The sequence below is a fragment of the Muscardinus avellanarius genome (genome assembly GCF_963383645.1).
Source record: "Muscardinus avellanarius genome assembly, chromosome: 3".
NCBI classification, from domain to species: Eukaryota; Metazoa; Chordata; class Mammalia; order Rodentia; family Gliridae; genus Muscardinus; species Muscardinus avellanarius.
The window spans coordinates 122,500,373-123,077,088 of NC_137788.1; the positions used below are offsets into that span (position 1 = coordinate 122,500,373).

Genomic DNA, 576,716 nt, shown 5'->3' on the forward strand with positions numbered 1-576,716 from the left:
CTAATTTGATTTCTGCATATGCCACAAGAGGAAAAGTGGGGGGTCCGTCAGCCTAGAGGTTGCAGTCTGGTGGCCCACTGTATGGGTCAAGGACAGATAGGTGACTTTCCCCCATGGTCTGCAGCCTGGGCTGTGTAAAGCTGCATCTCCTCTCTAATCCTGGTGTTAAAAAAAAAATGATATTTCCTCCTCTGTCTTCAGCGGGTATGGGCTCCTCCCCTGCCCTACAGAACTAGGATTGAACTCCTGGTCCTATCTTCTCCTACCTGTGCCAACCAAAAGGGTGCATCTCTACGTAAAAATAAAAGCTGAATGGCTTCTTGTCTCTACAGACCAGCAGCGGCATGTATATGGGGAAAGTGTCTCAGCCCTGTCCCCTCCCCTACATTTTCCCTGCTGCAGGCCCACTGGCTAAAAAGAGTAGAGGCTGTTTGAGGGGCAAAAAGGGAGGAGAAAAAGACCCCTTGATGTGTCAGGAAAGAGAACAAAGGAAACCTCTCCACCACTTCAAAATTAATATGCACAGAAGGGAGATGTCTGCTTTAAAACTCCTCCTCTGGGCTCACCTACATGCTGCCTCTGGAAGGGATAAAGCAGCTCTCCCATGGGTAACTGACAACAATTCACACTTAGACCTCTCACACTGCGGGTCTAACTAAAAACACTTCTGCCCCGGGTTGGTAGATGCTTAAGTTTAAATGTTTCTTGTAAAAGTCTGTAAGATAATTCTATTTTCTAATGTGTTCTCTTACACTTTGAAAGCCAATTCCAGGATCAAGGGGGAATCCAAATCTATGCCAGCAGAGTAAATCAGATGTGGCCCCTCTGGCTACACTGGTGAATATTTGCCACACCACCAAAGCCCAAAAAGACAAAAGGAAACCCAAAATATTAAAGGAGATATTTGTAGGCATGATGTGATACTATAATAAAAGAAGGTTTAAAAAAGAAGTGCTTTAGGTAAAAAGAATTTTGTATGGAACAAAAAAAGGATTTTTGTTCTAAATGACCAAGTCACACCACATGGAAAAAGAAAGATGAAAACAAAAATCACAGAGTGAAGCAAGTTGCAAAGTGTTTGAGGTAGTTACAAATTATTTGTAAAGCATAAAATGTGTAAAAATTTAAATGTGTGATTGGGTTGGCTACAATAAAGAGGAATTATTCAAGGGGTTTTCTAGGAGTCACTTTCAATGCTTTGATTCTATGCTTGTAATAGTAGGGTTTCTTCTTGCCATGGGCAACAATTTTCTAAAAAGCTAGCTCAGACAAAGGTTTTGCATCCTTATTGAGATAATCTCTTGGTTGAACTTTTGGCTGCTGCATCCTATCAGAGTCAGGATTAAACATCTGTCACTTACAGCTGGTTAAAAAAATGACCACTTTGTTACTCCAGATATTACAGGGTCAGAGATTCTAAAGTTATTTCATTTCAGTCCTTGCCTATCTGCTTGGTAAACATTCAGACAAAGAGCATATATGGGGAATACAGTGGGGGGGGGAGGCATCTGCAATGGACAGTCTCAGAAATATAAAGGTGGCCAGGGACAATAAAAAAGAAAGCAGCATAGAGTGTTCCAAGTGTAGGACCTGATAGTTTGTTAGACCCCTTCTATATATGCATTACATTTAGGTGATTGACTGCCCTTTCCATGTTGCAGCTTAGTAACCCTGAGTTGTTTATCTGTCCCTCTTCACAGGGAAAAAAATCAAAGTAAGCAGGATCTGCAGGTAAATTTCCCATCTGTTCCAGCTGACCCCAGCCGCAAATGCCTAGCTAGCTACCTCACAAAAATAAATAAATACTACTTTGAGTTACTATATTTGACACCATATATGTCTGTGACTGTAGATGTATATACATCTTAGGGCTAAATATGCTGTTCATCTAAAGTTTATCTAAATGTTTTATAAAAGCTTATAGGCCAGGCGTGGTGGTGCACGCTTATAATCCCCGCGCTTGGGAGGCTGAGACAGGAGGATCGCACGGGTTCGAAGCCAGCCTCAGCTACTTAGTGAGGCTCTCAGCAACTTAGTGAGACCCTGTTTCCAAATAAAATATAAAGAAAGGTCTGGGAGTATAGCCCGGAAGTAGAAAGCCTTCGGGTTCCACCCCCAGTACCACCAAAAAAAAAAAAAAAAGCTTATAAAGTTATATATATTTTTTATACATGTAAGAGAACTGATAAGTGATCTCTTTATACAATGTACATTGCATCTGATTTTTAATACCATTCAAAAATCCTTGTCATTTAAGACCTGGTTTATACCTGTTCCCTTTTTGTTGTTGTTGTTGTTGTTGGTTTTGGTTTTGGTTTTTTTGGTGGTACTGGGGGTGGAACCTGAGGCTTTCTACCTCCGGGCTATACTCCCAGACCTATTTTATACTTTATTTGGAAACAGGGTCTCACTAAGTAGCTGAGAGCCTCACTAAGTAGCTGAGGCTGGCTTCGAACCTGTGCGATCCTCCTGTCTCAGCCTCCCAAGTGCAGGGATTACAAGTGTGCGCCACCACGCCTGGCTCAATACCTGTTCCCTTTGACTAAATGTTTTATTATTGAAAAAAGAGGTACACTTGTTCATATATCTGATAAGCCTGTTTCTGACCATATTACTCTAAAATGCTAAAAGGTCTAGAGCTATTTGAGTTTTGGTAATGCTGTTAATCTACAAAAAGCTGCAATTGTAGTTATCGTATTGAGTGGTGAATTCTGAATTTTACTCTAATAGTAAGGGTTAATATATATATGCAACTGTGATGTTGATTGGTAGCAACTTCTTTGTAAGTATGTTTTGTTGTTGCAGTTTGAGATGTGACAATTTGGACTGTTATGGTTTGGTAAGCTGTCCCTGGGGACCTTTGTTAGGCTCCCTAAGACTACTCCCATAAAACCGCAGGTTCTTGTCCTGAGCTAAGGATAAATATGCAATAGCCCAGACTCTGGCTGAAGATTTAAAGGAGTTTATTATGCCGGGCGTGGTGGCGCACGCTTGTAATCCCCGCGCTTGGGAGGCAGAGACAGGAGGATCGCGCAGGTTCGAAGCCAGCCGCGCGCGCTGGCTTATGAGACCCTGTTTCCAAATAAAAAAGTATAAAAAAAAATAGGTCTGGGAGTGTATCCCGGAGGTAGAAGGGCTTCCAGGAACCCCAGTACCACCAAAAAAAAAAAAAAAGGAGTTTATTATTATAAAAATATTATTACAAAGACAAAAATACAGGTTGTAACTGTTATGGCCCCATTAGAAAGAGGGACAGCTAGAGCTCAGAGTAAAGCACTACAGCACAGAGAAACACGTGGGATGACCCAGGATGGAGTCACTGAAGATACCTGGACACAGCGTATTCTTATAGCCAGCCCAACCAGACCTGCGGCAGGTCATTTGATACATAGATATCCTGCCCTGTCTCTATAACCCAACCAGATCTGCCCCCTCTGGGGCAGGGGTGTCAGCTCTTTCTCTGACACAGACCCCCACACCTTTTGTTACACTCCAAAATGTGTTAAGTTACTTATCCAGAATCTGGGATTTCCTTGCACCCTTGAGGAAGTTTGGCTCTCTTTAGAAATGTAAAAATGAAGGTCCTGAGCTTCTATTCTATAGCTTATCACCCTTGGCACCTGGAAATCTGCAGCCCTCTCCCCAAAACTCCTGCCTTTCTTCACTACCAAATATATATTTTTAAAATTGGAAATATTTTCCAATACTGGTACATTTGTAATGTTAAAATTGAATTGGGGGTCACAAAGAAGGCAAAAACCAGCCAAGTTTTTGTGTGAAACCAAACCTTTTTAATTAACTGGCACATTTAGGCAAGGTCTGCTCACCTTGGAAGAAGGGACCGATGACTAGTCAGCAGAGTCACAGTCCGCAGAGTCATGGTCAACAGAGTCATGCTGCAGAGAGGAAGTGAGGGCATTTATGCAGCCAGGTCTTGGGATGGGGCTAGCGATGTGGGAATACCGATCTTCTCGCAGCATCTGGAGTCTGCCCCATGATGTCTGGAGTCTCGTGATGTCTGGAGTCTCATGACCTCTGGAGTCTCGTGACATCTCTGCTTCTGGCTTCCAGGGTTCTACCTCCTGTCCCCACAGCAGAGTCCATGGGGTAACGGCTCACTGCTTTTCCAAGGGCACTGTTCCAGTGGCCCTCCTGGCTGCATGCCAGAATGGTCTGGTTGGTTGGGCCCCACTTGAAGCAGGCTCCTGGAGGTAGTTGTCATTGCTGTCCTTCACTCCAAGCTGGTGTTCATAGTCCAGAGGGCTGAGCCGCCATCACCACATGCAGAGCCACTAAAGCACAGGATTGCAGATCTGCCTTTTGGCAGAGTCAGATTGTACATTTTATTTCAGCCTGTTCCTCTTGGGGATTAAAAACTATAAATGCCATATTCACCAAATCTCGAATAGCGGTCTGAGGGTCATCCTTAAGGGAGGACAGTGTGGGGAGGGGAGCTGGTTAGGGTGAGATGTCATCGGTGGGGACTCTGATGAGGATTTGAGGTCAGAGAGGGAGGAGTAGATATGGGGCAAATTAGTTTGCCTTCTTTCCTCATCTATAGTTTTTACTTCTTCACCTAGAGTTCTTCCTATAACCATGCCTCCTGCATGTTTTTTTTTGTTTGTTTGTTTGTTTGTTTTTGCTGAGAACTACTTTGGCTATTCTTTTGTTGTTGTTGTTCCAAATGAATTTAAGGACTGATTTTTCTGTCTGTGAGAATGACCTGGATAATTTAATGGGTATTGCATTAAATCTGTAGATCACTTTTAGAAGACTAGCCATTTTGATTATATTTATTCTGTCTATCCAAGAATATGAAATTTCCATCAATATTCCAAAGTCTTCAAGTCTTCTTTGATTTCTTTTTTCAAAATTATATAATTTTTTTGTAGAGGTCTTTTACCTTCTTGGTAAAGATTATTCCTAAGTTTTTTTTGTTTTTTGTTTTTGTTTTTGTTTTGTTTTGTTTTTTGGTGGTACTGGGGTTCTTGGAAACCCTTCTACCTCCGGGCTACACTCACAGACCTATTTTTATACTTTTTTATTTGGAAACAGGGTCTCTTAAGCCAGCGCAGCTGGCTTCGAACCTGCGCGATCCTCCTGTCTCCGCCTCACAAGTGCGGGGATTACAAGCGTGCGCCACCACTCCCGGCAGTATTTTATTTTTTTGTGGGATATCATAAGTGGAAGTGTTTTCTGGATTTCTTTTTCAGTGGGTTTATGCTTGGCATATAGGAAAGCTTCTGATTTTTTTAAGATCAATTTTGTATCCAGACACTTTGCTGAATTTGTTGATCACTTCCGTAAGCCAACAGGTTGAGTTTGTTAGGTCTTCTTAGTATTATGTCATCTGTAACTAGAGATAGTTTTAGTTCTTCTTTTCCTATTTGTACTCCTTTGATTTTCTTCTCTTGCTTTATTTCTCTGGCTAGAGTCTCAAGAACTATATTGAAAAGAAGTAGTGATAATGGACATCCTTGTCTTGTTCCTCTTCATACGGATAATTCTCACTATTTTCCCACATTTAATATAATGTTGGATGTGGGCCTATTGTGGATTGCCTTTATGATGTTGAGGTATGTTCCTTCTATTTCAATTCTCTGCAGTGTTTTTAGCATAAATGGATGTTGGATTTTGTCAAGTGCTTTTTCAGGGTTTATTGAAATGATCATGTCATTATTTGTCTTTGTTCCTTTTTAATTTTTCTTTTTTCTTCTTTTTTCTTTGTTCTTTTTATGTGATGAATTACATGGGTTGATTTTCACATGTTGAACAAGCCTTGCATCACTGGGAAGAACTCTTTTTGGTTATGGTGTATAATTTTCTGAAGTGGTTTTGAATGTGTTGCTAGTATTTTGTTTAGAAATTTTGCAACTAAGTTCATCAACAATATAGGCCTGTAGTTTTCTTTCCTTGAGCTGTCTTTATTTGGTTTGGGTATTAATTAATGTGATGTTTGTTCTTCTTTGCTTAGTTGTTTATTTGATATAAATTATTGTATCTCTGGTTCTGGTGTGTATTACTTATTTCTTCTTTGCAGTTAATTTTTTTGAGTATTTTCTCTAGTACTGGTTTGGAAGACATAAATTCTTTCAGCTTCTTTTTGTTGTGGAAGATTTTTATTTTCTCTTTGAATATGAGAGATAGTTTTACTGAGTAGGAAATTTTTGGCTGCAAGTTGTTTTCTTTCAGAATTTGGAATATGCTACTCCAGGCCCTCTTGGTTTTCATGACTTGGTTTGAGAAGTCTAGAGTGATTTTTATTGTTTTGCCTCTGAATGTCACTTGGCCTTTTGTTTTTGGTGCATTTAAGATTCTGTCCTTGGCTTCTACATTGGCCAGTTTGACTATTATGTGGCGTGGTGAACCTCTTTTCTGATCTTGTCTAAAGTTTCCTGTACCATTGGGCATTTGATGTTCTAACAACTGAATTGGGAGATACCTGTGCACTGTTTAAAGAAACATGTTACTTCTGGATAAATACCTCTTCTCAAGTTGAGAAAATCCTCAACGCCATTAAACACAACATCAAAATTATTGACACTTAGCTGGATATGGTGCCACACGCCTGTAATCCCAGTAATTGGGAGTCTGAGACAGAAGAATCACAGGTTTGAGGACAGCCTCAGCAAGTAGTGAGACTCACCACCTAGAGAGACCCTGTTTCAAAAATAAAATTAAATATGACTAGGCATGTAGCTCAGAGGTAAAATGCCCTGTGTTCAATCTCTAGTACCACACACACAGAAATTCTTCACCTTACAATACAATGCTTGTTCTGGGCCACAATGGTTGCAATTCCTATTTCAATCTCTCAAGTCACAAATCTGATCCTGGGCTGTCCCCTTTATAGTGCTCCTTTGCCTGTTTGCTTGTTTTGCAACTTGGCACAGCCTAATATGATCTTCAGGCTTGTGTCTTCCAGACTGGAGGTGACTAATCTACAGATGGTGCTCCAAATGGAGCCAAAGATGACAGACCCAGAAAAAATCTACCACAGCCCCCTTGATCAATCATCCTGAGCCCTGATAACCTATCTAGTGGGAATGGCTAGCTGCCATTCCCCTCCATCGACCCTTCTCACCAGAAAACAGTTTGAGTGATCATCATCCTGTTCCCTAAGAGCAATTAACTACCAGTACACTAAGGAAGAAGGAGAAAAGATAATGGGTGGTGAGCCAGGACAAGGGCCAGGCCTGATAGCTCTCCCTGACTTCTATGTCAAGACTGATCAGGGATTCCATAAAGGGCTTGAAAATTGGCTAATCAGGGCCCAGATCTAAGGACCAGTCAGAAGAATTGTCATGATATACAAGCTGTCCTCCTGAGAACAAAGAAAGCAGACCAGCAGTAGGAGAGAAACAACAACAGCTATGAGCAGGAAAAGTGGCAGTGGCTACAGCAGCAGCAGCAAAGCAGCAAGCAAGCTTGCAGAGCTGCAGCACCATCAAAGCAGAGGGGCAACAAGAGCACGTTGACAGTGGCAGCCAAGGCCCCGTGTGAACACTGGAGCCTGTGACTCACGACCTTCCCCTATGCAAGAGCCCTGCTGCCTTTCCCTCCTATTAAACACTATCCGGATTCTGGTGTCTCCTAAACTAAACTATTTTGGTTCTTGCGGACAAGAACCTAGGTAGGTTGCGGGTCTGGGACTGATACCTTCTTGCCCTGCCCCACGCTGTAGAGGTTAATGTCACATTGGGAACTTCTCAGCCTGAAAATATTAGAAAAGGATATAATCAAGAAAGCAGGGACCCAGGCATGGTGGCACACACCTGTAATCCTTGTATGTGGGAGAGTAAAACAGGAGGGTCATAGGTTTGAGAACAGCCTCAGCAACATAGCAAGGCTATCAACAACCCAGAGAGAGCCTGTTTCCAAACAAACAAACAAACAAAAAATTAAAAGAACTGGAAGTGTAGCTTGAGGTTAAAATGCCTCTAGGTTTAATCCTCAATAACTAAAGCACGTGCACACACACACACACACACACACACACACACACACACACACACACTTGGACTTCTGGCTCCAGGCACTGTGGGATCTCTCTCACAAGCTCAGAGACTCCAACACCAGCTGAGCACTGCCACTTTCTCAGAGGGCTAAGTTTCATCTCCTTAGCCAGTCTTCCAAGCTTCTAAATGTTAGTGATTCAAAACTGTTCTCTTTGTTCCTCTGTTCCTTGAAATTGCTACCTTTCTTATAGTGTCTTTTTTTTTTACTTTAACAATTATTTATTTTAAATTCTCTCTGTTAAAGTAATTGCTGTTGTTTCTGTTTCTTAACTGGATCCCGAGTGATAGCCATGGATTCCAGGCCTTCCTTGCCCTAGTTCTTCCAACATCAATATCATACAGAATTCCTTTTTTTTTTTTTTTTCAGTGCTGGGTATTGAACTCAGAGGCATTCTACCTCTGAGCTACACCCCTGATGCTATTTTAACTCTTTATTTTGCAACAGAGTCTCACTGCAAACCTGCCATCATCCTGTCTCAGCCTTCCAAGTACAGGGATTATATAAGCATGTGCCACAACACCTGGCTCCATAAAAATTTCTTAATAAATTCCTTCCTTCCTTCCTTCTTTCCTTCCTTCCTTCCTTCCTTCCTTCCTTTCTCTTCCTCCTCCTCCTCCCCCTCCTCCTCTTCCCCTCCTTTTTCCTCCTCCTCCTCCTCCTTCTCCTCCTTCTTCTTCTCTTTCTTGCTCTTGCTCTTGCTCTTGCTCTCTCTTTTGTGGTACTTTGATTGAACCCAGGGGGTATTCTATTTTCAAGTTATACCCCCAGCCCTATTTTATTCTTTATTTTGAAACAGTGTCTGACTAAGTTACAGAGGGCCTCACAAGTTGTTGAGGCTGACTGCCAACCTGTGATCCTCCTGTCTCAGCCTTCCAAGTACTGGGATTATAAGCATGTGCTACCACACCTGGCTCCATACAATATTCTTTTTTTTTTCCCCCCAGGTCTAGGGATGAAATCCAGGGGCATTTGACCTCCAAGCTACACCTCCTTATTTTTTATTCTTTATTTTGAAACTGGGTCTCACTGAGTTGCAGAGGGCCTCACTAAGTAGCTGAGGCTGTCCGCGAACTGTGATCCTCCAGTCTCAGCCTCCCGAATTCTGGGATTACAAGTGTGCGCCACCACACCCGGCTTCCATACAAGATTCTTAAGTAATTTCTTTCTTTCTTTCTTTCTGTCTGTCTTTCTTCTTCTTCTTCTTCTTCTTCTTCTTCTTCTTCTTCTTCTTCTTCTTCTTCTCTCTCGTCTCTGTCTGTCTCTCTCTCTTTCTTTCTCTCTTTTTGTGGTACTGTTGACTGAACCAAGTTATGCCCCCGGCCCTATTTTATTCTTTATTTTGAAACAGTGTCTGACTAAGTTACAGGGGGCCTCACAAGTTTCTGAGGCTGACTACCAACCTGTCTCAGCCTCCCAAGTATTTGAATTACAGGTGTGCACCACCATGCCCAGAGTTAAAGCATTTCCTTACAAATCAATGTGCACAAATCCTTTTCTGGGAAAATAACAGACATTAAGAAAACACTTTGGGTGTTGTTAATCATATTGAATTGACTGGAAACAAATTAACTAGAAGTTCTACTTCTTGATTTTTTTCAGGAAATTTTATTGTCAAAGAAACTGTACATTCAATCTAGAATCTGTTTTAATTGTTCAGACTACAAACCATCTTGGGGTAGACGTTCAACCCTTCAAGTATGAGTGCTGTGCAGCCTCCAAGAAGAGTAAACTCCCACTCAGATGTGACCACGGGGGTGTTATAGACAAGGAAAACCTTCCACAAGGCAGAGATGGAGGACAGGGAGAATATAAGGAAAGAGATTATCTCAAAGAAAAATTAAGGCCTAACCACCTCCTCAAGGAAATGTTTTCACTCCTGGTCTGGGATGCTTTCAACAAGTCTCATAACGAGGATTTCAGAATTGCTATGGAGCGATGTCTACTGTGTCTCTCGTTCTTCTCCATTTCTAGCAAGAATGTGTTTTGCAATTAGTCTTCTTCATTTCTACTATTGTCATTCGCACAATTGTGCATTTTGTGTGAGTGGTATCAGGGGCATAGGGGAGAAGATGGCTTGTCTCCTGAGATCATAGGTTACCACACTAAAATAATTCACATCTAGGCCCAATGGAGAAGTCTGTGCGTTAACTGAGATTTTAAACTAGAATCAGATTTTAAGCTAGATGGAAATTTAATGGAGCTGAGTACACGTGGAAGGCTCATGGAGTCGGAAAGGGAGAGCCGTCAAGATGAAGGTGAAGATGTGGAGCCAGAATCCGGACAACTGTGTCCGAGAAACCAAACTAGACTTGCAGAGTTCCAAAAAACTATAATCCTACCTAACATCCTTTAGCATTCCCACAAGAGTATGCAAGAGCTTTAAATGCTACCAAACTGGAACATGTGTTTGCAAAATCATCCCTTGCTTCCCTGGATGGTCACCGAGATGGAGTCAATTGCCTAGCAAAGCACCCAGAGAGCCTGGCTACTGTCATTTCAGGGGCATGTGATGGAGAGGCTAGAATTTGGAACTTGAATAATTGAAATGTATCCATACAATATAAGCACATGAAGGTTTTGTACGAGGAATATGTACTTGCTTTTGTGGGACTTCTTTTTTTTTTTTTTTTTTTTTTTTTTTTTTTTTTTTTTTTTACTGTGGGTGATAAAAAGCCACTGCATACCATATTAGGAAAAAGAGTGTATACGGAAATTGATCATCATTAGAAAGGTCCTGGATTTGCCAGTGAATAGCAAGTAGACATTTAGAATAAAGAAAGAAAAAATCCTATATGTTCAATGACCTGGGGATTTGACAGTATAATAGTGTTAAATTTGACCCAATTGAGACACTTCTCTTGGGAAGTTGTGCTTCTGACAGGAATATAGTACTATATGATATGAGGTAAGCTACCCCTCTGAAAAAGGTTATCTTAGGAGAACAAACACAATCTGGTGGAACCCTATGGAGGATTTTATTTTTATTGCAGCAAATGAAGACTACAACTTATATACTCTCGATATACATTCAATGGACACTCCTGTAATGGCCCACATCTGCGGTGCTTGATGTGGGTTACTCCCTGACCAGGAAAGAGTTTGTGTCTGCTAGTTTTGATAAATCTATTGGAATCTTTCCTGTGGCTAAGAGTCAAAGTAGGGAAGTCTCATATAAAATGAATGCAGCATGTCATCTGTGTGAAGTGAACTTCTGACAGCAAGTACAGTAGTATGTGTGGATCTGATGAAATGAACATTTGCTTGTGGAAAGCTAATGCTTCTGAAAAATGGGATGTGCTTACATCATGAGAAAAAGCAGCCAAAGATTATAGCCAGAAATTGAAGGAGAAATTTTAGTATCATCCTCACGTTAAACGTGCATCTCGTCATCAACACCTACCAAAGTCTATCTACAGCCAGATTCAGGAGCAGCGCATCATGAAGGAAGCTTGTCAACAAAAGAAACTGAATCATCGTAAACACAGCAAAACTGGATGTGCCAGTTGTGGCAGAGAGAAAGAAACACATGGTGGCAGAGGCAGTTGTGAAATAATATTTGGTGTTTCTACCAATTCTGATTGGTAATTATTTGGTATGTTTGATTTAGGAACTTGATGGGGTGTGTCTATACAGCACCTAAGGAGATTTGGCCTGAGCGGCCTACGGCCTAAGGCAAAACTTTAAGTGATTCAGCAAAAAAGGGGCAAAGATGGCGCCTGGAGGAAGCTAGGAAGGCGTGGTTTCCCCATTCATTATGGGTGGGGAGGGAGACTGAGCGGTTTTTCCCTTTCTACCTTTAAAGGAGCTTCCTGCACACATGAATGGCTCATGTACTGGCCTGGGATTGGCTGTAAACTACGTGCTAGTGATCTTTATCCCGGATAGGCTAGGCTATTCCTCATGGAAATTCCCCTCGTGGCTTGGTACTATATAAAGGATGGCTTGGAGAGAAATAAATGAGATCTCGCTTGACTTGACTCCCGGGTTTGTGTTCGAGTTGTTGGTACTCATCATCTCGCCAAGCCCCGTCAGCTGTCAGGCTGGATTCCCGACGGTCTGGTGCCCCGTGTGAGGACCCCCCTCTTCACCCCCTAATGAAAGAAATCGGTCTTCGGGTCAGTATCCCCCCATATATTAATGTGGATATTAATATGGGGAAGTCCAGTTCTAAACCTGACCCTGCCCTAGAATCCCTTAGACTTGTTCTCAAGAGCCAAGGACTTAATCTCGCTGATAACCAAGCCACCCAGGCCTGGGGGTACCTTCTAAAAACTGCCCCATGGCTCCCTGAAAGTAATCTTTATGATTGGGATACCTGGAATCAAGTTGAGGGGCTGGTTAGGAGATCCCAGACAGAAAAAGGGGAGATCCCCCCCCCTTTCAGTTCTCCCCACCGTCTCTGCACTTAAAAGTTGTTTTCCCCCGCGACCCCCAGATAAATTCGCTGACCATATCCCCAAGCCAGCGAAAAATGGGGCTGCCGAACATACACCCCCCTCTGGTCCTGAAGCCCCTAAAAAACCTCCCGATCTCTTTGGGAACACCAAGAACTCCCCACAGCCCCTTTCCCTGGCCAATTCATTCTCCGTACCCTCCCCTCCGCTGCCATATGCAGGCGAAGCGGGAGCTGGAGGAACCCTAGTGGAAAGGCTGGCCCAGCAGGCTGCGCCTCCCAGGCCTCGTGGCTGCACCTCCCTGCCAGCCCCAGCCCCAGCCCCAGCCCCAGCTCGGAACAGGGCTGCACGCACTGCAGCCACCCTTGCTTGGTGGCTGCTGATCCTGGGCTCCGCCTGTTGGCTGTTTCTTCTGGGCTCAGCCCTGCTCCGAGGGTGCGAAGGGGACTCCGTGATTATTTATCCCACTTTTGTAAAAGGAATGGATCCTCAGCCCCAAAAAACCATCTTCCAGCCTGTAAAAGGATCCTCCCAATTCAATGAACCTTTTGCCATAGCCCTAGCCCTACAAGAACTTTTTGAGTCTATAAATTTATTGTCAGATAGTTTATATGTAGTAAATTTGTTACCTACTTTAATAGACGCTTATATTAAATTAGATGCCAATCCCGCCATCCCCTTAACCTATGGCATGCTTACGGTGATGGCCGAGCCGCATACCACTGGCCTACAACAGGCAGCCTTGTCCCCCCCCATACCAGGATCAGGTTAGGGCGGGTGCACTGGCAGCACGGAGAAAATTAGACGATGGGCCCACTGAGACCCCTATTGCGGCAATCACTCAAAAGCCTGGTGAGGATCTACCTACATTTATAGAGAGAGTTTATAACAGCCTTGGGAGGAGGTTTCCAGCTGGTCCACTGGGAGACAAGTTTGTCAAAATGCCAGTGTGGGACGAAATGACAGCCAATCATAAGCTGGCCTGCACGGGGTTGAAGGGGCATGCTTTAGAGAGATGGATTGTGGCCTTTCGGGATATTGGCTCTATGAGCCACCAACTTCAAGCTATGACAGCTGCGGTAAAGAAATGGCAATGGGAGGGCATACAGACTCTGATACAGGTAATACAGCAATCAAGGGTTGCCCCCGCCACGTGTTTCAGATGCAGAAGGGAGGGCCATTTCCACCGAAAGTGTGCGTCCCAGGCCACGCCTCCTATGGGAGGAGGAAAGAAAAGTGGAAACTCCCCGGATGCCCTGCCCCAAATGCCTTAATGGCTTTCATTGGGCCCAGGACTGCCGGTCCAAATTTAACTTAAATGGGGGAGCCTTTAACCACCCAAGGGGGCTTCCCCCAGCCCCCTTAAAAAAAGGGGAACGGTTCCACCAAGATCCATTGGACGGTACCTCTGGTAACCGGGTTAAGACCCAAAATGGTCATCACAATTGGAGATAAAAATTCTAAATATTTAATTTATACTAGAGCCGATCGAAAGGGAGTTGGGTTCAGATCCCCAAGTCCGAAGTGGAGGAGATGGTCGCCACAAGGCGTCCAGTGCGGTAACTCGACCAATCCCGGAAAAGCCGGCGGGAGCCTGGGGGAGAGTTTTCTTTTCTTAGTGAAGGGCAGGATGCCAGGGAATGGACCCCTCCCAAGAGAGGGGCCTGTGCCATGGAAAGCGTCGTGGTTCCGGCGGCGTCCAGTGAGCTCTCACTGGCACTTAAAAATTAAAGGAAAAAGGGTGTAAAATTAAAGGGAAAATGGTGTAAATTTTGCACTGGGCCGCAGCAGGTCTCCAAGGTAAATAGCCTCTGGCATGCTGGAACAACAGCAGTTGCACATGGGACAATAAGTCCTAAAGAGATGGGCGAGTGCCGTTCAAAAGGGACGGGCATTCAAAAGGGACAGGCGATGGCCTGCACAAAAGTTCAAGCCCTATCTGTAGAAGAGGCCATGGGGAGAAAATTAAAACACAAATATCCTCAAATCCCTACTAAGGATTTAAAAAGCATTATTCGTACTTGTAAATCATGTCAACCTTTCCTTCAAATACCTCCCCTTCAATCGTCAGGAGTTATTCCGACAGGCCTACGCCCCAATGGATTATGGCAAGTGGATGTAATTCATTTTCAACCATTTCGAAAACTTAAGTATATTTTTGTTTTTATAGATAACTATTCCAGGGCTAATTGGGCCTCAGCTCATTCGGGTGAAAAGACAAAACATGCTATAAGTCACCTTCTTCAATGTTTTGCTATTCTTGGTATTCCCGAACAAATAAAAACTGATAATGGCCCTTGCATTATTAGTCAATATTTCGCCTCCTTCCTACAATTATGGAAAATTATTCACACTATGGGCATTCCATATAACCCAAAAGGACAAGCTTTAATAAAAAAAATATATAATCATATCCTAAAGGTTCAATTACAAAAACAAAAGGGGGAGTTACTACCCCCACATAATCAATTAAGAAATGCATTATTAACCCTATATATTTTCAATTTTTCAAAAGACTTCAACCTGTCCCCTTTTCATAGGCATTGGACCACAGAGATTCCCTTTTCCTCCATCAAAGTAAAACGGAGAGATCCCCTGACGGGAATGTGGAGGGGCCCAGATCCCCTCATAACTGCAGGAAGGGGCTTTGGGTGTGTCTTCCCCTATGATGATAAAAGACCACTTTGGGTCCCAGCAAGAGATATCAAACACCTGCCTACAATAACTGGTAATTATGATTCCAGAGAAGAGGAAATCCCTGAAATTAGTCCTTTGTTTTTTATTTTAAAAGAAGATAGTCATGAAAACCCTAATGTTCGTCATCCTGTCCCTGCAAATACAGTATAGTATGCCAGGCTTTGGAGACGCAGGTAAGGCAAGGGAAATATTAAATGCAGGCCTTTGCACCCTTGCCTCCCTGCTCTCTGATATAAATATTATCCTTGAGGAGAAATCAATGCCCATCCCCCCCCTTTTTTGATTGGGGAGGGTGAAAAAGGAGAGCAGTACAAGCCATTCTGCTCTTAATCGGCCTGGAGATTACTGCCAGAACTGCCATGGGTGTGGCTGGCCTTGGGATGGCCTTTGAGTTACATAGGAGACTCCCTCCGAATAATTGATGGTGTTAAGTCTGTCTCAGAAATTGTCTGAGACTTACAAGCCCAATTAGATTCCCTAGCCTATGTGGTATCACAAAAAAGATGGATATTGGATTTATTAACAGCCGAAAAGGGAGGCATCTGCTTATTTTTGCAGGAACAAGATAAGATTAAGCAGCTCCAACATGATCTGGAGAGGCGGCGAGGAGATCTTCAGGAAAATCCGTTCTGGACCGGCTTTCATGGACTTTTGCCCTATTTTCTTCCTTTGTTGGGCCCCTTGCTGTTTATCATAGTTTTGTTCATCATAGACCCCTGTGACTTTAATAGATTAGTCCAGTTTCTGTTAAAATCAACCAAATAGAAGTGCATTACCAAAGGCTTGCCAGCACAGAAAATAAATCTTAGGATTGGCGCTCTGAATATGACCACCCCTCTCCCGCCTTACAATTTCCCCAGATGGGAAAAATCAAAGCATGTTGAAGGGCTGGTAGCCAATGACGGGTAAGATTCCCAGGGGCCATGGAAACCTAAGACAGGAAGTACAGCATCGATCTGTACTATCCAATGACAGGTAATCCCTGGTACTCAATGGGGAAAACCTAAGACAGGCACAGTCCCGATAAAATAAAAGAAAAAGGGGGATATAATGGGGTGTGTCTATACAGCGCCTAAGGAGATTCGGCCTGAGTGGCCTACGGCCTAAGGCAAAACTTTAAGTAAAGTGATTCAGCAAAAAAGGGGCAAAGATGGCGCCTGGAGGAAGCTAGGAAGGCGTGGTTTCCCCATTCATTATGGGTGGGGAGACTGAGCGGTTTTTCCCTTTCTACCTTTAAAGGAGCTTCCTGCTGGCCTGGGATTGGCTGTAAACTACGTGCTAGTGATCTTTATCCCGGATAGGCTAGGCTATTTCTCATGGAAATTTCCCTCGTGTCTTGGTACTATATAAAGGATGGCTTGGAGAGAAATAAATGAGATCTCGCTTGACTTGACTCCCAGCTTGTGGGTTTGTGTTCGAGTCGTTGGTACTCATCATCTCTCCAAGCCCCGTCAGCTGTCGGGCTGGATTCCCGACAGGAACTCTAAGTAAAAGTACTGGCTTTAGTTTAATATTTAAAAAAATAGCCAGGAGTGGTGGCACACACTTGTAATCCCAGCATTTGGGAGGCTGAGACAGGAAGATCACGATTCTCAGACAGCCTCAGCCACTTAGTGAGGTCTTTTCCAACTCAGTGAGACCCTGTTTCAACAATAGAAAGACTAAAGAATAGGGCTGGGGGTGTAGCTCAGATGTATAATTCCCCTGGGTTCCATCCTCAGACCCACAAAAATAAATAAATAAATAAATAAATAAATAAATAAATAAAGATAGACCTATATAACTTGGGTTAGTATGAGGGAGGGATAATAAAAGATGTATTTGTGACCAGAAACAGTGGATTGAAGTAGTTAAAATGTTATATGTTTGGCAAAGCATTTAATTTCTTTCTTTTTCTTTTTTTAAATTAAAAAAAAAAATTGTGGTCCTGGGGATTGAACCCAAGGGCATTCTACTTCTGAGCTACCAGCTCAGCCCTATTTTATTTTTTTATTTTGAAACAGGATCTCACTAGGTTAATGAGTCTCACTGCTTGCTGAGTCTGTCCTTAAACCTGCGATCCTCCTGTCTCAGCCTCCCAAGTATTGGGTTTACAAGCCTGCATCACCATGCCTAGCTTGTTATTCAGTTTCTACCTTTGAATTTTTCTATGCTTTTTACATTGAGGTGGTAGCATATCATTACATCAGGCCACATGTAGACAACCAACACAGTACTACTGAAAGTATGCTTCAGAGACCAGGGTTATCCCATGGATTTTTTTTTCTCATCTGCAAAAAAATAGTTATAGAAAATGAGAATGTTTAGGGACTTTTATAAAAATGGCATTTTCACATTTGTGTCTTGTGTGTGTATGTGTGGTACTGGGGGTGGAACCCAGGGATCTTCTACCTCCAGGCTACACCCCCAAATCTATTTAATATTTTAATTTGGAAACATGGTGTCACTAAGTTGCTGAGAGCCTAAGTTGCTGAGGCTGGCTTCAAATCTGTGATCCTCCTGTCTCAGCCTCCCAAATACTGGAATTACAAGAGTTCACCACCATGATTGTCTTTTTTTTCATTGTCTTTTACAAAACTAATAGTCTGTAACAGTTGGAAAAATTTTTAAAGTGGTTCTTTGCTACTGAATAAAACCTGAATTCTAACATTACTTATACCTAGCCTCTAAACTCTTTTAACATTGTTCTAAACTTTTTGTTCTTTGATCAGCAAGCTGCAGAAAATCCCAGAGTATATTGAGCTCTAAAAAACATTCTAAGTAGCCAGACCTGGTGGTGCACACCTGTATCTCAGTACTTGGGTGGAGACAGAAGGATCACAGATTTGAAGATGGCCTCAGCAATATGGTAATACGCTCAGCAACCTAGCAAGACTCTGTTTCAAAACAACAAGCAAATAAACAGGGGGTTGGTTTGTAGCTCGAACGTAGAATGCCCCTGGGCTCAATCACCAGTACAAAAAAAAAAAGTCGAAGTTCTGGATAGACATAAACCAGTTTCTGAATAATTGATGAAACAGAAAACACATCCCAGCAAACACACAGAGCTATAATGGAGTATAAAGTTAGTAAAAGAAAATGTTGCACCATAAACTTAAAGCCTACCCTGTCCTTCTGGTGGACGGCGAGGCCACTCTCACAGCTCCAGCAACACAGGCATTTTCATCTGGGATTTTCATCCGAGAAACCTCCTCCAGAGACAGAAAAAGGATTCAAAGGGAAGAAGGCTCAGAGGTAGGGCAGGAGTAAAAGTGGCAAAACTTCAAGCCTACCTGTCCTCTGGTGGACGGCGAGGCCACTCTCACAGCTCCAGCAACACAGGCATCCCAGCTGGACGCCCCCAGTTGGGCTACTAGCTTTAGGAAATGCAGGAAACTTCATCCAGACAGAGAAGGGCCACGCAGCTCAAGCAGACAGGGGAATATGGAGCAAGGGGAAAGGGTGGCAAAGCCCCTTCCCATTTAATACCCTCCCGGTGGGCAGCAAACTGGTGGAAAATAAGGCCACCCTCAAGACCCACACACACACAGGGTGCAGGGACAGGAGGACGACCTTCTGAGCACAGAAGACCTTGAGATGAGACCCTGTCTTAAGATGAGATTCCAGCAATATCCTAAATGCCTGGGTAATTGGTTTTAGATTGGGAAGCTCTGGTAAGGGGGGGCGACCTTGCCCAGACAGGCCATTAAAACCCCACCCTTTCTCTCTCAAGTGGGATCCCAGAAATCCAAAGTGAAAGCCGGGTCTCCACTCGCATGCATTCTCCAAAGCAAGGGGGGAAAGCCAGATCCCAAACGTTAAAGCTCTCGTGTTTTTCTGCACCCAAGTATGGCCTCAGTATGCGCTGGGGGACGGAGACACATGGCCCCATGAGGGAGGTTTAAATTATAACACGATTCGGCAACTAGATCTATTTGGTAAAAAGGAGGAAAGATGGATAGAAGTAGCTTATCTTCAGCTGTTCTTTAACTTCAGAGACCACCCAGAGTTCTTTCATGATTGCAGGGTTGAGACAATTGTGGCAGCCTTGGCTAAGGTAGTGTGAGGAAGGAGAGTTTAAAGTTCAATCTGTCCATAGGATCTGTCCATACACAGTTTTCTCTTACGGGCTGAGTTTAAAGCCATATCACTTACTCAAAGCACTAAGTGCTGGCAGTATTAGTTGATTCTTTACCCAGCAGAAGGGAAGGCCATCCTCAGACAAAGACTAATAGTGCAGGCTGACAACTTGGTTTAAAGGGACTTGAAAAGGGAAAGACATACAGACAAAAGCCATGAAAGAACTCTGGCTGAGCACAGAAGCCTAGGCTCAAGTCTGCTTAAGGGTGGAAAGCAAGGGCATCTCTGGAGAAATGCTCTCAACCAGGAGGCCAAATAGGCCCTCCGAGGCCTGGCTCACGGTGCAAAGGGGGACCATTAAATGGCTGAGCACCCAAATAAAATATATATAAAAAAATAACATGTTGCACCACTAAGAAGTTAGGATAAGTTGTTCTAGTAGATAGTGTTATTCAAATATATTATTTTAAGTGGTAATAGTGAATCTAGGGTTACTCTACTGCTGAGCTCTATCCCCAGCCCTATTTTGTTTTTCTTTTGAAACAGGGTCTTACTAGATTGCTGAGACTCTCACTATTTGCTAAAACTGTCCCGAAATCTTCAATCCTCCTGTCTCGGCCTCCCAAGCACTGGGATTATAGTGTGCATCATTACACTCAACTAAGTACATTACTTTTTAATTTGCTTATTACACTGACTTGATGCTCATGATTTTTTTTCCTTTTGTGGTAATGGGCATTGAACCCAGGGGCATTCTAGCTCTAAGCTATATCCCCAGCACTTTTTTTATTATTTATTTATTTTTCTTTTGTTTTGAAACAGGGTCTTGCTAGGTTGCTGGGAGTCTCACTAAACTGAGGCTAATCTCGAATCTGAGATCCTCCTGTCTGGGCCTTCCAAGTAGTGGGATTACAGGTGTGTACCACTGTGTCCAGCTACGATTTGCAAATTTGTATTTTCAACACATACCCCCTCCAAAGCATAAAACTACATGTGCCAGACATGATGGTGCATGCCTGTCATTCCAGTAGTTCGTGGGTTGAGACAGGAGGACCACAGGTTCGAAGCTAACCTCAACTTAGCAAGACTCATAGCAAATTAACAGGACCATATTTCCAAATACAAAATTAGTCTGGAGTGTAGCTCAGAGGCAGAATATCCCTGAGTTCAAGCCCCAGTGACACAACAGTTAATATCTCAACACTGAATCCACTATTCTCCTTTCTGATTTTATCTTTTTTCTTTTGTTAAATCATATCACCATTGCCCCAATATCCAACCTTAAAATCTGAGACTAACCCTAACCTTTCTTTAGTGACCACTTGGACTAAGCTCTAGAGATTCTACCTTTATATCTTTACAACTCTTGCATGTCTCTCAATTTCTAGTTTCTTTACCCAGCTTGCTTGAGTTACTACAAAATCTTCTATTGTCCAGCATCATAAAAACACTTTTCAAGAAAGCAAATCATGTAAGATACATGATTTAAAAACACATCAGTTAGCCAGGTGTGGTGGTGCACACTTGCAATCCCAGTACTTGGGAGGCTGAGACAGGGGTATCACAGGTTCTTAGCCAGCCTGAGCTACTTAGTGAAGCCCTCCACAACTTGGTGATAGCCTGTTTCAAGATAAAGAATAGGGCTTGGGGTTTAGCCCTGAGGTAGAATGCCTGTGGATTCAATTCCCAGTAACACACACACACACACACACACACACACACACACACACACACACACACCAGTTGCCAGGCACGGTGGCACAGAACTATCATCTCAGTCCCTGGGAGGCTAGGACAGGAGGATCACAGGTTTGCATCCAGGATCAGCAACTTAGTGAGGCTCTCAGCAACTTGGTGAGGCTCTCAGCAACTTGGTGAAACCTTGTTTCCAAGTTAAAATAAAAAAAAAAATACGGTTAAGGGTGTAGCCTGGAAGTAGAAGAGCCATGGATTTCATCCCCAGTACCACACACACACACACACACAAAAATCAGTTGTTTATGTAGTCCTTGAGATAAAACTCATACTTCTTAAAGTGGTGTGATAGAATCTATGAATTGGCTACTTTATTATTCATTCTACTCTCCTAATTAGAGGACGATGGGATGTCGGGAGGGGGCAGGAATCTATATTCCCCATACAGTCTTGCCACTGGAATTCTAGATGGAGTAGATTCTAACACATCGATGCCCTTGCACCCAGTCTGGAAGATGAAAATGAGGTAGGAACCATCTCTGCCACTGTTGCTATTGGCAGGCAGGTGATCAAGATATGTGTGAAGTGCAGCCGAAGCACTTACAGCTCGAGTGTCTCTTCACTAGCTTCATGCATCTGAGAAGCAAGGAGACAGCATCAATGGCGGCCGCAGCGGCTTCCCGAACCCCACATCTCAGTCATAAAATCATAGCAATCCCTTGATTTTTATCCTGCCAACCTGTCTACCAGTGTTATGCTTCCCCGTATTACCTAGTTTTCTATCTGAAATACCCAGAGCATTCTGTTTCCTGCACTACGTTGTGATCCATTAACATGACATAAAGGACCTTTGTGACATATCCTGTATTTCTCTCACCAACCTAACTTTATGATGCTCCATCACCCCTCCCTGCACATCCGTCCCCTTGGATGTGAGCTGTGCTACTACCTGCGGATCCTCAACGTCCCTTGCTTCCCATCGGCCCCTCTGCTTGAAAGGCCATTTGGGCACTTCAGCTTGCCAACTGCAACTCACTCTGCCAGACTCAGCTTGCACCTTGCCTACTCTGGGAAGCCTTCCTTGATATCTCTGTCCCCATCTCTGTGTTCATAATAGAAATTTCTTGTTCTTTTTTAATTTTCACATTGCATCTGAGTTCCCTATGTTTGAGATATCCCCATTCTTCTAGAACAAAGGCTTCCATCTCTATAGAAAGTGTCAGCCACTTGTTTTTTCCAACGTCCTTGTAGTTAGGGTATGTGCACAGGGTTCAAGGTCTGCAAATTAGACACATCTATCCTAGACTTTTAATTAGGAGCTAACGACATTAAAAGGGCATTTTTTTGTTTTTGTTGTTTATTTGTTTACAAAACTCTGACAATGCATAGCAGCAGGAAAAAAAACCTAAAACCAGTTTCTGGAAGCATTTGTGCCAGTAGTTCTAGCAGCAGTGCTGGAGAGCTCAAGCTGGAGCATCTGTGCTACTGGCAGTAACCATGTTGTCTTCTCCAGCTCAGTTCTTTATGATTTTGGAAGTTGCTCCTGGCTGCATTCTTTTTGCAGCCTGCCAAGAGACTTTATGTGCTAACCAATAGTCCTGAATAAATTCTTTTTCTGCTTAAGAAGCCAGAATATTTCCATTGCTTAAGACCAAGAACTTTCACCTATATAATCCCTGCCCCCTCTGGCCTACTGTGCTTTGTGTATGTGCGTTTGCAACATTGTTCAGCAAATATTTACTCCTATATGCTCCAAATACACTTTCCTGCCCTGTTGATGTTGGGCTTAGTGAGGAAGAAAAACTTCCTTGGTCAATGGGATGTCAGCATTTGTGATTCAAGCATAGATTTATTAATTATTATTATTATTATTTATTTTTTGGTGGTACTGTGGTTCCTGGAAACACTTCTACTTCCGGGCCACACTCCCAGACCTACTTTTTATATTTTTTAAATTTGGAAACAGGGTCTCCTAAGCCAGCACGGCTGGCTTTGAACCTGCGCGATCCTCCTGTCTCCGCCTCCCAAGCGCAGGGATTACAAGCGTGTGCCACCGCGCCCGCCTCAAGCATAGATTTAAAATATGCTTGTGTGTTTGAGCTTGCCCTCGCGCTGTAGTGATGAGGAGAGCCGGGGTGGGTTCCGCACCGCCACACCCAGCTCTAGAGCAGTCTTAAATTTACAGAAAAGTTTAGCAAAAAGTACAAACAGTTCCCACCTGCTGTCCCATCCCTGCCGTTTTCCCTAGTGTTAACATCACACATTGGCACAGTACTTTTGCTACAACTTTGGTTACATTAGAATTCACTCTATTTTACAGTTCTATGCGTACCACCTATCTACCATTTTAATACCAAAGAATAGTTTCACCCTCATCACCTCATCTATTCATCTCTTCCTTTTCCCAACTAAATCCCTGGAAACCACTGCTCTATTTATTATCTAGCCAGCCCTGCCTTTTTCAGAATATCATATACTTAAAATCATAGAGTATGCAGCCTTTTTAGACTGGTTTATTTTACTTAGAAATATGCATTTGAGTTTCTTCCATGTATTTTCATAACTTGAAAGATCTTTCTTTTTATCACTGAATAATATTTCATTGTATGGATGTACCAAGTTTGTTTATTCACCTACTAAAAGACGTCTAATTTGGGGGCAATTATGAAAAAAGCTTCTTTTGTGTGGACATGGTTTTTAAATCATTTGGGTAAATACCTAGGATGCTCAGAGCTTGATTCATTTTCCTAAGGTTATAATAGTCAGGATGTAACACAGAGAGTGCTTGGACTTAGTCTGACCCAGAATCTGTATACTTAACTATAAACAAAAGTGCCTTTCAGCATGTGATCCAGTCAGACAAAGCCAACAGAGGTGATTTCCTGAGTGGAGGAGGGTTGAGTTAGAACTGGGAAGAGGAGGAAGGGCTGGGTGAATAGAAATGTGGAGGATGTTTCAATGTGGCGTCAGAGGTTACACAAAATGTGAATGTACCAGTAGCACTGAGATATAAACTGAAAAATAGTTAAAATGGTTGCTTATGTGTATTTTACCATGATTTTTTTTAAAGCGTAGTGTGGCCAGGCGTGGTGGCACACGCTTGTAATCCCCGCGCTTGGGAGGCTGAGACAGGAGGATCGAAGCCAGCCTCATCTACTTAGTGAGGCTTTCAGCTACTTAGTGAGGCTTTGAGCAACTTAGTGAGGCTTTCAGCAACTTAGTGAGTTCCTGTTTCCAAATAAAATATTTTAAAAGTCTGGGAGTATAACCTGGAGGTAGAAAGCCTCTGGGTTCCACCCCCAGTATAAATAAATAAATAAATAAATAAATAAATAAATAAATAAATAAATAAATAAATTGTAGTGTGAACCTGACGGGCTGTAATCCCAGTATTTGGAAGGCTGACAGGAAGATACCAGGTTTGAGACCAGCCTCAGCAACTTAGTGAGGCCTTCTGCAATTCACTGAGACCCCTGTTTCAAATTTTAAAAATAAAAGTAGGGCTGGAGGTGTAGCTCAGAACTAGAATGCCCCTGGGTTCAAGTCCCAGTATCACACATACACACACACACACAATATAGTGTGCTTTTTGATTCATGAGTGTGAAAGTAAATTAATATGACTGAAATTAAAGTTTTATTGGGGGAATAAAAGGAAAGGAAGCCAGACATGTAAATTTAGAATAAAATTTTAATTATAGTCTAAGGTTTTGGAGAATCATTGAAAATGATTAAATACAATCAAAATCTGAAATTTTAAAGCATGAACTTGTGCTGTATGAACATTTGTTGAAGTGGGGCAAAGCTGGAGGGGAAAACAAACTCCATCCAGTCCAGGAGCATCGATGATATTTAAAACTTATTTGTACGCCAGGCGTGGTGGCGCACGCTTGTAATCCCCGTGCTTGGGAGGTGAAAACAGGAGGATTGCGCAGGTTCGAAGCCAGCCACGCTGGCTTAAGAGACCCTGTTTCCAAATTTTAAAAAAAGTATAGCCGGGCATGGTGGCGCACGCTTGTAATCCCTGCGCTTGGGAGGCAGAGACAGGAGGATCGCGCAGGTTCGAAGCCAGCCGCGCGCGCTGGCTTAGGAGACCCTGTTTCCAAATTTAAAAAAGTATAAAAAATAGGTCTGGGAGTGTAGCCCGGAGGTAGAAGGGCTTCCAGGAACCCCAGTACCACCATCATAAAAAAAGTATAAAATAGGTCTGGGAGTGTATCCCGGAAGTAGAAGAGTTTCCAGGAACCCCAGTACCACAAAAAAAAAAAAAGCTTATTTGTAAATTTAGGTTTTCTTGCATTTACAAATGATAAATTTTTGCACATTAATCACTTTCTGCATAAGAGAAATGCACATTTGGCTAATTAAAGGTATAAAATTTAAATAAAAATTCTGAACATGGTTTGGAAACTCATGTACATATTTATTTAACACCATATCTTTAAGAAGGTTTTTGGAAACTTACTTAGAAAACTAAAAAGTCCTTGAATGCCAAGTGGTTTAACAGGAAATTTTTAATGAGTTGAGTGTAAGTGAATCAAAAACACATGGATTCTATTTTCTATAAATAACACATGGTTTTGAAAACTAAAAATGTCCTTGGAAAAATACCTCTTGCATACTACTGAATTAAAAACTTTAAAAACTGTTCTTCCCCAAATGAGGCAGAAACCATTTAGATACTAGAGAACTATCTTTTGAAGGTCTGGCTGATTGACCACAGCCTATCTTATGTATTTGATTTTGTTGAGAATAAATTACTTTAAGATGGTGTCCAGTGCTACATCTATTGGGGTTTGTTTGTTTGTTTGTTTGTTTTTGCAGTACGGGGGATGGAACCCAGGGGCATTCTATCTCTGAGCTATACCCCAGCTCTATTTTTTATTATTCTTTATTTTGAAACAGGGTCTTACTAAGTTGCAGAGGGCCTCACTAAGTAGCTGAGGCTGTCCATAAACTATGATCCTCCTGTCTCAGCCTCCCAAATGCTGAGATTACAAGCGTGTGCCACCATGCCCAGTTAGTATTTCCATTTTGAGAAGAAATAGAATTGATTTTTTTTTCAGAGAGAATTGATTTTTTTTTTCAATACTGGAGATTGAACCCAGAAACATTCATTCCACCTCCAAGATATACCCTCAACCCTTTTTATTTTGAAAGAGTTTCACAAAGTTGCTGAGTATTACTTAGTTGTTTGGCTGGCAATCCTCCTGTCTCAGCCTCCCAAATTCTGGAATTATAGCCATGAATTACCTACCATGCCAGACTAGAATTGTTTTTTGTTGTTTTTTTTTTAAGAGAAAGCAATTGTTTTCATCATCATAAGTTTATTTTCATAGAACAGTAACTCTAGGATTTCAGATATAAGACTAGTAAGAGAGGAGCTGGCAAAAGGCAGGACCAATTCTCTCTCTCTCTCTCTCTCTCTCTCTCTCTCTCTCTCTCTCTCTCCTTAGAAGGAGATAGCTACACTATCTGGAATCCAGAAGAAGAAATTAATTTTTATGTTAGTGTCATAGTTGAAACCATCCAGTTCTTTTGGTATTCAAAAGTTTTCTATGTGAAGAAGTGGACATTGCCTCTTATAATTTGCAGTCCTCCTTTTTTCCAAGGTGGTGAAACTGGCTACGTTTTGATAAATTTAGAGTGAAAAACATGCAGGCAAAATTTCTTTGGAATAAAATATAAATATTGTGTAGTGAAATGAAATGCACCCTAATATATTCCCAATTGGACACTGGTTAAAGGACCAGAAGCACTGAAAAAAGAAGAGATATTTAGATTAACAGATTAGACTTGAGAGTCTGGAAATAAATCCTTATATTTATAATCAATTAATTTCCAATTAATGTGCCAAGAGAGTTCAATGGAAAAAGAATAATGTTTCAAAAAAATGGTCTTAGCATAACTGTATTTCTATCTGCTAAAGAATGAAGTTGTGCTCTTATTCCATACACAAAATTTAATTCAAAATAGATCAAAGACCTAAATGGATCAAAGACCAACTAAAATAAGTCAAAGATAAACTATAAAAATCTTAGACAAAATACAGGCATAAACCTTAATCTTAGATTTGACACTGATTTTTTTTAGCGATGGCACCAAAAGCACAAACCATAAACAAAATTCATCAACACTGAAAACTCTGTACTTCAAAGGACACCTTCAAGAAAGTGTAATTACAACCCAAAGAATTTGGGAAAAACTTGCCAATCATATTTCTGATAAAAGACTTCTATCTAAAATACAAAAAGGTACCCGGGCGTGGTAATCCCAGCATTCAGGAGGCTGAGACCAGAGGATCATGGTTCACTGCCAGCCTCAGCTACTTAGTGAGGCTCTTTGCAACTCAGTGAGGCCCTGTTTCAAAATAAAGAATAAAAATAGGGCTGGGAGTGTAGCTCGGAGGTAGAATACCCCTGGGTTCCATCCCCAGTACCACAAATAAAATAAAATAAAATAAAATAAAATAAAATAAAATAAAATATAAAAAGGTCAGGTGGAGTGGTAAGCCCAGTACTTGGGAGGCTGAGACAAGAGGATCTCATGTTTGAGGACAACCTCAGCAAGTAGTGAAACCATCATCAACCTTGTGAGACTCTGTTTCAAAAAAAAAAAAATCAAATAGGGCATGTAATTTGGAGGTAGAATGCCTTTGGGTTCAATCCCCAGTACAAAATTAATAAATTAACTAATTAATTAACTAATAAAGAATTATAACAACTCAATAATAAAAAGACAAATAACTCAACTTAAAATGGGTAAAGAGGCCAGGTGTGGTGGTACACGCTTGTAATCCCAGCATTTGAGAGGCTGAGACCAGAGGATCGCGGTTTGTGAACAGCCCCAGCTACTTAGTGAGGCCCTCTGCAACTTAGTGAGATGCTGTTTCAAAATAAAGTCCTATATTTTTTTATTAAATATAGGAGGGGGGTTGTGGCTCAGAGGTAGGATGCCCCTGGGTTCCATCCCCAGTACCACACACACAAAAAAAGAAAAGGGTAAAGAATCTGAATAGACATTTTTCCAACACTGACATTACTTAACATACATGAAATTACCAAAGTCAATCTCCATATCCCGTATGGGGAAGGAGGAGAGCAGGGAGAAGCCGGGAAAGCCCAGCAAGCGCTGTGTGCACATAGGTCACTATGGCTATGAACTGCATTATGATGGGAGACTACAATGCACCAATAAAAGTTTTTTTAAAAAAGAAGATACACAGTATAGTCAATAAGGCATTCGATGCCATTAGTTATCACAAGTTATCATAGAACAGAAAAAAATCACACCACTTCATTACACCTAGAATGGTTATAATTAAATACACAAAATAATAAGTGTTAACAAGGATGTAGATACATTGGAACCTTCATGCACTGTTCTTTGGAATGTGAAATGGTGCCAAATTTCTCAAGTTTCAACATAGAATTATGATCCATCAATTCTTCTACTGGGCATAACTCAAGAGAAATGAAAACATATGTCTACACAAAAACTACTACATGAATTTTAATAGCAGAATTATTTATACTAGTGAAATTTAGGAAGACCCAAATGACCATCCGCTGATGAATAGATATATAAAATGTGGCATATTCCTTCAAGAGAATATTATTTGGCAATAAAAAGAAACGAATTACTGGAACATAATGCAACATGAATGGACCTTGAAAATATTATACTAAGTGAAAAGAGCTATAGTTTATAATTCCATTTATATAAGTAGTTAGAATGGGCAATGCCACAGAAGCTATGAACAGTGGAACAAGCCTGTAATCCCAGTACTTGGGAAGCGAGAATCACAGGCCCAGGGCCAGCCTCAGCAATTTAGTGAGACCCTCTTTCGAAATATAAACAAAAGCCAGGTGTGGTAGCACACGCTAGTAATCCCAGTACTTGGGAGGCTGAGATAGGGGGATATCAGGTTTGCAGCCAGCCTCAGCTACTTAGTGAGGCTCTCTGAAATTTAGTGAGATCCTGTTTCAAAATAAAGAATAAAAAAATAGGGCTGGGGATGTAGCTCAAAGGTAGAATGCCCCTGGGTTCATTCCTTAGTACCACAAAAAAATTTTTAAATAAAAACCAAAAGGTCTGGGGGGGTGTAGGTAGAATGTAGTCACTGAAGGTAGAATACTCCTGAGCCATTTTATTTTGTTTTATTTATTTTATTCTGTGGTACTAGTGATTGGACCCAGGAGGATTCTACCTCTGAGCTACATTCCCACCCCTATTTATTTATATTTTGAAACAGGGTCTTTGAAACAGGTCTGGCTAGGTTGATGAGAGTCTCATTACTTGCTGAGGCTGCCCCCGAACCTGTAATCCTCCTGTCACAGCCACCCAAGTACTGTGATTATAAGTGTGCACCACCACACCAGGCTTCAGACATTGTTTTAAATACTAAAGATACAGAAGTGAACAGGACAAGTTGCTGTCAGCCTGTACTGAATAACATGAAAATCTAGAAGAAGAAAATATAAGATAGGCCGGGCGTGGTGGCCGCACACTTGTAATCCCCGCATTTGGGAGGCTGAGACCAGAGGATCACAGTTTGCGGACGGCCTCAGCTATTTAGTGAGGCCCTCCGCAACTTAGTGAGACCTTGTTTCAAAATAAAGAATAAAAAAAAAATGGGGCAGGGGGTGTAGCTCGGAGGTCAAATGCCTCTGGGTTCCATCCCCAGGCCCACAAAAAATATATATAGATCTATATATAAAGATATAGATATAGAGCTATATAGATATATGGTAGGTGATGGCAGAAGTATAAATCCCCTGAGTTGAGAGGCCGTTTAGTATATTGGAACCGTGGCTCTCCAACGCCAGCACCTGCATCCACTTGAGAACTTGTCACAACAGATTGCTGGTTCCAAACACAGAATGTCCACATCAGTAGACCTGGAATTGGGCCCTCAAATTTGCATTTCTAGCAATTTCCCAGGTGATGGTGACTCTGCTGGTCTGAGGAACTTTGACCACTTTGAGAATTACTTACTGTATTGTAGGAACAAGAAAGACAATAATGTTTCTTTGAGAATCACTGTGTTAGAGGACCTTTGAAGATCATCATGTTAGAGAAAGAAGACACGGATGCAGCTGGGGAAATTTGAGTAATTGAGACGATGGTAGATGGCCGTATGCTGAAGCAGGCTTATACAAGCCAGCAAGAACTGAAGTTGTACATCTTTTTTTTTCAACTTTGTATTCAATAATGTTGCATTTGTCTTCTGATATCAGCCATAATGGGAGTATTCATAATTCAGAAATTGGCAGATGCTATACATCAGAGACCCCACTACTGGTGGTAGAGTTGAGGTCAAAGAGGGAGGCAGATATCAGAATCTCAAGAGTCGTGTGTCCCATGACAAGGAAATTGGATTTAAGTATAAGGATAATGGAAAGTCTTGGAAGAGTTGTGAGCAAAGCAAAGACAAGATATGACTTGGTTTAAAAAGAAACATGGTCGTTGCTAACTGGAGTATAGGGCTATGGTTTGGATCTTGAATGTCCTCCTAGAAGCCCATATGCTAAAGGCTTGTTATCCAGCCTGTGAACTATTGGGAGGTGTGGAATCTTTAAGATGAGGCTTAGCCTGGCATGATGGAGCATGCCAGTAATCTTACTTGGGAGACTGAGACAGGGGAATTGCAATTTGGTGAGGCTGACATCAACTTAGAGAGACCCTGTTTCCAAATAAAAATTAAAATAGGGTTGGGGCTATAGCCCAGAGGTAGAATCCCCTCAGGCTTCATCCCCAGTACCATACAAATATTAAAAAATAAAAAGGTAGGGCCTAATAAGAGGTATTAGGTCACTGGGGTTGTGCCCTTAAAGGGGACTGTGGAATGCTAGGATCTTTCTCTCTCTTTGACTCTTGGCCACTATGGGGTAAGCAGCTTTCCCCACTATGCACTCTACATCATGATGTAATGCCTTATCACAGGCCCCAAAGCAATGGATCCAATAAGTATGGGCTGAAACTCCCCAAATTGTGAGAGAAAACAAACATTTTCTCCTTTTAATTTGATTGTCTCAGGTATTTTGTTAGAGTAGCAGAAAGCTAGCACATATACATTATATGGAATATGGTCTCCCCCTCACCCCCATATTCAATCTTCATTTTTTAGCTACTCAGCTAAAGGTTACATTTTTCAGCCATCTAGTGGGTAGAGGCATAAGTATATGCCAATGCAATGTAAGTAAAATGTGTGAAATTTCTGAATCACTGAATACAGAAGAAATTTTTTGTCCTGAATGTCCACTCTTTTCCCTTATGTAAGCCACAACCCAGACACAGCAGTGACCCAGTGTTGGCCATGGCTCAATACCCAAGGAGGAAGAAGCAATTACTCAGAAGCAATCCTTATTTCTGAATCACTGCAAAGAGTAGTAGCTCTCCATCAACCTGTGAGAGAGAAAGAAAGCCTTTCTTTAAGCAGTAAGCTATCATGTTATTGGGTCTCTGTTAAAGTAGCTTAATCTTGCTCTAAAAGCAGGAGAGTTAGCACAGAATCAGGGGACAATTCAGAAGATTATTGTCATAGCCCAGTTAAGAGATGATGTGAGCTGGGCATGGTGGCACACACTTGTAATCCCAGAATTGGGAGTCTGAGAAGGAAGATTCCAGGTTCACAGCCAGCCTCGGCAACTTGTGAGGACTTCAACTTAGTGAGACCCTGTTTCAAAATAAAAATACAATAGAGCTGGGGTATAGCTTGAAGGTAGAATGCCCTTGGGTTCCATCTCCAGGGCCACACACACACACACACACACACACACACACAGAAATACTTTCTGTATTCCTGGTTGATCCTAGGCTGATACAGTGGAGGTGGTGGACTGGAGAGAAATACTGGCATCAGAGCATATTTTGAAGGTAAAAATAATAAGGTCTGTAAGGGATTGGCTATGGGGATGAGGAAAGAGCTTGAAGCTCAAAATAGCACATTTCCTTGCAACTCCTCTGCCAAACTGCTTCTCAGTCTTCCCAGTCCCAGAAAATTTCAATGTCTAGGGCCCAGACTCGTCCATTCTAGTCCATGATAAAGTTTTATCCCAGCCTTTGTGACATGTGGGGACTCGTGTGGAATTATAATAATCTGTGTATACTTCATAATACCTGAGCAAAAACCTTGGTGTGGAAATAGAACCAAATTTAGACATTACCACTATTTCAAAAATTCCAGTGAACTTCACCAAGACTCTGCTTTGAGAGAGGAACCAGATACTGTCTCTTCTAGACAAGCTGGCCCCTGCACCATTGTCAAGACAACTCCAGAGAGTGTAGGGAAGTCCATCCGCTTAGGTTTTGCTACATCTGTTAGAAAACCGGAGCATTTCTAGGAAGGCTTCAGCATGGGACTTCAAGTGTGCTTGCAAAGTTCTAAATCAGTGGAAAGTGATGGCCAGTGACAAAAGCTGAGGCTCAGAAAAAAAATTGTTTTTCTTTTAGTTGAGACTACTGAGGATAAACAATCTTTGGGAAAGAGAAAGCCTCCCTAATTTCTTAGTGTCACGACCCAGGACAATATTGTTAACCTCTCTGTAACACTGTCAGCAGCAGGAAAGCATTACCTACCTCGCAGGATTGTTGCACTCAATCATGCGGCCTTAAGACATGATACAGAGAAGGCATTCGTATTTATTTTTTCCTCTTTTCTTCCTCCTTTCTTGAGCAGGAAACATTGCAGAGTAGATTGATTATAACTGTGATTTATTAAATTCTCAGTAAATAATGATCTTCTATATGTGTGAGTCCCAGATCAAAGTTAGACTGTGATTTGATTCATAATTAAGATAGAATGTTTTCACTACAGAAATCTATTACAAACTTGTTTAAGTTAGTGGAGAAAATAGCTGTGGATAATGGAGTAGAGTAGTTGTAAATGTCAGGACCACAACCTCACAAAAAGGTCTTCCCTTATGAACACGATTGTCGGATTATCTTGACTTTATTGTAAAAAAAAAAAACCTGGCAATGATCTATTGTGTACAATGGATATGTCATATTTGTGTGCTTCATTATAAAACAAGTTTTCCTAACAAACTTTGTAATTTTTATTTTTGTAATACTAGGGATAGAATCCAGGGCATTCTACCTCTGAACTACACCCCCAACGCTATTTTATTTTTTTGAAACAGAGTCTCACTAAGTTACTGAGGCTGGCTTTCAATCTACAATCCTCCTGTCTCAGCCTCCCAAGGACTGGGGTTGCAGATGTGTGCCACCACACCAAGCTAAACTTTATAAATTTGACTTTAAAATCTTCATTATACAGCCAGGTGTGGTAGCACACACCTGTAATCATAATCCTTGGGAGGCTGCAACAGGAGGATTACAGGTTAGAGGACAACTTCAGCAATGTAGCAAGATTCTCGGCATCCTAACAAGACTCTTTCAAAACAAAACAAAAAATTAAATTAAAAAGGGTTAAGAGGCGGAGCATGATGGCACATGTTTGTAATCCCAGTACTTTTTAGGCTAAGAAAGAAAGTTCACAGTTTCAAGGACAGCCTCAACAAGTTAGCAAGGCCCTGCACAATTTAGTGAGACCATGTTTCAAAAAAAAAAATTAACTGGACGAGGTGGCACATCCCTGTAATCCCAAGTACTTGGAAGACTGAGACAGGTGGATCACAGGTTGGTAGACATCCTCAATAAGTAATGAGACAATAGACTTCCGGGAAATGGCGACGAAGAAAAGTGGGGCTTACAAGCCCCACTAACAACATATCTCTATTATCACAAAATCAGCGCCTTTCATAGCCAGAAAACACCATCAGCAGAGAAACAAAAAATGTAATTTAAAGGGACAGAGAAAAAGAGGGCTGGAAAAACAAGACACCAGAAAGAAACCAGATCGCAGTGCTGCGGCTGGAGCCACGGCATGGAGTGGCGAGTGCCATCTTCCCTTGCAGCACCAGGCTCCAGAGAGGAGGGGAACTCATAACGGAGCTCAGAACCAGAGAGGAGATAAGCCGGCCTCACACCCAAGGATGCGGTAGCAGTGCCTTACTGCCAGCGGCAGCGGCGAGCTCACCAGACGGCACCAGACCAACGCACTTAACAGCCCACCAGGCTCCAGAGAGGAGTGGCGAACAGTGAGCCGAGGTGAGCCGCTGCGGAACAGCCAGGCAGGATTCGGCAGATTTCTCGGCACAGGGAGCATCTAAAGCTCCCAGTGGCTGGGCTCAGCACACCCTGCAGGGACTCAGAGCGGAGCTCAAAAACAGAAAAGAAATACGCCAGCCTCACGGCCAAGGGCGGGGCAGCAGCGCCATATTGCCAACGGCGGCAGCAGCAGCGAATTCACTGAGTCCACTACAGCTCCATCTGCATACTCAACAACAGTGAGTCAAATTGTGGCCCCTAGAGGAGAAATCCCAGTACTGTACTCCCAGGCACTTGACCCAGTGGGGGAGTGGCAGTGGCAGAGATATCACACCATAGGAGAACATGCAACCTGGCATCCCCCATGGTCTAAGCAGCCTCGATTGACTCCCTGGGTCTGAGACTCTGCGATACAACCCAGTAAAGGAGTAGTGGGGTCTGAGATACCACAGACTCGAGATCCACAGCACCTTAAGTGAAGCCGGGAGTGACCCAGGGAAGAACTCAGAGAAGGCACAAACTTACGAAATCATGGGAAAGAGGAATAACAATGGAGCAATGAATGACCACAACCCCACAACATCAGAACCTGATAAAACAGAAATCCAGAGATTTCTAGAAGATCAAATCAGGAAAATAACTGTAGAAATAATAGAGGTGTTTTGAAAAGAATTCAGAGAGAGCCAAAGAGAGATAAAGGATGCAATTAATGAAGTAAAGGCCTCAACTGAAAGTACAAACAACCGATTAGACCACATGGAGAATAGAATCTCGCTCTTAGAAGATGATTGTTCAAAAAATGAACACATAGTTTCTAATTTAGAAAAAAAAATTCCGACAGCAGGAATTTTACATTGAAGAAATATGGGCCCATTTTAAGAGAGCTAACCTAAGAATAATTGAAATAGAGGAGGGAAAAGAAGGTGAAACCAAAGGGATCAACAATCTCTTCAAGGAAGTAATAGCAGAAAATTTTCCAAACATAGAGCAAGAGGTCAATACACAGGTCCAGGAAACTTATAGAACTCCCTTTAGAGAGGATCAGAGAAGAGGATCCCCATGCCACATAATTGTCAAAATGACCAATGTGGAAGCCAAACAGAGAATCTTAAAGGCAACAAAAACAAAGGGCCAAGGGACATTCAGAGGCAAACCAATTAGAATCACTCCAGACTTCCCAAACCAAGTCATGAGAGCCAGAAGGGCTTGGAGTAACATATTCCAAACTCTGAAAGAAAACAATTTCCAGCCAAAAATTTCCTACCCAGCAAAACTTTCTAACAAATTAGATGGAGTAATAAGAAGCTTCCATGACAAACAGAAACTGAAGGAATTTATGTCTTCAAAACCAGCACTAGAGAAAATACTCAAAGAGATTAACTACAAAGAAGAAATAGGTAACACACACCAAAACCAGAGAAACAAGATTTTCCATCCAACAGACAACTAAGATTGCTTATCTGTGGAGATTCAGTATTTATGTTACTCTTTTACCTATCTCTAAATTGTACTGTTTGCCTTTATTGTTGTTAATTTTTAGGATTTCTAGTTGGAATATTAATATACCTTCAGATATAGCATTTGGAAATATTTTATCCCATTCTATCAGTAACTTTTAACTCTGTTTACATTGTCTTTGGATATACAATATTTTTTTTTATTTTTTAGGGAGTTTGTATACTCTTCTGTTGCCTGTGCCATTGAAATCATATCCAAGAAATCACACTCAATTTCAATGTTGTGAGGTTTTATGACCCAGATATTCTAAAAGTTTATAGTCTTAAGATTTATATTTAGGTCTTTTATCTATTTTGAGTTAATACTTGTATATGGATTAGGTAAGGGTCCAATTTTATTCTTTTCCATGTAATTATTATTTTTCAACAATATTTAGTTAAAAGATTATTATTTCCACCACCAAATGTTCGTGGAAACCTTGTCAAAAATAACTTGACAATATAGGGAAGAATGTATCTCTAGGCTTTTATTTAACTCCAATGGTTTATATATCTGCCTTTAGAACAGTACTACACTGTTTCAATTATTGTAGCTTTATATGGTTTGAAATCAGAAAATATACATCTTCTAGCTTTGTTCTTCTTCGAGATTGTTTTGGGTATCTAGAGTTCATATTTCATATCAGGATAGATTTTTTCTGAAAAATAAATAAATAAATGTATGATAGTTTCACCTAAAAAAAAGAAAAGAAAAAAATATTCTCTGGTAAGAAAGAAAGCAAAAAGAAATATTGAAATGTTATCTTTAAGTCATCAAAAGCTTGGTATCAGACAAATGAAACTGTTATGTGAGATTATCATCATTAATATTGGATAAATTGCTTTAAAACTAGATGTCAACCACTAAGCCAAGCATGGGAAGGAGGGATGGGGAGAGAACGGGGTGGAGATCGGGTAGGGGCTAACTTGGCAATGTGTGCCTGTATGTCTACAAAAGTATTTTCTTTATACCATTATGATGTATGAATACATTGCACCAATAAAAAATAAATTAAATAAAAAAGAACCCCCCCAAAAAAGTAAAGATATGGACCAAACATAGACAATTATAAGGACTGTACAATGACCCTAGACCTAAAGCAGCAAGTGAAGGGAGCAGCTATGGAAACTGGGAAAAATTGGGTTGGAAGGAAACCTCCAGGAGCTGTGAACTGACTGAGAAGTGTAGCCACTCACACAACTTCACAGGGAGGCAGCCGCCTCACAGTCTCCCTTCCTGTTAATCTTCTGTGCATTTGCCTAACCCACCGGAGCCAGAGAACCAGAGCTAGTGCTGCAGTCCTTCCAGGAATGCCTACCAGGGTGGAAAAGGGCCAAGAGTGGAGCCGAGGGGCTGATGGGAGAAATCCAGCACACCAAGAGAATAAAATCAACTGAACAGTGTAGGCCAAAGGATTTGTGCTACTGACTCTTTAAAACACTCACAGGTTGAGTTTATTCATTCTTTTTAAAGATATTCAATACAATCTGCTCAAGTGATTTGAGGACATTTTACTTAGCTGAGCACAGAGCACCACAGAATGCACACAGTGAAGGACACCTTCAAGAGCTTGCTGAACACTCTCACTTGATAGGTGAAGAAACTTCTTAGGACAATGAAACAATTTGTTCCACAGTCACAGGTTCAAAACAGTTGCAGAGCTGAGCACAGTGTCACATGTCTGTTCTCCCAGCTACATAGGACTTGGAGGTGGGGGAAATCACCAGTTTAAAGGCCAGCCTGGGCAACACAGTGAGAGCCTCATCTCAAAACCAAAACCAAAGTTAAAAAAAAAGACAAAACAAAACATTTGCAGAACCAGAAGGCACATCCAACTCTCATGATGCCAAGCCCAGAGATTCTTCCACTAACAGCAACTAAAATCCATGCTGGAAACAAGTTGTGCTCATTCCAAAGTGCCAGAGTGTGATGCACCTGTGATCTAAGCTTGAACATACTTCTGCCTTAGTTTGTTTATATTTATTTATTTATTTATTTATTTAATCTATTTATTTATACTGGGGATTGAACCCAGGGGCATTCTACCTCTGAGTTACACCCCCAGCCCTATTTCATTGTTTATTTTGAAACGGGATCTCACCGGTCATGGTGATGTAAGCCTATAATCCCAGTACTTGGGAGGCTGAGACAGGAAGATCACAGGTTTGAGGCCAGGCTCAGCAACACAAAGCTCTCCACAACTTAGTGAGACCCTATTTCAAAATAGACAGTAAAATAGGACTGGGGGTGTAGCTCTGAGGTAGATGCCATTGGTTAAATCCCCAGGAAAGAAAGAAAGAAAGAGAGAGAGAGAGAAAGAAAGAAAGAAAGAAAGAAAGAAAGAAAGAAAGAGAGAGAAAGAAAGAAAGAAAGAAAGAAAGAAAGAAAGAAAGAAAGAAAACAATGGAGAGAGGAGAGAGTAAAAGAAAGAAAGAGTCTTACTAAGTTCCAGAGGGCATCACTAAGTTTCTGAACCTGGCCATAAACCTGCAATGTTCCTGTCTCAGCCTCCCAAGTACTAGGATTGCAAGTGTGTGCCACCATGCCCAGCTTATTCTCTTCATTTTAAACATTTACCTGAGAGGCTAAATTCCAAAGACACTTTTCCTAAAAATAACTAGAAGACAAGCTGGAAGAAATTAGCATAATGTATTTTTTATCTATAATGTGCAGCGTGTAATCTAAAAATGTGTGACAAAGCAATACTTGTAGTGTAGAGAAAACTCCCCTGGGATATGTGGTTTCATTTAAAACACCTCAGTAGGGTGGTATGAGGGAGCAGCACCCCATGACACACTTCCATCAGGGCAAAATGCTATTCCAGTGACTCACAGCAAGAGGCTTGACAAACATGGAGTTGGTATAAAGGTTATTCCCATCAGGATAAAATGAGAACTGCAGTGGGTGGTCCCATCCTAGCCTCCTGTCTCCTTCTACTTCTGTCCTGCCTTAGGTGGTTGCCCTGGAGACAGTGAGGTGGCAAGCAAAACCATTTGGAACAACTTTTTTAAAGTGTTCTGTATGAAGACCTAATTTTTATTTGCTGCTGTCTTTTCCAAAGGCTCTCTCCCACAGAAAGAGTGTGCTCTTTGGACTACTTTTAAAGCTGGTTCTTTCTAATGTCTTTTAAAGGTCCAGTTGGATGGCTGGCTAGTTTGGCAGACAACAGGGGAAGGGGCTTTGCCGATCTTATTTAGCTTTGGATTCCCACACAGATGGTCCTGATCTCCTCCCCACCCTAAGAATTTTTCTAAAATGACACCCAAGTTTTTCTTGGCAGAAGTTATAATTCCTGGCAAACAGTTCGCTGCAGCTCTAATTATGATGACAGCCTTAATGGAGAAGATAATCATATTAAATGGTTCTTATTCAATTCCGTGTGATGAAGTACTGATTACCATGAAATGTGTCAAGCAGCCAAAAGTAAAGGATGATGTACTGTGCCACAAGCTGAGGTTTGAGGGATTCCAAAACTGGGTAGAGGACTGGACAAGATGGCCTTTAAAGTGAAGAGGCTGATTATAAGGTCTCTTGTGGCTTACTTACTGATTATGAATCCCCATTTGCCTCCTGTGTCTGTTATAGAAAAAAATTATTCTGACATTTGTTAAAAGAGTAAGGAAGATTATTCAAGATTAGTACAATAGGGGTAGATTGTGCTGAAGTAGAAGAGAGTAGTCAGGCTCAGTTCTCCAAACAAGGACAAGCGGGGATTTGTGAGCAATGGGCAGAGCATGCAAAAGGAGACACCAAGGGTAGGTGGATTCTAGCTAACATGACTTAGAATTGTTGCTGAAGGTAGGCCAAGGTGATCAGATAACAAAGGATGTGGGATAAGGAATTTAACCAGATATCGACTTCCGGGAAGATGGCGACCGAGAAAAGCGGGGCTTAAGAGTCCCGCTAACAACCAATCTCCATTACCACAAAAAGAGCGCCTTTCATAGCCAGAAAACACCATCACCAGAAAAACAAAAAAACCACCAGGCTCCAGAGAGAAAGCGGACTGAGAACAGAGCTCAGGGCCACAGAGGAGACACACGCGCCCGAGGACGCGGCAGCAGCACCATACTGCCGGCGGCAGCGGCGAACTCAGCGGACGGCTACAGCAAGCCGAGGTGAGCCGATGCGGAACAGCCAGGCGGGATCTTTCGGCGCAGACAGCATTTAAAGCTCCCAGTGGCTGAGCTCAGCACACGCTGCAGGGATTCAGAGTGGAAATCAAAACCAGAGAAGAAAAAATACGCCAGCCTCATGGCCGAGGGCGTGGCAGAGGCGCCATATTGCCACCTGCAGCGGCAGCAGCAGTGAATTCACCGAGTCCAGTACAGCTACATCTACGTACTCAAGAACAGTGAGTCAAATTGCGGGCCACAGAGGAGAAATCGCAGTATTGTGCCTCCTGGGACTTGACCCAGTGAGGGAGTGGTGGTGGCAGAGATATCACACCATAGGAGAGCGTGCAACCTGGCACCCCCCATAGTTTAAAGCAGCCTCTATCGACTCCCTGGGTCGGAGACTCTGTGATACAACCCAGTAAAGGAGTAGTAGGGTCTGAGATAATACAGACTCGAGATCCAGAGCACCTTAAGTGAAGCCATAGTGACCCAAGGGAAGAACCCAGAGAAGGCACAAACCTCCGAAATCATGGGAAAGAGGAATAACACTGAAGTAATGAATGTGCACAACCCCACAACATCAGAACCTGATAAAACAGAAAATCAGAGATTTCTAGAAGATCAAATCAGGAAAATAACTGTAGAAATAATAGAGGTGCTTCGAAAAGAACTCAGAGAGAGCCAAGAAGAGATAAAGGATGCAATTAATGAAGTAAAGGCCTCAATTCAAAGCACAAACAACCGATTAGACCACATGGAGAACAGAATCTCGCTCTTAGAAGATGAGCAATCCAGAAATGAATGCATAGTTTCTAATCTAGAAAAAGATATCCAACAGCAGGAATCTGACATTGAAGAAATATGGGCCCATCTTAAGAGAGCTAACCTAAGAATAATTGGAATAGAAGAGGGAAAAGAAAGTGATACCAAAGGGATCAACAATCTCTTCAAGGAAGTAATAGCAGAAAATTTTCCAAATATAGAGCAAGAGGTTGATACACAGATCCAGGAAACTTATAGAACTCCCTTTAGACAGGATCCGAGAAGAGGATCCCCACGCCATATAATTGTCAAAATGACCAATGTGGAAGCCAAGCAGAGAATCTTAAAGGCAACAAAAACAAAGGGCCAAGTGACATTCAGAGGCAAACCAATTAGAATCACTATAGACTTCCCAAACCAAGTCATGAGAGCCAGAAGGGCTTGGAGTAACATATTCCAAACTCTGAAAGAAAACAACTTCCAGCCAAAAATTTCCTATTCAGCAAAACTTTCTATCAAATTAGATGGAGAAATAAGAAGCTTCCATGACAAACAGAAACTGAAGGAATTTATGTCTTCAAAACCAGCGCTAGAGAAAATACTCAAAGAGATTAACTACAAAGAAGAAATAGGTAACACTCACCAGAACCAGAGAAACAAGTTTCCATCCAACAGACAACTAAGATTGGTTATCTGTGGAGATTCATTATTTATGTTAGTCTTTTACCTATCTCTAAATTGTATTGTTTGCCTTTATTGTTGTTAATTTTTAGGATTTCTAGTTGGAATATTAATATACCTTCAGATATAGCATTTGGAAATATTTTATCCCATTCTATTAGTAACTTTTAACTCTGTTTACATTGTCTTTGGATATACAATATTTTCTTTTATTTTTTAGGGAGTTTGTATATTCTTCTGTTGCCTGTGCCATTGAAATCATATCCAAGAAATCACTGCCAATTTTAATGTTGTGAGGTTTTATGACCCAGATTTTCTCCTAAAAGTTTATAGTCTTAAGATTTATATTTAGGTCTTTTATCTAGTTTGAGTTAATACTTGTATGTGGGATTAGGTAAGGGTCCAATTTTATTCTTTTCCATGTAATTATTATTTTTCAACAATATTTAGTTAAAAGATTATTATTTCCACCACCAAATGTTCGTGGAAACCTTGTCAAAAATAACTTGACAATATAGGGAAGAAGTTAGCTCTAGGCTTGTATTTAACTCCAATGGTCTATATATCTGCCTTTAGAACAGTACTACACTGTTTCAATTATTGTAGCTTTATATGGTTTGAAATCAGAAAATATACATCTTCTAGCTTTGTTTTTGCTTCGAGATTGTTTTGGGTATCTAGAGTCCATATTCCATATCAGGATAGATTTTTTTCTGAAAAATAAATATATGATAGTTTCACCTATAAAAAAGAAAAAAATATTCTCTGGTAAGAAAGAAAGCAAAAAGAAATATTGAAATGTTATCTTTAAGTCATCAAAAGCTTGGTATCAGACAAATGAAACTGTTATGTGAGATTATCATTTTTAATTTTGGATAAATTGCTATAATACTAGATGTCAACCACTAAGCCAAGCATGGGAGGGAGGGATGGGGAGAGAATGGGGTGGGGATCGGGTGGGGGCTGACTGGGCGATGTGTGCATGTATGTCTACAAAAGTTTGTATCCCACTATGATGTATGAATACAGTGCACCAATAAAATAAAATTTTTTAAAAAAAGGAATTTAACCAGATATCAAGGGCAATCAGATCTCAAATACTGACTTAGCAGGATACTCACTAAAGTTGGGCTAGACAAAAACAGAACAAGGGCCAAAGCAGAGGCCTCGCTGAAAGGAGGCTTAGTCAGAGGGTTTACACTAGAGTTTGGCCAAGAATTTTTGTCACATTCACCCTAGAACTACATACTCTGCATGAGTGTGTGTGTGTGTGTGTGTGTGTGTGTGTGTGTGTGTGTGTGTGCGCGCGCGCGCATATGCACACTGGAGAGTGAGCTCAGGGCACTCCGTCACTGAGTTACATCCCAAACCTTTTTGGAGACAGGTCTTGCCATGTTGCCCCAACTGGCCTCAAACTTGGGATACTCCTGACTCAGGCTCCCAAGTAGCTGGAACTACAGGCAAGTGCCACTGCAGGACTACATACTTTTACATACAGTGACCCAGATAGGAAAAGGTAAGAATGAAAGGGAAGCAGAGCTGGGCGTGGTGGCGCACACTTGTAAGCCCAGCATTCGGGAGGCTGAGACCAGAGGATCGCAGTTCATAGACAGCTTGGCTACTTAATGAGGCTTTTTGCAACTGAGTGAGACCCTGTTTCAAAATAAAAAATAAAAATAAAAATAGGGCTGGAGGTGTAGCTCGGAGGTAGAATGCTTCTGGGTTCCATCCCCAGTACCACAATAAAAAAAAAAAAGGAAGGAAGGAAGGAAGGAAGGAAGGAAGGAAGGAAGGAAGGAAGGAAGGAAGGAAGGAGAGAAAGGAAGGAAGGAAGAAAAGAAGGGTGGAGAAAAGGGGAAATGGAGAAGAAAGATTTATAAAATTCTCCTTCAAATTCAGACTGTTTTGAGTATAGCTACATATATATTTGGTAGGATTTTATGAGTTTTGTTTGTCTTTGTGGCACTGGGGATGGAACGCAGAGTCGTTCTACCTTCGAGCTACACTAACAGCACTATTTTATTTTTTATTTTGAAACAGGGTCTCACTAGATTGCTGAGAGTCTCGTTACTTTCTAAGACTGTCCTCAAACCTGTGATCCTCCAATCTCAGCCTCCCAAGTACTGGGATTACAGGTGTGTGTCACCTGTAATTTAAGGCTGCAATCTTTGGCTGCTAAATTTGGCTTTTGAAACAACCAAAAGACATTAGAGCCATTTATAGGAGGGTATTAAATTGAATAATACTGTCATGATTATAAAAATGAGTTAATGGTTCTTCTGTGGATTATAAATAGGGTGATCATCTGAACCCATTTTTATGGAACTTTCCTAGTATGAAGACTGGAAATTTTCCTCAGTTCTAAGACTTAGGCAAACTTGTCCTGGTTATACAGTCCCATGACCTAGGAAATCCCTCCATCCTGGGAAAATTGGGATGGCCCACCACCCTTTTTGTAAACAGAGCCCTAAAGGAAGTTCCAAACTTACTTAGAGACATGACATGTAACAAATTAGGTGTCCAGATTTCAGTAAAAGAGTTATTTTATAAATAAAACCAAAATAGATTTAGTCACATATTATGTGGAAAAATACTCATCCTGACTCCTATTTAGTTAGACACAGCTTTAGATACTTTGATTCAAATACAAGTTCCATCACCTCTCCACAAGTGTTCAGCCAAAGAAAGTTTGCTTATTAAATTAAAATACTTCTGTATAATCATGTGTATGTTCATTTTATATTACTATATCTCTTTATGTTTTGCTACAAAAATCTTACTAGGAGCTTCCAGGAAGATGGCGACTGAGAAAAGCGGGGCTTAAGAGCCCCACTAACAACCAATCTCCATTACCACAAAATCAGTGCCTTTCATAGCCAGAAAACACCATCACCAGAGAAACAAAAAAATCACCAGGCTCCAGAGAGAAAGTGGACTGAGAACAGAGCTCAGAGCCACAGAGGAGATACACCGGCCTCACGCCTGAGGACACGGCAGCAGCGCCATACTGCTGGCGGCAGCGGCCAGTTCAACGGACGGCTACAGCAAGCCGAGGTGAGCCGCTGCAGAACAGCCAGGCGGGATTTTTCAGCGCAGGGAGCATCTAAAGCTCCCAGTGGCTGAGCTCAGCACACGCTGCAGGGACTCAGAGTGGAACTCAAAACTAAGAAGAAATAAGCCAGCCTCATGGCCAAGGGCGTAGCAGCGGCGCCATATTGCCACCGGCGGCAGCACAGCGAATTCACCAAGTCCAGTACAGCTACATCTGCGAACTCAAGAACAGTGAGTCAAATTGCGGGCCCCAGAGGAGAAATCCCAGTACTGTACTCCCTCGGACTTGACCCAGTGGGGGAGTGGCGGTGGCAGAGATATCACACCATAGGAGAACATGCAACCTGGCACCCCCCCACAGTCTAAAGCAGCCTCTATCGACTCTCTAGGTTGGAGACTCTGTGATACAACCCAGTAAAGGAGTAGTGGTGACTGAGATACCACAGACTCGAGATCCAGAGCACCTTAAGTGAAGCCGGGAGTGACCCAGGGAAGAACCCAGAAAAGGCACAAACTTCCGAAATCACGGGAAAGAGGAATAACACTGGAGCAATGAATGCCCACAACCCCACAACATCAGAACCCAATAAAACAGAAAATCAGAGATTTCTAGAAGATCAAATCAGGAAAATAACTGTAGAAATAATAGAGGTGTTTTGAAAAGAATTCAGAGAGAGCCAAAGAGAGATAAAGGATGCAATTAATGAAGTAAAGGCCTCAATTCAAAGTACAAACAACCGATTAGACCACATGGAGAACAGAATCTCGCTCTTAGAAGATGATCATTCCAAAAATGAATGCATAGTTTCTAATCTAGAAAAAAATACCCAACAGCAGGAATCTGACATTGAAGAAATATGGGCCCATTTTAAGAGAGCTAATCTAAAAATAATTGGAATAGAGGAGGGAAAAGAAAGTGAAACCAAAGGGATCAACAATCTCTTCAAGGAAGTAATAGCAGAAAATTTTCCAAACATAAAGCAAGAGGTTGATACACAGGTCCAGAAAACTTATAGAACTACCCTTAGACAGGATCGGAGAAGAGGATCCCCATGCCACATAATTGTCAAAATGACCAATGTGGAAGCCAAGCAGAGAATCTTAAAGGCAACAAAAACAAAGGGCCAAGGGACATTCAGAGGCAAACCAATTAGAATCACTCCAGACTTCCCAAACCAAGTCATGAGAGCCAGAAGGGCTTGGAGTAACATATTCCAAACTCGGAAAGAAAACAACTTCCAGCCAAAAATTTTCTACCCAGCAAAACTTTCTACAAATTAGATGGAGTAATAAGAAGCTTCCATGACAAACAGAAACTGAAGGAATTTATGTCTTCAAAACCAGCACTAGAGAAAATACTCAAAGAGATTAACTACAAAGAAGAAATAGGTAACACACATCAGAACCAGAGAAACAAGATTTTCCATCCAACAGACAACTAAGATTGGTTATATGTGGAGATTCATTATTTATGTTAGTCTTTTACCTATCTCTAAATTGTATTGTTTGCCTTTATTGTTGTTAATTTTTAGGATTTCTAGTTGGAATATTAATATACCTTCAGATATAGCATTTGGAAATATTTTATCCAATTCTATTAGTACTTTTAACTCTGTTTACATTGTCTATGGATATACAATATTTTTTTTATTTTTTAGGGAGTTTGTATACTCTTCTGTTGCCTGTGCCATTGAAATCATATCCAAGAAATCACTGTCAATTTCAATGTTGTGAGGTTTTATGACCCAGATATTCTAAAAGTTTATAGTCTTAAGATTTATATTTAGGTCTTTTATCTATTTTGAGTTAATACTTGTATATGGATTAGGTAAGGGTCCAATTTTATTCTTTTCCATGTAATTATTATTTTTCAACAATATTTAGTTAAAAGATTATTATTTCCACCACCAAATGTTCGTGGAAACCTTGTCAAAAATAACTTGACAATATAGGGAAGAATTTAGCTCTAGGCTTGTATTTAACTCCAATGGTTTATATATCTGCCTTTAGAACAGTACTACACTGTTTCAATTATTGTAGCTTTATATGGTTTGAAATCAGAAAATATACATCTTCTAGCTTTGTTCTTTTTTGAGATTGTTTTGGGTATCTAGAATCCATATTCCATATTAGGATAGATTTTTTTCTGAAAAATAAATATACAAATATATGATAGTTTCACCTAAAAAAATAGAAAAAAATATTCTCTGGTAAGAAAGAAAGCAAAAAGAAATATTGAAATGTTATCTTTAAGTCATCAAAAGCTTGGTATCAGACAAATGAAACTGTTATGTGAGATTATCATTTTTAATTTTGGATTAATTGCTATAAAACTAGATGTCAACCACTAAGCCAAGCATGGGAAGGAGGGATGGGGTTAGAATGGGGTGGGGATCGGTTGGGGGCTGACTGGGTGATGTGTGCATGTATGTCTACAAAAGTTTGTATCCCACTATGATGTATGAATACAGTGCACCATTAAAAAAAATCTTACTAGGAAAAAAGACATAGATTTAAATTTGTTATTCATTCGCTTGTAAGGTACAATACACATTGTTACTATATGTAGTAAGCAAAATGTGCATGTGTGGTCTTCTGTGGAGAAGCAACCTTCATCCTCATCTTCTCTAAACTCTGCTGTTTTACTCATTTTACCAAGGGGTGTATTGCAACTTTTCAAAGTAAAAAGCTGTCACTTCTTCAAGATCAGTAAAAGAGAGAAAGTGAGAGAATATCCAAATATGAAAACAAAGGAAAGAACGTTGAGGTAGAAACTAAAACATGCTAAGGTCCTTTTCTTACTTTTGTTTGTTTGTTTGGTTGGTTGGTTTTGTAGTGCTAAGGATTGAACCCAGGAGCATTCTACCTCTGAGCTACATTCCCAGCCTATTATATTTTTTATTTGGAAGCAGGGCCTCACCAAGTGCTGAGAGAGTGTCTCATGAAGTTGCAGAGGCTGGCTTCAAACATCTGATCGCTAGTGTGTGGTGCACGCTTGTAATCCCAGTACTTGGGAGGCTGAGACAGGAGGATCATAGGCCAGCTTTGGCTACTTAGTGAGGCCCTCTGCAACTTAGTGAGACCCTGTTTCAAATTAAAGAATTAAAAAATAGGGCTGAGGATATAGCTTGGAGGTAGAATGCCCCTAGATTAAATTCCCAGTTCCAAAAAAGCACCCCCCCAAAAAAAACACCCCACAGGATCCTCCTGTTTCAGCCTCCCAAGTGCTGGGATGACAGGCATGCAGAACCATCCCCAGCTCCCTTTCTTGTTTTTAACAGGGTGCCTGTAGCCTTAGCCTGATGTGGTTGGAAGCTCTTCTTTCATTTCTCACTCCATTGAACTTGTGTTGTTTGTTTGGGCAGCTACAAAGCCTTAACATACTTAGGTGGCTTCTGGCTTCGGGTGAGCTGTACTTGATGCATTTTCTTCTCCAATTGGCATCTTTTCTAAAGGACAAATACCATAGCTGACCACGGCACTCTGGGAATTTCAGAAGCTGTCACAAGGTTCTTGGGTAAATTGGTTCTGGTCTAAGGAAAGGTCTCAGAGAACTAGAGTAGCAAGAGTCTATGGAAATAGACCTCAATTCTGCTTTTACCAAGAAAGTAGAAGCAACCAGAAGATGACTGTAGTACTTTCCATCATCATATTTGTGACTTTTTGCCTTTCATTCCTATAGGGTGGACAAATTGTCCTGGGTCAAAGTCACCTTGGACCTTGCCCCTGAAGCCCTGGGCCCCCCACACCTATTAGATTAGTCTTTCCATCACTGTCTCCCCAGCATCTTACAGTTCCCCTCTCTATTCAGTCACTCCAATCAACACGCAAACCTCGTTCTCTCTGCAGATATAGATATGACAGATATATAATAAGTATATATTATCAGTCATCTAAAATAAATCTAGCCGAGCATAGTGGCACATACCTGTAATCCCAGCACTTGGGAGGATGAGACCAGAGAATCGCAGGTTCACAACCAGCCTCGGCAACTTAGCAAAGCCTTCCACAACTTAGTGAGATCCTTTCTCAAAAAAAAAAAAAAAAAAAAAAAAAAGAGAGAAAGAAAGAGAGAAAGAAAGAAGAAAGAAAGAAAGAAAAAAGAAAGAATAACTTTGTCCTCCTCTAACTGCCCCTTCCTGCCATCTAAGTTTCCTTACATCACTATTTTTTTTTTATTTTTTATTTTTTGGTATTGGAGATTGAACCCAGAGGCATTCTATCTCTGACCTACACCCTCAGCCCTATTTTTTTTTTACAGGTCTGGTGATGGAACCCAAGAGCATTCGAACTCCAAGCTACACCCCCTGCCCTATTTTTTATTCTTTATTTTGAAACCGGGTCTCACTGAATTGCAGAGGGCCTCACTAAGTAGCTGAGCTGCCCACAAACCGTGATCCTCCGGTCTCAGCCTCCGGAATGCTGGGATTACAAGTGTGCACCACCACACCCAACTCCTATATTTTATTTTTTAAACAGTCTCACTAAGTTTCTGAAAGCCTCACATTGTGGCTGAAGCTGGCCTTGAACCCATAATTTTCCTCTTTAAGTCTCCCAAGTATTGGGATCACAGGCATTTGTCCCCATACTCAGCTCACATTACTGTATATATATATATATATATATATATATATATATACAGTATATATATACAGTATATATATACAAAATATATATATATATATACAGTAATGTATATATATTTACACAGTGTGTATGTGTGTATATATATATCCAGTAATGTATATATATTTACCATATATATATATATATATATATATTTCCACCCAGTAATATAAATATTTGCACTGGGAATAGAATCCAGGGGCATTCTACCTCTGAGCTACATTCCCAGACGTGTTTTTCTTCTTTATTTTGAAACAGGGTCTCACTAAGTCGTCAAGAGCCTCACTAAGTAGCTGAGGCTGGCCGTGAACCTGTGATCCTCCTGTCTCAGCCTCCCAAGTACTGGGATTACAAGTATGTGCACTACACTCAGCTCTCACATTACTATTTCTAAGGTAAGTTGTCAATATTCAGTGTCTCCACTCACTTCTTCATATCAGAGCTTCATTTCAGTTTTCTACAATCATGTTTTCTTTCCCATAATTCCACTAAAGACATTCTCAGGATCACCAGTAGATCTCCAAGTCTTCCGCACAAGTCCTGTGTCTCAGTAAGCCACTTAGATCCTGGGACAAGGTGCTGCCCAGTGGTCCTCTTATGTCCCTCTGTGGCTCCTTCTCAGTCTACACAATTGTAGACTTCTTGTGTAAACTTCTTCTGTTCTTTAGATGGACTCACTCACTGGATCCTATCCAGTCCCAGGGCTTTAACTCCTATTTACCTTTATGGCAGTAACTCCCAGATCTTTATTCCCTAGCCCTGATATTTCCCCCAAGCTCCAGACTTAGTGAATCCTGACACCTGCTCGGAATTGCCCTTAGATGTCTAATAATAGTTTCAACTTGAACATTTTCAAAACAGAACCTCATCTTGTCTCCCAAACCTGTTTCTCCCACAGTTTTCTTCACCGCAGCTGCTAGCTTTTCTCTTCTCCAGTAGCTCAGGATGTGCACGTAAGGCTCACTCTTGATCACTCTTACACCTAGGTATCATAAAAGTCCAATTGACGAGCCTTGTCTGACCTCCACTAGTGATGGCCAGGCCTGAAGGTCCTCAGGATTCCCAGTAGACCACATCCAGGAGTGGCGCCATGGTCTCCCTCACTGTTCTAAGGCTTCTAGGATGGGATATGAAATGGTAAATCCAAAATTTTTGAGGAAGGTGACATATACCACGAACAGACTGAGTTTCTGCATCAAATTGAGCACTTAAACTTTTCTGAAACCTGTGGGGGAAAAACTCATGGGTGGAGTTATCAGGGCTGGATCCTTCTGGGATCTAAAGTTGCCCATCTCAGTGACCGGAGGCAATCATGTGGACTGGGTGGGGTCGCATAGATTAGAAAAAAAGATTAAAGGAATTACTCAAGGCTTTTTCTTTTTTTTTTTTTTCTCTTTTACTCAAGATTGCATTTGCATCTCAGAACCAAGAAAAGCCTCCTTCCCTTTTGAAAATGCCTGTTTTCATAAAAGTCAAAAAGGTTGAGTGTGTAAGAAATTGTCTAATGAATTCCAGGAACTGGTGGATATGTTTGAAGAATGATATGGCTTCTTATTTTAAAACCATGAATACTTGAAGCATAATGCAAATACTTCGCTTCCCTAGGCCGACCTGTCTGGAATTCCTCCATTCCCTGGATATGTTCTTTTCATGGCTGACCTGCAGGTGGCGCTGTAGCCACAGAGGACTATGGAGACAATGGGTGGGATGGAATGCTTGACGCATACAGGTATGGTTAGGGTTTTGTCCAAAAACTTGTCCTCTTGGTGCCGGATATGATTCATTAAGTGAGAAGATGACTATAGCACTGCACAGGTACAATGACAATCTGTGAGATGACCCATCTCCCATTGATCTCAAACCCTTGGACTGAGAGCGTTGACCATCTATGATCTCTTTCATGTACCATCTCTTTCATCTCCCAGAAGGGTGACAGGATAAAAAAAAAAAAAAAAATTCTTTCAAATACATTCAGAATGCCCTTTCCATGTAAGATTGCTAATATCTATAAAGAAAAGGCATCTAGCCAAGCATGCAATGCATGACAACTTAATCCCAGCTGCTCCAGAGGCTGAGGCAGAAGGATGGCAAGTTTGAGACCCACTTCAGCAATGTAGCAAAACCCTGTTTCAAAAAGTTAAAAAAAATTTTTTAAAGGGCTGTAGATGTAACTTAATAGTAGAAAATTGCTGGGTTCAATCCCCAGTACTACACACACACACACACACACACACACGTATCTCTGGGGGATGTAGCTGGCTTCCAGACTCAATCCAGCAGGCCAGCATGCTTCCCTTCCCCTACACATCCCACCTCTGCCAAACCTTGTAGATCAAATTGCTATTAGACATACCTGACTTGGCAGAAAACCAAACATGGTTCAGATATAAGTTGTAGTAATTAATCCACTTGCTTTGTACTCAAATTGCAAGAAAAATGTTACTTCTTTGTTTTTCTATAATTCATCTGCTCATCCATAGGGAACTGGTAAAAAAAAAAAATCCTAATTTTTACTCCAGTCAGTTAAATTTAGTTCAGCCAAATAATTCAGTGACCCCTCTATGTGAATTCTCTTTAGTTTCCTTAGGTAAAATAATAAGTATTGGCTGGGTATAGTGGTGCATGCCTGTAATCTCAGTACTTGGGAGGCTGAGACAGGAGGATCACAGGTTTGAGGCCAGCCTCAGCAACTTAGTGAGGTCCTCTGCAACTTAGTAAGACTCTGTTTCAAAATAAAAAATAAAATAAAATAGGACTGGGTGTGTATCTCGGAGGCAGAACATCCCTGAGTTCCATCCCCAGTAACACAAAAGTAAAGAGTATATTTGTTTCCTCTCCATCACCTTGTTTTCCCCCAACATAGTTCCTGTGTATATTGAGATCTGTAATAGTTTAGACAGACCGGGCAATGGTGGAGTGGCTGGATTTTCTATTTCCTGGACTGGTGACCACAGAAGTATTTTTTTCCAATGTGGCCTTTTAAGATAATGTAATTATCTCTGAAATCTGTGGTTCTAGTATCCTCAGAGTTCCTACTCTACTACCTTTGTTTTGGCCAGAGTCCTCCCTCATGCGCCTCTGTGTCCCTTGACCTCGTGTCTCACCTGTACAACACCCGCCATGTGGGCCCGGGTGATGGCTCACGCTCTTCCATCAACCTCCCTCCCACTTCCACCCCCTCACCGCCACTCCTTGCCAATCTTCTGGCCTCTGATCTTTTGGCTTCTTCTTCGTCTCCCTTATTTCTTCCAAGTCCCTTAGACTAGGCGGGGCAGTATTAGGCAACTCATTCATTCAGGCATTATCTCCTTTGAAGGCTAGAGCAGCGAGCCTCAGGACCTGGCTTTCACCCACGGAGAGGACATATCCTCTAGAGTTCAGAAATGAACGCTATAACTTGAGACCCCTCTCTCTTAGTTCCCAATAAATCCTATTTCAGGAAGTCCTTCTGGACAATGCCTAACTACACCTTGTTGTGGAATAAATGCAAAATATAATCAAAGCACAAACATCGGAATTTACTTCATTTGCTTTGTCCTAGAGCAAAATGGTACAACGTGTACAAAATGGTAGCCACTAGCTCCAGCTGGCTATGTAAATAAAGTTAAAATAATTAAACTGAATTAAAATTAAAAAATCACAGTCAGCAGTGGTGGCACATGCTCATAGTCCCAGTTATTGGGAGACTGAGACAGGAGGATTGCAGTTTTGTGATTAGCTTCAGCAATTAGTGAGGCCCTTCACAGCTTAGTGAGATCTTCAAAACAAAGAATAAAATAGGGCTGAGGATGTAGCTCAGAGGTAGAATGCCCTTGGGTTCAATCCCCAGTACCACACACACAAACAAAAAAAAATCACATCTTCAGTCATACTAGCCACAATTCAAGTTTTCAGTAGTCATGTGTGCCTACTGGCCCTGTATTTAACAGAAACAGCAACATCATCAAGGGAAGTCACATTGGACGGCTACTTTAGAGGAATTCTACACTTCTTCCCTTTCCTGAAGCACTAAAATGCTTTATTTAGATAGATTCAAAGCTTTCTGTAAGAATAAGTTCTGCAGGATGTAGAACTACATCTGAAAACACATTTTGAGACAATTACTAGCAGTGATTCTTTCTCTGGTTCCCCAGGAAGCGGGTTAGTCAATAAGCCCCACCCATGTTCCCAAGAGGAAGCAACATAAATTATGGAGCACAATATAAGCCCCCAATTTTATATAAGCTGAGTGTGGTGATGCAACACCTGAAATCCCAGTATGTGGAAGGCTGAGACAGGAGGATTGCAGGTTCAAAGACAGCCTCAGCAGGAGTGGGATTCTCATCCATCTAGTGAGACCCTGTTTCAAAATAAAAATTAAAAAATGGAGCTGAGGGTGCAGCTCAGAGGTAGAATGCTCCTGGGTCCTATTCCCAGGAACATTTGCCATTCTTTAACTTTGGGTTTGTTTGGTTTTCTTTTTCTTTTTGCTGGGAATAGGACTCAGGAGCATTCTACCTTTTTATTTAAAAATTATTTAAATAAAATAAATCAGAGAACTAACCCAAGTACAGGGTCTTCTGAATATGGCCTTGTGTATCTATATAGATCTCACATCTATGAAACTGGCCTTGTTCTATGATAATCACAACAAATGAGAAATCAAGGCAGCTCTGTGGGCTTACTGGGGAATTTACTCTTGAGCCACCATGCCAGAGCCCGCAGCTGCACTAAGATGGCTGAGCTCAGAAGTTAACTCAGACAGCTTCCCAGGGAATGCCTACAGCTAAAGGTAGTTGCCGAGCCTAAAACAAGTGACAAGAAATAAGGGCCCAACCTGTGTTAGAAAGCTGTAAGGTCCAGGCATGGTAGCCGATGACAGCTGCATATGCTCCCATTACATCCAGGGATGTATCCACCCAGAAAAGCAAGACTTCTCACAGCCATCTTTTTAAAAACTACTGGAGGACAGCCACACATAATGGTACATGCCTATAATCCAAGTACATGGGAGGCTGAAGCAGGAGGGTCACAGGTTTGAGGCCAGGAACTTAGCAAGAGTGTGTCTCAGATTTAAAAATAGAGTGTCTTACCTTCAAGGCACTCCACTATGTCACTCTCTCTGACATAGTGCTTTATAATTTCTGTCCCTTCGTTCTACCTTTATAATAATAAAATTGCTTAAACTTACAGCAGAACAGTTCTGGCTATTCTTTTCTAAAAGTAGCTAAGAACAAGAATTCTACCTTGTTCTTGGCTACTTTTACATCTCACACTGTAACCATTTTGGCGCCCACATGTGGGTCTATACACTCTTGGAGTCCAACAGCAGGGCTCCAGCTGACGGTGACCTAACACTGCTACTGCATCTAAATAACCCTCCCCAAAACGGGATTGGATCCTGGCAGATGACTGAATTACCGGCGCCAACAGGCTCTCTGTGATTGTGGAGACCCCCCTGCCACCACTTAGCTGTAGCAGACTCTCCAGAGGAGGGGGAAATTCCCCTTTAACTAGAGTAGGAGACAAGAAGGGACTCCAGACGCTCCTCAAGCTTACAATATGAATTCATAGGCAACCAATCAGCGGCTTGGGAGCCTCACGCCTTTCGAGGTAACAGCTCATATTGCCTTATGTTCTCATAAGTGAGGCTAGATCTGTGTCAAGATCTATATTGGGGTTCTGGGGAAACCCACTATTTTCTTAAACATGAGAGATAATAATCTTTATAAAAACTGTTCAGTAGCCAGGCATGGTGGCACACACTTGTAATCCCAGCATTTGGGAGGCTGAGAAAGGAGGATCTGGTTTGCACACAGCCTCAGCTACTTAGTGAGGCCCTTTGGAACTCAGCAAGACCCTGTTTCAAAATAAAGAATAAGCCGGGCGTGGTGGCGCACGCTTGTAATCCCCGCGCTTGGGAGGCTGAGACAGGAGGATCGCACAGGTTCAAAGCCAGCCTCAGCTACTTAGTGAGGATCTCAGCAACTTAGTGAGACCCTGTTTCCAAATAAAATATAAAAAAGATCTGGGAGTATAGCCTGGAGGTAGAAAGCTTCTGGGTTCCATCCCTAGTACCACCAAAAAATAAAAAAATAATAAAAAAATTAAAAAATAAAGAATAAAAAATAGGGCTAGGGGTATGGTTCAGAGGTAGAATGCCCCTGAGTTCCATCCCTAGTACCGCCAAAAAAACAAAAACAAAAAAAAAACCGTTTGTTATTCAAAAACTTCAGTGTCTTACCTTCAAGGTACTCTACTATCTCCCTCTCTCTCTCTCTCTCTCTCTCTCTCTCTCTCTCTCTCGGTGTTTTATCATTTCTGTCCCTTCTTTCTACCTTTGTAATAATAAAATTGCTTAAGCTTACAGCAGAACAAAACTTAAAACTAAATAAAATGAAAAAGGGCTGGGGTTTGGCTTGGAGGTAGAATGTCCCTGAGTTCAATCTCCATTACAAAAAAAAAAAAGGAAGAAGAAAAGAGAGAAGGGAGGAAGGGAGGGAGGGAGAACAAGGCAAAGGCAACATACTTCAGAGGCTCAGCACACAGAATGGTGTCCTGCCTTCTCAGCTGAACTCTGGATGTGGACAGAACTTAGTATCCAGGAGCCTGTGTGTAGGGAAAGGCTTACTTCCTCACTCTGAGAGACAAGGGAGCCAGGTTTAGTGGTGTGCGCCTTAACTCCAGTACTTAGGAAGCCAAGGCAAGAGGATCACAAATTCGAGCGAGACCTCAGCAACTTAGCAAAACCCCATTTCAATATAAAGAATAAAAATGGATAGGGGTGTAACTCGGAAGTAGAGTGCCTCTTTACCAAATCCCCAGTACCAAAAGAAAAAGAAAAACAAACAAGCCCAAAGTTAAAGAATGGCAAATAGCATAACAAAGTTATATTTAAATAATCAAAATACATATAAATATTAATATTTTATTTATTTATTTATTTTGGAGGCACTGGGGTTCCTGGAAGCCCTTCTACCTCCGGGCTACACTCCCAGACCTATTTTATGCCTTTTATTTGGAAACAGGGTCTCTTAAGCCAGCGCGGCTGGCTTCGAACCTGCACGATCCTCCTGTCTCCGCCTCCCAAGCGCGGGGATTACAAGCGTGCGCCACCACGCCCGGTGTGAATAAATATTAATATTTTAAACTTGCCAATTAAAGAACAGAGATTTTTTTCTGAGAATCTTTTTTATATGGGTCTTGTTAAGTGTCCATGCCAACCCTGAGTGATTCTCCTCTTTCAACCTCCCAGTAGTTGGGAGAACAGTTATGAGCCACTGCACCTGCCTGAGAGTCTCAGAGTTTATTTAAAAATTCATGCCTACAATCCCAGTACTTGGGAGGCAGAGACAGGAGGATTGCAAGTTTGTGGCCAGCCTCAGCTACATAGTGAGGCCCTTTGCAACTCAGTGAGATGTTGTTTCAAAATAAAGAATAAAAAATAGGGCTGGGGGTGTAGTTCAGAGGTAGAATGCCCCTGGGTTCAATCCTCAGTACCACAAGAAAGGAAAGAAAAAATAGGAAAAAAAAAAAAGAAATACTGTTGGCCAAGTGAGAATAAACAATAACCTCATTATCTTGATGAATAGTGTTTCAGAATTAGACTAGGCTGTGAGTGGCAGAAAACTACATTTCAGCCTGCACTATTCAGGGGGCCCTGGGAAGGACGGGTCTCTGCGCACCAGAGGCTGGGCGTGCTGGCAGGCCTTCAGCTCACTAGTGGGCAGCTCTTGAAGGCAGGAGAGAGGGGAGCGAGGAGGGCTGGGCTCACGCCCACCACACGGTTCTGATCTCCAAAGGAACCTGTTATCCTGGTGGGACTCCTTCGGGCCCTGGAAGATGTAGTCTTTGAAAACTGGAGCGACAGACAAGGCCTGAGCTCAAGAAGAGGATGTTTTGAGCTTTCTTCCGGAGGGCTTCTTCACCCCAGGGTCATAAAGAAGAGGCTGTGGGGAGGCCGGAGGCGGGCAGCCTGCCAGGCCCTGGCCTTGGCGCCAAGGCTCTGCCCTGCCCAGCGCCCGGGGGACCCCAGCCTCCCCCGCGGAGCCCACAGATCTGCGGTGGACCCCAGGGTGCGCAGCCCCGGGAGCAGTGACCAAACAGTGTTGAAGGGTCCAGTCAGTCTCCCCTGCCGCTTCACTGGGGAGAAAGAGAGTCAAGAGTCAGCGGCTCTTCACAGTCCCACCTGACCTATAATTCGTCAAGATACTCCCCGCTGAAGCCTGCTCCAGAGAAAGAAAAACTGTGCTCAGACAGATACCGAATATATGAAGCGCACACAGGGAAATGTTAAAAGGAGAATCGAGAAAAGAGAAGAAACAATTGTTTTCCATTAGTTATGATGATGATGATTTTACTGTTCAAGCGGGAGTAAAAAGCAAAAACAGAAAACTTCAGACTCTATAGAATTCATCTCTCTCAAGTAAGAGAGTGGTGGCACAGAGCCAAGTCCTTCCATTTCATTGTTTTGTGTGATCTTTATTCCTGTGATTATTTCAAGTACAGTATAATTGCCCCAATTTCAGTCCTTACATCTGCATTGCAGGTGACAGGAAGAAGAAAGGGGGAAGTGGTTATGCTTCCATGCTAGGGAATACTACTGGAATTCTTACGTGCCAGTGGCAGGAACTAAGTTATGTGCCCTCACTTAGTTGAACGTTTTGGGAAACACAAGTATTTTTCTTGACAGATATTTCCAGATTGAACAGAGACTATTGTGAGGAAATAAGGGAGAACCCCTACTGGAGGGGGAACCAGCAGTCTCTCTCTTCCTTCTGTGACTATCCAAAACCCACAGACAACAATGGTCAGTGATAAAACATGAGAAGTGTATTGTTGAGACTGAGGAGCAATCAAAGGGTACCTGTTAGCACAGCTTCTCTTAAACATTATAGTACTAGTTCTAGCCAGTGTAATATTTTTATAAGAACAAGAGTTAGAGCCGGGCGTGGTGGCTCACACTTGTAATCCCAGCATTTGGGAGGCTGAGGCAGGAGGATCGCAGTTCACAGACAGCCTCAGCTACTTAGTGAGGCCCTTTGCAGCTCAGTGAGACCCTGTTTCAAAATAAAGAATAAAAATAGGGCTGGGGGTGTTGCTCGGAGATAGAATGCCCCTGGGTTCCATCCCCAGTACCCGCCCCCCAAAAAAAAATAAGAGTTAGAAAGATCTAGGTGTGGTAGCACACACCTGTAATCACAGTACTACTTGGGAGGTTGAAACAGGAGGATTGCAGGATCAAGATCAGCCTCAGCAACATAGCAAGACTCCAAGCAAGCTAGCGAGACCTGCTTTCAAACAAACAAAAAAAGGGCTAGGGGTATAGTTTAGCGGTACAATGCCCCTAGGTTCAATCCCCAGTACAAAATAAAATAAAATAAAATAAAGCCAGCTGTGGTGGCAGATGGTTGGAATCCCAATACTGGAAGGCTGAGACAGGAGGGTCTCAAGTTTGAGGCCAGCCTCAGCAACTTAGTGAGGTCCTCTGCAACTTAGTGAGACCCTGTTTCAAAATAAAAAATAAAATAGAACTGGGGGTATACCTCAGAGGTAGAATGCCCCTGGGTTCAATGCCCAGTATGAATAAATAAATAAATAAATAAATAAATAAATAAATAAATAAATAAATAAACAAGAAGTTCTGGGGTGTATCTTGAAGGTAGAACACCCCTGGGTTCAATCCCCAGTATCACCAAAAGAAAATTATGTGGAAATTAGCAAAGAAAAAAAATTTTAGAAATAAAACTGACAATTTATTCCATATCTATCACCTGGAAATGTTATAGCCATGACACACTGATGAAATGCCATGAGTATATGTCATGAGTGTTATCATAATAACTTTTTTTGAGAACATACCACCTTTATTTTTATATGCTTTTATTGGTGCATTGTAGTCTCACATCATAATGTAAATCTTTCTTTCTTTCTTTTTTTCTTGTGGTACTGGGGATGGAACCCAGGAGCATTCTACCTCTGAGCTATACACCCAGCCCTGTTTTTTATCCTTTATTTTGAAACAGGGTCTCACTGAGTTACAGAGGGCCTCACTAAGTAGTAGCTGAGGCTTGCCGCAAACCACAGTCCTCCTGTCTCAGTCTCCTGAATGCTGGAGTTACAAGCATGCGCCACCACACCCGTCGCATAATGTAAATCATATTGACAGTGGCATACATGCACACAGCACTTGGTAACCCCCTCCCTCACCATCCCTCCTCCCCATTCAGAGCACTGAGCTTGACATTGGTATTTTCACATATGTACACACAGCTGATGATAGCAATTCCTTCAGTGAATCTCACTCACCCCCTCTCCTTCACTTAAACTCCATTATCTGGAGTTCCTCTGGTATCCCCATTACTCCCTAGCTCCCACATATTAGAGAACACATATGACCCTTCACTTTCTGTGATTGGTTAATCTCACTTAACATATGTTCTCCAGGTCCTTCCATTTCTTACAAATAACATAATTTTTGTGTGTGTGTGTGTGTGGATAGACCATCATTTTGTAATCCATTCATCTGTTGATGGACACCTAGGTTGGTTCCATAATTTGGCTATTTTGAATTGTGCTGCTACGCACATGGGTATCCATATATTACTGTAGTTCTCTGATTTCAGCTCCTTTGGAAAGATGCCCTGGAATGGTATAGCCAGATCATATGATGGATTCATTCCCAATTTTCTGAGGTATCTCCACAATGATCTCCCTAGCAGCTGAACTAATTTGCAATCCCACCAACAGTATAGAAGAGTTCTAATTTCCTCACATCCTGGCCAACATTTATTTATTTATTTTCTTTTTGTGATACTAGGGATGGAACCCAGGGGCATTCTACCTCCGAGCTAAACCCCTCCAGCCCTATTTTTTATTATTTATTTTGAAACTGGGTTTCACTGAGTTGCAAAGGGCCTCGATAAGTAGCTGAAGCTGTCCACGAACTGGGATCCTCATGCCTCAGCCTCCCAAATGCTGAGATTACGAGTGTGTGCCACCACGCCCAGCTCCATGTATTAATTCTTGTTTTAATTTCCTGAACTTTGGGGTCTTGTTGAGGAATTTTCTTTCTGTGTCTGTATGTTGAAGTGTTGAACCTATTCCCTCCTATAGTAGATTCAGTCTGTAATCTAAGTCTTTTATCCATCTCGAGTTGACTCCTATGCAGGGTGAGAGGTAAATATTTAGTTCTATTTTCCTACAAATAGATAACCAGTTTTCAAAACAAAGAATAAAAAATAAGGCAGGGGATGTAGCTCGGAGGTCGAATGCCCCTGGGTTCCATTTCCATTACCTGTAAAAATAAATAAATAATAAAAAATAAAACAAAAAGTGAGTCTTGCTGCCCTTTTTGCCCTGAGCCAGATTTTAGGGATGCAGGTCCCACTTGGTATAAGGGGCAAAGTTCTGTCTACACCACCTACAGGTTGCCAGGGAGGAAGGAGGCAGACTTGGGGTAGTGGGGCGGGGGCAGAGGAAAGAAGATCACCCTCATCTCTTTTCCATGCCTTTTATTTCACAACTTCTTCCTTCCCATGCCTGCTGGTATGCTTGCTCACCTTGTTCCAGAGCCAAAAAACAGGTCAACTTCCCTGCTTCTTATCCAACTTGGCAGAGGTCGTGGCAGCAGGGTGGTAACTCTGCCCGATGTTCCCAAGCTGTAGTTGGGATGCATCCAACAGCAAAGTCATTCAGTAAACAGGTCTCTGTTTCTCTTTTCCTTGAGTTGGCTAGGAAAGCTCTAGGCCCTAGTACCACCCACTCTTTAATTTAATTCACGGCAAGCCCACAGACCAGAAACTTCACAGATCACTCAAAAAGAGTTTTTTTGCTAGGTACAAAATTCCAGCTACAAAAGCATCTAAATGTTGTATCATTCCAACTCCAAGGTCAATTTTGGGATTCTGTGTGTGTGTGTGTGTGTGTGTGTGTGTGTGTGTGTGTGTGGTACCGGGGTTCCTGGAAAGCCCTCTACCTCTGGGCTACACTCCCAAACCTATTTTATACTTTTTTTTTTTTTTGAAACAGGGTCTCTTAAACCAGCATGGCTGGCTTCGAACCTGCACGATCCTCCTGTCTCCGCCTCCCAAGCACGGGGATTACAAGCGTGTGCCACCATGCCTGGCCAATTTTGGGATATTTTGAGGGCAATATTTCTTGTACATCATTGAGTTCAATATTCCAAAACCTTATGCTGTATCTTTTTATGCATAGCTTTGTGTCAGAGTAGGGTGGGGACAGGAAGATGAATAAATATTGTGCTTGACAGCTCTTTATTTTAAGAAGTTTACAAACCAATTGGAGATTGAAACATCTATGTAAAACAGAGAATGATTCAAGACAAAATATCTTTATACACCAAAAATAAGGGACAGAGATCAGAGAGATATGGAGAGGTTAGGTGAAGCTTTGAGAAAGGCGCTAGCTAGAGCTGGGCTTTGAAGGAAGGATGGAGAGGTCAAAGAGGACTTTCTGGGTGTGACAAGATGGTCAAGCCTAAGGCTGATACCATCAGAGACCAGTCTAGGCGGAACAACACTGATACTGGAAAACAGGTAAACAAACAAGCAAAAAGAGGGGGACAAGGCTGATTAATAAATTGGCAAAGAAGTACTAATCTTGCTTTACACTGAGCCCTAGAGATAAAGAACCCTCTTAAATCATATCATCCACCTTTATGAATCCTTTTACAGATGAAAACACTTGAGATTAGAGCCATAAAATAATTTCACCGTATCAGGCAACGAATTAGTACCAGAGTAGAAATTCAGCTGCAGTTTCCGACCGCAGTTCATCACAGTCTGCTTCGAAGCACCACACTGGTGCTCAGAAGTCCTGCTGGGACCCGTGACAGGAACCCTTAACAATAGAACTTCCAAAAGGGAATTGTCGTAGGGATGAGTCTTGTTTTGTGTGCAGATATTTCTAAATTTTCTTTTCTTGAATTCCATTACACATTGCACCATGTTTTACCTCCTCTGCGTAACATTGAAAGTCTTCCATGACCTGGCCTGGATTTTCTGACCTATTTCCCAGCACTCCCCACTCCACAGCCTCCACTCCCGCCAGAGGTGACCATTCAGTCCTCAGACTTCTGGGACACTGCTTCTGTCATTTCCTCCTTCTGTAAGATTTCTTTTCCCATCTCTGCCTAAAACTCAGTACTGTTAGGATCTTCAGCTACCACAAGTCTCCTCTACACTCCTACTTAATCCAGTCGAATCAATGCATTTCAGTACAACTCTATAGAGGACATGATGTGAGCCAGGCATTCTGCCGGACACTCCGGATTTCAAGATAAGTGAGGCATAGGTGCTATCAGCAAGGTGCTAGGCTAGGAGTCTAGAAAGGAAAAGCAAAAGTAAAGCAGACCATTGCCCTGGAATCGTAAAAGAAGACATGGGAAATACAGAGTCAGTACAATGTTAAGGATGGAAAGGGAGGAGGAGACCCCACTGGGAGTTCCTGAGGTCAGTTAATGGCGAATTAACTGGAGGCAGAAGGAAAGGCCTATTCTAGGCCCAAGAAGCCTGGGTGCGGGAATTCACAGCATCTGGCGACTGGTTTTGATACGAGATTTTTTCCCCCCTAAGTTGGTTTGAGTATGGTACTAGGGCTTGGTTTGACTTAAAAACAGTGTGCAGATAGAGGAGGAAGAGGGGTAAAGGCAGGCTGGTAAGGGGCTCCCCAACAGGCATCGGAGGTTGGCCTACATCCTGTTCAGTCGGACAGCCTAAACCTAGAGTTTGGATGGGCATTTCAGAGCAATGTGGACCCCACCTGGCATTCAAACAATTAAGTAAAGCTATACAAAGCAATGTCCTGAAGACACATCTTGAAGAATGGGTAAAATTTCAACAAACTGAAATAGAGTAGACATCATTAACTCCATCGTTCACTAATGATGTAGTTAGCAAATAGCAAAGCAACCATTTATCTGAGTGTTCACATATGCTCATTTTTTTTCTTCCAAGACAATATTACCTAAATTCTTCAAGGACAGAAATTATTTTTCAAATCTCCTTTTAATAATCCATTTCACCAACACAGTACCAGATACACATTGGGTGTTTGATGAATTATCAATAATCTTTTAGAGTGTGGCCAAAAAAAAAAGGATAAAAAAGAAAAAAAGGAAAACTCTTCATATTTGTTCACGACAGAAGCTTGTTTTTATTCCTAAATTTGTTGTCAAGAATGAAAATTCATAAGATTTTATAAATCCATATTTGAAATAAAGAAGGTGTGTATATTTAGAAGCTTATGGTTGTCTAATCAAGGACAGAAGAGTCCAATTAAAGCCAAAATTCCATCTTTAAACAGCCTTTCTCACTGTGTGGGCATCCCAACTGCTAAGTTTGTTTAATAGATCAAATTAAATGGATGACTGCTTTTGAAGGGCATCTTAGGGACTTGGAACCTAGCTTTGCTTTGCTGTGTGTTTCTCTAAGCTCACTGCTGACAGAAGTAGGCAGTTTTATTATCTGAAAGTCAAACCACTTTTAGATATTGGGGATAGTGATATAAATGTTTCACGAAGGACTATAGATACATGCTATTTATTTTTTCTTTTTTGTGTGTGGTGCTGAGGACTGAACCCAGGAACATTCTATTTCTGAGATATACCCCCAGGTCTATTTTTTTATTTTTTATTTTGAAACAGGTTCTCACTAAGTTGCAGAGGACCTCACTAAGTAGCTGAGGCTGGCCACAAACCTGCAATCTTCCTGTCTCGGCCTCCCAAGTACTGGGATTACAAGCATGCACTACCATATCCGACTTATTTATTTATTCTTAATCAGAAACAAGGTGCATTAGGTTTCACCAATTCTTTCTCCCTGCTTCAAACTTGAGCAAGCTCTGAAAAATATTCACACACAAAAAAAATGTTTTCTGAGGCTGGGCATGGTGGCACATGCTTGTAATCCTAGTGTTTGGAAGGCTGAGACAGGAGGTTCCAGGTCCATGGACAGCCTCAGCTAGTGAGGCCCTCTGCAATTTAGTGAGACCTTGTTTCAAAATAAAGAATATAAAATAGGGCTGGAGGTATAGCTCAGAGGTAGAATGCCCCTGGGTTTAATCTCCAGTACCACAAAAAAATGTCTTCTGTACAAAGGGTAATTTTTGTTCCATAAAGAGAACTATCTTCTTTATGTGTTCAACAGTGCTTCTATTACATTACATATGTTATTTTTAACTCATAAGTAGTGAGATACCCTCATGCAGGGACAATATTTCAAATATTCAACTATGGTACTGCAATTAAGTCAGCTGTTGAGAATAGACCCCTGAACCAGTACGGCTGGATGCCAACTGGTTCATTGGACCTGTCCATAGGAGCTATACTGAAGCCCTGGTGTAGTTGACTGTTAAGCTACTATTGTTCATCTATTTCTCTTCCAGTAACAGGCACACATTTTCCTTTGCAGAACTGCCTTCCTCCAGAGGGAATGGCCATCCTTGAACTGTAGACTCTAACAAGGAAGAGGTATGCAATATAGATCTAGCTAGTCATGAGGGCGCCCACAGTCATTAATCGAGGGCTAGGTGCATGACAGAACTTGGAGGAGTTGTCCCCAGAACTTTTCCTCTGAGTTAATGGGGAAATTTTCCTCCACCTGGGAGATGGCTGAACTTGAAGGAGAATCTGCAGCACCTGGAGGCCATCTTGCTTTTGTAAAGGAGAAATCCAAACTGAAAACTGAAGTCAAGAAGAAATACGTAACTTGGCGAGGAAGAAAAACAAGGTCCAGGCTGAGCCTCTAGAAGCCATGCCTACAGCCAGATGCAATCTCCTAGACTTCCTAGTTACTCAAAGAATTTTATTTTCTTCTTTCTTAAACTATACTGAGTTAAATTTCTGTCTCTGGCACTTAAATGAGAACCGAATAACAATAATGTCCACTTAATATAATTCTACATAATTTTTACTACACAGTGCTGACAAAATCTTAAATTTAGTTGAAAACTCTGCTTCATATTAAATTGTCCTAAGGCTCCAAACCAATAAATCAGGTAAGGAGGGGCCATCATTGTCCTTAATCAGGAGAATAACAAAATAAATATGGTGTTTTAGAAAAGTTGGCCTGGCAAGAGATGTGTGGAAATAATCGAAACAACATATGTTTATACATGTATTCAAAAATACGTGTGTGTGTGTATGTGTGTGTGTGTGTGTGTGTGTGTATGTAAATTTCAAAGATGCCAGATGTCATTTCTTTCTTTCTTTTAGCATAACTGAAAAGAACTATTATTGTTTGTACCTTTAAAATGTTTGGAAATGATTATACTTCTTTTATTATTTGGAACACTGAGTCATAGATTTACCTCATTTATCCTATAAGAGTATTTTAGGAAGTTGCTATTTGCGGGTTACTATATAGGCACTTGGGATAAGAAGATGAATTAGACAACTTCTAAGCTCTCTAGGAGCTCACATTCTAGCAAGAAAAGCAAAAGTGTAAATGGATAAACGGTGTGTGATGGCAGGTCTGGCCCTGTGCCTTCTACTGGAGGCCTCCTCTCCCACCTCCTTGGAGGCACAGCTGCTGACAGCAGGGCACAGTGGAGCTCAGGAGGTGCACACAGGTCCCCAGTGTTCCAGGCTAATCTGTTCAGCAAATCCAAGGGGCCAGGATTTTCATAAATTTCATGTACAATTCTGATGCTTTACTACTGCCTTGATATTTTTTACATAAAGATCTTCTCACTGGAAAGATAAACGGGTATCTAACAGTTGATGGATATAGTCTTAACTGTCTTTGCAAAGCTAGCTATGGTATTGGGGAAATTACTTTGGTTGATTTATTCTTAAAATTAGAAATTAAGTTTATATCTTAAAAAGTTTAATTACCAACACAGCAGTGCCTGAGAGCATGGAGCAGCAGTCACCACATTTATATTTTCAGTCTTTACCAAGTCTGTTTATCCAGACCCTCTCTTTTTTTTTTTTTTTTTTTTTTTTTTTTTTGGTACTGTGTGTGGAACCCAGGAGCGTTCTGCCTCTGAGCTACACCCCCAGCCCTATTTTTTCTTTATTATTCTTTATTTTGAAACAGGATATCACTGAGTTGCAAAGGGCCTCATTAAACAGCTGGGGCTGTCTGCCCACCTGTGGTCTTCCTGTCTCAGCCTCCCAAACGCTGAGATTACAAATGTGTGCCACCAGGCCTGGCTCCTTTCCTTTTTTATAGAGACTCAGCACCAGGTCTTGGGAGTGGACTCCTTTCTAAGAAACCCCTTGAGGCTGTGTCATTTTCCTCAATTCCTCATTGGAATTTCATGATAATTTCCATAGCTGAAATTGCTTAGAAATTCTAAGGAGCTAGAGGCCATAAAGACAGTAACAACAATTTCTTTGAGCATTTTTCCTGGTTTTGGTGCCTGGATCTTCCTGTGAGTGTTGTTTGATTTGGTTGGATGAGTAATATGCTTAACAAATGAGGCAAAAATAATAAGGCTTCTGTTTCTTTTCTCTTTTTATTCTAAATGGCTCTTTAATTTTCTGTGTGGACTTTCAAATTAGATAGAGTTCAAAATGGTCTGTGTTTTCTGCACCAGAAATAATTCTTAAAAGGGAGAAATAAAGCACTTTTTGAGTTAGATTACTTATTATAAAGGATTCAGTGCCCAGGTGTGGTGGTGCACACTTGTAATCCCAGGGTTTGGGACGCTGAGACAGAAGGATCCCATTCAAGGACAGTATCAGTTACTTAGCAAGACCATCGGCAGCTTAAGGAGACCCTGTTTCAAAATAAAAAAGGGCTGGGGATGTAGCTTGCAGGTAGAATGCCCTTGGGCTCAATCCCCAGTACTAAGAGGATTTAGTACCCGAGTTCTAAATGACGCTAGAAAGGACTTCACAAATTACCTAGTCCAAGCCAGGTGTGGTGGCTCCTGCTTGTCATCCCAGCACTTGGGAGGCTGAGATAGGTGGATCACAGGTTTGCAATCAGCCTCAGCAACTTGAGGTTCTGTTAAAAAAATAAATAAATAAACATAGCACTGGGGTAGGGGTGTAGCTCAGAAGTAGAATGCCCTAGGATTCAATCCCCAGCATCCCCTCCCAAATTAATTAACTAGTCCAAACTCTTCATACTATAAACATTCAGACAGGTTTTCCCAATTTACAGGATCAGTTAGTAGCACCTAAATAGGTGTAGTAGTCCCTATCCCATTTGAAACCCTATTCTATTCATTGTTTTCTCTTATTTATATGGAGATCCTCTCTCCATCTGCTCCTCTGTTCAACACATAAACATGCTTATATATTTATATTTATAGTGACTTAATGCCCATTCCAGGAAAAACAAATTTTTTCATAGCCAAACTTAAGAAATTTCCCATTATTCTTGGCTGGATGTAGTGGTGTTGGGTATGATTCTAGTGCTTGGGAGGCTGAGACAGGAAGATCACAGGTTCAAGGCCTGCCTCAGTAATTTAACAAGATGCTTTTTCGAACTTAAAAATTAAAAATAGAGTTGATGGTATAGCTTAAATATAGAATTCCCTTGGGTTCATCACTAGTATCAAAAAATTCACACATTCTAAACTCCCACTGATTACTTTGACTCCCAAAATCCAACTTTTGACACTACTATTCAACTGAAACAGTTTGGGCTGAGTATATCTGTGCCATATAAGGACATTTTCAGCTCTCTTCTTGGGCGTCTTACTCTCCGCTTACTATTGGGTTTGCCAATAGTTGCAATAGTTGCACTACTGTTTCTTTCCCCTGCACTCGCTCCTTGACTACTCATGTTTCCCAGGGTTCTGTCCTTGCACCTTTCCTTCTGGTCCTCTACCCTAAGTGACAAGTCCCTTTTATGCCTCAGTCCTCACATACAAATCTACATAATGTACAAATGCCATTTAAAGAGGAAGATTTCTCCTAAGTCTTCACCGTTGATTGAAATTATTTTTATCATAATATTATTTAAAGATAAAACTAAAAGTAAATCCCTTATGCTTATAATTCTTAAACAGTTTTACAACTCAACCTTTATAAAATGGATAAAAATAGGATTAAACTAAAAAACTCATAAGATGTGGATAGTTATATTGTTTAAGTTAAACTGCCAACTTAAAATGTGAATACAGAGCTGGTTGCTAATAACAGAGGCTCTCTCAATTAGAATGGAGCTGTGTGTCATATGATGAATCAGTTCTCCCACCACTTTTCTCTCTCCAAGCTAAGATAAAACTCATCCACATGGGCAGGCACGCAATGACACTCGACCTGATTGCATCATTGACACACTAAGCCTGGCTCTGTGATACTTGGCACCCACGGTATTGTAAACAGAAATACAAATGCAGTCACTAGAGTAAGCTGGCAATCCTCACTCATGAGATGATCACCCAGATAATCCATATTATGGACAAAAAAGAAGTATGAATATAAAAATTGATTTAATAAACACATAGGCTCCTGAAAATATATCTGAAGGCTATCAGGGATCTTGGGACTCCCAGCTTTGTGAATCCCACATTTGTATCTATAGCCCCAAGCCCTCTCTTGAGCCTCTGCCCTGTATTTCTAACTGCCTACTAAAAATTTCTCAGATGCAACACTTCCAAACCGAACTTATCGTTACCCACGCACACACCCACTTTAACCTCTGTCCCCAGTCTTAGCCAGTGACATCATCCTCTACCCTGACACCTAAGCCGAAAACTGAGATCTCATCCAAGATGCCTCCCTCTGCCTCACCTCCTACATCCAAGTCTTATTTCTACTTCCTGAACTGCTTTCAAATCAGTTGTCACTTTTCTTTTGACCCAGAAGACACAAACTAGCTCAAGGAAATAATTGAGATATTAATGAAATAATATGTAAATAATATATATGTGAATATAATATGTCATATGAATACATAGAAAAGATGGTCATTCTACTATTATAATTAAAGAAACTCTGAAACAAAACCACTTAAGTATAAGGGAAGCCGCTATAGATAGTTCACACTTGCTTAGCATGTGCAAGGCCCAGGGTTCAATCCTGAGCACCTAAATAAATAAATAAATAAATAAATGATAATTAAATAAGGGAAGCCAGGTGTGGTGGCACATACACCTGTAATTCCAATACTTGGGAGGCTGAGACAGGAGGATCACAAGTTTGAGGCCAGACTCAACAACTTAGCAAGACCCTCAGCATCTTAGTGAGACTCTGCTTCAAAATAAAAAATAAAATAAGGCTGTGGATATAATTCAGAAGTAGAATTCTCCTGGGTTCAATCTCAAGTACCCAGAAAAAGTAGGAGAGCTACAAGTATCTATAATACCAGTGACTCAGGAGGCAGAAGACGGGAAGGCAATATTTGTTTTGAAACAGTCTTATTAAGTCGCTGAGTCGGGCCTTAAACTTCACTTGTGGGCCTCATATATCCTGGGATTACAGGACTGCACCACTGCACCTACCTCAAACTGAATTTATCTTTTCTTTTTTCTTCTTTCTTTTTAGTTCTGGGAATCCAAAGGGGTTTAAAATATGACGACAAAGAAAATGAAAACAAAAGAGAAAATCCGTACCATGGAATAAAATACAGAAGAAATTTGTTATACTATATTACTATAGTATTAAGATGAACCCCTTTTTGAAGGAAAAAAAGCACTAAGATAAAAAGAATTATTATATGTTGATAAAAGGCTGTGATAGGGCAGGTGTGGTGGCACACCCCTGTAATCACAGTACTTGGGAGGCCAAGAAAGAAGGATCACAGGTCTGTGGCCAGCCTCGGCTGCTTAGTAAAGCCTTCTGCAACTGAGTGAGATCCTGTCTCAAAATAAAAAATAAAATAGGGCTAAGGGTATAGCTCATCAGTGCCACGAAGAAAAAAGACGCTGTGGTGTTTTTAGTGTTTTCCCATTTCTGTGGTGGGAAATATTCTTATTTTGGCCAATTTCAAGCTATCACTGTGAGAACAACTGACTCACAAAATTTAAAGTTAGCTCTTAAGAACTCTAGTATGTGCGTACCCATATTAATTGTGGTACTACTCACCGTAGCCAAGATATGCAATCGATCAAGGTGCCCATCAGCAGATGAAGAGATAAAACATGACACGTAAATATACAAAGGAGTATTATCCAGTCATAAAGAAAAATGGAAGAATGTCATTTGCAGTAAAACAAAAGAAAATGAAAGTTATCGTGTTAAGTGAAATAAGCCGAACACAGCCAGGTGTGGGCCTGACTCTTGTAACCAGTATTTAGAGAGGCTGAGACAGGAGGATTGCGGGTTCGAGGTCAGCTTTGGCAACTTAGTGAGACCCTTCTAAGAAAGAACGAAAAGGGAAGGAAGGAAGGAAGGAAGGAAGGAAGGAAGGAAGGAAGGAAGGAAGGGAAAGAGAGCAGGCAGGCTAGGGATGTAGCTCAGGGGTGGAACACCCTTGAGTTCAATCCTCAGTACTTCAAAAGAAAAAAGAAACGAAAAAGAAAAAAGCTGGACTCAGAAAGACAAATATCACATGTTTTCTTTCATATGTGGAAACATAAGCAAACAAAAAGATAGCCTGAAAATAGAAGACAAACTAAGGGGTGGCAAAGGGAGGGAGAGAAGGGAGAACCTCCAGAACCAAGTTGTATTATTGTAAGCCACCCTGTGTGTGATACGGTGCTACAGTAGCCTTAGGAAACTAATACAGAGGGGAAAAAAGATGTTTCATGAAAATAACAATCAACAAAGAGCTGGAATGACTACACTATTATCAGACAATGTAAGCCAAAACCTGTTACAAGAGAAAAATAAGATGATTGTATTCTGACAAAAGGTCGATTTATCAAGAAAGCATAAAAGTATACACATATTCACCCCAACAAAATAACTAAATAAGATATGAAACATTACCATGACTGAAGTGAGAAATACAAAATTTTGCAATATTAGTTGGAAACTTCAATACCCTACTACCCAAAGTGGCTATAATATCTAGAAAGAAAATGAAATATTTTTCAGGCATAGTGGTGCATACCTATAAATCCAAACCACTTGGGAGACTGAATCAGGAGGATCATCAGTTCCAGGCCAGCCTGGGTAATGTAGCAAGACCTTGTCTCAAAATTAAAAAATAAAAAGGGCTAGGGGTATAGTTTAGTGGTAAAGTGCCCCTGGGTTCAATCCTCAGGGCCTAAAAAATTATTGTTTTAAGGAACCTAGGCCAATTAGACCTTTATAAACCAATCAGGCCTAAGGCATATATAGAACACTCCATCCAATAAGAGAATGAGCTTCTCCAGTGTACATGGAACATTCTCCAAGATAGACCATACATTAGGCACAGTGTCAATAAATTTAAAAAGATTAATATCATACAAAGTATATTCTTGAACCACAATGAAATGCAACTAGAAATAACAACAAAAGAAAAACTAGAAAATACAGACATATGGGGAATTTATAAACACTCTAAAACAACATATGGTTCAAAGGAGAAAATCACAAGTAATATTAGAAAATACTTTTATTTGAAAGTGAATATAAAATATACCAGAACTTATAGGACAAAAAGTCTTGTATGGCACTTCTCCAGCACGGAAAGTACAAAAATTCAAATTCAGAATTGAAGTATGATTTATTAAATGCAATCACTTTCATACCATTGTATATCCAAAAAATTATAAGTTTCAGACTGTATTTTAACAAAGAAAGACCTCAATTTAGCCAAGTGTGGTGGCATCCACCTATAAGAAAAGTACGTGGAAGGCAGAGACAGGAGGATCACAGGCTCAAGATCAGCCTGTGCAATGTAGAGAGACAGTAATGTATCAAGATCTTGTTTCAAAACAAAAAATTAAATAAGCTGGGAGGACCTAATTCTAACTAGAATGGCGATCATTCAAAACACAAACAACAACAGATGCTGGCGAGGATGTGGAGAAGTGGGAACTCTAAGACACTGTTGGTGGGACTGAAAATTAGTGCAACCGCTGTGGAAAACAGTATGGAGGATCCTCAGAAGAATGGGAAGAAATCTACCATGTGATCCAGCAATACCACTTCTGGGTATCTACCCAAAAGAAAGGAAACCAAACTACCAAACTAATGCATGCATATCTATGTTCATAGCTGCACAATTCACCACTGCCCAACTATGGAAACAGCCAAGATGTCCATTAACAGGTGAATGAATTACAAAACTATGGAATATGTACACAATGGAATTTTACTCAGCCTAAAAGAAAAACACAATTACGTCATTTACAGGTAAATGGATAGAACTGGCGAACATTATGCTAAGTGAGATTAGTCAGTCACAAAATATAAGAAATCAGATGCTCTCCCTAATATGCGAAAGCTAGGGGGAAAATGGATCATACGAGGAAATCTAGACAAAGGAGATACTATAGATGAGCAAATAAGGCGACCTAACTGAGGGGATGGGAGGGGGAAGAGGGAAACTCCCTAATGTCCATGATGGACATTCACAAAGATATCAGAGTCAGTCACTAAGCCAAGCGCGAGCAGGAGGGAGAGGGAGGAAATGGGGTGGGAACTGGGTAAGGGCTAATTGGGCAATGTGTGCATGTATGTCTCCACCATCTTGTACTCCATTAAGATGTCTGACTACAGCGTACCAATAAAAAAATTAAAAAAAAAAAAAAAGGCTGGGAGGAGGGGGTAGCTTGGAGGTACTGGGTTCAATCCTCAGTATCACAAAACAAACAAAACAAATCTCAATTCAGTAAACCCAACTTCATATTTTACAAAACTTGGAAAAAAAAAAAAAAGAGCAGGCCAGGCATGCTGGCACATGCTTGTAATCTCAGTACTTGGGAGGCTGAGACAGGAGAATCACAGGTTCAAAGCCAGCCTCAGCTACTTAGTGAAGCCCTCAGCAACTTAGTGAGACTTTGTTTTGAAGTAAAAAATAAAATAAAATAAAATAAAAAGGGTTGGAAGCATACCTCAGAGGTAGAATGCCCCTGAGATCAACAAAAATAAAAAGAAGTTTTCCTCAGCTTTGGGTACTGGCCACTGCCGGGCTTCGGCTCCCAGTTGGCGAGGGCGAGGCAGCAGGGACAGGCCGGCATGCCAGCCCCTCCCCAGCGAGCCCAGGTGCCGCCATCAGTGTGTGGTGGAGGGAGCCGCCCCGTTCGTTACGTGTTTGCACCGTGACCCTAAATTATTTGCCACCAGTGCTATAGGTAAAACTTGCCCGCTGACGAGTTACACAACCAGTGCATTTCCTGGAGAGTGTATCCCAGCGTCTGTGACAACCGTCCTGCTGATGTTATGGTAGATGGAAAACCAGTGAATATGGGGTTATGGGATACAGCTGGACAAGAAGGTTTCCTATCTACAAACAGATGTATTCTTAATTTGATTTTCCCTTTTGAGTCCTGCATCATTTGAAAATGTGCAAAGTGGTATCCAGAAGCACGACGGCATTGTCCCAACACTCCCATCATCCTAGTGGGAACGAAGCTCGATCTTAGGGATGATAAAGGCAGGATTGAGAAGCTGAAGGAGAAGCTGGCTCCCATCTCCTATCCCCGGGGCTGGCCATGGCTAAGGAGATCCGTGCTGTAGAGTACCTGCAGTGCTCAGCACTTGCACTGTAGGCCGCACGGCGGTGTCTGAGGAAGCTGTCAGAGCAGTTCTCTGCCCACCTCCTGTCAAGAAGAGGAAGAAAAGCCGGGCGTGGTGGTGCACGCTTGTAATCCCCGCGCCTGGGAGGCTGAGACAGGAGGATGGCACGGGTTCAAAGCCAGCCTCAGCTACTTAGTGAGGCTCTCAGCAACGTAGTGAGACCCTGTTTCCAAATAAAATATAAAATAGGTCTGGGAGTATAGCCCAGAGGTAGAAAAGCCCCTGGGTTCCACCCCCAGTACCACCAGAAAAAAAAAAAAAAAAAAGAAAGGAGGAAGAGAAGATAGATGCCTGCTGCTGTGAATGTCCACGTCCTTCACTCTTGGTCCTGTCCCTTGGAACCTTTGTAGCTTTGCTCAAAAATGGCGGAGCCTTCACACCCAGTGCCAAGATTTTATTACAGATTACTTTTTCCATAAAACCATTTTGAACCAATCAGTAATTTTAAGGTTTTGTTTTACGTGTACGAGTTCAAACTCACATTCTTTTTTTTTTTTCCTACCTCTGGGCTATACTCCCAGACCTATTCTATTTTATTTGGAAACAGGGTCTCACTAAGTTGCTGAGCGCCTCACTAAGTAGCTGAGGCTGGCTTCGAACCTGTACGATCCTCCTGTCTCAGCCTCCCAAGCGCGGGGATTACAAGCGTGTCCGGCTCAAACTCACATTCTATTAAAAGATAGCCCTAGTTGAGCATGGTGGCGCACGCTTGTAATCCCCGCGCTTGGGAGGCAGAGACAGGAGGACCGTGCAGTTTCAAAGCCAGCCATGCGGGCTTAAGAGACCCTGTTTCCAAAAAAAAAAAAAAAAAAAGTATAAAAATAGGTCAGGGAGTGTAGCTCAGAAGTAGAAGGGTTTCTAGGAACCCCAGTACCACCAAAAAACTAAAAGTAAATAAAAGATAGCCCTAAAATGACAAGACTTCTTAAAGACTTATTTTTCAAAAGCCCCTATTCTTGCTCAGATTAAGAGTTGCCAAAATACCTTCTGAACTAAGTTGCATTGTTGTGCTGAGAACACTAAGCACCAAACTGTTGAGAGACCTTTGTCTAAGAAGACTGTGCTTCTGAAGTCAGGAGGCACAGACGCTTTTGAGCAGTTTGATTGGTGGAGGAGCACAGCCTTCTTAACGAAATGTTGTCATCAGTAACTCACCACACATGTTCATTACTTAACTTTGTACTGTATGTCATGATGGAATGAGTATATCTCAGCTCCTGGATCAGATATTCTTAAACTATAAACCTTCTTAACATCACTGTCCGGCCAGATACCAACACTGTCCCGTGACCAACACTGACCCTCCTTACCTCACCCACATGGACACATGCTCCCTGCCGTGGCTTTGCCTAACAATGTTTCTTTGGGCCTGTGAGACTGTAAACTGTGCTAGTGCTAACATGTTCTGTACAATCTAACTCACTAGCAAGAACACAATGCTGGACCTTTCAACCACCAGAACAGTTTTTTTTTGTTTGTTTGTTTTTGTTTTTGATGGTACTAGGGATGGAAGGGGGCCAGGAGATTCTACCTCCAAGCAACACGTCCAGCCCTATTTTTTTATTCTTTTTTTTTTTTTTTTGTGGTGGTGGTACTGGGGTTCTAGAAGCCCTTCTACCTCCGGGCTACACTCCCAGATCTAGTTCATATTTTTATATTTGGAAACAGGATCTCTTAAACCAGCGAGGCTGGCTCTGAACCAGTGCGATCCTCCTGTCTCCGCCTCCCAAGCACAGGGATTACAAGCGTGCACTACCACGCCCGGCTTTATTCTTTATTTTTGAAACAAGGTCTCACTGAATTGTGGAGGGCTTCATTAAGTAGCTGAGGCTGTCCACAAACTGCGATCCTCCTGTCTCACTCTCCCAAATCCTGGGATTACAAGCCTGCGCCACCACGTCCAGCTAGAACAAAATTTTTTATTTTTTATTTTTATTTATTTATTTAATTTTTGGTGGTATGGGAGTTCCTGGAAGCCCTTCTACCTCCGGGCTACACTACCAGACCTATTTTTTATATTTTTATTTGGAAACAGGGTCTCTTAAACCAGCGGGGCTGGCTTCGAACCTGCGCGATCCTCCTGTCTCTGCCTCCCAAGCACGGGATTACAAGCGTGCGCCACCACGCCTGGCCATAACAAAATTTTTTATGTTGACAGTTGCAGAATTGTGAGTGTTGATCTTTTCTAATGCAATTAGCAGTATGTTTTGCATGTATGACTTAATAAATCCTTGAATCATAAATCAAAAAATAAATAATAAATAAATGCTTGCAAATTAAAAATTTTAAAAAAGCAAAGTAAACTCAAAGTTCTCAGATAGGAAAACAATACAGATTGGAGTAGAGACCAGCAAAAATGAGAATACAAAAATAATAGAGAAAACAATGGAATCAAAAGCTTGTTCTTTAACAAAATCAATAAAGTGGTAAATATTTACCTGGGCTGAGGGGAAAAAAGATACAAATTACTAAAATCAGATATAAAGGTGGGGTATTACTATTGACCTTACAAAAATATTTTTTGTGTGTGATACTGAGAGTTGAACCAAGGAACATTTTACCTCTGAGCAACACCTTCAGCCCTATTTTATCTTTGTTTCTGAAATAGGGTCTCAGCAATGTATCAAGACCCTATTTCAAAACAAAAAAATTTCAAAGGCTGGGAGGAATGAGGTAGCTTGGAGGTAGAATGACCCTGAGTTCATAGTATTTTCATTTTTTGTTGTTGTTGTCGTTTTGCAGGTTTGGAGATGGAACCCAGGGGCATTTGACCTCCGAGCTAACCCCCCTGCCCTATTTTTTATTCTTTTATTTTGAAACAGGGTCTCACTAAGTCGCAGAGGGTCTCACTAAGTAGCTGAGGCTGTCCGCAAACTGCGATCCTCCGGTCTCAGCCTCCTGAATGCTGGGATTACAAGTGTGTGCCACCATGCCCGGCTTCATAGTTTTTTTTTATAATCCTTTTTATTTTTGTAAGGTCAAGCTAAGCATGGTGGCACATGCCTGTAATACCAGTGCTTGGGAGGCTGAGAAAGGAGGATCACAGTTTTGAGGCCAGCTTCAGCAATTTAGAAAGGCCCTCAGCAACTTATCTACACCCTGTTTAAAATAAAAAATAAAATAAACCAGAAATGGGAGGTGTAGGGTCAGAGGTAGAATGCCCCTGGGTTCAATCCCCAATACTAAAAAAAAAAAAAAAAAAAAAGGTCTTCACTTTTTACATTTCCAATATAAATCACCAACTTTTCCTGAAAAAAATTCTTCTCTTATTCAAAATTTTGTTACTGGACCACCATATTAAATCACCCAACTCACATATCTTTGAATAACCTATAATTGTTTCCTCTCTCCCTCTGGCAAACTATCACTAAGATTTCTCAAGCCTTCCCCCTCCTTGCTGTTCTCACAGTTCTCCCTTCGAGGTCTCGAGGTCTCCTCTTGTCACTTCTAACTGAACTACAGGAAGTCTCCTAAGAAGTCCCCCTTCTCACCTTACACTCCTCCCGCCCATGACCTACACACTGTGTGATCACAGCCGCTGCTCCAATGAGAGCAGCAAGTTACATGACTACACACTCGAAATGCTTTGCGGTGAAGTTTGGACCCTTTAACTTACGGCAATCTCTACCTACCACTTTGGTCTCCTTCCTGTTAATTTCTAGGTTAATTTCTTGCCGATTCTCTTCCTTGTGTAACTCTTCCCTCTGTCTATAAACCTTTCCTTTGCTATTTTTATTTAGTCAAGACTTACTCCTCTAGAAACTCAGCTGAAGCTTCATCCTCCCCAGAAACACTCATCCCTGACCCCACAGCACCCAGTGCATCAGACTTGTTATAACATGTCAGACCTCTCAGTACATGAAGGCTCATAGTAATTATATTCATAATAACCCAAAGCAATCTAAATGTCCATCAGTAATAAAACTGGTACATAAACTGTAGTTTACTTATGCACTGAAATGCTAAATACCAATAAATAGATAACAAACTACTGAGATATGAAGCCACAGGGATAAACTTAATGGACATAATATTGAGTGGAGGAGGCCAGACTCGTAGAAGTACGTAGAGTGGGCCAGGTCAGGTACATGCCCGTAACCCCAATACTTGAGAGGCTGAAATGGGAGGATTGCAAGTTTGAGGTCAGCCTTATCAACTTAGTGAAACTGTGTTTCAAAAAAAAAAAAAAAAAAAAACAGAGCCAGGTGTGGTGGCTCACTCCTGTAATCCCAGCGCTTAGGAAGCGAAGACAGGAAGATTGTACGGGTTCAAAGCCAGCCTCAGCTACTTAGTGAGGCTCTCAGCAATTTAGTGAGACTCTGTTTCCAAATAAAGTATAAAATAGTGCTGGAAGTGTAGCCCGGAGGTAGAAAAGCCCCTGGGTGCTACCCTCAGTACCACAAAAAAAAAAATAAATAAATAAAATAAAATAAAAATAAAAAATAGGATAAGGCTGGAGATATAACGCAGAGCTACAATGATGTTTCTGGGTTAAATTCTGAGCACACACACACAAAAAAGGCAGTGTGTGCTATACCATCCCACCAGCCATACTAGAAAACCTAAGGAATCACAAGACATCTGGTGAAGTATACAGGTATGCAAATGAAGTGAGGAATAATTAGGTGTAAGCTGAGCCCTGCACTCTATGTAACAAAACAAGACTAGAAAGAATCAAACTGTTTTATAGTAATTTAACTGTGTCAGGACAAAGCTCCACAATGCAGGAATAAGAAAACATTTAGCATCCAGCGAGATAGTATCACAACATCACATGGACAAGCTAGCACGGTGCTGGGGGACCAGTAATGATGAGAAAATTAAACCGATTCAAACCAATCCAGAACTGGCAGAGCCGAAGAAATTAGTCAGAGACATCAAAACGGCAATTGTAACAGTCTGCCACATGTTCATAAAGTTAAGACATGGAGGAAATGGAAAGATCCAGCTAAAACACTGAGATTAAAACCACAGTGGAGGCCGGGCGCGGTGGCGCACACTTGTCATCCCCGCGCTTGGGAGGCGGAGACAGGAGGATCGCGCAGGTTCAAAGCCAGCCGTGCTGGCGTAAGAGACCCTGTTTCAAAAATATAAAATAGGTCTGGGAGTGTAGCCCGGAGGGAGAAGGGCTTCCAGGAACCCCAGTACCACAAAAAAAAAAAAAAAAAAATAGCAAAATGAAACAAAGAAAAAAAATTTTTTTAAATGAGCAGAAACATAAGTGATCCGCAAAATAATTTCAAGCACCTTATATATTCATAATTAAACTCCTCCAAGGAGCAGAGAGAAAGGGAGGAAAGAAAAAGAATTGAAAGAAAGAAGAATCTACAAACTTTGAAACTTGATGAAAATTATAAACCATATATTCAAAAAGTTTAACCAATGTAAAAACTAGCTAGATGAAAAACACACATTATGAAGAAAGCAATAAAGATAAGGATAATAGCATGTTTCTTATCAGACACAGGCAACAGAAAAGACAGTGAAGCAACACTGTGAAAATACTGAAAGAAAAACTGACCAGCCTAGGACTCTGTACCTAATAAAAATATTTTCAAAGAAAGGTGAAGCAAAGACTCTTTCAAACATATTAACGCTAAAACATTCCTCATGATCAGACCTGCACTTTGAGACATGTTAAAGGAAGTCCTTAAGGGAGAAGAAAAATCATAACAGATGGAACTATGAATCTACACAAAAGAATGAAGGTCAATGGAAATCAGAACTTCCTGGGCAAATACATAAGAAATTTTTATTTAAATAACTTTGGAAGATACTCATTTAATTCAGGTTCAGTGGTACATGCCTGTAATCTCAGTACTTTGGGAGGCTGAGACAGGAGGATGGTAGGTTTGTGACCTGCAGTGAGGCCCTCTGCAACTTAGTGAGACATTGTCTCAAAATAAAAGATAAAATAGGGCTAGGAGTGTAGCTTCGAGATAGAGTGCCCCTAGGTTTCATCCCAGTACCAAAAAATAAATAAATAAATAAATAAATTAATTAATTAATTAAAAATAAAGGTCTGGGGTGTGGCTGAGTGGTAGAGAGCCCCTGAGTTTAATCCCTAGTGCCCCCCCCAAATAAGGATTACACTATCTCTCATTATCACACTTATTAATCTCCTAGCATAATTAGAAAGGACATTCCTTCACAAAGAAATGTGGGAAGAAGAAAGAAAAGTAGAAAGGATAGGATAGGCATCTATACAGGGGTAACTATAAAATGAAAGCTTTCACTTTATGAACCAGGTATGTTTCACAGCACTTTGGACACATTGACTCTTTTTTTCTTCTTTTCTTTTTTTTGTACTGGGAATTGAACCTGGGGGCATTCTACCTCTAAGCTACATTCCCAGCCCTATTTTATTTATCTATTTTTTTTATTTTGAAATAGGGTCTTCCTAGGTTAATAAGAGTCTCACGACTTACTGAGACTGCCCTCAAACCTGTGATCCTCCTGTCTCAGCCTCCCAAGTACTGTGATTAAAAAGCATGTACCACCATGCCCAGCCACACTGACTCTTCATTCTCATAACCATCTAGATATAGGAACTATAACTACATTTCATAGATAACAGGATGAGGCCCTGAGATGTTCAACAACGGACCACACAACAGTTGGTGGAGAAGAGGTGAGATGGGAGACTGAGAAATGACAGGCTACTCCTCTGTGGAACTGTACTGTCAGTTGACAGTTGGAGGCTCATCATTTAAACCTTTATTTTGTCTTGCTAAAATAATAATATTTGTTATTATTATTATTATTATTATTATTATCATTATTATTATTATGGTACTCAGGGACTTGCTAAAATAAGAGTTTTTGTTTTGTTTTGTTTTGTTTTGTTTTGTTTTTTGCAGGTCTAGGGATGTAACCCAGAGGCATTTGACCTCCGAACTACACCCCTTCCCTATTTTTATTCTTTATTTTGAAACAGAGTCTTATTAAGTTGCGGAGAGCCTCACTAAGTAGCTGAGGCTGGCAGTGAACCATGATCCTCTGGTCTCAGCCTCCCGAATTCTGGGATTACAAGTGTGAGCCACCACACCCGGCTCAATAGTTCCTATTATTATTATTATTATTATTATTATTATTATTTGGTAACCCAGGGACATTCTACCTCTGAGCTATACCCCAGCCCTTTTTATTTTTATATTTTGATACAGGGCCTCCCTAAGTTGCTGAAGCTGTCCTTGAACCTGCAATCCTCCTATCTCAGCCTCCCAAGCATTGGGATTACAGGTGTGCTCCACCATACCTGGCTTAAAATAATTATTTTTATGAGGAAAAGCAGTACTTTAAGAATAACTTCTGTCTTCAATCATAAAATCAGATTTAAATGAAGAAAAAGCTAAGTTCCAAATATTTCTAACAACATAATAATTCCCCACGATAAGTCCCCAAATTAAAATATAAAGTGCTGAGATTTACATTTAGCACAAAAGTTAAGAGTAGAAAGAATAATTACCAAGTGATTAGCTAGCATGTCGAAAAAACTTGTAACTTTTAGAATGAGTAAACAGAAATGTTAGGAGTGAGGAGACATCCTGGAGGTACGAATTTAAAAGGGGGGGGGAGCAAAAAGAAAAATAGTGAGGAGCAATCACAGGAGCCTCCAGGAGGAAAAGACCTGGCAGTGAGGGGTGGGCGTCACTAGCAAACACTACAGGAGGCCTGAAATATTTCTGAAGCCAGTCATTGGCCTCCTATAGCTAATTGATTCCTCGTTTCATAACTTCTGGGTACCGAATTTCTGCACATCCAATCATATAGAGTCATGTTCATGCTGAAATGACACCAACTTTGTGTACAGTTTTAGTATGAAAATCTAAATTAATGCAATTATGGCCTCAAATGCAATAAAAATTGCAGCAATTAGCTTTGTGTATTGGCTCCTGCTGTCCACCCTAATGTTGCTGTGGCAAAATAAATCATTAGGCCAAATGAGCTATTTAGAGCACAAAGAAACATTTTAAAGACAAAGATAGAACAGCATTTTCAGGATGACTACTGTTAATGTTCTGGCCTGCAGACTGCTTGCAAATAGTCTATTCTCCAACTTGTCAAAACAACCCATTTTCTGAGCATGTCCAGAGCCTGCAAAGGTCTTCATGCAAACCAGATCGTCAGAAATTGGAGAAACTAAAACCTGTGAAAAACGATCTGCAGCGTGCATTGTTTTGTAAAATATCTAATCAAATGGGGGCGACCTGTCAAAGTCAAGAGGTGCTACTGGGCAACCGTGGGGAGGATGCGGACCTGGCTGCCCATTCACCAGCTGCAGGAAATGAATGTAAAGCAACGTGGTCGCTGTCCCAGGACAAGGTACAACTGCCAAATATTTTATCCCGATTTGTCAGCCCTGCTCTATTCCAGTGAATTCCCTCAAGCCAAGGCTAGTCACTCTGTTTATTCTCTCCAGAACAATAAGCTTAATCCAATAGGTTTATTTGTGTAAGTCATCTGGTGAATTCTCTTAAATTATGCCTTGTTTCTAGTATCATTTGCATTTTGTATTCATGTAAGCTTCTGCTGCAGCTGCTTGAAAAGAAAAGAAAAGCAGTCTCTTGCAGAGCAGTGAGAAGGGAATACATTTTTAAACTTCCCTTTCTTTCTCCTAAAATTAGCACCTGGCATATGGAATATTCAGCAGGTGGCTCAGCAAGGACAGACTTACTGTTCCTCATACCTGCCACCAAGATGTTTGACATTTTGTCTTGGTAAGGAACAAGATTTTTGAGGCTATTAGTGTGTGTGTGTGTGTGTGTGTGTGTGTGTGTGTGTGTGTGTGTGTGCATGCTGAGGACCATCCCGTAGACATCTCTTGGAGGACAGTGTAAGACATAAAAACTACTAGCAATGTTCTACAATTAATAACAATTAAATATTAGAGAAGGGAATATGCTCGCCTATGTTCCATATTATTGAATTTGGATAAGCAATTCAGATCCCATTAATGGTGAAGAATTGTTAATTGCTTTATACTTCAGTATAAATATACTCTTATAGTATAAATATACTCTTATAGGAATATTCTTTTATTATTTGAAGATCTCAAGTTCACTGAGATCGCTTTCCCCACTGTAGAAAATCAGCTATTGAATCAGAATTCTGCAAACATTTATAAACATACTATGTCATATTCTAGATAATAAGGCTTTTAAGAAAAATTATACTTGCAAATGTGAAGGAACTTAGGAAGTAAAAATAAATTAACCTTAGATATAAACATCGAGGGAGTCAGAGGGGTCTCAGATAATCCCTTGGTCTCTGGTTTTATGGTGTGATGACTGGTAGAATAATTAATGATGCTGACAAGACACCATGAGTTATTTACCAAATAGTCATTCTACCCATCTTCCTATGTGTCTGACCTATATAGTATAAGAGATGGCATCATGCTCAAAACTATATTTCCTATTTGTATTGGAGATAGAATTTGTGCATGTGTGTGTGTATGTGTGTGTGCATGCTACTGGAAACTGAGTCCGGGACATTCTACCTCCAGGCTATACTCCCAACCATTTTTATTGTATTTTATTTGTTTTATTTTGTTTTACTTTATTTTGGAACAGAGTCTCACTAGGTTTCTTTTTTTTTTTAAGAGGGTTTTTTTTTTTTTTGCGGGTCTGGGGATGGAACCCAGGGGCATTCTACCTCCGAGCTACACCCCCTGCCCTATTTTTATTCTTTATTTTGAAACCAGGTCTCACTGAGTTGCAGAGGACCTCTCTAAGTAACTGAGGCTGTCCGCGAACTGCAATCCTCCAGGTCTCAGCCTCCCGAATGCTGGGATTACAAGCATGTGCCACCACGCCCGGCTCTCACTAGGTTTCTAAGAGTCTTACTAAGTTGCTGAGGCTGCTCTGGACCCTGTGATCCTCCTGTTTCAGCCTCCCAGGAACTGGGATCACAGGTGTGACCACCAGGCCCAGCACAGACAGAACTTCCTAACAAGACATAAGCACACATCTCTGGGTGTGTCGCCCATGAAAGCTTGTCAAAGTGCATTGATTAGCAGAGTGATGGCACCTTTTCCTTTTCTCCTCTCTTTCTGTCTGAAATGTGATAGATGGTTAGAGTACCAGGAGGCCATTTGTGGCCATCACGTAACTTGAAGCTAGAAGCTTCAAGCTAAGCACTAGACAACAAAAATTAAGAAAGGCTTGGGTTCCTGGTAATGGGTGAATCACTATTCTAGTAGCCCTTGATTGCCTAATCCTGAAGTTTTGTTTTCATAAAAATAAGTAAATCTTTACCTTGTTTAAACTACTATTATTTCAGGACTCTGTTACTAGCCATGAAAACGAATCCTAATTTGATGGAGGACATGGGCAAAGCCTGAGGAAAGAAAGGTTTCGAGAGAGTTAAGGCAGTTTGGCGAAAGGCCAGGCTTTCTGAAACTCTGGGTGACTCCTGGTCTTTACGGAATTTCATGCCCCCGGCCCACCGGTGAGAGTGGGAACTGGCTGCAATCACACTTTTAATAATCTTTAACCAGGTCTCTTTGTTCCCCCTTGCTCTTGTAATTTCCCTTTAATAATTATATTTTGTAAGCACGTGACGTATGTTCTGTATCAATCACTCTGTATTGTACTTTGATGTTTTCTTTCTCATGAAGTCATGATTTTAGCATACCTGAAAAAGGGTATAAAAACTTAGTCCTAGAGAATAAAGTTGTCAGTTGTCCAAGAGACAATTGTCCATGCCTTCATTTCAGGTCTCTCCCTTCCAACTCCCGGAGAGGAATCTCCACAAGTGGCACCCGCAAAAACAGGGACTTGAAGGAGCCCCTTAGAGAAGAGGGAGGAGAGCGCTGCAGAAAGAGGTAAGCAGCCATGGAAAACCAAGTAAGTAAGAATTCTTTTATAAAAATAGTACATCATTTTTTAAAGCAATATAAGATAAAGATATCATATAAGAAGCTACCAGCTTTTTATAATCTAGAAACAAAATATAATCTTTGGCTTCCTGATAAAGAAACTTTAGATAAAGAAATATGGGATAAAGTTCAAAAAAATATTATGACAGCCTACTGGCAAGGGGAGAAAATCCTCCCTCAGTGGTGGGTCACTTAGTCTTTAATTAAAATGATCATTCAACCAATTGATGGCAAGGCTTTTAGACATAGAAAGTAAAAGTAAAAAATCACCCCAGGTATATAAATTGTCAAAAGAAGATTTAGTACATGCCCCCCCCCAAAAAAAAGACAGAAGAAAATAATGTTTGTCACAGAAAGCCCAGGAAAAGAAGTCAGAGTGAGTGCCCTGGCGCCAGCGCTCAGTCCCCCTTGGGCCCCTGTGGCAAAAATTATACATTCTTTAGAACACAGGTCCAGTCCTGCCTACACCTGTCTTTTACTATCCTGCACATCTAGCTTTCACCTTCCCTGTCGCTTTTAATCCCAGTTCGCTGCAACAAACTGATTGGAGGGGGCCTGAATCTGATAATACATTTTCTTTCAAAAAAGCATGCATGCTATATGGGCTTGTTTCTAATTATTGCATTAAATTCTTGTGCTCTTGGGCGGAAAACTGGATCCCTTACGATTTCTATAGAGTAGCAAAGATGGTCCTCACAGGGCAACAATATTTACAATAACAGATGTGGCTTAGTGAGGAGGCAAAACAAATTACATGATCAAATGGCTAGGGAAAACCTAGCTCAGTTTTCTTATGAGTCACTCACTGAAACTGGGGCTTGGTCTAACATAATAACTCAGGTTTAAAATGTACAACCATAGCAACTATATTGGATTCGAGAAGCTGCTGTCATAGCTTGGAAAAAAAAAAAAAACTTGAAACAGGAACTGAAGAACTGTTTACAAAAATTTTACAAAGACCCACCAAGAAATATAGTTCTTTCATTGGGAGACTGCAGGATTCTATTTAAAAAACTATAAAAAATGCAAAATTGTTAAAACTGTTGATTAAGCAACTAGCTTTTGATAATGCTAATAAAGAGTGTCAGGCCGCTATCCGGCCCATTAGAGAGGCCGGGAATGTTTTAGATTATATGAAGGCATATCAAAACATGAAAACAGTAGCCGGGCGTGGTGGCGCATGCTTGTAATCCCCGCTCTTGGGAGGCTGAGACAGGAGGATCGCACGGGTTCGAAGCCAGCCTCAGCTACTTAGTGAGGCTCTCAGCAACTTAGTGAGACCCTGTTTCCAAATAAAATATAAAAAAGGTCTGGGAGTATAGCCCGGAGGTAGAAAGCCTCTGGGTTCTACCCCCAGTACCACCAAAATAAATAAATTAATTAATTTAATTTAATTAAACATAGAAACAGTAAGACATAAGACACAAATAGCAGCAGTTGAAACTAAAAGAATACAGAATACAAGTAAAGCAAAAGTGTTTTAACTGTAGAAAACCAGGGTATATGAAGAAAGAATGTAGAAATTCCCTTACAAACAAATAAAAATAGACAAAAAGAAGGGAAACAGTCACCCCCTGGAATATGTCCTAAGTGTTAAAGGGGGAAACATTAAAAAAAATGTATATCTAAATATGATAAAGATAAAAACAAATTATAAAAAAATCAGGAAAACTAATAGGGGTGTATTGTCTCAGCCCCAAACAAAATGAGAGACAATTTTCTAAACAGAAACTTAAAAAATTAGCCGGGCGTGGTGGCACACGCTTGTAATCCCCGCGCTTGGGAGGTGGAGACAGGGGGATCGGGCAGGTTCAAAGCCAGCCGCGCTGGCTTAAGAGACCCTGTTTCCAAAAAAAAAAAGTATAAAATAGGTCTGGGAGTGTAGCTGGAAGTAGAAGGGCTTCCAGGAACCCCAGTACCACCAAAGAAAGAAAGAAAGAAAGAAAGAAAGAAAGAAAGAAAGAAAGAAAGAAAGAAAGAAAGAAAGAAAGAAAGAAAGAAAGAAAGAGAAAGAAACTTTAAAAATTTAAAAATCTTTAAAAAAATATAGCAATCAAAAGTAAGACTGCTCCTATGACTTTGTCAAATATAATGACACTTACTGCAGCCTTATGAAAGAGTGCTGCTATCAACTTACCAGCTCCTTATTCTCAACAATAGTTATTTATTAACAATCCTCATAAAATAAACTTTAAATATGTGGGCCTAATTTAAAAAATACTATAGGGTTAATTCTTGGTCACAGCAACAATACCTTTAGGGCCTCCCTATGCATACTGATGTGATTGATGGGGATTATACAGAGGTAATTTCTGTCGTGATACATGTTTCTAATAACTATAGAGATTTTTTTTTTAAAGAAAAAAAATCTTACTTAACCTTCTTAAAGAAACAGTTCGAGCCCTACAGGCTCAGGGTTTGAGAATTGCCCCCCCAAAAATTCAAACTATGCCTCCTTATGATTATCTAGGTTATGTAGTACAGAGACAGACAATAAAACCAAAAATTGCCCAAATAAACATCCCAGTCAATTATACTTTAAATAACATACAAAAATTATTAGGAGATATTAACTGGGTTCAACCCACCCTAAAAATTATGTCCTACAAACATCTTTTTGCTATTAAAAAAAAACACTTCTTTAGATAGCATACAAGTGCTCACTACACACAAAAGAAACAAAAGTTAAAAAAAAATCCCCAAAATATTTGTTCAACAATATCAACCTAAAAAATAACATTATTGATTATGGATACTTCTAATACACCTACAAGAATTGTAGTTCAAAAAAATAAACCATTAAAATGGGTGTATGCCCACCATAAGGGGTCAAAAACAATTACCCTTACATTGACCATTTGTCTACATTAATTACTTTAAAAAATTATTTCTTTCTCTGGGTATGATACCAGATTTATTACTATACAATATAATAAAAAAAAAATCTGGGCATAGTAGCGCACACTTGTAATCCCCGTACTTGGGAGGCTGAGACAGGAGGATCGCACAGGTTCGAAGCCAGCCTCAGCTACTTAGTGACGCTCTCAGCAACTTAGTGAGACCCTGTTTCCAAATAAAATATAAAAATAGGTCTGGGAGTATAGCCTGGACGTAGAAAGTCTCTGGGTTCTACCCCCAGTACCACACACACACACACACTCTCTCTCTCTCTCTCTCTCTCTCTCTCTCTCTCTCTCTCTCTCTTTCTCTCTCTCTCTCTCTCTCTCTCTCTCTCTCTCTCTCTCTCTCTCTATATATATATATATATATATATATATATATAAAAACTTTCCATAATCTTCTTAATCTTTTTACTTCACTACAAATTGCTTTGGCTGATTTCATTGGTGATATTACTTTTCTTTGTCCTCAAGAAAATTATAAAATTTCCTCACTAGATGTGACTAGATCATTAATTCCATTGTTTTTTCACAACTCATTCCTAAAACGCCTACTTATTATATTGATACTACTAAACAACAAAAAGCTGCTATTTATGGTCCTGATTTAAAATTATGGACTTCCGGGAAGATTGCGACCGAGAAAAGCGGGGCTTAAGAGCCCCGCTAACAACAAATCTCCATTACCACAAAATCAGTGCCTTTCATAGCCAGAAAACACCATCACCAGAGGAAAAAAAAAATTACCAGCCCTAGAGAGGAGGGGGTCTCAGAACGGAGCTCAGAACCAAAGAGGAGATACACCGGCCTTACGGCCGAACACGCAGCAGCAGCGCCTTACTGCCGGCGGCAGCGGCAAATTCACCAGACGGCTAAGGCTACAAACCAACGTACTCAACAGCCCACCAGGCTCCAGAGAGGAGCGGCGGACAAGGATCCGAGGGACTCAGAGCGGAGCTCAAAACCAGAGAAGAAATACGCCAGCCTCACGGCCGAGGGCGTGGCAGCAACGCCATATTGCCACCGGCGGCAGCAGCAGCGAATTCACCGAGTCCACGACAGCTCCATCTGCGTACTCAACAACAGTGAGTCAAATTGCCGGCCCCAAAGGAGAAATCCCAGTACTGACTCCCAGGGACTTGACCCAGTGGGGTTGTGGTGGTGGCAGAGATATCACACCATAGGAGAACATGCAACCTGGCACCCCCCATAGTCTAAAGCAGCCTCGATTGACTCCCTGGGTCTGAGACTCTGTGATACAACCCAGTAAAGGAGTAGTGGGGACTGAGATACCATAGACTCGAGATCCAGAGCACCTTAAGTAAAGTCATAGTGACCCAAGGGAAGAACCCAGAGAAGGCACAAACTTCCGAAATCATGGGAAAGAGGAATAACAATGGAGCAATGAATGCCCACAACCCCACAACATCAGAACCCGATAAAACAGAAATTCAGAGATTTCTAGAAGATCAAATCAGGAAAATAACTGTAGAAATAATAGAGGTGTTTCGAAAAGAACTCAGAGAGAGCCAGAAAGAGATAAAGGATGCAATTAATGAAGTAAAGGCCTCAACTGAAAGTACAAACAACCGATTAGACCACATGGAGAACAGAATCTCACTCTTAGAAGATGAGCAATCCAAAAATGAACGCATAGTTTCTAATGTAGAAAAAAATATCCGACAGCAGGAATCTGACATTGAAGAAATATGGGCCCATTTTAAGAGAGCTAACCTAAGAATAATTGAAATAGAGGAGGGAAAAGAAGGTGAAACCAAAGGGATCAACAATCTCTTCAAGGAAGTAATAGCAGAAAATTTTCCAAACATAGAGCAAGAGGTCAATACACAAGTCCAGGAAACTTATAGAACTCCCTTTAGAGAGGATCGGAGAAGAGGATCCCCATGCCACATAATTGTCAAAATGACCAATGTGGAAGCCAAGCAGAGAATCTTAAAGGCAACAAAAACAAAGGGCCAAGGGACATTCAGAGGCAAACCAATTAGAATCACTCCAGACTTCCCAAACCAAGTCATGAGAGCCAGAAGGGCTTGGAGTAACATATTCCAAACTCTGAAAGAAAACAACTTCCAGACAAAAATTTCCTACCCAGCAAAACTTTCTAACAAATTAGATGGAGAAATAAGAAGCTTCCATGACAAACAGAAACGGAAGGAATTTATGTCTTCAAAACCAGCACTAGAGAAAATACTCAAAGAGATTAACTACAAAGAAGAAATAGGTAACACACACCAAAACCAGAGAAACAAGATTTTCCATCCAACAGACAACTAAGATTGCTTATCTGTGGAGATTCAGTATTTATGTTACTCTTTTACCTATCTCTAAATTGTACTGTTTGCTTTTATTGTTGTTAATTTTTAGGATTTCTAGTTGGAATATTAATATACCTTCAGATATAGCATTTGAAAATATTTTATCCCATTCTATCAGTAACTTTTAACTCTGTTTACATTGTCTTTGGATATACAATTTTTTTAATTTTTTAGGGAGTTTGTATACTCTTCTGTTGCCTCTGCCATTGAAATCATATCCAAGAAATCACTGTCAATTTCAATGTTGTGAGGTTTTATGACCCAGATACTCTAAAAGTTTATACTCTTAAGATTTATATTTAGGTCTTTTATCTATTTTGAGTTAATATTTGTATATGGGATTAGGTAAGGGTCCAATTTTATTCTTTTTCATGTAATTATTATTTTTCAAGAATATTTAGTTAAAAGATTATTATTTCCTCTACCAAATGTTCGTGGAAACCTTGTCAAAAATAACTTGACAATATAGGGAAGAATTTAGCTCTAGGCTTTTATTTAACTCCAATGGTTTATATATCTGCCTTTAGAACAGTACTACACTGTTTCAATTACTGTAGCTTTGTATGGTTTGAAATCAGAAAATATATATCTTCTAGCTTTGTTCTTTTTCGAGATCGTTTTGGGTATCTAGAATCCATATTCCATATTAGGATAGATTTTTTCTGAAAAATAAATATATATATATGATAGTTTCACCTAAAAAAAAAAAGAAAAAAATATTCTCTGGTAAGAAAGAAAGCAAAAAGAAATATTGAAATGTTATCTTTAAGTTTTAAAAAGCTTGGTATCAGACAAATGAAACTGTTATGTGAGATTATCATTTTTAATTTTGGATAAATTGCTATAATACTAGATGTCAACCACTAAGCCAAGCATGGGAAGGAGGGATGGGGAGGGAATGGGGTGAGGATCGGATGGGGGCTGACTGGGCGATGTGTGCATGTATGTCTACAAAAGTTTTTTTGTATCCCACTATGATGTATTAATACAGTACACCAATAAAAAATTTAAATAAATAAATAAATAAACAATTAAAAAATAAAATAAAATTATATTTATTTTACTTTCATATAGACAGTACCTAATAAAAATAAAACTTTTAAAACAACAAAAATAATATTAATAAATATTTTTAGTTATGAAAATGCCTCTCAAAACAGACAATAAACCTACTTTCACTTCTAAAATATTTAAACAGTTCCTTATTAAGTAAAATATTTCTCATGTTACTAAAATCTCATACAACCCCCAAGGTCAAGCTTTAGTTAAATGTACTAATACTACTATTAAGCTTCTTTCTAAACAAAAGAGGGGGCGTATGGACCCTAGAGAAGTCTTATATAAAACTCTTTATACTTTAAATTATCTAAATTTTAAAAATTTCTCTGATATCATCAGAGCAGAAAAACATTTTCAGACAAAAAAAGATGGCATTATAACATCAAGCTATTTGGGTTAAAGATTATACTAATAAATGAAAGCCAGGAAAAATACATTTCCTAGGCAGAGGTGATGCTCTTGTTTCTGTAGAAAATGGCGAGCGATTCTGAATCCCCAAATTAAATCTCCAGTGAAGAAAAAAAAAAAAAAGAAAAACTTATGGTTCCAGCTTCACTAGACGCAGATAACTGGAAAAGAAACCCTACTTATACTTTTAGGTTCAGGTGAATCTGGAGGGCCTTGTCCGGATTAAAATCCTCTATCCTCTCTCTCAGTGTGGCCCTGTTCAACTTAACAAAAAGGAAGGAAATGATGGAGGACATGGGCAAAGCCTGAGGAATGAAAGGTTCTGAGAGTTAAGGCAGTTTGGAAAAGGCAAGGCTTTCTGAAACTCTGGGTGACTCCTGGTCTTTACGGAATTTCATGCCCCCGGCCCACCGGTGAGAGTGGGAACTGGCCACAATCACACTTTTAATAATCTATAACCAGGTCTCTTTGTTCCCCCTTGCTCTTGTAATTTCCCTTTAATAATTGTATTTTGTAAGCACATGACATATGTTCTGTATCAATCACTCTGTATTGTACTTTGATGTTTTCTTTCTCATGAAGTCATGATTTTAGCATACCTGAAAAACGGTATAAAAACTTAGTCCTAGAGAATAAAGTTGTCAGTTGCCCATCAGGCAATTGTCCGTGTTTTCATTTCAGGGCAGCTGCTCATCGGGCAGCTGTTCACGTGTCCATTTCAGGTCTCTCTCTCCCAAGTCCCGGAGACGAATCTCCACATAATTGGTACTTGGTGATAGAGAATCACGATTCTTAGGGCTATTTGGCAGTGGGAGTGTTAGAATGAAGTTGAGCTTTGGATGATTACAAAGTATTGGCAAGGTGCTCAGAAGTCACGTGGAGATACAAGATAGATAATGATGATGATGATGGTGATGGTGATGATGAAGATAGATAGATGATAGATAGATAGATAGATAGATAGATAGATAGATAGATAGATAGATAGATAGCAAGATTTGGGCTTGATCCAACCAGAAGGCCAGCATCTCTGGTTTATCATCTCCAGCCAGTGCTTCTTTGTTTTCTTCGGATCATGGCTATGATAAAGACATTCTATGTTTCATTTCCAAGCAGTTATTTAACTTGCATTTTCCTTTGAACTCAGGAAATGCAGATAGTACAGAACTGTAAAACTGAAAGTGCTAGTTGAAATGGTACAAAGTGATCCAACAATCAATGGAAAAATTATGATCATTCTGTGACCTTAAAGTTGTTAGCTAGGCATGGTTGCACACACCTGTAACTCCAGTACTTGGGAGGCTGAGATAGAAAGATCACAGATTTGAGGCCAGGCTTATTAACTTAGTGAGACCCTTTTCAAAATAAAAAATAAAATAGGGCTTGATGTATCTCAGAAGTAGAATGTCCCTGAATTCAACCTCTAGTACAATCAATCAATCAATAACTTGTTATTAAAATTCTCTCACTATTGGTAATAAATGTACATAGAAATGGAAAAGAATAGTAAAGCTATTATTTATTTGACAGACTAGAATTTAAGGCATTAGAAACACTGAGAATTAAAGTGTTTTATTTCTTTGTAAAACATCTAGCCAGAGTAGCTGGGCATGGTGGTACATGCTTATAATACCAGCATTTGGGAGGCTGAGGCAGGAGGATCCCGGTTCACGGCCAGCCTCAGCTACTTAGTGAGGCCCTTCACAACTTAGTGAGCCCCTGTTTCAAAATAAAGAATAAAAAATCTAGCTTGTGTTATAGCTGGGAGGTAGAATGCTCCTGGGTTCCATCCCCAGAACCACACACACACACACACACACACACACACACACACACACGTGTGTGTGTGTATACATACATATATATATGTATATATATTTATACTCTGGAGAATATATATATATATATATATACATATACATATACAGAGTAGATTTACCCTTTTGGCCTCCTCAGTGTATAACTTAAGATAGGGAGTGAGGATCTTTTGTAAGCCCTAGTGAATGGTTATACATCTTCCCAAGGTCTGATCAGCTTCCAACATTTATCATTTGCACAATCCTGTAAAATATCTCAGAGTGTCTTTAAAGACAGAGTGTTTCTGGTGTTATTTCTTGGATACCTCCATCTCTTTTGTCACAACTGCCTTCCTTCTTTGTAATGATCAGCTCATTTTCTTTCTTTCATTTATTTACTTATTTGGGTGATACTGGGGATCGAACCCAGGGACATTGAAACTCTGAGCTATACCTCCAGCCCTAATCTATTTTTAGATTAAAACTGGGTCTCACTAAGTTGCTGAGGGCTCCACTAAGTTACAGAGGCTGACTTCAAACCAGTGACCCTCCCATCTCAGTTTCCCAAGTACTAGGATTACAGGCATGTGGCACCACACCAGCTGGTCAGCTCATTTTCACTAATTTCCTCTGGTAAAGGTCTAGATTCTCTTTTGTTGTTGTTGTTGTTGTTCTAATTTTTTTATTTTTTCAGAATTGGAGATCCAATCTAGGGGCATTCTACCTCCGAGCTACACCTCCAGCCTTTTAAATTTTTATATTTAGCCGGGCATGGTGGCGCACGCTTGTAATCCCCGCGCTTGGGAGGCAGAGACAGGAGGATCGCGCAGGTTCGAAGCCAGCCGCGCGCGCTGGCTTAGGAGACCCTGTTTCCAAATAAAAATGTAAAAATAGGTCTTGGAGTGTAGCCCGGAGGTAGAAGGGCTTCCAGGAACCCCAGTACCACCAAAAAAAAAAAAAAAAAATTATATTTAAAACAGGGTCTCACTAGTTTGAGAGTCTCACTACTTGCTGAGTCCTTGAACCTGTGATCTTCCAGTCTCAGCTTCCCAAGAACTGGGATTATAGGATGTGCCACCTCGCAGCTGGTTAGAGCTTCTTGACTGACAACAGTGTCACCATTCCCACGGTCAGCGTGTTGGTCAACTTGCCATTACTGTGACAGAATATCTGAGGTCAACTTAAGGGAGAAAAGATTTGTTCTGATTCGTGGCTTCGCTCTGTGCTCGTCTGGCTCTGTTGTTTCTGGGTCTGTGGTGAGGAGTAAGATGGGGAGGAGCACACCACAGAGCAAACTGCTGACCTCATGGCAGAAGGAAGCAGAAGAAAGACAAAGATGGGAAGGGGCTAGAACAGGATACCCGCTCACAGGCCCTGTGTGACTCACTCCCTCCAACCAGGGCCCACCCCCTGGAGATGCCACCACTCACCAATAACCTGTTAAATTATGGCTCCATGAACTGATAAGGTTGGAGCCCTCATGGTTCAGTCCCCTCCTGAAGCCCCATCCTGAAGGTGCTGCCGCCCTGGGACCAACCCTTCAACATGAGAGCTTTGGGGGCATTTCACACTCAAAACATAATTAGCACTTGCATGGGATTATATATAATTTGAATCTAATCGTGAGGAAAATATCAGACAAATCTCAAATCATGAGCATTCTATAAAAAAGAGAAGTATTGCTTGCTTGCTTGCTTTTTTTTAATTTTTTTCTGGTACCAGGGATGGAACCCAGAGGTATTGTACCTCTGAGCTAATCCCCAGTCCTGTTTTTTAGTATTTTTATTTTTTGAAAGAAGGTCTCATTGAGTTGCGAAGGGCTTTACTAAGTAGTTGAGGCTGTCCTGGAACCCCGATCCTCCCTCCGGTCTCAGTTCCCAAATGCTGGGATTACAAGGGTGTGCCACCACGCCCAGCCCAGAAGTGTTTCTAAAAACACCAGTGTCATAAACAGGGAAGATATTTTTCTTTTTTAAATCTCAATTTTAGGACTCTTTATTGCAAAGAATTCTGAGTTTAACCAAAGGGGAATGACTGACTTTTCTATATTTGCCATTGTTTTTTTCTAAGTTTATCAAATGTCTTGTCTTCTTCGCCTCTCCATTCCTCCCCTCTCCACCCCGTGGTACTGAAGAATAAACTCAGAGGCATTCTCTCTCCAAGCTACACCTCCAAACCTTATTGTTTTGAAACAGGCTTTCACTAGGTTGCTGAGGGCCTTGCTAAGTTGCTTAGGCTGGCCTCAAACCTGCAATCCTCCTTGTCTCCGTTTCCCAAGTGCTAGGATTACAGGCATGCGCCACCGTGCCTGGCTAAATGCTTGTCTTCTTTATATACTTTTGGACACTCTTTTAGCCTGGATTATTTGGAAAGCAAAACCTTAGCCAGTTTGAGGACTAGGGAGATGGTAGAATCTCAGGATACTGAGAGTGAAGAACAGGAAAACAAAATAGAAAAGGAAAGCAAATGCACGCAAGGCTGCCGGGCTGAGATGGCAGCAGCTTCACGCAGAGACATGGAGAGTGCCTCTAGGAAACCATGCCTAGGAAACAGTGCTCAGGAAAGCTGAAGTTTAACTCCTCCCTTGCTGTGTTTACCACGTCTGTTCACTTGGTGCTTTTCCAAGCACCTGCTGGCTCCGTATCAGAATAAACTGAGCATTTCTACCCAAGTCACCCAACTTGCCTTATGAATATCTCCATACCTTGAGTTGTGTTCTTCTGCAAGGTCCTTTCAAACTTGAATAGTTACCCCACTTTCTCTTTAGTGAGCTTCCTCTCCAAGTGAGCAGCTGAGACTTCACGTCTGGGTCAGAGGCTTAATGGCTGCCATCTACTTAGAAACAGGTCTCAGACCTGGCACTCTGTAAGAATGAAAACTCAGTTCTTCATTTCTCCTGAGTTAAGTCTTCATGATATTTACTTTGAAAGCTCCTATAGACTTATATTCAGATGAAAGTAAGAAAAAATAATTCCAAACCCAAGTAGAATAATGTGTTCATTTCTTTCTTTCTTTCTTTCTTTCTTTCTTTTTTCTTTCTTTCTTTCTTTCTTTCTTTCTTTCTTTCTTTCTTTCTTTCTCTTTCTTTCTTTCTTTTTTTATTTGTGGTACTGAGAATGGAATCCAGGGACTTTTTACCCATGGGCTACACTCCCAGACCTATTTTTTACTTTACTTGGAAACAGGGTCTCACCAAGCTGCTGAGAGCCTCACTAAGTAGTTGAAGCTAGCTTTGAACCTGCGCGATCCTCCTGTCTCAGCCTCCCAAGTACTGGAATTACAAGCGTGCGCCACCACACCCAGCATGTGTGTTCATTTCATTTTAATTTTTTGGATACTCTGATTCCATTTCTATTGGTTAAAAGACTAGTTCAAAAAAATGGTGGCATAACCCAAGAAACTTGTTGTTACTACTCCAGTCTCCTTCCTTTCCTTGATTCTTCTCTTATCACAAGTGTTTTGCAACCCCATGCTTCTCTTTGCCTCACTCTCTGGCACTCTGCCCAACCAACCTCTCCTTTGCCAGAGACTGCCTTGTTCAAGGCCCCTGTAATCTTACCTCCTGCCTCAATGTCTATCATCTCTCAAACAAGTTTTCCCTTCCCTAGCATAACCCTCAGGGACTTGCTCTTGGCTAGGTGGCGGGTATGATGAACGAATCAGGGCTGCTATTCTTCCCTCTAGAGTCATTTGCAGGCTGGGGATGTAGCTCAGCAGCAGAGTGCTTGCCTAGGACATGCACAAGCCTTGGATTCAATCCTTAACATCATAAAAATAAATAAAATGGGGTTTTAAAAGGATGATCTGCATAGGAAAGTATAGAGATTCTTATACCTTGGGAAGTAGGAGCATTTTATTAATTCACCTAACCATCAAGGATCGTTGCACATACTCAACCCTCTACCCCAGGCATGCCAGATGTGGCTTCTGGGCCCCACAAGTTGGGTGCCAAGGCGTTTTTGCTCCATTTCTGTTATATACTGTTTTAGGTCTTTGTTTTTGGTTTTAGGTCTTTGTTTTTGGTTTTAGGTCTTTGTTTAGTTAGGTCTTTGTGTTTGGCTATGCTGGGAGCTCCTTGATGCAAGTGATCCTCTTGCCTCAGTTTCCCCAGTAGCTGGGACAATAGACTTGTACTACTGAGCCCAACATATAAGTAGATATATCAGATAAAAGTTAGATGTACTAAGCCGGGTGTGGTGGTGCCCACTTGTAATCCCAGCATTTGAGAGGCTGAGATAGGAGGTTCACAGGTTCATGGCCGGCCTCAGTTACTTGTGAGGCCCTCAGCAACTTAGTGAGACCCTGTTTCAAAACAAAAAATAAAAAATTGGGCTGGGGGTGGAGGTCAGAGGTAGAATGCCCCTGAGTTCAATCCCCAGCACCACACACACACACACACACACACACACACACACACACACACACAAACACCACAAAGTTAGATGTACTAGCCTACTGCTCAGAAGAGAAAACAAGATTGACTATGAATTAGGACTACCAGTTTATAAGTGATTTATGAAACCATAGCTCTGAATGAGAAGATAGAAAGTCTAGCTAGAGGTGAGAGGAGGGGAGGACAGGAGGGAGGAAGAGAGGAGAGGAAAGCAAAGGAGTTTTGAGATGAAGAATTAGGCTGGGTGTGGTGGCCATGCTTTGTAATCCCAGCATTTGGGAGGCTGAGATGGGAGGATCATGGTTCGCGGACAGCCTCAACTACTTAGTGAAACCCTCTGCAACTCAGTGAGACCCTATTTTCAAATAAAAAATAATAAATAGGACTGGGGTATAGTTCGGAGGTAGAATGCCCCTGGGTTCAACTGCTGGTATCACACACACACACAGTATAACTACTTAAAACAAGAGTTTTTTAAAAAGAGATTATCATCCTCGATTTTACAGATATTAAAAGAATAATAAAGCCAGGTTTGATGGCACACCCTTGTAATACCAGTGCTGTGGAGGCTGAGACAAGAGGATCACAGTTCGAGGACAATCTCAGCTACTTAGTGAGGCCCTCTGAAACTTAGTGAGACCCTGGGGCCAGGCGTGGTGGCTCACACTTGTAATCCCAGCATCCGAGAGGCTGAGACCGGAGGATCACAATTCACGGACAGCCTGAACTACTTAGTAATGCCTTTGCAACTCAGTGAGACCGTTTCCAAAATAAAAAGAATAAAATATAGGGCTGGGGGTGTCGCTCGGAGGTAGAATGCTCCTAGGTTCCCATCCCAGTACCACAAAAAATAAATAAATAAAAGAATAATAAAAGAATACTATAAACCAAGCGTGGTGGCGCATGCTTGTAATCCTAGCATTTGGGAGGCTGAGACAGGAGGATCAAAGTTCGCGGACAGCTTCAGCTACTTAGTGAGTCCCTTTGCAACTCAGTGAGATCCTGTTTCAAAATAAAGAATAAAAAATAGGGCCGGGGGTGTAGCTTGGAGGTAGAATGCCCCTGGGTTCCATCCCTGGTACTGAAAAAAAAAAAAAAAAAAAGAGGGTGAGAGTATAGGGGCACACGTGCACAGAACAAAGGTGACAGGAAGACACAGCAAGAAGGCAGCCACCGCATGTCAAAAACAGAGGCCTACAGTGAACCACCCTGTGAACTCTTAGACTTCTGGCCCTCAGAACTGTGAGAAAATAATTCCTATTGTTTATAAACTGCCCACTCCATGGCATTTTGTTATGGCAAACTAAACAAATTAACAAACAAAAATAAGTTTAATGATAAAACCTAACAAAGGTATTTTTAAATTGCAAACCTATATCCTTCATGAATATAGTAACAAAATCCTTATCAAAACTCTAGCAAATAAAATAAGAGGTGAAAAAGGAGATATTACCACTGACAGTGTGGAAATCCAGAGGAGTCTCAGAAACTACTTTGAAAACTATCCTCCAACAAAATGGAAAATCTAGAAGAAATTGACAAATTTCTAGATACATACAACCTTCCTAAAACTGAGTCAAGAAGATATAGAAAATTTAAACCAACCAATAGCAATCAAAGAAACTGAAGCAGCAATAAAGAGACTGTCATCAAACAAAACACACACTGGAAAAAAGTCAGCCTCTCTAACAAATGGTGTTGGCAAAACCGGTTAACCATTTGCAGAAAAAATGGAAATAAACCCCACTTTCTCACCCTGCACTAGAGTCAATTCATTTGGATCAAAGATTTAGAAATAAGTCCAGAGGCTATGTAGCTCCTTGAAGAGGCATAGGTCCAATACTTCAACACATAGGCTCAGATAAAAACTTTCTCAACAAGACTCCAAAGGCACAAGAAATTAAAAAGCAAATCAATATGTGGGATTGCATTAAACTGAAGAGCTACTTCTGTACAGAAAAAATATATATCAAGAAGCCAGGCGTGGTGGCACACACTTGTAATCCCCACGCTTGGGAGGCTGAGACAGGAGGATCGCACAGGTTCAAAGCCAGCCTCAGCTACTTAGTGAGGCTCTCAGCAACTTAGTGAGACCCTGTTTCCAAATAAAATAGAAAAAATAGGTCTAGGAGTACAGCCTGGAGGTAGAAAGCCTCTGGGTTCCATCCCCAGTACCACCAAAAAAACAAAAACAAACAAACAAACAAAAAACTATCATTAACCTCAAGAGAGCAGACAGAATGGAAAATTTTTCCAAACTACTCCTCTGATAGAGCATTATCTAGATTATACAGAGAACTCAAGAAGCTCAGCACTAAGAAAACAAATAACCTGATCAAAAACGGGCAATGAACCAAATAGATGCTTAACAAAAGAAGAAACTCAAATGGCAAATAAGGGTATGAAAAAATGCTCAACATTATTAGCAATCAGAGAGATGCAAATCAAAACTACCCTGAGATTTCACCTAACTCCAACTAGAATGGCAATCATTCAAAACACAAACAACAACAGATGCTGGTGGGATTGCAAATTAGTGCAATCACTTTGGAAAGGACTATGGAGAATCCTCAGAAACATGAGAACGAAGCTGGGTGTGGTGGTGCACGCTTGTAATCCCAGCATTCAGGAGGCTGAAACAGGAGGATCGCAGTTCCATGGACAGCCTCAGCTACCTAGTGAGGCCCTCCGCAACTCAATGAGACTCTGTCAAAAATAAGACTGCCGGGCATGGTGGCACACACTTGTAATCCCCGCGCTTGGGAGGCTGAGACAGGAGGATTGCAGAGGTTCGAAGCCAGCCTCAGCTACTTAGTGAGGCTCTCAGCAACTTAGTGAGACCCTATTTCCAAATAAAGTATAAAATAGGTCTGGGAGTATTGTCCGGAGGTAGAAAGTCCCTGGATTCCACCCCCAGTACCACCTAAATAAATAAATAAATAAATAAAATAAAAGACTGAAAAAATAAGGCTATGGGGGTAGCTTGGAGGTAGAATGCCCCCCCTGGGTTCCATCCCCAGTACTAAAAAAAAAAAAAAAAGAAACAAACTTACCATATGACCCAGTAATACCACTTCTGGGTAACTACCCAAAAGAATGGAAACCAAACTACCAAGCTAATGCTTGTGTATCTATGTTCATAGCTGCACAATTCACAATTGACAACCTATGTAACCAGCCAAGAAGTCCCTCAACAGATGAATGGATTACAAAAGTATGGGATATGTAGACAATGGGATTTTTTTTTTTTTTTTTTTTTTTTGGTGGTACTGTTTGTGGAACCCAGGGGCTTTCTACCTCTGGGCTACATTCCCAGACCTATTTTATACTTTATTTGGAAACAGGGTCTCACTACATTGCTGAGAGCCTCACTAAGTAGCTGAGGCTGGCTTCGAATCTGTGCAATCCTCCTGTCTCAGCCTCCCAAATGCTGGGATTACAAGCGTGCGCCACCACGCCCGGCATACACAATGGAATTTTACTCAGCCATAAAGAAGAACAAAATTAGATCATTTGCAGGGAAATGGATGGAAATAGAGAACATTATGCTAAGTGAGATTAGTCAGTCACAAAAAGTAAGAAATCAGCCAGGCATGGTGGCTTGAAATTCCAGCATTTGGGAGGCTGAGACAGGAGGATCGCAGGTTCCATACCAGCCTCAGCTACTTAGTGAGGCCCTCTGCAACTTAGTGAGACTTTGTTTCAAAGTAAAAAAATAAAAAATAGGGCTAGGGGTGTAACTCAGAGGTCAGAGGTAGAATAATATCCCTGGGTTCTATCCTCAGTACTGAAAAAAAAAAAAAAAAAAAAAAAGAGCCGGGGCGTGGTGGCGCATGCTTGTAATCCCAGCATTTGGGAGGCTGAGACCAGAGGATCAAGGTTCATGAACAGCCTCAGCTACTTAGTGAGGCCCTCCATAACTTAGTGAAACCCTGTTTCAAAATAAAAAATAAAAAAGATAGGGTAGGGGGTGTAGGTCGGATGTCGAATGCCCCTGGATTCCATCCCCAGACCCCCCCCCACACACACACACACAAAGTCGAATGCTCTTCCTACTAAGTGGAAACTAGGGAGAAAATGGGTCATAGGAGGAACTCTAGATGAAGGAGAAGCCGTAGACGAGCAAAAAATAAGGCGACCTAACTTAGGGGACGGGAGGGAGAAGAGGGAAATTCCCTAATGATGTCCATTCACAAAATATCAAAGTCAGTCACTAAGCCAAACGTGAGGAGGGAAGAGGGACTTGGGTAAAGGCTAATTGGGTGATACGTACATGTATGCCTCTACCACCTTGTACTCCATTAAGATGTATGATTATAATGCACAAATAATAAAAAATGCAGAGTGAAAAAAAGCCTTTAGCAAACAACTTATGAAACTTTTTTTTTTCCAGTACCAGAAATGGAACCCAGGGACACTACCTCCAAGCCCAATTTTTTAAGTCTTTTTATTTTATTTTTTATTTATTTATTTTGCAGTACTGGGAATGGGACCCAGGGGCATTCTACCTCCAAGAGCTACACTCCCAGCCCTATTTTTTATTCCTTATTTTGAAACAGGGTCTCACTGAGTTGCAGAGGGCCTCACTAAGTAGATGAGGCTGTCCTTGAACTGCGGTCCTCCATTCTCAGTCTCCCCAATGCTGGGATTACAAGCATGCGCCACCACTCCTGGCAGTCTTTTTATTTTTGAAACACGGTCTTACTGAATTGCAAAGGGCCACACTAAATAGCTGAGGCTGTCTGCGAACCGAGATCCTCCAGTCTCAGCCTCCCAAATGCTGAGATTACAAGCATGTACCACCACACCCGGCTCTCTATCTTTCCTTCCTTCCTTCCTTCCATCTTTCCTTCCTTTCTCTTTCTCTCTCTCTCTCTCTCTCTCTCTCTCTCTCTCTCTCTCTCTCTCTCCTTCTCTCTCTTCTTTCTTTTTATGTTTGTAGTAGAGGGGATTAAACCCAGGAGCATTCTATCTTAGAGCTAAACTCCCAGCCCTATTTTTATTTTATTTTTATTTTGAAACAGAGTCTGCCTAGGTTGATGAGTTTGTCACTATTTGCTGAGGCTGTCCTCCAACCTGTGATATTCCTGTCTCATCCTCCCAAGTACTGGGATTACAAGCACATGCCACCTCACCTTGCTCAAATTCTTCTTTTAAAACACACTGTAGCTGTGCGCAGTGGTGCACAACTGTAATCCTAATGCTTGGGAAGCTGAAACAGGAGGATAGAAGGTTTGAAGTCACCCTCAGCAATTTAGTGAGATTCAGTAACCTCATGAAACCCTATTTTAAAACAAAAGAAATAAAATAAAATAGGGCTGGTAGTGTAGCGTGGAGGTAAAATGCCTCTGGGCTCACTCCCCAGGACCACACACACACATACACAAACATATTCTAGCCAGGTGTGGTGGTGCATGTCCGCAATCCCAGTACTTGGGAGGCTAAGACAGGAGGATCACAAGTTTTGAGACCAGTCTTCCCAGTTTAGTGAGACCCTCAGCAACTTGGCAAGACCCTATTTCAAAACAGAAAATAAATAAAAGGGCCGAGCATTAGCTCAGAGGTAGAATGCTCCTAAATTCGATTTCAAGTACTCCCAAAAAGAAGAAAGAAAGACTAATTTCTAAGAATCTAGAAAATCTAGTTTGAAGAGGATGATACAGCCTAACATTTGTTTCGCATTTAATACTTTGATGATTTTTTTTTTTTTTTCGGTACTAGAGATGGAACCCAGGGGCATTCTACCTCCAAGAGCTATACTCCCATCCCTATTTTTATTCTTTATTTTGAAACAGGGTCTCACTGACTTGCAAAGGGCCTCACTATTCCTGTCTTAGCCTCCTGAATGCTGGGACTACAAGTGTGTGCCACCATGCCTGTCTTTAATACTTTGATTTATTTTTTAATTTAAAAATTTTTTAGCCGGGCGTGGTGGCGCACGCTTGTAATCCCCATGCTTGGGAGGCAGAGACAGGAGGATCGTGCTGGTTCGGAGCCAGCCTCGCTGGCTTAAGAGACTCTGTTTCCACATAAAAATGTTAAAAAAAATAGGTCTGGGAGTGTAGCCCGTGGGAGTGTATCCCGGAGGTAGAAGGGCTTCCAGGAACCCCAGTACCACAAAAAAAAATTTTTTTAATATATTTTTATTAGTGCATTGTATTTATACATCATAATGGGGTTAAAAAAAAAAACTGTGTGGACTAATACTTTGATTTTTAAGGATGCTTTATAGTTAGGTCCTTAAGGACACTATGCATCTTGGGTCTTTTGTAGCACAGGACCTGGTATGTAGCAAGTGGCTCACTGATTTTTCTCGTTCACTCATACAATAAAGATTTCTGTAGTATTTATACCTGTTAGGCCCTGGGTATATAATGACGGGTAGGTGCAGGGCTCAATAAATTCCTTTTGGTAATTGATAATAGTCAGCTACATTTCCAAAAGAGTGTGATTCTCTTTTCCCCAGAAAGCCAAGTGAAGGTGCACTACAGCTCTTATTAACCCTGTTGCAGGAATGGGGACACCAAGACACAGAAGCTAATTAAGTGACTTGCTTAGGGCTAAGTACTCCGTCTGGGTAGAGCAAGGATTAAGACCTCTACAGGTGCTCTCTGGCCTGAGATGTTAGGGGAATTCACTCAATTGACTACGGTTGTTATTTCATTTAAATGCTCCCACTGCAGTTCTGCCAAGTCCACCTTCTCTGACTCACCTTTCAGGACCTGCAGTCGGAGTGGGTTTACTTTCACTTCAAATGCCATCAAGATAAATCAGACACCGAGGGCCATGGCCCCATCTGAAGCGGAAGTGCTTCAGAAGAATAGATAAGCAGTGTTATATTTCAATATAGAGCAGGGCTTTGGGGGAGAACACACTTTCTACTAAAAATGTTAAGTGGAAAGAATAAAACTTGGTTAATTTTGAATGTTGAAAATTAAAAATTGCCGGGCGTGGTGGCGCACGCTTGTAATCCCCACGGTTGGGAGGTGGAGACAGGAGGATCGTGCAGGTTCGAAGCCAGCCTCTCTGGCTTAAGAGACCCTATTTCCAAATAAAAATATAAAAATAGGTCTGGGAGTGTAGCCCATACGTAGAAAGGCTTCCAGGAACCCCAGCACCACCAAAAAAAAAAAAAAAAAAGAAAGAAAGAAAGAAAGAAAGAAAGAAAGAAAGAAAGAAAAAGAAAATTAAAAATTGAGTTCACTATATATCCTCAGGGAAGTGTAACCAAACAAAGGTAGGAAACAGTAAATATTTTTTATCTCCTTTCAAGCATCTACAAACCACTCTACTGAAGATCTGATATGTTCCTGACTGTGAGCAGAGACAGGGTAACAACTGTGATGATACAGAAACTGGCATCAGATACAGACTCATTTTTACTGTAATCATCCATCCCTAGCCTAGCTGGGCTGCACAGCTGACAAAGCTTGTTATTAATAAAGCATATCATGCTGCAAGTGCAGTGCCCTACATGGTGTTTATCTTGTTGGAAAATGCAGCGTCTGAAACAATGGCCTCACTGAAAAGATGTGATCTGCTATGAACTGTGTAAAGACCAAACTAATTTATACTAAATTACAGCTAGTTGTGAAAAGTTAAAACACGAGCAAAGAGTTACCACTGCATGAAGTTAATTAATTGGTCATGTGTTTATTTTTTTTTTCTTTCTTAGTCCCTGCCCGTAACCTTAAAACTTGAATCAAGTTTACAGAAAGACAAAATTTCTCAACCAAAATGTAAGTTCCACTTTGGTTTATACACCAGTGTTTTCATAGCACAACATCCAGTACTTGGGAGTTGATATTTTGTATTTGTTTAAAGAAAAAAAGTGAGTATATATATATGGAGTTGAGTTACCTCTCCACTGAGAAGTAAAGAAAGAATATGACTAAAAACAGAACATATAGAGGCGATGAAGGAAAATAGAAACAAAGATTTTGAGGTAGAAGAAGGAGAAATGAAGGAACCTGCATGGGCTTAAGCCACAGAGCCACAGACACTTTACCTGGTTCCCCCCCGCCCTGGGAAAATTTAATGTTGTTTGGATTATACCCTCCCACCTGCTCAAAAAGGTGGTTTCTCTTCCCAGCATGAGAAATAGGTTATGACTGGTGGAGTTTGTGTTATAAGGAATTGGGTTAGGATGTATATGTGATACAGTTCTGTTCCATGGGACTCTAGGAAGGTTCCCTTCCTCTGAATGAAGGAAGGTGGAAGATAGCATCTCTCTTCTTTGCTGGATGCACTCTGACTGCATCTGTTGGTGAGACGTGGCGCAGTCATGAAGGGAGATGACAGCAGAGATCACCGTCATTATCACCTGAGGATGACAGAGAAGAAAGAGGAAATTCTCTTAGGTTCTGAAACTGTCTTGCACAAAACTTATGAGAGGAGATGAAAATTTTCTTATTTTTCAAAAGCCACTTCTAGTCAGGTTTTTATTACATAGCCTTTCATTGATACAGCAAATGAAAATGGGCAGAATTTCATGATGGGACCTGGTCCGGGCATGGCAGCAGGTCTGAGAATGCCGACAGCCAGCTTTACTAGATTATGTCTCTATACACTCCACCCGGTACCCAGTACCAAACTCAGCATAGCCTCAACATATAGACATTGAAGTTCATTGAACCAATCAGATTAAAGGAAGGTCAAAAGACTTTCTTTTATAGATTCTTCCCTTTAGAGAGTATCTTTCAGCTACATCACCCTCCCCAACAAAACCCCTAAATCTTCAATATTTTCACTCATTTATCTCAGGGTGTGTGTGTGTGTGTGTGTGTGTGTGTGTGTTACTGGAGGTTGAAGCCAGAGGCTTTCTACCTCTGCAATCTGCCTGTCTCAGCCTCCCAAGCACAGATTTACCCCTGCCCTGTTTATTTATTTGAAACAAGATTTTACTTTCAGATAGCCTAAGTCACTGAGGCTGTTGGCAAACCTGTGATCCTCTTGTCTTAGCCCCTCAAGTACTGGGTTGACAAGCATGCACCACAACACCCAACTCCTGAGTTGATTTTTTTTTAGCTGTCTTTGTTGAACCCAGAGGCGTTCTACCACCAAGCCACACCCCCCAACCGGATTTTATTTCTTATTTGGAAACAAGGTCTCCCTAGGTTGTTAAGAGCCTTGTTAAATTGCCAGGCTGGCTTTGAACTGCAATCCACCTGTCTCAGCCTCCCAAGCACAGAGATTACAAGTGTGCCTGAGTTTATTTTTATAACACACTTTGAGACAGGGAATGATACAAATAGTTTTGTTTAATTTACCAAGAAGAAACAAGACACAAAGAGATGATCTGACTTGGCCACCACCCCAGAAGGCTTCTGTGGCAGAGCTGAGAGGAACCCTATGTCCCTAGGGCAATCAAGCCTTTGTTCTGATGTCCGTGTATGTGATTGTTTTGATAGCAATTTCCCTGGTTCTCTCTCACTAGCCCGCTAATCATGCATGTCAATCACATTCAGAAATACCACACGCCTAAGGGTCAACTGTAGTCTCAGGAGAACGTAAGTCAGAAAAGAAAATAAGGAAATAATAGGCTTTTTCCTTCAAGCGTGTAGGTCAGTTATAGCCTCCTAAGCTTGACAGTGTGTGCAGGAGAAAGTGTTCCTTTTTTTTTTATGTCCCCTCAGTTGCAGGATGAAAAGATTCTACCAAGTGTTCTGAGCACAGCTTAAACCAAGTGAGAATGCAGCTATGTGTCCTCCTCTTACCAGAGAACATGCAAGGGAACCAACCGAGAGTTCACCACCCAATCTCTAAACACCAGGAAGTCTTCTTCCTCCTCACAGGTATTGAGGTAGAGTAGAAAAAAATAAAATAATAGGTAGAAAGGAAGAAAACTAGAAAGGAGGGAGGAATATAGTTTTAAAATCTAGAAACTTAGCTGGGCGTGGTGGCACATGCTTGTAATCCCAGCATCCTGGAGGCGAGACTAGTACAGCCTCAGCTACTTAGGCCTTTTAAAACTCAGTGAGACCCTGTTTCAAAAAATAAAAAGACTAAGTCAGGCCTGGTGGCGCACGCTTGTAATCCCAGCTTTCAAGAGGCTGTGACAGGAGGATCGCAGTTCGCTTACAGCCTCAGCTACTTAGGCCCTCTGCAATGTAGTGAGACCCTGTTTCAAAATAAAAAATAAAAAATAGGGCAGGGAGTATAGCTCGGAGGCCAAATACTCCGGGGTTCCACCCCCAGACCCGCAAAATAAATAAATGAATAAATAAACTAAAAAATAGGACGGGGTAAACAAAGGATCTCTAAAAATGTCTGACTACAGGTTCAGCCCAGGCATTACCCAGCACCCACCAATGAAATGGCGGAGAACTGAGGGTTCATAGGGGACCAGCCTCCATCAGTGCCCTGCGCTCCTGCCCGCCAGGGTCTCCTATAAGACCCCAGTCACTCCCTCCCTCTTGCGAAGGCTGGTGTCCTCCCGTGAACATATGCCCCCACTCTCCTAAATAAAACTGTTTTTGTCTCTGCCTGGGTGTGCTGAAATTCTTCTCTGCCAGGGAAGCCAAGGAACCCAATCCTGAGTTCTCGGGTGAGAAATGAAGCCATCTGCGCCGACATCCCTCCACGTCTGAGAAAGTGAAAACGTGGCCAGCCACCTGCCTTCCCCTTCTAGAGGACATCTTTCCCACTTCACTTTCACTTTAGAGCGCCAGATCCGGGGACGCAGGGCCCAGGGTCCAGCAGCCCGGAAGGAGCTGGCCCCAGCGCGGCGACGCCCGCGGAGCGCGAGGGCTGCAGGCCGTCGGGGCTGGCGCGCGAAAGGGCGGGGCCGGGGGCGGGACCTGGGCACGAAGGGGGCGTGGTGGGCGCGCGGAGGGGCTGGCGGGGGGCGGGGCCGGCGCGCGGAGGGGCGGGGCCGGCGCGCGGAGGGGCGGGGGCGGGGCGGGGCGCGCCGGGGGCTGGCGTGGGGGCGGGGCGGGGCTTAGGGGCGGGGCGAGCGCGCGGAAGCACAAATAGTGCGGGCGGCAGTGCGGCGCGGCTCGCGCTCCCGGGTAGGTAACCGGATCCCGGCGGCGCGCTGGAGCCCGGCCCTGCGGACGTGGGGCTGAGCCGCCGCCGGGGGCGGCCCGAGGCGAGGCCGCGGGTGTCCGCCCTCCCCGGGGGAAACGCGAGGAGAGGCGGGGTGGCCAGGTGCCCGGCCCCCTCTCGCCTGCTCTTTGACTCGCGCCCCTTCTAAATTGTCATCCGCACTGTGAAATTCACTTGGTGGCTTTCCAGTCTTTCCTTCAGTTTTTCTCTCCAGTCTCCACTCGGAACTGAGATGGAGAAAGAGCGCCTCAAAGATGGAATGGGAGGTTTCTTTTTTAACTGAGTAACTCAGGAGAGTACAGCACTTATACCAGAATCACCCCGGGAAGTATCTCAGGGCCCTGCTTTGGCAGGAGCAATGTCCCTAAATTCCCTAGGCAGTTTTTTTTCCCCCTTTGAAATGATAGGAATGTTGGAGGGATTTTAAATGACTTTGACTCAGCCCTCTGGTGGTGTAGTTTCTTTTCCTTTCGTTTACTGCAGCTCACGCATTCGCTGATGATTAAACAAGGTTTTATTGAGGGCTTTCTATGTACCAGGCTCCGTTTTACTTACAGAGGATACATCATGGACTGGATCAAAGGCCCTGCCTTCTGGAACTTCCAGAAGGGAAGAAGGACCTTGCAATTACAGTTTATCAAAGCACTGCCACACGTGGTAAGTGCTGCAGAGAAAAAGCAGAGAAGGGTGCAGATGCACTATTATTATTATTATTATTATTATTATTATTATTATTTTAGATAAGCTGATTCTACAAAGGCCTTATGTTTAAACAGGTCTGGGGGAAATGAGATCGAAAGCCAAGCAAATATCTGGGGAGAGAACTCTCTTTCTGAGGAGGCGTGGGAAGAGCAGATGTGGTGGGTGTGAATTAGTGGAAGGTGAGGAGGCCAGCGAGAAACTTGCAGTGCACAAGGACAGCTGGAAATGAGATGGAGGTGAGTGGTGGGCTAGGGCTTAAGCACTTGCTTTTAAGAGCAGTAGAAACTTCTCTCTAAGCATTTTATGCACTAGAGTGTCCTGGTTCTCTCCATGTCCATGTGGCTCCATCCAGCACCACGTTAATTTCATGCAGATGCCACTTTCTTCCCTGTCGCTAAGAGTAAATATTAGTTTCTGCTTTTCTCTCACCTTCTGGTACCAAATATGACTATTACTATATTACTACTTCAAGTGCTGTTTCTGTGTAGACTCTTAACTTTTTTTTTTTTTTTTTTCTGGTGATGTGATTGAACCCATGGGCATTCTACCTCTGAGCTACACCCCCAGCCCTATTGTTTTGAAACAGGATCTCACTAAGTTGAGGAGGCCTCACTAAGTTCCTGAGGCTGGCTGTGAACCTGTGATCCTTCTGTCTCAGCCTCCCAAGTACTGGGATTGCAAGCATGTGCCACCATGTCTGGCTAACCCTTAACTTTAATATCACTTTTTTTTTTCCAAGTTGTATACTGTCATTTTTTAATGGGACTGGAAATTGAACCCAGAGGCACCCTACCTTCGAGCTACACCCCCAGACCGATTTTATTTCTTATTTGGAAACAGGGTCTTACTAGACTGATGAGAGACTCACTATTTGCGGAGGCTGTCCTCAAACCTGTGATTCTCCTGTTTCAGCTGCCCAAGTACTAGGATTACAAGTGTCCACCACCACACATGACTGTGTACTCTCATTTTGACTACCTAATCAACATCTCTCTTCTCTTTTCTTCCTCTCCCTCTTTCTTTTTATGTGAACCCTGGGATTGACCTGGGGGATGTAACAGTGTGAGATGGAGCCATGGGTTCTTGTTCTTAGCTAGTTTTAGAAAAGAATAGACAGAACTATTTGCTGTAAGCTTAAGTAATTTTTATTATTACAAAGGCAGAAAGAAGGGACAGAAATTAAAAAGCACTGCAGTAGAGAGATAAAATGCAGTGGAGTGCCTTGAAGGTAAGAGACTAGAATTTGAATATAGGACAGCTTTTATAAAGTTTTATTATCTTCCATCTTTGCTTAACCAGTAGTCTTCCTGACCCGACATAAGTGACATAGGTGTTGATCTGCCTATTCTCCGGGGCAAGCCTTTGTGTGTGTGTGTGTGTGTGTGTGTGTGTGTGTGTGTGTGTGTGATACTGGGAATGGAACCCAGGGCATTCTACCTCCTCGCTACAGTCCCGGTCAAATATATATTTTTTCTTTTATTGTGGTACTGGGGGTAGAACCCAGGGGCGTTTTCTACCTCTGGGCTATACTCCCACACCTTTTTTTTTTTTTTTTTTTTTGGTGTTACTGAGGATGGAACCCAGAGACTTTCTACCTCAGGACCATACTCCCAGACCTATTTTATATTTTATTTGGAAACAGGGTCTCACTAAGTTGCTGAGAGCCTCACTAAGTAGCTGAGGCTGGATTCAAACCTGCACGATCCTCCTGTCTCAGCCTCCCAAGTGCTGGGATTACAAACGTGCACCACCACGCCCAACTTAGTCTTTATATTTTTTGAAACAGGGTCTCACTGAGTTGCGAGGGGCCTCGCTAAGTAGCTGAGGCTGTCCATGAACTGTGATCCTCTGGTCTCTGACTCCCAAATGCTGGAATTACAAGTGTGCTCGGCGTGGTGGCTCACGCTTGTAATCCCAGCATTTGGGAGGCTGAGACCGGAGGATCACAGTTCGCGGACAGCCTCAGCTACTGAGGCCCTCTGCAACTCAGTGAGGACCTGTTTCAAAATGAATAAAAAATTGGGCAGGGGGTGTGGCTCAAAGGTGGAATCCCTCTGGGTTCCTTGATGTGAGGATTCACTATCTTACATCCTGTTTGACCAAAAGCCTTCTTCCTGGTGGTGTAGGTCCGCCCTGTCTCTGGTGCAGGCCCAAGCCTTTTGTTACAACCAAAATGTGTTACTTGATTATCAGAGTCAGGAGTCACATGGTATCTGACTTCTTTGAGGAAGACCTGTGCCATCCTCCCTCATCCTTGGGTAATTTTAGCCTGTTGTAGGCTAGAAGTTATTTATTATGTAAACTTTTCTTTAAAATATGAAGGCCCTGGGCTACAACTCTGTTGTGTTCTTGCTAATCACCTTTGGTGCAGGGTAAAGCTGCTTCCTGCCCAAGTGCCTGCGCTGACTACTTTTACATTTTAAAAATAATGCCAAAGCATTTGCAATCAATACATTTTTTTAATTAGTACCAAGGATGGTTCCCAATACTGGCACAGGGGGGGTACCTCTGATTCATACACTTCAGCCCTTTTAATTTTTCTATTTTGCAACATGGTCTCACTAAGTTTCTACATGCTGGCCTTGAATCTCTGATCCTTGATCCTTGTCTCAGCCTCCCAAGTACTGGGATACAGGTGTGAACCACCCTTCTGGTTCCTCATCAATATTTCCAATTTAATATCTTGCCATCTCTCCAATTTTTTTTTTTTTTTGTGTGTGTGTGTGTGTGGTACTGGGGTTCCTGGAAGCCCTTCTACCTCGGGGCTACACTCCCAGACCTATTTTTACATTTTCATTTTGGAAACAGGGTCTCCTAAGCCAGCGCGCGGCTGGCTTCGAACCTGCGCCATCCTCCTGTCTCCGCCTCCCAAGCGCGGGGATTACAAGCGTGCGCCACCACGCCCGGCGGCATCTCTCCAATTTTAAAAGATCCAAAACCAATCTTATGATCTTTCTAAAATCATCTTTCCTTTTTCTCATTGATACCACTCTCTGCTCTTTGTACCACCCACAGCTGAATACTTAGATGCCTTTGCTGACTCATTATTTCTCTTTATTTCTTTTATTTAGCCAGTTATCAGGGCCTGTGGTTACTCCTTTAAAGTGCTTCATGTCAACTGGGCATGGTAGTGCATGCTTGTAATTCCAGTACTTGGGAGGCTGAGACAGGAGGATCTCAGGTTTGCAGCCAGCCTCAGCTACATAGTGAGGTCCTCCACAATGTAGTGAGACCCTGTTTCAAAATAAAGAATAAAACAGGGCTGGGAGTGTAGCTCGAAGGTAGAATGTCCCTGTGTTCCTCCATCCCTAGTACTGCAAAAAAAAAAAAAAAAAAAAAAAAAAAAAGTGCCTCATGTCAGACCCTTTTCTCTGTCTCTATTTTGTGGTCTTTATCTAAACTCCTGAACATTGCCAAGATTAGTTCAACAGTCTATATGGTCTTTCTGACTTCCTTTTTCCTCTACTCCAATCTAACCTGCCAGTATAATTGTTCTACATTTTCATTTTTGGCATATCTCTTCATGCCTAGATAGCTATACCATTAAATTTAAACTCTTATAACTGATTTTTAAGCTGTTGTCCCAAACTAGTTTCTCTTTGTTCTCTTAAGCACTCCTCAATCTACTTCCTTATTTTAGGTCTATCCCACAAGTATATTCATATTCATTTATTCCTGTGCATGTTTGTTTATGGATTTATCTTCATATAACTTTGTATTTGATTCAGTAACAATTTATTGCCTGGCTGTGGTGGCACACGCTTGTAATCCCCGCGCTTGGGAGGCTGAGACAGGAGGATCACACAGGTTCGAAGCCAGCCTCAGCTACTTAGTGAGGCTCTCAGCAACTTAGTGAGACCCTGTTTCCAAATAAAATATAAAATAGGTCTGGGATCATAGCCCGGAGGTAGAAAGCTTCTGGGTTCCACCCCTAGTACCAAAAAAAAGAAGAATTTATTGGTTCAAATGACATAAAATTTTACTCAAATTGACTTATACATACAAGGAAATTATGTTAGCTTTTGTGTTATTACAATGAAATGCCTGAGACAGGCTATCTTTGTAAGAAAAAAAGATTTATTTAGCTCACAGTAATGGAGGTTCAAGGGCATGTTACATGCCTTAGCGCAGTTCTGGTGAAGGCCCTCTCTACTCTGTCACTTCATGGCTTGTGGCAATTGCTTTGTGCAGGAGCAAGTGATCACATCTCAATGTAGGAAGCCAGAGAGAGGCTGGGAGGGACCATGCTCAGACTTTTACACAGCCCTTTTGAGAGAACCAACCAAGGTCCTACGAGACATACAGGTCATGTGTGTGTGTGTGTGTGTGTGTGTGTGTGTGTGTGTGTGTGTATGTGTGTGTGTGTGTTGCTGGGGATTGAACCCAAGGGCATTCTACCTCTGGACTATACCCGCAACGCTATTTTGTTTTTTATTTGAAGATGGTTTTACTAAATTGCTAAGGGCCTCGCTAAGTTGCTGAGGCTAGCCTTGAACCTGCAATCCTCCTGTCTCAGCCTTCCAAGTACTGGAATTACAGGCATGCACCACCATACCCAGCTTGAATCTCTTTCAAGGGCACACCCTCAGTTGCCCTAAGAACCTCCCACTAGGCCCCCGTCTTTTAAAAGTTCCAAAGCACCTCTGAATATCACCAAACTTCCAAAATATGAACGAACCTTTGTGGGACACTAAAACCATATCCAAACCATACCAGGTATTTTAACACCAAAAATGTACTCACATCTAAGTACTATAGATAACTCCAGTCTAGGGCTACAGGGAGATATGTATGTCTCTCCGTTATACAGCCAACAGTTCTTTATGGTCCAGTAATCTAAGGACATGTGATAGCATTAGCTAACTACTTAATAGACAGTGACAGGAAAATAAACAACTGCAGTAAAAACTCACATTTGGCTGGGCGTGGTGGCACACGGTTGTAATCCCCGGGCTTGGGAGGCGGAGACAGGAGGATCGCGCAGGTTCGAAGCCAGCCGCGCTGGCGTAAGAGACCCTGTTTCAAAAATATAAAATAGGTCTGGGAGTGTAGCCCGGAGGTAGAAGGGCTTCCAGGAACCCCAGTACCACCAAAAAATCAAAAACAAAAAACTCACATTTGGAAAAATGAATAATGTCAAACACACAGTGGTCTCCGGTTCATGGCATATATTATATCTTGCTAGACAGGAGCTGCAAGGCCTTCCTAACATCAATCTGTTTGTCTGATGTTCTCTTCTTGGGGGTGTCTTAGTGTCTCTCGATGGCCACATGTGTAATGGATGATAGGAAGGATAATCCTCTGAGGAACATCCTTATTCCACATTCTCTTTCCTAATAATGGTGGGAATTGAAAAAAATAATTTTCTATGGCAAAGATGATAAGCTTTTACCACCAAGGAGCTGTGAGCCCCTTCTGTTGTGAGCTATTGCTAGGAAGTAGCTACCTATTCCAGGACTACATTTCTCAGCCTCACTATTAATCTTGGTAAAGCCATGTCACTTTCTCCATTAGAAAACGAGTGGAAGTGATGTCTATCACTTCTAGCCAATGTGCTTAAAGTAAGCCCTTACCTGTCCCCATCTCCCATCCCCTCCTTGGCAGTACTGAAAGGCCTGTAAGAGGCTGGACATAGTGGCACACACCTGTAATCCCAGTACTTGGGAGGCTGAGACAGGCAGACTTCAGGTTCTAGGCCAGCCTCAGCAACTTAGTGAGTTCCACAGGGGCCAGTGATAGATAGCCTTACATTTCACTGGCTCTGATTAGGACATGTGGCTACAAAAATCTAGTAGTTTGGGCCTGATTCATGTAATTATTCAGGAATGTTCAGAGTAGAATCTACTTCACCTAAAAGACATGGACTGAGAATATACAAGTATTAGACTAAGAGTATTAGAAGACAGACAAATGGCTGGGCGTGGTGGCACACGCTTTGTAATCCCAGCATTCGGGAGGCTGAGACAGGAGGATCGTGGTTCGCAGCCAGCCTCAGCTTCTTAGTGAGGCTCTTTGCAACCCAGTGAGACCCTCATTCAAAATAAAGAATAAAATTGGGGCTGAAGGTTTCACTCAAATTCCATCCCTTGTACTGAAAAAAAAAATGAAAGAAAGAAAAAAGGAAAATTTAAAAAGACAGGAAAATGAATACGGAGTGGCAAACAAATCAAATGTCTCTTCATTAGACACTAATGTCTAGTATTTCCTAATTGCTTCCCGTGCGTTGGTTTTATCTTTCACTGGACTGAAAAGGTCTCAGGAGCAAGATAATATGTCTTAACAGGGCAAGCCCAGCAGGCAGTCCTTACATATGGGCTGACTGATGGCCGCTTTATTACTTAAGGAGAATAATGGTAGCTTAATAAAGAGACAGTTGTGGAGTTATGGTAAAAGGGGAATCAACAAGGGGTGGTAAGATACTTAAGGCTGGCAACAGTGGAAGGCCTAACGTCTCAAGGAGCAGGAAAAGGGAGTTTTTAGTTGGAACCTAGTAAAAACTATAGCTTGGAGGGAGATACCTGACAAAGGCTGTAGCTGTAAATTAGAGAAATACAGCCACTCTCAAAATGTGGCCCAGCAAAACACTAGGGAATACACATTTATCTTTTTTTCTATCCTCCAAATTTCTCAGTACCTCTCATTGGCCAAACTCAACCAAAATGCAGAGACCTTGGGTTCTTAAATTCTTAAAATGTTAAATGTTAAGCCCCCTGCAGAGTCCAGGTTCCAGTATAAAGTAAGACAAATATACTTAAAAAGAGACCTAGAGGCTAGGTGTGGTGGTGTATACTTATAACACTTGGGAGACTCTGAAAGGAGTGCTGTAGGTTTAAGGACAGCTTCAGCAATTTAGTGAGGCCCTCAGCAACTTAGACCCTGTTTCTAAATAAAAACTAATATAGGCTCGAGGTAGAAGGCTCCTGGGCTCAATCGCCAGTTCCAAAAATAAAGAAGAAAAAGAAGGAGGAGGAGGACTTGGAGGAGCAAATAGAATGCCCCTATAATGTTTCTTAGAGTGACCCTAAATAAAAACAATCTCTATTCTAAAACAAAAACAAAAATCTCTATGTTTACTATATAGCGTGGATTTATCTGGAAAATATAGTTTTAACCTTTTTGATAAATTTAAACTAATTTGGTTTAATAGCATTTTTAAGAATTTAACATTTATGTCGGGTGTTGTATCATACCCTGTAATTGTAGTACTTATGAGCCTGAGACAGGAGGATTGCAGTTTGTAGCCAGCCTCATCCACTTAGTGAGGCCCTTCACAACTTAGTGAGACCCTGTTTTAAAATAAAGAATAAAAATGCCAGGCGTGGTGGCGCACGCTTGTAATCCCCACGCTTGGGAGGCAGAGACAGGAGGATTGTGCAGGTTCGAAGCCAGCTGCGCATGCTGGCTTAGGAGACCTTGTTTCCAAATAAAAATGTAAAAATAGGTCTGGGAGTGTAGCCTGGAGGTAGAAGGGCTTCCAGGAACCCCAGTACCACACACACATACAAAAAAAAAAGGGTTGGAGGTGTATCTTGGAGATAGAATTCCCCTGGGTTCAATCCTTGGTACTGAAAAAAAAAAAATTAACATTCATGAATTCAGAAATCGTGAAGTCTTTTGTGAGCCCGGGTGGTTAAAAAGCTATCATCACTGTATTGAGATGCAGCTCCTCAAGAATATTATACCTGGCAATCCATCAGAAAGCCCTGGCACAGCACTTGTCAAATAGTGACAAACTTGATAAATGTTTGATGATTAGAAGAGTGCGTGAATGAATAAATTAAGGCATTTTGAACCAGAAGACTGTAAGTGAAAAACTAGATGTGTTTTCCTTGTTATAGTTTGATACTCAATATACAACATCTACCAATCCTGTCTTTTAAAGTCTGACATTGGCTTTTTAGTTGTTAATCCAAGTCTTATCTCTTATAGAAAATGGAAATGCAATAAATTTTGTCAATCTTTAGAAATAAGAAGTTCCTGCCGGGCGTGGTGGTGCATGCTTGAAATCCCAGTACTTGGGAGGCTGAGACAGGAGGATCACACAGGTTCAAAGCCAGCCGCAGCTACTGAGTGAGGCTCTCAGCAATTTAGTAAGACCCTGTTTCCAAATAAAACATAAAATAGGTCTGGGAGTGTAGCCCAGAGGTAGAAAAGCCCTTGAGTTCCACCCCCAGTACACCCCACACACACACACACTGAATTATTTACTTGAAATAGATAAATTTTATAAGTAAATTATGTCTTAATAAAGTTATTTTAAAATCCCAAATAATTATGATATAATATAAACAAATGCAATAATAAAAACATGTAGCTGGGCATAGTGGCGCGCACTTGTAATCCCAGCATTTGGGAGGCTGAGACAGGAGGATCACAGTTTGCGGACAGCCTCAGCTACTTAGTGAGGCCCTCTGCAACTCAGTGAGACCCTGTTTCAAAATAAAGAATAAAAAAATAGGGCAGGGGGTGTAGCTCAGAGATGGAATGCCCCTGGGTTCCATCTCCAGTACTGAAAAAAAAAAAAGACCAAAAAAAATACATGTAGTCTTAAATCCCTTTAACAGCTAAGGAAATGGAGCTCATAGAGGTTGATTTGCCCAGTCACCTTACTAGCTAGTGACAGAGTTAGTATATAAATCTAGTTTTAGTAAGCCAAAAAAAGGTCATTGTCAGAAACTTCATCTTCAGGGGAGATGTATGTCAGGAAATATATACCCTTCCACCAAGAAGAGGGTGCCCCTCTGCCAGAATTGCCCTCGCTCTGTGAGAAAGAGTTCACCCCGATGGGAAGGCAGGTGACACGCTATACCCAGACTGACAGCTGACGGGGCTGTGCACGCCAGCTAGCTCCAGCACACCCTTGTCTTACTCAGGGTTTTAGTTTCAATCCTGTCTGATTTACTAGCTAAGGAATTGGGCAGTTCACAGAATCACTATAAGTGTTGAGAACTAAGATCAAAGTTATGTGGCCACGAACCATGCCCCAAAATCACACACACAGAGGCAACACTGATGCTATTACTGATGGTGCTGAACAAACTGGACTCTGCCCCTTGCTCCACTACCACCACTGCTCTGGGGACTCAAGTTAGACACCTGACTGCCAACCGTGCTCCTTCCTGCACGTCACTAGTTCCTGACTCAAAGCCAAGTAGGTGCTTGTGACTAGTGGAGGCTTATGTATCTAAATCCCGGCTGCAAGGGAGGATGCTACAGTGAATACTTGACAACATCTAACCATTTCTAGGCATGAGAATCACACTTTTCTTTCTTTCAAAACTTAATTATAGAATTCCCCAAGCTCAGAGACTTCAGATGCTGGGAAACAAACCAACCAACTGAACAAACAAAAATCCCCCCCAAAACAGGTGTCCACGACAGCCTTGCGCAAGCAGTGGCCCATGAAGCAGTAGCACCAACATCAACTGGAAGCCTGTTAGGAATACAGATTTTCAGGTCCTGGTTCAAGTCTGCAGAGGCAGGATCTGCTTTCTAAGAAGTAATAAGCATCCATGTGCTTGCATACAGACTAAACATTGAGGAATGTTGCGCTGTATTATATAGCATGTAGTTCTTTTTAATTTTCAAAGATCAGTCAGGATTGTGCCCCTACTCACCCATAGGATAGCTAGATTTAACTCAGGACACCCACTAAAATCTGAACTTTTTTTTAGTTTTAAATAACTTTTATTATGGTACATTGTTATAATTGTCCTACTTTACTGTTTTTTGTCTTTTTTTTTTTGCAGTACTGGTGATGGAACCCAGGGGCGTTGTGCCTCTGAGCTACACCCCCAGTTCTATTTTTAGTCTCTTTACTTTTTTTTAAAATTTATTTATTTATTTTTGTTTTTGTTTGTTTGTTTGTTTGTTTGTTTGTTTTGGTGGTACTGGGGTTCCTGGAAGCCCTTCTACCTCCGGGATACACTCCCACAGGCTACACTCCCAGACCTATTTTTTTAACATTTTTATGTGGAAACAGAGTCTCTTAAGCCAGCGAGGCTGGCTCCAAACCAGCGCGATCCTCCTGTCTCCGCCTCCCAAGCGCGGGGATTACAAGCGTGCCCCACCACGCCTGGCATAGTCATTTACTTTTTAGAAACAGGGTCTCACTGAGTTGCCAAGGGCCTCACTAAGTAGCGGGCACTGTCCGCGAACCGCAATCCTCTGGTCTAGGTCTCCTGAATGTTGGGATTACAAGTGTGCACCCCATGCCCAGCAAGCAACAATTTTATAGTAAGAATGTTCCATGAAATATTTGCAGCGTCCTTATACTAAAACTTATTTGTCTGAAATTCAAACTTAAGTAGATATCCTTAAGCACAGAGATAAGTATACTCACCTAAAACCATACTCGTCCACACAATCCTTTATCCATGGTCAACAAAAATGAATAAGAAGAAAAGGACAAGCCAGGCATGGTGGTGCACACCTGCAATCCCACCCACTACTTAGAGGAGGCTGAGGCAGGAGGATCGCAGGTTTGAGGATAGCCTTGGCAATTTAGTGAGATACTCAGCAACCTAGTGAGACTCTGCTTCAAAACAAAAAATAAATAGGGTTGGGGTATAGCTCAAAGGTAGAGTGACCCTGGTTCAATCACCAGTACCCTCAGCTCCCAAAAAGGGACATTAGCTGCCCGAGGAATGCATTTATGCCAGTTTTCTCTTTCGGCCCAGTAAGACTATAACTGTCATGAGAGCAAATTATGGAAGGAGCACAATTTCAAGCCACTCTGAATTCTGCATAAGCATTTCATGTTTGAAGCGTCTTGTAATTTGAAGGGTGAAATGTGAAGTGACTTTCTTTTGATGTACCCATGAATTATCATTAATTTCCCTTTCTTTCCTTCCTTTCACTTTACCTCTCTTTTCTGCCCTCCTTTCCTTTCTTTCTTTGAACCCAGGGGCATTTTACCTCTAAACTACACCTCCAGACCTTTACTTTTTTCTTTTGAAACAGGATCTCACTAAGTTACCTCACATTAGCCTCAGACATGCAATCCTCCTGCCTCAGCCTCCCAAATACTGGGAAACCAGGTATGTGCCATCAAAGAAAGAAAGGAGAAAAAAAAGGGAGGGAGGGAGGGAGGGAGGGAGGGAGGGAGGGAGGGAAAAAGAGTCTTTTGATCAGTAGCACCTTTATCTCACAGTCTGATCATGTGAGCTTGAGTAAATAAGGAAATATGACAGTTATTGCTAGTTTACCTCTGATGACTTCTATTATAACTTAATTTTCTTTACTAAAGTAAAGTTACTACTTATTCCCAGATTTAGAAAAACAATTTTCAAATGTTCTGAGAGGCATATTATATATCAGTCAGAATTAGAGGCATCATATTGAAAATTAAAAAAAAAACCTTTTAGTACTCCAACATGTATACCAATAATATTTGTTTGTAAGATGGATTAATTCACTTTAACATTTAGTCAGTTTAATTATTTCAGCCAGCCAAACAGGGAACTTGGGGGTGTTTGAGAGAGAATAACTTTTCTTTTTACAACCTTTTTTTTTTTTTTTTTTTTTTGGTGGTACTGGGGTTCTTGGAAACCCTTCTACCTCCAGGCTACACTCCCAGACCTAGTTTATATTTTTATTTGGAAACAGGGTCTCTTAAGCCGCCAGCGTGGCTGGTTTGAACCAGCGTGACCCTCCTGTCTCCGCCTCCCAAGGGGGGATTACAAGCGTGCGCCACCACACCCAGCCTACACCTTGTATATAGTTATAATGAGCCACCTCCAACACACTTTACCCCCCCCCCAAAAAAAAAAATCTTCAACTTAGCATTCTCCCAGCAAATCCTATCTCACTCTCTTGGCCATCACTGAAACACCTAAAGGACTAGGAGGGAGTTAGGATTCTAAGAAGCAGAATATCCTTAGTAGCTGACATCTGTTAGGGACCAAGATATCTATGTTTCCCTCTACACCAGAGGGTGTGTATGTGTTTGTGTGTTACTGGGTTTTGTATCTCTGAGCTACAACCCTGCCCTATTTTATTTTTTATTTTGAAACTGGGTCTCACTAAGTGGCTAAGGCTGTCCTCAAACCTGTGACCCTCATGTCTCAGCCTCCCAAGTACTGAGATTACAGATGTGTGCCACCGTGCCCTGCTAACACCAGAGATTTTTTAACACCATCCTTGCTGCCACTTTTTGATTCATGTATGAAAGCTCCATCCTAGAGGCAGATATCTTTGATAGGTAAAGGAGATATCTGGTTTAAGGGCCAGGTTGGCCAATTAATTTGCCTTTCTTTAAACATTAAATAATAGAGAAAATTTTATAAGTACATTACCAGAGCTGGGTATGGTGGGGCATGCTTGTAATCCAAGTACTTGGGAGGCTGAGACAGGAAGATCACAGGAGACAGGAAGATCACAGATATGAGGACAGCGTTAGCAAGTAGTGAGACTCTCATCAACCTAATGAGACCTTGTTTCAAGATAAAAATTCAAGAGGGCTAAAGGTGTTCAGAGATAGAATGCCCCTTGGTTCAATCTTCAGTTCTTAAAACAAAAACAAAACACATATCACTAGCTACTTACGTGATATATATATGTTTAATATATACTTTACATACACATAAAATAGCTAAGTATTTAATATCTATCTATTTATTTATTTGTTTATTTTATATTTTTTGCAGTAGTGGGGATAAAATCCAGGGGCATTCTACCTCTGAGCTACATTCCCAGCCATATATATATTTTTTTCTTTTGGTGTTACTGGGGTTCCTGGAAGCCCTTCTACCTCGGGCTACACTCCCAGACCTATTTTTATATTTTTATTTGGAAACAGGGTCTCTTAAGCCAGCAAGGCTGGCTTCGAACCTGTCTCCACCTCCCAAGCGCAGGGATTACAAGCGTGTGCCACCACACCCGGCTCCCAGCCCTATTTTTTATTCTTTATTTTGAAACAGGTTCTCACTAAATAGCTGAAGCTGTCCATAAACCACAATCCTCCTGTCTTAGCCTCCCAAATGCTGGGATTACAAGCATGTGCCACCACACCCAGCTCGCTAGGTATTTAATTTAAATAAGCAATGATATTTATATAGGATTTAGCCATTAAAAATTTTTTTTTGAAGAATGCTAGAGAAATTATGGATTTTAGAACTAGAGCAGCAAATTACAAGAAGATACTGAAACATCCAGTTATGTCAAAAGTTCAGTATCAAAGACTTTTGGATCATGTCCGAATGGATTTAGAAATCAGCTTGAGGGCCTGGCATGGTGGTGCATGCCTGCAATCCCAATAATTGGAGACTGAGGCAGGAGGATTCCAGGTTCGATGAAAGCTTCAGCAAGCAGTTAGACCCTCATTAACCTATAGATTGATGCATACTGAATATCTTTCCGTCTGTTAGCTCAGATTGAAATGCTAAAACAAGAAGACCTATTGGTAGCTTTGAAGAATGCAAGGAAACCAACTTATAATAATAATTATTATAATTATTATATATTTTATTATATATTAATTATTATTATAGATATAATTATTATATATTATTTCTATTATATATTATATATTATATATAATTATATATAATATTATATATTATATATAATTATATATTATATATATTAATTATATAATAATAATTATTATTATGTGTGTGTGTGTGTATCTGGGAATAGAACCCAGGGGCATTTGACCTCCGAGCTACACCCCCTGCCTTATTTTTTATTCTTTATTTTGAAACAGGGTCTCACTGAGTTACAGAGGGCCTCACTAAATAACTGAAGCTGTCCGCGAACCACGATCCTCCAGTGTCAGCCTCCTGAATGCTGAGATTACAAGCGTGCGCCACCATGCTCGGCTGGAAACCAACTTATTATTTTGAAAGCTGGCAAATAAAAAGAATGAGTCAAGAATTTAGCTCATTAGTCATATACAAATTGTACTCTTGAGTAACTTGGTAATTGATGAGAATCTCTCTCTCTCTCTCTCTCTCTCTCTCTCTCTCTCTCTCTCTCTCTCTCTCTCTCTCTCTCTCTCTCTCTCTCTCTTGCAATACTGGGGATGGAACCCAGGGCTACCTTCCCAACCCTATTTCTATTCTTTATTTTGAAACAGGGTTTCACTGAGTTGCAAAGGGCCTCACTAAGTAGCTGAGGCTGCCTGTGAACCGTGATCCTCCTGTCTCAGCCTCCCGAATGCTGGGATTACAAGCGTGCGCCACCACACTGGCGAGGTTTCTCTTTATAGAATATTCCAGCTAATAATTGATGTAGAAATGATGAAGCATCATCCTATTGTAATTCCTAATGAAATAAGTAGAGAATTATTATCAATGGTGGTTAATTTTACCAAAAGAGAAACAGCAGACATTATTTATGTCCTATATATAACTTCACATATAAAATGTTCTTGCCAAAAATCAAACTAAAATTATATTAAGTCTATATATCTAAGTAAGCAAACAAAGGGCATAAAGAAACATATTAGATGGCACTGTGGGAGTTAAAATAGAAAACCCAAACTGGATAATTCTACAGGACAAACAACCCAATTTTGCTTCAATAAATCAATTTTAAAAAAGCAAGAAGTGATAGATAAGAGACTTTGTGACATATCAAACAATGCACCGTGTAGATTTTATTTGGAACCCAATTTATAAATTAACTGTAATAGAAAACATTCATTAGATAATTGATAGGTATTTGAACACTATTTGATGTATGTCAATAATTTGTTTATAAAAGCTATAGATGTAATCCCCAGTACCCCTCCCCGAGAGAGAGAGAGAGAGAGAGAGAGAGAGACAGAGAGAGAGAGAGAGAGAGAGAGAGAGAGAGAGAGAGAGAGAGAATACCAACAAGTTACCTGAATTTTCTGCGCCTATTTGGTTGTTTATCACTAATGTTAGGGTTTAAGCACTAGACTAAGGGTGTAGAGAAGGGCTGGGAAAGGAAGCCAGAAGTGTGAAAAATCCAAGTGTGAAAAACCAATAGTGTTCCGGAGGATGCCACAGGTCAGATTACAGAAGCTGAATTTTACTATCAAATGTAGAGGAGCGTTAACTCCAGAAAACATGATTTGGTGGTTTTGTGGCCCACTTTTTTTTTTTTCCCCATACTGGGGCACTACCACTGAGCTACACCACCCATTCTTTTTTTTTTTTTTTTTTTGAAACAGGGTCTCACTAAGTTGGTAAGGTTCTTTTTATGTTGGCCTTGAAACTGTGATACATCTGTTTCAGCTTCCCAAGTACTGGGATTATAGGGGCAAACCATCCCAACTCATAATTTCTTTTCTATCTTTCTTTTGTTTCCTTTCTTTCTTTCTCCCTTTCTCTCTCTTTCTTTCTTTCTTTCTTTCTCTCTTTCTTTCTTTTTGTTCTTTCTTTTTTGTGGTACTGGAGATGGAACCCAGGGGCATTCTACTTCCGAGCTGTACCTCCAGCCCTATTTTTATTTTATTTATTTATTTATTTATTTATTTATTTATTTATTTATTTATTTTGTGGGTCTAGGGATGGAACCCAGGGGCATTCGATCTCTGAGTTACACCTCCTGCCCTATTTTTTTTTTATTCTTTATTTTGAAACCGGGTCTCACTGAGTTGCAGAGGGCCTTACTAAGTAGCTGAGACTGTCTGCGAACCGCGATCCTCTGGTCTCAGCCTCCGGAATGCTGGGATTACAAGTGTGTGCCACCATGCCCAGCTTTATTCTTTATTTTAAAACAGTGTCTCACTGAGTTAGCCTGGCTCTTCATAATTTTATTTTTAAAACAGGATCACATAAAGCCAGACATGGTGGTGCACGCTTGTAATCCCAGCATTCGGGAGGCTGAGACAGGAGGATCATGGTTTGTGGCCATCCTCAGCCACTTAGTGAGGCTCTCTATAACTTAGTGAGACCCTGTTTCAAAATAAAGAATAAAAAATAGGGCTGGAGCCGGGCATGGTGGCGCACACTTGTAATCCCAGTGTTAGGGAGGCTGAGACTGGAGGATTGCGGTTCGTGGACAGTGTCAGCTACTTAGTGAAGCCCTCTGCAACTCAGTGAGACATGGTTTCAAAATAAAGAATAAAAAATAGGGCAGGGCAGGAGGTGTAGCTCGGAGGTCGAATGTCCCTGGGTTCCCCCCCACACCTGCAAAAAGAAAAAAATAGGGCTGGGGGTGTAGCTTGGAGGTAGAATGCTCCTGGGTTCCATCCCTAGTACCAATAAATAAATTAATTAAATAAATAAATAAGTAAATAAGTCTCGTGTAGCCAGGCATGGTGGCAAAAGCTTATAATCTCAGTACTTGAGAGGTTGAGACAGGAGGATCGTTTGAAGCCAGCCTCAGCTACTTAGGCTCTCAGCAACCTAGTGAGACCCTGTTTCCACATAAAATATAAAATAGTTCTGGGAGTGTGGCCTGGAGGTAGAAAGCCCCTGGGTTTCATTCTCAGTACCACCAAAAAAAAGAAAAAGTATCATGTAGTAGCTGGGTACATTAGTGCACACCTACAACCCCAGTATTGGGGAAGCTGAGACAGGAGGATGTGTGCTAACTTAGTAAGACCTTGTTTCAAAATAAAAAATAAAATAGAACTGGGTGTAGTTCAGAGGTAGAACATCCTTAGGTTCAATCCCCAATGTATCACCCTCCAAGCACACACACAAAGAAAAGAAAAGTGAATGAAAGAAGAAGAGGAAGGTTTTAAGAGCTTTGCGTTGTCTGAGATGCAGAGCTGGCTCCCATTGGCGCATGAGTCTTCCTCCCCTCCAGTGTCTCATGCCTTACCTAATAGTCCATGCCAATCATCCTCATGTTTCAAATAATTCTTGTCTTTTAAGTTCTCTGTGTGTAACCTATCTATAAACCAGCTCAATTCTGCAGATGAAGCAAAAATAACATAGGTGATGTTATTGATGGGCCAGCCACATCGTGTGCCTGTCATCTGGGACCAATACTTTTTGAGATGATTAGGAATAGAAGACTGATCTGTGGTGAAGAGACCCCTGTTTCTCTGAGAAAAGTTAAGGAATCCTTTGGGGATAAGCCTATGATTTTATTTCTTATTAGCATTGTGAACTTCATTCAAGTGTGACTGACAGTTATACAAATCAATACAGGAGCACTTTGGGAGAGCCAACTTTCAGAATTGGTTTTCTCCCCCCTTATAGATTAGTGCTTCTGTTATTACTGAGTTCATTGGAAAAACAAACCAAAGCACTTTAATTTTGACAAATGAATGTGATGAAGTGATGTCTCTGAGAAAACTGCATATGTGGCTAAAAGTGGAATAAAATACTAAATTGATCGTTCAAAGAAAAATATTACTGAAGGAAATGAAAGTACATTCTAGATTATTATTAAAGCTTTCATTTTCACTTTCTTTAATTCTGGTTTAAGTCATATCGAAATACTAAATGCAACCTTACAGATTTAAAAAGAAAAAACTATATCTTTGCCAGATTTAATCCCATCAAGCATACTTTATAAAATGTTGAGTAACAAGACAGAACACATCAGACCAGTAGAAATAAAATGAAAAAGAGGGCAGCCAAAGACCTGGGAAATAATGAGCCAATCATATCTACTACTTTCTAGTTTTCTTTCCTAATTCCAGGTGAAGGTAATAGCCCTCAATGTAAAAGATTTTTGGAACTAGTCAATGGCATCGTTTTATTATGCTCCTGAATGTAGTTTAAAAGCTTAAGGTGATAAACATGTTTAAAGATGAGAAGCCATAAAAAGCCTGTAAGGTTATAATGCAATTGAAACAAGATAAATTACAGTAAAATTTTGGATTTAGAGAAGAATGTGCCCATCATCAAAACTTAATGTGTAATTGCGTAAAAATGCTGGTGCAGTGAAATTAGAAATTCAACAGATGGTTTCAAAGTAACACATTTCCATAGTATATGAGAACAATTGTTCCCTAACTTTTCTCAAATAAAAGTGTGGGTAATTAAGCACAATTTAAATAATCTAATCCAAGCAAATCAATTCATTTTACCAAATCATCCAGGGAATGAACTTCAAGATAAAGTAACTTTCACTGAATATACAATTTCTTATTTAACTAATAAATAATTGCTGAGGTATTATTGGCAGCAGAGGGAAGACAGGATTATTCATAAGAAAAAGAAAATGCAGTCTTTACCCCTGAAAAATTCCTAGTGAAGGAAGCTAAACGTATGCACCTAAGAACTTTAGAATATGGACCATTGATTCTGATTTTTTTGGATGTTAAAATAACAAGCCAGGTGTGGTGGTGCACGCTTGTAATCCCAGCATTTGGGAGGCTGAGACAGGAGGATCATAGTTTCAGTTACTTAGTGAGGCCCTTTGTAATTCAGTGAGACCCTGTTTCAAAATAAAGAATAAAAAATAAAGCTAGAGGTGTCCCTCAGAGGTAGACTGCCCCTGGGTTCCATCCCCAGTACCACAAATAAAATAAAATAAAATAAACAACAAACCGGCTATAATAGACTCCATATACTTATAGTGCCAATGACCTTTGTGAAAAGATGTGTAAGATGTGACATGTAGTGAGAGCTGAACCTAGTGTCCTTTTTCTGGACTTTTCACTAGCAAATAACCTTTGCTTTTAGCAATCATTTGAAAATGGTTTATTTAAATGCATCTTTATTCCTTTTAACATTACATTTTAAGTACTTCCTCCAGTGGTCTTATCTATTAAAGGTAAACACACTGTGGCAGTCCAATTCATATTCAACTTAATGATCTGAGTGGCAGTCACGGGCACTTAAAGGCACTGTTTCTCTGACTGTATATAGTATGCACCAGAATCACCGGGCATGCTCATTATAAAGTAGGTGGCTGGTTCCACTTTCCAGGCTTCTGGGTTGAAGTTCTACTCACTCAGCAGGTCTAGGAAGGAGACTGAGAATTAGCATCTCTGATTATTGTTACTGGTGCCAATTCTGACTTTAGTCCTTTGTATTTATCTATTTTTGTGCTTTCTCTGAAAGCTTAAAGATCTTTGTCTGCAGTGTACTCAGATCTCTTGATTATATGCGTAAAATATTTCATTGATGACTTTCTCCTCCTCCTCCTCCTCCTTCTTTTTTGTGGGTCTGGGAATGGAACCCAGGGGCATTCAACCTCCGAGCTATACCACCTGCCCTATTTTTTTTATTCTTTATTTTGAACCAGCATCTCACTAAGTAGCTGAGGCTGCCCATGAATCCTGGTCCTCCTGCCTCAGCCTCTCAAATGCTGGGGTTACAAGCCTGCGCCACCACGTCTGTCTCTTCTTTCCCTCTCCTCTCCTCTCCTCTCCTCTCTCTTTCTCTTCCTCCTCCTCTTCCTCCTCCTCCTCCTCCTCCTCCTCCACCTCCTCCTTCTTCTTCTCTCCCTCTCTCTCTCCCTCCCTCCCTCTCTCCTCTTAGTATTTAGATTTTGAACCTTCTAAACTGGTTCTCTTTTTGCTCTGCTTTCCAGGAAATTTCCTTAACTTTCTCAGTGCCCCCCCCATGCACTCTTTTTTTTTTTTTTTTTGTGGTACTGGGGTTCCTGGAAGCCTTTTTCTGCCTCCGGGCTACACTCCCAGACCTATTTTTTTAAAATATATTTTTATTTGGAAACAGGGTCTCTTAAGCCAGCGAGGCTGGCTTCGAACCTGCGTGATCCTCCTGTCTCCACCTCCCAAGCCTGGGGATTACAATCGTGCGCCACCACGCCCAGCTTACACTTTTGTTTTCAATTCTAAAGACTCCTTATTGTATTCTGAATATTCTTTTCCTTTTCTTTTATAAAAATATATATTTTCCAGCCAGGGTTGGTGGTGCAAGGCTGAGACAGGAGGATTACAGGTTTGAAGATAGCCTCAACAACATAATGAGACTCTTAGCAACTTAGTGAGATCTTGTCTAAAATAAAAAATAAAATAGGGCTGGGAGTGTAGCTCAGAGGTAGAATGCCTCTGGGTTCAATTCTCAGTAAAATGCAAGTACATGCACACACACACATACACAATTTTACTTCTTTCTTTTCCTTGAGTAGTCCTTGTTTCCACAACTCATGTTTTATTTGTTTTGGTTTCTGTCTTCCATAATAGAAGCTTCTCTCAAATGTCTGATAATGCTTGGGTGTCTGCTCCTACTTAAAAAATAGTACCAAGCCGGGCGTGGTGGTGCACGCTTGTAATCCCGGCGCTTGGGAGTCGGAGACAGGAGGATCATGCAGGTTTGCAGCCACGCTGGCTTAAGAGACCCTGTTTCCAAATAAAAAAGTATAAAATTGGGTCTGGTCTGGGAGTGTAGCCTGGAGGTAGAAGGGTTTCCAGGAACCCCAGTACCACCAAAAAATAAAAAAATAAAAAAAATAGTACCACAAAATGCTGATAGAAAACTGAGAGAAAAGGTGCGGTTATCAGCTATAAAATTCTCTGTGGAGTTTGGGCCTAGAGCTGGAGAGCCTCCTGTGTCACTCTCTCCAGGTTGCTCAGCTTGTATGGAAAAGGGTCATCTAATCTCATGAGAAATACAGGAATCTAGGAGCCAGGTTGGTGGCTTGGAGCCTCAGCAGCCAATATGTAAATCCTGATTTATATCCATCTAAAGATTCAGTTTTAGAATATTAAGTTCTCTCTCGTGTGCTCTCTATTTTGGTACTGGGAATTGAACCCAGGAGCATTCTCCTTTTGAGTTATACTCCTAGCACTTTTTATTCTGAAAGAGGGTCTCACTAAGTTGTTGAGGGTCTCACTACATTGCGGAAGCTGTGATCCTCCTGTCTCAGCTTCCCAAGTACTGGGATTACAGGTGCATACCACTACACCCACCTTAGTAAGTCTTTTACCACTCATCTGTTTTAAAAATCTCTCAATTTTGATCTGGGCGTGGTGGCGCACGCTTGTAATCCCAGCATTTGGGAGGCTGAGACCAGAGGATCATGGTTCGTGGACAGCCTCAGCTACTTAGTGAGGCTCACTGCAACTCAGTGAGACCTGGTTTCAAAATAAAGAAAAATAGGGCAGGGGGTATAGCTCAGAGGTCAAATGCCCCTGGGTTCCATCCCCAGGTCCGCAAAAAAAAAAAAAAAAAAAAAAAAAAAAAATCTCTCAATTTTGTTGCCATTGACCGCCTCTCCTGTCACACATGCTTTTTTTTTTGGTGGTACTGGGGTTCCTGGAAACCCTTCTACCTCCGGGCTACACTCCCAGACACCTATTTTTTATATTTTTATTTGTAAATGGGGTCTCTTAAGCCAGCGAGGCTGGCTTCGAACCTGTCTAATCCTCCTGTCTCCACCTCTTAAGCGCAGGGATTACAAGCGTGCACCACCATGCCCAGCTCACACATGCTTTTTAGTTTTTAAAAAAAATCATTTTATGAAGACAGGTGTGATGGTGCATGCCTGTAATCCCAGTACTTGGGAGGCTGAGGCAGAAGGATCACAGGTTTAAGGACAGTCTCAGCAATGGACCGAGACTCTCAGCACCCTTGTTTCAAAACAAAAAATAAAATAGGGCTAGGGGTGTAGCTTGGAGGTAGAATGTACCTGGGTTCCATCCTGAATACCGCATTCACACACACACAATCCTTTTATGACCTGCACATGATGGTACACATCTGTAATCTTAGCTACTCAGGAAGCCAAGGCAGGAGGATTACAAATTCAAGGCCTACTTGGACAACTTAGTGAGACCCTGTTTCAAAAAAGAAAGCAAAAAAAAAGAACAAAAACAGGACAACAACAAAAGACAAAACAAAAACAAAAACAAGGGTTAAGCCGGGCATGGTGGTGCATGCTTGTAATCCCTGCACTTGGGAGGCTGAGACAGGAGGATTGCATGGGTTTAAAGCCAGCCTCAGACCCCTGGAGAAGCCGGGCACAGTAAGACGCTGGGTCCCAGGCGGGGGTCGTGCGGGGCACGCAAGCCAGGGCCCGGGTCAAGAGACTCTGGGCCCCGGGCCAGAACGCGCGTAGCACACCAGACCCCTGGAGAAACCGGGCCCAGTACCCTGGGTCCCGGGTGGGGGTCGCGCGGGGCACGCCAGCCGGGGCCCGGGTCGCGGGACCCTGGGCCCCAGGCAGAGTAGTGCGGAGCACTCTGGACCCATGGGGAAACCGACCAGGTCACAGTGCTACTGAGTACCTGATCCCACTACCTCCTCAAACCACATATACTGTCTTCTCTTATTAAAAAAAAAAAAAAAGGAAAAAAAAAAGAAAAATATCGGAGAGGAGTTAAGAAAGCCATTGTGGATGCCAGGACACTGGAGATGCAGAAAAAACTTATCTAAATGCATTGGAACTTATGGAAAAATTCCCCGTGAAGGAGTACTGCTGTTTCTCTATATTGTTAAGAATCTTGGACATTACCTGTAAGGAGAGAGTTTAGCAGAGACCAAGGAGAAAGGCGGTGCTGAAAGCAGTCTCCGTGATGGTGGTGGAGACTTGTATTCAGGAGAAGCAGAAACCGGATCCTACCAACCGTATTTTTTTTTTTTTTTTGAGAAATTACACCAAATGTTGAATGCTACCGTCACGCATGCTTAGGAACACTGGACAACATTCAGAGTGGAAAAAGAGCCTGGGAAGGATTTGAAATGGTGGAGGCAGTGGTAATGGCAGTGGCCAATACTCAGGGGAGGCAGAGATCTGATACATTACACCTGGAACCTTTGAAATAATAACCCCAGAGACAGTGATTGGAGCCTGCTGAGGGGTTAGGCCGGTGCTGGGGCCAATGGCTGACATCGGAGCCTGCCGTGAGGCAAGGCCACTACTGGGGCCTCCAAGGCCGAGATTGGAGCCTGCCGAGAGGGGTTAGGCCAATGCTGGGGCCAGTGAGGCCGGGATCGGAGCCTGCCGTGAGGCAAGGCAGGTGCTGGGGCCTTCAAGGCCGTGATCGGAGCCTGCTGAGGGGTTAGGCCGGTGCCAAGGCCAGCAAGGCCAGGATCGGAGCTCACCATGAAGAAAGGCCGGTGCTGGGGCCTCCGAGGCCTGGATTGGAGCCTGCTGAGGGGTTAGGTCGTTACGAGAGCCAGCGGCCGGCATCGGAGCCTTCCGTGAGGCAAAGCCGCTACTGAGGCCTGCGAGGCCAGGATCAGAGCCTGCCGAGGGATTAGGCCAGTGCTGGGGCCAGTGAGTCTGGCATCGGAGTTTGCCATGAGGCAAGGCCGGTGCTGGGGCCTCCGAGAACAGGATAAGAGCCTGCCGAGGGGTTAGGCCGGTGCCGGGGCCAATGGCCGGCATCGGAGCCTTCCGTGAGGCAAGGCCACTACTGAGGCCTCCAAGGCCGGGATTAGAGCCTGCCGAGGGGTTAGGCCGGTGCCGGGGCCAATGGCCGGCATCGGAGCCTTCCGTGAGGCAAGGCCACTACTGAGGCCTCCAAGGCCGGGATTAGAGCCTGCCGAGGGGTTAGACCGGTGCTGGGGCCAGCGAGGCCGGCATCGGAGCCTGCCGTGAGGCAAGGCCAATGCTGGGGCCTCCGAGGCCGGGATCAGAGCCTGCTGAGGGGTTAGGCTGATGCTGGGGCCAATGGCCGGCATCGGAGCCTGACAGGAGGCAAGGCCGCTACTGGGGCCTCCAAGGCTGGGATCGGAGCCTGCCGAGGGGTAAGGCCGGTGCTGGAGGGGGGGGGCAGCGGCCGGCATCGGAGCCTTCTGTGAGGCAAGGCCGCTAAAGGCCTCCGAGGCCAGGACCGGAGCCTGCCGAGGGGTTAGGCCGGTGCTGGGGCCAGCGAGGCTGTCATCGGAGCCTGCTGTGAGGTAAGGCCGGGGCTGGGGCCTCTGAGGCTGTGATCGGAGACTGCCGAGGGGTTAGGCCGGTGCTGGGGCCAGCGAGGTCAGCATCAGAGTCTGCCATGAGGCAAGGCCGGTGCTGGGGCCTCCGAGGCCAGGATAAGAGCCCGCCAAGGGGTTATGCCGGTGCCAGGGCCAGCGGCCGGTATCGGAGCCTTCCGTGAGGCAAGGCCACTACGGAGGCCTCCGAGGCCAGGATCGGAGCCTGCCGAGGGGTTAGACCGGTGCTGGGGCCAGTGAGGCTGGCATCAGAGCCTGCTGTGAGGCAAGGCCGGTGCTGGGGCCTCTGAGGCCGGGATCGGAGCCTGCCGAGGGGTTAAGCCGGTGCCGGGACCAACAGCCAGCATCGGAGCCTTCCGTGAGGCAAGGCTGCTACTGAGGCCTCCGAGGCCGGATCGGAGCCTGCCGAGGGGTTAGACCGGGGCTGGGTCCAATGAGGCCGTCATCGGAGCCTGCCGTGAGGCAAGGCTGGTGCTGAGGTCTCTGAGGCTGGGATCGGAGACTGCCGAGGGGTTAGGCTGGTGCTGGGGCCAGCAAGGCTGGGATTGGAGTTCACCGTGAGGCAAGGCCGGTGCTGGGGCCTCCGAGGCCGGGATCGGAGCTTGCCGAGGGCTTAGGCCGATGCTGGGGCCAACGGCCGGCATCGGAGCCTGACAGGAGGCAAGGCCGCTACTGGGGCCTCCGAGGCTGGGATTGGAGCCTGCCGAGGGGTTAGGCCGGTGCTGGGGCCAGAGAGGCCGGGATCGGAGCCTGCCGTGAGGCTAGGCCGGTGCTGGGGCCTCTGAGGCCGTGATCGGAGCCTGCCGAGGGGTTAGGCTGGTGCCAGGGCCGATGGCCAGCATTGGAGCCTGCCGTGAGGCAAGGCCACTACTGCGGCCTCCGAGGCTGGGATTGGAGCCAGCTGAGGGGTTTGGCTGGTGTTGGGGCCAGCGAGACTAGAATTGGGGCTTCCCATGAGGCAAGGCCGTTGCTTGAGCCAGCGAGGTCTGGATCAGTCCACCGGGTAGCCAGGCCACTACTGGGGCCGTCAAGAGTGGGATCGGTACTTGCAACGCGGCATGCACAGAGAAATATCGCAGAAAATATAAATCAGATGCTTCCCCTAATCAACAGGAAGAGGTTCAGCTATAGAAAGGGCCCTATAGTGAAGCAACTAATGTGACCAATCAGAGGGTATGGAATAGTGGAGGATGAGGCCTCTTTAAAACACAGGAGGTACATAAACAAATGTATCAAAGTTAATCACCAAACAGGCATGGGATTGAGGGAGGGGGAGGAAATGGGATGGGGGATAGATGAGGGCTAATTGGATGATGTGTGCTTGTATATCCTCTCAAGTCTTGTACTCCAATGTGATTGATATATGTCTACAATGCACCAATTAAAAAAAAAAGCCAGCTTCAGCTACTTAGTGAGGCTTTCAGCAACTTAGTGAGACCCTGTTTCTAAATAAAATATATTAAAAAAAAAGTTCTGGGAGTATAGCCCAGAGGTAGAAAGCCTCTGGGTTCCACCCCTAGTACCACCAAAACAAAACAAAACAAAAAAACAAGGGTTAAGGATGTAGTTCAGAGGTAGGCAGAATACTTCTGGGTTTGATCCCCAGTATGGCAAAAAACTAACCACAAAACCAAAAAAGTTATGAAACATGATGTATTGAGTTGATTTTAAGTTAACATGTGGATGGAAAGGAGGAAGAAAGGTAAATGAAAAACTCATAATTAATTAAAAATCAGTGATTAAATACAGTTGTTCTTATTACTGTTCTACTTTTTCATATACTTGAAATTTTCTATAACAACAACAACAACAAAAATACCTTTAATTTCATAGGCTGAGGCTGGAATATTTCAAGTTTGAGGCTGGCTCAGCAACTCAAAGACCCTGCCTCAAAAAAAAAAAATAGCAGGGGGTATATCTTAGTGGTAGAGCACCCCTGGGTTAAATCTTGGGTACTGAAAAAAAAATCCCCTTTTTGATGTCTTAGTATGGTTTTGGGAAGGAACAAAATTTGTAGTATGTGTTCAACTTTTATCTCTACCTAGAAGTGCAGAACTTTTCACTTTTCAACAAATGTTTATTGAGTATCCATTATGTGTTAGTCACTGTGCCAAAATGCTCTCAGGAATATGAAGAAAGATGATAATTCATTTTAACTGATGGACTATACTGAGTTTTTTAAAAAAATTCAAATATATGGCTCTCTGTGATGTTTTGACAATTTTTAGAGTTTTGACAATTTTTTATGACCTCTGAATTTGTCTCAATTTTGGTTTAAATGCATGTTTTTATGAAATATGAAAGAAAGAATCCTAAAGGGGTAAAAAGCATTGAGTTTAAGATGGACTATTTATGGGTTTGGGTATTTCCTCAACTGTGAATAGTGTTCTCAGACAAAACATGTAAATGGCTTAAATAAGGGATAAAAATGGTACTAACATTAGTACTAAGAATAGAGAACTGTTTTTATTTACTAGTATTCAGAGAGAAAAGACAAAATCTCTACCAGAAAAATCCTACAAAGGTGAGAGGTTTTGGCAGGTAGAAAATAACAGGAAAGGCTGGGTGCAGTGGCACATGCATTTTAATCCCAGTGCTTGGGAGACAGAAAGGAGGAGCACAGGTGTGAGGCCAGCCTCAGCAATTTAGCAATACCCTCAGCAACTGAGTGAGACCCTCTTTCAAAGTAAAAAATAAAAAAGAGTTGGAGGTGGTTTAGGGGTAGAATGCCACTGGGTTCTGGGTTCTATCTCCAGTACCCCAGACAAACAAAGGACAGGGAGTGCAGTGTTGGTGGCTAGTAGAATCTGGCTTAAAGTGAAAAATCTTGGCTTTTTCCCCCCTTTTGTCAGTGATGGAAATGCATGGACTGAGGATATTACTTATTAAATTTATTGTTATATAAAATTATTCCCATTAGTCTCAAGGGAACTGTTGCTTTCCTGTGGGGCAGACAGCTACTAGAGAGTCCATGAACCAACAACCTTGGATCTTAGTGGGTAACACTAGGAGGCCAACCATTCCATCCAGAGAGCAATTTATTACACCCATTTATCACTTGAATATCTCTCTTCTTTTGGCTCTTCTTCTCTGATGTTTCTAGAATACTTGTCTTCTAAAAAGGGGCCAAGGTCAAGTCAATCTTCCAAGAAAGCAAAACGTCCTTCCCTTTGGCTGTTTTTTCTTTCTTTCTTTCTTTTACTTCCTTTTTCTTTTTCTTTTTTTTTCTTCTTTTTTTTTGTGGTACTGGGGATGGAACCCACAGGCATTCTACCTCCGAGCTATACCCTAGTCCCTAGTTTTTGGTTTTTAAATTTTTTAAAATTTTTATTTATTTTTGCGGGTCTGGAGAAGGAACCCAGGGGCATTTGACTTCCAAGTCACACCCCCCTGCCCTATTTTTTATTTTGAAACAGGGTTTGAGTTGTAAATGGCCTCACGAAGTAGCTGAGGCTGTCCGCAAACCACGATCCTCCTGTCTCAGCCTCTCGAATGCTGGGATTACAAGCGTGCACTCCACACCTGGCTGGTCTTTTTTTTGAAATAGGGTCTCACTTGAGTTGTGAAGGGCCTCACTAAGTAGCTGAGGCTGTCTGCAAACCACGATCCTCCTGTTTCTGCTCCTAAATGCTGGGATTACAAGCATGTGCCACCACGCCCCGCTTGCTTTTTCTTTTAACTGTATATATTTCTCTCAACAACTTAGGTCTCCCTGATAAAATGTGTAGTGTCTGTGTATGTAAACATATGCATTTAAGTATAGAGTGGGAGGCTCTTAGAAAGTTCTACAGAAGTCCTGTGGGCAAACTGGCTATGGTGGCACATGTTTTCAGAGACAGGAGGATCACAGGTTCCAAGCCAGCCTCAGCAACTTAGCCTCAGAAACTTTGTGAGACCCTCCCTCCAAATAAGTAGAATCGGTCTGGGGGTGTATCCTGGAGGTAGAATGCCCATGGGTTCCATCCCCAGTAACCAACACACACACACACACACACACACACACACACAGCATTGTTGGACCTGCCCAGTGACAGGTTATGGTGAATGGACAATGAAAAGCCTCTAAAATTATAACCATTTTGAGAGCAGGGTAGGTTTTAGATCTTCAAAAAGCATTTAAGCTGGGCGTGGTGGCGCACGCTTGTAATCCACATGCCTGGGAGGCCGAGACAGGAGGATCACGCAGGTTTGAAGCCAGCTGCACTGGCTTAAGAGACCCTGTTTCCAAATAAAAAGGATAAAATAGGACTGGGAGTATAGCCCGGAGGTAGAAGGGCTTCCAAGAACCCCAGTACCACACACACAAAAAAAAGCATTTAGTACTATGCCTTGCATGTAAGAAATATTCATTAAATACTTTAAATCATTTATTGATATTATTTTTATATTAATTTATTGACATTATTTATTTATTGATACTAATTAATTTATGGATACTAATTTAATATTTGTCCATATTAATTTAATAAATAAATTATGATATAATTAATTTATTGATATTAATGATAGGAAAAGTACTATTAATTAACATTGAATTTATATTACTTGGTTGTTTCTTTTTGAGCTTTTGAAGAAAGTCTTCTGGTTCTATCTGGTGAAGTCCGCAAAGGCCTAGAAATTAGTTATAATTGATATACAACTTCACGTTTTATATTCTGCCTTCTATGTATGTCAGGAGTATCATTGGAGAGAATGACATTCCTTTATTTAAAGGAGGGCTTGAAAAGACATTACAGCATAAAAATACCTTCAAATTCTAATTTTAAAATGATTGGTAGACTGAATTTCAGCTCCTCCTTTTTAAGTTTTCTATGATCTTGGCACTATGTTAGGTACAACAACAGTTCCAACCCTCAAGGAGTTCACAATCTATTGAGAAAAATAAAGTATAAAATAAAACTACAAACTGGGTGTGTGGCACATACTTGTAATCCTAGTAATTGGTAGGCTAAGACAGGAGGATTGCAGCTTAGAGGCCAGCATGTGGTAATTTAGTGAAACCTTGTTTCAAAATAAGAAGTAAAAAGAGCTGGTGGCAGCTGGGCATGTTGGTGCATGATAATAATTCCAGTAGTTGGGATGCTGACACAGGAGGAATGCAGGTTCCAGACCGGCCCCAGCAATTTAGTGAGATCTTGCTTCAAAATAAAAAATTAATAGGGATATCTATTATATTCCTTTTTCCCCCAAGATTTCTCTCCAGTTTTACCAGTGAGCCATGAATCCTACCATGGGAATGAGGCCTTAAAAGTTGCCTAATCAAACTTTTTATTAGATCTTTGCTGAGAGAGGGATGTCATTTGGTTTGTATCATTATATATTGTTAAAGTATTGTATTATTTGTATTATTATGTATTATTAAATAATATGATAGATGACAAAGAACATATTAGATGAAAAAGAACAGAAAATCTAAGTCCTGTTGATTTAATCATGAAGATAGACCTAGGTTCACAGCTGTTTAATTTAGAGATTCAAAAACATCACCATCATGGTGGCACATGCTTGTAATCCCAGCATTTGGGAGGCTGAGATAGGTTTGCAGACAGCCTCAGCTACTTAGTGAAGCCCTTCACAACTCAGTGAGACCATGTTTAAAAATAAAGAATAAAAAATTGGGTAGGGGTTGTAGCTCGGAGTTCAAATGCATCTGGGTTCCAGCCCCAGCCCTGCAAAAAAAAAAAAAAAAAAAAAGCCGAGCATGGTGGCACACACTTGTAACCCCAACATTCAGGAGGCTCTGGGTTTGTGGCCAGCCTCAGCTACTTAGTGAGGCCCTCTGCAACTCAGTGAGGCCCAGTCTCTTTTTTTTTTTTTTCATTTTTATGTGGAACATATTGAAAATGGCATACATTCAGACTATGCTTGGTACGCTCCCCCCCACTTCACCCCCCTCAACAATGTGTGTCCAGGTTAACCATGCTATATTTATAGTTTTACACAGATTCGGATGTAGCTCCTTCATTAATCATCCTCAGCCTTCTTCCTCTCCTATCCTTCCACTCTAGCTTTGGTGAGGTTTCTCCTCCATTGTCTGGAGTTCCTCTGGTATCCCTAATACTCCCTAGTTTGAGCATATTAGAGAAAACATAAGTCCCTTCTCTTTCTGTGCTTGGCTGATCTCACTTAACATAATGTTTTCCAGGTCTTTCCATCTTCTTGCAAATGACATGATTTTGTTCTTTATAGCTGAGTAGGATTCATGTTGTGTATTTTCTCATAATTTTGCAATCCATTCATCTGTTGGTAGAGACCTAGGTTGGTTCCATATTTTGGCTATTACAAATTGTGCTGCTATGAACATGGGTATGCATATGTTACTGTAGTTCTCTGATTTCAACCCCTTTGGAAAGATACCCAGGAGTGGTAAAGCCGGATCCAGTTTTCTAAGGAATCTCCACACTGATCGCCATAGCGGCTGAACTAGTTTGCACTCCCACCAACAGTGTAAAAGAGTTCCTCTTTCCCCATGTCCTCTCCAGCACTTGTTATTTGATTTCTTTATGCTTGCCACTCTTACTGGGGTTAGATGGAATCTCAGTGTAGTTTTGATTTGCATCTCCCTGATGGCTAATGATGTTGAATATTGTTTCATGGATTTCTTGGCCATTTGTATCTCTTCTTTTGTGAAGTGTCTCTTCAGTTCAGTTGCCCATTTCTTGATTGGGTTGTTTTGCTAGTGTAGAGTCTTTTGAGCTCTTTGTATATTAGCCCTCTGAGTTGTGGCTGTTTGTAATCCCAGCATTCGGGAGGCCACGGTTCGCGGACAGCCGCGGCTATTTAGTGAGGTTCTCTGCAACTCAGTGAGACCCAGTTTCAAAATAAAGAATAAAAAATAGGAAAGGGGGTGTAGCTCAGAGGTCAAATGCCCCCTCCCATTCTGTAGGTTTTCTCTTTAGGTTCTTGATGGTTTCCTTTGATGAGAAGAAACCTTTCAGTTTGATGCCATCCCACTTGCTAATTATTGCTTTAATTTCCTGTGCTTTGGAGGTCTTGTTGAGAAAGTTACTGCCTGTGCCTATATGTTGGAGTGTTGAGTCTATGCCCTCTTCTAATAACTTCAGAGTCTCTGGTCTAATTTCTTTTTTCTCTTTCTTTCTTTCTTTTTTTTTTTTTTTTTTTTTTTTGCGGGTCAGGGGATGAAACCCAGGGCCATTTGACCTCTGAGCTATACTCCCTGCCCTGTTTTTTATTCTTTACTTTGAAACTGGGTCTCACTGAGTAGCAGAGGGCCTCACTAAATAGCTGAGGCTGTCTGCGAACCGCGATTCTCTGGTCTCAGCCTCCCGAATGCTGGGATTACAAGCATGTGCCACCATGCCCGGCTCTGGTCTAATTTCTAAGTCTTTGACCCATCTTGAGTTGCTTCCTATGTATGGTGAGAGGTAAGGATTTAGTTCCATCTTTCTACAAATGGTTAGTCAGTAAAGATCAATTGATGTGTGGGTTTGTTTCTGTATCTTCTATTCCACTGGTCAGTCTGCCTGTTGTGCCAATACCATGCTATTTTTACTACTATTGCTCTATAGTATAATTTGAAGTCTGGGATTTTGATGCTTCCTGCATGGTTTTTATTGCTGAGGATTGCTTTGGCTATTCTTGGTCATTTCTTTCTCCATATAAAATTCATTACTGATTTGTCTAGGTCTATGAAGAATGTCGTTAGTATTTGAATAGGAATCGCATTGACTCTATAGATCACTTTTGGCAGAATGGCTATTTTGATTATATTTATTCTGCCCAGAGACCCAGTTTCAAAATAAAGAATAACAAACAGGGCTGGGGGTGCAGCTCGGAGGTAGGATGCCCCTAGGTTACATTTCTAGTACTGCAACAAAACAAAACAAAAAATCACCAAAGATCAGATCTCTTTTTGGGAATGGTTTATTTATATTGGCTTCATTTTATCCAGCTAGATCTTATGTTTGGAAGATGGCTCCTAATGGAACAAGGGCTTCTTGTGGTTTTGAGCACATATAGAAGGGATTGTCTCTGAAGCTCTCTCAGAACAAATAGGAAAAACTTCCCATAAATTTGGCCCTCTCAGCTGGGCTGGTGGCGCATGCTTGTAATCCAGCATTCAGAGGCTGAGACAAAAGGATCTGGGTTTGCAGCCAGCCTCAGCTACTTAGTGAGGCCCTTTGCAACCCACTGAGACCTTGGTTCAAAATAAAGAATAAAAAATAGGGCTGGAGTGCAGCTTGGAGGTAGAATGCCCGAGTTCCTTCTGCAATATTGCAGAAATAAAATTGCCCCTCTCATTGGCACAACCATGTGGCTTGTGATGCCAATTGCTAACCAATAACTGTTGCAGGGAATAGGATTATGCTCATATGCTTAGACTGGAAATATCTGCTATATATAGCAGGTAGCCAGGGCAGGGATGGGGCTGACCTATTTTCTTTTTTTTAAACCAAGATAAGGAGGTGGAAAGAGTGGATACTGGGAAGGTTAGACACCAAAGATATGACATAAGATCCCGGTGTGGCCCTTTACAACGCCATAGAAGACCCGGCACCCAAAAGTCACTGTCCTGCTGGACAGCTCCAGTGACAACAGTCACGCGTGTGCAGCTCGGTCGGCTTCCATCCAAGTTCAGGATCTAGTGAACCTTCTTGTGGTCTTGTTGGCCTCAAGCGTTGGCTGGTTCTTCTTTTTGTCACTTTAGATATGTCGTCTTCTTCACAGTATTTCCTTTGCTTGGGCCATACTGCTTTTGTTGGCCCCAAAGAATCAAAAGACTGACTGCCACTCGAGAAAATCTTACTTCTAGGCCCGAATTTAAGGAATGGGGGCTTGGCTAGTCTGTCTTCCTTCTACTTTTTGCTTCTTCAGGCCAAGTTTACAGTCTGCGCATCAAGACCGTGCCCGTGGGACAGAAGTTCCGCCTGAGCGCTGGTCTGGGCGCACATTCCGGGCTGGGCTGGGCGCGCAGGCGGCGGGCTCAGGCCTCCCCGGGTCGCCGCGCCCACCCCGCCGCGGCCTGGGGCTGGCGGCCGGCCCGGGGCAGACGCTCCGCCGCCCCGCACCCGCGGGCGCGCAGGGGTTAAGAGCCGGCCGCGCGGAGGGATCCGGGCGGCGGTGCTGAGGCTGCCTCCGCGGAAGATGTCCGCCTGAGGAGACCACAAGTTGTGTGCGGGGACTGCGGCGCCCCGCAGCCAGGCGGCCAGGCCGGGAGCCGCCCCGGAGCCGGGCCGGGCCGGGCGGGAGGCGAGCGCGCGCCGAGCAGGCCCAGGTGGATGCGGAGCCGGGGCGGCAGGTAACCGCGCGGCCGGCAGGGGCGGCGGGCGTGCGGCGCGGCGCGGCCCCCGGCTCCGGCCCGGCCCCGGCCCGCCAGGCCGCGCCAAGTCGGCCGCCCGCCCCCGCCCCCGCGGGCCCTCGTCGGGAGCGGCGCGGCCTGGCGGGGCCGGCGGGCTCATTGTTCGGGCGCGGGCGCGGGCGGGCGGGGGCGGCGGCGAGGCGGGGCCGCAGCGGCGCGGTCGCGGCCGCGGCAACTTGTCGGCCCCATTGTTGCCGCGAGCGGGTCGTGGGGCGCTCGCGCGGCGGAAACTTGCGAGGCGCGTCGCCGCGGCCCGCCCGCGCCCCCTGACCCCGCGCCCCCTGACCCGCCGACCCCGGCCTGACCCCGGCCCGCGCCCTGCCTCTGCCGCAGGACCCGCTTGCCAGGAGTGGCCGAAGATGAATCCCCAGCAGCAGCGCATGGCCGCTATCGGGACCGACAAGGAGCTGAGCGACCTGCTGGACTTCAGCGCGGTAGGACTCGCGGGCGCCCCGGCCAACTCCGGGCCGCGGCGGACGCCACTCTTCCGACTTGATGCCAGGGGCCGCCCACTTGGCCGGTGCCCGGGGCCCTGCCGGCGCGCGGCTCTGCTCGCGCCCACCTTGGTGATCGTAGTGATTTTACACTTTTTAGGAAAAAAAGTCTTCCTCAGCACTTCTCACCATTTACCTCTCCAGCATCTCATGCTGTATGGTTCCCGAAAGGTGTTAGCTAAAAGATAGCCAGTCCAGGGCTAAGATTTCCAGACTTTTGAGCTGAGTAATTTTAAGACAAATACACAGTATATGTCTGTGTACCGTATATATATACGGGCTTAACATGGAACTTGTCTTAAAAATATAAAGCGAAACCTCAGGGCTCATTGCCCGTATTTCTTTCAAATGGGCTATATGCCTTTATTAATGCTGTTAAAAGGCGGACTACTACCTGCTTGATGGAACTGTAATATAACCCTTACTGTATGTAGTAATTTCATTGGACAGGATTCTGACTGTAACTGCGTATTAAGTAACGCTAATGTAATGAGATTCACTTAGCCGCAAAGTGAAGATCACGGGTAAAAATTTACCATTTAAACTTAATTACCCTGGCATCTTTCATTTAAGCGACTGCATTTTTAGAATGGATATTCCCAGCTCGTGTTAGGAAATGGTATCATTCAGTGTTACCATTTTAATTTGAATATATTTCCAATTTTATTTCAGTTTTCCAGTGAAATATAGTAACTTAGTGATGACTTTGGGTGGACTTTGGTTTGCAAGGAATCTAGAAGAATTTCAGAATTAACAGATATATTTGGATTATTTTGCAGATGTTTTCCCCACCTGTTAATAGTGGGAAAACCAGACCAACGACACTGGGAAGCAGTCAGTTCAGTGGATCAGGTAAGCTAATGTCAGAAACTCATTTTGGTGTTGAGATAAACTAGTAGAAAAGCACCAAGCGTGTTTGTATCTTTAGTATCTTTAGTGTGTCAAATTAAAATGATAAAAAAGCCTCAAATTTGGGAAGTTGCACTAAGGATTCATCGAAATATGGATTGAAATGTGAATTTACAAGTTCTATTTACTATGAATTATAAAATTGAAAACTGTCTTGAATTTTAGGGATTATATCATGCCTGTACATTTAGAAAAGTGTCAGAAGAAAATGCTCTGTGGCTCATGGATGATTTTTAAAAAATTACTTCATATAAATATGTATTAAAATTGCTAAGTTTTCAGCTTATTAGCCTTATAAAACCCTCGGGTTCTTAAAAAATGGGTAAAATAGTATTATTGGATATCTGTTTGTAAAAGGTGGAACTAAGTGAAGCAAAAATTAGTAAGGTTTAGCCTGGTGCTGTGGTGAATGCCTGTCATCCTAGGACTTGAGAGGCTAAGACAGGAGGATGACAGGTTTGAGGCCAGCCTGTGTAACTTAGTGAGACCCTGTTTCAAAATAAAAAATAAAATAGGGTTGGAAAACAATTGTCATTCCAGTGGAAATCTGTAGGAAATGAGTAATTTCATGGGGAGTTATTTAAAACGTTAATGGACTAAATGTTAGAAATAAATAGAAACATACTTATTTTGAATGACACCTGGTAGATGAATGAATTTTGTCCTGTATTTAGATTACAGTAGGATAATGTGTACAGTAAGTTAGAATCTTCTTCCTGTACTACGGCTGTTATCTTTAAACTTACTTTGGTGTATTTAAAACTACTTTGTTCCACTATTAAATAGTTATTATTTTTTTTAGCTTTAAAAAAATCTATTTAAATATAAACATTCCAGAAGCAAAGGCTGTTCTAATGTACAAGAGCTGTAATTTTTTTTTTTTTACTTTGTGTGTGTGTGTGTGTGTGTGTGTGTGTGTGTGTGTGTTTCTGAGGATTGAACCCAGAGGCATTCTACTTCCAAGTAATGCCCCCAACCTGATTTTATTTCTTATTTGGAAACAGGATCTAGCTAAGTTGCTGAGGCTGGCTTCAAACTTGCAATCCTCCTGTCTTAGCCTCCTAAGAACTGAGATTACAGGCGTGTGCCACCATACCTGGCTTAATTTTCTGATTAATTTAGATTTATTCCTTAGTTCTCAAATAATGAAAAAAAAGTAAAGCCATATCAGCATCATCTTCAGAAAACCAGCTGTCAGCCGGGCGTGGTGGCGCACGCTTGTAATCCCTGCGCTTGGGAGGCGGAGACAGGAGGATCGCGCAGGTTTGAAGCCAGCCGCGCTGGCGTAAGAGACCCTGTTTCAAAAATATAAAATAGGTCTGGGAGTGTAGCCCGGAGGAAGAAGGGCTTCCAGGAACCCCAGTACCACCAAAAAAAAAAAAAAAAAAAAAGAAAACCAGCTGTCAAATGTCTGGGCTGAAACTCAGTAATTGCTCATTGATAAGTGCTTTTTATATACCTTAGTAAAATGATAATTGATTTCTTAAATGATTTCTTTAACTATGAGAGCAAAACATTAGCAAGTAAGATTAGTTTCCCAACTGAGTTAATACTATACTGTTAAAAATATTTCTATTTTAAAACCACACCCTAATTTATTATATTTGATTTTTAATTATGAAAGAATTGGGAAAATAAAGCATGTCATTTAATATCTCATGTAAGTAAAATAAAAAAAGTATTTTTGGGTTTTAAATAGCCCAAAGGCTAATAAAGTATTATCTTTGCTTAGAAGGATGTCATAAAATATTCATCAAACCCTAATTCTTCTCCTTTCTTCCTTTTTAATCAATTGAAAATTTTTATACTTTTTTGGGGGTAAGCGAAGATAATTGTTAAAATAGAAGGTGGCTATCTTCTCTTTACTAGTGTTTTCAGAACATTTCAACTTTTGCAACTAAGAATTATCAGAAACTTTCAAATTAACTTTGTATAATACATGGTAGATACCGTGTGTGTGTGTGTGTGTGTGTGTGTGTGTTGTGTGTTTGTGTATTTTTTTTTTGGGGGGGGATGGAACCCAGGGGCATCCCATGTAGAGATCCCATGTACCCTTTACTCAGTTTTCTCCAATGGTAACATCTTGCTAAACTGTAGCACATTCTCAGAGTGAAGTTACTGATAGTGGTTTAGTCAAGCCACAAAAACTGTTTATGACACAAGGGTTCCTGACCCCTTAGTGAGACCATGTTTCAAAATAAAAAATATAAAGGTCTGGGGTGTGGCTCAGAGGTAGAACACCCATGGGTTCAATCCCTAGTACTCCTCATTCTCCCAAAATGCATCTACTTCTCAAGTATTTAAACTATAGCAATTTTTATTAAATATGTACTCACCCTATTAATTATGACAAGATTATTAAAATCTCACCTGTTGACATTTCGAATTGCTATAGCACTACTTGAATTTATCAAGGAAAAAAAAAAAAAAACAAGAAAGAGAAAACCAAACTTTTTGAATGTGTTTTTAAGCTGATCTCTAGTAGGAATAGTTTTTAAACAGAAAGAAAACTAGGTTTGGCTTTTCACAAAAGGCATTTTAAGGTTATTCGTAGGGTGTGGAACACTTTGTATACTGGTTGGTGTTGAAATTTATAATAACTATTCTTAGTAATATATGTTGTTTATTTTTTTATTTTTATTTTTTTTTGGTGGTACTGGGGTTCCTGGAAGCCCTTCTTCCTCCGGGCTACACTCCCAGACCTATTTTATATTTTTGAAACAGGGTCTCTTACGCCAGCGCGGCTGGCTTCGAACCTGTGCGATCCTCCTGTCTCTGCCTCCCAAGCGCGGGGATTACAAGCGTGCGCCACCATGCCCGGCTAATATATGTTGTTTAAATTGAACTATATTAGATATTTGTTTTGGATTAGGTATAGTTTAAACGAGTGACTGTAGTCAGCAGACATGTGGAGAAAAATAGAGTATTTTAGAATAAATATGGTCTGCTGTTAGATAGCTCATTTAAGGTAAAAGTTATGTAGAAAAGGGATCTTTTAGAGGCAACTTGTAATATTTAAATACAATCTGGAAAACAGAAAAATTAGGTAACATTATAACCATAAGTAGTGTGTTCTTCAGAACAATTCCTATAGTGTTCTTTATAAGTCATGACTTAAAATTGATTTGGAAAACAACTTGATTGCACCAGAGGGTTTTACAGACTTGTTATATACAGTGAAGCATATCAGTAATTAGTTATTTTTATCTGTTTTCATTAACACTTTAAATACAAATTCAAGTTTCTGTCTTTTCGAGCTATCCTTTGGTGTATTGTTTTGAAGTTTAAAATTTAGATTATCTTGGAATGGGGAGATAAAGATGAAGACATTCAAAACACAGTTGTTCTCACATTTTAGATATAACAGGACCATACAGAATATACTCTTACACTAAAGCAAGATAAAACAGATGGCAACTGTGCCTGGAGTATCACTGCTTGCTTACTCTTGTTGATCACTTGAGTAACTTGCAAGAGTGAAAAAATAATATTTTTAGGATCTCCTGACAAAAGGGGAAAAAAACCTATTTGTGGACAATGCATGGGATGCCTTTCTCTAAATATAAATAAGATTATAAGAATAATATGTATATCACCTGGTTATAGGCTTTTGAATGGGAATATTGAAATTACAAAGCTTATGTGTTTGCATTTAGGGAATAAATGAGAAGGCAGACTTTCTCTTTTCCCAGAAATGAGGATCAAACTCAGGGGCATTTTTCTAAGCTATATCTCAAGTCCTATTTTTTATTCTTTAATTTGAAACAGGTTCTCACTATATAGCAGAGGGCTTCACTAAGTAGCTGAGGCTGATTGTGAACCTTGTATCTTCCTGACTTGGCGTCCCAAGTACTGGGATTACAAGTGTGCACCACCACGCCCAGCTTGAAGACAGACATTTTAAATATATCAGTTCCAAAGACTAATGAATGATATCCTGTTTTGTTAAATAGATGAGTTATATGTTATCTCATTATCAGCTAGCCACATATTTCTTCAGTATCTACTTTGTGCAGGCTGATATTCTAGTAGTTTTTTAAAAATGGGAAGGACCTAATTAAATAGATCTTAAGTAGAGACATTTCATTATTCAGATGTTAAGGAAAATCTAAAATTGTGAGGTAAACTTCTAAAACATAATTTCAATAACTGCACATTGATGTAATTTCATTTAAGTCCCCAAGGATAAGAATGTGCTGTTGAGTCAGGAAAGTGGCTTAAGGAATAGTCAGGAGTTTTTGAATTTACACTGACTTGTGAAGGAGATAATGAAAATGAGTTGGGGGCAGAAGAAATGGCCTTAGATATGGAATAACACAAGGAGATACCTGGAAATGGGAATTTGGCCTTATCCAAAGGTATAGAAATAGAAGCTAGTCTTTATTGATCACTACTTTTTTTTCCTTTGGTCAAGCCTCTTAATATTCATCTTTTCAAAACAGGAAAAACAGGAATCATATATTCAGAGCTTACATTTTTTTTTTTTTTTTGTGGTACTGGGGATGGAGCCCAGTGGCATCATACCTCCAAGCTACGCCCCAGCCCTATTTTTAATTTATTTTTTATTTTTGGTGGTACTGGGGTTCCTGGAAACCCTTCTACCTTCGGGCTACACTCCCAGACCTATTTTTTTTTATACTTTTTTTAAATTTTGGAAACAGGGTCTCTTAAGCCAGCACAACTGGCTTCAAACCTGCGTGATCCTTTTGTCTCCGCCTCCCAAGCGCGGGGATTACAAGTGTGCGCCACCACTCCTGGCTTTTTATTCTTTATCTTGAAACAGGGTCTCACTGAGTTGTGAAGGGCCTAAGTAGCTGAGGCTGTCTGTGAACCGCAATCTTCCGGTCTTTGCCTCCCAAATGCTGGGATTACAAGGTGTACCACCATGCCCAGCCTGATCACTACTTCTTAATTCACATTTATATACTATTATCTGCAGCCACATCCTAATGGATTCACATTAAAGATATTACTAGGTAGGTGATCTTAGATAAATTAATCTTACTGTGCTTCTGTTTCTTAATCTGTAAAGTAGGGTTAATAATAGAGCAATTTACATAGGATTGTTAGGAGGGTTAAATGACCTAATCCATGCAAAGCTCTAAGAACAGTACTTGGCACATAGTGAGCTATGGTAGAAGGAATTGTTCATGAGGAGGCAGTAGAATAAGGAAAGCATTCATTTATTCGGGAGGCTTTTGTGCTTGCCTAGGGATGAACTGGTACAGGTTTAGATTTGAGGTTAACATAGAAATTAGGAAGGAAAAAACTAGAAGTAAAGGATGATCACAGTTTGAAGGATTGAGTTCTATAGGTAAGAGGAATACAAGGTTACCATTCTGGAATGACTGGAGGATGGAGTGCTGGAAACATGAAAGTGCTGAATTGCCATGAGCATTTTTGATTTCACACAGCAGGGCTGGGGATGTGGTCCAAGATGTGTGCACTCATTTTTAGTATGTGTGAGGCCCTGGGCTCCCTCCCCAACACTGAATGTGGGGAAAGAAGAAGAAAAAATTCACATCACTTGGGACTCTTCTGGTGAATTTGGAGATTTATGAGGGAAGGGTGATGGTAGATGAGCTAAAGATACTGGTTAAAAACAAAACAAGGCACCATCTTATTTCTGCCTATACAATTAATATGTAGTTGTCGATATAAAGAAAATTGGAGAAAAGAAAAAGCAACAAAGGAGACAAAAAAAAAAACAACCCTTATTTTATTATCCAGAGACAATTGCTATGTTTTATTTCCTTTCAGTCCCTGATTCTTTGTTGGCAAAGTTAAGATGTTAATTCTAGTTTCATTTTCTATCCTGCTTTTAAAAATTTACTTAGTATTCTGTCATGAGTCTTATATATTACTAGACAGTCTTTATAAACTTTGTTTAACATTGTCGTATGCCCTGGGGATGGAGGGTTCCATTCTATTACTGCTTGACGTTTAGAAACTTTTTTTTTTTTTTTTGGTACTGGGGATTGAACTCAGAGGCATTCTACCTCTGAGCTACACATCCAGCTTTGTTTCTTATCTTTATTTATTTATTATTATTGTTATTGTTTGCAGTACTGGAGAACCCAGGGGCATTCTACCTCCAAGCTACACCTTCAGCTTTATTTTTTATTCTTTTATTCTGCAGCAGGGTCTCTCTGAGTTGCAAAGGTCCTCACAAAGTAGCTGAGGATGTCAGTGAACCGTGTTCCTCCAACTCAGCCTCTCAAATGCTGGGATACAAGGGTGCGCCACCATGCCCAGCTTGATTCCTTCTTAATACTCTTATTTTATAGATTAGTTATTGTAAAGTGCAGAAAGGTGAACAGAGTGCCTATTTCTTTTGACAACTCTCTTTGCTTAGACATTGCCATTATTTAAATGTAGTGTTTTCTTCATAGTCTCTCTACCTATTTGAAATTCTTTCTGTAATGAGATATAGTCTAAATAGTAAAATGGAAATTTTGTTACCTGAAAGGATAGATTAGCTGGGAGAATGTTAAGAGTCTCTAGGGAAGAGATTCTGCACTTTTCTTCTTAATGGTGAAGGAGAAGAAACAAAAACTCCCCTGGTAGCCTGAAGCAACACTTTGCAAACGAGCAGAAGAAATTGTATCCTAAAAACACTTTACTTTCTACTTCCTAGCACATATATTTGCTGTAAAATAAATATGCTTTCATTACTCACTGAGTAAAACTGAAGTTCTAAAGGTGCATCATGCTTGGCTTTATGTGACCACCTTCCTGTTGTTTTTGCTTTGTATCTTTGGGGGTAGGGGCCAGGGTTGGATGGGATACTGGCTTGTACTATCCTTAGCAAGAACCCAGCTCTAGGGAATATTCTTTAGCTGTCTTTATTCCCCAACCTTTTCTTCCTCTTAGAAAATTTTGCATTTGGAGGAAAAATCATTTTACTAGGGAAGAAATTGTTATTTCCATAAGCTAAAGTGTAGATAGATTTGTTACTAATGTAGCTTGCTTGAATCTGTTTTTTATTTCCAGCCAGATCATTCTGTAATTTTTAACATATCCTTGACTTGGGAAGAAAATGTATATTTTTATAGAGAGAGCTTAATTTTTTGTTCATGTTCAAAATGTGTTCTTACGTGTTACAGGTTAAAAATGTGCACTCAAAGCTGCTTGGGGACTTAAAAATCACCTTTAAAGATCATACGGAAATGAAAACAGATTAGGGTTTGGGAACTAGTTTTCATTGCATTTAAGCACCCTGAAGACTCAGGGGCAGGAGTCTTCAAAATATTATAATAAAACAATTTGAGATAAGGTATAGGATAGAAATGATTGCTTTTAAAAAATCTTAACCACTACCATACATTACTGTATTTTTGTTTGTTAAGATTGGAGAAAGTTGGCCCAGGATGTCATTTTGTCAGCTGTTTTGGATATTAAGAAGGTATCTGCATTTGGATTGAGAGTTTTTCTGTAAAAATTTGTAACAATCAAGACTAATGAAGCATCATTCCAGTTACCCGATGGAAGTCTGTCTGGAGGCAGTCTTCCCTCAAAAGTTTTTGGTTTTGTTGGCTTCTGGTACTTTTGTCAGTGAGCTATTGTGAGCAGGATGAACTCATAATTACTTGTCTACCATTGCATTGGTGGCTAATGTAGAGAACACAGGTTGGACTTAATATCATCATGACCATTCCAGTCAGTAAGCAGATGTGCTGCTGCTCTCAGCAAGAGTTGTGAGTATTGGTGGGGCATGGGGAGAATCCTTGCTAGGAGGGACTTACAGTCATCAAGTCTCAGTCCTGGAGGCATATGTTGTTGTTTTGAGGTTGTTGGGGGGTAAATAAGAGGTTTCCTTGTCCTTCTGGGAAGGAAAAGATGCTAGGCTGGCATTTTTTTGTATGGTGAAAGCATGGTTTGGCCATAAGTGTTTTCAGAGATTCTGAGTATGGCCACTTGTGGAGCAGGGGTGAAAATTCTGAGTTCTGCTGAGTTTAAGATCCTCTTATGTTTTATTTTTTGTAAGCCCTACTGTATCTATCTGACTTTGTCATCTTTCCATTTGCTTATTTGTTTGTTCTTGACATGCTAAGGTTTTGGGCATTGTTTTTGGATATTTTATTATTTTCTGAGACCTTTTCCCTGTCAAGAATCCACAATCTCTGATCTGCAATTTTGAAACCTAGAAAGGTCTGAACAAATTTTTCCTAAAAATTTGGCATAAACTATTTTAACAGCAGGGAAGCCATTGACATTCTTTATTTTTCTAATTTCTATGTGGTTACTAGGTTCTAGGAGTGATTTGTAATATATGGCTTATATACTATATTTTTCTTTCTAAACTCTGAAAAACTGAATTCTAAAGTGTGCCTGGCCTCATGGTTTCAGAAAAGGTATGGTGATTACCTACCCATCCCATGTATTGTTTTCAACTCACAATAAGTTTCTTTTTGTATTAAAATAACTTTATTATTTTAAATATAGAAAATTTGTGGTAGACTTACTCATATAAAGCAAATTCTTCTTAGAATACAGACTTTTCAGCCAGGTGTGGTGGCACATGCCTATGATTCCAGTACTAGGGAAGCAGAGACAGGAAGATCACTAGTTCTGTACCAGCCTCGAAGTATACTGTTATTTTTCTGGTCAACTAAAGTGTACAGGGAAACTTGGGGGTGTTACCAGGAGAGTTGAATTATTTTCTTTCTCTTTTGTGGTACTGGGGATTGAATCCAGGGGGATTCTACCTCAGAGTCACACCCCCAGCCCTATTTTTTATGCATTATTTTGAAACATGGTCTTGCTAAGTTCTGAAAGGCCTAAGAACCTGCGATCCTCCTGTCTCAGCCTCCCAAGTACTGGGATTACAAGCATGCATCACCAAGCCCAGTTTTGGAATTTGTTTCATATGTTAGATAATCCCTCCAAAAAGGAAGCTTCAGCCTTGACCACACTCTTTGTGAATTTTGACTTTTGCCTGGGAGCAGAGACAGAGAAAAATCTTACCAAGCCTTATTCAGCCTCATGAAGAAAAAGTAGAGCTAAGATACTTATTTGTGGGGAACAGATAAAACCAGTCTTTGGTAAATTATATATTTTTTTATACTGGGGAATAGTTTTCAGACTAACAGCATAATGTTTAGTCTTGAAATATACTCATTATTGGAATCTTCATTAAAAAGTTATTGTAATGAGTAAACATTTCCTCAGGAGCCTGTCATTGACTCAGTTCCACTGTTGTTTATCATGGACTATGAAAGTAGTAGTGAAATAATAAACTAGTCTGTTTTGAGAGATGGATCATTGGCCTCTTCTGACTTTTTTGTTTGTGAGCCTGTTCATTATAGTGTTCCCAGTGCTATTGTCCCAAGAACCATGATTAAATGTCAAATAACCCACCTAAGGTTTATCATTGTGCCATAGGAACTCCAAACAGGCGGTACTGCCAGGGTCTCGCTTGCCTTCTATTTATATAATTCTCCTTGTCAAACTCTAGAGCAGCGCTACAGTGAGCAGGTTCCATTTATGTTGAGTGAGACTCTGAAGCTGCTGAACAAGTGGTAACAGCAGTAGGACTTTGCCCAGTGAATGACTAGGAGAAGGGGAGGAGTCTTACTGTTTTTAAAAAGATCAATAATGATAAAAGTACTTCATAAATATTTGCTCATGCTGTTACTTCAAAATTCTTATAGGAAGTTGGTAACTGTTCATTTTACAGCGGAAGTAGCAGTCAACAATGATATACCTATGTCTGGTTTCTTTCTGCCTCTTAGAAGTAGCAAACTGATCAGTTGTAGTTGCACCTGCACTGATACCAATCTACAGTAGAGTACCGTTTGTCTTGAGTCAGAATTTAGTATCTTCAGAAATCTTAAAATTTGTTGTAACAAGGAGTCTTAAATGGGGTAATATTGATAGTCTTCAAAACAAAGTGCTTCATGGTTTATTAAGAAAACAAAGCTGGATGTGGTGGCATATGTTTGTAATCCCAGCATTCGGGAGGCTAAAACCAGAGGATTGGGGTTCACGGACAGCCTCAGCTATTTAGTGAGACCCTCTACAGCTAACTTAGTGAGACCCTGTTTCAAAATAAAGAATACAAAATAGGGCAGGGGGTGTAGCTAAGTGGTTGAATTCCCAGTACTTGGGGGATGGAGACTGGAGGATCGCAGGTTCATGGCCAGCCTTAGGTACTTAGGCCCTCTGCAACTTAGACCCTGTTTCAAAATAAAAGAATAAAAATAACAGGGCTGGAGTGTAGCTCAGAGGTAGAATGCCCCTGGGTTCAATCCCCAGTTATTGCTAAAAAAAAACCAAAAACCCCAAAACAGTATAATCAAAAGCCTCCATAAAATACTTTTTTTTAGTATGTCAGAGTATTAAATATAAAAAACCACAATCTGAAATATCTTCAGGAGAATGTAATTCTTTTTGTATATGATTGTCTCTCCTTTAACTGTTTTTAAACTTTGTGTTTTGAGAAAATGAAATTTCATAGTTATAAGTTACAGGAATATTCACAGTTATTTAATTGAGGTCACAGGGGAAAAGGCCATAGAGAATGATCACATTCTCGTTTTAATAACTTTTTAATACTTTCTTGACGATCTATTTTTAAACAGCAGTGATGAGCACAGGTAGTAGATGAGAATGTAAAACCAAAGACCTTGGTAATGTATAGTGAGTGTTCTTTTTTTTTTTTTTTAAGTACTGGGGATTGAACATAGGGGCATTCTATCTCTGAGCTACTTTTTATTCTTTATTTTTGAAACAAGGTCTCACTAAGTTGCTGAGGGCCATACTAAGTAGCTGAGGCTGGCCTAGAACCTGCAATCCTCCTGTCTCAGCCTCCCAAATACTGGGATTGCAAGTGTGCACCACTGTGCCCAGTTAGGGTTCTTGAACTCAGGAACTTGTAAGTCCTTTTTACCCTATTCTTTAGAATACTGTGTTGTTGTTATATTAGCCAGATTATAAACTCCCTGCAAACAAAGATGGCATTTTACACTTGTATTTCCACAGAGTACCTTGCTTTAAGGTCAGTAAATACTTGAAGAATATTTAATTTAGGTTTGGGGATATGCTCTTCCTTGGCACCAAGTGCATGGTGAGGCTTAAAGTAAATACTGAAATTGATGTGGATTAGCTTACTGGAAATTTGAGGTATAAATTAGAATGTTTTGCTTGTTTTCTCATTTCTTCTGTAAAATTCTTAGCCCATTGAGGACTCTACATTTAATCAACAGGGATGAGCAGGAGGTGGCTAAGTGGTAAAGATATTGAAGTTTTATGTGAATACAGCTGGCTTTACATAGCCAGTTCTGACTCTGAAAAGTAAAAAGAGGTGATACTTTCATAGTGTCCCGTCCCCCCCCCCCCCCACGGTATGTGGCATGTTTGTTCTTTAGTAGTGCCAGTTTGTGGGGACAGTGGCTTGTCTGATTCCGAACTTCATTGGGCAGAGAAACTTTTTTTTTTTTTTTTTGCAGTGCAGTACTGGGGATGGAGCCCCGGGGGAAATTTTACCTCCAAGCTACACCCCTGCCATATTTTTGATTCTTTATTTTGAAACAGGGTCTCACTGAGTTGCAAAGGTCCTCACTAAGTAGCTGAGTTAGCTGAGGCTGTCCACAAACTTGGGGTCCTCCGGTCTTAGTCTCCCAAAGGCTGGGATTTACTAGCGTGCGCCACCACGCCTGGCTAGGAACTTTGTTTTATGAGGGCTTTAGGAACCATTTACCACAGTCTGGAAACCAGAACTTTGGAAGTTATAGTTTTATATAGTTGTATTTTTCCTAAAGCCCTGATTTTTGCTAGTTGATTTGCAGCTAGAAGGAGAAATTGTATAATCTTGCATTATAGTAGAAGTGGAGAAGTTTGTATTAAAGCAGAAAAGATAGTCTTGTTTTATGGAACTATGAGTTCATTCTGTTTAATTCGTGGTAGGAAAGTGAAACTTTTACTTAATGTTCTAAATGACCTTTGGTTTTAGATTTTGGGGTCAGAGCTGCTTTTTAAAAAATTATAAGAGATGTATGATCTTCACATACACATATATATTTCAAACAAATACATACACTCTCACATTTGTTTTGTTTTGTTTTTGGTGGTACTGGGGTTCCTGGAAGCCCTTCTACTGCCGGGCTACACTCCCAGACCTATTTTTTTTTAATATTTTTTTATTTGGAAACAGGGTCTCTTAAGCCAGGATCTCTTAAGCTGGCTCCGAACCAGTGTGATCCTCCTGTCTCCACCTCCCAAGCGCAGGGATTACAAGCGTGCGCCACCACGCCCAGCACACTCTCACATTTTAGGGTGCTAGTTTTGAACCCAGGGCCTCATACATGCTAGACAAATGCTCTACTATTAAGTTTTGCCCCTACTCTTTTTTTTTTTTGTGTGTGTGTGTGTGTGTGCATGTGGGTCTGGGGATGGAACTCAGAAGCATTTTACCTCTGAGGTACACTCTCAGCCCTATTTTTTATTCTTTCTTAAGAAACAGGGTCTCACTGAGTTGCAAAGGGCCTCACTAAGTAGCTGAGGCGTCCGCGAACATCGATTCTTCAGGTTCAGCTTCCGGAATGCTGGGATTACAAGTGTGAGCCACCATGCCTGGCTGCCCCTTTTAAAGTTAGATTGTGGATCTAGACATCATCTCCAGGAGTTATATCTTTTGTTTGTTTGTTTTAATTTGGAACTAGGTTGACTACTCACTCTGATGTAATTTGGAACTGAAATACTACCACTGTATGTAGAATTTTAAAAAATTACTTATTAGGGAAAGCTTCAATTAAAGGTTAAATTTTGCCAGTAGAGATCTAGGGCTGTATCAGGCTGGAGGTGAGAAAAAGATAAGAATCATTCTCATTTTCATAATCTTCCTCACAACAGATATTCTCCATTGGAAGCTGCTCACTGATTAAAGCCCACTTAATCTAAGATACTGGGTACTAGAATACTTTTTTTCTTGTCTCATTTCTGTATTTCTCCTGAAATATAGAATATGTTTTCTTATGTAGCCCGACAAAGTATTTTTTATTTCAAACATTATCTTTTTATTGCTTTAAGACCTATAGATTTCTGAGATACCACCCTGATAGGCTTAATGTTGATTTTCAATTTTCTGAAAGTGCCCATTTGCTCCCAGTGAAAGAAGCAGGTTTGCATTTTTTCAGTGATTCTCAGATGAGTGAATTGTGTTTTTGTGATATGAATGAAGGCTTTGTGTTTTTGAGTTTTGTGAAACAAAGCTGTGTTTGTAAACACATTTCAGAAATATATAGATAACACTTTTTGGTGATGATGTTCACTGAATAGTGAGAAAGTTCAAAAAAGGGAGCTTTTGTTGACATTTAATAATAACCTGTTTTCATTGACGACTGTTTCACTGATGGTTAAAAGAGGACATGATTTTTAGAATTTTTGCATTGAAATAATTAATTTTCAGAGTAGGTTGTGGTTGGAAAATATTTCCTGGTATGCTTATTTACCAGTTTAGAGTTTAAAAACTATTGTCTTAGTTTAGAAGAATGTTGATACAATAAGCAGTATAGTCCAGTGTGTAAAAAATCATCTTGGGGAAACTCTAGAAAAGCATTTGCTTAATATGATAAATAAGATGCTGTAGTATTGGGTGGATGACAGAAATATTTTAGTAAGGCTCACCTGATTTAGGTGTAAGTAAACAGCATAACACTGTTCAGGCAAAATCCAGTCTTTAACTACAAAGGATTGAACCCAGGGGCATTCTACCTCTGAGCTACATTCTAAACCCTACCAGCCCTATTTTATTTTTTATTTTGAAACAGGGTCTCACCAAGTTGCAGGGCTGCCTTGTGGTTGCTGAGTTTGATTGTGATCCTCTCTCTCAGCCTCCCAACTCCCAGTGCAGTACAGTGTGGGCCTCCATACTTGGCTGAGTTTTGTTTTGTGTTTCAGTCCAGGGGATGGAACCCAGGGGCATCTACCTCCAAGCTATGCCCCCTGCCCTATTTTTTAATTATTATTCTTTATTTTGAAACAGGGTCTCACTGAATTGTGGATTGCCTCACTTTTTTTTTTCTTGGTCTGGGGATGGAATCTAGGGGCATTTGGCCTCCGAGCTACACTCCCTGCCCTATTTTTTATTCTTTATTTTGAGACAGGGTCTCACTAAATTGCAAAGGGCCTCACTAAGTAGCTGAGGCTGTGTCCATGAACCGCGATCCTCCAGTCTCAGCCTCCCAAATGCTGGGATTACAAGCATGCGCCACCATTCCTGGCCAAGTCTTCAGTTTTTTTAAAAATTGAATTGGTTAATATTATATTCACTACCACTTTCTTCTTTAAAGACTTGGCTTTTTTCAAAGTTGTCTGTTTAGGTATGAAAGTATTATTTTTAGAGAATGTGCATTTTATCTATTTGTGGTAGTCTCACCAACCTCCTAGGTTAACAGGAAGAAAATGCCATTTAAAAGTCTGATGTAGGCCGGGCGTGGTGGCGCCCGCTTGTAATCCCCGCGCTTGGGGAAACATTTGACTGGAAACATTTTCTTTGATTAACTACTTTTTGTGTATGTGCACTACTGGGGATTGATCCAGAGGCATTCTACCTCTGAGCTGCTGTCCTAGCCCTATTTTATTTTTTTTATTTTGAAATAGGGTCTCACTAAGCTGTGGAGGGCCTCACTCAGTTGCTGAAGCTGGCCATGAACCTGCGATCCTCCTGTTTCAGCTTCTCAAGTCCTGGGATTACAAGTGTGCGCCACCACTCCCAGCTTTTTATTAACTACTTTTGGAAAATTATAAGAATGTGAGCTAAAGCTAAAATATCTAAAAAGGCTGGGCGTGGTGGCGCACGCTTGTAATCCCCGCGCTTGGGAGGCGGAGACAGGAGGATCACGCAGGTTCGAAGCCAGCCCCGCGCGCTGGCTTAGGAGACCCTGTTTCCAAATAAAAAGTATAAAAATAGGTCTGGGAGTGTAGCCCGGAGGTAGAAGGGCTTCCAGGAACCCCAGTACCACCAAAAAAAAAAAAAAAATATATATATATATATATATCTAAAAAGTATGGGGATAAACAAATATTCTCCCATTCTCCCTTCACATAGCTGATTTTCACTCTTTGGTGAAGACTTAATATTTAGTTTCTTCTCAGAGTTTCCCATGCATATGCAAATGATACATAGCTTCTTATTTTTACCTAATGGGAAAGTGTGGTTTTTCAAAGTAACCTCCCCCTAAATTTTTCTTGCAGTACTGGGGATGGAACCCAAGGGCGTTTTACCTGTGAACTATACCCCCAGCCTATTTTTTTATTCCTTCTTTGACACAGGGCCTCACTAAGTTGCAGAGTGCCTCACTAGTTGAGGCTGTCCTCGAACCTGCAATTCTGTCTTTGCCTCCCAAGTACTGTCTCAAACTTGCAATTCTCCTGTCTCTGCCTCCCAAGTACTGAGATTACAAGTGTGCACCACCACAACTTAAGCTTTTTACTTAAGAGAAGGCCATAATGAGTTTACCATATAAAGGGTATTATGTTGAACATATACTGATTTTAGTAGGATATTTGATTTTTAAAAATATTTGTAATGATTCGATCTATTATAGAAAATAATATACTGGTATCATACATGTGACTTAATGAAGCTAAATAAATGCTGTAGAATTTCTTCATAATTTTAGGATTTCAGTTTCACCAATTTAATTGTTTTCTTTGTTTAGAAAACAAATCAATCAGCTGGGCTTGAAATCAGTACTTGGGAGGCTAAGTCAGAAGGATCTCATGTTCAAGGAGAGTTTCAGCAAGTAGTGAGACTTATCAACTCAGCAAGACTGTGTTTCCAAGTAAAAAAATGAAATAGGACTGGGTTTGTAGCTTAGATGTAGAATGGCTCTAAATTCAATCCCTAGTGCCCCCACCCGAGCCACACATACACAAAAGAAGAAAACAAATGAGTCTAATTGTAATAGCAAACATTCAATAAAATATTAGTCACTTATGTATAGGTCCTATGTAAAGGGCATGCATGCTTTTATGAGTTATTTAACATAATCTTCGTCTAACTCTTTGAAGCTGATTAGGTTTTGCTCTTCATGCAGATGAGGAAAGGGCTTTAGGGGGTTGAGTAACACAGTTACTAAACGGCAGAATCAGATTTCAGAGCTGATCCATGCAACTATGCAGCAATAAAACAATTCATATTGTTTTAAAAAATACATTAGTTTTATGGACAATTGCCTACTTTCCTGTTTCCAAAGATGTTATTAACATAAAAAGTTGGTGAAGTCCATATTATAATATGTTTGATGGAATGATTTGTTTTATTAAGGGAATTGGCTGTCACTTGATCCCAAACCCAACACTCTATCCATATTATTTAGGGAGCTATTAGTACCTGTGTTTTCCTGGATCCTATACTCAGGTATTTTGATCTGGTAATTTATAGTGAACAGAATTTTACTGGATTTTAGTTCTAGAACCTGAAAAGTCTAATATCAAGATGCCAGTGTATGGCAAGGCCCTCCCCTTCCTCCTTTCCTTTTGCTTTCCTACTCCTGCCCTATTTTTTGCCAGTACTGGGGATGGAACCCAGAAGCAGTCTATATACCTAGGCCTTTCAAATTTTTTTTTTTTGAGATAAGATCTCACTAAGTTGTCTAGGCTGACCTCAAAGTTGCTATTTGTCTGTCCATCCTCCAGAGAAGCTGGGATTGCAGGTGTGTCTCACCAGCCTGGTGGCAAGGTCCTTCCTGCTGTGTCCTTAGGAGTGAGACTCATAAGTAAATTTCCTCTCCACTTCTGGGCCTATAAAATCAAAACAAGTTACAAGGGCCCAGAATGTAATGATAATTATAGGTCAGCCATAGGATAGACATTCTCATTCCCAAAGTGGCAAGTGGGCAAGAAATAAAGGGTTAATGGATCCCAAGTAAGCCCACAACCAACAGGGAAAACAACATTGAATCTTAAATCTTAGAATCTTTTGACTCCATATTCTGTCCTCTAGGAATGCTGTAGTGCAGGTTGGGTCTGGAAGGCCTCAGGTAGCCCTTCCTTTGTCTTCACACCATGCAGCAACTCTCACAAGTTAGAATCTAGAGCTTATAGTTCTTCTTTCAGGCTGGTGTTCCTTACTGGTAGCTCTAGGGTCCCTTTCTGCACCATGGCTCCACTGGATAATGGAGACTTTGTACGACAGCTTTACCCTTGAGGCAAATATCTGGAACCACAGGTAGACTGCAACATCATTTGAAGTCTAGGTGGAGGAAACCATGCCCCCACAGCTCTTGTGTTTCTGTAGACTTAATACCTCGTGTATGGTATCAAGCTGCTTGCACCTTAGTGGGCCTTAAATTGTACTTAGTTTACTTCAGGCCTTACTTGAGGTAATTAAGGAAGGCTGTATCAGATGCAATGAACAGAGACTTGAGGTGGCTCTGGACCTTGAACCCCAAGGCCCCAGGGTACCCCAGGCCTCTCTTTACCTACGCCCTGAACACTTGGCACCCTGGGCCTGTGATGGGAGCAGAGGCACTAGTAATCTTGGAAGTACCTTTGGAGTTATTCTCCATTGTTCTGATGTGTAGCCTCCAGCTTTATTCTATTCATACTGTTTTCCTTTCCTTTAGATAATAAAAGAAAGTGTGTGTGTGTGTGTGTGTGTGTGTTTTAATCTAAAACATGCTCAAGCAGAGAATCCTTCAGATCCCTGAGTTGTTTTTATTTTATTTTTTTGCAGGTCTGGGGATGGAACCCGGGGCTTTCGACCTCGAGCTACACCCCCTGCCCTTTTTTTTTTTAATTCTTTTATTTTGAAACCAGGTCTTACTTAGTTACAGAGGGCCTCACTAAGTAGTTGAGGCTGTCTGCGAACCGCAATCCTCCAGTCTCAGCCTCCTGAATGCTGGGATTATAAGCGTGCGCCACCATGCCTGGCTTCTGAGTTGTCAAATAACTTTTCTTCTTCCATTTTACTCTATGATTTTTTTTTTTTTTTTTTTTTTTTTGTACTGGGGCTTGAACCTAGGGCTATTCTACTTCTGAGTAGCTCCCAGCTCTATTTTTGTTTTTGTTTTTTAAATTTTCAAATAGGGTTTCATCGAGTCGCAGAGCATATTACTAAGTTGCTAAGGGTGGCCACAAACCTGTAATTCTCCTGCCTCAGCCTCACGAGTGTGTGACACTATGCCTTCCTTTTACTCTACGCATTTAAAGAAGCCATGCAACACCCTGAATGTTTTGTTGCGTAGGCATTTCTTCTGCCAGTATCTTAGTTCCTGGTTCTTAAGTTTTGCCTTGCATAGTCCTAGGACACAGATGTAGTTCAGCCAAGTTCTTGCCCCTTTGTAGCAAGGCTGGATGGACTTTCCTCCAGTTTTCAATACTTTGTTCCTCATCTGAGGCCTCACTGGTACGGCCTTTACTGTCCATATTTTTTTGCCACTTTTTGATCACAACTACTTATGTAATCTCTAAGAAGTTTAAGGCTTTTCCTTAAAGGTCTGTTCTTCTGGGCCTTCACCAGAGTTATTCTCAATTTCCATACACAGCAGTCTAGGCTTTTTACTAATATTCACTTCAAAACATTCTAACATCTACTTACACCCAGTTCCACAGCTGCCTTGCATGTTATAGCACACCCTCCTCTCTGGTCCTATCTGGTCTCCATGATGGTCCTTCTTGTGCTACTGTGATAGAGTATCTGAGACCGGAAGTTACGATGAACAGAAATTCATGGGTTCACAGTTCTGTAGATTGAAGTCAAGTCTCACAGTGCTAGCATTTGCAAAGGGCTTTGTTGCTGCATCATCACTTGGGGAAAGGTAGGAAGAAGAGAGAAGACAAGCCTATTTTGAAAAATTAATGGGCTTTGACATTCATGACCTAAATACTCCTTAGGTTCTAAGAAGTAGGCCAGCAATAGAGTGAAATGTTGCATGGGGATTAAGTTTTCAAAACATGGTTTTGGGGGCTACATTTAAACCATAGCAGGTATATAATCAAATTTACCAGTGAAGCCTTCTAGGCCAAACATTTTCTTAATAGGAAGGCAATAAATTTATTAATTCAGTTTTCTACATTGAGTTAAGGCTATTTAGTTTTTCTATTTCTTCTTGAATCAGTGTGTGTGCATGCGCATGTGCTCTAATCCCCAGCTCCAATCAGTTTTTTACAAATTATATCTTTCAAGGAATTTTTCTCTTTCACTTTTTAAAAATTTATTTGCATGGAATTATTCATAATATTTCACTGTTTTATTGTATTGAGTATATGGTCATATTTTCTTAATCAGTCTTAATATTTATTCATATATTTCAATTTCCAACATCCCTCGTTCCCTTGTGTATATTCAGGTTTCTGTTTTTATCTCATTTCCCTTCTACCGGAAGAATTTCCTTTTTAGTTTCTTATAGGACTGATGGTCACAATTTTTTCTTCATTTTTGTTAGTCTGAAAATTTTTACTTTGCCTTACTTTTGAAGGCTATTTTCCCAGGACTTAAAATTTTAGATTGACTTTTTGGCAATTAAAATTTTTTATTGTATTTTGACTTTCCTTGTTTCTCATAATAAGCCTGTACAATTTTTTATAATAGAACTTTTTTCAGATGAGGAATCTGTATGGAACATGAATATGTTTGCTTCCTATGCCATATTTTATTTTTTTTGGTGGTACTGGAGATTGAACCCAGTGATATTCTACCTTTGAGCTACAACCTCAGCTCCTATATTATTTTTATTTTGAAACAGGGTCTCCCTTGGTTGAAGAGAGCCTCACTGCTGAGGCGGTTCTCTCTTGAACCTGCAGTCCTTTCTTCTTAGACTCCCAAGAACTGGGATTACAGGCATGTGACACTATACCCTCTGTGGCAGTTTTTTTTTTTTTTTTTTTTTTTTTTTTTTTTGGTGTGTGTGTGTGTGGTACTGTGGATGGAATCCAGGGGCATTCTATCTCCGAGCTATACCTCCAGTCCTATTTTTTTATTATTTATTTTTATTTATTTATTTTGGTGGTACTGGGGTTCCTGGAAACCCTTCTACCTCCAGGCTAAATTCCCAGACCTATTTTTATACTTTTTAAATTTGGAAACAGGGTCTCTTAAGCCAGCATGGCTGGCTTTGAACCTGCTTGATCCTCCTGTCTCTGCCTCCCAAGTGTGGGGATGACAAGTGTGCGCCACCACGCCCAGCTTTATTCTTTATTTTGAAACAGGGTCTCAGTGGGTTGCAGAGGGTCTTACTAAGTAGCCGAGGCTGTTAATGAACTGCTCTCCTCCTGCCTCAGCCTCCCAAATGCTGGGATTACAAGAGTGCTCCACCATGCCCCGCTTCTATGGCAGTTTTTAAGATTTCCTGTTCTCCATATCTTCAAACTTTTTTTCTGTCCACCCTCCCCCCTTTCTTTCCCCTGTAGTATTGAGTATTGAACTCAGTGATGTTCCACCCCTGAGCTATATTTTATTTTGAGACAGGGTCTCACTAAGTTACCCAGCTTGGTTTCAAACTTAGGATCCTCCTGCTTCAGCCTCCAGAGTAGCGGGATTACAGGCACTGACGTCTGTCCACCTTTTTACCTCTCCTAAGACTCCAAATGCTAACATAAAGGTTATTTTCCACATGTTACTTAGGTTTTACTAATTTTTTTCAGCCATCTTTTTCTTTACAATTCAATTTTAATAGTTTCTGATAATTGTGTTTTCAAGCTACTGATCTTTTCTTCTGCAGTGTCTAGTCTGTATTTTCTATCCAGTAAGGTTTTCACTTCAGATATTGTGTTTTTTTAAAATTTTAAAAGCTCTTTTTTTGGGGCCATTTTCCCTTATGATCTTGTTTTTCTTTAAATCACTGAGCAGTTTATAATAGTTGTTTTTAAGTATTTGCTAATATCACTGTTTTATTCTAGCCTTATTTCTGGTAACAGATTTTTTTTTCTTCTGGTTATGGGTCACAATTTTCTGCTTCTGTACATATCTGGCAAATTTTTTTTTTCTTTTGCCTTTCGAAGTCTTTTTATTACAGAAAAGTTTAATTTTTAGGTTTAGCTTTCCTACTTGGTGTTTGCATCTTTAATGCTTTGACAATGATTTTCTGATCTTCTATAAAGAAAGTACACTTGATCCTGTCACAGACACAGTCAGCCCACACTGGAACCGTGATAGGCCCTGCTAACATCTTTATTCATTTTAGACAATCTCATAGCTTTAAGTCTCACGGCAGGAGCCCCTTGAGGTCTGCCTGGGTACTTTACAGATGGGAATGTTGATGCTTTCCTACTTTCTTGGTCTAAAGGGAAACAATTCTGTTACTAGGGGTTTGGGTTAGGCATAGTTTTGTTTGAGACTGTTGTAGAAAAGCCTATTTCAGTATGTCAAACAATAGGCCATTCTGAGTGTTTAGACACCATCCTTGGAAGAGGAGAAAGCTAGTAAATTTTAATTAGATTCTAGACGTTATGAATATTACATTACTGAGTATTTGATTTTTTTTATAAAGAATCTAGGGCTTTGTTCTGGTAGGAAATTAAATTATTATCGATCAGTTCGATCCCTTCATGGCTTGTTTGTAAGCTTAGAGTGGGTCTAAGATAACTTATGCTGAGAATAGTTTGGCCATATTATTAAGGCTCTGACGCTTCTGAAAGTGCCTTGGATTTTCAGACTGCTTCAAACTTAAAACATCTCCCAGTTCTTGTAGGGTTTATAGTTCTCTGTGTTTTTGTCTTGCCATTGTAGAGATGTACCATATGTGTGTGGAATTTACTTTTAGTCCATTTTCGAGGGGAGATCTTTCTTTGCGTATCTCCCTGTTTCAGACCACTGCTCTGTGAATTCTAGCTGGCCTTAACTACCAAATGCTGATCTGTTATCTCAACCCAGTGAGACCACTCTCTTCTGCTTGAGGTCCATTTTACAGTCATCTATAGATTGTCTGTAGGTAGTAGAGTTCATCTAGTGGTTTCTCTTTTCTGGAGATCATAGTCTTATGTTTGTTTTCCAGTGTCTGAAATCAGTCATTTGATGTGTTTCCCAGTTTTCTAGTTGTTTGTAGTGGGAGGCAATTTTACTCTCAATTACTGTATCATGGCAGCAGTTGGAAATCTCTTTTCCTTTTTATTAAGAAGGTAAGTGTGGTTAACAGAAAATTATGTAGTATCAAGAGTGGAGGCAGATTACTTGAATGAGGGGCCAGTATTGGTAAAGCCAGAGCAGCCACTTATCTTGTCGGGAGTACAGTGCAGCATAAGTGATGTTCCTGGGTATGTGTGATACACGGCCCAAGTGGTGGCCCTGCACCGAACAGAGTTGGGCGAGGGTACAAGTGAGCAGTTGGAGACCTGATAGAACCTTGTCTTGATTGAGTTGGTAACATGAGTGAGGGCAGGTGTCCAGGAGATGTCAAGCCTTATATATGTGATTTACTCTTTACCTAATGGATGTTAGTAAGCACCATTCATTTGTGAGACTTAAATGAAGTGATGTATATGGAAGTGCTTTCTAAATGACAGTGTAATATACAAGTTGAAGTGTTGTTTATTGCTCAAGTACATGCTCTGGGTCTCTGCAGAAAACTCCGTATAATGTTTCCTTGGTGTCCTAGTGACCTGAAAGTGTATGGTAACTCCAAAACCTCAGGATTCATGTTTAGGGAGTTTTCTTTCCATTTTTTAAAGTATTTAGTCTAGTATATGAGAGTTTTATAGCTTGATGGCAATCTGCGTAAGGTAGTTCTTTAAAAAAAACTTGACTCTGGAAGAGACTATTCTGACAAGCTGTAGTGAATGCCAGTTGAATAATAAATACCAGGGAAGTGAGCTGAGGAAGGTGAAGCCTTGTTTTCATGGTGCAGTCACTTTAGGATGCAGCTGAGGACTGGAGTGATGATGGAGCCAGTCGGAAGTTGCACCAGAACATTTCACCATTAAGAAAGCCACTGCTCACTCACTTTCCTGTATCTTCTGCTTGCACTCATCTTTCTATATCACTAGAAGAAAGAAAGTGCTTTGCTTTTCCCTGGAAAAGTCTCACTCTTATAGGCTATAATTTCTCTTTTATGTGTCATGTGACAGGCATTTATCCAACATACTTCGTGTCAGGCTCTGTGCCTAGTGTGTGGAGTATTAAGGTGATGGGAGGGCATAGAGATTGTAGTTTATTGGGGAGGACAGTCATGTGAACAGCTAAGTAATAGTGCAAACTGGAAAAGCGCTTTAAGAGAAATGATGGAAATGTCATGTGGCGACAGCGGTTAAAACAGCTGTTGCTTCCTGGAGAACCAGTGTATCATTGCTTGTGCTGAGTGAAGGTGTGAGTGGGAAGAAGGTGACTTGACAAGAGGCCTGCGCTGCTGAGATGTGGCTGTTGAAGTGTGCAGCAGTTGCACGTGATGACTAGAATTATGAATAAAGATGTTTTTACTTTTTGTCTTCTAGCTTGTTTCCCTTTTACTTATTTTTTCGTATTTTTTTATTGTACGTTCCAGACACTAGTACACATTTGAATAGTTGTGGTGAGAGCAAATACCCTTGTGTTGGATCTTGGATGAAGAGCATTTGGGTTATTTGTAACTTTTTTTTTGTAGTGCCCTTTACTAAATTCAGTGGATTTCTTTCTATTTTTAGTTTCTAAGAAATTTTTTCTAAGAGTAGATGATGAATTTTGCGAAATATGTTTTCTGTATGTGTGTCAATTATTCAAATGGTTCATCTTTCTGTGTTTGTTAATGTGGAGAGTGATTTATTTAGTTTTAATTTTTTGGTACTGGAGAATGAACCCAGGGGCACTCTATCTCTGATCTAAACTCCCAGCCCTTTAATTTTAATTTTAATTTCTCTCTTTATCTTGAAATATGGTCTTGTTAAGTTACTCAGGGTCTCACTAAGATACTGAGGCTGGTATCAATCCTGGTCCTTCTATCTCAGCCTCCCAAATGCTGGAATTACAGGTCGTGCCACATGCCTGGCTACAGTGATTAATTTTTGATTATTGAATCAGGTTTCTATTTCTCAGATAAACCCATGTCTTCATAAAGCATTTTTTTTATATGTTGGATTAAATTTGTTAAAGTTTTATTTAGTTTTTCATGTGTGTTTATGAAGGATATTAATATATAGGTTTTTTTCTGATAATGATTTTGTCTTGTTTTGATATCAGGCTAATGTTGGATTCATAAGAATGAGTTTGGAAGAATTTCCCCTTTTTAATTTTCTAGGAAAAACTTATATAGTATTTCTACACCTTATCTGATCTTGTTTTCTATGGTTTTAGTTACATGCAGGCAACTGTGGTCTGAAATATTAAAACTGAAAGTTCCACAAATAAACAATTCATAATATTTTATTCTGAGTAGCACGATGAATCTCATGCCCCATCCCTCTCAGGAAATGAGTCATCTCTTTGTCCAGCATATCTATTCTTTTTTTTTTTTTGGGTGTATGCTACTGGGGATGGAACTCAGGGGCACTCTACCTCTGAGCTATACCACCAGTCCTATTTTTTTCATTCTTTATTTTGAAACAGGGTCTCACTAAGTTGTGGAGGGCCTCATCAAGTAGCTGAGGCTGGCAGAGAACCTGTGATCCTCCTGTCTCAGCCTCCCCAGTACTGGGATTACAAGTGTGTGCCACCACACCCCCTCAGCATATCTGTTCTGTCTACACTACTTCTCTGCTGGTCACTTGAGTTGCCCTTTCTGTTATCAGATCGACTGTTGCAGTCCTACAGAGCTTTGGTTCAAGCAGCCCTTGTTTTACTTAGTGGGGCCCAAGTGCAATAGTAGTGATGCTGGCATTCACATAACAACCCATAATTCTAGGGCATCTCGAGGGGATCAGAGCCCCTGTTTTTTTTTTTTTTTTTTGGTACTGGGGATGGAACCCAGGGGCATTGTACCTTCTGACGACACCCCCAGCCCTATTTTTTATTCTTTATTTTTTGAAACAGGGTCTCACTAAGTTGCTGAGAGCCTCACTAAGTAGCTGAGTCTGGCTTTGAACCTACGCGATCCTCCTGTCTCAGCCTCCCAAATGCTGGGATTACAAGTGTGCGCCGCCATGCCTGGCTAGAGCCCCTGTAGATAGTTGGTATTCTTTCTCCCTTAAATCTCTGTATTTGGTAGAATTCACCAGTGAAACTATCTGAGTGTTGAGGGATTTTTTTTTCCTCTCTACTGGGGATGGAACCCAGGGGCATTCTATCTCCAAACTACACCTTCCGCTCTATTTTTTATTCTTTATTTTGAAACAGGGTCTCATTGAGTTGAAAAGGGCCTCACTATGTAGCTGAGGCTTTCCACAAACCACAATCCTCCTGTCTCAGCCTCCCAAATGCTGGGATTACAAGTGTGCGGGACTACACCCAGCTGGGATTACTTATTTTAGAGATATTTTTGTTGTTGATTTCTAATTTAATTGGTTTTTGGTGAGAGAATATACCTTGCAAGTTAAATATATTGAGCCTCTTTTATAGCCTGAAATATAATTTGCTGTGGCAAAAATGTTCTACAAAAACTTGAATATAAATAATGTATCTTCTGCCATATTTGGTGGAATGGGTTCTATTATGATTTAAGTCATTTTAGGTCATAGTATTGTGTAGTTTTTTTTTTTTTTTAAAGTATCCTTTGTGATTTTCTGTGCAGGAGATCTATCAACTATATAAAGGGGGTAATTCAAGTCTCTGATTGGAGCTTGATGTAATCCCAGAGAGAGAGAGAAAAGGAGAGAGAGAGAGAGAGAGAGAGAGAAGGAAGGGGAGTAGGGCAGGGGAGGGAGGGAGGGAGGAAGGGAAAAGGAGAGGGCGAGGGAGAGAAAGAGAAAGAGAGAATGCAAGCCTTGAATCCTGATTTTATTAATATTTGTATGACAGATTTTGGTTTGATTCACTTTTGCAATAAACTTTCATTTAAGTTGTTAAAAATATTACAAAATGATGTTTGGAACAAAAGCTTTCAGAGATTTGCTTTGAAGCTAAGCATGATGTTGCAGGCCTGTAAACCCAGTGCTGGTGAAGCTGAGACAGGAGGATCACAGATTCAAAGCAAGCCTCAGCAACTAAGTGAAGCTCTCAGCAACCTAATGAGATCTTGTTTCCAAATAAAAAATAGGGGGTATTTCAATAGGGGGTAATTCAAAATAGGTGAGTTCAATTGTAGAATGCCCCTGGTTTCAGTCCCTAGTAACACACACACACACACACACACACACACACACACACACACACACACACACACAGTTGAATAGTTGCATAGTTGTATGCAAATGTGCTTTAACTCAGAGCCACTTTATAGTGCCTTATCCTGATTTTTTGAGATATAACCCCTTTTCTTTTAATAGTGCTTCTTTTTAAATTTAGTATTTGGATTCTTAGCCATTAAGAATTAGTTTAAAAATTGAGTAAGGGCCTGCTGTAAACCCAGCACAGTGCTAAGTGCTTTGAGATACTAAATATATATTGGAATATGGTAAATGTATGTAGCTATATGTATCTAACATAAATGTGAGCACATATATTCTGATAACAATACAGTTATATTTCTTTCTTTTTTTCTTTTTTGTGGTGTTTAAGATTTAACACAGGCATACCTCTCTGATATACACCCGCAGCAGTATTTTAATTTTTATTTGGAAATAGTGTCTCACAAAGGTGCTGATAGTCTCGCTCAGTTGCCAAGGTTGTCTTCAAACCTGCAGTCCTCCTGTCTCACACTCCAAGTACTGAGATTATAGGCATGTGCCACCATGCACTGCACAGTTATGTTCCATTTTGGACCCTGGTAGACATATTAGAAAAACTGCCTGCTGAAAAACTCTTTGTGATTTTTTTTTTAAATCTATAGTTTTATTTGTATATTAGCAATCTAAAAGTCTTATAATCTGATACATATTACAGTGTAGTCAAATACATAATATTCTCGCAATAAGAATAAGTAGTGTGGACTGACTGCTTATGAAAATTTTATTTTTAGGTTTTTTTTGCATTTTTAAAAATTTTTTATTGGTGTATTTTTAGGTTTTATATTAGCCGTATAATTACTAACATGTTTCAAACTATTACCCATTAGTGAGTTGAGAAAACACATTAGTGGATTTTACCCAGTATGATACAGAAATGGAATAGAATAGAAGCTATGAATATATCATATATAGTTTTGAGGACTGTTTTTATAAGATTTTAGCTATATGAATATGTTTGTGTATATTAGGTGGTGACATAAAATATATCTAATGGTGGATTGTGGTAAAAATAGCTTTTAAAGCCACAGCTTTAGTAGTTAATTTTAGCTGCCTTTTAAGTACCAGTTTCTCTTTATTACTAGGTAAGTTGAGAAAATGATTCAGTTTGCATATCTGATGGGTGATAGGTTTGGTTGCTGATATTCTGCTTGGTAAAATTTTATTCTTTGGTTAAAATTCCAGTCCAATCCTCCACCCTTCTCCACCATTAGATAAAAGGTTTGTTACAGTTTTTCTTTGTTCTTTTTGTAGTATATAGTCTTTCGAGTCACTGACCTTTAAGTTTTATTGAACAGCTTCTTTAAAAGAAGAACAGTAGTTTTATTGGTCAAGGAGGCAGTTAGCATTAGTATCAAGTCAGGAAAAGATGCCAGAAACACCAAGAAAGAGAGAATGTAATTATATTAAAACAGCAATAACAGCAACTCAATTCAAACCACAAAAGTTAAAAAGGAGAAAATGCTTATAATTAATGAAGTAAGTGCCCTGGCCTGGTTTTCTGATTGAAAAGAGAGTAGAGATTGTTACCTTGATCTCTCAGGTTACTTTTTATCCACATTTAGAACTTTCCAGACATCTTTACAGCTCTTTAAGCTGTAAAATTCTACCCAATATTGGGAATGATAACGTGAATAACTTGACTGTCTGGAACTCAGTTTTGTGGGTGCCCCTAATAAAAGTAGAAATTAACTGTGTGCATTTAAATGACTTTTTATGAACATGTGTCTGTATTGTTTGACAAAGCTTTAATAGAATAATTAAATGCTCTTAATTTGTATATTGACAAAGTATCTTAAGACTGCTTAAAGGGCATATTTTTATGGAGCATATTTAATTTGTAATAATTCGTCAAGGACAATTATTTTTTTACCCCATATAAGTTCATTTTCTAAAATGGAAATAAGAGTGTGTGGTGGCACACACTTGTAATCCCAGTAAATAGAAGGCTGAGAAAGGAGAGTCACAAGTTCAAGGAGAGCCTCCGCAAGTAATAAGACTCATCAACCTGGTGGGACCCTGTTTTTAAAAAAAAATAAATAAATAAAGCCGGGCGTGGTGGTGCATGCTTGTAATCCCAGTGCTTGGGAAGCTGAGACAGGAGGATTGCACAGGTTCAAAGCCAGCCTCAGTTTCACTTAGTGAGGCTCTCAGCAAATTAGTGAGATCCTGTTTCCAAATAAAATATAGGTCTGGGAATATAGCCCAGAGATAGAAAAGCCCTGGGTTCCACCCCCCAGCACCACCAAAATAAATAAATAAATAAATAAATAAATAAATAAGTAAATAAGTAAAATATGTAAAATATTTAAGTAAATAAAGTAAAAAATAAGTAAAATATGGGGGTATAGCACAGAGGTAGAATGCCTCTCAGCTCATTCCCCAGTAAAGTACACACACACACACACACACACACACACACACAGTGATGAAAATCAATTACAGAAGATAATTCAGCATTTAAATAGTTTACTTTTTATCTTTGAAGAACACACACAAATCTTAAAATGAGGCTGTTTTCAGAATCTTAGCAGGTCATTGCTTTTATTATTTTGTAGTGCTTGGTTTTTGGGTCTTGTCATGCATGATATGTGCTGTTAACCTGAGGAATGCATTCAAAAGGTGTAGCTTACTTGGCTTGGGAATGTGGGGCAGTGTAAGTTGAATACAGATGAAAAGTAATTCTTTAGATCAAAAGTAAAGGAAATATCTGGGAACATACCTTTGAACTCAGGTTATTATTTTTCTATTTGTGCTATTTATTTGCAGATACATTCCTGATGAATTTTGATAGCATATACTATAGAAATAATTTTAGAGCCTCTACATTTTCTTTCCAAGGAAAGCTTTAGTTATAGGCAGAATTCAGTTTTGATTAGGGTGTTAAATCTTTCAGGTAAAAATAAAAGCATAAAGAGACATTCTTAACCAAGGTACCAGGCTCATATGGTTTCTATCTTTATTTTTTAGGAAGAATGTTTTGATATATCTGACAAGGAGAAATCTTTGATCAAATCTGAGTTGGTTTCAGTGTTTTGTTTCATTGGCCCCAATACTTAAGAACAGCTGTTTCATAATACGAAATGAAAGCAGGTTCCCACCCACAATATTTCCTCATCCCTTTTGGATGCAGTTATCTATTTTTAAGTAATTCAGGTTCTCTCTGAACTGTCAGATACAATTGATGCTTTGTACTACAGCAAGTAAAATTTGGTACGGATGTGGCAGGAAATGACCTGTGCCTCAGGGAGGAAACAGAATTTGGATGGCATTCATGTATGTATCATAGGGTGCCGCTGACTTGGTTCCCAGGAGAACATGAGATCTCCATGGCAACATAGGCTCTTTGAAGGCAGAAATCTTGGCAGAGTGGTTGGCTCTTTTGAAGCACTGGATATGTTGATAGGAAAGGATCTAGTCAGCAATAAGCATACAAAGGTAGGCCAGCAGTCAAGGAAAATAAGCATTTAGTTTTAGCTTTAACTTGAAGATCGATACTTTTTAATTTTCTCCTCATTTCTGGTCTTTCAAATAAATATTTGTATGAGATGTTCCCTTCATATGTAAGAAGTTTCAAGAACCAGTTTCTGAGTATGCTATGTAACGTTTTAGCTAACATAAAAGCATCTGAATTGTTGGTAAAATCAACGTGGTGCAGTGCATTTGGATGTTAGTGGCTTCTGATATTAAAAGAGTGGATGTAGATCATTACAAATTACATAAGAATTTGGTATTGTTTAAAACTAGTGATAAACAAAAACATATACCTAAACTCTGTTCTGCCTACTGTTTTCAAGGTCCTTATCTTCAGTAACCGTCTTTCTCTCATCTTCTTGGTCTGAATCTGGCCTTTCACTTATGATTTTGCTCTGTGACTGTTCATGCTTGCTTCTGGGCTTCAAGTGTGCCTGCTGGCTAGTATGTCTTCTTATCTTTTGTCCTCTCCAAACACAAGTTTGTTTCACCTTTGTAATTAAATGTTCCCTGACTCCTACAACCTCCAGGGATCTTTCCTAAACTCTTGATTAAAGTTTATGAATTGAGGCTGGGCGTGGTGGCGCACGCTTGTAATTCCTACGCTTGGGAGGCTGAGACAGGAGGATCGCATAGGTTCAAAGCCAGCTTCAGCTACTTAGTGAGGCTTTCAGCAACTTAGTGAGACCCTGTTTCCAAATAAAATATAAAATTAGGGCTGGGAATATAGCCCAGAGGTAGAAAGCCCCTGGGTTCCACCCCCAGTACCACCAAAAAAAAAAAAAAAAAGTTTACGTATTGAATCATTTGGAGCGTCATAGAGTTTTGCACGTTTTTTGAATGTGTTGTGCCTTGGGCTTAATTGCTTACTAATAAGCCTTTTGATTAGGACTCAGGGCCAGACACATGGTTTGTACTTAGTGAAAGTAGTTGATTGAGCATTAACTTTATGTTCATGGTAAGGGACCATAGATTATGTACTTAGCTTTTTACTAAATTATATGAGTAGTTTTCATATATAGTACACTAAGTTGAAGATCCTCTTACCTTGTTTTTTGGTGTGTGGCATTGGAATTGAATCTAGGGGCATTCTGCCTCTGAGCTACACCCGCAGTCCGCCCTTCCTTCCTTTCTCCCTGTACTGGGGCACCTCCAGCCCCATTTTTTATTCTGTACTTTGAAACAAGGTCTCACTAAGTTCCGGAAGACCTCACAAGTTACTGAGGATGGCTGTGAACCTGTGATTATCCTGTCTCAGTCTCCCAAGAACTGGGATTACAAGCATGTGCCACCATGCCTGGCTTATTTATTTTATTTTTATTTTGAAACAGGGTCTCACTAAGTTGTGGAGGGCTTTCCTAAGTTGTAGAGTCAGGTCTTGAACCTGCAATCTTCCTATCTCAGACTCCCAAGCACTCCAGGCTCATGCTTTATTTTGAAAGCATTCATTGGAGCCAGGCATGGTGGCACATGCTGTAATCTCAGTACTTGAGAGGCTGAGACAGGAGGATTGCAGGTTAGAAACCAGCCTCACTATCTTAGTGAGATCCCCAGCAACCTAGTCAGAGCCTTCTTCAAAACAAAAAGATAAAATAGGAATGTGGTGTGGTAGCACATGCTTGTAGCCCTACTACTTGGGAAACTGAGACAGGAAGATTGTAGGTTTTTAGCCAGCCGTACTAATTTAGTGAGGCCCTCCACAACTTAGTGAGATCCTGTTTTTTTTTTAAAAAAAAAAATGGGGCTAGGGTTGTAGCTCAGAGGTAGAAAGTCCCTGGGTTCAATCCCTGTTACTGCTACCCCTCTCCCCAAAAGGCTAGGCTGTTGGTGTATGTTGGTGTAGCTCAGAGATACAATGCCTCTGGTACAATCACAGTACCATCAAAATCTATCTCTTTCTCTCTCTCTCTCTCTCTCTCTCTCTCTCTCTCTCTCTCTCTCACACACACACACACTCATTAAGTAAATACTTAAAATACATAGTTGTTCAAAATTGCCATTAGCTCAAAACTTTAGGGATATTCCCCATTCACAGGATAGTTGTTATTCCCTTAATCCAAGTATACTAAAAAAGCTTTTGTAATTATCCATGATGGGAAATGGTTTGATGATTAATGATTCACATATAGTTCTGATTGTATAAGTTATTATATATATTTACTTAAAGAAGCAATACTTTGTATTAGTAATTTTTGATTAAAGTCTTTTTATTAAATCTTATAAAATATATTATAAATTCTATTGTTTAACTTCTTAAAGTTTACCAAACATTTAGTTTCATCAGGATTATAGTCATGAATCTTTGTTGTACTTTGCAATATAAGACCATACAGTGATAGTAATAGTACATGTTCTTTTGATGAGATTGGTAGGATTATTTGATTCTATGTCAATGTTTTTTTTTCTATTTTTGTGCGTTTCTATGAGGAGTGTTTTTATTGTTTGCTTATTTGTTAGCTGTAGTTCTTTTTTCTTTTTGTGGTGCTAGGGATTGAACCCAGGGGCATTCTACCTCTGAGCTCACTGAATTGTAGAGGTCCTCACTGTTGTTGGCTGGCCTTGAACCTGTGATCCTTCTGTCTTAGCCTTCCAAGTATTGGGATTACAACCATTTGCTACCATGCCTGGTTTATAGTTATTTCTTAATTTGTCAATTTTTTAAAAATTAGGGATCCCCTATTTTTGTCTGTTATTATGTAGAATAATTTTTATTCTGCTGTATAATATAACCTGAGGTTAATCATGTGGCTAAGCTTTGTGAAAACCAGGTGTGTGTGTGAGAGTATATATGTGTATGAAGAGGCTGGGAGATGTTTTACCTCGTGAAAAAGAGATCTAGGGCTTTTTGAAGCTCTTTCTAGTTTATTTCTCTGTGAGTATAGTTGATTAATATAGCTGTCTAATGAGTATAGTAAATTTATTTTTGATTACCAAATATATAGTTTATTATTATTTTTCCTTCAGGTGATTTTCATTCTAAAAGTGATTTTATTATTTATTTATTCATTCTATTGGTACATTGTAGTCTTACATCTTAATGGGGTACAAGATGGTAGAGGCATATATAATATGCACACATCACTTATTTAGCCCTTCCCCAATTCCCACCCCTAAAAGTATTTTTAGACATACATTTGTTTCCCCCTCATGTATTAGCAAAACTTACCTAAGGAAATATAAAAATAAGTGGTTTATATATATTAAGCATGTTTGAACATGAATCTTAACATCAACAATTATGAATTAAAGTAGTTTTACCTGCTTATTGAATAAAAAAAGTGTTTTGGTCATGAAATAGATTAAATTGATTTGGATTTAAAATTATTGGTAGTGATTATAAAACATTTAAATAAACTGATTTATTTTATTTTATTTTTTCTTGATGGTACTGTGGATGGAACCCAGGGGCCTTCTACCTCCAGACTATACTTCAAGACCTATTTTTATATTTTATTTGGAAACAAGGTCTCTTAAGCCAGCTGAGGCTGGCTTCGAACCTGTGTGATCCTCCTGTCTCAGCCTCCCAAGCGCGGGGATTACAAGCATGCGCCACCACGCCTGGCTAAATAAACTGATTTAAATTCTAATATGTTCCAATAATATTCTTTTGAATCTCTTCTAGCCTGTATTAGTGTGAAGAAATTTTTCTGTAAATATAAATAAAAAATCTTTCCTTTTTGTTATACTAATAGAGACTGGATTGGTCACTGTGCAAACACTTGTCAGGGTCATTCTTTGATATTGGATATAACTTCCTAACGTCCTAGTTTGATAGTGGCTCTTATTTTAGCCTTTACTTAATGAGTTGCTTATTGTTCTTCTATGTTTGTAAATCTGTCCATTTTATTGAGTAAGGAGGACAGCCAGAGCTGTGTCCACCAAAGACCAGATGTTGTACCTCTTACTGGCTATGGTACTTTAGATGTTTTGCTGGCTTTGACTTACAAGGGCTGGGGCTAAACCCAATGGAGAGGAAGTAGGAAATCAGCTGATAGGACTTTCTCTAGGTCCAAGAAAAATTAGTAAAGGTAGAGAGAAGATGTTTATTACTGAGGATAGGTGTAGGGTACTGCCGTCGGTTTATCACCATTTTTCATTAGGCTGAAAACTGAAGACCACACATCAGCACAAAATTCTATCCATTAGAGATTTCTTATCTGAGGGAACTTGAACATAGCAACCATGGTGGAACTGTTGGAAAAGTGTGAGTGTTGTTTTATTTTAAGCTAGTTAAGTAGAAAATGTTCTTCTTTAGGCTAGATAAAAATATCACTTTTGCTACTTACTGGTTATGAAATAAGAATATAACTTGAATCACTGTTTCTTGGTTTGGGTTTTTTTTTTTTTTTTTTTGGTGGTACTGGGGGTGGAACCCAGAGGCTTTCTACCTCTGGGCTATACTCCCAGACCTTTTTTATATTTTATTTGGAAACAGGGTCTCACTAAGTTGCTGAGAGTCTCACTAAGTAGCTGAAGCTGGCTTCGAACCCATGCGATCCTCCTGTCTCAGCCTCCCAAGTGTGGGGATTACAAGCGTGCGCCACCACGCCTGGCTTGGTTTGGGGTTTAATTAGAAATAGTTGGGTAAAAAACTGGCTCCCATTATTTTCCTTTGAATCTCTCCATATTTTATATCATTAACTTAAGAGGAATAAGATTATGTTTCAGCCAATTAGAAGTTATCTGAAAGTGCAGCAACGTGCTTTTTCTTCTACTCTGAGTGAAGTGGGAAGGGACTAGAGGGAGTAACATTTGACCTGTATTTAACCTTGGTTCCTGAGTGAAGAATAGGGCAGAAAGAAGAGACCTCATAGGACGTTACAGAAGATGTGGTTAGGTTTTTGGATATATGCTGAAAGTAGAGCTGATGGATATTGAGTCTGTACTACTGAAATAATAGAGTTACTATTATTTGAGAATGGAGAAAACTAAAGGAGGACCAGAGTTTTGTTTATTGAGAAATAAGAAGGAAAATATACTTTTAGACATGTTAGACATCCTGCTGGAGATATTAATAGGTAATTAGGTATTCTGGCCTGGGGCTTTTGGTAGAAATGTGAGCTGGAAATACAGTTTATTTATTTATTTATTTTTATTTATTTTTAATTTATTTATTTGCAGTACTGGGGATTGAACCCAGGGACATTGTACCTCTGAGCTACACACCTAGCCCTGTCTTTAAGTCTTTATTTTTTTGAAACAGGGTCTCACTGAGTTGTGAAGGGCCTAAGTAGCTGAGGCTGTCCACGAACTGCAATCCTCCTGTCTTTGCCTCCCGAATGCTGGGATTACAAGTGTGTGTTCCCACGCCCAGCTTGGAAATAAAATTTGGGGAGTCATCTGGGTATAAATGAGAATTAAAGCAATGGGATTAGAATGAATGTAGATGAAGGAGAAACTAAGAGACCACCTTCGTACTTCCATATTTAGAGGTTGGATCAGTGAGCAAAAGTGACTTGAGAAAATGTGTCCAGAAATACAGAGAAGCTATCATTGTTTTTGTAGTCTAGCCATTTATTTGAATGTATTTGTTTAACACATTTGCTAAGTAATTAGACTTTGATGTCCAGTTGTGAATAATGGGGCCTTCCTTAAAATATAATTGGTTTACTGTTCTAAATGCCCCACAATTTTCCTTTAATAAGTGACATTTGTAACACTGATAAAATACTGGTAAAGAGCGTCATATAGAAGTCATTAGAAATATATTTTATTTTTAATTGACTTAGCAATTGTTTACAGTTAAGGGGTAAGTGGGATACACACACACACACACACACACACACACACACACACAATGTATGATGGTTTATAGAAGAGGAAAGTGTTAAATAACAGGAAGATGATGATATAATCAGAAAAATCCAAATTGTGAGGACTTTAATCTCAAGGAAAAAATGCTGAGCCATATTTTAAAATAATTAAAACAGTTCATATTCTCATTAACACTAGTTATATTTCAGATGTCATATGTAGCTAGTGGCTACCATACAGGATGGTGTAGATAAATATTTCCACATTGGGGAAAGTTTTATTGAGCAAGTTGTATTAGTTTCTTAGGGCATCAAAACAAATGATCACTAACTGGGTTTCTAAAGTAATATGAACTTATTTTCTGACAGTTCTGGAAGACAGAAGTTCAAAATTAATGTATTGCAAGGTATTGACAGGGCTGAACTATTTCCAAAGTCTTTAAGAGAATGTCCTTTATGTCTTCTAGCTTTTGGTAGCATCCTGATGTTTCTTGGTTTGTGGCAGCCTCTCCACTTTGGGTCCCTGCCTCTACTTTTACCTGGCCTTTCCTCTGTCTCTCTCTGTCTTACTCTTCTTTCTCTTTTCTCTTATAGGATAGCAATCACTGGATTTAGGGCCTATCCTAAATCCAGGATACTCTTATCTTTGCCAAGACTGTTTTTCTAAATAAGGTCACATTTACAGGTATTTAGTGTTGGGCTTTGGACATAAGTTTTTTTTTTTTTTTGAGATATGATTCAACTTATTACATCAATGGTGCTATAATAAGACATAAGATATAACAAGATGGATGTGGTGGTATGTGCCTCTACCCCAGTACTTGGGAGGCTGAGAAAGGAAGACTACAGGATCAAGGACAGCCTCAGCAAGTAGTGAGACTCAGTAACCTAGTGAGACCCTCTTTCAAAAATAAAAATGAAATAGTCCTGAGGCCTGGCTTGGAGGTAGAATGCCTCTGGGTTCAATCCCCAGTTTAAAACACACACACACACACACACACACACACACACACACACACACACACACACGTTTTACTTCTTAAATAAAGGTCTGAAAGTAACATGGTGAAATGTTAACATTTGTTAAGTCTGAATGGTGGGTCTCATTATTTTGTGTTTATCTCTTTGATCAAATATTTTCAGCTTAAAAAAGCTAAGCTCTATTATGCTATGAATCTAAATTAAATTGTAAAGTCATGCCGGGCATGGTGGCGCACGCTTGTAATCCCTACGCTTGGGAGGCGGAGACAGGAGGATCGCGCAGGTTCGAAGCCAGCCGTGGTGGCTTTAGAGACCCTGTTTTCAAATAAAAAAGTATAAAAATAGGTCTGGGAATGTAGCCCGGAGGTAGAAGGGTTTCCAGGAACCCCAGTACCACCCCCCCAAAAAAAAATATATATATATATATACTCACACTGAACACTTTGGAAAGTATTTGCAACATGTGACAGCCTGGAGGCCTTAAGACATAAGAAGCTTTTACAAATTGTCAAAAATACCTTCCTGTTAGAAAATTTAGAAAGTGACACAGGAATTTGCCATGGAAAGGCAGCTGGTTGCGGAGCATAAAGGGAAATGGTTTAAAAAATTACAGTAGAGAGCAATTAATGTAAAAAGTTAGACTTGGAATTTATAGTTGAGTTTGTAGCTTTGTGTGTATTTTGGTTTATAAAGTTGTTCTGAATTAAACATTTTTGAATAATTGAAAGTTTGTAATATTCAACAAAAATGAATAATACTTGAGCTTATTAGTGAAATGTTAATTCTGTTCTTGTAGTTTTTAAATCTTATAAGTGTGTGAACTATTTTAACAATTACACACACTGATTGTTAAGATATTTGCTTAGAGACTCTCAAATTTTGACATGTATCAGTTACCTAGAAAGCTTTTAAAGCCAAACTGCTAGACTCCATCACCAGAGGTTTTGATTTTTTGAGGTTGAGGTATGGCAGACAATTAGAATATGTATTTCTAATAAGTTCCCTACTGCTCAACAACTTAAAAAAAATATATATACATATATATATATACATACATATATATATATATATATATATATGCATGTATGTATAGTAACTAAGATCTGTCTTTGATACACAAAGAAGCTGTTCTCAGTTTGACTGTTAAATATGTATTAAAAAGGTTGCATTTGTTTTATAGAGAACCATTTGGAACTTTAAGTTTTGTGTTTATAACTTGAACACCTTTGACTTACAGATGATGATTTCTACTTTTTCTGAATAAAATTGGATTCCTTTTACTATATGGAGAACTGTATTATTTACATGGATCAGAATAAACAAGTGTAAAGGAAATGAATAGGTAATGAAAATCGGTAACATTTATTAGCACAATGATTTTGCTAATAAAGTTAGCAAATAAAATATGTTTTTAAGGAGACATATTTGATAAATTATTTTATTTTACTTTGTGGTTCTGGGGATTGAACCCAGGGCTATACTTACACCTCTGAGCTACACCCCCAGTCCTATATATTATTCTTATTTTGAAACAGGGTCTCAGTAGGTTGATGAGAGTCTCTTCTTGCTGAGCCTGTCCTTGAATCTATGATCCTTCTGTCTCAGCCTTCCAGGTACTGGGATTACAATTGCGCACCACCATGCCTGGCTTAAAATTATTTTAAAAACAAGTAAATGATTATAGTTAGCCCTTTTGCCGGGCTTGGTGGCGCACGCTTGTAATCCCAACATTTGGGAGGCTGAGACTGGAGGATCGCAGTTTGTGGACAGCCTCAGCTACTTAGTGAGGCCTTCTGCAACTCAGTGAGACCCTGTTTCAAAATAAATAAAAAATAGGGTTGGGGATGTAGGTTGGAGGTCGAATGCCCTAGGTTCCATCCCAGGTCTCCCCCCTCCCCCAAGTTAGCAGTGTTTGCTATTCAGGGAAGAGTATTTACATTCTATTGCTTGTCTGCACCTCACATATATAAGTAATTATTTTCTTTTTTGTATTCATTAGAATAAATACTAAAGCAAAATACCATTGCCTTCTTAGGGAAAAATTCTATGAAGAAATCTCCTGTAGCCTCTCTAGTTGCTTCTGTTGAATATATGGGCCAGCATTGGATAGAATATTTGCAGTGATGTAATTTTTTTTTTTTTTTTTTTTTTGGTGGTACTGGGGTTCCTGGAAGCCCTTCTACCTCTGGGCTACACTCCCAGACCTATTTTTATATTTTTATTTAGAAACAGGGTCTCCTAAGCCAGCACGCGCGGCTGGCTTCGAACCTGCGCCATCCTCCTGTCTCTGCCTCCCAAGCGCGGGGATTACAAGCGTGCGCCACCACGCCCGGCGTTGCAGTGATGTAATTTAAAAAAAAAAATCTATACTGTCAAATAAATGGTGCTATTAAGCAGAAGAAATGTGGCTAGTGTGACTGACGATGTACAGCTGTAGGCAGTTTAGAAGATGACTTATGCTCCAAGCCATATTAATAATTCTTTTTAGAGTATGCAATATTCAGTTTGTTGATTATTGCTGTGCCACCCAGTTTTTATCTTGTTTGTTTTGCCTATCACTTCTGCTTTTGTTTAATGGGATTAGTTTGACTTACTTACTTGTAACTTATATTCCTAAAATTAAGTCTTTAGGATCAGAAGGCACTGAACTAGAGTTTATTGATAGAATTATATTTTTTTGTATATAAGTTATTGTTACATTCCTTGGGAGGCTGAGACTGAATGGCAGGTTCGAGGACAGCCTGAGCAATTTAGTGAAGCCCTTAGCAACTAGTGAGACTCTAGTTTCAAAATGAAAATAAAATAGGACTGAAAGTATAACTCAGAAGGCTCCTGGGTTTAATCCCCAGAACCACAAAAGCAAAACAAAACAAAAACCTTTTTATTGAAAATCTGTTATTGTTTTATATGAACTCAACTCTGTAGGTCATTGATTTGATGATTAATCTGGAGTGAAAGTATGTGCTACTTGTGTGATCAGGAATAATTATGTGTTTTTCCCCAACTCAACTATAGATTTATTTTCTTTTTCTGGTTCTGAGGATTAAATTTAGGGACAGTCTGCCTCTGAGCTATACATTCAACACTATTTTATTTCTTAATTTGAAACAGGGTCTCATTAAGTTGCTGACTCCCACATTCAACTATAGATTTTTTTGCCAACCCTTTATTATTATTATTATTTATTATTATTATTATTATTATTATTATTATTAATAATGGTGGTGCTGGTGATTGAACCTAGAGCCCTGTTCATGCTAGGCAAGAGCTCTAATACTGAGTGACATCTTTAGCCTGCTTGGCTTTCTTATAATTAATTTTGTTGGAAAAATCTGAAAATAATTATTATTTGGTTTTTCAGTAGGTACATGCCTTTTACCAGTAAGTCATGTAGTGTTAAATATTCAGTTATGTTTGCAAGGATGACTTGGCCAAATTGAGCATCCCACTTAATTTTCTTTTGGCAGTTTATGTTAAGAGAGCCATCATCTAAATCAGCTTTTCAAAAAGATGGCTGGCAAATACGTTGTAATGTGTATCTTGTACAATGAAAGTGTACTTACAGGTTCTGGAATTTAAGAAATAACATTCATATAATGATTTTGAAGAAAGTGATTGGGAATGTGCTGGTATTGGAAAATTGCTTTGGTATTAATTTCAAAATGTAAAAGTAGTCAGGGCCTGGCTGCTGTGCAGACACTCAGGCAGGGAGGGGAGGCAGCTGTTAACAAAAGTGATTACCAAGTACACCAAAGAGTTGTAGTCCAGGGCCTTCATATATTTTTTAAATTATTTATTTTTATTTGGATTTATTTATTTTGTGGTATGAGAAATGGAACCCAGGGGCCTTCTACCTCTGAGCTACACCCACTGCCCTATTTTTTATTCTTTATTTTTTTTAATACTATATTTTTATTGGTGCATTGCAGTCAAACATCACAGTGGAATACAAGACTTGTGAGGGTATACAAGCATATATCATCCAATTAGCCCATATCCCATCCCTTGATCCCAAGTTTGGTTTGGTGATTAACTTTGATACATTTGTTTACGTACATCATGCGGTTTAGAGAGATTCCATCTTCCCCCATCCCATCCCCTCTGATTGGTCACCTTAACTGTTCTTCCGTGGGGCCCTTTCTTCAACTAGCTCTCCTCCCATTATCCATTTCTTCCTAGTTTTTGCATATTAGGGAAAGCATCTGATTTTTTGTTTTTTATGATGTTTCTCTGTCTGTGTATGCCACATTTCAAGTTCCGTTCCCACTCCTGAAGGCCCCGGCGCTGGCCTGGCCCTTTGGCAGATTCTGATCCCGGCCTCGCTGGCTCCAGCAACGGCCTTGCCTCATGGCAGGCCCCAATCCCTGCCCCGCTGATCCCGGCTCCGGCCTCGGCCTCACCCCTCGGCCTCGGCCTCACCCCTCGGGAGGCTTCAGAGGCAGGTCCTTCATATTTTAAAGACAAGTTTGCATAATAAATAACTTCCAGCAGATAAAGATAAAAAGGCTTGTTGTCAAGCAGGATGGAAGATAGTGAATCCTCATAATCATATCAAAAGGCTTTCACAGAGTTAATGGGTCAGCCCACACCTAGTCAGGGGCAGATAGAAAGACTATTGGTTAAGCAAGATGGTGAAACTTCTTGAGAAGAAACCCCAGTGTTTCATCAAAGATGAAACGGAGTTTCTTGAGAAGAAACCCGGCGTTTCCTTACTGGGTTCTTGTCTATGGTGAGCAAAGAATGACACCTGCAAACTGCAGGAAGGGGAGTAAATGGTTTATTGGAAGCAGCAGGGAATAGGGAAAAGTGGCCGAACACCCCAAAGGGGCTGTTGGAACTCTGGAGTCCAGCAGCTGCCTTCAGGACAATACTTGAGAGTAGCCCAAGCCGAATGCCTTCAGATGCAAGCTGCTTTCTTCCAGAGTCTACGTGATCTGCCAGAAAAGTGCAGGTCATCCCTTGGGGTCCTGGTCAGCCTTGATGTCCAGCAGAGACCTTCAGGTCACTACCCGAGAGTATCCCGAGCCATGTGCCCTCAATTGCACTCTGCCTTCTCTCAAAGTTAACGTGACCTGCGAGAGAGAGAAGAGCTCCCCAAAAGGGGAGGGGTTCCCAGAGAGGGAAATCCCGTTTTGGTGGCTGCGCTAGGGGGTTTGTAGATGTCTGCATGTCCTCTGTTGGTTGTGGTGAGCTTGGGATCCTGGGAATTCTGGGAAGCAGCTCTCAGAATTTGCATGTCCTTTGAAGAGTCTCCTTTCAGTAAAGTGTCAAGACTTGCTCCAGTGATGTCTCCTGGGCTTCTTGATTAGTAACCAGATGGTTTTGTGAAGCTTTGATCCTTCTTATCTCTGAACCTTGGCCTCTTGCCCCTCGGGAAATTAAGTTTTTTCTACTGAGGCCTCTTCCCTATCTGCCTATTTCCTTTCTATCTCCTCAATGGGAGTTAATGGATCTTCATTAAAAACGGTTCTATGTTCAAAACCTCAGTGTCTTATTTTCAAGGCATTCTATTACATCCCTCTGATGTAGTGCTTTACTATTCTATTTCTTCTTTCTACCTTTGCAATAATAAAAATTGCTTAAGCTTACAGCAGTATATATTCTGGCTATTTTTTCCTAAACTAGCTAAGAACAAGAACCCACAGCTTCATCTCATACTGTTACATAAAGCAGCTATATCCTTTCACATTTTATTTTCAACACTGTAAAAACAGTTACAAACACATATATACACAGATGTGCATATGTGTAGAAACTTAGAAAATAGAAATAAAGCCGAGCGTGGTGGTGCATGCTTATAATCCCAGCCTTTGAGGCTGAGAAAGGAGGATTGCGGTTCGAGGACAGCCTCAGGCCCTTTGTGACTCAGTGAGATCCTGTTTCCAAATAAAGAATAAAAAACAGGGCTAGAGGTATAGCATGGAGGTAGAATGCCTCGGGGTTTCATCCACAGTATTGCAAAAAAAAAAGAAAGAAAGAAAGAAAGAAAATAAAAATAAAATACCATGTTTCTACAACTTACAGATGATACCATTATTACTCTAGTGGATATCTTTCCTATGCATTTGCAGATACATATGTGTTTTTTTCACATAATATTTTAGTACCTGCTTTGTTCAGTTATTAGTTTCTGCTTTTCCAAATCAGCAGACTTTCATACTCCATATGTACTTACATGTTTTCAGTTTCCTGTACACTATTCACAGTTAATCTGTCTGAACTAAGTGCATTCCAGGATGTTGTATTTAAGAATACTACTATCAGTAGCCAGGTGTGGTGGTGCATACCTGTAATCCTAGTACTTGGGAGGCTGAGACAGGAGGATCACAGATTCCAAGCCAGTCTCAGTAATTTAGCATGTTCCTTAGCAATTTAGTGAGATCCTGTTTCAAAATAAAAAATAAAATGGTCTAGGGGTATAGCTCAGGGGTATAATGCCCCTAGGTTCAATTCCCAGTAACAACAACACCACCACCAGTAATATTACCTCTTAAGTCTTTAAATTGGGCACAGCCCCTCCCTCCTTTATGGTTCTGTCTTTTGTTGTGTATGTCGTTTATTGGGGGACATGGAGGTAGAGGAAAATTTGTCTTATTGTTTCCTGTTGGTGCTATTTACCATCCAAATCTAGCTAAAATTTAAATCCTCTTCTTACCCCATTACTCTCTGAACCAGATCAATAAGATGACCAGAAATAGTGAATGATTTTAATGCTCATCTATCTTTTTATTCAAAGACTGGAAAAGATAGATGAGTTTTTGTGAATTACCTACTCACAGATATCTTAATTTAAGAAAAATTGATAAAGAAGGGAACTCTTGAGTTTACTTATCTCCACAAAAAGTATTATCTCTTGTATATGATATTTTACTTATAAACTTTAACGATCTTTAATAATTTAACAAAAAATTTAAATTAATATTTCCTTCCTGGTACTGGGGATTGAATCCAGAGGAATTTTACCTCTGAGCCAGAACTCCAGCCCTGTTTTATTTTTTGTTTTGAAACAGTCTCACAAAGTTGCTGAGGGTCTAGCTGAGTTGCTGAGAGTGACCTCCAACCTTTTATCCTCCTGTCTCAGCCTCCCAAGTACTGAGATTTCAGGCATGTGCCACCATGCCTGGTTTTAAAATTTTCTTTAAGATATAAAATTATGTGAACTAGGTAAAATGCTTAATCATTTATTTATTTTACCTTGAATTGATGTAGCCATTATTGATCAAATTAGGTTTCAAGGATCAAATGATAAAATTTACATCACTATATTTTTCGATTTTGGGAAATACATGTTTGTTAGTATAAATTATTTTATTGGTTATTGAAGAAAATGTGGATCTCTGAGAGATGTGACATTTTTATCTATTTTTTTTTGAAATTTTGAAATTTTATCTAATTTTATTTGAATTCCAGTTTTCTTTGTAATTGGGAAAGTGCATTTAAAATATAGATAATATCCACACACTACTGAAATGTAAAATATGAATATGTGTTTAAAACATGCAAAGTATAAACTGTAGGAGATTATTTTTCTGAAAACCCAATTAGCAAATTATGGCTATAGAATCTAATTTTGTGAGAGAACAGGTTTGGGGGACTAAAATTGCACAAGTAATTTTATGTTTATTAAACTAAAAATGAAACTTTATACATATATAGTATCAAATGTGTATGTATATATATATTTCTATCCTTTACCATTATGAATCCACAGGCTCACTTTTTTTTTTGTAAAAAAATAGCTTTGGATAATCTTATACTCAGTGGCTTTCTGTTGTTGTTTCTTTGGGTGGAATCCAGGGGCATTCTACCTTTGAGCTACAAATTCGGCTCTCTTTTATTTTTGTTTAATTTGGAAACAGGGTCTCATTAAGTTGCTGAGAGCCTAATTTGCCGAGGCTGTCCTGGAACCTGATCCTACTGTCTCAGCCTCCTAAATTGTAGGATTACAGGCCTGTGACACCACACCTGGCTATCGATTATGTTTGATGTTTGGTTGTCTTTTCTATAATCTAAGCTGAGCTTTATTCAGGTTAGCCTTTTCTAATCTAAATTCCCTCCAATATCATTCTAATACCAGACATAGACGTTCTGCATTTAATGCCTGGTTCTGATTCCTTTCCTAAACTTGAATTACAAAGACCGCTGCTCCTGTATGGTCATTTTCTTTGCCCCATTTTTTAAAAACGGTTTTTAGGTACCTCGTTTTCTATATATGCCTCACTAGAATGACTGAGTTTGAATCTCACAATTGAGACGAATATGATCAGCATTGAGTCATCTTGTCTACAAATTGCTTTGGTAAGAGCAATTTATGGTTTGTAAAGAACATGTGTGTTACAGTTGTAATGGCATTGTGGGCTCTTCCTCCTCGATTCAACTACGATTTGTTGAATAGGGAAATTAAAACTAATAGGCAGCTTGGTGGAGCTTCAACAAGTCTTTATTACAAAATCAGTAGGAAAGAGAAGAAAAGCAGCATGCAGGCATGCTGGGGAACCCGAAAATGGAACTCTGACCCCCTTTAATCCTGGGCTTGCTTGCTTTCCTTCCTTCCTTCTTTCTTTCTTTCTTTCTTTCTTTCTTTCTTTCTTTCTTTCTTTCTTTCTTTCTTTGTTTATTTATTTATTTACGGTCTGGGGATGGAACCCAGGGGCATTCAACCGCTGAGCTACACCCCCAGCCCTATTTTTTCTTCTTTATTTTGAAACTGGGTCTCACTGAGTTACAGAGGGCCCCATTAAGTAGCTGAGGCTGTCTGCGAACCACAACCCTCCCATCTCAGCCTCCTGAATGGTGGGATTACAAGCGTGCGCCATCATGCCCAGCTAACCCTGGGCTTTAAATAGATTTTTTTTTTTTTTTTTTTTTTGGTATGTTCTTATCAGCAATACCAAGGCAGTGAGCTAGTAACATTTTTTAGCCAAGTGGTGCCTCTTTGCCTCTGGACAATGTACTTAATAAGTGCAGAGTCAATAATCTACCTGGCTTCTTCCTCTACTAGATTGGGCTGTATGGGTTGCTCATCAACTATGGGTGCTTTGAAGCAGCACAGAGAGCTTCTCTCTCCTATACCTAGGCCAGGTCACAGAGAGAAGGTAAACAGGCACTGATGACCTCTATGTATTTCCTGGGCTAAAGGCTTCAATCATCTCTAGGGCTTTTAAGACTAAAGGCCTTCATTTCTTTTACGTTCTTACTCTAGCTTAATCATTAGGACAAAGGGCAGAGAGGGGCAGGGGGGGGGGCTCTGTAGTCTTAACAGCCGCCCCTCCATGCATGAATGCCTACACAGCATCCACAGTCTGGCTGCCTTTTACATTTTGGAAATTAATACTGGAGGAACAATTTTTCAATACTGGTACATTGTGCATATTTAGATAAAACATTTTACGTAGAGGTTTAAAAACTTGATCTTGACTTTTCAAGTCACTAGAACATCAAAGGAAGATTTATATAATTTAACTTATTGTTAACAGATTAAGTGGTTTAATTTTTATTTAAAATTATCTTTTAGCTGCTTTTTAAAAAAATTTGGAGCACTATAGTCTCACATAAGACATTTGAATCATGTTTAAAATAGCATATTTACACAGTACTTGATGCCCTTTCCCCTCTCCACTTCCCCTTTTTTCTTCCTTCCAGTACTGAGTCCATGTTAACTATGCTATATTCACATGTATACACATATTCGAATGTAGCTTTTCCATTAATCAACCCCAGCCTTCTTCCTCCTCTATCCCAACTTTCTGGCTTTGCTGAGGTTTCCCCTCCATTATCTGGAGTCTCTTTGGTACCCCTAATACTCCCTAGCTTGGGCATATTAGAGAAAACATATGTTCCTTCTCTTTCTGTGCTTGGCTAATCTCACTTAACATAATGTTCTGCAGGTCTTTCCATCTTTTTGGGAAAGACATGATTTTGTTCTTCTTTATTGCTGAGTAGAATTCCATTCTGTGTATTTCCCATAATTTTACAATCCATTCATCTGTTGATGAGGACCTAGGTTAGTTCCATATTTTGGCTATTGTGAATTTTGCTTATCAAAGGAAACCATCAACAGCCTAAAGAGAAATCTTACAGAATGGGAGAAGATCTTGACCAGCCACCACTGTGACAGAGGGCTAATATCCAGAATATACAAAGAGCTCAAAAGACTCTACACTAGCAAAACAAACATCCCAATTAAGAAGTGGGCAACTGAACTGAATAGATACTTCACAAAAGAAGAGATACAAAGGGTCAATAGATACATGAAAAAAATGTTCAGCCATCATTAGCCATCAGGCAGATGCAAATCAAAACTATGCTGAGATTCCATCTAACCCCAATTAGAGTGGCAAGCATAAAGAAGTCAAATAACAAATGCTGCCAAGGGTGTGGGGAAAGAGGAACTGTTTTACACTGTTGGTGGGAGTGCAAACTAGTTCAGCTACTATGGAGATCAGTGTGGAGATTCCTTAGAAAACTGGGAATGGACTCACCATGTGATCTGGCTTTATACTCCTGGGTCTCTTTCCAAAGGGGGTGAAATCAGAAAACTACAGTAACATATGCATACTCATGTTCATAGCAGCACAGTTAGCTGTTTTTTTTTTTTTTTTTTAAGAGATACAGGTGTGTTTTTTCCTACATCCATGATAAAAATGAAAAACAATTATTTTGGTCAGTAATGGACCAAAGTAGTTCTTTCTCTTCTAATTATTGACCTCCAATATCCTTAAAATAAGCTGTCATTTTAGAAATGAGTAACCCTCCAAGGGTAGCTTTGGTGGGAGATTGCCCTAGTCTTCCAAAATTTTTTGCCATTTTATAACCCTTTCTACCCAAGTTCAACTCAGGAAGCATTTATTGAGCACTGTTTATTTATAGTAGAGCATCCATAGTAATTTGGGTTGGTTTCAGATTAGAATGGTGCCTTCTGTGGAGGAATTTAGTTGTAGTTCCGGGCATGAGAGGGGAGTGATGAGGAGGAGTGTGGAGTATGGGGACCGGGGCTTTAGGTTTTGGAGATGCATTGGTGAACAAGACATATATAAGTTCATGGAGCTTATTAAAAGGGCTGGGGTTGTAGCTCAGTGTTAGAGCTTGCCTAGCATATGCAAGACCCTGGGTTCAATACAATTAGATACAAAAGAACAATAACAACAACAACAACAAACAAAACAACCCCCCCCCAAAAAAAAGCAAAGAGTGAATACGATGAATAATTTAAAAAATTAAAAATAATTTCTTTGTGGGTCTGAGGATGGAACCTAGAGGCATTCTGCCTCTGAGCTACACCCCCTGCCCTATCTTTTATTCTTTATTTGAAACAGGGTCTCGCTAAGTTGAGGAGGGTCTCACTAGGTAGCTGAGGCTGTCTGCGAACCACAATCCTTCTGTCTCAGCCTCCTGAAGGGATGACAAGCGTGTGCCACCACGCCCAGCTGAGTAATTAAAAAATTTAGTTTTCACTGGGCCTGGTGGCACATGCTTGCAATCCTAGCATTTGGGAGGCTGAGGCAGAAGGATTATGAGTTCAGGGCCAGCCTCTGCTACTTAGTGAGGCCCTTTGCAACTCAGTGACACCCTGTTTCAAAATAAAGAATAAAAAATATGGCTTGGGGTGCAGCTTGGAGATAGAATGTCCCCCTGGGTTCCATCCCCAGTACAAAAAAAAAAAAAAAATTAAGTTTCTTCATTTGATATAGCTGAATTTTAGATAATGATGTTTTATGTTTTAAGTTTTAGTTATAAAACAAGGTTTAGAATTGTTATGCTTTTAAAACATAATAGGCAAATTAAAATTTTATTGATTTTTTGGTGATTAATTATATCAAATCTGAAGGTTCCATACAATCTATAATTTATTGAATTGGAGCTAATTTGCCTTACAGTGACTTAATAACTATCTGCTTCATTTACCATTATGAATGTAATAGCTAGACAACTCAGTTTTCAGACACACTTGAAAAATTAGTATTAGTATTATATTATTGCTTTAAAGTTATGTTTTTTCAAAAAAAGTATATCTGCATCTTGCTTGTATAGAGCATACTTTAATGCTCCATACATTAAGTAATGTATTTTAAAGAAGAATGTTCTCTATAAGAAGATAATAAGAATTCTCTGTAAGAAGATTCTTGATTCTGTTTTCTACTGATCTAAATCAAACAGACTTTAGATTTGTAGGGAAATCAGTTGTTCGTCAAAACAAAAAGTAACTGCTCACTGAAAAGTAGATAAGCATTCTAAATTACTTCTGAGGTATTTGTTGGAGTAGTTGTATATAGTAGGTTTTTGTATGGGATTAAAACATGTAACAATTCTGCAAAGATTTATATAAGGTGACTTTATAGCATAGGAAGGCCAGATGACCTATGTGGTAAGACTCAGAAAAAATAAAACACTGATATAATTAGAAACTGTAGTGTTGATAATATGGGGACTTCTTAAGAATCAAGATTCCTGGCTTGTTAAAGCCCTGTCCTGTTACTGTGTTTCCCAGAGTCACCCTTGGGCTGTGGCTGCTTCCTATTGTTCAGGTTAAGCTTTCCTTGGCAAAAGATATTAATAAACATTAAATGAAGAAATTAAAGACACAAACCTTATTTTGGCCCTCCCTTTTACTTTTGAGTTTAGAATTGATAGAAGGCCACAATGGAGGCAAAGCTGTAGAAGGAAAGTAATTATAGAACTTGGAAAATATATTAAGATATTATTCTGTAGTTTCTTAGCCCCAAACCTTGTTACTGGATTTGTTTTAATATTCAGTTTTTTGAAATCTTAAAAACTGAATTAGTTGTATGTACTGCATATCATGTAACATTTCCTAGTGAACTCTGACCTAGTCCTATAATAAGTGCTTTATTATTTCTAAATTGAAACAAAATAATATACATACTGACTGGGAGAAATGAGGAATATGTTATTTTTATTTCGGGTCAGTTCAGGTTTTATCACCAAATGAGTTGTGTAAACTTTGGTTTTTCAGAACTTTTTGAAGTTAAGGCTTTTAAATAAGGGCGGATGGACTCCTCTCTATTTTACTGTTTCTGAGCATCTATAGAAACAACTCCTGTGAAAAGAGGAAGATGACAGATCTGTTTTTGTCTTTATGAGTCATCGTGTTTCTGGTTGAATGATGTGATTATGTATGAACACATCTATGCACTATACATATATACACATATTTACAGAATTATGTACAGACTCAGGCCAAGTGTGTGCATATGCTGTATTTGTGAGTGTTTGAGGGAGAATGGTGGACAGTGCAAGGCAGGACAGGAGTGGTGAGTTTGGCCCATTACCACTGTTCATCTGGGGCTAGGTCAGATTTGATTACTAACATGCTGTGAAGTAAAACTGTTTTTTTTTCTTTGCGGGTCTGGGGAAGGACCAGGGGCATTCGACCTACAAGCTGTACCTCTGCCCTTTTTTTTTTTTTTTTATTCTTCATTTTGAAACAAGGTCTCACTAAGTTGCGGAGGGCCTCACTAAGTAGCTGAGGCTGTCTGCGAACCATGATCTTCAGACAGTCTCCCAAATGCTGGGATTACAAGTGTGCGTGCACCACGCCTGGCTCTTGAAGTAAAACTTAACTGCATTTTCAAGGCTGTGTCAGCACTCAAGCTGATCACTAACAGATTCCCTGTACAGAGATAAAACCTAGACATTCCAGAACCATGTAAGTTTGCTCACAAGCAGAATATTATAGTGTGCCATATAAAGTACCGATAAAAATTTTAAACATTCACAACAGAATATGGTTTAAACTACTGTTTTCTCATCCTAAGGGATAAGAAATGTTTTCTGTAGTATTTAAGTATCCAAAGAAGCTATTTTATTCTGCCTATTTAATAATTCTATTTTATTCTGCCTATTTAATAATTAATACATGGACTGGTTGTGCTTCAAGATAGGAAATGAAGAATACCTGAGTCAGTAGAATAGGCAGTAGGAATTATATAAATAGAAACTAATGATCCAAATTGGAAAAAGTCCTGGTCATAGGGGCTTAACACCCTACCATTAAGAAAAGTCTCATATGATCTCAGATGACCTCAAGAAGCTTGAACTTTTGTTCATTAAGAATCTTTGTAAGACTGTGCTAAGACACTGTGACAGATACTTGGACTCTAATGTAGCTTAACCACTTCAGTACCAGTAAATATCATAGAAATGTATTATTCTTTCTACTCAGTTATAGCAACTAAATATGAGGCCCTGAATCAGTCAGATTAAATGAACTTGTGGGTTGGAATGCTTGTATTTCTTTTTAAATATGAAAAAGCTCAGCATTTAAAAAATTAATGGGAAGTTCCAGCATTAAATAAATATAGTGCATAAGAAGAAATATTTTCTATCCCTTCCAGTGCATTTACAATGCCATTTCTCCAACCTTCTTTGCTGACAACAGCAAGTATATGTACTTTGTGAGGTCAGTAAATGCTGATTCTTGCAAGAAGAAAACTGAGGAAATGGGCTTAGATATTGTGAAGAGGAAGCGCAGAGAATGAGGCAGTTGAATAAGGAGTATTGCAAGACTTGAAAGTATGAGTCAGAAGTCAAAGTAATATTACCTCCCTTAGGTCACCTGTCTTTATATATGTGTGTCCTGCTTGTTAATTTCTCCAGAGACCTAGATGATAGCAGGTTGGCATTATGAAATCCTCATTTTTTATATCAAAAGCTAAATAAGTGTGCATAAAATTACAGTTTTTGTATTCATAAAAGTGTACTAATAACCTTGAATTATATAATTTAAGATTATAGAATAGATGGTGCTTAGTAGAGAAAAGATGGTTCTTATGCATGTCTTTATTTACGCCATGACAATGTACTTGACAAATCTATTTTTAATTTTTTTGTAGGACACTAACACTTATGAATTCTATTACAATAACCTGCTTAATGCCGAATAAGTGTTTTTTTTTATTTAAATGAAGAGCGTAGTGACCAAGAAATATTTTTTAGTTTTTCTTAAGTGATAGAATTTGGAAATTATTTGTGGTAAAACCAATAGGCACTATTGTGAGGCTGAGGAAATTTTAATTATGTGGTTTTAAAAATTTTATTTAAACTATCTCCGAGGTGATAGACAGAAAGGAAAGAAGAACATTTTTAAAGCATACCCAGTAGTTTTTGGTCTTTTGTCTGTTCTTACATCAGAGGCCTATAATTTGAAATCTGAAAGATGTATTGGGTGATTCACATATTGTTGTATTTTCTCAGCGTCTTAAATTCTTTACAGAAACAGTTTTAGAAATATAGAACAGGATCATATTTATCCTATGGGACTTTGGAAACAAAAGTCTGTTTTCTGAGAAGATAAAAGTATGGTTGTGTTCAATATTATAAATAAATTGACTTATATCGTTGCTTACATTTCTGTCTTTTTTGATGTTTTATCATATTGAGAGACCAGAAGAAAAATTGAGCTTATATTGCTAAAAAAATGTAAGTGCTCCTTTTAAACCTTACTCCTATAGACTGTTAATGTATGATCTGTGTTTCCACAAGGAAATGTTGATGAAGTAGTTTCCATTTTAGTATTACAGTATGTTCTAAGTTGCTGAGTACATAAAAATCTTTTTTGATTTTTATAAAAATCAAAAAAGTAGCTCAGCTTAAACTCCAACTCTTTATTATGGCAGAAACCAGAAATAGAAATCTACCAGATGTATTATCTATTGATTTCCTACATATTTTTTAGAGTAAGTTAGTTTAAAAGAGGTTGTAAACTATAGAACTAATTTACATTGTATATTCTTTTCTATGAGTGTGTGAGTGAGTGAGTGAGTGTGTGTGTGTGTGTGTGTGTGTGTGTTTTACTGAGGATGAAACCCTGGGGCCTTCTACCTCCGGGCTACACCCCCAGACCTATTGTATGTTTTATTTGGGACCAGGATCTAGATAAGTTGCTGAGAGCTTCACTAAATTGTTGAGGCTAGCATTGAACTTGCAATCTTCCTGACCCAGCCTCCCAAGTACTGGGATTACAAGTGTGTGCCACCACACCCGGCTACATTGTATATTTTTATACAAGATGTCTTCTACTTGATTTACTGAATACATGTCTGTAGTTCTTTTTTTTTTTTTTTAAAGGAAGCTCCGTCTAAAATAAATGACAGCCGGGTCTGGTGGCGCACGCTTGTAATCCTGGCGCTTGGGAGATGGAGATGGGAGGATCGCGCAGGTTTGAAGCCAGCCACACTGGCTTAAGAGACCCTGTTTCCAAATAAAAAAGTATTAAAAAAAAAATAGGTCTGAGAGTGTAGCCTGGAGGTAGAAGGGCTTCCAGGAACCCCAGTACTGCAATAATAATAATAATAATAATAATAATAATAATACAAAATAAAATGAATGACAAAATTGGTAATAGTTCTGTGAGATATGTTGTTAATCTATAAAATATTCTAATATAATATGAACAGAATTTGTTTATATATAATACTGATTATCAGGATAGATTTATTTTTAATGAAACAAAAACTCTCATACGTTTAATCTGTTAAATGCGTAACTCGTCCTTGGATTTATTGAAGGTGTTTGACTATTCTAAGTTTTTAAGCATAAGACCAGTACTTGAATTTTGATGTCTGCTTGTGATCTTTGAATTTTGATGTCTGCTGTGTCTGCTTGTGTAATATCACTTTAGTGGTAAGTCACTAAAGTATAGTGATTTAATATCAAATGATATTGCCTTTAATGTTACAAACCATCTCAGTGTTATGTGGTTTGTGTTTTCCGTATAAATGTTTTAGTGTCTCTTAGTGTCTGCTTCCATCAAGAATACACTGTAGTAGCTGTTTTATAAGGATAAAAGACTCTGGTCCATGTTAAGTAGTTGTAGAATCTTTATTTATTTATTGCAATAAAGGGAATTGAACTGAGAGTTGCTCTATCATTGAGCTATATCTCTACCCCTTTATTATTTTTACATCTTGAAATGGGCCTTGCAAAGTTGCCTAGGCTGGTCTTGACCTTGTGGTTCTCCTGTCTTAGCCTCCTTTGTGACTGGGATTTCAGGGGTGTGCCACCATGCCTGTCTGGAATATTTTATTTTTTACATGACATAATCTATAATTTTAGTACATGACATAATTTTTACTTTAAAAAGTTATTTCTACATTTTAATGAGGTTTTGTTGTTTACTAGTTGATATGCTATAAAAGGAACAGAAATATGATTAGCACTTGGGAAGAAAAGCTATCATTTATATTTGATGTATGGTATTTAACTTATGCTTATGAATTAAGGATTTTAAAATACTAGTTAAATTTATAGCCAATGACTATTAAGAAAATAAAATACTATTTGTGAAAACTATTAAAGTACAAATAAAGAGAATTGAAGTACTGTTTATGAAGGTTATTATACCTGTTTTATCAGAATACCTGTCCTTTGGAAACAGCAACTTTTTTCCCCCCCTTTTTGAGATGGGGTTTTGCTGTATTATCCAGGCTGACCTCAGACTTCTCAGCTTACGTGGTCCTCTTGCTTCAGCCTCCAGGGTAAATGTGAGGACAGGTGCACATTGCCTTGATGGGCTAAAATAGCCACATTTTCTTTTCTGTCAGTAAGGGTATTTTGTAACTAACCGGTGACTGTAAACAAGAGATTGTATGATTCAGTATAACTAAATGTTAACACATGGAATTGCATAGACCATATATTCATTTAGGGTTTTGGTCAGTGTATTTTGAAAGAAACATTGAATTTAACATAAGTATAGTAGACAATATTTGAATTGAACTTTGAATTACACTAAGTGTATATCTGAACAGTTAATTTTATTTATTTTTTGTGGTACTAGGGATGGAACCCAGGGCATTCTACCTCTGAGCTACACATACATATACGTGTGTGTGTGTGTGTGTGTGTGTGTGTGTGTGTGTGACACACACATATATTCTTTATTTTTGAAATAGGGTCTCACTAAGTAGCTGAGGCTGTCTATGAACCCTGATCCTCCTTTCTCAGCCTCCTGAATGCTGGGATTACAAGTGTGCACCACCACACCTGGCTCTGAACAGTTGATTTTTTTTTTTTTTTTTTTTTTTTTTGGGTGGTACTGAGGTTCCCAGAAACCCTTCTACTTCCAGGCTACACTCCTAGACCTATTTTATACTTTTTATTTGGAAACAGGGTCTCTTAAGCCAGTGCGGCTGGTTTCTAACCTGTGTGATCCTCCTGTCTCCACCTCCCAAGCATGGGGATTACAAGTGTGCGCCACCACGCCCGGCTTGAACAGTTAATTTTGAAATAGTGACCTTGAAAAGTTCAGAGCAACTCTTCTGACTAAAGGTTTTCAAAATAGAAAGCCTTCTCTTTTTATATGTTATAAAAATACCATTTCATTCTTAACAGTATACTTTAGAAGTAATGGTGAATACCAGTGTTACTGAAGCTGGGTACAAGTAACCTTGTAAATTTAAATTGTTAATAGTTTTTCTCTAGATTTTCTTATAAAAGTTCACAATAGTTCATTAAAACTCATTATAACAAATGGCTTCTCACTTTAGAAGTTTTGGAAAAGTGCAGAAGAAATAAAGATGGAAATAACACTTGCCAAAAGTTGTAACAATGGAAATTTTGGTGTTGATTCCTTTTTGTTCCTTTTTTACTGTGTGTATATATGACATATTATGCATGTTTATACCAACATTTAAATTGGGTTCATCCTGATTCTGTAGTGGCATTAGATTTTAATACTAAAAATTTGGGGGCTGTATATAGTGGAACATACTTGTAATCCTAGTACTTGGGAGGCTGAGGCAGGAGGATTGCAAGTTTGAGGCCTTTGTGCAGCAACTTAGCAAGACCCTGTTTTGAAATAAATATAAAATAGGTCTGGAGGTATAGGTCAGAGGTAGGATGCCCCTGGGTACAATCTCAGCGCGCGCGTGTGCGCACGCACGCACACACACACACACACACACACACACACTGTTCTTTATAATCATACCCAAATGTTACAGTTAGAGTTTGCAAGGAACATAGTTTTTGCTTTAGAGAAAACTCTGAAAGGGCTAGATAGTAAAATATTTTATGCTTTGCAGGCCAAGAGGCAAAATGAACATAAAATGCAAGGTTTTTTTTTGCCACTTAAAATATAACCATTTTAAAATGTAAAAACCCTTCCCTGCTTGTGAGACTTCAGGCAGACAGATAAGATTACTGGCTAGATTTGGCCCATGATTTTAGTTAAATAAACCCTACTTTGGAAGATTATTTTAATATTTTATTTATATTTTCGTGTGTGTGTATGTGTGTCTAAATCTTTAATAGTTCTTGACATGGCTACCTCAAAGATACTGAGCCAACCTGTGTGTTAAAACCCAAGGTCCCGATTATAATTCCAATCTTATCACAGGACTCAGTTTGCTGTCTCCTAGAGTGTTCACCTTGATTAGTTAATAAGACTTCCACTTTCCAGAGAACTGCTTGCTGAGCTTAGACGTGAACTTAATTTTACCTTTATAGGAAACAGGAAGTTGTTTTACTTGGGCTTGATTCTAGGAGATGAGGATATTATGAATACTCTAGTTAGACTTACCGAAATTTGCCTTTGAAATGTCAAGGCTTCCCTCCCAAATCTAGTTTTTCTTGATCTGCCCTTTGTATTTTGGTTTTTAAGTTTTTTTTTTTATTGGTACATTGTAGTCGTACATCATAATGGGTACAAGACGGTAGAGGCATACATGCACACATCACTCATTCAGCCCTTTCCCAATTTCCACCCAATTCCTCCTCTTCCCTCCTTCTCATGTTTGGCTTAGTGATTGACTTTGATATGTTTGTTAATGTGCACTATGTACTTTAGGGAATTTCTCTCTTCCCCGTTTCATCCCCCCTCAGGTCGCCTTACTTGCACATCTACGGCTTCTTCTTCATCTAGAGTTCCTCTTATGAGACCCATTTTCTCCCTAGCTTCTGCATATTAGGGAGAGCATCTGATTTTTTTTCTTTTTTGTGACTGACTAATCTCACTTAGCATAATGTTCTCCAGTTCCATCTATTTCCCTGTAAGTTACATAATTTTAGTATCCACTTTTCTGACTTAAGAGATGAACTTGAACAATTTATTAACATACATTAACATAAAAATAAAAATTAAAAAGAGAAATAAGTAGCTAAAAATAAATATTGTAAACCACCTTTTGTATTAGGGTAAAAGTTGTGTCCTAAAATATATTCAGCTTTGAAAAATTGCTGTATTTTGTTTATTACAAAATTTTGGTAATTTTGTATTTGTTATGATACTATTTTTTTTTAGAATAATTTTCTCTTTCTTGGGTGTATATATAAATAGTATAATCCCATTCTCCACTATATGCAAAGATTTTCTAGTTAACTCTTAAAAGCCAAGTGAGGCCGTTCACACCTGCAGTCCCATACTTGGGAGGCTGAGGCAGGTTGGAGGTTGGAGGTTGGAAGGCTAGCAGTGTAATGAGACCTTATTTCAAAAAAACAAGTCTTTAAAAGAAAATGTTTTTGAAGCAGCAGTAGTAGAGTAAAACAAAATTATATGCTGTTACTTTAAGTTGTTATCTCTACTGATATATGCATAAGTTAAATTGCCTTAAATTTTTGGGAGGACAGATTTACAGACATTTTTTAATTATTGTGCAAATATATACTAAAGCTTTAGTCAAAGAAAGGTCTGTCTTAAGATGTTTTTCTTCCATGGTGTTTGTAGTTCATAGATACTTACTTTTAGAAGAACATATTTTACTTGTCCTTCCAGCAGTCAAAAAATCTTGGAATCACAGATTTGAGTGGTAAATTCTAGTTTGCATTTCACAGCTTTTTTACTCCATAGCTTTTGTTGCTTTTAATACTTTAAATGAGGAAGGAGTGATATTAAGTTTCTAACTTATTTTGCAGTTATTAACTTCTTGGCCTATAGCAGCTTTTCTCCAGAACTTGGAGCAGAGGTAGTATGTGTCTTTAGGGACGGATAATATGTTCTTCTTGGGATGTGATTCTGCCCAAAATACCCAACTTTTTTTTTGTAATAAACTCTTCATATTTATTAACTAATTCTCAGATTTTGCTTTAATTTCCCAGGCTCCTTATTTGAGTCTAGGTCTTGGAATGAAAGCTGTTATTCTCACCCATCATCATTTACGAAGTTGTTTTCTACTAATGGTGAGGAATTTGCACTGATTAATTCTTCTTTTGCCTTTTTTCTCTTCTTTCCCTTCACCAGCCTTCACTTTGTGACCAGTGTGGCACATAAGACAAAGAAAATTGTTGGCCAGATCTAAAGGCATAGGAAAAAGGCGAACATTGGACTTGTGATCTTATATTATCCACTTTGAAATTCTTATTGCTACATTTGATGCCTTAATTATTCAATTTAAACATTTAATTGGTTAACAAGTATGGGTCCTGTTTCATTCAGCATTCTCACTGCTGGGACCAAAACACCTAACTCATACAACTTTAGAGGAAGGGTGATTTCTTTGTCCATAGTTATGGAGAGGTTCACCACAGGAAATGTATTTTTACTCTCTGGGTATTCAGATACTCCTACTGCTTGAATAAAGATGGTTTAAAAATCAGTTAGGATTAATGCTTTATGACAAAGCATTTAACATTTTTTAGAGAAGTGGAGACTAATTTTTGTGTACATTAATTCCTCTGAAATACTCTTGTTACAACTACCAATTTAAATCTCATAAACAAATAATAAATAACTATATTGTAGTTCTCTTTCATTTAGCGAAATATTTATCTTTGATTTAACCATTGTACAGTAGTTAGCTGTCTTTTAATAATCAGAATATAAGCTGGATGTGGTGGTGCACTCCTGTAATTCCAGCATTCGGGAGGCTGAGACAGGAGGATTGCTGTTCATGGACAGCCTCAGCAATTTAGTGAGGCCTTCCATAACTTAGTGAGATCCTGTTTGAAAATAAAGAATAAAACATAGGGCAGGGGGTATCGTTTTAGTTTACTATAGGACAAACACACACTTTTTTTTTTTTTTTTTTGCGGGTTTGGGGATGGAACCCAGAGCCATTTGATCTCTGAGCTACTCCCCCTGCCCAATTTTTTATTCTTTATTTTGAAATAGGGTCTCACTGAGTTGCAGAGGGCCTCACTAAATAGCTGAGGCTGTCCACGAACCACGATCCTCCAGTCTCAGCCTCCTGAATGCTGGGATCAGGCACGCCCGGCTAGATTTTCTTAACAATTGAGCTTTTCTCCAGTATATGTTTTTATTACCTTCGTCAAAAATTACTCGCTATAAGCCAGTATAAGTCTATGTGTCTTTTTATGCCAATATGTGCTATTTTTGTTTTTGTTAATAGCTCTGTTGTATAGTTGGAAATCAGGTATTGTGATGCCTCCAGATGGTTTTTATTGCTCAGAACTGCTTTGGCTATTTTGGATCTTTTGTTCTTCCAAATGAATTTTAGGACAAAAGAGCAAAATTATGTCACTTGCAGGAAAATGGATGAAACTAGAGAATATTATGGTGTGGTGAATTAGTCTTACAAAGTCAAGAGTCATTCCCCCCCCACCCCGCCCCCATCCCGGTCCTATATAGAAGCCAGAGAGAAAAATGGGGATTTGAGATAAATGAGGAGAGACTAGGGATAGTGGAAGGGAAGTTGGGGTGGAAGGTAGAGAGGGGAAAAGGAGGGTTCTGGGAAGAAACAGTTCAAATAATGCTCTGTCCATATGTGTGAGGAGGTAGGAGTAGGGGAGTGGACTGAGATGCAGAGGGAACTATATCAAGTGATGTTGCATGTATGTTCATATCTCTTTGAACCTCACTATGATATATAAAGTTACAGTGCACCAATAAAATTATGAAAACGTATCCTTAATGATTCTAATTTTGGGTCCAGAACTGAAAGTCATATAAAATTTTGTTGAATTTTTATCTAGTTAAGCTGTAAAGGAATTTGCCACGTAAGTAGCTAGTATTGTGCCATCATGATATAATTGTGATTTTCACAAAGTTTAAATAGTGAGGAAGCCAAGTCTTTTCTGATGTGCTTCATAAAATTTTTAGGACCATTCACTGATAACCTGAAATTATAAACATTCTTTAGCCAAACACGATTAGATTTTGTTCATAATGTTCTGGCCATCTTTCACATGTCATCATGTGAATTAGAGCTTTTGTTGAGCCAGAAAAAGCCATGGGTTTGATCCTGGGCCCTGGGGAAAAAGAGGGAGAGAGAGAAAAAGAAGTTAAAAACAAAAGCCAAACACCAACAAAAACTGAAGTAAAAAAAAAAATTCAAGGAAACCCGAGCTCCAAAAGAATCCTGGTAGTCCTGGCTCAAGAAGCAGGAAAGATAGCTTCTAAATTTAATCCCCCATACCTCATCCTCAAGCACCTCTGTTCTGTGGTAAAGTCAGCAGAAGCTACAGTAGGAGCTGGCAGCTACAGCTCTGAGGAGTGGGAGCTTTCTTGTCCAGTGGTCAAATTTCCTTGCCCCTTCCCCCTTTCTGGCCTTCCATTGCTTGATCCAAAAGCACATACAGTATCAGAAGTGTATGACTAAGCAGGGCACTGAAAACCCCACTGTTCTGTTTGCAAAAGTGGAGAGGGGGTGCCTCAGACTAGTGGAAAGGGATGAGATCACATTTAGGGAGAAACTTGGAAAATCAATCATCAAAATACAGACATTGAAGCTCTCTGTCAGAGACTTTATGGCATTTACTATACAGATGTTGCTATGATTGTGAATGCTCTAAAAATGGATGGAAAAGTTTGAGCAGAGGAATAGATGGCAAGAATACCTGGAAATGTTCGTACTGAAAAGTATAGTTAAACGGAGAGAGCGCCACTGGATGAGTCACTAGCACAGTGTAGTGACAGAGGGGACTATCAGTGTACTTGATGAGTCAATGAAAATCTTCAGTCCGAGCAACAAAGAATAAATTTTTTAAATTGAACTGTGAGCCAGGCATGGTGGCACACACTTGTAATCCCAGCCTTTGGGAGGCTGAGGCAGGAGGATCGTGGTTCACAACCAGCCTCAGGTACTTAGTGAGGCCCTTTGCAACTCAGTGAGAACTTGTTTCAAAATAAAGAATCAAAAATAGGGCAGGGGATGTAGCTCAGAGGTTCCATCCCAAGCACCAGGATTTAAAAAAAAAAAAAAAACTTGAAATGTGAGAAAATAAAACATTAGACATTTTGAGGAAGAATGTGGTGCTGCAAAAATAATTAGAGAAATAAGTGGTTTGAGTGGGGCATGGTTGTGCACACTTGCAATCCCAGTACTTGGGAGGCTGAGATGGGCCTCACTAAGTAGCTGAGACTGGCTCTGAACCTGCAATCCTCCTGTCTCAGTCTCTCAAATACTGGGATTACAAGTTTGTGTCACCATGCCTGTCTGGATTATGTCTATTTTTAAATTGAGCATATTTCTTTCCCTAGTTCTTTTATACTGAATTTTTATTTTTTATGCTCAAAATTTTTTTCAGGAGTACAGGTGACCTGTGCTTATTTGCTCCAAAAGAGAAAAAGTGGGAGGTGGTTGTATCGGCAAAGACATGGTATTGTTGATAATGGGCATGGTGTGGGGGTTGTGGTTGTGGGGTGTAGTAAGTTATTTTATACTCTCCTTGGGAAAACAGATGCTACTCCTTTTCTTTCTAGAAAACAGAAAGAGTTGTATTATTAGCATGCTTTGGGTTCCATTCCTAGTCTAACCATTCAACCCACCAACTAAGCAACTGCACCCAATGCCTTCAAAGAAATAATATCTTTTCCTTTTCTAGGTGAGCACCCTTAAAATTATACTCCAGCAGAATTGTCAGATTATTTCCCTTGTAAAATATATTAAGAAAAATAAAACTCACCTAGCATGTATTTCATATTCATAAGCCTGAGATTTCTTTCTGTGTAGAGACATTACCCATGTTGATTGCCTACAATTAATTGATTCCTTCATGTATTCAAAGTATTTGATCAGCAAAGGATATTTATCAGCCAAACATGGCATCCTGCTAGGCATTGCAGGTACACACCTATAATCACAGGAGGATCACAGTTCAAGGACAGGCTCAGCAAGTGAGGAGACCCTCATCAACCTAGTGAGAGCCCGTTTCCAAATAAAAATAATATACTTATTGGGGTGTAGCTCCGCGGTAGAGTGCCTGTAGGTTCAGTTTTCAGTACCACAAAACCCAACCAGACAACAATAAAAAACTCTCAAACAAACAAAAACAAAAACCAGCATTTCTAGAGTGATGCATACATAATCCAATCCAAATAGAAAACACAGTGATTTGAGGAAACTTTCTAAATGCTTTCCTTTTGGCTGACAAGCTGCCTAAGGGCCGACTCAATTTCCATTATGTCTTTATAAAGCTCCACATTTAAACAGATAAAGCAGATGTGGTTCATGGAGCTTCTCATACTGTATTACAACTGCATAATATTGTAGCACTTTGTAAGTAATGATTAATTGAAATTAATTATTTGTCATATTTATACCTAGATAACCCACAGATAACATAAAATCTGCATCTAAAAAAGAGGATCAGTTGTAAAATAGATTAAATTTATTAGTGAGCCAAATATTTTACCATTTAACATTGTATTTCCAAAGTATATTGCTACTTCATTAACAGCAAACAAAAATTCATTCTTCTAGAAGAGAAACATGATTATTTCCTAAGGGCTTATACATGAATACTTTTTCATTCCTGAAAACTTTTCCTGCAAGTCCTTGTTTTCTATGTATTGAGGAAACTGAAGGTGATGCTGTATAGGATGGACTAGCTACAGTATAAATGACCAGTTATTTCCTATAAAGTTATCATGGGTATGAATTAGTGAATACTGAACTTTTGCTCTGAGGAGAAATAAAAGATTAATTTCCTGCATGCATGTGATCATATTTCATTAACTTATTAGTATATTACCTTGTTTTATGTGTTTTTATGTTTAAAGATACCTTATTTAATAAATGTTATTAACGCTGAAGTCACAGCCAACAATCTAATAACTCATGCCTGAATGGAGCTTATCTAACACACATTTATTTATTTATTTATTTATTTATTTATTTGCGATACTAGGGATAGAACTCAGGAGCAATGTACCTCTGAGCTATACTCCCAGTCCTATATTTTAATCTTTTTATTTTTGAAACTAAGTTGGGAAAGGCTTCGCTAAGTAGCTGAACTGTGATCCTCCAGCCTCAGCCTCCCAAATGCTGGGATTACAAGTGTGAGCCACCACGCTTGGCCTACATATGTTTTAAATTTATTGTAATTTTTTTTGTGGTACTGGGATTGAACCAAGAGACATTCTGCCTTCAAGCTACACCCCCAGCCTGATTTTATTTCTTATTTGGAAATGGAGTCTTCCTAGATTGATGAGAGTCTCACTACTTGCTGAGGCTGTCCTTGAACTTGTGGTCCTCTTGTCTCAGCCTGCGAAGTACTGGGATTAGAGGCGTGCACCACCATGCCCAGAAAACATGTGTTTTCCCCGTACTGTACATTACAGCTCTGTGTTCAGGAATACTAGACAGCATTTAAAAATGGCTTATGGTCCATTTTTAAACAACAAAGTCACCAATAAAAACATAAAAATTATTTTTTTGTGTGTGGTATTGGGGATGGAACCCAGGGGCTTTCTACCTTCGGGCTACATTCCCAGATCTATTTTATATTTTATTTGGAAACAGGTTCTCACTTAAGTAGCTGAGGCTGGCTTTGAACCTGCATGATCTTCCTGTCTCAGCCTTCCAAGTACTGAGATTACAAGCATGAGCCACCATGCCCCGGCTAAAATATAAAAATTAAATAAATGTGGCTATAAGTTGATTATATAAAGGATACTTATTTATAGTCCCCGTGCTAAAACAAGGAGGCCTTGTTCCATCTCGGCTAAGAAAAGGCCTGGTTGATGACTCAGAATTTTACTGCTTTGTGTGTCTACAAAGGACTGGAAACTCCAGTGACTGTACACATAAATTTTAATAAGATAATTTTCGTAAGACAGTATTACAATTATAAAATCCACGAATTATGAGAAATAGTTGATTCTAATGGTCTTGGGACACCTGTGTAGACTGAGGAGGGGAGCTAGATACTGTTTTCATTTTTATTCTGTGCTTTCAGCTCTCTCCTCTCTTCTTTCTATTTGGTTGGTTCTACAGGCAAATTTAGAACCAAATGGAACATGTTCCAAAGACTCCATTTGGGAAAACTTACTGGCTTAGGCTTATCATGATGTAATATATTAGCAGTCTCCCTTTATTTTGATGTATTGGACTGTTTTGATTTTTCCTGAGGAAAATAGCTTTTGTTATCAATGATGGAATTCTTATAAAGGTTGACTCTCACTTCAAGAAATAATAAACTGTCTGATTTTATTCACATAAAAGTTAGTGTAGTTATTTTCTATTTATGTCTCAAATATTAATAATTAAGAATCCAACTAAGTCGCATGAAAAATTAATATTATTTTGTCCTTGTTTCAAAAAAAGTTGCCGAGGCTGGCCTTGAACCTGGGATCCTCCTGTCTCAGCCTCCCAAGTACTAGGATGCACCACCATGCCTAGCTGTGGGATTATTTAAAGAAGCTATATAGTCATTCTAAGTTTTTTCTTTTACAGATAAAATTACCTTTCTTTGGATTACCAAATGTAGTATATTTGATTGACATCATGTCTATTACATTTTAAGGCCAATGATTACAAAAAAGTCTGTTTTTCATGTAGTATCTATCACTGTGTGCTTAGTTAATGTTTATGAATAAAATTATTTATTTATTTATTTTTGGAGTACTTGGCATTGAACCCAAAGGCATTGTACCTCCGGGGAACATTCCCAGTCTTTTTGTTTTTTTGTTTTGAAACAGGATCTCACTAGGTTGCTGAGTGTCCCTCTACATTACTGAGGCCGCCCTTGAATCTGTGATCTTTCTGACTCAGCCTCCATGTACTGGCATTGTTGGTGTGCATCACTATGGTGAACCCTTTATTTTTAATAATTTTAATTCTGTTATATTATCTTTATTATATGATCTTCACAAATTTATAGGGGAATCAGCGATGTATTAGATGTTTGGAATTTCATAATGCATTATGAAAAGTTTTTATTATTATAGACTACTCATTTTGTGTTAAAATTAAGAGTTTGCCAGTGCTAGAATTGTTATAAGATTGCTATTAGTTTAAAATATCTTTCCTTTTAAAAATGTGAAACAAAATGGGATATGAAAATTAACAAGCTAGATAAAGCATATTTGGCATTGTTTCACTAATTTTTTTAGATTTAGTAATTATTGAATAATGGTGTACCATTATAAGGTTAATGTTTAAAAGATTTTAGTTTTTTGTTTAGAGTCTATACATTGTTTTCTGCAAGGCATAGGTAGTTATATAATTGTGTGACATTTTATCCTCCTGAATTTCTTACAAAACAGAATTCAGGCTGGTGTTTCACACCCATAATCCCAGTATTTGGGAGGCTCAGACAGGAGGATCACAGGTTTGAGACCAGCCTCAGCAACTTAGAATCATAGCAGCATAATTAGACCTGTTTCAAAACAAAAAATTTAAAAGGGGTGAGGGCTGGTGGTATAGCTTGTGGAATAGACTGCCCTTGGGTTCAATCCTCTGTACCCCCTCTCCGCGCACACACATATACATGCATGGAAAATCATTATCCTAACATATGACTAATTTTTTTAATACCTGAAATAGTAAACTTTATTGGTCAAAATAAGGCTGTTTTATAATTTTTAGAAAGGCAAGCCTGTTAGTATTTCTTGTTTTCCCCCCACACAATTATTTGTGGAAAGTCGTCCCTAACAAGCCTACTCTAAGAAGGATTAAGAAAAAGGTACCATATATTTCATTTGTCATGAAGTCTAAGGTACTCTTAGGTTGAGAAATAACCTTTTCAAAAGTCAGAGAAAATGTTATAATTGAAATAATATTCTTTTGGACATATTTTACTAATTTTTTAATTTTTAAAATATTTGTGAATTGTGGTTTATGTGATAACTATTAAATTAACTATTTTTCCTGAACAACTTTTTTTCAGCCTTTTTTTTTGTGGTATTGGGGATCGAATCCAGAGGCACTCTACCTTGGAGCTACACCTCCATCCCTTTTTTTGACCAGGTTCGCACTAAGTTACCACATACTGTCCTTGAACTTGGTGTTCTCCTGTTTGGTCTCTCAAGTATTGGGATTTCAGATGTGTGCCACCACATCTGGCAATAAAAATCTTTTTTTTTTTGCTTGCAGTATTGACCCAGGGCCTTGTACCTGCTACACAACTGTTCTTCCACTGATCTTCAACTAATCTTGATTAATAAAAGGGTATCTTAAAAATTTCTTAAGTCCTTTAGAATCTCTGAAATTATTTTTATATTAAAATCTTTATTATGGAAATAGTCATAATCACAGTCTCCACGATTAGAGATTCCTTAGGGAAGCAAGAGTTTTCATGATGAAGATTATTTGGCTAATCATCTCCAAAGTGATTTCAAGTACATCTCATGGCTAGAGTGTGTAACATTCATTTGGGTCAAAATCTTTACTGGTAGCTCTTTGTTGACAGCATAGTATAAATTGAACATAAAATGATATGATAGGAAATGCAAAAATTGAAACATTTCATGATGTTTATGGGGGTCATCGGAGAGCAGTTTCAATTATAGGCAAAACCATGTGAGGGGAGGCGCTGATGGAATTAAACTAGTTAGCTATAAAATTATAGGAGAGAAATTGCCAAGGGAATGATTCACTAACTGCTTCAGAAAATAGTGGTGTGGATAGTAAAGAATTATGAGACACCTGTGGAAAAATTACCTTTTTCCAGAAATAAAAGGTCATTACCAAGTAGAGACTGATATAATTAATACAGTGTCAATGAAAATTATGAGTCTAACTTTTGTTTATTCTAATTAACACATGGTTATAATCATGACCATAATATGAAATAAAATGAGATAAGCCACTATTTTTATTTTTAGTTTTTGGTGGTATTGGGGATGGAACCCTTCTACTTCCAGGCTATACTCTCAGACCTATTTTATATTTTATTTGGAAACAGGGTTTCTCTCTCTCTCTCTCTCTCTCTCTCTCTCTCTCTCTCTCTCTTGGTGGTACTGGGGATGGAACCCTTCTACCTCTGGGCTACACTCCCAGACCTATTTTATATTTTTATTTGGAAACAGGGTCTCTTAAGCCAGAGCAGCAGGCTTCAAACCTTCGAATAACTACTTCTGCCTTTCTCCGCCTCCGCCGTGGGGATTACAAGCATGCGCCACCACACCTGGCTGAAATAAGCCATTTTAAAAAATAGTTTTTAGTTTGAGATTAAAGTCCTAGTCAAACTTTTTAACAACTTAGTATGGAAAATTGGCCCTATTTTTATATTGATTCAGTAGGGGGTTTTTAAGAAATCCAGTATCAGTTATCCTTGGGTATTGGAAATGTAACATTGAAATTGAGTCGGGGGTCACAAAGGAGGCAAAATATGGCAAAGGAGTGTGGTGCCAGATCCTTTTATATTAAAAGTCTGATGCTCCTGGTTGAGGTCTACAGACCAATCGGTCAGCAGAGTTGCGCAGCAAAGAGGAAGTGAGGGTATTTATGTAGCTGGGGTCTTGGGGTGGGGCTAGCAAGGCAGGGAATGCCGTTCCTCTCACCTATCTGTCGTCTGCCCCATCTCCACTTCTGGCTTCCAGGGTTCCACCTTCTGTCCCAGCTGCAGGGTCTTGTGTTGGGAGGGGGAAGGACCCGACCTCTCATCCTGGCCTTTTGGTGATATTGATGGATGACCAGTCAATAACTACTTCTACTGGCAGAGGGGATGTCATTATAGGGGCCCCTTGGCCAGGAGAGGTTAGGTCATTCAGAAGCGGGCAGGCTGGAGTTTATTGAAGGCTACACTGGACAGCTCAGTAATGCACGTCTGAGTGAACTTTAGTAGACAAGGGACTATCAAAAAGAAAAGGCAAATCATGGTAATGGGTCACAGGAGGGGAAGGAGCTAAGCAGCTATTGGTCTTAAGAACCATTCCAGATAAGAGGTAGACTGTCAATATTGTGTTTTTAGATCCTCGCTTAACCTGGTCAGAATTTGGACACTTTGCTCCACTAAACCAGATCCATTAAAGTAATAGTAGCATTTTTCCTTGAGAATGAAACAAATACCACTCTTTTCAGCAGTGAGTAAATCCAAAGTCCGTTTATTTGGGAGGGCAACCCTAGCAAGGGAGATCATTTGTCACTGAAGGGAGGTCAAAGAGAAGTTAGAGATTCAAGAGCCACTAATTGGGTTAGGCAATACGGGTCAGTCTGGTCAAATGGAAAACATGCTATTGGGTGAGGAGCATCAGTAACAGATTTTAGAGAGAGTTCAATACTTATTTATGGCTGTCTGGCATTCGGGGGGGTGGTTGCTGAGGCTGTCCATGAACCTGTGTTCCTCCTGTCTCAGTCTCCCAAGTACTGGGATTCCAGGTGTGGGCCACCACACCTAGCTACAAATTTGATTTTTAAAAATGTCTGGCCTTCTCTTGCTTTCTCATTTCGTCACTTGAATGTGGCTAGCCCCAGGAATGGATTATCTCTGTTCACCTGCTTACTGGTTAAGGGTCAGAATGATTACGTAGACCTATTTTGAAAATTTCTGGGCATGAAACCTGATTTCTTTTCTTTTTTTTTTTCTTTTTTAAATTTGCCCTAATGGTTATCCCAGGTTAGTCTGGTTAATGTACCTTTCAGATAGCAGCCTACCTAAAAAGATTTTTGTATATTGAACACTAATTTTGCTTCAACCATCTGGATTCTTTTATCAGATCAACAGAGTCTTAGGTCAAAGGTATAACCATTTGGTGAAATACACTGTTTACCAAGTTTTCTTACTGTGGCCTCTGTTGGTCAGAGTGGAAGTTAAAATGGTTCTCTGGAACCTTATTTTTTTTTTTTTTAATGCCATAGTTACTTTTGTATTTAATTCTTCCAGATAAAAGATTTGCATCTGTGGTTCAAATTATTAAGTAAAAATTAGATTTGTAATTACTAGGATGGAGCATAACATTTTCTCTTGTTTCTCATAGAGGGAAAATTTTAGCCCCTGGGAAGTAAGGGGAAGGGAGGTACATGAGTGATATTTTTCAGATATCCTTATCTTCCAAGTATTCCTAAGGAAGGAAAGTTACCGGTGAGGCTCTCTCAAACTATGTGGCTCTGAGTAAGACTGGTTGTCATTCACCTTTTCCAAATCTATTGGCCCCAATTTGTGTACTTACCACATAAAACACCTGTCAGCACCTCCAGATGTCATTCCTGTAGCCATTGCTCAGTCATTCCCTGATGTGGCTGAATGCTTCCTAGCTAGCATGTAGACAAACAGGACCAGTTGATCTAACCTTTTTTTAGGCAGTCTCTCCAAAAAACAAAAATTTAGACTCTTGAAATAAATTGGGAACCCCTAAGCCAACCATCCTGTTAGGAGGCTTAGTATAGCCCTTGCCTGATTTAGTTCCCACTTGTCCAGTTCAAATATTATGAACAATATATTTCCCCCCAGGGGCACTATACATATTCCTTGCACTGTACTTTTTGTTTGGAAGCCAGGCATTAACTTCCTTTATTGCAAAAAGCACGGCTTACTTGCGCCTTAAGGATGGTAGTAAAAGACTTTTGGGATTTATAGAAACATGACATAGTTTAGAAATCTCTCCAACATAAAGCTTACTTTTATTCCTTGTAGGGAACTTCTGGAGGTTTGACTGAATCATTATTTATATGTAACTTGAAGGCAGTTGTCTCTAGGCTCGAGCCATCCAGTTAGGATAGATAGTATGAAATCAGCCTGACGTTAGCCAAAGTGATTGATGATACCACTTCATCTCAAGAAGGTATTCAAATCACATCAATTCATTGGCCAGGATTGTTATGGATGATAGAATTGCCTTAGGTTTCCTCATGAATTAGGCAGGTTATAAGGCAGATTTTGTGTAATTGTTAAAACACCCTGCTTAACCTTGATCAATAATTTGTGGGAAGGTCATCACAGAAACCCAAGGAGAAAGCCATGTCCGTTTCTAAGGTAGCCCTTAATGTTTTGTGGGATTTGTTCAGTTGATCTGGTACAGAAACTTGACCTAATTTTATTCTTTTTGTTAGCTTAATTATAGTTGATTAAAATAAATCTGATCCTCTCTTTTGTTGGTCATATTAATCAGCTTGTTTGACAGAGTAGCATGGGTATAGAAAAATTCACCAGAAGCCCAAGACAGTGTAGAGACAGGGGTACATATTGTTTAGTAGGTGCTTTTTTTATGGGCCTCATGCGTTTTCACATGTTTATGCAAGCAGAGGCATTACCTTTGCTCTGTATTATTTTTTCAAGGATAATTGCATAGTAAACAGCCTTTGAAAATATACATAGTAAGCCGGGCGTGGTGGTGCATGCTTGTAATCCCCGCACTTGGGAGGCAGAGACAGGAGGATCATGCAGGTTCGAAGCCAGCCACGCTCGCCGGCTTAGGAGACCCTGTTTCCAAATAAAAAAATGTAAAAATAGGTTTGGGAGTGTAGCCCGGAGGTAGAAGGGCTTCCAGGAACCCCAGTACTACCAAAAAAAAAAAAAAAAAAAAAAGAAGAAAAAAAAAAAGAAAATATACATAGTATTTCCTTGTACAAAAGAGGACAAGTATGTTTACTGTTTAGTATAATAGAGATAATGTCTCTCTCCAGAGAAAACGCCAGGCATGCTTCCTTGTGCATTATAGAAGGCTGGGGCTTCCTTGCCTGGACCCCACTGAGTACGTAGACATCCATTTGTTGTCGTGGAATGGGTGTTGTGGGATAACAGGAACTGATGCAGATGGAGCTTCATGGTCCTTTCTGGGACGTGACTAATAAGTCTATTTGCCTTTGATCCGGAGCATCATGTGTCCAGCTTTCATTGCTAAAACGCTGGTAGCCTACTTGTTAGCTTACAGCTAAGGCTTAATCTCAGACCGAATAGATTTTGACACTGAGATTGTGGCAGCTGCTATAGGTTGGGTGGGGGTGAGGAGATCTCAGTCCCTGACCCATAGCTTACCACTGTTCTTGTCTTCTAGAGTCAAAGAATTCACCTTAGGAGACATAGAGGTAAGAGTGCAGCATTAAAGAAAAGGTGAGACAGCCGGACATGGTGGCGCATGCTTGTAATCCCAGTATTCGGAGGCTGAGACCAGAGTGTCACTGTTCTCAGCCAGCCTTAGCTACTTAGTGAGGCCCTTTGCAACTCAGTGAGATCCTGTTTCAAAATAAAGAATAAAAAATATGGCTGGGGGTGTAGCTTGGAGGTGGAATGCCCCTGGGTTCTACCCCCAGTACCCCCCTCCCCCACATACACACACCAGAGAGAGAGAAAGAAGGTGGGGAGGGAGAGGAAGGGAGGGAAGAGGGACAGGGAAAGGTAGTAAGCTTCCTGGTGGGGCAGGGGCTCTAATATAGATTACCCTGTTGAGGCACTCATGCTGGGCCTCAGTTGCTGCTTTCAGCAAGGAGCTGTCCTTGCTGCCTAGGAGCCCCTACTATAGGGAAACCTGCTGCCCTCGCTTCTCTGTGCCTCTGGTGGGAGGATGGCTTCTATAGACTGGCAACTTATCTGATTGGTCCTTTTGAGAACCCAGCTTTGGATCTGAGGCCTGGTTGACCCTTGAATCGGGAGCCCGATTGGTCTGTTTTGAATCTGTTCTTGTGGCTTGGCGGGCCCTGGTGTACGCCAGCTCTCTGCCTGGTACCCCCACTTGACTCTTCCAGGCTGTCCTGACTCCCTTGGCCTCCAGATTCTGTGAACTGGTCATCCTTCTGTCTCAGCCTCCCAAATACTGGGGTTCCAAACTTGTGCCACCACTCTCAGCTGGAATACATTTTTAAGAGGGATTTTATTTTTCCTTGGTGAAAATGTCAAAATAGTGAGAGGGATAACCTATTTTCCACATATTATAATTTGCTTCAAACATTGAATTTTCTAAATGTTCAAGACACTTAGGATAGACAATCTGGAAAACCATTACGTCTTATCCAAAGCTTAATATAATGGAATTGTTTGTTTTTCTATATGGCCAGTTAAGTAAGCATGTTATTTCAGGTGGCGGATGTGGAATATTTTTGGGACTATATGTAGGTGGAACAATGCTAAGCTTTCTTGTAGTTAATCTGGGAAGACTCCATGGAAGAGGTGAGTAAATGGGTAAGAAGCTAAGGAGAGGATATTGTTGTTTTTGTGAAGAGCTTCAAAATAAAAGGGGTCAGTATATCATACTTGAAATCAAGAGTATCAGGCTTTAGTTTTCTGGTTATATAAGGTAACAAGAGGGGGTAAGAACTTATTACCTTACCTTTTTTTAGACTTGATATGTATTACTTTAATTTCATGTTTTCTTTGTGCATGTGTGTATGTGTGGTGCTGGGAATTGCACTCAGGGGCATTTTACTCAGCCCAGTTGAATTCTTTATTTTGAAACAGAATCTCACTAAGTTGCAGAGGGCCTCAGGAAGTAGCTGAGGCTGGCCATGAACCTGTGATCCTCCTGTCTCAGCTTTGTGCCACCACACCGGCTCATGTTTACTTTTTTACAGTCCATCTCTTTTCACTTAGATCAAGACTTCTTGAGAGTGGAGATGATCTTTTCTGCTTCTTTGTCCCATGTACAACAAAATGATAGATTCATGGTAACAAAAATATCCTTAAAAAAAAAAAAAGCCAGGTATGGTGCTGTACACCTGTAATTGCAGAATTTGGGAGGCTAAGATGGGAAGAGTCCAGATTCTAGGACAGCCCCAGCAACTAGCAAGACTCATAGCAACTTCAGAGAAACCCTGTTTCAAAACAAATAATAAAAAAGGCTGGCAGTGTTGCTCAGAAGTAAAAGGTAAAATGCTCCTGTGTTCAACCCCCAGTACCAATAACTAACTAAATAAATAAATGAGAAAGAAAAGAAATTAAGTTTTCCAAAATTATAGAAGGCATTAGACTGTTTGTTTCCCTTTGAGGTAGAATATATAGAGAGAGGCTTGGTGACAAAGAAACCTTGACAGTATTTGTAGTTTAAGGGGCCATGCTGAGGTGTGTTTTGCTGAAATGGGAAGGCAGAGGTAAGCTACTAAGCAGATTAGGGGACTGTTGGTGGAGCAGGAAACATTGCCATCAGCAGTGGCTTAGCATATAGTGTGGCCATGCTTGTCTCTAGTCATGAGCAAGCAGTTTGGGAATGCTGTTCAAAACGAAATCCAAACCTCAGAATCTAATAGGAAAACAGGTTTGTATAAATAAGTATAAAGTGATTATTCTTTGCATTAAACAACTTTGCTTTGGTCTTTATATGTAAGCCTCACAGAAAAGAGTTTTCTTTGACTCCAGAGGCAGCCTACTCTTGAGGTATAACCCCATTGCTATTTAGTTGTTATTGTGAAAAAGGGTCTTGCTAAATTGCTGAGGCTGGCCTCAACCTATGATCCTCCTGTCTCTGCCTCAGAAGTAGTTGGATTACAGGCATGTGTCCCCATTTCTAGCTAGATATGTGCTCTTATATTCAGTGGGTTTGACCTATAATGGTAGGGACTGTGATTCTCAATAGTTACAGATTTGTTTTTTTCTTTTTAATAATTTTAGTGATCAATATTTCCTTGGTACTTTCTTGTCAAGTGATGTGGCTGGTATAAGTAAATAATAATCCTGGTATAGTGGGATTTTCCTTTTAATTGGTACATTGTAGTCATACATCTTAGTGGAGTATAAGATGGTACAGGCATACATGTACATATCACTCATTCAGCCCTTTCCCAATTTCTGCCCCGTTCCGTTCCCCTCCCTCATGTTTGGCTTACTGATTGATATGTTTGTGAATGTACATCATGTACATTAGGGAATTTCCTTCTTCCCCCTCTCATCCCCTCAGTTAAGTCGCCTTATTTGCTCATCTGTAGCTTTTCCTTTTTCATCTAGAGTTCCTCCCATGAATCTTTTTCTCCCTACCTTCCACATATTAGGGGGAGCATCTGATTTTTTACTTTTTATTTACTTTTTTAAATTATTTTTTTTGCGGGGTCTAGGGATGGAACCCAGGGGCATTCGACCTCCGAGCTACACCCCCTGCCCTATTTTTTACTCTTTATTTTTTGAAACTGGGTTTCACTGAGTTGCAGAGGGCCTCACTAAGTAACTGAGGCTGTCCGTGAACCACTATCCTCTGGTCTCAGCCTCCCGAATGCTGGGATTACAAGTGTGTGCCACCATGCCTGGCTTGATTTTTTTACTTTTAAAATCTCACTTAGCACAATATTCTATCCATTTCCCCACAAATGATGTAATTTTGTTCTTTATAGCTGAGTAAAATTCCATTGTGTATCCCATAGTTTTGTAATCTATTCATCTGTTCATGGACATCTTGGCTGGTTCCATAGTTTGACATCTGTTAATTATGTGATTATGAACATAGATACACATGATTTAGTTTGGTAGTTAGGTTTCCATTCTTTTGGGTAGATACCCAGAAGTGATATTGCTAGATCATATGGTAGGTTCATTCCCATTTTTTGAGGATCCTTCATACTATTTTATAAAGTGGTTGCACTAATTTGCAGTCCCACCAACAGTGTATTAGAGTTCCCACTTTTCCACATCCTCCCAACATTTGTTATTATTTGTGTTTTGAATGATTGCCATTCTAATTAGAGTTAGGTGAAATCTCAAGGTAGTTTTGATTTGCATCTCTCTGATTGCTAATGATGTTGAATATTTTTTCCATACATTTATTGGCCATTTGAGTTTTTTCTTTTTACAAGTGTCTATTTAGTTAACTTGCCCATTTTTTGATTGGGTTGTTTTCTTAGCAGTAAGTTTGAGTTCTCTGTATATTCTAGATATTAGTCCTCTATTAGAAGAGTAGTTTGCAAAAATCTTCTCCCAGTCTGTTGGCTCTCTGTTGAGTTTCTTGATAGTTTCTTTTGCTGTGCAGAAACTCTTCAGTTTAAATGCAATCCCATGTATTTGGATGCCTTTTAGTTTCTTGTGCCTTTGTGGTCTTGTTGAGAAAAAAATTTTTTTTTAACCTATGCCTAGGTGTTAAAGTGTTGGTCCTATGCTCTCTTCAAGGAGTTGCAAGGTTTGACCCATTTGAATTGACTCTTGTGCAGGGTGAGAAAGTGGGGTTTATTTCCATTTTTTCCCCTGAGTATTGTTAACCAATTTTACCAAGACCAATTGTTAAAGAGGCTATCCTTTTTCCAGTGTATGTTTTTGAACACTTGGTAAAAAATCAATTGGCTATAAGTGTGTGGACTTGTTTCTGAGTCTTCTATTTTGCTTCCTAGATCTGTGTATCTGTTTTTGTGCCAATACCATGCTCTTTTACTATTGTGCCTTTGTAGTGCAGTTTGAAGTCCGGTATTATGATGCCTATTGCATGGTTCTTATTGCTGAGAACTATTTTGGCTCTTCTGGTTTTTTTTTTTTTTAATTGTTCCAAATGAATTTAAGGACTGATTCTTCTTTGTCTGTGAGGAATGAGCTTAATAATTTAACGGGTATTGCATTGAATCTGTAGAATGGCCATTTTGATATTCTATCCAAGAGCAATGAAGATATTTCTGCTCCTAAAGTCTTCTTTGATTGTTTTCAGTGTTTTATAATTTTTGATGTAGAGGTCTTTCACCTCTTTGGTTAGATTTATTACCAAGTATTTATTTTTTGTGTGGGATATCATGAGTGGAAGAGTTTTCTGGATTTCTTTTTCAGTGGATTTATGATTGGAATATAGGAAAGCTTCTGATTTTTTAAGATTGAGTTTGTATCCAGACACTTTGATGAATCACTCCTTTATAAGCTTTTTGGTTGAGTTTGTTGTATCTTAGTATCATGTCATCTGCAAATAGTGATAATTTTAGTTCTTCTCTTCCTATTTGTACTCCTTTGATTTTTCTTCTTTTGCCTTATTGCTTTGGTTAGAGTCTCAAGTACTGTACTGAAAAGAAGTAGTGATAATGGACATCCTTGTCTTGTTCCTGTTTTTAGGGAGAATTCCCGCAGCTTCTCCCCATTTAGTAAGATGTTGGCTATGGGCCTATTTTAGATTGCCTTTATGATGTTGATATATGTCCCTTCTATATTCTCTGCAGTGTAAATCTTTTAATCACTAATTCTTTTAAAATTAAACTGATTGATTAATAAAGTTGTCTTTTAAAGGCCTAATTTGATGTTAGGCAAGACTCAGTGACTACCAAGACTCAATAACTATTGAGTATTCCTAAATAATATTCAATGCTATTGATTAGGTGGTATAAGTAAATAATTCTAGTTTAGTGTAAAAAGATGCTAATAAGTTGGAGGGAAAGTAAATCTGGAAGTTTCTGAATTTATTACTTTGTAAATGCATTAGTTTTTGCAATACCTTTAGCAAGCTTAGCATTGTGGAGAATACAGTAAGAGTGTGTCATGCAAGAAAGATATTGTAGAAAACTAACCAGAGGTCCCATGCTCAAATAAGCCTTGATCCCACATTTTGAACCAAGGCAAAAAGAAGACATAAGAAACACCTGTGACATGTGAAAATGAAAACTTCAGCTTCATTAGTGATGTGATTGGAGTTTGGTTTTAAAGTCACTATGGTCAGATTAACCTACCAACACTGCAAAGAAAATACCTACTTTATTCCAACATATGACTGAAAGAATAGTGCCAATCATACTGTTGGCAGGCTTTCAATTATATTTACCTTACTTACTCAGGAACCATCTACATCTGTCAGGCAGCTCTTTCCTTTTTGGAAAAGAGGGAATGTAAAGAAGAGGAAGGAGTTCTTTTAGATAGAAGACTGAAAATAGGTAAAAGTGATTCATAGATGAAACACTGGGCTATGTTTTCTGTTTCAAAAATATATAAGGTAATGCTTGGCTCATTCATTGTATCTCCACTTTAATCTACTTTTGAAAATATGAGCATATATTCATACTATATAACCTATACAGTTAACAATTTTTAAAATCTATGTTTGCTAAAATAAATTTAAACTTATCTTCATCTGTTTATAAGCTTGCCTCTTTTCACTCAGTTGCATTTGGTGAGCTTTCTTTCGAACATCTTCCTGCTTTCTTTTTGATATTTTTTAAATCTCTGTACTTAAATACATAGATTTTTAAAATCGATGTACTTAAATTCATATAATTTTAAAATCTTTTTACTTAAATATAGCTTGTTGGAACTGCATAGCCTATTTTGTTTCCATCAGGAGAATAATTTCCAAACTGGGAAATCTTGTGTGAAACAATATAATGGGATGGAATTATAGTCTAGAATAAGTGAGGAAAAATAGACAGTTACCATCTAAGAGCTTTAAATACTTGAAATGAGTCTTTTCCAGACCCTGAGAAGTTCTGTTGAAAGAACTTGATGGTAGCTCCTCACATTCATAGAATTCTTATTTAAAAAAATGTACATAGCTGGGCGTGGTGGTGCACGCTTGTAATCCCCGCTCTTGGGAGGCAGAGACAGGAGGATCGCGCAGGTTCGAAGCCAGTCACACGTGCTGGCTTAGGAGACCCTATTTCCAAATAAAAATGTAAAAAAATAGGTCTGGGAGTGTAGCCCAGAGGTAGAAGGGCTTCCAGGAACCCCAGTACCCCCAAAAAAATAAAAAATAAAAAATGTACGTATATGTGTATTTTATTTTCTTTTTTCTTTTTATTTATTTATTTATTTTGGTGGTACTGGGGGTGGAACCCAGGGGCTTTTCTACCTCCGGGCTATACTCCCAGACCTATTTTGTATTTTATTTGGAAACAGGGTCTCTCTAAGTTGCTGAGAGCCTCACTAATTAGCTGAGGCTGGCTTTGAACCTGGGTGATCCTCCTGTCTCAGCCTCCCAAGTGCTGGGATTACAAGTGTGTGCCACCATGCCCGGGTATATGTGCATTTTAAGTTCTCACATCAGTATGAATTGTCAGTGTGATAGAGTGTAAAATAAGTTAATGAGGTCTTAAACAGCACTAAAAGAAATGTGCTGTCAGAGTCAAAAGTATTAGTGATCCCATCATAACCTTACCTGAGATGATAAATTCATTTTAATACTGTTAGAAGGTCCATTCATTATCCTGTATCTGGTGTCAGGAATGTTTAGGCTTTGAGCCACTAAAACTGGTTTCATAGGAGGGAATAGGTAAGGAACAGGAGATGGAAAGACTTAGGGTAAGTGGTAGTAATATTCTCTAGGTTTTTGAATACTATCAGGTAAAAAAAGATACAGATATCTTTGGTGTTCCTCTTGGTAGGTAACTATTATTTTTCCCAAAGGAGAAGATATAAGCACTGTGGGGTAGTGTTGCAACCATTGAGCCCTGTCATTGCAATGTGAAGGCAGCCATAGGCAGATGTGGCAACCCCAAGCCTATGGCTTCATTCCAATAAAACTTTACTTCTAAAAGAGGTCATGGACTGGATTCACCCACAGGTGACAGCATACCAGTCTCTGTCCTCCAAGAGCAGTGTTCACCTCAGTTTGAGAGAGAGCTTCCCAAGAGATGGTGTTCAACATGGGCAGAGGCTGTCTTAAGAGACCTGAGCACCCACCACTATTTATCATAAGCATCTGCCTAGCCTGAACTAACTAGAACTGACTTTATTTTACTAAACTTTGCTATGTATGAGTTTGCTTAATTTTAGTTTTATTGAATTTCAGTTTGTATTTTATTGTATACATTTTTGTATATATGTATTTCACTAAAGTAATGAAGTATGTATTATCTCTATAAATATATAGTATTTGTATATATAATAAAATACATGTTTTAAGAGTATAATTTAGTTTTAATTCTGTTTTGATAGATGTATATATACATGTACCACATTCTAATCAAGATGTAGAAAATGTTTCTAGCACCATCTCTTGGAGCCATTTATCTGGTTTCTATCACTGTAAATTAGATTTAGTCTCTTCTAAAAGTAATTTCACAATAATGGAATTATGTAAAATATACTCTTGTATCTGGATCTTTTGATTCGATGTCTTTTTGAGGTTTGTCCAAGTTGCATGCATCATAAGTCAGCTGTTATTGCTGAATAACAGTTTTTCATATACCAATGTTTATCCATTCATCTGTTGATGTACATTTAGATTTCTCACAATTTTCTGTTGGTTATTATGACTCATGAAATTTCTATACAAGTCTTCTATGGAAATTTGTTGTTTTTCTTAGGTAAATATCTTAGGAATTGAAAGGTCATACTGTGAGTGTATGCTTAATATTCTGATAAGTCAGAAAACCACTCTTTTCACAGTAGTGATTCTGTTTTACACTCCCAGGAACAATGCACGAGTGTAGTGACTGATCAGCCTCTTTTACACTGGTGGTATTAGTCTGAAGTTCAGCTGTTCATGGAAGAATGTGATAGTGTCTCATGAATTCAGCTTTCATTTTCCTGAGAATGATGATATTGCCCATCCTTTCCTGTGCTTACTGTCCATCCTGCTTCTTTGCCTATTTTTAAATTGAGTTGTCAGCTTCTTATTATGTTTAAAAGCCTCCTTATAATTTTGGATATAAAATAATCTTGTTTATATGTAGTATGAATTTTTCTCCCAGCATGTATCCTGCCCTTTTAATTTCTTAACAGTCTTGTGAAGGGCATTCGGTTGTTAATTAATTAATTTATTTACTTGCTTGCTTGCTTGGTGGTATTGGGATCAAACCCAGGGCTTTATGCACACTAGGCATTTACTCTGCTCCTGGGTCATATCTTAGCCCATCTTTAATTTTGATAAAATCATAGAATTGGATTTTCTTGTATGTGATTGAAGCTTTCCTTGTTGTGTCTAAGACCTTTTTTTCTTACTTTAAAATTGTGAATATTAGCCGGGCGTGGTGGCGCATGCTTGTAATCCCTGCGCTTAGGAGGCTGAGACAGGAGGATTGCACGGGTTTGAAGCCAGCCTCAGCTACTTATTGAGGCTCACAGCAACTTATTGAGACCCTGTGTCCAAATAAAATATAAAAAAAATAGGTCTGTGAGTATAGCCCGGAGGTAGAAAGCCCCTGGGTTCCACCCCCAGTACCACAAAAAAGAAAGTGAATATTCCTGTGTTTCTAAAGAAATTTTATAGTTTTAGATTCTACATTCTGTTCCCCTAGCTAGTTTTTCTTCCCCTTATAAGTTATTGTTGTTCAGCACTGTTTGTTTGAGATTGTCCTTTTTTCACTGAATTTTTGTTAGTTGAAAATTGTTTGACTTTATAGTCAGTTCTCTTTCTTGCATTCTCTCTTCCATTGATCAATGTTTGTTGTAATATTTGCCCATCTGACAGTGTCTTGATTATTGTAGGTTGAGAGTGTCTTAAATGATATAGTGTTAAGTCCACTTTTGTTTTTCTTTTTAAAAATTATTTTGCCAATTATTTGTTTCCAAATGCCCTTTACAATAAAATTCTTAGTTTTATTTCACAAAGAAAACTAGAATTTTGCTTGAACTTTCATTGATTCTTTGCTTTACTTATTGTTACTCTACTCCTTTATTAGAGAAAAGTGTGTTTTGTAAGATTCTAAGAGTTGTTCATTGGTGTTGTTTTATTCTTAGAATTAAGATAATAAAATGGACTTCTTTATGGTGTACTCTTTCTTTCTTTCTTTCTTTCTTTCTTTCTTTCTTTCTTTCTTTCTTTCTTTCTTTCTTTCTTTCTTTCTTTCTTTCTTTTGGTGGTACTGGGAACCCAGGGACATTCTACTTAAGAGCTACATCCACCCCCAGTTCTTTTTGTTTTTTGTTTAGAAATAGGATCTTGCTAGGTTGCTCCGTCTCTGTGTATTGCTCAAGCTGTTCTCATACCTGTGATCCTGCTGTCTCAGTATGCCAGGCTGTTGTACAGAATCTTAACATATGTACAGACATGTGTAACTCCTACCACAGTCAAGATGTAGTACTATTACCCCCCAAAAAAGCCCATACTTATAGTTTCCCCTCTCTTCACCACTTAATTCTTGTTCTGTTTCTGTTACTTACAGTGATACTGGCCTGTTCCATGATGTTGTAACTTTCTTTTGAAGACTATACTTAAATGTAGCAATACTGAATATAATGTTTTCAGACCAGCTTCTGTAGGCATGTAACAGCTTGAGATTTGATTCATGTATGCTGTATTTATCAGTGTTTACCATTTTAGAGGATATGATTAGAGTGGCTGGAAATTCCTTTTATTGTTATTTTCCATGGTACTGAGGATTGAACCCAGGGCCTTGTGAGTATTAGGCAAGCATTCTCTACTATGAATATTTTTGCCCAAGTTCTTATAAGGGTCATTTGTTTTCATTTTTATAGGGCAGTTACCTAGGAGTGCTGGATCATATGGTAATTTGGAGTGATTGATCTTCACTCATCAAATCTAGTGAATCTTCTAATCCTTTGTGACAATGTGATTGATGGCAGCCACTGATTTGCTACTCACATTATTCAGAGCCTTAGGACAACTATGTATATGCTTTTAAAATATTTATTTATTTATTTGTTTATTTATTTATTTATTTATTTATTTATTTATTTATTTATTTATTTTGTGATACTGGGGTTCCTGGAAGCCCTTCTACCTCCAGGCTACACTCCCAGACCTATTTTTATACTTTTTTTTATTCAGAAACTGTCTCTTAAGCCAGACAGGCTGGCTTTGAACCTGCGCGATCCTCCTCCTTTTTTTAGATGTAAGTGGTACTAGGGCTGGAACCCAGGGGCATTCTACTTCCAAGCTACTCCCCCAGCCCAATATTTTGTTCTTTATTTTGAAACAGGGTCTTATTGAGTTGCAAAGGCCCTCACTAGGTAGCTGAGGCTGTCCGTGAACCATGATCCTCCTGTCTCAGCCTCTTAAATGCTGGGATTATAAGTGTGCACCATCACGCCTGGCTTAGAATACATATATAATGCAACAAATTACTAAATAATTTTAAGCCATTAATTTCTTGTTCAGTCTAGAGAACTGATTTTGTTTATAATACATACTGTAGGTTTGATTATGGGATTTACTTTGACATTATACATAATGGCTTTTTATACTTTAATGATATTTAGTAAAATAAGAAGACGTAAGCTGGTTTTGTTCCTTTTGTCTTTACCATTAGATTTAGAATCCAAAGAAAGCTTTGTCAGGTTGTCAATTGCACAACCTGACTGAAATAAGAATTGGTGGAACAGGCTGGGCATGGAGGTTCATGCTTGTAATCCAGCATTCAGGAGGAAGAGACCGGAGGATCACAGTTGGAAGATAACCTCAGCTACTTAGCTCTTTGCAACTCAGACTGTGTTTAAAAAATAAAGTGTTTCAAAAATAAAATGTATCTCAGAGGTACAGTGTACCTGGGTTCCATCCCCAGTACCGCCGAAGAAAAAGCATTGGTGGAACAGGAATTTACTGCCTTTTTTCTCTCTAGAAAGTAATCTTAACCTTCAAATGAAGAAATAGCTATTTTTAGGATAATACTGAATAGAAGATAAAAGAGTTTCCAAATAAGGGTATGTTTGTGTGTGAGGGGTACTGGGGATTGAACCCAGGAACATTCTACCTCTGAGCTATACCCATGGCCTTATTTTAAGTTTTTGAAAAGAACTCTAAGTTGCTGAGGTTGTCTGTAAACTTCCAATCCACCTGTCTCAGCTTCCCAAGTACTGGGATTACAGGTGTGTGTGTGACCATACCGAACTCAAATGAGGCCAAATAACCCATTGATTTTTTTATTTTTATTTTTAAAGAACCGTGATTTCTCTGCACATTAAGGATATCTCATGAACATATGAAAATATTAAAAATACTCTAGGAACAACATAATTATTTTGAATTTCGCAATCATACTGCTGCTTCGATTAGAGTGAAAATTTAATTTTTAGGATAATGAACTTGTAATATGAAAATTAGGGCAACAAGTCTATACCTGATGATATATATAGCTATGTGTTGTGAAAATTATTACAGTCAAAATCTCTGCTTATGTTCATGTCGGATATTCATCTACATTTTATCATTTTACCATAGTATGCTGAAGATTCAACTCATAAGTTCCCTTTTCATTATTGAGTGATTTTATAATTTACTTATGTGAATATATAAGGAGGCTTTAACATTAAACTTAACAAGTTTATCGTTTTTATAATTAAATGAATAATTTTTTTAGTTATTAGGATATCTTATCTGACATCAAGTATTCTTATATTAGATAAAAGTAAAAAAACACTAGAATACAGATTCAGTACATCAGAAGATAAAATAGCAAGTGCAGTAGAATAAAGAATGATGGCATTTTGTTTTTTTGTTTTTTTGCGGGCCTGGGGATGGAACCCAGGGGTATTCGACCTCCGAGCTAAAGCCCCTGCCCTATTTTTTATTCTTTATTTTTTTAAACCGAGTCTCACTAAGTTGCAGAGGGCCTCACTAAGTAGTTGAGGCTGTCCGTGAACCGTGATCCTTGGGTCTCAGCCTCCGGAATGCTGGGATTACAAGCATGCGCCACCACGCCTGGCTAGGAATATGGCATTTTGACAGCCCAGATCAAATTGACTCTGCTCAAGTCTGTATCTTGTAATTAATTAACTCTAGTATATTAAAATTGGATGTAATCTTCATGATGAATCTTTTGTGTATACTATTGAATCAAATACATTTTTCTATTACTTTTCATATCTTTTTCAAGTAGAAAAATTAGATGTTACTCTTGTTCTTTGCTTTTTCCTTTGGATTCACAAAGGTATAATTTATAGGTTTTTGCTATGGTGGGAATTAATTGTGGTGATGGGAGCTAAAGTGTTGTTTCATGCTAATTTTATAATGTGTATATGCTACAGAAGTTAGATAAAGGTACCAAGTTAAACAAAGATTTAGAGCTATTGTCAAACCTAAAAACAACAATGGCTCAAACTAGAAAACAGAATGCAGTGTCCAAAGCCAACAAAATCCAAATGTAAAATTGCTAGTTGACAGGCATCACATTTAAATGGGCTTATTTTGGCAACTCTTGAAGCTAAAAATACAAAAAACGTCATTTAAAAGAAAAAGCAAAAGTAATTGAAGTTTTTCTTTTTTTTTCTTTCTTTTTTATTAAAGAAAATGGTCTTCGGAAATTTATAATAGCCATTTAGATTGTATGAAGAATGCTGCCTTTCATTTTTGTTAAAGCTATTTATTGTTTACTTAATCCCAATTACTAGTGTATTGTCTTCATATTCATGAAAGTTATTTTGGGTGACATAGACATGACTGTTGCATCAAAAGCTTCCTGGAGACCCCCCCCCCACCCCCCTAAGCATTGGATTGGGGCCCAAAGATAGAATCCTTTCTTGGATTTTTTTTATTTTATACTGTGAAGATAATTGCCATTTCTCTCCCTTTTCTGTGTGGCCACTTATTTGATATAACGATAAAGATATCTTTTGGTTTAAATTATTATTATTTTTTTTGAGACAGGATCTCACTTATGTTGCCTACTTGGTCTCAAATTTCTGGGTTCAGTGATTCTCCTGCCGTAGCCTCCCAAGTACCTGGGACATTAGACATCACCATCATGTCTTTTTGGTGATTAAAAACAGCTAATTTTAAAATTATATAAATGATACATAGGTAATTTAAGGAATTTTGAAACAGTAAAAAGAAAATTAATAATCCAGTTTTGCCTTGAAACTATATATTTTTTGTAGTTACCTCCATTGCTTACCTCCAGCAAAGATGGTTACTGTGTTAAACATGTTTGTGTGTGTGTGGTGCTAGAGGTTAAGCCCAGGGGCATTCTTGCTCTCAGCTACACCCCTAGCATTGTTTTATATTCTTTACTTTGATACAGGGTTTCACTAAGTTGTGGAGGGCCTCACTAAGTAGCTGAGGCTGGTCACGAACCTGCAATGTTCCTGTCTCAGTCTCCCAAATACTGGGATTATAAGCATGCACCACCACACCCGGCTTACTTCTCATTTTGAAACAGGGTCTTACTAAGTGGCAGAGGGCCTCCCTAAGTAGCTGAGGCTGGCCTTGAACCTGCCATCCTCCTGTCTCATTTTCCCAAATACTGGGATTACAATTTCATGCCACTAGGCATGGTTTTAATATATTTTGTATCTTTCTTTTTTATTTAAAACTATAGCGAAAAGAAAGTTTTAATTAAAAGAAGCTTAACATTAAAAAGAGAAAGATACTGCAGAATGTTTTTTTTTAAATTCAGTTTGGACACAATAAAGGTTTTGAATTAAATTTAAAAAAGGGATAACCTTGGAAACATAGACATGAGTCAGAATGTATTAAATCTATGCCATAATGTGCTTGACTCTACTTTGTACTGTGTAATTTTAAGTTTTAATATTTTCTGTTAAGAATTTACCTGTGGATTTTTTAAGTGAAGTTTAGCATTTCCTTTCACTGTAATTTACTGTTTTAAGAATAGCTTTTTGTTCATCAGAGAATCATTTGGGGGTATACATTTATTGTTGAGTGAGTCATCATACTCAGGGAATTTGGTGACTTATTCACCTTATTATTTTTTCTTTTCTAGCTACTATAGTATTATTTTTTTTTTAGTCTTTTATACATTTTTTTCCTCATCAAAACTACACTCACCTTCTTTCTTTGGATGGATATTTTCATTCTTTCAGTGGTGTGTGATTTTCATTTTAGTTTCTTTGAGGACTGTTTTTAGAATGACATCTACTTGGAAATAATTAAGTATTTTTAAAGTTTTGTGGATTTGCTACTTTCTCCCATTGGAAGATTGAGTGTCCTTTATAAAAAGTGCTTGAAAATAGAAGCGTTTTAGATATTGGAGTTTTCTGAATTTTGAAATATTTTCATAGATTCCACTGGTTGAGTGTCTCTAGTCTGAAAATTCAAAATCTACCTGATGCCTTACGTTTTCAAAATCTCTGGACCATTTTGTATTTTCAACAGATGCTATATATATATATATATATATATATATATATATATATATATATATATATATCCTGAAATTAGATGTAATATGGAGGTGGCATATTAGGAGAATAAATTTTATTCATTATATTGACTTTTACTTGCTTAATTAATTGTGCCAATGAATTACTATAGAGAAGATATAAAAGACAAGAAAAAAATGTTTTGGTGGGTGAGGAAGCAAATGACAAAGTATCCACAATTGCAGTAGATCTTTGCAGAATATATGGTGACTGGCATAGTTAAGCTGTGGAAAATAGATAATGATTAAATCATGTTAGAAAACAGCGACAGTAGTAATATTTTATCATGCTTTATTTTTTTTAAACGACTCAGTTTTTTTTTTTTTTTTTGTGATACTGGGGTTCCTGGAAGCCTGTCTACCTCCGGGCTACACTCCCAGACCTATTTTATTTTTATTTGGAAACAGGGTCTCCTAAGCCAGCGCGGCTAGCTTTGAACCTGTGTGATCCTCTTGTCTCCGCCTCCCAAGCCCGGGGATTACAAGTGTGCGCCACCACGCCCAGCTAAACAACTCAGTTTTAAAAGGGTAGATGATTACAAGTATTTAGAAACTACTGTTTGCAAGATGCTGTCCAGGCACTTTATATGCTGTCTTGTTAAATAGAACCAGTGTTGTTTGGTTTTTGTAAACGAGAAAACCTAGGCAAAAGTGGTGTGAACAACATGAACTGTGTTGGGTCATTACCATGTATCCTTTTATCTCCCTTATTATGATTACCTTTTTTTTATTTTTTGGCTTTTTTAGCTTCTTCTTCCCATAAAAGCAGGGGAAAAGTTGATATGGGGTAAACATGAGTGTCTTTGCAAAACCTGGGTACCTGGCAACTAAGTAAGACCCTGTTTCAAAAAATAAAAAGACTAAAATAATAGGGCTGGGGGTGTAGCTTGGAGGTAGAATGCCCCCGGGTTCTATTCCCAGTACCACAAAAATCTAAAAACTAAAAACAACCCCCTAAATAAACAGCATGTACCATCAGGCATTATATATATTATATAATACTGAATATTATATAAATATATTCATATATATATATATATATATGAATTTACATTGTTCTCATAATTTGCTGCTAGTTGGTGGGTTGGTTTAAATATCTACTTCTTATTCTTTAGAAACCCACATTTAAGAATGTGAGTAAAACAACGTGAAATCAAATTTACATAGAGTGAAATATATGGGTTTTAATTGTATAATCCATTAAATTTTATAAATGGTGTACCTATAACCAATATTTCAGTCAAGATAGAAACCCTTTCCCTACTGCCATGTAATAGATACATTGGAGTGCTTCTAAGATTAAACATTTATTTCTCCAGCTTCTGAGAGTGTGGTAGATAACTCTGTATACAGTTGCTGTTCATCTGTTACTCTCTGATGACGAGAGCCCTCTTGACCTTGGTGATGTCTGTTTTCTGGCATTTTTTAGGCAGCATATATCAGTGACTGGTCAATGATGTGGGGGGATAAGGTGTACAAGGTTTATTTTTTATTTATTTATTTATTTTTGGTGGTACTGGGGTTCCTGGAAGCCCTTCTACCTCCGGGCTACACTCCCAGACCTATTTTATATTTTTGAAACAGGGTCTCTTACGCCAGCACAGCTGGCTTCGAACCTGCGTGATCCTCCTGTCTCCGCCTCCCAAGCGCGGGGATTACAAGCGTGCGCCACCACGCCCGGCTGGTGTACAAGGTTTAAAGTTCTTGATTGATGTGCTACATTTGGGATAATTCTCAAAGGTTATCCTAGAATCTCTTTTGTGAGAAGCTCAGTCATTTGTTGCTTTTCTGTCATAATTCAACTTTTCTTTTGATCCTTTGTACTTCCTTCAACTCCACCAGAGTTATTCAATGAGAATATTTTTTTAATGGACTTTTCGGCAAGTATCCATCTCAAAGTCTGCTTCCCAGGACTCCTAGCATTCAATCTTGCAGACAGATCTCTTATGCCTCCCCTGTCCCTAGCAACCATCTTTTAATTCTTTATCACCAGAGATTAGTTTTGCCACTTGTAGAATGTCATATAAATAAAGTGATATAGTATCATCTCTTTGTATCTAGCTTCTTTTTGCTGAAAAATGTTATTTCATAGTGTTAATAAACCAGGCATGTATCTATTTAGATATCTTTAAGCATTAAAGCTTTTTAAAGTTTTAGGCTATTATGAATATAGCTGCTGTAAATAGTCTTTTGTACTTATGTTTGTGGGTATGCATTTTCATTTCTCTAGGGTAAATCCCATGAATTTATAGGCATGCACCACCCACTGGGCTTATTATATCTTTTTAAGTATGGCTCGTCTACTACATTCTGATTCAGAATATCTTTGTAATGGTTCATTTCTACAGGCTTACAAATTGATATTTTCTTAAGCCAATGAATTAAAAATGGTGCTCATTAAGTTTACTTATAAATGGCCTGTTTATAATCCTTTAGGTATAAAAACACTTCAGAGAAACTGTTAGAAAGCTTTATGTCATTGTTATCTATTTTTAAGTTCAAGATATTGATACATATTTTAATGTAATTATAAGTTGAGGTCCACAGTCTTAGCATTTTAAAAGTACAGTGAAGTATGAGGTATTGTTAACCATAGGCACAATGTTGTAAAGCTTAGAACCCTGTTCATCTTGAATGTCTGAAAATATGTGTTACTCTTTCCCCATGTACCCCTCTACCTCCTGGCAGCCACTGTTCTTTGTGCTTCTGTGAGCTTGACTTTTAGATACCTCATAGTGACGCTTTTGTTGTTTGGTGATTGGTTTATTTCACTTAGCATAATTTCTGACAAGTTCACCCAGGTTGTTGTACACGTCACAATTCCCTTTTTTGAAGGTCAGATAATACTTCATAGTATTTATAATACCATTCATTTTCTTTAGGCATTTGGGTGGCGTCCACTTTTTTTTTTGGTGAGCTTGTGGTGCTGGGAGCCAAATCCATAGCCTTGCACATGCTAGGCATGCACTCTGCCCCTGCTCAGCCACACCCAGCCGTTGGCAGTGACCATGGCAGTGCAGCTGTCTCTTTGATGTTCTAATATTACTTTGGACAGATATCCAGGAGTGGATTGTTGGTAGTTCTCTTTTTGATTTTGTGAGAAACTTCTGTACTGCTTTTTATAGTAGCTATACATTTTATATTCCCACCAAGAGTGTTCACAGCTTTCATTGTCTCCACACTTCTGTCAAAACTTCTTTTCTTATGTATGTGTTTAAAAGCCATTTCAGGTGTGAGAGTGTATCTCATCTTGGTTGTGATTTACATTTCACTGGTGATTACTGATGTTCATCTTTTCATATACCTTTTGTTAATTCAAAATTCTTTTCTGGAGAAATATCTATTCAAATCCATCAATTTTTTTTTTTTTTTTTTTTTTTTTTTGCGGTACTGGGGTTCCTGGAAGCCCTTCTACCTCTGGGTTACATTCCCAGACCTATTTTATATCTTTTATTTGGAAACAGGGTCTCTTAAGCCAGCAAGGCCGACTTTGAACCTGCATAATCTTCCTGTCTCTGCCTCCCAAGCACAGGGATTACAAGTGTGCGCCACCACACCCAGCCCATCAAATATTTTGAAAAAGAATTTTTTGGCTTTTATTCATAGTGTAGGAACTATGTATGTTGTGCTTCCCTATTAGATGATCAGATTTATGGTCCAGAGTTGTTCTCTCCCATTCTGTAGATTGCCTTTTCACTCTGTTGACCGGGTCCCTTTGCTAAGCAGAAGCTTTTCACCTTGTTGTACTTGTTAGTCCTACTTCTTTATTTTTTACTTTTGTTGTCTGTGCTTTTAGTGTGATATCCAAGAAGTTATTTTCAAGACAAGGTTATGAAAGTTTTCCTTGTTTTCTTGTAGGAAATAAGGCTAAGCCATTTAGAACTGAATTTTGCATAGAGTGTGAGATCAGGGTTCATTTTTATTCTTTTTTTTTTTTTTTTTTTGCGGGTCTGGAGATGGAACCTAGGGGCATTCAACCTCCGACCTATACCCCCTGCCCAGTTTTTTATTCTTTATTTTGAAACAGGGTCTCACTAAGTTGCGGAGGCTGTCCGTGAACCGTGATCCTCTAGTCTCAGCCTCCTGAATGCTGGATTACAAGCATGCGCCACCACGCCCGGCTCCATTTTTATTCTTTTGTATGTGGATGTCCTGTTTTCCTTTTGCCAGTTATTGAGATAATTTTTTTTTTTTTTTTTTTTTTTGGTAGTACTTGGGTTCCTGGAAACCCTTCTACCTCTGGGCTACACTCCCAGACCTAATTTGGAAACCCGTCTACCTCTGGGCTACACTCCCAGACCTAATTTTATACTTTTAAAGTTTGGAAACAGGGTCTCTTAAGCCACCGTGGCTGGCTTCGAACCTGCGTGATCCTCCTGTCTCTGCCTCCCAAGTGCGGGGATTACAAGTGCGCATTACCACGCCTGGCTGAGATAATCTTTTTTAAATGTTAGTATTTATCTCTAAATATTCTCTGTTCTTAGTACTGCTTTTTCCATATTCCATTAAGGTTGATGTGTTGTGTTTGTAATTTCATTTCCCTCAAGGTATTTTCTAATTTCCCTTTTGATTTCTTCTTTTATTGACTGATTATTTAATAGTATATTCTTTAAAATCCACATACTTGTGATTTTTCCACATTTTATTGATTTATTTTTTGTGGTACTGGGAGTGGAACCCAGGGGCCTTCTACATCCAAGCTACACCCCCAGTCCTATTTTTTATTCTTTATTTTGAAACAGCGTCTCACTGAGTTGCAAAGGGCTTCACTAAGTAGTGGAGGCTGTCCGTGAACTGAGATATCCTCCATTCGGTCTCAAGCCTTCCGAATGCTGGGATTACAAGTGTGCACCACCATGGCCCACTCTCCACCTTTTTTTTTTTTCCTCTTGATTTCTACTTTTATTCATTGTAGTTAGAGAAAATATGTGGTATTATTTCAGTTTTCTTAAATTTTAAGATTTATTTTGATTTAGCCTGGAAATGTTCTATATGTACTTGATAGGAAAGTATACTATATTGCTGTTGGGTGGAATGTTGTGTATGCCTTAGGTCCATTCGGTTTGTAGTGTTGTTTAACATGTTGATATTTGTATTTAAGTTTGGACTGTTGTGTAATTTTGCTTCCTACAGGTTTGGATGATTAAAGCGACCAGTACAGTGTTCATTAAACAGCCTCAGGAAAATGGTCAACAGAACTTATTGATGAACTTTTGTTTTATAAGTTTTTCTCACCCTGTAAAGATTCCTGTATTCTTTACTAGCTAACCATCTAATGACAGGAACTGCAAACTTGATTTCTTATCATTATTTTAATTCTATCTATTTTATGTTAGTATATAGATTGGATCAGTTTTTATTTCTGATTTCTTTCACTCAGCTAGATTGTGCATTTTGTTGCATATATTACTGGCCTTATTTTTTTTAATTGCTGAATCCTGGGGGCATTCTACCTCCGAGCCACACTCCTAGCTTGATTTCTTTTTTTTTTTTTTCTTCAGTACTGGAGAATGGAACCCAGGGACATTTTACCTCTGAGCTACACCCCCAGCCCTATTTTTTGTTCTTCTGAAACAGAGTCTCTCTGAGTTGCAGAGGGCCTCACTAAGTAGCTGAGGCTGGCTGTTAACCTGCAATCCTCCTGTCTCAAGCCTCCCAAGTACTGGGATTACAAGAGCACCATCATGCCTGGCTATGCCATAGTTTCTTTCTATTCCTCCTCCCTCCTCCTCCTCCTCTTCCTCCTCTTCCTCCTCCTCCTTTCTTCTTCTTCTTCTTCTTCTTCTTCTTCTTCTTCTTCTTCTTCTTCTTCTTCTTCTTCTTCTTCTCCTCCTCCTCCTCCTCCTCCTCCTCCTCCTCCTCCTCCTCCTCCTTCTCCTTCTCCTCCTTCTTCTTCTCCTTCTTCTTCAGTACTAGGGATGGAACTCAGGGGCATTTTACCCTGGAGCTGCACCCCCAGCTGTATTTTTTTATTCTTTATTTTGAAAGAGGGTCTTACTGAGTTGCAAAGGGCCTCGATAAGTAGCTGAGGCTGGCTGTGAACCCATTTCCTGCTATTTCAGCCTCCCAAATGCTGGGATTACTAGCATGCACCATAATGATGGTTAGCTAGGTTGTTTCCAGTTTAAGGTATTATGAATAAAGCTGTCCTTAAGTTATGTAAAAAGGTTCTATGTGAGCATATTTTTGTCTTGTTTTATTGTGAAGGAGGAACTGTGTGTGTATGTTTTTATATTTTCTGAAACTGCTGGTTTTCCAGTATTTATTAAATTACACATTTACAGGATAATGCATGTTTACAGGATAAAAGATTTTAATTGAAAATCTTATTTTTTATCACATTTTTATTATATAATGTTAATGATTTTAATCTGTATCTAAAATTACTGGCAAATAGCTGGGCGTGGTGGCACACACTTGTAATCCCCTTGCTTGGGAGGCGGGGACAGGAGGATCACGCAGGTTCGAAGCCAGCCGCGCTGGCTTAAGAGATCCTGTTTACAAATAAAAATATATAATAGGTCTGGGACTGTAGCCTGGAGAAGGGTTCCATCCCCAGTACCACCAAAAATAAAAATAAAATAAAATAAAATTACTGGCAAATAATTTTGATAAACAGCCTCTTTTTAAACTAAAAATTCTCTAAATGTCAAGAGTAATCTGCTTTATTTTAATAGATAATGACCAACTTTTCTAACTAATTTTAATAGGTTCAAAATGAGATTAGTGCTGGGACAGATTTTTGATAGAACTATTCATATTTATAAGCTGTGTTTATATTTTAAATACCTTTAACTTTACTTTTAAATTTAAATGCTAATTATTAGAGTTCAAAACTTAGGAACTAGCAGTAATTTTGGCTTACATGCTATAATAAATATTCATGAGTGTTTTAATTTATTCCTGTTCTACTAGAGCATTGTGTTAATGTCAGGGGTTTCATCTCAATGCCTTGTTTTTGTGTTTACCTTTATTCTGTTCTGTGATCATCAGTGTATCCTTTATGAAGTCTACCTTGCAAATGCTCTTGGCTAGGACTAGAGAGAATAAGTTGGAGCTGTTACTATTTGTACAGAAGTTGTGAAATTTAAAGTAAGTATTGAGCCAATGAGAAAATGTAGAAGTGCTAAAGGAGCCATTAAATATTCAAGACCAGTTTCATGTTCAGTGAATATAATATGCCATATGATTGCAGTTGAATGCAACCAAGTATTTTTGAATGGCAGTTCACTAGAGTGTCACTTCTTAGGAACAGTCTGTGGTTCTTGTGAATCTCTTTCTCCAGTGCTTAGAACTCTCCCTAGACCATGACAGTAATATGTGTCACAATAAGCAATTTTAAAAAATTGTGCGTGTGTATGTGTGGTACTGGGGTTTGAGCCCAGGGACCTTCTACTTCTAAGCTATACCCCTAGTCCTATTTTATTTTTTTATTTAGAAACGGAGTCTTGCTAAGTTACCATGTACTGCCCTCAGACCTGCCATCCTCCTGACTCAACCTCCCAGGTACTAGGATTACAGTTATGTGTCACCATACTTGGGTAATAAATATTTTTTACTATTAGGGTTAGAAGGGGAGAGGCAAATGTAAGTGGATGTTCAGAAGTTTTAAACATAAAAGGACAACACTAATGCTCTTTTTTTTGTTCCCCTGGTACTGGTGATGGAACCCAGGGGCCTTGTACCGTTGAGCTACACCCCCAGCCTTATTTTTAGTTTTATTTTTGAAACAGGGTCTCGCTGAGTTGCAAAGGGCCTCACTAAGTAGCTGAGGTTGTCCAATAACTGTGATCCTCAGGTCTCAGTCTCCTGAATGCTGGGATTACAAGCGTGCACCACCACGCCCAGCACTAGCACTACTGACCATAAACATTAGTCATACACATCAGGACAAACATTCTATTTCAGGTTGCAGAATTTGGAATTTATTCTGTTTTCAATGAGACTGAAAATGCTTATTTTTGCTTTATATATCTTGGAGTAATATGTATTAGAGGAGTGTTTTGGGAAGATTGCATTAACAGGAAATTATAAACAAGTGGCACATCATGAAATAATGTTTTCTGAAGATTAAAAGGGACTTACAAGTACCAGAGTCTTAATGGGTATATCACAAAACCCCAAAGTATAAAGTTGACTTAGGAGACATAAGGAACACTCAGTGTAAGGGTGTCGGAGAGACAAGAGACTACCTGTGATATTAGAAATACTGATAATAAGGGTGGGGATCTCACCCAAAAGCATATGAGGAAGACATAAAAGGCATGTGTAAAATGTGACTTTAGATATGGCAGTGCAGCCAGATACTCAAATGAAAGCTCTCAGCAAGTCTGGGAGAGTCCAAATGGTAGCAAGGTTTGTTAGGTAGGTAAAATACAGATTCTGGCTGATTTCCTGTTTTTGTAAATAATATTTGAACAGAACCCCTCCTACTTACTTATATCTTGCCTCTAGCTTTTGTGATATAGTAGTAGAATTGGATAGTTGGTGTGGAGAGTGGCTGGCTTCCAGTTGCCCTAAAAAAAACTTACTTTATGCCCTTTATTCTACAAAATTTGCTGACCTTTGATATAGAGATCTAAGAAATGAAGACCAAGAAGGCAGCCATTGCTTTTTATGTTGAGGATGATTTTAATTACATGAAAGAGTTTAGTTTTATCTTGGGAAAATGTTTGCTGAGATCCTGCTGTGTGCCTGGCAGTTGGTTTTGCTGGCATGGTTTAGGAAGAAGCTAGATAGCAAGAGATTGATTAATGAATGTGTAAATAAAGGCATGAAAGTAAATGTAAAATTTCTTTTGTGAGTATGGAAAGAAATGAGCAAAATTTGAAAGGTATATAAGTAGGAGATTTTTTTAAGTATGGGCAAATATGAAAGGACATTTTTTATGGATTTCCTCTGCAGAGGCAGAGTGTGTTGCCATTATAGGAATTAATGGTCTAAGACTTGATCGCAGGGAGTACATGGGCCTCATTACAGGAAACAAATAGAATTGTTTGTAGAATTAAGTTAAGAATAGTAATTGCTCACACAGCTGTTTTTAAATAGCAAATTGTGTTAGGTAATCAGCAAAAATCTACTAAAATGTACTTGATAGTTACACAGAAACTGCTTTATTGGTACTGACTTAAGGGCCTCATGGGTACTATAAAAATAAATAAACCAAAAACCTTTGTATGCAGTTTTCATGTTGGTATAGTATTATATTTTTATGTAATGTGTAAGTGCAGTTGTAGTGTTTTCTTCTCCCTTTTCTAACCACAAAAACCAAATATAATTGTCTTTTTCAAGAAGAGCCCCAGCATGAACTTTATGAGCTCACAGAGCAGTGAGGTGTGTTCTTAGTGATAGAAGGAATATCTATTTGATTGCTTCTCTGTCTTCCTAGATAAAAATATAATGTTTTATTGTATGGCTGGATTTAGGCCTACTAATTTATGTGTTTTCTGTTTATTTAGTCTGTATTTTGTTTGACTACATCCATTCTGTCTTTTGGATTTGGATTGTCTTAGGACTTCATTTTATTAGATAATTTTAAAATGCTATCTCTGCTGTGTTTTTTTTTTTTAAAGGGGGCTTGCTTTTCTAAGGATGCTAAAACACATTAGCTTTTCACTGACTACTTAATCTTTTACAACTTCACATGAACTGCAGACATCTCTGACCTCGCAGGCCCTTTTGCCTTGTGGATCTGCTCACTGCTCTTCTTTATGCTGTGGTTGTTAGGTCTTTTTCATCTAAATGCATTGTGACTCCTATGAGGGAACGTTACTTTTGTTTTAAACAGCTGTGTTTAAAAGACATTAAGAGGAGAGGAGAAAGTCCTTATACACTCTTTCATTTTTCTGTTTTTCCTTCCTCAAGATCCAGGCCTCCTCCTGATAATATTTTCCTTTAATCTGAAGAACTTCTTTTAGAATTTCTTGTCCCAAAGTTACGTTGGGAATGTAATTCTGAATTTTTTTTGTTTGAAAACATTACTATTTCTTCATTCTTTAAAGATATTTTTGCCAGCTGTAGAATTCTGATTGATAGTCTCCTTTCCCTGTTTTCCTGCCCCACCCCATACCCACATTCTGGAGATCTTTTTCCACATCTACTAGCATCTGTAACTTCTGAGGACAAGTTTGTTAGTAATTTTGAATTGCTCTTCACTGTAATATTTCCCTTTCTGGTCATTTTTCAGGTGGGTCTTTAATTTTGGTTGTCAGCAGGTGATAATGATGTGCCTCTGTGTGGGTTTCTTCCTCTTTATCCGGCTAGAGGTTTCACTGAGTATAGTGTCCATTTGAAATTTATGTATGTCACCATGGTTGTGAAATTACGGGGGTCATTATTTCTTCAACTACTTTTTTCCTACCCTATTCTCTCATTGTACCTATGTTAGACTTTCAAATACCTTTTCTTAGGAATCTGAAGACCTGTTAATATTCTTTTGATCTTTTACCTCTTTTTATCAATTGAGTACTTTTTATTCATCTGGCATCAAATTTACTCTTTTCCCTGTCATCTCCATTCTTAAGCCTATCCAGGACATTTTATTTTAAATGTTTTATTTGGTCTTTTAAAATGCTTTCTTTTTCTTTGAGTTCCCCAATCTTTTCACTCATTTGAAATATAGGTTCTTTACTCATTGAGTACATTTATAATATCTGCTTTAATGTCCTTATTTGAAAATTCCCACATATTGGTCATTTTGAGCCTGGCCTCTGCTAATTATCTTTTTCCTTGAGATTGGGTTACATTCCTAATCAAAATTTTGTATGTTAGGAATCTTATTTGTGGAAATTTTGGTTTCTTTCACGTTTCTCCAGAGTTTATTTCTTTGTTCTTAGTGAGCTACTATTTTGGTTAGATTCAAAGTGAAAATTCTCTCTTTCCGGAGGATGGCAGCGGCTCAGATCTCTATTTGATTCTTTAGCCTCAGGTTTGATTATTTAGTCCGAGCTGTCTTGGCCCTACTCTGTATGTGTGCTCTAGGGGCTTAAAGACTTGAGTAGACATATACCTGGGCTTGGGGCACGTCTATCCTTTAGGAATTCTGTCTTGACTTTTTGGTGACGATTCTGGCTTTCTCCTCTTTTTCTTTTGGGCCAGAAAGATAGTGGGGGGGTATTGGGATTTTAGTTGCTTTGGGTTAGGCGCCCTCCTCCACGACAGAGCTTTCAGAATGGGAAACTCAGCTGTGCTGGTCCTCTAAAAGATGTCAGAAAGAAAAACTCACTCATTCTGGTCCCCCATAGATACTGAGGACCGTGTGTATATGTGTGTGTGTGTGTGTGTGTGTGTGTGTGTATGTGCGCGCGCACACGCGCGCGCGCATGCACGTGTATTATATATAGCCACCCCCCCAGGATTTATAATATCTATTTGTAGGAGCTTACTACATCATATTGGAAAGGGAAGTCTAAGTCAGTTTTTTGAGATTTTCCCAAAACTTTGTAGCCTACATTTTAAAACAATATTCTCTTTTAAAATGATAATTATTTTCCTATTCCTCAAACATTTATTTAGATTGGCATTACTGCTTTATTTTATTTATTATTTTATGAATATATATATTTATTTTTTCTCTTTTTAATATAGCAATTTATCCAAAATTAACAATGATAATCTCACATAACAGATTAATTTGACTGATGTCAAATTTTTGATCACTTTCAGATAACATTTTAATATTTCTTTCTTGTTTTCTTTCTTACCAGAGGATATTTTTTTTAAGGAGAAACTATCATACATTTATTTTTTTAAATCTATTCTAACATGAAATATGAACTCTAAATACCCAAAACAATCTCAAAAAAGAACACAGCTAGAAGATGTACATTTTCTGATTTCAACTTTATGAAGCTAGAATAATTGAAACAATGTAGTACTGCTATAAAGGCAGATATATAAACCAGTGGAGTAAAATAAAAAGCCTAGAAATAAATTCTAACATATATGGTTATTTTGACAAAGTTTCCAAGAACATTTGGTGAAAGAAATAATAATCTTTTCACTAAATATTGTTGAACAATAATAATTACATGAAAAAGAATAAAATTACAAATATTAGCTCAAAATAGATAAAAGACCTAAATGTAAATCTTAAGACTATAAACTTTTAGAGAAAAACCTGGGTCATAAAAGTTCACAACATTGAAATTGGCAGTGTCTTCTTGGATATCCAAAGGCACTAGCAACAAAAGAATAAACAAACAACATAAAAAATAAAAAAGTATTGTACATCGAAAACAATGTAAACAGAATTAAAAATTACTGGTAGAATGGGATAAAATATTTCCAAATGCTATATCTGAAGGTATATTATTATTCCAAATAGAAATCCCCCAAATTAGCAATAATATAAGCAAATAATACAATTTAGAAATAGGTAAAAGACTAAAATAGGTAATCTCTAAAGATTTTTATATGACCAATAAACACATGAATATCACTCATCATTATCATAATATAACTAATCATTAAGGAAATACAAATAAAAACTATAGTGAAATACTATTTCACATTTGTTAGGATGGCTACTTAACATGAATTACCTTGCTCCAGCCCTTTACCTTGAGTTTGTTACTATCTTGTAAAGTGTGTTTCTTGTAAGCAGCAGATGGATGGATTCTGGTTTTTAGTCCATTTTGCCACTTTATGTCTTCTTATTGGGGAATTGAGGCCATTTACATTCAGTGTCGTTATTGAGAGATAACTTTTAATTGCTAACATGTTAAGATTTTATTTCTGTTTGAAGTACTGTTTATTCTTCTTTGCTTAGTTGTGTGCTGGATGGAAAATCTTGTTTCTCTGCTTCTGGTGTGTGTTACCTATTTCTTCTTTGTAGTTAATCTCTTTGAGTATTTTCTCTAGTGCTGGTTTTGAAGACATAAATTCCATCAGTTTCTGTTTGTCATGGAAGCTTCTTACTTTCTCATCTAATTTGATAGATAGTTTTGCTGGGTAGGAAATTTTTGACTGGAAGTTGTTTTCTTTCAGAGTTTGGAATATGTTACTCCAGGCCCTTCTGGCTCTCATGACTTTGTTTGAGAAGTCTGGAGTGATTCTAATTGGTTTGCCTCTCCATGTCACTTGGCCTTTTGTTTTTGTTACCTTTAAGATTCTCTGCTTGGCTTCCCCATTGGTCATTTTGACCATTATGTGGCGTGGGGAACTTTTTCTCTGATCCTGTCTAAAGGGAGTTCTATAAGTTTCCTGGACCTGTGTATTGACCTCTTGCTCTATGTTTAGAAAATTTCTGCTATTATTTCTTTGAAGAGATTATTGATCCCTTTGATTTCACCTTCTGTTCCCTTCTCTATTCCGATTATTCTTAGGTTAGCTTTCTTAAAATTGGCGCATATTTCTTCAATGTCAGATTCCTGCTGTCTGAGTTTTGTTTTTCTAAGTTATAAATTATGTGCTCATTTTTGGAGGGATCATCTTCTAGGAGTGAGATTCTATTCTCCATGTGGTATAATCAATTGTTTAGAGTTTGAATTGATTCCTTTACTTAAATGATTGTATCCTTTATTTCTTTTAGACTCTCTCTAAATTCTTTTTGAAGGTCCTGTGTTATTTCTACAGTTATATTCCTGATTTGATCTTTTGGAGATTTCTAAATTTCTGTGTTATCAGGTTTTGATATTATAGGGTTGTGGACGTTCATTGCTCTATTGTTGTTCCTCTTTCCCATGATTTCAGAAGTTTGTGCCTTCTCTGGGTTCTTCCCTTCATTTACGGTGCTCTGGATCTCGAGTATGTAGTAATCTCAGCCGCCACTACTCCTTTACTGGGTTGTATCGTAAAGTCTCAGACCCAGGGAGTTAATCCAGGCTGCGCGAGACCGTGGGGGTGCTGAGCTGGGCATTTTCCCATGGGGAGCTGCGACTAGGGTGTGGTATCTTTGCCACCACTACTTCTTCACTGGATTGGACTTTTTTTTTTTTTTTTTTTTTTTTTTTGGTGGTACTGGGGTTCCTGGAAGCCCTTCTACCTCCGGGCTACACTCCCAGACCTATTTTTTACATTTTCATTTTGGAAACAGGGTCTCTTAAACCAGCGCGCGCGGCTGGCTTCGAACCTGCGCGATCCTCCTGTCTCTGCCTCCCAAGCGCGGGGATTACAAGCGTGCGCCACCACGCCCGGCTGGATTGGACTTTAAAATCTCAGACCCAGGAAGATTATCAAAGCTGTATAAGTCCCTGAGGGTGCTGTGGTGGATTTCTTCTTTAGGGGCTGCAATTTCACTTACGGATATTGTGCGCGCTAATCTGCATCTGTCGCGGGCGTGGTGAACTGGCCACTGCTGCTGGCAATATGGTGCTGCTGCCACACCCTCGGCCCTGAGGCTGGCATATTTCTTTTCTGTTTTTGAACTCCATTCTGAGTCCCTGGAAGGTGTAATGAACTTGGCCAATGGGAGTTTTAGACGTTCTTTGCACTGAAAGAACAGCTGAATTACACCCAAATGATCTGCAGCTGCTCACTTTAGCGCCTTGTTTATCTTTCCTTTCTGGACCCTGGTGCTGTGAGGCAAGATGGTGCTGTTGCGGCTCTACTGCCGCAGTACGGGCTGGGTTTTTTTTTCTGGTCTCTGGTTGTTTTTCTGGTCTTCTTTTTCTCTGTCCCTTGTGTTTCCTTTTTTTTTATTTCTCTGCTGATAGTGTTTTCTGGCTATGAAAAGTACTGATAATGTGGCAATAGAGATCCAGTGTTAGCAGGACTCGTAAACGCTGCTTTTCTTGGTCGCCATCTTCCTGGAAGTCACTGTTTTATTTTAAATCACGGTTTTATTTTAAATCACTGTTAATTTCTTTTTTCTTTAAGACCTTTCTTTTTGTTACTGAATTCTTAACGTGAATGCCTGATTTTACATCTTCTTAACTCTTCATTAAACATTTGAATGCAGAATACCATACTTCTGCTAGGTACCAGAATATCATAGAGATGAGCATGTTCCCTTCTATAATCTTCCATTAGTAGGATATACATGAAAACATTCATTAGTATTTTTTTTTTTATAAATGGAACATATTGAGAGTGGTATACATTTACATTGTGCTTCATGCCCTTCCCCCTGCATTTCCCTCCTCCCCAATAGAGAGTGTCCTGGTTAATCATGTTGTATTTGTACTATTACACATATTCGTATGTAGCTCCTCCATTGAACAACCTCAGCTTTCTTCCTTTCCTATCCTTCCATTCAAGCTTTGCTGAGATTTCCCCTCTATCATCTGGAAACCCTTTGATATTACCACTGCTCCCTAGCTTGAACATATTAGAGAAAAAGTATGTCCCTTCTCTTTCTGTGCTTGACTAATCTCATTTAACATAATGTTCTCTAGTTCCTTCCATCTTCTTGCAAATGCTATTATTTTATTTTTCTTTATAGCTGAATAGAATTCCATTGTGTGTATTTCCCATAATTTTGCAATCTATTCATCTGTTCATTTGTATTTTAAGATAAAGTAAATGTAAATTAATTTATGAAAGAAGTGTGATTAATTCAGAGTTAGTTGATAGAGAACACTTCAGAGGACTCAGTATTTGATCCAAGCCTGATTCACAGAAATTTAGTAGGTAGGGATATTATAGAGATAGAAAATGGATTAGAATATCAGTGTGTAGTCTTGGTGTGTTTAGGAAGTGTTTAATGCCTTGATGGGGAATAGAGTATTGAGTATTTGAAGGGATATCGTAAAACGTGAAACTAAAAACATAAATTGAGGCTACCTTAGAAAACTCCAAATTCAGGAAAGTAGATATTTCTGCAGTAACAGAAGATCACATTTGAGGAATGAATAGATTTGATCCAAGATTGTTATGGCAAGATGAGTATCGATCATGTTAACTGTCAAGTAGAATGAGCATAATAGAAGAGTAAAGCAATACCATGATCTGAACCAAAGCACTGTATATGTGAAGAGAATATTGTTACAGAAATAATGCCATGGCAGAAATAATATATTGAGTAACTGGCTGGTGAGGGGAATATTAAATAAGAGTGTTACCACATTACAGAGAATCATTACAATTTTTTTGAGTGTTCTAAAATTTTTATTTTATTTTATTTTTTATTTTTTTAATTTTTTTTGGTGCATTGTAATCATATATCACATTGGAATACAAGACTTGAGAGGATATACAAGCACACACCATCCAATTAGCCCTCATCCAGTCCCCATCCCATTCCCTCCCCCTCCCTCGATCCCATGCTTGTTTGGTGATTAACTTTGATACATTTGTTTATGTACCTCCTGCGTTTTAAAGAGGCTCCATCCTCCCCTATTCCATACCCTCTGATTGGTCACCTTAGTTGCTTCACTATAGGGCCCTTTCTATAGCTCGACCTCTTCCTGTTGCCCCTTTCCTCCTAGTTATTGCTGATTAGGGGAAGCATCTGGTTTTTATTTTCTGTGATATTTTTCTGAGCATGGAATCATTATATTTCTAACCACATATGTAAATGTTACCAGATTATTGCCGGGCGTGGTGGCGCACGCTTATAATCCCCGCGTTTGGGAGGCAGAGACAGGAGGATCGCGCAGGTTCGAAGCCAGCCGCGCACGCTGGCTTAGGAGACCCTCTTTCCAAATATAAAATGTAAAAAGAGGTCTGGGAGTGTAGCCCGGAGGTAGAAGGGCTTCCAGGAACCCCAGTACCACCAAAAAAAAAAAAAAAAAAAAAAAAATGTTACCAGATTATGATGAACATAAGAAGGTTGTACTTTTTTTTTTTTTTGGTGGTACTGGGGATGGAACCCTTCTACCTCCGGGCTACACTCCCAGACCTATTTTTATATTTTTTATTTGGAAACAGGTTCTCTTAAGCCAGTGAGGCTGGCTTTGAACCTGCACGGTTCTCCTGTCTCTGCCTCCCAAGCATGGGGATTATAAGCGTGCCCACCATGCCCAGCTTTGTTGTACATTTTTAATTTAACATGCCTCTTAGATTGTATATAGTATATACAGACCAATTCTTTTTAGGCCATGTGACAAGGTAATTTCAAAATCAACATATTGTCTCCTATGTGGTTTAGAGTGAGGGCTTTGATTTCTCTAAATAAAACTTATTTTGGGGCAGATGGTCCTGGGGATTGAGCCCAGGGACATTCTACCACTGAGATGTACCCTTAGCCTCTTTTATTTTGAAAGAGGGTCTTGTTAAGTTGCTGAGGTGGCCTCAAACTTGCAATCCCCCTGTCTCAGCCTCTCAGGTACTGGGATAACTGGGATACACCATTCTGCCTGGTTTATTTTATTTTATTTTGTGGGTGTGGGAATGGAACCCAGGGGCATTTGACCTCCGAGCTACACCCCCTGCCCTATTTTTTATTCTTTATTTTGAAACCAGGTCTCACTTGAGTTGCAGAGGGCCTCACTAAGTAGCTGAGGCTGTCTGCGAACTCCAGGTCTCAGCCTCCCAAATGCTGGGATTACAAGCATGCGCCACCACGCCCGGCTATTCTGCCTGGTTTAAATAAATTTTTTTAAACAAGTTTTGTTCTTTAAAGGTAGTTATTTGTCTATTTACAATCTTGCTGCTTTTTGCTGTGATTTTCAGAATGCTTTTTGGTTTTTCAGAGTATGTTTTGATTATTGCCTAAAGAAGAATGATAAGCTAATAAGCCAGTTTTAGTTCTACATCAATTAAACTGATTATTTCAACTTTAATACTTAATCTTTTATAGATATTTATTAGTAACTACTGTGTGTCAGACACTATTATAGGTACCAAATATGTAAGAGTGAACAAAAGAGACTACATTCTTGTTTTTATGAAACTTTCAATTTATGGGAAAAAAGTGTCCTCCACCAAACCCCAGTAAGATGGCATTTGAACAGAAATATGAAGAAAATGAAGGCATGACCATTTACATATATAGGGGGAAGCACTTTAGGAAGAACCAGGAGAGCAGAAATAAAAAGGCTCAAGGATGAGTGTGCCTGGTGCTTTTGAGAGCCAGGCAATTGAAATAGTTTCCCAAGAGAAAGATTTAGTAGGAGAAAGGTCCAGAGAGTTTGATGGTAGAATCTGTATAACACTGTAGGCTGCTGGATTAAATTCAGAATAAGACTAGAAGCCACTGGATCAACATGATTTGGTTTGGTTTTACAAGGCTATTCCAGTTGCTGTGTAGAGAATAAAGTGAAGGAGAGTCAAAGAGAAGGAAGCCCATCTAAGAGGCCATTGCCTTAATCCTGGTCAGAGATGATTTGGTTATGTTAAAAAAAAAGTTTGTCATACATTTTGGAAATATTTAAGAGACAAATCTAATTACATTGTATTGTTGAGATATTGAGAAAGGATGATTTTAGAGAGTGAGATACATCCAGAGTCAGAGAGGCACCAAGCCTCCCCTTCCTCTCCTTTCCCTCCCCTGCCTCTTCCCTCCTCTTCCCTCCTCTTCCCAGTCTCTGTCTCTTTCTTTTATTTTTTTCTTTCCTTTTAAAAAGAATTGACTGTTTTTAATGCCTCTATGGGAGAAAACAGGTGGTATTGCTGGAGTTTGGTATTTAGACTGGGGAGAAGTGTGCTAGTTGGTTCTCAGTTGCAGTGGGGGGCCCTTCCTCCTTTTTTTCCTTCAGAAATTTGACTGCTACTTTAAGTGGCGATTCAGAAACAGATCAAGAACTTTGTGTCCCTTTAGACAGAACAGTCCTCTAGTGGGTCACAAGATGGTTCCATTAGATAATCCCCAAGATGCTCTCTGGTGGTTTACTAATTTTATATCCTGTCCATCAAGTGGTTCTGTCACCTCCTACTCTCTCTCCTTCCCTCCCTTTGTTTGTGACACTGAGGATTGAACCCAGGGACATTTATCTCTGAGCTATACTCCATCATTATTTCGTGTTTTTATTTTGAAACATTTGTATCCTGGTCTTCAACCTGTGATCCGCCTTTACCATCCTCCAAAGTATTGGGGTTACTGGTGTACCCCACAGTACTGTTTTCTAGTTTTCTTAAAGAAACAGACATGACATTTCATTATGGCTCTTTATTTTTTTGACTAACAAGTAGATTTTTTCTGTTTATGTGGCTAGTAGCAATAATAGAGCAAAATCTCTGTTTGGAAATTATTTTCAAAATTAGTCATTTTCTTGATGAAATTAATCATGTACTCAGTACAGTATTCTACTGTATTTTGACAGAAAAGATTAATAGGAAATATGAATTTGTAATTCTTTGCTCTCAACAATAAGATTTCAAAATCTGATTTGACTCTTAAAAGATGACCTGAGGTTATTTCTTCTAATCTTTTTACTGGCCCTAATCTTTTACATACTTTTTTAAAATTAGTTTTTTTTTATTTGACAGTCTATTACATATAATATCTTATAAGTAAAAAAACCCAAAAACTTAATAACCCATATTCTTCATATGAAATAGCATTTCTTTTTCTAAATATTCTTTTTATATTAATATTTTCTTAGATTTCTCCCTTTTATTTTTATTAATGTGTGGCATAATAACAAACAACTTTCTATTGTATTCTAATTGATCCTACATCACAGTGAATTTCTGGAAAACATTAGATTATTTCATGTATTTAAAATCTGAAAAATAGGCGGGTGTGGTGGTGCACGCTTGTAATCCCTGCGCTTGGGAGGCGGAGACTGGAGGATCATCCAGGTTCGAAGCCAGCCGCGCTGGCTTAAGAGACCCTTTTTCCAAATTAAAAAAATATAAAATAGGTCTGGGAGTATAGCCCGGAGGTAGAAGGGCTTCCAGGAACCCCAATACCCCCCGCCCCCACATACACACACAATAAAATAAATAAATAATAAAATCTGAAATATACAATAAAAATATTGATGTCAGTTTCTAGATATATATTATTTTACAATTGATGGCAGCATTTCAATCTTCTCCAAAGGAATATCATTATTCCACAAATAAAATTGAATAAAGAAACCATTGTAGACACATTCATAGCTTTGGATATCAGTTGTAGATATCTCCAAGCAGATTACTTTCATTATATCATTTAATAAATCCCCCTACAGCAAATGGCAATCCTACAAAGTATATTGTCCTTCACTTATTTATGACAGTGCTGAGGTTTGATATTTTAGGAGTATATTTTATTTGCTAGAATGAAAATCTTGATTTCAGTGAGAGGAAAGCCAGGGTTTGTGTGTGGGTGTTGCAGAGAGAGGTGTATTCAAACTCCTGTGTTATACCTCCCAGCTTTATATATGTCCTCTTTCCCACAGGGTTAGATTCTCCTGTATGACACCTCAGTAGTGTGGCCATAGTGACTCCCTTATTTTCCTGCCTTTGCTACAGGGATAACTTTATCCCTGTAGCAAAGCTACTCCTGTCTTTTTTTCCTTCCTTCCTTTTCTTTCTTTCTTTCTTTCTTTCTTTCTTTCTTTCTTTCTTTCTTTCTTTTCTTTCTTTCTTTCTTTCTTTCTTTCTTTCTTTCTTTCTTTCTTTCTTTCTTTCTTTCTTTCTCTCTTTCTTTCTCAACTTGTAAGACTTCACTGCTACCTAAAATATTTTCTCAATTCTGGTTCTACTTCTCAATTTCTGTTATTTTTAGTTTAGGGTGACAAGGTCTTTGGTGATAGAGCCTGGTAGTGGCCAGTGGGCAGAAAAGAAGCCGGTTGGTGGCTTACACCTTAGTCACACCTTTCACCTTCAGGTGTATTGTCTGAACCTCACCAAACCTTGAGTGAGGCCATGTATGCTCAGACTCTTTAGTGTTGTCTTCGTTTGCAAAGCCTCTGTGGGGGTAAAAATCAAGGGCGCAAGTTCTTTTAAGGCATAGTAAAGTCACTTAAAAATAATCTATTTCCGCCGGGTGTGGTGGTGCACACTTGTATTCCCTGCACTTGGGAGGCTGAGACAGGAGGATCACACAGGTTCAAAGCCAGCCTCAGCTACTTAGTGAGGCTCTCAGCAACTTAGTGAGACCCTGTTTCCAAATAAAATATAAAAAAGGTCTGGGCGTATAGCCCGGAGGTAGAAAGCCTCTGGGTTCTACCGCTAGTACCACCAAAAAAAAAAAAAAAAAAAATCTATTTCCAGTTTTTGCTGGAGTATAGAAACACAGATAAGCCTATAGGACTCCATAAAGGGTAGGAAATGAGATAGAAACTGAGATTGTTTTATGATTGACTCTATTCTTAGTCAGAAACAAATGATGGTGGCAATAAAATATAAGCGGATAGATTTGTGTCTTTACTCCCATTACTTAAGGGAGTAAAGCCAGATATTGGACCCAGCCAGGAAGATCACCTATTTCTTTAAGAATTTTACTCTGGCTGGGCATGGTGGCACACGCTTGTAATCCGAGCATTCGGGAGGCTGAGACTGGAGGATCACAGTTCACGGACAGCCTCAGCTACTTAGTGAGGCCCTCTGCAATTCAGTGAGGCCCTGTTTCAAAATAAAGAATAAACCTGGCGTGGTGGTGCACACTTGGAATCCCCGCTCTTGGAAGGCGGAGACAGGAGAATCGTGCAGGTTCGAAGCCAGCTGTGCTGGCTTAAGAGATCCTGTTTCTAAATAAAAAAGTCTAAAAATAGGTCTGGGAGTGTAGCCCGGAGGTAGAAGGGTTTCCAGGAACCACCAAAAAATAAAATAAAATAAATAAATAAATAAAATAAAGAATAAAAAATAGGGCAGGGTGTGTAGCTCGGAGGTCTAATGCCGCTGGGTTCCAGACCCACACACACAAAAAAAGAATCTTACTCTGATGTCTTCAAAATTTATTTTCTACTTTTGTGTTACTTTTCCAGGATCCTAGCCTCTCAGAGAACTGTCAATAAATGGAGTAATTTTTTATTTGCTTTTAGTTACTTTTTTATTAAATGTGTTTATAGAAGAAGGAGGCAGATTGCTTTCATTAAATTCATAAGCCATTGTTTTTAATAATGTAGTCTCAAATGTAATATTTGCTCTTTACTGGAAAGTAAAATAAAAGCATGTTTTTTTAAAATGGGACACATGAAATGAAATATATATATCCTGATTTCATTCACAAAAGCAGGTACTAGGATTCTATATAAAATTTTAAAAGGAAAAGAACATCTAAGTCTCTATGTGAATTAAATTATTGAGCTGAGCATAGTAGTACACACATGTAATCCCAGATCTAGGGAAACTGAGAAGGAAGGATCATAGGTCCCAGGACATGCTCAGTAACTTATCGCAAGACCCTGCGCAAGTTAGTAAGACTCTTGTTTGAAAAGAAAAAATAAAATAAGGCTGAGGGTGTAACTCAGAGGTTAGAATTGAGCCCCTGGGTTCAATCTCAATCTCTAGCACCAAAACAAAACAAAACAAAACAAAACAAAAAACCCTTTTAAATTTGTTTAATAGGAATAGAATAATTTCTTTAGGAAGCCCAGCAAGATTCAGAGTTTTCCAATAATTATTGCAAAACTTTTTCTGATGTCTCTCATTTACATTTGTGAATCAAAGAGCTAGCTATTGTCTCTAAAACTGTTGAGTTGATAGGTAATTAAAAATAGGAATGAAAGAGCCGGGCGTGGTGGCACAGGCTGTAATCCCTGCACTTGGGAGGCAGAGACAGGAGGATCTCGCTGGTTCGGAGCCAGCCTCGCTGGCTTAAGAGACCCTGTTTCCACATAAAGGTAAAAAATAGGTCTGGGAGTGTAGCCCATGGGAGTATAGCCCGGAGGTAGAAGGGCTTCCAGGAACCCCAGTACCACCAAAAAAAAGAAAAATAGGAATGAAAGAAAATATATGAGAATAAAACTTTCAGATAGATTCTAACAGGAAGGTTTTACCTCCCCATCACTATGTTTCCACTGTGGTTTATTTTTTTTCCTTATGAGATTTTGATTGATTTGTATAATATCCGTACTAAGGATCTTCTGCGTTTAATTTTTTTCCTGCTTACCTTGGTTTTATGGATGAAGCTTTGGAAGGCTTATTATTCGTTTCATATTTCTGTGTTTGTACAGCCATTGTCTTCAGTAGAAAGGAGGCATTCATTCAAAAAGATGACTCTTGCTTTTGTAAGTGCCAGCCACGACATTTTACTTAGAGTCTGGATATGTTAACAGTAGAAGTACACAGTTCTGGGTTTAAAGCCTAGCCCAGATCCTTTGAGCCTCTTGCTATGTTCAATAGTAGTGGTATGTAGTTCTCTTTAGATGGTGGCTCAAAAAATAAAATGAATTGACATTTTATTTAATTAGTCTTTGCTTTTTCTTAATTTTATAGAAGGAAAGTCACTTGGTGAAAACAGTATTGGGTTTCATAGAATTTCATGTGTTTACTTTAAACTTTGAAACCTATGTGCTGTTCTCCAGTGTTGATCATAACGAAAATGCTTGGAAAATAGCTGAAAGGCAACTAATGATACTGGAGAGATGGTCAGAAAATTTTTGCAGAGTCTTTATTAACTTTATAATTTTATTTATTTATTTATTTATTTATTTATTTGTTTATTTATTTTAGCGGGTCTGGGGATGGAACCCAGGGGCATTCTACCTCCGAGCTACACCCCCTGCCCTATTTTTTTTATTCTTTATTTTGAAACCAGGTCTCACTGAATTGCAGAGGGCCTCACTAAGTAGCTGAGGCTGTCTGTGAACTGCAATCCTCCAGTCTCAGCCTCCCAAATGCTGGGATTACAAGCGTGTGTCATCACACCCGGCTTAATTTTCATTTTAATTTGCCAGGAGTGAAAAAAATTCTGAATTTTTATACATAATCTCTGTGTTTTCAGAGCTTGTTTCACTTTAAATTGTGCCTGGAATATTATCTGTACTATAACACCCTACCTTATCTGTAAGGGGTACTATCCAAGTCACTCAGTAGATGCTAGAAACTGGACATTACCAAAATCTGTATATGCTGTTTTTCCCTGTATTTACATACCAGTGATAGAATTTAATATATAGACTTCCAGGAAGATGGCGACCGAGAAAAGCGGGGCTTAAGAGCCCTGCTAACAACCAATCTCCATTACCACAAAATCAGCGCTTTTCATAGCCAGAAAACACTATCACCAGAGAAACAAAAAAATCACCAGGCTCCAGAGAGAAGTGGACTGAGAACAGAGCTCAGAGCCACAGAGGAGATACACCGGCCTCACGCCCGAGGACGCGGCAGCAGCGCCATACTGCCGGCGGCAGCGGCAAATTCACCGGACGGCTGCAGCAAGCCGAGGTGAGCCGCTGCTGAACAGCCAGGTGGGATTTCTCGCCGCAGGTAAAATCTAAAGCTCCCAGTGGCTGAGCTCAGCACACGCCGCAGGGATTCAGAGTGGAAATCAAAACCAAGAAGAAATACGCCAGCCTCACGGCTGAGGGCGTAGCAGCGGCACCATATTGCCACCGGCGGCAGCAGCAGTGAATTCACCGAATCCAGTACGGCTACATCTGCGAACTCAAGAACAGTGAGTCAAATTGCGGGCCACAGAGGAGAAATCCCAGTACTGCACTCCCAGGAACTTGACCCAGTGGGGGAGGGGCGGTGGCAGAGATATCACACCATAGGAGAACGTGCAACCTGGCACCCTCCACAGTCTAAAGCAGCCTCTATCGACTCTCTCGGTCGGAGACTCTGTGATACAACCCAGTAAAGAAGTAGTGGGGTCTGAGATACTACTGACTCGAGATCCAGAGCACCTTAAGTGAAGTCATATTGACCCAAGGGAAGAACCCAGAGAAGGCACAAACTTCCAAAATCATGGGAAAGAGGAATAATACTGGAGCAATGAATGCCCACAACCCCACAACATCAGAACCCGATAAAACAGAACATCAGAGATTTCTAGAAGATCAAATCAGGAAAATAACTGTAGAAATAATAGAGGTGCTTCGAAAAGAACTCAGAGAGAGCCAAAAAGAGATAAAGGGTGCAATTAATGAAGTAAAGGCCTCAATTCAAAGCACAAACAACCGATTAGAACACATGGAGAACAGAATCTCGCTCTTAGAAGATGATCATTCCAAAAATGAACGCATAGTTTCTAATCTAGAAAAAAATATCCGACAGCAGGAATCTGATATTGAAGAAATATGGGCCCATTTTAAGAGAGCTAACCTAAGAATAATTGGAATAGAGGAGGGAAAAGAAAGTGAAACCAAAGGGATCAACAATCTCTTCAAGGAAGTAATAGCAGAAAATTTTCCAAACATAGAGCAAGAGGTTGATACAAAGGTCCAGGAAACTTATAGAACTCCCTTTAGACAGGATCGGAGAAGAGGATCCCCACGCCACATAATTGTCAAAATGACCAATGTGGAAGCCAAGCAGAGAATCTTAAAGGTAACAAAAACAAAGGGCCAAGTGACATTCAGAGGCAAGCCAAATAGAATCACTCCAGACTTCCCAAACCAAGTCATGAGAGCCAGAAGGGCTTGGAGTAACATATTCCAAACTCGGAAAGAAAACAACTTCCAGCCAAAAATTTCCTACCCAGCAAAACTTTCTATCAAATTAGATGGAGAAATAAGAAGCTTCCATGACAAACAGAAACTGAAGGAATTTTTGTCTTCAAAACCAGCACTAGAGAAAATACTCAAAGAGATTAACTACAAAGAAGAAATAGGTAACACACACCAGAACCAGAGAAACAAGATTTTCCATCCAACAGACAAATAAGATTGGTTATCTGTGGAGATTCATTATTTATGTTAGTCTTTTACCTATCTCTAAATTGTATTGTTTGCCTTTATTGTTGTTAATTTTTAGGATTTCTAGTTGGAATATTAATATACCTTCAGATATAGCATTTGGAAATATTTTATCCCATTCTATCAGTAACTGTTAACTCTGTTTACATTGTCTTTGGATATACAGTATTTTTTTTTTTTTTAGGGAGTTTGTATACTCTTCTGTTGCCTGTGCCATTGAAATCATATCCAAGAAATCACTGCCAATTTCAGTGTTGTGAGGTTTTATGACCCAGATTTTCTCCTAAAAGTTTATAGTCTTAAGATTTATATTTAGGTCTTTTATCTATTTTGAGTTAATATTTGTATATGGGATTAGGTAAGGGTCCAACTTTATTCTTTTCCATGTAATTATTATGTTTCAACAATATTTAGTTAAAATATTATTATTTCTACCACCAAATGTTCGTGGAAACCTTGTCAAAAATAACTTGACGATATAGGGAAGAATTTAGCTCTAGGCTTTTATTTAACTCCAGTAGTTTATATATCTGCCTTTAGAATAGTACTACACTGTTTCAATTATTGTAGCTTTATATGGTTTGAAATCAGAAAATATATATCTTCTAAGCTTTGTTCTATTTCAAGATCGTTTTGGGTATCTAGAGTCCATATTCCATATTAGGATAGATTTTTTTCTGAAAAATAAATATATAAATATATGATAGTTTTACCTAAAAAATAGAAAAAAAATATTCTCTGGTAAGAAAGAAAGCAAAAAGAAATATTGAAATGTTATCTTTAAGTCATCAAAAGCTTGGTATCAGACAAATGAAACTGTTATGTGAGATTATCATTTTTAATTTTGGATAAATTGCTATAATACTAGATGTCAACCACTAAGCCAAGCATGGGAGAGAGGGATGGGGAGAGACTGGGGTGGGGATCGGGTTGGGGCTGACTGGGCGATGTGTGCATGTATGTCTACAAAAGTTTGTATCCCACTATGATGTATGAATACAGTGTACCAATAAAAAAAATAAATTAATTAAAAAAAAGAATTTAATATATACATTAAGCATAGTAAGAGAATATCAATAACTAATTTAAGATAGGACAGTTATAACACATGTATTTGTAAGTCATTAAAGTTATTTAAAAATTTATGAATTGTTGATTATACAATTTTTTTGTTTTTGTGGTAGTAGGGATGGAACCCTGGGGCATTCTACCTCAAAGATTCACAGTCAGCCCTATTTTATGATCTTTATTTTGAAACAGGGTCTTATTAAGTTGCAGAAGGTCTCACTAAGTAGCGAGGCTGTCCGTGAACTGCGACCCTCCTGTCTCAGCCTAATTATTATGATTACAAGTATGTGCCACCATGCCCGGCCTGATTATACAATTTTTGATTTAGCATTTTCTAACTATAGCTGATTGGGGGTAAGTGATAACTGTAGCTGTATGAAACAACATCTTTTCTACTAACTCTTTTTATAAAAGATACTAAAATATATATTGATCACTTGATAGAGGAAGACTCATAAAAAGAATGGTTTAGGGTACTAATAACTGAGTTAGTAATTAGGATATTTTGCTTTGGAAGCCAGAATCTCCTTTTACCCTTGCTTAATTATATTCTCTGCTATACCATACTAAAAATACTCATACCAATTTTTTTTTTAAGATTTATATCTTTTTTTTCTTTTCTTTTTTTTTAAGGTATAGATGATCGTGGAAGTACATCATCTTGGGGAACAAGTGGTCAACCAAGCCCCTCCTATGAGTCATCTAGAGTAAGTTTTATAATTCATTCTCATTTCCTTCCCTCCTCCTCTTCCCCTCTTCCTTCCCTCCCTCCATCCCTCTCTCCCTCTTCCTTTTCCTTTCCCTCTTTTCAGTTCTTTTCAGTACTGGGGATTAAACCGAGGGCTTTAAATGTGCTAGACAAATGCTCTGCAACCCCCCTAACCCACCTTTTTTAAATTTTAATTTTTAGACTGGATCTTGCTAAGCTTCCCAGGCTTGCCTCAAGCATATGATCTTCCTGTTTCTGCTTCCTCCATAGCTGGGAATATAGGCTTGCACTACCAGGCCTGCCTTTTATGAAATCTTGATTAGAACTATGAAGATAATTTGGCTGAATAATTCCTTTCCTATATGAACTCTGTTTTTTATGAGAAATGAAGATTAATTTCTTCCTTTTTTGTGTGGTATTGGGGATCGACCCCAGGGATATTCTAATTCTGAGCTACATCCTCAAGCCCATTTTTATTCTTTATTTTGAAACAAGGTCTCACTAATTTGGGGAGGGCTTCACTAAGTAGCTAAGGCTGGCTGTGAACCTGAGATCCTCCTGTCTTGGCCTCTTAAGTACTGGTATTATAAGTGAGCGCCACTACACCAGGATAAGATTAATTTATTTTCATGGAAATAAAATATCCAGTCACTTCATAATCAGTTCTTTTTAGAAACTGTCAAGCTTTGGGGATTTAATGTGTTTCTGCACTTAAGGGGACATTCTTGTGTAATTTCTAAACCTGGACCGCCTACAGTGCTTTTACCATGGTTGAAGATTGGGTGCCTCAATAAGTGTTTTCAGTTCTTATGTGGCCATGTGTCATTCCTTTGCTGTCATTCCTTTGCTGGATGGCACTGGCCTTTAATGAACCAGCTTCCAGCCTCCCTCCGCTATTCTTGCTCCAGCAGTCATCAGCTGTTTATACTAGGAACTCTATGGCCTCTCTTCTTGGAAGCATATCAAAATAGAAATAAGAGATGGCATTTCCTGATTGGCAATTAGAAGATAGAACCAAGCTAATGTTCTACACACTGAAATGTCAAAAAGATTAGGGTCTTTTATGGTAAAAATCAAAATAAAACAAAAACCTTTGCAAAACTTTAAAAAAATGAGAGTGGGTAAAAGAAAATTAAGTCAAAGAAATGCATAAAATTAACACTGTGCCCTTATGCTAGCACACTAGCAAGGTTTAAGAGTACTTTTCAAAAGGTTTTACTTTAAATGAATAACAGCTCATTTCTTATCTCACAGTTGACCAAGAGAGAAATAGTTGTTTTATGGGCATTTAACCCAGAAGTAAATTGCCTTAAGAAGTAAAACAAAACACAAAAAAACCCCACCAAAACTGAATATGTGATTGGAACTTAAAATATCAACATGGATTATACTTTTCTGTATTGAAAATGTGGAGTTAAAGTATTTCTTAAAAGACAAGGATTTACTGTTAGATGATAGCCTATGTTTATTTTAAATATTTTGGTAAGAGCTAGGATAGTCATGTGAAGGTCAACAATATAGAGAAAGAGAAAGTCTGTTAACCATGAGGTTCTGTGTTTATCTTTTGGAAATCAAGACTTGGATTTTACAAGTGGTGCCTCTAGTGTCAACTAGCCTTCTAATCTTGCACAAACTATTTTATCTTGGGGATAATTAACTTGCTGTTCATATTTTTTTCCACTTTGAAAAATTCCTGATTTTTGGAATAGTAGTATGAAAGAAGAGGTAGGTTTCTTGTTAGGATTTTGGAATTAACAATTTTATACAGTGGAAAATTCACAAGTATTTATTAATACTACAGTATTTTCTTTCAGAGGGTTGAGTAACTATGTAATAAAATGTTAATTCTCAGCGTACATGAAATGGTGCCTTTATATTTACTTCCTTTTCAAGCTTTCATTTTTTTTTCTACTTGATCACTACATAGGATTTTAGGAAAACATAATAATGTATCTTAAACATTTCTGTAATTCATGATTCTGAAATTAGGTTTGTTTCCAGATATGGAATCCAAAGAAAATTATGTTTTTCTTTTTGCTATTAGAAATATAGGTCAGATGTGTAATGCTGTCATCTGTGTATGTATATGAGAGAGAGAGAGAGAGAGAGAGAGAGAGAGAGAGTGTGTGTGTGTGTGTGTTTGTGTGTGTGTGTGTGTGTGTGTGTGTGTGTGTGTGTGTGTATACTACTGGGGATTGAATGCAGGAGTGTTCCTCTTCTGAGCTATACCTCCTGCTTATCTTAGTTTTATTTTGAAACAGAGTCTCATTAAGTTGCGGGGACTGGCCCCAAACCTGCAATCCTCCTGTTTCAGCCTCCCAAATACTAGAATTAGAGGTGTGCACCACTGCACTCAGCATAATGCTTTTAATCTTATTTTATTTATTGAGTGTTGATTGTGTGCTTTAAAAGTTAGTTTGATTTTATAATAAACTAGTTTTCTATTTCAAGATCCAGATTAATCTCTGGGTATTCCAGCCCTACCATAGAGCCACATCTATTCTACTTGTCTAATGAGAGGTCGTTTAGAGTGATGATTCAGTGCTATTTTTGTTTATCTTTGTTACCATTGAAAGCCATTCTTCCACTAATTTTCCTCATTGTATTGTAGACACAATCTGGGTTTATTGAACTTGTTAAGAAGTTATATTGTTGGTTCCTTCATTTCTGTTTTTAATAAAAACCTGAATTCAATTTCAAACTTCATTTTACTCACCCAGGAGACCTTGAAGCTTTCCTCAGCACACATGCTTACTGTCTTTTTTTGCATAATTATAAGTTGTTATAATCTTGTTAATAAGAATGCCTATATTTTATTCTCTTGCCTGTTTTAGCTTGTGGAGTTTCTTAAATTTCTTTTTTATATTTTGGTACATTGAGGTTTTTAAACTCGAAATAAATATTGATGTTGGCAAAAACCAGTTTTGACACATTGTTAGTAAAATAAGGGAATTAAAACTTTAATAAATCACAGGTACTTTTGTAGAAATCATGCAAATAAAATTTATTTAGACTACCATATTGTATTAATATTACAATTTTATTACAAAAATTATGTAACTTCACAATAATTTGATTTTTAGTAACATCACTGAATTTAAAAATATTTTACTTTGTCTAAAATTTGAAAAGACTTAATAAGTCCATAAAAAGGTATCAAAAATTGTTAAAGTAGTACTTTGGTGGAATTAGAAAACATGCTTTTAAATTTACATGAATTAAATGATCTAAGTTGCTGTTCTCTCTCCCTTTTCTATCCCAACACAAAACTGTTAGGCAGAGAGAATTTTTTTGTGTGTGATAAAGTAAAGCAATTTTTGGTACATGATCCCTATTAACTGTATGTCACACACATTACTGTAAGGATGTGGTTACATAAAATCTTGGAGGTTAGTTAAACTTAGTATTTAACAGCTTCCTCTTTTTTTTTTTTTTTTTTGGCTGGGGATAGGAAACACTAGGCATTGAATCTGGGAGACATTTATCTCTAAGTTATAATACCCCCAGCCCTCTTTTTTTCCCCTGAAACAGTCTACATTGCTGAGTTGTTTAGACTGTCTTCGAACCTGCATTAGTTGTTTAGACTGTCTTTGAACCTGAGTTCCTTCTGTCTCAGCCCACCAAGCCCTGGAATTACAGGCATGTGTCATCACACTGGCAACAGCTTTTCAAAGGAAATTTTTGCTTTGTATACTGTTGGCCTTGTAAGTCCTAACTTTAAATCTGATTTGAAGATACCATGCTAGTATAGTACTCTTGATTTATAAATAAGGTCCAGTCAGGCCATGTGCTGATGAGGGTTTGCTAGTCATATACCTCCTCTCAGAAGTAGGAAATCTCGCTCCAACAGAGCTTCAGTAATATGTGACTATCCCTGTTTTTATCAAGTCTACCAGAAAAGTAGCTTCATGGTACAGAAGTAGTTAAGTTTCTGGTTAGAACCACTCACAGGAAACCATTTAGTAAAATGTTTTCATGAGATAGATATATATAAGAATGGACACTATACCTAATAGTGGCTCTAAAAGAATTGTTAGACATGTTCAGCATTCTTTGAAAACATGGGTTTGAAACAAAACATGTGTAATACAGAAGGAAAGAACACTGCATGTGTGGTTTGCACACAAACCTGTCTACCCTTTTGGAGTCTTGTTTGCAGTACTCTTGACCTGCCATCCTGTGCAGAACAAAAGTACACATGCTCACAGATGAAGGAAGCTTGAGGACATGTGTGAAACTTGTGAGAGTTAGGATCAAGGCAAAGCCCCAAAGACAAATGGATGATTCCAATCTCAGATAGTTCATAGATGGGCAAGAAGTGTAGCTGATGAGTTAGTCCCTTCCCTCTCTTACTGTTTAGTACAAAGAAATGTTTTCTATGTTTATGATTGTATCAGGTATAAAAATGAGAAAATATCATGATTTTTTTTTTAACTACAGCACTACCGATTTATTATCAGGTATAAAATTGAGAAAATATCATGATTTTTTTTTTTTTAACTACAGCACTACCGATTTATTCTAGTTTCAGATTTTCTCCTGTACCAGTGTGATTCTGGACAAGTTATTTAAATTCACCTGTCTCAGTTTACTCATCTGTGAAAATTGGAGACAATGATAGTTGCTTTGTAATGTTATTGTGAGAATTAAATGAAACAATGTATGTAGTACTTAGATCAGTGTCTGGAATGCTATGTGAATGTTGACTTTAAATCTGTTTCTCAAAATTAATCTGCCAGATTTGTATGTAATAGTTAAATGAAATATAAATGAATGAGTACATTTGTATATATACTACATTCTAAGTATAATAAGTGAGATTTTTTTTTTTTTTTTGCTCACTCAGTCATGCTTAGTGTATTTAGATTTCTTTAAGATTTATAAATGAAAGCCAGGCATGATGGCACATGCCTATAATCCCAGTACTTTGGGAGGGGTGGTGAGACAGAAGGATTACAGGTTTGGGGCCAGCCTCAGCAACTTCGTGAGGCTCTTAGAAACTTTGACTTTCGTTCCAAATAAAAAAATAAAATAGGACTAGGGCTGTAGCTCATAGGTAAAGTGGGGTCCAGTCCTTAGTCTCACACACACACACACACACACACACACACACACACACACACCCAATAAAATCAGCTTTCCTTTCTTTTCAATTGTGTATTTCTTTCTTGGGAAAGCAAAATCCTTTTCCTGCCAACCTTTAATATAAAAGATTTTGCTTTAGTACAATTTTAGTACAATGCTTTATACATAATGGGTATATTTGTTGAATATAATCAAGTTGGGCAATAATTATTAGATTTTTCAAGTTAATTGGATTTGGAAGTTGAAGAAGAAAAAATTGATTTAAGATGATGAAACTTGAAGTAGATGGTAGTGATATTAATGGTAATAAGATTTTCTTCAGTGCTTATATAAATGTATTATCCTGACGGTTCTATGCAGGGAGGCATTTTATTTAAAATCATAGGCATGGTGACACACACTTAAAATCCCAGTACATGGGAGGCAAGAAAGGAGGATTGTAGGTTCGAGGCCAGCTTTAGCAACTTAGTGAGGCCCTCTGAAACTTAGTGATTCCTTGTTTCAAAATAAAGAGTAAAGCTAAGTCTGGTGGTGCACGCTTGTAATTCCAGCATTTGGGAGGCTGAGACAGGAGGATCTCAGGTTCGAGGACAGCCTAAGCTACTTAGTGAGGCCCTCTGTAATTTAGTGGTCTTAGTGAGACCCTCTTTTAAAATAAATAATATAGGGCTGGGAATGCAGCCTGGAGGTAGAATGTACCTGGGTTTCATCCCCAGTACCACCAAAAAAAGAATAAAATAGGGCTCTGGATATAGCTTGGAGGTAAAATGCCCCTGGGTTCTAACCCTAGTACCACAAAAAACAAAAACAGGTTTTGGAAACTTAAGGTGTGACCTTAGGCAAGTTATTTTATCTCTTTGGGTTTCAGGTTTTTAATGTCTAAAATTATAATTTTATATGTATCTTGTGGGGTTTTGGCCTAGATGAAATATATAATAATAGCTCTGCAATATTTCATTTTATTTTGGCACAAATAAATAAAAAGTGCTATTACACATATTACCAGAATTATCTCCAACCATTTAATAATTTAATTTACATTTTCATGAATATATTTTCTGCTGTATAAGTTTTATTTTGAGATGTTTGATCATTAGAATATGTGGACATTTCAAGGGAGTATGTCATCTTGTTTTTCTTTTAGTTCTTGGATTTTCTTAGTGCTATTATGCAAGCTAAGCTAAATTCAAAAAAATGAGGTTCTGAGGTTTGGACCTAGGGAGGTGTTATAATAGGGCCCCCAAAAAAGAACTTTCCTGTTGGTACTCTTTTCAAAGATACAAAGTTTTTCATTCTTTCTTTTAAAAAGTAACCTTGAGTTCACTGGTAGCAAACCACTAATGGGAAGCATATTTATAGGGACTGTCATTGATCATGAGTTGGCATTTTAATCATGCAACAGGTTATATACTACTATTGTGCTATTTTTTAAAAAGGACCAGCATTCACTTGAGTAGATTTTGGGTGCTTTTTAAAAAATAAATGTCTTGTTGAAGTTTACTATGTTTTTTACTTGGTTTACAGGATTGAAGAGTTATTTGTGTTTTTGCTCTTCCCTCTTCATTTTGCAGAATTTTCAAAGATGAAAACTTTGTTATCAGTTTATATCCATCCCTTTACTTCATAGATGAGGAACCTGAGACTTTAGAGACTAGAGATTTGGTTAGGTTCAATTCTGTGTTATTTCCACAAATATGCATGAGCTGTGGCTAGATTGTCTTACTGTTTAATAATAACCTCTGGCCTAGAACTCATATACTTTAAATCTTATGCCTGTTGTGTTTTAATCTCTTTACCACAGTATTTCCCAATTTTGGGAAGATATGTCTTAAATATCTGCCATATTCTGAAGGAGTGAGCAAGGAGAAATTTAAAAACAACAGGATCTGCAGCTGATGTGAGAGGATTTGGGACATGATATGATAGAGAAATTTACCTTGGATATACAGTGTTTTAGGAAGTAGAATACTATAGAACTTAAGGACTGTGTATTAAAATCAATCCAGCTAACTGATGGAATGAATGCATTTCTCGTGCTCCTAATTTCTTTCTTAGCGACTCTGACCAAGTTATTTCTCTTTACCTCAAACCCGCACCCCCACAATAATCTCCCTCTCCCCAGTACCTCTTCCTCCTTGCAGGATGGGTACTACTAATAATCACTAAAGCTCCTGACTTAAGCCCTTTAGTGGAAAATAGGAAAACCAGTTATGTGCTGATGAGTTGGCTTTAAAGTACTTCATCTAACTGTTGTATTTGACCCAGTACAAAATGACTTCAGGGACTTTTTTTTTATTAAGGGGTAAATAAGCAGGTATGTTTTGAAGCCTTTTAATACTTGCTATGACTTATGCTTCCAATAGCAATAAGGATACCAGGGAGCAGTTTGTTTAATAAAACACTAGCAGTGGTTATTTCATAGACCATTTCTTGGGAACACATAACAATAGCAACTAGATAGACCAAGTTGGATAGAAAATGAAAAATGAAGGTAGAAGGATTTTGGAGTTCTTCCAATCTTAAATTTTGTATGGAAAGCTGTAGTTTAGGAACTTGGGATAAAAGAAACAAAAATAAATGAAAATTCAGCTAAAGCAAGAATACAGTTTTTAGGTTCTGTGGAAACTAATATTGGACTGTAAGGTTGTCTGGATGAGATGTCATTTCTCTTATAGCTCCTGAACTATTCCTGCCACATGTGGTTAAAAGGAACTTTAATTTTTGCCTCCTGCTCTCTCCATTCTTAGCAGGTATTCAATATCTTTTCATTTATGTGGAAGAGCTTGGCTAAGAGCCACTCCATAGTTTGTAGATAGTGCTTTAGATATGGGATAATAGAGCCTTAGTTCCCTTCATGTACTCGATTCCAAATACGTAGAGGTCATTTTGACCTCAGTAAAGGTTATACTGGCTGGAGTTTTGGAATGGCCTGGTGAGTAGTTTATTTACACTTGGTAGCAGAAGCGTTGAGGATTTCTGGGGCAGAGGGAACCTGTTGTTTTTCTCTCCCACTGAAGCAAGTGGTTTTGAGAACCACCCTTGTAAGTGAGGGTATTAATGGAGCCTGCTTGCTGTCAAATTTTTTATTTTCCAATTCTGAGATTGGTAAATGCACTCAGTTGTTCAAATGTAAAGGATGAATAAATATATATTTTCAGGTTCAGAAAATATGCTTAGAAATACAAGTAATATTTACCTAAATATTTTTATTCCTCTTCCTCCTCCTCCTCCTTCTTATTATTATTACTGAATTCATGGGTATTCTACCTCTGATATACAAGCCCAGGCCATTTTTCATTTTTTATTTTGAAATAGGGTTGCACTGAGTTACTGAGGGTCTCACTAAATTGCGGAGGAGGCAGTCCTTGTAACTGCAACACTCCCAGATCAGTCTCTTAAATGCTGGGATTACAGGCATGTGACACTATGCCTGGGAAAAGTTACACTTTAAAGCTTTAATTTTATCCAGGTGTGGTGGCGCATGCTTGTAATTTCAGCATTTGGGAGGCTGAGACAGGAGGGTTGCAGTTCGTGGCCAGCCTCAACTACTTAGTGAGGCCCTCTGCAACTTAGTGAAGGCCCTGCTTCAAAAGTAAAGAATAAAAAATAGGGCAAGGGGTATAGCTTAGAGGTCGAATGCCCCTGAGTTCTATCCTGAGACCCATGGGGAAAAAAAAAAGCTTTAATTCTTCCAAGACAGCAAATAATTAGGTAACCAAAGTATAATAATTAGTTGTCAAAGTAATTTTATTGCTTATTTAGGGGGTAGAGAGAGATTAATTTGGGTTGTTAGAAAAGAGTTAATTGAGGAGGAAGTGTTTGTATATACTGCTATAGGTCAGTGGACATTTGAATGTATGAGTTGAAAGACAACTTCTTGGAAATAGGGAATGATGGGAACACAAGGCCAAAGGAAAGGCCCCAGCCACTGATTCCAGCAGATAATACGCCATTTTGCTCTGCAGGTGAATGAATAGTGGGAGGTAAGCAGGCTACTTTTTCATACAAAAAATGTGCTTTCTCCTTTCAGGTGCCAACTAAGAATAGAATTCTAATCAGGAAATGATACAAAATGTGTTATACAAATTATTGTAATCTCAAATGAAAGAGTGACAAGAAATAGGATGATGGGGAAAGCTTAAGCATATAAGTCCACTTATGATGAAATTGGACTTGGATTAGTATAATCAGAGAAAGATTGGGAAGTAAGGAAAAGAAGAAAATGTCACAAATTGTGAGTGTGGGGGCAGCTGGGAAAGAGATCAAATCACAGATTCACTTTTCCCATAGAATGATGACTCCTGAAGGAATGCCATGTGTTTCTTTGGGCTTTGACAAGTTAGCTACAGTTATGTTGAACGAGTAGCAGATCACTTCATTCTGATAGAGTTTTCCTTATAAGAGGGAGCATCTAGTCAGAATAAAAAAGCGAAATAACTTTTATTCATTGTCCCTTTATTTGTCAGCACTCATGGTGATAAGGTTTGGAGTTGCTTTCCTTCCTGTAGCATAGACATACTCTCTAGATTGTTTATTATATGCTATTGCTTTAATTTTGAAGGGAAAAAGGTATAGATCCTACAGCTATTAGGAGTTCAAATGCAGTAATTAGAAAGGACACACAAATTTTGAAATAGTATTTTATGCCTCTTGATCTCAGGTACAAAACAGGAGATGAAGCAGTTAAATAGCAAAGCAAGACAGGAGGGACAGAAAATTAATAAAAGTAAGTGTTTTCCATATATTGCGTCTATGTTCCCATTAATCTCTGTTTTGTTATGTAACTGCTCCTTCAGAATGTTCTGAGTGTGCAAAACATATGGGTAAGAAAAAGTTGTGTTTTAAAATTAGGTTTAAATAAACCAATGAGAGTAAATGTTTGTTATTCTTGGTGATATTTAAAGCTGTACCTATCTATAAACTATAATGTGTATGTTCTTAGATAAGAAAAAAATTGGGTTATGAACATATAATCACTTTTAATCTCTGCCCACAGATGTTTAAGGTAGAAGGGATCACATACTGATTAGATTGTCTGTTCTCTCTTTTTTTTTTTTTGGTGGTACTGGGGATGGAATCCAGGGGCATTCTACTTCCGAGCTACACCCCTGGTCCTAATTTGTACTCTTTTTATTTTTGAAACAGAGTCTCACTGAGTTATGGAGGCCCTTGCTAAATAGCTGAGGCTGTCCACGAACCGCAACCCTTGGGTCTCCGCTTCCCGAATGCTGGGATTACAAGCGTGCGCCACCACGCCTGGCTTTATCTATTATTCTATTTTAAGCCAATAAAGATTTTATTTTTTTCACCCTAGCCATTCTTCCTAGAGACAATACCTGTTGAGATGCTCCAGTATAGATCTTTTTGAAAAAAGCTTTTATGTCAATTTCTTGCCTCACTGCAAGTTCCACATAACTGTGTATGCCTATAACATCTTCATCAAGACGGATCTGGCCTATACAGTTCTCTCTTGTTTATACTTTTAACTTGTAGAAATCAGGCATATTAATCATGGAAGCACTCTTACATTTTTTTTTTGTAAATTGTTGAGCTCACTGTTATTTCTTCAAAGACTTCTTATTGGTGGAAATAAAATGTAGGGGAGATTCTGGCTGTACAAATTTTTAGATACAGATAACTCATTAGTAAGACTAAATATAACCAGCATTTGTCATAATAAAACTTACAAACCTCACTTTTACATGGTGCCTACTTTGATCTTAACAGCAGCTCATTGAGAAGCACTCCCTTTAAATGTGACGCAATTGAGGCTTAGAGGAGGTAGATAACTTAACAGATATTGGATTAGCAACCGTGCTATATGACACTTGAATTACTTTTACTTTTTACTCTGACACACTTGCCAGAGTAAATAAGAGACACCAAAGTAGTTGTGGTTCCTACTTGTCCAGTACTTTAAGGAAAGATACTCTAAAATTTTAAGGTGATGATTCCTTCCTTCCTTCCTTCCTTCCTTCCTTCCTTCCTTCCTTCCTTCCTTCCTTCCTTCCGGAACTGAGGGTTGAACGTAGGGGCATTCTACCTCTGAGCTACAGCATCAGTACTTTTTATAAAAAGTTTTTATTTTGAAATAGGATCTCAAAGGGTTTCTGAGGGTCTCATTAGTTTTCTCATGCTAACTTTGAACCTATGATTGTCCTGTCTCAGCCTACCATGTACTGGGGTTACAGGTATGTGCTACTACACGCAGCTCTTATTATATATTTCTTATGAAAATATTATTCACCATTGAAGACTGAGATAGGAGGATTGCAGGCTTCTGGCCAGCCTCAGCAAATTAGCAAGACCCCTAGGAACATGGGTGCTGAGACCTTGTTTTTATTTATTTATTTATTTATTTATTTATTTATTTATTTATTTCTGGTACTGGGGGTGGAACCCAGAGGCTTTCTACCTCCGGGCTATACGCCCTGACCTGTTTTATATTTTATTTGGAAACAGGGTCTCACTAAGTTGCTGAGAGCCTCACTAAGTAGCTGAGGCTGGCTTTGAACCTGCACAATCCTGCTGTCTCAGCCTCCCAAGTGTGGGGATTACAAGCGTGCGCCATCACACCCAGCTGAGACTTTGTTTTAAAATAAAACATAAAAAGGACTGGAGCTATAACTTGGAGGTAGGAGATTTATGGTTTAATCCTCAGCTCATGTGTGTTCATATGTGTGCGTCCCTCCCAAATATTTACGTGTATATGTAAAAGTCTTACAGATACATAGCACATATCTGGAATCTCTTAGTGTTTCTCTTTTCATATCCAGTCTCAGGAAAAATTGTATGTCCATTCTGATATAAAACCATGTTAAGGATTTTCCAAGTCTTGCGTGCCTCTTGGAGAAACAGCTGTTTTGAATCCCTTGAGTGTGTCCTGATCAAGATGATGGACTGTCATGTTTTTATATGCCCAGCAAGAAGTTCTATATATCAGGAAGTTTATTGCATTACAGATCTAGGGATTTGGAGATTATTGGTAAAAGGAAATAGGACAGCCCAGATGCTTAAAAATATATTCTTGTGACAGAGTGAAGATTCATATGTTCTAAAGAAAAAATGTGTATATTTCAGATCCTCAGATATATTTGCGGGAACAGTTTTGATATGTAGTTATGAGCAAAGGCATATCATGATCAATACATATTAGTTCTTTTATGATGTACTTGTGTTGTCATATACTCTGGTAGTATTATTCTGAGTCTAATAAGCTTGAATACTTTCTTTCAGCCTATTGAACTCTGTTTAAATTTTTATCTTATCAAATGAAATAATTTTAATGTGGTACTGGGGATGGAACCCAGAGGCATTCTACCTCTGAGCAACACCCCCAGCCCTATTTTGAATTCTTTTTTTTGAAACAGGGTCTCACTGAGTTGCAAAGGGCCTAAGTAGCAAAGGCTGTCCTCGAACCATGATTCTCTAGTCTCAACCTCCCAAATGCTGGGATTACAAGCATGTGCCACCATGCCTGACTCCTTTTTTGTTATTTTTATATCATAATCAGTGTGGTGCTTTATACATAGAGCAGAGGGTATTTTTAATGCTCCATATAGCAAATTATTTTATGAATAATCAGTAAAATACCAGTCGTCCCAAACTAAGTAACAGTTACTTCTCACTTAATGGCAGGGATATATTCTGAGATATTTTTCATTAGGTGAATTCTTCATTGTGTGAACATGATAATGAACATACCCAAACCTAGGTGATAGAGCCAACTACACGCCTAGGCTGTGGATATAGCCTAGGTTCAGAATGTTTTTAGTATATTACTATACTAAATAGTGCAGGTAAGTGTAACACAGTGTCATTTTTGTAAACATAGAAAAAGTACAGGAAAAACAGAGCCTCAGTACCCTGTGGAATACTGGTGCTTGCTCTGGGTGAGTCAGTGGTGAATGAATGTGAAGGCTCAGGCTGTTACTGTGCACTGCTGTGGACTGTTCAACCACTGCATACTTGGGCTACAGTAAATTTATAAAGGATGTTCTTCTGCAGTAGTAACCTCTAAGTTGTTTTTTGTTTTATGGTACTGAGGGTTGAACCCAGGGACATTCAACCTCTGAGCTATACCAGTAGCCCTATTTTATTTTTTTTATTTTGAAATATGGTCTCACGCTGGGCGTGGTGGTGCATGCTTGTAATCCCTGAGCTTGGGAGGCGGAGACAGGAGGATTGTGCTAGTTTGGAGCCAGCCTTGCTGGCTTAAGAGACCCTGTTTCCAAATTTAAAAATATAAAACAGGTCTGGGAGTGTAGCCCGGCAGTAGAAGGGCTTCCAGGAACCCCAGTACCACCAAAAAAAGAAAAAAGAATATGGTCTCACTAAGTAGCTGAGGGCTCACTAAATTGCTGAGGCTGAACATAAACCTCCTGTCTCAGGCTCCCACGTACTGGCATTACAGGCATGCCTGGCTTTATTTAGATTTCCTATGTCCTCTTTGTTCATTTTAGGTGGGTTGTATGTATATAGAAATTTGTTGATTTAAGTTTTCCATTTTGTTGCAGTAAAAGTTTTCAAAATAGTGTCTGATGTTCCTCTGAATTTCCATGTTGTCTGTGGCACTGCATCCTTTTTCCTCTCTTATTTTAGTAATGTGGGTAAGTTTCCTCTTGCTTTTAGTTAGGTTGTTTAAGGGTTTAGTAATCTTTCTTAGCTTTCCAGAAAAACAGCTTCTTGTTTTATAGCATTTTATATTATCTGTTTCATTGGTATGTGTTCTGATTTTAATTATTTCCCGCCCTCTACTACTTTTGGGGATAGTTTGTTTTTCAAGGGCCTTGAGATGAATTATTAAGTTGTTTATTTGGAGTCCTTTTTTTGTTTTTTTCAAATGTGGGTTCTTAATGCTATAAAGTGTATACATGTAATTCCTCTGGATCTTCCTGCTCTTTATTTCTACTTTTAGTCCATTATGATATAGAAAGATACAAGGAATTTTATCAATATTTTGAATTTTCTATTTTGTGACCAATAATAGTCTTTTAAAAATTTTTATTGCTGCTTTGTAGTTATACATCTTATAGCATACTATATGATAGAGGCATACTTGTACACATCACGTATTTAGCCCTTCCCCAATTCTCACTCTATTTTCTCCTTGCTCCCTCCTTCTCAGGTTTGGCTTAGTGATTGGTATGTTTGTGAATATACATTATGTACATTAGGAAACTTTCTCCTCTCCCTTCATTTCACTCAGTAAGGTTACTTTATTTGCTCATCTATGGTTTCTCTTTTCTCACCTAGAATTCAGCCTATGACCCTTTTTCTCCCTAGCTTTTTGAGGCCCTCTGCAACTTAGACCCTTTTTCTCCCTAGCTTTTTGAGGCCCTGTTTCAAAATAAAGAATAAAAAATTGGGCTGGGGTGTAGTTGAGAGGTAAAATTCCCATAGGTTCAATTCCCAGCTCCCCCACCCACCCCTTACACACACACACACACACACACACACACTTGGCTGTAAGTGTGTAATTTGTTTCTGAGTCTTCTATTCTGCTCCATGGGTCTATGTGTCTGTTTTTGTGCCAATACTATGCTGTTTTTATTACTATGGCTTTGTAGTATAGTTTGATGTCAGGCATGGTTCTTGTTGCTGAGAACTACTTTGACTATTCTGGGTCTTTTGTTGTTCCAAATGAATTTAAGGACTGATTTTTCTATGTCTGTGTGGACTGATCTTGGTCATGTGTATTGCATTGAATCTGCAGATCACTTTTGGAAGAGTGGCCATTTAGATGATATTTATTCTGTCTACACATGAACATGGAAGATTTTTGTTAATTGTTATTTCTTCTTGCTGGATTGTTTTATTAACAGTAAAAAATGACTTGCTTTTTATTTCTTCTGTTAAGCTTGGGCTTGAAGTTTAGTTTGTCTGATATCATTAGTTGCTATTCCTGCTTATCATTGAGTTTTTTGAAATGGGTAACTCTGCTCCAGCCCTTCACCTTTTGGTGACTGCTTTACTTATAAGATGTGTTTCTTGAAGGCAACATATTGTGGCTTAAAAAAATTTTTTTAAAACCATTTTTTAAAATTCTGCCCCCTAATATCTTTATATTGGGGAGATGAGGCCATTTAAGTCACTGTGAGTTGACAGCAGTCTCTATCTATTCTACATTCCCACTATGCTGTAGTGTGCAGTTATTACAGATAATTGTGGTATGATTTTAGTGGATAATTAAATAAGCAATTTCAATGAGTGTGATCAGGGTCATGATGGAAATGCTAATTGTCTTGGGAGCATAGAATGAGCTCATTTGATTTGTTCTTGTTTGGGTTAGGGAAAGTTTTTCTGAGAAAGTAAATCTTCATTGAAAAATCCTCTTTTTCTCTAATTAGGAAAATATTGTAAAATAGAATTAGTGCTTTTCATATGAAGAAATAAAAAATAGGTTAGAAAGACTGTGAATCTGTTTTGAACTTTGTAAGACCCTGTCATGGTTATACTTTATTTGTAAGTTGAGTGAAATACATTTTTTAATACAAGCTATTTGAAAATAAATCAAAGGTTTGTGGCCTATAGTCCCAGGTATTCAGAAAGCTGAGGTCACTAGGATTACTTGAGCCCAGGAGTTTGAGGCCAGCCTCAGTACAATAGAGTGATACCCTGTCTCAGATAAATAGAGGGGAAAGAGCTTATGTTTTTGAGGTACTATTATATAAATAGCACTAGGTTTGTTGTTGAGTAGAACCAAAGCTTTGGTTATATGTTACTTAGAAGAGCTTAAATATGAATGAACCTTTGATTCATAACTTTTAGGTTCTTTGTCATAGTGTAGCAGAGATTAACATCTCCAAATTCCTGTGCCATAAATGAGCATAAAGTATGAAATGAATTTTATAAAAGCATATTTCATGATATCAAAGCTTTTATGAATTATGTACTCATAAAATCAAGCTAAGATATAAATTCAACATTAATTTAGACAGTTGAAGTTTTTGTAATCGCTTTATGCACCTTTCCTTTCTCTGGTACTGAGAATTGAACCCACTGTGTTTGACAAGTGTTTTTTATTTATATCATGAAATGGGAACAGTATTTTTTTAGAGTATATTTGGACATATTCTTGTGATCAAAAGCATAGTGCTACTAAAAGAGGTGTATGATAGGTAATTTTGATAGTATTACTTTATCTTTCATAATGTATATATTTTTCCATGTGAAAATCTCATTTTTATTAACAGTTATTTTCATGATAAAACCATTTTACAGAATTTGGATCTTAATTAGAAGCCTCCACGGGCCAGGTCCATTTTCTTTCATTAGTATAATAGCTTTTTGTGTATATGAGGTGTTGGGGATTGAACCCATGGATACTAGGCAAGTGCTCTACTGAGTCACATTCCAGTTCCCAAGTATAGTCATTCTCTGTTGGTTAAAATATGCACCATGATAGTTTTGTATTTAATGATCTCATTGGTTTATCCCCTTTATGTTCTAAAATTGAAACACCATTTATTTAATAGAGCCTATTGACCATGAAGTTGAGAGACAGCTTAGTCATTGCTTGCTTGGCTTTGTTCCTTCTTTGTGCCTTCAACCACTCCTTTAAGTTAGTCACCTTTTAATTGTGTTACCCAGCCCTTTGGAGGTGACTGCATTATTTTGCTTTGCTCCCTGCTATTTTATCAGCCTCCTCACTGCATCTGGTTAGGACATTCGTCTCTTTGGCCTTTCTACTTATGGATAGTCATGCCCATTGTCTAATTCAATGTATAGTCTCATGTTTAAGCTCCTAGACAGCCTGTTTCTTTCATTGAGGCTCTATTTGACATGTTTTCTTCTACTTAAATGTACATGAATGAATACATGCTTACTTAAAATATTTTTTGCTATTATCACTTTGGATTTTTCTGTAACTGGTATTTCTCTCTAATTTATATTTACCTTGAAATTGCTGATGTTTTAATGTGATTTTGGGGGGATAGTTGGGCAGGGTACCTGGCCGTCTACTTGAATTTTTCTTTTATTTATATAAAAGAGACTTAATTCCACAATGTCTAAGTTACTACTGAAAGTGTAGTTCATAGATGAGCAGCATCAACATCACCTATTGGTTAGAAATGCAGAATCTCAGGCTCCACCCCAGACCTTATGCATCTCGGTGTGCATTTTAATAAAGTCTCTAGGGATTGATAAGAAGAGTGAAATTTGCACAGCATTTCTTAAGGTATTGGTTAGCTAGATGATGCATTAGAATGCTGAGATACTTATGTGCTTTTCTATAACTGATGGTAAGCATGTGAACTGTGGTAATTTATTTCAATGCCTGTAAATTATTTCCTAAGTGTCTTGGCTTGCCAAAAATTCTATTCAGGACAAGTATCACCACTACTATATAAAAACAGTGACAAGAATAATCTCAAAGAAGGATTTTGGTACTTGTCAGATCTAAAACTGTAACAAGCATAATATGTTTAGTCTCTTTGTTCTCCCCCTTCACCAGTTTGTATCTGTAGATGGGAGAACTATCTCTTTCTTGCCTCTTGTGCATCTGTGCCCCTCCCTCCTGAACTGGGGATTGAGTCCAGGGACATTCTACCTTAGAGCTGTATACTCAGCCCTTTTACACGCAGGTAAATCTGAGATAGTGGTATGACGCTTAGCACAAGGTTGATTTTAAGAATAAAAGTAAGCTCTGTGGAATGACCTTTGCTAGTGCTAGAAGCCATCTAATTTTGTGTATAGTTTCTGCTTCATGTGGCTGTGACAAAGGGCACTGTGGTTGAGGTCACCCTTATGGACATAACCAAGTTGTAAATGTCACCCAGATCTTTTTTAATGTCTGTCACATGTGTATCAGTGATGCTAAAGTAGATAAAAATGAAACAGATTAATTTGGGCATTAGCACTCTCAGAAGATTAGCTTTTAAAACTGAATAGCAGAAGGAGTTGTGATATGCATCAATAAGTAATTGTAATGATTTTGTAGTTGTTTTGCCCTTGGTTCCTAACCCCTTGGTTGAACTGACACCCATGCTTACAAAGATAGCGAGGAGTTTTTAGCCCCATTAATGTCTTCTTGAATGTTGACCTGCAGTCTAGATAATGATAAATGTTTAGTGATTAATGATTTTATAGTCCCAGGGATTTCTGGGTAATCATAGAAACCAGAGTTTCTATGGTTCAGGGCAATTTTCTTTTACTTTTTATAAATTGTCCTCATCTGTATTATGATGATTCTAGATTGACAGAGGGGTAGATATCACTTACAGTTTTAACTAACTAGCTTTCATTCAGAACCTTGTTTAGAAGCACTATGATTATGGAGGTGATGCTGTGCTTTGTGTAAGAGTCTGGGAACCAGGACAGTTTTTACTTAATGCAGATTTTGTAATTTTCCCCTCCTTTGCTTTTTAAACATGTGGTAAGCTATAAAGGGAAAACTAATAACAGCTGTTTTGAAATAATAGCATTAGCTGGTTTTCTTGGTGTTTGCAATTTCTTCATACTTTAGAATTTAAATGAGCTATTTTATGTGTTTTCCTTTTTATGTGGCTCAATTTCTATATTGTATATTATTATACAACTGTTAAAAGGAGCATAAACAAACTGTTTCTGTTAAATATTTGTTTGCTACTTAGGAAAGGGTTTATTTCCAGTATATTAATTGTAGATTATTTTTAGTATTTTAGATAAAATTTATTGCCTAACCCGTTGTTTGTAAGGCATGAGAGCAGGAAAGGGATAGAGACAAGCATTTTCCCAATTTATTACAGCTCAGATATCTTAATTCATCCTTTAAAAATATTCATAGACGCTGGGCGTGGTGGTGCACGCTTGTAATCCCGGCGCTTGGGAGGCGGAGATAGGAGGATTGCGCAGGTTGGAAGCCAGCTGCGCTGGCATAGGAGACCCTGTTTCCAAAAATAAAATAGGTCTGGGAGTGTAGCCCGGAGGTAGAAGGGCTTCCAGGAACCCCAGTACCAACAACAACAAAAATATATTCATAGAGCGAGGCGTGGTGATGCACGCTTGTAATCCCAGCGTTTGGGAGGCTGAGACCAGTGGATCATGGTTTACGGACAGCCTCAGCTACTTAGTGAGGCCCTCTGCAACTCAGTGAGACCTGGTTTCAAAATAAAGAATTAAAAAAAAAAAAATAGGGCAGGAGGTGTAGCTCGGAGGTCAAATACCCCTGGGTTCCATCCCCAGACCCGCAAAAATAAATAAATAAATAAATAAAAATATTCTTAGAAATTTTTTTATGAAATCACATCATAGAAATAATTTTAGTAATAGTTTATTGAATTTGTATAGCACCTTCCCAAGAAGCCTTGATACTTTTAAAACATTGGGCTTGTAGGGATAGTATTTGTTTTTAAAAATCTACTCTGTGTGTGTGTGTGTGTGTGTGTGTGTGTGTGTGTGTGTGTGTGAGAGTGTGGTACCAGAGATTGAACCCAGGGGTTCTACATCTGAGCTTACACGCAACCTTTTTTAAAAAAAATTTTTGGCCCTGGGGATTCAGCCCAGGGATATTTTACCTCTGCACTATGCCCTCAGCCCTGTTTTATTTTTATATGGAAACAGGATCTCCTAGGTTGATGAGACTATTTGCAGAGACTATCCTCGAATTTGAGATCCTCCTGCCTCTGCCTCCCAAGTACTGGGATTACAAGCATGCACTACCACATCTGGTTTATTTTTTGTTTTTAAAACAAGATCTCACCACATTGCTGAGACTGTCCTTGAACCTATAATATTCATGTCTCATTCTCTCAAATACTGGGATCATAGGCATACATCACAATGCCCAGCTCCACTTTTCTTTAACATCAGTAAAATGAGTAAAAGGTATACTCTGTTACTTACTTTTTCAAATAATTCATGAAGAACTTGGTTAGGAAAGACTATTTGTAAGTCTGTATATTAACTAGGTGAATATCATTATGCTCAAGTAGCAGGACTGCCAAATAACCTCTTTAATACTCTGGTCTTTTTTCCCTTCCCCTAGGGTTTTACAGACAGCCCTCATTACAGTGATCACTTGAATGACAGTCGATTAGGCGCCCATGAAGGCTTGTCCCCCACATCTTTCATGAACTCAAATCTGATGGGTAAGTTCGTGATTCTCTTTAAGTAGCCTTCTCAAAGGCCTGGTGATTAAAAGACGGTTTTTTTTTTTTTTTTTAATCCCTTTCCAACAGAGGAAGGTTGCTGAGTTTTCAGAGGTATCTAGGGTCTTTGAGGAGGGAGAATCCAGAAATTTGGGGGCCTTTTCTGTTATCAAAAAGAAAGTAGCAGTATTTTTAAATGTCAGTTCTGGCAGTGTCTACAACCTCTGACACTCCATGTTTTCTGTCTTCTGGGGTAGAAAAGCATTATTTCAGGTGGACTTGAAATTTAGTATTTGTCCTAATAGTCATATGTATGTGCTAATTAAAATATGGCAACAGTGATTTCAAGCAGATTTTACTTGCATTCGATGATATTTCTTTTTATATTATTTAATTAAAATTTAATAGTAATATTACATTTAGATATTGTAGAATTTGCTTAAGCATTTGAATAAATACTGAGAATGCTTAATGTTTTGGTCTGCCAAAGTGAATGTCCTTTGAATGATAGAACCTGTCATTTACATCTGTTCTTTATGTCTTGGCAAAACCGTCATGGTAAGTCATTCTTTTTTTCACAACCTCATGCAAGACATTTTTTTCTTCCCCATCTCTTATGCAAATCAAAGTTTAATGTTGTTTAATATGAAATAAGCCCAATGTTTTTTTCCCCCCAGTTTGGATAATTTTCTTTTTGTTAATGAATAATTATTTGACCTTTTTGCAGAACCTGATTCCAAAGAGTCTGTGTTTTGTAACATTTTTACTTCTTGCTTATGCTGTAGTTGAACACATTTAATCTGCTTTACTGATTACCAGTGCTATCATGTAAATATAGAAAGTTTGTGTAATTGGCATTGATTTAATTATTCTTTTTCTTAAGGATGTAACCTATATTGTGATCTCAGAATTGTCTTTTTGAGACTTACCTATGCTGATCTCAGTGGCTTATTCATATCCTAAATCATGGTGGTTTTCAGATTCTTTATACATAATTTTGCTCTACATACTTTTTGTTTATTTCTTTTATCCTCACTAGTGTTGAGGAGACAGTCTAATATTTTACCTAAGGCAGTTGAAAGTTTAAAACCAGAAACATTGAGTATGACACAAGAGGTTAAAATCTAATCAGAAGTAAAACTTGTGTTTAAAATCACAATTTGTTTTAATGTAAGTGCAAATGAAAATCATGCTATTAAGTGTATTTGCACATAAGATCAGAATTAAATTTAAATCAAAAGTATTATTTGGCCAGAGAAAACTTTCTAGTTTATTTTTTAAATTTCTATGGAGCTTACTATCAAAGTTAAATGGATTAGATACCCTAAATAAATTCCTTTTGCATTATAATTTTTCTTCAAGTACCATTGAATTTATGCTAAGTATAGATGAGCAAGTCATTATTTTTGTAAATTTGTATTGAATTAACCTTTCTTAATTGAGGGCATCAATTTGAATTGTGAAAAATCAGAAATGGTTCATATTATTTATGTTACTACCTTTATTTTTTTTTGCTCACAGAGCACTTATTAAAATTGGGGGGGGGTTGAGAATTAAATTAGGTGGTTTATGTCAGTCACTTACTCTAAGCAGCTATTGACTTAAAAATATTTCTGAAATTCAGTTTGAGGTAACATTTTCTCATTTGGAAGAGTTAAGAGCATGTGATTATTGCTTTCTTTAGTTTAAAATAATTATTGAAATATTTTTAATAGTCATCCTTACCTTGTATAATCAACATCTAAAATCTTTTAAAAAATACAAATTGATCTCTTCACCATACCAATGAAAAAAATCTGTATTCATCTGAACTACCTAATAGTTCAAGTGCATGTATAAAGATCATAGATTTTCACTATCAGTTTAAAGTGGTTATTTACATAGATAGGAAAGAGAAATAACCCTGAAATCATTAGGCAGATATATTCAAAAGGGATTTACTGGTCATTGGTAATTTCTGATTTACCAGGCTTCCCTTTATTTTTCAGTTAAAAATGATTAAATGAGGTATCTTAATATAACAGCTTTCTGTAAGCCATCTACTTGGCAGTTGTTTGCTTTTGGAAATGAATGCCACTTAAATTGTAAGTGCAGTTCCATTCAGCACCAGGCAATTCCGAATTGATGTGAGTTGAAGTAGTTTTACTGCTAGACACCCAAATATATGGGCTTATAGCACTAGATAGGTAAATGGATAGATTCACTTCTCTAGCTGTTTGACAATTCCGGGCAGTTTCACACTGAGGACCTGGAATGTTAAAGCACTGCTGATATGTGTATAGTAGGATTAGAAGCATTGGAACTGTTGATACCTCATCGTCACAACAGGTAACACTTGAGAGTGTGCTGTGAATGATGACAGCTCAGAAACAGTTAAAGCTAATAGGAGAGTAGTGACATAGGTCATCATTGATGCCAGCCTATAAAAATACTGTCATGTGGGGTGGGCTGCACACCTAGGGAATGTTGTTTTTTGAGTATTATGTTCAGCCAGAAGCACATTTGCCTAAAGAAGTAGTGGATTATAAAGTGCTACTGTCTTTCATGATGGAGTTCTCAAAAACTTTAATGATTTTATACATCACAAAAATGAGAAATTATGTCTAACAAGGGTTGATAATAATTCAATAGTGAACAATTTGCCATATAAAGTACATTTTTATATCTTCATTTCGATACTTTGAAGTGTTTTATACTGAAGTAAAATCTATAATGCTGGATCATTTAGTGTTTTTATGAATTCCAGAATTATCCTATTGATGTGTATATGGTATAGAAGGCTTTTTTATTGTTCAGGTGAAATAAGTATATCCTTTTGGTTGTCACTAGATAATGGCATCAAACACTTCTGTATCCTTTAATACTAAGACTTTGTATAAAACTTTGATCACAGCAGTGAACTGCAGAAGTATCACAAAATAACCTCGTCTGTTTCTTGTATCTCTCAGCTTTGGTCAATTTCTGTACTCTCTGTATCCTTGTTAATTTAAGTAAAATTTGTCCTCTTTTACAAAACTTTAGGTAATTAGTCACGGTTTTGGTGGTGATAAAAATCAGTTTATTAATTTAACATACAAATGACTTATTTTACAGAATTGTATACCTTCCATTCCCACATGATTGTGGGATGGATTCTCTTTACTCTTTTATGTTTATTAAAGGATTATTTATTTTAGGGGAGATGTGTGTGCGTGTGTAGACTTGAGATGTAAAATTACCTTGCAGTTTCCTTTTTCCTAAGACCTTCAACTAAATTCCTTTCTGAGATCCTGTTTTGCCTCTAAAGATGTTTTAGATGTTGTTGTTTCTTTTTTTAAAGAGGGAAAGCAACATGTGAAAGAGGGGGACAATACAAGGCAGAAAGGGCTTGAAAATAACCTTTAACTAGGCACATGCTTGTAATCCCATTTACAAGCTTGAGGCAGGATTTTAGGTTTAAAACAGTCTCGGCAAGTAGTAAGACTTTCAACTTAGACCTGGTTTCAAAATGAAATAGGATTGGGGGCACAACTGAGAGGTAGAATGTCTCTGGGTTCAATCCCTAGTACCACCACCACCACCAAAAAAAAAAAAAAAAAAAACCATTCTGATAGGGTTATTTGGTAGCTCTAAAATTTTACAATTTCATTATATCATATATCTAATATTTAATTCAATCCTGGAAAAGGCTACAATTAAAATTCTAATTACTGATTTGCAAATAATAAAACCAAGGCACAGGAAAATTAAGTGGTTTTCCCTCATGCCACAGGGCCTGTAAATGGCAACACTGTGAATGTAGAACCTGTATCTCCCAACTTCAGTTGTGTGTTCTTTTCATTAGGTCGCCCTATTTGTATGTTGCTTTTTCTTTATAATGCTTCTAGGTTTTTACTAGGTCAGCATTGTCCTAACATTGATAATGAAGATGCTGGTCTTGAGAGGTGATCATGAAGAAGATCACATGATGAAATAACTTTTGACAGGATTATGTATCTCATATCAGGTATTCTCACTGGAAGTATGGATTGTGCTTTGAAGACTGAAAAAAAGAAAAAGCTATTTAACTTTGTCTAGCCTATTGTATTCCAGATTTTTATACTGTTTACTGAATCAGTATGGCTTAGTGTATGATTTGATAGTATTATATAAAGATGAGTCCTTCATTATTTCTATGAAGAAACCTAAATAGAAACCGGTTTTTTATTAAAAAAAAAAAAGCATCATAGTTCTAGGGAACTAGTTTTCTAAAACACACACTGGAAAATGCTCCTAGTTTGTCTAATGGAAAGAAGGTGGGAGGGAGAGAGACATGGGAAGTAAATAGCTCAGTACTTTTGCAGTTGCTTTGCATATTTTTATAACTCATTTTGGGCATCTTATTTAATAGATGGGGTCTAATTGTTGAAGATTGTTGTTAAATCTGTGTTTACAGTATTTGACTTGTACACAAACCTGTTGTCTTTTGTATTGCTGCTGGAAGCACTTTGCTCAACTCTGCTCTTTTGTACCTCATGACTTACAGGGCTCCTGGGGTAGCAGCTATTATGTTTCTTTAGGTTAAATAGGTTTTTGTGAACCTTTCTGGGAATTTAAATCTAGGTTCCTTTTTTTTCCTGATCATTCAGTTTTTCAAACAGCCACATTTCTTTTCTTTCTTTCTTTTTTTTTTTTTTTTTTTTCCCTTTCAGTACTACTGATAGAACCAGGGACATTCTACCTTCAGCGACACCCCTAAACCTCCACCTCTTTAATTCTTTATTTTGAAACAAGATTTCACTTAGTTGCAAAAGGCCTCACCAAGTAGATGAGGCTGTCCCTTAACCACAGTCCTCCTGTCTCAGCCTCCCAGGTACTGGAATTACAGGCATGTGCCACTAGGCCCATCTCAAACAGCCACATTTCAAGAGAAACTCTTTTGTCTACTTGATCCTGCCTGTACTATAATTTTTGATAAATTTAGAAGTCTTCTAGGAGCACACAAAACTGTAGAGACCATTTTCAGAATATCAAAGCACAATAAAATTCTGCCCTTAAAGATATCTAACTTTGATATATACAAAATTCCTTTGCTAGATGAGGTAATAGAAGTGATTATAATTGTGCTTAAGGAAATCAGTATGGCTTAGTGTATGTTTTGATAGTATTTTATAAAGATGAGTTCTCAATACTTTCTCAGTGTTTTATTAATCCTAAACCTCACAAAAGGATATGATTGTATATTCATTGATCTGTGTTGCCTGGTCTTTGGCTGCTTCCAAACACAAAATGTTGGCACTGGGAGAAACTCGAGTGAGAGACGCCTATTTACAAAAGGAGAACATAAAACCAAGAAAAGTGAAGTAGAAAATATGGCCCTGACCCTCTTGATTCCAATTTAGATCACAGTCCCTTTTTACTACACTGCTTGTTTCTTTTGTATTTTAATTTCTTGATTTTATTTTGTTTTTATTTCTCATGATAAATCTTTTGTTTGTTTGCTGCCTGTTTTGATGAAGCTTTTACACCTCCCTTCCTGCCTTTCTTGTACTGAAGACTAAAGGTACAGACATTTTACTTCTAAGCTACACCTCATGCTCTATTTTATTTTTTATTTGAAACAAGGTTTTGCTAGGTTACTGCGAACCTCACTAAGTTGCTGAGGCTGGCCTCAAACCTGTAATCAGCTTCCCTAATACTGGGATTACTGGTATGTGCTACCATGCCCTGCAAACCCTTAGATCTTTTATTTCCTTTTGCTACTGCCTAGACCTCCATTAACCAGTTTGAATTGTTGAATACATTAATCTCCTACATATACCAATTCATTCATTTATTTTGCCTTTCACTGAGTTAAATAATAGTCTCTATTTACGAACTTTACTCTTACTGTGGTAGGGAAGCTAAAATTATTATATATGTAAAATATGAGTGATACAAGTATAAAGATTCTTGGAGACATTTAGAATAGATTAGGGGCTTGGGATGTGGGTCAGTGGCAGTATGCTTGTCTAGTATGCCCAGGGTTCTGGGTTCAATCCCTAATGCCCCAATCCCCCAAAAAAGATTAAGATTAAGCTTAAGTTTAGTTTTCAGTAATGAGGAAAATTTTATAGTGGAGTAGCTTTTTTTTTTTTAATGTGGGTCTGGGGATGGAACCCAGGGTCATTCGACTTCTGAGCTGCACCTCTGCCCTGTTTTTTATTCATTTTGAGACAGGGTCTCAGTAAGTTGTAGAGGGCCTCACTAAGTAGATGAGGCTGTCCATGCACTGTGATCCTCCGGTCTCAGCCTCCCGAATGCTGGGATTACAAACGTGCGCTACCATGACAGCTTAGAGTAGCTTTTTTTGTGTGGTTGTGTGGTGATACTGGAGATGGATCCCAGGGACATTCTGCCTCCTATCTATACCACCAGCTGATTTTATTTTATTTTATTTTACTTTGAAACAGGGTCTCACTAAGTTTCTGAGGTTAACTTTAAGCCTTCAATTTTCCTGTCTCAGCCTTCCAAGTACTGGGATTACAAGCAGTGTGTTAGCACACCAAGCTTGGAGTACATTTTAATCAGGAATCTTTGTAAATAAATAATTTAACTGACACTAGAATTTTTAGAAATAGTATTTAAAATACATTTATGTAGGCTAGGAGTAGGTGGTTTAATCAGTATTCTGTTTTCTTTTTAATCTGGGTAGGGATACTCAGCTGCACACAGGACCCTGTCTCAAAATAAAAACAAAAAGGGTTGTAGCTCAGTGGGAGAGCCCCCTTGGTTCAATCCCTACTACCCTTCTATGTTGTGTGCGCATGTGTGCACAGAAGCACACACTTCCCTTTCTGTAAGTATTTATAGGAAGAATGAAATAAAACTACAGAGAAGCAAATTGGACCAAGGAAGAGAGAAATGGGAAGAAGTTCAAGTGTTTATGTTTGGGTCTCTCACATTTCCATTTAATTTAATTTAATTTAATTTAATTTAATTTTATTTATTATTTTTTGGTGGTACTGGGGTTCCTGGAAGCCCTTCTGCCTCAGGCTACACTCCCATACCTATTTTATATTTTTTTATTTGGAAACAGGGTCTCTTTAAGCCAGCGTGGCTGGCTTCGAACCTGCGCGATCCTCCTGTCTCTGCCTCCCAAGTGCAGGGATTACAAGCGTGCGCCACCATGCCCGGCATCACATTTTCCTTTTAGATCTTCCTTTCAGTTTTAAGAAATTGCTCTACCTTTGCCTATATGTTGCATGTTGGACTTATGCCCTCCTCTAGTAGCTTTAAAGTCTCTAGTCTAATTTCCAGGTCTTTGCTCCATCTGGAATGACTTTTGTGCAGGGTGAGAGGCCAGGGTTTGAATCCATTTTTTAATAAATAGATAACCAGTGTTCCCAACACCATTTGTTGAAAATGCTTTCTTTTTTACAACATATATATTTGGCACCTTTATTCATAATTAATTGGCTATAAGTTTGTGGATTTGTTTCTGTATCACCTATTGTATTCCATTGATCTATTTGTGCCAGTACCGTTGATGTTTTTATTACTATAGTTTTCTTGTATCATTTGAAGTCAGGAATTTTGATGCTTTCTACATGTTTCTCATTGCTGACAATAGCCAACTACTCTGAGTCTTTTATTTTTCCATATGAAGTTTATGACTGATTGTTGTAGGTCTGTGAAGAATGGCATTGGTGTTTAAATAGGGATTGCATTGACTCTGTAGAATGGCCATTTTGGTAATATTTATTCTGCATATTCAAGACCAAGGGAAGCTTTTAAGATCTTGAGTTTCTTTCTTTAGTGTTTTATAATTTTCACTGTAGAGGTGTTTTTTTTTTTAATCTCCTTGGTTAGATTTATTTCTAGATATTTTATTGTTTTTGAGGTTATTGTGAGAAGAATTGTTTTCTGGATTTTTTTTTCTCAGTGGATTCATAGTTGGCATATGGGAAAACTAGTAATTTTTTAGATTGATTTTTGTATCCTACTACTTTATTGAATTTGTTAAGCAGTCTTTCGTTTAATTTTTTATGTCTTCTAAATACAGATCATATCATCTGCAAATATCGAGATCACTTCAATTCTTCTTTTTCTATTTTAATTCCTTTATATCTTTCTCTTTCTTTATCTGTCTGACTAGAGTCTCAAGGACTATACTGAAAAGGAGTGGTGATAGTAGACTTTATAGTTTAATTAAATGAATAGATTTTGAGAAGTACACTGTAGTACACAGTTTAGGATTGGGGATACTTTTCTTAGGAAAAGTCCTAGAGCAGCAGCATCAGATTATACCTTCTATGTTGGTAAGATTTCAGATTCACTTAATAAAGGTTTTGGAGTATTTTGTTTAAAGTAAGTGCTTACATTCTAATATTCTAGAGGTTTGTACTGGACTGAGCCTTGCAGGTTATACCTCTGAGTGGTTATCAGTTGGAAGTGTTGAAAAATGATATTATTATAAAGGCTAGAGGTAGAGGGAGAAAACTGCTGCTATTCTTCATACTTTGAAAATTCCAGATTCGGTTTCAAAGTGAAGGTTGAGTAGTGGTCAGAGTATTTGTGCAAGTTTTAGTTACCTGCCAAATAAAAGCAATATTTTTAAAAATTGAAAATATACTGAATTGTTTTGGTTTGAATTGTAGAAGTGTTATTGTTTGAAAGTTGTATTCTGAGCTTTTATTTGTATAGGCTCTCCTGGGGATATAACTCAGAGGTAGATTGCCCCTGGGTTCAATCCCCAGTACCATAAAACCCTCACATTTTAAATGAAACCCTTCTAATGACTAATGTTTATTTTGAGGATCAATTCACCATTTTAAATTTTCTGTCACATCTCAGTGAGTGAGTGAGAGAGAGAGAGAGAGAGAGAGAGAGAGAGAGAGAGAGTGTGTGTGTGTGTGTGTGTATTAGTGTTTACTGGTCATAGAATCTAGGGGCATTCTACCTCTATCATATTTCCTTTTTCTTATAAAATTCAGTCTTTTTTGTCATAACTCATTTTTTGTGACTTCTAGTTTGGTATTTTATAGGTTGGTTGCATTATTTGTGATGTTAGGTTTTTGTGAACATGAGAACTTGCCAATATGCCTATATTTAGGATTTTCTGATACATATATCTACCTACATATATGTATATGAATATTGTATATATACTTATATATATGGGTTGAGTTCTTATATAGTTCTTTTCTCTTAAAAAATTGGGCTTGAGGCTGTGGCCATGTATTGTATTGTTTCTACAGTCATTCTTTGTTATTCACTTTGAGAACATCTCTAGAGGATTCTCAGACTCTTTAGGTTCTCTGAAATTTCTAGGGAGTCACAATTAAATGAGGGTAGAGTACAAGGCCACTTTACAGCAAATTAAATCAATTAGTCTATTTATAGGCTAATTATAAATTTTATTAATAGGTGTTACATATTTTTTAACAGTGATCTCTGAGATGACATGTTAACAACCTTTCACAAAGAGACAGATAGTATGCACTATAGGGTTTATGGTCCAGAATTCAAAATCGTTGTTGTTGTATGGGTACTTACAAGCTCTTTAAATCGTTACTGTTTGGAACTAAATCTACTTGAAATTAGAAGACTGGTCTGGCGTGTCTTCATATTTTCCGCATCTTATTATGCAGCCTCAGAGTCAAATCCTCATGTGTTAATGGAAAGATCTCTGAGGAACAGTAAGTAAAAAAGGGTGAGAACAGGGTAGCAAACAAAGCTTGTTCTGATTTATGTTAAGAATGATAAATATGTAAATGAAATAAGGTACCTTGAATTGGATCTTGGAACAAAAATTACATTAGTAGGAAGACAGTAGAATCCTAATAAAGTCCTGAGCTTAGTTAACAGTAATTTCCCTTCCCTTTTCTTCCCAGGGGAGATAGAACCCACGTGCAGTTTGCCTCTGAGCTACATCACCAGCCCTTTTTAACTAGGTTGCTGAGAGTCGCGCTGAGTTGCTGAGGCCGACCTCAAACCTGGCAACCCTCCTGTCTCAGCCTTCCAGGCACTGTGATGGTATACCACCATATCTGTACCACCACATCTGGCTTCTAATGATAATTTTTTAGTTTTGACAGATGGTTCCAGGTTATGTAAAAGAAAACTGTGTGAAAGGTAGGCAGGAACTCTCTGTACTAAATTTGAGAGTATATTATCAATTTAAAATTATTCCCCAGGAAAAAAGTTTATTAAAATAATATACACCTTCATTTGTATTGAGGTGGAATATTTTTGAAAGAATATATAAGAAATTATTGTGATTACCTTATGGGAAGGGAATTCTTGACAAGCAGAAAGGAGAAAGAAACTTAATTTATACTACAATACCCTTTTGGTCTTTTTACCACATGCATATATTAACAGTATTTTAAAATTACCCAAAAGAATGAGAAAGATAAGCCACATGTCTTTGCAAAAGATATGTCTGCTAAAGGACTTTTAACTAAAATAAAATTTAAAAAATTCTTGAAAGTCAACAATGAGAACTAGCAACTGATTAAAAATGCACAAAAAACCCCTAGAGACTTCACCCAAGAACGTGTGTAAGTGACAAGTAAGCCTTTACGGAGAGCTCAACATAGTATATTATTAGAGAATTACAAAATAAAACGGCAGTGAGATACCACTACACATCTATTAGAAGGACCAAAATCCCAACACTGACTCCAACCCAATGCTGGGAAGGAGGTAAAACAGCAGGAACTCTCATTTCTTGCTGGTGGCACTAGAAAAGGTAGAGTCACTTTTTAAGACAGTTTAATAAATTCATATAAAACTAAATATACCATGCAATCCAGCAGCTTTATTCTGTGATATTTACTCAAAGACGTAAAAACTTTTGTCCACATAGTAATCTGCAAAAAGGGTGTGTGTGTGTGTGTGTGTGTGTGTGTGTGTGTGTGTGTGTAGCAGCTTTATTCATAATGAAAAAATTTGAAAGCAAACTAGATGTCCTTCAGTAGGTAAGTGTATCCATGATACACTTACACAAACCAAGATTTATCTAGACAGTAGACTATTATTCAGTGCTAAACAAATGAGCTATCAAATTGTGAAAACACATTGAAGTTCCATAAGTGCAGATTACCATGTGAAAGAAGCCAATATGCATAGGCTACATATTGCATAATTCCAGCTGTATAGCATTCTGGAATCTTCCAGTTCCAAAAAGCAGTATACTTTTTGAAAATATTTCCAGAATAGGTCTTTGTGCTTTCGCCCCTCAGTTTATTTAAAAGGTTTTTCTAGTGCCCTTCCATGACCTGATACTAACCGTGAGCAGGCATGAGGCCATTGAGTCAAGTGAAAAGCATACCTGGAGAAAAAGAGCTAGAGGAGAATAATTTTTCCATTCGAATGTACACAGGCACAAAAAGAATCTGGTGTCTTGAACTTTTGAAATCTTAGTGCACAATTATTGTCTTGGTGTCAGGATGCAGTAATTCCTGCCGTTTAATCTAAATGTCACTATTGACCTGCACTTTGCCACCTAACTGCTGTAGTTTGGAGTTGATAAACTGCATGGTATGGATTCTAGTAATCTTAATACAAACTAAATAATACGTAAGCCTATGTAGTGGTATAAACTATGAAGGATAGAAATTCTTAAATAAAAATAATGCATTTCAACACAAATCCCACACCTTATACAACAGTTAACTCAAGATAAGTCATGGCTATGTAGATGTAAAATTTTAGAAGAAAACATAAGAGAAAATCTTTGAAATATAGGACTTAATATTCTCAGACTTGCGATCAAAAGCAAATTCACAATAGGAAAAATTGGCAAAATTGGATGTAATACAAATTAAAATGTTCTTTGCTTTGCAAGACCCCATTAATTAGCGGGAGTAGCAAACAACAGAGTCAGATCAGATATTTGCAAATCTTTATATTTGACAAAAGACTGTAACATGTAACAAACTGGTCTTTGGCACTTCCAGTTTTTGTGAAAAAAATCCAGCTAAAAAAGTGCCAAATGTTTGAAAATAGTTCGCTGAAGCAGGCAACAAAAACTTCTGAAAAGACGTTTAATATCATTATATACTAAAGAATTGCAAATCAAACCACAGTAGTGATGTGCATAAGTACAGAATCTTCAGAATGTCTAACATAAAAAATAGTACCACATACTGGCAAAGAAGCCAGGTTACTTATATGTTACAGGTGGGAATATAACACAGTATACTCATGATGGAAAACAGTTTAGCAGTTTATTAGAAAACTAGGAATGTAAATATCATATAACCCAGCAGTTACACTGTTGAACTTTTGTTGCAGAGAAATAAAAACTTGTCTTCCCACAAAATTTTGAGTATGAATTTTATAGGACCCTTATTTGTAATAACCCTATGGTATAAACAGCCCAAATGTCCTTCATTAAATGAATGGTTAACAAACTTGGGAACACCTCTACCATGAAATATTATTCAGTAAACGAACGATTACTATGTCAACTTAGGTTGATCTTGATTGAGTTAAGCTGAATGAAAAAAGCAATTTCCCAAAGTTTATATACTGTTTCATTTACATACTACTCTTGAGAGGGCAGAATAACAAAACACAACCCCCCCCCCCTTGCCCTTAACATATTTGTTTCTTTGTTTAGTTTTTATTTTGAAACATGATCTCACTGAGTTAATGTGTGGCCTAGGGCCTGTGATCCTCCTGTCTCAGACTCCCAGGTACTGGGATTACAGATGTGTGCCAGCAGCCTGGATTGAGGGGATTGTATTTTAGAAACATTTCTAGTGGAAATCTATTTTTTTAAAAATATCAGTCACCCTAGTGGCCTAATTAAATCACTGAAAATCTCTGAGTTTCTAAGGTCAAAATATCCTTTGAAATTTTGATTTTGGCAAATTACTACTCTAATAGTTAATATTAGCAAGCAAGAGGAAGAATTGTCAACATTTTGTCCTGTCCTTGGAATGCACAGCATCGATGTACCATTGGGCGGTAGGGAGTGGGAAGTACCAAAGACCAGAAGCCTTCTGTGGGCTTCTGGGTACTTCAACAAATTGAGGAGATTTATAAAGCAAGGTAATTTGTGTTTTATGATTTCGAATTTACCTTGAAAAGCAGTAGAATAGTGGAAGGGGATTGAGGAGGGAGGAAAGGAAAAATGAGGATTAAGGAAAGGAATCATTCATATAATGTTATGTCTGTATGAAAGTATCATTACTAACCTCACTAACATGTATGGGGAAGAGAGAGATGAGGTGTGGAGGGCAGCACACAGGTGTTATGTGCATTGCATGTATCATTTCAAGTCTCATTATGGAATATAGTGCAATAAAATATAAAAAATAAAGACTATGAAGCTTCATAAATAGGATACCTGTGAAGCCTTGGGGTTCAGGGCTTTTCAGAAGTTTCATGGAAGCATGACATCAAATTTTTTGTTTTTGCCTATAAACAAACAATATACTCATAATACAAGGTTATGATAAGAGAAAAATAATACATGCAAAAACCCATTAGAGATATAAAATACTTGTTGCATTTAAGGAATTAACATTTCAAATCCTGATTATACAGTTCATTCAAAAATTGGGTAGCCTGTTTATAGCAAGTTTCTGGTAGAATGAAAATTAAAATCCTTTTGGTTTTGGCATTTATTAAAATATAAATCTTAATAAATTAGAAAGAGGTACATATAGTTTACTGTCTAAGAAAAAATAAAGTTAAAAGATTAGCAAGAAGGCAGCATATTGATGTTGATATATTGATGATGAACAGCAAAAGATAAAGCTTAAAAATTATAGGAAGATTCTAAAGTTAATTCTGTAGTGACAAACTTTACCTTGACTTGATTTCTTTTACTTCCCACCACCAGAGACAAAGTAGAAAGAAGCAAAAACAAAATTTCTCTGGCCCATTCTTATGTTTAGTTGGATGAGAAAAGAAGCTTGGGGATTAGGTTGACTATAGAGTTCTCTCTACTCCTCAAAATGCTAATCCTAACTGGATTTGGTGGCAGTGTTTGTAATCCCAGCTACTGAGAAGGCTGAGACAGGAAGTTCTAGGTCAGCCTGGGCAATAGATCAAGACCTTGTCTCAGAATAAAATTGAAGCATGGGCTGTACAGATCAAGGGTAGAGTGCTTGCCTGGTATGCTTGAGTCCAGTCCAGGCTGGTGGGTGGTGATGCAATCCTATTAAGAAACTCTTAGGCAGTTTTCAGTTTTTCACTAGCCAAAAGAAACTGGCTCTTATGTTTTGTAGGCAAATAGCCCCTTAAAGGGAATGCTGGCTGGCATGGAGCCTTTTGAGGTAGTTTTAGGAAAAATTTGAGGGAAAAACAGGGAATGGTTCCTGGAAGTAGGGTTGAGAAAAACATCAGGTTAATTTATAATTTCCTTAGAATTTTTAAAGCTCCTACAGAATTTACCAAAAATTTTCTAGGCTTGTTTGAAAATTCTATTTTATTGCCATACTGGGGATGGAACCCAGGGAACCAAGGGACACCCTCAGCCCTATATATTTTTTTTATTCTTTATTTTTTGAAACAGGGTCTACTAAGTTGCAAAGGGCCTCACTTAAGTAACTGAGGCTGTCTTCAAACTGTGATCATCCTGTCCCAGCCTCCCAAATGCTAGAATTGCAAGCATGCGCCATCATGCCTTGCTGAAAATTCTACTTTAAATATGTAGTAAAAAAGCCAATAATAGAAGAAAATATACTTGCCTATGTGTTGTAAAAACTTTTGTCATTTATAAAAACCAGAGTCTGTAATTGTGGATCTTCTTGTTAAATCATAATACATTAATGGTGCATTATAAATGTAATGTTTTTCAGAAATATTTTTTAGATTCTTGTGTTATTATTGATAAGTCCTTGGGGCTGACTTTTTGTATGTCAAGTCTAAAGTAAATACAAAACACCCCCTGCTTGAACAGAAGTTTAAGATGAAGGGCCTGCATCTCAAATTTCCCGTTTTGCTTCAGTACGTCTGTTAGTCAGGCTGTGGGTCTATTTATGTGCTCTGAAGTCCACTGATGAATGCAGAGCTGAGCAGAGTACAATTTTCTCTAGCAGGTCCTCTTTCTCAGGGCATTATAGTTGTGCTGTAGTGTGTAGGGTCAGCGGGAAAAAGCTGGAAGGGCTAAGATGTCAGCTGTTATAGAGGTGCTAAGATCCCATTGAGGAAGGGAGTGGAACATCTGGCCTTTTAAGTTTTCCTTCCTTCCTTCCTTCCTTCCTTCCTTCCTTCCTTCCTTCCTTTCTCCTTTCCTTTCCTTTCCTTTCCTTTCCTTTCCTTTCCTTTCCTTTCCTACGGTACTGGGGATGGAACCCAGGGGTGTTCTAGCTGAGGCCCTTTGCAACTCACTGAGACCCTGTTTCAAAAATAATGAAGGCAGTTGGAAGTATGTACACTTATGATTATTAATATTGTAAAATAGGATAATTTGTTAATTTTTATATTTAAAGAGTGAATCTGCAATTCATTGTATTTTTGCTTACTCAAAGAATATTGGCATTTATATTTCTTTTTTCATGACATCAGATTTTTTTTTTTTTTTTTGGTGGCACTGGGGTTCCTGGAAGCCCTTCTACCTCCGGTATACACTCCCACGGGCTACACTCCCAGACCTATTTTTTAACATTTTTATGTGGAAACAGAGTCTCTTACGCCAGCACGGCTGGCTCCGAACCTGCGCGATCCTCCTGTCTCCGCCTCCCAAGCGCGGGGATTACAAGCGTGCGCCACCACGCCCGGCATGACATCAGATATTTTTATATATTCTTATATTTAGTTAATTTGAACCTGTGGCCTGGATTAACTCTATTGCTTAATTAAAGCAGTTGAGATTATTTATTTTAGCCTATTGCTTAATATGCTATTTTAGGGTTTTCTTGAGATAAATGCTGACTATTGTGTCAGGCGTGATGGCGCACACTTGTAATCTAAGCATTTAGGAGGCTGAGACTGGAGGATTGTGGTTTGCAGGCAGCCTCAGCTACTTAGCCAAGGACCTTAGCAACTCAATGAGACCCTGTTTCAAAAATAAAAAGGACTGAAAAATATTCCTGAAGTATAGCTCGGAGGCACACTGCCCCTGGGTTCCATCCCCAGTACTGCAAAAAGAAAAAAAAAATACTATCATATATCACAAATGACTAGAAATAGTAAAAGATAGCTTAATTTAGCTTTCTTTCTTTATGAAAGTGTTAAATGTAATGTGTTTGTTTAATCTTGCAAAATAATTATCTAATCATTAGTACATTATCGTAAATCACAGTTTTTCGTAAGTCAACCATATAGATTTCCTCCTCAATTAAAATGAACATGCAGGCTATAGACAGTGTTAGCTTGTGAAGGAACACATTAAAGAAGATGGAATGGCCACCAGGCTCTATGTGATGGAACAAGTACTCGATTCAGGGTGCAAATAAGGACTAATTTCTCTAATGAGAGTGTGTATAGATCATTGTTTATAGGATACCAAACTGTGGACATCTAATGGAAGAAAGGAAAATAAAGATGACTCCTAAATTATTCCTCATGTACTATTTCGCAGTAGACAGGAGGCATGGCATAGTCAAGTCCCAGTTTCAGGCTAAATTTTGTGCAAACACGGTAGTGAGTGTAGCTTGTTTTAGGGATTGGTTATGAACATATCTGTCATGGTAATGACAGATAATAGGCCTGACCATATATATTTTCATTTATTTTATACAAAAATCTCGACAAATTCTGTTCTACTTGAGATATTGAAGTTCATTTTCTGTAGTATTCATTACTTATTTCCTGTATGACTGGGCTGTTATGAATTTGGTTGAAAGTTTGTTTTAATTTGGAAAGGAATTTTGTGTTCAGGAAGGAAAATAATACAATGTAGGCCGCTGCCTTATGTCCAGTTTCACAACACTAATTTAAGAGTCTCATTCTCTGTCTTATAAGTTTGGGGGCTGGGCCCAGATTGAATGATTACATTTGGTGTTGAGAGCTAAAGTGGTAAAAAAGGAACTGGTTCCCTTCATTGTACATGTGACAAAACTGACAGATCCTGCGTTTGGTTAGGATACCAGTTAATATTAAGGAGATGAAAGCACTTGGAAGGTATATGTTCAGAATATTGTCATTAGTACTAATGTGACAAGTCCATATTCATTACCTTGGTAAGAGGAAAAGAGCTTAAAGTGATAACAGAAGAGTCAAATGGCAGTTGTGTGGTTTATTGGGCTAAAATGGGTCAGTGAACAGAAATGTAGAATTTCAGTGGGCGAAGAACATATTTATATCTTGTCCCAGATGTATTTTGCTTGGTTATTAGTCCTGATTATGAGAGAGAGAGATAAAGGAATTTTTAAAAGTTCCTTCCTTTTGACTTGCTCTGATCTCATTCTAGCTTTGTTTTTAAGGTGGAGCTCACCAGTCACAGAATTTGCATAGGGTTGAATCAACTTTTGTTTGGCCTCTTGATGGAATGTGTTATTTCAACAGTGAACAGAGGTATGGAGTAACCAAATCCCAGTGAGTTTCGGATCAGACTTTATGAAAGCATAGTATACATAAAGCTTTTCCTAGGGATTTGTTGCAAGCATGAAAGAAAAACTTTAGCTTCACTAGAGGTAATCGTAATGTGCTTTCCTTTCTAAAACCCAACCAACAGAAGTAATTTAGGCTCAGGTATTTTATATATTCTTATTGAAGGAAGATGACACAGAATGAAATAAAACTGTTGAAGTTTGATAAGATTTCATAGTTTGCCTATATGGCGTAGCAGGATAGGTAGGTTTGGTTTATGTATCTTGAAGAAGAATAAACACTTTGTGAGAGAGGGCAAAACACAAAAAAGTCACCCAACCACAGCACCCTATGAACCAAGTGGCCAGCCCTCGCTTCTCTTCTTTCCTTTAAATATCAGAGAAAAGTAAACACATTAAAGGTGCTCCCTGAAATATTTCTGGAGTGTATAGTTTATATTTTTCAAAATGTGATTTAGAATAAAAGGAAATATTCTGCCTCCTCCTCCTCATATCTGAGGAAGGTAGAAATGAGAATTTCTCCGATTTGTTTTTTTCTTTTTGTGGTACCGGGGATGGAACCCAGGGGCATTCTATCTCTGAGCTGCACCCCCAGCCCTATTTGTTATTCTTTATTTTGAAACAGGGTCTTACTGAATTGCAAAGGGCCTCACTAAGTAGTAGCTGGGCTGTCCATGAACCTTCTGTCTCAGACTCCCGAATGCAGGAATTACAAGTGTGCGCTACCATGCCCGGCTTGATTTTTTTTTTTTTATTAAGTTCAGAATCATATGCCTTCTGAAAGTTGAGGAATGTAAATGTGAGGAGGAAGCTGTAGGGCTGGGAATGTCCTCGGTGCCAACACCATCCCTGTCATCTGACCTCACTTGAATTTTCAGGTGATCTACTTTACATCGTAGTCAGATCACTGTGAAAGAGTCGGCAGCCAGGTTTGGTGGTGTGCACTTGTAATCCCAGTACCTGAAAGGCAGTACATGGAGATCACAGGTTCTCAGCCAGGCTCAGCTACTTAGTGAGATCCTGTTTCAAAATAAAGAATAAAAAAATAGGACTGGGGATGTAGCTTGGAGGTAGAATGCCCTGGGTTCCATCCCCAGTACCTCGAATAAATGAATCAATGAATGATGAATAAATGAAACAAAGGAGCCATGACTCAAGCATTTTTAGGGACAGGCCCTGGGTGAATGTTGCCTGAAGGTAGAGATCTGCTTAGGCAAATAGCTTGGAGAAAGGGAAGTTGCCCCTAGCTACACCCTCCCCTGTTTCTAAGGTGGGTCCATGTGCAAAGCCCAGCTGCAGTTCCACTCACTACCTGTTGAGGAGAAGCTGTAACTGGAGCTCAGATTGCTGTGTTCTATGCATGCAATAGCAGTCCATGTTCTGACCCTCAGCAAGGCCTAGGTGGAGTTGATTTTCTGTGGAAAACCAGTGGGCAGGGTGTTCATTTTTATGAAATTATTTTGGTACAGTAATTTTTCTAGAAGAGTTGAAATATACCACCTGCCCCTCGATATTTTACTGAATCCTTTTTATGTGCTAAACACTATGCTTTGGAGTGTGGGAAACACCATGATGAAAAAGATGTTATCTTCAAAAGAATTACTAAGGAGCCAGTCTTTGTAGTTAATAAGCTCTACTCTGTGTAAAATACAACATTGTCTGGAGTTTGCATCCAGATAAAGCCATAGGAAAGTAGTGCATTTGACTTGAATGGGAAAAGAAAAATAAAATGTTAATTTATTTAAGGGTTATTTTCATTTTGAATACTTTTTCAGTTATGAGTTTTACTTTTTCATGGTGAGAAACTGTTAAAGACATTTGCACATCATTGTATCTACCCACAGGATAAAGTCCATGCCGTTAGCTTGGCAATTGAAGACCCTCATTTTTTTGCCTCAGGTATTTTTCATTATTTTTTAAATCCTCAGTTCTATTAAGTACTCCATATGCTGGCAATATCTTGACACTTTTTGTTTCTAGACCTGTCTTATACTTGGACAAAATTTTTTCTTGTGCTTGATGACTTTGACTTTTTATTTAAATTGAGGATTGAACCCAGGTTCATTTTTTTTTCTTTTGATACTGAGGATTGAACTCAAAGGCATTCTACCTCCTAATCACACACCTCTAGCCTTATTTTTTATTTTTATTTTGAAACAGTGTCTCACTGTGTTGATGAGTCTCACTGCTTACTGGGACTAGCCTCAAACCTGCACTCCTGTTTCAGCCTCTTATTTTTTGAGAAAGGAATATTGTATGTAGTTGAGCATCTTGTCACTTAGAAAACACTTGAACTACTTTCAAAAAGCAATTTTAGAGGTAAAACCTTGGTATGTTCCAATCTTGAAATAGTCTCTGGCTTTAGTAATGACCTCCTCAATTAGGAGAGAGGGTTTTTATTAGTAGCTTAAATTTTGAGAAACAGTTTAGCTTAACAACTAATTTTATTTTTGTTATCTGTTTTTGAAAGCATGTTTATCTACAACAAGTGATTATTGATCTTTGATATGAACATATTACATGATTTTTTTTTCCCTACTTGGGAAAGTGGCTGTGGTTGGCAGCCATCCCAAGGTGCTTTCAGCCAGTGAAAATTTACAGATAGTGATTAGGTTTACTGTAATGCTTTTTTATTTTTATTTATATTATTGTTTTATTTATTTATTCTTTAATTTTAATTTTTATTTTTTTGGTACTGGGGGTGGAACCCAGAGACTTTCTACTCTGGCTCTACTCCCAGACCTATTTTCTATTTTATTTGGAAACAAGGTCTCACTAAGTTGCTGAGAGCCTCACTAAGTAGCTGAGGCTGGCTACAAACTTGTGCGATCCTCCTGTCTCAGCCTCCCAAGCATGGGGATTACAAGCATGCGCCACCATGCCCAGCTTACTGTAATGCTTTTTATAGAAAATGACAATTATAAGTGGAAGAGGAGGTAGGATATATTAACTTTGTAAACTTTTTTTTTTTTTTTTTTTTTGGTGGTACTGGGGTTCCTGGAAGCCCTTCTACCTCCAGGCTACACTCCCAGACCTGTTTTTATATTTTTATTTGGAAACAGGGTCTCCTAAGCCAGCGCGATCCTCCTGTCTCTGCCTCCCAAGCGTGGGGATTATAAGAGTGCACCACCACGCCCGACCTTTGTAAACATTTTTATGGTGCATGAATTGTCAGAATTGGTTCTAGTTTGGCAAAATCTAAAATTTTTATTTTCTACTTCTTTCCAAGTAGACAATATTCTTGGTTTTGTAACAGAGTTGGTTGACTTTGTTTTATGTTTTTGATCATCAGCATAATGCCTTATGTAAAGGAAGGCACTAATAAGTCTATATTGAATAAATGGACAAATGACACTTTTTTAAAATCAAATTCAAGATTAAAATGAGGTTTCTCTTTTAATTTATAAGGAGATAAAATACTTTTATTTTATTGTCTATTTATATTATGTTACATGACAGCAATACAGAACAGCTTTCAAACAAAATTAAATATCTAGTTGAACTTTGGTTTTGAGCTTTTAAATATTTTATACTTTTGTTTTTATTTTTTATATTTTATTATTTATTTATTTATTGCAGTACTAGGGATTGAACCCAGGGGCATTCTTCCTCTGAGCTACCCCCCAGTCCATTTTTTTATTCTTTTTTTGAAACGGGGTCTCACTAAGTTGCAGAGGGCCTCACTAAGTAGCTGAGGCTGGCTGTGAACCCAGAACCTCCTGTCTCAGCCTTCCAAGTACTGGGATTACAAGTGTGCACCACCACGCCCAGCTACTTCTGTGGTTTTAGAATAGTCTTTTGAGTTCTGTTTACTTCATAAGGTAAGTAAAGGTTTCTCTACCCTTTCTTTAATTGAAAAAAGTAAAGAAGGCTTAAGGTTCAGAGTCTTAGTTTGGTTTGTGTGGATATTCAGCATCTTTAATACATTTCATTCATTCATTTATGATATGTGCTACATAAATAAATGCATAATAAGTATATTTTAGTGATATCTAGTGATACTAGCCTTTGATCATGGTAAAGAAAAACTTCTAAGGTTTCAACAATGAAAAAATATGTTCTAGCAGTTTCTGGTGACATTGGCATCTTAATAGCAACTGACTGTCCTTTTCTGCCTGCTGCCATGGAAGCTATTTAAAAAATACTCAACACCTGATGGAAATGTGGATTATATGGAAGAACCTGTGTGTCATTTTAGTGAAAATGACTCAAAGGAGCAGGCCTGTAGGCAGATTTTTAGATAATGCTAAACTGTTCATTTTTTGGCCTAAATTTTGTTTTCCAATGCTTTCTATTCCAGGGATTGATTTGGGTTAAAAGCATAATCCTATCAGAATATCAATTTATTATTATAAACTAGTCTAGTTAGATTGCCTGATTCCTAGCAGAGAAATTGAATGGTTGAGGAGTGTGTGTGCCGCAGGTCACCCGATGGCCCAGCTGCCGGCAGCTGTGGTGAAGGGCAGGGGGACAGAGAGCTGCTGGGCCACAGGAGAGGGGCCAAGACCTGAGCCAGAAAAGAAGACACTCCTGCTTATCCAGTTCCTAGACTGCCATTTCCTTGGTGCCTTACTGTGTGGGATTCTGTTTTGATTGTTTCTATAACATTGTTTTATTTTATTCTCAGGAAAAAGGTGGAGTGTAGATATTGTTACTCTCAGTTGACAAGTGAGGAAACCAAGGCCAGCAAGGTTAAGTATTATTTTACTTAACACTTTAACCAGTGAGAGGGAGATATTGGCATCCTTGTCAACAAAGCTTATTTTAGCCATCACAGCATACTGATCTTGGGCTTTACATATGAATGTTTTCTCTTTTACCAACAAATTTCAGGTTCCGAATGGAGCTGACTTACATATAAGATTAGAGAACTCAGTGGTTAAATTAGGTAACGTGTTATGTTCTATTCTGGTAGTTATTGTTTCATAATATTTTCTGTTAATTTTGTTTAATAGTTTTTTATTAGATGATAGGGCAGTTGGGGAAAAGCCTGTAAACAGAATCATGAAGTGATTTATTAACTTTCATTGATTCTTTTTCTCCAGGTGTAAGTTGATTTGAGTAGTAGACCTTTCTAAATTTTATCATTCTTTGGCATTAGTGTCACACTGATAACTATGCCTGCTTATATTGTTCTTTTAGTGACAGTTTTATTTATGAGGAAAAATAAAACTAAAATAGGAAAAATGCTTTATGTTAATATTCAACTGTCAGCATTTTAAAAATCCCAATAAAAGTTGAGTGTGGTGGCATATACATTTAATCTCATTACTTGGGAGGCTGAGAAAAGAGGATCACAAGTTTGAGGCCAGCCTCAGCAATTTAGTGAGATTCTCAGCAACATACCAAGTCTGTTTCAAAAAAAATTTTTTAAGCCGGGCATGGTGGGAGGTGGAGACAGGAGGATCAGGCTGGTTCGAAGCCAGCCTCGCTGGCTTAAGAGACCCTGTTTCCAAATAAAAATATAAAATAGGTCTGGAAGTGAAGCTCGGAGGTAGAAGGGTTTTCAGGAACCCCAGTACCACCAAAAAAAAACCATTTTTTTTAAGGGTAGGGAGAATATTTTTGGATGACCCAGAGGTTTAAATACCAGCGCCAAAACACACACACCACACATACACAGCTTGTAGAAAACTCTTGTTAACCTATTCTTTACTAGTAGAAATCAGATGTATAATTACACATTTGTACCTTTGATGTCTAACACCCCCAGTACAACAGAAAAAGAAGAAAAGGAAAGGAAAGGGCTAGCTTCTTCCATTGCTATAGTTTAAAGGTTTGCCATGAATGAGCAGAACTTCATTATTATAGGTAAGAGCTACTTTTCTACAGCCTTGACCTGGACCTTACTCATTTGTAAGCATGCTTCTGTATATAAAAACGAGGATAATAGAGCTGGACGTGGTGGCACACTTGGAATCCCAGCATTTAGGAGGCAGAGAGAGAAGGATTGTGGTTCTTGGACAGCCTCAGCTACTTAGCGAGGCCCTTTGCAACTCAGTGAGACCCTGTTTCAAAATAAAGAGTAAAAAATAGGGCTGTGGGTGTAGCTCGGAGGTAGAATGCCCTGGGTTCCACCCCCAGTATCACAAAAAAATAAAAATAAAAAAACAAGGATAATAATTATATTTACCTCTGAGGATTTGTTTGAGAATTAAAGGACAAAAAGCATGCATGCAGCTTAACACCCTATCTAGCATATTGTTAGTACTCAAATCTGTTACGTCATGGTAAACGGAAATTTGTAATATCTCCCTGGACTATGAATGAAAGTAATTTTATTTCAGATAAATGTCAGGATTTAGAATACTGTCATTCTAAATTTGAATATTTAATAAAACAGTTGTGGATCATGGACATAGGAAAGCTTGCAGATATTTTAAATTGTTTCTACTTTAATTGGTGCACTATAGTCTAATATCACAACAGTTCATAGTACATGTACACAGCACTTGGTGAGCTTTCCCCGCTGCTTCTCCACTCCCCTTTCCTCCATACATACTGAAATGGCATTGGTATTCTTTTTTTCTTTTAATTGGTGCATTGTAGTCATACATCTTAACAGTACAAGATGGTGGAGGCATACATAAACACATCACCCAATTAGCCCTTACCCAAATCCGCCCCATTCCCTCCCTCTCCCTCCTTCTCATGTTTGGCTTAGTGACTGACTGATATGTTTATGAACGTACATTATGCACATTAGAGAATTCGCCCCCCCTCAGTTGGGTTGCCTTATTTCCTTATATATAATATCTCCTTCTTCATCTAGAGTTCCTCCTATAACCCATTTTCTCCCTAGCTTCTGCATATTAGGGAGAGCATCCGAGTTCTTATTTTATGTGCCTGACTAATCTCACTTAGCCTAATGTTCTCCAGTTCATCCATTTCTCTGTAAATGATGTAATTGTGTTTTTCTTTATGGCTGAGTAAAATTTCATTGTGTACATATCACATAATTTTGTGATACATTCATCTCTTGATGGACATCTTGATTGGTTCCATAGTTTGGCAATTGTGAATTGTGTAGCTATGAACATAGATATGCATACGTTAGTTTGATAGTTTGGTTCTTTCTTTTGGGTAGAGACTCAGAAGTGGTATTATTGGATCATATGGTAAGTTCATTTCTCATTCTGAGGATCCTCCATACTGTTTTCCAAAGTTGTTGCACTAATTTGCAATCGCACCAACAATGTATCAGTGTTCCCACTTCTCCACATCCTCGCCAGCATTTGTTGTTGTTCTAGTTGAAGTTAGGTGAAATCTTAGGGTAGTTTTGATTTGCTTCTCTCTGATTGCTAATGAAGTTATTGCTTATGATGTTTTTTCATACATTTATTGGCCATTTGAATTTCTTCAACCCCACCTTTGCGGGGTTGAACTGCAAAGTCTCAGACCCTAGGGAGTTTATTGTTGCTGCCTGAGTCCCTGAGGGCCCCGTGCTGGGTATTTACCCTCAGGAATGGCGGCTTCACTTAAAGGTGTTATTGAGTGCTGCTCTGGATCTCTGGAGTCTGGCAACCACTACTACAAGTTGTAGCTGGTATTTGGCAGGAGGAACTGATAGCTTACAATTCTGATGTACTGCATCTGCTTACTTTAGGTCCTTGGTTGTTTTCCTGTTCCTCTCTGGAGTCAGGTACAGAAAAGTAAGATGGCATCGCCATGGTTCCCATGGCTGCAAGGTGGGCAGGGTTTTATTCTGCTCTCTGATCAGTCTTCTTGCTGTTTTTTTCCTGTCACCTTGTACTTACGTGTTATGCTTTACTTGGTCGCCATCCTCCCAGAAGTTTACGGTGGTATTCTTTTATTGGTACATAATGTCGATGGAAGTGTTTCCTTCATTAATTCCTCTTTGTCCTCCCACAATCCTCCCCTAGACCACCTCCGTCATTCCAGTAAATTTTTTCCCACCATATCTAAGGTCCCTCATGTATCACCATGATTCCCTGGCTCCCGCATATGAGAGGAAATATGACCCATTGCTTTCCGTGATTCGCTTATCTTGCTTAACATAATGTTCTTCAGCTCTTTTCATTTTCCTGCATTTGAAATTATTTTGTTTTTCTTGATGGCTGAGTAGAATTTCATTGTGTGTATATCCCATCCTATAATTTTGTATTATATTCATCTTGATAGACACCTAGGTTGGTTCTATAATTTGGCTATTGTGTATTGAACTGCTATAAAATGGATATACATAAATTAATTTTATTATATGATTTAAGCTCATTTGGAAAGATACCCAGGAGTGGTATGGGTAGACCATAAGGTGGATCCTTTCTAAATTTCCAGAGAAATCTTCACACTGATCTCCATAGCAGCTGTAATAATTTGCAAACCCACCAACAGTGTAGAAGAGATCCAGTTTTTCCTCATCCTCACCAGAATTTATTGTCAATTGACTTCTTGATGATTGCCATTCTGATATGGGTTAGATGGAATATCAGTATAGTTTGGATTTGCATCTCCCTGATTGCTTATGGTGTTGAATATTTTTTCATATCTTTGTTGGCCATTTGTATTTCTTGTGAAGTGGATTTAGTTGAATTGCCCATTTCTTCTTGGGTTATTTGCCCTCTTAATTTGAAGTCTTTTAAGTACTTTGTGTATTTTCAGTATTATTCCTTTATCAGAGGGATAGTTGGTAATGATCTCCCTTATTGTAGGCTCTCTCTTTAGACTATTGATGGTTTCCTTTGAGGAAAAGAATCTTTTTAGTTTAATACCATTTCCTTTATTCTTGTTTCTGTTTTCTGAGCTTTAGTGTTTGATCTATGTTCTTCTCTTGTAATTTCAAAGTCTAGAGACTAAGTTTTTGATCCATTTCGAGTTGACTCTTGTGCAAGGTGTGAAGTATGGATTTAATTCCATCTTAATTTCAATTGGACAATTAGTTTTCCCAGCACCATTTGTTGAAAAGTCGTGTGTGTGTGTGTGTGTGTGTGTGTGTGTGTGAGAGAGAGAGAGAGAGAGAGAGAGAGAGAGAGAGAATATGACTAGATAATATTACATTTAAACCATCCACAGAAAAATAGGGGAGCATATTAAATGAAGTTTTGTTGTTCAGAGTATCATTGAATTATCTTTGTTATCTTTGTTCTGTTCATTCTTGCAATGCAGAAGGTTTATCTTGTGTTCAGTACAGTGATCATCCAGTTGTCCTTGCAGTGTTTAGGATGAAGTTGCTTGGCCTATGTGGGAAGCAAGTTTCAATGTTGATTATAGCCCATCTTGTTCCCATTTCTCTATTGTATTCTTTCTAAGCACAGACACAGTTTGGTCCCCTGGCAGTGACTTACAGCAAATGTCAATAACAACCTTGTGAATGTTAAATAAAAAACAAATTGAAGGGCAGTGATTCATTACGAAAGAATTTTGTCTGAGCAGATTAACTCCTATTGCTATTAGCCCATGTTAAAGAATCACTGATTGTCTCCTGAGTCTTTGGATGTGATTGAACCAGAAACTGCAGATGAAGGGCCTCTCTTCCCTTTAATGGGTACTTTAGATCTGTGTTGTGTGCTTTTTGTTTGGCATCTTTGTTTCTCTTTCTTCTTTTTCTTTTTAACTTACACTTTGATATCTGATTAGTTTGATCAAGCTTCTTATGGTAATATTAGCTTTAATTTGTAGTGCAATTACTAAAGCCTTCAGGATTTCCAGCTATGTTTTCACAGTGAGCATATGCATGTTAATTCCTGAGACCAACCTGTCTGGATCAGATCACTAAAAGTCCCACCTCAATAGTCTTGCCAGGCAGATAGCCATTCAGCCACTATATTTTCAGATTTTGGTGTCTATTGGATTTCCATTTCATTTTCAGTTTTTCTTCTCTTGCTTATCCAGTGCTAAAACATCCTATATATCCTCAGAGTTTTCAGCTTTCTAGAAACTAACTTTTAATATTTCTTTCACTAGCCAAAACTTGAATTTTTATGAGTATGTATATGTATATAATATTTACATGAAAATATTTTATCCTTTCTCTAAGATATACTTAAAATTTCTCCAGATTTAAGGGATATTTGCTGTATTATTTATCAATTTCTCAAAATAACTCATTTGTTTTTTCATATACTGTGATAATTATGAATTTGCTGTTAATGATGGGCTGAGCTGTGTATTTCATGCATACCTTCACAGTTTTTCCTTTTTTAAGTAATAACGTCTACATACTAGACTGTGTTATCTGTGAGACTTTATAGCTAAGTATAATTGTAAACTAGCTAGTAAAATTTAAGTTTCTTGTTTTTATTCTTATATTATTTGAACACAAAATCAGAAATAGATTTTCCTTTCTTTTTACGTTTTATCCAGCACCCTCACTCTATATGAATATACTATACATTGATTTTTGGAATATTGTAACCCATAAAGGAATGGGTAGTATGATTACAATTATCACCGAGTTAGCATATACTTAGTAAATATTTATGTCATTCTCCTAGCAATCCTAAATAGAAATTAATCTCTTCTTCAGCTTTGCCGCTGTACTTTGTTTTTATCTCCTGGGGAGAAAATGTTTACATTACTACATTAAGTTTAGTTTGAGTACAAACTGTGTTTCTGTTTCATAACCCCAACAATAAATACAGGGCATTCAAATATCCCATCCTTACTTCCTGTCACTTTTTGTTATAAGTCTTAGGTCTCAGCACTGTTTGCCTTCTTACAATTTCTCACTTAGTTTCTACAGTTTCATGTTTGCATGCTTTTTTTTTCACACTATCTCCTCTGACTGAAATACCCTTCACGCCTTTCTACCAATTCATGGATGAGTATTGACTGCATCTCTGTAAGTTGCTAGGCACTGTGTTAACTCCTTGGGTGGCAAACATTAGTAAATAAAGGCTATTATGGCTTTGTCATTCTAGAGTTCTCAACTTGTACTTCACCTTTTCTAAGACACATCACCCAAACGCCATTGCGGCTTCAGTGCTTCTTACCCACATTCTCATATTTTATGGTTTCAGTTATTCATAGTTAGTTGCAGTGTAAAGATATTAAATGGAAAATTATAGGAATAATAATTCATGTCTTACATTGTATACCTATCTAAATAGCGTTATATAATCTCTCAAAGTATGTGAATCATTTTTTGTCGACTGTAATACTATATATGTTACCTATTATTCTTACTTAGAAACCATCTTGGCTGTAAGATCAGCTGGTATAGTATTGTTTTCAGTGCTTGTGTTCACTTTTACATAGCCAATGCTGCATTGCAATGCCCGTGTCATTAACATCACTTCTCACTAACTAGGCATTGTATTATCTCACATCCTCACAGGGGGTGAGAATAGTACAGTAAGATATGGGAGACAGACATGTTCAGATAACCCGTATTAAGTGTGGTTATTGTTGTTAATCTCTTATTGTGCCTAATTTATAAATTGAACTTTATATGTATATATGAAAAAACATAGTATATACAGGTTGGGTATCTCTACTCTGAAAAGCAAAACCCAGAATGCTCCAAAATATGAAGCTCTTTAACCACATGATGGCATAGGTACAAAATTATACACATGACCTCATATGATGAGTCAAAGTCAGAACACAGGCATACTTGAAAGATTTTTATAAAATCATTTTCAGATTATGTGTATCTGAGGTGTCTATAGAATATTATTAAATTTCATGTTTAGACTCAGATCCCCCATCTTCAGGATGTGTCTCATTATCAAGTATTACAAAAATCCAAGAAATTGAAATCTATAACACTTCTTTTTCCAAGCATTTTAGATAAGGAATACTCAGTTTGTATAGGGCTCATGGCTATCTGCAGCTTTAAGGATTCACTGGGTATCTTGGAACATATCCCCTACAAATTAGGCGTGCATAAACTGTACACAAGTTTGCTATTTATGTATACTGCTTTAGACTGCAAGTTTCTTGAGGATAGGGTGCTTTGGTTCAACTCCCTAACCCAGCCCTGTCTACTACCTGTCCAGTGCCTAATGCAGAGCAGGCACTCAATAATTGTTTGTTCAACTGTAAACAAATTATATGATTCCTACCGTTGATGAAATTTCAGGACTAAAACTCAGCATGCATTTTGATTTGCAATGTAGTATTTTTGTATGTACATCTACCTATATCTTTAGATTACCAGCTTCTTGAAGAATCTGACTTTTTTCTCATGTATATTACTATGCCATAACTGACCTGAGGCCTATACAGACTGGCCTTTTCTTAGGTTTTTGGTAAAAGCTCATCTCCCAGTACTTTCACCTGAGTGAGCTGTCAGTTAGTGTCTGGGGAGGTCAGGTAACTTTGGAAAATAACAAACAGAAAGAGTAGGATCATTAAGTGGGCTCAGAAGATGCCTGTGATCTCTGCTGTGCTGTGTGATGTAATAGTGAGCTAATTGTTAATCTCGAACAGAAGCTTTATGAAAGTCATTGTTTTTTGTGTGGAACTGGGGATTGAACCCAGGGACATTCTACCTCAGAGCTACACTCCCAGCCCTATGATTTATTCTTTTTTTTTTTTTTTTTTTTTTTTGCGGGTCTGGGGATGGAACCCAGGGGAATTCGACCTCTGAGCTACACCCCCTGCCCTATTTTTTATTTTTTATTTTGAAACAGGGTCTCACTGAGTAGCTGAGGCTGTCCATGAACCGCGCCTCTCCAGTCTCAGCCTCCCAAATGCTGGGATTACAAGTGTGCGCCACCACGCCTGGCTATTCTTTATTTTGAAACAGGGTCTCACTGAGTTGCAAAGGGCCTTATTAAGTACCTGAGGCTGTCCTCGAACCCAAATTCTGTCTCAGTTTCCTAAATGCTGAGATTACAAACATGTGCCACCATGCTGGGCTGGAAACCCCCTTTTGAAACTGGAAAAAGTGGCATTCTGTAAGACTTAGTATTGAATTGACATGCCGTCCAGAGCTGTGGTGGCATCTAGCAGCAAGGGGAAGTGCCTGTGCTATTCTAGACAAAGATCTTAACTTTGTGATACATAGAGCCAAACTTTGTCACTACTTAAAGAATATATTTCTGGTAACTAAATATGAATTGATTTGATTTTGAAGTCAGATTTTGAAGAGTATTCTTTGCTCTGGTTTGAATGATCCCCTCTAAAATTCATGTTGAAACTTAATGCAGTAGTGTCAAGAGATATTTCCTTTGGGAGTGATTAAATCACAAAGGCTCTGTTCTCATAAATGGGATAAGCACCTTATAAAAGGACTTGAGGTTGAAGGCAGTAGCTCTACCAATAGCGCTCTACCTTTAGCTCTACCAATCTTTGATGACACGGTGTTTTCCTCTTTTTTGCTGGTATGTTCTTTCTGCCGTGTGAGAACACACTGTTCCTCTCCTCCAACGGATGCACAATATTAGGCATCATCTTGGAAGCAGGAGCAGCCCTCATCAGACCTCATTCCTGCCAGCAGTTTGATATTGGCATTTCCAGCTTCTAGTACCATGATAATAAAGTTATTGTTTATAAATTACCTAGTCTGTGGTTTTTTGTTATAGCACAACAAATGGACTAAAAAAAGCCCATGCCTTGCCCCGCTCATTGCAAATTGAATATAGGACCTCACACATGCCAAGGCAATTATTCTACCACCGTTCTATATATTCTTAGCCCAAGACACCTGTGTTTTGTTTTGTTGTTGTTATTGTTTTTGCAGTATTGGGGATGGAACCCGGGGTATTCTACCTTCAACCTATAGCTCCAGCCCTATTTTGTATTCTTTGTTTTGAGAGAGAGTCTCACTGAGTTGCAAAGGGCCTCACTAAGTAGCTGAGGGTGTTCATGAAACACGATCTTTCTGTCTGAGCCTTCTGAATGCTGGGATTACAAGCATGTGCCACAATGCCTGGCTGTTATTATTTTTTTTTTAAAGCATGATATTCTTGGATATGGCTCCATTGTTTCTGCAATGATTTGGGAGGATTCTTGGAATTTTGTGGAGTTGAATGTAACTAATTAGATTTTTAGTTATGATTGATTATTATGTGATTAATCAGTATGTAATTAATCATTGTGATTAAAACAAGATAGATTAAAACAGGATGAGATTAAAAGAAGATAGTTCTATTCATACATTAAATATTTATTTTCTACTATGTTATTTTATCTAAAACATTTACCCTTTCTGCTTCTCAATTTTCTGTTTTCTTCTATCAAAATCAGAAAACCCCACCTACATGTGTTTGTTTACTTATTGGTACTGGGGATTGAAACTAAGAACAGTCTACCTCTGATCTACATCCCCAGCCCTATTTATTTTTATTTTGAAATATGGTCTCCTAAGGTTAATGAGAGTTTCACTATTTGATGAGGCTGTCCTGGAACCTATGAGCTTCTGATCTCAGCCTCTAAGTACTGAGATTATAGGCATGTGGTACAAAGCCCAGCTACATTTTATAGTATTACTCAAATGTCACTGTCTTTAAAGTCCCTACTTTCTCTTTTTTTCTTTCCTATGACACATTTAAAGAAATGTGAAATTTGCTTTGCTTTTGGTCTGTTAGTAAATCTGAAAGGAGATAACAGATTTGATTTTCTAAAGGATCATCACAGGCCTTTGCTTCTATTTGTGTCAAAAAATAAAATAAAGCCAGACGTGGTGGTGCATGCATTCCGGAGGCTGAGACCGGAGGATCACAGTTCAAGGACAGCCTCAGCTACTTAGGCCTTCTACAACTTAGTGAGACTCTGTTTCAAAATAAAGAATAAAAAGATAGGGCAGAGGGTGTAGCTTGGAGGTCAAATACCCCTGAGTTCCATCCCCAGACCCACAAAAAAATAAAATAGAAAAACACATGCTTTTATAGTAAATATTATATAATAAAAGTTTCAATTTGTTCAGCACATTTATATGTGCAAAACTGTAGGGATGTGTAGATTCATTATTTCATTCAGTTCTTACATTATTTTATAGTCAGAGGAATAAACTAGAGAGTTCAATAGGCAAACTTGTCTCAAAGCTGTTAAATTGTGAGCCAAGGAAACAAAACTCTTATCTCTCTTACTTTAAGATATATATACTTAAAATATAAGCCAGGCATAGTGGATTACATTGTAATCCCAGTATTTGAGAAGTTGAGGCAGGAGGATCGCAGGTTTGTGGCCAGCCTTGGCTACTTAGGCCCTCTGCAACTTAGACCCTGTTTCCAAATAAAATATAAAATAGGTCTGGGGTGTAGCTCAGAGGTAGAATTTCCTCTAGAGTCCATCCTCAGTACTTGAGTGGCTGAGACAGGAGATTCGTGGTTCACAGCCAATCTCAGCTAATAAATGAGGCGCTCTGCAACTTAGACCCTGTTTCAAAAAAGTATAAAAATAGGGATGGGGGTATAGCTTCAAGGTAGAATGGCCACTGGGTTCCATCCCCATTACCGCAGAAAAAAAGTGATATTTCTGCTGTAATTTCTCAGTTTACATGGAATACCAGGAGAACCAGTTCACTTATCTTTTCATTTACATTAGTACCTTTAGAAATTATGACTTCAACAGATTAAATGTAAAACATGTATATTTATTAGATGTGTATTTTTAATAAGCCTCTTATAAACTGGTTACAAATTAAGCCTCGAGAAAGGGAGGCTCGAGAGTATGTTATCTTTATGTATCGAGAAAAAAAATCTAGAAATTTTAAATCGGCTTAGTCTCTTTAAATAAATCAGTTACTTGCAATAATTTTCAGCTAAAGAAAAGCAGTATTTTTGTTATGTTATTTTATAAATTAAGCAGGTCAGGCTGACAACAAGTAGCTTTTAAAAATGATAAAATTAGCTGGGTGTGGTGGCACATGCTTCTAATGCCCGCGCTTGGGAGGCGGAGACAGGAGGATCGCATAGATTTGAAGCCAGCCATGCTGACTTAGGAGACTCTTCCAAAAAAGTGTGTGTGTGTGTGTGTGTGTGTGTGTGTGTGTGTGTGTGTGTGTCTGGGAGTGTAGCCCGGAGGTATAGAAGGGTTTCCAGGAACCCCAGTATCACCAAAAGTAAAAATAAAAAATAAAAATGATAAAGTTGAGCCAGGCATGATGGCGCACATTTGTAATCCCAGTACTTGGGAGGCTGAGACAGGAGAATTGCAGCCAGCCTCAGTGACCTTATGAGGTCCTCTGCAATTTAGTAAGATCCTATTTCAAAATAAAGAACAAAAATAGGGCAGGGGATGTAGCTTGGAGGTAGAATGTCCCTGGGTTCAATCTCTAATACCACATACACAAAAAAATTATGAAACGGGATCCGAGATTACTGTGGAGATGAGATTGAATGGTTCAGAATATCAATAAATATTAAAAACAGTGACATTAAAACAAAACAACCAGATTAAGTTTTTTTTTAATTTCTTGAAACAGCTTATTTTGGATACTGACAGAGCCAAATAATAGAATCCTCTAGTGAGCTTCCTTTGCAGTCCTCATTTCTTCTACCTAGGTAGTCAGTGTCTGCTCAGGCAGCTTCACCGCCTCTCAGCCCTTGAGTCACCCATTCAAGGAGCCTCAGGCTCAGCTTTGAAAGTGGGGAGAGTTTCTGTTCAGGTCAAGTGCAGCAGATTTTTGCATTATGCTCTTTGTGGACGTTGTCACATACTTTAGTTTCCATGTTTCTGCTTCTGCTTTGTTCCGCAAGGACTTAAAGTTTTCTTTTTCAATAATTTGATTGAACCTGATTGAACCAAAAAGTTGACATGAAGAAAATATTAAATAGTGGAGTTATGGCAAACAGTGCTGAACGTAGTCTGGAACTGGATAGGGAATTTGAGAACTAGCACATTCAGATATCTTTGGCTCTGTTGTCTTTCCTAGAATTCTTCTTGGGAATTTTTCTTCCCTAACAGATTTCTTCTTGGCCAGATGATTGGAGCTTTCTTTACAGAACAGACTGGACTGACTGCCATGGGTCTTCCTCGACTTCCCCAGGTATTGCAGTTGACAGGTGCTGTAGTTGCGTATTCTCCACAGAAATGAAAACTCAGAGAGCTTTGTTCCAGAAAGTCCCCTGTGCTGCCTTCTACTGCTGATATCCTGTCAACATGCTGACATTTTCACCAGAAATAGTATTTTGGCTCTCAAAACTCCATTTTTTTCTTAACAATGGCCACACCATTATGATTATATATATTTTTCTAATGGCTAAACATCGCCTTAGCAGAAAGAAACTACCATAGACAGGGAAAGGTAACTTAGGTGATAATACACATCCCATCGGAGACAGATAACCAACCTTCCATGCCTTGGTTCAGTGGCTGGCCAGATCTCTATGAAAAAATTGAGGCCTGAAGTATAATGGCCTTGCCCTTCTTTCTCCAAAGGGAAAGCTAAAAATATGAGATTGAAGATTTCACAATATATCTGTACATTTTGTTGTATTACATTCAGCTGGTAAACCTGAATAAAACCATATAGATGCTGATATATTGTTGGTAAGGTGATGTGCCCAGTCAACTTAAGGCAACCAGTAAATGAAGTAATTAATACTTTATTGTTACCCTGAGCCAACCTGCAGGTATAATATGTATGGGACTCATGAAATACATAAAAAGAAAGTTAGTATGCATTAGCCTTTAAACTCCAAAATACCATACTGGCTAACAGTAAATATTTGATCATCCTTTGTAGTGGACTAGTTAAGATAATTTTTAGGAAGCAATCTCTTTCTGCCATGGCGAATTTAATATTTCTGATGTTTTTGATCAGTAAGAGAATGTACTATATTTTAAAAATTCTTTCCTACTTATTTGTACCATTTTAGAATTACTTTTTAATTCTTTAAGTAAAAGGTATATATCTTCATAACATGTTGTTATTAGGAATTCTTAGCTTGTTTTCTTCACATAGATATAGAACTGGAGAAAAGATAAAAAAGCAACCAATAATTCCAGTGATTATGATGTTTTATAATTTTAGATTTGTTATACGTATGTATGTATCTGATTTTTTAAATTGAGACCTTGATGGTCTAGTAATTTTTCTTTTACACAGTGTTGGGTTTTCAAAAATATATCCTTGTGTATCATTTTTATAACTTGACTATCAAAACTTTGATTGAACTGTCCATTTTGTTTATATTGTAAAAACCAAAGAGGTATACTGAAAGCTGTTTAGATTTCACAGTCTGCACTTTACCTCACCTTTAATGTAATATGCTTAGTCTCAGTCTTATTGAAAAATCATTGCTCATGTATATTGCTTTTAAGAAGCAGAAAGCCAAAACTGTCCCTTCCTTTTAATATACATATTAGAAAAACTTAAATTGCTGGAATGTATTTCTTTGATTATGTCAGTCTTTGGCTCCCTGGTTATATCCCATCTTTCTTTCTCATTAATATGCATTAAACCAAACAATCTCACTTTGTTATCTGATTGTATAATTCCTCCAGTGAGTCCAGAAAGGTAAGGGTGGGATCTCTATTCTATATATTTTAATGATTACTGGAATATCACAGGATAACTGTGGATTATCAAGATTCTTTGTAATTGGCTTTAATTGGTACAATGTTGCAGCCTTGTATGTTGAGAGTGATGGGTAGGGTCCTTTGGAAACAAAACAATTTATTGTTTTAGACTCTCTAATTCTCATTTTTTATTCATTTCCGGAGACTGTACTGCCCTAGTGGGAGAGGTCTCCCTGTCTATTCTGTACTCTACCTAGGTGGTAAATAAATTGGCATAAAAGATTCTTTTTGGATCAGTGTTACTGATTCTTCGGAAAGCCATCTGATCATCTGATAGGGGATGACACTTGATAGATTAAACTCGGGTATTTTTTCCTGAATATCAGAATGTCTCACTTAAATTTCCAGAATTACTTCATTAATAGTCTCCAGTTTTAAAAGGGGTGACATTAATGCATACAGCTTCATTGTTCCTCAGTTTGTCCAAGACTGGTTTGAGAGCAATTTTTTATAGAATTGTACATAATTTATTTGGTTGGCATTAGTGTACTCAATATACTTAGGTCAGCTTATGATGTGGGCTTTTTGTAAGTCCACTTTCTTTAATATTAATGGTAGATATATACTGATTATCCTAACTGTACTGTATCCCTATAAATATGTAGTTATACTCTCTTTACTAATTAAATGGCAAGAAAACATGCTATTCTCCCTCTTATATTTTGCTTTTACTTCTGTGAACTGTGGGTGATCAAGGTGTGTTGGTGCATGCTTGTAATCCCAGTACATGGAATGCTGAGACAGTAGGACCCAAGTTCATAAGTAGTCTTGGCTACTTAGTGAGGCCCTCAGCAACTTAGTGAGATCCTTCTTCAAAAGAAAGAACAAAAAAATAGGGCTGGGGGTGTAGCTCAGAGATAAACATACCCCCTGGGTTCAATCCCCAGTAGCTTTATTAAACTATCAAATTAGAATTAAAATCATGTTTAACACCTATTTTTGCAGTTGACTGAGGGAAAGGAGGTCACATTTTATTAAGAACATGGGACCTGGTTTGTCCCTAGCACCATGCAAAATGTGTTAACTTTGTTCATTTAATCTCAACTCTGTGAGAGGTTTTGTTGTCAATTTCTTAAGTATCAGTTGGTTGTTTTTTGTTGTGTTTGTTGTTAGTTGGTTGGTTTTTTTGTTCCTCCCTGATAATGACCATTCATTCTCTATTTCAATGTTTTTGTTGTTGTTGTTGTTGTTTTTTTGGGTTGTTTGTTTGTTTGTTTGTTTGTTTGTTTTTTGGTGGTACTAGGGATGAAACTCAGCGGCCTTCTACCTCCAGGCTACACTCCCAGACTTATTTTATAGTTTATTTGGAGACAGGGTCTCTTAAACCAGCTGAGGCTGGTTTCGAACCTGCACGAACCTCCTGTCTCAGCCTCCCAAGAGTGGGGATTACAGGCGTGCGCCACCACGCCTGGCTATTTCAATGAATTTAATAATAATTTTGTACAACTGTAATTTATATAACATCAAATTTATCTTTTTATAGTATACAGTTGCCAAGTGTGGTAATACATGCTTATAATCCCAGTACTTGGAGGCTGAGACAGGAGGATCACAGGTTCGAGAACAGCCTCAACAAGTAGTGAGACTCATTCTAGGGAGATCCTATTTCAAAATTATAAAATAAGATGAGGCTGGGGTAAAGGTGGGTGTAGTGATGTATGCCTGTCATCCTAGTACTTGGGAGGCTGAGACAGGAGGATCAAAGATTTGAGACCTGTCTCAGAAACTTAGTGTGGCCCTCTGGAACTTATAAGACCCTGTTTCAAAATAAAAATAAAATAGGTCTAGGAGTGCATCTCAAGAGGTAGAAGGCTCCTGGTTCAATCCCCACTACCACAAATAAAATAATATACAGTTAGTGGGTTTTTTTTTTTAAAGTGTATTCACAGAGTAGTACATTCATCTCCATTGTTTGATTTATTTATTTATTTATTTATTTATTTATTTATTTATTTATTTATTTGTGGCACTGGGGTTCCTGGAAGCCCTTCTACCTCCGGGCTACACTCCCAGACCTATTTTTGCATTTTTATTTGGAAACAGGGTCTGCTAAACCAGCGTGCGCGGCTGGCTTCGAACCTGCGTGATCCTCCTGTCTCTGCCTCCCAAGCGAGGGGATTACAAGCGTGCGCCACCACGCCCGGCTCCATCGTTTGATTTTAGAACATTGCATCACCCCATGAAGAAACCCTTACCTGTTACAGTCAGTCTCCTTGGCATTAACTAGTCTTTCTGTTTCAATGGATTTGACCAATTCTGGATATTGCATACAAATAGGATTATATAATAGGTAGTCCTTTGTAATTAGCTTTTTTCACTTAGCATATTTTCAAGGTTCATTCACATTATTGCATGTATCAGTACTTCTTTTTATGACTGGATAATACTCTATTGTATGGATGTACCACATTATATTCATTTATTGGCTGATTGAGATTTGGTTCTTTCTTTCTTTCTTTCTTTCTTTCTTTCTTTCTTTCTTTCTTTCATTTTTGGTGGTATTGAGGATGGAACCCTTCTGCCTCTGGGCTATACTCCCAACCAATTTTATGGTTTTTTTGTTTTTTTTTTTTTTAATTTGGAAATAGGTTCTCTTAGCCAGCAAGGCTGGCTTCGAACCTGCACGATCCTCCTGTCTCCTCCTCCCAAGCGTGGGGATTATAAGCATGCACTACACTTGGCTGGTTCTTTCTATATTTAATAATTTGAGGAACTGCCCAAATGTTTTCCAAAGAGGGTCCCAATTCACATCTCTTCCAACATTTTTGTATTTTTTTATACATTCTATCATGTGTGAAAACCTAATTGAGGCATATTTGCATTTTCCTAATGAATAATAATGATGAACATTTTATGTGCTTGTTGTGACTACTTGTGTATTTTAGAGAAATATTTATTTAATATCAGTATTTTAATCTCCTAAATGAAGATAGTGATTCTGGTCTTACTGTATCTTTGAGGATGATGTAATGAAAGGATGTATCTAATGCCCAGCACAGGGCCTAACACTTAGAAGACACTCACTAAATATTTATTTCTTCTTTCCCATTATATCTCCAGTTTCACATTTGAATCAGCTTGGAGAGCACCCAACTAACTGACCAGTGTTCTTTGGACAGTTTCTGAATGCTAGATTCACATCCAGATCTTTCATATTCTTTCTAGATTCAGCACTCTTCTTTCTACAACCTCTCCTTTTTTTGTGGGGGGCAGGTCGGGATGAAACCCAGGGGCATTTGACCTCTGGGCTATACCCCCTGCTCTTTTTTTTTATTATTTTGAAACCCAGTCTCACTAAGTTGCAGAGGGCCTCACTAAGTTGCGGAGGGCCTCACTAAGTAGCTGAGGCTGTCCGTGAACTGTGATCCTCTGGTCTCAGCCTCCTGAATGCTGGGATTTCAAGCGTGCGCCACCACGCCCAGCTTTCTCCGTTTTGCCTATGTTGGCAGAGTAGTAAATTAGCTAGGTGATTTGTTAATTGGTACATTGTAATCTTACATCTTACTGGAGTAAAAATGGTAGAGGCATACATGCACACATAACTCATTTAGCCCTTCCCTCCTTCCCACACTGATCTCTCCTCTCCCTTCCTCTCCTGTTTGGCTTAGTGGTTGACTTTATAATGTTTTTTAATGTACATCATATACAAATAAACTCTGTCTATGAATCACTTTGAAATGTGCTTTACCTCAGAAAATACAAGAATTTCTTCTTTCATTTTTCTCTCTCTGAGATAAAATGTCTGATAGATAAAAGTTCTATTTTGGATGGATGTCTTCCCCCACCCTGTGGAATTAGAGATTGAATCCAGAGGCATTCTACCTTTGAGCTATACCCCCAGCCCAATTTTATTTTTTATTTGGAAACAGGGTCTTGCTAGGTTGATATGAGTCTCACTACTTGCTGGGGCTGTCCTTGAACCTGCAATCATTCTGTCATAGCCTCCCAAGTACTAGGATTACAAGCATGTGCCACCATGCCTGGCTGAATGTCTTGATAAGTATACTAGTTATATATATACCACCAATTGCTATTTCAGGTATTTTTTACTTTGCACAGCTAACTCTAGAGAAAGACAAGGTAGAAATTGTTCTAGACAAAAGAGACACTCTTCTTTTGGTAGGGTTTTACTAATTGAGTTTGTCCAGAATGTATTATCAGGGTTCTTGTTGAAGAATACATTGACCAACATCTGTAGCTAATTATTGTTATCATAGAAAGCCATCAATTTCTTATGAAGTAGTAATTTCTTAAGTAGCAAAGGTGAGATCAGCTTATTAACAGATTAAAGTATTAAAAATATTCTTCTGATTTTGATGCTTTAAACTAGTGTGTTTTATTATTTAGTGATGATGAGAAATTTAGTGCTTATTGTGCTAGTTATGTTGCTAAGTATGCACTACTTATATTAGGTCTTGTGATCCTCAGAGCTCCTGAGCTGTAGGTATTGTTATTTGTGCTCTTCAAATCAAAATACTAAAGCTCAGAAAGTTTAGGTAATGAATCTAAGAGTGCCTCACACCTGTTAGGTGCTCTACCACTGGGCTACATCCACACCCTTCTAATTTTATTTTAAGACAGGATCTCCTGAAGTTGCCCTTGAACTTGTGATCCACCTACCTCAGCTGCCCAAGTACCTGGAATTACAGGCCTGCACCACCATACCCATCTAGAACTGTGATTTAAATAAAATTCTCTCTGATTGCAGAGCTCATCTGTATATTATTTCTAAGTTGCATTTATTTTATTTATTTACGTATGTGTGTGTGTGTGTGTGTGTGTGTGTGTGTGTGTGTGTGTGTGTGTGTTGCTGGAGATTGAACACAGGGTATTCTACCCTCAAGTTACACTGATAGCCTGATTTTTTGTTCTTCATTCTGAAACAGGGTCTCACTAAGTTGCAGAGGGCCTAAGTAACTGAGTCTATGCTGCCTGTTATATGCAAACATAGGTGCTTTCGCTTAGGATTGAACTTGGAATTAAGGAGAAGATCTTCAAAGCATGGTGATGGATTAATCCTGCAATCCTCGTACCTGTGAGGCTGAGCCAGGATGATCATAGGTTCAGAGCCAGCTTCAGAAACCTAGTAAGACCCTCTGCAACTTGGAGACACACACACACACACTCTCTCTCTCTTCTCTCTCTCTCTCTCTCTCTCTCTCTCTCTCTCTCTCTCTCTCTCTCTCTTTTCCCTTCCTCCCTCCCTCCCTCTCTTCCTCCTTCCCTGAGGATTGAACCCAGAGGCATTCTACTTCCAGGCTACCCCCCACCCAGCCTGATTTTATATCTTACTTAAAAATGGTCTCACTAGGTTGCTGAGAGCCTCCATAAGTTTCTGAGGCTGAGTTTGGTTGATCCTCCTGTCTCAGTCTTCCAAGTACTAGGATTAATTACAAGTGTGTGCCTCTATGCCTAGCTTAGACCCTGTTTCAAAATAAAAAAAATAAAAAGGCCCAGGAGGTATAACTTGGAGGCAGACTGTTCCTGGGTTCAATTCTCAGTACAAAGGACAGTGAGGGGAGGAAAGAAATCTCTCTGGTGGGCATGCAGGCATTCCTGGTAGTCACAGTTCTCAGTGCTGTGCCATCCTGCCTGTGAATTTGCCAAGGCCAGTTCCCATCACTATGACCTGTCAACTGAACACAGCTGACAGCCTCTTACCTCCATCCAGTACAGGTACTGCAGGGAAGGTATGTCTCTGCAGGAAGTGCTTTGAAATTTATTTGGAGAAGCTTTCTTTTTTCTTTTTTTTTTTTCTTACTATATTATTTGGAGGGTGGGTAATATGATTTTATTTATTTATTTATTTATTTATTTATTTATTTATTTACTTATTGCTGTACTGGGGATGAAACCCAAGGACATTCTACCTCCAAGCTACACCCCTAGCCCTATGTTTTTGTTGTTGTTGTGTTTTTTTGTTGTTTGTTTGTTTGTTTGTTTTTGCTGGTCTGGGAATGAAACCCAAGGGCATTCCACCTCCCAGCTATATCACCAGCCCTATTTTTTATTTTTATTTTTATTTTTCTGGTCTAGGGATGGGACCCAGGGGCATTTGACTTCCAAGCTACAACCCCTGCCCTATTTTTTTTATTCTTTATTTTGAAACAGGGTCTCACTGAGTTGCAAAGGGCCTCACTAAATAGCAGCTGAGGCTGGCCTCGAACCGCAATCCTCTGGTCTCAGCCTCCCAAATGCTGGGATTACGAACGTGCACCACCAGGCCCGGCTCCCCAAACCCTGTTTTTTATTATTTATTTTTAAATTTATTTATTTATTTTTTTTAGGTAGAACATATTGAAAATGGCATACATTCAGACTGTGCTTGGTACACTCCTCTCCACCTTTCCCTCCCTGCCCCCCAATAATGAGTGTCCAGGTTAACCATGCTATATTTATATTTTTACACAAATTCAGATGTGGCTCATTCATTAATCAACTCCTCTCCTTCCATTCTAGCTTTGGTGAGGTTTCTCCTCCATTGTCTGGAGTCCCTCTGGTATCCCTAATATTCCCTAGTTTGGGCATATTAGAGAAAATATAAGTCCCTTCTCTTTCTGTGCTGGCTGATCTCACTTAACATATGTTCTCCAGGTCTTTCCATCTTCTTGTGAATAACATGATTTTGTTCTTCTTTATAGCTGAGTAAAATTCCACAGTGTGTATTTCCCATAGTTTTGTAATCCATCTCTTGATGGGGACCTAGGTTAGTTCCATAGTTTGGCTATTCTGAATTGTGCTGCTATGAACTTGGGTATGCGTATTTTACTGTAGTTCTCTGATTTCAAGCCCTTTGGAAAGATCCCAGGAGTGGTAAAGCTGGATGATATGGTGAATCCGTTCCCAGTTTTCTAAGGAATCTCCACACTTATCTCCATAGCAGCTGAACTAGTTTGCACGCCCACCAACAGTGTAAAAGAGTTCTGTTATGTTGGAATATGTTATGGTGTGGGAATGTTATAGTTTTGGGAAAACTGTCCCCGGGGACCCCTGTTAGGGTCCCGGACACAATTTCCCTCAAACCACAACAAAACCCAAAACATAAGGAAAAAAAAAAACCAGAAAAACTGCGGGTTCTTGTCCTGAGCTAAGGATAAGTGTACACAGCTCGGACACTTGCTGAAGATTTAAAGAAGTTTATTAAAAAGATAGAAATACAGAAGATAGTTACAGCCCCATGCCAGAATGGCATGAAGAGGGTGGTTCGAGCCAATTTACCACCCAAAGATACAGCACATGGACTGGACTTTTTATACCCATGACCTCCATCTTGTTTATGTAATTCTGACATAGTAAACATCTCTGTAAGGTTCCTTCCCCAGCAAGGTGTGCTTCCTCCCATCCTAGCTAGCTTATCTAATCATATAGATTAGTCTTTAGATAGAGAAAGGCCTAGTTCCCATCTCCTATAGACCTGCTAATTACCTTTAGCTAGGTTAATTTACATTTGAATAGTTGCCTGCTCTTAGGCAGAAACCAAGTCCTTTCACAGATTTGCCCCTCACCCAATTTTTGGAATATATTAATAATCATGCTTTCTCAAATCTTCCTAGGCCATTCCCAATACTGGTACAAGTTCCTCTTTCCCCACATCCTCACCAGCATTTGTTATTATTTGATTTCTTTATGCTTGCCAATCTGATTGGGATTAGATGGAATCTCAGCGTAAACTTTAAAGAAAGAAATCGAAGAAGACCTTGGAAGATGGAAAGATATCCTTTGCTCATGGATAGGCAGAATAAATATCATCAAAATGGCCATTCTGCCAAAAGTGATCTACAGATTCAGTGCAATTCCTATTAAAATACCAATGACATTCTTAGACCTAGAAAATCAGTCATGAATTTTATATGGAGAAAGAAAAAACCCAGAGTAGCCAAAGCAATCCTCAGAAATAAAAATCAGGCAGGAGGCATCACAATCCCGGACTTCAAATTACACTATAGAGAAATAGTAGTAAAAACAGCATGGTGTTGGCACAACAACAGGCATACTGACCCGTGGGACAGAATAGAAGATACAGAAACAAACCCACACACTTATAGTCAATTGATCTTTGACAAAGGGGGCCAAACTCATATGCTGGAGAAAAGACAGCCTTTTCAACAAATGGTGCTGGGAGAACTGGCTATTCATTTGTAGAAAGATGGAACTAAATCTTTACCTCTCACCATATACAGGAATCAACTTGAGATGGATCAAAGACTTAGAAATTAGACCAGAGACTGTGAAGTTATTAGAGGAGGGCATAGGCTCAACACTCCAACATAATGGGCAGCTGAATTGAATAGACACTTCACAAAAGAAAAGATACAAATAGCCAATAGATAACATGAAAAGATGTTCGACATCATTAGCCATCAGGGAGATGCAAATCAAAACTATGCTTAGATTCCATCTAACCCCAATCAGGGTGGCAAACATAAAGAAATCAAATAACAAATGCTGGAGAGGATGTGGGGAAAGAGGAACTCTTATTCTTTATTTTTGAAATGGCCTCATTGAGTTGCAAAGGGCCTCACTAAGTAGTAGCTGAGGCTGTCCTTGAACCATGATCCTCCTGTCTCAGCTTCCCAAAACCTTGGATTACAAGCAAGTGCCACCACGCCCGGCAATATTATACCATTTCTAAAATGGAAATTGTATTCCATTTGGGAAGCAAACAGAATAATTTCATATACCAAAGGCAGAAGTGTCTTTTGTATCTACATAAGAGAAGCCAAGCATCACCTATTTAAAATGACTACCTATGCATTATAACAATAAGCACATCTTATTGCATTTCTTCTTTTGCTTTTTGCAACTGGCATACTTTATTCAGCCCTGCCTCATATTCTGAAAACCATTAGATAGAATCTTTAGAGTAAAGTGATCACAAAGGAATATCATAAATTAGGAGAAACTTCAAGGTCCTCTCCAGTCCAGTCATCTAGCAATTAGTAAAATGAAATCATTGCCTTTATCTAACCTGAAGAAGGCTACACAATTGAGGACTTAACATAAGATGTTTTGGTTTATGATCTTTTTACTTGATAATGGTACAAAAGATCAATAGCTTTGAATTTTTATCTTTTCCTGGGCAAGTGATCTTTGATAATATTATTCTTTCATGATGCTGACCAGGGGCAATTGAGCTGCAAATCCCTGTCAGCTTGGAGATCACCAGGATGAGCAACTGATACTGCACAGTATACTACATTACCAGTTTTTTTTTTCCATGCAGACATTCAATAATTAAGATATTCAGTACTTTCATTGTAAATGGGCTTGTACTAGATTGTTAGGGTTTGGGAATGTTATGGTTTTGGGGAAACTGTCCCCAGGGGCCCCTGCTAGGGTCCCGGACACAATTTCCCTCAAACCACAACAAAAAACAGGAAAAGAGGAAAACCGCGGGTTCTTGTCCTGAGCTAAGGATAAGTATACATAGCCTGGACTCTTGCTGAAGATTTAATGAAGTTTATTAAAAAAGGTAGAAATACAGAAGATAGTTATAGCTCCATGCCCTTCAGGCATGGGGGGGGGGGGTTCGAATGAATTCACCCAGATACAACATGTACCAGTATTAGGAATGGCCTAGGAAGATTTGAGAAAGCTCTGATTATTAATATATTTCAAAAATAATTGTATCAAAATGGTGGCAGACCTGGAGAGAGAAAGGTTTGGCTTTGGTCAGGAAGCAAACAGCTATTGAAACTTAGATTGACTTAGCTAAATGTAATTAGCAAGTCAATAGGAGAGGAGAACTAGGCCTTTCTGTATCTAAAGACAGATCTACATGATTAGATAAGCTAGCTAAGATGGTAGGAGACACCTTGCCACACCTTGCTGGGTACCTTACACATCAGAATTACATAAACAAGATGGAGGTCATATGTATAAAAAGTCCCATCCACGTGCTGTATCTTGTGTGTGTGGGGGGGTAAATTGGCCCGGACCACCCTCCCACCATGCCATTCTGGCATGGGGCTATAACTATTTTCTATATTTCTACTTTCTGTATTTCTATCTTTTTAATAAACTTCTTTAAATCTTCAGTAACTGTCCAAGCTATGTATATTTATCCTTAGCTCAGGACAAGAACCCGCGGTTTATTTCTGGTTTTGGTTGTTTTGGGTTTTGTTGTGGTTTGAGGGAAAGTGTGTCCCGGGACCCTAGTAGGGGTTCCGGGGAACAGTGTCTCCACAACCATACTCTCCCAATCCGTAACACAACATGTGGACCAGAATTTTTTTATACCCATGTAAGGTTCCTCCCCCACCAAGGTGTCTCCTTTCATGAAGGTTGAAGGTCAACCCCCTTCTCCCATCCTAGCTAGATTGTTATGTAGATCTGTCTTTAGAAAGAGGAAGCCACATCTCCCCTCTCCCATTGACTTGTTAATTACTTTTATCTAAGTCAATTTAAGTTTCAATAGCTGTTTGCTTCCTGACTGAAACTGAAACAAAGTTTCTCTCCAAGTCTGCCATTTTGACACAATTATTTTTGAAATATATCTATTAATAATCAGAGCGTTCTCAAATCTTCCTAAGCCATTCCCAGTACTGGTACATAGATGATTTTGCCTGATGATAAGCTAACATAAGTGTTCTGAATATGCTTAAAGTAGGCTAAGGTAAGCTATGATGTTTAGGGTTTTAAGTATATTGATATATTTTCAACTTATAATATTTTCAATTTGTTATATTTATTGGAATATAGCCCACCATAAGTGAGAGATCCCCTGTAGTTAGTAAGAATCTGAAGTAGAATCTAAGTCTTGTTTTCTCTTCTAAGATATTGCTATTTAAAAGGTTATTCCTTTTAAAGTAAATGAAAGGTAATAATCTACCACTGAAATCATCTTGCCATCATAATAATATCTTCTTTTGATTAATCACTAGGTTTTTTTTTTCCCAAAGGGAAAAGTGCACATTTTTTCTTTTGGGCTGTAAGGCAACTGATCACTGCTAGCCTCCTGTAGACAAAGTGTACCAGTATTGGGAATGGCCTATGAAGATTTGAGAAAGCTATGATTATTAATATATTTCAAAAATTGGTTGAGAGGCAAATCTGTGCAAGGACTTGGTTTCTGCCTAAAAGCAGGCAACTACTCCAATGTAAATTAACATAGCTAAAAGTAATTAACAAGTCTATAGGAGAGGAGAACTAGGCCTTTCTCTATCTAAAGACAGATCTACATGATTAGATAAGCTAACTAAGATGGTAGGAGGGGTCAACCTTCATGAAAGGAGACACCTTGCCACACCTTGTGGGGGAGATACCTTACAGGGTTAAGGGGAGGTACCTTACAGGGACATTCACTATGTCAGAATTACACAAACAAGATGGAGGTCATGGGTATAAAAAGGTCGAGTCCATGTGTGATCCCTTTGGTGTATTCATTTGAATCACCCTTCCATGCCACTCTGGCATGGGGCTGTATTTCTATTTTCTGTATTTCTCTCTTTTTAATAAACTTCTTTAAATCTTCAGCAACTGTCCAAGTTATGCGTATTTATTCTTAGTTTAGGACAAGAACCCGTTTTTTTTTTTTTCCTGTTTTTGGTCATTTGGGGTTTTGTTGTGGTTTGAGGGAAAGTGTGTCCCAGGACCCTAATAGGGGTCCCGGGGAACAGTTTCCCCAAAACCATACTCTCCCAATCCATAACACAAAGTACAGTATTGATATCTATAAATAAGTACACACTTAACGTTGTCCAGAAGCCAAATCTGAAATGTAATATTTTCTATGGATTGTTTCGTGAGAGACAAAATACCCAATGTATTAACATCAGAAAGTAATCACCCATGTCAAATTTTCAGGTTGTCAAAGGTCAGATTAGACCCTGCTATATGTCTTGTACTGATTTTTAAACCTGGCTCTGGTGATGATTGATGTTCCTACAGGGATCTAAGAACCTATACAGTCTCAAATTGTCCTCTGAATTATCAAAGCAATCTGCTGTTTTAAAATACATATACAATCCAGCATTATTTCATGAATGAATGAGTTGGCTAGTTTGCTTTCTTATCCCTTTTCATCTGTGAATGGTATATGTTGAATCAGTATTCAAAATATCCAGATAGCTAGAGTATTCCTGCTTCTGCCTTTTTGTGCAAAAGGAGTCAACAGAATCTCTGTAGATGCCACCTAACAAAGTATGAAGCTCTGCCGTGATGGAATTATGGCAGTGTTTGCTGAAAATTACTCTTTTATGTTCTTTTGTAATTATGTGTCATTCCTCAAGCCCTGAAAAAAACGTGAGGAAAACAAAACCAATGAATATATATATTTAAGTTTTATTCATGGTCACCTACTATTTATTTGCAATTCAGTTTTAGTTATTTTTAAAGGCTACAGATCCTTTATCCTTCCTATAGAATTACCAGTTATCCTTTTTATTTCTTTGTCCTTTATTTTCTCAAGCATACTATTGTTTAACAATTGCTTTGTGTAAGACAGAAGCCCTGCATGCCAATTTTGATGTGGCAGAATGAATCATGTTGCCATAATCTCAGCCCAAGCAAAGTAGCCGTTTGCAAATAGGAAGAAGTGTCTATCTTCAAGTCGTTCCAGCCCTGCATGCCTTGCTCGGCCTGCTGTGTAGAGTCAGTTACTTTACTCCAAACAGCACTGTATTAATATGCACAACATGATTATTTTCAGTAGAAGGTTATTAGAATGCTAGTTTGTATCCTCTAGTGAATGAAATGATGTGTGATTATGAAGTCATCAGGCATAGACCAGTAAGACTCCAGAGAACCTGCCCCCTCCAAGGTCCTCGGGGGGCCATTGATTGGTGGCCATGTGTTTGTGCCCGATAGACTGTGAAATGGTGTGTTGCTACACGGCTGTGTTGCACCTGCGCCCCACCGAGGTGATTGATTGGTTTGGTCATGTGGAATGTTCCCATCTGGTCTGAAGTAATGTGTTTTTTTTTTTCCCCTCTTTTTCCTTTTCATCTGTGAATATCAAGTACTGGCTCTGGATAGTTATGGCAAACTATTTCAAAGGCTAAATAATCCTTTTCCTCTAAGCACATATCAGAATTTGAAGTTTATTTTTGATCATGTGCGCGTGCGTGTGTGTGTGTGTGTGTGTGTGTGTGTGTGTGTGTGTGTTTTATCTTCATAATTCCTCTCCCTTCTTTCTAGGATATAAAATGCCTTTCTCTTTTGATATAGATCTACTGCCTCCTCAAACTAGATTGAACTATACTTTGAAAATTTCTGTACAGTTTTAAAGCAAAATCTGATTTTTTGTTGTTGTTGTTTTTGATTTTGTATTTCTGATTTTTTTTGTCTTGTTCTGACATACCACTTGAGATGGTTTGCAATTTTGTAAAAGATAGTTAGTATGACCATAATTGGATTATCAAAGTGCTGATATATTTTAAGCCTTCATTTAACCTCACAAAAGTAGTGGCTTATTTATTGCAAACTACTGATGTTGCAGTTTAAATGTCAAGAAATTATTTATTAGGCTCTTTTTTTAAAAAAAATGATTCTATAGTTATATTGGGTGGTCTTGTTTAATATTTCTTAATCTTAGTCCTTTTTTATAATTGATCTATTCATTCTACCTAATGACTAATTACATATCAGAGCACATCATCAGCCACATTCATCATAGTAGAATGTAATAATCAATGACATTTCAACAAAGGAAAAAATAAATATGCAAATAAGGCCTCATTAACATTTGCATGAGTTGTTTGAATAATCACGTTGCTGACAAGGCTGTAATTAACAGAAATTGATGCTGAGTTCAGTATTTGATAGTGTGTTTTCTCAGCGTTTTATTGTTATCACTGGGGGGGCTGAAAATGAAGTTCTGCTCTACTTGTACCTTGACTGGAGTTTGATGTGCTGGGTTGTGCCAGGTATGAGAGGCTTCTGGGAGCCCTTCACTTGATGCATATAAAGATATTTTACTTAAATTGCCTTGTCTTTTATAATGAAGTAGTTAGATTTTAACAATTAGAAAACTGGGAGAAGAAAACATCAAAATTTAAATCACTATTTTGCCAGAAATTGCTTTATATGAATCAAATACTATTAAGACTTCAGGGTTTATATTTCCTCAGACCTTGGGAAACTGATATCATTAAAAAAATTTTTCCCCTCTGCTAAATATGGTTCATTGGATCACTGTCAAAAGGTTGGTGCTTACTGTAATTGAAAATCACTTGCTTAGGGGGAGAAAAAAACTTAAAATGTACAGTTCAAGATTGTTGTTGTTTTAATAACTGCTCCCCCCACATTCCTCCTCCTTCTCCTGTGCTGCTTCCTGTTTTGTCATGGATATTAACCGAAATGCACTCAACACAATAAAGCTGTTTATGTCAGTTTTTTGGATGACTGCAAGTGCTGATTATAACAAGTTTAAGGAATTTCCTTTGTTGAATGTGTACCCCTGCCATATGGCTCCACATGGAACATTAACTTGACAGGGATAATGGATTGTGGTATATGGAGACAATTTTGCCTGCAGCGTTACTATAACTCATTCTGGTTGGGATCACAGGTTTATAGTATGGGATGCAGTAAACATCCAGATGGATTTACTTTACATAAAAGACTTGCATTTCTTTTTATTTCCTCCCTGTAATTGGAAAAGGAACATTTTTTTAAAGAAGCAAAATAGAAAAAAGCAAACAAAGAAGGAGTGTTCAAAAGAAGAAAATAGAATTCTGTGCAATCTTTTTGTAAAATGCTATGAAAGAGATTTCTACATATGTTACTTTAAAGCCAGGTTTATATAAGCTTACATTGTTTAATGTCTTTAGAGCACTGTCTAAAATGAATATTACAACCTTAAGATTAGATTATTGTATCATCCTTCTTATATCCAAGTAATTTTGGCTTGTACACATGAAGAATCAAGCAATTTCATTTCTGAAATTATTTTATAACACTTAAATAGCACTCCTGAGATTAATTAGAATTGTAAGATTTAAGATAAATCTTTTATTAAACTATAATATATTACTAATATTAAACACTAATAAAATAACCAGTGGCTCACTCCTTGATTTTTAATGCATCCCTGTGAAAGTTACTCTAATTTATCTGGTGAGAATAGGAAAACCTTTTTGTTTCCTTAAAAACCTAACTAGTTTTTGTTTTTTAAAAATCATTCATATTTATTTTTTACTCTATATTGCTTTGAAATAAAGAACTGATGAGACCAATTAAAATAAGTCAAGTTCTGCACTTCTGTCTAAATAAAATCACTGATCTATAATATCGATCTAGCCTTTCATCTTGATAGGTTATGTTTTTTTTCCTATCCTTTTGGGAAATATATTTTTTTTCTTATATTACTTACGAAATCACAGTGGCTCAACAGAAATCCATATTGAAGATTTTAACATAAAAAATAATATCCTCATGCCATAATTAAGTTGGAGTTTTTAGCATATCCATAGTTTTTTTTTTTTGGGGGGGGGTGTCTGTTTTTTTTTGTTTGTTGGTGTGTGTGTGTGAGTGTGACTGACTGATTAATTCTGGGGATTGAATCCAGGGACATTCTACCTCTGAGCTATAACGTAGCACTATTTTATATTTTTATTTTCAAACATCTCACTAAGGTGCTGAGGGCCTCACTAAATTGCTGAGATTAGCAGGGAAACTTCTCATGTCTCAGTCTTCCCAGTACTGGGATTATAGGTGTGGGCCACCTTGCTTCGATAGTTACTCCTTATCTTGTGTTTCCAAAATACATATCAGTTTCTTGTGTATTTATCTCATACTAATATGTAAGAGGGAAAATGTGAACTTGCCCTAAAAGGAGCAGTAAATTTATTAGAGACCTCAAAATAATTGATTTTATACTTGAGGTCTTCTGTCTTTTATTTTATGATAGGTGTTTTTCTATATAATATATAGCCTATGCTCATAAATACATTACCCCTATATTTCTGAAATACTATATTTTACCATGTATTTGTAACTGAATAATGAAATAATGAATTTTTTTTACACTTTGATAAAAGCTTGATGTTTAGGTATGAAGGATTTTTATTATTTTCAAAAATAAACTACAAAAGTTTGGAAAAGTTTTGTTTTCATATTGACAAAAATTATAATTCCAAGGTTCTATTGATTCAAGTGATTCTATTGGTTCTATTGATTCTATTGGTTCAAGTGATTGTAAATTGTTCACAATAAAGTAGTTTACTTAAAGAGTATTACCACCAGTTCTTTCTTAGTAGTGCTTCATCAGAGAGAACAAAGAGAGGGAAAGGAGGTCAGTTTTCTATTTTATTTTTAATTGTTAGCATCACTGGGTGGCTAAATATTCCATAAGACAGGACTTTGATGCCAGTGTCTAAAATGACATTTCAGCATTACCTAAGGATTCGCGGTTCATGTCTCCCCTTTGCCATTGTTTCTCTGCTGGAGGAGCTGACTCTTGGTGTTTTAATCAGACCTGGGGAGAATCTTTCCCTGTGCTTGCAATGAACCCTCTTAAGGCCTTTTTCTCCACAACCTGTTTCTTAACCATCTCTAGCTTACAGAACCTTTTGGGTGACAGAACATTAGAAATTGTGTGGGAAGTCTGTTGCCCGTAGTGCAAATTCAGGCAGCTGTTGCACTACAAGTACTGTACTGTACAAGTACTGTATCAGAACTGTAAAGTTTTCTGGGGTTATCTATCACCTTATAAGCCATTCTATCAGCCAGTTCTAGGAAAAGGGTAGGTTTTTTTTTTTTTTTTAGGAATTAATTATTCTCAAAAGCTTCCACTTACAATTGGGAGAAGGGAATCAGCAGTAAAAAGTAGGATTAGAAGAGGCCTATCTATATTTATAGTGGTTAATATATTAAAAAAACAGGTGACCAAGTATTTGGATATGTGTAAACAAATGATGAGCCATTAAATAATTCTTTTTCACATGTATGATCCCTTAGATTACTAAGAGTTTTGCCATAATTACATCACCAAACTCTAGGTTTAAAATATGATAAACTATATTTATAAAATTGGACATGTTTATGTATTTTAAATTAGTAGCTAAAACAATTTACTTCATTTCAGCTGAGAACTCGAGTACAAATTTGAGTTTTACATAGGTTTTTGCTTCCGTGTCATAGCTAAACCACCAGGGAAATTTTCCGTGCGCCTAGCCTTGATCAGTTTTACAAACACTAAAATATCTCTAATTTAAAAGAAATTAGTACATTATAGTTTGCCTTGTATTCATAGAGAAAGTATAATTGCCCAAACATTGAGAGACCAGGAATTATTAAGCCACTGCTGAAACATACCCACAACAATTAAAGTAGTAACAGCAAAAAATCTTTATATTTGTTCATTTTTAAGTACCATAATAATGCTTAGTACTGTAGAAAATCTGAAGATTACAATAAGCTGAAAAAGAGACACAAAGCTTTTTTACTCATTATACTATGATCTAATCATAGACAGCATTAATATTTATTTGGCTTCTGTATCTGCAAGTTTTGCATCTTTGGATTCAATTAATTGCAGACTGAAAATACTCAGAAAAGAATAACAATACAACAAAACATACTACAAATAACCAATACAATTTAACAACTATTTTTGTAGCTTTTACATTGTATGAAATATGACAGGTGATCTAGAGATGAATTTTAAGTTCTAAATCTATCACTTTTTTGGGGGGGGGTACTGGAGATAGAACCTAGGGGCATTCTGACCCCCAGATATACTCCCAGTCCTATTTTATTTGGTAATAGGGCTTCCAGGAGCCCCAGTACCACCACCAAAAAAAAGAGCAGTCCTTTTCAAGCTTTAATGCTCATCACAACTCTGTGGGAATCTTGGAAAAATGTAAGTTCTATCTCAGATCATTAGAGGTTGGACCTGAGCTGGATTATTACAAGCTCTAGTCTGAATATTATACTTTTAGCTGGATTGAAACATGGGTGATATTTTTCTGTAATTTTCTTTTCTAGAAGTATTTGTAACTAAGAGAATTACTCATAATTTTTATAGATAATTTTAAAGTTTTGTGTTTATTTCTTCAATTTAGTACAAACTTTTCATGTGAGTAAAGTTTGGAACTCACTAATTTCCCATGAGTGATGATAGGGGTCACCATTTTTACATTTTACATTTACTAATCACAATTTACATTTACTAATGTAAATTGAGATAGAGGCAAACCAACAACAAAGGAAAAAGGTAACTAAAGGCAGCAAGATTTCTAATAAGTATGGTATTTAAATAAAATCATCTACTTAGTATGTGTAAATTCATTATGTTTTCTTTATGTTGCAGAACATATATTTAATAGCTTGTTATTTGTATTGTAACAAATTAGAATTTTGTTGTGGGAGAACTGCTAGTTATCAGATATTGTGATATAAAAAAATATTTAAATCCATACCATAGAACTACTGAATTTAGGCAAGGCAGAAATACCAAGACACAAGGGGGCACTGTCTTACCATAATCTGATTGAGTTTTACCCAACTACTTTATTACTGTGAATAGCATTCTTTCCCAATATTTTATCTTCTTTGTAGTTAATGTAACAGCTTGAATATTATATATATATTCCACTAAAGCTATAATACTCCAGTCAACCCCGCTTTCAAGTTCACAAATAAAATGTGCTAGTAGCAAAATGCAGAAACTTCTCATGTTTTGGGCAAAAGTTTGGGAGGAGTGAGTGCATGATTTGAAGATTAGAGATGGTTAACACACTTAATTATTAGTGTTTATGTTGGTGGTGGAGGAAATCATTGTAGAAACAATTCCGTAGAAACAATTCAGTTACTCTGAAAAAATATAGTGCCTCTATTCTGCAGAGAAGAGTCAAGATAAAGATGAACTATTGAAAGCTGCGGCTGCATTTACCATCAAATACCAAGTTGGTGCTGATGAATGTTTTGTTTTTATTGTCATGGAAACTTGGAGCTAGAGAATGGATATTCTATTCATCTCGGGAAATAGCAGTTTCTTGCATAAAACATAAGGTCCTTATAGTAGAGCCTCTAAAATACATATTGGCTGAATATAATTTAAAAATTTGAGGAAGTAAAAGTAAAATTAATGCAATCATTTCTTCTGTTCTTAATACTAACACTATAACTGTGTATTCAGTTATTAAGTTTATTACTTTCTGCTAGAAAGTTGAATTCCTGTGAACATGATATTTGTTTAACATCAATATAATATAATAGTTATCTAACCCTTTAGAAGCTGGCTATGTATTTATTTCCTGATCTTAAGATATTTACTGGGAACTCTTAACGTGTGTCTTACTAAATGATTACTCATAATCCACAAATTTTTAAATCATGCTACTTAGTGCCATAATCTTTCATTCAAAATTTTAAAGTTTATTAAGACTTTTCAAAACAGCTTTACCCAAAATAATATATCATTTAAACAAAAGGTGAGATTATGGTATGGTTGGGGAATAAAAAGAAAGTATTAAAATTTTTATTTATTTTTATTTTTTTTGGTGGTACTGGGGTTCCTGGAAGCCCTTCTACCTCCGGGCTACACTCCCAGACCTATTTTTACATTTTTATTTGGAAACAGGGTCTCCTAAGCCAGCGCGTGGGGCTGGCTTCGAACCTGCGCCATCCTCCTGTTTCTGCCTCCCAAGCGCGGGGATTACAAGTGTGCGCCACCACGCCCGGCTATTTTATTTTTTAATACAAATTTTTTATTGAACATAAATGGTATACATTTAAACTATACTTGGTGCCGTCTTCCCCCACCCCCGTTTTCCCTTCCCCCCTCCCACCAATGATTATCCAGGGTAATCATGCCATATTCATACTTTTATACATATTCGGATGTGGACCCTCATTAATCAAGTTCAGCCTTCCTCTTCTCCAATCTTTCCATTCAAACTCTGCTGATATTTCCCCTCCATTATCTGGAGTCCCGCTAGTATCTTCTATGTTCCCTAGTTTGGACATGTTAGAGGAAACATATGTACCTTCTCCTTCTGTGCTTGGCTGATCTCACTTAACATAATGCTCTCCAGGACTTTCCATCTTCTGGCAAATGACATGATTTTGTTCTTCTTTATAGCTGAATAGAATTCCATTGTGTGTATTTCCCATAATTTTGCAATCTATTCATCTGTTGATGGAGACCTGGGTTGGTTCCATATTTTGGCTATTACGAATTGTGCTGCTATGAACATAGGTATGCATATGTTGCTGTAGTTCTCTGATTTCAACTCCTTTTGAAAAATACCAGGAGTAGTAGAGCTTGATCATATGGTGGATCTATTCCCAGCTTTCTTAGGAATCTCCATACAGATCTCCATAGTGGCTGATCTGGTTTGCACTACCACCAACAGTGTAAAGGAGTTCCTCTTTCCTCACATCCTCGCCAGCATTTGTTGTTATTTGATTTCTTTATGCTTGCCACTCTAACTGGGGTTAGATGGGATCTCAGTGTCATTTTGATTTGCATGTCCCTGATGGCCAATGATGTAGAACATCTTTTCATGTATCTATTGTATCTCTTATTTTGTAAAGTGTCTATTCAAGTCAATTGCCCATTTCTTGATTGGGTGGTTTGTTTTGCTAGTGTAGAGTCTTTTGAGCTCTTGTATATTCTGGATATTAGCCCCCTATCAGAGTGGTGGCTGGTAAAGATCTTTTCCCATTCTGTAGGCTTCCTCTTTAGGTTATTGATGGTTTCTTTTGATGAGAAGAAACTTTTTAATTTGATGCCATCCCACTTGTTAATTCTTGCTTTAATTTCCTGAGCTTGGGAGGTTTTGTTGCGAAAGTTACTGCCTGTGCCAATATGTTGTAGTGTTGAGCCTATGCTCTCCTCTAAACTTCACAGTCTCAGGTCTAATTTCTAAGTCTAATTTCTAAGAAAATATTAAAAGTTTTTTTAAAAAATCCTTGCACATATTTCATAAAGTTATGAGTGGGAAGAAGCAGTCACAGACACATTTTCTGTGCAATACAAAGAAATTTGGGTTCAATTACAGCAAATGTGATATGGCAAAATACACATGGGAAATGATAGTAAAATGTAGATAAAGTAGAAATATAAATTAAAGCAGAATTCTTAAACATTTTATTAAGAAAAGGGAATAATTATGAGTTAGGATAGTTTTTTGTTTCGTTTTGTTTGTTTGTTTGTTTGTTTGTTGTTGTTTTGTTTTTGGTGGTACTGGGGTTCCTGGAAACCCTTCTACCTCTGGGCTACACTTTTATATATTTTTTTTAAATTTGGAAACAGGGTCTCTTAAGCCAGCAAGGTTGGCTTCGAACCAGTGCGATCCTCCTGTCTCCGCCTCCCAAGCATGAGGATTACAAGCATGCGCCACCACACCCGGCTAGTAAGGATAGTTTTACTAAAGGTTAGTGGCTAGGTTTTCTCTCTTTAAGAGAAATAAGGAAAACTTTTGACATTGTAAAAAACTTAATAAATAAAACAGTAGAAAATGAAACATTGGAGTAGCACTGTTTTAGTTAGAATAGTCAAAGAAGTCTTCTCTGAGCAAGTATTATTTGAGTAAAGACCAGAATGCTCTGGCAGAACAGTTCATGGAGAGGGCCTAATAAGTCCAGCAATCTTCAGTGGGAAAGTCTGAGTGTTTAAGGAAAATACCAAAATATAAGTTTATTTTAAAAATTTTAAATTGACTGAAAAGCGTTGTCATTAAGTAGAACACAGTCAGTTTCTTATGAGATGGATCTAGGAATAGAACCCTATAGCTATGTTTAGGTTGCCAGGATATAGAAAAAACTCAGAGAAAGAATAACATTGCTTAAAATTAATTTTTTAAGTATAACCTCTACTGCTTTAAAAACATTTTAAAGAAATCAGTTTTTACCAAATATAGTCTGATGTAGATAAGAAACAACTTTTAAGTTTCAAAATAAATGAAAATGTAATCAGATTTACATAGAAACAGAGACTCTTAAGATGTGGTGACCTTCAAAAGAATATAGCTTAATAACAGCATTTTTTTCCAGTACTGGGGATTGGACCCAGGGCTTTCTACCTCTGAGATATACCAAACCCTATTTTTTTACTCACTTTTTTTTCTTTTATTTTTTTTTTTCCCTTTCTTTCTCTTTTTTTTTTTTTTTTTTTTTTTTTTTTTTTGTGGTACTGGAAACCCTTCCGGGCTACGCTCCCAGACCTTTTATATTTTTATTTGGAAACAGGGTCTTTTAAACCAGCGAAGCTGGCTCCGAACCAGGGCGATCCTCCTGTCTCCACCTCCCAAGTGCGGGGATTACAAGCGTGCGCCACCACAACCGGCTTTTACTCCTTATTTTGAATTGGAGTTTCACGAAAATGCAGTGGGCCTCAATAAACAGTTGATGTCGGGAATCCAGCCCGACAGCTGACGGGGCTTGGTGAGATGATGAGTACCGACGACTCGAACACAAACCCACGAGCCGGGAGTCAAGTCAAGCGAGATCTCATTTATTTCTCTTCAAGCACTCATATAGTACCAAACCACGAGGGGAATTCCCATGAGAAATAGCCTAGCCTATCCAGGATAAAGATCACTAGCACGTAGTTTACAGCCAATCCCAGGCCAGTACAGCCAATCCCAGGCCATTCATGTGTGTGGAATGCTTCTTTAAAGGTAGAAAGGGAAAAACCGCTCAGTCTCCCCACCCATAATGAATGGGGAAACCACGCCTTCCTAGCTTCCTCCAGGGGCCATCTTTGCCCCTTTTTTGCTGAATCACTTTACTTAAAGTTTTGCCTTAGGCCCTAGACTGCTCTCCTTAGGTGCTGTATAGACACACCCCATCAAGTTGAGGCTATCCTTCAACCTGCCATCCGCCTGTCTCAGCCTCCCAAGAACTGGAATTACAGGGTATGTCACTGCATCCATCTAATAATAGCAATTTAAAATATTAAATTGAAATTTAATATTTTGATGATCTATGGTAGCTGTAACAAATTTAGTATATATTTGTGTATATATCACACATATGCATATACTATATTTATGTATTTGTGTATATATTTTCACAGTATTAAATATAAGAGGACCAGGAATTTTAAAGACCTGTACAGCAAAACACTTGTTAATGAGTTAAGAGTAATTTTACAGAATCCTTTTGCATAAAGTTGTATATGGAAGTAATTAACATGTCTGAAGCTAATAGAAGAGATCTAAAAACTGCACATTGTATGTTACATTTGTTTTTTTTTTTTAGTTTTAGTTTTTGTTTTGTTGTTTTGTTTTGGTGGTACTGGGGATGGAACCCAGGGGCCTTCTACCTCTGGGCTACACTCCCAGACCTATTTTATATATTTGTTTTATTTGGAAACAGGGTCTCTTAAACCAGCTGAGGCTGGCTTCGAACCTGCGCGATCCTCCTGTGTCAGCCTCCCACTCTGCAGGGATTACAAGCATGCGCCACCACGCCCAACTTGTATGTTACATTTGAAATGATAAAAGAAAACTGTAAAATTGCCAGCTTTTTAACTTTTAATGTAACTATGTAAAGTTAGCGCAAAAGCTTATATTAATAAAGCAGTTTGTTCCAAATTCAAATATATCATCAGACTTAGTGGATTTCAAAGTATTTTAGAAAGAAAACATCTATTATTAATTATTAGTAAGTCTCTTTATGATATAAAAACAGAAGTGGCTTAACAGCTTTTAAGTTTTCTAAGAATTTATCAAATTCAGTTATCTATTATGGTAAAATTCAGCTAAAATTTTAATTTAGGATGCTCCAAAATGTAAAGATAGTAACAAATTTGGAATCTGTTATTTTAGGTTCTTTATTTGGGGGGTGCAGGTTTACTGGAGATTGAATGCAGGGCTTTCTACCTCTGAGGTATACCCTCAGCTCTTTGTTTTTTGTCTTGAAAGAGGAAGTTGCTAAGTTGTTAGCTTCCCAAGTAATGGGATTACAGTTATTTACCACCATACCTGGCTCATTTTATGTTATCTTCTAACTTAACTATTGTGAACTTTTTTTATGATTATAAGGTGTTTGCTGGATTCAAGTTTTGCCATGTACTAGAGTCCTGATCTTTAAGTGGGTTTGCTAGAGAAAGACTAGGAGAAAGTTTTTCTCTTCTCCCACTTTGGCCCCATGTGTGGAAGAATTACCAGAGGATATAAAAATCTCAAGATATTTCACAGTAGTTCTAATCAGTAGTTTTCAGACACTATAAGAGGCAACCCATGAGTGGTCAGAAAAGTCTTCATAAGTGTATTGTATTGGTGGGGTTTAGTAGCCTAGAGTTTAAGGGTCTTCAGGACCTAATAAAATCTTAAAGATAAGCCTGGATAAAGAACAGCCTGATTCCAAGTAATTTAACTGCTTGCTGGAACGAACTCTTAACATATATAAAGGAACACAACTAAATCCAGCACCTAAAAATATAAACATTTTGAGAACTGGCATCAACTTAAAAATTATTAGACAAACACCAACCATAAATCACTGAAAAAGAAATTCAGAAAACATGTCCACTCAGGATCTCCCACAAAAAAGTAAAATACTTAGGAATAAATTTAACCAAGTAGGTAAAAGATCTCTACAAAGAAAACTATAAAACATTGAAAAAAAGAAATAAACCTTAGAATTTGGAAAGATCTTTCATGTTCATGGATAGGCAGAATAAATATCATCAGAATGGCCATATTTCCAAAAGTGATCTACAGATTCAACACAATGCCCATTAAATTACCAAGATCACTCCTTGCAGACATAGAAAAATCAGTCCTTAAATTCATTTGGAACACAAAAAGCCCAGAATAGCCAAAGTAGATCTCAGCAATAAATACCATGCAGGAGGAATCACAATACCTGACTTCAAACTATACTACAAAGCTATTGTAATAAAAACAGCATGGTACTGGCACAAAAACATATACATGGGACCAATTAAGCAGAATAGAAGACCCATAAACAAGTCCACACACTTTCAGCCAATTGAATTTTGACAAAGGATAAAAAAACATACACTGGAAAAAAGATCGCCTGTTCAACAAATGGTGTTGGCAAAACTGGTTAACCATATGCAGAAAATTGAAAATTAATTCCACCTTCTCACCCTGCACAAGAGTCAATTCAAGATGGATCAAAGACTTGGAAATTAAACCAGAGACTTTGAAGCTCCTTGAAGAGGGCATAGGTCCAACACTGCAACACATAGGCACAGATAAATACTTTCTCAGCAAGTCCCCAAAGGCACAACAAACTAAAAGGTGAATCAATACATGGGATTGCATGAAACTGAAGAGCTTCTGTACAGCAAAGGAAACTCTCAAGAACCTCAATCGAGAGCCAACATAATGGGAGAAGATTTTTACCACCTACTCCTCCAATAGACGACTAATACCTAGAATGTACAGAGAACTCAAGAAATTCAACACTAAAAAAAACAATCCAGCAAAAAAAAAAAAAATGGACAAGCAAACTAAATAGACACTTCATGAAAGAAGAAATTCAAATGGCCAATAAATGCATGAAAAATTGTTCAACATCATTGGCAATCAGAGAGATGCAAATTAAAACTACCCTGAGATTTCACCTTACCCCAACTAGAATGGCATTCTATTACAGGCCATCCCTCACTTCAGGCCTTATTACAGAAATAGACATGCCCATTTCCAGTCTGAGTATTCTACTATTCTTTATATGATATCTTGCATTCAGTCAAAATTGCAAGGCATGCACATAAGCACAAAGGGGAAAAAAATATCCAGTGGCTAAATAGTCAACAGAAAAAGCCTCAAAATGGCCCAGATATTGGAACTCTCCAACAAGTATTTTAAAATAACTCTAGTGGAAAACATTCATGAATAGATTTTTAGCAGCCAAATGGGAACAATAGTCAGATTCAAATGGTAGAAATGAAAGACATAAATAATTCCTTCAGCATCATCAGTAGAAATCATTGTCGAAGAAATTAGTGAACTTGAATACACTGAATAAATGTCAATAGAAATTATCCAATCTGTAATACAAATAGGAAAAAAAAGTTAAAAAGAACAGAGCTGTGGGCCAAGACTTTTCCAAAACATCAAACCATAGGTATTTTAAAAGTAATACACACATACTACTATACATTTTATACTCAAACTGCTGAAAACCCAAGATAAAGAGAAAATCTTGAAAGAAGCCAGAGGCTGAAAAACATGTACAAAGCAAAAAACATGAATTATAGCAGATTTCTCATTAGAAGCAAGCAAGAAGATAACATAGAGATGTATCTGATGTATTAAAATGTAAAAGATCCTGAAAACTGGCAAACCAGAATTATATTATCTTTAAAATATTTTTTTAAAAAGGAGGCAGTAACCTTCAGATACATAAAAAGCTGAGAAAATCCCTACCCAGCAGACTTGTGCTACAATTAATGCTAAAGGAATTTATTTTGGTAGAGGGAATGTGACTCCAGGAATCAGCAAACTTTTTTCTATAAAGAACCAGATATTACATATTTTTGGCTTTTTGGGTCAACAACCTTAGTCATGCCCTTATAGCACAAAAGCAGTAAATAATACTTCAACAAATGGGTGTGACTGTATTCAATAAAACTTTATATACAAAAACAGGAAGCAGCTTAGCTTAGACCCATGAGTCACAGAATAACTATTTCTGATCTATACAAATGAGAGCTCTTGAAATGGTAAAATGAAAGTAAATATAAAAGACATGTATTTCCTCCTTTTAAAATCACATTGTAATAAAACAAAATGTCTAAAACAAGAAATAGTATCACTATATTGTGGAATTTACAAAATAAGTAAAAGTAAAGTATATGACAACAGTAACCCAAAGGGTTGGAGGGAAGATTCTGGAAGGTAGACTCTCTTAAATTAAAGATACATTAACAGGGCGCAGTGGCACTTGACTGCATTCCCAGTACTTGAGAAGCTGAGACAGGAGGATTGCACATTTAATACCAGCCCACAGTAACTTGGTGAGACCTTGTTGCAAAATCTAAAAATATGAAAAGGGCTGCAGATGCAGCTCAGAGACAAGCACCCTAGGTTTAGTCCCCAGTACCACCAAAAAAATAATAATAATAAAGATGTATATTATAGACTGAAAATAAACACTGACAAGAAGAAATGCAGTTTATCTGTCAGTTATAGGTATTAAGTGGACTACTCAATCCAAAAGTAGGCAGTAAAAGAGAGAAGAAGGAATAGATGACGAATAGAAAACATTTAACAAAATCGCACACTTAAGCCCACCCCTATCATTAATATTAAATGTAAATTGTCTAAACAAGCACAGAAAGAAACCGAGGGATTGGAGAGGGAAAGTATTGGCTTTTTTCATTCTCGTTCACTGTGGCTTCTGCACTTATTTCTACGCATAGGCTCTCTTCTTGATGAAAACATTTAAGTAGTTGCCATCATGACATAGTTACTGGTCAGCACTCTTTACTTTGATCCATCTTTACTGCTAGCACTGGTCCTTCTGTTTATCAGTAAGGACAGTCTTCCCCTCCTTTTCTCATACACTTCAGTTAGAAGCAGCCAGAGTATTCTAAACAATAACTTGGAACCGTAAGGCCCAGCCTGCTCTCTGAGAACTGCTTTTCCTGAAAAGTGGGGGGGGGGGAGGATGAATATGCAGGGTTCCATCCAAGCCAGTAAATCTTGTTTCCTTAAAATTCAGTTTGTATTGTCCCCTCTTTGAACAGCTTTCACTTCAGATCTCTCTACTACTCTTCCCAGATCTTGCATGCATTCTTTATTGTTTACTCCACTTGTAAATTTAAACCAGTCCTTTGTGGCTGTGTATACAAACAGTGCTAGAGAGAAGCCTATTCATTACTGCTAAGGAAAGAGAGGAGCCATTAGCTTTTAATGAAGTTTTATGAAATGGAAGTATCCAGAAAACCTGCTTAAGAATTATTTTTCTAGATTTTATTTTCACCTGTGGCTAAGACTTTTTCCTCAAGCACTAATATTCAAGTTTATATATTCAGATTTTTAGTCAGTGCATTTCATTTAGAAATAATAAGTAAATTTTAGGTAGCCTTTATCTTCTTTGTTGGTGTTCTAAGGTTTTCTATATCAATACATTTTATCCTTGCAAAAACCCAGTGAGATGGAACTATTTTTATCATTTAACAATGGAAGCAACTGAGAGCAGAAAAACTAAGTAATACTAATGGTAAGCAACAGGGTGGTAATTTAAACCCAGCTAGTCTCTGTTCATGACTACTACATCTACTGCATACTCCCTTTTTTAATTTACTACTATAATATGGTAGGTTGTCTTCTTTCTTTTCCCTCCTTCCCTCTAACAAATATTCTCCTCATATTCACTGTTTCATAAATTGATTTGTGTAGCCATTTGTTTAGCCATTTAAATTGGTTGTATAAAAATCTTATTTTCACTAATGCCTCCTCACCAAAAAATTTTGGCTTTTTACCCATTGAGACTAGCTTTCCCTATTTTCAGAATGTAAAGGTGAATAGCAGTAAATTGTAATACTGGAGGCCATTCAATGAAGATTGAGCATCTCATCTATCCTCAGAGTACCTATCCTATAGCAAGAACGTTTTAAATTTTAACAGACCACAAAGGGAATTTAAAATTCTCTAGTGGGCTTTTATCTAGCTGTTTGAAGAAAATGGAATAGTCACCTTTGGTAGCCCTATATCTGTATATTTTTGTGGTGTATAAAGTGACCTCTAGTGAGAAATTATATTAACATTTCGAGTTTTTCTTAATTTTATTGGGATGAAATTTTGGTAATTTTGAATATTCTGACTTTAATTTGCTATATTCAGTATGCTGTATTCCCAGTTAAATGTTAAAGTACATAGAACAAATATATGATGATCTGATAATAGACTTTGTTTTTATTACCACATATCTTCATTATTCCAAAGTTCTGACAGGATTTAGCAGCTTACCTCTCCCTTTTTCCTATATGCAGTGGTGGCCACATCTGCATTCTCTCAGGTTTCTGGTTAGTAGCAACGTTAATGTGAATGTCAAATTTATGGGCATTAGAAAGGAAAAAAATCAGTCTAAACTTGCCATAGTTTTCACATAAAGAAACTGAGACCTAGAGAAGTTAAATGACATACTAATGGCACAACTAGCTCACAGAAGCAGAAATCGACTCTCTTGACTCTCGTTTTTATGGTGATTGCATTTCAGTACTCTGTTTATGACCAGATACTTGATGAATGGTAGCAGTTCCTCTGACTGTTTCTTTCCTTAGATTCCAATTCTCACTATCAAGGGAACTATCCAATTAACAATCATTTGGTATCCACTATTTTAGAGCACAGGTCTCTTGAGCTGCCTATGCTTCCACGTGGCTATTTGCCATAGATAGAGCCTTGGAGTAGAATCTGTCCTTGGCACATAAACAAGTCTAGAATTCCAGACCAATGTTCTCTGAACAAGTGGCATCTGCCTTCTGATCCCTGGGTGCCATAAAAAACAGACTTAGATGCTGACCTTGCCTGGTAAGGTCATGTTCTAAAATAAACTGCCAAAAAGCAGAAAGATGTGAGAAAACTAGGGAGTTGGCAACAATGAGCTTAATGTTCTGCTTATTGTATGATACAAGAAATTTCTGAGAGGAGCATTGATGCCAGGATTTGGTAGAAACAGAGTCAGTCTGTCAGAAGAAGTAGGTTGTATAAATGCATGATTACCAAGATAGGATAATGTCAGGAAGGAAATGAGATACCAAAAGTAGATACAGTTGCTAATTTGCTCCTGTCTCTACTCTCAGCCAAATTATTTGGTGATGTGACTGTTACTTGACTTTTCCTTCTTTTTCTTTCTGAGTAGATAGCATTAAGGTATTAATGAACAGTCTTGGTTGCTTTAGTCCCTTAGAAACCATTAATTAAATTATTTCAAATCCATTATTTAAGAATGGCATAAACATTAAGATGCGAAAGTTGCTTGATTATTTTTAAAGAATATACATTCATAACATGTGTTTACTGAAATGCACCCATAAGAAAATCCCTCATTTTTTAATCTGTTGGATTTGTATAAGAATAAAAATGTCTTCGTTTCTTAGTTATTAAGTAACATGTAGTTGCAGACAAATGGAGACATTAAATGGAAAAAACTTTAATTCCTGAACTTAAAGTAGCAATATTGACCTAAATGTGTCTGTCTGTCGGTCTTTCTTTCTTTCTTTCTTTCTTTCTTTCTTTCTTTCTTTCTTTCTTTCTTTCTTTCTTTCTTTCTGTGCTGGGGGTGAAACTCAGAGGCTTTCTACCTCCGGGCTATACTCCCAGACCTATTTTTTATACTTTAATTTGGAAACAGGGTCTCACTAAGTTACTGAAAGCCTCACTAAGTAGCTGAGGCTGACTTCGAACCTGTGCAATCCTCCTGTCTCTGCCTCCCAAGTGCAGGGATTATAAGCATGTGCCACCATGCCCAGCTAACCTAAATATGTTTTTTTTGTTTGTTTGTTTGTTTTGTGGTACTGAGGATGGAACACAGGGGCCTTCTACCTCCAGGCTACACTCCCAGACCTATTTTATATTTTATTTGGAAACAGGGTGTCTTAAGCCAGCTGAGGCTGGCTTCAAACCTACGCGATCCTCCTGTCTCAGCCTCCCAAGCACGGGGATTACAAGCATGCGCCACCATGCCCAGCTAACCTAAAATATGTTGTTAAGAAAATTTTAAGGACTAACACAATATTGACAGTAAACAGAACAATATCAGTAATAATATTGACAAAATTGCCAAAAATATTGACAGTGAAACAACATTGACAATAAATAAAACAATATTGACAATCAGTGTGTTTTGGGGACAATTTAGGAAATGTAGCTATTAAGTCAAACATCTCAGATTAGTGAAATTTAGATTTTAAGCTACCTATAATGAACATCTTTTTATGGATTTTAATGACTGGAAGACAAACTGTTTTGTATAAACCTCATCCTCATCTACTTGTTACTGTTTAATTTGTGGGCCTGGTGTTAGGGGAGAAGTAGGAATTAAAGGGTAGGATAGTTAGATCGGTGAAGTTTGCGTCTCGTACTTCTTCATCTCGGGTTTAAGTTTCAAGAAGTCATTTCCAAAGCCTGTTCAGTTTGTTTGGGTCTGACTGTGTGCTCGTATCAGGGTAGTAAGATATGTTTGGAAGGCAGCTTGCTTCTCTGCTGCCTATCATAGGAAGTTGGTACAGTCAAGATGGTGTGTGGGGGTTGCAAAAGTGACTACAACTGGAAACTTACTAATCACTGACCTCCATAGGGTCCTCTGGTTTATTACAAACCTCACTCACATTTGGCCTTTCCTATGCTGCTGCCTCATCACTCAGAGTTGTGTGAGTATTTGGCATGGAGTGAACAAGAAGAGGGCATAGAGAACCTCGCAGCTGTGCTTGCTAGCATTGGACACTTAGATATCTTCAATGTGGCCAGCAGTGTGCTTGGCACAAATGCTAGCCAGTGATACTTAGACAAATTGTTGTTTAAAAGTCCTCTCCGTCTTTTCTTTTTCTTAAAAAATAAAATAGAGATTGAGATCCTTTGTAGTTTTTTCCCCCCAAAAGTCTGAGTGGGGCCATTGATGTTATATGACTTGTAGGTTTTTCCCAGTTCACTCAGGGAGAGAGAATTAACAGCCAACGGGTGAATCCAGTAGTCAGCATTTCCACAACTCTGCTCTATTGAACCCAGTGGCATTGCAGATTTTCCCACTTAATAAGATAGCACCTTGTATTTCTCCAAATGGTTAGTGTGACTCAGATTGAGTGGTGTTTCTAGAGGGTTCACCCACACAAGTAGAAGAAAAGCTTCTTTGTGCATGAAGACTAGGTAAATAATGAGTTTCTAAAGATAGCCACAGTGAGGGGGACGGTGGTCTGCTTATGAGAGTCAAGCTTAGATTTGTGTTCAAATATTTAGATTCACATATGTAAGGATTTTATATTGTTTCTTTGAAAAGCAAATATGGAAAAACTTACATGATATATCCATTCAAATATTTCATTTTGAACATAGTAATTAGGTAATTTTTGAAACATCCAAGAATTCTTTTTACTCATTAACTATCATCTTTTTAAGAAAGAAGATTCATGTTAATCACTTAAATTATAGGACATAGAGGTCCTTGGCTTTTATACAGATAGAGAAGCTTCATTCTAACTTGTTTTTGTTACCCATGAAGTCAATAGTCATTTCTTTTTGTTTGTTTGTTTGTTTTTGGTGGTACTGGGTTTCCTGGAACCCCTTCTACCTTCAGGCTATACTCCCAGACCTATTTTTACATTTTTATTTGGAAACAGGGTCTCCTAAGCCAGCATGTGTGGCGGGCTTCGAACCTGCGTGATCCTCCTGTCTCTGCCTCCCAAGTGTGGGCATTACAAGCATGCACCACCATGCCCAGCAATAGTCATTTCTTAAATACTTGTCAATTATAAACTTCAGTGTGCAAGAAATTTTTACATATTCACTAAATTGCTGCAAAAAATAAATGCTTAGCAGACTGTGTTTCATAATATTATTTCTGGCCATTCCCTCGTCTATACATTTTATTTATTTATTTATTTATTTATTTATTTATTATTTATTTATTTTTGGTGGTACTGGAGGTGGAACCCAGAGGCTTTCTACCTCCGGACTATACTCCCAGACCCATTTTATATTTTATTTGGAAACAGGGTCTCACTTAAGTTGCTGAGAGCCTCACTAAGTAGCTGAGGCTGGCTTCGAACCTGCATGATCCTCCTGTCTCAGCCTCCCAAGCGTGGGGATTACAAGCGTGCGCCACCACGCCCGGCATTATACATTATTTACAATTGGTAGAAAAAGAGAACACACCATAAGGGTGTTATAGAGCAGATTTTTCAGCACATATCATGGTCACATCTCACAATGATTGGGTTTCGTTAGTCATTTCTTAGTTATTAACAAGATTTGTAGTTAGAAGAACAATATAGTAAAAAGTGGTGTCTTCCAACATCATACTGGTTCCTGCCATCATCCCCACAATAAATTCAAGACTTATAAGGTAAAGGGAGAGGGTGGAAAAGATTTCTGCTCCTGTGTAGTTCAAGAAAGTTTTAGCAGGAAGTTCTTGAAATCAGATCAACAAAGGAATACGAAGCCACCTCTGAAGGGGTCTGCTGTAGTCTTCCCCATCCTATTCTGTCAGAGCCTGCTGGAAGTGGGCCTTGGTGCCAGTGAAGCCATGAAGGTCAGGGTGTGGCTGCTGAGTACAACCCAGTTATCCTGTATGATTGGCACTGTTTATTTGTACTGCTTGGGATTGAACCTGGGGTTTTGTGTGTACTGCTAGATGAGCACTCTGCCAGGGAGCTACACCACCAACCCTAATTTTAAAGAAAATGTTTTAAGTTTATATACATAAGACAGATTTCTACATTGACCATATAACCTCTCAGGATGCCATTGTTGCAACCACTGATCTTGTCCAACTTTATTTTTACAGATAAATGAAGCCTAAAAAACAAGATCAGAATAAATATTTTTCTAACAGGCAGTTGAAGCAAGAGAGTAGTATCATATTTGCATTATTTGGATTTTGCTAGTAATCAGTTTTGGAAGTGATTTGTCGTTAGACCTTCTCTGCAGGACTGGGTTTTATGTCCATTGCCAAATAACTTGATAGATAGAGAAGTTGCTTTGAAAGTTAAATAGAGAACAATTCATATGCTATACCTGGGATTCATACTAACTATTTACTTATATGATTGTAATATAGGAGTTGTTTCCCTTGGAAAACAGTACAGAATGGTAAGCTATTAAGCATTTGATGTCAGGATGAGGATGTAGTTCAGTGGTATAGCACATGGATAGCATGCATGAGGCCATGGGTTTAAGCCTCAACACAAAGAAGAATGAATAGACAAGAGGAGAATTTGTGTTGGGTAGCAGTGTGTTCTATAATTCTCTCTACAATTCTGTGACCTTGGGAAAATTATTTCTAAAGATTAGTGAATTGGAGTTTTAATAGAATCTCCCTGTAGGTTGGAAGAATTAAAGCCACCATTAGCTTCCATCTAGATCATTTCATTAGTCTTCTAATTGGTCTACCTGCTCTCAAGCTTGTACTTTTTTGTTTATACTCCAAACAGCGTCCACAGAGATATTTTAAGATGTAGACTATGCTATTTTAAAGATGTAAACAATAAATAGTACTAAATGTTGTATCCCTACAGAAATAAAAACAACCTACCCCCTACCAAAACACACAAATACAAACACACATCACCACCAAATTCAAATTTCAGCAAGAAAGATAATGCAGTAAAGCTTTTGAAAAACATAGAATAGATTTATAATCTTGGAATAGGCAGAGGTTTTGAAAAATAATATACATAAAAATATTAATCATATTGGTGAAAATAGACAAATTGGCCTACTGTTTATCAAGAGACTCCATTAATATTAAAAGAGTCAACTTACAAAAAAGAGTGATATAGAGTCAAAAAAAAGGTCTTTGCTATGATTTAAATATGTTTCATGTGCCTCAAAGGTCCATCATGATTGAAAGCTTAGTCTTCTGAGTCATGGTATTGGGAAGCCCTTGTGTATTGTGGGGGCATGTCTTTGGAGAGGATTGTTACACCCCTGTCCCTTTCCAACTTTCTGTTTGGGCAATATAGTCTTGTCCACATACATGCCTTGCTCTACTATAAAGTAATGCGGCTGAGGTGGTGGGAGAGCTCACCAAAACTGGTCTGAGAGGTGGTGGCCTTGGCGTGGTCAAGCAGGTGTGGGTTCAGTTCTGCCCCTTGGAGAACAACATGAAGTCAAAAAGGACCTTACTCCAGGCCTTGAACAGCGAGATGGTCCGTTCCATCCACTTCAGCTGCTCAGTGATTGCTGACATGAGGCACAATGGCACAGAGCCCTGCGTGGACATGCTGTTCTGAGATGGGCATCTTTGCCTCACACAGCCAGGCCAGGACCCAAGGGTAGGGGGACAAACCCGGCTCTGGTGCTGACGCTGACAGCGTGGAGGAGACCAACAAGTAGATTGTGGCCTGGGACTAGGACAAGAGCTTGACTTAATTATCTGGACATCTACGGAGCCAGCTGTGGCTGGGGAAACCCTTACCAGTGCATGTGGGGAGGGGTCCAAACGAACTTAAAATTTCCCTCATTTTTAAAGAGGCTAAGTGCTTAACCTCTTTTAATTTGGTGTCTCACTCAAGGTACCTTTAAATATTATTTACCAAGCTAGTGCTATTTTCTTAGTTCTTGTAGTTCTGTCCTAGTAGCTTTTTCCATTCTTCAGTCACCTTCTGGAACCTCTTTCCCTCTTGGGTCCTTTTCTTATGTTAACCATAAAGGCACACTACCCTCACTCTTCATTCTTCCTGCAGCATCATGTCCTAGCTTGAACTGTTCCAAATTCTGTGCTCTAGGCTGATTACCTACTGTCAACTTCCTCCAAATGTTATCACATTCTTAGTCTAAAGTAGACAAAGAATTACATGTACATACACTTGCCTCTCTTCCCTGACTTCTACCATTTCTTTTAAAGATCCTTCATCTGTTCAGCCACCTGGGCTGGAAAACACATTTCTCCTTCTACTCTCTCCCTTTTCCTGCAGTTAGTTTTTCTGTCTCCTAAAACTTCTGAAATGATCTCTCCATTTGTACATATTCTATCACTGTTGCGTTCTCCTGCTTGGTCTCCTTTTTCCCTATCATTTTGGCTGCTATATAATTTTATTCTCCCAAAGTATATGACAGCTTATATCCTACCACTACCTGTTTCAGAAAACAGTGCCTGAAGTAGTTTTCATATACACCCAATATTGGATAGTGAAATCAATTTTGAAGGTTAAACCAGCTTTAAAAAATAAAATAGAATAAAAAATTATCAGTGCAGTGTCAAAAAAAAAATCTGGGCTGATATAGGTGCCATACCTTGAATTACAAAACTATAAATAAACCTTTTATCTTTATTAGATAGCTACCTTTGATATGTCATTAGAACAATACAAAGCTGACTAGTAGTCTTGTGTCTAAGGTATATGAAGAATTATAAATAAAGTTACAAATCAAGCCGGACGTGGTGGTGCATGCTTGTAATCCCAGCATTTGGAAGGCTGAGACAGGAGGATCTGGTTTGGCAGACAGCTTCAGCTACTTAGTGAGGTCCTTTGAAACTCAGTGAGATCCTGTTTCTAAATAAAGAATAAATAATAGGGCTGGGGATGAACCTTGGGGGTAGAATGCCCCTGGGTTCCACCCCTAGTACTGCAAAAAAAAATTTACAAATCAATAAATATATGAAAAAAGCAATAGAAATATGGACAAAAGAATTGAACAACCATTTCACTATTAATAACAAATGTTTAATAAACATGTTTAATTGTGTTTACTAAACATGAACTCACCGTGACTTAGCAGTAGGTACTTAGCTACTAAAATAGTCTATTTAGTCTTCTACCCCATTAATAAAATATTTGCAACAAAAGAGCTAATACTTTCACATAGTTCCTTGCTAATAAGAGCAACTGAACCAGTGCATAATTTTCTACACAGACAGCTTTATTTTGCTGTGGGAATTTCTATTTTCTGTGAGTTCTTCCTCATAACAATCTAAGATAACATATCTCTTTACTTTTATCTTTTGCTCCTGCATCTCTTCACTAAGTGTTCTCTCTGTATTTCTAATTTTCTGTCTCACTTTAATGGATTTGCAAGGTTAGGTTATCCTAGAGAAGATTTCAAAACAGAATAACACATTGATTCTTTTTTTGTTGTTGTTAAATAAATTTTTATTGGGGCATTATAGTCATACATCTTAATGGGATAAAAAAAAATTGTGGAGATATACACGCACACATCACCCAATCAGCCCCTACCCAATCCATAACCCTTCCCTCCCCCTCCCTCCTTCCCATGTTTGGTTTTCTGATTAACTTTGATATGTTTTTTTTTTTCTTCCATATACGGTCAAGTTATTTTTGACAAGGTTTCCAAGAACATTTGGTGAAGGAAATAATAATCTTTTCACTAAATATTGTTGAAAAATAATAACTAAATGAAAAAGAATAAAATTTGGCCCTTACCTAAGACCATATACAAATAATAACTCAAAATAGATAAAAGACCTAAATGTAAATCTTAAGACTATAAACTTTTAGAAGAAAAACAGGGACATAAAACTTCACAACATTGAAATTGGCAGTGTCTTCTTGGATATGATTCCAAAGGCACAGGCAACAAAAGAATAAATAAACTTCAAAAAAAATAGAAAAATATTGGACATCCAAAGACAATGTAAATAGAATTAAAAGTTAATGATAGAATGGGATAAAATATTTCCAAATGCTATATCTGAAGGTATATTAATATTCCAAATAGAAATCCTAAAAATTAGCAATATAAAGGTAAACAGTACAATTTAGAAATAGGTAAAAGACTAAAACAGATAATGAATCTCCAAACATTTTTATATGACCAATAAACACATGAATCACTCATCATTATCATAATATAACTAATCATTAAGGAAATACAAATAAAAAATATAGTGAAATACTACTTCACATTTGTTAGGATGGCTACTTAACATGAATTACCTTGCTCTAGCCCTTTACCTTGAGTTTGTTACTATCTTTACTTGTAAAGTGTGTTTCTTGTAAGCAGCAGATGGATGGATTCTGGTTTTTAATCCATTTTGCCACTTTATGTCTTTTTATTGGGGAATTGAGGCCATTTACATTCAGTGTCGTTATTGAGAGATAACTTTTAATTCCTAACATGTTAAGATTTTATTTCTCTTTGGTTATTCTTCTTTGTTTAGTTGTGTGCTGGATGGAAAATCTTGTTTCTCTGGTTCTGGTGTCTATTACTTATTTCTTCTTTGTAGTTAATCTCTTTGAGTATTTTTCCGAGGGCTGGTTTTGAAGACATAAATTCCTTGAGTTTCTGTTTGTCATGGAAGCTTCTTATTTCCCCATCTAATTTGATAGATAGTTGTGCTGGGTAGGAAATTTTTGGCTGGAAGTTGTTTTCTTTCAGAGTTTGGAATATGTTACTCCAAGCCCTTCTGGCTTTCATGACTTGGTTTGGGAAGTCTGGAGTGATTCTAATTGGTTTGCCTCTGAATGTCACTTGGCCTTTGTTTTGGTTGCCTTTAAGATTCTCTACTTGGCTTCCACATTGGTCATTTTGACAATTATGTGGCGTGGGGAACCTCTTCTCTGATCCTGTCTAAAGGGAGTTCTATAAGTTTCCTGGACCTGTGTATCGACCTCTTGCTCTATGTTTGGAAATTTTTCTGCTATTATTTCTTTGAAGAGATTATTGATCTCTTTGGTTTTACCTTCTTTTCCCTCCTCTATTCCAATTATTCTTAGGTTAGCTCTCTTAAAATGGGCCCGTATTTCTTTAATGTCAGATTCCTGCTGTCTAATTTTTTTTCTAAGTTAGAAATTATGCATTCGTTTTTGGAGTGATCATCTTCTAGGAGCGAGATTCTATTCTCCATGTGGTCTAATCGATTGTTTATACTTTGAATTGATGCCTTTACTTCAATGATTGCATCCTTTATCTCTTTTTGACAGTCTCTGAATTCTTTTTGAAAGTCCTCTATTATTTCTACAGTTATTCTCCTGATTTGAGCTTCTAGAGATCACTGAATTTCTGTGTTATCAGGTTCTGATGTTGTGGGGTTGTGGGCATTCATTGCTCTAATGTTGTTCCTCTTTCCCATGATTTCAAAATTTTGTGCCTTCCCTGGGTCACTACGACTTCACTTAAGGTGCTCTGTATCTCAAGTATGTTGTAATCTCAGCCGCCACTATTCCTTTACTGGGTTGTATCTCAAAGTCTCATACCTAGGAAATTAATTGAGGCTCTGCGAGACTGTAGGAGTGCCGGGCTGGGCATTTTCCCACAGGGAGCTGTGGCTAGGGTGTGGTATCTCTGCCACTGCTACTCCTTCACTGGGTTGGACTGCAAAATATCCGACCCAATGAGATTATCAAAGCTACGCAATTATACTCATGGTTATTGTGCGTGCAGATCTGGAGCTGTGGCCGGGTGCGGCAAACTCACTGTAGCTGCTGGCAATACGGTGCCACTGCCACGCCCTCAGCCATGAGGCTGGCGTATTTCTTTTCTAGATTTGAGCTCTGTTCTGAGTCCCTGGAAGGCTTGATGAGCTTGACAACTGGGAGTTTTAAACATTCCTTGTTTAAAAGTCCTTGTTTACATTTTTTATTTCTCTCCCGATGGTGTTTTCTGGCTATGAAAAGCACTGATTTTGTGGCAAGAGAGATTGAGTTTTAGCAGGACTCTAATAAAACGCTGCTTTTCTCAGTCACCATCTTCCCGGAAGTCACATCCTTTTATTTGTGATTTCTATTTTTTGTGTCTATCCTAGAGAAACTCTTGTGGATAAGACATGTGCAAGGATATTTGCTTTAACATTGTTCCTGATTTTAAAAAATTTCAGTAGAGGAATAAACAGTATTTAATTTGTATAATGAGACATTTTATAGCAGTAAATGATTGAATTATGTTATCAACATGAATTGCAAGAACAATATTGTACGATAAAATAAGTTTCAAAAGGATATAGATCATGTAATTTCATCTGTTTGCCTGCAGTAAACTCAAATAGTAATATTTATTGTCTCAGTTTGTGAATGTATAAAGTTTCAAAGTACACATGAAAATGATACAAGAATTTTATGGTAATGGTTACTTTGGAGGTGTGAGTTGAGCAGTGGCATACTATTCTAACTTTTGAGAGCAGAGAAAATTTTAGTTTGAAGCAAATGTGAGAAAATGACATTCTCACTGGTGGCCACATAGATTAGATTGTTGCTGTTTACATGCCTATTCTTGTTCATTCTTTTTAATGTATTTTCATGTTAAAGTACAGACAAAATTTAGAATGTTACTCAAACTGATTGAAATGAAAGGAAACATTTTAAATTTGTATTTATTGTATTTTATTCTCTTGTTTTTAGTTTGGTCTTTCTACTTCTAAATTCCATTATAATTACCATGAATAGTCTAGAAATTTAATTGTCAGTAAATGGGGATTTATATTTATACATATATTTTATATTTGTTTGTTTTGTAGGAAAAACATCAGAGAGAGGCTCCTTTTCTTTGTACAGCAGAGACACTGGATTACCAGGTTGTCAAGTAAGTTTAATGAATCAAAAAGCAATGAGATTATTTTTACTCACTTCAATAAAAGCTTTTAAATAATAGAACAGGTAGAAAATCATCCATTATTTCATATTATTTGATCATTTAGTTTATGACATGTGGTAGTGTTTTAGCAGGTAAAGATATTTTCTTTTACTTCCTTCCCCGATTCATAGATTATCTTTTATCATCAAAGATTTTTATAAGTCCCTTCCATTTTAACTATAAACAAAGTAGACAAGGTTCTCACCTCTTTCCAAAATACCTATTGCTTCTGAACATGTTATATGCATAATCCCCATTAAAAGAAACAAATTGTTGGTTTGTAACATAAATATTTGTTAAATCTGTATTACTTGAATATGTTATAATGTTAAATATATCATTAACATTAGAAGTATTTTAGCTTAGTTCAATTGTGTGTACCTATAATCCCAGTACTTGAGAAGCTGAGAGAAGAATCGCAGATTTGAGTCTAGCATACAGTAATTTTATGAGACCTTGTTCTCAACCCACCCCTGTTCAATCCCCAGTACCCAAAATATAGAATTTTTTTTATTTATAATCCACATCTTAGAAGCTTTGTTTCAACTCCTCTGCATTCTTCACAACATAGTATCTCCTAATAGTTATTTTCTCTGCTTTTCTTCCATCTTTACACTGAGAATTTTGCATGCTCAATTTACCTGAAGATTCCATCAGAATCAAGCTGTGAAGAATAGAAAGGAAGCCAGGTGTAGTGGTGCACGCTTATAATCCCAGCATTTGGGAGGCTGAGGCAGGAGGATCACGGTTCACAGACAGCCTCTTAGCTACTTAGTGAGGTCCTCCGCAACTTAGTAAGACCCTGTTTCAAAATAAAGAATCAAAACTAGGGCTGAGGGTGTAGCTCAAAGGTAGAATGCCCCTGGGTTCCATCTCCAGTACTGCAAAATAAATAAATAAATAAATAAATAAATAAATAAATAAATAAATAAATAAATAAATAAGAAAGGCAAAAATATATATGTATATGCTTTTTGTAAGGCCTATCCTATTTTTACATACTATCATATTAATCAGTCTTATCTGTTAAAATAATAATATTCCATATAATAGTTCATAATTACTTCTGAGAGTTTTCTATAAGATCTATTTTATGATATTCATTCTTATAACTATTTTATGATACTCATTCTTATTATAAAATAGTATATTGTAAAAACTGGATATCATCTTCTATCCCATTACTGACAAACCCATCAAATAGGCATAGTCTGAAATATAACTTTTTGAATACAGAAGTCTTCAGCTTATCGATGATTTGCTATTAATTACCATAGTCAACTGGAGTCTGAAAATATTAAGTGGAAAAGTCTGGAAATAACTCATAAGCTTTAAATGTATTATTATTCTGAGTAATATGATAAAATCTTGTGCTGTCTCACCTAGGATGTGACTCATCCCTTTATCCATTATATCCACACTGTATACACTGCCTTCCTATTAGACACTTAGTAGCCATTTTGCTTATCAGATTGACTGTTGTGTTATCTCAGTGCTTATGTTCAATTAACTTTCTTTTACTTGATAATGACCCTCAAGGTACAAGAGTAGTAGAGGCTAGCACTTTGGATATGGCAAACTGAAGCCACAAAGTGCTTCCTTCGAGTGTGTAAAGGTAAAAGTTCTGTACTTAAGGAAAGGAAAGAAGTCATATGCTGACATTGCTAAGATCAACTCTACAGTAAAGTATTTTGAGGAGGACCATATCCACATAAGTTTATTACAGTATGTTACTGTAATTGCTCTATTTTATTATTACTTATTGTTCATTTCTTACTTTGTCTCATAAATTAAACTTTTTCACAAATATGGGCATATAGTTAAAAATATAGTATATATAGACTTTAGTACTATCCAAAGTTTCAAGCATCCACTGGGGAGAAGAGGCAGTCTTGGAACATAAAGCAGAGTAGAATACCATAATACATAGATTCTTATATACCAGGCCTATACTTTACCAGCCCATTCCAACTCATAGGAGCCTAACTCGTTAAATTTATAATTGACATCTGGAAATCCAAAAATGCTGTAATGAGGGTCTCCTCACCTTTTGTTTTTCTTTTTCAACCAGTTATTAACCATTTACCAATATTCTTCTCATGTCTAATTCAGAGCTGCAGAGAGGATTGAGGTACAGCGCAGTGGTAGAACATTAGGCAAGCATACACAGGCCGAAGGTTCCATTCCCAGCAACACCAAAAAAAAAAAAAAAAAAAAATTCAATGTTTCAGCGAATGGAAAAATACAAGGGCTAATTCCAGTTACAGTAAGTCAGTAGAAAATCAGCAATTGAACTTCTATCCTCTAATTAGATATTTTTCTGGCCTTTTTTTGAAAGATCACATTGTCAACTTAGATTTACCATTTCTTCTACATATTTTTAGCAGTATTCATTAATAAGAAGCACGATAGGCTGTCTTTTAGATCAGGTCAAATGTGGATTGGTGATTGTCATATTACTATGATAATTATTATATGACATGTTATACTTGTCCTATTACTATTACTATTATTTCTCAGTGTGAGAACTCAGTTTTTTATGGCCTAAACTACTGTTTTATATTCTGGATTGGAATCCTTTAATAGATTAGACTTAGGAGCCCTGTATATAATTTCTAATCTTAGTAACACTCTGTGAGAGTTTTGCCTATCACTAAATCATCACTCTTCCTTTATGAATAAGATTAGGGTGAAACAGAATTTTAAAAACTAATTTACATCATTTTGACAATAGCAACATCCATCAAGGTCTTAAAATTCTCTTCAACAACATCTCAAATCTAAGGTAGCAACTTGGTCCATCATTGCTGATTCTTATACTATGTCCTTACAGTTTTTATCCATTATTAATTAGGTATATAAAATTGCTATCGGCAGTTCTTAATAATACAATAGAAGGTCAGCAAATACCAGTTAATTATGGTAAGAAAAAAGAAATATAAAATTTACCGTCAGAAGATTAGGTTCAAATTCTGTCTGTACATTGATTGTTCATGTGAAAAATAGGATTATCAATTTCTGCTTTCACCTATTTTGTAGATCTATGAAGGTTAACCTCTGTGTGCTCCCAAGATTATTTTCAAGAGGCCTATAAGTTTGAGGGATAATGATTTAATGTCAACGTTACTGCTAAACTTGAGAGGAAAAACTGTTGTAATGCTACAGCTACTTAGTTAACCACAGTTAATACTTATATTAATGATTTTTTTTCCATATGGTACTGGGGAATCCAGAGGCTTTCTACCTCCGGGATATGCCCTCAACCCTCTTTTATACTTTATTTGGAAACAGGGTCTCACTAAATTGCCGAGAGCCTCACTAAGTAGCTGAGGCTGGCTTTGAACCTGTGTGATCCTCCTGTCTCAGCCTCCCAAGTGCTGGGATTACAAGCGTGAACCACCATGCCTGGCTGTATATTAATGATTTTTTACTTACCTTCTTAATATCCTTTTGGCAAAGGTATTTCTATTAGTTAGAGTTAATTTTAAGCTAAGTCGGGCGTGTAATTCCAGTATTTGGGAGGCTGAAAGAGGAGGCTCGCAGTTTGCAGACAGCCTCAACTACTACTTATTAAGGCCCTTTGCAACTCAGTGAGACCCTGTTTCAAAATAAAGAATAAAAAATAGGACTTGGGGGTGTAGCTTGGAGGTATGATGCCACTGGGCTCCATTCCTAGTATCACCAAAAAAAAATAATAATAATAATAAGGAATTAATGTAAGCTCTGAATATATGGTATTCCTATTTTGAAAAGATGAATCATAAGAGTTTTGCCAAGGGTTAATATATATTTGTACCTGATGTATTTCATAATTAATCAAGGTACACAAACAATTGCTACCATTTGTTGAGTACTGACTGAACCAAACATTCAACTGAACACAGTCATATTTAATCCTTGCTTAGCAACCCAGCCTTTACATTAGAACATGGGTTCTTCAGAGACAATATTTTTTCAAGGCTGTATATTTAGCAAGTGGTAAACCTAAACCCCTGCTTGAGGTTTTAAACTGTGATATGACTAAACAAAAGAGTGTCAGATTCTACTCTCTGTCCCTACCTCATTCCATTTTAATTTATCAAGTATTCCGGACTGGGGTTCATGCTTGAGAAGCCCGCTTTACTATATATGCCAAATCTAAGGTTATATGGAATATACAAAGAAATTGTAAGATCACTGTTCAAAAACTCTTTTATGGAGTTTTTTGGAGATCAGCAGGCCCATGGAAAAGAGAACAAGATTAGTGCAGTATATGGTGTGAAATCTAAACACATATTTCTGTATACAAGATTTTTAAAGATATTCAAGTTGTAGACAGTTCAGTTTTTAAAAACTTATAGAAGCAATGTATGACACCAGAAAAGCAGCCCAGAATTCATCCAAGCAGAGAAAATTACATGGCAACAAGGACAGACTGCGTCAGTGAAGACAGGAAGGCTCTTAAAACAAAATTCATCATTGTGAAAGAAACAGTGGCTTTGCTATTTATTATTGTTACTGAGCTCTGACATTGGTGCAATTGCTGGAAGAAATTGTGATGAATGATACCAGCTGATTTGGGGCTACAGAAACTGAGAAACTCCAAGAGGTAAAGGTACATTATTCCCATTCAAAGAAAAATTTATATTCTACACAGTATTTATTTTAATGGATCACAAAAGAGGATACACAACTAATTGGCTGCCGTTTTGTTTTACTTATTTACAACTGACCAAAAATAAATTAGTGACCATAAAAATTATATCCAAATACAACCTTGAAACCATTTTTTTTTAACAAAATCTCCCAAATGCACTGCTGTTAATGTACATAAATCCAACTAATATGCTACAAGATTCAAACTAATTTAATAAAGTCTGATGGGCCTTAGTTCATGTTAAGATGCTATAATAATATGTTGCTAAATGAGTTTCCTCATATTGCCTTCATGACAATGGCATAACTGACGGGCCATTAAAAGGAAACTGCTATGGCAGGCCTACTGGAAATGTAGACCATCCTGCAACAGAATTGTTTAATTGATTCAACACAGACCATAGAAGCCATCATTTTTATGAACAGGTCTAATGCTTTTTAGACTGCTATAGTCTAAATGAAAAATCCTTTTATTGTATGCCAAAGTTTTCTATTTATACCTCTTATATTTTTTTATTTGTGGTACTAGAGATTGAACTCAGGGGCATTCTGTCTCTGTCCCATATCCCCAGCCCTATTTTATTTCTTATTTTGAAACAGGATGTCACTAAGTTTTAGCGGGATTCATTAAGTTGCTGAAGCTGGTACAAACCTGAAATCCTCCTGTCTCAGACTCCCAAATGTTAGGATTACAAGTCACCATGCCCAGCTGATTTTATAACTCTTAAATATTTATTCAAATAGTTTGAGTAAGTTTTTCTCAACCTAGACAATAGCAGGTTTTTTTAGTTTTTTGAGGGTTTTTTGTTGTTTGTTTTTATTTGTTTTTGTTTATTTTTTTATTTTAGAAAGCTTGAAATGTTAATCTGAGTTGAGATATTTTGCCCTTGAGAAAATGACATAAAACTTTATCATTTGGTCTTTCCCATTTTGTTTTCATTATATTCAGACATTTGTAACAACAAAGTAATAAAAAATTAACACATCATGGAAACATAAAAGGATAAATATGTATATACCTAATAAAAGAACTTCAAATAAAGCAAAGTATATTATAAAATTAAAGGAAGAAGTAAACTTTTTATAGTTACAGTTGAAGATTTGAACATATCTTTCTTGGCAATTGACAGAATAACTGGGCAAAACATTAGTAAAATCAGAATTTAAAACTTAACAACAATTTTGTCCTAATTGGTATTTATAGAACTCTGTATCCAACAACTAAAGACTGTTAGTTTCTCTGAAGGGCACATGGTAGATTTAAATAGGCTTGAACCATGATGTAGTTCATAAGAATAGTTTCAGTAAATTGCAATGTTTGAAAATATATTGAGTATGTTCTCTGATCACAAAATAATTAAAGCAGGAGTTGGTATATAGAAAAATAACATGTTTTGAAATTAAACAACACATGTGTAAATAACCTATGGTTCTAAAAAGAAGCCACAGGAAATTTAGAATGTTTTTCTGTCTGAATAATGAAAATAACCCAAAGTAAAAGGCAAGAGTTGGGTGTGGTAGCACACATCCAGTACTTGGGAGGCTGAGACAGGAGAATCACAGATTCAAGGAAAAAGTCAAGTAGTAAGACTCAAAATAAAAATTTAAAAAATAGTGTAACTCTCAAAAATTTAAAAATAGGGCTGGGGGTATAACTCAGAAGTAGAATGTTTCTGGGTACAACCTTCAGTAGCCCCACACACAAAATGCTAAAATAAGAGCATAAGTCAATATAATAGAAACAAATAGACAGGATTATGGTACATGCTTGTAATCCCAGAACTTGGGAGGCTGAGGGAGGAGAATTGCAGGTTTGCAGCCAGCCTCAGAAACTTAGGTCCTGTTTAAAAAATGAAAAATAAAATCAGGCTGAGGGTGTGACTCAGAGAATGCCTCTGAGTTCAATTTCCAGTACCAAAAAAAAAAAAAAAAGAAAGAAAAGTATAAAAAACTAGAAAAGTTCAAATTCATTTATATGAACAAAGAAACTGTAAAATTAATGACCTTTTGGTACACCAGTTAAGGTGGGAAGAGAAGGGAAGGGAGAAAGAATAAAAATTACTAACATCAGAAGTGGAAAAGAGGGGACTTCCAGGAAGATGGCGACAGAGAAAAGCGGGGCTTATGAGCCCCGCTAACAACCAATCTCTATTACCACAAAATCAGCACCTTTCATAACCAGAAAACGCCATCAGCAGAGAAACAAAGAATGTAAATACAAGGGACAGAGAAAAAGAGGGCTGGAAAAACGAGATGAGACTCCAGAAAGAAACCAGACTGCAGTGCTGTGGCCCGAGCCGCGGAGGGGCGCGGCATGGGCACCATCTTCCCTTACAGCACCAGGCACCAGATAGGAGGGGTACTCAGAACGGAGCTCAGAACAAGAGAGGAGATACGCCGGCCTCACGGCCGAGGAAGAGACAGCAGCGCCATACTGCCGATGGCAGCAGCGAGCTCACTGGACGCCACCAGACCAATGCACTCAACAGCCCACCAGGCTCCAGAGAGGAGTGGCGGACAGCGAGTCGATGTGAGAGGCTGCAGATCAGCCAGGCAGAATTCGGCAGATTTCTTGGCACAGGGAGCGTCTAAAGCTCCCAGAGGCTGGGCTCAGCACACCCTGCAGGGACTCAGAGCAGAGCTCAAAAACAGAGAAGAAATACGTCAGTCTCACGGACGAGGGCGTGGCAGCGGCGCCATATTGCCACTGGCGGCAAGAGCAGCTAATTCACCGAGTTCACTACAGCTCCATCAGCACACTCAACAACAGTGAGTCAAATTGCAGCCCCTAGAGGAGAAATCCCAGTACTGCACTCCCAGGGACTTGACCCAGTGGGGGAGTGGCGGTGGCAGAGATATCACACCATAGTCACAACTCTCAGCAGGAGAATGCCCAACTTGGCACCCCCATGGTCTAAAGTAGCCTCGATTGACTCCCTGGATCTGAGACTTTGCGATACAACCCAGTAAAGGAGTAGTGGGAACTGAGATACCACAGACTCGAGATCCAGAGCACCTTAAGTGAAGTCGTAGTGACCCAGAGAAGGCACAAACTTCCGAAATCATGGGAAAGAGGAATAACAACGGAGCAATGAATATCCATAACCCCACAACATCAGAACCTGATAAAACAGAAATTCAGAGATTTTTAGAAGATCAAATCAGGAAAATAACTGTAGAAATAATAGAGGTGTTTCGAAAAGAATTCAGAGAGAGCCAAAAAGAGATAAAGGATGTAATCAATGAAATAAAGGCCTCAATTCAAAGTATAAACAACCGATTAGACCACATGGAGAATAGAATCTCGCTCCTAGAAGATGATCACTCCAAAAGCGAATGCATAATTTCTAATTTAGAAAAAAAAATCAGACCGCAAGAATCTGACATTGAAGAAATGTGGGCCCATTTTAAGAGAGCTAACCTAAGAATAAATGGAATAGAGGAGGGAAAAGAAAGTGAAACCAAAGGGATCAACAATCTCTTCAAGGAAGTAATAACGGAAAAGTTTCCAAACATAGAGCAAGAGGTCGATACACACATCCAGGAAACTTATAGAACTTCCTTTAGAGAGGCTCGGAGAAGAGGATCCCCACGCCACATAATTGTCAAAATGACCAATGTGGAAGCCAAGTAGAGAATCTTAAAGGCAACCAAAACAAAGGCCAAGTGACATTCAGAGGCAAACCAATTAGAATCACTCCAGACTTCCCAAACCAAGTCATGAAAGCCAGAAGGGCTTGGAGTAACATATTCCAAACTCTGAAAGAAAACAACTTCCAGCCAAAAGTTTCCTACCCAGCAAAACTTTCTATCAAATTAGATGGGGAAATAAGAAGCTTCCATGACAAACAGAATTTATGTCTTCAAAACTAGCGCTAGAGAAAATACTCAAAGAGATTAACTACAAAGAAGAAATAGGTAACACACAACAGAACCAGAGAAACAAGATTCTCCATCCAACAGACAACTAAGATTGGTTATCTTTGAAGATTCATTATTTTTGTCAGTCTTTTACCTATTTCTAAATTGTATTGTTTGCTTTTATTGTTGCTAATTTTTAGGATTTCTATTTGGAATATTAATATATCTTCAGATATAGCATTTGGAAATATTTTATCCCATTCTATCAGTAACTTTTAACACTGTTTACATTGTCTTTGGATATACAATTTTTTTTTATTTTTTAGGGAGTTTGTTTACCCTTCTGTTGCCTGTGCCATTGAAATCATATCCAAGAAATCACTGCCAATTTCAGTGTTGTTAGATTTTATGACCCAGATTTTTTTTCTAAAAGTTTATAGTCTTAAGATTTATATTTAGGTCTTTTATCTATTTTGAGTCAATATTTGTATATGATGTTAGGTAAGGGTCCAATTTTATTCTTTTTCATGTAATTATTATTTTTTATATTTAGTTAAAAGATTATTATTTCTACCACCAAATGTTTGTGGAAACCTTGTCAAAAATAACAACAATATATGGAAGAATTTCTCTAGGCTTTTATTTAACTCCAATGGTTTATATATCTACCTTTATAACAGTACTACACTGTTTCAATTATTGTAGCTTTATAAGGTTTGAAATCAGAAAATTTACATCTTCTAGCTTTGTTCTTTTTCGAGATTGTTTTGGGTATCTAGAGTCCATATTTCATATTAGGATAGATTTTTTTCTGAAAAATAAATAAATGTATGATAGTTTCACCTAATATATATATATCATTCTCTGGTTTAAGAAAGAAAGCAAAAGGAAATATTGAAATGTTATCTTTAAGTCATCAAAAGCTTGTTATCAGACAACTGAAACTGTTATGTGAGATTATCATTGTTAATTTTGGGTAAATTGCTATAATACTAGATGTCAACCACTAAGCCAAGCATGGGAAGGAGGGATGGGGAGGGAACGGGGTGAGGATCGGGTAGGGGCTAACTGGGTGATGTGTGCATGTATGTCTACAAAAGTTTTTTTTAAACCCAATATGATGTATGAATACAGTGCACCAATTAAAAAATTTTTTTAAAAAGAAGTAGAAAAGAGGTTATTAGTATAAATCATGTATACATTAAGAGAGTAAGAAAATATTAATAATTTAAGTAAGTCAGTAAGTTTAGGAACTTAGATGAATAAATTTCTTGAAAAATGCTTCCTAACAGGAGACTATATAAAATCTGAAGATATATTTCTGTCAATGAAAGTGAATTCATCTACAACACTTTTTCTTGATAAAAGGTTTAGGGTCATAGCATTACTGGTGCATTCTTTTTTACATTCTTAGGGAAAATTTAAAAAAAACCCTAATCAAGGAGGAAAAGCATCTCTGCTCACTTTATCAGGTGAGCCACACCCTGTTATTCAGGCCATTCAAGTGGTTTGTACCAGAAGTGAAAGTTCAGTAAAACATTTAAATCTCAATTTGTTGTGTTCACCATATTAACAATTTCAGAGAGAAAAACTATTATTATTTCCATACATACAGAAATGTATTTGACAAAATTGAGTGCTCCTGATAAAGTGCTCCTGATAAAGTCTCACAATAAAGTAGTAGAATTTGATAAAAGACATGTATGGAAAACATACAGCTAATAGCATACTTCATGTTGAAAGACTAAATGCTTTATCAACACCAAGTTAAGAACTTTACTCTCATCATTTTTACTTTATGTCCTGGCCAGTATAAGGGAAAGGAAGGGGACTGTGTTAAGTTAAACTGTAACTGACATGGTTTTATATGTAGAAATTCTTACAAAATAAAAAACTTTTAATACAAGTACTTTTAGCTATATCACAGGCTATAAACTAACACTTAAAAAATTAATTAGCCGGGCATGATAGCACATGCTTGTAATCCCAGCATTTGGGAGGCTAAGACAGGAGGATCGCGGTTCGTGGCCAGCCTCAGCTACTACTTAGTGAGGTCTTTTGCAACTCAGTGAGACCCTGTTTTAAAATAAAGAATAAAAAATAGGGCTGGAATTGTAGCTTGAAGGTAGAATGCCCCAGAGTTCAATCCCCAGTACTGAAAATAAGAAAAAGAAAAAATTGAAAGCTGGACACAGTAGTGTATACTTGTAACCACAGATTCTAAAAAGGCTTAGGCAGAAGAATTATAGATTCAAGGACAACCTGGGCAATTTAGTAAAATCCTGTCTCCAAAGATAAAGAAAAATTGTGTTGCTATACATTAGCAATGAATACTTAAAAATGAGATTAACAAAATAGTACTGTTTATAGTAATATCAAAAAGCATAAACATTAGGGGATGTGTTAACAAAAGATTTTAAGGCTTCAACAATGAAAGCATGAAACGGTATTGAGATAAAGCAAAGATCTAAACATAGAGATATACCATGTTCATCAATTGGAAGACTCCATGGGATTTAAATCTTAGTTTTTACTAACTTTCATTATGGATTTAATACAGTTCAATCAGAATTTCAGCAGGATTTTGATTGATAGTGACAAAATTATTTAAAAGTTTATTTTAAAAGAAAAAGATTAAAAAGCCAAAACAATTTTGAAAAGAAGAAATAAGGATAGATTTACTTTACCTGACTCACAATTTACTGTAAAACAATACTAATCAGGACAAAAATCCATGTAGTATTTGTATAAAGATTGACAACTTAAAGAATAGAATAGAAAGTATAAAAAGGGACCCACATGTATATGACAGATGATATTTGATAAAAGCACAACAGCAATTCAGTGACCAAAGGAAAAAATCTCTAAAATATTTTACGGGGCATATTCATATTTAAATGTACTGTATCAGTATGAGAAACAAAGGACTTTTATTCAGTATCTATACCACATAAAACATCAATTTGAAATGGTGCATATAAATTTACCTTTGAAAGATAAAATGAGCTACGAGGTGGAAAAAACACCTAGATGTATATCTTTGCCGCCTTCAGGTAAACAAAAATTTCTTTCAGAAGACATAAAAATCTTGAAACATGACAAACAGTGATAAATTGAACTTAACCAGAATTAAAGATTTGTACTTATATTAAAAACACCATGAAAAAAGTGAAAAGAGATATTTGTAGTCCTAAAATTGGGGAGGCTGCGGCAGTACAGTCATTTGAGCCCAGGATTTCAAGGCCAGTCTGGAAAACATAGCCCAAAACACTTCTTTCTTTTTTTTTAAAAAAAAGTAGAAAGTGAGAAACCACAAACTAGAAGATAATTTATAACACATACTATAACAGAAATCTTGTATGTGGAATATATGATGGTCCTTTATAACTCAAACGGAGGTAAGCAGCCCGGCATGGTGGCACACACTCATAATTCCAGCATTTGGGAGTCTGAGACAGGAGGATCTCAGTTTGAAGACAGCCTCAGGTACTACTTAGGCCCTTTGCAACTCAGTGAGCCCCTGTTTCAAAAAATAAAGAATAAAAATAGAGATGGGGTATAGTTCAAATGTAGAATGCCCCTGGGTCCCATCCCCAGTACTGCAAAAAAAAAAAAAAAAGCTATGCAATTTATTATTCATTCAATTCATTCATTCATTGGCACTGGGGATTGAACCCAGAGGCATTCTACCTCTAAGCTACATTCCCAGCCCTATTTTTTTTTCTTTTTTCTGGTACTGGGGATGGAACCCAGGGGCATTCTACCTCCCAGCTACACCCCTAGTTGTATTTTTTAGTCATTTTAGATTTTGTAACAGGGTCTCACTGAGTTGTGAAGAGCTCACTAAGTAGCTGAGGCTGTCTGTGAACTGCACTTCTCTGGTCTCTACCTCCCAACTGCTGGGATTACAAGTGTATGCTACCACGCCTGTTTTCTTTATTTGAAAACAGTGTCTCACTGACTGCAGAGGGCTTAAGTAGCTGAGACTGGCTGCAAACCTGCAATTCTCCTGTTTCAGCCTCCCAAGTCCTGGATTCAAGTGTGCACCACCATACCCAGCCAATTTTTTTAAATGGGCAAAGTACTTAAATAGACAGTTCACAAAGGAAGATATACACGTGGCCATTCAGCATGTGAAAAAACATTCCACTTTATTAGCTATCAGTCACAGCCAATTTGAACAGAAGGTTGTCAATGATACCTTAGAGGAAACGTGAAATATGACCACAAAGAGAGGAAGATACTTTGGGAGGTGGGAGGAAACGTTAAACTAGTGAGTGCAAGCTATAATAGTACTTATAGCTGCTTCCTCAATTTTTTTCCAAAACAATAAACTTTGTGAGGGCAGGGTTTAAAGACTGCTTATTTGTTGTATTTCTAGCACTTAGTTCAGTATCAGACAAATAGAAGATATCAGTAAATCTATTTCTGTTGAAAAAGAAATGAATGTATGTTATAGGATGATTTATTTGGTTTGAATTGATTTTTTTTTTTTGGGGGGGTGGTACTAGAGATGGAAGCCAGGGGAATTCTACCTCCGAGCTATAGCTATACCCCCAGCCCTATTTCTTTTTCTTTTTTTCTTTTTTTCTTTTTTTTTTTTTTTTTTTTTTTTTGTGGTACTGGGGTTCCTGGAAACCCTTCTACCTCCGGGCTACAATCCCAGACCTATTTTCATATATATATATATTTTTTTAATTTGGAAACAGGGTCTCTTAAGCAAACTAAGGCTGGCTTTGAACCTGCACAGTCTTCCTGTCTCAGCCTCCCCAGTGCGGGGATTACAAGCGTACGCCACCATGCCCGGCTCCAAGTTGTATTTTGATGATCCATCTGAGACTGGACACCAAAAATTCCTATTGACACCAACCTATATGGAGTTTTAGTTTTGTAATTTTGATTTCAGTAGTACCCAGTAGACTAAATGCCTGACAAACAGCAAATGCTTTAATTGTTAAGTGATCAGGTTTGTAGGTCAGTTGGATAGGTTAATGATGATGATGATATATAATGACTAGCATATATCAGACACTTTACAAACATTATTACATTTTCTCCCCGAAGTACTCTTATGAAAGAAGTATTGGCCACGTGTGGTGGTGCACACTTGTAATTCCAGTACTCAAGAGGCTGAGACAGGAGGATCGCAGGTTCACAACCAGCCTTAGCTACTTAGTGAGGCCCTCTACAGCTCAGTGAGACCCTGTTTCAAAATAAAAAATAAAAAAATAGGCCTGGGGGTGTGGCTTAGAAGTAGAATGTCTCTGGGTTCAGTCCCCAGTATCACAAAAAAAGGGAAGTGAGAAGTATTGTTGTTGTTGCTGCTGCTGCTATAGCTAATATTATTGCTTATTATTTCTCCCATTTTAAACCTGGGGAACCAGAAGCCTCAAAGACCTATGCAATTTACCCAAGATTACATAATTGGGTAAATGTTAGATGGTTAGAATTGAGGTAGTGATGAGAGAATGATTGAAGTAATAGACTCTGTTCTAGGTTTCAAAGGAAAGAAATGAAACTCTGCTTAAACTTTAGGACTGGAAAAAAAAAATCAAGGTATTAGATGTCCTGAGGTGAAAGAGCAAGTGCAGTGATAACGCAGTGGTGGGCGGCGCTGCAAGGCAGGAGGTTCCGTGACAAGAACATCGCACTTGGTATCTTTAGAACTCGGTGGCTCCCAGTGTTACCATCATCTTCCTTTGGGGAGTAGACTGTTATACTAGTGACTGGGGATTGCTGGAGAAGGTTAAGAAGGTATAAGACTAATTCATAAACGATGTGAAGCTTTCCAGGCGATGATTCTTTCATGAGGAAGCATGTGTAAGGGCCATCCGTGCACAGGAATTGGTGGCATAATAGAAAAATGTTTGAAGCTGAGCTACGCGATCTAATCTTCTGGGCTTTGTGGGTTGTTCAGAAAATAGGTAAAATGATCTTTGTGCTCGAAAAATCTCAAATTATTAGGCAGTAGGCAATTGTAATTTCTGCTTCTGTTAAAGGCAGGGGAAGTTAAATTTTTGAAGGGTTACTTGGTAGGGAAAAAACTTGTTTCTATTTTCTTCATAAAAAATTGACAATTATGTCTTTGGTGATAGTGCTCTTTAGGAGCATTTTTTCAGAAAGTTTGTTTATTCTTTTGTAAACTTTAGGATAAAAAGCCCTATGAAATAAAATGTATAGATTACATACCACCTCAAAACAAACAAGTGCATTGCCTACATAGTGGTCATTACATAATAATGGATTATTGTCCATTTTAAAGGGTGTTGCAAGAGCTGAGAAATGGCAGAATAAATGAAGTAGGAAGAACAGAATGTTGGCAGGTTTTGAAATTGGATTGTTGTTTAATGAAGGTTCAAATACAAGGGCTCAGAAGAGAAGATGTGCTGTCCACTCATGATGGTAGCATTCAGGAGAAAGGTAGTAGCTTCAAAATAGAAGAACTCTTGTGAAGGTACTTGGGTCTGCTTCATACCATTTCCGCAAAAGAAAAATGACATTCCTCTATCTCTTGTTCTTCTAATGTTCATACCTCCTATAGCTACAGCTAGCTGTTTGTTATTCATTTTAAAAAAAGGTTCAAGCCCAGCGTGGTGGCGCACACTTGTAATCCCGCGCTTGGGAGGCGGAGACAGGAGGATCACACAGGTTTGAAGCCAGCCTCTCTGGCTTAATAGACCCTATTTCCAAATAAAAATATAAAATAGGTCTGGGAGTGTAGCCTGGAGGTAGAAGGGTTTCCAGAAACGCCACAGGTTGCAGTGTAGGAAAACATTCACATTCATGGGGCTCTTTGTAACAGGAAATTTCTAAATTCAGACATTTAGAAACTGCTCACTTTGCCCAGGGCTTGGTTGGTAGTGCATGCCTATAATCCTAGTACTTGGGACTCAGACAAGAGGGTCTCGGGTTCAAGCCCAGCCTCAGCAATTTAGCAAGATTCTCTTTCAAAGTGAAAAAATAGAAGCAGGGCGTGGTGGCGCACACTTGTAATCCCCGCGTTTGGGAGGCGGAGACAGGAGGATCACGCAGGTTCGAAGCCAGCCATGCTGGCTTAAGAGACCCTGTTTCCAAATTAAAAAATATAAAAAATAGGTCTGGGAGTGAAACCCGGAGGTAGAAGGGTTTCCAGGAACCCCAGTACCACGAAAAACTAAATAAATAAATAAATTAATTAATTAATTAATTAATTTTCAGGAAACCATGTTGAGATTATAAGGTTTGAGACATTTAAAAGAATCAGCTTAACAGTTGGCGTGGCTGGTATGTATTTATTGACCCAGGAAAGGATTAGAAACATTTCAGGTTTTCATTTACTTTGTTTCCCTGTACATTCTCTCCCCACCCCCACCCCTGAATTAATATATTGTCCAAAATGTTAGTAATGACTTGGAGCTATTCAGGTTGCACAAAGCATTTAATGAAATCTTGTCTTAGACAAAACACTAGAGAGAATCATAATTAATGTCTCATTTTCTGCCAGTTGCTATTGATTACTCATTCAAGATCCCTTTGTTCTCAGAATGATAACAACTGTAGCTTGCATCAGTATCTAATGAGATTCTCAGGATAGATTTCTTTAACAGCATGCTGGTGATTGCTAACGTACCCCTGAAATTTCAATGTAAATGAATTAACATCAAACACAATTATTTTACAAATGTCAGTGTTTTCCAAATTTTAAATTTATTGCAGTTTTTAAAATCTTTTTAGAAAATTAATAGAAGGCTGACGTATTATTGAAGCCCAGCATATATTGTCTGTCCTGAGTCCCTCGCCCTCTTAGGTTTTGATTCAGTTGTGACCTGAGATGAGCAGCTTTGTCAGTCTTCAGTTCTCCTGTCATAATCTCTGAGACTTCATATGTATTTACAGCTGTACTGTGCTGTAATCTTTTAAAATTCAAAGAATAAACTAAGAGAGGTTGCCCACACCTGTAATCCTAGAGACTTGCAAGGCAGAGGCAGGAGGATTGCAAGTTTAAAGACCGGGGATAGCCAGGCATGGTGGCGCACACTTGTAATCCCAGCATTTGGGAGGCTGAGACCGGAGGATCATGGTTCACGGACAGCCTCAGCTACTTAGTGAAACCCTCTGCAACTCAGTGAGACCCTATTTTCAAATAAAAAATAATAAATAGGACTGGGGTATAGTTCGGAGGTAGAATGCCCCTGGGTTCAATTGCTGTTATCACACACACAGTATAACTATTTAAAACAAGAGTTTTTAAAAAAGAGATTATCATCCTCGATTTTACAGATATTAAAAGAATAATAAAGCCAGGTTTGATGGCACACCCTTGTAATACCAGTGCTGTGGAGGCTGAGACAAGAGGATCACAGTTCGAGGACAATCTCAGCTACTTAGTGAGGCCCTCTGAAACTTAGTGAGACCCTGGGGCCAGGCATGGTGGCGCACATTTGTAATCCCAGCATCCGAGAGGCTGAGACCGGAGGATCACAATTCACGGACAGCCTGAGCTACTTAGTAAGGCCTTTGCAACTCAGACCGTTTCCAAAATAAAAAGAATAAAATATAGGGCTGGGGGTGTCGCTTGGAGGTAGAATGCTCCTTGGTTCCAATCCCAGTACCACAAAAATAAATAAATAAATAAAAGAATAATAAAAAGAATACTGTAAACCAAGCATAGTGGCGCATGCTTGTAATCCTAGCATTTGGGAGGCTGAGACAGGAGGAAGTTATGAATGTATATCAAAGTATATTTGATACATGTTTGAACCAACCCATTTAATGATAAAATGCAGTTAAGGAAAAACAAGCTTACAACTATCAAGACTATCGTTTCTTACAGTGCTAAACTATTTATATTAAGAGGATAAAATCTGATGCTATATTTTCTGACTACTTCTAGCTACTAAACAGCACCATTTTTATAGGATATTCTGCCTTCCTATATAATCATATTTAAAGTATCTTTCAGTATAATTCACAAGAGTTCACATTATCAAATGATGTTGGCCAGCCAGGTGTGGTGGTGTGTGCTTATAATCCTAACACTTGGGAATCTGAGACAGGAGGATCGCACAGGTTCGAAGCCAGCTTCAGCTACCGAGTAAGGCTCTCAGCAACTTAGTGAGATCCTGTTTCCAAATAAAGAACTATAAAAATAGGTCTGGGAGTATAGCCCAGATGTAGAAAAGCCCTTGGGTTCCATCCCCAGTACCACCACTAAAAATAAAAAAATAAAATTATGTTGGCCAAGCCTACTACACATATTTTGGCTAGGATTCTACCAAATAGTCTTCTTAAATTCACATTTGAGAGTTAAGAGTATTTCTCATACATAAAGGGGGAGAGAAACTTTAAAAATATATATCACATAAGTTGTTACAATTCCATATATGAATTACTTTTTTGTTTATATGCTAGAAACTTGTTATATAAATCAAAATGCTACTTATCGTAGGGTTCACTATAATTGAGACCATGTTGGTCAGCACTTCAAGGTATAACCTTTCATTGATTATTTCTCAGTGTTAGATAATAAGGTTCTAGATGATTATGAAAAAGATTATTTTCTAATAGTATATTAAGAAAACCATAAACTGGATATGATGGCACACACTTGTAATCCCAGAACTTGGGAGGCTAGGTGGATCACAAGTTTGTGGCCAGCCTCAGCAGCTTACTGAGACCCTCAGCAATTTAGGGAGATCCTGTTTCAAAGTTTAAAAAGTAGCAGGGTGTCCTGGCACATGCCTTGTAATTTAGTACTTGGGAGACTGAGAAAGGAGGATTGCAAGTTCACAGCCAGCCTCAGCTACTTAGTGAGGCCTTCTTCAACTTAATGAGGCCCTGTTTTTAAAAATTTTTTAAAAAAAGGAATTTAATAGGAATGGGGGGTGTACCTCAAAGTTAAAATGCCCCTGGGTTCAATCTCAAGTACCATAAAAAGAAGAAAAAGAAATGAGTGCCATAACATTTCAGAACTAATTCTGCCTTTAATAAGACAGCTTGGCAGAATAAAACTGTTTTGCTTAGTTCTATATCCTCTGGGATATATGTATTCTTTTTGCCTAAGACACCTTCAGGACAAGATCAGTGGTAATCAATAATGCTTCTCATTTGTTTTAAGCAGGCAGAAAAAGTCAATAATAAGTGATACATAATTTTATTGTAGGACAAGAAAAATAAAAAGTTTATCTTTCCTTTAGTATTACATAAATCTCTAAAGAATCAAAGGAAAACTATATGATTGTGTTACTGGTAGAATATCAAAATGTAAGGCTATTATAATTTAGCCCTTAACTTTTAAGTCATAATTTCCATGGTTTCTTTGAAATTATTTTATATTGTCATGTCCTTATAGAGAACATTCTCTCTTAAATGTCTTTATTTCTTACAGTGCTAAACTATTTATTTATATTAACAGGATAAAATCTGATGCTATATTCTTAAACAGTTTTCCCTATATTTATTTTGTACAATCATATGAATCATGATATAAACTGGGAGAAATAGTTATATTGGAATGATTGGATAGCTGAGTGAAAAAAAGTCTTTTTAGCATTGATTTTATGTTGGAAAGAAGTATTTCTTGTTCAGCTTTTTCTATAATGAAGAGAAAAGGTTGTTAATACTAAAATTAGTAACAAATAAGCATTTTTCCTAAGAAATTTGTCCTTTTTCTCTCTGTAGTATATACATATCCAAAATCTACCAATTTATATTCTTTAAGTAACTCAGCTTTAGGATTATAATCCAAAAATTCATTTATAAATCACTTATACTTTTTCAAGTTAAGTCTTACCAGTGTAATTGGATTTCTTTTATAGAAATTTGCTGTAGGAACTTGTGTTGAGGAAAACAGACCTGAGAAGATATATTTAAAAATACATTAGTTAATTCTCAGTACTTATGCTTCTTTTCTCCAGTTTTATTTGGAAAAAATACAAACCCACAGAAAAGATGAAAGAATATAATAAATGTCCATGTACTCTTCATCAAAGTTCATCAATTAACATTTTACCACATTTGTACTCAATATGTGTGTATATGTATGTTTATATGCCATATGTGACTTTAGACCCATAAGTGCACATACTTGTGCTAAATCATGTAAGAATAAGTTGACATATTTCCATTCTTGATCTAGATTGATACAGTTTGAATCTGTCACCCACTTTGTATGAACCTCTGTCAACCCCTAGGGGTCTGTCACTTCTGCCTCTAATAATCTCTTGCCTAATTCCATCATCCTGTTTTACTAACACTCTTAAGCTTGGATTCTAGTCAGGCGAGGCCTCTTGAAACCTCAGGTGATTTACTTAGGACTTAGGCACAAAAGGATTGTGCCTAAGAACAAAGTATAACATAAACAGAACATAAAGTATAATACCACTTATCTTCACTCTGATGATATTTAGACTATGATAATATACAAGGAAAATAAAAAATGAAGCTGATTTTTTGTATTAACTAAGCCAGTAATCATTGTATATACCTTTATTTTTAAGCCTTGCTCTTCCCAAGAACCCCGTAAAGTATTTTTCTGTATACATCAAAATAAGAGGAAGCAGACTCATTAATGTAGATAATTTCCTCAGGATCACCAGTCAGTGTGTGTGTGTGTGTGTGTGTGTGTGTGTGTGTGTGTGTGTTTTACTGGGGTTCCTGAAAACCCTTCTACTTCTGGGCTACACTCCCAGGCCTATTTTTATACTTTTTAATTTAGAAACAGGGTCTCTTAAGCCAGCACGGCTCGCTTCGAACCGGCGCGATCCTCCTGTCTCGGCCTCCCAAGCACGGGGATTACAAGTGTGCACCACCACGCCTGGCAACCAGTCAGAACTTGAACACAGAATAGCTAACTCTAAAAACTGATGTTGTTTTCTAGAACATAAGCATTTTAAGTCTACTTTTAGTAATATTTACTTTCTTGTTTGTCATTTACATTATTCCATGCCTCTGTTATGACCACTGTTTGACATCTTTGAATAACTCACTAGCTAAATTTTACTCCTTCTAAAGATTATCTTTCTTTCCTTGTTACCCAAGTACACATACTTCTCTTTAACATCCCAAGACTTAGTCCTTTTTCCCACTTCAAGTGTTGGATTAGGATGTCTAAATATTTTTCTAAAAAAAAAAAACAACAAACAGTAAATAGCTTTTGCAGACCATATAATCTCTGTTGCAACATTAAACTTTTCCTTTATAGCATAAAAACAGTGTAGCCAACACAAAAATGAATGATTCAGACTATTTCATGAATTTAAAACAAAAACCCTACTTTGACTTGCAGGCTGTGACTTTTTTTACCCTTAATATAAATTATTATCTTATGTACTAATAAGAATTTGTACCCAGTGCAGAGGTGAATTGTAATCCAGTACTTGGGAGGTTGAGACATGCAGAGCACATGTTCAAGGCCAACACATTGTAACATAGGGAGATTTTGTTTTGTTTGTAATACTAGGGATTGCACCCAGAGGCACTATACCATTGAGCTATATCCCAGCTTATTTTTTATTTGTTTCTTGTTTCGTTGAGACAGTATCCCACTAATTTGCCCAGGCTAGTCTTGAAGGTATGTTTTTCCTATCTCATCCTCCCAAGTACTAAAATTACAGGTATATATCACAATACCTGGTGGGGGACCCTGTTTCAAAATTTTAAAAGACTAGGGTGTAACTTGGAGGTAAACATCCCTGGGTTCAATTCCTAATAACATGTGTACACACGCACACACACACACACACACACACACACACACACAATTTGTGTGCCAAGAAATGTTGTAAGGCTCTGATAAGTGATATATAAATATCTTGTCATGTATATAGTGACCAGCTTCACTTGTGTCTTCCATGTGAAAATATAGATGAAGTAATCAGTACAGCAGGTACTTCAAATCATTATCAATGCCCGGCATGGTGGCGCACGCTTGGAATCCCCACGCTTGGGAGGCGGAGACAGGAGGATTGCTCTGGTTTGAAGCCAGCCTCACTAGCTTAAGAGACCCTGTTTCCAGATAAAAATATAAAATAGGTCTGGGAGTGTACCCCAGAGGTAGAAGGGTTTCCAAGAACCCCAATACCACCAAAAATATTATCAATGAAAATCAGTTTGGCACTGAATAGTGACTATCCTTTTGAAACACCAGTAATGTTTAAAGGAAAACTTCAAGGTATATGACCCCTGCCCTGAAGCATGTGGTAATAATATGTTCCACCTAGCATACTGTGAACTATATTCTGATCTTGCTATTTGAGGAATGTTGCATACATGTGCCTAGCACAAGGAAAATAAAAGGGAGAAATAGAAAACAGATGTGGTAATGGAAATTTCAGTATAATGGAGACTTAAAGATTCCTGGGGTCACACCACACTCAGGTATAAAACATCACCGAGATTTGCTCATAATTTGTTATATAAATGGAAAAATATGTATGTATGTATTGTTTACGTTTGTATTGAATATTTTCAACCTTCTATCATTTCTTTTAGAAACTATTTCTCCTATATATTTGTTATTCACACCAGTCTGGTGAACATGGTATCTATTAGAGTTTGTATTATTAATACTAAATAATTACATTGATACTGTGTAATTTATTCATGATTGTTAAATTGTTTGGTAACTGAAAAATTCTTCTACTATATAAAGGATTATGTCAGGTCTGTCCAAAAAACGAATTTACCTTTTGAGGCATTTGCAAGACCTGTTTCTAATCGTGATTATTTCTGAAACATGTATTGACTTTTGGCGAATTTAGTGCATCCATTTTTTCATGTGTGCTTCAGCATTGATTAATTAGTTTTTAAAAAACTCAAAACATCAAATGAAAGTGAAAAGACAACATCGCAAAACTTAAGGACTATAGCAGAAGTCATGATGAGAGGGAAGTTTATATTCATAATTACCTATATTTTAAAAAAAGCAAGCCAGTAAGTACAGTTGTGTGCACCGATAGTCTTAGCTACTCAGGAGTAATTATATGACAATAAAAGATAGTCTTTGTGAAATGAACAAGTTGCTAGAAGTATATTATCAAAACTGGCTTTAAGAAGTAGAAAGTCTACATGGAGAAAAAATAAAAATAAAAAAATAAACTGTAATAAAAATCCTCCCAGTTATAAAAGGCCAGAACCAAATGGCCTCATTTAGTGAATTCTACCAAAAATTTAAAGAATAAGAGCAATCCTTTTCAAACACTTCCTAATTCATTTTGAGTACAGTATTATGGTGATACCAAAGCCAGACAAAGATACCTCAGAAAGAAAGGGAACTACTGAACATTATCCTTTTTCAATATTTATATAAAAATTTTGTACAAAATGCTAGCAAACGGGGGACAGAAGCACATGACAGGATTATATGCCACAACCAAGTGGGTTTTATAACAGGAATAAGAGTAGTTTAATTTGTGAAAAGTGATAAGTGTAATTTTTTTACCACTTTAATAGAACGAAGGAGAAAATCCACACTATCATCTCAGTTGGGGTGGGAGAAGAGGGAATAGCGTAGAAATGAGTAGACTTTCATAATGAAAAAAAAAATTTAGCAAGCTAAGAAGAGGCGAGAACTTCCTCAACTTGAGAATTTATTTCTGAACCCCACAGCTAATACTGTTCTCAGTGGTAACATTGAGACCAAGAACAAGAAAAGATCTGCTTTGTTATACCTATCTTCACCATTATATTGGAATTTCTAGCCAGAGCTCATAGGCAAGAAAAAGAATTAAATCCAAATTGTAAAAGAAGTAAAACTGTACTTATTTGCAGATAATTTGATCTTATATAGAGAAATTCTTAAAGGACTTATAAAAAAAGCTACTATCACTAATGAATGAATAAAGTTGCAGAGTGTAAAATCAACAGACAAAACTTATTTACTAGTAATTAACAAATCAATTAAAATCAAGAAAATACTTCTATTTACAGTAGTATCCAAAAGAAAAAAAAATACTCAGGAGAAACTTTAAACATGAAGTAAAAGACTCTGTAGCTTCTACTGAAAGCTACAAAGCATCATAAAAGCAAATCAAAGAAGACCTAAATAAATGGAAATACATTTGGCATTAATTGATTAGAAGGTTCGTACCGTTAAAGTAGACTGGGTATGGTGACACATGCCTGTACTGTCAGCTCCTTGAGAGGCTGAGGTAGGAGAACTGCCTACTTGTTGGCCTTGGCAACTTAGCAAGATACTAACAGGGCTGGAGATATAACCCAGTGCCCTAAGGTTCAATATCCAATATTGGGGGAAAAAAACCCACTTATTTTTATTTTTTGGTAGTACTGGGGTTCCTGGAAGTCCTTCTACCTCTGGGCTACACTCCCAGACCTATTTTTACATTTTTTTATTTGGAAACAGGGTCTCCTAAGCCAGGGCACGCGGCTGGCTTCGAACCTGCGTGATCCTCCTGTCTCTGCCTCCCCAGCGCGGGGATTACAAGCGTGTGCCACCACACCTGGCTAAAATCCACATATTTTTAAGATGGCATTATTCTCCCCAACTAAACTACAGATTCAATACAATTCCTATCCAAATTACAATAGCCTCTTTTTGCAGAAATGAAAAAGCTGATCCTCAAATGTATATGGAATTTCAAGAGACCTTAAATACCAAAAACAACGTTGGAAAAGAAGAACAATCTTGCCAGGCATGGTGGTTCACCCTTGTAATCCTAGTACTTGGGAGGCTGAGACAGGAGGATTGAAGGTTCATGGCCAGCCTCAGCAACTTGTGAACCCTTCACAATTTAGTGAGACCCTGTTTCAAGATAAAGAATAAAAAATAGGGTTGGGGGTATAGCTCAGAGGTAGAATGCCCCTGCCTGCATTCAGTTTCTACTGAAAAAAAAAAATTTTTTTTTTGGAGTGTTCAACCCTTTCCAATTTCAAAATCTATGATAGATACAATAAACCAGTAGGATAAAATTGAAAGCCCAGAAGTTAACTCAAATATCTATGGCCAGTTGGTTTTTCAAAAATATGCCAGCCCCACTGAATTAGGAAATAGTATTCTCAACAAATGATACTGAGAACAATTTGTTGGCCATGTGCAGAATGAAGCTGGACCCCTTCCCCACAGCATACAAAAAGTTAACCCAAGTTGTATCAAAGTCCTAAGTATAAGCTGAAACTATGAAACTCATGAAAGAAAATATAAGGCTGTATATTTATGAACTCAGATTCGGATTCTTAGATATAACATTAAAAGAATTAAAAACAAAAGAATGCAATCTTCATCAAAATTGAAGACATTTATGCATCACAAAGGATGCTGTCAAACTGAAAAAGAACAAGAGAAAATATTTGCAAGTCAATAGTCTAGCATCTAGAACATGTAAAAAATACTCTTAGAATTAAACCACCAAAAGGCAACCCAGTCTCCACCCAATGGAGAAATAATTCAAAAAGACATTTTTTTCAAAGAAGATATTGGTATGGCTATTGAAGTTATGAAAAGATGCTTAATATTATTAGTCATTAGGGTAATGCAAATCAAAATCACAAAAAGGTACAATTTCAATTTGTAAGAATGGCTATATTAAGAAAGCAAGCAGCTGGGCGTGGTGGCGCACACGTGTAATCTCCACGCTTGGGAGGCGGAGACAGGAGGATCGCGCAGGTTTGAAGCCAGCCGCGCTGGCTTAAGAGACCCTGTTTCCAAATAAAAAAGTGTAAAATAGGTCTGGGAGTGTAGCCCGGAGGGAGAAGGGCTTTCAGGAACCCCAGTACCACCAAAAAAAAAAAAAAAAAAAAAAGCAAACAAACAAAATAACAAGTGTGGGCAAGGGTGTTGAGAAATTGAAATGCTATATAGTTCTGTTGGAAATGGAAAATGGTCTAGCCAGTGTGGCAAGCAGTTCGGCACTTTCTTAAACGGATAAATAAAGAACAGGACCTCGCACTGCCACCCCTAGTTATGTACCTAAAAGTATTGAAAACAGGTACTCAAATAACTTATACATAAATATTCACAGTGGTGCAAAGGTGGAAACAGCAAAAATGTCCATCAGTAGATGAATAAACAAATTGTGATTTATCCATATGATGGGATAATATTAGCATTATAAGTGAATGATGCAAAAGTTTATATAATGTTTAATTACATTTATTGAAAATATCTCAACTAGGTAAAGCCATAGGTAAATAGGTAAGTTACCAGGGATTGAGGAGGGTAGAATGGGGAATGATTGCTTAAAAAGTATGAAACTGGATGAGGGACAGAATAGTCTTGACTGTTTAATGCATATGGGGTTTCCTTTTGGGGTGATGACAATATTCAAAATAAAGAATAAAAAATAGGGCTGAGGGTGTACCTTGGAGGTAGGATACCCCTAGTACCGCAAAAAAAAAAAAAAAAAAAAAAATATATATATATATATATATATATATATATATATATATATAACCATATATTAAGAGTGTACTGATAGCAGTTAAGAGTAATACATATATGACCGGAGGATAGTGTGTGTGCTAGAGGATCTCTTTTTACTTAAGAATGTCCTCAGGTCTATTCAACAGCCTTTCCCTTTGATATTTTCTTTTTCTCTCCTGCCTTTCAAGTCTCTGTGATCCTTTTCATATCAGCTACCATCTCAGCTGCAAACTAACCTCATTTGCCTTATGATAGGGTGACTGGGTTAGTAGGTTTAGGGTGCTGAATCTGAATTTCAGTGCACCATTTGACATTCCTGATGTCATCATAGCATATATCAGGGCTCTCTTCTCAGCCTTATTATCTTTATGGGTTTCTTGTAATCACATTTTTGATACCTAAGACATTAGAAAAGCTAAAAAATACATTGATTGAAAGACCTGAATCTGAAAAAAATAGAAATAGATTATTATAAGCCAGATAGTACAAAATTATTATTATTATTTTGTGTGTGTGGTACTGGGAGTGGAACCCAGGTGCTTTTCTACCTCCAGGCTATACTCCCAGACCTATTTTATACTTTATTTGGAAACAGAGTCTCACTATGTTGCTGAGAACCTCGCTTAAGTAGCTGAGGCTGGCTTCGAACTTTTGCGAGCCTCCTGTCTCAGCCTCCCAAGCGCAGAGATTACAAGCGTGAGCCACCACGCCCGGCTTCAAAATTAAATGTATCAGAAATGAATGTTAAGTTTTGTGCTTGAGACCAAAAAGCACAAACTACATAAATGTAACGAGGAAGAAATGAGTATCAAATGCAGCAAAATGCGGAACCACAAAGTTTATCATTCTTAGCCTCTCCATATGAACTAACACAAATGGGTTTTTTGAGTATGGTGTTGAAACCCCTCCACACTTAATCAGGCCACATCTGGGGCATTATTCTCCATTCCATTTTACAAAAGACCTGAATAAACTGAAAATAATTCCACACTGACAGAGATAGGAAGAAAGACTCACAAGCTCATGTGAAGAAAACAGGAATGGCCACTCCTGAAAATATTGGCACTCATCAACAACGAAAGCTATCCAGAAAGGACAAAGAACCAAGTCACCTGCCTATGTGGTCAAGAAGCATGGCATTCACAGACTGGATGACCACCTTTCAGGCATATTTTTGGTTAAAGAGTAGAGTCACATAGCCACTAAACTTTCCACCCTAAGATTAATGATATAATTGCTAAAGGGCAGGCAGGTGGAGGATAGGGGAAAAGACATGGGCTCAAGTCAGTGGTCTAACTGATTTACAAAGGTCTTCCTGCGTGCTTCCTAAGATCCAGGAACTGATGATAGTACTAGAGTTAAGAAGTAAAGAAGTGTACAGGTTTGGGTCAGTATTAGGAAGATAACTTGTTTCCTTGGGCTTCTTTTATAGTCTAGTCTCCTGAGACAAGATTTGGGACTTGGGAACCCAGCACAATTGTCGTCTTCAGGAAAACCTGGAACACCGTACTTCTCGTTCTCTGCCACGAGTTCTAGGAGAAGACCACTCCACGACACTGCAGCGCTTGGTGAGTGTCACACAGCAGATCCATCCCACAGAGGTTTCTTGCTTTATTTAATCTATACCTCTGGCTATAATTTTTTTCTTTCTTTTTTTTTTTTTTCCTCTTTTTGCAGGCTTGGGGATTGAACCCAAGGGAGAGGCATTCTACCTCTGGGTTACATCCCCAGCCCTTTATTTTATTCTTTATTTTTGATACAAGGTCTCACTAAGTAGCTAAGGCTGGCCTGGAACCTGCAATCCACCTGTCTCAGCCTCCCAAGTACAATCCCAGTACTTACAAGCATGTGTGATTACAAGCGTGTGCCACCATACCCAGCCCTGGCTATCACTTTAATTAAGAGAAGTTTAGTTTTTTGTTTATCATGTTATATCAAGGTTTATTTGCATACAAATAATGGACAGGTTAAGCATCCTTAATCTAAATACCTTTCAGTCCTTACATTTTTCAAATTTTTAACATAATATAACACAGCATTAGCTGTTTTTATTTTTTATTTATTTTAGTTTTTAAAATGTGCTTTCAACCCCAATTCAGAATGTGATGCAAACACTAAATGCCTGCTAAATTGCCCAGACTCACCTCATACTTGAAATTCTCCTGCCTTACCTCCTTGGCCTGCCTGCATAGGGACTGCAGAGAACCACCACCATGCCCAACATCATTTCATAATATATCACATTAATGCTGGGCATGGTGGCGCACCCTTGTAATCCCCATGCTTGGGAGGTGGAGACAGGAGGGTCATGCAGGTTCGAAGCCAGCCGTGCTGGCTTAAGAGACCGTTTCCAAATCAAAATATAAAAAAATTGGTCTGGGAGTGTAGCCCGGAGGTAGAAGGGTTTCCAAGAACCCCAGTACCACCAAAAAAATATATATTACATTAATAGAAGAACCTCTTTTGCACTAGAGTCACTTAAAAGAAATGGGGCTCCCATCTCTGTATTCTTGTGTTTACTTTGAAATATTTGGGGGTTACTAGGGGAAAATGATTTCCTGTTCATTTTAAGTCTGATTTTTTTTCTATTACAATATGCTAATGAAATACTTTTTCTTTTTTAATGTGCAGATCCCTTGCAAGCAAAGAAAGTCAGAAAGGTGCCTCCTGGTCTGCCTTCTTCTGTAAGTACCCCCTCTTTTTTTTTTTTTTTTACTCTATTGGTAAATAGACTTCAGAATTCAGTATTTACTTGCTGTGAGCATACACTTGATTAGTGCCAGTGGGCATACTTTATTTAGTAACTGTTCCCTGCTTAACAAAATCGATTGAGATAAATCCACATTTAAAGTTAGGCTTTTAGATTTCTCTGCAGTGATTTGTAGTTTACTCAGATGCTCTTATTCCAAGTCCCTGTCATTTGAATTTCCCTCTTGGGAAGAGAGGACTAGGCCCAGTAGCTGTCAAAGAAGATCTTCTGTATAGGTCTTTTGATGTTTAATTAGTCGTTATGTTGCTGAACAGGAGGACAGACAGAGATTAATAGCTGAGAATCTTAAAAAATTTACATTTGTAATAATCCCAATGGAGCTGAAGACATTAAGATTCGGAGGACATGTTCAGCTTAGCTTGCCTCAGTAGGACTAAGGTTATTAATATGCATAAATCACCAAGTCAGATGTTCATTGTGAAGCCCTTGTGGATTTTAAAGCCTTCATTAAGCCTTTCCTAACTTCAACCTACCATCAGGAAAGCTTTCAAGCAACTAGTTTGTTGATCCCTCTTTGCTCAAAAATGTATCCTTTGAGAATAAAGGGCTCTGAATGAAGGAAGTTCGAAAGGTTTGGTAGAATAATCATTAATGGCTGTGATAATCTAATATTGTAGGGGAGTTTGTGCTATTGAATATACTTCATTATTTAAAGGAGTAAAAGTATTTTTAAATGAACCTACATCATAAAACCACCTACAATTTTAAAATCTCTGGTGCAAAGAAGGAATTTTTCTTCCTCCCTTTGCTTAGAACCAGTGGAGAGCAGAGCTGCTGGCTGAGGCCTGGTGCCTCGGAGGGCACTTTTCTTTGTTGTGTAAATGGATGCTGGTCTTTTATTTGGCAGTACTTAACAAACACTTGGGCGCAGGTGCTCCCAGATGAGCCACAGCTCATCCAAGTGTAGACTGAATGGAATATCTGGCAGCATGGATCTGGCTTTTTATTTTCTATTAAGGCTAAAGTTGAGATATCATCTTTTTGGTTATTTGTCTTCCTTCTTAAGTTCTTCCCACACTTTTTCTTTTGTGTGATACATGAAAAGTAGAATCTTAAATCTTCTTTGAGACCCAGTTCCAGATGGATCTGAGTTTTATGCAGCCTAGGGCAGCTGTTCTCTAAACCTGCAGCCTACCTGGAAGGTTGGATTGCAGCTGCAAGCCTTCTTAAAAGCGTTTTCTTCCATAAGCGCTTGGGCCCACTAGAGGCTGAATAGCACTTGATAAACAGAATGAACACAGTGCTTCAAACCATTATTCTCAAAGACAGAATTTTTTCAGCAGTACCTAAAAATAGTTCAGCAATTTGCATTTTAACAGTTGTGCTATACAAGGGTAGGTGGTTCAACAGTATAGCAGAACTGTTACATTCAAACTGACAGAATTGCTAAAATATAACTAATTTTCTTATAATTTACTGCTATAATTCTATGGGTGTATTAGAAGTTAAATTACTTATTAGTATTAGTAGAACTGAGGCAAGGCAGAGGACCTGGGAACAGGAAAGGGCATCCCCATGCCTTATCTGAGGTTGGAGAGATAAATAGCAGGGTGAGAGACTGGTAGGCCCTGACCAGCCTACAGCTACTCATTCAAATGAAGAATCACAATTGTGCAAAAGGCATTGGTTCCCCAAAACCCAATTCGGACCACTCATAAAAGAACAGATAGAAAACCTCAGGAAAGTTGAAAAGCCCATTTTACCAGAAATTCATGGTTACTCTCTTTCCAGAACTCCACTTCTACCCTTGTGAGTGGGCTTCTTTGTCTTCAGTCTTTCTGTGCTTTCATATTTCTAAACCCTTTGCTAGTTCTTGAACTTCATTTGTCAAAATCCACTGGACAAGAACCCTAAAAGAGTAAATACCCTGTTCCAGAACTAGCTATACAGGTTACAAAAAGATTAGTAGATGAAAAATGAATGTCATTTCTTCTTGACCTAACATTAGTTTTAAGGAAACAATATTATAGTCTCAGCATTTCATAGATTTGTGTGTGTGTGTGTGTGTGTGTGTGTGTGTGTGTGTGTGTGTGTGTGTGTATGTATGTATGTATGTATGTATGTGTGGTACTGGGAATTAAATTGAAAACATAGCTTGTTCTGTCAATTATGTTTTTGTTGTTCAAATTTGCTGAAAGGAAGATAGAGTAGTAGAAAAGCATAGGCTTTCAGGCCATGCAGATAAAGGGGTTTATCTGGGCTCAGCCTCTTTATTTTATAACCTTGAAGGAGTTGCTTTTGGTTGTGTGACTTACAAGGGTTTTTTTGTTTGTTGTTTGTTTTGGGTTTTTTAAGTATTGAGGGTGGAACCCAGGTCCTTGTTCAGCACTTTTACCACAGAGCCACATCCCTAGCCCTGAATCTCAAGCTTTTATATGTAAAAAAAGATGACAATGCCTATCTCAAATCATAATTTGAGAATAATGGTATGACATTTGCATGACATTTGCCTGGTATGTCATCATATATACTCAGTAAATATGCCTTTATTTTTATCTAGTCCCCACCAATATAGCCTAATTTTTTTTAACTTTACACTTCATTTTTACTATATTTTGTTGAAAAGCTTGAAAACAAAAGAAAAGATAAATATAATAGTGAAAGGAAAAAACTTATGTTACCTGTACTTGTATACCTAATATACATGTCTGGCACACAATGAATACATGGTAACTTAAAGTATTCATTTGCAGAAAAGAAAGCTCCAAAAAAGAGGAAACTTGTTGAGTCATATTCTGCTGCCTAGAAATTATTCTAATTTTGTTTTCTGAACTCTTGAGAGTATTTTTTGTTTATTTTATCATTAGTTAAACATCTTTATGGCCTTCTGAAAGTCTTAGATGGAGAAAAGTCTCTTTGTTCTTCTTGTTTTTTTAACTTGATATTTGTAGTTCCGAACATAGATAATTTTCTTTTATATGCTGTAAAAGATCCAGAACTCTAAAATAAGTACAAAACAAGATTTTATCACAATACATCTTTCCCATAAAGTAAACATTTCGATAAATTCCAGAATGGCTTTTTAGATCCAAGTACCAAAAGATGTGTTCTACTGTAGCACTTGAAAACATCTTTTCAATATGGAATCTCAATTCCATCCAAACAGCATATTTTACTAGTTTTAAATACAACTGATTTGCAGAATATGCATAGGCTGAGACAAAATTATTTGTCTCTTAACCAAATGTCTTGCTGTCCTTTGTTCTGTTTTTTTAAAGTGTGTATCTATCTTTCCACAAAAGCTTTTATAATTTCTTAAGCTATCAAAATGTATTTTAACATCCCAACATGAAAATTTTTTTTTTCTTTTAACCTTTCCCAAGGAACATCATTGTTTGTAGGATGAATCAGGGCAATTTAAACTCTACCTTTTTTTTTTTTTTTTTTTTGGAAGCAAACAGGTACACAGGTACAAAGTTTTTGCTTTTGCTTTTTTATTTTATTATTATTTTTTTTTCTAGCACTGGTGACTGAATCCATTGATGTCTGACCCATACTTCTGGCTGTATTTTATTTTATTTATTATCTTATTTTATTTTTTGTGTTACTGGGAATAGAACCCAGAGGCATTCTACCTTCAAGCTGTAGCCGCAGCCTGATTACTTGAAAACAGGTTCTCACTAGGTTGATGAGCGTCTCACTACTTGCTGAGGCTTTCCTCGAACCTGCAATTCTCCAGTCTCAGCTTCCTAAGTACAGGGATTATAGATGTGTACCACCACATCAGTCCTACTTATTTATTTATTCATTCATTCATTCATTTTTTTTTAAATGGTCTCAATAATTTGCTGAGAGCCTCATTAAAATTGCTTCGGCTGGCCGTTAACCTATAATCCTCTAGTCTCCACCTCCCAGGTACCTGGATTACAAACATTCAGCACCATGCCTGCCTTTTTTTTTTAATTAATATACATTTTCAATCAGCATTAAATTTGAAAGTTTAGGGATATATCTTGAGATAATTGGATAGATTCTGAGGTGTTCCCAAATCACAAAGATCACTAGACCATATCTTAATAATCTGGCATTTTCATTTACATACCAGATAAAATATGAAATAGAAAAGGTCAGAATATTAAATCTTAGGGATGTCTAAACTAAGGATGTTTTTTATTTTTTTATTGGTGCATTGTAATCATACATGACATTGAAATACAAGATTTGAGAGGATATACAAGCACACATCATCCAATTTGTCCTCATCCAATCCCCATTCCATTCCCTCCCTCTCCTTCAATACCATGTTTGATTGGTGATTAACTTTGATACATTTGTTTACGCACTTACTGAGTTTTAAAGAGTTTCCATCCTCCCCCACCCCATCCCCTCTGACTGGTCACCTTAATTGTTTCTCTATAGCGTCCTTTCTGCAACTCGACCTCCTCCAGTTACCCCTTTCCTCCTAGATTTTGCTAGTTAGAGGAAGCATCTGGTTTTTACTTTCTGTGATATTTCTCTGTGCATGCCATATTGCAAGTTCCGATCCCACTCTTGACATACCAGTAGAGGCCTGCCACCCGGAGGACTCTGATCCCAACCTCGCTGGCTCCAGCACCATCCTTGCCTCATGTCCCAATCCTGGCCTCGCTGGCTCCCACACCAGCTTAACCCCTTGGCTGGCTCTGATTCCGGCCTCGGAGGCCCCAGCACCGGCCTTGCCTCATGGCAGGCTCCGATGCCAGTCTCTCTGGCCCGGCACTGGCCTAACCCCTCAGCAGGCTCCGATCCCGGCCTCAGAGGCCCCAGCACCGGTCTTACCTCACGGCTGGCTCCGATCCTGGCCTTGCTGACCCCGGCACTGGCCTAACCCCTTGGCAGGCTCCGATCCAGGCCTCGGAGGCCTCAGCACTGGCATTGCCTCACGGCAGGCTCCGATCCCAGCCTTGCTGGCCACGGCACCAGCCTAACCCCTCAGCAGGCTCCAATCCCGGCCTCGGAGGCCTCTAAACTAAGGATGTTTTTAAAAAGAAGAAAGAGATGAAGGTAGAATTTTCCGGGGATGGTGGAAATGAGTAATTCAGAAAACTATGATTGAAAAAAAATACTAGTTATCTGAATTACTAAGAAAAACAAGGGTTAAAAATAAACAGACTTGGTTACCTCTACTGTATTCATGAAAATAGCACTATGGCAGCAGGCGAAATACTCTTAGAGAATAGTTCCTACGGGAGTCACAGGGCCATGATGACATGCTCACAGCTTTCCAGCACCTGTAGGGTCAGCAAGAAATATGGGATTCTGGAATAAGTAGCCAAATTTGCTACATCTGCTTCAGCTGAACTTCATAAGTGAGCCCTCTAGCTCTGGAACATGAGTTGAAATAGAGAGTTGCTTACTAGTTTCTTGGGTAAAGAAGCATAGAGGGCCACAACAACTGTACCTACTGGAGATTGTTGAAGCTTATTGAAGTCTACTGTGAATCAAAATTTTCAAAGTGATCAATTCATTTTCTGTCTTTACAGGTTATACTACCAAAAAAATCTCAGTATATAATGGGACAGTTCTATAATCTTTTCTAAACTTAATGTTCAGTTTGATCATTGAATGAAAGATTTTCTTCATACTTAATAAGAAGAAATAAACACTGTTTATGCTGACAAACCACTGTTGAGAACAGTGTTAGAATTGTATCAGTACAAATAATAGACTTCTAATCCATAGTTCTTAGATAATTCATTTTTGTGAACCAGATCTTGTGTGCCAGGTCTTTGATCTGATTTTAAGTAAAAAGGCAAAAGGAGTAGTAAGTAACTAGTGAGTAAGTTCTATGGGTCTAATTGTTTGTACTGACATAAAATAAAAAATGATATTTGTTCTTTTCTGATTTCTCTGTTCTTTCTTAAAGAACAGGGTTCATTTTCACTCAAAGGGGACTTCTAAAGTTTATTGAACTCAGCCAGGCATGGTGGCACACACTTGTAATGCCAGTGCTTGTAATCCCAGTACATGGGAAGCTAAAACAGGAGGATCACAGGTTCAAGGACAGCCTCATCAAGTAGTAAGGCTCTCATCAACCTAGTGAAACCCTATATCAAAATAAAAATAAAATAGGACTGGTGAGGTAGCTCGGAGTTAGAATGCCACTGGGTTCATTTCCAGTGCCCCAAAAAAGAAAAAAGTTTATTGAACTCTCTTGCTTCTCGTATTTCAGATCTTTGTCATCACAGGCCAGATGTAGATAAAGCTGTGTATGTGTATGTATGTGTGGGCACACACAACTGATAAAGTTTTTAAAGGACTTATAATTTTGTTCTATAAATATTTTTAAAATTTAAGGCTCCTGTCAGAGTATCAGCGTCAACAGAACTATAAAGGCTTTTTTTTATTGTTTTGATTTCTACCTAATATGATTGGGGTTTTTTTGTTGTTTTGTTTTGTTTAGTATAAGAAAGAAGAAATAAATTGAGAAACTCCAAATTTTATTGCTGGAAATGTTTAGAACTCTGGGCTTCATTCCAAGTTAGGGGAGCTATTTACTTTCTAAGTAATTAATGTGAAATTCACCATCACTGATACTCCCTTTGTTTAACTAGTAATCATTTTACTTTGAAAAGTTATTGCTAGATGGGCATGATAGCACATGAAATCCTCCCATTCCGCCCTCCCAAGTACTGGGATTTACAGGTATCTGCCATCATGTCCAGCTTCTTTTAAGCTTTTTAAAACACTGCTAAGCTGGGTATGGTGGCACACATGCTTAGGAGGCTGAAACAGGAGGACTGCAGGTTCTCAGCCAGCCTCAACTCCTTAGGCCCTCCACAACTTGGTGAGACCCTGTTTCAAAATAAAGAATAAAAAATAGAGCTGATGATATAGCTCAGAGGTAGACTGCCCATGGGTTCAATCCTCAGTACTGAAAAGAAAAAAAAAGCACTGCTACTCCCAAGATAGTTTTCCCTTTCTCTCCTGTGTTTTATTCATTGAATAAAGTTCAAACAAATTTTAAAGTATTGACCAAAGTTTTATCATTTCATTTACTATAGTTCTTTTAATCTGTATGTATATGTCCAGTGTAGGTCCAATATGCCAGCATTTTATTAGTTTTCAAAAATAATTTGGTTCTGGAATTTTGCTGGACTCTCCTTGTTTCTTTGTGGCGGCCTTCATTTCTAATCTTGCTTGTGTTCTAGACTGTGTGCCAGATAGTCTCTGTCATAACTACTAAACTCTGCTGATATAGCACAATTGAACAGCATGACTGTGCTCCAATAAAAATAGGTGGTGGGTCAGATTTAGCCCCCAAACTCCTAAGTGTCCAATCTGCTCTAGACTGAAAGAATACATTGTTAAGGCCCTGGTAATTGGACCAGAGTTTACTGTACCAGCAGAAGCTTTCCAGGATTATTATTTGCCACGCTCTAAAACATTATTTGCCACGCTCTAAAACATTACTGACTAGGACGGTGATAAGCCTCAATGGTTAAAGCTGGGTATAAGATTTAAGTGTCACAGTAAGTAATAAGCAGAGCAATTTAGTACATCAAAGGCAGACATAAGAATTAAAAGTAGGAATAGAGATATTAGTAAATTGTTTGAGACAGTTGAGCATAAAGTATTTAAATATAAACAGCCCTACCTTTTTTTTTTAACTTAAGTGTATATGTGTCAAACTATCATCTTTACACTAGTCTAACTTTCTCATAAAACCTAACAATGCAGGGTCAATATACTCTAGCTGCTTGGGAACCATTTACAACCCAAATATGACAGATGAAATAGATTATTTTCAGTCATATGTCATGTTTCTAATCTAAACATAAATGCTTCTTACAGAAACTAAGAGAATCTCTCGTCCCTTTAAATTCATTTTCCAATGTTAATATCTAAATTTCCGTGAATTTTATGTGGTTCTTAGATAGTTCCCCTTTTAGCTTTGAAAAAGCAAGGCTCTTCTCTAGTTTTCACACTGGTACTTGACAATTTTTGCTTAACATTATTTGAGAACAAGTTATATGGATCCTCCAATATCACCAAAGATAATTAAAAATTTCAAAATCCAAGACTGGGGGTATACCTCAATGGTAGAGAAGGGAGGGAGGGAGGGAGGAAAGGAACTTTTTTTTGGTACTACGGGTGGAAGCCAGAGGCTTTCTACCTCCAGGCTATGCTCCCAGACCTATTTTATATTTTACTTGGACACAGGATCTCACTAGGTTGCCGAGAGCCTCACTAAGTAGCTGAGGCTGGCTTTGAACCTGCGCGATCCTCCTGTCTCAGCCTCCCAAGTGCGGGGATTACAAGCGTGCGCCACCACGCCTGGCTGGGAGGGAACTTTTGAAAACTAGCAATTTAAATGAGAATTAATTAACTCTTTGATACTAGAATTGGCTCCATCTAATAGATAACCCTGAAAGGAAAATATGAATCTCCTCTGTTAAAGTCATTACATAAGTACTACGTACTTACTGCAAATGAAGAACTCTGTTTTAGGCTTTAGGGATTTAAATATGGATAAACCATATAATACATGGCTTAACCATATATTGACCAAAGTTTTATCATTTCATGATATTAAATATGGATAAACCATATAATATAAACATGTTTATATTATAGTCGAAAGATAACTAACTCTGGCCTTTGGAGAGAAGTACATTTTTATTTATTTATTTATTTATTTATTTATTTATTTTTGCAGTACTAGAGATTAGATCATTGGGCATTCTACTTCTGAGCTATATTCCCAGTCCTATTTTATTATTTGTTTGTTTATTTATTTATTATTTATTTATTTATTTATTTATTTATTTATTTATTTTGTGGTATTAAGGGTGGAACCCAGGGGCGGTCTACCTTTGAGTGACGCTCCCAGCCCTATTTTTTTTTTTTAATTTTATTCTTTATTTTGAAACAGGGTTTCACTAAGTAGCTGAGGCTATCTAGAAACCATGAGCCACCCTGTCTAAGCCCCCAAATGGCTGGGAATAAAAGCATGTACCACCATGCCCAGCTTTATTTTTAAGTAGCCTGGCATGGTGGCGCACGCCTGTCATCCCCACGCTTGGGAGACTGAGACAGGAGGATCGCACAGATTCGAAGCCAGCCTCAGCTACTTAGTGAGGCTCTCAGCAACTTAGTGAGACTCTGTTTCCAAATAAAATATAAAATGGGTCTGGGACTATAGCCCAGAGGTAGAAAGCCTCTCAGTTCCACCCCCAGTACCACCAAAAAAAAATAAAAATAAAAATAAATAGAGTCTCATTCAAGTTTATAAGTTTGACTACTTGCTGCATCTGTCCTTGATCTATGATCTTCCTGTCTCAGCCTTCCAAGTACTGGGATTCCAAGCCTGTGCCACTACACCCAGCAATTTTTATTTTGTGTGTTTGTGTGTTAAGTAATTGCTGTCTTCCAGACATATAGTATACATAAAATGCTTTTCTCAGCCGGGCGTGGTGGCGCACGCTTGTAATCCCCACGCTTGGGAGGCGGAGACAGGAGGATGGCTCAAGTTCGAAGCCAGCTGCACTGGCTTAAGAGACCCTGTTTCCAAATAAAAATAAAAGTATAAAGTAGGTCTGGGAGTGTAGCCCGGAGGTAGAAGGGTTTCCAGGAACCCCAGTCCATCAAAAAAATAAAAATAAAATAAAATGCTTTTCTCATGAAGGGTATAAAATGAAAACTCTAAAGCAAATATTTTGTATATCTAGAATAGGGAACATCATATGTTAATGACTTCCTGTTCTAAACTCTACTTTTTAACTTTCTCTTCTAGTTTTTCGAACCATCACAAATATATTAACTTCCTTTCTTTATATAAGAAACTGAGTTATTTGTCTCATTTTTCTTCCCAGTTATGCAGTCATTTCATAGTTATATATAAAAATTAGAGTGTTTTAGTGAAGGAAGTTAGGAGAAATTACAGATAATTTAGCCATAATTCATATTTTTACATTATCCTATAATTGTCCTAATTAAAATACAGAGCCATGGTTCTCGTGACAGAGGAGTATGGAAAACTAGAATACAGTTAACCTTTTTTAGAGGAAAAAAGTTATAATCCCATTGATATTAAAATGGAATAATTATAATCTTCCCATAGTGTGTTTCTCATTCTAAAATTATCTGCAAGGTCTTGCTATGTTGCTTAGACTTTGCTGGAACCTGTGATCCTCCTATCTCAGTTTCCCAAGGACTGGGATTATAAGCATGCACTATGCTCAGCTTCCTTCTGCCATTTTTATTAAACACAAGCAGATCCTTTTAAAATCTAAATGGGATCATATCATTCCTCTGATTAATATTTTACAGTAGCTTTCCTTACAATTGTAAAATTGTAAGGAAATTTTTAAGGACTTTTCTTACAAGTCTTTAAATTTCTCACAAGGCTGGGTGTGGTGGTGCATGCTTGTAATCCCAATACTTGGGAGGTGAGACAGAAGGATCACAGGTTTGCAACCAGCCTCAGCAGTATGAGGCCCTCTGTGCCTTAGTTAGACCCTGCTTTTCAATAAACAATAACATAGGACTGGGGGTGTAGCTAAGAGGTAGAACATACTTGGGTTCAATCCACAGTAACACACACACAATACCCATCATGATCTGTCCTTTGCTACCACTTAGACCTCATCTTCTGTCAGTCTACCCCTCCCTCACTTTGCCCAGCCATCCACAATTCTTTACTTCTTATAGATAGTAAGCACAGTTTAATCTCATGTCCTTTGTGCTTATTTACTGTTGTCTCTGAGAGGGGAGGGAATAGGATGGGAAATGGAGACCCTGTTTCCAAATAAAGAATAAAAATAAAAATAGGACTGGGGGTGTAACTTGGAGGTAGAATGCCCCTAGGTTCCATTCCCAGTAACACACACACACACACACACACACACACACACACACACACACACAACTATAATACCTCAATACAAAAAAAATAGAGAAAAAATGCATTTTTTTTACTGAAATTTGTTGTCCTATTTTTTATTTGGAAACAGGGTCTCACTGAGTTGCAAAGGGCCTCACTAAGTAGTAGCTAAGGCTGTCCTTGAACCGCTATCCTCCTGTCTCAGCCTCCCAAATGCTGGAATTACAGGCCTGCGCCGCCATGCCCACTTGTAGTTATACATCTTAATGGAATACAAGTTGATAGAGGCATATATACATACATCACTCATGTAGCCTGTCCCCATTTCCTACCCTATTCCCTCCCCTCTCCCTCCCTCATGTTTGGTTTAGTGATTGACTTTGACATTTTTGTGAATATACATCATGTACATTAGAAATTTTCCCTCTTCCCCTCTCCTATCACCTCAATTAGCTCACTTTATTTGCTAATCTGTGGTTTCCCCTCCTTCATCTAGAGTTCCTGATATGACCCCTTTTCTCCTCTAGCTTCTGCATATTAGGGAGAGCATCTACTTTTTTATTTTTGTGACTGACTACTCTCAGCATAATGTTTATAGTTCTTTTCTCTGCAAATGACACGATTTTTTTCTTTATGGCTGAGTAAAATTCTATTATCTACATATCCCATAGTTTTGGAATTCATTCATCTATTAGTGGATATCTTGACTAGTACCACAGTTTGACAATTTTGAATTGTGCAGCTTTGAACATAGATATATGTGCATTAGTTTGGTACTTTGGTTTCTATTCTTCTGGGTAGATACCCAGAAGTGGTATTGCTGGATCATATGGCAGGTTCATTCTTATTCTTCTGAGGATCCTCCATACTGTTTTCCAGAGTGGTTGCACTGATTTGCAACTCCACCAACAATGTATTAGAGTTTCCACTTCTCCATATCCTCGCCAGCATTTACTGTTTGTGTTTTGAATAATTGCCTTTGTAGTTGGAGTTAGGTGAAATCTCAGGGTAGCATTTTTTCAACATTTATTAGCCATTTGAATTTCTTCTTTTGTGAAGTGTCTTTAAGATTCTCTCCTTGGCCTCTACATTTGCCATGATAAACCTTTTCTCTGATCTTGTCTAAAGGGGGTTCTATATGTTTTCTGTACCTGTGTATCAACTCCTTTTCTATTTTTGGAAAATTTTTTTATATTACTTCTTTGAAAAGATTATTGATCCTTTTTGTTTGTTTCTGTTCCCTTTTTTATGCCTATTATTCTTAGGTAGCCTTTTGAAAAGTGGCCCATATCTATTTAATGTCCATTTCATGCTGTTTAATTTATTTTTTTCTAAATTATATATTCTATGTTCATTTTGGGAGTGGTCATCTTCGAACAGATTCTGTTTTCTATGTGGTCTAGTTTATTGTTCATAGTTTGTATTGATATCTTCACTCTGTAACCTGTAGTAATGGTATCAGTTTGTTGCCCCACTTTTTGATCTCCTTCAGTGATTGGTACCCTGGTCTGGTATCTCTGTCTGTGCAGCTGCCAAGTGCCACTGGTGCCTCTCCTGCTAACAGGCTTGGGTCTCTGAATTCTCTACAGGGGCTGTCTCTGAGTTTCTCTCTGTCTACACAGTTGGCTGGTATCACTGGGGCAGGATCCAGTGTAAGCATGGGTCTCCATGCTTTCCACAGATCCTGAGCCTGCGCCCCTGGCAACTAGATTCAATGTATACTTAGGTGTCTGCGTTCTCCATAGATGGGGCTTGACTGATCTACTTCTTCCCAATCACCGTAATTGGGTGGTCTCTAGCAATCCCCAGAGGCCCTACTAGGGTGCTGTGCCTTACAGAATTTAGGCCTCTTTGCCCAATTGGCCCTGGGGGCTGTCTGATAATCCATGCCTCTACTGTGTCTGACAGCAGACTTCATCCCCATCTTTACCAGGGTGAACCACAAAGTTTCAGACCTTGCAAATCTATGGCTTGTTGCACCAATCCCTGCAGCCACCCTGAGCGGTTTCCTGCAGGGATGACTAGGTCACTTACAGTGTTATTGAACGCTGCTTTGGATCTCTGGAGGATAAGGTGGGCTCAGCTACTGCTGCAGGTTCTAGCTGAGTGTCCAGGAAGTAGGATCTCTGTGGAGTGTGGAACAAGCTGCTGACCACTTGCAATTCCAATGAGCTGCATCTGCTTACTTTGCATCAAGTTGTTGGCTTTTTGCTGGGAGTCTCTGGAGGCCTTAGTACCAGCAGTCCCGGCGCAGTTAGGCAGTATCTGAAATTGTTTCATCTCAGCAAGGCAGTGCTTCATTTTTCTCTTACAAGTCTAAAAGGTAGTAACATGGCTTTGTTTTTCAACAGGGGAGAATTTTCAATACAACTCAATAAAAAAAGTTTAGAAGACAAAAATCTTACAAAATAGGAGTTCAGTTTTTTAGGTGGAGTAAAGAGCTTTATTTGTCATGAAATGGCTAGAAAATCTTCAGCATAGTTTAATGCTTGCATTTTACAGAAATGATTTTGTGACCTCGAGCTCTCTTGCCTTCTAAGAGGCAGAGTTGGTCAGAAGGATCCCTGTCTCTCAACTCTTGATCTGTTGCTCTTTTGCATTACAAACTCTTAGCTCCATGGTGTTCTGGAACCTAACCAGCCTGTCTCGTAGGCTTTACTCTATATACCTGTGAAATAGACACACAGAACAAGCAACTTAACTGATTTCTCCCAAATTTTTTTCCCTCAGGGCCTCACAAGTGTGAGGCTCTTGCTAAGTTGTCAGGGTTGGTCTTAAATTTGCTTAACCTCCAGAGTAGCTGGGATTACAAGCATGCATCACAACATTCAGCTTCTTCAAAGTGTTGTGTCTCTTTTCCAGTTTGTTTAGTAAGGGACACTTGTAATTCTTAAGGTGACATATTGCCTTTTCGGGCATACATACTAAAGGTTAATTACACAGTATTCACTTTTTCTGTTAAAAAAAAGGGGGGGGCACTACTGATGCTATTTCCCAACTCCCTCCCTCTCCTGCTGAATTCTACTCTTCTCAGACAGGTCAACTCTAAGTATGAGTTAGCTTTTGTTAAAAGTGGTCACCAGAGTTTAAAAGTAAGGAATCATTCTTTAAAAATAGATCCACTCATAAATTTAGGGTCTATATGATTTCTTCCAGTAAACACGGCAAAAATTAGTTCTGCTTTGTTACTTGATCACTACATGTGTGAGGCAGGATATTTTGGAAGATTCTAAATATTTAGTTATTCAGAGGTAAAAATATTAGAAGCTTTACTGAAAAACATGATTTAGAGCTTTGGGTAGCAGATTCTTTTTTTGAATTTTTTATTGGTGCATTATATTCATACATCATATTGGGGTAAAAAGGTAGCAGTTTCTTGAAGTGGTACTGGGCTAGGATGCTTGATACTTCTGGACTCTAAAAATAAGTTTACATTATAATAGAATACCTTGGTGTTGTGATGTATAGAATACCTGGGTGCTGTTCTGTTTTTCATAAATTGAAAGGATCTAACTTTTTTTTTTTTAAGCTCAATGAAAACTATTAAACTGGCCAAAAGAAACAAAAAAATGGATGACACTTTTGTAAAAAAAAAAAAAAAAAGCTAACTCAAGACTAAGACCATGTTCACATGTTCACAATTGTCTTTATGAAAAAAATTTTAAATAACCGATTTCTTTACATTTATTGTTGTGTTGGTGGTGGTTGTTAGGTTCAGAAGTGCTTGTGTATTGAGAAGTTTAAAAATCTACAGGCTAGAAGCCAGGCGTGGTGATGCACGCTTGTAATCCTCGCACTTGGGAGGCTGAGACAGGAGGATCGCACAGGTTCAAAGCCAGCCTCAGCTACTTAGTGAGGCTCTCAGCAACTTAGTGAGGCCCTGTCTCCAAATAAAATATAAAATAGGCCTGGGAGTATATCCCGGAGGTAGAAAAGCCTCTGGGTTCCACCCCCAGTACCACTAAAAAAAAAAGAAAAAGAAAAAGTCTACAGGCTAGCCAGGCACAGTAATGCATGCCTATATTCCCCTTACCTTAGAGGCTGAAACAGGAGGATTGCAGGTTTATCTTGGGGTAACTTAACTCTTTCAGAATAAAAAGTAAAAAGATTTGGGGTATAGCTCAAAAATAGAAAGTGTGATTATAGAGCCATCTACAGGAAAATTATCAAGTTGCAACAAAGTTAGAAACAGCAGCCAAGAGATATAAAACTGTACTTACTAGGGCAGGGAATCCATGTTTAGTTTTTTTTCTTCTTCTTTTTTAACTACTTTGTTGTAGTGGTTTCATGATCAAAAGAAACTTATCAGTAATGACAGTTGAATGTCTTTGTTGGACCTTTGCGTGATCATTTCTCTTCATTTTGGTGTCAGAGAAACACTATTTTACCTCAGAAAGGGATTTACTTGCTTTCTCCTCCAGGAGATAAGGCTGTTTTTAAACATCTTTATTATAGTCATATGATTGTCAAAAGAGGAATTAATAAGCAAGTGTCTTTTGACCTAAGAATTCAGGCTGTCTAGCTTATTGTTCCCATTGGCTGAATATAGATAGGTGGTTTCTGTTTTGTTAACCATTAAACACTTCCATAACATCTTAGACTTGGTATATTTGATTTTGAAAAAGTTAAAAATCTATATCTGAGACAGATGCTCATATGTGGATTTTATCACGATTCTTCATGTTCTACTTTGAGAAATGGTTTTTGGAGGTTGTTAAGAATTTTAGTGGCACTGGGGATGGAACAGAAGGCCTTGAATGTGCTAAGCACACATTCTATCTCTGAGCTACACCCCAGCCCTGGGAATGTTTGTTTGTTTGTTTGTTTGTTTGTTTGTTTGTTTGTTTTAGGTATGTGTTCATGCTCCTTATTCCCACCTAACATCTGGATAATTTGTACTATGTATCAAACTAATCTTTAATAGCCACTGTATGTCTCATGTTGGGGAAGATTTAAGTATTCATAATTAAGGCTTACCTGAAACCGTTTTTTCATAGATACTATCTAAGTAAAGTCCAAAAATCAGGTCTTTGATTTTTATAATTTTGAAGCAGTAGATAGTAAGTGAAAGTATTTTACTGATGGGTTTCGTATCAGCAAATGAGAGCAATTGTTGAATTAGAGAAGCACTGTATAACTTAAGGTCAGTAGTGCTGTTATTTTTAATATACAGGGTCTTGGGTGGGTTAGTTTGAGAGAAGTGTATTATTTCACTGGAGTTTTTATTCATATTCTGTTATAAAACTAAATCTTCTAAAGTGTGAGAATATTAGAGAAGGACCAGCTTCCTTAACACTTGGGGATGGCCTTATCTTCAAAGTAGCACTTACAAGAAAAATCTGCAATATAATTTTCAGATATAAAACTGAAATTTGAATGTCCAGTTTACTTATTAGTGCTAACTACAATTCTGCACATCTAGAAGAAAAAATTACTGACATATCATCTCTATTCAAGCTTAATTAGGAACAGCAGGCAATTGAGGAACAAGGGTCTATTGCTTTACATGTGTTCACTTACAGATCCTTTCACTATCTTCTCAAATCTATTTTCACTCATATTTTTCTTGCAACCAAAAACAATTTTTACTGAGCTTCATACTTTAGGAAGTTTATGTAGAGTTCTTTTGTAGAATTAATTATATGTGAACGTGTGTGTGTGTGTGTGTGTGTGTGTGTGTTGCTTGGGATGGAACCAGGGGCATTCTACCTTTGAGCTACATCCTCAACCCTATTTTAATTTTAATTTTTTTTATTTTTTTTATTTTATTTTTTAATTTATTTATTTATTTGGTGGTACTGGGGTTCCTGGAAGCCCTTCTACCTCCGGGCTACACTCCCAGACCTATTTTTCCATTTTTATTTGGAAACAGGGTCTCCTAAACCAGCGCACGTGGCTGGCTTCGAACCTGCGCAATCCTCCTGTCTCTGCCTCCCAAGCGCGGGGATTACAAGCGTGCGCCACCACGCCTGGCTAATTTTTATTTTGAAGCAGGGTCTCACAGGGTTTCACAAAGTTGCTGAGAGCCTCACCATGTTGCCCACGCTGGCTTCGAACTTGCAATACACTCGTCTCAAGCTCCCTTATATTGGGATCACAGGCATGTGGCACCATGCCTGGAATAAAAATAATGTTGACAGCTAGGCATGGTGGCTTACACCTATAATCCCAGTACTTGAGAAGGCTACGACAGGAAGATTGCAGGTTCGAGACCAGCCTCAGCTATTTAATGAGGCCCTCCACAACTTAGTGAGACCCTGTTTCATAATTTAAAAAAAAAAAAATAGGGCTGGAGTATAGCTCAGAGGAAGAATGCCCCGGGGTTCAACCTTCAGTTCCACACAAAAAATTAAAATTAATAATAATAATATTGAAACTTTTTATGAGGAATCCAATGAAAGGAATTTAGATTTACTTTTCCAGCCAGATCATCTGACTTGGAGGGGAGGCGTTGCAATGGAATGTTTTTTGGTGGTACTGGGCTTCCTGGAAACCCTTCTACCTCCAAGCTACACTCCCAGACACCTATTTTTTATATTTGTATTTGGAAACAGGGTCTCTTAAGCCATCAAGGCTGGCTTCGAACCTGCGCAATCCTCCTGTCTCCGCCTCCCAAGTACAGAGATTACAAGTGTGCGCCACCACACCCAGTGCCTGCTTATTTTAGAATAATGTATAATAAAATTCAGCTTAATTAATTTATCCTTTTGGTTTTTTTTATTTATTTATTTTTGTAGTACTGGAATTGAATCTAGGGCCTTGTTCTACCACTGATCTATACTCCAGCTGTTTTTAATTTTTAATGAGGGAGTCTTTCTAAGCTGCCAAAGCTAGCCTTGAATTTGGGGTCTTCCTGAGTAGGTAGGATTGCAGGCCTATACCACCATGACCAGCTCAATTAAAAATTTTGTTGGAAAATTTTCCAGAATTTTATGTCATTTGAAATGTTGTTTCTTAAGGATAATAAAAGATATGACTGTTATAGTGAGCCGAATATCAGGGATAAAGAGGATTTAATTGAATAGATAAAAATACTGCATAGGTAATTCCAAGAAATTTTACTAAGCTTTCTAAGGAAGATCTATTTTCTTATCAACAGAAAAATAAGAGGGAAATTTTTGCAAGAAGTCTGGAATTTATACTGACATTTCCAGAAAGTCCTTACTGTAGTACAGTTTTTGAAAACATGTTTTCCTAACACTTCAGAAAAGAAGTAAATTATACAATATAGTTTCTTATCTAGGCCAGGTCTATGCTTGATCACTATTGGAATAGCAGTAACTATCTCCTGAAATATTTGCAGGGAAAACATATTTGAAACATTGGTGAAATGCAGTAATCCTTTAACTAGGAATTAATAGTTTGCCATTAAAAAATACATGGCTTCAAGTCATTTTTTTTAGGGTTCTCTGACATTTTCAGTAATCACATGGCCTGTGTGTACAATAACGCCAATAATACTATAAAACATGGTGATTTGTTTAGGTTGTTGGCTTATATAATGTGAATATTGGATCAGATCGCATAATCTTAGCGACATTTACATAATTACATGGAATTCTGGGTAGAAGCAATTCAGGATAAAAGTACATGACAGTTCAGAGCTCCTGTGCAGGCTGCATGCCCATCTGAAATCAGCTTTAAAACAGGCCCTGCCTCCAGCTGACTCATTTTGTCAGACTGAGTCACAGGATTAACCCTTGACATGTTCCTTTTTTAAAAAAAAGGTGAAGATTAAACAGCTGCACTGGCAGGAGCAGCACTTGATCCGTCTGTAGACATCCTTCCTGTAATAGGGTTCTCCTAAGGAAAGAAACCGCGCTGCAGCTGTTGCATAGATTAGTTTAAAACGACATTTTTGAAAAAGAAAAAAGACTATTATAGAAGATAATTTATAATTATGATAAAACAAATGACTGTCTACATCATCTAGTGTTAGTGTCCTTAAGGTAAGGCCTACTTTAAAGAGATGGCATTTTGAAATGACAAAAGACATAGCCAATTGCGAATATGGAAACATTTTCTTTAAATTACTTAAAAATTTACTTTTTTAAAGGAATGGTTGTGATATCAAATAGACATAGATACCAGTGCAGTTTGTCTTTAAGTTTCTGCATCCATTCTCAATTTAAACAGTAGTGTATACCAAATGGCCATGGTGTATATGGCAAGGGTGGTCTTGCCTTCTCATGTGTGGATCTTATATCTGTTTTTGAGAGCAAGTTTATTATTTTAATTTACTTTAAATTTCTTTTCCCCTGAATGTTTGTTCATTCTCTTCTGATCATTATGTTGCTGCTTCTAAAATAAAGTACTGATAATGTAATGTTAAATTTTCCCTTGTGCCTTAGCCATGGTTGCATAGTTTGATTTACATTATGCTGTTTGTTTTTAATCAAACCATATAGTATTGATTTTCTGCAAAGCATGTAGGAAATAACTTTTAACTTCTGAAGTAATTTTTTATGTAAAATTTTTCACAGTAAGAGCAGTGATTATAGAAAATGTTGGAGAATTGTTGGTGCATTATGGTATTCCTCCTTACTCTTCTTCAGTTTCTATTTACAAGTAATTTTTTCATTTTTAACAGCTAATAGCAAAAGGAAATTTTATTATAAATGGTTGGTTTTCTTTTCTTCTTTTTACTCCTTTTTAAAAGTAGCTGTTCTGTCTCTAGAGAAAGACTATGAAAGACTAAAATTTACTTGAATGGTTTTAAGGCATGGCATTGTTAATTGTAAATCAAAGCATTTTACAAAGTCCTCCAAAGGTTGAAATGGGTCTTTGTGGCCTCTCGGGAGGGAGGAAGTCCACAGCACTCCGCAGACTGGCATTTTAATAGTCTGCCGTACGGTGATGTTCTTTTGCAGCTGCGGCTTAGCCTTTCTATATCTGGAGAGGGAGGTCTTATTGTTGTTCCTATGCCATCAGCTTTTAAAACATTGTGAGGTTAGCTGGCCTGGCCTTATTGTTCTAAGTCAGTTTTATTATGATGATTTGATCAATCTGTTTGATAAGAATGAGGGGTTGGGTCTCATATAATATTTCATAGAGAATTTCTGCTTCATGAAAGGTGCCTTTTAAAAAAAGTGATGTGTTCCCTTTTGCAGTTTATGAGCTTTCCCCTGATATACCGAGTCCTGTTGGAACCTAGGAGGCAGAGAAAGAGATAGTAAGAGGTTTTTATGGGGGAAGTGAGATAAAAGTTACTATTTTGTTTTTCTGGGTTAGAAAACACACCAAAAGATAAAGTGGAAGTTTTTTAAAAAGCAAATGTGTTTATGTGAGAGAAACATGTAATTTGGAGACAATGTTTAAAACCTTTTGACTTTTATAAGTACAAGTATTATGAGTTAGAAAAATCTGTGAGACATTTTTCCCACACTGATTTTTTTGTTTCTGATCAATTTGAGTATTTGTTTTATTTACATATTCATAAGATATAAATATATATATATATATAGTATTTCTTTAGAACAATAATGAATTTGAAGGGAAGAAAGACTTCTAGGAAATCTTTTTTAGTTTATAAGCTGCTGTGCACATTTTGTCTGTGCACACACCAGCTCTTACTATTTTGTACCAGGGAAAACAAAACCTTATTAGATTTTCCTGTTTAATTACTGAATTGCTTAATAAATATTTTATGTTCTGGAAGACTACATTCCATTATAAAATTTTATTGGTGTTATGAATGAAAAATTCAAGGAGCTTTATGACTGAAAATCTATATATTATTAGATGTCTCCATTTTAAAAACAGCTATTTCATATTTTCTAATTTTAATCAAAACTTTAATGAATCGTGTTTCTCTCCAATTTTTTCAAAATAATTTTTATAATAAAAAATCCCATAGCTTTTTTTAACTAGTTACAATGTTCTTCTATGATGGTCTGCTTTCTCTAGGAATTTATTTTGTACCAGGCTTAACTGTCTAAATCTTTCTTGTTATACATGACTCAGTGTTTCTAGTTCTTGATTGCTTGATCATGTGTTTATCAGAGTTGCAAGCAACTTTTGATCATGCCAGATGGTAGTATTGGTAGAGGTGTAGCAAGCAAGGTTTTTCTGCCACAAGTACTCTAATTTAATTAAACTAAAAACAGATTAGCAAAAGATCTGTCAGTTTTCCTTTCTTTGTGTATGCCTGTGTGTGTATGTATGTGAGAGAGCGAGAGACAGATAGAGATGGAATTAGTAAATTATTGGGATATTTGTCTTTAGGGCACCATATCTCTTTTATTGTGAATTTGGGGTATTTTTTTTTTAACATTCTAATGTTTGTCTTATTGGTAACCTCCACCAATGCAAAGGCTTGATGGAAATTGGAAGAGGTTACTTAGAGCATGAACCCTCCCTCTGCTCTGTGAGTTGGTTCAGTCCTATTTGCATAAGTCCCTTTTGAGTAGATCCATGTGCGGATGCATACTACTGAAGACTTACTCTGCCTGGGTGAATGTATGTCTTGGAGAGAAGCTACTAGTGTTAGCTGCAAACACTAACATTTTCAAGATCAACATGTATTGTGCTTATCCTGTCCCTGGAATGGGCAGCAATTCTTTGATGTATTACTATAATGGGAAAACGGTAAGCCTTTTTCGTTATTCATATAGATTCTAACTGACTCGTTTAATAGAAAGCAATGTAGTTTAATTACTTTATAGTAAAACCTGTGAAGTTTTGTTTTATTTTCTGTAAAAAAAAATTGCATCGTTTATTTATTTGTAAGTAGAATCAGTAAAGCCCTGTCTTCAACATTCATAGGTGTTGAATTTTATTTTATTTTAGAAAGAGTATAGAATTGAATTTGTCAGTTGTTTTTAACCTGACTAGCAATAAACATTGAAGTATGTTTGCTTTTATGTTTTTAGATATTGTAAACATGTAATGTTATGTAAGATATACATATAAACACACAAATATTCATTGAGTATTATTTGATGCCGTATAGATGGAAGGAAAAGATGAAAGTCATCTTGGATATTCATAAAACTAACAAGTATGAAGCTCTGGGAATGATTAGGGAAGCAGTCAGCTAGTGAGGTCCGTGTTTCCTGTTTGGAATTTCAGGTCCAGAGCCTGACTTTTCAGGATACCATCTGTTTCCAATCATACTAGATTTTTAACCCTGTGCAGATTCATAAAATAAATCACTGTCTTTAAAAGAATGCATTTATACATTTTCTAAAAAATATATTCCTGATCAATGTATAGCACATATGTAGGTGTTTTAAAAGAATGCCTTTATATATTGCTAAGCAAAGCCTTTTCTATTCTTTAAATTAATATGTAGTATTAATTATTTAGTATATTTCTACACCTTAAAGCCAGAAGATTCTAAAAGGAAACTGAACTTTTTTGAGATAATTCAATAGGAATTATCTTTGCAAAGTTCTTGAAAAGCATTGTAGAAATGTTATAGTAATGAGTAATAATCTTGGTTTGTGTCAGAAAGCCAGCATTTTCCTTCTCAATCTTAAAAAAACAACTTTCCCTCAAACATCTTATGAAAAGTGCATATGTGGCAGTAAATGTTAATAATGAAAGCTATAAAATTTTAATTACATTTTTCTGAAATAAGTATAAAATTAGATACAAGTATCCTTTTCTGTTTTTGTTTTTCTTGAAAATGCTTTAAAGTAGTATGTGCCTACAACCAGGAACTGAGAACTAATAAAAGCACTTTCTCATTTGCCAACTGCTTAGGTGTAAGGCCTCTTTGGATTAAGCTAGTGGTTTGGTTGTGAACTTTTGGGTAAGCTCTCTTAATAGGTGATAATCAAGCCAAAATATCTTTAAATTTATTGAAAGTATCTGTTCCAGCTTCCCATAAGAAGCAAAACTTTGGAGAATGTGAGAGGTAGTTTCAGATGGGTAATATAGTGAAATTACTTGATCTCTAATAGTTTCTGTGCCAGCTGCCTTTTAAATGTGAAACTATTTTTCTTTTGCATTTGAGTTTATGTGAAAAGTCTGTTTAAACATAGTTTGTGCATGTGGATGTGTACATGCCAGAATGCACACACAAACAAGTTCAGTAAAATAATTATACAAGACCCTGATACAGAGAGAATGTAACTCAAATTGAGTTTAGATTTTATTCTTTCAAGTGCACAGATCACTCTATTAAAGCATTTCTCTTTGTTCTACACAGGGGGAGGGGAGAACAGCTTTGATAACATTAAGTATTTCCAGCTTTGGTAGATGGCATAGCTGGTAGAGAAGTGTAACCTGAAAATTGATAGCTTGTGCCTCATCTAGGTCAAAGGTGGCTTATATGTTCTTGAAAAATGTGTAAAGAGATGAGATGTTGTCTTAATCCTCTTAATCATAAGACACTACTCTTATGTATGTTTGATTTTTACCCGCCTCTTGTTTTAAAAATTGTTATTCTGTAATATTAGAAATTTTATTCTAATTATGAGAAGTGTTATTCCCTAATAATTTCATTTTCTTCAATAATAAAGTTATGTGGTATGTAATTCAGTTGTCTAAAGACTATGTAAATCACCTATTTTAGTATGTATTGGGAAATCTCTTACAATGCTGTATGTGAGGGAAAAAATAGTGCTTTTATTAATAAGTTCTAGGCTCTAAGTGAAATACTTCTCTTGAGTTATGGAAATTTTATATAATTCTCATGGTGATGCGGTTAAATGTAACATTTTTAATCCCATTTTATTGATTTAAAGTGGTAAGTTAATATTTTTAAATGCTGATAAATTCACACTTATTTCATATTTAACATTCTATTACGATGTTATAAAAGAATACGAAATCATAAGTGATTCTTTAATAAAGTGCCTTTCATTTTTCCAGTTTTTAAATTTTCAAGTTGGTCCCACTTTTAATTAAAGTGAACAGACTCTAGGAAAAGACAGATTAACCAGAGAGGGGAGAGCCTTTTTATATTGTGTTACCAAAGAATATGTAGCCAGTGTTGCATTGTGGAAAGTGTAACAGACTTGAAAAAGCCAAAAACTCCTCTATTTTTTCCATTATTTGAAAAGATGAGGGATGTTCTGTCATATGTAAACTTTGTGTGACTGTGTTTATGCATCATGGGGGAATTTAAACTATTATGAATATTATACCTTCTTTGAGATTAAAAAATAGCAAGAATAGTGGGTTTTTGGAGTTCATTTTGAGGAACTTGGCCTGCATTAAGTTCTCTCATTAATATAAATAAATTATGTCCTTTAGGCAGAAAGGTAGAAAGTCTTAGGGGTCAAGGATAGGAAAGTTGTAGAAAGGAATGGACTGATGTGGTTTCCTTAATGTAGACTATGGAGTTTCTGCCTGCCACTCCTCTAAGCAGCCTCCATGTTTCTAGGCCTTGAACTACAGATGCTGTAGACTGTTCTGGGCATAAAACTTGAAGTTTTTATATACAGATGTGATAGTATTTTTCATTGTATCAGAGGATTGTTTTAATCTTACAGGAAACACAACCGAATATAATTTTTTTTGCTTTTAGTGATTTTATTTTTTTAATTTTATTTATACATGGAACATATTGAAAATGGTATATACATTTAGACTGTGCTTGGTGCCCTCTGCTCCCCACACCGTTCCCCTTCTCCCCTCCCAACAGTGAGTGTCCAGGTTAACCATGCTATATTCATACTTTTACACATATTCAGGTGTAGCTCCTTCATTAATCAGCCTCAGCCTTCTTCCTCTCCTGTCCTTCCATCCTAGCTGACATTCAAGTTTTAAACTCAACCACTCAGTCATTCAAATGTTATTAACCTCATTTTATAGATAAGGAAAACGAGCTTCAGAGAAATTAAGTAATTTGCTTAAATCTTACCCAATTAATAAGTGCTGAGGTCAGAATTGGAATCCAGGTTTATCTCCCAATATCATGTTTTCTCCTTTATGCCATCCAAAGGCAAGTAAGTTATTCTCCATAGCAAAAGGTTAAACTAAATTTGTCCTTACTGCCATTTGTATTAAAATATTCTGCACTGGAAAGAAGGTATAACTGGATAAAATACTAGATCATTTTTACAAACATATTTTGCATATACAGTTAGAATAACAAGCCTATGAATGCTACTTAGTGTGGTTTGCCAAGCAAATATTTATCAGTTTTTACTTAAGATGAAGACCATAAAACTACCCTGGATATCTTTTAAAACCTAGGAAATTAGAACGGCGGGTTTCTTCTCTTCTTTTTTCTCATAGAACTCTTCATACTGAAAATTGGTTTAGCCGTTCTTTCGGCACTTCTCTGCCGATGTAATTTTTGTTTTCATCAGAAGTAGAGTAGCAAATAGCTAAAATTACATTGTAAATTCGTCTAGACTTATTCTTTTAAATACTTTCAGTTCATAAAATACAGAAACCAATGAGTATCTATCTACCTGCATTTTTGTTCTATTGAGGGACTTGTTGCCAATTAACATAAGAAAGTACAATTAAATTAATTCAAATTGTCATACTGTCTGAGGGCCCAGTATAATTAAATATAACATTTTTAAGCTAGGGGAAAGATGAAATCATGCAGAAATTCCGTGAACACAGGATACTAACGATGTTAAATGATAAGGACTTTTGTATAAATCTACTTTTCTGTTTTATTCCCATTTACCAACATTTCCTGATACTATAGTATATGAGCCTAAGAAGGTTTTCTTTTCTGATTCAATAGGGCTTAAGTAACAGTGAGTTAAAACTATAACCCTTGCCAAGAAATAGGTTGTCACTGGCCAGCTTTATTAATTTTTTTTTTTTTTACTTTTTGTTTTTGTTTTGTTTTTGCTGGAGATTGAACCCAGGACCTTGTATATACTAAGCAAGCACATAACCAGTGAGCTACATCCCATTTGTTCTTCATGCTTTGGGGAGAGAAGTTATGTTCCTTCCTACTTGTTTATAAACAAGTTGAAGAAAGAATCGAGTGATATATTATTATTTGCAGTGCCAGGGATCAAACCCAGGGCCACATACATGCTAGGTAAACACACTACCACTGAACTACATCTCCAGCCTCCCTAATTATTTTTTAATGTAGGTAGCTCATAGGTTGCACACACTGATTTATAAAAGTATATTATCCTAGAAAACAAGTTTCCAACCCTGTCTCTGAAATAAGTCCATTGATAATAATTTAAGATTAATTAAAATATGCCTGATATATCTGAGGGAATTTTCCCCACAATTAAAAATCAGTAATAGTCAACTGTGCTTGTTACACAGCAAAAGTAGTAATTGACTTTAAGGATGCTTTTTGTATTGAAAACTGAAATTCTTAATTTTTATTGTTGCTAGAACAAAGTTCATTTTATCCATAAACATGTCTGGAAGTTTGGGATAAAAGATATTGGTATTTTATTTAGTAAACTGCTATGTATGTATGTATGTATGTATGTATGTATGTATGTATGTATATTGTTCAGCAATTTAACTATTATAGTAATCATATGGTTATTTAAATTAATAAAATAGAACTTTAACTTAGTTCTTCAGTTGTACTGTCCACATCAGGTGTTCAGTATTCACATGAGTAATGGCTGCTATATTGAACATCCCAAATGTGGAAAGTTTCCATTATCACAGAAACCTCTATTGAATGGTGCTCACTTAAAGCATTACATATGTTCTGCAAAAGGGTCCTTAATTAGGATATATAGTTATTCTTAAGTACTAATTTCTATTCTCTCATCATTTGAATAATTTTAAAATATCAGCAAGTGTGTGTGTGTGTGTTACTGGAAGTGGGATCCAGGGGCTACCTCCGGGCTACATTTTATAATTTATTTGGAAACAGGGTCTCACTAAGTTGCTGAGAGCCTCACTCAGTAGCTGAGGCTGGCTTCGAACCTGTTTTCAGTTTTATTCTTTTTTTTAAAAAAAGTTCCCAGTATCTATTCACCAGATACTCAAAGATTCACTTAACACTATTCTTCAAAAGAAAAATACAAATTCTTGGAAAAATAAGCAGTCCCGTTATATCTTCCATGAGCCTGGCTTTTGGAAACAGGCTAGAATTCCAAAGAAGATTTTTATCTGCCAAGTTTAAATATCTTAAAGTACGTAATTGAGCCCTTTTCTGTTCTCTTTAAAAATAGTTTGACTCCTAGTAGATTTTAATCATCTTAAAGTACACATGCTTCTTTCTCTTAATTCTAAGATTGTTTGTTGTGAGACAAAAATCATCCTTGAGATTTAAGTGCATGATTAGATCATTAACTAGAAGGGGGAAAGCCCTGGCATCTATGTACAGGTGATCAGATGACATCAGCAGTCTGGTTGTAATTTGTGGCCAGTACTGATTGTAACTAGGAGAGATTTGCTCATTTTGTGGAATTGGCTGACTTATTTCCCTACATCTGGTGTTAATAAACTCTTTGAGACCACATCAGTTGCGCTATGCCAAAAGAACTCTTTGATCTGAAAAATTGAGACTGACAAAACTGCTGCTTCGTAATGTTGCCGCTGTGTTTTTGCAAGCTATGGTTATAATACCAAAAGTAAAGTTAGAAATGCTATTAGATGGGCCTCTTTGAGAACCATGTATTTCAAAATGTGTTTATTGTGATAGAAATGTTGAACTTGTGTTAATACAGAAATGCCACTGTAATTTAGGGGTTTATTTATTACTTTTATTTATAATATTCTATGAAACTCCATTTAAAATTCATTTATAAATACTAACATTAAAATCAAACTTTATATAAGGTATTTTTCCCCCATACTTATATACAAAATGGTAAAGAAAATCTAGTTGTGGCTAAGTTTTGAACCTGACTTGATTAAAAATTAGGAATGCTTGCCAGGCATGGTGGCACATGCTTGTAATACCAGAGCTTGGGAGGCTGAGATAGGAAGATCACACAGGTTCATAGCCAGCCACAGCTACTTATTGAGGCTCTCAGCAACTTACCAAACCCTATTTCCAAATAAAAATATAAAATAGGTCTGGGAGTGTAGCCCAGAGGTAGAAAGCCTCTGGGTTCTACCCCCAATATTTTTTTAAAAAATTAGGAATGCTTAAAAAAAGAATAGGAGTGCTTTAGATGGGCCTCTTTGAGAACCATGTATTCCAAAACATTTTTACTATGATAAAAATGTTAGGTTTTCGTTAGTACCTAAGTGTTAGAGTAATTTAGCGGTTTTACTTATGACTTTTGTTTATAATATTCTGTAAAACCATTTAAGATCGATTTACAAAGACTAGCATTAAAAACAAACTTTATAGCTGGGCGTGGTGGCGTACGCTTGTAATCCCAACGCTTAAGAGGCTGAGACAGGAGGCTTACACAGGTTCGAAGCCAGCCTCGGCTACTTAGTGAGGCTCTTGGCAATTTAGTGAGACCCTGGTTCCAAATAAAATATAAAATAGGTCTGGGAGTATAGCCCAGAGGTAGAAAAGCTCCTGGGCTCCACCCCCAGTACCCAAAAAAAAAAAAAAAAAGTATATCCCTTTACTTTTTGTAATCACAAACATCCTAAAAAGTGAATTAAATGGTATTAAAGGTTAAAGAAATGTAATTTTCATTTGGCAGACTGTAGAAATTTAAACTGACATGTAGGATTTTTTTATGAAATGACTCATTAAAACTGGTTTTATTTATAATTATAAAGTGGAGCTTGAATCTTATTTCAGTCTGAGTAGAATCAGAGTTTTACATTTCATGCTTTCAGATCAAGTATATTAAGCATACTAAATATGTTGTGTGATTTTAAAACATATCATGATGCTGTCTTCTAAATCTGATTCTTAGTTGTATTTTCTGTTCTAGCTAAGTCTGTGGATTTACCCTTCTTGTTATTGTTTGTGGTTTCATCTTGACATGGGCACATCTATATACCAAGGGGCAAAGGACATCTAATTATGGCTAAGATTAGAAGCTGAAACTTGATTAAAAGAAGATAGTCCCATGTTCCTTTCTGGAAAACTTTACCTGTTTCTCAGCCTGTATAATACATTCCAAACACATTTATTTATTGCAAATTCTTAAGTGTGTGTGTGTGTGTGTCTGTGTGGCACTGGGGGTGGAAACTAGAGGCTTTCTACCTCCGGGCTATACTCCCAGACTTACTTTATATTTTATATGGAAACAAGGTCTCACTAAGTTAATGAGCCTCACTAAGTAGCTGAGGTTGACTTCAAACCTGTGCAATCCTCTTGTCTCAGCCTCACAAGCGCGGGGATTACAAGTGTGTGCCACCACGCCCAGCTCAAATTCTTAATTCTAACAGTCTTTTACAAAAAAGAACTAAAAAATTATGTATAATATGTATAATGAAAAAACTCTATGCCATACTCCTCAATCTAGGCCCTTCTAGTTAATTTTTAGGAATATATTTTTGTGCTAAACTTATCAAGTGCCACAGATAAATGTTTTTTACATCTGGGATATGAAAAATAGGAAACAAACCTGAATGATAATCCATTTTTTAAAAAACACACCTGTGCTGGTAATAAATATCAAGACTAGCAAGAAGAGTAAAGCCAGGTGCGGTGGTGCTCTCCTGTAACCCAGGACATGGGAGGTTGAGACAGGAGGTTGAAGACAGCTTCAGCAAGTAGTGAGACTCTCATCAACCTAGAGACCTTGTTTCAAAATAAAAATAAAATAGGGCTGGGGTGTGGCTTGGAAGTAGAATGCCCCTGAGTTCCATCCTCAGCAACACACACACACACACACACACACACACACACACACACACACACACACACACAGTAGAGATTTTTTAACCTTTCATATGGGAAAGTTTAAGAAATAGCGTTTGCACACTGAATGAGATTGCTAAATTTAGCAGTATAACTGCTTCTGTTGGAATGGCAGAAGGTGGCGATATTAACTAATTCTAGTGGCTGCTTACCTTGCACAAGGTACTGTGCTAAATATTTTATTATTTTATCTCTTCTAGTCTTCCTTCAACCTCTAGATGTCATAGTTACTGCTAGCATCATTTTAAAATTGAGAAAATTGAGTCCCAGGAAGGTTAGGATAATTTGCTGGAGGGCTGTACAGTACCTCAAAGAATAAATTATTGATAGTTTATTACTATATAATTGGTAATTAATACAAATACAGATGTATGCTTTGGGTAAAATATCAAATATGTAGCAGAGCTTAAAGCAAAAGTTCTTCCTGATTTTAAGTCCAGAGATAAAACCACATTATTTCTTGTATATAATTCCAAAAATTTGCTATGCTTATACAGACAAATATGTCTAATTGTTTATATATGATCCCATATTTTCCCCCCTTTTGGTATTGGGGATTGAAATCAAGGGCATTTTACTCTTGAGCCCAAATTTGGGGGGAGGGGCTGTGTGTGTATAAGAGAGAGATACTGTGGGTGGAAGGAACCCAGGGGCCTTCTCTCTCCTGGCTATACTCCAGACCTATTTTTTATATTTTATTTGGAAACAGAGTCTCACTAAGTTGCTGAGAGCCTCACTAAGCTGCTGAGAGTGGCTTCGAACCTGCACTCCTCTTGTCTCGGCCTCCCAAGTACTGGGATTATAAGTGTGCGCCACCATGCCTGGCTCCTGTTGTTTTTGTTTGTTTGGGTGATTGCTTGATTGGGTGTGATAGTGGTGATGTTTCTGGGATTGAATCCAGGGGCATTCTATCTTGCAATATCTATCTACACCACCAATATTTTTTTTTACTTTTTTGTTTTGAAGAAAGGTCTTGCTAGGTTTCTGAGGCTGTCCTCAAACCTGCAATCCTTCTGTTTTAGCCTCCCAAATGCTGGGATTATAGGCATGAACCACCAGCTTGGCCTGGTTTTATTTTGAAACAGTGTATCAGCCTCCCAGATACTGTGCCCCACAGCACTTTGCTCATGCTCCCATAATTTTAATAGTAGTTGCTTTCTTTCAGTTAAGTTAATTTCTTGGTTTCAGTAATTTTGAAAATGGTATGACTACATTTTGATCCTTAGGGTTATTTGGCTGTTCATTTAGTTTTTCAGACAATGCAAATGTTGGTCATTTGCTAATTCAAAATATTCATAGTTTATCTGGAGTAAAGGTTTGCCAAAGGAAATGAATACAGCACCAACAAATTATTTTATTTATTTATTTATTTTATTTTGTGGTACTGGGGATGGAACCCAAGGGCATTCTGCCTCTGAGTTACACCCTCAGCCCTATTTTTTATTCTTTATTTTGAAACAGGGACTCACTGATTTGCAAAGGACCTCACTAAGTAGCTGAGGCTGTCCTCAAACTGCAATCCTCCTGTTTTAGCCTCCCGAATGCTGGGATTACAAGTGTGCGCCAACACACCTGGCTACACTAACAAATTAAATGAGATTTTTCTTAAAGCTGTGCCAGACTTTAAAATATACTTGAAATTAATTACAGCCTGTAAGCAGAATTTTATTCCAGTGTATTTATTGTATTTACTAATCCTACTAAGTAAAAGTTTCTGAACAATTGTGTTGTGCCCTTCACAGTTACCTTTTAATGGTAACCGTAGATAGCAACATATAATCTAATTTGATTTGATTTGATAAATCTTGTGACAGGGAAAAGAATAAAGAATAAATTTTATGAATCTAACTATTATAGCATGCTTTTTTTTTTTGGTACTGGGGTGAAACCTAGGGGCTGTCTACTTCTGGGCTACACTCCCAGACCTATTTTTATATTTTATTAGAAACAGGGTCTAAGTTGCTGAGAGTCTCACTAAGTAAGACTGTCTTCGAACCTGCACGATCCTCCTGTCTCAGCCTCCCAAGTGCTGGGATTACAAGCGTGCGCCACCACACCCGGCTAGCATGCTATGTTTTAAAGAACTTTTGTTGGCTTTATCAAATTTTAAATCATGAGCTACTTGTGATATTTGTTTTATTACCCAAGTCAACTTTATTCATCCACCTTTTGTAATTTTAGCATCGAGATACATTATATGGATATATGGAGTAATGTTTTCTAGTAATTAGCTAAAAAGAAACCTAAGTTTGGCACATTATTTAGGCTGTGTTCTCTGTATTTGTGTTAGGGCTTTACAGAGATCAGATAGGCCTTTTAGGCCGTTGGTAAAATGTAGAATTCATTTCATGTAAGTAATATGAGAGTCGTTTACATTTTTATTAAGTTTCCTGTTTAATTTTAAGGTGTATGCACCATCCCCAAATTCAGATGACTTCAACCGTGAATCTCCTAGTTACTCATCTCCAAAACCACCAACCAGTATGTTTGCCAGCACTTTCTTTATGCAAGGTAAGTACTACCAAATAGTTGTAACATACAACTGCAGTCATCTGAACTTTAAAAAATATTTTAAAGTGTATCAAAAGAGAATACCTATATAGGAATTCAGACACTGTTTAGGTACTTTTTGCCTGGGTAAATTAGTATTTAGCTCTATAGTTTTCTAGGTTTATTTTTACTACAATTTAGTTTAACTCTTCAGCTTAGAGTATTAATGCAGAATTGACTGAATTTATAAAGAACCTAACTTGAGAAAAATTAATAGAGCAGTTCTTGCTGATTTTGAGAGAGAATTGTGTGTGTGTGTGTGTGTGTGTGTTGTTGTTGTTGTTGTTGTTGTTTAATGGGTATTGAACCGGGGGCATTACCTATAGCCCTTATTCTTTTCAGTTTGTGATACTAGAAATGTAACCCAGGGACATTCTACCTCTCAGCTACTCCCCCATTTCCTGAAGCTGGCTGCAAACCTGTAGTCATCCTGTCTCAGCCTCCCAAATACTGAGATTTCAAGCATATGCCACCACACTCAACTGTTTTAGAATTTCAAAATATAAAACCTGTTAACAACTCTGGTTTCTTGCTTACATATTCATACCTAGAATTACCAAATAAATACTGAGTGACTATCATAGGACCAAGTAAGACTTTTTAAGAAAGAAAACTGCATTGCATTTCCTTTAATTCGTGTCTAGCAAATCATTTTTATTTGGTCTTATGGCTTGCAGTTATGGAAAGCATATATATGGAGGCAGTAAATTATTATATAAATGGTTCCTTGGCTTTATGCTGTGAACAAAGTCATTACGACACATTCATTTGAAGGCCGGCTATAATATGGTCATCATCAGTTACTTAGGTTTACTATTAGAGAAATTTCTGTATCCCACAGTTTGAAAATGTACATGGCCTGTAATGGATTAAGAATATTTTTTGTATGAGTATACCATTTAACCAAAAATTGAATGCAACCTATTCCTAAGTTTGGAATGTTTATTAGCTCCCTTGGTGAGAACTTAACATCTCCTGAAAATTTTTATAACAATCTACTTACGATAGTTTGGGTTCTTTTTTTATTCTTACTATAAAGCTTATTCCTTCTTTAATTTAATTATCATTAAAAATAGTAATTTTACAGTTTGGAATGAAGAAAACTGGGTAAAAGATTAGGTTGGAAATGGGAGAAAAAGATAACTGGAGGGAACCCTTTAAATTTTTATAATCATCATCAAAAGAAAAGAAAGTTAGCTAAGGAAATTTTTATATTTCTCTTTTTTTCTTAGATGGGACCCACAATTCTTCTGACCTTTGGAGTTCATCAAATGGGATGAGCCAGCCTGGTTTTGGTGGAATTCTGGGGACCTCCACTTCCCACATGTCTCAGTCCAGTAGTTACGGCAGCCTTCATTCACATGATCGCTTGGTAGGCTATTTCTCACACATAACCAGGGTGCAGCAATACTGTCCTTATCTATGTTTCTTTATGGTTTCCAAGTATAAAATTTGATTCTACCAAAAATCCTGAAGTTTGAAGTACTTCTGGACTTGATACATTTAATAGGACTTTTTAAAATCTAAATGACAATAGTAGCATTCTAGCTGCTAACTTGAATGCTCATTTAGACCTCTTAGAGTAGTTGTTCAGTGTATGTGTGTATATTATTCAGACAGTAAACCTAATAGCTCATGTCTCCCCTTTCTTCTAGAGTTATCCTCCACACTCGGTTTCACCAACAGACGTAAACACGAGCCTTCCGCCTATGTCCAGCTTCCACCGCAGCAGTGCCAGCAGCTCCCCCTATGTCGCTGCCTCACACACTCCTCCCATCAATGGGTCAGATAGCATTCTAGGTGGGTTCTGGGTTGACTATACTGCCTAAAGCATACTTGTGGATTTTTAACGAACCCAGTATCTTTTAATATATTTTTGGTATTTTGTTTAAAAATAGAAGGAACTTTGAACTTTCATTATTATAGATACAAGTAAGGGAACTCATCTTTACTTTACTTATTAAGTATACCACATGGAGAGTATTAACTAATTTACTACGACAGATGTGTGATAACTATAGAGAATACCTGGAAATAATAACAAAATGCTAAAAAAGCATACTTCCCTGCTAAAATTCTTTTTTCTCTACTTGAAAAATCCAGGAACTAGAGGGAATGCTGCTGGAAGCTCACAGACAGGTGATGCACTCGGGAAAGCTTTGGCGTCTGTGAGTACAGATTTTACATATTCTACTAAGTGAATCTACACTGTGGAATGTGGTGATTAGATTTGTGGTTATGCAGTAAGTGTCATAGTTAGGAGGTATAGTTACAGCATCAACTTCATTCTTCATGTAGAGTTATTCTCATTTTACCTTAAATTATTAGCTCGTAACATCTTCCTACATCATCCCCAAAGGAACTACCCTCGACTTCAGTTTAAATACCTGACTTTATTTTAACAGCACAGGTATAGGTAGAAAGAAGAGAGATTTTCACCTTTTCTTTTTTTCATCTAAAGCACAAATTTCTGAGATCAATCATTAAGTCTGCGTGAATTTGTTTTAAATTCATGAGGGGCCCATTAAAATAAAGCAAGTGGAACCAAGAAAGACAGCTTAATATTCCTCTGATCCAGAAAGTGAAATGGTGTATAAGATCTTTTCCAAGATAGATAATATTTTCTGTATTTATTTAAAGAAAAAAAAATCAATTGAGCTTAGTGGCTCAGGCCTGTAATCCCAATACTTGGGAGGATGGGACCGGAAGTTCACAGGTTCAAGGCCAGGCTCAGCAACTTAGCAAGACCATGTTTCAAAATAAAAAAGGTTGGGGCTGTAGTTTGGAGGTGCAGTGCAACTGATTGATTCAGAAACCAGAAAATAAGATTCTTTTTAAAAAGTCAGAGTCATTGAGGAATTCATGTTAAATTGAATTAAACCAATTTGAAGAAATTTTATTTTATTGAGCTGCTAGTTTACATCAATCAGAACACTAGTGACAAAGTGATGGTTGCATTTTAATATCTGACTCTTAAAACATTAAAATTTAAAATCTCTTCTTTTAGAATGCTAAAACTAGAAGGGAAAATATTCATTAATCTATAATAAAAATTCCAAATTTGATTATTAAAAAGAAGCATTCTACTTTTATCTTTTTTCTTTTACCTTCTTGAACAGTGTAGCCCTTAGAATTTCCCCAGTTGTCTTATATATTCTGTGCAGTGCAATTAACTCTGTCAGACACATTTATTGCTGTTCATGGGGAAGGTAGAGCACTTTAATGTATGAGTAGTAGGAAGCAACTATTAAACATTTAAAGAGATAAACTTCTTTGTGTATTGTTTCTGGAAGTAAACCGTTCTCTATAGCTAAGTACAAGCTTCTTGAAAAGCGGAGCCAAATCAAATTTGTGTTCTACATAGTGGGACCATGCTCAAAATGGAGCATAGTAAATGTTTGCTGAATTTAGTCTTGTATCATGTGTAATTATAGTGATAATAACAAAACTCACAAAAAGTACCAATTTTAATTTGAGTGCTTTTTAGGTATTTGGCACTATATAGGCATTTATATGCCCTGTTTCATTTAATCCTCAAAAAGTTGCAAGATTGCATTATTATCCCTATATTACAGCTAAGGAACGGAGGTTTAAAAGTTAAGTAATTTGAGCTCAAAAAGATTAAGTAGCTTGCTCTGAGGGTCACAAAGCTAGTAAGGGTAGAGCTCATATATATTAGATCTCTGATCTTACAAGCTTCATATTTTTCTCTTTACCATTGCTGTATACATCCAGGAAAATCAGAGTTATGGTGACCAAGCCCTACAAGAGGTATGGAGGATAAATGGGAATTGTTCCATCTTTTTATGAATTTTTCCCACGTAAAGAAAACTTACCTATTTAGGGAGAAAAATGTTATTCTATATTGTTAAATCCAAGGGACTCCCAGGTATTTGATTGCCTGGCATGCGCCTCTGTTGATTCTGGAAGAATCCAGTAATATTTCACATGTAAGAGGACAAATAATAGTTGAACTTTTAATACTAGGCAACTTTTAAAATATACATTTCAGGAGCTTTTTTCTCAAAGGTCATTTGTTTATTTTATTTAAGAGAATTTTCTATAAAGAATCCTTGGCATATAGGCAGGCAAGATACTGTGATGTTCTCAATGGCCCTTCAAGCTCATTTTCAATAAATCCTTAACTGTCTTCTCATATTATGAACAACATACTAACCAAACCAGGATAGCATTTGGAAAAGAAAACCCAAATTCACTGAGTAGAAGCCAGAGAAGAAATGTCTAATCTAGTTAATGGGTGGGCTTTGGTTGTCATAGAAACTCAGCTTTGTCATCCTGTGTTGTTGCCAGGCAGGAGCAGCCAGGCCATTCCATAAATCATTCCTGTCGTGGCCGATGGTGATGCATTCCATCTGCTCCGTCACCGCAGGCCACAGTCTGCACACTTCAGATCCCTTCTTTCAACGTCTGCTCCCACCCTCCAGCTAGGCACCTCCCAGACACATTCTTTCTGTAACTTCCATTACAGACTCAGATTCACTTGAATACATGTTTAGTCCTCAAAATGTACTGAAAAACATAAACATTATATTGTCTAGGAATAGGAAGGGTTAGCAGAGATGAGATGAAAGAACCTAATGAGTATTATCTGGCATGCATATCATAATATATTACATTAAGTATCACACATCTTTGGAAGTAGTGACCATGACTATTTTGAAATTTTAAGTTCTTTAGAATGTGATATTGTTAATATAGCATCGTGTTTGAGATGGAGAAGCACTGTGCATTTGTGGCTAAAAGTTAAGTCTAATTCCCCAATTGTCTGATGTATGTTTTAGAAGGGCTCTCATATGTGAAACATCAGAGGGTACAACCTTTGTTCTTTAGTTTATGTATTAAAGAGCACACAGAATACTGTGTGATTAAACATGGAAGGCCAGATAATGCATTTGCAAAGGTTCCTTTATTTCAGGTTTAAGCCTGGATAATTGTGGTCTTAATCTCAGGATAGCAAGAAAGAGAATTGTACATGAAAGTATTTACACAAAGTTCTCAAAGCCTTGTGGATTATGCATTAGTTTAGATAATAAACTAGGATAGATAGAAGGAAAGGAAAATCTGTGTGTTTGTGCCATTTCTAACATGTTTCCCTGAACATTTGCCAGGCAATAACCCTTTAAGATTGTGCCCATGGAGAGTTATGTAGAGGAAGAAACATCTGGTTTATTTCAGTTCCTAATACCATATCAAAACACTTGGTCTTTAATTTAGAGGAGATCAAACAAGAGGACTGTTTAACTTTGTTGATTTTATCAGACTTCTTGGTGATAATTTATGTTTTTATTTCTACCTCAGAGCAAGAGAGAGGGGAGAAGAGAGGGAGAGAGGGTGTGTGTATTTTAATCTAGATAGATAAATGATCAGTAGTTTCTAACAAAAGAGAAGAAAATTCAGGGAAGTTGATGTTTAAAATAAATCATGAAATAAGTTTCTTTGTTCCTTAGACTCAATAACATTAGCATAATAAAGATTAGCTGAAATGTGCACTGCAGTGTTTAAAAAATTGGGCTCATGGTTCCAGGGTTGGGCCTAGGGTCTCTCCATTGTTTCTTTTTTGTCTGAGGCCCTTTTCATTAGCCCCTGGCTTATTGGTACCCTGCTGATGGAATGGACCATGACTGATAGGAGGTGGAGCCTCATTTGTTGCAGTAAAATGAGGCATATTACCATTTCAGCCTGGCAGAAGGTATTGGGAGCTATTCCTCATTGGTCACCTAGCAGTATGAGGCCCATGGGCTGCATACAGAATGAGTTCTTACTTTGTGTTTATGCTCTCGACTTTAAATCATTCCCACTTCCATTTTCCATTTTGAAGTTATTGACTTTTTTCTTCAAACACCACTGTTGGAGTCCTTTAAGAGCAGAAAATACTACATATATATATATATATATATATATATATATATATATACACACACACACACACACACACACACACACACACACATACATACACACACACACATCACACACATACATTTTTGTATTTCAAATGCTCTTTGCCAAATGAAGCCTGGTGTCTAGAATTTATTAAAGTAGTACAAAGTTTCTATAGGCTAAGTACAATTTGTGATTTGGTAATAGAATAATCCTGGAAAGATAGTTTTAATGAAATTGTGATCCAAAAGCCTGTGTTATTATGGTTTTTTTTTTTAATATTGTATGGTTCCTCTTTTCCCCATATACACGTTCTTTTTATGAAAATAGTAAAGATAAGGCTATCTTTACATCCAGGAAAATACTGATAACAATTCTGTTTGTCATCACTTTAACTGATGAAGTAGAACCAACAGATGTGATGAGTGAGTGGGAAAGATGGCTTTTATCATACAAATGGAGAAGCTGCTTCTGGGGAAAAATGCCATAACTGTTATCTTTTTATATTTGGTACATTTTGATACTGCTTTTCCTATTTACACAATGATTTCTAAGAGCTAACACCTGTTTACCTATAGGATTGAAACATTCTGCTAAGTCATTTTGTGATAGTGAGCTTAAATGCCGATAAAGTATAAACTATGCCTTCTTTGATATAAAAACATTGTCACCAGTTCTTGACATGCTTAAAGGATTATTTAACTGTAAAGGCAGAGTTGTTAGAGAAAATAAGAGCTGATAGTCCATTTATATATACCCTTAAAAGCTCATACATACATGATGATGTAACATGGATAACCTCAGACATTGACGCTAATTCCCAGAAATAGTAAAATTTCACCACTATTTTTTCTCACTATAATTGCTCTCATAGCTATTCCATTAAACTGATTTGACTGGTAGAGTGCTCGCCTAGTAGGTTAATAGCCCTGGGTTTAATCCCAGCAAGAACCACCAAAAAACAACAACAAAAAGAAACCTGATTTCAATTGAATTCATCTTAAAATTTTAATTGAATTTGTCTTCTTTAAACAAGACCTTTTTCCCCCTTTGGTATTTCTATTACTTCCCCCATAACATAAAAACTAAGGTAAATACTACTATCTAAAGATTTCTTCTCTTTATCAGTAAGTATTAAAGCACAGTTTTATCACTCAAGTTTTTAAAAAAAATATTGAGCACCTACTTATAAAACAGTGGCAGGCAGTGGTGGATTCGTGTTGAGCTAAGGTCTCTGTCTTCAAAGAGCTCATAGTCAGGGAGAGACCAGACAGACATAAAAATAATAGTGTCAAACTTAGTGTGAGGTAAAGGAGTAATCAAGGTTCAGTGTTCTCAGAGAATAGGGAGGTGAAAAATGAGGTGATGATGGAGCTTCATCAAAGAGAAGGTAAGAAATAGACATCTGAAAGTAAGAGAAAGCTGTGTGCAGAAAATGAAAAGAATCTTGTATTTAGATAACGGGGGATGTGGGTTACAAATAGACTGTAAAGTAGAAGGCATTCAAGTGACCAGACACAAAAGTAGAAGACATCAAACATGAACGATTCTGTTGTATCTGGAAATGTTGGATTTGGTTGTTCAAAACTGCATTCAAGGAGAAGAGCTCAGCCAGTCATGTAAGGGATGAAGAAAGGAATAGCTACATATATAAAACTTAAATAGAGCCGGGCATGGTGGCACACACTTGTAATCCTAGTACTTGGGAGGCTGAGACAGGAGGATTGCAGGCCCGCAAAATGCCTCAGCTACTTAGTGAGGCCACTGCAAAATAAAGAATAAAAACTAGGACTGGGGTGTAGTTCAGAGGTAGAAGCCCTTGGGTTCAGTCTTGAGTACCACAAAAAAAGAAAAGAAAAAAAAAAGAAGACTTACCAATAGTCCTTCCCAAGTTCTAGTGAAGATTTAAAGTGGTATGGTAGTGAGGGTGATATATAGGTAACAAGAAGCATTGGATTTTATTGTTCATAACTGTGTTTAGACAGATGAAGATTAAAAAATCAGTGAATTGGAGCCATGTGTGGTGGCACATGCCTATAATCCCAGGACTTGGGAAGCTGAGGCAGAAGGATCTCAAGTTCAAGGCTAGTCTCTGCAACTCAGTGAGACTCTTTCTCAAAAATAAACAGTAAAAAGATGTGAGGATGTAGGTCAGTGGTAGGGTTCCCCAGGGTTTAGTCCCCATTAACACACACACACACACACACACACACACACACACACACACACAATTAGACTCATTTTTTTATAATCATTGTTTTGCATAAAACTGTACCTTTTTTCAGTCCTCGTCTACACACCATCAATGTCTTCATTTCTTCTCTCCATTATCAGTATTGTTTCATAAAAGTTGATATCACTTGCCAATTAAAGGTATAATTATTTGAATCTCAAACATAAACAGTGTTTTACAATGACAAAGATGAATGTTGAGACATGTTTTTGTTGGTTTGGCAACCTTACCTAATTTACTTACATGGTTGAAATCAATTTATCTATATGAGCTACTAGAAACCAAAATGTGACCTGTGGCTAATTTTCACATATGTCTTATGGATGTGTGGGGGGGGGGGCTGGGGTTCCTGGAAACCCTTCTACCTCGGGCTACACTCCCAGACCTATTTTACATATTTTTTAAATTTGGAAACAGGGTCTCTTAAGCCAGCAAAGCTGGCTTTGAACCTGCGTGATCCTCCTGTCTCCGCCTCCCAAGTGTAGGGATTACAAGCATGCACCACCACACCCAGCTCCTGTGGATTTTTTAAAGGCACTGTTTTGATAGTGCTGGGGCTGGAACCACCGGACTCTTTCATACTGGTTTTATACTGCCCCTCTGTTACAAAGCCTTCCCAATGTTGCCTGAATTCTTTTCCCTATCGTTGCTTTTCTAAAACGCTTTCTAGCTTGACTGTTGAACTTCCAGATATGGCTGTTCACAGAGTTTTTGTAATTTACTAACATCACACAAATTTGGTGCATTTTGCTTAAGGTAAATATATCCATCAGAGAAAAGTGGGCTTTGGGTTATTTACAGTTTGGAATTAGTAAAAATTTAACAAATGAAAGCCATTATGTTAATTGTGACTGAAACTTTGTTTTACATAAACTTTTATGTTTACAGGTATAGATATGGATACAGAATATCTGGCTTCTTTAAATGTTGAAGAAAATATTATGCCTTCCTTAAAACAAATGCTGAAACCTTTACGTGCTATAACTTGAGCCACTTTACCTTTACTGTGGAGTTATTTTTGTAGGGTGACTCCTTATATTCACAGTAGTTTTTTTTTTTTAAGATACTTGATTACAGTTTAACCACAGAAGCTTTTATAAACTTTCTTTGAACTAGAATAAGAAAGAAATAGATATCTATTCTCATATTAGAATATAAATGTTTTTTGTCCTAGTTTAAAAACTGCGGCTACTTTGGCCTTTATGTAACAAAGCAGTCTTAAAGTTGAGGAAAACCTTTTGCATTTCGAGTCTTGGGGATAGTGATTTGGATTATAAAAATAGCTTCACGCGATTGGATTAATATTTGTGCCATCACATATTGATGCCTGTATATCTCTTGTTTTCTGGTTAGATTTATTCTCCTGACCATACCAGCAGTAGTTTTCCATCAAACCCATCAACACCAGTTGGATCACCTTCTCCTCTCACAGGTAGATTTCTCTTTTATCTACTTTATAATTTGCGTGGGTCTACTTGGAAATATTTTACATGCATTTATTTTTCAATAAAATGCAGTAAAACTTAGGAGAAAAATCACCTAGATTTTGACTTTAAGAAAGCATATAAACAGAAGCTTCCTCTTGAATTCATTTTGGAGAATTCCAGTATATTTGTTAGTTTTGAATTGTTTATGTGCATATCTTTTTAGATTTTAAAATAATTTGTGATAATTTCTAATAGCAGCTGTAGTAATAAAAATTAAACTGAGCAATTGGGATAAAGGTAAAATACAGAAGAGTGAAATTTTAAAATTTATAAGATAACAAAAAGTAAATAAGTAATCTACTTAAAAGTACAAAGACTGAGAATGTAGCTCAGTGATATATCTACTGAGCCTCTTAGCCCTGAATTCAATCCCCAATACCACCACCAAAATAAAATTAAGAGCACATGTAAGTGTAACCTCTTTCTTCCTTCTTCTCCACACTTAACCATACATCAGATGTGAGACTCAAAAATAAATACCTGTTAGGGTTTGTTTGTTTGTTGTTGTTGGGTTTGTTTGTTTGTTTGTTTGTTTGTTTGGTGGTGGTACTGGGGTTCCTGGAAGCCCTTCGATCTCCGGGCTACAGTCCCAGGCCTATTTTTTTTTTTTTTCCTGTTTAAAGATTATTTTTTTTCATATTTATTTTTAATTGGTGCACTGTATTCATACATCATAGTGGGATACATACTTTTGTAGACATACATGCACACATTGCCCAGTCAGCCCCCACCCGATCCCCACCCCATTCTCTCCCTATCCCCCCCTCCTATGCTTGGCTTAGTAGTTGACATCTAGTATTATAGCAATTTATCCAAAATTAAAAATGATAATCTCACATAACAGTTTCATTTGTCTGATACCAAGCTTTTGATGACTTAAAGATAACATTTCAATATTTCTTTTTGCTTTCTTTCTTACCAGAGAATCTATTTTTTTCTATTTTTTAGGTGAAACTATCATATATTTATATATTTATTTTTCAGAAAAAAAAATCTATCCTAATATGGAATATGGACTCTAGGTACCCACATCGATCTTGAAAAAGAACAAAGCTAGAAGATATACATTTTCTGATTTCAAACCATATAAAGCTACAATAATTGAAACAGTGTAGTACTATTCTAAAGGCAGATATATAAACCATTGGAGTTAAATAAAAGCCTAGAGCTAAATTCTTCCCTATATTGTCAAGTTATTTTTGACAAGGTTTCCACGAACATTTGGTGGTGGAAATAATAATCTTTTAACTAAATATTGTTGAAACATAATAATTACATGGAAAAGAATAAAATTGAACCCTTACCTAATCCCATATACAAGTATTAACTCAAAATAGATAAAAGACCTAAATATAAATCTTAAGACTATAAACTTTTAGGAGAAAATCTGGGTCATAAAACCTCACAACATTGAAATTGGCAGTGATTTCTTGGTTATGATTTCAATGGCACAGGCAACAGAAGAGTATACAAACTCCCTAAAAAATAAAAAACATATTGTATATCCAAAGACAATGTAAACAGAGTTAAGAGTTACTAATAGAATGGGATAAAATATTTCCAAATGCTATATCTGAAGGTATATTAATATTCCAACTAGAAATCCTAAAAATTAACAACAATAAAGGCAAACAATACCCTTTAGAGATAGGTAACAGACTAACATAAATAATGAATCTCCACAGATAACCAATCTTAGTTGTCTGTTGGATGGAAAATCTTGTTTCTCTAGTTCTGATGTGTGTTACCTATTTCTTCTTTGTAGTTAATCTCTTTGAGTATTTTCTCTAGTGCTGGTTTTGAAGACATAAATTCCTTCCGTTTCTGTTTGTCATGGAAGCTTCTTATTTCTCCATCTAATTTGATAGAAAGTTTTGCTGGGTAGGAAATTTTTGGCTGGAAGTTGTTTTCTTTCAAAATTGGGAATATGTTACTCCAAGCCCTTCTGGCTCTCATAACTTGGTTTGGGAAGTCTGGAGTGATTCTAATTGGTTTGCCTCTGAATGTCACTTGGCCCTTTGCTTTTGTTGCCTTTAAGATTCTCTGCTTGGCTTCCACATTGGTCATTTTGACAATTATGTGGCGTGGGGATCCTCTTCTCCGATCCTGTCTAAAGGGAGTTCTATAAGTTTCCTGGACATGCGTATCGACCTCTTGCTCTATGTCTGGAAAATTTTCTGCTATTACTTCCTTGAAGAGATTGTTGATCCCTTTAGTTTCACTTTCTTTTCCCTCCTCTATTCCAATTATTCTTAGGTTAGCTCTCTTAAAATGGGCCCATATTTCTTCAATATCAGATTCCTGCTGTCGGATATTTTTTCCTAGATTAGAAACTATGCGTTCATTTTTGGAATGATCATCTTCTAAGAGTGAGATTCTGTTCTCCATGTGTTCTAATCGGTTGTTTGTGCTTTGAATTGAGGCCTTTACTTCATTAATTGCATCCTTTATCTCTTTTTGGCTCTCTCTGAGTTCTTTTCGAAGCACCTCTATTATTTCTACAGTTATTTTCCTGATTTGATCTTCTAGAAATCTCTGATTTTCTGTTTTATCGGGTTCTGATGTTGTGGGGTTGTGAGCATTCATTGCTCCAGTATTATTCCTCTTTCCCATGATTTCGGAAGTTTGTGCCTTCTCTGGGTTCTTCCCTTGGGTCACTATGACTTCACTTAAGGTGCTCTGGATCTCGAGTCAGTAGTATCTCAGACCCCACTACTCCTTTACTGGGTTTTATCACAGAGTCTCCGACCCAGAGAGTCGATAGAGGCTGCTTTAGACCGTGGGGGGTGCCAGGTTGCACGTTCTCCTATGGTTTGATATCACTGCCACCGCCCCTCTCCCACTGGGTCAAGTCTCAGTGAGTACAGTACTGGGATTTCTCCGCTGTGGCCCGCAATTTGACTCACTGTTCTTGAGTACGCAGATGTAGCTGTAGTGAGTTCCGTGCTGCTGCCGCCGGTGGCAATATGGCGCCGCTGCTACGCCCTCGGCTGTTGGGCTGGCGTTTTTTTTTTTTTTTTTTTTTTCTTGGTTTTGATTTCCACTCTGAATCCCTGCAGCGTGTGCTGAGCTCAGACACTGGGAGCTTTAGATGTCCTCTGCGCCGAGAAATCCCGCCTGGCTGTTCCGCAGCGGCTCCCCTCGGCTTGCTGTGGCCGTCCCGTGAATTCGCCGGCAGTATGGCGCTGCTGCCGCGTCTGCCGCGTCCTCGGGCGTGAGGATATCCTCTGTGGCTCTGTTCTCAGTCCGCTTTCTCTCTGGAGCCTGGTGATTTTTTTTGTTTCTCTGGTGATGTTGTTTTCTGGCTTTGAAAGGCGCTGATTTTGTGGTAATGGATATTTGTTGTTAGCGGGGCTCTTAAGCCCCGCTTTTCTCGGTCGCCATCTTCCCGGAAGTCCCCAGGCCTATTTTTATTTGGAAACAGGGTCTCTTAAGCCAGCAAGGCTGGCTTCCAACCAGTTGTGATCCTCCTGTCTCAGCCTTCCAAGCACGGGAATTACATGCGTGCGCCACTACGCCCGGCTAAACTGTTTATTAACTGTTTATTAAGATAATGTCTTTATTTTTAGGTCCACTAAGCTATTATTTCATATGTATGTAAATGAATTCTTAGAGATGATACTCTTTCTGTGCTAAGGAAAAGAACTTTGGATGAATATTATTAGTGGAGATACTATGGTATTACTTTCTTGAGGCACAATTTTTATTATAAATGGTAATTTTGAATTATTAGGAACAAATAAAATTATGCAAAAATTTTAAATATCTGTTAAGCAATTAATTTAAACACTTGGATCCTGTATTTTTCTAAAAAGCATTTGAAGGAAGAAAAAATATATTTGTTTATTTGAAGAATAAACATTATTAGGCAACTGGGTAAAATTGCCATATTCCTTTAGTGACAGTTAACCTCAAAAATAATTTTGTTATTAGTTAGGTATTCTGCCATTAGTTAGGGCCAAGTAGTTTGGATGTTGTGTTGTTATGTCTTTTTTCGTGGCGGGGACTTCTGGGAATAGGATCAACTGGGAACAGGATCAATATCACCTGTGCTTTGTGACGTGCCCCATGGTTCTGCTAAGAAGCATTCCAGTGTGGAGTGATGAGTGGCTGGCAGCTGCTGGCAGCCGTCTGCAGGTCCTTCTACTTTCTCAGACTCCCTGGCTTCAGCTGTCTAGTAAGAGTTGAACAGCTGTTCCCCACAGAGACAGACTCTGAAAGACCCATTGACTTATGTTGTTGTTGTACAGAGCTGAAATTACAGGAAGAGTGATGCGACCTTAGCCCTGCTCACCCTCGGCTTGGCACACTTTTGCTAAAATTATTTGTGTCATTTTTGCTGCCGCCTGTTTCACTTTCTCATCTGAGATATTCATGTCTTCCTTTACTGAGCATGCCCACTGCCTCTCTGTCCAATAACTTAGCTTCCAAAGTGTCCTTTAGTTTTAATTAACAATGGAGTGGAACTTAGCATCTATGAAGGGACATCAGCAATACAGAGAATTTTTTTAAAAAGCAGTCCAAAGTAAAATCTCACATTTCTTCATCTATACAATGCTTATTGGGTGATATTCTTTTTTTTCTTTATAATACAAATGATTAAAGCGTAAACTGTTGAATTATATAATAAGGTGTTACTAGACCCTTTTCAGAGTACTCCTGCTAAAACATTAAATCAAAGATGGATTCTGTGAGGTGTATCTCTTGCCTCCTGCATCGTATAGTGCTTCCTGTTATCTTTACATTCCTTACACACACACACACACACACACACACACACACACACACACTCTCTCACACCATACCATGGCAGAGTACAGATGGGGAAAAAGGAAAGCACTGTGATAAAGTATACACAGTCAAAGGGAAAAAGAGAAAGAGCAAAGCAGAGCTCCTATTTAATATGTCCAAATACTTTGTGCCTTCTTTGGCAATGACCTGATATTTAGAACAAAAAAATCTCACCCACTTTGTGTTCTCTACTCTTACCTTATTCCTTATACCTGAGCAGGTCACACATCTAGGTAGCTTTGAGGTAGTTATTCTCGAACCCCCCTTATTTTTCTTTGAAACTTAACAAATCAGGAGCATGTTTCTACTTAGATAATGCTTATTTGAGGATGCTTCTGAGATATATTAGTTAGAAATTACGATGGAAAGAAGAGAAATTCTTGTCCTAGCTAACTTGAACAATAAGTGCTTTGTTAATCCTGTATGACAAGGAGCCCATAGCAGCAAGGTTCTAGCTCTAAATATCAGAGCGTTTACTCTACTTCTTAACAATTCTTCCTCAGGCTGGTGACAAGATCTAGGCACCACATGCAAACAAAATAATGCATACTAAAAAAGAAAAAAAAAAAAGAACTACCACTTTGTCTTGTAAGAAACCTTTTCTGGAGGCCCTTCAGCGGATTTCCCTTCCTGTCTCAGTGGTCGGCACTGGGCCTAACCCAGTAGCTTGCAACAGAAATGAAACTACCATGGGTATCCTAGGTATCAGTACTTATTCTAAGGACTAAGAACATAATTACTCTCTCCTGGTTCATACTAGGAAAGAATAGATCCACCCTCCTCCACCCTTGTGAATATAGTCAGGGCTCTGGCAGCAAGATAAAGAGAGGAATAGCTATGTCTACTGGAGGTGATGTGGAAGCATTTGTTAAGAGAATGGGCTAGGGAAGTTGGAAATCAGATGAACCATCATTTGCATTACTTTATCACTTTCTTGAATATCAATGAATGAAAATTCAGTAATCACAGTACTCAGGCATTCACAGTAAAAAAAAAAAAAGATCCTTGGTTTGGGCTAGTTTACTCAGGTATTTATTTGTATCATCTGTCAGCATACTTGGTGTTTAACCAGTTACCTGACTTCAGCATGGTTTTGGTCTAATTGAGGAATTAGGATGAAACTGGAAAGTTCATTCTAAATGCATGGTCAAGATAGGTTTCACGAGGAAGAGTAGGATTTTTAAAAGGAGGAAAGAGAGTTTTCTGGGTATGAAGGCAAGAGCATAACAGATACATATGCTGTTCTTCCAGAGTTACTGAGTTGACTGATGGTGAAGTGCTCATGTGCAACAGTATAAAGGAATGAGATGGAGAGTTATGGAAGCAGAGCACTCACTGCTCTCTCTCTTAGAGTATTGACTTACACCAAGTTAACTCTGCTGTGACCAATAGCATGAAATTTTGAAATGACTAGGTGGAGTTTGGAGGTCTGTCCAGTGAAATAAATATAGCTTGGAATTTGCATGATGGCACTGAGGATTGAACCCAAGGTCTTACACTTGCTAAGCAAGTACTCCACCACTGAACTACATCCTTCAGTCCTTTTATTTTGAGAGAAGGTCCCATTAAGTTGCCCAGGTTGGCCAAGGACTCATGATGATTCTGCCTCTATCCTCCCAAGTAACTGGGATTACAGATGTGCGCCACCATGCCTGGCTCACGCAGATATGCTATCACTGACTTAAACCTCTTAGCATTCTGCTTTACAAAGTGTGTAATAATAATAATAATAATAATAATAATAATAATAATGTTTAATTATATATTTTTCTAGTTAAATGGATTGTGTTTTGAAGAAAAGCCTTCTCTTTTTTTGTATCACCATCAAAAAATTATGAAGGTAGAGGCTAGGATAGAACTTAGAGTGTTTGTCTAGCATATAGGAGGCTCTGGGTTTGATTTTAGCATCTCAAAAGGAGGGAAGGTGATGAATTTAGATGATTTTTTGCTTGATTAACTTAGTGCATAAGTCTAATTTCTCAACACTAAGCTAGTGAAGAACCACAAAAGCTGCCTGTTTTGCAAGGCATCTATATGCATGCTGATGGTTCTGAGGTATTGAAGTATAATAAGATTTGAATTCATATTTCCTGCAAATTAAGTAATTTGATAATCAGGCTCCTATCACAGATTGAGCACCCAAGAAGGATGAGGGAATTGTGGAACAAAATGATTTGTAAGTAAAATATTGCACACATTAAAGGAAAGTATTTTCTCAATAATTTAGGGTCTTCAAAATAGATCATCAATCTAAAATTCATAATTCTGCATCAGTGCTTGGTAAGCACTGGCTGGTTGTTTTCATGTATGATTCTTCATACAGTTATTTGCTAAATTCTATTTGTAATTTATAAAATTAGCCTACAAGTTTATTCTAGTGAGCAATTTTAGATCATCCATAATTTGCATGACTAATTTATGATTATATTTGTTTGTCCAGCATGAAGCCTTTAATTCTCCTCAAAATAATTTGTTTATGAGTAAAAAAAATGTTAACTAAAGGACATAATATATCTTCTCTCTCACTATATAATCAATGTATTAAGAATCTGTGTATCCAGCCTTTTTGGTTACAAAATATGTGAGATTGATGAGAATACAATTACTAAGGTTGTTCAATAATTAAGTAGATTTTCAGCTAAAATGGATGTAATAGTTACAGTGTAAGTTGTTGTGTGATAACAAGTAAGTAAGTTATATAATGAACTTTTAGCAATGATAAATGATATAATAGCAGGCCTTCTTAAAACATGGTTTAAATTTCACTTAGCAATATACAAGACAGATTAACCTTCTAACTCCCGACATTATGTTTCCATCACAATTCAGGTTGTCACTGAGTCATTTATTAAGAATAATAATGTACAATTAATTATATGTTCTTTATTGTTTTCTGTAACTTTCAGATGAAAAACTATGAAATGGTGAAGATTTTAATCAGTTGTTTTGTCATTTTTTTAAAACTATTTTGGCAAGATCATAAAACATTTATTCACCTCCACATATGGGTGGATTTGCTTACTTTTTTCTTACGGGGTTTTCCCCGTGTGTGTGTGTGTGTGTGTGTGTGTGTGTGTGTGTGTGTGTGTGTGTGAAGGATCAAATCCAGGAACTCACACATGCTAGGCAAGCGTTCTACCATTGAGCTTCCCCGTGTGTGTGTGTGTGTGTGTGTGTGTGTGTGTGTGTGTGTGTGTGTGTGTTAAGGATCAAATCCAGGAACTCACACATGCTAGGCAAGCGTTCTACCATTGAGCTACACTCCCAGGTCCCCAGCCTTATTCTTTATGAACTTAAATCCTTTCTTTTTCTATTTTTATTACTTTTGTTATACTTCTACTTTCTAACATCAAGGAATTTAACAGAAGTTCTTATAATGATATTTTCTAAATTAAACATTGTATTTAGGTATAGACTGTGTTGGAAAAAAATTTAGTAAGTAATCCCAAATATTTTTGCCATCATTTGAAATCGGTTCCTCTGTGCCTTCGTTCTAAAGGCACTGTTCATTAATATTACACTTTTGTAAAGCAATTCGACCTTGTGAATGAAGAATCACAAATATGTATATAACCTTCAATTTGGAAATGCTACTTATCTTGAAAATATATTCCTTCTCTGAAAAAAAACAATAATACATATTATGGCATTATTCATATTAGCTAGTTGATAGCAACCAAACTGTCCAATGCTAGCATAATGGGTAGTTAAGCAAAGTATATTGTAACAAGTAGGTAAATATTAACACAGTCTTTAATAGCATTAACAAAGACTATAAAAACCATGGCAGAGAAGGGGATAGAATAAAAAAGGATGTATATTGGGAGTGCAGTTTTTCAATATATGTGTGCATGTGAACAAAATCTAAAGAATATGCAAACATAAAAGTAGTTGTTTTAAAGTACAATTTTTTGTTTGTTTTTTACCTTTCTACATTGTTATATTAGTAATAAAAGACTTTTTAATGTTTTGGGCTTATAAGTAGCCATTACTATGCAGAAGACAGCAAAATTTTTGATGTAGATTTATTTACATTTCTGGGGTTATCTTTATTCTTTCCTTCACAAAATTATCAAAATTGCTGAGTTAACATAGGTGTTATGGTTGATTTGCGGTTTTAACAGGTACCAGCCAGTGGTCCAGACCTGGAGGACAAGCTCCTTCATCCCCAAGCTATGAAAATTCACTTCACTCCCTGGTAAGGGCCTCTTACAGATTTTTACTGGTCTTATGGGATTTTGTGTATTAGTTGGAGATTTTCTGTTATTGTTCTTTGGTGTTTTGGGTTCTTTTTTTCTTTTTTGTAAATCTTGTGTAATAATGAAGAAACAGTAGGGTAGCATTACACATGGATTCTTTCTAACAATGGCCTGATTTAGTTAGACAATACAAGACACATTGGGGCGTGCCTTTGCCATCTGTTCTTTGTGACACCGGCTTCTGGTGCAGACAGCTGAAACAATTTTAGAGGTTTTGTTTCTTTGACAAATATTAGGGCTTAGTTTTTCTATAATTTGATGTTACTTATAAGAGGAAACTTAGAGAATATGAATGAGAATAAAAATATATTAAATCCATCAATGCAAAATCTTAAAATAGTACCATGTACAGTTTGTGACTTACATTAAAATTTTTAAGTATTATTTTTTCATGAAAATTATTTCCCATGTTTTCTTATAGCAAAGACTATATTATGCAAATCATATAAGCAAAACATTGTTTACCAGATAAATTAGATAGTAAAAGAACCTTCTGGGTATTCCAGGGTAAATAATTTGTGGTAGAATATTAACTACCATTGTTTTGTATGCTTATATCTATAACCCAGAATTACAAAGTATTATAAAAATGAAATAAGGATGATCTGATGGAATGCTAATTCATGCTATCATAATTCCAAGTTGCACATAGAAACATTCTTTTTCTGTGACTAACCGGAACATTTGAAATTGAGAAATTGAGAAAAAGTTTTCTTCTCACGTATTTTGCAAGCAAATATAAACAAAGCGTGCTGTTTAAATGCTAACCTTGTGTCTTCCCTGTTAAATTCCAGCCTTCTCATATCTTAATACGAGTAGATCGCTCAGGCCTCCGTGTTAACTTTACTAACATGTTATGCGACATGCACATCAGCTATTTCCTCATCTCTTTTGGAGTTAATCTTAACCTGTGCTTTGCCTCCTGTTCTGTCTTGACTTTGCCAGAAAAATCGAGTTGAGCAGCAACTTCACGAACATTTGCAAGATGCAATGTCCTTCTTAAAGGATGTCTGTGAGGTACTATTTCTTTTGGATGGTGCCTTTTTTTGTGTTTCAACCTCTTCCTATTATCCGTTTAAAATCGTCAAGCTTGTAAAGACTCCAAAGTCTTTTAAAATCAAACAGTTGACCATTTCAGTATTTGTACTGGTATGTAAGAATAATTTTTGTCTGTTATTGAGAATGACTCTTTTAAAAAGAGCTCTCTTGGCATGTGCTTTTGATTTTTAAAGTTCTAATATGTTTATATATAAGGTATGTGTGTATCCATAACCTGTCATTTCTTCAGATTTATTAACATATCTGGATTTTAAGATACATTTTATTCACCTGATACAAAATTATAACTTCAAATTGATGAAGTAAGGATCCCTCCCCAAATTTACATCTTTCAGAGATTATTAAAGTACAGTTTATCCTTTTATATTGACTGCAGTTGAGTGTCGACATTGTAGTCTTAATCTTTTGTAGAAGCTGAAAGAAATAGCCTCATGGTAGACTGGCAAATTTATCTCATAGAGCAATGATGGGGTTTGTTTGTTTGTTTGTTTTTGTGGTACTGGGGATGGAACCAAGGGGCCATATACCTCTGGGCTACACTCCAAGACCTATTTTACTATTTTATATTTTATTTGGAAACAGGGTCTTGCTAAGTTGCTGAGAGCCTTACTAAGTAGCTGAGGCTGGCTTTGAACCTGCATGATCCTCCTATCTCAGCCTCCCAAACATGGGGATTACAAGCGTGTGCCACCACACCCGGTGAAATTTTAGCTTAGCCTATGGATAGCTTTTTTTTTTTTTTTTTTTTTTGTGGTACAGGTAGTTTGTTCTGAAGCTACTTGATATTCCATTTCACTTGTCTTCCATATATCCCAAAGTAGGAAACACAGCAGCTTTAATAAACTGATACCAGCAGTAACCTTTAGATTTTTTCAATCCTTACAGCAATCTCGAATGGAAGATCGTTTAGACAGATTGGATGATGCTATCCATGTGCTGCGGAACCATGCTGTGGGACCTTCCACAAGTTTGCCTGCAGGTCATAGTGATATACACAGTTTATTGGGACCATCCCACAACACACCAATTGGAAGCCTCAGTTCAAACTATGGAGGATCAAGCCTTGTTACAAACAACCGATCTGCTTCAGTGGTAAAATCATGCTTGTCTTATTTGTAATAACCCCTAAAACATTTATTGTCCTAAATGTTTTTCATTAAATCAGGGAGGGGGGAGAGGTTCATTCTTTTTCAAAGGAAGGTAAAGAAAAACTTTAAAGAATTTCCAGCCAGGTGTGGTGGCGCACACTTGTAATCCCGAGGATCACAGAGGTTTGAAGCCAGCCTAAGCGCTGGCTTAGGAGACCCTTTTTCAAATAAAAAGTATAAAATAGGTCTGGGAGTGTAGCCCAGAGGTAGAAGGGTTTCCAGGAACCCCAGTCCCACCAAAAAAAAAAAAAAGAAGAAGAAGAATTTCCAGTGTTGGCTTGGTCAGGTTCATTGACTGAGTATTGGACCATAAAATCCTGCTATGTTTACATACAAAGAAAAAAATTCTAGAGATCATTTTATTTTTAACCTAGATTTTTTTTTACAGATGTGTAAATAATTAGCACAATAGTTTGTATATTGAAATAGTGAATAAGAACTCAGAATCACAAAAGTAGGAAAGCAATACTGAGTTGAAAGAATTTTTAGCCTTGAAAAACTATTATCAGAATTTGGAACCTGCCTTCAATAGAAAGAGCAAAATGTGAAACTCTTAATATTGGTCCAAATTTAAACTTTATTCCCAATTTTTAAAAAAAATGAGAGAGGGGGTAGTTTTCAGAACAGCTGTAACTTAAGTGACAAAGGAGATAATTTTAGATTTTTCTCCAGAGATTAAAATTATTGAATCTATCTTTAAAGAAAACATGGTCATTCTTTAGAGGCAAAAGGTAGACTTCAGCCGTACACATTAAAAATTCTGTTGAATGTCTCATATTTTCTATCCAGATTGTCATTAAACAAATGAAGTTCTTTGTGAACCTGATTTTTTTTTTTCTTGGAACCTGATATTAACTCATGCCATGTGTTTGCATGTTTATGACATGGCTTATAAGGTTCACTGCAGCTGTGAAAGTCTTCTATGAAACATTTCTAGCTGGAAGCCATGTGATAAAGGCTAAAACTCGCCTATCATCAAAATAATGAGGTGCTCACCAAGCTAAAGGCTGGGTTCTGAAAGGTAGAATTGATTCCAGATTGCCACAGTCACATGCCAGGTCGCCATTTATATTCATTTTGGAACCACCAAAGTAAATATCAAACGAGGCTGCCTGGTTTCTGAAAACAGCTTTTTCTACGACATGGATGACATTGGATACCTGCATATCTTAACAACTAGTCTTCTGGGTTAATTTTGTTTTTTTCATTTTGTATGTCAGGAAATTTGACACTCTTGCTCATTTTAAATCAGTTCTTACTACTGTTGACAAGCAAATAAATGTGAGATGTTTATAATTTATTAAACTCAAACATGAGATGATGTTGCTATTACTATTAATAGTAGTAGTAAAATAATTTTAATGGCATATATAAGACTAGTAGGATAGTATTTTGTATATATGAATGTGGAACACCAAATTATTAAAAATTTTCTGATGTATTATTTGTCCTTAGAAGAATGACTTGAAATCAATAATTTTTTTTTTTTTTTTTTTTTGGTAGTGCTGGGGATGAAATCTGGGCATTCTATCTCTGATATGTGCCCCCAGCCCTATTTTTTATTCTTTATTTTGAAACAGGTCTTACTTAAGTTGCGGAGGGCCTCATCAAGTAGCTGAGGCCAGCCATGGACCTGCAGTCCTTCTATCTCAGCCTCCCAAATGCAAGATTTCAAGTGTGTGCCCCCATACCTAGCTTGAAAATCAATATATTTGAATCCCAAGTTGGTCTCAACTGAAACATTTGAAGTTCTTATTCCATACCTGTTAATCTTTTTTTTATTTCTTCACTCTACCTCATTGCTTCTATTTCTACAATATTTTATAAATCTTTTGTCTCCTCCCAATCAGATACGAAGTTTGTATAAGACTGAACTTCTATCTTGGGAAGGTTGTGGATATGCCTTAATAAGAAAAGAGAATTTTCAAAATTCAGTCCTCCAAAGCCATGTATAATCCTAATACTTTTTATTTTATCTTTTTACCATGTCTTTTGGGAGTTGGGGATTGAGCTCAAGCAAGTTACATCCTAGTCCTTTTAATTAATTAGTTATTTTTAGTTTTTTATTTGGCTAAGTTGTTAAGGGTGGCCTTGAACCTACATCCTCCTTTCTCAGCCTCCCAAATACTGGGAGAATTTGAGGTATGCATCATCATGCCTAACCAGTATATTTTAAAAGCATTGGTAGAGAAAGTAATTGTGTCATTACATAGCGTCCTAAAAATTTACACTAAAAAGGTAACTCTCTCCACATCCTGTAGGAATATGATTACCTATTCTCTACTTCAGAACATCAACAAAGGGAGTAGTAGAGATATTCCTAAAAAGGAAAATTCTCAGCTTGGTATGGTGGTGTGCACTTGTAATCCCAGCATTTGGGATGCTGAGACAGGAGAATCGTGGTTCTCGGACAGCCTCAGATACTTAATGAGAGGCCCTTTGCAATTCAATGAGACCCTGTTTCAAAATAAAGAATAAAAAATAGGGCTGGAGGTGTAGCCTGGAGAAAGAATCCCCTGGGTTTCATCTCCAGTACTAAAGAAGAAAAAAAAAAAGGAAAAATTCTCAAAGTACCGGGGGCATTTGACCTCCGAGATACACCCCCTGCCCTATTTTTTTTTTTTTTAATTCTTTATTTTGAAACCAGGTCTCACTGAATTGCAGAGGGCCTCACTAAGTAGCTGAGGCTGTCGGCAAACTTCGATCCTCCGGTCTCAACCTCCCAAATGCTGGGATTACAAGCATGTGCCACCAGGCCTGGCTGGAAACATTTTAACCTTGCATTTGAGTCACAGTTACTTTTGGTATGATGGGTTTGCATACTGTAGAAATTATATGTCCAGGTTTCATCTGAATAGAAGGATTTTTTTACTTTTCATCACTTTTTAACATGTGTTTGTGAGGGCGGTTACTGAGATTGAACCCGGGGACATTCTACTTCTGAGACCATAGACCTATTTTAGTTTTTATTTTGAAAAAAGGTCTCACTAAATTGCAAAGGATCTCACTAAGTTGCTAAGGCCAATTGCAAACCTGTGATCCTTCTGTGTCAGCCTCCTAAGTACTGGAATTAGAGGTGTGTGGCACTACACCCAGATGGTTTTACTATTTTAACATAGTGTTGTTCCTCAATGAGCAATTTCTAAATTTTTATTAAGCCCACATTTTAGTGCTTTTACAGGGTTTTACAAACATTTTAAGATTAAAAATTATTCATAATGACTTTTTGTGATACTGCGGATTGAATCCAGGGGCATTCTACCTCTGAGCTACACCCTCAGCCCAATTTTTTTTACTCTTTATTTTGAAACAGGATCTCACGTACTTGCAGAGCAACTCACTAAGTAGCTGATGCTGGTTGTGAACCTGGATCCTCCTGTCTTAACCTCCCAAGTATTGGGATTACATGCATGCGCCACCACACCCAGCTAACTTCTTTTTTTTAATATTTGAAAACCATACAGATTGTACATTTACGGAAGTACCATTTAAAAAGAAAATACAACAAATGGAATACTACCAAGTTTCAAGCATAACACCATTCAAATGAGACAAAATACCTTGGGATAGATGATTAATCTTCCTATAGGTTAATACTATTTAAAATCATTAGATAATAGTACAAATTGAAATAATTATTAGAATCTAATTCAGAATCAGAGAGGAATTTGTACTGGGTAGTTTTGATCTGTTCCTTAATTTATAAGATCTCTTATTCATCAACTAATCAGATTTAACATTCTTCCATTGTGAGTGCTAAAGCCATTGGCCAGACTAAATGAGAACAAGTCCTATGTTGGGTGCTCCCACAAAGTCATGGCAGGCCATACACAGATATGAAGGTCCTGTGTACAGGATGAATGTCATTTAATGGGGTGGGCCTTTTATTCGGAAACTGGACTCTTCATAGTAATTGCAATTTAGAGCAAAGCGGGCCCAAGGGCTTGTCTTTCCTGCAATTCCCCCTTAGTAGCAGCCTGTCAGCTGTATGCTAACGAGGTGAACAATTAAACAGGGTCCTATCTGGCCGGCCTCACAGGCTTTAGGCTCAGACAAAGAACTGTTTATACACCTGTTGTGTGTGGAGACAGCCATTTGGATGTGGAACAGTAGACTAAAGGGATGTGGGAGCCAGCGTGAGCAAGGGTTAAAGAGAACGATGAAAACTGTGAAAGTCAAATTCTCTAGAAAATAATGACTGCCATTTGCACTGGGAACAAGTTACAAAGAGAAAGTAACTGCTAACCTCATTAACATTAGAAACTCCAGGCTCTACACTTTCTGCTTTCTGTTTTTACTGTGTGTCAGTTAAGTTTTCTGTTTTGGAAGCCAGAACAGGCTGATGTGAGAATATATTTAGTTTGTAGTATTCCGTGGAGGCAAAAAAATATTTGCTGGTGTTTATATTCCAAAACAAATAAAACAACCTTCCTGACTTAAGGGAAAGGAAAAATCCTTAAGATTTATTGTTTAGATAATAATCCTATTTCTGCCAAGCCTTTCATTAAGAAGAAAGTAATAGAATATTTTATTTGTTGAGTTCTAGAAAATAAAAATTATATAAAATGAACTGCAAGGAAATAAGAATTCAGCAGATGCATTTTCACTTAAGTTGAGTGAAAATTCAGTTTATTACTGTTCACTGGTATTGTTTTACTGGGCTATAAAATGAATTTTATGATTATAACATGTTGTAAATATACATATGTTTAAACATTTACATTTTAAAAGAACATTTCTTTTTAAATTAATTGTGTTAATTCAAAATACTAGGTAATACAATAAGCACATATTTCCAAAGATCATGGGAAGTTTTAAGAGCACAGAATTATCAACATATACACAGAGAGAAATTTCAGCTTTTGTTTTAGCCTAAAAGATTTCCTGAGCCAGTCAAAATTATTCCAGTGATATTTTATCTTTAGAATAGGCTGAGGTGGGTGCAAAAAAAAAAAAAAGAATAGGCTGAGGTGTCTAAGGTTCCAAAGAATTTACAGCTATATATTGTATTTGTCCTGTATCTCTTTACTAAATGGGACTTTGAGTTAACCTTTCCATATAATTAAGTATTCATAGTTAACAAGAAGATACCATTATTTGTTAAGCGAGGATGACTTTAAGACAGATTTTTTTTTTTGGCTTTTTTTTTTTTTCCATTATTGGGGGGAAAACCCAGGGGTATTCTACGTCAGAGCTACAGCCCCAGTCCTATTTTTTATTCTTTATTTTGAAACAGGGTCTCACTGAGCTGCAAAGGGCCCCACTAAGTAGTAGAGACTGTCCTCGAACCTCGATCCTCCTGTCTCAGCCTCCCAAATGCTGGGATTCAAGCATGTGCCACCACGCCTGGCTTGAGACAGATTTTAATGAAATGTTGTTTCTAAACTAAATTCCTCTCTTAGTTTTAAGTCCACTTCCTCACTGCTTGTTAGCTCACGTTTTTAGGGAAATCTGAAGGGGGAAGCTTTCAGAGGTAGGAGGCAGTTACACGTCTGCCATGGGGGTTGGAAATTGTCACATTTTTGTGGTCCCCTCCCAGCTTTAAGATTTTCTGATTCTCTTGCATGGTGAAATTTATGTGGCTTAGAAAAAGGATATAGTTAATCCAAGGTATCCAAGGTAGCAGTGACACAAATAATTCTCAGTAATGACTAGTCCTCAAATAGCTTTATAAATAGCAGTGGAATATATTAAGTAGGTTTTTAAAGAAGTCATTAAAGATAAGAAGGGTAAAGGCAAGTAGTTTTTTTAAAGTGTGGTGGAAGAACTGTTGTGTTGTAATCAGATCCACTGCCAAATGTGTTGCCTATTTACACTTCTTAGATAATCCATACAAAGTCAAAAAATATAAACTGTATTAATTACTTGAGAGATTCAAAGCATAACAATTTGCTAGGATTGAAGTATTTATTGAAAATATTTCTCATGTATAACTTCAGGCAACAAATATATTTAACTAGAGCCGGGCGTGGAGGTGCACGCTTGTAATCCCAGCGTTAGGGAGGCTGAGACCGGAGGATTACGGTTCGTAGACAGCCTCAGCTACTTAGTGAGGCCCTCTGCAACTCAGTGAGACCCAGTTTCAAAACAAAGAATAAAAAATAGGGCAGGGGGTGTAGCACGGAGGTTGAATGCCCCTGGGTTCCATCCCCAGACCCACCCAAAAAAAAACATATTTAACTAAAGGCTTAATTGTCTAGTTGATATGACTGCTACAACAAATTTTCTAAAAATTCTCCAATAGCTGGATGCTTTGGTGTTTCCATGCTTTCTCTTCCTATTTCAGGTTGACTCTTGTGTACGTTTGATTAAGTTAACATATATGGCAGTTTTGTCGCCTGGCAATTCAAATTTCTAAGTTACTGAAATTTGGTACCGCTTTAAAAAAATGTTAAAGGGAGGAAGTTGGAGAAAGAAAAATAAGATACTGTATATAGAGAATGTTAGAGTTAGGCAAATACTGTTAGTACTTGGTATGTAGCAGTATCTTGTTAAATATAAGGTGGTAGATATTTTAAAACACTTTGGTAACCCGGTGTGGTGGCATACGATTGTAATCCCAGCATTCAGGAGGCTGAGACTGGAGGATCGCAGTTCGTGGACAGCTTCAGCTACTTAGTGAGGCCCTCCACAACTCAATGAGACTCTGTTTCAAAATAAAGAATAAAAAAATTGGGCAGAGGGTGTAGCTCGGAGTTTGAATGCCTCTGGGTTCCATCCCCAGACTGCAAAAAAATAAAATAAAATAAAATACTTAGGTAATATAGGAAATAGGGTTTCCAATTTATGTAGGATCCATAGTAGAACTTTATGTAGTGCTTTCTGACTTACAGAATGCTTCATGTCTAGCAGCTCATTTGGCTTCTCACAATATCCCTCTGGAATTTAATATTTGAAAGTACAATTTTTTTTAAAAAAATAACATTTTGGTTTTTTCAAAAGCAATATTACTATCAAGTATTTTGAAATGTTCATCTAAATCCAGGAAAGTGGCATGTAAAATAAAGTTGTGCCTGGCATGGTGGCGCGTGCTCGTATCCCAGCATTTGGGAGGCTGAAACTGTTCGTGAACAGCCTCCGTTACTTAGCGAGACCCTTCATAGCTCAGTGAGATCCTGTTTCATAAATAAGAGACTAAAAAAATAGGTCTGGGGGTGTAGCTCAGAGGTACAATACCCTTGGGTTCCATCCCCAGTACCACTAAAAAATAAAAATAAATAAAGTTGTTAAATTTCAGCTGAATGACACTGTTTGCTCTATTAAACCCGGTAAAAGAATTAGACAAAGCCAAGTACAGTAGTGTGTCTCCACCTGTAGTTTCTTCTATCTGGAAGGCTGAGAAGGGAGGATCACTTGGGCCCAGAAGTTCAGGGCTAGCCTGAACAACATAGGGAGACCTTGTCTCAACAACAACAAAAGGATTGGAATAATTCTTGACCTCATTTCAATTACTTGTTTTTTTGTATTTTGTTTGTTTGTTTTAACTTTAGGTTGGAACTCATCGGGAAGATTCTGTCAGTCTCAATGGGAGTCATCCAGTCCTATCTAGTACGGTCACTGCTTCAAGTACAGACCTGAACCATAAAACCCAAGAAAATTATAGAGGTAACTGAATTGTCTGCTTTCAGCAGTCATACAGAGATATCATTTGGAACACTGTCACCTTACTCACAGCCAGACTAACATCTATAATAAAAAAAGAGTCATCTCAGCTGGGGGGATTTCAAACAGTAGTGCTGCTCCGGCATGAGTGTTGAGGGTGGGTAGTTAGGGTTGCATTTGACCCACGGCTTTCGCAAATGATACTAATGTATCAAATTTCTTATACCTTCAGTTGTTGAAACCAGAAAGAGATCGGTCTTTAGACTGATCATTGGAGTCAGGCTTGTTGTTCATTTTTTTATTATTATTATTATTGGTGGCACTGAGAATTGAATCCAGGGTCTTCTACCTCTGAGCTACATACCCAGCCCTATTTTATTTTTATTTGAAACAAGGTCTCCCTAGGTTGATGAAAGTCTTTGTACTTGCTGAGTCTATCCTCAAACCTGTGATTCTTCTGTTTCAGCCTCTCGAAGTATTGGGATTACAGGCGTGTGCCACCATACCTTACCAAGCTTATTCTTTTCTTTTTTTCTTTTTACTTTTTTTTTTTTTTTTTTTTTTTTTTTTTTTTTTTTTATGGTACTGGGGATGGAACCCAGGGACATTCTACCTCTGAGCCACACCCCTACTCCTCTTTTTTTATTCTTTATTTTGAAACAGGGTCTCACTAAGATGCAAAGGACCTCACTAAGTAGCTGAGCCTGTCCGTGATCCTCCTGTCTCAGTCTCCTGAATGCTGGGGTTACAGGTGTGCACCACCATGCCCGGCATGGCTCATTCTTTTAAAAAAGTCATAAAATGAGCCAGGCGTGGTGACTCACGCTTGTAATCCCCACACTTGGGAAGCGGAGACAGGAGGACTGCGCAGGTTTGAAGCCAGCCTCTCTGGTTTAGGAGACCCTGTTTCCAAATAAAAATATAAAATAGGTCTGGGAGTGTAGCCTGGACGTAGAAGGGTTTCCAGGAACCCCAGTACCACCCCCCAAAAAAATCATAAAATGATTCTGTAAAATCATAAAATGCTAACAGACATGTTCTTCCCAGTTCCAGCCTTTCTACATCTTCAAGTTTCCATTATACCCCTGTAACAACTATAAATATTTACCATCAAAAAGCCTTTTACTCTCTTAGAATTCATAATATTTTATATTTGGAATTCATTTATTTTATGTTTCTTTGTTAGGTGGCTTGCAAAGTCAGTCTGGAACTGTTGTTCCAACAGAAATCAAGACTGAAAATAAAGAGAAAGATGAAAACCTTCATGAACCTCCTTCATCAGATGACATGAAATCAGATGATGAATCTTCCCAGAAAGATATCAAGGTGTCATCTAGAGGCAGAACAAGGTATGTGTTAGTATCCAGGTTTTATATTTCACTCAGTTGCTATAGGTAAAAAGACTTGGGGAAGTGAAGGTGCCATGCTTCTATTAACTGCCAGCTGTGGTTTAGATACTGTCGGGATTTTTATGTATGTTCATGCCCTTTAATTTTCACATTGTCTCTAAAGGGAAGACTATGAAGATTTGACTTCAAAACTATCATGTTTTCATTCTACCACACCATTTTAGAGTCTACATACAATAAAGAATTACCTCTCTTGCCTCAAGTTGCTTATAATCTGTAAGACAAAGGGCAAACTAGCTACAGCAGGTAAATTGTGTGGTGCAACCATTTCAGTACATTCAGCCAGTGAATGTTTGATATTTTAAGAGTTTAGTATACGGTCACTCTTGTATAGTTTAACCCAGGTTTCAGTAAGCAGTGGCCCATGGGCCAATGCAATGCAACCTGTTGGTTACTTTTATAAGTAAAGTTTTACTGGAAAACCATCACACCCATTCATTTTCATGTTGTCTACACCTACTTTTGCTTTACATTGGCAGATTTGAATATTTGTGTCAGAGACCATATGTGCTACAAAGTTGAAAATACTTAAAATCTGGCCCTTTACAGAAAAAGCTTGCCCGGTCCTGATTGATTGCTTGATTGATTGATTGATTGATTTTTGTGGTGCTGAGGGTGGAACACAAGGGCTTTTCTATCTCCAAGCTATATTCCCAGACCTATTTTATACTTTATTTGGAAACAAGGCCTCATTAAGTTGCCGAGAGCCTCACTCAGTAGCTAAGGCTGGCTTTGAACCTGTGCTATCCTCCTGTGTACTGCGATCCAGTACACCAGAAATCAGCCTCCCAAGCGCTGGGATTACAAGTGTGTGCTACCACACCCAGGTCTGGTCCTGATTTAAACAATAATTATGGTGGCACATACCTGTAATCCCAATATTTGTGAGACTGAGACAGGAGGATCACAAGTTTCAGGCCAGCTCTAGCAACTTAGTGTTACCCACAGCAACTTAATGAGAGTCTGTTTCTAATTTTTAAAAAAGGGCTGGGGGTTTAGCTCAGAGAAAGAATGTCTCTGGGTTCAATCCCCAGCATCCCCCAACTGAAAAAAAACCAATAATTTGAGAAAAATATGAAAAAGGAAGTACTCTAGACAGACTATTGTCAGAAAATTTTCTAGATATTGGACTTGGCCATGCTTTCAACCATGAATAAAGACACATGGTACATTAGTTTCCAGCAATTTCCATATTCTTCCTTCAGATTTTTTTTTGTAGTTACACTAAATTTTTAATGTATCTGTGCTGCATTGTTGGTATATGACAATTTATCAGTTAACATGTATATTTAACATACACGTAATTATTGTTTTAAACACTTGTTTGTGTGTGTGTTAAATTATGGTGCAAAGGAGAGTATAATCAGTAGGGTAGATATAACTGAAAGAAGCAGCCTGGGCCTTTCTGCCATTCACATACTTAAAGTTGCCCTTTTGCTCTTTGATTTTCTCTCTGTTTACACCTCAGCATTTCTCTTGGGGAAAATGGATTCTTAAGATCTTATTGCCCAGGGCTTGATGAAGAAAAAAGTTCAAATAATGCTATATCCACATATGAAAATATCATTGCCAATCTCACTAACGTGTACAGCGGGGGCAGCAGTGTGGTGGGATTTGGAGGGAAACACACCAAGTGCTCTGTCCCGGGATGTTTGTATCACCTAGAACCTCACTATGATACATAATTACAATGCACCAATGAAAATATGTGTAAAAGAGAAAAATAAGATCTTATGGCCATCAGATTAATAGCATTTTACCCAACTGAGAAATGTAAACAAGGAAGTAAAAGCTGAATCAGAGAATCCAAAGACGACAACTCTGAGACAGTTTAACTTTTAATAGTTTTATTATTCAGAAAGAATTTTAAGGGAAATAATTTACATCTTCCCTCTTCATACATATCTTCTGCAGCTGGAGTCAGCAAACCTTTTTTTTGTGTGTGTGGTACTGGGGTTCCTGGAAGCCCTTCTACCTTCGGGCTACACTCCCAGACCTATTTTTACATTTTTATTTGGAAACAGGGTCTCCTAAGCCAGTGCACGGCTGGCTTCGAACCTACACGATCCTCCTGTCTCTGCCTCCCTAGCGCGGGGATTACAAGTGTGTGCCACCACACCCAGCAGGAGTCAGCAAACCTTGATACCCTAAAGTATCAAGGGTTAAATACTTTAGGCTTCGTAGGTCACATGGTCTCTGTGACAACTACTTATTTCTGCCATGATAGCACAAAAGCATCCAGTGATAGACAGTACACCAGAAATCAGGAGGCTGGTCCAGGAAAATTTTTGTTACAAAGCAGGTGACCAGCTCCTTGCCATTGTTTGCTGGCCTATATTATGGATCATCAGAAAGTGAGAAGTAGTGTAAAAGCTTAATAATATTTAATACTAATTAATAGGTTATTAGCATGAGCTTTGGATAAATCAAAACTGGCATGAGTTTAAGTAAAGGCTCCATCACATCCTGGACAAGTCACATTGGACAGGTTATCAAAGCTCTTTGAGACCAGTTTCTCCTCCAAAAAGAGACTATATATGTGTGTGGTGTGTGTGTAATTTTCATTATTTGTGGCACTAGGAATTGAACCCAGAGGCACTCTACCTCCAACCTACATCCCCAGACCAATTTTATTTTTTATCTGAAAATAGGATCTCACTAGGTTGCTAAAAGCCTCATTAAATTGCTGAGGCTATGATCCTCCTGTCTCGGCCTCCCAAGTACTGGAATTATAAGCATACACTACCACATCTGGCGCAAGATTTTATATGTATCATACTATTCTTGTTGGAATGAAAACAGTGCATGCAGTAAGCATTCAGTATTCAATATGATAGTTAATGTTATGATGAGTAACTTTAGCTAAGTGGTATAGATTTGCTTCTGTGGATCACTGACCTGGTTTCTTACTGTTACACCGCCACTAATAAGCTGTGTGATTCCAAGAAAGATGCTGATTTCTCTAGGTTTCTGGATACAGGTGCCTAGATCCCAATCTAAACTAATTCAGCATCTCTAGTAGTGGAACCTAGGAAACTGTATTTTTAAATGTTTCTGAAAATTCTGATAAGTAGTCAAATTTAGACACCTTTGTGCTAAATGATCTTTAAAGGCCCCTTGGAAGTTAAAAAGCCAGTGACTGTTATCAAAATAACGCATACATATTCCTCTTTCTTTTTTTCTTTCTTTCTTTTTTTTTTTTTTTTTTTTTTTTGGTACTGGGGATTGGACCCTAAGGCAGTCTAAGATATACCCCCTAGTCTTTTTTATTTTAAAACAGGGTCTTTAGTACTAAGTTGCTGAGGGGGTCTCACTAAGTTACTGAGTCCAGTCTTGAACCTGTGATGCTCCTGTCTCAGCTCCCAAGTACTGGGATTAGAAGGATTCACAATCATACTCGGCTGCATTATATTCTTAATGATTAGCTAATAAGGCCCTATTGTATACTTACTAAAGATAATAAAGAGGTGAAAACATCTTCTCTTTGTATACATTATTTCAAGGTACTCAAAAGCTCTGCTTAGTAATTTAATTCTGCAGTATAAAAAGAACTTTCTAAATTATTCCAAGACATTTTCATGTCCCTCATAAGTTTTTTTTCCTGTTACATATTTTTATTAAATTTGGAAAGTATAGATCAGAACACACAAAAATCACAAGAAACTCTTACTACCGAGAATTAATCCACCATTTCATTTTAATATCTTTTTCCATAAATATATTTCAAACGAGTTAAATTGAACATGATTTATAATTTTAATTTTTTTCATTCAATGGTATATTTTTAACATTTTGGGGAGGGTGGTATGGGGTTTTGGAGATTAAACCCTGGGTCTTATATGCATGTTAGGCAAACACTCTGCCACTGAGCAGCACTACCCAATCCCTGTTCTGACTGTGGTTGTTTTGTTTACATAGTGGGGAGTAAACTCGGAGCCTCAGACTTGTTAGCCAGTCAGCCTGCCACTAGCTATATCCCCAGCCCTTTTTTTGGGGGGGGTGGGGGGTATTTGTTTGCTTGCTTGTTTTGTGGTACTAGGGATTGATCCCAAAGGCATTCTACCTCTGGGCTATACACTCCAACCCTCTTTTTTATTTAATTTTTTTATTGGTGCATTGTAGTCGCACATCTTAATGGAGTCCAAGATGGTGGAGGCATACATGCACACATCACTCATTTAGCCCTTCCCCAATTCCTGCCCCATTCTCTTCCCCCCTCCTGTTCATGTTTGACTTAGTGATTGACTTTGATAAGTTTGTGACTGTATCTTAAAAGCATGCACCACCACATCCAGCTCTTATTTTTTATTTTGAGAGAGAGTCACACTGAGTTGCCCAGTCTGGCCTCAAACTTGAGATCCTACTACCTCTGCCCCCAGAGTAACTGGAGTTACAGGCTTGCACCACCGGACCCAACTGCAGTGTGGGGTTTTTGTTTATTTTTGTCTTGGTGTTAATGAGATTTAATTTACATATAATGAAATTGACCAATTTCAAGTGCATAGTGTTTTGTCCTTTACAAATATATATAAAATATATATTAAATATTTATTTTAAAAATATATGGCATAGCCATCAGCATTTTGACAATGTAGACTGTTTTCATGATCCCAAAAAATTTTCTCACACCTCTTCATAATTAGCTCCCTTCCCTCAGCCCCTGACTTTTAGTAACCTGTTCATCTATTTGTTACCAGTTTTGTCTTTTCTAGAAGTTTATGAAAAAGGAATCTACGTGGATTTTCATGGCTGGCTTCTTTTACTTAGCATAATCTTCAGCTTGGATTTCAGTATGTTACTCAGTGTAAATAATTCTCTGATTGACCTCTATTATATAAGTTTCTATGCATATCTCTAATTACATTCTTAGAACAAATTTTTAAAAGTTGAAATTGCTGATCGAGAAGTAATGAACATTTTAAGGTCTTCAATTTATCTTGTCAGATTGTCTTTAAAAATACGGTTCCAGTTCTTCCATGTTTTATAGTCGTTACTACCAATGGATGCTATTTCACTCTGGGGGGGGGCATTTTCTGAGATATTTCTCTCCATATCTGTCTCAAGCTTTTCTCCTCTCTTACCATCTGACTGCCAGAATATATTTTAAGAGCACAGGTTAAGCAGATTTTTACTAGGACAGTGCTCTCGAGTATTAATGTGCATATGAATCAATGAGGGATCTTGCTAAAGTGTATCTTCTGAATCAGTATGTTTAGTGGTAGAACTGTAATTCTCTGGTTTTAAGAGGCTTACAGTAATGCCCATACTGCTGATATTGGACCACATTTTGTATAATAAGGTGTTAGAATGTTAACAAAGTCAATATTATGTTTATGGAAAGTTCTACTAACATTAAGAAGTCCCCCCCACACCCCCAAGTACTGGGGATTGGATCCACAGGCACTCTTCCACTGAGCCATATCCCTGGTTCTTTTTTATTACTTAATTTGAGAGATTTCTCTGAGTTGCCAAGACTGATCTCAAAATTGTGACCTCTTGCCTCAGTCTCCTGAGTAGCTAGGATTATAGCTACAGTACCACCATGTCCAGCTTTAGCATGGAGAAGTCTTAATGCTAAATTGTATGATTAAAAATATATGTAGTAACCCAGGTGTACTGGCTCACACCTAGTAATTCCAGTACTTGGAAGGCTGAGACAGGAGGAATCCAAGTTTGATCAGAGCCTCAGCAGGTAGACTCTCATCAACCTAGGAAGACCTGGTTTCAAAATAAAAATAAAATAGGATAAAGATGTAGATCAGAGGTGGAATGCCTCTGGGTTCAATAACCAGTGCGCCACACACACACACACACACACACACACACACACACACACACACGTGTGATATAGGTTTGACTATATGATTACATATATACATTGAATACTGGAAAGAATATACAGTGGTGTTAAGTGCAGCCACTACCATTTAATAATTTTTATTTCTATAGGGAAGCTAATAGACATTTTTGCTACTTTGTTTTCCAGCAGTACTAATGAAGATGAGGATTTGAACCCAGAACAAAAAATAGAAAGGGAGAAGGAGAGGCGCATGGCTAACAATGCCAGAGAACGCTTGCGCGTGCGTGATATTAATGAAGCATTCAAAGAGCTTGGGCGAATGTGTCAGCTTCATTTGAAGAGTGAAAAACCCCAGACAAAACTCCTTATTCTTCATCAGGCCGTTGCAGTCATCCTTAGTCTAGAACAACAAGTCAGAGGTAAGTAGCATAGTGGACATGGATAAATGTTCTGACTATAGGTAAGCAAACATCTCTGCTTTTGCTTGAGCAAGTTGTAGTGATCTGCTCTGTTATCAAGTCAGTTGTAGTGATCTGCCACTGGATCATCAGGATCAGTGTCCCTACAGCGCTTCAATCCCATGAAGAAAGGCAGAGAACAAACAGTTCTGCCCACTGCCCCGCAGTGGTGCTTTGTGCCTCTGTGCTCTTTGAACTCTGTTCTCTCACGCTGTTGAATTTACCTGTCTACGTCAGCCCTTCTCCTTCCTATACTTAGTTTCTTGCCTACTTTACCATGGGACATCTACAAGCCCCGATGGTCAGTGGCTCCTCCTGGCCCTGCCTGATATGGGTGTTCTTTACGCCCACGTCAGTAAGGTTTCAGGGTTTCTTTGTTGATCCCTGTTTAGGAATGCCATGAACTTCTTAAGCTAATGTGCTGAGCATGTCTGTATTCCCAAGGACAAAAGTGTGGGTCAGACTTTGCTGACTCAAGAGATTGCTCTTTCATGATTTCATGAACTTTTATAAAATCTTGAAGAAACTTGAAAACTTTATTTGTTCAGCATGTATTTATTACATACCTCCTCTGTGTCAGCCAGCTATATTCTAGCCCCTGAGTTATCAAATAATAGAAGCTTCTTGCCCTTGAGACATTCTACCATCAAGCTTATAGTTTGGCAAATCACTATATGCTTTTTCACCAAAGTTATAAATGTTTTATCCCAGGCCTTTTTGCAAGAAATTTAAAAATATAGCCCTAGGTTCTAGGATATTCACTGAGAATGAATTCACTCATCTCTTCACTGAGAGCAACTCTGTCTTACTTATGAATATTTATGTTAGATATTTTTTGAAAAAGGTTCGAAAAAGAATAGGGATGGATAGATGCTTGAAAACTCCAACCATGAATCCATAGCCTGGATCACAGAAAAAGGACACTTTCTTGAAAATCAGTTATAGAATTTGAACTTTCAGAAAAAAGAGGTGGCAGCAGTTACTCCATCCATCTGCAGTAAACTAATGCATAAGATACATCAGTCATTTTGTGGGTAACTAACAGATACTTGGCTTAGCTTTTGCAGAACCTTTGAAGTGTCTGTAGAAGGTAAAAGTTAATGGACTTAAATTGTATCTGATACCCTTTGTTCCACTCTGAGAGCAGCAAGGCACCTGGGCTCAGCAGTCCAAGGGCATTCAGACCCTCTCTTCAGCCCAGGAAATGTTTACACTTATGCCACTCCTCCATTTATTGTTAGAGATAATACCTCCACTGGGATGTCAGTCTTACTGTCTGGTCAACAAATGTGCCAGAATTTATCTAGTACAGCATCTTTTCCCGCCCATGGTGTCTGAGAGCTAGAATAGAGTCTTTTGTGTTTTAAAAACTTTTTTTAAGAGCAGAGACACCTATTCTCAGATCTAAGCCATCAAAATGAGAAAAACTTCTGTGTATGAAAACATAAATTCTGCCATGTCTGCTTGCACTTTATTCATTTTTAATATTTGACTTTGCAGTGGTCCCATGTCAGGCACCTAGAACAGAAAATCTAAGTCTGAGAGGTGTTGCTGCTGCTGCTGCTGTTGTTATTGTTGTTATCACAGTATTGGGAATGGAACCCAGGGGTATTCTACCTCCCAGCTACACCCCAGCCCTATTTTTTATTCTTTAATTTGAAACAAGGTCTCACTAATTTGCAAAGAGCCTCAGTAATTAGCTGAGGCTGGCTGCGAACCTGTGATCCCCTATCTCAGCCTCCCAAGTACGGGATTACAAGCGTGCGCCACCACACCTGGCTCTGAGACCGTCTTAACATCTAGACTTAGCCAGCTGCTCGCTAACTCTCTGTTCATAATTATGGATACTGACTTTTTCATTTATCATTCTGAAAGCTCTATTTAAAGAGTCTTTCAACTGAGTCTGAACTACAGTTTACCAGGGATTGCCTTGATGCTCACTTTCAGACTGTGGGTCTGAATCCCAGAGCCTTTGCCTTTTGGCCCCAGGACCTATGACAGACTCTCAAGGCTTTCTGTCAAACAGGACTTAAAATCCTAGACTTTATTGCCAGCAGTTCTAAGTTATTTTGATAACCTGTTCATTTTTGAGAGCCTCTTCATACCTGTAGCCCTTAAGCCCGGCAGTTTTATTCAGATATACACTCTGTTTGTATGACCTGCTTTAGGCATCCTCTTGCCTCCCTGGTTTCTTTTCTGGTTGTGGATGGTGCTCCAAGACCCAGTCTGTCTAGTTCTAACTTTACCACTAGGTGAGTATACCAAGAGGCAGCCAGACAGATATTTGCCTGATGATGATGATGGTGGTGGTGGTGGTGATGATGATGTAAGAAATGGCTTTGAGTTAGCCAAAAATTCTGCTCTGATGATGTTGAAAATCCTCAGGTAGACATCAGAAGTCAATTAGTAGAATCTCTGTAATGGAAATGTGGGGGCACAGCACAGGTAAGAGCACTCCCACTTAGCATCTGTATGTAGCACACTTTCCAGATACTCAGCAAACATGCGCTGCTCATGCAGACCAAGAGATACAAAAGAGCAACACTAGCCTGTGCCTTTTCTAGATCAAAGCTTTATATTTTATAAGAGAAATGTGAATCTATTTCACTTGAAAAACTTTAAAATCTCACTTGGTCCTCTTTATATTTTACCTGTTAACTTAGGCTCTCCTCTCAATCTCTCTAGTCATGATGAGCACCACAGGGCCACAACACCTAATAGAGACATTCATTTCATTAGCTCTTGGGCAAAGGCATAGAGCACGTTTAACATGCTCCTAAGTGTGGTCTCCAGCACCACAAGAAAAAGAAAGAAAGCAGCTCTTATTAATTTTTACATAATGATGAACATGTCACTTTTACCTACTAGGTATAGGATAAATTAAGAATGTACCTTGCTTTCTCCATTAACCCTTCTCAGAGTTGTATAGGCTTTGTATCTTTTCCTAAATGCAAGGGCTTAAAAAAGTAGAACTGTTCTGAAGGTCGAGACAAGAAGATCGCAGGTTTATGTATCAGTGATTGATAGCTAAGTGTGCCATAATAAATTTTTTATCTGTTTTAGAACCCAGATATGAACTATAAGTGTATATTGAAATATACATATTTAAATACATTTTTAGTTTGCTTTAAAAAGGGAACATTTAAAAAGCAAACTGTGTTATGATTCATCTAGACCCTTAATTATACAAAATAAACTAACAAAAAATTAGTTTCATTAGGCATAGTGGTACACTCCTCCCGTCCAGTCAGGAGACTGAGGCAGGAGGATTGCAAGTTCCAACCCAGCCTAGACAGGATTCCATCTTTAAAAAGAAGATCACAGCCAGGCATGGTGGTGCATGCTTGTACTCCCTGCACTTGGGAGGCAGAAACAGGAGGATCGCACAGGTTCGAAGCCAGCCACGCTGGCTCAAGAGACCCTGTTTCTAAATAAAAATGTAAAAAAAAAAAAAAAATCACAGCTTCTATAAATATTATTTCCACTACAGAAATAACTAAAATGATTTATTTAAGGAATTTATTTTAAAATTTACAGATTTTTTTGGGTTGGTTTGTTTGTTTGCAGTACTGGGAATGGAACCCAGGGACATTCTACCTCTGAGCTACACCCCCAGCCCTATTTTTTATTTTGAAACAGGGTCTCACTGAGTTGCAAACAGGCTCACTATAAGTAGCTGAGGCTATCTGGGAACCTGAATCCTCCTGTCTCAGCCTCCCAAATTCTGGGATTACAAGCGTGCGCCACCACGCCCAGCTAATTTATAGAAATTTTAAATCATCTCTTTATGTTATATTCATCAGGACATTTTAATCACCTTTCAAAAATATGTATAATGATTTTTAACCTATCCTACATGTTATAGCCAGAAAAGACTACGCCAGAAGTAGTCATAGGATAGACATCTTGTGCTTTAAATGTTACTTATCATCACACACCATTTTCTAACCTCTTTTTTTTTTTTTGAGTTTGACAAAATTTATTGGTATTTTAGTAAAGACATTCATCTCAGTCATTTCTCTCTCCTCATCTTGACCTCATCTTAGTATTTCATTTGGGTCAAGAAAAGAATATGTAGGAGAGGGATGTTATTTTAACAAACAGTAAAATGGGCAAAAATGGATAGTTTGCCTACATAAAAGAATGCTAAGTTCATGTATCTTGATATAATTAAATCATGTAAGAACTAATAGTTCTATATACATTTCCATTGTTTTACTTGGGGCTTATCTAAACTTAAATATAAGTGAACAAGTGTTAACGAATATACACAGGCTGCTTCTCTGGAGTTATGATCTCTTAGAAGACAGTGAGCATTACCACCAATCACACAGGCTGAAGCTGCCTCCAAATTTAACATTGTAGGAGTTTAAGAAAATCATTATGCCATGTTTCAGGTCTGTGACTATCCTTTTAAAGATGTGTTTAACTGTCACATTTTTAAAAAGTCCATATACAATACAAAAATCCAAAACAAACACCCTACAATATACAAATCTAACATGGTATATTGTATGTGATGAGATTCCATAAAATGTGTTTGAAGATGCACTTTTCTTTCCTTCTATTTTTAGTACCTAAAATGTGCTTTTGAGACGATACTGGTCAGTATGTACATATGCAAAATAAACCATATAATTGTACTAAACAAAAATCCTGAAGTGAGCTCATTTAAATTGGATTTAACAAGTTAGTAACTTAAGTGCTTTGACAAAGTTCCAGAAAACGCATCCTCTTTTGTCTTCATCCGTTAAATTTTTTTGGTGTTTAAATAATTTTTAAAATAAAACCCAGCCAAATACTTAAGCAATATGTACATTTAAATTTTTGGTGGTGATTTGTATTTCAAAAGAAACAGCTTCCTTATGATTTGCCGCAAGTTCTGGTGGAAACGCTTACAGGAAGTGGCTAACAAAAAACAAGAAGCATATTCAAAATACTGATTTACTTTGGTAGCAAATGGGTGTTCTTTGAAGACTGAGACCCATTAAGTGAATTGGGCTATTTCAAATACTCGATACTTCACATAAAAATTAAATTTAAAAAACTCTTTTAAAGAGCTAAGCATCTGTATCCACTGATGGCAATGCAATACCTAGTATATGATTTCAAACAAAACAAATGCCCATTAGAAAAAAAGCTGTATTTTAATTTCATCTAAATTTACTTTCAGTCAATAGTCCAGTAACATTTTTCCCTCAATACAATACTCCCTCTTTCTCTATAAGGCTGTTCCTGGGAGCCAGACAGTTTAGAAATGAGGAAGGTGAGTTAGGAGAGTAACTGCTTCCAGTTTAAATAGACAACTTTTTGCTTCCCTCCTAATGTGCTAATAGTTGTGTCTAAAAAAATATGCAATTCTTAAAAAGGTACCATTTCTGATTTATTATCTGTAACCTTTGGAAACTAATCACATGAAACTACAAAATTAGCAAATGTCTTGAAATCTGTATATAAAACATAAATTACCTCTAATTTCAAACTCTCGTTTATTAGTGTACCACTCAATCTTAAAAAAATGAAAAAGAAAAAAAAAAGTGGCTCCAAAGATAGTCTTATACCATACTTTAAAAAAGGAAACTGTTCCTTTTAACTTTACACCCACCCCACACCCCAGTTTCAAAACACATCATTTAATTGTCTTGGTCATGTACATTTCCAAGATGGGATTTTACATTTCGTTCCCATAGCTTCTGGTTATCAGAAAGTCCATGCTTTCCTTTATTGAAGGAGTTTGGTCCGGCTATGGTTGGTGTATCTCTCCCAGTATTCTTCATCCTTATCTTTGCTTCTGGAGGCATTTCCTCTGGTTCACTATCTTCATCTTCCTTAAAAGCTGCCGCTACTGATAGGGTTTTTGGAGCAAGAGTCGGATCAGTTTCTTTAGGCTTACTTGATCCAAGTTTGATGGATATGGCTGATGCTTTCTTTGTTGTCTGACTACCTGTGGCAAATCCAAATGTGGAGGTCTTTATAGGTTTTGTTGGGAGGTGTGCAGCTTTTTCTTCAGCTGATCGCTTCTCAGCGCTGCGACTGGAACTTACCCCTCCATTACTGGAAGAAACAGTCTTAGTTTTCACAGGTTTTTCTGCTTCTTCTTCAGGTCCTCTGGCGGCTCCAGCACGCTGCGGCTTTTCAAGCTTCTCCTCTCCCGCCTTCCCGTCCGCCATTTTTCCTCTAACCTCTTGAAAATGCCTACTCCCATCATAGGTTTTACCCCAGTTTCCTATCTTATAGATGAAGCAATAGAAATTTTTTCAACCTCTGATCATACCTGAGCAATACAAAGAATAATTTAGTCATCTTGTTCTACATTTCTATCTTCTACTTTTCTTTTCTTTCTTTTTTTTTTTTTTTTTTGTGTGTGTGTGTGTGTGTGTGTGTGTGTGTGTGTGTGTGTGTGTGTGTGTTACTGGGAATGGAGCCCAGGGGCCTTCTACCTCCAGGCTACATTCCCAGACCTATTTTATATTTTATTTGGAAACAGGGTCTCTTAATCCAGCTGAGGCTGGCTTCGAACCTGCGTGATCCTCCTGTCTCAGCCTCCCAAGCGTGCGCCACCACGCCCGACTTATGTTCTACTTTTCTATATAGAAAAATAGGGTGTGCATACAGCTGTCTCTTTCTTTTGAGTTGATGCATTTTTCTACAGAGGAATGTTAGAGAATCTTTCTCTTTTTTTTTTTTTCCAGTATTGGGGATTGAACCCAGGGGCATTCTACCTCTGAGCTACACCCCCAGCCCTATTTTTTATTCTTTATTTTGAAAAGGGCCTCACTAATTTATATAGGGCCTCACTAAGTAGCTGAGGCTGGTCACAAGCCACAATCCTCCTGTCTCAGCCTCCCAAGTACTGGGATTACAATTGTGCACCACCACATCCGGCTAGAGAATACCTCTTATTTTGCCATTTTCTGTACTAGTAAAGTTCTTTGTGAAGCACTGATGTCTCCATTTTCTGTACTAGTATAGTTCTTTGTGAAGCACAGATGTCAGCCTTCATATCAATTCAGTTTACTGTGTCATAACAGCAAAATGTTTAAAGAGTAGCTTGTTAATTTGGACCACATCAAACCTAGAAGACTAAATCAAAAGCAGAAAATAAAGAGAACATAAAATAGTGACTAAAACTTCTAAGTCTGGCAGCTCATTTGGTGTGAGCTCATCCTGGCTGCCTGTGTGATGGCATTTAGCATAGATATGAAATGGCAGAGCTTGGGAGTCCCCCACAAAAAAATAATAGCAGTTTCTTCATCTCATGACCTAACGGTTCCTGTTTCAGACCTTATGACCATAACAATAACAATTCTTTCCTTCTGTTTTAGAGAGAAATCTTAACCCCAAAGCAGCCTGCCTTAAGAGAAGGGAAGAAGAAAAAGTTTCTGCCGTATCGGCAGAGCCTCCAACCACGCTGCCAGGAACCCATCCTGGGCTTAGTGAATCTACCAACCCTATGGGTCATATGTAAACATCAGCCAAGTAAGTATGGGTTTGAGAAGAAAGTATAAGAAAATCACTTAAAATTCATCTTAAATTGGGTTTGAACCTTTGAACAGAATTCTCTAATGGGCATTGGTTATTTTTAAGATAACATATAATTTGGAATACAACAGTTTACCTTTTTTTGCATAATTAGAGAACAGTATCATTTTATGCCAAAATACTATTCACTTCAACAAATTATAGTATCCTGTACTGTGTTTTTTTTTTTGTTGTTGTTGTTTGTTTTGTTTTGTTTTGTTTTGGTGGTACTGGGATTCCTGGAAGCCCTTCTACCTCCGGGCTACACTCCCAGACCTATTTTATATTTTTATTTAGAAACAGGGTCTCCTAAGCCAGTGCGCACGGCTGACTTCGAACCTGCGCGATCCTCCTGTCTCCGCCTCCCAAGCACAGGGATTACAAGCGTGCGCCACCATGCCCGGTAGTATCCTGTACTTTATAAAGAAATGTTAGAACCTCTGTTCTGAATTATCATGTGTATTCACACTCACAAATAGTATTATAAACAAGAAGAAAATAATTCAATGACTCACACATCATAAAATACTATTGCTCCCACTGATATTTCTCATTCTTCTATTCAGAGATACTTTATCGAAAAGCAGCTTTCTGCTAATCCTCTATCTTCTTTGTCATGAATCCTCTATACACAAAAGAGTTACTGATTGCATCCATTCAGATCAGTGATGCAAGTTTGTGCTATTCAGCTTCCTCCCGTTTTAAACACATCATGTTAGACACACTGGAATCTACTAATGAATGTGAACAAGCTCTGTGATACAGCCAGCCCATCCTTCTCTTCGTAGTCTTACGTGTATATAATTATACAATACAGAAACTACAAGCCATTTCACCCACAAAATATATCCAGTAGTATAATAGTTTTCATGTCAAAGAAACTTTAGACAAGAACTTAATTTACAGATTTTCTAAGAGCCAAACCACCGTCTTGTTTTCTATGGAAAATATAAACTTTGATGTTTTAAAATAAAAAACATAACCAACCAGGCATGGTGGAATAAATCTGTAATCCCAGAACTTGGGAGACTGAGACAAGATCATTAGTTCACCTCAGCAACTTAGCAAGACTACCAGAAACTTTGGGAGCCCTTGTTTCACAATTAAAAATAAAATAGGGCTGGAGGTGTAGCTCAGAGGTAGAATGCCCTAGGTTCAACACCCCAAGACCACAAGAAATAAACAAACATACCACTATTTCTCAGTGAAAAGATGGCCTCCTAATTTCATAGATCATTTCAAAGAGTGATGAGTGGTAACTTTATATGCTCAAGTCCCAGGAACCACCAGACTATAAAAAGAAACATGACATTCAGTGTCACGCTCACTCTCAGAGCCTGTCTTAATTTTCCTTGTCTCTGTCTAGTATATTTTATCTGTTTCTCCTTAGTTTTTACCCATTCTTTCTCTAGCTTTATCCTTTAACTTGTCTCTGATTTCTCTCCTCTTCTGTTTCTTCCTATTCTCTTACTACTTCTATATTTCATTTCATTTTATATCTCTACCTTATCTTTCTCCCTAATATTGGAATTCTTCTACTTAAGTTAAATTTCAAAAAAAAGGTTTGAAAGGCTTCAAGATTATGTAAAATCCCTTAGATTTTACAGGCCAGGGCTTATCATCTCTGTCTTAAGCTTGCTTATTTTATACAGCATCTGCCCAGCTTGACACACACCTGTAATCACAACTCAGGAGGCAGAGGCAGGAGGAGTACAAGTTTGAGTCGAGGCTGAGGCAGGAGAATTGTTTAAGTCCAGCAATTCAAGACCAGGCTGGGCCATACGGCAAGACTGTCCCCCAAAAAATTTTTTTTCCCACCAATATAAGGCCAAGTGGCTTTGAACCTCTTAGACTTCCATCCTTGAGAGCATCACTCTATTACCAAAAGTACTATGCATATTGTTTATAATGAGGAAGTGAAAATTATAATTCTTAAGTTATTTCCATTATAAATCATTTAAGTGGAAAGTTTCGGGGGTTTTACTGTATATATTATATTGAGAACATGGGTATATATATTATTTGTATAATAGAATAAAATTCTCTTAATAAGTTCATCAGAGACATATTTATTGAGGACCTACTTTGGATTAGAAACTAGAGCTAGTATGAAAATGAGTGCAAGATAACCCCTGACTCGAGACTCAGGTTAGTGGCGTGCGGGGGCTGGGTGTACAGGAGGTGAGCGAGCAGTGGTGAGCGGCCCGGCCCGATTGCCAACGCTACTACGCATGGCTTGTGGCTGGTAATCACGTGACCTCCTTCAAAGTCCTGTACACGTCCAGCAAAACTGTGCCAGTCATAGTGGTCTTCTCCAAGGTGATACTTGCTCTGATTTCAGTTAGCCACAGTTAACTGTGGTCCAAAGTTACTAAATGAAAATGTTTCAGAAATAAGCAATTTGTAAGTTTTAAATTGTGTACCCTTCTGAGAAGTGTAATGAAATCTGACCTTCCCTACCCAGGAGTGCACCATCCTGGCCCAGGTACCCACACTGTATCTGCTGCTGGCTCGTTTGCCACACAGCCGCCATATCGGTGGTCAGATCCACTGTCTCAGTGCTCACCTTCAAGCAATCATTTTACTTAAGAATGGCCCCAAGCACAGTTTTTTTTTTTTACAGTATGTTATCATTATTGTTCTATTTTATTATGTTTTTCATCTCTTACTATGCCTAATTTATAAATTAAATTTGATCACAAGTATGTATATTTAGGGGGAAACAGTACATGACAGGATTTGGTATTATCCGGTTACAAGCATCCACTGAGAAAGCAAGACAGCTGATGCTTTATAAGGGAGAAGCTCATTTATAAGTTATTTAGCAAACTATACTCATTTAGTGCAAACCTGGGTACATGAAGAGCGCTGACTTGTTTTATTTTGGGAGGGTGGCGTATTTTTAACACATACGTACTAACTCGTGCTGATCTCCCTCCCTGCCACAGTTCCGGAGTTATCAGTAGGCTGGATAGAAGGTGACCTCTCCTCAGAAGGACTTGGACAACTCAGATTATCTGAAGACACAGACCTGACAGGAGAGAGAAGAAAAAGCAAAACACTTGAGGCAAGAAGCTCAAATGTAATCCTGTGATCAAAGCAACCGGTTGGCACTTCTCTCAGAAGTGAAGATAGGGAGCTCGTCAGATAGAGCGTCAGCCCAGGAGAGGTTTGCAGCGTACCATGTTGTCGCTTCTGCACAATCAGAGACTGTCTCGATCTCTCCACTCACCGTGGAAGTCGCCTTGTGCCTAAACTGAATTGACAAATGCATTGTAACTACAAATTTTATTTATTGTTATGGAACTGTAAGGTCTACATATAAAGGGAAAAAGTTAATGTGGAAAGCTGATCTCCACTCAGCTGATGCCAGCACTCGTTAAAGCTGTTCACATGCAAAGAACAAAGCAGTGACCACTTTTGGCCCTCAGCGTCCCGGCATTCCTGTGAGTGTCTTAACACGGAAGGGAGAAGTCTGCCGTTGCCCTCTCCTAGCCTTTTGCCATATGAATAGTGTTTTCCACAAAGTAGGAAGATATTACCTGTTATAGCATCTCTCTCTCTCTCTCTCTCATTTTTTCATTCATTTTTGTTTTCTCTTTGTGGATGTTATATTTGATCTCTGAATCTGAATAGTGTATGGTCCCAGTCCAGGATGGGGTTTGCACATGGACCTTACAGTGGTAAGCAGAGACCATCTGTGGCCAGAGCCTAGCTAAGATTTCCAAAGGGAAAATTCTGCCCCCTAGGTTTTTCCCCAAATAAATGTTGCTTTATTTCTAATAATAACCAAGACTTTTCAGGCTTCTAGGTTTCATAGTAAAGCGTGTAATAGCAAGAAGTGTAAATTACAAAGAAAAATCTACTTTTTAGAAATTGCTTTGTTTCCCAAGCAGTAAGTACTACATAATATAGTACTTGTAAAGTGTTAGCTGTAAGTAAGCACAAAATGCATTTAAAATACAAAGGATGATTTTTCAGGTCATGATTGTGGTGAACATAATGAACCCAGTAGTCAGCCAGGCAGGTAGCGTGGTGAATGAGCACACCACCCTGAGGCTAAAATACAAGAGCGTGGTCACTCGTGTTTCCTTATCCTGGCTTTTATTTCTCTGTCATTTGGATGGCTGGTCAGTAGGGAAGAATTCAGTGGGTGACCGTATCAACTCCAGACCATCTGCCCCATCCCAAGAAGATGAGCCAGACTAGCATCAAACCAGTACCTGTCAGTCCATCTTAATACTGTGCATTATGGCACTCTCTGATTCCAATCCTTAGGAGTTGTTTTTTAAGACATTGTAATCACTTTAAACTTCCATGAAATCTGTCTTCCACCACAGCAACCCTGGGAGAGAAACATGCTAATAAACAAGGTTGTCTTGACTTAGTAATTCCCTCTAGCCAATATCAACAGTGGCAATCAATGCACAGAAGAAAGAACCCAAATCATTATGTAGCTTAAAGGTTTCTGCTAATTTGAAAGAACAAAAACAATTAAGACAGAAATGCGGATCCTCTAATGAGGATGATTCCTAACAAATCAGTTGTTTGTGAACTTGGTGGACTTTTCGGTTACCTTATTTTGCATATATTCTCCTATTACATCAGACTATCTGTGGCCTTGGTCTTCATTTCAGTGTTAATCAGCTAAACAGAAGTTGTTACTTTTGATGTGTGAGTGAACATATACCACTGCCTGGCCTTTTTTCTTCAGAGCTTGTTGTCTTTTTCGCTATGTTAGACTTTGCAGTATGCCCAGAAGCTTTCCTTCATAAAATAGAAAGAAAAAAACATTTGGCTTATTTTTCACTGTAGCTAGTCTTTTATACAATAATCTTGTAAGAAAATTTCTTGAATTCTAAATATTACTCTTTCTAGATTTTTGAAATCGAAAGTTTTCAGTAAAAAGTTTCTTACTTTATTTTATTATATTAGGTAGTAAAAATGTAGGGTTATTTACCATAACCTGTTCATTAATATCAGAAATTTACAATAGCATTTTAAGACCATAGTAGGATCCTAGCATACTGTGTAGTACCTATGGAGTATTGTAAGAGCTAATTGTTCGAGATGAATTGCTTCTCATCTTGTTCTCCAGTTTCCATTGTTGGTTTATTGCAGATTTGTATCCTGTGTCAATTTCAAGGTATTACTGATAAACCTTTTCAACCAGCAGCAAGAAGTTCAAACTTTTTTCTGTCACTATAACAGAAAATACAATATGTATATAACATTTATGTAGCAATAAATGTGCCATCTTTTTTAACATAGTAAACTAGTGCGTTTTTTACATTCCTTTGCAGTACACAGTAATGTATTTTTTTCTTTTCTCCATCTTATTTCTCCCAGAAAAGCCTAAGTTGTTTTCCTGTCTGCTTCATCTGCATTATCTGGGGAAATCCAGAAAGTGCATCAACAGGCTGGTAGCACTGCAGTGGTATCTGGCCTGTGGATTCTCCAGGTTGTGCTCTCTCTTCTTGCCCTCTCTGTTTATAGTGACCTTTTAGCCATTACCTGGAACTTGAATAAACAACAATTAGTTAAAATCTGCTCTTGCAAATTTATGGAGAAAAATGAAGATGTAACATCCGTTAAAGAAAATACTTTCTCATTTCCCATGTCCCTTTTCTTATATTTTATAAAAACTGCCATGAGGAAGGCATTATTTACTCTTCAGATTAAAAACTCAACTTTCATCCCAGCTTTCACCAACACTTTAAAAGTAAAAAGCAGCTTATTATCCGTGAGGACTTTGTGTCAAGCAAGAGCCAGAGACACTGAGTGGCCCTGGGGAGACCTCACATGAGACCCATGCTTGTTATCAGTCCCCTTGGGATCCTGGCAAGGTGTTCTTGGTGAATTTTGAAATGCACTGTTTGCATCGGGGCCCCAGGAGATTGTTTTACTTCTTGTGAGATTTGGTGAAAACAAACATTTGGTTTGGTATTATATAAAATGACAAACCGAGAAACTCCCTCCAAGAAGAAAATAATTTTAGAGCTGAAATGAAATCTAGACATCACCTATTACAACCACTTCATATATTTCTAAAAATAGGCTCAGAAAGGTTATATGTCTCCAAGAGCACATAATTAGAATAGATCAAGACACTTAAAATGTTTTGCACAAAACTTCCCAGCTTTATTTTCTCTCCTTTTATAGACTTCTAGGCAAATTTTACTCATTGCCTTCACTTTTCTTCTTCTATTTTTTCTCTTCATGTTTCTCTCTTCTGTTCATATATTATTTTCTTCCTTGGAAATTCAAATTTTATATAGGCATCCAATGAGGGTAAGGGGGTGTGTGTGTGTGTGTGTGTGTGTGTGTGTGTGTGTGTGTGTGTGTTTGAGAAGTTAAAGAGTGTTAGCTCTGGTACCAAGCAGTCCTTGACTCAACTTCATTTCCTTATCCAAAAGATGGAGGTAAATAGAATAATTGTGTTCAATGAAAGAATGTATGAAAAGTTCATAATTTCTGCCACATAAGTATTCAATAAATGATTTTTTGTGTGTGTGTGGTACTGGGGATGGAACCCTTCTACCTCCAGGCTACACTCCTAGACCTATTTTATATTTTATTTGGAAACAGGGTCTCTTAAGCCAGCAAGGCTGGCTTTGAACCTGTGCGATCCTCTTGTCTCCACCTCCCAAGCGCAGGGATTACAAGTGTGTGCCACCACGCCCAGCAATAAATGATATTTTTAAATACATAATATTACAACCAGCTCCAGGATGATTCCTCTTCAGCCACCATCTCAGGTTGAGTGCTAAAATCCAGGAGACATCAACCCATCTTTCTAGGAGTCTCACCTTGGCAGCAGTCTGATGGAACATTGTGCCTCTTTGCGGTGACCTCCCCAGCTACATTTTCAGAGGAGGTCAGCAGCTTTTGTCAGTCTGAGTCCTACAGAAAGAGATGCCAAGATGGATTTAGAAATCCAGAGGATTTCCTGGAAGAAGTTTGTGGAAACTGAAAGGGAAAGGACTCAGGAGTAGGTAGGCGCAGCCTCCAGGCTGTGGTGGAGGTCTAACGTTGGCAGCAGGAAGAGGAGGGCTGGGGAGGGGGGTCCCAGGCTGCCCACTTAGAAGTGTTGGGCAGGAATGGCCAGGTGCCCGTGTCCTGCTGTGGTCGGGGTTTAGCTGGGAGTTAGGGGAGACCGAGGCCTCTGAACACTGCAGCACAGCGCTACAGCTGGAGACTCACAGGGAAGTGAGTTCACCCCAAGGATATCCTTGAAGGAGCCTCAGGAGTGCTCCGCTGAACCTTCCCGCAGCACCCTCCTGCTCCTTCCTCCAAAACCCACGCATCCTCTGAAGACCCTAGGTTGAAGAGGACCTTGACAGGCTCCAAAAATTATAGTTCTTTTCTCTGGCTGTTCCACATTCAAGTAAACCTGTACATGTTACCTGGAAGTATGAAACCCACTCCTGCTGCATGGGATGTGCGCAGGCTAATAATCTGGCTCATGCCCCTCAGGCCATTGTGTTTATTAATATTCTGGTATCCTTCGCAGCACATGGTGATAACTCCCTGCCTGCTGGCTCAGGGGACTATGCACAACATCTTTGTGTACTTCTGGACTAGGAGACCTACATAATTTCCATTTTTTTTTTTATTATATAAAATTAATTTTATTTTAAATACAATAGTAAATGATTCTGGTTGAAAAGAAAGGTATATAGTATTTGTACACTTTGTGTTCCAGTTCACATTTTTACAAATCAAAAATCCACATAACAGGTAGATATTTTGTTTCTGTTGCATTTACCATCTCATTTCATTCATAGAGTAATCCTTTTGGAGTAGACTGACAGCTGGCAGTCATGTTATTCAACTCTTTATAATGCCCCAAGAGACTATACTATCCTAGATAAGAATATGTAGGAAAATTAAGGATCAGACAGGAGAGTTGTCAAATATCTCAGTGCTGTTAAATTGCTGGGTAAAGATCTGAACCTAGGACTTGTTGACTCCACAACTTGACTCTGGACTACTCTGCTTATTTAGAGGACAGAGAAAAAGAGATACCTTGATTTGTACATCAATAGGTCAGTGACATTTGTCTAATAAAATAGACACACTCACATAATTAATGCCCTCACAGTAGTAACTCAATGTATAGAAAGATTGTTAAAAATCAACAGTGCTTTTTGCTTAGAAACTGTACTGTACTGTAGTAGAGAACCACTTTGATCCCTCTTTTCAGAGTATTCTATCAGGATTCTTCTCCTGGAAGAATATTTTTGAACCAGTATTTGTTTGGAATCAACTATATCTAAGTGGGTGAATTTTTAGAGATTAAAAAAGTGTAGAAATGAAACAAGATACCAGACCTACTCTGCTGAACTGACAATCTACTTAGAGAAGGAAGAGTATTTGTGAAAGTGACAGTGACAGTGACAACAGATGAATGGATAGCAAAACTATGGGAAATACACACAATGGAATTCTATTCAGCCATAAAGAAGAACAAAATTATATCATTTGAAAGAAGATGGAAAGCCCTGGAGAACATTATGTTAAGTGAGATCAGCCAAGCACAGAAGAAGAAGATACATATGTTTCCTCTAATATGCCCAAACTAGGAAACACAAAGAATACCAGAGGGACTCCAGATATTGAAGGGGAAATACTAGCTAAGTTTGGATGGTAAGATAGGAGAGGAGGAAGGCCGGTCTCGATTAATAAGGGTCTACACTTGAACATGTGTAAAATTATGAATAAGACATGGTTAACCTGGACAACCATTGGTGTGTGTGGGGGGGGAAATGTGGGCGTGGGGGAATGCACCAAACATAATTTCCATTTTGAGTGTTTCCCTAATAATGCCCTGAGCCCCAGGGGCTCTTACCTCCGCCTTATACTGGAGCATATTCATAGGAATAGAATATCTTTCCTGTGTGTTCTTTATTCCTTCCCTCTAATCAATGACTGCCTAAGATAGTATGGAAGGTTTTGGGGATTTTTTTCCTACTACCATAAGATTCAGCAATTCTATGCCTAGGTATATTATCTAAAGAAAATGGAAAGTAAGGGGAGCCTACACTTCCATGTTTATTGTGACATTATTTGCAGTAGCCAAGATATGAAATCAACTTAAGTATCTGTCAAAAGATGAATGGATAAAAATATTGTGGTGTATATGTATAGACAATGGAATACAATTTGACCTTAAAAAGTATATCCTGAAGCGGAGCATGGTGGCACACACTTGTAATCCCAGCATTTGGGAGGCTGAGACCAGAGGATCACTGTTTGCGGCCAGCCTCAGCTACTTAGTGAGGTCCTCTACAACTCAGTGAGGCCCTGTTTCAAAATAAAGAATAAAAGAAATAGGGCCGGGGGTATAGTTCAGAAGTAGAATGCCCTTGTGTCCAATCCCCAGTACCATAAAAAAATACATCCTGTTATTTGTGACAACATGGATAAACTAGAGGATATTATATTAAGTGAAATAAGCCAGGCATAGAAAGACAAAGACTACATGATCTTGAACATGTACAGTATAACAAAATTTAGCTTATAGCTGGTTTTTTGGGGGGGTAAGAGAGATGTTGGTCAAATGGTACAAAATTTTAGTTGGAATAAGTTCAAAAGATCTAGTACATACAACACAGTGGCTATAGTTAATAATGGTATGTTTTTGAAAATCACTAAGAAAATATACTTTAAGTATTACCACAGAATATGTATATGAGGTAATACATGTGCTAATTGGCTCAATTGAGCCATTCTACAATGTCTCCATATTTCAAAACATGTGAGTCAGGCATAGTGATGCACATCTATAATCCCAGTACTTGAGAGACTAAGACAGGAAAATCACAGATTCAAGGCCAGCCTCAGCAACTTGGACCCTGTTTAAAAAAAAAAAAAAAAAAAAAACAGTCTGGGTGTGTACCTCAGAGGTAGAATGCCCCTAGGTTCAATCCCCAGTACCAATTCTTTAAAAAGTTATATGCAATAAGTATATAGAATTTATATTTTTCAGCCAGGCGTGGTGGTGCATGCTTGTAATTCCAGCGCTTGGGAGGCTGAGACAGGAGGATTGCACAGGTTCGAAGCCAGCCTCAGCTACTTAGTGAGGCTCTCAGCAACTTAGTGAGACCCTGTTTCCAAATAAAGTATAAAAATAGGTCTGGGAGTATGGCCCGGAGGTAGAAAAGCCCCTGAGTTCTACCCCCAATACCACACACAAGAAAAAGAATTTATATTTTTCAATTAAAATGTTTATATGTTTATGATGTAGGATAGGGCTTTCCAAAAGCTTTCTAACCATTCTGGGTTCCTTCAGTCCTTGTAGTTATCACTGTTTGTTATTCTTTGGGGGGTGGGGTGTTACAGGTGGTGGAACCCAAGGGTCTTCTACCTCCAGGTTCTCCCCCCCCCCCCGGCACAGACTCTCACTAGGTTGGTGAGATCCTTGTGCTGAGTTGTTGAGGCTCTCCTTGAACCTGGGATCATCCAGTCTCCGCTTCCCGCGTACTGGGATTACAGGTATATGCCACCACACCCTGCTATTCCTTGGCTTTTTGATAGTCTCCTTGGGAAAACCATGTCTTCCCTCTGACGGCAAGGGTCACCTTTATATCTCTGAACATCTAAGTTCTCCAAGTGACAGATGGACCATCCTTCTGCTTTTAGGGTGAGGTCCTTCCTGCCCTTGTCAGGGTTTTTGCTGTCCCTTCCCTGGACGTTCTTGGGCATCTGGCCCTCTCTGAGCCACGTGGAAGTCCAGAGTTGGTAGCAGGCCTGTGTCAGGGCCTCTGGTCAGCAGGAGGGATCACCTAGTCCTGAAATATGAACCGGCCATTTGCCAGGATTGTCTTTCTCCGCCGCCTGTGTATCCCAGTGACCACCCGCACAGCTCGAGGGCTGTTCCTAAGCTCCTACGAGCACCCCTATATTGAAGCTCCCGGCCCAGGCTTCTAGTGCGGTGCTCGGGAGGTGACGCAGCAGGCCACCAGTGGTCACCTCCGTCTGCACACCCCCCACGCCCACCCCACCATGGTCCCTGCCACCGCCTGGGTCTCAAAGCCTATGCAGAGGGAAGCGGGTGTGTCTTCCAGATTCAACACTATTACTGATCAATGCCGGTAGTGCAGAGAGCTTGAACTCACCCGAACTGACAGGCTAATTAGCTTGTTCCCCAACCATAATTCCTTGGAATTTGTCCGCTCTAGGACAAATCCCACCCAGCCAGTACTATGTACTCAGCTTGAGTTGGTGCAAGATGTTCATCTCAGCACGCAGGCCTGAGATGGCTCCCAACGCCAGTGGCCAAGAGCTATGGACCAGGTGCGAGGCATGAGAGGGGACATCAGTGGCCGTGGAGAAGGCATGAGCTGACCTCCACCTGAGGACACGTGGCAGGCTGTGGTGGCCCCAGCAGGGCCTGCAGACACGTGATTTCTGAAGAAGCCCTAGGCACCAAGCCAGGGTGGGCGGTCTTGGGTGTGGAGCGGGAGGGGTCCCCACCCCAGCAGTCAGCAGACGACCTACTCCAGACTCTGGGCAATGGTGCTCCACAGCCTGCCCGGGGGACGGCAGCGCCCTGTGTCCCTGGGTGCCCAGGCTCCCCCGGGGGCTCTCCACAGTGCTGTCCAGGGAGCATCTTCCCGGGGAAGGGTGATGCTGCCACCCACATGGGGAAAGTGGGTTTTGCAACAACCTGGATGATAGTAAGTGCATGGGGGACCTGGGAAGACCAAATGTTTGGAAAAGAAGCTGTCTAAATAGTTAGGAGACTCCTTTGTAATGATGTGAAGGAGAAGGTGTGGGCAGTGTCAGCAGAGGCAGCGAGATCCGCTCAGGAGGACAGGGAGGACACCTTCAGGGGGAAGGGCCATCCCCAGAGTGTGCGCTGGGAGTTTCTGGCTCTTGTCAAAAGAAGGTAGAGATAGGTTTGAAAGGGCACCACCTACCCCATCACTAGACGTGTTATGGCGGCCTGGTCCCTCCTGGGTCCTTGACATGATCCTTATTGTCTGATCCACAAGTAGTGCTGGGAAGTCCCCTATCACAGGTTTCTGAAGATACTGTATCTCAGCCAGGCATGGTGGCACACACTTTACTCCCAGTACGTGGGAGGCTGAGACAGGAGGATCACAGATTCATAGCCAGCCTCACCTACTTAGTGAGGCCTCCACAACAGAGTGAGACCCTGTTTCAAAATAAAGAATAAAAAATAGGGCTGGAGCATAGCTCGGAGGTAGAATGTCCCTGGGATTCATCCCAAGGCGCACAAAAAAAAAAAAAAAAAGAGAGAGAGAGAGAGAGAGAGAAGAAAGAAAGAAAGAAAGAAAGAAAGAAAGAAAGAAGAAAGGAGAGGTCAACTCTCTCTTGTTGAAACTATTAGGTGATTAATTAGCAGTGCACAAGGAAATTAAAATAAGTGAGTGAATCTTAGTACTCAGACCTACAGACTTCCCAGTAGTTCAGGCAGGAGTCAGCACTGGCTGGGGCCACGCTGGCTTGAGGGGGTATCATGCCAGGGGATGGGTTAACACCATTCCTGTGCCACGCAAGAGGCCATCGATGGTCAGCGTGGGCCGTCCCTGGTGGAGGAGAGAGCTCTTCACTCAAGGTTACTGTGTTAGCCAGCCAAGCACATGCAGAATGTGGACCGGCACTGTGTCCTGGCTGAAGTCATATTTTCCAACCCACACAGGTTGCACGGGGCAGGCCAGGCCGTGTGCTCAGTTAATAGACCCTGGTCCCCACATCCCCGCCTGCCCACTGCAGGGCCTGGAGCCCTGGGAGCTCGGCTGGCAGTGGTTGCTCCTCTCCTGGGCTTGCCACCGCCCTTCTCCTGTAGGACACTATCTTCTCTGGCCCCCCTCCTTCCCCTGTATCCTACCTCTTCTCGCCAGATCAAGTGCTCACCGACAATTCTGAGTGAGCAGAGGTAAGGGGCCTCACATGCTCACCTGGAGCCTCTGGACCCCCGAGCCGCGCCTCCTGCAAGCCCATTCCCCAGAGGGTAGGAGCCTCTCTCCCTTGTATAGCTAAAAGTCCCTGTGATTGTCCAGGTTTGGCACATATGTGGACCCAGGAAAGGGTATTAGTGTGCAGGGGCAGGGGCGGCTGAGAGCTGGGCTGGTGTCCGGCCCGGTGTGAGGGTAGGCAGCAGCCACACCTGCAGCTGAGCAGGAAGAGCTCTTGGTGCCAAACTCCCTCCACTGCATGGTGAGGCCCAGGGAGGGTGAGCCACACACAGCCTGGGCACGTGGAGGCACCAGCAGAAGAAGGTCTAAGCAGATAAGAAGGTGTTCCTGCCACCCATGGCGGCACAGGCCTCCTACAAAACACTGATTTAAACAGCCACAGATACCCGGGGCATGGTGGTGCACGCTTGTAATCCCAGCATTCGGGAGGCTGAGACCAGAGGATCGTGGTTCGCAAACAGCCTCAGCTACTTAGTGAGGCCCTGTTTCAAAATAAAAAATAAATAGGGCAGGGGGTGTAGCTCGGAGGTAGAATGCCCCTGGGTTCCATCCCCAGACCTGCAAAACAAAACAAAACAAAACAAAACACAGCCACAGGTTTCAGTTACTACTTATTAATTGTTGGTTCCAGAATTTAGCTGACTGCTCTCTGGCTCTGCATGACGTTGGCTGGAGCCACGCATGCGTCTGCAATCATTTATTGGCTACAGGTTTCAAGAAAACTTTCTTCATGTGCCTGTTTTTTGTTCTTTCTTTCCGTGTGTGTGTGTGTGTGTGTGTGTGTGTGTGTGTGTGTGTGTGTTTTGCTGGGGATTGAACTCAGAGGCATTTTACCTCCAAGCTACACCCCCCTTTTTTTTTAAACAAACGAAAAAGGCTGGCCTTCCTAAGTTACAGAGGCCTTGCTAAGTTGTTGAGGCTGGCTGTGAACCGTCGATCCTAAGTCCTGGGATTCCAGCCCTGCATCGCCTGGCTCATGCCTCTGCTTCCTGATGCTCCTCGAGGCCCCTTCTCTGCCCCGAGGGCCCTTTACATCACGGCCACTGGCTTCCCCAGAAACACGCAAAGAAAGCCAGACCCTGCGCAGGCAGAGCAGGTGTTTTATCTGTCAAGGCAAGCCGCAGAGCCAGCTCTGAATGGCGTAAACAGACTGCCACCGGGTCCTCCGATTTCGGTGGAGCCAATGAGCCTACGGGCTCAGCCCGGCGCTGGCAGCTGTGCCCCTCACCAGCTGCTGCGGTCCCTGAGTCCTCCGCAGTCCTGCTCTCCCCACCCCGGATACCGCAGGCGCCTCCGAGGGCCCTGTGTGCGCTGCCTGGACCTCCAGGGCGGGCTTTCTGGAGCCTGTGCTCGGGCCCCACAGCCGGCCACAGCGCTCCTGGTACCAGCTCCGGCCCCTCCAGGAACTCTCACAGCGACCCCTCCCGTGACGCACACACCCGCCTCGGGTCCTCCACAGCCACCCTGGCGCTCTGCCCTCTGACCCTGGAGGAGCCCCGCTTGCCCCCCTCCATGCCCCTCTGCTGCAGGGGGAGCTCAGCCTCAGCCCCTCCTGGAGCCCTGCTGGGCCTTCCAGGCCCCACTGACCAGCTCTGTCCCGCCTTCGGCTCCGTGGCTCAGGCATCTAAGCTGCCCTGACTCCTGCCCCTGCCAGACCCGAATCAGGAACTAAGCATGCTGGGAGGCTGGCTTCTTCCTACTGAAAACACATACCACTTCTCAGTTTTCTTAGACAAGTAGATCCATTTAGCACAGATATGGATTAGGAACATAAAGCTTTCTCGATTATTGAATAAGGATTTGGTTATTTAAGCTAACTAAATATATTATTTACACTAACTACACATATTGGATTTGTTTTTTGAAAATTTTAAAGTAATTCTCAACGTTATCCAGGGACCAAAAGGCCCATAGAAAGCAAGATAGAGAGCCAGGCGTGGTGGCACACGCATGTAATCACAGCATTCGGAATGCTGAGACCTGGAGGATCGCGGTTCGCGGACAGCCTCAGCTACTTAGGCCCTCTGCAACTCAGTGAGACCCGGTTTCAAAATAAAGAATAAAAATTAGGGCTGGGGGTGTAGCTCAGAGGTCAAATGCCCCTGGGTTCCATCCCCAGACCCGCAAAAAAAAAAAAAAGCCAAGAGAGAGAGGAGCCTTTACTGTGGCCCCATGGCCTCCCTGGCCCTGCACCCGGCCTGGGACACAGCGAGCGGGCAGGAGCTGCTGGCTGGTGACTCCCCTGGCCAGAGATCCCGGCACTGTCCCCCTTCCCATGAGTCACCAGGGCGCCAGGGAGGCCATAGGGCCACACTTCAAGGCTCCTCTGTCTTCGGGGCCTGGAGGAGGCACTCTCTGCTCCTCTGAAGGTCGCTGTGACACACTTATTAACACTAGGAACTTAGCATCACTACAACTATGAATGACCTACAAACTTGGCTGTGACTTCACTATTTCCCGCTAATGTTTTTCTTTGGTTTCAGGATCCAGCCCAGGGCCCCACGTTGCCTTTTAGCCGATGCCCCTGTGACTCTTCTCACCTTGGGGCACTTCAGGAGTCCAGGCAGGTGTTGTGTAGAATCCCTTGACTGGGGCTTGTCTGCTGTTCTCTCATGAGTATGGGTTTGAGGGGAAAGGACCACAGAGATGGAGAGTCATCCTGAGGGTGCCTGGCACCAAGGTGACCTAGCGCTGACAAGGTTGGCCGTGGGCGTGTGGGTGAGGTGGTGGAACTTTCCCCAGCTCCTGTTCTCCTTTCCTGAGCAGCGGCCATTAGTCCAGCCCAAGCTCAAAGGCAGGGGACTGAGCCGCGCCTCCTCCAGCAAGGAGCACTCACACTTGTGATTTGAAATTCTTCCAGCCAGGCGTGGTGGCACATACCTGTAATCCCAGTAACTTGGGAGGCTCAGACAGGAGGATCAGATGTTCAGAGACAGCCTCAACAACTTACCGAGACCCTCAGAAAGTTAGCAAGACTTTGTTTCAAAACAAAAAATAGCCAGGCATGGTGGCTCATGCTTGTAATCCCAGCATTTGGGAGGCTGAGACAGGAGGATCGTGGCTCCAGGACAGCCTCAGCTAGTGAGGCCCTTTGCAACTCAGTGAGACCCTGTTTCAAAATAAAAAAAATAAAAATATAGGTCTGGGAGTACAGCTTGAAGGTAGGATACCCTGGGTTCCATTCCCAGTACACTAAATAAATAAATAATAAATAAATAAATAAATAAATAAATAAATAAGAGTTGAGGGAGTATAGCTGAAAGGTAGGATGTCCTGGGTTTAATCCCCAGTACCAAGAAAAGAAAGAAAGAAAGATAGAAAGACCTCTGTAAGGAGGAGAGACCGCTCCCTTCTCTGTCACTCTGCTTGATCCTTTTAAGCCTCAGTTACTCGTGTGTGGTAGGGATCGTGCCCAAGCCTGAGGTTTGTTAGAACATTTAAATGCTGTGCCAGGGGCAGCATGCGGCAAAGGCCAAGCAGCAACAGCAGCAGCAGACGCTGGCTGCGGGCCTGCTTCACCCCAGGTGGCCCGCTCCCCAGAGGGCCGAGGGGCCAAGCTGGCCTTGGTCTCTTGTTTCTCCCGAGAGCCTTCAGAGGAGCCTGGAGCTCTGGAAACAGAACCCAGAAGCCCAGCAAAGAAAGGCTGGGCCAGAAGAAGCCCAGAGGCTAGGCTGAGGCGCAGGGTGTGGGTTGGTTTGGTGGAAGGTGACAGCCCGGTAGCTGAGAAATCACTTTGGAGAGCACGGGGAGTGGAGCTAACATACTTACTGGTTGATGGCATGGCTCCATGAGCAGCTAAACCAGGAACAGCCGGGCATGGAGGCCCACGCTTGGGAGGCTGAGAAGGAGGATCACAGGTTCTAGCCAGCCTCAGCTGAGGCCCTCAGCAACTTAGTGAGACCCAAAATAAAGAATCAGAATAGGGCTGGGGATGTCGCTCAGAGGTAGAATCTCCTGGGTTCCGTCCCCAGCACCACAAAAAATAAATAAATAACAACTCCTGGAGTTTGTCTTGCAGTCCTGATTTGTTTTGTTTTGGTACAAATGTTTGTTTGTTTGTTTGCCAAGACACTGTGTGACCCTGAGCAAGTTATTTAACTTCTCTGGGAAGTGTAAAAGGGTTGGGAAGCCGAGGGCTAGGTTCTGTCCCCAGCCTCCGTCCCCAGGCTGCCCGCAGGGGCTGGGGCATCCTCGGCCTTCTCCCTGTGCTGGCTACACCTGAGCCCGTTGTTGCTCTTCGACATCTGTCCCGGCTCCTCTCAACTTGTGTTTGGCCTCAGCTGCGAAGAGGGCTGTTTGTTTTAATTAAAGTAAGGCCACCCAGCGGCTTCTCTCGGGGCTGGCTTGGTGTGGGGAGGCTGTTATATTCTCCCTCTCCCCATGTTTATTTTTAGGCCAGTACTGTTGATCCCCAGGGCCTGCTGGATTCTTAACCTTTGGGAGAAGGCAGCTCAGGCTGTCCCCAGTAATTCATGCCCTGGATGTGCGCACCCCGGTGAGAGGGGGCATGGCGGCGGACCTCACAGGAAAGGGCTTTCAGAGGTGGATCTGAGTTACCGTAATTTTTATTTGTTTTTCCAAGTAGACTTCTCCTTCCAAGGCCCTTTCTAAGCCCCGGCCAGCCTCCGGGTGCCTTGCAGACCTCCCGCTTTCCCTCTTCTCTCTTCCACCTGTTCCCGCAGCACCTGTCTGGCCCGCAATGCGGAGCATCATGGGGGGCCCTGCAGGGCTGCTCAGACTCATGCCAGGGATCATAGACCTGGTGGCAAAGGGTCACTCAGAAGGACTTCAGCCGTGCACAGGCTGGCGCTGCGCTGGGGATGGGGCTCACGCCCGAGGCCCGCCCTGCCGGCCTTGCACCCCTGACCGCTGGCCCTCAACACCACCCCTCCTCAGGCCCAGACTTGATAGCCGTGTCTTCTCAAAAGAGAGCCAGAGAGCCCTGGACTGGAAAGCCCAGAGAGTGGTTGGCCCTCCCGCCACTCCCTCCTGGGCACCATGTCGCCCTGCACCTCCCGGGGCTGGCTCCTGTCTCCCGGGCCTCAGCTGGCGGCCAGGTTCCGGCCACATGCCCCGCAGCCATGGAGTGCGCACGGCTGTAAAATCCAAAGGAAGAAATAAACTTTAGGGTTGAAAAATGTTTTAGTATACACATTGACATATTCACGTTCACACTAACCCAGCTCTATTTTTTTTTTTTTTTTTTGTGGGTCTGGGGATGGAACCCAGGAGTATTCAACCCCTGAGCTACACCCCAAGTCCCATTTTTCATCATTTATTTTGAAACAGGGTCTCACTGAGTTGCAGAGGGCCTCACTAAGTAGCTAAGGCTGTCCGGGAATGGCCATCCTCCTATCTCAGCCTCCTGAATGCTGGGATTACAAGCGTGTGCCACCACGCCTGGCCAGCTCTAAATATTTAGATGGAGAAAGGGGCCGTGAAAGTCCCAGCGCCAGGGCCCAGGAGGACCCCAAGGCCGCCTGCAGCCCGTTGGACGTGTTGCCCCCGGCCATCCCGCGAGGGAACAGGCCTGAAGCCTGGCAGTTTCGCCTTGGGGAGCCTCTGGTGGATTCTTAGTGCCTTACCTCCTCCGATGATGAAATGCAGGAGGCTTGCCTGCGGGAACGCAGACATCCTGGCTGCGCTCTCGGGGCCTGCCGGCTGCTGCCCGCCCCTGCCCCCGCGGTCACAAGCCCTGCGCCCAGGCCCGGGTGCCCACTCCCGCCCCTGCTGCCTGCCGCTGTCCCCTCCACACAGCGGCCCTCGCCCTCTTTGGACGCAGCAAGTACTCTCTATTGTCTCTGCAAATGGAGGAAGCCTTGCTGAATTAGCAAAACTAAATCTCCATTACAGCTTTTGTTATGTTACTGTAGTACTGGGGTCTCTACTCTGGGATACATCCCTGGTCCATTTCATTACAGCTTTTGAGCTGTTACTGTAGTACTGGGGTCTCTACCCTGAGATACATCCCTGGTCCATTTCATCATTTTACTTTGAAGCAGGGTCTCTCCCAGTCGCTGTGTCATTCACCAAGTTGCTGAGGTTGGCCTTGAACCTGTGATCCTTCCATCTCAGCCTCCCAAATACTGGTCATTACTTTTTTGAGGGGTGGGGTACTAAGGATAGAACCCAATTTTCTTTTTTTTTTTTTTTTTGGTGGTGGTACTGGGGTTCCTGGAAGCCCTTCTACCTCCGGGCTACACTTCCAGACCTATCTTATATTTTTATTTGTAAACAGGTTCTGTTAAGCCAGCGCAGCTGGCTTCGAACCTGCGTGATCCTCCTGTCTCCGCCTCCCAAGCGTGGGGATCACAAGCGTGCACCACCATGCCCGGCTTACTTCTCATTTTGAAACAGGGTCTCACTAAATTGTGGCAGATCTGAAAATTGCTGAGGCTGGCTGACAACCTGCGATCCTCCTGTCTCAGCCTCCCAAGTACTGGGATTACAGGTGTTTGCCACCATGTCTGGCTCATTGCATTTACTATTTATTATTTATTTATTTATTTATTTATTTATTTTGCAGTACTGGGGATGGAACCCAAGAGCATTCTACCTCTGAGTTACACCCCCAGCCCTATTTTTTATTCTTTATTTTGAAACAAGGTCTCACTGAGTTGCAAAGGGCCTCACTAAGTAGCTGAGGCTCGCCATGAACCTTGATCCTCCTGTCTCAGCCTCCCAAATGCTGGGATTACAAGTGTGCGCCACCACACCTGGCTTATTGCATCTTTTTAACTAAGCAGTCTTCTTGCTTCAAGTACATGTTTTGATGAAATGCCTTTCAGGCAGAAAAAAGTCCTTTGAGATTTTTTTTTTTTTTTTTTTTTTTTATCAGTGCCAGGGCCTTACACATGCTAGTCAAGTGCTACACCCCAGCCCCATTGGAGATCTTTAATGAAGACAGGAAAATAGTTTTTCATTAGCTCCTCTGTTACGGTGTGGAAAGAGAAGATCGTCACTGTGGGGAGCTGGCTCGTTCTGCTCCGTGGGAGAGCGGCTACATCATCACGCTCTCATCCAATCCCACCCTTAAAATTTCTACCCAAGTAAATGTCAACCCAGATCCTGCAAAATATCACATATTTCAATTTGCTGCATTTAAGAAAATTCTGGACTCTCAGCCTTCCTTTATCCCAGAATCTTACAGTGCTTTTTGAAGAAACCCACTTGCACACCTGAGAACAGGCGGCTCGGTGTCTTCACGTGGAAGGCGGCAGAAACGTGGGGCTGCGACTGTGGGTGCCCAGGGCTGGACTCCACTCCCTCCCGTCTCTGCCTCCCTGTGCTGGGCGATCACCACCCAGGGTCATTAAGGCCAACTGCCCGGTGTCCCCGCGCGCCAGCCTCGGCCTGGCCCCAGGTCTGCTGCATCGGAGTCGCAGGGGACAGCAAGGCCTGCTTTGCTCCAAGGCCGTTCCCAGCCCAGCGGTGGCCTCAGAAGCCAGAACCGCACAGCTTGGCAACTAAATGGCTTTCACACCTCTATTTTTAAAAGCCTTGGAAAGGCACAACCTGAGATCAGGGCAGTTGGCAAACCTTTTTCCAAAGCTCCTACGGGCAGAGGCCCTGCCTGGCAGCCATCCCAGAGCAACCATGAAACCGAAACGCCGCCACAGGGCCACTTTGCAGACCTGCCGCCCAGCCAAAACAACGGCAACATCAGAGGTGCCCGGGCCTCCAAGTCTGTCCTCGGTAAGGAAAGTGCGCTCCAACCAATGCCGCCACTGCTGTGCAAGAGTGTAAAATGTTCATACACGGGACTGCCCAGCGGGCCCGGGGCCAGCTCGGAGAGGGCGGACAGCACAGAGAGGTTTGCCAGGGGGAATTCTTGACGCCCCTGCCAGGGCAGGGGAGGGAAGAGAAAGAATGGGCATGGGGTGGGTGCAGGGAGCCAGCGCATGCAGCCCCATGGCCTCTGGGTGTGCGAAGCCAAGGCCGGGATGAATTCCCAGAGCTGCAGAGACAGGGGCTGGGCCTTGTGGCTGACACCTGAGGCCCCTGACAACACCCCAGTAGCAGGGGAGCTGGTCCTGCCCTTTGGGGGCCGGGCCTAGCAGTCCATCTTTCTCTTTTAATCTGCATACTTTAAAAAAATTGAGATAGGCCGGGCGTGGTGGCACACGCTTGTAATCCCCAAGCATGGGAGGCGGAGACAGGAGGATCGCGCTGGTTCGGAGCCAGACTCGCTGGCTTAAGAGACCCTGTTTCCAAATAAAAAAATATAAAATAGGTCTGGGAGTGTGGCCCGGAGGAAGAAGGGCTTCCAGGAACCCCAGTACCACCAAAAAAAAAAAAAAAAAAAAAAAAAAAAAAAATTGAGATAGCATTTGGGAGGCTGAGACTGGAGGATCACAGTTCGCGGACAGCCTCAGCTACTTAGTGAGGCCCTTTGCAACTTAGTAAGACCCTGTTTCAAAATAAAGAATAAAGAGTAGGGCAGGGGGTGTAGCTCAGAGGTTGAATGTCCCTGGGTTCCACCCCCAGACCCTCAAAATATTAAAAAAATTTGAGATGAAGCTGGGCCTGGTGTCACACACTTGTAGTTCCAGTATTTAGGAGGCTGAGGCAGGAGGATCGCAGGTTTAAAGACAGCCTCAGGAACTTAGTGAGGCCCTCCGCAATCTAGCAAGACCCTGTTTCCAAACAACAAATAAAATAGGGCTGGGGGTGGAGCTCAGAGGTAGACTGTTTCGGGGTTCAATCCCCAGTACTGCAAAAAGAAAAAAAGATGAAATTTACATAAAACTAAATCATAAAAAAACACTTAAAAGTGTAAAATCAGCAGCACTTAGGACATTGACAGTGCTGTGAAACTTCTATCGAGTTTCAAAATATTTTCATCACTCCAAATGAGAAGTATTACCCACCAAGCAGTTACTCCCCGTTCTGCCCCATGTGCATGGACCTGCTTTCTGTCTGTCTCTCTGATTTCACCTGTTATGAATACTTCATGGAAATGGAATCACATGCTATGTGACCTTTTATGTCAGGTTTATTCCACTTAGAATGAGGTTTTGCAGATTAGTCCCTGTTGTAACATATTGTAACATGTCAGTAATCACTCCTTTTTGTGGTTGAATAATATTCCATGGCATGGAGACATTTAGTTTATCCTTCACCCACTGACAGGATGTGGCAAATACGGCTCTCATAGAGCTCTCCACACAGGCCCCACAGCAGCCGGGAAAGGGCCCCGCCAGGGCTCTTCCAGGAGGGGAGTGAGGGGTTACAGCCCCAGCTGGTGTTTCCAGTTCTTTCCCCAGAGTCTCAGGAGGGAAGGGAAGCTTCTGGCCTAAAGGGGAAGGAAGTTGCGAAGGCAGAAGGAGAAAGGAGCTTCCCCAGAGCTGTGTGGGAGGCCAGGGCCCAGAGGGCGGCTGCCCCCACCTGTAGCCTCCGTGGGGCTCCATGCTTCCCCTCGAAGGAGCGAGGACTTGGGGTACCCCTGCTCCTTTCAGCCTCGGCCTCCACAAGACACCAAGGCCTGGCCACCGGTTGGGTAGCTCATAGAATGCTCTAGGCTCATGGGATGCTCTAGGCTCCATAGGATGCTCTAGGCTCCATAGGATGTCCTAGGTTCATAGGATGCTCTAGGCTCATAGGATGCTCTAGGCTCATAGGATGCTCTAGGCTCAAGGATGCTCTAGGCTCATAGGATGCTCTAAGCTCATAGGATGCTCTAGGTTCATAGGATGCTCTAGGCTCATAGGATGCTCTAGGCTCAAGGATGCTCTAGGCTCATAGGATGCTCTAGGCTCCATAGGATGCTCTAGGCTCATAGGATGCTCTAGTCTCCATAGGATGCTCTAGGCTCATAGGATGTTCTAGGCTCATAGGATGCTCTAGGCTCAAGGATGCTCTAGGCTCATAGGATGCTCTAGGCTCCATAGGATGTCCTAGGCTCATAGGATGTCCTAGGCTCATAGGATGTCCTAGGCTCATAGGATGCTCTAGGCTCATAGGATGCTCTAGGTTCATAGGATGCTCTAGGCTCATAGGATGTTCTAGGCTCATAGGATGCTCTAGGCTCCATAGGGTTTCCTAGGCTCATAGGATGTCCTAGGCTCATAGGATGCTCCTAGGCTCATAGGGTGCTCTAGGCTCCATAGGCTGCTCTAGGCTCATAGGACACTCTAGGCTCAAGGATGCTCGAGACTCATAGGATGCTCTAGGCTCAAGGATGCTCTAGGCTCATAGGATGCTCTAGGTTCATAGGATGCTCTAGGCTCCATAGGATGTTCTAGGCTCATAGGATGTTCTAGGCTCATAGGATGCGGCCAGGCCCCTGGGTGCTCTCAGGGGCTCCCTTCCTGAGACACCGAGGATATATGGGGGTTGCTCTGGGGGTCCCTTTGTTTGTAGAGTAACAGTTTTCAGGACAAAATATAATGATTCATAAATTCTTTAGGGAGGAACAGAGCCAGTCTCTGGGGACAGATGCTGTAGCAGGTGTAGAGGAACAGAGGCTGGCTCAGCCTGAGGACTTTTCCTCTTTGATCTTATGCTGGGATGGGGACCGCCAGCAACTCCACAGAGCCTCATCACACATGGAGTTGTAGTTGGTGCCTGACACCACCACTGGCCTCTTTGAAATGTCAGGGCAGGTGTTAAAAATTGTGTTGGAAACACCTGTAGGCTCACCTGTAGGGCTATTGCCAGGGTTCCCACGAGGTCTTCACAGCATGGCGGGGCCTCACCTGTGCATGGAGTGATTGACCCGGGTGCCACAGGGCTGCTGCACGTTCTCCTGCAGTACAGCCCGGCTGGCAGAGGACTTGAAGTTAGCAGCACATCCTGGAAACTGAGGTATACAGAAGGGAGGGGCTGACTGAGAACTCCATCACATGTAAGTGGCAGAACTAGGTCCAGAAGCCAAGCCTCGGAAGCAGCTGGGCCCAGCAGAGGGGGCCAGCGGGACGCGTTTATAAGCCAGCATATCTAAGAATAGGCAGAGAAAAGACAGTGAGAGCAGCAAGGGGCAAAGATAACAAGAAACAAACCAGAGCGGTGAATGACTTAGATGACCCTCTTTGCGTTTGCAAGAGCACTGCCCTGGGAGTCACCGCGTGCCCTTGAGGGAGTTGCTCCCATCCCTGGCCCCCCACTTTCTCACCTGCCAGGGAAGGTGCTTGGCCTTGAATCAGCTGGGTCCCTCTCATTGAAATGATGTCTACTGTGAGCGCGGGGCATGCTCACGAGGCCTCTCCAGGCTAAGATTAGCACTCAAGGTCCATGGTGCCCACAGCGTCCAGCCCGGAGCCCTGGGCGCCCCTTGTGACCGGTTCACACCTCGTCCTTCTTCCTGCTCTGGCCTCCACGCTGCTCCCTCCCTCCCACCTGGGGTCAAAGTCTGCTAGTGTTTTGGCTCCTGACTAAGATTCTGTCCCTTCCAGGCCCTGGGGACCCTGGGTGGGCTGGGGCGTGGTCCCTCAGCCTGCACCCACCTTGGTCATGTTATACTCAAAGTCCGGGACCCCAGGGGGGAGAAAGACCACCACCACACACAATAATACAAGAAAACAGAAAGGGGTTTATTGGGGAACTAGCTCAAGCTAAAGTCCAAGTCCCTCCAACGCAGTGGAGTCTTGACAAGGACCCCGAGTCTGTGTTCCAAGGCAGTTTTACACATTTCAGTCACTCGGGCTGTGATTTACAAAGGAGTCATCTTTAAACCAAAAGGAATCTTTGCTGCTGTTATCACAAGCAATGGACAGGATACTTGGTGCCTCCCATTTGGTTCGTGCCTCCTGGGGTTGGTTGGGAGTTTTTCATCCTGACCCAGGTGCCAAAACTGGCACTTAACTGTTAGTTGTATTCCTGGGAAACTGAAACTTAGGCCTAGTGTGTTTGCTCTATGATGGAGCCTGTCATGGCCCCACTTCGACCCCACTTCGGTCTTATAGTCACCCCTCCTAGCACATGCCGCCATTGGCCATTTGGCTCCACGGTCCAAACTGGTGCAGCCACGCTGCCACCACCTGGTTCTGCCTGGTGGACGGGCCAAGGAGGACAGGGGTCAAACAGCCACCCAGCAAGCAGGGTGAGGAGAGAAGAGGAAGACTTCCCGAGAGCTCCCTGAGGTGTCCCGGGAACAATGGGATGGCTGAGGGCTGTGTCTGGCCCACAGGAGCCAGCTGGGAGGCCTTTTTTTTTTTTTTTTTTTTTTTGTACTGGGCAGTGAACCTGGGGGCATTCTACCACTGAGCTACACCTGAGGCCTTCATAATTTTCTATTATTATTATTTTTTTTTTTTTGCAGGTCTGGGGATGGAACCCAGAGGCATTTGGCCTCCGAGCTACACCCCCTGCCCAATTTTTTATTCTTTATTTTGAAACAGGGTCTCACTGAGTTGCAGAGGGCCTCACTAAGTAGCTGAGGCTGGCTGCGAACTATGATCCTCCGGTCTCAGCCTCCGGAATGCTGAGATTACAAGAGTGCGCCACCACGCCCGGCTCCTAATATTACTTTTTATTTTGACAGAGTCTCACTAGGTTGCTGAGGCCGTCATCTCATGTCAGCCTCCCAAGTCCTGGGATTATAGGCGTGTGCCACCACGCCTGGTTTGTTTGTGTATTTTAAATGCCTTTATTGGTTCGATATAATTATATGCCAGAATGAGATTCAAATACAAACATACATGCTCAAGTGGCCAGGCTCCCTTCTGTGCACCGCCCTCCCCTCCCCTCCCTGAATATAGTGAGAGTGGTAGTGAATATTTTATTTATATTTATTTATTTTATTTATTTATTTTTTTGGTGGTACTGGGGGTGGAACCCAGAGGCTTTCTACCTCCGGGCTATACTCCCAGACCTTTTTTATATTTTATTTGGAAACAGGGTCTCACTAAGTTGCTGAGAGCCTCACTAAGTAGCTGAGGCTGGCTTCGAACCTGTGCGATCCTCCTGTCTCAGCCTCCCAAGCGCAGAGATTACAAGCGTACACCACCACGCCCGGCTGTAGTAGTGAATATTTTAAATTTCTACTTTTCTCTGAGCACTGCACTGACACAGACATTTTTGTGCTTGTTAACCTGCCTTCTGCAAAACGTTTTCTACATTCATTCCCTCAGCTCCCTCACCTATGCCTGTAGCCCAGTGGCAGCAACCGAAAAATATTCTTTCTTGTTTCATTCAAACATAGGACCCATACAGGGTGTCATTCCTTATCATGACTGTTTTTATAAAATTGGAATAAATATATATATATATTTTTCTGTCTCAGTTGTTTTGCTGAGCAATAGATACCTTATAAAAATCCCTCCCTGTGAGCAGGTACAGACCTTACTCTTTTGAATGGTCATGTAATATTTCATGGTGTGGATAGAACAAAGCGCTCTTCTGTGGCCAAGAGAGTTTTTCCAGTGGCAAAATAGACATATAACGTATAAATAGAATAAATTATAGCCAGGTATGGTGGTGCACACCTCTAATCCCAGTACTTAGGAGCCTGAAAAAGGAGGATCACGGGTTCGAAGTCAGCCTCAGCAACTTAGTGAGGCTCTCAGCAACTTAGCAAGACCCTGTTTATAAATTAAAAAAAAAACAAAACATAAAGTAGATCTGGGAGTATAGCTCAGAAGTAGAAAGCGCCTGGGTTCCATTTCCAGTATCACACACACACACAAAAAGTTTGAAACTGGGCATGGTGGCACACATCTGGAATCCCAGTACTTGGAAAACTGAGACAGGAGGACCACAGGTTTGTGGCCAGTCTCAGCAAGTAGTGAGACTCTCATCAACCTAGGGAGACCTTGTTTCAAAAATAAAATTAAAATAGGGCTGGGGGTATAACTTAGAGATAGAATGCCCCTGGGTTCAATTCTTAGTACCATATACCAAAAAAGTTTGAAACTTTAGTTCACTAAGTCTCACTGTTCAATTCTTTGAATATAATAAATATTCAAATATTATTTCAAAGTTAGCATAAGTGACATATTTAAGTTTGGTGTGTGTGTGTGTGTGTGTGTGTGTGTGTGTGTGTGTACTAGGGATTGAATCCAGAGGCATTTTACCTCTAAGCTGGCATCCAACCTGTACCAGTATTGGGAAGAGGCTTCAAAATGTATTAATGTACCAGTATTGGGAAAGATTTTCAGTTTTCAAAATATATCTTTGGTAGTTAAAAAAAAAAAAAAAAGCTGGGCGTGGTGGCGCACGCTTGTAATCCCCGCGCTTGGGAGGCAGAGACAGGAGGATCGCGCAGGTTCGAAGCCAGCCGCGCACTGGCTTAGGAGACCCTGTTTCCAAATAAAAATGTAAAAATAGGTCTGGGAGTGTAGCCTGCAGGAACCCCAGTATCACCAAAAAAGAAAAAAAACAAACGAAAATGCCAGGAGCTTCAAGAAAAGGGCTGCAGATTTCTGCCAACGGTAATTAGCGAGAGAATAGAAGCAGCCCAAAAGCCTAGGGTCTTTTACATTTCTAAGAGAGGTGAACTTCCTCAAGAATGTGGGGGAATCCCAGACTCCAGATAAGCAACTGAACACATTTTGGAGTGGGGGTCTGTGCTGGAGACAGAGCAGGTCATCTACACATCAAAAAACCTGCCCCGAGATCTAGTCGGGTCAGAAGACTGGTTATAAAATACTCTGTATCCAGGAATTGTCGGTGACTTCATTTCAGGCCACCCCTCCCCATACTATTCCGGGATAGTATAGGGCTGTAAAATGTCTTCTCTATTTCTATCTTTGTAATAATAAGCTCATTTGAGTTTTCAGCAAGAGTTCAGACTAGTGTATATTTATCCTAGTTCAGGACAAGGACCCACTGCTACAGGAACAGGTTCCCCGGGAACAGTCCCCCCCCACCCCAACTGTAACACAAACCTATTTTATTTTATATTTGGAAATGGTCTTGATAAATTGCTGAGAGCCTCACTAAGTTTCTGAGTCTGGCTTTTGTACCTTCAGTTCTGCCTCAGTCTCCCTGTATTGGGATTATAGGCATGTGCCGCCCCCTGGCTTTACTTAAGTTTTTATAGGTATTCAACGTGATGTCAATGAATTATTTTTGCTCTCCTGTCAGCTAAAGCACCAGTATGATTCAAAATTTCAAGATGGCAGCTGTGTGTGTAAATGTTTGTAAGGAAAAAGAAATGGGCTCTGCCTGAAGGGGGTTGCATCCCTGCCAAGGAGATGAGACAAGTCAGTTCTTTTGGCAGGCCTGGCAACTGGGGTGGAGTCCTGAAATGTGGGCCTGCAGGAGGGAGCTTGGATTCAGGCCCTCCCTAGGGGACGGCCCCTGTGGAGCAGACAGAGGGAGGTGTGGGGGCTGCGCACCCCACATGCGGGGCTGCGAGGCGGGAGGTGAACCCAACAGGCCCCGCTGGCCGCTCAGAGGGGCCGGCCGCCCTGCCTTCCTGCTCTCCCTCAGGAATCGCACCAGCCCCAGCTCGTCTTGGACTTTTGTCTCCTTCTTCTTACTGGAAGTTGGGCCAGCATCCTAATTTTCTAACTGCAGAAGGGATTAAAGTCTGAGATTTCAATCAAAAGCTTAAATAATAATCTGTGGTTGTCCTCATTCTTTGCTGAAAATATTCACACAGATAGAAATGGTCTTTACGCCCCTTTCCTCTTATTTCATGCTTTAAATTTCCTTAATTAAAAAGACTTGGTTGGCCGGGTGTGATGGCGCACGCTTGTAATCCCCGCGCTTGGGAGGCAGAGACAGGAGGATCGCGCAGGTTCGAAGCCAGCCGCCCGCGCTGGCTTAGGAGACCCTGTTTCCAAATAAAAAGTAAAAATAGGTCTGGGAGTGTAGCCCGGAGGTAGAAGGGCTTCCAGGAACCCCAGTACCACCAATAAATAAATAAATAAATAAATAAATAAATAAATAAATAAATAAAATAAAAAGACTTGGTTGTCTGATGTGGGCTCCAAAGCGCTATTTTACCTTATCTCTTCGTTTCTTTTTTCCTTATCTTCACCAGCGACTTGACAACTGGGCAGCTCTCTACACTCCTGTCTTAAAAAGCCTCCCTGGCTCCATCACTGAGGCAACATGATAATGAACTTCACGATCAGCCGTCTGCATCCCACAGCATGGAAGCGGAGTCCGTGACGGATAGAGGTGGCCGCCCCACGCTCCCTGGCCCTCAGTCAGCTGTTTCCCTCTCAGGCAACTTCAGTTTCACTCACCGTCACTGACCTTTGATGCCAACATTCGTGAAAACCAGTGGACTCGTTTCTGCATTCTGAGGCACCCGCTGGAATTCCTGTTAATTGCCAGGACTCCTCCCCCTCACCTGGGCGACTGAGGGCAGCACCCAGTCTGAGGGTGCTTTGGAGACTCAGCACCGCGATCGCTGAGCTGAGATCAGTGTGTAAAGTCTGACTCTACAGATGAGGCCGCTGGGAAGAAGCTCCGGCGTTAAATTCACTGTCGGTGCCCAGGCCAGTGTGCTGAGCAGTTGTGTGCTTGGGTTCCAGAACACGGCCAGTAAGTTCCAGAAACCACCTGGCTCACACATCAAGCCAGAACATGCTGGTCAGGGACTCTGGATGGCCATTTCCCAGCACGAGAAAGTATTTCTCAGGATGCCGCTTTTTAGCGTAAAGCATCAGCATCTGTGGAAGGTGACTTCTTATGTTGAGTCCAGAAGTGGCTTGGCAGAGGGAACCGTGGCTCTGGGCTGGGAGGCCTCCCTTCCAGATCTGCATGAACGTGAACACACTCAGCGCTTCACGTCACTGAATGGGTTGCCATAGAGGTCCCAAAAGGGCCAGGCGTGGGGCGTGAGCCTGTAATTCCAGTACTTGGGAGGCTGAGGCAGGATGATCATAGGTTTGAGGCCAGCCTCAGCATCTTGGTGAGACTTTGTTTCAAAATAAAAATAAGGCTGGGGGTGTAGCTCAGAGGTAGAATGCCTCAAAGCCTGGTAAAAGACACACACACACAGACACACACACACACACACACACACACACACACACACACACACAAACTGCCGTGGTGGCGCGCATTTGTAATCCCCGCACTTGGGAGGTGGAGACAGGAGGATTGTGCAGGTTTGAAGTCAGCCTCCCTGACTTAAGAGACTCTGTTTCCAAATATATATATATAATATATATATATATATATAATATATATATGTATGTATGTATGTATATATATATATATATGTATATATGTATGTATGTCTGGGAGTGTAGCGCAGAGGTAGAAGGGCTTCCAGGAACCCCAGTGCCACCAAACACACACACACACACACACACACACACACACACACACACGGAGAAAATAAGCCTACCTTATCCAGTATCCGCGAGGGTGAAACAAGAGGACGCAGGCTCCGGGTGAGCGGCCACACCCTTCCTCAGCGGCCAGTCTCCAGCTCCCCTCTCGGCTCCCTGGCGGTTCTCTTCCCTCTTTGCCTAGGACGTCCACACAGTGGACCAGGCCACGTGGTGGCTCTGCCTGGAGAAGGCCTCGCCAGGCCTCACACCTCCTCCTCCCCCACTGGCTTCTCCACCCTGAATCATTTAAGCCTCTGGGATCGTGGGGACAGCCCTGTGTCACTTAGGCCTCTGGATCCTGGGAACATTCCGGCCGTCACTTAGCTTTTCCTGCCATGGAGCCACCTCCTGGGTGCTGCTGGCAAGCTGAAAGGAAGTCTCGTGTGTTCCAGAGCAGGTTCTGGGGTGCTCGGTGGGAAAGAGCTCTGCGGGCAGGGGCCCAGGCGGTTTGACCGGCCCTCCAGCAGGCTGGGCCAAAGGCTGTGGGCACTGCTCCCTCTCCTCTTCTCAGGGCTGGAGACAACTGAAGCCAAGGCTCCCAAGTCACGTGAGCTACGACTCTGGAATCCACATCCCGGGAGGGGCTCTTGCAGCTGGGCCTGCTGGCGGCGCCATTCTACGAGAAGATACTGAGGGTGCCCGCCGCTGGGGCCGGACGCCCTCCTGTGTCCTCATCCACCTCCATCGGCTTCATTCTTGTTGGTCCCTAGGACTGTCGCTAGGGTCTTGGGTCACCTTTGCAGCTTGAGAAGGCGTCTTAAACAATGCTGGACCCATGCTGCCTCGGCGGGATGCACATCCCCTGTCTTCCGTGTGTGTGTGTGTGTGTGTGTGTGTGTGTGTGTGTGTGTGTGTGTATGTGTGGCACAGGGGTATTTTACCTCGGAGCTACACCTCTGGTCCTAGTTTATTTTTTATTTTGAAACAGGGCGTTATGAAGTTGCTGAGGGCCTCACTAAGTAGCTGAGGCTGGCCACAAACCTGTGATCCTCCTGTCTCAGCCTCCCAAGTAGTAGGATTACAAGTGTATGCCACCACACCAGGCTGTCTTGGGGTTCTTAACTTATACTGTCTATCCAGAGCCTAGAAAAAGAAAGTCCATTGATCAATAACTTAATTTCACTTAGATAATTTTCCCAAAACCAAACTCCTTCCCTTCCTTCCTTCCTTCCTTCCTTCCTTCCTTCCTTCCTTCCTTCCTTCCTTCCTTTTTTTCTTTCCTTCCTTCCTTTCTTTTTTCTTTATTCATTTATTTGGTACTAGGGATTGAACTCAGGGGCATGCTACCTCCAAGCTATACCCCTAGCCCCTTTTCATTTTGTTTTGAAACAGGGTCTTGCTAGGTTGCTGAGAGTTTCATTAAGTTGCTGAGGCTGGCCTCAAACCTGTCCTCAAACCAAATACTGGGATTCCAGGCATGGGCCACCATGCCTGGCTCTAATTTCCCCCACACTTCTTTGGCTGTGGACCCTTTCCTGCGAGGTCCCAAGGAGCCCGGTGTTTGGTGGCTGGGGAAGCTGGCACGGCCAATCCGTTGTTTGCAGGAGGGCTGAGAAGTCAAGTTTGCTAAAGAGAAAGCTGGCCCAGAGGTGATGCTAACTGTGTGCTTTGCTTTCATGAAGATAGGATAATGTGTGGAGATCAGAAGTTTCCACCCCTTTTGCCACAAACGATCCTTTTTTGTTCTTTCCTCAAGGGATTCTGTGTTTTGAAAGCGCTCTGTGTTTTATCTACCCAACAAGTACATTTGTTGAATAATAATTTGTTTCTTTGAGTTTTATTCATCAAAGACCCCTAACTGCCAATTAGTGCTTCAGACCAGGAAGATGACCATGGCTGCCGCCCTGAGTGGATGCCCAAAGCAAATAAAATCAGGTTTCATTTAGTCTGAGAACCTTATTGAGATAAATGTATGATTTCCTCTGGGCTTTTTAAATTTTTGAAAATAGTTTCCAGACCCGCTTGCTGCCTCACAGAGGACAGGACGGTGGGAAGCAGGTCTGTACGGCGGGCGGCAGCAAAGGAGGGCGCTCAGGGCTGGGCAGGAGGAGTTGCTGGGCCACGAGAGGACCCTGCTGGTGAGGGGAGAGGTGTCCTGGCAGCCGGGCGGGTGAGGAGCTTGCCCAGGGCTGCAGCTCACCCTCCATGTGCACTGGGTGGCACTGTCCCCTTCACAGGGGCCATGTCACCCCACCCTCCACTACACAGCAGGAGCGGAGGGAAGGGGCAGGCCGAGGGAGCGGGCCCTGGGCTCAGACCTCCCGGCTGTGGCTGTGGTGCCCTCGGGTGCCCGAGCAGGCCCCGGGGCCCCAGGGCTCTGTCTGGGAAGCCACTCTCCTTCAGCAGAAGCACTCTGTGGAAAGGAGAGCCTATAGCAATCGTGTCCAGGCCGCAGGCAGGTCTTCGGCGTCCTCCAGTGGAGAGCGAGGTGCCTTGAGTATTTCCAGGGTTTGAAATGGGCTTTGTTCTGTGACTGAATCCCTCCAGACTGCAGAAGCCTTGCTCTGTGCAGCGGGTGCGGCTGGGCAGCCTTGAGCTGAGGGGGCTCAGGCCAGACCTTCACAGCCCCCGCAGCCCCAGGGCCCTCCCTGGGCCACCCGGCTGCTCTCCTGGACCCCAGGCTGCTAGCCTAGGCCTGCTCCACGCCTTTTTCCTGAATTAGCCAGGACCTAGCATTTTCTCAGAAGATATAATCTGTGTCTGGCAGAAGCTAACTTGCAAAAATAAATTCTCCCTGAACAAAATCCAGGCCCATTTAAAAAACAGGTCTGCGTGATCCCTTTTAGCCCTCTCCAGAGACTACCAACCCAAAACCAAGGCTGCGCTCTGTGGCCTGAATGTTGGAGCACAAGATCTGTGTCTCAGAAGGACTTGCCCCTCAGCAGTCCCGCTGCAGACTGCTCTGCCTGGGTGGCTCGCAGGCCAGGCCCGCCTCCTTCCCTGGAGGTCCTCACACCCTGCTCCTTCCCTCTCCTTCCTTGGCCTTTGTTCATGAACCCACTCCCCGGCTCCCTCCGTGTTATGCTGGATACTGGTGTGTCCAGCACCTGCCAAGGGCCTGGTGCAGCAGCCAGCCGCCTGCCACAGGCCGGGCACTCAGCTGCCAGCACAGCCACGTGGCGAGGCGCACAGGCTGTCTCATGCTCCCAGGTGACCCATGGTGGCCTGGGGAGGGGGAGGGAAGGCAGCATCCGGCCAATGGCCTCTGCCTTCGCCTCGGCCACCTCGGTGAACCTTCTAGCCATCCCGGGTGACAGGAGGGTTCCCATTTCCCACCTTTGGAGATGAGAAAGTCAAGAACTAAAGTGAAGGCTGCGGGGTGGCAGACATAGTCAGTCTGACTCTGGAGTCCAAGCTGTCCCAGACACACGCACCCTTCTCTGGGCACCTGTGCTGGTTCACACACTGTAGGTGAGCTCTGAGTGTTGGGGTGAGCTCTCAGCTCAGGAACTCAGGATCTGAAGGGTCCTTGGCTAATACGAGAGAAAAGAATTTCAGCACATGCCAGTTAGAGACACGGACAGAGGTTTATTTGGGAAAAGGGGGAGGAAATACACATTCAAGAGAGAATGCGCGTCCCTCAAGATGAGGAAGGCATTTTGGGGAGTTCAGGATTCTCTTCTTCTAGGGGACTTTCGTGAGGGGCGGGCTAGAGACGGTATTCGAGGATGAGCTCAGTCCGGTAGTCCCAAGGCGGTTTATGGTGGGCAGGTGGTCTGGTCGGCCTTAGGGTGGATGAGTTCAGTCCAGTAGTCCCGAGGCACTTCCTGATGGTCTGTGGTCTGGTCAGCCTTAGGGTTGATTGGGGTCCTCATTGATTGATGGATAAGCTGGATTATAGCCAGAATATCCTAAATTATAGGTTTTCTCGGAAATATTGTTAACTCTAGGATCTACAGATTTCCCAAGAATTTATGGGAGAGTCAGGCCTGGGAAAGGGAACTGGTTCTTACATTAAAGTTATATTTTACTTTTCCTTCCTGTCTGTCTTCTTTCTACCTACTTATTTCTTCTATCCTACATCATGAACACCTCTCCGCCATACTGCGCTCCGGGCCAGGGAGCAAGGAAGGACGCCTGGCCACAGCTGACTCAGCATGGAAAATGTGCCTAAACCCAAACGGAGGATGAGTGCTGAGCTCCTGGGACACACACTATATCTCTAAGGCTTAGTAAGAAAATAAGAATACAAAATATCTTCTACTTAGCATCACAGGTTGAAATTATATATCTTTTGGCTATACAAGGTTAAAGAAAACTATTATTATTATTATTATTATTATTATTATTTTTTGTGTGGTACTGGGGATGGAACCCAGGGACATTCTACCTCTGAGCTGCACCCCCAGCCCCACTTTATTCTTTATTTAGAAGCAGGGTCTAAGTTGCGGAGGACCTTACTTGGGATCTTCCTGTCTCAGCCTCGCAAGAACTGGAATTACAAGCGTGTGCCACCATGGCAGGCTAAAGAAAACTATTATTAAAAATAATTTTGAAGCTGGGCATGGTGGTGCACACTTGTAATCCCAGCATTTGGGAGGCTAAGACAAGAGGATTGTGGTTCACGGACAGCCTCAGCTACTTAGTGAGGCCCTTTGCAACTCAGTGAGACCCGGTTTCAAAATAAATAATGAAAAATAGGGCAGGGGTGTATCTCAGAGGTCAAATGCCCCTGGGTTCCACCCCCAGTGCCACACATACACACACTAATAATTTTGGCTGGGTGCAGTGGCACACACCTATAGTCCCAGTACTTGGGAGACTGAGAAACAAGGTCTGAGGCCCGACTCGGCAACTCAGTGAGGCCCTGTTTCAAAGCAAAAGACAAAAGGTCTGGGGTGTAGGTCAGAAGTAGATTGCCTCTGGGTTAAATCCTCAGTACTATAAAAATAATAATTTTTTCTATTTCTTTTTACTTTTTTTTTTTTTTTTTTTGGTGGTACTGAGGTTCCTGGAAACCCTTCTACCTCCGGGCTACACTCCCAGACCTATTTTATACTTTTTAAAATTTGGAAACAGGGTCTCTGAAGCCAATGGGGCTGGCTTCGAACCTGCGCAATCCTCCTGTCTCTGCCTCCCAAGCGCGGGGATTACAAGCGTGCGCCACCACGCCCGACAACAGGTGGGATACTCACCACTGTGTTAACAAGGACGATTCCTTTTATTGCTGTTTTACAGTGCTGGGGGTTGAGCACAAGAGCACATGCGTTCTTCTTCTTCTGATTGATTGATTGCCATACTGGGGATTGTACCCCAACTCTTTTTATATTTTATATTTCATATTTTATTTTGAAATAAAATTTGATGTTTTATGTTTTATTTTCAAACAGGGTCGTGCTGAGGTTCCCAGGCTGGCCTTGAACTGGCACTCCTCTGTCTCAGCTTCCCGAGTACCTGGGGTTGCAGGCCTGTGCCGCCACCATCCCAGCTGCTACAGCATGTAAAATCACAATGGTGCCTCTCAGCGGCTGGTCACCTTATGTTGCCAAAGGTCGACTCAGCTCTAGATGGGTAGAGGGACTGTACATGTGTGAGGAGGGAGGTGAGGGCGACTGCGAGGGGCGCGCAGCACGGTGGCCTTGCGGCAGGGAGAGCGTGAGGGGCAGGCCACACGGAGGCCGGGCGTGTTCTGAGCGGGAGGCTCAGGTCGAGGCCTGGCTGGGCTGCCCCGCCCGGGCCACCGTCTCAGCCTCCATGTCTAGAGGATTGGTGTCAGCTCGGTCCCCACCTGGGGCTGCTGACTGCCAGCGCTGCCCCTGGGCATCCATGACCAGGGTAGGTGGAGGGGGCGTTCTGTGGCCTGGGCCTGCTCTGGGCAGTGGGAGGGCTCGTGGTGAGCAGTGTCCACTCACAGGACGCTCATGCACAAGGGCAGGCGACAGGAAACAGACAAGGCACAAAGAAGCAGACACACGTGACAGGTGCGATGGGGAAGTGAGATAATGAGAGGGGCGGGAGCGCAGGACAGCAGCGCTGTCAGAGAGAGCACTGGAGCCTGGAATCCCATGACCGGAGGATCAAGGTTCGCGGCCAGCCTTGGCTACTTAGTGAGGCCCTCCGCAGCTCGGTGAGACCTTGTTTCTAAATAAAATATAAAATAGGTCTGGGAGTATAGCCTGGAGGTAGAAACTCCCTGGGTTCCACCCCCAGTACCACCAAAAAAAAAAAAAAATTATATATATACACACACACACACACACACACACACACACACAAAATAAAGAATAAAAATAGGGCTGGGGGTGCAGCTCGGATAAAGAATGCCCCTGGGTTCATCCCCAGTACCATAAAAAAAAAAAAAAAAAAAGGAAGGGAAGGAGGGAGGGAAGGGGACACTGCCGGTGGGACCTGAACCGAGTCAGGGAGGAGCCCCGGGACTCCTCGGCAGAGCACCCAGCCAGTGTCCTGAGGGGGCCGCACACCACGCTCAGCCAGCACCCGGCCACATGGCAAAGGGAGGGCGCCCAGGGGTACACTGTCAGAGGTGATTCTTCACAGCCTCCACTCTGCCACCCCGTCTCCTGCTCAAGAGCCCACCAGAGCTCCCACATGGCTGCTCTTCAGCGGCCCTTTCCCACGTGGCGTGCGGGGCTCCCTCTCCCATGTTTTTTTGCCCCCCCCCCAAAAAAAAACCCTAGCTCAGATTATTGAAATAAATGACTCGTTTAGTTTTTGCCGAGAGGGAAGGACCTGCTCTGAGGAGTACTTCCCCTGCCTTTCTGTGAAGCCCGAAGCTAGCGCTCCCCAGCTTCCAGTCATTGACGAGCTCCTGCCTGAGGCCCCAGCATGAGCGGCTGCTTTCTCACCCAGAACACTGGTGCCCGCCGCACATGCATGCACAAGCCAGTGCCTATGGCGGGCCTACTGTGTGCGCCACCGGGATGGCCGGGCTCCCGGGAAGAGGTCCCCGTGGGAGGAACACACTTCAAATACTCTTCTGTTAAAGAATGGCCGTTGCTACTTTTTAAACTTGTAGAGAGATCTGTTCCTTTGAATAGGAAACCACAACCTAGCAAATTGCCACGCTCCTCGGGGCCTCATCACCCCCTCTCTGATCTTGTGAGGAGCTCTATGCTCTGGGCCTTCTCTGCTCCCCACTGGGAAGAAGTGTATTATAACACGGCAGCTTTGCCCTTTGGTCGTCCTGGCAGCAGCACTGTGCCCAGGCTCTGCCTGCGAGTTTCCATGCCCACCCCTGTGAGCAGTCACAGCCTGCTGCCTGGACTTGTTGACAGGTGAGACCACCACCCTGCCTTCCAGCTGTTCTGGCGCTGTGACTCTCCAGCTAAAGATGACCCCCATGCGACTAGCCCTACTACCGGGGCCTGGAACACCAGAACTCTTAACTTGGGGACTTGAGTGAGTGAGAGAGGTCAACCTTCAAAGACACAAAGTGGCCTTTTCTCTCCAGAATGGAGAGGGCAAAAGAAAGATGCTTCACAGCCAGGCCTGTGGTGTGCACCTGTAATCCCGGTACATAGGAGGCTAAGGCAGCAGGATCACAGGTTTGAGGCCAGCCTCAGCAATTTAGCGAGACTTTCAGCAACCCAGGGAGACTCTATTTAAAAACAAAATCTTAAAGGTAGAATGCTTTTGGGTTTAAACCCCAGTACCAAAAAAATAACCCTCACCAATGCCACACCAAACATCCCCAAGGACGATGGATTTGTTTTGCTTATTTTTTCATGTCATCTTCATTACATACATCAGCCCCGTCTTTCAAATAAGGAATCTAAGGTGAGACTGGGTGTGACACAAACCTGTCATCCCCGCGCTTGGGAGGCTGAGACAGGAGGCCTGCAGGTTCAAAGCCAGCCTCAGCTACTTACTGAGGCTCTCAGCAACTTGGTGTGACCTGTTTCCAAATAAAAAGTTAAACAGAACTGGTGATATAGCTCAGAGGTAGAATGTCCCTGGGTTCAATCCCTAGTACAACACTATCGTGTACACACGCACACACACACACACACACACACACACACACACACACACACACACGGAGGGAGAATCCAGGGCCAAGGGGTCGCTTGGTGGTGCTGGCTGGGTGGCTTTGGAGATGAACTGACCTTATACCTACTACGACTACTACTCAGTCGGACGATGTCGGGCGTAGGGGGCACTGGGCACTGAACCAGGCAGCTCCCCACCTGTGGAGACGGAGAGGTGGTCTCTATCACAGCCTGGGCCGCTGCTAGGAGGGCACCAAGAGGAAACAGCCGGCCGCCCTCTAGCGCAGCGCCTGGGCTGGAGTCAGTGGTCTCGGGCAACTCTCACGGGTCCTGCCATTATTTCATTCTCCAGAAGAACCCCAAGTCCTCTAATAAGTCGGCTGCCAAAATGGGATTGTAACCTAAAGCTTCTAATTTGTAGTCCAGCGTCTCTTCTATAATACAGAGTGAGCACAGATGACACATTCAACTTTAGACATGCGAAATTTGATAGATGAATACCAAGCCGCACCGCTTTCATTTCCATATGCCACAGAGAAAATAAAACATTTCTATTTGGAATTTCAGTCTGCGGAAACAGATATGGGTAGAAGCTACTAACGGGGTTGTTCCGCAAAGCGCCACCAGGTGGCGCCATTCCACAGCCGCTGAATGTCCGAGGGTTCAACTCCGGACAGAAGGGTTGGCTGGGTGTGAGGAGGCCACGTGCAGCCCCGGGGGGGTGCACCCGGGGGTGCTGCCAGTTGCTAAAAGGGTAGCAGGAACTGATGTCTGAGTAACAGTGTCACGGATCTTCTGCTTTTATCAAAGATATCTTTTGTGCTGAGAACTATTTTTAAATTTATTGACTTTGCTCTAGGTCCTTTAAGGAACCCTGATGGAGTAGGAAGGTAAGACCTCGTTGGCCTGCGGCCTGCGGGGATGGCGGTGGGTCTGGGTGGGTCTGGGCTGCGGGTGGAGACAGGTGTTGAGAGCCGGCGGGGCAGGGTTTGCCTGCCCAGCAGCTGTGCAGTGGGGTCAGGAGCCTGGGGGGTTGTGGGGCTGGAGGGAAGGGTAGAGGTATGGGTAATGGACGGGGCCTCTGGCGCGGCTGGGGAGGAGACTCCCAAGGTGAACTGAGTGAAGTTCCTAGGTGGGGCCTGTGGGGAAGGGTCTGGAGTCCAGGCTGGCGCTGGCCCCGCCTCACAAATGTCCTCACACAGCCGGCCCTGGCACTCTGAGGAGGAGCGGAGGTCACACCGGCCTGGCCTCGTGGGGAGATGGGTTTTTCTGTTGGAGGGAAATATTGGGGCAGCCAGGACCCGGGCGGTGACCTCCAAGGTGACAAGCCCAGATCACCCTAACAGAGCAGGCCAGGTCCTAAGAGTCCCTCAGTCACCGAGGGGGAGAGTAGTAGGCAGGGAGACAGAGGCTCCTTCCTGGGCCACTGGAGGGAGGTGGAACCTGAGATCTGGCCAGACACGAGGCAGGCGGAGGGCCTGGGCGGGGTAGAGAGGCTTCTGCCAGGTAGCTGGGGTGAGTGGGGCGCCGGGGGAGGAGGGCCCGCCAGCCCACAAGACAGCAACTCAAACTCAACTGAAATGTGCAGGAGACCTTGATTCTCCAAAACGCACTTCTGACCAGTGGTAAAAAGAGCAGATTAGAACCTCAGTAAGGTTTCATAGCCCACCTCCCAAGAGCTCGGGGCTACTTTCCTTTAAGACGCCCCCCCCCCTGTGTGTGTGTGTGTGTGTGTGTGTGTGTGTGTGTGTGTGTAGCACTGCTTCTGTTTTTTTTTATCTTTCCCTGGCTTAAGATAAACTTTCATATTTTTATACTCTTTACTAGTCCTTGGGCTTCATTCATCAAAACCCACTGGACAAGAACCCTGTGAGGGGGACACCCCCGTTTCAGAGGGAGACGTCCTTAGAGAGGGAGGGGCCACAGCTCCCCCAAGTGCTATTTAGCTGACATTTCCACCAAAACTTAGCCAGGTCTTAATACAATGAATAGCTAGTAAGAGAGAATTTGCTGGAAGGACTCTGTGGTGACGGGGTGAGGTCTGGGCTGTGTTGGAAGAGAATATAAAGTGCTGTGACATGCTTTGTGAATTACACCGTAAGAGATGCCCTTTTAATTTAGTGTGTGTGTGTGTGTATGTGTGTGTGTGAGAGAGAGAGAGAGAGAGAGAGAGAGAGAGAGAGAGAGAGAGAGAGAGAGAGAGAGAGAGAGACAGGCACCAGGAACTGAACCCAGAGATGCCCTCCCTAGCCCTTTCTATTTTTTTAATTAATTAATTTTATTTACTTATTTATTTTTATCCTGGAGACTGAACCCAGGGACATTCTACCTCCAAGCTATGGCCTCAGCCCTTTTTTGGTTTGTTGTTTGGAAACGGTTTCCCTAGGTTGCTGAGAGTTTTGCTTCGTTGCTGAGCTGGTCTCAATCCTGTAATCCTCCTGTCTCAGCCTTCCAAGTACTAGGATTACATTGAAATAGATGGTGTGTGCCGCCATTCCTGGCATTTATTTATTTATTTCTGTATTTCTGTATTTATTTTGAGACGAGGTTTCCTTAGGGTTGGGAGCAGGGACTGATGGGGGAAGGGACTGACGAGCCATCTGCCTGGAGAGCCCCTCCACATAGTCCAGATCGGCTCCTGAGTCGTCCATGTGGCGGAGCGGAAGTTCTTCTGCTTTAAAGCCGGTATTTTGGGGGGCGGGACTAAGCGTGGGAATGCCCATTCTCTCACCACGTCTGTAGTCTCACGACCTCTGGAGTATGTCTCGCGGCACCTGGAGTCTAGCGACATCTCCGCTTCCAGGGTTCCACCTCCTGTCCCCACTGCCGGTCACGCGGGGAAGGACCCGACTTATCAGCAGGTACTCAGTTATTTATAATGACTGCATGAAATCTATAAAGAATTAACAGAATATTTTAGATGCTATAGAATAATTGCTATAACTTATTTCAAATAGCTACAAGGACGTTGATAATAGCATTTGTATTAAAATAGTATTGCTGAGTAATAGAAACATTTTCCTTCTATACAGCCTCATACATGGAAACATAAAATACCGTGATCTCTTTAATAAAACGTAAAAGTAGGTTGTGAACAAATAAGACTAAGAGGAACAGCATAACCTCTATACATTGTACAAATACTTATTTTTATTTAATAATTTGGATTAAAGGGTGAATTTTGTTTTATATGTCACCAACAACTCAAAGTGCCTTCAAACTACAAAACCTAATTTCATATGGTGAAGCCCTGACCCTGTGCCGGACTAGAGGAACTAATCAATCACGTGAGACAGCTTTGAATGCGTTTTTCTTTCTTTCTTTCGTATTTTTTCCTATAGTCCGCTAACTATGATCCTCTGGTCTCAGCCTCCCAAATGCTGGGATTACAAGCGTGCGCCACCACGCCCGGCTTTTTGTTGTTATTTTTGATGTACTAAATGTGCCCTCTTCAAGTGATCCCTCCACCAGGCCTTGAAATCAGCTTCCAGAATGCAAATCCCAGACTCCTTAGGTCTCTGATGGCCTATTTCAGGAAGCATTGAATGAGTTATTTACACTCAGGAAGGTGTCAGGAATGGAGTTCGTCCCTGCTTTAGTCCCCAAATGAACTTCAGGAAGAAGCAAATGAAAAGCGATCTCAGGCCGGGCGCGGCGGCGCACACCTGAGATCCAGCACTCGGAGGCTGAGACAGGAGGGTCTCAGGTTCGCGGCCAGCCTCAGCTACTTAGTGAGCCTCTCCGCAACTTAGTGAGGTCTATTCAAAATAAAGATAAAAAATAGGGCTGGAGGTATAGCTCAGAGCTAGAATGTCCCTGAGTCCATCCCCAACACCACAAAAAAAAAAAAAAGAAAAAGAAAAAGAAAAAAAAAGAAAAGCCATCTCAGTGTGTGTAGATGAAAGGAGGGAGGGGCCTCATTTGGACCTAAAATAAAACTTTATTAAAAGACAGTCATGTGCCATACAGGAACATTTCAGCCAATAATGTGTTGTAGATCTGATGTTGCTTTCAAAATTATCATGTTACCTAGTGGCGTCACTGTGGTATTAGTTTCTGTAAATACATTCTATGATGTTCATGTTCAGAAAAACCACATAGCTGAATTTCTTCATCTCTTTTCCTCTCCTCCTCCTCCTCCTCCTCGGGTGTGTGTGTGTGTGTGTGTGTGTGTGTATGTGTGTGTATGTGTATGTATATGTGTATGTGTGTATGCGTGTATATATGTGTGTACGTGTGTGAATGTGTATGTGTATGTATATGTGTATGTGTGTGTATGTGTGTGTATATGTGTGTACGTGTGTGTATGTATATGTGTATGTGTATGTGTATGTGTATGTGTGGGTGTGGGTGTGGGTGTGTTACTGGGGACTGAAGCCAGGGGCATCCTCCCACTGCGTTACATCCCCTCACATTACTGTATTTTGAGACAGCACCTCACTAAGTTGCCTAGGCCTTACACTTGTGCCTTCCCTGCCTCAGCCTCCCAATCACTGGAATACAGGTATGTCTCCTGTGCCCAGCTCTAACAGCGCATTTCTTTTTCTTTTTTTCTTTCTTTTTTTTTTTTTTTTTTTTTTTTGGTGGTACTGGGCATGGAACCCAGGGGCTTTCTACCTCCAGGATACAATCCCAGACCAATTTTATATTTTATCTGGAAACAGGGTCTCACTAAGTAGCTGAGACTGGCCTCAAACCTGTGTGATCCTCCTGTCTCAGCCTCCCAGGTATTGGGATTATAAGTGTGCGCCACCACACCCGGCTTAACAGTGCATTTCTGATCATGTATCTCCCATTAAGTAATACACAGTTGTAACAAACGCCCTGCTCTCTGCTCCCAGGAGAGCCCAGTACTCATTTCTCATTTGCATCTCAGCCATCAGGTGTCCTATATCAGTGATCCATCATGCTGTGTAACAAAATTCCCACAAACTTAATAACTTAAAACAGCCATTTGTGATGACTCACGGTCCTGCAGGCCGGATGGCTGACTTGGTACCTGCTGGAGAAGGGCTTGAGCTAGCGGCTGGCCCATCAAACATGGCCGCAGGCAGGGTGCCTCACCTGCCCACCGACTCTTCCCAGCTTCTCCCTCCCTTCCGCAGGCTGGCCCAGAGTCCTGGTGGGAGCAGGCGTGCTAAGAGAGGGCATGTAAGGCTTCCTGAGGCCTGGACTTGGAATGGCCTTCACTACTCCTGCTGTGTTTTGCTGGCCAAAGACAGTCACGAGTCCCTAAGCCCCAGATGTGGAGGGTGAGAAAACACGCTCTCCTCCTTCGTGACGAGAGTTTCCAAGTCACATTGCTGAGGGTGTGGCTAGGGGGAGGCCTTTAACTGTGGCCATGAATGCCATCATTCTACCAGAACTGCCAACACGATTTCCCTTTTAATTGTGAGGCTCATTTTGATTCTACTTCCAAATTCCTAATTCCTAGGGGACTGGAAAGCAGAGCATGCCAGCCGTCTATAATCCTTCATGTGACAGTCGTTTCTAGAGCGCCCACAGGGCCAGGCTCATTGCTCCGTGGGTCCCTGAGATGTACGTGAAGACGGCAATCCGCCAGCAGTAGACACCGAGCTCAACAGGGAACAGGCAACCCTGATGGAGTGCCAGTCAGAAGCCTAGGGAAGAGAGCCCTATTTTTTTATTTTGAAATAGGGTCTTGCTAAGTTGCCACAGCTGGCCTCAAACCTGCAATCCTCCTGCCTCTGCCTCCCAAGTATTAGGATTACAGGTGTGCGCCGCCACACCCAGTTTACTCAGCTGACTTCAAGAGAGGCAGCGCCCTGGCTTACCAGGCAGGTCCAATGCCCTCAATCATCCTGAAGGGTGGATCGGATTTTCCAGAAAGAGAAGAAAGGAGAGTTTATTGTAGAGACTTGAGGATGTAAAAATGGTGGTGTTTTCAGAAAAGTGAGCTGTTTACACACAAGGGCCAGTCCCAGGTCGTGAAGAGCCCTGCCAGCCCTTATAGAGAGTGTGGGCTTTACTGTGAAGGTCCAGCTTTTTCTTCTGGAAAGGCTACTGGCGTAGCAGGAGGCAAGGAAGACAGGCGACCGGCCTGAAACCCCAGTACTTGGGAGGCTGAGACTAGTTCAAGGACAGCCTCAGCAGCTTAGTGAGGCCCTGTTTCCAAATAAATAAATAAATAGGCTGGGTTATAGCTCAGAGGTAGAACACCCCTTAGTTCAGTCCCTAGTAACAAACAAATAAACAAGGCAGGAACCTGTGAGGAGACCATTTTCATTGCGATTAGACCCTCTCGGGTGGGAGTCTCTGTGGCGGTCAAGCTGCTGGCTGGAGCCAGGACATGTTCCGGGCACTCAGCCCTCTGGCTGCCGGCTCAGATGTGCAGCGGTGCGAGGCGGGCAGGACCAGGAAGCTTTGCCCTTTCTGCTCTTGGCTTACTGCATAACAGGTTAGCTTTTAAACTTCTGGCTCATTCCAGTCGGGACGCCTCTAGCCCTGGGAGAGACTTGGCCTCCCCGACCTTGCATAACATGCTTATTTTCTGGGAAACACGGACAGCGCGCAGTGGGGTGCACACACGGATGCCTGCCGCCCCTGACCGCCCTTCCCTGGCCACTCTGTTTAGTGACCAAGGCTCCATCCTGGGCTCGTTTCCAGGAAGAGTTTTTTCTTCCTCCCTCTGGGGCAGCCCTGCTGGACTTTCCGATCCCCCACCCTTCTCCCAGCACCACCAGGCTGTCAGAAAGTCTTACAGGAAGTGTAGGCAGAACAGTGGTCCACAGCGATGTCCCTGGAAGCTGTGTGTGTGATGACCTGGAAAAGTGGCTTAAGGGAACAGATGGTATGAGGCTGCGAATCAGCTGAGTTTTCTTTTCTTTTTTTTCTTTCTTTTTTTGGCGGGGGGTGCTGGGGATTCAACCCAGAGGCATTCCACCTCTGAGCCACACCCCTAGCCCTATTTTATTTATTTATTTTTTAATTTGAAATGGGATCTTGCTAGGTTGCAGAGAGTCTTGGAAAGTTGCCACGGCTGGTCTCAAACTTGTGATCCTCCTGTCTCAGCCTCTCAAGTACTGAATTACAGGTATGCACCACCATGCCTGGCTTAATCAGCTGACTTTAAGATAGGAAAAGCAGGCTGGCTTACCAGGTGGGTCTAACAGCATCATCAAAAAAAATTTTTTTTTTTTTTTTGGTGGTGGTGGTATTGGGGTTCCTGGAAACCCTTCTACCTCCGGGCTACACTCCCAGACCTATTATATATATATATATATATATATATATATATATATATATATTTTTTTTTTTTTTTTTTAAATTTGGAAACAGGGTCTCAAGCCAGCAAGGCTGGCTTTGAACCTGCGTAATCCTCCTGTCTCTTTAAACTTCTGGCGCGGGGATTACAAGCGTGCACCACCATGCCCAGCATCAAAATCTTTAAAAGCAAGCCGGGCGTGTTGGCGCATGCTTGTAATCCCAGCATTTGGGAGGCTGAGACAGGAGGGTCACAGTTTGCGGACAGCCTCAGCTACTTAGTGAGGCCCTGGTGGGTGGCTTCTGGTGACTTTGAAGTGGCTCTCAGACATGCCCCTTTACTCCTCTCTCTAGCAACCGCCACTCCTGGCCATCTTTCTCAAATGCCAAGGTCAGCCTCCGAGGCTCTCACACACTTGCTGGGTTCCTCCTCGGGCTTTCTTGTCCCTTATGGGTGTCCTCTGTCACAGGCTCACCTTGGAGGCCCTGCTAGACATCGCGGCCCAGAGCCCCTCATCCTCCAAGCCTTGGGAGCCTCGGGGTGCATATAGCAGGGGCTTCTACTTCACAGCTTCTCTCAGGGTCAGACCCCGGGGTGTCCCTCTAGCCCACGACAGTGGTCTCACTGGAGCGCCGAGTCTGCATTTCCTCAGAGCAGCTTGTGACCTTTGAGACCTCTTTCCTCCTCAGTGACCAGGGACAAGTGTTGCCAGTGTAAGAAAGTGCTCGTGGTAACCGGGTGTGGTAGTTCATGCTGGTAATTGCGGTGCTTGGGAGGCTGAGACAGGAGGTTGCAGGTTCACAGGCAGCCTCAGCTACTTGGTGAGGCCCTCGGGAACTTCATGAGACTCCATTTCAAACTAAAAAATGAAATAGGGCTCAAGGTGTAGCTAAGAGATAAAATATGCCTGAGTTCAATTCTTAGCACCAAAAAAAGAAAAAAGGAAAAAAAGAAAAAGAAAAAAGTGTTTTGCTGACTTCTGTTTTCTGACCCTCTTTCTTCAGTTTCCAGAGAGAGATGTGTAAATGTGAATGTAGCGGAAACTCTCACTTAATCAAGAACTGAACCGGAGCGGGGTGCAGGGGTGCGCATCTGTGATCCCAGCGACCCTGGAGGCTGAGCCTGGAGGAGGACGAGTGAGTACATGATGCCTGTTTAGACTTACACAGTCCTGCTGGTCTGTAGGAAGGAGGTGTTCTTCTGTAGAGCAGGAAATCTCTACCCTGGCCACCCATTCAAATCAGCTGGGAGATGTTTAAAAACTGATCCAAGCTGAGCTGCACCGGAGCCGTTGCTTCACTGGGCTAAGTCCTTCTATTTGTAAGAGCTACCCAGGTGACTCTGAGAAAGCCAGCCTGCCTTAGGTGACGAGACTCACTCTCACCTCAGGTTCTATAAAAACAAGTTTACTTAATAGTGTCTGGAAGGCAGCCATGGCCACCACACACATGCACTCTTACTTGATACACTGGGAGACTGCCGTTGCCTGTGAATCCCATCTGTGTGCCAGATAACCCTCATGTTTGCCAGGTATTCCTGGGGTTCAGCCGGGGCCTTCTGGCTAGCTCAGCATCTAAAGTCCTCTGAAGTCTGTGGATGGGGAAAGTGTGGGCCCCTCCAGCTGTCTCTCTTCTCAGAGCCTACAGGAACCCAGCACCTGGGCTGACCCTGGCCCTGGTCCAGAAAGGGTGCCCTCCAACCCCAGCTCCCCGCTTCCTCCCTGACTCCCTCGTGCCTTGGTGCTCCTGTGTGGTGCTCCTCCCTGCCCGCAGCTCACCCTGGGCCACGCCTTCGGCACCCACCCTTCCCAGCCCCTGGTGCTCTGGCACTTTTGGGTGCCCTCACCTCTTGGTAAGGATGACCGGTGCCTGCAGGAGAGGCTGCCGGAGCAGCTCTGCCCAGTCTCCGCACACTAGGAGCAGGCAGCCAGGATGGGGCACAGAAAGGCGGGTGGGACCAGACCCCTGAGTGTCCTTGGGGCCAGCATCGGTCATTGAGGGTCAGGCTTTTGGCATCAAGGGCTGCTGGGTCACTCCTGCAATGTGGGAACATGCTATGGTCAGTTCGGTTAGCAAACACAATTATCCAAAGTGGACACTGGAGGAGCTTTGGGGTGCAGGCAGTGGGGCTGCTACCCCGGTCTTTGGTGCTGATCCCTGCCACGGTGGTACCTGGTGTGGCTCCTTCTACCCAGAGTTGCCCCGACCCTCGCGGCGGTCATCCACTCGCCCTTCAGGACCCGCTTGGCTTCTGTGCCTCCTTCGACAAGGGCTTCAGGCAGAATCCTCAGAGCACAGGTCTGAGCCAGCTCCCAGGACTCTCTTAACCCTTCCCAGCTGACAAACCTGAGTCGGGTCAGTGGCGTGGCTCTTTTGAGTAAAATCCTCCACGGCTAATTGTTCACAACTTGAAGGAAGAAACATTCTACATTTAGAGAAGAAACACCCCTCCTTCCAAATAGCTTGCTAATTAGGTGTCATTTGAAATCCAGGTACCAGTTCCCATAGCAACCCCAGGGCTATCATAACCCAGCCCTAAAACAACCTGCTTTAGCAAGATGTGTCAAAAGAATCGAAATTTTGAAAGTTCTAAACATACTGGGCATGGTGGTACATTCCTGAAATCCCAGTACTTGGGAGGCTGAGACAGGAGGATTGCAGGTTTGAGGACAGCCTCAGCAGTGTAGCAAGACCCTCAGCAACCTAGTGAGACCCTGTTTCTAAATGATAAATGATAAAAATGGACTGGGGGTGTAGCTCAAAGGTAGAATGGCCCTGGGTTCAATCCCCAGTACCAAAAGAAAGGTTTTAAGGATGGTTTCAGGTGAGGGTTTGCTGCTCAGCTGAAGTAATCTGAGATAAAGCCACTGCTTGGCTCGGTCAGTGAATACAATCACTCTCCTGTGACCTTTAATGTGTGGGGTGGGAGGACAGTGAGACCGCACCCCAACATAAAAACATACTGGTCTCAGTGTTACATTTGAAAATGTTGAACGGCCTAACCTGCACGATGCCGTTGGGACGTTTTCCTGGGAATCGCAGAATCCACAAACGCTTGCTGGCATCAACATTGGTAGGTGCCCTCCACCATCTTGGTCTACCTACTAAGCCCCCATCTGTACTTAGCCCTCTATCTGGCAACTCAGTACCCCCTGGTGAGGAAAGTCCTTCGGTCTCTCCTCTCTCTTGGACCTTGTGGAGGATAAGCAAGCCTCTCCAGGCCTTCTCCTCGGGGGCTGCCTTGCCCACGGGAGTGGCCCCGTGCCCAAAGAGGCTGGGATCTCAGGGCTGGAAAGGGACAGTATAAGATGAACCTGGGTCAGCTTGTGGCGCCAGAGGAAAGGAAATGCTAAGAATGGGCTCAAGCCTGGCGTGGTGGCACACACCTATAACCCCAGTACTTGGGAGGCTGAGACAGGAGGATTACCAGTTTGATGCCAGTCTCAGCAGCTAGAGGGACCCTCAACGGCAACTTAGCGAGACCCTGTTAAAAAAAAAGTACACACACACGCACACGCACGCGCACACACGCGCACACACACGCGCGCGCACATGCACGCACACACGCGCGCACACACGTGCGCACGCATGTGGGAATTTGACCTGGCTGCCTCCAGTCCCATGAGTAAACAAAGGTTTTCTTTTGGCATGCAGATGCAGCTGAGCAGAGGGGCCAGGTCTCAGGTGGTCACTACTGACCCCTGGGCGCAGACCGCACTGTCCCTGTGAGTGGTTAGAAAGCCACTTGTTTTTTTTGTTGTTGTTGTTGTTGTTTTTTGGTGGTACTGGGGTTCCTAGAAACCCTTCTACTTCTGGGCTACACTCCCAGACCTATTTTTTAAAATATTTTTATTTGGAAACAGGGTCTCTTAAGCCAGCGTGCTTCCTGCCTCCCTGTCTCCGCCTCCCAAGTGCAGGGATTACAAACTTGTGCCACCGCGCCCGAAGCCACTTCTAATCTAGCTAACTTTGCATATAAATGGACTGCTGCAGCAACAGGTTTCCTAAGCTCAGAATGCTTAAAGAGCTGCACAGAATTGGGGAAAAGAAAAGCTGCTTGCTTGGGAGAGCTGCCATTGGACTGTTTCTGGCCATGGGGTGGGGAGGGTTAAACCTCTACTCCACATGATGTGGTGGGAGAGAGAGAGAGAGAGAGAGAGAGAGAGAGAGAGAGCGAGAGAGAGAGCAGCGCAAAGGAACGCTCTCCACCATTCCAAAGTTTATATACATGAGAAGGTGACCCAGTGTTAACTGCCAGTATGAATGCAAAAGTAGCTGAAGCCCCTTGTGCTTCACTTGGGCAGAGAGATGACACACAGCTCCCCTTCCTCTTTGCGATTCAGTCATGGTATGTGGGGTGTGCAATCCATATGTTGTTATGTCAGGTGGGCTGTGAGCACCTGCATTCAGCGGGTGGCTGGCACAGCGATGGTAAGGAAGTAGGCCGTTGGCCTCCTGGCATAGCAACCAGGATAAGGAAGACCAGATAGAGCAGTAAAAATCCTATGTAAGGCTCATGGTTTCAGAGGAGGGGAGTGTCTCCCTTGAGCACTCCATTAAATCCTTTTCTGGCATAATGTGCTTGCACTTGTGCCCCCAACCCCATAAAATCCTGATTAAGCATTTGCAACTAGAGTTTCTCAGTTCTTTATTTCTACATTTGATTGAGGAAAATGACCCACGACACACCAAACCCATAATAGTTTTGCCGCTCAATGCGGGGTCCTCAGGAACACCTGGCAGTGGTCTGATGCCACTACATCTTCCAACGTCAGTAATCCTCCCTGAGCAGGGGCGAATCCTGGTGGATGACCATGAGTTCCAGCACTGCCAGACTGTGGCTGTGGAGTCCTTCTGGCCACAGCATATCTGTGACTGAAATCTAGGGGAGGAGGATCTTTCTATAAATAGTGTAGGGAAGACAGGAGGAACTCTGGACCCCTCCTGTGCTTGCTAAGGCTTGTGGCAGCTGGTATGTGACTAGAACCTGGCGTCCTCTGGGGGAAAGGTTCTTGTAGCCTATTGCCTCACAAGCAAGACTGAACTGGTGTTGCAGTTACACTGAGGCTCCAGAGGGACTCATCCTTGTCCTGCCAGGCTCCCCAGTGAGTGCCTCTCAGTTCTGCCCCAGCTAAGACGGGACACTCTTCTTAAAGCCCTGTGAGAAGCTGAGCTTGAGGAAGGCACTTGTGCCCCCTTCAAGCTTCCTGTCTCTTTTGAAGCAGACTCAGCAATGGGAGCCATGGAGAGCCCTGTCTTCTGGGGCTTGGGCCCCTCTTCTCCATTGCCTGACTGAACACAGTCCCATTTGAATGAACAGTGTGCATTCAAAGGCTCTCTATGGCTGGGCGTGGTGGCACACGCTTGTAATCCCCGCACTTGGGTTGGGAGGCTGAGACAGGAGGATTGCACGGGTTCAAAGCCAGCCTCAGCTACTTAGTGAGGCTTTCAGCAACTTAGTGAGACCCTGTTTCCAAATCAAATATAAAAAAGGTCTGGGAGTATAGCCCGGAGGTAGAAAGCCTCTGGGTTCCACCCCCAGTACCACAAAAAAAAAAAAAAAGAAAGAAAGAAAGAAAGAAAGAAAGAAAGAAAGAAAGAAAGAAAGAAAGAAAAGAAAAAGGCTCTCTATGCTGAATTGGGGAAGGAGGAATGTCCCTGGGGGGCCGTTCAGCTCCTGTTGGCCTTAAACCTTTATCCCCACCTAACCCATGCTACATTCTCTCTGAAGCATAAAAAGACAGGTTAAAGGATCCTCCCACACTCGAGAACTTAGCTCTAATAGGTACCATCTGCCCATGGCTTCTGCAAGTGTTTTGGGAATTACAGTGTTTATCAATTGGAAGCACCAGTGATATATAAAGCAGAGGATATCTGTGAGCCCACCTGGACAAAGAGAGGGACAACAGGCAGGAAAGGATGAGCTAAGACAGAGGCAAGAGTGCAAACCTCCTGCTTGTAGAGGCCTTCCCAGTGGATGGTAAGGCCACGCTCACAAAGCTCAGGGAAGATGCTTCACCAAATTTGCCCCTGGCTGAGTTTGTAGTTTCTGTTGCAGGGTGAGAAGAAGGGTGACCCCTGGGCACATACCAATAAGCGCACCCACTCTCCCTTAGAAAGGCTCCCAGCTGTCCAAGGGGGAAGCTCACACTCCCCCGGCATGCATCCTCCAACACTGGGATAAATTCGACCCTGAGGCCTTAAGGAAAAATAACTCTCAAGCATGGCCACAATATTTGCTGGAGGATGGAATTGGCCACCACATGGAAGTCTGAACTATAATCCTACCCTGCATCTTGACCCATTCTGTAGGAAGGAGGGCAAGTGGGGGGAGATAGCATATATCCAGCTCTTTTACCTCAGACCATCCAGATTTATTAAAAAATTGCAAGGTGGAGGCAGTTTTGGAGGCAGAATTCAGAGGCCAATTGACTCCAACAAAACAAGGTGATAACAGCGTGGGAGCCACGGCACCTAAGCAGCCGCTCCTGACACCCGTGGGACCATGCCCTCCTCGTGACACTGCTCCTCACGACCGGGGACCCAGGAGGCACCCAAACCTAAGAAAAAACAGGGCCAGTACCAGGGGGACAAGAAGGAAGGTTTCCTTTGTGGTGGCAAGAAGAGGAGTATGGACCCCAAGTTGTCCATAAACCACTTTCACTGGCTGAGCTGAAGGAGATTAGAATGGAGCCAACCAAAATGTACAGTCCTTCGAGTTACTTGCATCTTTATATAACTTCACATGGAAAGATGTTCCCTTACTCTTATGAAAAGGTTAGGGAAGCAGGCAATAACTATTACCCTGCCCAAAGACTTTCAGTAAGAATAACAGGGTTCAACAGGGGCAGAAGTGGTACCATTACAAGACTCCAAGTGAGACCCTGAGCACACATGGCATGATTGGAAACTATGCATACTAGAAGGACTAAGGAAAGCTAACGTTAAGCCTCTCAATTATGGCCAGTTGGCAGCTGTACGTCAGGGTCCAAATGAGTCCCAAATGACCTTCTTACAAAGACTAAAAAAAGACATGGTAAAATCCACTAATTTGACTCCAGACTCGATAGGGGGGAGGCCATTTTCAGAGACAACATTTTAATCTGCATCACATACCCCAAAAATGGTGTCCAGCCCAGAAAAGTCCACTCTGGATCAGTTGATGCAGGTCGTTAATTCTGTATATTATAATAGGGACTTGGAAAGACAAAAGGAAAAATGTTATGGAGAAATCCTGACTGCCATGTATTTAAGCGCTACTCTTACGAGGGTCCAGACTCAGGTCTGCTTCAAGTGTGGGAAGCCTGGACATTTCAAGCATGAATGCCCCCAATAGGGAGGCCATAAATATGCCCCAAAGCTCTGTTTACAATGTAAGGGAATCATTGGAAGTCCAAGTGCCCCCAGGCCCCTGCGCCTCCAATGATGGGATCCAGGGCTACCTCTCCAGGCTCCCACCACCTGAGTTAAGACTCAAGAGCCGTGGGCAGCCCTAAAGGTAGGATCACAGACTGTTTGAATTCTCATGGACATAGGTGCCAGATTCCCTGATTTACCTTTTTCCCCTGGTCCGAGATCCTCTCCTAAAGTGACTGTTAGGGGCACATAGGGCCAGGCCTTTGAACTCTTCTTTACTTAGGATTTAGCCTGCTCCTGGGTGACCTCCACTTCTCTCACTCCTTCTTAGTCACACCAGAGACCCTGGATCTGCTGTTAGGAAGAGATATAATGTCAAAAATCAAGGGGACTAATTCTCCTTCAGAACCACCTGGTTGCTTCCCTTTAGTAGAAATAGACGTTAATCCAGCCTATGGACAGATGGAACTGTAGGATGGGCTCTTTCTGCCTAATCTGTCCTCATTAAGCTGAAGGACCCATCCACCTTACCCTGAAAAAAGCAATACCTCCTCAGACCTGAGGTTAAAGGACTGTTGCTCATCGTGAATTGCCTGTTAGGCTTGGGCTTATTGGTAGAATGTGTTCGTCTCTATAATATTTCCATCCTGGGCATGAGGAAGGGAAAGGACAGTGGTGTCTGGTGCAGGATCTCAGACTTATCAGTGAGGCAGTGTCCTATTCCACCCAGTGGTTCCTTACCCTATACCTAGGGACACAGATTCCCAGTGGAACCTGACACTACTCTATGCTGGATTTATATATTTATGTATTTATTTATTATTTATGTGTTTGTTTGTTTTGCAGTACTAGGAATTGAACCAAGAGGCATTCTAGCTCCAAGATACACCCCAGCCCTATTTTTAATTCTTTATTTTGAAACAGCGTATCACTAAGTTGCAGAGAGCCTCAGTAAGTTACTGAGGCTTACCACAAACCTGTGATCTTCTTGTCTCAGCCTCCCAAGTAATGGGATTACAAGTATGTGTCATCATGCCTGGTGTTGTGCTGAATTTAAGAAATGCTTTTTTCTACATTCTTCTCCATCCAGATAGCCATCTTCTTTTTGCCTTTGAGGACCTCAGGGGAGGTGGATGCCAGTTAACTAGATGGTGCTGCCTCAGGGGTTCAGGGACAGTCTGCACATATTTGGGCAGGCTTTGGCTAAGAACCTGGAGGACTGAAACTCCCCTCAGGCCATGCTCCTCCAGGATGTAGACAGTCTTCTGCTGGCCTGTCCCTCCCTGAGTGTCTGTGAGGCAGCAGCAAGATCTCTCTTTGACATTTTCCAAAGAGAAGGTTCAACTTTGTGAGACCCAAGTTACTTACTTGGAGATCATACTAAGAGGAGAATCTTACTCTTTAGGACCAGAAGGACTGTAGCCTGTACTCAGTTTTTCTCTCCCCAGCACCCCATGATAGCTTTGGGGCTTGGGGGAGCTGTAGGTTACTGCTACGTACGCCTATTCCAAGATAGCATGATCCTTGTACAGATTTCTTAAAGATTTCCAGGAACATCCTAAGTTCCCCTTGAAGCACAGCAGGCATTTAAAGGTTAAAACTGGCCCTGAGTGAGGGACTAGCTTTCATATTGCCTACACAAGGTAAATTTAATTTATACATCTCTGAAAAGAAGAGGGTAGCACTGGGAGGAATTCTGTAGCCAGTATCTCATCTCACCAAAGAGCTCCATCCCACAGCTTGTGCTTGGCTGGCTTGCGTACAGGTGGTGGCCACAGTGGGCGCCCTAGCTCCAGAGGCCCAGAAGCTAACCTTAAGCAGACCTCTTACAGTACAAACCCCCAGTGATCTGGGAGCCTATTGGAGTCAAAGGGACATCTGTTACTCTCAGACAGCCACATCCTTAAATATCAGGCCATCTTTATAAATAAATCTTAAGGAAATATATGGTTCTCAATCCATCCACCTTCCTGCCTGGAGATATGGAAGGATTCACCTATTTAGGTGAGAAGACATTAACGCACCTTCAGGCTCCCCGGCAAGATCAGACAAACCAGCCTCTCCTTAATCTTGATGATGAGCTATTCACTGACAGCAGCTCCTTTGTAAAGGAGGGGATACAATATGCGGGCAGTGCCGTCACTACACCTTTTGGAGTGAGAGAAGCAGGATCTCTGCCACCCTCTACTAGCAAGCAATTAGATGAGCTAATAGTGCTGACTAAGGCCCTTAACATGGATGATGGGAGAAGAGCTAATATTTATATAAATTCTAAATATGCCTTCCTGTTTATTCATGCCCATGTAGCCATTTGGAAGGAAAGGGGGCTCCTCTTCATCTGGACACAAGTCCCAGATTACGAATTTATTAATGGACATCCCATGACCAAAACAAGTGGCCATAATACACTGCAGGGGGCATCAGAAAGGGACAGTTATTTCTGTCCCACTCAGGACAATAATTGTCACACAGGCCTCACAACTACCTTGTCCAATCTTGTGGGAAGGGTCATTGTTACCTGACATGAGGCTTGTGAATTCCCCAGAGGAGAGTGCCAAAGCTAAACAACAAGGGTGCACTGTAGACCATCGAGGGTGGTGGGTTGCCTCTGATAAAAAAAGATATGGCCACCCTAAAACTTGCAATGGAAAATACTTAAAACCCTTCACCAGATGCAGCACTTAGGGAGAGATCATTCCTTAAAACTAGCCTTAAAGTTCTTCATGGGAGAGTGGTTACAGGAAACCACGAGTCACATCTTGTAGGGACGTAAAATCTGCCTAAGGACTAACCCTAAAAATAGCCTGTTAAGTCCACCACGCAGACAGTAAGGGGCACATGCCCAGGGGAAGGTTGGCAATTTGATTTAACTCGTGTGCCATGAGGGAAGACACAGAGTGATGTTGGTGTTAGTACACACCTTCATGGGGTGGGTAGAAGGCTCTACTTGCAAATCAGAAAAAGTGTGGGTGGCAGTAAAAATCTACTTCAAGAAATTATCCCCCAATTCAGAGTTCCTCACTCATTCAAAGTGACAATGGCCTTCAAATCTGAGGTTACCCGAGGCATTACTCAGGCCTTGTTTACTCCAAGATACACTCCCAGCCCTAATTTTTCTAGTCTTTATTATTATTATTATTATTATTATTATTATTATTATTATTATTATTTTGGTGGTACTGGGGGTGGAACCCAGAGGCTTTCTACCTCTGGGATATACTCCCAGACCCATCTTTTTATATTTTTTTATTTGGAAACAGGGTCTCACTAAGTTGCTGAGAGCCTCACTAAGTATCTGAGGCTGGCTTTGAACCTGTGCTATCCTCCTGTCTCAGCCTCCCAAGCGCGAGGATTACAAGCGTGTGCCACCACACCCGGCTGTCTAGTCTTTATTTTTATTTTTTGAAACAGGGTCTCACTGAGTTGCAAAGAGCCTCGCTAAGTAGCTGAGGCTATCTGCGAACCACAGTCCTCCAGTCTCCGCCTCCCAAATGCTGGGATTACAAGCGCGCACCACTACGCCCAGCCTACCTCTACATATTTTTAAGGCCAAAGGCTTCAATTGTCTCTGCGGCTTCTAAGGCTAAAGGCCTTATTTTCTTTACATTCTTACTGTAGTTTTATCATTAGAACAAGGGTGGGGGGCTCTATAGTGTTATAGCTGCTGCCCCTCCCTGCCTGAATGCCTGTGCAGCATCTAAGCTCTGACTACTTTTTACAATTTGGAAATTAAAACCAGAGCAATTTTCCAATACTGGCACAGGAGGCCCTTACTGTTTCAGGATGTAGTCTTAGACACAGAATCCCAGATATTATCTGACTATGTTACCCAGCTGGCTGCTTATCAACAAACTTTAGGCAAACTCTAAAAGGTGCCAGTGGGAAAGGGAGAGCCTTTGTTCTGTCCAAGGGACACAGTGATAATAAAATCTATAGTCAAAAAAGAAATCCCCTGGATGGGCCTATATTCCATCACTCTTTACCCCCACTGCCGTTCAAGTTCCTGGCATCGATTCCTGAATGCACTACACCAGAGTCAAGCCGTGGACAGATGAGGATTCATTACCAACTCCATCATCCACTCCTGAAGCACCTGAAACCACCCCGGAATGTTCCTGTGAGCCACTCGAGGAACTTAAACTCCTGTTCAGGAAGACACCTAGTGATAAATAGACACATGATTGATGTGATGCTCTTTGATCTACCTTCTTTTGAATAATGGCTTTGGGGGGTTATTCATGGTTCTCTATTATGCATTAATGGTCCTGTACTTACTTCCTAAGGGTTTCAATTATTTTTCTTAGCAATTGTGATCTTAGGAATTGGGAGCAATCTTTTCCTACAATATGGCCCATTCTGGCTTCACAATCTTCTTTATAATTTTACCTGAGCAATAGCAGAGGGTGAATATATCATTCTGTATCCATTTATAAGATCATCTCACACTTGCTGAAAGTCGTTAGCAGTCCCTATGAGCCAGGCTCTTTAAACCATGCTCCCCTGGATCTAGAGCATCCTTAGCTGGTCTCTTTGACCAATGACAACACTCCTGAGCTAGGCTGTCAAATCAGATTTGACACCATGAGCAAACTTCTCCAGAAACTTTGCAGTTGGATGAGATTGCTATCATAATGAAACTTACTGCTGTCCCTGTCAAAAGCTGAGCACATGCCAATGCACCTGCACTCACCGCTGTACAGTGGCTCTCCCCCTCCTTATGCCCACGCTTCCTCGCTAGGCTAATCGGTCCCATCGGTGTACTGTGAGGTTTGTGCAACACCTCACACTGCAGTATATGGTCAGGACTTTTGGGAAGCGGGGAATGGATAGAGAAATATCCCCTGGAACAGAGTCTAGAGAGGCTGAATCTCACCTTAAAGGAGAATCACTGTCTCCCACCTGTGGTGACCAACCGTCATGGCTTACTAACTTTTATCAGAGATTTGAAAGACCCGCCTACCAACAGGCCCGTGCTCCCATCAGCTACATTTCCTATCTCAGTGGTCACACTGAGAATGAGCTCTCTGGCTCTGACTTTCCACCAGGCTCTTTTCGATCCCCTCATTTTAACTTCCTTTGGCACATTCCTACACTGACAACAAGCATTCCAAGGCCAGTGTGCTCTGGGTCAGGCGACCGGCCATTTCTGTGAAGGGCAAGTACTCAACATCATGAGGCCACAACAATGTGCTCAAAGAGAACTGCTGCTTCTGCTGAGAGGGGCTGCCTTGGCCATAATATTATTATCCCTTTGGGGTGGGTTTGGATATCATGAGGCCACCATTAGGAACCTAAACCACACGCTTGAAACCTTCATGAAAAACACTGCTGACACCCTAAAGGGTCTCGAAACAGCACATGAGTCCTTAGTAGGGATAGTATTCGACAATCGATGGCCATCAATTATCTATAGGAAGACAAGGGAAATGTGTATGGGACCCTGAAAAAAACTTGTTGCACCTACATCAGTACTTCAGGGAAAGTTGAGACCAATATCAATAAGATACATGAACAGGCATCCTGGTTACACCACTTTAATTATAATAAAGTTGACATTCCTTATGTGTGGGAAACTGTCGAGTCCATATTGCCCTCTATGACTTGGTTTCTTCCTTTTAGGACTCCTAGTTGTCATTTTGCTTATACTAATATTTGGATTATGTCTATTAAACCCTGTGATCAAGTTTGTTTCCAACAGGTGCAAATCTACCAAAATCCAGATGGTGCTACAAATGGAACCACAGATGAACATCTAACAAAGCCTGTGGATGGTGTGGTGACGGGGAATGTCTGCCTATCTCACCCCTCCAGGATGAGTTGCTTCCATGTACCCCCAAGGCCAGGGCACCTTCATTGCCCCCTTCCAGCACCAAAGTAGCCAGAGATGACTTCAACATCCCCGTTCCCTTGCCTATGGGTGTAGGCAAGTTAATAAAAAAGAGGGGAAACTGACCCGGTGTTAACTGCCAGTAAGAATGCCAAAGTAGTTGAAGCTCCTTGTCTGCCCTTGGGCAGAGAGATGACATGCAGCCCCATCTTCTACAGCCAGTGCTTTCTCCCCTTTCTCTTTGTGACCCATTAATGGGATGTGGACTATGCGATCCATATGCTCTTACATCAAGTGGGCTAGTGGCACCTGTAATCTGCGGGCAGCTGGTACAGTGAAGATGAGAAAGTGGGCTTTTGTCTTGTTGGCATAGCAACCAGGATAAGAAAGACCAGATAAGGCAGTAAAAACCCTATATAAGACCCAAGATTTCAGAGGAGGGGAGTGTCTTACTGGAGCACTCCACTGTGTGTCCTTCTAGGGCATAGTTCATTCTCATTCTCTCTCTCTCTCTCTCTCTCTCTCTCTCTCTCTCTCTCTCTCTCTGTAGTAAAATCATGCTTAAGTGTTGCAACTGGAGTTTCCTGGCTCTTTATTTCTATGTTGGGTCAAGAAAAAGGACCCATGGTGACACCAAAATTGTAACTGTAACAAAGGAAGGTGTTTGCTTTAAAGCCACTCCCCTTTAAAGCAACATGCTGCCTTTGTGAGGGGTAAGTGGCCCTTCCCATGGTGAGAATGATAGCATCTCACATCTAGGCCTCTGATGCTGCTAGTTAAACTCACAAACAACTTCTGCCCTGAGTGGTTAGTGCTTAAGTTTAAATGTTTCTTGTAAAAGCTGGTAAGATAATTCTAATTTCCAATTTTTTTACACTCTAAATGACAATTCTGTATCGAAAGCTCTGCATTCTAACCTCTCTATGGCAAGAAGAAAAACAAATAAACAAATAAGAGTTTTCTTATGCAAGCACCTATGCAAATTTACAGCAGAATTTAGTTTTCTACTACAGGAAATACAGCCATTTTGTTTTTTGAACTCATGTATTTATACACCTTCACCTGGGTTTGCATGCGTATATTTTCTGTTTTGATTTATTTTTGTTTTTGTCTAACTAGAGGTTTTCTGGTTCTCTATCTTTGTGGATTTTTTTTTCTCTCCCATCTATACTCTTCGAAGGTTAATCCTCTGTTTAGTACCCTAAGAAAGGGAATAAACAGGGGCATCCTAAGAAACATTCCCACTAAGAATGGAGAAAAACCGAGTTAGAAGATAGCCAGTGGTGGTTATTGGTATATTTTCCTGCCATCGTTCCCCAAAGTGGCCACCTGAATATATTTGTTTCAAGGTCACCATTCCTGGCAGACTAACCAAGAATTGCCACCTGTACAGTTTTCCCTCATACCCGTGTCTGACAATAAAATCTGTGACGGGATATTTGGTTCCTGGAAGTTCTAGTTCTGGCTTCACTCTAGGCAATATATCTGTAACTCTCTTGTCCCCTACCTATCAATGTGGTTTTTGTGTTATGTGTGCAATGTGTCTGTATATTCTTCATGTGGTACCACAAACTGGCATATTAATAACTGAGTGTTCATAAAATTAAAAAATATATAAGATCAAATGCCTCTGAGTTGACATGACTTAAATAAATCAAACAATTGAGTAAGTTTAAGATCTGTTCATGAGATTAAAATGAAAATGTCATTAAAACTATTAGCACATGCCTTTTATCCTAGGTAAAGAGTCAAGTAAGATTATGTTAACCTCTGTAAGATGTTTTCAAATATAATGTTCATTGCTTTTGTTTACTTATTTTTTATTTTTGGTGGTACTGGGGTTCCTGGAAGCCCTTCTACCTCCGGGCTACACCCCCAGACCTATTTTATGTTTTTCTGAAACAGGGTCTCTTACGCCAGTGCGGCTGGCTTTGAACCTGTGTGATCCTCCTGTCTCCGCCTCCCAAGCGCGGGATTACAAGCGTAGGCCACCACGCCCGGCTAATGTTCATTGCTTTTAAAGTTTTCTCTGTGGCAGAAAAACATTTAAGACATTAATGATGCTTATCTGATGTCTTAGGTTTTCAGGGGTAATCTATAATTTAGTTATTAAATGGGGTAAATACAAAATATAATTAATGCTTTACAATGATCTTAGCTTCATAGGATCTAAAATAACATTTGGTTCTACTAAGTGAACTTTTATATTGTCAGTATTTAGAAGAAAATATTGTAAAATGACACCATTTTGGGGTCTCAACTAAAAGACAATAAAATTTTCTTGAAATCAGAGTTCAGGTCAAGGCATAATTCTGTAAACATTGTGTTGACAGAAACAACTATATATTATTTTGCAGCTGGGCATGGTAGCACACACTTGTAATCCCAGCATTTGGGATGCTGAGACAGTTTGTGGATAGCCTCAGCTACTTAGTGAGGCCCTTTGCAATTCAGTGAGACCCTGTTTCAAAATAAAGAATAAAAAAATAGGACTGGGGGTGTACCTCAGAGGTAGGATCCCCTGAGTTCCATCCCCAGCACTAAAAAAAAAAAAAATATATATATATATATATATATATATATATATATATATATATGAATTAAAAAATAGGGCTGGGGGTGTAGCTTGGAGGTAGAATGCCCCAAGTTCCATCCTCAGTACCACAAAAATAAATAAATAAACAAATAAATAAATAAAAAAGAGAGCTCTGGGATGTAGCTCGGAGGTAGAATGCCCCTGGTTTCCATCCCCAGTACTGAAAAAAAAAAAAAAAAAAAAAATATATATATATATATATATATATATACATACTCTCAAATTTTTACCTTAGCACCTTTAAAATTTGGAAATAATGATTAGATATATAAGATACTTTGTAACAAATCTTTAGTTGTTAGAGCTATATGGAAAAATTCAAACCCTCTAAAAGGAGAGGACACATTTTATTGGTCCAGATGCGGATCTCCCTGTTTCATTCTCTTACTAGTCATCATCCTAGGAAAACTAAACACAGACAGAATGTGCACACTTCATTTTTCAACTAAGGGGAATCATAGACTGGCAGTAATCTGTGCTGCAATTACCACAGTGCAATCAGGCCCCCAGTCATCAGGGTCCTGGTCTCACAGATCACTGACACACCACCACAGATATATTACTGTATCTGGTGGTCATAACTAGGTTCTAGCTCTTTGTCCTGCCGGTAAGCATGGCTAAATCCAGTAGACATGCTCCATTTATAGCCATAGGTGAAATGGGTGGTGCTAGCCCAGGGGACACGCTGGGATGACTCAAACAGTGGGAAAAATTATTGGATGCCTCTTTTCTCCTCTATCTTCCAGAAGGGAAACCACCCATCTGACAAGCCTGCCAGCACCCCATTAAATTCTTATTATTTTTCTGTGTATTAGTTTGGTAGTATAGATCAAAAGACAGAGAGGATGGCCCCCCCCAAAAAAAATTTTAGACAATGTTACTCTCTTGCAACTGCATCTATTTTTCAAGAGAAAGTAAGGGATCTAAAATTTGTATTAAGGAAAACTCCAAAGTTATGCCAGCCAAGTAAATCAGATAAGGCCATTTTGGCCACACTAACAAATAATTTTCATACCCTCAGAGCCCCAAAAGACAAAACCCAATAAATAAAAGGAGTTATTTGTAGGCATGAGGAATATTATAATAAAGTTAAAAAAAGAGGGAAATGCATTTAAGTGGAAAATAATATATATGGCAACATTTTTGTTCTAAATAACTGAGTTGTCCTGCAGAAAAAAGAAAGATGAGAACAAAAATCAGAGTTAAGCAAGTCACAGAGGGTTTGAAAATTTGTAAGTGATTTGTAAAGGATGAGAGTGTGCAATGGAGAGGAATTATTTAAAGGTTTTTTGAAGGGTCACATTAAACACATTGATTTTATGTTTAAAACAACTAGGTTTTTAAAGATACTGATCTGCCTTTTGGTAAGATTTTACAAAAACAAGCCTAGAGAGCAAAATTTTATATTTTAATAAGATAATTTCCTGTGTCTCCTGCTGCATATTGACAATAATGTTTTAGATACTTGTATTCCCAAATGTACAGGAACTTCTAAAATGCAAACTTTAAGATTGCTAAGCTAATGGCATCTAAAAAAAAATGCAACAGTGATAGCCTTTAAAAAAAATGCAACAGTGATAGCCTTTCTAGATTTAGGTTTATATATCTCCAATTTTGTTATGACCATCTTCTTTATGCAAAGACACAAATGAGATTTGTTTTATCCCTGATAATTTGTTTTGTGTTTTTCTTATAAAACGGTGTAACTATTGTTTGTTAATGTTTAACAGAAATACAACATCCAGTGTTTTGAGATAATAGCCATTACAAGAGAGCTTAAAAGGATTGGTAAAATTGACCTTTTGGGAGTTCAACCACTGAGACTTAGAGACTTAGGAAATTAAAGGACTAAGGAAAAACAACCAATATTTTAGCCCTAGTCAGGGTCACATAGGACCCAGGGAAGATTCTCATTAAAGGCCCCTGCAGCTCCAGTGATTCATCTGACCTCACGAAACAGGGAGAACATAAAGGCCCCCAGAGACTGGAAGCCACCAGCACATACTCTGCAAAACGCAGGGTCATCAGAGTGCTTTAAGTAAAGCCAAATGGTAAGCGAGACCAAGATCCATCCTGACAGATGACACAACTGGTAGAGACAAAGCCTCACTAAGTCCCTGAGAGTAACGCCGAGGAGACTCGATTGGCTTTAATAGCAAAAATCTTAGACAATTGAGTGTGTGCCCAACATAAGGCTATCTTCTTAGTCTTAAATACCCAGCAGAGCACTGTAATCAGAGACAAATGTGCTCCTTCAGGGGTAACAGAAAATGAGCTATACTAAAGCCATTTACATACTATAGTGCTTCTACCTTTAAACTCACAGGAAAAAATAAGATATGACACCAGTGCACAAAACTTCCCTCCAGTGAATTCCTTATATGATGCTATAAAGTTGACCTGTCATTCCTGAGATTTTACAGATCCAGGATCATCAGGCACTACAAAAGTAGAGAATGCTATTTCTGTAAAAAATCTAAATCCTATTCAAAATTCTACAGACAAAAAAAAAAAAACTATTTAAACTAAGTTAAAATCAATGTATTTGGTTTTTTCAGGCTTTGTGCCATAAAACTTTATAATGTTATATATGACTCATGGCTATTGCAAATGAGTTGGCTACCTGGTCTCCAGTTTAAAATGCTAATATATGGATTGCCCAAGGTAATGGGTTATAAAAACAAACAAACAAACAAACAAACAAAAAACATTATAAGCCAGGCATGGTGGTGCACGCTTGTAATCCCAGCATTTGGGAGGATCGAAAGACAGGAGGATCGTGGTTTGCGGCTAGCCTCAGCTACTTAGTGAGGCCCTTTGCAACTCAGTGAGACCCTGTTTAAAAATAAAGAATAAAAAATAGGTATGGGGTGTAGCTTGTAGGTAGAATGTCCCTGGGTTTCATCCCTAGTCACACACACACACACACACACACACACACACACACACAGACACACACACACATTATGACAAAATATCTAGATTATTGTGTAATGTACTAACGTAACAATTTTTCATGTAGATGTTCACCGAACCACCATGAATGATTTTGAGCCAAGATAACCAGACTCCTCTTCAGCTCTCTAGCTGCAAGTGGAAACGAAACATCATATGAAAAACTCCTTCTTCCACAGTCCTCTAGATTGCCCACCCATGAAACTCTAAAGTGCAATACACGACAGCCCCCACCAGCTCAAAGCAGTGGGAATGGTCATTGCCCCATCTCCCTAACAGCAGTGAGGGTCACTTCATCAGGGGGACATGAGGCAGGGCAGAGGACCTGGGGACAGGAGAGAAAAAGCCATCTGAATGCTCCTGGGAGGTTGGAGAAGGTAAACAGAAAGGTGAGCGACTGATGGGCGACAGGAAACAGGACCCAACCAGCTCACAAATAGGCATTCAAATTAAGGATTAAAATTGTGCAAAAGTCATTGGTTCCCCAAACTCAAGTATGATTATCAAAGAACAGATAGAAGACCTCAGGAAGGTTTAAAAACCTGCTTCCCAAGAGCTTAGACGTCACTGTCTTTTCAGGACCCCCTTTGCTTTGTCTTCTATCTTTTCCTGACTTAAAATAAACTTTCAGCCGGGCGTGGTGGCGCACACTTGTAATCCCCGCGCTTGGGAGGCAGAGATAGGAGGATCGCGCTGGTTCGGAGCCAGTCTCGCTGGCTTAAGAGACCCTGTTTCCAAATAAAAAAATATAAAATATGTCTGGGAGTGTAGCCCGGAGGTAGAAGGGCTTCCAGGAACCCCAGTACCACCAAAAATAAATAAATAAATAAATAAATAAATAAATAAAATTTTCACCAGGCATGGTGGCATGTAGCCCAGAAGTAGAAGTAGAAGGGTTTCCAGGAACCCCAGTACCACCAAAATAAATAAAATAAATAAATAAACTTTCAGGTTGTGCGTGGTGGTGCATGCTGGTAATCCCAGTGCTTGGGAGGCTGAGACAGGAAGATCGCACAGGTTCAAAGCCAGCCTCCGCTACTTAGTGAGGCTCTCAGCAACTTAGTGAGGCCGTTTCCAAATAAAATATAAAATACATCTGGGAGTATAGCCCTAAGGTAGGAAGGCCCCTGGGTTCCACCCCCAATACCACACACAAAAAATAAATAAATAAAATAAAAATAAACTTTTATATTTCTATACCCTTCCCTAGTCCTTGGACTTCATTCATGGACTTTATCCACTGGACAAGAACCCTAAAAGAGAAGAAACCCTCATTTCAATACTGAGGATTTCAAGGAGATCATATATATGTGTTCTACACACACACATGCACACACACACACACGCGCGCGCGCGCACACACACACTATTCTTTCAAGTTGCTCTTTTATAGTTCCTCCAGCATGACTTACTTCATCTGTTGTATCTAAACAGCGCTAGATTGACTCATGTTTTATTTTGTCTAATCTTCATGCAAGGACATTTTCTTCTTCACTGTTGGGAGGTTTCCTGTTTACACATCCCGGCTTTCAATCTAATCTTAGGTTAGTGCTATAATGTTCCTGCTCTGGGCAGAGACTAAACTCTGGACATTGGGTGTGAGTCAGTTTTCAGTCACACAGTGGCCCTGTCTCCTGCTGGGGGTAAGAGATACCTTTCTGCTTATAAATCTAAGCAAGCTGCTCTCCCACCCATCCTTGAGCAAGAAACATGGCCCCCAGCTCCTGGCTTCACAAATGGGGCTTTCACTTCAGACTGCCATTGGCACCAGTAAATTGCGTGTTACTCCTGTTCTAAGACGCTGCAGCTGGGCCCAGCTCACATCTGCCTTTAGTTTTCTGTGCATTCCCAATGACAGCCCCAAGCTACAGGCTTCCATTCTGGTTTTGAGTCTCTCTCTCTCTCTCTCTCTCTCTCTCTCTCTCTCTCTCTCTCTCTCTCTCTCTCTCCCCCTCTCTCTCTCCCTCTCTCTCTCTCTCTGTACTAGGGATTTGACTCAGGGGCATTCTGCCTCTGTGCTATACTCCCAGCCTTATTTATTTCTGACTTTGAAGAAGGGTCTTGCTAAGTTGCTGAGGGACCTTTCTAGGTTGCTGAGTCCGGCCTTGAACCTGCGCTCCTCCTGTGTGCCACGACTCCTGTAAGAGACTTTTCTCTTTTAGTTACTTCTGTTTGGAGTAGAGATAAATGGCTTTAGTCTTTGCTCATTATCTTTTTTTTTTTTGGTGGTACTGGGTGGGGATGGAACCCTTCTACCTCCAGCCTACACTCCCAGACCTATTTTATTTGGAAACAGGGTCTCTTAAGCCAGCGCGGCTGGCTTCAAACCAGTGCGATCCTCCTGTCTCCACCTTCCAAGCGTGGGGATTGCAAGCGTGCGCCACCACACCTGGCTCTGAATTGTTTTTTATAATAAATAAAAAAGCATTATGAAATAAGCACGGTGAGAACAAGAGCTGGCTCTACAGGCATGTGATGTATCACAGAGTTTAAGTGCACAGGTTCTGGGTTTGGGCCCTCGCCCTGCACGTGCCAGCTGTGTAGTCCCAGGCACGGTCCACGCTGGCTGTGGACCACTTGCTCCTTGCATAATGGGCCTCACCACAGGGCTCGGGCTGCTGTGAGGACTGACGAGGTAGCAAGATGCTTCATATGCGCAAGCAAACCTCTCTTCGCTCCCTTGGCTCCACGGGTTGAGAGACTTCAGAGTCAGACAGATGGGAAGAAAACCAGCAATTTTGATCACTGGTGGAGCTTTTGGAGAACTGTAGAGGAATATTAGATAATAGGTGTCATGTGTGACCATTTTAATCCCATTTCCATAAACTGTGTTATAATATCCAGGTCTATAGACAGTTTTACCTTTTTAAATTGTTTCTTTTGTTTTGAAACAGGGTCTTGCTAGGTTGCTGAGGGTCTTGTTAAATGGCTGAGGCTAGTCTCAAACTTCTCCTGTCTCAGCTTCCCAAGTACTGGGATTACAGGAGTGTGCCACCATGCTTGGCTATTTGTTTTGTTTTCACCATGTGCATCTTAAACTGCTTTGTTGATTGCCTTTCCAATTTTTTCTTATTTGAATAAGAAAAAAGCTTTGATAAGCGGGGCGTGGTGGTGCATGTTTGTAATCCCCGTGCTTGCTTGGGAAGCGGAGACAGGAGGATCACGCAGGTTCGAAGCCAGCTGTGCTGGTTTAAGAGATCCTGTTTCCAAATAAAAATATAAAAATAGGTCTGGGAGTGTAGCCCGAGGTAGAAGGACTTCCAGGAACCCCAGTTACTACCAAATTAAAAAAAAAAAAAAAGCTTTGATAGCCTTGGGAGATTTTATTTATTTATTTATTTTTATGGTACTGGAGTGTTCCTGGAAGCCCTTCTACCTCTGGGATACACTCCCAGACCTATTTTATATTTTTATTTGGAAACAGGGTCTCTTAAGCCAGAGAGGCTGGCTTCGAACCTGTGCAATCCTCCTGTCTCTGCCTCCCAAGCGTGGGGATTACAAGCGTGCACCACCACGCCCAGCCCAGGTTCTTTTATTAGATGCACACAAGGTCTTAAACATGATTCGATGCTCACTTTTGTGTGTGTGTGTGGTACCAGGGATTGAATCCAGGGACATTCTACCTCTGATATATGCCCTAAGCTCTATGTTATTTTCTTTCTTCCTTCCTTCCTTTCTCTCTTTCTTTCTTTCTTTCTTTCTTTCTTTCTTTCTTTCTTTTCTTCTTTCTTTCTTTCTTTTCTTCTTTCTTTCTTTCTTTCTTTCTTTCTTTCTTTCTTTCTTTCTTTCTTTCTTTCTTTTTTGATAGTACTGGGGGTGGAACTCAGGGGCTTTCTACCTCTGGGCTATACTCCCAGATCTATTTTTTATTTTATTTGGAAACAGAGTCTCACTAAGTTGCTGAGAGCCTCACTCAGTAGCTGAGGCTGGCTTTGAACCTGAGCGATTCTCCTGTCTCAGCCTCCCAAGCGCGGGGATTACAAGCGTGCGCCACCACGCCCAGTGTTCATCATAATTATATACAGTAGTGGGGTTTAGTTTCCCTTGTTGCATCCACCTAACATAATTTGGTCAATTTCATTCCCCATTCTCCCCTTTTCCTCTTTCTTCCCTCCCTGTGGTCCCTTCCGCTACTCTATGGATCTCCCCTCTACCTGCAGGAGACTCCCCCTTCCCTGGCCCCTTTTTTCTCTCTAGATTCTACATATGAAAGAAAATATAGGACCCTTGGCTTTTTGAGTCTGGCTTATTTCACTTAACATAATGCTCTCCAGTTTCATCCAATTTACTGTCAATGATATAATTTTGTTCTTTTTTATGTCCAAATAAAATTCTATTGTGTATATATACTACATTTTCTACAACAAATATAAATCATATCCTTTATTTCTTTGGTATACACACACACACACACACACGCACACACACACACACACACACACACACACACACACACTGAAAACACAAATACAATGTTTTTGTTTTCTCCTACATCTTGGGCTGAGTGGCTCTTTATTTTATTTTTTAGTTGTGGTAAAAATCAGTGTAAAATAAAATTTGCCATTTAAACTATTGTTAAAGGTACAGTTTGGGGAGTAAGTACTTTCATAGTGTTGTGGTCACAATGTTGTGTGACCACCCGTCCCCAGACATTGATAGTTTCGGAAACTATCAATTTTAGGAAGTGACTCTCATTCAAAGAGTAGCAGCTGAAGAAGAAGCAGAGGTTTTGGACCTCTCGCCCTGCAGCATCAGAAGCAACAAAGAGTCTTTTTTGAAAAATCTCCTCCAGTTTTATCATTCTTTGCAACTTTATAGTCACGTTGCTTTTTCTAAAAACAAAATTTAGAACAGAAAACAAGTAGTTTGTCCCTAGCTTGTAAATAAAAGCCAAAGTTTGTAACAAAGTAACCATTTTATAGCTCTCCAGGCTAATTAAAACTGCATTCTTCCTGTTCCATTCCTTCCTTTGGACAGGGAGGTAATTAAGATAGATGGCGTGTGATCCCGAGGGCTCTTATGGGAGAATGTTCTGGCCAAATTCAGCCTGTCACATTACACTGTTCCTTTATACGCCCCTTAAGTCATACTTTTTAGCTGTCTACATAATATCAGATATAGGTTATTTTCCTTCCTATGTTTTCTACAATTGTTATATCCATTAAGGAAGCTGCGATCCTGAGAAGTCTGAGTTTAATTGCTGAATGGATTTTTTTTCCTGGTATTCAATGCAAATATTAAGCCTTGGAAATAATAAACTTTACTAGGTTTGTGGGAGTTATCTTCTATTTCTATATTATATAAATTTTCTTAATCCTAAGAAAATAGGCCAGGCAATACTTTATTAGAGTGTGGTGTCCAGAGTTCTATCCTTCTCTGGACTTAAGAATGTTTTAGAATATTGTAAGATTGGCACGGAGCATGGAGAGGCAGGAGAAGGATGGTGTGCAAAATCTATGGGGATGAGTGGATATTCTACTTTCAGCTGTCACCAGGCCAGGGGCTCACTGGGGTGAGGGGCACGGCCCCCTTGGGGTAGGGTCAGCTGGTGTAGCCTGGGCTTGCATGGAGGTGCCTGGCTATGGGGGCTTCCACGTCACCGGGCAGCTATTTCCCCCTCATACTTGCCTAATGGCTTCTTCACCTACATGACTCTTGCGTATCTCTCCCCCTCACCCACAAGAATATTTTCTAGCCACCCCCCTGCCGCCTTGCATTTCCCACAGTTCTGGGCCTAGAGACCTCCAGACCAAAGGCTTTGGACACCTCATATTCCTTTCTTGTCTGCCTTCTGTCCTGTCAGCTCTCACCCTAAGGCCCCGCAGGACAGAGGCTGAGAAGTCAAGGCTGCTCGGCCACTGACAGAGGGCTGGAGGCCGCTGGCTAACATTTCAAAAGCATCACCCCATGGCCACTTAGAGAAATGAGTTTCCTCTGATAGAAAATATGGTCAGGTTCTATGCTTGGAAAATTCACCTGTAGAACAGTGATCCCTTTCTAGACTTGAGGATGGTTTCTTTAAAGAAAGAGGAAAAGAAAGGAAAAGGGAAAGAAAAAAAAAAAAAAAACATGAGAACTTGCTGCTGAGAAAAATTTTTCCTGGAAAGTATCATTAGAGACAGGAACACAATTCTGGTTGCACATTAGACTCCCCTGGGAGAACTTAAAAAATGTCAACAATGGCCGGGCGTGGTGGCACATGCTTGTAATCCCAGCATTTGGGAGGCTGAGACCAGAGGATCGCAGTTCAAAGGCAGCCTCCCCTACTTAGGCCCTCTGCAACTCAGTGAGACCCGGTTTCAAAAATAAAGAATAAAAGATAGGGCAGGGGGTGTAGCTCGGAGGTCAAATGCCCCTGGGTTCCATCCCCAGAGCCGCAAAAAAAAAAAAAAAAAAAAAAAAAAAAAAAATGTCAACAATGAAAGGCCTGGCAGCAAGAGATGAGTGCATGTATGAATATGTCACTTTGAATCTTGCCACAATGTATTATTAAAGGCACCAATAAAAACAAAATGCTTGGCTCTTGCTCCTTTAGATTTTGATGTAATTGCCTGGCTGGGAGCCTCAAGCAAAGAAATTTTTCAAAGTTCCCCAGGTATTCAATATAGTGCAAAAATACACAATACATCGGCACAGTCCCACAGTGGATATGGCAGGCATGGTTTCTGAGTTCAGGATAATTTACTTCTTTTAAATTCAGAAAGAAATTAAATTTACCAGATAATATTATGTGCTTTATAAGCATATAACAATGAATCTCGCTATTAGGTATAATTATAATATACCAAAAATATCCGAAAAGAAAAAAGAAACGTTTAGATGGAAGAAAGTATTTTATATATAATGCTAACATACGTGTGTGTGTGTGTGTGTGTGTGTGTGTGTGTGTGTGGTACTGGGGATGGAACCCAGGGGCATTCTACCTTCGAGCTACATCCCCAGCCCGATTTTTTAGTATTTATTTATTTATTCATTCATTCATTTGGAAACAGGGTCTCTTAAGCCAGCGCGGCTGGCTTCGAACCTGTGCTATCCTCTTGTCTCCGCCTCCCAAGTGCGGGGATTACAAGCGTGCGCCACCACGCCCGGCTTTAGTCTTTATTTTGAAACAGGGTCTCACTGAGTTGCAAAGGGCCTCACTAAGTAGCTGAGGCTGTCCTTGAACTGAAATCCTCCTGTCTCAGCCTCCCAAACGCTGGGATTACAAACGCTGGGATTACAAGTGTGCGCCACCACGCCCAGCTACTATACTTTTTGTACCAGTGTATTAATAAAATATACATTTTTAATGGAGCTTGAAGGGGCCTCCTAAGGTAAATTGTTCAGGGCCTTTGAAGACCATGAGATTAAAGAGATAAGCAAGGGCTGGGGGTGCAGCTCAGTTGCCTAGCAAGGCCCTGGGTTCAATCCTCAGCACCAGGGCTTGGGGGAGAGGTATAGGAATCTGTCTTTGACTCTCACTAAAAATAACGATCCTGTCCACAGTAAGACAGCACGCTGAAACGTCAGTGATATTTACACTATCCCTGCCCGCTTCATATGGCGCAGGCGCGCTCTCCACCCTATTTCAACGCCTCTCTGTAGAGTGATAACCCAAAAGATGTGCCACCTGTCTAGCCCTCCACCTGAACATCCAGTGTCTTCTAATGTTTGGTCTGGGGCTGCTGACCCCAGTCCCTAGATCAGAGACAGCACAGGTAGGAGGCTCAGCCCTGAGAGCTGCTCTGGCCCCAGTGTGGGCTCCCTGCCTCCGCTCTGATGGGGCCTGACACTCCCCTCAGCTCCTGACGGCCTCCCTGGCAGGCAGAGCTTCCCAAGGATGACTTATGATTACTCTTTTCCCAAACACATACCATATTTTGAGTACTGACAAGATTGGAATTTTCTTGGTAAGGGAGAGGAGAGAGATGTCAGTTTTTTTTTTTCTTTTTCTTTTTCCTTTCTTTTTTCTTTCTTTTTCTTTTTTTTTCTTTTTTCTTTGTGGTACTGGGGGTTGAACCCAGTATTTTATACTTTATTTCGAAACAGGGTCTCACTAAGTTGCTGAGAGCCTCACTCAGGAGCTGAGGCTGGCTTTGAACCTGTGCGGTCCTCCTGTCTCAGCCTCCCTAGCACGGGGAGATGTCAGTTTCTATGTGCTTGAATGCCATAGAGGGAAGCCAGGCCTCCACCTGCAGAGGACAGGCCAGCGCTCAGTTCTGCAGGCACTGGGTGGGCTCGGAGGAGGCAGTCACCAGGCCTGCGCCGGCCAGTCCCCAGACCAAAGCACGCAGAGGAAACACACAGAGCTGCCTGCTTGGAAGCTTCCGTGGCTGCCGGGGTCTGCAGTCCCTCCAGCTGGAGCTGTGGAGGAGAGCCCTCTGGGCTGAAGTGAGGAAGGAAAGCTCCTGTGAGTCTTTAGCAAAGCTCTGGTTCTGACCTGGCTCTCCATCTTTGCTTCCCCACTTATTTATTAGGGCTGTGTTCTTGGGCAAATTGTATGGCTTTTCAGATCCTCAACTCTTCCATCTGTAAAAAGGCCATAAGAAAATCTATTTCAGCCAGGTGAGGTGGCGCACGCTTGTAATCCCTGTGCTTGGGAGGCTGAGACAGGAGGATTGCACAGGTTCAAAGCTAGCCTAGGCTACTTAGTGAGGCTCTCAGCAACTTAGACCCTGTTTCCAGATAAAATATTAAAAAATATATAGGTCTGGGAGTGTAGCCCGGAGGTAGAAAGCCCCTGGGTTCCACCCCCAGTACTACTAAAAAAAAAAAAAAAAAAAAAGAAAGAAAGAAAATCTATCTCATGGCCAGTACTTAGGAGGCTGACAGGAAGGACTGCAGGTTTGAGGCCAGCCTCAGCAAGGGAATGAGACTGTCAACTTAGCAAGACCCTGTTTCAAAACAAAAAACTAAAAATAATAAAGGGCTTCAGGTGTAGCTGGGAGGGAGGATGCCCTGACTTCAGTCCCCAGTACCATAAAAAAAACCCAAAAAGGCGTCCAAGCTCCTAGCACCCCCTTGACGTGTGGGGCAGTGCGACCTCCCTGCCCTTGCGCTGCACTGGAGCAGGCGGCGGGCAGCCCGAACACCCCGCTCCAGGGAGACAAATGGCACCGCTCCTGAGAGCGAAACCACATCCTCCCTCATGGAGTGGTCTCGGGTGCTGCTTTTGCCACAGGCACATCTGCCAGAGAAGGAGCAATCCCTTGTTAGAGGGCTTTGGAAATCTTAGATAAGCAAAGTCACAGAATTATAAAACATATACATGCATGTTTTCAGGTCTCACCCGTTGTCCAGTTGGTCAGGAGAGGGTCTGAGAGTGATGCACCATCTGCACCGCACGGTCCACAGGACAAGTCACTGATTTGCTCCAGAGGAAATGTGGCCACAGCCACTTGCTCCCCTCCCTCCCTCCCTCCCTCCCTCCCTCCCTCCCTCCCTCCCTCCCTCTCTCCCTCTCTCCCTCTCTCTTTCTTTCTTTCCCTCTTTTTTTTTTTTTTTTTTTTGGTGGTACTGGGGATGGAACCCAGGGGCTTTCTACCACTGGGCTACACTCCTAGACCTATTTTATATTTTATTTGGAAACAGGGTCTCACAAAGTAGCTGAGGCTGGCTTTGAACCTGTGCGATCCTCCTGCCTCAGCCTCTCAAGCGCTGGGATTACAAGCCTGCACCACCACGCCTGGCTTCCCGCTTTCTTTTTTAATGGGTTCAATCCCTAGTACCTTTGAGCTATACCCCTAGGCCTCTTTTATTTTTATTTTGAAACAGAGTCTTGTGAAGAGTTTTTCAATGTTTTAAGGCTTTTTTTCTTTCTTTCTTTTTTTGCGGTACTGAGGATACTCAAGGTCATTCTATCTCTGAGCTACACTCTGAGCCCTATTTTTTTTTTTTTTTGGTGGTACTGTGGTTCCTGGAAACCCTTCTACCTCCGGGCTACACTCCCAGACCTATTTTTCCATTTTTATTTGGAAACAGGGTCTCCTAAGCCAGCACGTGCGGCTGGCTTCGAACCTGCGCGATCCTCCTGTCTCTGCCTCCCAAGCGCGGGGATTACAAGCATGTGCCACCACGCCCAGCTGAGCCCTATTTTTTATTCTTTATTTTGAGAAAGGGTCTCACTAAGTTGCAGAGAACCTCACTAAATAGCTGAGGCTGGCCGTGAACCGCGATCCTCCTGTCTCAGCCTCCCATAAACTGGGATTACAAGTGTGTACCACCATTCCTGGATAAGGCTTTTTTATTTGGCAGTACTGGGGATGGAGTCCAGGGACATTCTACCTTCTAGCTATGCCCCCAGTCCTAGTTTTTATTATTATTATTTTTAACATTTAGAGCCTCACTAAGTAGCTGAGGCTGGCTGAGAACCTGTGATCCTCCTGTCTCGGCCTCCCAAATGCTGGGATTACAAGTGTGCACCACCACGCCCGGCTAATGCTTTATTTTTTGTTTTGTTTGTTTGTTTTTTGGTGGTACTGGGGTTCCTGGAAACCCTTCTACTTCTGGGCTATTTTTTATACTTTTTAATTTGGAAACAGGGTCTCTTAAATCAGCGGGGCTGGCTTCAAACCTGCGTGATCCTCCCATCTCCACCTCCCAAGCGCGGGGATGACAAGCATGCACCACCAAGCCTGGCCAATGCTTTGTTTTTAATCTTGGAACTCGAGCTGTCCTGCGTTTGGCCAAAGCGCAGTGGAAAAGGGTCGTTTACATCCTGGCGTTGCTCCAGCCTATCCGGGACACACTGCAGATAACATTAAACAGAAGTATCTTTATTGATTAGCACCAGTTGGTGCTTTGGGGAGGAGACGATGTGAACTGGCCCTGTTCCTAGATCAATTCTTCCTTTCGACAGTCCCTGAGTTTTGGCCTCCCTGCACCTACAAGATCCTGAGTCTACAAGACACAGTCAAGCTTCTAGAAGCCAATCCCCGTTTGGGTCCAACCAACTCACAAAATGTACGTAAAGCAGGTGTACTGCTACACGCCTGCAATCCCAGAAATCAGGAGGGGTTATTGGGAAGGATTATTATTTCTCAATTGGGAGCAATTGAGAAAGGAGGGTTGCAGGTTTGAGGGTAGCCTCAGCAACTTAGCAAGACCCTCAACAGTTTAGTGAGACACACAAAGAAAATAGGCTTGGCGGTATAGCTTAGAGGTAGAAATCCCCTGGGTTAAATACCCAGACACACACACACACACACACACACACACACACACACACACACACACTGTAAAACACAGTTTTTTTTTTGTTTTTGGTACTGGGGGATTGAACTCAGGGACATGTATCTACCTCCAAATGATACCACCCAACCCTATTTTAATTTTATTTTGAAATAGGGTCTCACTAAATTGCCGAAGCTGGTCTTAGACTTGCGGTGGCCGTGTCTCGTGTCGCAGGCTCCCAGTGCTGGATTACAGCACACACCACACACCCTTGTCCAGCACTCCTGACCAGCCAGGTCCCTGTGATGTCACATGCATTCTCTCTTGCTTTTTCATTTATTCTGAAAATTGGAACACCTGTGGGAAAATGGGGTCTGCTCAACCGCCTGATGACAGGTAGCGCCAAGCGTGTTGGCATCCACATAACTGCCTGTCAACACTTCCGATGAATGGGCTACACAGGTCTGCACTACCGCCGGAACTTCCGATGAACAGACCTGCAACAAATAGCGCCGAGCGGATACAAGGGGGCATCTCCTTGCTCCCGCTACCTTTAGTTTGATAGGTTAGAAGAGTTTCCTGACCGGAAAATCCCCCCTTGCCTTTTTGCTTTAAATTGGGTTGCCTGAAGAAAAATAAACGAGATCTTGCTTGACATATCTCCCGGCTCCGTGTGGTGTTGTTCGGGGCCGTCGGTACTCATCATCTCGTCCAGCCCCGCCCCTGACGGACTGGACCCGTCAAGGAAAAGCTGTGGTCCCCACAGAGCAGATTCTGGGAAGCAACACAAAAGTCAAAATTGAGCGTTTTTTTGTGGCTGCTGCTGCTGCTTGTCCTGCTTTTGTTTCTGGGGATTGGACCGGGGGCATTCTACCTCTGAGCTACACCCCCAGCCCTTTTTATTTCTTACTTTGAAACACGGTCTTGCTAAATCGCTGAGGTTGGCCTTAAACCTGTGATCCTCCTGTCTCAGTCTCCAAAGTAATAGGACTACGGGTGTGTGCCACCACGCTCAGCTCAAATTCAAGTTTCATTTGAGTTTTAATCTTTCTATGGAGAAACTTCATTTCTCTTTCAGTGTTCCTGCCTATGTGATGGGGCTGTCCCACCTTTTGAGTGATTAAAAAATAAAGGCTAGTGTCTCTCTTTTTCTCTCTTCCACAAGTAGGAATGTATTACGGCACAGTCAAGTCCTCCATTCTGCACCAACATAATTGTCTCCCAGAAGCTGCTCAGGACTTTTATCACTTAAGGTCCTCCCTCTCCCTCTGTGGGGTGTGTGAATGGCTGGCGACTGTCTAAATAGACCCTGGGATCCAGGCCACAGGCATTAGTTACCAGTCTGTGGGCCGCAGGGCAAGGTTTTATTAGCATCGAGGGGCTGGGCCTCGGGAGGAGGAACTCCTCCTTGGAGCTTGTTCTAGGGAAGCATTTTCTCACCCACTCTGCGTGTCTACGCTGACCAGCAGGTTCCTGTTGTCATCAACATTTATGGAACTCCTGCTGGGTACCGGCTAAGAACTCGTGGAGTGCCTCTGCTAAGGAACTCAGTGTGTGGGGATGAATCATAAAAACACAGGTGCTGTGATTAGCCGGGCACGGTGGCGCACGCTTATAGTCCCAGCACTTGGGAGGCTGAGACAGGAGGATCGCGGGCTCTCGGCCAGCCTCAGCTACTTAGTGAGGCTCTCCACAACTTAGTGAGAACCCTGTTTCAAAATAAAGAATAAAAAAAATAGGGCTGGGAGTGTTTCTCAGAGATAGAATGCCCCTGTGTTCTACCCCCAGTTCTGCAAAAACAAAACAAAACAAACAGAAAACCCCAAACCAAGTGTTGTAACTACTCCCGAAGGTATCAAGGAAGGCTGAGGAGGTTTTCTCCAAGGAAGGACTTCAGCTGACACTACTGACATCACATCTGCAACACTGTACTTGAGAGTCTGAGACAGGAGGATCACAGGTTTGAGGACAGCCTCAGCAACTTAGTGAAACCCTCACCATCTTAGCAAAATCCTGTTTCAAACAAGAATAAAAAAGGGCTGGGGCATAGATTGGAGATAGGATGCCCCTAGTTTTGATCCCCAGTGCCATAAAAAAAAAAAAAAAGGTGTAGCAGGAGAGAAAGGGATTTGGGATGAAGGAGCCCTGAGAGCGGGCGGAGGGATGGAGAGTAGGTAGAGTGCGACATTGCTGTGACCTGGCTACCTGGGCCAGGTCATGGGGGCTTTGCACACCCTGCCAAAGGGTTCCATTTTTTCTATCAGCAGAAGAAAGACCTACCAAGTTTGCCTGGCCAACTTCAAACAGAAACGTATTAAGTCTCTTCCCCTAAAGACTTTCTTTTTTTGTTTGTTTGTTTTAAATGGGGTCTTTCTATGTCACCCAGGCTGGCTTCAGCGTCCTGGGCTGGAGTGATCTTCCTGCCCCAGCCTCCCAGGAGCTGGGACTGGAGGTGTCCACCGCTGTACCTGGCTGAGACTGAGATCTTCACTTCATTTGGGAAGTGTGCGTGATCTAAAAATGAGATTGGGCACCCAAGCAATGACCAGGCTTTGAGGCCGTCCTGCTGGAGGGGACTGCCGGGTGTCACTGGAGGGCAGAGAAGCCGCCATGGTGCTGCACCCATGGAACTTGCTGGAAATCTGACTTGTGGAATTCTTTTTTTTTGGTGATACTGGGGTTCCCGGAAGCCCTCTACCTCTGGGCTACACTCCCAGACCTATTTTATAGTTTGGAAACAGGGTCTCTCTCTCTCTCTCTCTTTTTTTTTTTTTGGTGGTACTGGGGGTGGAACCCAGAGGCTTTCTACCTCTGGGCTATACTCCCAGACCTTTTTAAATATTTTATTTGGAAACAGGGTCTCACTAAGTTGCTCAAAGCCTCACTAAGTAGCTGAGGCTGGCTTTGAACCCATGGGATCCTCCTGTCTCCGCCTCCCAAGTGCCGGGATTACAAGCATGCGGCACCACGTCCACGCCCTGCTGACTTGTAGAATTCTGGAAAAGGCTGTCTATGAGGGAAGCAGTGTCTTGCTGGAGTTTGGGGTGGTGGGCAAGGGATTGGGGGACAGTGCCAGAAGAACTGCTGGCCACCTGCACCGTGGGAGGCGGGTAGTGGAGCCATGGGCAGGTAGGAGCTAGCGTTCAGAGCCACTGGGCACTGCCAGAGGAGCAGTGGAGAAGCCGCCGGCATCCCACAGCTCGGAGCTCACTGGGACGCTGCCCTGACGCTTCCCCCAAGTGAGCGTCTGGCCCAGGAGATGCCTGGAGGAGTGGGGGCGCCGGCCCAGGAGAGGGGCCAGGACAGCCAGGAGCAGTGGGCTGCTGCCTTGGTAAGGGGCCTCGCCCTTGAATTCCAGACGGGCAGTTCTGGGGCCTGCAGCAGGCTTCCTAGCAGAGCTCCAAGCCCCACCGCCCCGCCCCTCAGCGGTCTTCTGAGCACCCTCCCCGAGCCTCTCCTCATGTCCCAGCTCCACATTCAGGGCAGCCCCAACTAAGGCAGCCTAGTCCTCACGGTACCACCAAAGGCCTCTTCACTGCGCCTTCTCCATCCCAGGCTGCTCTCTGAACACAGCTCCCGCACCTCCGCCAAAGAGGACGGTCCTGTTTCTGCCTTGTGCTCCCCCAGGCCCCTGCCCCTGTGTGGGAGTGCCCCTGCCCCTTCCAGGGCTCTCTCTGTCACCCACATTCACGACACCCTCCAAGTGCGTCGTGACGGTGTTCCACCATCCAGCCTCCCTTCCAGTGTCCTCGCCGCGGCTCCTAAGCGTTTATATGAAAAAGAACAGAACAAAACAAAGCTTTTTTTTCTTTTTTCTTGGTACCAGAGATTGAACCCAGGGGCATTCTACTTCCAAGCTATATCCCCAGCCCCATTTTTATTATTGTTACTTTGAAACAGGGGCTTGTTAAGCTACTAAATCTGGCCTTGAACCTGTAATCCTTCGGTCTTAACCTCCCAAGTACTAGGACTATAAACTGTGCCTGGCTGTCTGAATATTTTTGTATCCTGTGTTTCAGGACCACAGAATTTAGAAGAGAAAAGAAGTGATTTTCTCTCTCTTCCTCCTGGGAACTTCTCTTCTGGCAAATAGCTGCCATCAACAACAACAAAAAAAATACATTTCAGGCTCAATGCCAACAGCTAAGGGAGGGAGAGTTACATAAAAAATAAAGGAAGCCTGGCACGCTTGTAATCCAGTAGTTGGGAGGCTGAGACAGGAGGATCGTAGGTTCAAGGCCAGACTCAGCAACTTAGTGAGGCCTTCCACAACTTCATGAGACCCTATTTCAAAATAAAAAATAAAATAGGGCTGCAGGTGTAGCTCAGAGGTAGAATGCCCCTGGGTTCAATCCTCAGGACCAAAAATAAATAAAGAAGTAAAAAAAATATGCATCTCGAAATTTCCAAAGCTTTGCCTGGGAATGCTGCCCTCTGGGAGGCTGGAGGCGCGTGAGCCCTGGAGGCAGCACTGGAAGCATGTTCTCTGCAACCTGGTTTCCTCCGACTCTGCCCTTGCTCCCAACCTCTTGTCTTTTTTTTTGTGTGTGTGTGGCTTTACTAGGGTTCCTGGAAGCCCTTCTACCTCCGGGCTACACTCCCAGACCTATTTTATACTTTTAAATTTTTGGAAACAGGGTCTCTTAAGCTGGCTTCGAACCAGCACGATCCTCCTTTCTCCACCTTCCAAGCGCGGGGATTACAAGCTTGCGCCACCAAGCCTGGCTGTCTTGTCTTATTTTTGACACTTGCAAAATAACTGTTTTGAAAGGGGAGGGATCTCCACAGCTAATTAATATTCATTAACCACGCACGCGCTGTTCATTTATTTATTCTAATTTTGGGGGTACTGGGAATTGAACCTGCATTCTACCTCTGAGCTACACTCCCAGCCCTTTTTCTCTTTTGTTTTGAAACGGGGTCTTGCTAGGTTGTTGAGAGCCCCCCCCCCATTGCAGAGGCTGTCGGGAAGCTGTCACCCTCCTGTCTCAGCCTCCCAAGCACCATGATTACAGGAAGCAGGTGACAATTAGCACCATCCCCTCCTCTAGGAGCAGCTCCCCTGACAGTTCTCAGGCCTGTGTCTTTCTTTCTCCCTTGGTTAATGTGGTTAATGCCTTCCATTCTCTGGGCCCTCAGGGAGAACACTTCTGTCCTCTCCGCCCAGTCCGGCCCTCCCCATCTTCACCCTCCAGGGCCGCACCCTTAGCAGCTCTCATCAAGAAGACCTCTTTCCTCATGGCCCCCATTTCTGCAGACCCTGCTTGACATCTGGAGACATCTGGACAGTGTCCTGGGGCTCTCTGTGGGATTTCTTTCTGCTGGCCCTTCCTGCTGAAATATCGTCTCAGTTTTTGGTCCCTATCTGCAAGTTCCTGCCACCCCAGGTCTCCAATTTATTTTTATTTTTTAATTGGTGCATTGTAGTCATATATCAATCACCACTTCATATATAACCTCCAGGGTCAATTAAGAGCCTGCTGTTGGATGCAGGCCACATTGTAAGCATTTTGAGGTTTAATTAGCTTGAAGCCCCTCCTTTATTTATTTATTTTATTTATTTATTTTTGTCTTACTGGGGATGAACCCAGGGACATTCTACCTCCAAGCTATACCCCCAGCCCTACTTTTTATTCTTTCTTTTTTTTTTTTTTTGAAACGGTCTCACTGAGTTGCAAAGGACCTCACTAAGTAGCTGAGGCTGGTCGTGAACCTGGATCCTCCTGTCTCAGCCTCCCAAATACTGGGATTACAAGCGTGCGCCACCACGCCTGGCTAACCATTTTACTTTTCGAAGTCCTTTTCTGTTGCTGCTCTGAGTTGCTAGGTTTTCCAGTGCGCATTTGTTCAGTATGTCAGCACTACTTAAGTAGGGCTACCTGACATTCCCAGGTCCGTTTCCCTAGGGAGTCCTGCAACCAGTGGGTTGGGTGTGTGTCCTGATCTTCATTTTGCAGCTGGGGAAACCGAGGCTCAGAAACGGTTGTGTTTTGACTCAGCTCTTACAGATAGTCAGCAAGATAGTACAGATGGGTCAGTTTCCCCTGGAATGGGCCTACCTGGACGTGACCTGACTCCTCCTCCCAGCCCCAGGACCTTGGCCACTGCCTGCGCTCAGACAGGCCTGGAGGGTTGGGAGCGAGACCCGGTCTTTGGCCTCCACCAGTGTAGTAGTTGGTCAGTGAGCAGGCGCAGCATTGAGTGGGAGAAAAAGGCTGGGCGGAGAGGGCGAGGGGCTGGGCCCCGGCTGTGCAAGGCCGAATTGAGCAGGCTTCCAGGCAGAGGGCCCTGGCTGGGAGGAGAGGAGGGGCAGGAGGAAGGGTGCAGGCCAGGGGGGCAGGAGGGGGCGGTGCGGGGGTGCGCGACCCTCCCTGGAGGGGGTGTCTACACCTCAGACCTGCCCTCCGGTAGGGAAGTCTGCACCAGGAGGGGGCGTCTACACCGCGGGCCTGCACCCACCCCCGGAGGCGGGAGGGGAGTCTACACCGCGGGCCTGCTCCCCCCAGGTGGGAGGGGCGTCTACACCGCAGGCCTGCTCCCCCCAGGTGGTAGGGGCGTCTACACCGCGGGCCTTGCCCTGGGGAGGCGGGAGGGGCGTCCACACCGCGGGCCGGCCCCGGGGAGGCGGGAGGGGCGTCCACACCGCGGGCGGGCCCGGGAGGCGGGCCGGGGCGGGCCGGGGCGGGGCGGGCAGGCTGGCGGTGCGGCTGGGCTCGGGCTGGGCTCGGGCCGGGCTGCGGCGGGAGCGGGAGCGCAGGCGGCGGTGAGTGCGGCGCAGCGGGCGGTGCGGGCAGCCGGGCTCCTGGCGGCCATTCGCGGGCCGCGGGTCGGGTGACAGCCGGGAGCCAGACCTGCCCTGCGGGTCGCACCTCAGTCCTCGGGGCGCTGGCCCGGGTCCCCCTGAGCAGCGGGGTGCGGCCCGACTCCGGCCCCCGCCTCAGCACACGCGCCTCGGCCTCCCAGGGACTTTTCCAGGTTGCACCACTGGCCGCAGGACAGGTGCTTGGCTGTCAGGTGGGGGCTGGTTACACAGGATATTAAAACTTTATTTATTAGGGGTGTACCCCTTTACCCGAGCGCCCCTCCACGGGCTGCTAACCTGCCCAAAACATGTTGGGAATTCTTTTGGACACTGACTCCGGAAGCTGTCTTCCAGCTCTGGGCTGCACATCTGGAGAGTTTTAAAAAATACTGGTGCTGAGGCCCCAAGCTCGGAGGTCCTGATCAGCCGGTTGGGGTGCACCCAGGACAGTGGGCTTTTTAAAAGCGCCCAGGTGACTGGGCCACCAGGCAGCCACCTTGAGAGCTGTTTGGGGAGTTGCTCCCAGATGCCAACTTTTGAGCCACTGAGGGCCACTCTTGCTGACAGCATACTCTAGGCTCCTCCGAAGGGCTTGCTGGCTGGGCTTTCTGATTTAGACCTGGAGGGCGCCTTTCAAAAAAAACCCTCTCTGTTTCTACCTCTCTGTTTACAGTAAATACTATGGGGCACTTTCTGCCTGGGAGGTAGAAGGGAGGCATTAAAACCTCGGAGTCCTTGCAAGGATCAAGGTTATAAGGAGTTGTTTGGAAAATGGAGAGATTTGACTGTTTAGAAGAATCCCAAGTTGAAAGAAGGAAAACTACTTGAGGATCTGTCAGCCCTTGGAGACGCCCCTCCACACACACGCTTAGAGTTTTTCTGCACAAATGTGGGGAATTTTCTTTCAGGATGTAAAGCTAATGAGATCTTTAAGGTTTTGTGGTTGATGTTGTGTTACTGTGTGTGCGTTTGTGAGTTAAACTTGTTCTCGGCATGTTATCAAGCCCTGCAGACGGAACGCACGTTTCTTGTTAGAATAATATCCAGGTTAGGGAACTAGTGCCTTAAGTTAGGATGCCACATTTGAGGTGACATCTTAGCCTCTTGCCAAGGGATCTTTAACATGATAGGGAAACAGGACTCAGAAAAAAACTGAGCATGTTTGTAATGACTGAATTTGATCAAATATATTTAATTAAAGTGTGTTCAGTGACCTTGTTCCGAACGTCACAGTCTCCGGGATCCTGGTAATTCACTTGTTGAGCTTCAAGTGATGTTTGTATTAGATTTTCACCCGGATGTTGCTACCTGGCCACATCAGAGGTTTTAGTTTTTTCTTCGGAGCTGGCCGGGTACATCGTCTTTCTCTTAGCTGTGAAATGGTAGCCTTTCAAGAATGCCCTCCAGAGGTGGAGGAGTATTTGTGTTCATTTTTAGCTCCTAACAGGAGTCAGAGGCACATTCCTTCCGAAAAGTATCAAAGTGTATGGTTTGGGTAGTTGGCCTTTCTCTTCCCTTTTTCCCTGAGAGACCACCCTGCCCTCGCCTGCCACCGTGTTCAGTGCTGGCAGTGTGGTCACTGTGGGGGTCACCTTGGTCCTGGCTGGGGAGCCGGAGTTGTGTGGAGAGCATGGTCCTGCAGGGTGGCCCCTGGCCCAAACCCTCACCCTTTGGGGAATAAGACCATATGGAAAGCATTTAATTCTCTTGATTTTTTTTTTTTTTGGTGGATCAGGCCAACAAAATGAACCATGTTATTGAGTGGCTTGTTAACTTGTAAGTCTTGACTCAATTTGAGGGAAAAAAATGCGTATTTGAAGATCCTCTTCAACTCTTGGTGGCAGAAAAGTTGAACCTGAATAGTAACAGTGACCATGTAAATATAATAATACATTCTATGCCACTTAAAAAAAAGTATCTAAATGTGGACCCATACATATTTAGTGAAAACATTTTCACTTTGGGCTAGCAGTTATAATATTCTAAAGTGATTAAAAGACAGTAAGTGAAGAAAAATATAAAGAATGAGTGTGGGAAAGGGTACAGACCACCCAGAAGTGACTTTTGGTTTGTGTTAAGAATGAATTGAGCCGGGCGTGGTGGCACACGCTTGTAATCCCCGTGCTTGGGAGGCGGAGACAGGAGGATCGCAAAGGTTCGAAGCCAGCCTTGCTGGTTTAAGAGACCCTGTTTCCAAATAAAATATAAAATAGGTGTGGGAGTGTAGCCCGGAGGTACAGGGTTCCATCCCCAGTACCTAAAAAAAAAAAAGAATGAATTGCCCTAAGTCGGCATGGTGTCCCACGCCTGGAAGATCGCACAGGTTCGAAGCCCGCCTCAGCTACTTAGGGAGGCTCTCAGCAAGTTAGTGAGACCCTGTTTCCAATTATAAAATAGGTCTGGGAGTGTAGCCTGGAGGTAAAAAGCCCCTGGGTTCCACCCCCAGTACTACCAAAAAAAAAAAAAAAAAAGTAAAAAGGGCTGGGGATGTTGTCAGAGGTAGAATGCCTGCCTCTTGGGTTCAGTCCCCAGTAACACACACACACACACACACACACACACACACACACACACACACACGACTACCCTCTTTATTAGCTTCCTTTTTTAAAAAGTGTTGTTTCTCATTTGCTTGCACTCACGGGGTGAGGGATGGCTAAGGAAATTTAATGTTTTCCTTAGCTCTTCTCCACTCCCCCAGAACCTGTTTATCTCAGAGATGCCACCGGCCTTTTGAAAGGTACCTTTTATTTCTTTTCCTCCTCTGGTCCTGGTGCTAAAGGGCAGAGAAATGACTGAGAGGTTGGCATCAGAGGAAAAAGACAAAGTTCAAGGAGAATTGAAAATTGGGTAATTTTCCCTGAATGACCAAGCGCTCGCTTTAATCTGACATACGGTATTGCTATTATCACGAAACAAGTTATGCCATGAAAACCTGGGGAAAAAAAGTGGGGCAGGGGCGTGGGGCCTGGAGGAGGATCCCCCAGGCTGAGCAGCTCCACCAGGAGCCTGAGCTGGCCGGTCTTTCAGCCAAATGCCGGGGTCACCCCTTCCACCCCCTGCTTCTTTCCTTCTTTTTGTGGACCTGGCAACTGAGCCCAGGGGTGCTTAGCCACTACACGGCACCCCCAGCCCTTTTAATTTTGAAACGGGTCTCTCTAAGCTGCTGCGTGTTGGCTTGAACTTGCCATCCTCCTGTTTCAGCCTCTTCGGCCCTGGGATGGCAGGCCCGCTCCGCCGCACCCAGTCCCCTGTCTTTCTTGATGTTCTCTCCTCTGTCCCCCACACCAGTGTCCTTGGGAGAGGGAGCACTTCATCTTCGGTTCACACCAAGGAGCTGTTCTGCTTCTTTATTCACTCATTGAACAAGTCCTTACGAAGCCCACCTCCTGGCAGAGCCCTGTCCTGCCTCCTGAGCTTGCTGTGAGCAGCACACAGCCCCCGCCATAGGAGCCTCAGGCACGGGAGCTGTGCTGCTGTAGACTGGAACTCGGGGTCCAGAGGCTGGGCACAGACACCTGCTGGGTGCTGGGGCACCTCGCTGGCCCTGCCATTCCTCCTGAGTTCATTGACACACAGCCAGAGACACGCTCGACCAGAGTTTAGAGTTTATTTCCCTGGGTTAACAGGGCTGATTTGGGGTCCTTTTCTGACTGGAGAAGAGGGAAGGGCAGGCACCCATCGCGCAGAGCATGGGGGAGTGAAGAGAGGGGTCCCGGGGTTCTTTTGAGGGTTCTTTCTGGAGGTGGAAGCTGTGGAGACTGGCTGGTTCCATCGTTGGCATGTTGGTAAGTGAAGTAAGCTCGGTGGGGCTGACCTCTGCCCCGAGCCCAGAGCGCAGGGCGTCGTGCTGGAGCGCCCGCCAGCGGCTGGCTGGCTGGCAGCTATGACCCGGGCAGCGCTTTGTTATGACAAGGCTTTGTTCCTCACCATTGCTGCTTTCCTTTGGGTTTCCCTGGACCGGGTGAAAACTGGGCTTCCTAGAGTTTCTCCCTTGGGAAGATGGTTTCCAAGTAGCCAAGTGAGGCTGCCCTCACGGTGGTAAGAAACTCCCTGCTCACTGGAGGCCCTCGAGTGCCGGGTCACACGCTCAGCGTTTCTCTTCCTTAGTGGCGGGCGGCAGTGCCTCCTCCTGTGGCCGTTGGTGGTGCCTCTGAGCGGCAGGACGAGGTTGGAGGTCTGTCTGAAGGCGAACCTGAGTCCCGCACAGTTGCTCCTCTTAAGCAGAGCTGATTAGAAACTCCTTTGAGAACCTTGTTTTTGTAACACCAGTGTCCTTCGGCCGGATTGAATGTTTTCTTTTCCTCTACCACAAGAGGTGAACATTAGACTAAACACCAATGCAGCCTTGTAATCGGAAGGGAAATTTTATGGGATCCTACTTTTGTAGGCATTTTAAAGGAAAGATGAGATCAGGCAGTTCAGAGAGGCTCAGAATGGGTCCCGAATCCTAGGTTACAGACCACTGTCTCCTCACTTCTCAGGCTCTGCCACCTCCACTCTGTAGATAATGGCTTCTTGGGTAAGAGATTAAAAACAAAATTTAGCATCAGTTCTTCTGAAGTACAGTGAAGCGGTGTATGTCCAACTCCTGATCATGTGGTTGTTTCTTGGGACCAAAACCAAGCTTTGCTGCATGGTAATTACCTCCACCTCTTCAAGTTGCAAGGCGCGAGGCCTGAGAGGCCGGTGGCGCTGTCATCAGTGAAGATAAACTTAAAGCAGGTGTCTGAGTGTGTGGTCATCACCACAATGAGCTTGCCCAGGATTTCCGCCCCAAAAGGTTCTGCCGGGGCCTTAGTGGAGGGCCTCGTGGCTGGGCATTCTGATGAGACGGTGCGTTATAAATGAGGAGTATTTCTGCTTGCCTGCTTGGCAGCCTCTTTGTTTGCAGGGTGAATTTCTTAGGCATTTCTGCTACAGGTGAGACTGGGTGGACATCGTGTGTGTGTGTGTGTGTGTGTGTGTGTGTGTGTGTGTGTGTGTGTGGTACTAGGAATTGAACCCAGGGGCATTCTACCTCTGAGCTACACCCCCACCCTATTTTATTTTTTAGTTTGAAACAGGGCCTCTAAAGTTGCTGAGGGCCTTGCTAAGTTGCTGAGACTGGCCTTGAACCTCTGATCCTCCTGTCTTGGCCCCCCAAGGACTGGGATTACAGGTGTGTGCCACCCGCCTGGCTCTATAAGGCCTCTTGATTATTAATACTCACCATTACTTACATCTTTGCTAGAAGGTTGAGGCAAGATGACCATGATTTTCTAGTTTTGACCTCAGCAATTCTGTGGTGTTGGCCTCCTATTTCCCTCAGTTTTCTGTCTTTGTCCTTAGTTGTTTTGAAGCAGTCTCTCTGCTTTCCCTGACAGATGCACGGTCCGTATACGTGTGTATACAGATGTCTGGGATCTGCCGTGCCCACGTGCCCGGCCTTCCAGGTGAGGAGCTGACCGAGTGCTGCTGGGCATCAGGTGCTGTGTGGGAGCTTGGGGGCTCCAAAGTAGAGTTACCCTTGGCTCTTTTGACTTGGTTACAAAGGAAAAAGTATATGAGCTAATGTATGTCCTGAGTTTCGTGATAGCTGAACTGATAACTTTTTTTTATAAAAAAGGTTTCATTCTCCAACTTTTTTGCCTATGTTTTTGTCCTTCCTACTAAAAACCGTGACTCATTCCGAATCACACAACAGCAGCCGAAAAGCAGACCAGCCTCTCTCCTGGCCCTAATCAAGTACCTGGAAAGTTTGCTTAGAGTGGTGATTACTGCCAGAGCTTTAGGAGTAGCAAAGGAACTGATAGAGAAAGCACCAAGGGAGAGATAAGGGGGGGGTGTCCATTTCAAAGAGACTGCAGGTACAGTTTACCATAAGATTTCTTTGCTTGTAGCTTCATGTTTGGGGCTTATGCACTTCTGTCTAAGGTGTGGCTAGGCTGTCCCTTACTGTCCCTGTGGTCCTGGGCCATCTCTAAGCTTTGGGGTGGGCAAGGGGAGGTGGAGGAGGCGGAGGAATGTTGGAGAACAAAGGATTAGACCAGGCCACTAGCTGATTCTCCAAGGCTGGCCTGCTCAAGGCATGAGCACCTCCCCCTGCAGGCCCAAGCCAACTTCCGTGGGGCCGCCTGGTAGGGAGGGAGAGAAAGGAGAGAGCAAGAGAGGAAGAGGGAGATCCCAGTCTTCCCCAGAAGATCTGCTCCAGATCCTAATTCTCACCATGGTAGCAAATACCCCCCTGCCCTGTCCCGAGAGCGTTTCCTTCAGCAACTTTGTGAAACAGGTCCTCTCCTAGGCTCATTTTACAGATGATGGAAACAAGACCGTGGGGAATGGAGTAACTTGTCAAAGTTGTACAGCTTTGTAGTGGTGGGATCCAGAGTTGGAACTCGGGTTTCCTTCTCCGAGCTGAGCTCTCAGTCACTGTGGCCCCATCAGACTGTGGCCCACAGTCTGGCTGCTTCCCAGGCCGGTCTTCATCGCCCATTCATCTTTTGCCTCCGTTCACCCATTCATCTGTCTGCAGCAAGCTACTCACTGCTCAGCTTGGCTTTACCTTAGCTAGTAGAGCACCGCCCATGGCCGTGGTGTTCATGTCTGGATCCCCACAAGCTTGGAAACAAATCTGGAGAGGTGAGGGATTTCTTTATAGACCTTGCATGCTTGCTTGGTGTCCAGCAGAAAATAAGTGCTTAATAAAGCTTTGTGGAAGGAAAGAGAAAAGTCAGCCATTTGAAATTTGATTATCTTGAATTTCATCTAACACAGTGAATTTTTTTTTTTTTTTTTTTTTTTTTGGAGGAGGTATTGGGAATTGAAACCAGAGGTGTTCTACCTCCAAGCCATGCCCCCAGTCCTTTTTAGTTTTTTGAAACAGGGTCTCGCTTGATTGTTGAGAGTTTCACTAAGTTGAACCTGCAATCCTTCTGTCTCAGCCTCCCAAGTACTGGGATTACAGGCGTGTGCCACCACATCTGGCACAGTTATTTATTTATTTAAACAGAAAACACATACAAACTCTAAGAGAGGTGAGCCAGGTGTGGTGGCGCATGCCTGTAATTCTGGTATTTGGGAGGCTGAGACGGGAGGATTGCAGGTTGGAGGACAGCCTCAGCAAATAGTGAGACTGTCATCAACCTAGGGAGACCCTATTTCAAAATAAAAAATAAAATTGGTTTGGGTATATAGCTCAGAGGTAGAATGGTTTAACCCCAGCACCTCCACACACAAAAAAAGAAAAGAAAAAGAAAGAGGGAGGGATGAGACTGTAGGGGTCCGTTTCACAAAAATAATGAGAGAATTCTTGATTAAAGTATGTCACTTTTTGTGTATTTCACGGTCCCACAGCTGGTGGATTTTGGCTTGTATTGTTTACAGCACTAGCTATTCCAGGCACCCACACCACTAGCTGGTCGCTGGTTAGAGGACGCCTTCACGCTCCAGTGCTGGCGCTGCCCTGCCACTGGGGCCACAGAGCACGTTTTCCCCAGCATTGAGGCCCAAAGGCTGGCAGGACTCTGGCCATGATCCATTCATTGCCTAGGGTGAGTGCAGGGCGACATTTCCATACCCAGCCAGCAGAAAGTCAGTCCATCTCCCCTATAGACCCTTGGTAGCGATGGGGAAACTGGTTCCAGGACCCGTGGATACCAACATTTGTGGATGCTCAAGTGCCTTATATAAAATGGCATAGCTTTTGCACACAATTGACATATATCCTTCTGTATACTTTAAATCATCTCTAGATTGCTCATAATAACTAATACAATACCAATGCTACTTACCAGCTGTTATACGTAGTGTATCTATGTTCAGTGCAGATTTATTTCAGAATGCCTTTGATCCACAGTTGTTTGAATCTGCGCATGCGGATGCTGCAGATACTGAGGGCTGAGCACACGCGCATTTCTTTTTTACACTCTTGCGCTCAGATCGGAAGTCCTTTGCCCATCACTAGGAGTGGGTTCTGTTTCCTCATTTGTAAAATAGGGGTGTAGTGCCTACCTCAGAGAGTTGTTAGGTCACATCTCTTTGACGGTGTGTTAGTTTTTAAATGGGGCCCCTGGAGCCAGGCGTGGTGGCGCACGCTTGTAATCCCCGCGCTTGGGAGATGGAGACAGGAGGATCGCGTGGGTTCGAAGCCAGCTGCGCTGGCTTAAGAGACCCTGTTTCCAAATAAAAAAGTATAAAAAATAGGTCTGGGAGTGTAGCCCGGAGGTAGAAGGGTTTCCAGGAAGCCCAGTACCACCACCACCAAAAAAAAAATGGGGCCCCTGGGAAGCGTTTGTATCTGGAGATACTCACGGCAGTTGTGCCCAGGGAGGTGGTGGCTGCGGGCCTTGTGGGTAGAGTAGGCCCGGGATGCTGCTACATGTACTATAGGTCTTAGGACAGTCCTCAAGCAAAGAACTGTCTGGTGAAACCTCAGACAGTGGCAGTTCTCTTTCACATTTCTGGTCAGAGGGAGCTAATGGTTAGTGATAAACGTTCCTGCTTTTTTCTATAGTAGGGCTGAAAGATTACGATTTCACTTTTCTTTTTTTCCCGGTACAGGGGATGGAACCAGGGGCTTTGTACTGTGGAACTACACCCCCAGCCCTATTTTTTTAGTGTTTTTTTATTTTTTAATCTTTTATTTATTTATTTATTTATTTATTTTTGCAGATCTGGGGATGGAACCTAGAGGCATTTGACCTCTGGGCTACACCCCCGCCCAATTTTTTATTCTTTTTTTTTTTTTTTTTGGTGGTACTGGGGTTCCTGGAAGCCCTTCTACCTCCGGGCTACACTCCCAGACCTATTTTTACATTTTTATTTGGAAACAGGTTCTCCTAAACCAGCGCGTGTGGCTGGCTTCGAACCTGCGCGATCCTCCTGTCTCTGCCTCAAAGAACGGGGATTACAAGCGTGCGCCACCACGCCTGGCCTATTCTTTATTTTGAAACTGAGTTGCAAAGGGCTTCACTAAGTAACTGAGGCTGTCCATGAACTGAGATCCTCCGGTCTCAGCCTCCCAAATGCTGAGATTACAAGTGTGCGCCACCACGCCCGGCTCTATGTTGTATTTTTTAAATTTTTATTTTTTTTTGGTAGTACTGGGGTTGAAGCCCAGACCTATTTTATACTTTATTTGGAAACAGGGTCTCACTAAGTTGCTGAGAGCCTCACTAAGTAGCTAAGGCTGGCTTCCAACCTATGTGCTCCTCCTGTATCAGCCTCCCAAGCGCAGGGATTACAAGAGTGCACCACCACACCTGGTGCTAGGGTTTTTATTTTTGAAACAGTGTCTCACTGAGTTGCAAAGGGCCTCCCTACTGAGCTGAGGCTGTCTTCAAGCTGTGATTCTCTGGGTTTCTGCCTCCTGAATGCTGGGATTACAAGCCTTCAGGATCATGCACAATGGCAGAATTGTACCTTTTACTGGTGGCTGTGGGTCCCCTTGCAGGAAGTGAGAGTAGCTACTTTACTTTCCATTAAACTCTCCTTAACCTGATTTGTAAGGGCTGGTACTATTTACATATAAGTAACCTGGCTAAACGCAGTGAACTCCTTTACTCTCTGGGCAGTTAAGCCTGGCCCTTGGAAGACCAGGTGGAGCAGGGCTGGGGCCACTCTGGACCTCAAAACTTTTCAATTCTCTGTCACACTCTTGTCTAGTCAAGTGCCCCTAGGACTGAACGAAACATCTCTGTGCAAATGAAGATGTGGGTATGATTCTGAAGGCGTGCCTCTATTTATTTTTAATTTTTTAATTTTTTCTGGTGCCAGGAAGTTTGAACTCAGGGCCTTCTGCATGCTGGGCGAGCACTCTACCTAGGCTGCTAGCCAAGGTGTTATCTTTTCAAGGTATCTTTCAGAGGGCCCGTTCATAGGTGTTCACTCAGTCTAGGCCACCTCATGTGGTGGTGCACTCTTGCAATCCCAGTACTTGTACTTGGGAGGCTGAGACAGGAAAATTGCAGGTTCACAGCCAGCCTCAGCTACCTAATGAGGCCCTCCTCAACTTAGCGAGACCCTGTTTCAAAATAAAGAGTAAAAAATAGGGCTGGGGTATAGCTGCTGGTAGAGGGCTCCTGGATTCAATCTCCAGTACTGGAAAAAAAAAAGAAAAAGAAAAAGAAAAAGGCCACCAAAAGGATTAGAGCCCCGCTGACTAAGTGGTGACCACACTCTGAAATCAGGGCCAGCAGTTTTGCCCAGCACCCTGTGTCTCCACTCCCCCTGTGGCTTGTGTGACCCTGAGCAAAACACTGGGCCTGTGTCTTGGTTTGCTAACTCTGACCTGAAGATGGGTGTGTGGATTAAGCGACCTGTCTTCTCAGAGCTGCAAGATGGAAGCTTAGCTCAACAGAGCTGTTGTTAGTGAAAGTGTGTGTGTGTGTGTGTGTGTGTGTGTGTGTGTGTGTGTGTGATTTTAGAGTTTCTTGTTTTGTGGTAGTAAAATGCATACAACATGAAATTTTTATTTTGAACTTTTTTTTTGTGGTACTGAGGCTTGAACCCAGGGTCATTCTACATGCTACCCCTCTAGCACTTTTTATTTTGAAATAGGTCCTCACTGAGCTGCTGAGGGCTTTGCTGAGTTGCCTAGTCTGGCCTTAAACCTGCGATCCTCCTGTCTCAGCCTTCCAAGTACTGGGATTACAGATATGAAGCCAGGCCTGGTCTTGATCATTTCAGGGGCCCGGCCCAGCAGCATCAGTGGATTCACAGTGTTGTATGACCATGAACCATCACCACTGTCCAGTTCCAAAACCTTTTCACCCCCCAAATGGAAACCCTGTGCCTGTCAAGGAGTCACTCCTCATTCTCCCTCCTCTCAGTTCCTGGCAGCCGCTCATCTGCTTCCTCTCTCTATGGAATAACTTATTCTGGAAATTGCATATAAAAGTGTTTCATATAGTATGTGGCCTTTTTTGTGTTAGGCATTTTTCACTTAGTGTAATTTATTTCCTTCCTACCTTCCTTCTCTCTTCCCCTTCCTTCCTTCCTTCCTTTCTTTTCTTTTCTTCTCCTTCCTTCCTTTCTTTCTTTTTCTTTTTATCTTTTTGGTGCTATTGGAGTGGAACCCAGGGGCCTTCTACCTCCAGGTTACACTCCCCCACCTATTTTCTATTTTATTTGGAAACAGGGTCTCACTAAGTTGCTGAGAGCCTCACTAAGTAGCTGAGGCTGGCTTCGAACCTGTGCGATCCTCCTGTCTCAGCCTCTCAAGTGCGGGGATTACAAGTGTGCACCACCACGCCTGGCTCTTTTACTTTTTTTTTTTTGTAGCGCTGGGGATTGAACCCAAAGGCATTCTACCTCCAAGCTACACCCTCAGCCCTATTTTATTATTTTCATTTGAAAGAGGGTCTTGCTAGGTTAATGAGTACTATTTTTTGAGGCTGTCCTCAGACCTATGATCCTCCTCTCTCAGCCTCCCAGGTACCGGGATTACAAGTGTGCACCACCATATTCGCCATAGCGTAATGTTTTCAAGGTTCATCTGTGTGCTGTGACATCATTACCATCAGTACTTCTTACCTGGTGTCTTTTTGTAAAGTACCTAAGACTGTTCCATCAGGCCTGCTGGGAGACCAAGTTGTGTCCTGTTTTCAGGCTTTTAAATTCTTTCTTATTTAAATTATTCAATTATTTGGTCCTTTTTGGCCTGATTTCCCCCCCACTTTTCTCTATTTAGATTCCTAAATCTAAATAGGCTCTTGAAATGAATATTGGAACCAATATTTCATGCCAGGTTCCTGGCGCTGGGAGTGGGGGGAGGGGAACAGGCGTCTTCTTGGGTATTTTATTTCTGCTCGGGAATTAGCTGCAGGAACACACACGGGGGCCCCTGAGCTGCGCTTCATTTCCCCATGACACTGTGGCAGGTTTTAAAAACAAGTGTCTGGAAAACACCCACCAGGCCTTTTATTCCTCAGTTTAAAAGCTTTCAGCAATGAGAAGTGGCCCTCAATTAAGTCGTTTAATAAGAACCTCCCCAGGCTTTAGAGCATTCTTGGGAAGTGTTTACATTCAGTGCCACCGGGGCCTCTGAGTGAGGAGCTGTGGTGAGTGGTCCTTAACCTGTGGCTTTAATCACATCCTGTGCTCCCTAGCGGTGGAGCCTGCAGATGTGCAGCTTGCCTTGACCCAGACTGGGGGCAGGGATGGGGAGGGCATTCTTGACTCTCCTTCCCCTTCTCAGTGGCCACTGGGAGGAGATTCCAGAGGCCCAATAGAGATGTAAAACTAGCTCCCCTAGAGCCTGGCTGAAGGAAGTCGGAGCATCCCCCTGCCTGGGCAAGGCACTGCCCCTCCTGCAACTCTTGCTCAGTAGAGGAGGGCGGGGTCTCAGCAGGAGAGCCCTGTGGGTCTGAGAGCCTTGGGCTTGGGCTCCATCTCACTGGAGGCTTCCTGGGGCCCTGCTAGCTGGAGGAGGCCCTGCTCCTGCTCTGCTTCTCCGAGGTGAGTTGCCCCTTCCCCCAGGAAGCAGGACTTGCAGCTGTGGCTTCATGGAAACTGGAGGATTTGGGGAGTGGCCAGGAAGAAGCTGCACCCTGAAATAGAGCAAGTCCTAGGATGGTCTTCCCTTTGGGCTGCTTTTCAGGAGACCCTTCTTTTGCCAGGCCAGGGGTTAGGAGGGCAGGGAACTTGGTGTCCCTGGCATGGCCGGGGTTTGGTAGGGTGCAGAGCTGGCCATTACGAGCTGGACTGGCGCACGCTTGTAATCACAGCATTTGGGAGACTGAGACAGGAGGATTGCAGTTCTTGAACAGCCTCAGCTACTACTTAGAGAGGCCCTCTGCAACTCCGTGAGACCCTGTTTCAAAATAAAGAATAAAAAATAGGGCTGGGGGGACCTTGGAGATAGAATGCCCCTGGGTTCCATCCCCAGCACTGCAAAATAAATAAATAAATAGCTGGCTCTGGCTGGTATGATGGCAATATCTGTAATCCTAGGGACTATGGAGGCTGAGGGAGGAAGATTGCAAGTTGGAGGCCAGCCTGGGCGATTTAGTGAGACCTTGTCTCAAAATAAAACATAAAAAGGGATGGGATATAGCTCAATGGCAGAATGCCTCTGGTCTCAAAAACAAAACAAAACAAAACAACAACAAAAATAACAAAAGGGGTGGACTCCGGCCCCCCTCTGCCCAGGTCTGAGCCTTGCTTCTAGTGTAGAATCGTTTGTGTAAAATGTTTGTTGGGTTCCCAATTAGGATCTTAGAGATACTTCTTGTTCTCAGAAACATTTCTACCTGGCAAGGTCTTGCGATCCACGGGACGGGGTCTCCACTTGACCCTAAAAACATGTCCACAGAGGGGGAAATTATGCTTGATGGGTCTATAAAAAATTCCCCGAGAGAGAAAATCCACATGGGAAGAAGGGCAAACAGGTGGATATAGACTTTATTTAGACTAAAAGGTCTTTGGAAAGGCTTCATAGCCACGATCATTAAACCTTTTTGGGAGGGGTGAGAGTTTGGGGGAGGAATCCGCTGAACTTGCTCTTCTGTATTGTCCTCCAGAGAAGGGTGTGGAGGAATCTTCACATTTGCAGATAAAATTCTTCTAAAAATAAAGTGTAAAAACATCGCAGTTAAACTCTAAGGAGTTTTGTTCATTTGCTTGTTTTGTGGCTCTGGGATGGAACCTAGCACTTGCCTACTAAGTAGGGCCTTGCCTATTTATGAGTTATGCCCCAGCCCTAGGAAGTTTTTTTTTTTTTAATGTTTTAAATTTAAATTTTGTGTACTACTTGAGTGTTAGTTGAATTAGGTTCTTATTTCAGACCCCCCCCCCCCCCAATAAGCTAAGTCTCCTGAAAGGCCCTGGTCTGACCAGTTAAGCTACCATCCCCCTCTGACTGCACCTGGTCACTTACCTGGGAGACCTGCCCCCTCCTAATGCCCTTGGCCAATCAGTGAAAGGGACATTCCCCGCTGACCCCGAGCCAATTACCTGGCCCCACGACCACCTCCCATGGGACTCTAGCCAATTAGTTCAAAGGGCATTTCTCCTGGCTTATTAACCCCCAGTCTTAACCCCAAGCCCCTATATAACCCTGATCCCAGCACGCGCTCCCTCTCTTCCTGGATTCTTCTTTCTCTCTTCCCCTCTGTCTCTCTCCCCCTCTGTCTCTGTCTCTGTCTCTCTCTCTCTCTCTCGGGTTCTTCCTTTCATACTGGCCCCTCCAATAAATCTCTTGGCTACAAGGTGGTCTCTGGTGTGGTCAAACTTTGTCCTTTCATTGAGGATGTCAGTGCTACTTTGAAGTCATTCACTGATGATCAGAGACCTTGCCTGGGCAGCCTGGATTGGAACCAGCGAGGAGAAAAGAGGGGTTGTGTAGAAGAAGAAACCCAGAGTGCCTTTAACCCTTAGCCCTCTGGTTGTTTTTAGCTGTGTGTGACCTGTGTGGAGGGACTTAGGGGTGAAGAGTCCAGAAGTGAACTAAGGTCATTTTTAAAATCCCTTTGGTATCTGGCACAGTGTCTTACGTCTAGTAGAGTCAGATATGCATTTGAAGAGTGAATGAATGTTTAGGTCAAGACCCAAAGCCACTTTATGGACTGCAAAACCCAGCCAGGCAGCTCAAGTCAGCAAGAAAGTAAATTCGGCTGGACATTTATCTTGCAAATAAAATATAGCTATCATGTTCTGCTTTTTCCTTGAGCTTCCAGAATTTAATTCAGTGCTGAGAAATAAAGCTGAGTATGGCATTTTCCAGCCATGATCTGTCTCCTACTGACACCCACTGTGCCAAGTTCTGGGGAATAAAACTGAAAAAGGAGTTTTGCAACCAAGGACAGAGGAAGGCGGGAACCTCGCCGTATGTTGATGGTTTATAACTGTGTGGTGTGTTAATAGCACAGGGGCTTCCATAGGGAGGTCCCTAGACGTCTTGTCATCTGCTCAGTGTAGGTTGTGCAATTTTTTTTTTTTTAAGCAAAATAAAGTTCTTTGATAACCTGGACTAAGCAATACATCAGAAAGTTGCTATTTTAATTGTGTCACGTTAATAACAGGAAAAAGAAATACTACAGAGAGGACTTTTAGACTTCACTGGGCAGCAGTAGAAAAGTGTGAGTTAGAAAAGTGCTGCTAAGACGAAAGAGTTGTGCACAGCAGTGTTCACGTGGAGCAGCTGAGAGCCTTTTACTTGGCGAGGGTGGAGGGCTGGTGATGTTCATCTCAATTCCTTTGCTCGAGGGACCTCTCTTTGCGTGTTTGACTCCTGTAAATCAAAAAGAAGAATGTTGTGACTGACATTTCTGACATTCCCACCGAGTTGCTTTTAGCTTTCAGACCCTTGGGTTTTAGCATTCTAAAACCCTTCTGTAATGGCCACCGGATACCCACTCTTTTCAGACAATGATGATGTCGTGGAGCCATGGTAAGATCATTTCCTTTGGAACAAAATGAAAAGCTTTCAGTATTCACAATGGAAGGAAAATGTAAAATTCTAGCAAGCCTCCACTACTATAGGTTGAAGAGTTCGTGTTTGACCTCCGCCCACCCCACCCCTCATATGTGCTGTGGAAATAGCAAATATCCCTTTTGGGTGTGTGTTTTAGAAATATTTAGAAGAAAAGTAATGTTTCACATCTTTTTTTTTTTGGTGGTATTTTGGAATCTCAGTGATCTGAAACCATTGGTACATTGTGTTCTAGAATTGACCTGATTTAAATTTCTGGTGTGTGTGTGGTAGGGGAGTGTATATATTATATACCTATAACAACTGAATGTACATGCTCACTTGACATAATTCCAGCATACATACTTCTCTGGTTTCTATGTCTAAGCTTCATGACTACACTATATGATTTTAGATGAATTCTGTATACATATCAAAAGATAATAAAAATTAATCATGGTAATACTTCCATATAACTCATCAGTACTTGCGTGTTTTTAAATTTTTCTATTCTTTTTATACTGGAGATTAAGACCTTTGGGCATTCTACTTCTGAGCTACACCCTCAGCCATTTTTAATTTTAATTTTGAACGTGTCTCGCTAAGTTGCTGAGTCTCCCTACATTGTTTTTTTGTTTTTTGTTATTTTTTTTTTGTTTTTTTGGTGGTACTGGGGTTCCTGGAAGCCCTTCTACCTCCGGGCTACACTCCCAGACCTATTTTTTATTTTTGGAAACAGGGTCTCTTAAGCCAACGCGGCTGGCTTCGAACCTGCACGATCCTCCTGTCTCCACCTCCCAAGCGCGGGGATTACAAGCGTGCGCCACCACGCCCGGCCTCCCTACATTGTTAAAGCTAGCTTTGAACCTGTGACCCTCCTGCCTCAGCCTCCCAAGCACTTGGACTAATGACATGCTTCACCGTGCCTGGCTCTGTGCTTGTGTTTTAGTAAGCTTTTTCATTGCTGTGACCAAAACATCTGGCAAGCACATCGTATAAGAAAGAAGGTTTATTTACTTATTTTTTTTTTTTGTGATACTGGGGGTGGAATCCAGGGGCTTTCTACCTCTGGGCTACACTCCCCCACCTATTTTATACTTTATTTGGAAACAGGGTCTCACTGAGTTGCTGAGAGCCTCACTCAGTAGCTGAGGCTGGCTTCGAACCTGTGCGATCCTCCTGTCTCAGCCTCCCAAGTGCGGGGATTACAAGTGTGCGCCACCACGCCCGGCTAAGAAAGAAGGTTTATTTATAGCTCACAGTGTCAGAGGTTTCACAGGTCAGTCCATGATGAGCCGGCTTGTAGTGGCAGGGCTGTAGGGCCTGGTGGAAGAGGGAAAATGACCCTCTGCTCATGGTGGCTGGGAAAGAGAGGGAGACACACCCTGGCAGACAGTTCCCCAGGCCATGCCCCCAGTGACCCCTCCTCTATTCCTGTTCCATCTCCGAGCTTGGCTGCATTGCCCATGAAAGAGGTTTGGGGAACATTTAAAATCCTGAGACTGGAAGGTTGCAAGTTTGAGGACAGTCTCAGCAAAAAGCGAGCCTTTCATCAACTTAGGAAGACCCTGTTTCCAAAGAGGAAATAAAATTGGGCTGGAGCATAGCTCGAAGGTAGAATGCCCCTGAGTTCAATCCTCAGCAACACACACACACACACACACACACACTCTCTCTCTCTCTCTCTCTCTCTCTCTCTCTCTCTCTCTCTCTCTCTCTCTCTCTCTCCCAAACTATAACAGGTGGGCATTGTTCTGAGTACTTAACAAGTACTTATTCATTTTCTCATTATAAGCCCGTTATTATTCCATTTTACTGAGGAAACTGAGGTACGGAGAGATTAAGTAAATGTCCAACCAGTAAATGGGATGGATTCAGACTCAGGCAGTCTGCTTTTCCTTAGTTGCACTAAAAACTCCTGAGAAGCTAGGCTTCCCTAAATCCACGGTTAGTATTGTAAATTGGAAGACTATTGTATCTGTGTTTACAGAGTTACATTTAGCATGAATGATCTGATACAATGAGTCTTTTCTTCATGACCAACATGTTAAGTTACTTTACCCAGCAAGCATGTGCTTTAAAAATTATTTTAGTTGTAAGAAAAATTAGTTGTAAATCTGAAGTACATTAAGGATGGCAAATTTAGACAGTCGACATGAAACACTTCTAAGAGTTTGCTGGCTTTTCTCTATCCTCAGGGAAGAAAGATGAGCTTTGTTGGTTCCCAAATGACTCTTCACTTTCAAATGAATTATTCCGCCAGAAAAAAATATTCTTTCTGCTCCTGCAGAACACAGCTGCCACTTTTGGAAGTTGGAGTCGTATTTCTCTTAGAGTATTTCTCTTAGACGGCTGTGAAGAATGCCGAGGCGGCTCTGGGAGAGCGCTGTGCTGGAGGCAGCTGTCGGTGCGCAGCTGGCTCCCAGTGCAGGCACAGCCCACCCGGGCTTCTGGCCTTGAGTAACAGATAAGTACAGAGATGGGCTGGACCAGTAAGAGCTGAGAGCTTACACAGCTGAGAGCTTTACAGCAGGTGTTGGCGCTGCTGTGCTGCCCCTCAGCATCAGGTCTGACCACGTGTGGAGCCCTGTGTTCAGCCCTTTACCTGCACTGCCTAAGTCAATTCTCATCACATTCCCATGAAACAGGTGGTGTTTCTGACTTTCATTCTTCTTTTCAAATTAGAAACTAGAGTGTAGAGAGGCTAGAAATTTGTCCAGTGCTGTCCAGCAAGTAAGAGGTTAGAGAAATGGCAAATTCCAGTTTTGTTTTGAGTAGAAAAGGACACAGATCATAGGTGTATAGAGTCTTCTGCAGGCTTTCTTGTGCGTCTTACCTTCATTATTCCTAAACAAAGGTAATCATCATTCTGTTTCCACCACCACAGCTGGTTTTTTTTTTTTTTTTTTTTTTTTTTTTGGTGGTACTAGGGATGGAACCCAGGGGCATTCTACCTCCAAGCTCTACTCCCAATCCCAATTTTTTACTCTTTATTTATTTAAATATTTGGTGGTACTGGGGGTAGAACCTAGAGGCTTTCTACTTCCGGGCTATGCTCCCAGACCTATTTTCTATTTTATTTGGAAACAGGGTCTCACTAAGTTGCAGAGGGCCTCACTAAGTAGCTGAGGCTATCCGCGAACCACGATCCTCCTGGCTCAACCTTCCAAATGCTGGGATTACAAGTGTGCGCCACCACGCCTGGCTCTACCGTAGCTGTTTTGACTGTACTCAAACTCAGAAAATGGAAGCACACTCATATAGTGTATACTGTTTTGTGTCTTTCTATTTTAAAAACTTCACATTATGTTTGTGAAAATCATCCATGGATTTGCATATAGCAATAATCTGTTCTTTCTCATATCTAAATATATTGCTACATTTCTCATTGTACATTTTATTGTATGAATATGCTGCAGTAGTTGATTTATCTGTTCTTCGGCTCATGGACTTTCGGGTTGTTGGTAGTTCTTGGCTGTTATTAATAGTGTGCTGTTCTTATATATGTATGACATTCTTCAGGTATGTTTCTAGTGTCTAAATTTCTGGGTCCTAATAGGTATGGAGTGATAGTCCACACTGAAGCAGACTTCCTAATTCAACAGTTTTGCACCCCTGCCTCGCTGAGTCTGAATTCTTGTCCTCCAGGGTCAACACAGGGTATTGTCCGTCCTCTTCACATTAGTGGTTCTGTGAGTCTGGGGCAGAGCCGCTTGCATTGTGTGGACCTCGCTTTCGACTCGAGCCTGTGTGCTCCCGATGAGATCCACTTTAACTTTATTTTATTTTATTTTATTTTATTTTTGGTGGTACTGGGGATGGAACCCAGGGGCCCTCTACCTCTGGGCTACACTCCCAGACCTATTTTATATTTTATTTGGAGACAGGGTCTCTCAAGCCTCGAACCTGCACGATCCTCCTGTCTCAGCATCCCAAGCGCAGGAATTACAGGCATGTGCCACCACGCCCGGCTTTTATTTTATTTTTTGTACTAGGGCTTGAACCCAGGGGTACTCTACTGCTGAGCTATACTCCTGGCCCTTTTTATTTTTTATTTCTAGACAGAGTCTCACTAAGTTGCTGAGGCTGGCTTTGAACCTGTGACCCTCTTGCTTCAGTGTCCCAAGTACTGGAATTACAGGCGTGTGCTGCAGTGCCCGGCTCTGCTGTGCATATAAGAATGAATACAACTTAATTTTTACTCCCGTGGAGAGTTCACAGCTCAGTAGGGAAGAAGGGCTCAGAAATAACATTATTTTGGTAATGTAGAATCCATTCATAGGGCACAGTGGTGAAGAAGAGAGGGACATCTACTTCAGTCTGAGGGGTCAGAGCAGGGTTCCATGAGGTCTATGAAGAAGACGTCAGGCTTCTAGAGCAGGACTCAAACCTGGTCACCCTGATCCTTAGTCCACCTGGGCAGAGATGGCTGTGTTTTTGTGACTTCTAGGGGCAAGGAACTGTCACCAAGGTGCAGAGTGTGACTCCCTTGGAGTCCCTTGGCCAAAGCCCTTCTGTTGGGCCAATCAAGCGGCTCTCCTTTGACTGGAGAGGAGGAGGCCAGGAGAGCCCCCAGCTGCCAAAGGGAGAGGAAGGCTGCACCCTTATCCTTTCTATATTGTTTATCTTTACTTGGTATTTACATTTCTGCCATTCAAGTGAATAATTTGAACACATTTTTCTGGGATTAGCAAGAAATGAGAGAATACATTGCTGGTTATGATCCACTTAGTAAACTTTTCTTAAAAGTTTGAGTATTACTGATGTGCTCCATGTTAAATCATTTTTGCTATGATTTAAAATGTGTATTTAATGTGCATTTTTAAGAGACTATTTTAGAACAATATTTCTAAATCACAAAGAACGGAAATGTTAGAGCTGGAGTAAATCAACTTGTGAGGAGACTGGGTGGCCAACGCCTGGCCCAGCCGAGTGGAGAGTCCCAGACTGCTCCCCAGCCCAGACCTTTGAAAACACAGTGGCTGGGCTTGGGATGCGCCTGGTCCAGAGCAATGAGAAGGGAGGGAGGTTGGGGCCGGATTGATGTTGATTTACGGTGCTGCGCCCTGTCTCTGGGGGGGAATGCTGGGAATGCTGGGGATGCTGGGGATGCTGGGGATGCTGGGGATGCTGGGGTCCAGCTCCTGGGGGATGGGAGTACCTTGGAAGTGAGTCCTACAGTAGCCAGAGGATGCAAAGTGTGTGAGAAATTAGTCTTGTTTCAGGGTTAATAGATGATCACATAAGTAAACCAGGCAAGTCCAGTGGAAATGGAGTTTACTCAGACTGGCAGGTGGTTATCCAGTTGCGAAGTTACATGTGCCCTTGTTTTAACACTGAGTGTGCACGTGAAGGGACGTCTTGAATGGGCAGTGCTTTATCACTCGGTGCGCAGGCCTCCTGTTTTTGACAGCTGTCCTTTGTACCCTTCACATGCATTAAATCCAAGCTTTTATCATTGTTCAACACTGACTTTGATCTCAAAGTCCTAATTATGGCTTATATTTGAGTAAGCTGCCTTCTTGGCCAGCATTTCAGTGGTTATTTTTGAAAAGCAGAACCTTGTTCTTTGAAGTCATGCTCTGTCTTCTGGCAACCTGGAGCATATTTTTGCTTCCAGTAAACATCTCCTTGTTTACTGGATGTGGCCGGGCGTGGTGGCGCACGCTTTTAATCCCAGCATTCGGGAGGCTGAGACAGGAGGTTGCGGTTCACGGTCAACCTCAGCTACTTAGTGAGACCCTTTGCAACTCAGTACGACCCTGTTTCAAAATAAAGAATAAAAAATAGGGCTGGGGGTGTAGCTTGGAGGTAGAAAGCCCCTCGGTTCCATCCCCAGTACTGCAAAAAAAAAAAAAAAAATCCTTTGGGGGAGAAAATAGGTAAACAAATAGCGCTGCTGTCCTGACTTTATCCTGCATCTTCATCACAGTTGGAAGAGATCTCAAGAGCAGAGCATGGGCTCTTCCTCTTGAGGATTATTGGCTAACCCAGGGCAGACTTCTCTCCAGTGAGTGAAAGTTAATTTTGTGTGTGTGTGTGTGTGTGTGTGTGTGCATAATTTCTTGAGTGAATTATGAATATTTAGTTCAATGAATTTCAGAAATATAAACCAGAATTTATATAACTTTATTCAGCAAATACAACTTAAAGAAAAACAATAGCTCAATTAGCGAGCACGTGGGCACTTAGACGTTTGTGTATTTGTTCATTTTCCCAATTCTTGAAGTAGTAGAATTAAATCCTTTAGAAGAATTTAGTTTTATTTAAATTTAGTTTAAATTTAAATTTAAAAATTTAAATTTGCATTTTAAATTTAAATTTAGTTTAAATTTAAATTTAGTAGAATTAAATTCTTTAAGTAGTAGAACTAAATGTTGATTTTTATTTTTTTGTGGTACTGGGGATTGTACCCAGAGACATTCTACCTCCAAGCTACCCTGCACCCTTCCAGCCCTTAAAAAAATTCTTTTTGTTTGAAAACCAGGTCTTACTAGGTTGCTGAGAATCTCACTATGTTGCTGAAGCTATCCTGGACACTGTGATCTTCCTGTCTCCGCCTTCCAAGTCCTGGGATGACCAGTATATGCTACATTGTCCAGCTAACATTGAACATTTTAATAGAAAAATTAATAAGGACACATTTCCCTGTATTACTTAAACCTAGACATTGAAAAATTTACCAGTTTTATTCCTTTTTTTTGTTACTAGGGATTAAGTCTAGGGGCATTTTACTTCTAAGCTACATGCTTAGTCCTTTTTAAATTTTTTTGAATTTTGGAACAGTCTCACTAAGCATTGAAAAATTTACATTGAAAAATTTACCAGTTTTATTCCTTTTTTTTGTTACTAGGGATTAAGTCTAGGGGCATTTTACTTCCAAGCTACATGCTTAGTCCTTTTTAAATTTTTTTGAATTTTGGAACAGTCTCACTAAGCTGCTGAGGGCCTTGCTAAGTTGCTGAGGCTGGCCTCAAACCTGCAATCTTTGTTTCTCAGCCTCCCATGGACTGGGATTATAGTTGATGCAACCATACCTGGCTACTAGCTTCATTCTTATTCGTTGTATTTCTCTCTTACATCTCTTTAGTTGGCCTAGGTCTGAAAGTCTCCTTGTGCCAACGCTGAATGCGTGTGGGAATTGCTGTGCTCGTAACTCTTTTGACTGCTTTTTGCGCTTTTCTGTTATTGTCTGAAAGTCATATCTTGCTTGCTTCTGCTGCAGCTTGCACCTCTGCTTCATTGCGTCTCTAGCCAGCAGTCCAGATTTGCAGGTTCTGCACCATAGGATTTAGCCAACCATAGACTGAAAATAGTTAAAAAGAATTGCATCTGTACTGAACATGCACAGGCTTTCCATTATTATTAGTCTTTGAACAACATAGTATAAACAACTCCTTATGTAGCATTTACATTGTATCAGGTATTATGAGTAATCTACAGCTGATTTAGAGTACATGGGAGGATGTGCGTAGGTTATGCAGATATCACCCTATTTTATATAAGGGTCTTGGACATCTGCAGATGTTGGTATCCCAGGTGGGTCTTGGAACCAATCCCCTGCGGATACTCAGGGAAGATTATACTTGGCTTTGGGTTAGGGATTGTGATTTCCACTCATGCCGTTCACCTCTGAGGGATTGGAGCCTTCCTACTCCTGCAAGTCTATCTGTCATCTACGGTTCTTAATTTTCAGTAATAGGATCTAACTGTGGTAGGTCTAAGCGGAGAGAATATACTGTGAGGATGTTGTAAAGCTCACAGAATCTCTAGGACAGTTGAGACCATGCTGTACGAAAGGGCAGGAACCAGGGAAGCTGGGTGGGCAGGACCAGAGCCCGGACCCACCAGGGCAAGTGCTGGGGCGGACCTACTGCTGGGGGCCAGGCCATATTTGGGGCACAGATCCACACCCTAACTACTGGGAGGCAAGAAAGAGAATTTGTCCTTTTCGTTTCTATTAGCTGATGGCCGACCCAGCCTCACTTGGAGACTCCTATGAAGGGTGAGGAATTCCTCACCATTCACACAGGAGGAGACTTTGTACAGATGTTGAATAAAATATGGATCATTTCTGAGCTTTTTGGATAATCCCACTTGCCTCTCCATGATCTTTGAGGTCTGTATATATAGATATATAGATAGAGATATAGGTCCATGTACATGATTTGTATATACATATTAACTAATTAATTATTTTTATTTTTTGTGGTAATGGGGATTGAACCCAGGTAGAACTTCATTCTACCTTTGAACTATACCCACAGCCCTTTTTAGTTTTTTGTTTTGAAACAGGATCTTCTGCTAGTTTCTGAGGATCTCGCTAAGTTGCTGTAATCCTCCTGTCTCAGTTTTCCAAGTCCTGGGATTGTGGGTGTGTGCCACCATACCTGGAATATCTATTTTTAACTCATCCTAAAGTCCCCTTACTCCGGGGGCTACTGCAGCTCCCAGGAAAACGCTTGTGAAGGTCTAACTGCAGGGCTGGGGGCTTAGGCACACAATGAACTGTACTGAATTTGCTGGTAGCCTCAGAAGTAGCATTTAGCTGGATACTGGATCTGGTCTGGAAACCAAGATATTTAGCTGGAAGACTTGGTTGGGATTGTTGGATGGCCGGAGTCTTTTTGTTTGGCAGCCAGGAGGTGATTTCAGGTGAAAGAGGACACGATTATGAATGAAGAGGTGTTTATACTAGTCCTTCTTCTTCCTGTCAATTAATAGAGACCCTGAATGAGTCAGGTACCATCTAAATAGTCTCATGTTTAAAATGGATGAAGTTAAGCCGGGCGTGGTGGTGCACGCTTGTAATCCCCGCGCTTGGGAGGCTGAGACAGGAGGATTGCACGGGTTCGAAGCCAGCCTCAGCTACTTAGTGAGGCTCTCAGCAATTTAGTGAGACCCTGTTTCCAAATAAAATATAAAAAAAGGTCTGGGAGTAGAGCCCGGAGGTAGAAAGCCTCTGGGTTCCACCCCCAGTGCCACCCCCCCCCAAAAAAAATGGATGAAGTTACTGTTTTAAAATTGGCCCACCCATCAGAAGAATTAGTAGGCTGATTGTTTTCAATGTGAAATTTTAGACCTCCATCCCAAACCGTCGTCAGAATCTCTGAGTGAATCTCAGTCTGTAGTTTTAAAAAGCTCTCCGGTGATTCTGACGGAGCTGTGATTGTAGAATGCCCAAGGAATATCCTCACCCACTTTAATGTTTCATGAAATATGTCCAACTCAAAGGTGAATGGTTCTGGAAATTGGTTTTATGACTTATTCAAAACGTCTTCAACTTCATACGGTCTTGAGTTGTCCCTGAAGCATAACGTCACTTTGAGCCTTTATCCTTTAGTGCCTATTCTTTTTTCTACCACCATCTCAAATTTAGTAGAGCTTGCCCTCAAGCTCTCTAATTATGCATTCTGTAGCAAAGACTCTAAGTTTTATATCCAGGATCTACTTATCCATCCTTCCTCAGCAACCAAAGCCTGATTAAAGACGCAGAATGTGCTGAGTGAAGAGACAGTATTTCCCGGCCTCTGCTCCGGGGCCTGAGCTCTGCTATGTGAAAGGTGAAATGTTATGTGTGGGCTTATGAGGGTAACTGTATGGGAATATCTAGCATGGGAAATGCACCTCTTTGCTTTTTCTCTCTCTTCCTACCTACTTCTTGGAATGTGAATGTCACGTGGGCAACACGATAACTTCTTTGGGTTCTTGGCTTCTACAGTGAAAAGAATTTCAACACACGCCAGTCAGAGATAAAGGCAGATGTTTTAATTCAAGTAAAGATAAACTTTCAGGGGAATCATGAGCCATCTCTAGAGAGCATGAGAGTGGTGCAGGGAGAGGGGCAAGAGATACAAAGGCTGCCCCAGAGCAGTCCAAAACACCCAACATGGCAGAGTTCTTCAGAGCAATACTTTTTTATAGGCTTACTAGAGAGGGGGTTGCCAGGTCACATGGGATGGTGGCCTCTTCTCTAGAGATTTCTGGTTCACAAAAGGTGGGAATTCCTTTTAGATAAGAATCTTAGGAGCGGTTGTGGTGGCGCATGTTTGTAATCCCCCCCAGTACCACACTGCCCCCCCCCCAAAAAAAAAAGAATATTATGGAGTAGAGACTTGAACCTAGGTAGGTACAGGGCTCTTTAACAAAATGTGCAACCTTTTCTAGAGATCATCTGGAATTGTTGACAAAAGGTGAAGTGCCTCAGGAATTTTCTGAGCCAGCCCATTATGATTTAAAAGTATGGGCCTGGTTTTTTTTTTTTTTTTTTTTGGTGGTACTGGGAATGGAACCCAGGGGCCTTCTACCTCCGGGCTACACTCCTAGACCTATTTTATATTTTATTTGGAAACAGGGTCTCTTAAGCCAGCAGAGGCTGGCTTCGAACCTACACAATCCTCCTGACTCTGCCTCCCAAGCACGGGGATTACAAGCCACCACACAGGCATGGGCCTGGTTTTTTTTAATAATAACCAAGCTTTGTTAAACCAAAGGTTTCAGATTTTAAAGCCCTATTTTCTTTCCCTTTCCAACATGTCTCCTTTCTACCTAAAATCATGTCCTCTATTCTGTCTCGTCATGAACACAATGGCGGAGGTCTAGAAGCACTTGGATTGTGAGGAGGTGACTTTGAAGATGGGAGCCGTGCTCAGAGGACTGGGAGCCCAGATCCCCATGACCACGGAGCTGTGATACCAGCTCAGGGCCACTTACCTCTACACTTGTTTCTTATTGGCTAAACCAATAGTTTTTTTTTTGTTGTTGTTTTGTTTTTTTGGGTGGTGGTGCTGGGGACGGAATCCAGGACCTCATACATGCTAGGCATGCGCTCTACCACTGAGCTGCATCCCTAGCTCTTAAACCAAAGTTATTTTGGGTTTCCCATTGCATGCAGCCGAGCATACCCCAACTGCCACCCCCACTGTGTCGATTCTTCTGTTCTCAAGGGATAGTGACTTGCACATAGTAGGTGTTTGGTGAGTATTTGACAAGTTAAATACCCAATAGAGAGAGTGTAAAGGCTGTAGCCCTGTGCTTTCTGCCTTAGATTAAATTCCTGATAGGCACCTTTTGTTTTCTTCTCCCAACCCCAGGAAGACATTTCCCAGTCCTCTGTGTGGGACATTAGGACACAAGCTCAAATGTTTTGACAAGGGAGTGAGCAGGCGATAGGCCTCCGAGATTCTAACTGTGTGCATGCATTATTTTAAATCAAAATCTAAGAATCTGAACCTTCTGAAGAAACTGGAATTGGTGTTCCCAGTGATGTCAGAAGAGTCCCTGTGAGTCCCTGCCATTTTGCAGACCGACCCCCCCACCCCCGGTCTCCACGGTGCCCTTAAGCAACCTTGATTGCCAGCTACTGAGGAAGGGTCTGCCTTCTCAGGGCATCTCCAAGGTGGTCTTGGCCAGACCAGCCTGCCCCTGACTCATGCTGAGCTCTGTCGGCCAGCAGGCTGGACTGTCCTTTGGGGCCCAGGACTGTCCTTTGGGGCCCAGGAACATATGGGTTTCCTGAAAATGATACTGTTTTTGTAAGTATGAGAATGTGTTTAAAAAATACTTTCCCTCACAACAGTAAAGCTTCTTTCTAAGAAACAACCCCGAAAAGCAAAAAGCTAAACCGGGAGGTGAATGAACTCTTCACGGATGTCAAGGCATTTATTTCAAAACAGGTTTCACTGACGACACAGAGCGGGATGGCCTGGGAAGGGCACGAGGCGGAGCTGCAGCCCTTTGTGGGAAAAAGCAAACTCCGTGGCAAACCGCGGTGCCTGAGAGTGCTTACTCCTCCTGGGAATGATCAGAGAAACTTGCGCTCCTTTGAAAGGCAGCGTGTGGCTGGCTGAGGCGGGCTGGCAGATCCTCTAAATAGACGGAGGTGATGCTGGCCAGGAGGACAGCAGCGACCTGAGGAGTGGCTGGTGGGCGCTGCCGCCCTGCCCTGGCTGGCCCGGTGGACCCATGGTTGCCTTTGCCTTCCGAGGGGCACACACACAGCCACAGAGTGGGGTTTCTTCCTTCCCCACCCATGCTGGGCTTCCAGGGATGGGCAGGGTGTCCCACACCGCCACAGGTGCCCAGGCCCCTCCACCAGGTGCTTGCTGCCCGGGGCCTGCCTGCCTGGCCACTGCTGTGGCTCAGCCTGTCTTCCCAGGGCTCCCCTGCAATGCGAGGTGTTGATCTAGGCTCTTGGCGATCTCTGCCCCCTTCAGCCTTTCCCAGGCTGCCGGGGTGCCTGCTTTTCCTAGCCGCGCCCAGGAACCTGGAAGCCGGGCAGCATCTCAGGAGGGCCCAGTATTGCTTTTTAGACACCAGAATAAGGTACTTCTTGTCCCCATCTTCTGTTTTGTATCTAGCTGCTGGTGACCACAGCAGAATGGCATCTTTGTGGATTTATGACATCAAAGTCCCCCCCCCCTTTTTTTTTTTTTACTAGCATGTAAGCTATTTTCAAGTGAAGGATGAGCCAATAAATCCAATGAGCCTATCATGGAGTTCTGAGGCCAAGTTTCCATGAAAAGCTATAGTAATGACATTTTGAAGGAGTATTGAGAACATGGGCCCTGAGAGCAAAGGTCTCTTGAAAAGCGTGCATTTTATATAAAAATGCTTCAGTAGCAGTTTTGTTCAGTTACTCTACAGCTCTTGGCCGTGGTCTTCAGGACCCTGAGGCAACTTGTTTTAAAGGCTTGGGTTTGACTTCTGTGTAGTGGCTGTAGCTTTCGAGCACCCTAAGAAGGCATAGACAGAGAACACATTTCTTCCAAATAAAGAGGTCACAGAATGGATCCCTTGAGGAACTCAGGAGGGGCAGCCTCCTTTTGGATAGATGTCACATGGATGGAGTAGTCCCAGTCGCATTTAGAGAGAACTCAGGAATCGTGCTCATTTGGAGTGAAGGGGGTGATCAAAAGGGCTGGGAGTACCCGGAGAAACGGTCCCCTGAAGTATGTTACTGCTTGCTGTGTGATCTTGGGCAAGAAATGCTTCACCTTTCTGAACTTTGCTTCGCTTACTGATAAAACAGAGATGCTAGTCACTGCATTGCCGCCTTGCTATTTTTTCTGTGACCCAATTAAGGCACATTTGTATTTGTGCTGTGGGTATGTTCATCGAGATGAGGGGGCTCCTACTTTCAGTTCGCCCATCTTGTTGTCGCATTGTCAGTAGTGACATTAATACCATTCCTCCTCCACCTCTGGGGTGGGCTGTTTCCCTCCACGTGCTGGCCACTGTGTCTCATCCCTCCTCTATTCGTCACCCGTTTCCTTGCTGTGATCAAAATACCTGACAGGAATAATGTAGAGAGGGGATGGTCTATTTGGTTCATGGTTCAGAGGTGGGGTTCATAGCTAGGCAGCTTCAGAAACATCATGGGTGCAGGGTTCATGGCAGCAGGATGTGGTAGAGGAGAGGGAGAGAGAGAGAGAGAGACAGAGAGAGAGAGAGAGAGAGAGAGAGAGAGAGAGAGAGAGAGAGAGAGGAAGGAGGAGGAGGAGGAAGAGGAGGAGGAGGAAGGAGGAGGAGGAGGAGGAGGAGGGAGGAGAGGGCCAAGGGATCCATAGAGGACCTAAGTCTGCACTTCCCAGTGGCCTCCTCCAGCACCCTGTGCCTGCCTATAGTTAGGCTTACGGTTGTAATGGCATTGTGGGTTCTTTTTCCTCTATTCAACTAGGATTTGTTGAATAGGGGAATTAAAACCAATAGGCGGCTTGGTGCAGCTTCAACAAGTCTTTATTACAACATCAGTAGGAAATAGAAAGGGAAGAAATGAAAAGCAGCGTGTCTGGGGCACACTGGAGAGCCCAAAAGTGAAACTGTCCCCTCTCCATTCCTGGACTTTAAATGGATTTTGTAGCTGGGCGTGGTGGCGCACACTTGTAATCCCAGCATTTGGGAGGCTGAGTGAGACCCGAGGATTGGGGTTCGCAGACAGCCTCAGCTACTTAGTGAGGCCCTCTGTAACTCAGTGAGACCCTGTTTCAAAAAAGAATAAAAAATAGGGCAGGGGGTGTAGCTTGGAAGTTGAATGCCACTGGGTTCCATCTCCAGACCTGAAAAAAAGGATTAGTATTGGTGTGTTCTTATCAGCGTTGCCAAGGCAGTAGGCTAGTAACATTTTTGCCTCTGGCCTGTGCACTCACTAAGTGCAGGGTCAATAATCTGCCTGGCTTCCACATTTAATGTATTGGTTGTATTGGTTGCACATCAACTATGGGTGCTTTGAAGCAGCACAGGGAGCTTCCCTTTCCTACACCCAGGCCAGGTCACAGAGGAGAGGAGGGAACAGAGGCACTGATGACCTCAGGTATTTTTAGGGCTAAAAGCTTCAATTATCTCTAGGGCTTTTAAGATGAAAGGACTTGATTTCCTTTATATTCTTACTATAGGTTAGTCATTAGAACAAAGTGCAGGGGGGGGAGCTCTGCAGTGCAACAGCCGCACCCCTCCCTGCCTGGGTGCCTGTGTAGCACCCAGGCTGACCGCTTTTTACATTTTGGAAATGAATACCAGAACAATTTTCCAATATTGGCACAGTTAGCAGCCAGTAAACCCATCCAGTGGCCCAGCAGTGCGTTACCCACTGAGACGAGCTCCCAGCCCTGATTCCACCTCTGAACTCTGCATTGCCAGCACAGGAGCTTTTCTGGGGGCTCTCCGCATCCGACCCTAGCGCCGTGCACCACCTTTGGGTGCTGCATCTGATGTAGGGCTGTGACCTTTGTTGTTCTTGCCCTCAGGTAAGAGTTTTCCCTCTAGGTCTCTGGCTAGGTTTCCTAATCCCTGCCCCATTCTTTGCTTTGTCATTCTGTTGCTTTTTCCTGCCTTCCGAGGATGTCTGGTGAGCTTCAGGAGTGGGGAGCATGAAGGGGCTCCTTGATAGGACCCTGTCTGGGCTCCCTCCATAGTCCCTTCCCTCTGGTTCTTTCCCCAGGGTGTTAAGGAGATGTGAAAGCTTTAAGAAGGTGTTGACTTTTTTTTTTTTTTTTAATAACCATACGAGAGCCATGGTGTGGTGGCATACACCTTTAATCCCAGTACTTTGGAGCTGAGACAGGAGGATCACAGGTTGAAGACCAGCCTCAGTAACTTAGTGAGGCCCTCAGCAACTTAGTGAGACCTTGTTTTAAAACAAAAAATAAAATAGGGTTGGGGGTGTAGCTCAGAACATCTCCGTGTTCCATCCCCAATACCAAAACAAAACAGCAACCAAAAAACCCAACAACAATCCTCTAGGGCTACAGGTGAATATTTCTTATTTGTTCATTCACTTAATGTGGGTATTTAATGAATAATGTGAGGGCTTCCTGTGGGCTTTCCTGTAGTTCTAAGAGTATGCAAAACAAGGTCCCACTCGTCCATGGACACACCAACAGATAAAAGCCTATCCTGGGTGATAAGCTCAGGAAGGACCATATGGGAAGATAAAGTGGATTGAGAGGAATGGCCTTTTCTGTGAGATGCTGCAGAGTTCTGATAAACAGCAAGAAGTTGAGACCTGCAGAAGGTCTGGCTGTCTGGCTTCCTGGGAAGGGGCCGGGGGAGGGGAGGGGGCTGGAAGGGCTGGGGCATTAGGCGGGAAGCTGGAGAGGGCAGTGGGCATGGGCGTGCCCAGCAGGGCCTCTGCAGGCCAGCCAAGGGAATCAGAAGCTCATTAAACATCCGAGAAGGGTAGAGGAGACTAGCCCAGTGAGGAGCCCAGTGAAGTAGCCCAGGACTTTCTGTGGAATTTATGCTGTAAGGTGACAGGCATAATAGCGAGGGAGAGCAGGATACCCTGTCTGGGCCCTGAAGGAAGGAACCAAAGGCCGCGTGAGTGTCTCAGGAATCCATGTGCCTGCCTTCCACAGATGGCCCTCACCTCAGAGCTGCATTCAAAAGTGTCAAGCATGCAAGGGCATAGTAAGCAAACTCACATGAAAGCACTGTGCAAGCCCAAAACATTACTAGTGCTTGTGCTGAATTAATCGCCATAGCAATTGCTTGCAGAGACTCCGAATGCTCAGGAGCTTGTATTGAAATGGGTGTGTCTCCTCTTATATGGTTCTTGTCCAATGTATTTTGATAAATGAAGTCCAAGGAATCACAAAGGGTATAGAAATATGAAAATTTATTTTAAGTCAAGGAAAGAGAGAAGACAAAAACAGCTTCCCCATCATGGAGGGGGCGTCCTGGAAAGAGAGTAACCACAGATATTCTTGGGAGGGAGGTGAGCTTTTAAACCTTACTGAAGTTCCGTGTGTGTGTGTGTGTGTGTGTGTGTGTGTGTGTGTGTATGTGTTACTAGGGATGAACCCAGGGGCATTCTACCTCTGAGCTACACCCCCAGTCCTATTTTTTATTCTTTATTTTTATTTATTTATTTATTTATTTTGGTGGTACTGGGGTGGAACCCAGAAGCTTTCTACCTCCGGGCTATACTCCCAGTCCTATTTTCTATTTTATTTGGAAACAGGGTCTCACTAAGTTGCTGAGACTCACTAAGTAGCTGAGGCTGGCTTCAAACCTGTGCGATACTCCTGTCTCAGCCTCCCAAGCACGGGGATTACAAGCATGCGCCACCATGCCCAGCTTATTCTTTATTTTTGAAGCAGGATCTCACTGAGTTGCAAAGGGCCTAAGTAGCCGAGGCTGCCCACAAACCATGATCCTCCTGCCTCAGCCTCCTGAATGCTGGGATTACAAGCGTGTGCCGTCACACCGGCTCCACATCTGCTCTTTTATGATTGATCAGAACTGGGTTTGGGGGAACCAGTGTCTTTTGAACAATTTTAGTCCTTAATTTGAATTAGGAAACCAGTGAATCATTTTTTAAGCAGAAGTACAAATGTAGTAGACAAGTTTGAAAAGACTGGTCATAATGCACCAATAAAAAATTAAAAAAAATTATAGTGCATGCATATGTGAATGTATCACATTGACTCTTACTATGGTGTATAATTACAATGTGCCAATAAAAATATAAAATTTAAGAAAAAAAAAAAAGACTGGTCATGTGCAGAGGAGTTGGAGGACTAGCTGGGGGCTGGGGCCAGCCTAGGATACCATTGCTGCAGTCTGAGGGAGACACCGGCCTGGATTGGGAAGGAAGGCTGGAGTGTTGGGGGTGGGGGACAAGGAGCAGCCACTGCTTGTGTGGCGCGGGAGGGGAGGAAGGACCCGGGTGCCCTTGGATTGCTGAGACGGATGCCATGTGGCATAGTAAGTGAGAAGGGCCCAACAGTGTGGTGGCACACACCTGCAATCCCAGTACTTGGGAGGCTTAGATGAGAGGACGAGGACGGCAGCTTCAAGGCCAGGGCGCCAACCTAGCAAGGCCCTCAACAATGTACTGAGACCATTTCAAAGTAAAAACCCAAAAGGGCTGGAGGAATGCCCCTGGGTTCCTTCCCCAGTACCATCCCCCTCACAAATTAAATAAATAAAAGAAAAAGGACTTTTAGGTAATTGGAAGCTACTTACAACAAGAGGAGGTTGTATGTTTCTTAAGTTGAGTCTAACAAAGGAGTTGTTTTTCTTAAAAGAAAAATATAGAGAAATAGACACAATAAGTGTGGTTTGAAAAACCACAGCACTAGAAGAAAGATCTGAACAGAAAGTTCCCTGTGGAGCATCTGTACCGTGTGAGGTCTTACATCAGGACCTTGGCCTTTTGGGGGTTGCCAGGTAGCACTGACTCCCTCCTCTCTGGAAGATTAAGAGCACGGCCATCAGCCCAGAAGGAGTCCCATCCAGGCTGGTCTGGGGCTGTGACAGAGCACACCACGTCACTTTTGTTTGGGAAGTGAGCAGCAAGGATGCGGGATGGGACGGTCTCCACCAGGATCTGCCGCTGCCCTCAGCCAGTTTTAGCACGTGAAACGCCTTGCCCTTGGGTGGGGACGTGGGCTTTATCTCCCATCTCCAGATTTCTGCTCATGATCAGGAGAAGGCCTGGCCTTGGTACAATGCCATCTTCTTTTCTCCATGCTGCTTGTTGGGTTGGTGGGCGGAGGAACAGTCTGGGAGTCTCCCGTTACTCCTGACTTGAGGCGGGAGTTTCTCTCGTTGTCTGTGGCCCAAGAAGCCTGCGTGTGTGTGGGGACACCTGAGAAGGCTCGGTAACAAGACTTGGAATTGAGAAGAAAAGAATGCATCTAGTCGCTACAAATCTGAGGTTATATTATTTGCTAAAAACCTGTGTGAAAAGTCTTATGTTAACTATTTGTAAAACTGTGAATAGACCCTAGCAAACTGCTTTTGCAAAATACTAAGCCCCATTTCCTAATTTTATAATGGCCCAGGAGGGTGTTTTTTTTATTGTATTAAACATGATATATATGTGTTGATTTAGTTTCTTTTTACTACAAAGAAAAAAAATGAAATCTTTTTTTAAACCACAGTGGAGTTTATTATGTTTTTGTCATATTAGATTTGATGGAGAAAATCAGATTTCTTGAGAATGATAAGATAATAAATATGTGGTGTTCAAACATCGGGCGTGGTGGCGCATGCTTGTAATCCCCGTGCTTGGGGGGCGGAGACAGGAGGATCGTGCAGGTTCGAAGCCAGCCTTGCTGGCTTAAGAGTCCCTGTTTCCAAATTAAAAAAAAATGTATAAAATAGGTCTGGGAGTGTAGCCCAGAGGTAGAAGGGCTTCCAGGAACCCCAGTACCACACACACACACACACTATATATATATATATATATATATATATATATATATATATATATATTGTTCGTATTTTATTTTTTTGTCGTACCAGGGATGGAACCCAGGGGCACTGTACCTCCGAGCTACACCCCCAGCCCTGTTTTTTATTCTTTATTTTGAAACAAGATCTCATTGAGTTGCTAAGGGCCTCGCTAAGTAGCTGAGGCTGTCAGCGAACCACGATCCTCTGATCTCCGCCTCCCGAATGCTGGGATTACAAGTGTGTGCCACCACGCCTGGCTTCGTATTTTATTTTGTTTTGTTTTGTTTTATTTTGTTTTGTTTTGTTTTATTTTTTGTGTGTGGAGCTGGTGAATTGAACCCAGGGATATCTTACTTCTGAGCTCTACCGTCAGCCCTATTTTATTTTTTATTTCGAAACAGGGTCTTGCTGGGTTGCTGAGGGGCTTGCTAAGTTTGGTTTTTAACCGACACTCCTTTGTCTCTGCCTCCCAAGTACTGTGGTGTTTGTGTTTTATCATGAGTATGAAAATAAACTGTAATGGCTTAGAGAACACAGTTGTTACTGCACCACAAAGACTTTTTTTAACCCAACTTTTGAAGGATTTTACTAAAATTTATCAGATCTGCATGTGGGACAATGATCCTGGCGTTGTCTTTTCCATCTTGATGCAGTCCCGAAGAGTGGCACTGGAGGGCCCTCAGCAGGTGGGGACTTTGCTGATATGTAACTCTTTGAGTTTTCCCTTTTGGAAGATGAGCTTATTTTCTCCAGAATGAAGACTCCCAGATCCTAGTCTGTCTGGGTGTCTGCTGGAGCGTTCGTGGACTCAATGCTGGCTCACAGTTCACTTGCAGGTTCTTTCATTACACCAGCAAAAGCAGACCTGGTTGTCCTGTCCTTGGGGAGGCAGCTTAGCTGGGCTGCCTTCTGTGCCGGGTGTGGTTCCAACCCGCGAGTTCTGCTCGCTCTCCCATTTCTCCCTTCTGAGGTGGATGATTTCCTCGGCCTTCGGCTCAGCTCCTATGCAGAGTTCCTTAAGCTCTTGCAACACTTCACTGTAGGCCCTCTTCTTATTTTTTTGCCCTGTTCCTAATACTGAAAGTTTAGATATTCTAAACAAAGTGTATTAATGTTTCTTTTCCTCCTTTAGCCCCTACAGGGGCACTCTACCACTGAGCTACCTCCCCAGCCTTTAAAAAGAAGTTTATTTTGAGGTAGGGTCCTGTTAAGTTGCCCAGGCTGGCCTCAAACTTGCCAGCCTCCTGCCTCAACCTCCAGAGTAGCTGGGATTACAGGTGTGCACCACTGCACCCAGTGCACTGAATGCTTCTTGGAAAATTCCATCAAGGCACAGATTTTCTGTGTTCTCTGTCAATTGCATGACCAGCTCCGAAAGCTCACTGCGTGCACAGCCTTTGTGTAACTTCTCTGGGTTTCCTTTGGGACAGGCGTGTGTGGCTGCCCTCCTCTGCCAAGAAGGCAGCAGCTGTTGATGGTTTTGAGAACTGGGGTGAGGCAAGGAAGTGCCTGACATAAATTTTGAGATTCTCACTTCTAGCCTGTGCTGGAGGTCTGCAGGTGATGGGCCCACACCACCGTCTTCCAGCTGCCCACAGCTCCCTCAGTCAAGAGAGCTCTGTTGTTAAGTCAGCTGTATGTACAGATACACACTCAGGATGAGGCCTGCAGAACTCTGCTTCAGCCGCTGCACGTCCTCTTTCTGCCTCAATACTGCCCCTCACTGCACCGCCCTGGGCTTCATTGTGTGATTGGCTTGGTGTTCTTTGTATGTTAAGGGATGAGTGCTACGCAGTAAGTATGGGTGGAACCACTGACTCTCAAATTTGGAGAGAACTTGCCTTAACTGAGGTGTGAGATTGAACTGCTGTGGAGCCACGCAGAGCAGGTTTAATCTCCTTTGCACATGACAGCCCTTCTGGTATTTGTATTTCATGTTAGTTTATCTATTCTTAGCTCCATTCCCTTTCTTCTGTACCCTGTGCATCTCTCTCCTGAACCAACCTGGCTGGCCGGCCGGCCTGCCTGCCTTCCTTCCTTCCTTCCTTCCTTCCTTCCTTCCTTCCTTCCTTCTGTTTTCTTTCTTTCTTTCTTTCTTTCTTTCTTTCTTTCTTTCTTTCTTCCTTCCTTCCTTCCTTCCTTCCTTCCTTCCTTCCTTTCTTTCTTTCTTTCTTTCTTTCTCTCTTTCTCTCTTTCTTTCTTTCTATCTTTCTTTCTTCAGTACTAGGGATCGAATCCAGGGCATTGTGCATATATTAGACAGATATGCTACTTCTGAGCTACGTCCCAGCCCTGGCCACCTTTTCTTAAGCCAGGCTCTCATGGCCAGCCTCAGGCAAGGGTCTCCTTCCTCAGCAGGGAGGGGTCCTGCAACACTGGCCCACAGGGTTCCCTGTGCTCCCGGCATGCAGGGCTGGTGATCCCTGCCTTCCGAGGTTCCTCTGAGGCTCTGTGCTTACAGAGCACCTCTGGAACAGCTGGGCAAGTTGTGCTTGATTTGTGGGGAATTTGCAGTTTGGTTAATTTCCCTGCCCTGATGAATCTGACTCTGCCATTTTCAGAGAGCACAGCGGTCTTTGCCAGTCCTCTCACCGTGAACTTAGCAATTTTGATCCCTGAGGCCTTTTTAAAACCAAACAAGCTGAGTGTGGTGGTACACACTTATAATCCCAGTATTTAGGAGGTTGAGACAGGAGAATTGCAGGTTTGTGGCCAGCCTCAGCAACTTAGTAGGCTCTGTTTCAAAATAAAAAATAAAATAGGGCTGGAGGTATAGTTCAGAGGTAGAATACCTCAGGGTTCAATCCCCAGTAACATAAAAGAAAAAAAATTCCCACCCTCCTCCCCCCATAAACCTAAAGTTGTACCCGTGTCTCTCCCATTCTGTAGTCAGATAGTTGGTTTTTTATAGGCCCAGTTTTCTTCGATTCTCCCCAGTGAACTTCATTTTCTTAGACTCGACCCATCATTCCAGCCTGCAGATCTGTTTGGCTCTTTCTTTGCTCGCACATAATGTGAGAGTCAAAAATGCCTTCCTGTGTCTCTTGGGTCCGAGTGCTTAGGGGCTCAGCCTTTGGGCCTTTGGGGTGAGAGAGGTCTAGGAGTAAATCCTGGTTCCACCACTTACTGGCTGTGTGGCTTTGGGCAAAGCACAGTGAAGAATCTTCCAGGGCCCTGACAGAGGGGCTGAGTGGGCCGCATGGAATCTGCGGACAGGCGGTGGCAGCTCCGTGAAAGTCCAGACAGGGAAAGCTGAGGGCTGAGCAGCCTCCTCAAATCATCTTGGCTCCTCTCTGAATGGTTAACTCCTTTTTTTCTTTCTTTCTGGAAACTGACTCTCATTGTCCATCTGTCAGAACAATGAACACGCCCCAAGTGTCCACATCTGAATCCCAGGATCTGTGAATATATTACCTTGCACAGCAGGTAGGGTATGACTAAATTAACAGCCTTAATTTAATGCGGGGGTGGGTTACTCCAGACGGGTCTTTACAAGGGGAAGAGGAGGCAGGAGAGTTGGAGTCAGAGAAGGGGGTTTGCTGGTGGGAGCTCAGTCAGAGAGAAGGCATTAGCTGCTGGCTTTGGAGACTGGAGGAAGGAGCAGACAGGGAAGCAGGAGCCCTTAGAAGCCGAGGAAGGTAAGGAGGGGATTTGCCCGGCAGCCGCTAGGCCGGCAGTCCTGTTGCTCTGAGCCACCAGCATGCCTGTGCCTCCTTCCTTGGCCTTCCCGCCTCAACCCTCTGCCTCACCATGCTCTGAATCCAGGCTGTAGGGCTGCTGTGTTGTGAGCCCACCTGCTCGCTGAGGCTGAATTATTGCTCTGTCTTTATAGTCTTTGATTATCAGAGGTTGGGTTTTAAAGACCACAAAAATACGGGTTCTGTTTCCTTAATATATCGCAGATGAAAAAGTGCTTTCTCCTTCATGACCTCGTGTACTCCCATCACGGCCCCTTGAAGTAGCCAGCCCCTTTCAGCTCGCCCTCGTCATTTTCTTGTGAAGCTTAGAGTCTTGACTTCCAAGCTCTTCCTGTGTCAGGCTGGAAATCCTATCCAGCTTTGTAGGAATCAGAGTCGCAGAGTTCCCCAACTCTCGCGGCTCAGAGGTGGGAGACATTCCTGTTCCCAGTGTTGCTGAGACCACAGCTCCCAC

The 576,716-nt window shown here is 40.2% G+C and overlaps 2 protein-coding genes and 1 pseudogene across 9 annotated transcripts; 2 read left to right on the forward strand and 1 right to left on the reverse strand.

Annotated features, from left to right (window-relative positions):
- Positions 1-10,268: 10,268 nt before the first annotated feature.
- On the forward strand, positions 10,269-11,572 carry LOC308261150 (DDB1- and CUL4-associated factor 13-like; annotated as a pseudogene). Its single transcript has one exon. The product of its transcript is annotated as a DDB1- and CUL4-associated factor 13-like (transcript).
- A 130,633-nt stretch (positions 11,573-142,205) lies between these two features.
- TCF12 (transcription factor 12) lies at positions 142,206-456,398 on the forward strand (the record flags this gene model as incomplete). 7 transcript variants are annotated; one of them, XM_080690930.1, is made up of 19 exons in its annotated part: positions 142,206-142,280; positions 143,120-143,192; positions 255,885-255,958; positions 276,014-276,116; positions 352,007-352,071; positions 379,407-379,542; positions 380,606-380,658; positions 412,639-412,744; positions 414,016-414,155; positions 414,439-414,583; positions 414,887-414,951; positions 422,271-422,349; positions 431,320-431,393; positions 432,400-432,471; positions 433,399-433,605; positions 441,152-441,266; positions 442,450-442,612; positions 448,659-448,891; positions 456,256-456,398. In XM_080690930.1, the coding sequence occupies 19 exons, from the start codon at positions 142,206-142,208 to the stop codon at positions 456,396-456,398; spliced, it is 2,121 nt and encodes a 706-aa protein (XP_080547056.1). The 7 variants fall into 7 exon arrangements, with proteins under 7 accessions (XP_080547056.1, XP_080547058.1, XP_080547057.1 ...); XM_080690932.1 differs by having other exon boundaries at positions 448,662-448,891; XM_080690931.1 differs by having other exon boundaries at positions 433,402-433,605.
- LOC308259718 (PEST proteolytic signal-containing nuclear protein-like) lies at positions 454,385-455,100 on the reverse strand (the record flags this gene model as incomplete). The annotated part of the gene is made up of 2 exons (XM_080690938.1): positions 454,385-454,775; positions 454,875-455,100. 2 exons carry the CDS (start codon positions 455,098-455,100, stop codon positions 454,564-454,566), a joined length of 438 nt encoding a protein of 145 aa, XP_080547064.1. The 3' UTR covers positions 454,385-454,563.
- Positions 456,399-576,716: the final 120,318 nt, after the last annotated feature.